This window comes from Equus przewalskii, chromosome 9 (genome assembly GCF_037783145.1).
Source record: "Equus przewalskii isolate Varuska chromosome 9, EquPr2, whole genome shotgun sequence".
In the NCBI taxonomy this organism is placed as follows: Eukaryota; Metazoa; Chordata; class Mammalia; order Perissodactyla; family Equidae; genus Equus; species Equus przewalskii.
In genome coordinates, this window is record NC_091839.1 from 62596698 (window position 1) to 63102466 (window position 505769).

The following is a 505769-nucleotide window of genomic DNA, read 5'->3' on the forward strand; positions in this document are numbered from 1 at the left end:
TGACAAAACCTTGAGTCCGTCCATTCTTCCTGAGGGGCCTCTGGTTTAGGGGAGGCTGACTGCTCATCAACTCCAGGGAGGACTAATTGGTTTAGGCCTTTTCCTCCTTTGTCTTTACTTTGGTATGTACGTTACCTAGTTCTATCAGTGAGAAATGAGGGGAAGTCTGCTGATTTAAACCAATCATGGAAAGTATACAACAAAAGTCTGACCAAGGAGAAACCGTATGGGGAAGCTTTGTGGAATGCTTTCCTCATTCTTAAAACAACGGAAGGAAGCGAAGATGTTTCCCTTTCCCCTTCCCTTTGCCTTCTGTGTGGAGGTACTATGTAGTAATGTGATACTCGGAGCTGCTGCAGTCATTTTGTGACCATGCAGGAACTGCTGACACAATGACAACTGGTGGGCTGGAGAGATGGAAAGAATCTTGGTTTAATGATTTGTTAAGCAACTTTATTCACTAATTCTGGAGCTTCTCTACTTCTGAATTTCCTTTTGTGTGATGTGGCTTAAGTCTATTTTAGCTGCATTTTTTTTTCCTTTTTGGTGAGGAAGATTGGCCCCAAGCTAACATCTGTTGCCAATCTTCCTCTTTTTTGTTTTGTTCTCCCCAAAGCCCCAGTACATAGATGTATATCCTAGCTGTAGGTCATTCTAGTTCTTCTATGTGGGATGCCATGACAGCATGGCCTGATGAGCAGTGTGTAGATCCATGTCCAGGATCCAAACTGGTGAAGCCTGGGCTACCGAAATGGAGCACACAAACTTAACCGCTCGGCCACAGGGCTGGCTCTGAGCTGCATTTTTGAAGATAGTTTTGTGCCTTGAAGCTGAAATTAATTCAACTGATATAATATATAAATAATTATAACTTTTAAAACATTAACAATAAACAAATGTACTCATGGAGTCTCAGAGTGGGGAGGGAATTTAAAGCTCATCTAGTCTAACCATCTGATTGTATTATGCAAATTGAAAATATGATGGTCAACCTATAATTACTATTAGAAGATGTTGTGACAGTAGTCTTGCCCTGACATGCTGACACTGTCACAGTGACCTAAAAGATGGCTTATTATCTATAAGAGGAGACATCTTATGAACTAAATTGTGTTCCACAAAATTCATATGTTGATGCCTTAACCCAGAATGTGATTATATTTAGAGTCAGGGCCTTCAAAGGGGTAATTAAGGTTAAATAAGGTCAAAAGGATACAGTCTTAATCCGATATGACTAATGTCAGAAGAGACACCAGAGATGCACGAACAGAGGAAAGACCACGTGAGGACACAGCAAGAATGTGATTGTCTACAAGTGAAGGGGAGAGGCCTCAGGAGAAAACAAACCTGCCAACACCTTGATCTTGAACTTCCAGCCTCCAGAACTGTGAGAAAATAAATTTCAGTTGTTTAAGCCACCCAGTCTGTGATACATCATCATGACACCCCTAACAAATTAATGTAAGATTCAAACAACATTGGAAGATTGGCAACAGATGTTAGCTTGGGGCCAATCTTCCTCACCAAAAAGGAAAAAAAAAATGCAGCTAAAATTTGCTTTAAATATAAGCAAATTGACCATCTCCTATAACAGAGAGAGTTCCAGAGTTAGGACATTTCCAGGGTCGATTAATTAACAACTCGGTAATGTGAACAAGGACCCAGGCTCTTTCCATTTTCCTGTTCTGCCATTCTCAGCATATTGGCTGTTAACTCCTAGGTGTGTTTGTGCGTGGATGCAAGTGAGCAGTATCAGCTCCAAGTGTTACTTCTGCACGTGGCTGTATAAGAAGCAGAGAAGCCAGCTTCTCCTCATGGAAATCTGTTTAAGAGTGAAAAACCTCCCCCAGAAGCTCCTCCACTAGTCCTCTCCTCACGTCTTCTTAGTCTAGATTGTGCCATATGCTTTTGCCTAAGTAATTCCTTTATAAAGAATGGGATTCCTGAGATCAGTTTATCTCAATTGCAATTCCCTCCCTGGGACTGGGATGCTGCGCAGCCTCCCCTGAAGCAGGTAGCCCCTTGGTATCTGTTCCCTAGGAACTATGGGACGGGGAGAGGGGATGAGTCTTGGATGCACAACTAACAGGGTCCCTCTTGTGTGTTTATTCCATTTCCTCTTCGATCCAATTTACCAGCCTAGCACGTCCTCTGATATGTAAAATTGCCAGGGCAGAGAAGAGAGGATTGCAAGTAACATCCCTTAAGACTATCCTTCTTTCTTTGACCTTATTCCACCCTTATTAGGCAGTTTTTGCTTGATTAATTAGGCTACCTAACTACCTTGATATCTGGTAGAAGTGCCCTGGATAGCCAACTGACATAATTAGTCCATTAGAGAGGTGTATCACATGTTATACATTAATAACTTCATGTTCTGACCTCACATAACACTCCCGTGTGTGTAATTAGAGTAAATAATTTGTTCATCATTTTTCAGCACTTCTTCGTGCTGGGCACTACTGGAGGTGCTAGAAATTCAGAAATGAATAGGATTCCTGCTCCAGGAGCTTCTCTCTCCATTAGGAGCTTGCAGTCCCAAGGGTGGCTACTATAGGTACCACTTAGGGAGCACGCATCAGGCACTGGGTCAAGTGATTTCTGTGTTTCTCAACCTTGTGCCCTGCTACCTCATTTACTCATTTCTGACCTCGTTTCCTAGAATTCTTCTCCTCACTCATTCTGCTCAAGCCTTGCTGGTCTATGAATTCTTGAAACAACACTTTTGGGAAGAATTTCCAACCTGGAATACATTTGCCCAGTGATCCTCATGGCTAGTTCTCTCATCTCCTTCACAAATTGACTCGGATGTTATATTCATAGATAAGCTTCCCCAGTCATTCTATTTAAACTTTCAACTTCCCAATGCTTCCTATCCCCCTTCCCTGCCTATTTTTTTCCACAGCATTTATGACCATATAGCATACTATATGTTTCATATATTGTTTTAATTTATTGCCTGTCTTCCCTTGCCAGAATATGAGCTCCTTGAGGGCAGGATTTTTGCTAGTATCGCTAATGTCTACAATAGTACCTGACATGTAGTGGGATCTCAGTAAACATGTTTATTGAATGGTGAATCATCTCCTATAAGCAGACCTGTTATTTGTATAAGTTGCTCTTGATTACAAAGCTAGTAAGTGGTGCAACCATAATCTGAACCCAAGTTTGTCCAATGATAAAGTACACCCTAAAATCTCCATGTTCTTTGAGTTTCTAGATCTTCAAAGTCAAATACCAGACCCTGGATCATGGTAACCCTTGGAGACCCAATCTCCATGGAGACCTCATGGAGATAGAAACCACACCAGTAATTTGAAGAGGGAAAATTTAATATGAAGAATGTTAACTTGTGAAAGGTAGTTAACAACTAAAAGAAGTGGAAAAGGACTCTGTGAGGTAAAGAAGTAGCAACTACAGAAAGCAGCACCCGCTCCTCGGCTGAGAGAGAGTGGACAAGGAAGGAACTTAGAAATTTAGAGGAAGCTCCTCCCTCACCCCAGGCTGGGGTTCAGAACCTCTGAGGAGCGGGTACACGCAGCCCACTGGTGCTGGAGTAACTTGCTGGAGGGTATAGATGGATGCTGACCACTACTGGCCCTGCACGCCAGATCTGCTGACTGCTGAGTGGAAACATCACTCCAGAAGAAGGAAAATCCCTGCTTCCTGTTCTGGCCTTGCAGAGTCTCTCTAGTGCCCTCTATTGGCAAAGCCTCATAGGATCCAGCCAGCAAAAGAGAGATGCTTATAGGGATCAGCTCCAGCATCACAATGCAGGGCAAAGAAGGGTGTCTTTGGAGCTATGAGGCAATCAGTTAATAACTGGCTCACCACATTAAGAACCCCTTGGGAGGCCTTAGGTAAGCAGTGAATCTGTGTTTGCTGCCAGCGTATCTGCCTCTGCTGTCTCTCATCTCCACAGCATGGAAACTTCACTGTCTTGTAACCTGCCTTGGATTTCTTGGATGCTTCTTTAAGCATATGATTTGAGAACAGTTTCTTTAGTCTTTCTTGTCAGTCTGCTCAGGACTCTCGTGGAACCAGATGGAATGGCAGATGATTCAGCTGAAGAGAGCAATATTGTGGTTAATTTGGTCCACTTCTATTTTTTTTCAAAATTAATTCCTTTCCACTCTTGTCATGTGTTTCCAGAAAGGATCGTAGAGCTACTCTCCCTGCTGTTCATACACAATGTACCATCAGCTTGATTTTCTAGGCCCTGGAATTCATGGGCAGTCCCATTATGTCCATGCGTCTCCTTCCCTCCGTGCATGGACATATAGCAGTTTGTCCGGTCCTCCTGAAGAAGGCTATGAAAAGCCCCTGAAACTCTTCTCCATACAATTTTAATAAATGTCAACTTATTAAAGTTTCTCTTTTCCCCACTTCTCCAGATCTTTTGCCTGAAAATATAGCAGCTATGCTTGTCCAACGTCTGCTGTTTCATCTTGCTAAGGGTAAGGAATCAGAATACGATTTGATGTCCACTCCTTTTAAGGCAGGCCCTTTATGGTTTTGCTGCATGGGCATAATTTTAACCTTTTCAAAAGTAGTAGTGCTTGTTTCAGGGGAGAGGTGAAGTGCATTAAAGACAATAGCCTCTCTCAGAGTCTGAACTGATCTACGGTGTGGGTCAGACAGTTTTCTAATTGGTTTGGATTTTCAGTCCATTAAAGGAAAGCTCTGATTACATTTTACAGCAGGTCACTAGGCAAAAATCTGCTTCATCTGCACAACGACTGTGGTTCCGTTTCATTTGACTGTGTCATTGAAAGACACTAACTCTGTGCTAGGGAGCAGAAGCACCCCGTGGAGGGCCTCATTCTCCCAACACATCAAAGCACTTTATGCACCACAGAACCCTGAGGGAGGACACTCAGGTGCCCTGGATGATGTTCACTTATTCATTTCATTACATCCAACATCGGCCTTGGATCTCGCAAATAATAGGGTGGGCTCTGCATTAAGAAAGGAGCAGTTACAGACCCTAGATCCAAAGTGATGTGAATCTCCCAGAAATCTCTGGCCCATGCGGGGAAAGCCCAGACCTTTCATCTTTAGCAGCTAGCTGAGGAATAAGAAGAGAAATCAAGATCCAGGAGCATGGCAGTGCCCATTAGAAGCAAAGCATGTTCGCTTGTGCTTGTGATTTGTTATCTAAAATAGTCTGAGAATGACCCAAAAATGTGGGGGAGGGGAGAAAATAACTACGATTTTTAAAGCTATTTACCTCTGAGGCTGGGGTTTTAGGATGGCACTCTGAAATGTTTATTGTATGCGTCAGTGTCGCTAAAAATATTTCTATTAAAATCACTTCCACCTTGGAAAGATGTCATCCTCACGTAAAGGAGACATTCTTTGGCTTTAAGTCTTTGTGAAAAGGGATTTATCTAAGAGAAGGCCCATCCAAGAAGGCATTTGTTTTTAAGATGCCAATCAGTGTTTTAATTTCAAAGCAAAAATATTGGTAGTTTCCTTGTCAAACTAAAAAGTCCGAATACTTTGTGGGCCAAAAAATGAATAAAAGGCATGCCTTTCCTTGACTAAAACTTAAATTCCTTGCTAAATTCTGATCTTCTTAAGGGTGGGAACCCTGTCTTGTTTATGCTGCGTCCCTAAATGCCAGCACAGCACTGACCTACAGTTGGCAATCAGTGAGTGACTATGGAGGAAGGCAAGAGGAAGGAAGAAAAGGAAAGGAAGGAACTGAATGAAGGGACAAGTAGGGAAAGGAAGCTTCAGTCAGTGAGGGAGAATGAATGTCATAGGAAGGAAACCTCAAACCAGAGTGAGATGATGGCGGAGGGTGACGCTTAAAATGCTGGAGCCACTTTTCTCTTTCTTCCACCAATAGGTTTCTTTCTTCTCTGGGGGTATTTTCTTGTCCTCCAACTCATTTTAGGGGCTCCCATCTGCCTTTCATACCTTCGTAGGATAACTTTTTACTGTAGTAAAGGGAGTAACATGGGACACCGAGAAGTCTCTCCTGGGTTGTCCCTTCCTGCCTGTGCCACCCAATCCATCACTGTGTGACCTGAGGGAAAGGCAGGCATCTTTTTGTGGTTTAATGAGAATTATCCTCATGAGGCACAAGGAAGCTGGATAAATGTTTGTAAAGAAATTAAATCTTTTTAGATTAAAAAAAAAAGCCAAGTAAGGGGAAAGTCTTATTAGAGATGGTACACTCAATGCATATTACTGACTACGGGGTCTTTTGTGGGCAATGTAAATGATTTTTGTCCTAATAACATTTTTGTGATGCTAATTTAAAACACATTCTTAAAGCCTAAATTAAAAATGAATACATTTCTTTGACTTTTATGTTTTAAAAGAAGCCAAATTTTAGGACTATAATTGATTAATTACACTGCCCTTTTTCATAGACCTGATAATAAAACACAGTGCATTTTTTTTACACTTACAAAAATAATTACAGTACTTGATTTTGAATAATTTTTCCTAGACCTTCTTTCAAAAGCAAATGATATTTATAGTGAAACCGTAACTATACAACAGTGATTAGTTAGGATGTCCTCTTTGGAGTGACACTTCTTTGTGTGGCTTTAAAAAATAGTAAATTAATCATTTTTAGGTGCTGACCATATGACGTGGGGTTATTGCTGTGGATTGAAATGAAAATATTCTAAATGTCTGCACCCTCTTCCCAGGCATTGTCTTGCTGGTTTTCCTCTTTCGGTGAAGGGCATTATCAACCTCTCAGAGCCCACGCTCAAAGCTGGGAGCCACCAAGGACTCTTCTTCCCTTTACTCATCCCACAATCCCATCAGTTATCAGTCCCGTAGATTCTTTCTTCTTGTCCTCTCTCCTCTGCATTCCCTCCTGTCCTCCTCAGTGCTTCTGGGAGTTCACACTCTTATCAGACTTTGCTTGGACTGGCGAGATGTTTTATGGCAAATCCTCATCAGTAAATTGATGAATTCAGAATCCCCAAATATTATTTTTTGTATTTGATAAAACTAAATACATGCACTATTTGTCTATTATTTTATTCATTAAAAATATAAATTTTAGATGAGATAAATATGAGCAAAACAATAAATACCATAATAAATCAGCTTGCCATTTTCCTAGGGTACATTCTTCCCACTTTGGAAACTACTGATAAAATGGATAGATAGTGACGTGTTGCGTGATGACATTTCAGTCAGCAATGGACCTCGTATACAACAGTGATCCCATGAGATTGGTACCATATAGCCTAGGTGTGTAGTAGGCTCTATCATCTAGGTTTGTGTAAATCCACTCTATAATGTTCACACAAAGAGGAAATCACCTAAGGATGCATTTCTCAGAAAGTATCCTCGTTGTTAAGCGCCACATATAATGGTGTCCTCCTAATCTTTTTGAGCCTCTTACCCGGCTTGGGTCTACCCTCCAAACAGCTGCTAGGGTCATATTTTAAAAGTGCATATCTTATCAAGGTGTTTCCATGCTTGAAACTCTTCACTGCCTCCTCACCTCCTTCATTAGCTTTTCAAACTGCCTCCAGCCTTCATGGCCAAACTCTTTGTTCCTGCTTTAAAGTGAGTGTTCCCCTGCCCACACTCCCTTGGCTGGCCTCTAGTCATGCTAACCTGCTTGTCATTATCTTCACACAAGCCATGCTGGGACAGGCCTCCTTAACTTTTGCTCATTTGTCTTCCTTGCATAGAAGGCCCTCTTGCAACTTGTCTACAGGGCAAATGCTTTTTCGTCTTTGCAACTTATCTTAAGAATCATTTTTTCCATGGAGTTTTTCCTTTTAGCAGTGAGATGTTAGTAGACGTTTTGTGCAACAGGACTCTACCCTTAACTCCTTCCCCACTTTCTGGTTCCAGCCCCTTCTCAAATGGTACCCTCTTAGACAGTGATGGCTTTCAAATTAGCAAGTTCATCAGACTGATAAAAAAATATACTGGTTCTCAAACTTTAGAGTGCAACAAAATCATTTGGAAGGCTTTTAAAAACACAGATATGTGGGCCTGACTCCCAGTTTCTAATTCAGTCTTGTGTACTACTCAAACACTTGTTCTAGAAACTTCTGTCAAGACTCACTTGGTTTAATTTTGGCAGTAGTGGAGCAACCTCGTTGAGGTGTGGATAGAGTGGTGTTGTGGAAAGATTATGCACCACATTTGAAACACAATATCCTAAATAAAGTTTCTCAACAGCAGCACTATTGACATTTTAGGCCAGGTAATTCTTTGTTGAGGGGCTGTCCTCTGTTCTGTGTATTGTAGGATGTTTAGCAGCATCCCTGGTCTCTATCCCCTAGTGGCAAGTAGCAATTCCACCGCCATCCCCATTCCATCCTTCCCACCAACCCCACCCCAGATTGTAACAACCAAAATTATCTCCAGACATTGCCAAATGTCCTGTGGGGGGCAGAATCACCACTAGTTGAGAAACGTCATGCTAAATTCATTGCTTGGTAGCTATGTGATATTGGGCTAATCAGGCAATCTCTCTGTGTTTTGGTGTTATTGTCTGTCAAACAGGTATAATGACCCGTCTTGAAGGGTTGTTGAATGGATTAAACAAGCTAATGTCTGTGAACATTCCTAGCTGCTCTGGCCTCAGGGTTGGGCTCACCTTAAAGCTCAACATTCTCCTATCTTCCACACCCTAGAAGATTATATTGCTTCATTTGCCTTTTTCTCCCTTTCATTGACTCTTCTATTTCCTCCAGTGTGCTAATCCTCGTGTTCTCCAAGGCTTGTTTTTAATAACTCCAGTGGTTACTTTCGTGTAAATGACTCTGAAATCATTTGCCAAACCTCAGCTCCAAACCTCCAGGTCCAATCTCTTTCAAGTTCTAGTTGTGTGTCTACAATGACTTGTTGGATATTGTGACTTGGATTTTTCTGCTGACATTTCAAATTCAACATATACAAAATGATTCCTTTTTTCTTTCTGATTTTTCTGCTTAAATGAAAGGCATCATCATTCTTTTCTAAGTCAAATCAGTTCAAGGATCCATGTGGCCTGGTACAGAGATTGTGCCACATTTGAAGAAACAGAGCTGAGTAGTTAAAGTGTATTAGAACTACTGGAATTCATTTCCCTACTAAGTGTTTTGAGGAAACTATGAAAGAGCATAGGGTGAGGAGAGTTAACATCTTCATAATCTTTCCCACTTATTATTTCTCCATATTCCCATTGCTTCTCCCCTCTCTGCTCTCCCACCTTCCCTCTCTCCCTGACATCCACACATGAGTTCTTTCCTTCCCCTTCCTTTCATGCTAAGACAGTGCGTCCTCATCCCCAAAGTGAGAGCATTTTGTCTTGGCCTGCAGGCACTGCCCACAGCTCCTGGAAAGTGGGTGCTCCTGGCAGTTCTCTGTTCTCTTGCACCCGACACCCCTGCTTCATTGAAACCCAGCATCTCTCCTTACCCCCATTCACTCTGCCTCCTTTATTAGTGAGAAATCCTTAACAGAGATATTCTGGCAAATAAAATTTCCCATCTTGTACGCAACCAAAACCACATGGGTTCAGATTCTTTGTCACTGTTGAATCTTCTCTTTTTCCACCTCTCAGCTCCAAGCAGTCACAAACTTCTATTGTCTCTCCTCTGCAGTAATTTATATATTCAACTCTATATTTTCTCTCCATCATTAGTCTCCTACTTTACAAAACCATCATCTAAACCAGTGGCTCTCAAACTTGAGGGTTCATCAGTGTCATCTGGAGGGCTTCTTCTTTTTTTCTTTTTTGAAGAAGATTAGCCCTGAGCTAACATCTGGCACCAATCCTCCTCTTATTGCTGAGGAAGACTGGCCCTGAACTAACATCCGTGCCCATCTTCCTCTACTTTATACATGGAATGCTGCCACAGCATGGCTTGACAAGCAGTATGTAGGCCCACACCCAGGATCTGAACTGGCAAACCCCAGGCCACCAAAGCAGAATGTGTGAAGTTAACCACTGCACCACTGGGCTGGCCCCTGGAGGGTTTCTTAATACACAGATTCCTGGGTCCCAATCCCAGAGTTCCTAATTTAGTAGGTCTTGGGTATGACTTGAGAATTAATATTTCCCCAGTGATGCTGATGATGCTGGTTGAGGACTACACATTGGTCAAAACGGTGTTTTCCAACTTTAATGTTCATATGATATGAAAATGTTCTATGACACTTTAAATTGCATGTCAATCACGGAGTCTGAAATTCTGCATTTCACTTCAGCTCCCAGAAAATGTGAACATTGCAGGTGTGCAGATCACATTCTAAGAAGCAGTGACCTCAAGAAGAGGTCCCAAATGTAAATGCTCACAGGGTCCAGTCAGGTAGGGTAAATGAGTACATGAGTGACACAGTCAGGTGGTGTCTGTAGCAATCTGTAGAGCACAAGCCCCATGCAACAGGGACATTAATTACATCAGATTTTTCAGAAGAATAGTCTTGTTTTATCTACCTGGCACCATAGGCATGGTACTTGCAGTCTAGATCTTTCCAAGAACAGACTGTGGGGGACTGGAATTGGCCACTCCAAGATACCTCTCTTTGGCATGAGGATTATTTTGGGCTGGTTACTTTTAAAAACTGCAGACATGAGAGAAACTCTGAGAAGCAGAAGTCACCCTTTGTTAAGAGACATTTACATTTGTAAGGGAAATCTCCACCTGTAAAGGTGTCTCCCTCTCTGTACCAGGAAGGAGGGGGGAGGACCTTATCTCTAGAAACTCTTATCAATGCGGAAGGCAAGGACTTAAATCTGCATAATAACCTTACTCTTGTTTGCTGTGCTTTTATAGGAATCTCCCATAACCCACTCCCCCGAACCCCAGCATCCTCCTTTGTCTTTAGCAGAGGGTGGTATTTAAGGGGAGAGCTTCTGCCATTTTGGTGAGTTGCTCAGTTTGCCTGAGCCTCTCCCATGTATGTATGTAATAAAGCTTTGTTTAATTTTCTCCTGTTATTCTGTCCCAGGTGAATTTAATTCATTGTCCAGCCAGAAGGACCCAGAACGGTTAGAGGAAATGTCTTCCTCCTTTACACGATGAAGTATAACCTAGAATAAAAAAAGGGGTTTTGGCTTTAAAAACAAAACTGCAAATTAAAGTTAGTAAGTGTTTTAATTAAATGTCTGTGAACCTAAAATGTTGTCAACTAATCAAATGCAAATCAAGTTCTAGACAGTCAGGTATAAATTACATTTGGTGCTGGATTTGGGTTCACTTGGATATGTTCAATAGAAAGTAGGGCGGGGCCTCCAAACTCAGTGCCTAGGCCCTAGGGACTATGAAGGTCTTGAAATAGCCCTTCTGGAGAAGTTGGAGATTTAGGTTTTAATAGGAAATATTCCCATTTTAAATGTTGGCAACTTACTTTGAATTTTTAAAAAACTATGTAGGCATTTGCAACAACGTGGATGGACTTTGAGAGTATTATGCTAAACGAGGTAAGTTAGACAGAGAAAGACAAATACTGTATGATATCGCTTGTATGTGGAATCTAAAAAAGCTGAACTCTAGAAGCCAAGAGTAGAATGGTGATTACTAGGAGCTAAAGGGTGGGAGAATTGGGTAGATTTTGGTCAAAGAGTACAAACTTGCAACTAGAAGATGAATAAGTTCTGGATATCTAACACAGACTACTGATTATAGTCAACGATACCGCATTATATACTTCAAAGTTGCTAAGACACTAGATCCTAAATGTTCTACCCACAAAAAAGGAATGATAATGATGCGACATGATAGAGGTGTTAGCTAACACTATGGCGGTAATCATCTTACAATATGTAAATGTATCAAATCACTGTGTAGTATGCTTTAAACTTACACACTGTTATATGTCAATTAAATCTCAACTGAGAAAAAAGTACGCGGGCCAAATAAAATCTGTGGGCCAGCCTGGGCCCTCGAGCTACTAGTGTATGAATTTGGTTTGCTAGGCTCGGATTGAAATAGTCTTCATACTGATTTCTCCACCTTCATTTTTTTGACCAATCTTATTCACAGATATCCCCTCGAACTTTCTAAATCATCAGTCCATTTATCTACAGAATAAAGTGCAAATTGCTAAATCTGACATTCAAGAAACTACATCATTTTGCTCTTAATTAACTTTCCAACTGTATTTTTCATTACATCTGCTACCAGAAATCCTGCACCTTTCAAATTAGAAAAGCCAGATGAATTCCAACCTCTAGGTTTTTCCTGACACATTTCCTTACCCTAGATGCCTGTATTTCTTCATTTATCCAGTTCTTGTGGTACTTTCAAACTCACTTCCTGTCTGCCTTCTTGGTGAATTCTTTTTTGACATTTCCAGACCACTGTTCTCTCTTTCTGTGATATTTGTTGTCTTTAGATTTGGTACATTGTTTATGCTACTTGGTTATTTTAATATGTGTTCTTAAGTGCGTTGGTTTTGTTTCCTCAACAAATATATGGTGATGGTGAAAAATCTAGAGCAGTGTATGCTGCTTCAAAGTCTAGGAAATAAAAGAGTTAGTGCTCTCATCAAAGAACCTACTTTCTTAAGAAGTAACTTATGCCCTTGAGTAATATCATGACACCAAAATGGAGAGTCAATACATAAAAATGGTTATTAATCCAGCTGCTTGGGAGCATTCCTATGACTGATGGAACTTTGGACCGAATAGGCCAGATGTTCTGTTCAAAGCCAAATGCATATTTTTAGCGTGAAAGTCTATGACAAGAAATACAGGACATTTATTTTTGTTCAGGAGTTTCTAGATATGTTCCCTTGTCTGCTTACACCTTCCCTAGAAGGCAGTACAGGTGAGATATAGCTCTTACTTACCAAGTTTTGTATTGGATTGAATTTTTATTACTCATGGTTCTTAATATCAGATTGTCTATCATACTGGAACATGTTTTTAGTCAAGTTGTAATCTATTATTTATACTTAATAAAAACTGCTCCTCAGTACCTAACATGTCACATGTAGGCTACCGCCACCCAAACCTAAGAATCTTTTTCTCTTGAATCTCAGTGTTAACACTGAGTGCTGGAACTGTCTCTACTAGCATTTTCCAGACTTGGTCTTTTACACCTTTATTCTGAGTGTGAAGTGCTCTCATGCTCTTTGTGGCAGTCTAATCATGACGTTGGCTTTTCCTTTTCGTCTCCCTCACCTCTACTATCTTCAAATGACATCTCTTATTACCTCTGTTAGCGAGAGCAGCCATATTTTTCTGCAACTGGGCTCGTTCCCCTTGATGAAGGGAAGGTTTGTCCCTTAATATTCTCAATTGGTTTCTAAAAATAAAGCTTAATATTTTCTTTAGGATGGAAGTTAAACCAGCCAGTCTACAATTGTCTGAATCTAAAGCCTCCTTGGGCCTTTATTATTGTTACTTAATTCAATTCCTCAAGAATTTCTCCTGAATTCTTGACTGATGTTACTCCAATTAAATTGCCTTGGTGTTTAAATGTTGTGCTAAGAATTTGGCCCATCAGGACTTTTTAAGATGAGTTAACACTAATTTTGACGATGTGACCAGTGAATGTTGATGCTGCAATCTTGTTCATTCTCTTGTTTTATGAGCAAATGAGCCTTGTGAGGGACACAGAGATGGTTTACACTGCCTGCTTCCAGAAGCTGATGTACTTCTGATGCCCTAAAGAGCAGTTCAGGATAAAATCAGGCGGAGTACATTGAAAGTAGCTAGCTTGTTTATTTCTTTTGCTTTGAGTTAAACATTTTTTTCACTTTCTTTCTCATTTTTAGCCTAATGGTCCATCTCCAGACTGGAGTTAAGTAGCATGCAATGTGTTCCCTGTCATCATCCTCCCATCTGCTCTTTGTCTGCTTTGGGCAAGTTTTCCAAAACAATTCAGTTTTGTCAGTTTCCACCTCATTTAAATACATTCAAAAAGCTGTGAATTACTGTTCTGAAAAGTCTTCCAAACTTCCAAATTCCCCTGCCATTCGAAAATCCTTTTTTCCTCATTTTAACTTTTGGAACTTCTCCTTCTCCAAAGATCTTTGAAATTATTAAAAATAAATCCAGAGCAGAGTGGTACTCTTCTTCTTTTACACCTGCCCTACCTTTGGTTTTGTATATTATTAACAGAAAAATCATTTAATTTCTTGTTTCTTGCCTAAGCTGTGAGTTTTTCCAATGTTATTTTAACCAGTTTGCTTAAAGTGGGAGTTTTTTTTTCTAGTATTCTATTTTTTAAAGCATATAAAAATAAAGTAAAAAAATATGAGTTTGCAGTAACAAATATCCTGATTAATAGATAAACCTTGTCAAATATTTTTACCAGAATGAATGCAATCTTCAGGCATATGAACATTTTTCATGCAGAAGATGTGTGAGGTTTGAGTCCTAGAACAGAGTGCATTTCTGATGAAAAGGATAACCTCTGCATAAACTATAGAACACATTAATTTAACAAAAAAGGCATGGAGGATAGCTATGTTCTCAGAACTGTGCTAGGCATTATGGAGACATGACTTATATGAAGTTAGCATTCTAGTTGGAAGAAAAAACAGGACTTTGATATGGAGGTTTAAATGACAACACAAGACAATAAGTCAAGAGATGTTACAAGGTAGTATTGGCAAGAGGAGCTTGTGAACATCATTGGGTGAGGATAGGCAGAGATGTCTCAATGGAAGAGTTGACCCTACAGAAGAGTTTGCGTGATGGGGAGGATCCAAGTAGGCAAAAGGCAAGAAAGAGGGCATGTCGGGTGGGAACAGTGGTGGGAGTGAGGCTTACAGTCAAGAAGCAGAAGATGCGGCAGGTCCTAATGAGTGCGATTGCTGTCAGTTAGGAATGGAATCTAATTTTGAAAAGGCATTTGTGCCAGATCATGGAGAGACTTGACTGGAAGCCCAAGGAATCTGGAGTTTATCTTTAGCTTAATAAGAAAGTGTTGGATAAATTGTTAATCTCTTTGTATTTCAGTTTACTGTAAAGTTAGGATAATAATAGTTCCTATAGCATAGGTTTGCTGTGAGAAATAACTGAATTAATGCATGTAAAGTCTTTAGAACAGTGTTTGTCATATAATAAGCACTTAATCAGTGTTAGTGATTACTATTTTAAATTCTTGTTAGTAGTAGTATTATTGCTGAGCAGGAAGGGGCATTATGAAGATGCTTAAAGGCAACCAATCCCTTCAGCATTGCCCAGGAGATGTTTCTTGGGTAACTATTCCTGAACTTCATCTTCAAATTACTAAATCTTTCTTTGTGTCTCTTTTTAAGTAAAGAAGTACATTAAATAAAGTGGGAGATCTCTTTTCATCATCTATCATCATTCCCCTTTGTCCTGGGGTATGCTCTGGTTCAGTAAATCTTATGCTCTTCCCAACAGCACCCATGACACCAACATAGACTAGCTTCCTGATCACATCTAATTTATTCGAACCTTTGGTTTAACACTAAAAACAAAAGGGAAGCAGACAAAGTGTGTTAAGATGTTCTTGTCCCAATCTGCTCTGATATTCTATTTCGTATCTTATCCTCACACCATCCCTCCACTATGTCCTCTATTTCAATGCCAAAAAAACCCTGTATTTCAAAGTACATTGTGAATGAGGTGGGTACAGAGTAACGGTTCCCTGGCCCTTGTCCAATGTGTCCTCTCTACCCCTTCATCACTTATTCCTGGGCTCCCATGAGGCGTTACACACAAGGCCAGGCTCTGGGCACATGCGCACTCTCGTTTCTCTTCTTCTATCTACTCCCTTACTGAATGCCCGGAGAGAAATGAAGAGGAGGGAGGAAATGAGAGAATCAGAGAGCCTAAAGGGGTATAACTAGACCTAGGGGACAGAAAAGCAGGAAGAGTGAAGATCAGAGGAAACACATTCAATAACAGATCAGGCTTGTAGGCTGCATACAGTTCTTTAGGGCTTCCTGTGTGGTCCCTGAAGCAAACATGAAGGGAAAAATAACATCTTAAATTGATGCTGTAATTAAAAATAATGTATTATGTTCTTTCCAAGACCTAGAATAACTCTACGGTAAAGACGTGAGAGTAACTTAACCAACCAGTGATAGACACAATGATTTTTCATGGGAGTCCCAGTATTTGAAATAAAATGTATTGTTGCTCAATCTCGTCAATTCTGGTGTCTTTCTCCTGGTAAGGGTGGTCACTCATGATTGTGAGCAATTGCCTTTGATCTTTTTAGGCAGATTATATAGAAGTTTAAATATTCCTTAGTAAGTGCATTAACTTTTTTGAATCATAAAATACATTTATTCTGTAAGCTCCTTTTTCTTTTTGGAAAAATGTATTATCAATTTTTAAAAATTATTTTGTTCCTAGGGGCTTCTATTGCAATTACAATGATGCTGCTTATCGGAAAGAAAACACCATCATGTTACATTGTAAGAAGAAACAATAACTCTGAATCACAAAAATTACAGCGACAACTATAACAATTGTTAATTGCTTGAAAACAGTGGTTGAAATGCTATTGGATATTCACCTTTAGGTTCATTGTGCAAAACACTGACTTGATTAAAAAGGAATTAGTTTTGTTAATTGGGAATTAATTTAGGGAAAAGAAAAGAAAATGAGAGGAGAGCTTGAGGTGATTCCCAGTGTCTCTGGGTGGAATACTCTGACTGGGTAACCGGTGCTCTATCATCCTCCTCTAGAAGAACACACAGGTCAAGGTCTGCCTAATGCTGGCGTCTTATCAGCTCAATGGCGCTTTCTGTAACCAAAGCGACTCAGTGGCAATGACCTCAAACACACAGCAATGTTCAGATCAAACTCACTGATTTCAGAGGACCCTGCCTTAACTGGAACACAGCATACTCTCTTAAAGAATAAAACAGTTTAAAATCAAATTTTTGCAATATAATAGAATATGGGGATTTGGAGGGTGGAGGTCACACAACCATGGTTTAGCTGTGTGATTCCAGGCAAGTTATTTAACCTTTCTGAGATCCTTTTATTCATCAGTTAAATAATCACTATTTCAGAAGGTCACAGTGAGGATTAATGAAACAATGTATCTACAATGACAATCCTGGTACCCGGTGGGCAATAAATAATAATCAGTAGTGTGTTGTAGGTGGCCCATACAAGCTCTCAAGAACTGACTGATAAATTATCAGAAATTTTGAGAGCTGGTTGTTAAACATAAGCATTATTAAAATTTATATAACTTACAGCTAAATAAATTATATTAAAAACAGATATATACTCAAAACATCACTTTCTAATAATTTTATCATATTTTATCACTATCTATGTTCTGAGGCTATTTGCATCTATTGTCTCTGTAGGATGGAAATGTTATATAACGGTGCTCCACTGCACATTTCTTCCCAACTCTGCTTTCAGGGACTACATGGTAGTAGCTTGACATCATGGTGGGAGTATTTGTACCACAGATATTGGCAAATGCTACAGATCAGGGCTTATTTCTCCCCCTGAAGAGAGCTGGTTGTTAAAATTTTACCAACACACCACTGGTAACAAAAAAAATTAGTTTTCTTCCCTTTAATATATGTAAAGTGTCTGGCAGAGTGCATGGCACACAGAATGTGCTGGTGAAATGTAAGTCCCCACGTTCTTAATTGGATTAATTAATTAGACTCTTAGAAGTGGAAGGAGCCTTAGACATAATCATATTCAATTCCCTTGGTAGCCCAGAGAGTCAGAGTGGCACGCCCAAGGTCACCTTGCTCCTGAATTCACTGCTCCCAGAGCCTTTCATCACTGGGGTTAGACTCAGCCTCTTCAACCATGCCAGGACCCATGGTCATAATATTGTCACATTCAAGCTACTGGTTCCCGCATTTGGCCTGCTGGACTGGGCTTCCTCCTCCCAGCTCCTGGCCCTATGAGCAAGTCTACCTGTAGGTCACGTACACTCCTAGTCTTCTCTATCTTTCTGTGCTTGGCTGAGCCAGGGAAGATCCTGTGACAAAATAAGAAAAAAAAAAAAAAAAACCTACAAAGGGAACTAGCTTTACTAGACACTAAAACATACTATGAAGCCTCTATAACTAAAACAGTATGGTGCTGGCTCCTTGAAGAAATGGGTCATTCCAGAATGGAGGCAGGGAAAACACCAGATTAACCTGCAACGTCTTGTGATCGCATTTAATGGGGAAACATCTGAGTCTTTTCCTCTAAGATAAGGCACAGGGGGCATTTCTACCAAAGCTTCAAAGATCACATGGTCCACATGCTCTGTAAATTATTCCAGAGAAGATGTCCGCAAACCAAGGAGCACAGATCAAATCTAGCTTGCTGCCACCTGTTTTTGGATATAAAGTTTAAGTGGACAGTCACACACAGTCACTCCCACTTGTTTCCTTATTGTCTACGGCTGCTTTTGTGCAAGCTGAGTGGTTGCAACAGACACCATATGGACCGCAAAGCCTAAAATATTTACTATCATTTACCATCAACCCATTATATAAAAAGTGTGCTGACACCTGTTCTAGAACATTGAAGAGGAAGGAAAGCTTCCTAACTCCTTTTATGAAACACGTTAAACACCGATATGCAAGCCAGATAAAGACAGTACGAAGACAGAGAACCACAGATCAACATCACTCGTGAATATTGATGCAAAAATACTAACTAGGACATAGCAAAGAAAATGTTTCCCTGAGACCTCATTTGCATTGTTTTGAGCAGAAATTTAACAATTTGGTTCAGTGCCACACACATCCGTGTTGTCACTGGTGGTGGTGGTTTTGGTTTTTTGAGGTCATTGTGCTTAGTGCTGGGGTTATGAACACAAACAAATTGTAATTGATGCGCTCAATATGCTCGTTGTCTATGGGAGAAGTAGACACTGGAAAAATTTCACTCAAAAGTGGTGATGTTTATCAGAGTGTGAGCGAGGATTGTGGAAGCAAGTACCAGCCGGGCGGTTCAAGGAGGGCAGTTCCTTAATGGTAGGCGCCTTGCATTGTGCACTGCCATGTTCATTTTGCTCATACTGAGAAAACCTACTGAGTAGGTGCAAACCTACTATGAGCAGGCACCTTGGATTGTGCACTGCCACGCTCCCTGTGCCCAGCACCGAGGCTGGCCCTCAGCTTTTTGTGGGCAGGCACCTTGCGTCACGCGCTGTCAAGTTCCTTGTGCCCAGCACTGATTTTGGCACTTAGCTCCTAGAGGGTAGGCACCTTGCTTGTGTGCTGTCGACTTCCTTGTGCTCAGTACTCAGCCTGCTCTCAGGCTGCTCTCAATCCCCAAACCTTGGGGATTGGTATCTTGCACTGTGCACTTCCGTGTTCCTTGTGCCTAGCACTGGGCAATTACATAGTAGTAATTGGGATGATTCTCAGTCGAGCCTCAGAAGACTCAGCAGAGGTCACCCAGGTAAATGCAAGACAACAGGGGATCCTGGGCAAAGGAAGTAGCCCGAAAACGTAGGAATGCAATGGGTGAGACTTGTATTAACATCTTTATTCTTATCTCCTATTTCTCCTTTCTGGTTTTTTGATGGATCATGGAGACACATTTCTGGCCACCTGTCAAGACCTCTACTTCCCTTTGGGGACCACATGTTAGGAGGCTCGGGTCCACCCACAGTGGAACGTGCATCCTGCACATTTGCAGTGACATAAGTAAGGCTCAAGTAACTCTTGGAGATGACTTGTTATGCACAAGAAGAAGCAGAACCGGAGGCAACTTGCTTTCACATTTTTCCCCATATTCTTCGGGGAGAGAGATTTTTGTTATTTCATGGTTTTCTGATGAAAGATGTTACAGGTGGGAAAATCTTCAGCAACTCCAAAAGTGTCAGAAATTTTCAAAGCGGAGGGAGAACATGCTTTGAAAGCTGAGTTAAAACCCTTCTCTCTTCTGAATGCACTTCACAGCCTCAGGTCTGGTCTTTTCAATTTGGTTTTTGAAGTTCTGTTATCTTTCAAGCTTAATTCCTCTCGGAGTGTGACCAACTTAGTAGAGAAACTACATTTTTCAAAAGGAATATTGAAACCAGAGCATTTCCATGGGAATGTGGATTAGCATTCCTGCACTTTTTCTCCTGTTAGCACTTGCCGTGTTCAAAAGTGCATTCTCGTGCAGACCTGTGGATCCCAGGCTATTGTTTCAGAACCAAATTGATGAGGACAAGTGGATATGCTCAAGGGACACCCCCTCCATCCTGCCAATCCTGTTGTGAATGAATTTAGGTCCAGATGTATGACATGTATGGCCTCTCATAGTTCAAGGGACCTACCGCTATTTTCTGAGATTCTGGGTATATCAAAAAATGAGGGGCCGGCCTGGTGGCACAGCAGTTAAGTTCGCACATTCCACTCTGGCGGCCTGGGGTTCACCAGTTCAGATTCCAGGTGCGGACATGGCACTGCTTGGCAAGCCATGCTGTGGCAGGCATCCCACATATAAAGTAGAGGAAGATGGGCACGGATGTTAGCTCAGGGCCAGTCTTCCTCAGCAAAAAGGGGAGGATTGGCAGCAGATGTTAGCTCAGGGCTAATCTACCCCCACCCCGAAAAAAGAGAGAGAGATGTCAGAATATGTAATATGTGTCAGAGTTTTTCAGGGACATCAATCTAGTCTCATTTAGAGATAATGTACCTGTTATAACTTTGACGTCTTTGTCAATGTGAGGCTTGGAGCAAAGGGCCCTCCTTGCACCCCCTGTGATAGGCCCTCCACTAAGATCATCCATAGTTGGTGGTCTTTGAGTGACATTGTGTATCAGAAGCTATTTTTCAGCAAATAATGAACTTTGGAATTCTTTTTTTTTTTTTGAGGAAGATTAGCCCTGAACTAACTGCTGCCAATCCTCCTCTTTTTGCTGAGGAAGACTGGCCCTAAGCTAACATCCTGCCCATCTTCCTCTACTTTATATGTGGGACACCTGCCACAGCATGGCTTGCCAAGTGGTGCCATGTCAGCACCCGGGATCCGAACCCATGAAGCCTGGGCCACCGAAGTGGAATATGCAAACTTAACTGCTGTGCCACTGGGCCAGCCCGTGGAGATTCTTTATATTATTTAAATAAATAGTTAAATTTCTTCATTCAAAATTTTTTTTTTTTTATCATTTACTATGGTGTAAAGTGTGAGTCCAGGGCCTGCATGGGATAGGGAGGTATAGATGATATACTTGTGCTGAAGTTGCTTATGACACGGAAGAAATGTCAAACAAAGACACTATTCTCTTAATTATGCTGCATTTACCAAGACGATAAAGTCAACACTTAACATTTTAGAATAGAGAACAGTCGCTTTCAGCCTGAGCTGCATATCTGTAATATGAGGGGTAGGAACTGACATCAACATTTTTTTTGAGTCTCTGCCAGGATTACCTGTGAGATGCTGAAATAAGCAGCCCAGTGGGGAGATGTTAACCATGTTATCCATCATGCTCTGATAGGTGTAGGTCTATTGACTTAGGCGGATATTCAGGTCAAGATTTTTCATCTATTCACAGCTGCTGCCTCTTCATCTGATGAATTTTTCAAGATCATTCATGCACCAAAGTATGTTCCTAAAAGATTTGCCTGTGTCTATATGATGTAACCAGTCAACTAAGACATAATAATCAGCTAGACTCACAGAATGACAATTTCAATTTGCAGGCATTTCCACCATTAGAGAGTAGAAATAAGTGGATCATCCATGGTCTGATTATTTCCTTTGTACATACAGAGGCTTCATAAAATAATTAGCCTTAATCATTCTTTAATTAATGTCTAATAATGGTTTCCGAAATGGGTCAAAGCAAATAAAAGTGGGTGTTTCTCCTACTCTATGACCGGGAACTTATTGTTTATATGTAAATCCCTGTTATTCTCCAGTGTTCTTGTGGCCCATGAACTGTGTATTTCTCTTCGCGTTCACCCTATTGTGTCTGCACTTTCCCAGGCTAAGATGTGTTAACAAGCAAAAAAGACAGAAGTCAAGTGTAATTAAAGACAACAGCAATGAGCTCTATTTCTATACCATCAATGAACTAAGCTATTCACCTTTGATACCATAAAACCCTAAACAATGAATATTCAGAGCATTGGTTTACTATGGTCAAAGTGGCAATCTGTTTATTGTTTTGGTCATTGTTTTTGAAATTTACAATTTTAATTCATGCTTAATTAAGTGTAAAATTTAACAGTTTAATAGAGAAAATTTAGGGATCTATGTTATTGAGGGGCCCGGATTCTTACATAAAGAGAAGTTGACATATGCCAACTCGCTGTTGTGTATTATGAGGCATGAAGGAGTGAAGTGACTTGAACCTTCCTGCTGGTACTTGGCATGAGAAGGTCTTTGTAGAGGAGAGTTTGAAGCTAGCCCTTCGTTCTTAGCATTTGTATTTTGCAATGCACTAGAAGTACAATGGCATTTGGGAGCCCAGCAAAATCCTGCACTATGTCTACTGCTGGGGGACGTGTCTGGCTGTTTGCTGGGTTGGCCACTAGAGGTCTATTTGCATAAAGGACTTAGAATCTCCTGGCAGAGAACTCATTCTAAGGGAAGAAAGAGACAGGTAGATAAGCTTAATCCAGCAGTAAAGGCTTCATTGTCATAACGAAAGAGTGATTCATTCATTCAATTCACAAATGTTTATCGAACACCTATTGCAAGCTTCTGAGTTTAACATGGTGTCTAATACTCAAATTTGCTTCTGCTCCAGCCAGGCCCTATGGAAAGGGTGGATTCTGAGCATAGGAATGGAAAGAGCGGCTTTGTTGATATTTCCATAGGATGGTTTTGGTACTTTTAAAAATGGAGTATAACACGAGGAGAGAAAGGATACCCCCGTCACACACACACACACACACACACACACACACACACACACACACACACAATGTCACAGGTCTTTGGGGATATGGCAATGTCCAGCAGAGTTGGCTATTCTACTGAGAGACAGCCACACCTGACAAAAGCCCTGTGGTGCTGGGTGGCCTGTGTGTCAGCAGAGCTAAGAAGCTCCCTTAGCCTCCTGGGGATGCGTTGGGAGCACGTTGCAGGGACTGAGACCCAAGTGGGGGCACGAACCAGCCAAAGAGATTGAAAAAGAACTAATTTCACGTAAAGAATATTTAAGCTCTTTCTCCACATATTTCCAAGACATTGTTTGAAAAAGAAATCAGAAAGATTGAAGTAACTTTTTTGAGAATGATCACATAGTGACCCATAACTTGACAAATTTCAACAAACGCCATCCCAAACAAAGGCTCGTGTGGCTGAGTTCAGCTGGTTAGTCTGTGGGTATAAGCATAGATAATGCTCAGTGAGTGCTCGCTGTGCATCTTCCCATGAGGAGACTGCAGGCGTAAAGCCAAGTGTTGAGGCTCTTCTGTCATGAAGATTCTGACACCTCACCTCAAAACACCTTCAGTTTTCAGTGACATTTGGATCTTTAGCATAGAGTTCCTAAGGACATTCCAGGGTCATAGAGATTGTCATCAATTCCACACTCTCAGAGTTTTAAGGTAGGGTTTGTGTACTTATTAATTTCACACTATTTTTACCTAAGTGCCTCAAACACAGTAGATGCAGATAATAACGCCAAGTAAACACTTTGTTCCTAAATTTATCTTTAAGTTTAATTGTGCTTCCATAGAAATCTGATACAATTCAAGGTGGTAATGGTGCCGCCTAAAAGTATGCAACAATCCACGGAGATGAAACACTGTTACAGAATTGCTGAGAATCACACACACACACACACACACACCCACATGTGCCCATGTGCAAGTGCACACAACAGTGTCATGTGTAATACTTCCCATGTGAGCATCTTCAATATCTTGAATTAGTGAGACATATGTCTATTTACCATTGAAACTTATTATACTATGTGTAGCAACACTTTAATTAGGCAAATATTCTTTTATCAAAGTATTTGTTTCCAGATCAGTTGATATGCTTTTGAAATATTAATTTATTGACTTTTTCTTTTCTTTGTGCATCTTCATTTTGTTTGGCTGGACTGCAACACCTTTGGAATATAATTTTTAAAAGGCAGCTGTGAAAATTTGACAGGTAATCACTAACAAGAGAATGGTTTGGATTAATCTCATAATGAACCATTATAAGTAGCTTCTCTCAACAGGCTTACAAATACAAATTTGTCCATACATATTACATGCATACTAAATGTGTATACATTTTAATTTTAATACTAATTCATATTTTTATACAGACTCGATACATGTTAGTAGTCAAGGTTGATTAAGTACAAGAGGGTTGAAATGCAGCCAATAAAACAAGATTCGAAAGAGATTAGAAACAAATTTTAATTAGAAAATTGCCACCTCAAATCCTTTTAGAAAGTAAGCAGACATAAATAATAAATGGAACCACCTAGAGACTTTTCTTGACAAGCAGCCCTGGGCTGGAATTCTGGACGGTGGTATTCTGGACACATCTTTAACTCTGGCTTTCCTAGTGACCTTTCGTAATTGTCTGATAGATCTTTCAGAAGCTAGGAATATATTAGGTGATCAATAAGTGCCTCTGAATTTCATTAAGCCCAGAAGAAAGCAGCTCAGGTCTTTGTTTTCTCCACAGGACAATTTTTGAGGCCATTTGGAAGATAGCCTGGGACGAATCTGGGAAAAGACCAAGGTTCCTGGCTCTGATCTTTGGAGACTCCAGATTTTCTGGATCAAGGCTAGATTCTAGGGACTTGTGAGAAGACCAGAAATGTCTTCTCTTTTCAGTGTAAAGACCATAATGTTAAAGATATTAACAAATGTGCCGTAATCTATTCCTTGCCATAAAGTTATCTGCAATTTACCATTAAACTGTTTTTCACCCTTTGAGCTTCAGTGGAGGGGTCTCAGAAGAAATGAGACTTACTCTGTGTTTCTATCACTGGGAACTGTCTCCTCGAGGGTCGCTCTGCCTGCATTGTCCTTTGGGATCTGGCAAGGGTGCACCCTCCTTCAGGACTTCTGCTTGCTTTGTTTGGAAATGCCCTTTGGGATTGATGACCATTGCCCCATCACCCCATGACGATCAAGGAGCAGAAGCCCACTAAACACGCCAGCATTTGGTGAGCACTTTGTTCTGCCTTATTTCCTGTCTTCGTTTTCTACAGCTGCTGTAACAAATTACCACAGACTTAGCGGATTAAAACAACACAAACATTATCTCACATTTCTGTAGGTTTTGAAGTTAACGCAAGTTTCACTGGGCTAAAATTAAAGTGTTGGCAGGGCTACGGTCCATTCTGGAGGATGTAGGAGAAATCCATTTCCTTGCCTTTTTCAGCTTCTAAAGGTTCCCTATGTTCCTTGGCTCATGGCTCCCTCCCTCCACCTTCAAAGCCAGCAATGCTGCATCTCTCTGAAGGGCCCCAAGGTCTCAACCTATTCTTCCATTATCAACATCCCTCTGACTGTCCTCTTCTGCCTCTCCCCTACCTTTAAGGACCCTTTTAGTTACTTACATTAGGCCCGCCCAGATAATCCAGGCAACTCTCCCCATCTCAAGGTCCTTCACTTCATTACAGCTGCGAAGTGCCTTTTGCCATGTAAGGTAACATATTCATGGCTTCATGAGATGAGGACATTTATATCTTTGGGAGGATGGCATTATTTTGCCTACCACCCTTCTTGCTATTGTTTTTTTTTTTTTTAAATTGAGGAAGATAAAATTGTTCAGTGAATTATTACTATAATTATCATAATTTTCATCATGATAGAATCAAGGTTGAGAGGTGTGGTAGATATTTGTAAAAATGGCCACAATACTTTCTTTTCTTATATTCACAGTCTTATGTAGGCCCCTCCCACACGGACTCTGGGCTTGGCCATGTGACCTACTTTGGTCAAGGAGAAATAACAAACATGATGCAAACAGATGTTGAAAAGTGCTTGCACATTGGGATTTTCCCTCCCTTGCTAGTCTTTACACCCCTCTGACTACCATGTGAAGAAGTGAGGCCACTCTACTAAGTGATGAGACACACGTGACCCAGACACCTTTGTCATGTCACTTGGCCAATAGCCAGCGTTGGCAAGCAGCACCAATCAATTAGCAGCACAAGCCACTGACATTTGAGAGATCACCTTAAATCATCCAGTCACCAGCTAACTTGCCAGAAACCACAGGTGCCTGAGGGAGGCCAGCAGAGTGGAGCCAAGCTGGGCCAGATCAGTAGAACTGCCCACATGAGCAACAGGATCTTGAGCTAAATAAGATGTTTCGGGTGTGGTTTGTTACATAGCAAAAGACAATTAAGGCAGGAAGTGACAGGTAAAATGGAAGTCAAAGCTGAGAATAAGTTTGAACTGAAAGTTCAGTTGCCAGGGAAAAGTGACAAAGACTATCCCTTAAAGACAAAACCACAACCACAAAACTATGCAGAAGAACAGCAGAGTACATCGAGTCTGACCCTCTTTCCTCCTCCACCTTCATGTCCTCAACTCTGTGACTTTCAGGGCCACCAAGAATGCTCCAAGAGTCACTTTTATGTAATGGTACAATGTCATATTGAAAGATCTTAAACACCCCCTAATCTGATTTTTGTTTTTTTATTTTAAATAGGAAGCTCACGCCCAAAGAGGTGAATTGACTTGCCCATTTCACTTAGAAAATTTAGCATATATTTCCTTTGTTTTCAATGAAACAAATATATTTCCTGGAAACTTTTGAAAACGCTATTACATCTTACTTTCAGGAGAATGTTGTGTTTGATTTTCTTCGCATTCCCTTGTCTCCTGATAGAGTCTCTGGATGGGTGGACCTACAGTGAGAAGCTCTGTGGTAGGGAGACAGTATAACTCTTCACGGTCAGCACAGACAGAGAACCAGCTTTGAAAAGACACCTTTGCCTCAATCAAAAATGAGCCAGATATGGAGGATCCCTATCTAGCTAGCTGAGCAAAGCTACTGGCCAGGAAGAGAAGAAGTAGGGGAACCAAAGAATAAAGAAGGGTGGGAAGGAAAACTATGATTCTGTGGGCACCAACTGTTTGAAAGAAAACTTCGGAGTATTAATTTCATCATCTCTTTTCCGTTCTTAAACCCTTAGCTTCTAAAGATCAGGTGGGTGCAGACCCAAGGAGGCCTGGCCTGGCTACCTAGCAGGGGCCCTCATCCTGGGTGGTGGGGCATGCCAACGAGGTAGGACTTGCTCAAGGTCTGAGAAGCTCTGGTAGGGTTGCATTCTTATCTTCCACCTTCTCTTACATGGGGTCTACTCTCCAGCTGTGCTGGAATCCCTTGTCTCTTTCACACCTCATGCTTTTGCTCTACTGTTTCCCACATCCTGGGGTGCAATTTTCCTGCTAGTCTGCCTGCTGAGACGCAAGGATCTTCTTTTGCTTAGTTCAAGCGTTGCCTCATTGAAGACTTCTCTGACTCCTCCAGGATGAGTGAGTTGTTCCCTTCTCTGGCTTCTGAACTTTGACTCGCCCATTCATACTATGAGTTCTGCTTGGTGTGCTGACATTGTCATCTGGTGTTGCCAGAAGTTCTCACCTTTAAAGAGTTTGAGTAAATTTATTTCCAGGACTTAGTATTAGATGACATGACATGCAGCAATTACAAGTTCTTTTATATTCTATATGCAAACCTTTAGGTGATTTTCAGGGTGGCCTTACCTAAGAAACAGGCAGTTTTGCTGTTGGCCTTAAAGATTGTTCTCTGGTGCCATTAAAGAAAAGGAAATGCAAAGCAGAGTTGTGTGCACTTAGAAATATTGGATGTGAGCGAGCTCTTTGAAATGATGTTACCAATCTACTGGGAGAGACTTACCTTCTTGATGGACTGTTTTTAAAGGGGGATGATATGTATGTTTAGAAACAATGAACCCTTTCAATAACAGCTCCCCAAGACCTGCTAGCCTGATACGGTTCACAGATTCAGGAGAGATGGACCTAGCATGGTAAGGTACCAAGCATGCTGCTGCCTACTTGATATGACTGGAGGGTATTGCTTTTCAACTGAGCTGCCTTTAAATAACAGACACTTGTTCTTGGAATACCAATCAGGTGCTTTCTATGGGAAATGCATATTGCTATCAGTTCAGTTCTGCCTTTTCAACTCCCCAATCCATTTCTAATCATTGTGAAATAGCACTCTTATTCCTAAAAGGTACAATATAATGTGATTGGAAAAAAATCTTTAGAAGTGCAAGAGAGAAAGAAATTGTTTTTGTAAGATGTGTAGTAAGGCACCATTTATTAGAACCTTACCAAATAATCATATTTTGGCCTAAATTTCATCCTTGCATTAGCTATGAAAGAAAGATTTGCTATAAAAACTGATAAACAGATTCTAGTGGGCCTGAGTAACCTATTTAAGAGGACAGGCTGTTTTGAAATACTTGAGTAACAGCAACTTGGAAAAAAAATGCCAATCAAGAGGCTTTTATTCAGCAAATTAGGTGCAATTAGATATTTATTTTTCAATATATTGTTAGTATAGCTTGACATTTTGTCTACTTGGTAATAATTGCAATGAATTTGCTTTACAGTATTCTATATTTTCACCTTGTTAGCCCAAATTGCTGAGATTTTGCTGTATTTAGTCATTTTTAGGGGGAATGTTCTCAGCAAAGTTTTCTTTTTTGCTTAGACTGTAGACTATTCTCCTAAGTGTAAAATGCTGCTGAGTGTGCAAAAAGGATACAAAAGACTTCAGCAGGAAGACACTATTCACGATCATTTGAAATTGTCTATCCCTGGAAAATTCTCAAATTAGGCTTATGAAGGCAATCTAACTGAGCAAACTGCTAATTGGACAAAACAAAAGCTTATTGGCAGGGCAGGGATTTGGGCTGCACTTATCCTTGGTTCCCACCTTCCCTTAGTAGAAACACGCCTCCAGTGTCCCAGCTAGTGCTCCCCACAGGTCCTTGAGCTTGTCCTACAGCATCCTATTGGACCAGGTGCAGCACCCCAAACAGTGCTCTCATGAGGCTCCATCAGCCTTGCTGGGAACTGGACTGGAAATTAGCAACTATTCTAGCTGGTGCCTCAACATAAAAGGTTGCAAATCTGAGATCAGATGAGATTATGAGGGGTTTCCATGCCTTTGCTTTATCATACATTAGCTAAGGACTCTAATGTCTTAGATTTTTCATAAACTACAGTGCAATTAGTAGGAAAAGTTAGTACCTTAGTCAACTGAGGGTTTATGTGAGGTGATTTCAGGTGAGTAGGTGATGGACTTGGAATTTGGGATGTCTGTCTATGAGTTCGTATAGCTCCTTCTCTCTGTTCCCTAGTCTCTCTCACTCCCTTGAGACTCTAGTTCCAGTTTGTATAATTATAATTGGAATTCCCTGACTTCCAAAATGGTGTCATTCCAGCCTTCTGGTCCAGCAGGAATTTCACCACTGCTTAAACAGTTTTTTCTCTTTGCAGCTAGAACTGTTTCACGAAGCTGCATGATGCCACCAAGCCTCTGGAAGAAATGCAAAGTTTTCATGATGTAAAAGGAATAACTTATTAAAGAGAGCCCCAGTGGAGCTACTGATTTCTCTAGAGCTGAAGATTTCTCTAGAGGTCCGTTGCTTGTTTCATAACAACAGGAAACACTTTTTCTAAACAAGGAGGTTTAAAACCTCCAATGGAAGTATGCGATTAAGTCATTGGATTTTTATTTCTCTCTACCCTGCTCAATCAGCAGTGGCTGAAGCTGGTTGTTTTCAGTGAAATGAAACCTGCCTCCAAAAAATCTTCCCAGGCCAGACCTCCTGCTTTAGGTATCTGTGGGGAGCCTCCAAGATTTGAAACAATTCTTAAACTTATTTAAGAAGAGGAACAATCAGAAATCACAGCCCTTTTTTCTGAATGTGATGAAGAAATACTGGCTTATTGAGCTAAAAATAACAAAGGATAAGAGTCAGCATAAGTCAAACAGAATCTTAGAACAAACTCTGATATATACTGTTGGTAGCAGTAGCAGAGTTTAAAAAGAATTGGGAATATAAAAGAGTATCACTGAGAAATTTCTATTCATTAGTTTTTTAATTCCTCTAGGAGTCTAAGAAAAGATGGCCATTTTTCAATTTTACTGGTGGAATACCTAGACCGAGTTTTTGAAACATCAGTGTTCCAATAGGGGCATAATTTGAGTCACTGGTATAACATCGCATTAGCTGTATAACACTCTAGCAATAGTTATAATGAAATTAATGGTAACATGTGATTATGTCCTTGAACATAGTATTCAGTTTACTCTGATGGCTAGCTGTGATTTAAGGCATAGGGAACTCTGACGCCAGATTCCTCATATTTGATTTCATTCCTGGCTTAAGGGAGAAGTGACTGACGTTTGGACTCCCACTCCAGAGTCATCGCACAGTGAGTGAGCAGCCAGCATGCGCTGGTGTCACGCCTGTTCCCTGCTGAGAGAACAGAATCACTGCTAATTGAAACAGGAGAGATGATTACCAAGGCTGCAGCTTGAGAAGCAACATATACGACACCAGAGGGGAAAGGGCTATTTATTTAGAAAAGTTCACCATCAAATCACTGGACAGGATAAACAGCTCATGGAGAAAATCAACACTTATTACAATCAAAAGGGAACCCATTGTAATTTGCTGATTTCTCTAAGCACTCTCAACGTGATGTTGCACAAAACTCCCTTAGGCATCTTCCACTGGAGAAGCAACCGTGATTGTGCAAAATCCATCTCTTTTTTAGTTGATACTTCTTTCCACGGTTTTCTGAATTATATTTAGCCATAATACAGTGTATCTGATGTTAACAAGCACCCAATTTAGCATTAATTTCTCTAGATGGAAATATGAGCCATATGTTTATGTTAGTAATAGCAACACTAGGCATTTTGATCATTTTTGAGCAGATTGATATATTTTTATCTCAAAGAGGGAGTTCTGAGAGTTTGTATTCATTTTTGAAGCATCAGCAGCTTTCAGTACAGAGGCCACGTGAGTTTTATAATCTTATTTTATTTAATTTCTCTACCGGTCTGACTCTGATTAGAGGCTCAAATAAAACTGTGGTTCTTCTATGCCTCAATTATGTTCAAGTATTTCTTGTCTTTCTCCTGGCACAGCAGCCACTGCAAGGAAATGAATTGTTACAAAGTTGTAGCAGAGTAGCACTAGGTTCTTTCAGGTGACTATTACTCTAGATTTCCCGATGGTTGAGATTTTTTTTCTTAATATACTCAACCTCATTAGTAAATACATTTTCACAAGGGTGTAGAAATCCAGGAGAAGCACATCTTTCCAAGTGCTCTCTTGAACGCACATAAACAGCTTGGATTTGGGCAGCCAGCAAGGGGCACGTAAAACAAAATGAATTAAAAAAAAAAGTTGCACATAGAGTAATTTTAATCCATTCCATTTTTAAATACCACAATAGATTTAATTCTCACAATAAATTAAATAGCCATATTCAGTTTACAAAATAGAATTACTTAGTGTGAAACCAGTATTTACAACAATATACATTATGTACAGGACACTTCTCTTTGTTGACATACAACATGGAAGTAAAAGGACTTGACTTTCCAATGTGTGATTGACATGCTACAAGTGACACCATGGTCCATACGGGAAAACGATAGTGCAAAATCACCACAGGAACTCTGGAACAATGTCAGTTTCATGAGATAAGACATTCTTTGAAATAATAAGAAAATAGTATTTCCTGTTTCCACGGCACCAATTCAGTATCTGAATTAAAAAGCCAGCTTTCCCTTAGAAAAGAATGCATAACTGAATCGTCTACTTCCTGAAGCTTCACAGCCATTGGTACATTTTCACACATTAATCTTTTGGCTTAAATCTATGAAAATGGTGGGCGACAAATTCTGACTCAAAGGAAGACCAGCTCTTTGAGAACAGCTGAAGTCACTTTCCCCTAAGACCACCACCAATTCTTTTTGTAAATAGCTTAAAAGATGCAACTACGCAGACAGCAAATTCTTTTCTGTAAATTTTCAATAGAAAAAGAACTCATCTTATATTTGGTCACACACTGTGTATGTACAAGTATACACGGAAAAATGACGTGGATAGTTGTGTCTAGGAAAAGTGCATATTTTAATCTAGAGGAGACCTCGTATGTCTCCAGGCACAACACATAGTGTTGTATGACTTATTATTTTAGGGCCAGTTCAATGTCCTTCCAGTGATCTGGTAAAACTTTTGATTAAAAGGGTGAAAGAATTTGCGCAATTTGGTAACGACAGAGGGGTCCACCTCTGGATGAATGCGCCCCTTGCTGCCCGCCAGGCACTTATTAAAGATAACGTTAAATCGCAAGCAGTAAAACCCTCTGGTAGCATTGAAATATAAGTTATACTGACTTATCCTTGGGGGAAGATTTAGAAACTTCTCCACGAGCTGAAGTTCTGGTAGAGGTTCCGTGATGAGGCGATCGCCATCGACAATGTGAAATTGCTCAATTGGAAAGTATTTCAACCACCTTTCCAGATGTTTGGTGTAGATGCTGGTTCTTACCGCTTTGTATTTTGTGTTCACTTCGCAGGTATTAGGGTCTATCGCCAGCTTCTCAAACTTGTAATAAGTTTTGTTCTTCCTCTCCTTTCCCTCTAGCACCTGAGTGTAATCAGAAATAGCTCTTGTGGTTGGCTCCCTGACAATGATCAACAACTTGATGGATGAGTTCATTTTGTAAATCCTTTCTGGAACCTCCTCCGTGATAAAATATGCTGGGCTCTTTTCAATTGTGATTTGCTGAGGGTAGGAAAAAGGCATCTTTTTCCTATACCACTCAATGCCCTTGGCATAATTCTCATCATTGTCAAAAAAGTGGATTTCTTGGGAGGCTTTGACCACTGCGGGATGGAGGTTCAGCATCTCAAGCAGGGCCCTCGTGCCTCCTTTTCTCACCCCAATGATAATGGCCTTGGGGAGCTGCTGGACCAGGTCATGAAGGCGAACCTGCTCCTTGGAAGTGTTGCCCTTCCGGAACTCGTGCAGCAGGCCACGCTTAAACTGCAGGGCGCGCAGAGGGAATTCAGCCTGACTGCGGGCTCCGAATCGGCCTTCAATGGGGCAAATGGGTTGTAGCCTGAAAGCAACAGAGAGATGCTTTAAGAAGCTCATTGCAAGTAACTTCTCATTTTTCTGGTTCCCAGTCAGACTAAGACTTTAAATGCATAAATAAAACCACTGGTTCCCAGCCTGCTGCAATCCATAATGAGCATATGTTTGGGAAATTTTATTTTAAGCAACCCTTTATTAAATGGAGCACACATAATTGATGGGATTTTTTTATTAGTGCTCCTTAAAATTTTTATTCACCAAGCACTTAATTGACTACGGCGTGTACTTATGTTCACAGGACAGGACAGACAAGTGACACCAGCCATACTAATAGCCTTTTAACAGCTCACCAGTTAACATCATTTAGAAAACATGAAAGGAGGAAGATTATAATCTTCAGCTGGGAGGCCGAAGGGCAGCGAGGAGGCCCCGTCTTTTGGGTTTCACGTGGTATTATTTTCTTGCAGCTCAGTAGCACTCATATGGCCCTTAAAAATCTTTGAGATATAATCAGAAAAGAGGTCCGTCTCTGTCCTTGGCCTTTTGCACCATCAACCTACAAAATTCCAATCTTGGCTCTTGCTGAGCTTTTCATTCTCTGAGAATTTCTGCCCTTGGATTTGGGGACGGCTAGGAGAGTACTATATTTCTTCTGCCTTTCTCTCTCTATCGAAAGAGGTCAGGATTATGTTTTCACTTTGCTGAATGTAGGAACAAACCCAACTGCCATCAGCAAGTGCTGTATATCACCCACCACACCTGGGATCAGAAATCAACAAGACTTTGGCAGGGCCAGAAACCTCAGGTCCTCATTGCCAAGCCTGTTTATTTCAGGGATTCGAGCTCAGGAAGGAAGGAATGCAATGGATGGAGCCAGAAAGAAAGATTCCCACTTCAACGTTGCTCTAAATAAGGAACAACCACCTCTGCTTTTCTCAGAGAAAGATGTGGTAACAGTCACGATGATATTAGACTGGAGAGACTGTTTAATTTGGCATGGCCAATATATATGGCTGGTAAATTGAGTTTTCTTTCGGGTGTAGTCTGGAACTGAACTGGAATTCATTACAATTTCCCTAAGCTAATCTGAGAAAGCATTTTAGCCTTCTTGGTAAAAGGGTACAACATTAGTCAAAAGGGCCACTGAACGAATTCCTCCAACTGAAGCATCTCATTATCTTAATAATTTGGCGTCTCTTTCCCCCTCTCTCTGGTAATGAGGCTGCTGCTTGCTTTTCCTGAGAGACCCTAGTGTACCTTTCTTGTCTTCCGTAAGGTTTATAACTAAAGGGAGAAGGGAACAACCTCAAGGTCAGGCCAAGGCATTCTGCAGAACTGAGGGGAAACGGCTTGGCCCACGCCCTGTTTAAACAGCTATCTGTCCAATGCTTAAGGAAAAATAGAAACATAGTTCACTTTTTTGTGGTGTTTGTTTTCTATGATTTTAAAAAATTCATGCTTTTTGTGGACAACGTGAAAATCTGCAATATTATTAAAAAACCAGTTTACCACAGTTAATATTTAGAGAAACGTGAATTTTGTTTTAAAAAATTTGTCAACAGGATTAATATGCTAGAACTCTAAATGAAAGATATAAAAGTATCAACATATACACAGTCAAAGAAGTTTTAATCCTGACATTGATTGGGATATCGCAAATTCATCTTTTAGCTCTTCTTGGCTTCTGGTTGGGAATTAAGCACTAACCCCCAAGGCGTCCATTGATTGTAATGGATGAACTTCTCTTCTTGCATCTAGAATGATGCCAGTGCCATCCTTGAGAGAACTGAGGAAACAGTCAATCAAATCCTTTTCTGTAGGACTTCATTCTCTCACAGAACCCTGGCAGAGAGAGGCTGAAAGAGACCATCTCTGCCCTGTTTGCACTGGATGGAATTTCCCTACCTTCTTTTCCTTCCTTCCTTCCTTCCTCTTTCTACCTTCTACCCTGGGGACTCATACCCTACAGAACAATTGCTTTTTGGACTCAAGACAGGAGAAAGTATCACATTATTTCTACTTCCTGAAGAGTGGATTCTGAGCAGCGGCCCCAGATTAAAAAACACGGAATCTCAGGATTGGAATGGACAGTAGAAGGGACTGAGCTCAGTCTCCCACCCAGAGAGCAGGGTCTTCAGTTCCTAAAGGACAGGACTAGGTAAGCACGTGTCAACTGCAGACATAACTACTCAAACTCTCAAGTGAGAGGTTTCGTGAAAGCTCCTCAAGCAGTCCCATTCCTGGGGCGAGCTATCCCATTAGAGACTGCAGACTGGGCTACAAACGTGTTGACTAGGAGCCGGCCCCGAGGCTGAGTGGTTAAGTTTGCGCGCTCTGCTTGGGCCGCCCAGGGTTTCGCCGGTTCGGATCCTGGGTGCAGACATGGCACCACTTGGCATGCCATGCTGCGGTAGGTGTCACACATATAAAGCAGAGGAAGATGGGCACGGATGTTAGCTCAGGGCCAGTCTTCCTCAGCAAAAAGAGGAGGATTGGCAGCAGTTAGCTCAGGGCTAATCTTCCTCCCAAAAAAAAATTTCCATTATGGACATAAGATAATGGCACCACCTCAAGGCTTTTCACTAACAATCAAGCACTAAGGTGGGAAGCCATGAGGTCAGAGATAAGCTCTGGATCATACTGTTTCCCAGAGTTAGCAACTAGTGAGTGGGAAGTTTACTCCGGAATTTTGAACTGAAAAGAGTTGTGGGAGTTCCATTTACCAGTCCAAATTGACCTGGCGGAAGGAAAACAAGCACCATTGCTACATTAGTTGTTCATATCTGAGTGACACAGTCTACAGATTAGAAAAGGAAAACTGTAAGGAAGATATTTTTGTTTTAACGTGCGGCTGCATTTTCACAGAAAATGGGAATCGAATTCATGGAGAATATACTTCAGTCGTTCCAGTGCAAGGATTAATTTTAAAGGGCAGAGAAGGAAGCTTCGCATTTCAGATATTAACTTTTTTGTCCTTTCCAATCACACGGGATGTGGGACAGTCCAGAAGTATTCAACGTGAAGCCAGCTGATATTGCTGCGAAGTGTGCAGGTCTAGTACCGCTCAACTGTTTGCTTATTTAGAGCCAAAGCCTAGCTCTGTAAATTTCCTCTCCATAGATTTTTCCATTGCTTTCTGGGCAATTACTCTGAGCGACAGCCTCCTTGTCTGATACATTCAGCTCCTGGAAACCAGAGCTAATTAACATAGTTAAAACTCCCCAAGCCTACAGCCATCTTTCCAGGGCGATGGATTCCAAACTTGATGAGCTCCTTTACAGGCTCATACATAATCTTAACTCTCCTGGTAGCACATTAATTGCGCACTCATAAATTTCAAAATGAAGATACATAAATACATCATCGCTATTTTGCTACGGCTAGAGGTCAACAACCACATGCACACAGACCGTGCTGAGCTCCAGTAAATGGCATTTTTACTGTACACGGCTTTATCTCCTCTCTGAAAACAAATGTCAATGCACGCAGAATACAAATGGATCTTGAGGAACATCTTGGCTTGAGCAACTTGGATCTCTTTCTTTTAAAGGCTTGATAATCAAAATTAACACTGCAGAAAAGCATGTTTCTTAGGAATTTCAAGGGAGGAAAACAAATGGGTAGATTTAAAATTATGCCCTGAGGAAGTTTAAATCAAGAGACACTTAAAGTCACACGGGCATAAACACGTGTTTAATCACCTACCTATCCAAGCTCCCAACTCTGGCGACCAGATACAGGAGACTCCCAACGGCAAGGCTTCCCAGCACCAGCAGCTTCTGTCTCAGCCACGCCTGCTGTTTGAATAGCATGGCCCTCCATCAACCTTCAGGACTTCTGCAGCCTGAGAGACGGGGATAGACAGAAGGGGGCTCATCAGCAGTCATCTCTTATAGGCTCTGTTGATTGTCACAAAGCCAAGCAGAGGTAGGAATACAGGTGACTAAGTGATGCCACCTGAGGAACAGATTCATACCAACCTTGACAACGTTCATGGTGTAACAGGTATTTAGTGAAACTTACCTTCCTTTTTGCTGGACTGTCTTATAAGATCAAATACTAAACTAAGGGAAGACACTAACTAGACAGAAACTGCTAGGCAATTGTCAAAGTAAATTAACACACATATATTAGAACATACATATTATATATGTATGTCTGTAGATATATATACATTTGTTGTTGTTAATCATTCAAAGAACACTGATAAAATGAGCAACTGAGCAACCTAAAGTTACCAGCAGGGTAACCAGTACTGTAAGTCCTGCTTCATCATAACAGCACAAATGGAGAAATTGAAATGCCAGTTCAGTAAGTTACCATTTGGGGTATAACCACGACATATTTTGCCTACATGTTTTTGTTTTGTTCTTGTTGTGAATGGAGGAATGGAGCAAGATCACAAGCTATTTCTTTACTTACCGAGGTTATCTCTGGTAACTATCATGACTTCAAATGTCTGAGAACAGTAGCTCCAAGTACCTGATGTTTCCCTTCACCTCCTCTGCCCGGTCCTGGATTGGACTGACTGATTCTGAAAACATGCTCAGACTAGATGCCCCTGCTACGCGACCCCTCCTGGCTCTCAATGAATTTAAACAGGTTTGGTGATAGGGGTCTCGCCTTACATCACAGCAGAAGCTTACCTGGAAGCTTTGTACTCTTATACCTGAAATAAAGGCCAGCTGAGGAGCATAAGGCTTTACTAGTGCTGTTATTAAATTTGGGGGAAAAAAATGCAAGCTTCCAATTCAGCTTTTCTTATTAAAAATAAATCCAATCCCTCTTTCAAGATAAGATTGCTTGTTTCTTATTGAAACTCCAAATAGTAACCAGAGAGGAGGGACCACAGCAACGGGTCATGGTTAGAAACTGTTTTGCTGTAATGGTATCTCTATATTTGCCATGTGAAGATTTTCTCTGTGCAAAAGGAATATGCTAGGATTGATTGAGTGACCTGTTCATTCATTCATCAAGAAATTCCTGAGCACTGACAGCATTTCCAGCTATTCTACTAGGTTTATAGGGATCCCCAAAAAGATCCTGAAAGAGTTTTAGCCCTTGGAAAACTAATAATGTGATTAGGGAATTGTGAAACAACCAGGGAACCCAACCTAATTCATGACAATGTAATGAATAAATATTGGGGAAAGAAAATGAAGGAAATGGTCAGGGATGTCGGCTCCACAGGAATGCTTTTTTTGTGGAATGTCGTTCACGATTTGGTGAGGAAACTGTAGGAGGGCATCTCAAAAGGGAGAGAGAAGAGGAGCATTCATCCCCAACACACAGTCAACAAATACTTATGGAACATGCCTAGGTGCTAGATTCTATACTGGGTGCTACAGAGATAGTGACTAGCATGGGAGTCTATAGTCTAGTGGAGAAGACAGATAATAAACCAGTAAATATAGGATTCACAGATACCTACAAATTGTAATAACAAAGGGAAATCATAGGCTGCAGGGAGAAAGAATAATGGGAGGAACCTACTTCAGTCCTTCCTGAAGAAGCGACACTTGGGCTGACACCTGGAGCATGAGAAGCCAGGAGGGCAGGAGCAGGGCCAAGTGGGTTTCAGGCAGAGGAAGCAGCATGCATAAAAGTACTGAGGAGGGAAAATGCCCTGCTAGTTTGAGAAGTGATGGAAGGCCGGTGTGGCTGGACACAGGGATTGAAGGGAAGAGAGAAGGCTAAGAGCAAAAGCAAAGAGTAGGCAATAAGAAGGGTCTTTGCAGGGAGTGGGTGAGCCTGAGGTTCTGACTTGGCATGGCATGCCTTGTGTATAAGTAAAATGGGGAAGAATAGGGAGAGAGAAAATGAGGTTTTTAGAGGGCTATGTGACAAGGACATTGTCCAGGTGATATTTCAGGAAATTCTCAGAAAAAACCCTATGCATCAGATAGAGTTATTTCCACTTTATCGACAGGTAAAGTGAAGCTCAGATAATTTTCTCTAACTTGCCTGTGATCACGTGAAGGCAAAGGCAGTCACTTATGCAGCATGATTCAGGGCTTCACTGCCAGACTCTATCTCCCTTCTCCAGGCTGATGTCCGACATCCTGGGTTAGAGCCACATGCCCTCAGCACAGGGCTCTGAGCCCTGGTGAAATGCAGGTACCACAGCAAGATGCAGAACAGGGTGGCAGAAAGAAACCTGTGTTCAAGACCCCCAACCATATTCTCCCCTTAGTAGCTCTGTAATCTTAAGATGGCTGCTTAGATTATCTGGGCCTTCCTTCCCCTATCTATAAAATGGGGACAATCTCTGACCTCCCCACTCCATAGGGCTGTAGTGAGAATGAAATGAGGTTTCCATAGTAACATCACTATCCAAAGGTTTAGGAACATGCCAGATTAACATAAAGGATTATGTGTCATTTCTATCTTAGCGTGAATGGATTGAATGTGGATTCACAAGCGGTGTGAAAGAATAATAGCTGTTACTGTATTTGGTTGAAGAGAGCCAGCTATAAATGGAAGAGATGGCAAAAGTAAAGGTAAAATATGGTTGCCCTGTGGTCTTAATGTGGGTCACCGTCTTCGTAGAGAGCTGCAGCTCGGAGGGAGACTGGGGCAGTTGTCTGGCCTCCTCAGCTGTCTAAACGTAGACCCACACTCTCCCGCTCAAAACTATACTACACAAGGCTTTGTCCACTTTCTCCAGCTCATTGGTCCACCTGTCTGTCTTTAGCTACAGTTCACCCGTTGTTTAAGGTCTAGGATAGGTCCCAGTTCCTCTACGAAGCCCTCTCCAGCTGATGCCCCAGTCCACAGTCCTCTCCCTCCTCCAGTGAATCCCTGTTGTTCTTGCAGTCAGAACCGCAGGAAGGCATTCCATGGTTTGTAAGTGTTGGGTTAGTGTTAGCTGCTGCCTTCTGTGAGTATCACGTCTCCTAGCAATGGGCTAAACCTGCTGACTGACTCAGAGGCACAAGAAAGCTAACTGAATGGTAGTGACCCCAGAATCTGTCTGCTTTGCTCTATTGGCTAGCAGTTCTCTATGGTGAGCGTGTAGAACATTTAGAAAACACACCCCTGCCACCACTCTCAGAGACTCCAAGTCAATGGGTCTGTATTCATTGTGCATCTGTGCTTTTACAGTGGAGCAAATGGTACACAAAACTTAAAATCATTTTCTACTGTCTTTTTTCTCTTCAGTCACCACGGACAATAAACTCTTTCTCCTTAATTTCTCCTTGTCTTGTTCTGTCAAGGCACTTGGTGCCTCCCTTATTTCTTAACATTTGGGTGTGGCTTTGTGTTCATTTCCTATGGCCTGTACAATCTGATTAGTCTTCCTAATACAAGTTATTTTGTCCCTTATTTGGTTTCGGTTGTTCACCGGATCAAGTCCAACCTCTTTCTCTTGATAGCCCAGGCCTTCCTCTGAGGCCCGAGCTTGGGTGGTCAGCTGCTTTCCCTCTTACTACTCACCAACACTGGGCTCAGTGTCCTTCAGGTTGGCCTCTTTACTGCCCCCCATTCCCCTTCACTCTCATCTCTATGCTTTTGTTGGCTCCCTTGCTGGCCTGGAATGTCTTTCCTACATCTCCTCTTTCAAGACTCCAGATCCTATTAATATCTCCTTGGGGAGGGTGATCCTGACTGATGTGGAATTTGGGGGAAAAAAATACCAATACACTTGCTGTTGGTGAGGAGTAATGGGTCAGGTCCATTAGGCAGTAATGGGTTAGGTTCTTAATTACAGGACCGAAGAGTAAGAGCTGGGCTCAGGGAGAACACTTGGGACACACGTGCTCATAGGGGATGAGCGAGCTATGAAGCAACCACATCGTTGAACTCTGCCAAGTTTGGCAGGCAGGAAAAAGAAGAAAAAAATGACTGAGGATGTGAAGGCTGCTGAGGAAGTAGCCCAAGATTTAGGAGAATATCGCAACAAAGCTATCACGCCATCTATGCAATGCACATGTTGTCTGGAAAACAGTAGTTATTGAATCTGACTGAATATGAGATCATTATTTTTTCTACTTCCACTGAGGATCTTCCCTTCTCAAAGGCTCCAATATTTTCAACCATAGATTCTCCCTTTATGATAAGTCCAGTTCTTACCATGGAGGTTTTGCTCTGTGGGATAAGCAACTCCTCCCAGTCTAGCTTCTTCATGCCTGAGATGCCTGAAAGGCACCCACTGAGGATTTCTCTCTTTGGGAGACCTCATTTCTCCAGTCTTTTGTTTGTAGGGCTGGCTTAACTCCTTATACTGCCTCCTCTACTTATGGGAAGTCCATTTCACCTTCCAAAGCATCCTCATGTCTACTGTGATGCTGAGGAGAGCTAAAACTTTTATTTGAGATCTCAACTAATATGAATGAGTCATCCATGGGGAAGTGCAAAGACAACTCGATTGGGAGTCAAAGACCTTGAGTCACACTTTGGTTTAGTTTTGTAATTGAAACTTTCTGAATTTTGGTATCCTCATCTGTAAAATGAAAATAATGTCTATCCCAGAGGGTTGTTATGACATGAGGCTTGAGTAACACACTGTGCAATAGAACTTTATGAACATCTGGGCACTTTACAAAAATGAAGCATAATTAATATCTTCAGGAGGCTGATAAATTCATCCTTGCAATGCATTTTAAAGAGGAAAAGGAAAAGTAAATGCAGTTCTCATTAATAGTACAATTGGATTGTGAAAAATATGTCCATTTTTAATATAAACAACTTTTAATGGAAACCTGTTAGCATTAGAATGCAAACACTATATTTTCTGTACAAAACAAGATGGCACAATTACCAAAAACGAAAATACAGAGTGAAGACTATCTTGTTAGGCTGAAATCTCTTGGAATTTTTGAGAAATGAAGAAGCCAAGCCAGTAGTTTCTAATGAGTTTCTCTAGGACACTAGAAGTGAAATCTCATTCTGTTTTATAAGCATCTCAGACTACGTGCTAAGTAACAATATCATAGCAGCCCCTGAATAAAGCTTGCTGAAGGAAAACCAGAGATGCTTGGTTAATTTAACATTCAAGATGCCTCCTTGGTTTTCTACAGCATCATGAAGTGCTCAAGCGTCTGCCAGGATGGAGTCTTAAAAGCTGGGAGTTGTTGCTCTTGGTCTAAGAAAGAGAAGTCGCACCATCCAATCTTTACAACAACGCAGTTATACTGGGGAGAAGCTAATTGATCCTCCAATCTCTAGTTCCCTTCCCTTTAGCCCCGCCCACTTTAATGGATATTTTAATAATCTTTCATCAGAGCAATCATACTGGTAAAAGGCAATTTATATAAAATTAAAGTTCTTAAAAAGTTTCTTTTTCTTTAAAAAAAAGGTTAAAGACCTACAGTGACATTTAAGCCCTCCCTCACCCCCAGTGTTTAATCTCTCAGTGTTTTCCATTTTGTGTGCCAAAAACAGCATGATTATGGTTTCTCCAGACTATTAAAGCTTTAATAGACACGGTATCTTAGCTGAACAAAACACGGTATCTAAATAACAGAGTGCGGGGCCAGAACCAACAAATTGGAAAGACATCTGGCTGTTTCGCCAAAGCAGCACTAAGCAAAGAAAGAAATGATTCCCAAGCTGCAACAAAGAAATAAAGGAATTCAAAAAAATAATAGTAAAGATACGTTCAAGTGCCGCTCAAAGGCTTGTAGACATGGTTACTGCAAGCTCTTGGTACCAGTAAAAACAGTAACAGAAACAATAGTAGCAAAGTTTATTAAAAGTGACTGTAATTATACAGCAGAATTATTCCAAGGAAATCATAATCATCTTTTGAGTATTAGCTCATTTATTCTGAGCAACAGCCAGATGAGGTAGACAGGAACTACATTTATTGAGCACTGGGCTTTCTGTTCGTTTCTTTCACATTTATTATCTCATGTAATACAGCGGTCCTGTGAAATACCATCCATTTTATTTTTTCTGATGGAAACTGAAGAGCAAAGAGATGAGCAGATTATTTACTCAAGGGCATGTGGTTGGTCAATGCAGGAGGATCTAAATTCAGAACGATGTGACCTCAAAGAACGTGGCCCCTGGAATGCGATGCCACTCATAGAGCGTCAGACGCACGCCTGGGAGACTCTTAATAGATGCTTGGTTACTGATTGATGAGAGCAGACAGAACCACTTAACTCCACCAAAATTACCTGCGGTGGAACCTTGAAGTGGAGGATGGGGAGGTGAAAAAGAACGTGAAAGAGGAAAACCCTTTCCACGGAGGGGAAGGTAAAAGGGGCCATTTGGGTGGTTTGAACTTGATATGAGGAAGTAAAAATATTAATAACTAATGACAATAAGAATAATGATGATGATGATGAAAGGTGGTGTTTTAATAGAAAGGTTTTATAGAAGTGCTTTTATAGTTTACAAAGCGTTTTTTGTATTCACCCTACCATTTATCATTAAAACCGACCAGAACCTCTTGTTCACCCCATAATTCAAGAACTGACTTTCCTTTTGGTAGGTTTTATAGTGGATGATCAAAAAACATTTACAGTAGATGATGCCACTTGATTCTGATTCTTATGTGCTGATTTCCACAGGATCTTGGTGAAATCTGTTAATCACCTCTCATTATCACCCTACCCCCATCCTCCCTTACCCCCAGCTGCTCCCCTCACCATCTCAGTGAATGGCTCCCCCTCTGCCTACTAGGTCCCCCAAGTCAGAAACCTTGGAGTCTTTTATCCTTGGCTCCGCCCTTGCCCCTAACATCCAATCAGCCAGTAAAATTCTACCTCCTACTATGAGAATCCACTTACTTCTTTGCACCATCATTTGTGACTTCCTTGGTTCAGGCCACACTCTTACACTCTTTCTCTTAAAGTGTTATGGGCTCCTAACAGGTCTCCTTACTATTAATTATTCTCTGTACTGATGCCAGTATGGTCTTCCCCTATGGAAATTTGACTATGTTGCCTTTAGGCTTAATACACTTTTTATTTTTTTGCTTTTTGGTGAGGAAGATTGGCCCTGAGCTAACATCAGTTGCTAATCTTTCTCTTTTTTTCTTTTCCTCCAAAGCCCCAGTACGTAGTTGTATATCCTTGTTGTAGGTCATTCTAGCTCTTCTATATGGGATGCTGCCACAGCATGGCTTGATGAGCAGTGTGTAGGTCTGGGCCCAGGATCCGAACAGGCGAACCCCAGGCTGCGGAAACGGAGCACACGAACTTAACCACTACACCATCAGGCCGGCTTCTAGGCTTAATACACTTTAATGGGTCCCTATCATCCACATGGTTTTAGAAGACCCTTTACTCCTTTCCACTGCAACTCCACACAACCCCCAAGGTACAAACCTCAGCACACAAAACAACTTGCAATTCTTTTGAACAGGCCATGGTCAGTTTTGCTTTAGGGCCCGAAGCATAAGGTTTGCATAGTCCGAAAACAATAGCTCTGTGCCTCATTTATCAAGTCTGGGACACCAATAGATGTGAGGAGTAAATGAGCTTGTAAAGTAATTAGAACCCTGTTTGGCACATGGTAATACTCGATAAATGTGAGCCATGTCCTCTAAAGCTTCCTTCCCCCCTCCTCCCAGGTTTTGGTTTAATTGGTAGCTTTTAGAACTTAGGTTCCTTGGGAAAGTCTTTCTTGATCACCTAGGGCTGGCTTACATGTTCCTCCTGTGTGTTACCACAGCACCTCTATTTAATTCTATTAAAACCAACTGTCACTGTCTGTTTACTGTGTGTGTCCTTAACTGGAATGTAAGTTCCATGAGATTACGGACTGTGCCTTGTGATTATGGTATCACTAGCATTTAGGGTCACAGATGCTCAGTAAATAATTGCTGAATAATCGAATCAGGAATGAACTTTCTGTTCATGAATTCCGTCCGTTACACGGAATGAACTTTGACTATCTTAATAGCCACGGTGTCTGGACACCACATCTCTTTAAGTAGGTGATAGTACTTTATCTTTATATAGTACTTTGGAGAGTGCTATATGTGTGTAAGTGACTTCATTTTCCCCACCTTTTATTTTGAAAAATTTGAATACCTATATATCCTTCGCCTAGATTTACCAATTGTTAAATTTTGCCACATTTGCTTTATCTTTCCCTATGTATTTCTATATAAACGCATATTATTTTTACTGAACCATTTGAGAATAAGTGGCAGATTATCAATATTGCAGCATGTTAGAAGACCCCCACCTGATCCCCATGAAGTCCTGAGACGTAAGTGGGGCAGTGAGCCTTCTTGTCCCAGAGGCCCAGGGAAGTGAAATGACCTGCTCGAAGCCTCAAACTATTAAATCTGGAGTTACCTGCTAGTTTGGGGCTTTTTATATTGTACCATCGGCCTCCTTACTGAGTTCATGTAATGTTGACAATGTTATAGATTTTATTGGTAGGAACAGGTACATCACTCATCTTTTCTTAAACATTCAACTTGTAAATTCTGACGAATTGGGTATCAAAAATAAATAAATAAATAAACCTTTGGCAAATGGTGAAGGAGAAAATATTCTTAGGAGATTTCTTGTCCTGTCTCCTATTTTACTATTCTTTTCTTAATTCCCTTAAAGAAAGAAAAATTGAAAAAGCTCTTTTTACATAACATGAATAGTGGCGGCACCTAATGATGCCCATCCATCGGAGCGTTGCAGCTGGCTCATATTTTGCAAGCCAGTTGTTAAAGCCATGATTAAGAATTATATTATGGAAATTCATAATGAAGTGAATTAAAACAAAGGCAATAAATATTAAAAACTCATTATTTCCTAATTACCATACTACATTTTACTATTATCTATGCTCTTGAGGTTAAGTCTATCGTATCTGTACAGTGGAGATACTACTGTGCCTCTTTTCTCAATTCCACATTCAGTGAATTCCTGTTGCTAGCTTCACATTGGCCATGGGGGAGGAGTCATACAACTGAGATTGACAAACACTACAAACCATCCCCTCTCCCCAAGAACCAGTTGTTAAGTATTTACCTGCACAGCACAGATGACATTCCATTCATTAACCGGGTCTTTCCCAGGTACCCACCACGCGTGCAGTGTGATGCCCAGTACCGTCTGGGGAAGAAGGGTGCGCTCTCTCTCACAGTCCCTTCTCTTTGAAGCCTCCTCCATTCTCCCGCCTTTCTACAGAGGCCGTTTTCATTTCTGAGGCCCCTACAACCCCTTTCTTTCTTCCTATTTTCACTTTTCTAGGTCTGTCTCCTCAGCTTTCTGTGCCTCCTTCCAGTTTCTCCCTGCACCCTGCCACTGACGGTGTTCTCTAAATAGCAGAACTGAAAAAGAAAGAACGCGGTGCTATCAGTCTTAGGTAACGTTGATAGAGGAAGACAAAGTACAGCTAAATGCCTTAGAAAATCTTATGAGGATTGAAGAAATCTGTGAAATAATTTATAATTAGTTTGTACACAAATTAATACTAAAAGTCTCCATTCTTGGGCAGACTAACATTTTCTTAAATTGCAGTATTCCGAACATGCCTCAAAACTTTCCTCTTTTTATTACCAGAGACACGTGTTTCCTCTCAATCTCAGCTCTCCCTCTCAGGGCCAGAAAGACTCCACCAAATTCTGACATTAAGATAACCGCCTACATCACCAGTCATCAACAAATATTGACTGAGTACCTACTATGTGCCAGGCACTGCAGATGCCAGGAATAATGTGGAGAACAAGAGACACAGACCCCGCCTCTTGTCATCTTCTAGTATTCAAGGTCAACTATTAATAAAAGTATAAGGAAATTGTATGTTCCCTTAAACACAGAGCCCAGATCCTCTTAGCTGGCAGTGAAGGAAGAATCCCCACAAGCACAGGGTCTGCTGGACCTCAGAGTCTCATCTCCTGGCCTTAGGATCCACCTCCCCCACGGAGGATCCTTGCCTCTTAGCCAAGTAGCCACAGTCACTGTCCAAACCACTGTCCAAAAGGCACCTTTCTTCCTTGAACAAAACTCTTCTCTTCAAAATCCCCTGCTAAGTGAAAACTTCATTGGGCTTGTTTAGACCAGACTTTGCCAAAGTAAGTACTTGTGACCAAACAGGACTGGCACCATGGGCTTGTGCCCTGTGCATTCCCATGGGCTCTGTGCTCAGAAGGGCGCCATGCTTGGCTTAATGTTCTGTTGTCATTATCTTGAAATTCTTAATAATTTCTGAACAAGAGGCCCCACATTTTCATTTTGCACTGGGCCTCACAAATTGTGTATACAGTCCTGCAGCCGGATCTTCCAGTCTTCAGACAACAGATTACTTGTGCGTAGGCTGTGGCTCTTCACAGTGGTGCTTCCTTCTTTTTCCAGACACTTGGCTTTAAGAGACAGACATTGTCTTAAGCATATCACATAGGAACACAATCCTTCACATCTTCTTAAAGAGCTTAAAGGGAATTCCACTTCCCTTTATTTCTCTCAGTTCTGTGGTCTTCTTTGAGGCCCATCTCTTCCCTGGATGCCCAACACTGGGAATGGCGCCTGCCTTCAGGAACACGGTAGCTGCCCACAGAACCTTACAGTCCTAAGTACAATATCCATAGAAGAGCATGTGCCACACAAAGACAGTGTTGACACACACACAACAGCATAGAGGTTTCATTACAATAGATTAGTGGGGGAAAATCCTGTGAGGTAAAGAAGGCAGTATTATCGTCCCTGTTATACAGGTGAGAAAAGGCAGAGATCCAAGGACTCTAGGCATCTGCTCCCACCATGGAGCAGAAAACTATCCCCTCACCTCCTGCTCCCTTCAAGGCAAAACATAACAGGGAGCTCAAACTATGTAACTCACCCGGTATGCGACCTTGGGTAAATCACTTAACCAACCTCATCTTCTGTTTTATCACCCAAGAAACAAAAGGCTTTGAAGGAATGAGTTCAGCAATCCCTTCTGGGTCTAAAATTCTTTTATTCGAAGGGATTCCACTAAATTAGTACTAAGTAAGTCTTCTTATAATGAAAGATTAATGTACAAGGAAGTAAAGAAAATTTCAGCGGGTAAATATCAATCTTTAATTTCTTATTATTCCCCAGTTTTAAGCAATTTTGACCTCTTCCAAGATGGCTGCATCGCATTACACTGCCTTTACTGTGAAACACAATCCTCTCCTTCTAAGATGTGAAATTTCTTTGAAAAGATACTGACACTTAGGAAAGAGTCTACTGATTAGCTTTCCATTTGTCCCTGTGTCAGAGAACCCATAGGAATCACATTTTGAAAAAATTAACCAAGGGCAGCTAAGGGAAATTGTCATAAAGAATTCACTTTTCTTCTATTATAATGATCACAAAAGAGAGCTGTAATGAGAAAGAAACAAATGAAGAGGGGCACATGAACAAGGACATAGAAAGCAGTGTTGTGTGTGTGTCAAGTTGAACGTGGAGATGGGTGTAGATTAACAGGAAAATGGACACCGCTGGTTAGTAGACTAAGCAGAAAATGGATCAGTCAGGATGCTCCTAGTTCCTCTATCAAATGGCTAAGGAAGCTATTTAGCTCTTTGTTTCTTCAGTTAACCATGAAGGGTCAATGTTAGAAATGAAAAGGATAAAAGTTGATCAATTATACAGAGCTGCAGAGTTTATTATTGCTCTGTGCTTAGTGCTTATCCTCCTGGGAATTATTGCAGGAGCAGCTTTGAGCAAATTCCAAATTTTCAAATTAGTTCTCCATTTCTTCCCTCCATTCAGCTTTTGATATTACGCATACATAATTTATCACAGCTACCATTATTGCATTAGCTTGAGTAGTCCTCTGGCTCTCTGTCTGCAGGAGGATATTCATTTTGCATTTGTAATTATCAAACTTAAAAGGAGCCAGTTAATTCTGCTTTTGATCAGGGGTCTCATTTAGTAGAATGATGTCTTAAGAGAAAGACATGGGAACTGAATTTTATTTTGGCATGGAATTCCAATTACTCAATCTCAGGCTCTCATTGGTATATGTAACTAATGTTTATAGAAGAAGAGTGTGCTTTTCCCCCCTAAAGTTTCTTTACACTTCATTAAATAGTTGTTGGAGTTTAGTAAATTTGTCCTACTGGTGAATCAGAAGTAGAATCTTTTCTTCTCTAATTGTGTTTATATAGAAAAGTGTCAGCTGGAGAGGTAACAATTATGCAGGTCATTAAGTTAATATACATGGTCCAAACAGATTATTCCAGTAATTTAGGCCCATGATGTTAAAGACGTCAAGTTAACTGGATAAGCTCTTCTCTCTCCCTTGTACAGCTAAAGTCAATTTCATAGTAATATTAGTTCTACTTGTCACACCTAGTAGTAATTGAATGCATTTATTTGAAAATAAAATGTAGCATTCATACCAGACAGAAAGTCAACTTTTTAATCTTAATCTTCTATCTCACAAATTTTGTTTTCGTTTTTGGTGAAGAACAAGAAATAATGTAGATAAGAATGTCTTTTAATTCCATAAATAGATTAAAAGTATAGCAGCATTTTTATCATTAATTTTTTCCTTGATGGTAGTTCTCATAACTCTCTCTCTTCAGCGGCTTTTACTTTTCTTTCAATCTCCATACCACTAAGCCATATATTTCTTTTATAATGATTGAAGATGATACAGATTTTATCATTAAACATTTTAAGTGAAGAACTAAACCATTAGCACACAGATTATGCAGAGATGTGAATGTACCATCTTCAGCTTCCCAAGTTAGATTCAGAAAATTCAACATGTTTAATGTAAAATTTAAGCTAATATGTATGGGTACAACCTCCTGAAACCTTTAGAGAAAGATTTCTTATTATCCAATTAATCATCAGAAAAACACAATTTTCTTACTACTACTAACCATTTGTGTGGCATTTTATAGTTTTTAAAGCTGTAGTTTATAATAAATAATAAAATAATAAAACATTATTTTACTGAATTTTCACAACAAAGACACAGGGACATAATACCTATTATATTCTCCATTCTATAGATGGGGAAGCCAATGCTTGGTCCAGGTATGGTGCTCAGGTCCACCTAGCTAATGACTGTCAGACTTTAAAATTTTACTACCAGGACTGGATGCTCATTCATTAGTGCAAATCTAATCCTTGGGTACTACATGTTTTGACACAGTATAATTTGACAGAGTGTAAAGTCATTTTTGTTAAAGTATGGGACTTGGAAGAAATGAAAGAGGCATAAAGTAATTTGGAATTAGCAAGTATTAATATTCTTTCTGTCTCTCTCTGTTTGGATCATCATTTCCTCCCAGAATTATATCCCGGTAGGATGAGAAGGATTACAATAGATTCATCAAGCATAAAAAAAAGAGGAAAGAAACCAGCTAATTCAATAATCCCTAAGAATAACAATCATTATGCCAGTTATAAATTTAGAACATTAACATCAATCACCTTCTCCTGACTAATACGTCTATTTTTGTTCAGGGTTTTCATTCTAGCCTGATTCTCCAACTTCTCCTGAATTAGACATTATTTTTATCATTACTGTTTTACACAATCATTGTTTAGACTTATCCGCATTTATTAATATCACCGCATACTATTCTTTTTTTATTGGTATCAGCTTTACTGAGGTATAATTCACATACCATGCAATCCACCCTTTTAAAAGAATATAATTCAATGGATTTTAGAGTACTTACAGAGTTGTGCAACCGCCACCACAATCCATTTTAGAACATTTACATCACTCTTAAAAGAAACAGTCACCCCCATGTCCCCATCGTTCTCTTTCTAGCCCTAGGCCACCACTAATCTACTTTCTTACTATTTCTTCTTATATCTCCGCGTTCCATTTTTCTTTTGCCGGAAGTAGAATTTCTCCCTATTCAGCAAACAAAAGTTGCAACATTCCAAACCAAATGCTGAGATATTTTCCTCAATTTCTTCTCTTCAACGGGAAAGATAGGTAGTATTTCTTTCTTTGGGTGATCTAATTCCTGAAGGATTTGTTAGTTGTTGAGACTAGTAATGCATTGAAACTGAGTTTAAAAGAATAGATTACTAAAATGTTCTCTTCTGAAAATTAGTCTTTTTTTTTTTAAAAAAAGTGGATTTTAAGATGTTTAGTGTTCAGTGAAGACCTCTTAGGCTAGTAATCACCTCTAAAACATAAAGAAAATAGGAGCTGGTGAAGTAGAGTCAGCACCCAGGAGGCCAACAACTTCACCAGGACCAGGGACATGTGCTGACATGTCATAATAAAGCCCTGGTTTATCGAGTGGTGATAACGTAAAACAAAGCTGGATACTGGTTAAAGGTGGTAAAGGCAGGTTTTATTCAGTAATGCGACTGCAGCAGGGGAAAGAGACTTCGGTACAGAACTGAGCTCAAGTCTGCTGGGGCCGAGGTGGCTGGGCGTTTTAAAGGGAGAATGAGGGAGTAGGGAGGGGAAAGGAGTTGAGGCATCCAGCCGAGTCAGGAAAGCGGAAAATTACAAAAAATGGGAAGAGGGTTGGTCACTGTGATTAAGCTACCTGGGTTTGTTACTTGGTGCTTATCTGGAGAAAAAACAAACTTCTTATATCTTTAGGACAGGAGATAGTTTTGCAAATTGGAGCAAGACACCCAACTAAATTAGGCCCTTACTCTCCCACAGGGTCTGGGAGGCAGGGGAGTGAGAGCTGCCTCCCCGGAGGGTTGCATTTCCAGGCCCTTAAGCAGACAGTTCTGGGCGATGGAAGATTTATATCTCAAAGGATCAGAGAATGGATTTACAACTGTAAGTTTTCTAAAAGTAACTATTTTAAGAAGGAGTTCATGGGCCTCTGTCAAGTTCTGGCTGGAATAAATAGTAAATTCCTTTGGCAGCGTTGAGCTGTCTCAGGTAGGCATTTTAAGACCGGCTGGGGTTGTCCTAGAGACATAGCCTTAGGCCACTAAAAGCCATGCTAGAGTTTGTTCAAGTCTGTTAGTTTATGTGTGTGTGTGTGTGTGTGTGTGTGTGTGTGTGTGTGGTAGGGAGGGGGTGGAGGGTGGACAAAATCATTTGTGCTGAGTGTCTGCAATTCTTACAGGCTAAGGTTGAGGCCTCGTCAAGAAGGGGGCTCAGAGGAACCTGACTAGAGTTTAGTCAAGGAGAGTCTTTGTCAGTGCCTACCGTGTGGTAGTCAATGGGTCTAGCACTTAGCAGTTGTGCAAATCCCATGTTCTTTTTTGACTAGTAAATCAAAAGTTCAAAATTATCTCAGATTATCATAAGAGTAACAGTAGCAGATATCACGTATAGGGCATTTACCGTAGCCAGTTACTGTACTAAGTGCTTAACACACATGATCCTAGTTAATAACCCTGTGAAGTTGGTTATCATCAGCAGTCACATGAAGAAACTTGCCCAACTGGTAGAGTCAGGAATCTTACTATTTCTAAGCCTGGGTCTTAACAGTTATGTTATTTTGGTTTTGGCCTGATTATCGCCTTAGCCTGAAGTTTTCCCCTACTAAGCAGACATTTTTATTACTGTTATTGTTTAACACAGTAAACGTTTGGATCATTTATCTTTTATTTGAAATAGAATTTCCTTTGGTAAAAGTCTTTAGGTGAAAATTCACTGAGTTTGTGTTTAAATATGAATGTCTTTTTTCATGCTCATTTTGATAAGATAGTCTGGGTACACAACTCAAGGAAAGTCAATATTTTCTTCCAGCATGTTCTATTAAATATACACCACTGTCTTCTGGCTTCCATTGCTGCTGATTCAAAGTTGACAATTAGGCTAACTATTGGTCCTTTGAAAGAAATCTCTCTTTTCACTCTTTCTGCTTTTAGGATCTTCTCTTTATCCTTTGGTGATCTGTGCCTTTACTATATGTCTTGGTATAGAAATCTTTTATCTTATGTGAGATATACTGGGTTTCCAGGTTCTCAAAATTAGTATCTTTCAATAATTTTGGAAATTATTGAGTATTTCCAAATTTATTGAAAGATCCTAATCATCATCTCATTGAGCTGCTTCTTGTCCATTATCTTTGCTACTTCCTTCTGAAACTCTGAAGCATGTATATTAAACCTGCCCGCTTTATTGTCTCTAACTCTGAACCCACGTTTTACACGTTCTACTGCTTTGACTCTCTGGACCGCATTCTGGTTTATTTCTTGGGATTGATCTTCCAGTTAGTTCACTGTCTTCTCTCTATCTAATCTGCTGGATAGTACATTCGTGGCACTTTAAATTTCAATGATTATATATTACTATATTACTTTCCAGAATCTAATATTGTTCAAATATGTATGGTCATTTTTTATGGTCTCATGTTCCTTGCTCATATTTTCAAGCTTTTGGTAAATCTCATTGAACATAGCTATTTCATATTCTATGTAAAAAATTCCATTATCGGAGGCCTTTGTGGTTTGTTGTTTTACTCATGGTGTCTTATTTCCTTGTCTGTTCTCTGATTCTTCATTCTGGGTTGTTGATTTTCTAAGGAACTTTATTTGTTGGTATTCTTTGAAGCCTGGGTTGAGGGTGAGTCTTCCAAAGGTGTCACAAATTCGCTTCCACTGGTTGCCTGAGTGCATGGTCCTCGGGGATCATGTCTGATGTTTTTTTGGAACACACATGTAGCATGAATTAGAACCCCAACCTCATGAGAGGACCCCAATTTGTGATTATGAATCCTCAGAGAATTTTGCCCTCTTACTCTGTGCCAAAATTGATTTCCTTGTGGAATATTAGGATTTGTTTCTAATTCATTCTTACAATGACAGTATAGCCCTCTACAATACTATTTTTATGAGTGTCTCATTAAATTCCTTGCACTGACCAGGTCCTGCGCTTTTCCTCACTATCCAGCCCACACAACCACCAAAGTGGAAGCCAAAGGATTTTAGGGTTTGGCTGAAATTTTCAGAGTAATACTTATTTTGGAACTTACTTATCAATCATGTTTCCTGATTTTATTTCATTTTGGGGCTCTGTTGATTCCTTACTTTTAAGCAGCGTCACAGATATAATACATACAGTCAAGAGTTGCCTAATGATGTTTAGGTCAACAGTGGACTGTATATACTACAGTGGTCCCATAAGATTAGTACCATACAGCCTAGGCGTGTAGTAGGCTACACCATCTGCGTTTGTGTAAGTACACTCTTTGTGTATTATGATGTTCACACAATGATGAAATCATCTAACGATGCATTTCTCAGAACATATCCCCATCATTAAGTAACATATGACTATACTTATAGAGATAGATATATAGTTTGGTTATTTCACTATACATTTTAGTTATTCCAATCAGTGAGGGTGATACAAGGTACCTGTTTGACCATACTGCCAGAAATGAAAGTCTCTTTTATTTCGTTCCTTCTCCCTTAAACTCATTTAAATTTTCTGCCCACCAATTTAATCAGTCACTCAACCAGGAGAAAATTTGTCCTTTTATAAACGTTCAAAGAAAGTTTTTCTTTTTTGGTGAGGAAGATTGGCCCTGAGCTAATATCTGTTGCTAATCTTCCTCCTTTTGCTTGAGGAAGATGGCTGCTGAGCTAACGTCTGTGCCAATCTTCCTCTATTTTGTATGTGGGATACTGCTACAGCAAGACTTGATGAGTGGTATGTAGGTCTGTGCCTGTGATCCAAACCCACGAACCCCAGGCCACTGAAGTGGAGTGTGCAAACTTAACAACTGTGCCATCAGGCTGGCCCCCATCAAAGAAATTTTGTTTATTTTTCATCTTATAAAGTGGCAACAGCTTCCTTCAGTTTACAAGGAAAATGAAATGGTTCCATTTGAAAGGTACTCTGATGTGATAGTAAAGGGCATTATAGGCAGGAAAGAATTCTTCATGTCCCCCAAGACTTTTGCCCTTGATGTTACTCCTGTGATTATGTCATATTACCTCACAAAAAGATTTTGCAGATTGTAATTAAGCTTGCTAATCAGTTGACTTTAAGCTAAAGAGATCACCCAGGTGGGCCCATTCTAAACAGATGAGCTTTTAAAAGCAGGGCACTTTCTCCAGCTGGTAGCAGAAGAGGTGGTAGAGAGATTCCAAGCAGGACTTGGAGGGCAACTTCTAGAAACTGAGAGCAACCTCTGGCCAGCAGCCAGAAAAAACACAGGTACCTCATTCCTAAACCACAAGGAACCAGATTCTGTCAACCACAAGAATGAACTTGGAAGCAGAATCTTCCCCACAGCCTTCAGATAAGAGCCCAGTCAAGCTAACAGCTTGATTTCAGCCATGTGAGACTCTCTGCAGCGAATCCAGTTGCGCCCGCCTGGACTTCTCACCTACGGAATTGTGAGCCAACCAATGGGCGCTGTTTGAAGTTGCTATGTTTGCAGTCATTGGTTATACAGCATCAGAAAACCAATGCAGGCATATTGCTCCATCATTGATAACTTTAAGAAGAAAAAGCAGGAGTGATTTTTTTCCTTGAAGCTTTCTTCTCACAGAATACTGAGTACCAAACAGCAAAAAGCTCACCTTCAAGAGATACACTATCCCCCTAACAATGCTAGCTCTGATGCTCAAACTTTGAACAGAGACGATAATGCAATTGAGTTTGCTATTGGCAAGAAAAGGTCAATTTAATGAAATGTCAAATGCTTTCCAGTGAAAAAGCAGATCACTATATCTGACACCAAGTCAGCACTCCGAGTTGTAATGTACAAGCTACTGTCTTCATATTGCTGTCTCAGAAGCTGACCCCTCTGCGTCTTTTTCTCAAGCCAAAGCCCTGTTCCCCAATGCCCACCTGTGGGCTCCATGAGTGGCTTCTTTCCCTGATGACTCTCCAGGTCTCTGCGGCATAGCAGAACACGGTGCGCTTAGCGAGGTGTTGACCTCCTCTCACCCCCAATTTCTCCTTAATCCCCTTTCCAGCTTCATTTCTCATGACATGTTCACACAGACCCTAAATTTGGCAAATACTCAGTTTCCAAAACATGCCAAATACTTTCCTAATTTCCCTCATGCTCCTCCTTCCACTCAAGATGCCCTCTCTTCTATTTCCACTTGTAGACATTGGACTTATCCTTCAATATTCAGCTCAGATACCACTTCCCCCAAGAATCTTCTCTAGATTCTTCCAGGTAGAATTGTATATTCCCTCTTTTGTGTTTCCAAAGCTTTCAAAACCAGCGTTTGCTCTCTGTTGTGTAAATGCCCGCTTTTCCCACAACATTAAGTTGCTGACATTAAGAATAATTGTTCATATATATATAAATCCCCAAAGCCTGGCGCGGTCCATTAGTAGATGTTGTGGAACTGAGGCTGGGGTATAGGGAGATAAGCAAGATAATCAGGTGATGCAAAAAATAGTTCTATTTTTCCTTTAACTATATGTATGGGCATATTGCTCATTACTTTCTCCTTCAATTGGATTGTGCACACTTGACATTTCTCCCAAACTTCTATACTACGTGAGTTGACTGCCACAGTCTATCCCTAATCACTGCAACCCAGATTATTTCAACAGGATCATCTTCCTGTCTTGTGTCCCTAACATCCTTATAATCTGATACACTTCTACAAACCAAAACCTCATTCAACAGCCTAAAAATTGCTTTTACTGAACCACTCTCTACCCCAAAACCCAGCAGTGTCTCTCCACAGGCTAGAGCTGCACTGTCCAATATGGTCATCACTAGTCACTAGCCATTAGCACAACTTCAGAGGTGCTGAAGGTTTTAAATACCAGAGATTTTAAAGACATAATACGAAAAAAAGTGTAAAATATCGCATTAATAATGTTTTATATTGATTATATGTTGAAATGGTATTTTTCCTATACTGGACAAAAGGAAATATATCACTAAAACTAATTTCACCTGTTTCTTTTTACCTTTTTAAATGAGACCCCTTACATCTTAAAATTATGTATGTGGCTTGCATGATACCTTAGTGGACAGTCTCGCCAAGGGCATAAGCTCCCAGCACCTGAGTTTGGCCCTGTGATTCACGATTGGCCTCAGTCTCCTTTCACAGCCTCATTTCTCATGTCTCACACGTGAGATGTCCATCATAGCCAGTATTTTTTTTTCAGAAACGAAGTTTTTATTCTTTTCCTCTGCTCATACTATTTCTTGTATGACCTTCTCTCCTTCTATTTTCCTTATCAAAATGCCACCCCTTCATGCAGGCTCTTGTTACCTCCAGAGCCAAAAGAAATCTTCTCTGATCTCATCAACTGAAAGGAATTTTTCTTTTCTAAAGAAAGGATTCTGATGTAATATATTTTGTTTCTTCTATTACATTATAAGTACTTAGAGAATAGGGACTGTTTAATATATCTGTATATACCTCCACAAATAGCATAGTGACTTCCCTCAATGACTCAATGTGTGATGCATAAATGAATGGAGAAATTCCATTTAAGAAATAGGTGATAGGTTATATACATGTATATGTGTATACATGTACAGATATATTTATGTATATATATAGATACAGATAGTCACAAGTATTATTTCATAATTTAATGCAGAGGAAAGATTCTCTGAGCCTTTAGAGGAGAATAGAGAATGAAAATTTACAGAGAGAAAAAAAGACTCAGAACATTAGAACTGGAAGAGACCAGAGAGAGCATCATGCCCATTTCTCTCTTCTTGCAGATGAAGGAATACCCGCTGGAGGAGTGGAATGACCCTTGCTAGATATAAGCCATGTGTGAGGTATACTGCTTTATCTCCTGTGCTCAGTGCAGGACCTGATGCTTAAGGGGTCAGTAAACATTGGCCCAACGAATGGATGAAAAAGTAAGTGAAAAATGCAAAGTAAGCACACCTAGCGGACTGAAACTAGACTGCACGTCTCCTGATTTGCAGAGTAGCTAGCTTTTCACTCTACCACAGAGAGGGGGAGGGAAAATTGGGATGCAATAGGGAGCTATGTTTAAAACATTCTTATTGGCCAATCATTAAAGTAGCCATGTAACAATTTTTCTGGTGATGGCAGCTAGGCATACGTGAATTTACAAGAGTAAATTACACTTTTCTTTCCCAGTCAGGTGACTTCTTCAAGTTGGTTAGAGCTGCCCTTTCCCTGGGCATAAGAGAGTATATGCTTCCAGTAATTTTCGAAACAGCAGGGATGGATTTTCATTCATTCTCCCATTTTTTCTTGTCTTAGTCCCTTTTGTACATTTATTTGTTGCTTGATGTTTTACTGAGCACTTCTCCCACATACATCATAAAATCCTCAAAGCAAACTTAGTAGCTATTATTAGCACCCCCACTTTGAAATGTAAAACTCAGAAGTTAACTTAGGGGCCAGCCCTGTGGCCAAGTGGTTAAGTTCATGCGCTCCACTTCAGTGGCCCAGGGTTTCACCAGTTTGGATCCTGGCATGAGTGTGGCATCACTCATCAAGCCATGCTGAGGCGGCGTCCCACATAGCACAACCAGAGGCACTCACAACTAAAATATACAACTATGTACTGAGGGGCTTTGAGGAGAAAGAAAAAAAGATTGGCAACAGATGTCAGCTCAGGTGCCAATCTTTAAAAAAAAAAAAAGTTAAACTGATCAAATATCACACAGCTAGGAAGTGTCAGAGCTGTCTGTGTCTCCCATATTATTTCCAAATATTATGATTGCTTCGCCTATTATTTCCTAGTATTACTAGTGAATAAGATCACACATTCATTATAGTTGAAGCAACAGGTATTATTTGTGGCCACTGAACAGAAAGAAGCCATTGATCAACCTCATGATCTTTATCTCACCAGCTTATTTCTTATTCTTCAGAATATTCTCTTCAAAGCACAACTTTTGGGGTTTAATATGTGTGGAAAGAAAATAAAAAATATTTTATACAATATAACAACTAAAATAATTGCTAAATTGGCTTCCCCAAACTTCATATTGGGGGTACTCTTGCTCCATTTCCGAAACTCCAGTGAAGAGGAGGTAGCTATTGACATTTTTTGGGAACCCTGCACAGGCGGAATTCCCCCCAAGCTAAAGATTTGGAGACTTGTGAAAGTTTGAAGATTTTGAAATGTGAGGCTTAGGTTTAATGATTTCTTCCTTTTTTAAAGAGGTGAAAAGAATGAAAAGTACAACTTTAAACAGAATAGATAAGTAGGACAAAATTAATCAATAAATCTAAGTTGAGGTTGTTTACACAGGAGATCTATGCATCTTACCCATTTTCCATCTGTGGAAGGCAATTTGCTTGTTATTTAGATGTGATTGACACAATTTGACAATCTGGTTTATTAGTCTACTTTGTAACTAAGTGTATGTAAAATGCAAACAATATTTTTCCCACCCATATCTTACCAAGGGGACTTATTCTGAAGTGGTAAATGAATGTCCCAAAAGTTCCTTCCCTGCGACCCTCCCTTCCCCCCTCCCCCCTTTCCCTCTGCTTCCTTTCTGCTCTTACCTTGAACCTAACAATGAAAACAAAAATTGAGAACAACAAATATTACGGGAAAACTTGTTGATCATGCATATTACCATGGGGATGCTGTGTCCTACCCTTTTAGTTTCAGGAAGCTTGAGTAAATGTCTACTATTCCCTCATGTTGCAGCCTTGTACCTCCCACACCCCCACTTCCCTTTCGAGTATGATGGGTAGATGGAAGAAAGTGCCAAAGAAATAAAACTAAGCAATTCCAAAATATGTGGACTTGCATCATGAAATCCTTAGTGTTAAAAATGAGTGTATCTTAACAGGCAGAACCTATTAAATGAGCAGGAACTAAATAACAATGAAGACGTCTTGCTAATTAACCTGGATGTAACTAACATTGCTGCAGCTGAAACTCGGCAATAAAGTTGCCTTCTTAGCAAGTTCTGTTGAATCATAATCTCCTATTTCCCCAGTGTCTGCATGTCTAGCTAGTTCAAGAATGTTTGTACCAAAAATTTTATTACAAATGCTAATACTGAGTTATTAGGAGAAATAAGTGGCAAATACTTTCAACGAAGGGGAAAAAAGTATGGCTTTCATTTCAAGGGGCCTAATTATAATACTGCTTTCTATTTTAGTCTTTATTTATTTTCCAATTCTTTGGGGATTGGGTCATATTTAACAATGAAACAAGTAGTGCTCCAGTGTCTAATTACGATTTTCTTGTAGGATTAAGAAGTCATGTCTCATTAGCCCCACTGAAACTAGAGGTGTTAATCTTCACCTTGGCGTTCTAATCTGGAAGTAAGTTTGTGGACCAAGTATTGAAGGGTGTTGAGCAAACAGTTTGATTAAAGCCACTGAGGCTTCAGAAGCCAGTCCCATGTTATTGATTCAGATGCACCTCTCTATATAAATGCTTAGACATGTCTTTTCAAACGTACTAAGCAATAGACTGGAATGACCATCGGAGGAAGCCATCATGTTGGCCTTTCCCAGCAAAGAGTAGAAAACATCTTGGTATTTTTCCTGAATTATCTCTGTTTCTTTCTATGATGGATTTTTTTTGTTTTTTCATGCTGGGGAAGAAGCAATGAGGCCAGAGCACAGCAGACAGAGAGAACTCCTGTCAGTTTCTGGTAAAGACTTGCAGGAGGTTATGCTATGAACATTTGCTGGCAACGTCGTCTGAGAGCAGAGGGCTCAGTTTCAGTGACATGGCAGATGGCAAAATAATTCACTTCCAAACTTTTTTTTTTTAATTAAGTTTTTTTTTCCTTTTTCTCCCCAAAGCCCCCTGGTACATAGTTGTATATTCTTAGTTGTGGGTCCTTCTAGTTGTGGCATGTGGGATGCCACCTCAGCGTAGCTTGATGAGTGGTACCATGTCTGCGCCCAGGATTCGAACCCACAAAACACTGGGCCGCCTGCAGCAGAGCATGCAAACTTAACCACTTGGCCACGGGGCCGGCCCCCCTACTTCTAAACTCTTGCTCGGTTAAAAACATCCTAGACTTTTCTCTTTTTTTCAAAATTAAAATGATTTAATAGGCAAATAAATGGTGAGTGAAGAAGAAATTAAAAGCCAGTGCCATCTCTTTGATCCTCAATCACATCTTTGTAAAATTAGAGAGCGGGGCTACATAATCTCTTAGGTCCTTCCATTTTTAAGATTCATCATGCTCTTACTTTAGTGGTATAATCCACGTCTAGCTCCAGGAAGCCAAGCTTTTATTCTTTGTTGTTACATCCTCAGTGCATCACACATAGTAGATGCTCAACAAATGCTTGTTGAATGAATGAATGAAACAGGGCCTTGAAATGCATTGTAAGAGCAAGTGCTGGCTGAGTCTTCAGGATGAGCTCAGCAGCAGGAAGCCTTATCCTCAAGGAGTTCATCATATCATTGGGGAAATTAGCTTAAACAACCTGAAGCTTTACAATCCCCAGAACATTCTGTGAAAAGTGGCACTACAAAGTATAAGGCAGCCTCTGCAGATCACAAGAGCTTAGAGAAAGTCATGCAGATCTCAGATACGATGCGGTATGATTACCTGCATTTTACAGATAAGTGGACTAAGGCTTGAGGAAGTTCAATAACTAACCCAAGCTCACGCTGCTACTAAATGGTGGAAGAGGAATTTGAACCCAAGACTGACTGGCTTTCAAGACCATGGTACTCCACATGCATCTAGCTGCCTGGAGAGGAAGTACACCAGGTCCAGGGAGAACTGGGTCTCAGGCAGAAGGATGCCTCTCTTATCAAACTGTCTTCTGATCCAGCAGGTGAATATGCACATGCCTACCCCTTTGCTTGCCCATCCCTATACAGCCTGAGAAAATCCTCACATGTGACCTCTCTTGCCCTCTGGGATTTTCTTCTCTCGGATGCTTTCTGCCCATCCCTCTCTACTTGTCTCAATACTTGGTATTTACACTTGTCCAGGCTAATCAATCTAGCTTGGCTCTGGGGACTGGTTTTGACTTCCAGGATGTGATAACATCACTGCTCATTATGCCCTCCTTCTTCCAACCTTCTGGCTCTGCCTTGTCTGCTACCTTCTGAGCTCTCTTATGAGTTCATTTCATCTTTCTCCTTTTCCATTATATACATCTGGCTTTCCCCTCGTTCTTTACCTGGGCTCCCTGTCCTGCAATATCTGTTCATTGTGACTTAGGGCATGGGTGATGACAAGGGCATGGAGAATCCAAGCTGAGGGTGCAATATGAGCAGAGATAAGGAAATAGAAAGAAGCTTGCCTTCTGTAGGGACCAGGAGGGAATTATTTAGAGGGGGAAAAGATGCTTTGTACTAAAGAATGGAAGTAAGATTGAATAGTAGATACATTAGATAATAGATCTTCTAAAAAGCCAGTCATGGGTGTGTATAGATGGTAATGTAGGAAGCAGAGCAGCAGCATAAATGACTGAAAAAAGAAACTGCTTGCTCAAAGCTGAATAGCACTGACAGAGAAGAAAGGAAATATTAGAATAAGGACACCAGGCAGGGGGCTGATGCTGATTTATCCTGACACAAAGCAGTAACAGCTTGCCCCAGGGTAGGCAGGTTGTGTTCTCTCTCTCTATGGCAGATATTTTCAGGACATCTATTCTCATTCCAATAATCCTAAACTAGTGTAATAATGGTCCAAATAATAGTGCAATAGAATTTCCTTGAGTTGACAGTTGGAAGTAGACACCTATAAGTTTCGTATTTTAAACTTTATAAAAAGGCTCATGAAGGGCTGGCCTGGTGGCACAGTGGTTAAGTTCATGCGCTCTGCTTCGGTGGTCCCTGGGGTTCATGGGTTTGGATTCTGGGCGCAGACCTACACACTGCTCATCAAGCCAAGCTGTGGTGGTGTCCTGCATACAAAATAGAGGAAGATTGGCACAGATATTAGCTCAGGGCCAATCTTTGTCAAGCAAAAAGAGGAAGATTAGGGTGTCTCCCTGGCTCCTGATATTCATGTCCTTGTAGAAGCCTTTCTCCTTGAGTAGGGGTGGGACCTATGACTTGCTTCTAACCTCTAGAACATAGCAAAAGCAGTAGGATAACATTCTTGTGATTCTGTTACGTTATGAAGACTCTGTCTTGCTAGCAGGCTTGCTCTAGAGTCTCTATTGCTAGCTTTGAGGAGGGGTGCTGCCATGAACTCCCAGCTGCAGGAAATTGAATGCTGTCAACAACCACATGAGCAAGGAATCACATCCTTCCCTAGTTGAGCCCTCAGAGGAGAACCAAGCTCCAGCCAAACACCGTGATTACAGTCTTGTAGGACTCTGAAGCAGAGAACCCGGCTAAGCCATGCTGGGGCTCCTGACCCAAAGGAATGATGAGATAATAAGTGCATGTTGCTTTAAGCTGCTAAGTTCGTAGGAATTTGCTACATAGCCTAGAAAACTAATATAGGTCACTTTCCCCACTTCTCTTTTATTGACTCTATAAACCAGTGATTCATGCTTCCATCTTCCCAGTCACTATGCCAGAGGCCTAGAGTCATTCTGGGCTTCATCGCATCCCTTATGCCCAACATCTACCATCTAACCCTTCTGTACTTCCATGATCCACCGCTTACTCAGTTCTTCTTTCCCATGCTTCATACCCTCCAAAGAAGTGAAATTCAAACTACACAACCCATTTTTTCTTGAGAGTGGAAGGCTATGAGATGCTCACACTCAGAGGGAAGGAGAGAGGCAGTAGGATTGCTGAGGGCGAGGGGTAAATAACCAAAGAAGACAAAATTGATGGGGTGCTGAGCTGAGGCAGGAAGGTAATCCCGCTGTTGCCCAGGGCATCAGTGGTCCAGAAATGGCCTCATTTTTCTGCTGAGGAACTTTTACAACTTGGTCGATCAGCTCTCGCCATTTCTTGCCTGGACCAGCTATTCACTCTGACTTGGATCTTATTCCCCCTCAATTTATCCTCTGCTTGGTCCCCAGAATAATTTCCTAAGACACAGATCTGACTATCTCACAACGTTTTCCTCTTATGTTCAGGATAAATTCAAACCCCTTAGTGTAGCCCCAGAACCTTCCCCAGTCTGGCTGGCCCTGCTACACCTCTGGACACGTCTGCTATGCTCCCACCTCTCACCCTGTGTTTCAGTGATACTGACGACTCACGGTATAATCTACAAGGCAAATTCATGCTATTCTCATCTCAATATTTCTTTTGAAGTTGTTCTCACTGTGAGGAATGCTCTCCTCCATCATTTCTTACACTGACTTCACTTCACCCTTTAAGATTCCGTGGAGCTTTCACCTGCCTATTAAGGAGGATCATTCCAGGCCAGAATAGAGGCTTTGTGGGAACCTGGTTGGAAAAGCGTCAGAACCATCACAAACTGCTCACTTGATCCAAGTGGACATCTCTTCAGCCCATCGTTAAATCTTCATAACTATCACATTACAAAGTTCTAAACATGTTATCTGGCTGCCCCAATGATAATGCAGTTTAGTTGTTTCGTATATCTTTTCCTTTGGTTAGATGACAGTATAGTAAAGATATGCCACTGTACTACAATAATATTAAAACTAACATCTATTTGGGTAGATGCATGTTTTAAAAATTTAATGTATTAATTTTGTTTCTCATGAAGATGTTTTTCAAGGTGACTCTCCAAACAGTTTCTGAGATGACTGGGAAGGTCACAAGATAAGAATGAAAAGACATTTTAGCAATTGGCTATTTGAACAACTGCAGATGATAATTATTATTATTACATTTTTGATGCCAGAAACTTACACAACTTATGTAGGCTGTGAAGGGAGGTCCACTTGGGTTTAAAAACTTGGAAAAATGTCAGCAAAATATGTTTATGTACTAAAACTGGTCCAAGCAGTTAGTAAGGAAAAGAAAGAACTAACTTTATTATTTAGTGTGGAAATTTACTAGGAATACAGGTGCCACTAGGGGGCTCCCTAATATTCCACAATTGTTGGGAAACCTATCACGGCAGGAGTAATAGAATAACGAATAAAAATACTCTGTAATTTAAAGTATTCCTTAGTAACACTAACATTTGCATGTTATAAAGCCTGAAAATGGAACTTTATTATTTTAAGGTTGGCTAGAGTTAAAAATGTATTTATGGTAAATAATTTAGCAATGCAAATGTAAATATGCACCTGATAGAGAAAGGCATAATGTGCTTCACTGAACTCAATTTCTTTGCTGTAATAAAAGGAGAAAAAAAGAACTTCATCTAGTTTCTTGATTACTTTTCTTCCTGAGTAATACAAAGCAAAAAGAGGAAAATTTTTACCATCTGAATTGTTCCATCATATCAAAGGATCATTATTTATTGATATGAAATAAATACCTCTCTCTCTATACATAAATATATTCTTTTTCTGTTTATCAGAGAATAATATACATTTCATTCTTTTCTGGTTTCCCATCTCAGCCTTTTAATTCACCACTAAAATTTCAAATATAGAATTTTAACTAACTCTATCCCCAGTGGGCCAAAAAAGAACAATGACAAAATTTGGTGGGCTGGCAAATAATTCATTCTTATGTTTAGGTTTATATACGTGTATTTTTTCCCTCTATTTCTTTCCTACAAACAAAAGACGAAGGCACGACTTGTGTACAGAGATTGATTGGTCTGCCTCTTTCCCTAGTACTTGAAAAAGCACAGACAACCGCTGAAAGGAAAGGAGAGGAATGGAATATTAACATACGCTTTCTAACTCAGACTCTTGACTAAGCAAGTAAGGAGCATCCTACAACACTTAAGGTAGCAAAATAAAGTTATCATGATCTTTTGCTTAACATGGGAGTTTTGGGCTTTGACAATTCTTTTGCTAAAATTTTTGCTTCCTTTTACTTAAAACTTAAAAACCAACCAAACAAGAATCTTCAACTTGGTAACTCAAGTCAAAATCAAAAGATTAATTAGTTTGTTAAATGCATACCTTTAGACAATATACTGAAAAATACTGGGTGGCCACTAAATCTGGAAACATAGGCCAACATGCGATGAATATTTATTGATATTATATTATGTATAGATGATAAATTAGTATTATCTATGTTTCTGGACTTTATGGTGACTCTCAGATCATTTTATCTCAGTGTCTCAAGTACATATATTTGAAGATGATACTTATATGCCTGGGCATCAGAGAAAGGCAGCTAGGAATCACTTAATGCATGTGTGTATTAAGCAGCTGTATAAACTATGAGAAGAAAGGGGAAGTATTTTTCATTCTGAATATTTTCTGAGTTGATTTGACCTTATCCTAGAATGAATAACTGTATAAGGCCATTGCTGTGAATTTTTCTGATTTCAGTGTGAAAAGTGGCTTAAGTAATTTAATGTCACAGGGATGGCTAGCTCATCTTGCATTTAAATATGTACATATGTATTTAAATAAATAAACATACGCCTATATCCATGTGTGTGTATGTAGATGTGTGTACGTAGATTTGTAGATTTTTTTCCTTGAGCAGGTATGAAGTTATGTGTTGCTGGCAGCACAATGAACTGTAATGCCTGGACTCTGCCTTTACTGAGCTTACTATCCTGTTGGAGATACTTAGAATACATATATCCAAAGTTAGATAACAATACAGGACGGCAACACAAGGAATGGCAGGAGGCAGCACAGCCAAGAGCTGGGCCTGAACCACCACAGGCAAATATTCTGGGTCTGCAGCGGTTTCCCAGCTACAGGAAGGGCTGCTCTGGGCGCCTCCTCAGGGAAACACTGGAGGATCAGCCAGGAGCCTTAGCTTGTCAGTCAAACTACAGGCCCAGCAACTACACCTGTTTTAAGAGCTACAATTTGTAACTGCTGTAAGACAGTGGCCATAGACTGAAAAGTTCCATCTATTTAGCTCATTTGCTACCGCATGTGTCCCAGTTATTAGCAAAGTAATTAACTGTCTTCTGAAAGTTTTTGCTACACATTCTTAAATTTTAATGCAGGACATTCAGTAAAGAATTATCTCATCATCATAATTCCCATTTCCTTAAGACCTATTTCAGATCATTGGTTTTCCTTTAATCTCGAGGGCAAAATATACAGAGCATAAAATCTAGAATATCTCAAAGGGCATTCAGTAATCAACAAAAAGTTAATCAATGTGCAACGCAGAGTTTTCATCCTGTGTCTGAGCCTAAGGCCGATGAATCAAACTAAGTGGATTGAGCTCTCGACGCTACTGTGGAGGGAATGACCCTTTCCCTTATCAGTTTATTAGGGTTTTCTCTAATCCCAATAGTTCATTCCAAATAATCCACATATATTGGCCGGCGGTGACCTCTCCCCTCTTCCATACTAATTTTCCTTTCTAATTGCCCAATATTAGAGTCCACGCCTTACCCCAGCTGAATCACGAAGTACAGTCTTCCGGAGGCAGCTGAAACCTCCACAGATTTGACCCAAAGCTTCATGATTATTACAACTCTTGGCCTTTTCTTATATTATTCGTCAATATTTACAAGCGCCACTGTCTATGAATAAAGCACAGCTCAGGAAATTATTCCTAAGGGGGAAAAGTGTGGCTAGTTTTCCTACAGGCTGAAGGAGAAGTAAGTCCCCAACTTTACAGTTCCTATCCTATTTCATTTTCTATCCTATATTATGATTATCTTTGAATAGAATTTTCTAAAAATAAACATCCTCCTGAAATGATTTATTTTGGGACAGACGGGGTGAAAATTCCTAGCTTAAGCATATGTGTGTGTTATGAGCATTATACAAACAGGCCAATTGGTAAGTAGTTGTGCATGAATGCACATCCTTTCCCACATACCTGTCCCTCTTAAACAAACCTTCTATTCTCTTTTTCGTTTTATTCCTGGATATAGGGACTCTATAGGGCCATTTTCTCCAAGCAGAGATTAGACACTCGGATTGCACTAGCATCCTACCATCTCTCAGTGAAAGAGGAAAATTTGATGCCTGGACATGTGTAGTCTTGTGGAAAGGAACCTTATTTCACTCATAGACAAGAGCAGTAGTATGGCTAGCACTATTTCCCCAGAGATGGTCTGATTTAAAAAAAATCGATATCAACTCTTGACACATTTTCATTTACATCAGCGCATGGCTTTCAGTTGGGGCACAAATCAATAGGCAGCTTTTAACACTGCCCAACTCTTTCTTCCTATTGGGCTTCAGGCAGGCCATTTGCCGTTAACGTACTGTGTTTCTTGTGGAGGAAGTTTAACTGTTTTTCCTGTGACTAATCGCAACAGCCTAAACTGTAGCATTAATCACATGACATTTTCTTCATCACCACTTACGGCCAATCGACTTTTTACTTAGTGAAAGCGTTTGAAGGAGGCGACGGTTGTTCCAAGGGGGTCAAGAGTCAATGGGAAGAAGAAATATTTAGTTCCAAAACATATATAGTATATGGCTTCTAAAGTTGACACCATGCCAGACAGTCATTACAAGCCTGATCGCTTTGTAGGTAGGGTCTCACAGACAAGATGGAGAATGAGATTTGCTTAAAATTAAAGTGCTAGCTAGGAGTCACAGCATTTCGATTGAAAATAATTAATCTGCCTTTCCATAAACTAAAAGTCACATCCAGGGTCACGAGCAATTGGCGAAGTGTTTTCTCTAACTTTTGAAAGTGAATTCTTTTTCTTTCTTTCTTTTTTAAGCAATCATGAAAATTCAGTTAGGTCTGATGCCATGTGAGATGGGCAACCTCTGCAGTACTGGCAGTCTCCATAAAATGTACTATCTACCTCATTACTGCAGCTACTCAGATTCCTAAATAATGAATCAAATTCTTACATTATTCAGAAGCCACAAAGAGGTTATTAAGCTGAATAAGCAGAGACTTACAAAGGTTTACAACATATTTATCTAGGGCAATTACAAAGCACAAAAGTAACATGTTTTAAACACATATGGAAAGGTAACCAACCTCCTACATTATATTGCATTACATTTATACTATCCCCAAACAGCAATGACATCTTTTTTAGAGCAGTGCTCCCCTGGGACACGAGTCTCCCCAGATACTCCCTAAAAAAGCACTATGTGGTGAAATCAGTTTGAGAAATGGTGCCTACGGAGTCCCTCTCTTGGCGATTTACAGTGCCTATGGGCATATCAAAGGCTCCACAAACATCTTCAGCAAAGAAAACTGTGTTTACTGTAGCATTTCCTCTACTGCCTAACCATTCTGGTGTCTGTTATTGAACTCCTGGCTTAGAAATACTTGCACATAGTCCATCCTACCTCAGGACTTTGGCATCCCCGGAACATAAGCTGGTTCTGGAACCTGTGCAGTCAGCGCTGAAATGGGACGTGACCATCATGAGGCCGATATGCATTAGGTGCCTGGGAAGACTCCGCAGTGATGGAGGAGGGTGCAGACCTGGGTAACCTGGAAGGTGATAATCAGCCTTGATCGCGGTAATTATACCCTAGGAAGCAAGCAGTAGGCGCCTTGGCCTGAACAGATTTACATGGTCTTTGTTTCTTCTTCTAGAATGCTCACTTTATTGGATTGAATGTTTGTGCCAAAATGTCACACGATATAACCTTATTTCAAAGTCTATCATTAAAATTACATCATAATGCTAACATGTTGAGCTACAGCAAGGGATATTATAAGAAGTTTAAAATACGACTTCTTAAACATGCATTTCAGAGAAGCCCGTGCTCCTGAACTGCAGAATGTGCCAGGGTGCCCTTGCTCTGGTGAACAGAAGTTGCTGGACCAACACAGATTTTTAAAACCCCAAATAAAAATTTTCTGGGGACTTCACATTTCCAGATGACTTTATTTATGGTAAAGACATTTCAAAATAAAATTCCAACTCACCTTAAGTAAAAAATCAATACTGCCCTTCTTAGGAGGAGAGCAATTGTATCTGAAAAAGGATCAAATGACAATTGCCACAGTCTTTGATGGCTTCCATTTCTTACTCTTTAGTCTCAGCTTGCCTGAATTTTAAGGGTTTCTTCTCTAGCACTGTTTACTAAAGGATGATATAGAGATCTTTAAACATTTTAATAAGTATGAATTTATTTTTCTTATTTATTGCAATTACATAAGAAATACACCAAACTCTGATTTTATGAAAACTGACAGTCCCCAACTTACAAGGTTTCGACTTGCAGTTTTTTGAATTTATGACAGTACAAAAGCAGTACACATTCAGCAGAAACCGTACTTAGAATGGTTGGACAGGTGCAGAATGGTTGTAAGGGTCTTGGTTGTTTACCCTCCCGATCGCGTGGCTGACTGGGAGCTGCCACTGCCCAGCATCACGAGAGTATCATACTGCATACCACAAGCCCAGAAAAGGATCAAAATTCAAAATTCCGTTTCTCACTTTCAGTACAGTATTCAATAAATTACATCGGATAGTTAACGCTTTATTATAAAATAGGCTCGGTGTTAGATGATTTTGCCCTGCTGTAGGCTAATGTAATGAGCACATCTAAGGTAGGCTGGCTAAGCTATGATGTTTGGAAGGTGAGGTGTATTACATGCATTTTCGACTTATGGTGGATTTATCCAGATATAACCCCACCGTAATTCAAGGAAGATCTATATTACTTTTTAGGATGAGACTTCAATAGGCACAAAAGAAAAAAAAGTGAGTCAATTTGCAGAAAAAATATTAAGTAAATAACAGTATAGAAGGATATGGAAAAGCTCATGAAAACTGACTGCAAATGGCTCATGTTTGAGAGCCACAGCGCCACAGTACCTAGCCGACTGGGGAAAATGTAGTATGCATTCATTACTTGCTGACTGACTGTGTTGTTAACATCTTATCTGGTGCTCTAATTTCCAAAGCACGCCTACCTACTGTATACCTCTTGATACTTAAAACAATCCCCGAGGCCCAAAGGGGAGAAGCTGTTGACTTGCATTTTAACAATGTTTAAACCATAGAGATTTCTATAAGTTTTAAGAATCCTATGACAAGCAAGTGACAGAGCTTGGATAAAAGTTCTTCTGATAACCAGTTTGTGTGGTGTATTTGGAAAACATACTAACAGCTAGGCAACTGTGTGCATTCAGATTTCCAGACAGACAGACCCTCCTTGCCTTTCACCTCTGTTGACTACTTATAGATTAAAGTTATGTCTGCAGAGTAACAAACCCACACTCATTATCTCCTTTTCTGAGCATGAGTCAGTGTTTAAAGTAATGGTGCTTGGTACCTTGAGTCTAGGTCTCCCATAGCCATTTTACTCTTTGCATTTTCTCCAAATCTGTTCAGTTTTGGGGTTTTCCAGGACTGGTCCTAGTTTCCTAGACTCTCTTGGACCCCGCAGAATCCTACACTTAACCTCATCTCAACAGCCACTCTCGGCACCACTTGGACAGAGCTGGTTACTCTAGCACTTTACTTGATTTTGTTCAGCTATCTGTTACGCATGAAATATGCAGGTGCTAGTCTTGAAAACTTAATGTAGCTTCCCCAAAGGCCGACCTGACTTTTTTACCCTTCCTCAGAAGGTTTTGAAGAACTAGTACGTGGAACCGAACGCAAAGGAAAAGGAGAATACTTTTGGTCCAAGTTACCCAAGGATTAAGGGTATTCAGTCTTAATTAAAACCTCACTTTTTGCCACACTTTATCCATTCACTTAAAACACTGACAGATTGTGGAGCAAGTACTTGTGTTCTGGGATACCTATCATCTTCCCAATTCCTAAGAGCATTTTCAAAGCTCCAGAGAAAAAGAAACAAAAGTTTGCGCTAATGATCTGGTGATTTTTTTTATGGGTCCCCGTGAAGTGTGAACTACTCTCCTGGCTGTCAACAGTGGCTACATTATGTGGAGGAGATTTTAAGGTCAACAGAATAACTGAGTGAAAACTTGTGCTCAGTAGAGGGAAAAATACATTAGGAAAAAGACGGCAGCAATTCCATGTCTGTGGATAGCTTTGGGAGAGTTGCAAAAGCCACGTAATCCCTCAAAAATCCTCCTAAATTCTAAGCCAAAGACATTTTAGTAACCGTTTAACTAGAGCATGTGTTAGCTCGTATGTTACTTTAGGTTACCACACAGAAGAGTGATATTACTTGGCATTGAGAGGGATGACCTTTGACCTCCTTAAGGGATTAGTAATTGGTCTGTTTTGTTTTATCCAAAGGGTAGCATAATTTTACTATTTTAGCTGACCAAACTTCCTATTTGTTGTATCTTTGCTATTGTGACATAATAGTGATTATATTTTGTATTTATATTCATTTGATCTGGGAATGTCACCACAATAACATTTTCTCTCTGTGGAGAAATACTGTTATCAGCTTAGAAACAATTTTCAAGAATTAAATTTGGTGAAAAGTGCGGACTCCTTGTTCTTTTGGTCACTATTGTCCTGATTTTCCTTAGGATGAACACGCTCTAAATTTGCTGCAATAACTAGCTGATCAGATTTTAAATTCATAAACAGCCCCGGCAGTTGTCTATGTCAATAAATGTTTCTATACAATACTGCAAGATCTCCTTCCTTATCTGGACACATCTCATGTAACACTATTAGAATATTTTAAGAAAATATTCTTTTTTGTCTCACAAAACTACCTTAGCAAAAATCAAATGAACATTGCAGAGAAGATGCAGATTCATGAAATAGGTCACACACATGTTCTTTTACAAGTGGACTCAGCTCCTTATGGTATTAGCAAAATTTACATTGATTAACCAGTAAGTGGTAATGTTGTTTTCAATTTGAACTGAACAAATCAATTTTACTTAACACTAGCTTTTTTGACTTTGGGGTGTTTAGGGTAAGTAGATATTATATTGCCTGTGGGAAAACACTACACTTGTAATTAAGTTAAGGAGGTAATTTCATGAAAAGAAGAAGAAAATAGGGCAAAGTTTTAAGGATAATGGGATTCCCAGAAATGCAAGAACTGTCCCTACTTGAATGAAATAAATTACATTATCATCCATCATGTGACTAATCTAAGAGTAGCCATCTCTCTGTTAAAATAGCCCTATTGAGTGAAATGATAAAATACCATCGTTTAGGAGAGGGATAACAAATTAAGAAATACTATTAACAAAAGAACCCCATGTAGGGGGCTGGCCTCGTAGTTAAGCGGTTAAGTTCCCACACTCCGCTTCAGTGACCCAGGCTTCGCCAGTTCGGATCCTGGGCGTGGACCTAAGCACCGCTCATTGAGCCATGCTGTGGCGGCGTCCTGCGCAGAAGAGCTAGAATGACTGACAACTAAGACGTACAAATATGTACTGGGGATTTGGGAAGAAAAAAAAAAAAGAGGAGGATTGGCAACAGGGCCAACAGGTTAGCTCAAGGCCAATCTCTCCACATACACACACACACACACACACACACAAACCCTGCATAGAGCTGGTATTCCATAAATGTTCTTTGAATTGGATAAACAAAAAAGACTTACATGAAAGACAACCTTCTCCACTCATAATATGTTCTATTTTTATTTTTCTATAAATAACAACACAGAGTAAAAACTACATATAATGGAAACATATCCATACTTTTTAACATATTATCTATAACTACTTCTTTTATGCAGTAAATACAAATGATGCCCTGATTTGTGAGCACTATAGGTAAAATGACTGCCCAGAAGGGGTGTCCAGATAGTACGGGAGAATGTTTAGGATGGGGTCGAAACTTCCCTTTTGACAAAAATTCCTTGCTGGTTTATAGTTGAAGCTTATACCTGAATACAGTTAAAGCTTGTACATGAATTCACTTGTTCATGGTAATTATGAAATATCAGGTACAATGTAAAAGTGGAAGATGAAGAACAAGCCTCTGAGAAAGTATACGATCATCTTATCCCTAGAAAATAATTAGTGAGAAAAAACTACTTGAACACTATTTCTGTTAGAGAAAAGTTACCAAGTAAGACATAAATTCTATAAAGTTGTTACGTATTTACCAAATCTTAGTGTCTGTTGCTTAGCCTCTGGTGCTAAAATTAGAAGACCAGCAGATGGCATATTAAAAATAATTCCATGAAATACAACTCAGAAATTGCACAAAAAGATTTGTGTTAGAAATTACATTAAGTAATGAGGAGTAAATATAGGTTATAGGCTTCCCCAATGCCAAATAACTGACTAAAATCAAGTAATTAAGAAGGAAACACCAAATTTTGCTGGCTGTTTTTTTTCTTCCCATGAGTTTCAGTTTCTGTCTTTTTGAGAAGAAAAACAGAAAAACATTAAAAAGAAATACATCATGACCAAGTGGGGTTTATCCCAAGAATGAAATATTGGCTTAAACATTTGACACTCAAATAATGTAACTTACCACAGTAACAGACCAAAAAAGAAAAAGCATACGCTCACCTCAATAGATGCTATAAAAACATTTGACAGAATCCAACACCCATTCCTGATGAAAACTCTAGGCAAATAAGGAATTGAAGGGAATTTTCTCAACCTGATAAAGTTCACGTATGAAAACCTACAGCTAATATCAAAGTTAATGATGAAAGGTTTAATGCTTTGCTCCTAAAATCAAGAACAAGACAAGGGTGTCTGTTCTCACCTCTTCCATTCATCATTGTATTGGAAGTTCTAGCCATTCCAGTAAGGCAAGTAAAAGAAAAAACAGATGGGGAAAGTAGAGGTAAATTGTCTTTATTTGTAGGTGACATGGTTATCTATGGAGAAAGACTGCTGGAATCTATAAAAATGCTACCATAATAAGTGAATATAGTGAAGTTGCAGAATACAAGTTCAATATATAAAAATCCCTTGTATTTCTATGTACTAGCAATGATCAATATGAAATTCAATGCCATTACAATGCATAAACATGGAATATTTAGGAAATAAATTTGATAAAAGATATGCAGACCTGTACACCAAAAATTACAAAACATTGCTGAGAGAAATTAAAGAAGACCCAATAATAAATGGAGAGATATACCTTGCTCATGTGTTGGAAAATCCAATATTGTCAAGCTGCCAATTCTCTTTAAGTTGATTTATAAATTCAGTGTAATCCCAATAAAAATCACAGTATTTTTTTTGTAGAAATTACCAAGGGCATTCTAAAATTCACATGGAAATTCATAGGACCTACAATAGCGGAAGCAAATTTGAAAAATCAGAACAAAGTTGGAGGACTAATACTATCTGATTTCAAGACTTATTATAAAGCTATATTAACTAATACAGTGTGGCATTGGCATAAGGATGGGCAAATGGATCAGTGGAACAGAAGAGAGTCCAGAAATAAATCCACATATATATGGACAACTGCTTTTTGACAAAGGTACAAAGGCAATTTAGTGGAGAAATGATCATCTTGTCAAGAAGCGGTGATAGAACAACTGGATATTTACATGCAAAAAATAACTTGGATCCATATTTTGCACCATATACAAATATTAACTCAAATGGATCATAGACCTAATGTACAAAATTATAAAATTTAAAATTTATGGAAGAAACCTTGGGGTTCCATCTATATAAAATTCTAAAAAAATGCATTCTAATCTATAGTGACATAAAGCAGGTCAGTGTCCCTGGAGGGGAGAGAGGAGTAGCAAAAGGGATGGTTAGGAGGGTATATAGATATATAGGAGGGGATAGATAGATAGACAGATAGATAGATATGTAGGTAGACTGGGTCCAATCAGGAGAGGGAAACAACGCGGTAATTCAAACAGAGAAAGTTTAATATACAGAATTACTAACTATACCAAGAGATGGGAGTAACCAGGGATTAGCTAGTAAGAGGTAAAGAGAACTCTATAGGAATAGCAGATATAATGAGCAGCTATCGTTCTGAATGCTGATAGAGCATCTGAGGTAAAGCCCCACTGTCACCTCCCCTCCTCCCAAGGTTGAGATACAGACCTTGTTGGGGAGGGTGCAGCTTTGGCTTCCTGGATAACATAGGAAGTTGCTGTGATGCAGTACTGGTGCTCTATCCTCCAGGGTGTGGGGGGGAGCTGATCACAAGAAGTGTCTCACTGGGGGTATTCAGCCATGAAAATGCCCCAGGGAGTACTGTGGGAAGCTTCCAGAACAGCAGGGGCTTGGCCCGGGAGAGGAGAAGCAGCACATTCTGCAGGAGCCTACCCAGGGCACAGAACAGAACCCGGAAGCAAACTCTTTTCTCCTGTGATATCTCTCCAGCGCCCTCTGCTGACAAAGCTTAACATAGCGCCAGCTGCAAAGGAAAAATATTTAAATAGCCCAGATCTATTTTCATGGAGCAGGCAAAAAGGACGCATTTGGAGCTGAGAGGCAATAAATCAATAACTGGCACAGAAGGACTACAAAGAAGTATGAGGACATTTTTTGGGGGCTAATGGATATGTTCACTATTTTGATCATGGTAATGGTTTCACAGGTAATGTTGAAACTTACCAAAGAGTACACTTAAAATATGTGCAGTTTATTGTATTTCAATCATACCTCAATAAAGCTGTTAAAACGTATGCAGCATTCCTTTACCTCTCTCCTAATAGAAATAACCCTTGCATCTATTAGATGCATGTGTTATTTTTTCACACCAAGAGACAAAATTGTTGACCATTAAGGGCCCCTCGTCTTACTCAGAGTGAAATCCTCTAGAGGCTCTACCTATAGATCCACTCTGATTCCAGTTCCGGAGCCAGTTTCGACTGAGGAAGCTCATCTCCACCTGCCTGTCCAGTGGGGCCAGGGATAAACAAACCTCCCTTGTAAAAATCCCAGGCAGCCTTAACTGAGACCTGGTTCTCATGAGCACCAACTGCCCGGCGGTAGCACAGCACTCTCCCCTCCCTCCTCAGCCTGCTCTTGCTTCCTGGTTTGACTGGATGTCCCTGGACGCTCACTGCTCCCTCTCTCGGAGGATGACGTCCATGGCTGCTGTTCATTCAAAGCTTTAGACAATCCAGTGGGTTACAGTAGTGGGTGTGACCTTTGCTGCCTTAGAAAGGACTGACTGCCCTTCCCCTCACCCCAAGTCACCTCTACATTACTGAGCAATTTTGCATTAATTTAATTTTATTTAGTGACTACTATATGCAGGTATTGTGTTAGTTATTAAGGCTACAACAATGAACAATACAGATGTGGTCTTTGGCCTCATGGAGCTTATGTTTTAGTAGGAACTGTAGAAAGCATAAGCAAAAATGTCCTCTACATGCTATGTCATTCCTCAAACCAGTATTATTGTAAGCTTCTTGAGGGCAGGGACACAGAAATGGTGCACTAGAGTGATGCCATTTACGTACTCTCACATACACATAAGAATACTCACCTTTCTGGATGACCTCTTGCTAGATAAGTACTTATTAGAGAGTTGGATTGTTTTTCCCTTAGTCTACCTTGAATTAATCTTTCCAAAAGTAATTAAAATTGTTTATGAAATATATAAGTGTGGCCTAGAGTCTATACATTGTTTTATTTCCCTGCCACTGTCACTAGTGCCATCACTAAACAAATCTCAAGTTAGTGGCTGGAGTGGGCTGAGGTGGAGTGGGGAGTTGAAGCAAGCATCAATGATGATGATTAATGAATACATTAAGTCAATAAATAAAACATGTTTTGGGGCATGACTCTGTGCCCAGGACCAGACTGGTTCTGTCGGGATGTGGTTTAATTTGTCCTTATAAATGTTAAAACTATTCAATAGAGACCATTTGGCTTGAGAACAGTGGTACTAAGCCCAGGCCAAAAGGAAGTCAGAGATGAACAGTGCGTGGGTCTTACACACCGAAAGAAGTCACCGAAGTCTCTGAGGAAAAGCTGGGCTTCACAGGATGTTTAGAAAACTAAAAAGTTGAAAGAGAGAAGGAAGGATAGAGATGAGAGTATGGACAAAGGGCATGATGTGGGATGAGACGTGAGGCTATTAGAAGTATCATGGAAGTAATCATATGAATTTTTTAAAACCGCAACTTGTATTTGCATATTCCATAATATAGTGGCGTCTGTTATTTTTGTAACATATTTAAAAGAAGTATAATGCACTAGTTTCTAATGCGTTAAAACAGCCAAACGTTTCTTTCTAAATTCTCCTCAAAAGGCATAAGGCAAATCCTTATTTTCCAATAATATTGTTGCAATAATTACATTTAATTAATTTTGACCTCAGAATACATAATGTACCATTCTACTTATTCTCTAATTCTATTCAGTAGATTTCTCATCCAATGCATATTCGCCCCCAAATTATAAAAAACATACAGATCTGGCCTTTTGTTTTTAGTAAGCTGTCATTTTGTACTGCTCTGGAAAAAAACTATATGCATGAACCTGGAAGAAAATAACGATATTTTAATAATGCGACACAGAAACTCTGCACTTCTCAGACAACTTTGAACGGGTCTCGATAGAGCAGAACTAATTCTATGCTTCTTGGGCATAGTACACTAGAGAGAAATCTTTCAATGAACATTGCAATGAAATGACCCATATTTGTATTGCAAAATAAAGCATGAAACAGTTTTAAGTTCAAAATAGAAACATCCTTAGAAAATTAGATACAAAATGTTCCCTGGGTGCCATAGAAAGGCATCCCAAATAACTCTGCCACTCTTTAGTGGAAGCAGTTACACATAATTTCCTACGCCATTTACTAGTCCCTAAATAGAATGGCTTTCTTCCTCACACAGAGCATGACTTCTGCATCAGTTTTCTGGCCTCTGCTTCTCTGGGTAACAGAAATCCCTCTCTACGCTCTGCTCTCCCCATCCCCACCCAGCGGAGGCTGGAGGAGGGGCTTCCTCCAGACAGGACCACAGGGACACAATGTGAAACTGGGTTTACTTTTCAAAATGGGTAAACTGCACTTATTCTTTAAAAAAAATAAGCACTCTGGAAGCTTACTATCTCCTGGAGGCCAATACTAGGAACCTGACTTATTTTAGAGGAAAACGACTTGTTATTAGTTTCTTTGGGTCCTTCAGTTTCAAAACTCATAAACCTTGCCGTTTCCAATAACCCCAAGCCTCTGAAATCCCACTTACAAATCTCCTGCCCTCTGACCATCACCTCCTATTCTTCCAGCTTACTGACTCCAGTCCTCCCACTCCAGCAAAGTCCTGACCTCACTGAGAGCCATCGCTCCTGGATATTACTAGTTGGCCCCCTTCTAACCATCCTTCTCATACCCTCATTCTCCCTCCCAGCTTGGAGTCTATGGTTCGGCTCTATAACCATTCCTTAAAACACTCTTAAGTTTCTCAGGCCCCTTCCTTCTCTTCATCATATTTCACCTGGCAAAACTCCAACCATGGTGCATGCTATGGACTGAACTGTGTCCCCTCCAAGTTCACAAGCTGAAGCCCTAACCCCTAATGTGACTGTAGTTGGAGATAGGGCTATAAGTAGGCAATTAAGGTTAAACTAGGTCATAAAGATGGGGCCCTAAGCCACAGAACTAGTGTCCTTAGAAGAAGAGATGCCAGGTGCTCTCTCTTCCTTTCTCAACCTGCCATGTGAACACACAGAGAGAAGGCTGCCAACTGCAAGCTAGGAAGAGAGTTCTCACCAGAAACCGCCATGCTGGCACTATGATCTTGGACTTCCAGCATCTAGAACTGTGAGAAAATAAATTTCTTCTGTTTAAACCACCCGGTCTATGGTATTTTGTTATGGCAGCTGGAGCAGATTGATAACCATGTTAGGCAGAATAATGGCTCCCCAAAGATGTCCACAACCCAATCCCTGAAAGTGTGAGTATGTTAGGTTATGCGGTGAAGGAGAATTAAAGTTGCAGATGGAAATAATGTTGCTAATTAGCAGACTTTCTGATGGGGAGATTAGCCTGCATTATCCAGGTGGACCCCGGGTAATCACACTGGAGGCAGAAGTGGGAGAAGCAGAGGGTTGGCAGCATGAGAAGGACTTGACCAGCTTTCGCTGGCTTGAAGATCAAGGTGAGCAATGAGCCAAGAAATGCGCTCTAGAAGCTGGAAAAAGCCAAAAATGGACCCTCTCCTAGAGTCTCCAGAAGAAATGCAGCCCTGCTGACATCTTGAATTTAGCTCAGTAAGACCCATTTTTGAATTCTGATCTCCAGCATTGTGATAACGTCATGTTGTTTAAAGCCTCTCAGTTTGTGGTGTGTTATAGCAGCAATAGCAAACTAACACCCATGGTTAAACCCAACTATCTACTTTGTGCCAGCACCCACAGAGCTGATCATTGAAACCTCACAGAACCACGCTAACTGGCCTCGCTTCAAGTACGACTACATACCAAAATTGACCTCTCAACATTTCCACACAATCTTATTACACTTTTCTATAAATTCACCTTGTCCCTCTCCAAGATGATTATTTCACACCTTTTCTTTCCTCAGATCTCCAATGCTGCCTTTCCTTAATTTACTCTCAGCTTGTGCTTGTTTCTTCATAGAAAAAACAAACAGTTGGGAAATACAGCGTCTTCCCACCATTTCCCTAGTCTGCTGCGCTTGCTACATATGCATTCTGTCTTCCACATGTGGTAGTGGGTGAACTGTCCACGAGTCAAGCAAAAGCCAGTCTCTTCCATTGAATCCTGGATCCCATCCCTCTTGACTTCTCGGGAGCCTCCCTAATGACAGTAACATTTACTCAGTAGCTCAGGCAAAACATGTCGAAGTCTTCATTCCACTTGTTCCCTCACCTGCCACATCCAAATGATGAAGTAATTCCTGTCTGTCCCGAGTCCAGTGACTGCTGTCATCTCTATTGCTACAGCTTAGTCTAGTTCCCCTTCACCTCTCACCTGGATGGAAGTAATAATCTCCTTGTCTTCACTTTCCACGACTTAGTGATTTTTTCCAAGGTGAAGATGAGATTTAACTGCTTCCTCACTTATAATCTTCAAAAGTCTCTCCAGTGCAACTAGCAAAAAATCCGAATTCTACCAGGGGCTACAAAATATCTAGATAATTGGACGCCTGTCTACTTTTCTATCTCATCTTCTACACTTCCCTTCATTTACTCCAGTCATGCTGACCTTCTCTCTTCTTCCTCTGTCCCTCAAACTAAACAGGCTTGTTCCCTCCTCAGGGGCTTTGCGCTTGCTGCTCCTTCTGCTTGGGATGATCTTCCCCCACTTCATTGGATGGCTGCCTTCTTCTTCTCATTGATGTCTCAATTCAAATGTCGCCTCTTTTCAGAAGGCTTCATTGACCCTATCCAAACAAACCTCAAGTTGTTCTGTTACATTACTTGTAAAAAAACACCTGTCTTCGTCACATACATCAGTACCCAAACTCTCATTCATTCATTCACTCCTTTATTCACTTACTGCCTGTGTGTCCCCATAAGAATGCATGCATGGAATATATTCTTTCAATGAATTTTTGTGACTAACTCGTATGTACTAAATTCCACTCCAGACTTAACTTGGTTGAAGCAAGATTTGGGCAAGTCAAAATTTTCTTCATGTGATCATTTATTGGTCCCTGGAAGTAGTATGCACATAGCATTCCTGCAACTCCCATCAGTTCTGGCCAGGGTTGACATCATTAGAAATCAGGCTGGGCAGCTGCAGCACCCATCCTTGTCTTGTTTCTATGTTGGTTTTGTGACAGGACTAATGACGGTAATAAGCATCTCAAATGAACAGCTTATATCTAATTGAGAGCACTCGTGTTTTAATTTTTGTTCTGCCTTTGCAGTGATGGGATCTAGCTGTCTCTGCATTTGTTGCTTATGCATTGGTTTGGTTTCTCAGATTAGAATGGCATAATCTTGGTGGTGGAAAACATTTATAGTTCTTTAAATCACTACAGCACCAAGTATGTAGCAGGTTCTCTACGAATAGTTTGACTCATTGATGGATTTTCAATGGAGTCAGGAATATTTCTGACCTTACTGGGGCTTTCTTTCCCTCTGTGCCTACCAACACCTCCACATTCTATCCTATCCATCATACTGTTACTTTTAAGTGTTAGCCATGAGCAGGGGAATAATCATTCCTATTTCTAACTTACAGAAAAGAATGTTACTGAAGTTTCCTTGATAAAAATGGCATAAACTCTTAAGAGCTTTTCAACAGAGGCTTAGCTGTTGAAGATCTAATGAGACCATTCAAAGGCTTAGCTGTTGAAGATCCAATGGGACTCCATAAGAAAGGGATCTGGCACAGCACGGGCTGCAAAAACAGGAATGCTGTGAGGCTATAATATGTCATTTGGAATTATATAAAGTCACACATTTTCCCACTTAGAAAACTGCTCCTTTAAAATCTTATTATGTGCAGGTAATAGGTCTATTTTGTTATTATACATGTGTTTTTCAGATTGGCACAATATTCATGCTTTGACTTTTCTTTTTCTCGACTAAATTAATCACAGTATAATATATAAATTAAGTGATAAATATTATTAAGGAGATGACAAAAAACTTTCAAGAAAAAGCTGAAGTTAAAACTACAACAGATAGGTTTTTAAAAAAATTCTATTGACCAGTTGTTTTGTTGTAATTTAAACTCAGTTATAGGAAAATATACTATTTTCATGTTAAAAGGTTATGCGAAGGGAAAGGCCATTCACTCATTCATTCAGAAAATCATCTTTGCTTGTAAGCTTTATAAATGTGAGGATGGCGTCTATATGATTCAGCATGGTGTGGCTATATGATTTAGCCACAGTGCCTATCCCAAAGTCAAATGCACAAATGCTACATTCAACGCAAAATCTCAATAATTACCCATCAACACGCTATGAAGTTCAACAACCTATATGAGGATACATTTAATTTTATGCCTTCCTGAACATCTCTCTTACATGAAAAATACATGAAAATAACACATGAGTGTTAGAGTGGTTGATGGTGGTTGAAGAGTGTATTCATTTCCTTGAAGATAATTTATTTGAAATCCTGATTTTCTAAGTAAACTGGAAAAGTCTCTTATAGACATATGCAGAACATGGAATAAGAGGATTTATTTGAAGATGGGGATGAAATGTGTGCCCTAAGTATTTATGACATGGAGCTGGCAGTCCTAGTACCCCTTGGTTGAATCACACTATTCTCTTAAAAAGTTTAACCAAGTTTCTATTATCCGGGTAGTTCTGCTGTTAAGAAAAGAGTAATGTCATGCATCTGTCCTATCCTTAAATCAGTGATATGATACTAACCTCTTATGGAAGGGGGGCAGGGCATAGACACCAGGCTGAGACCCACTGGCTCTGAAACCCTATTCTTTCCCTTCTATCACAATCCCTCAACAAATGCAAAAAGCATAGTGTAACTAGCTGTGATCTTTCCCCACATTATTTCAAAAGTGCAAAGAGATGCTAACTAAAATCAGACGTTGAACTATTTGAAGGAACTTATCTCTCTTTTATTTTTTGTTTGAAATTCTGTTTAGCATTGAAGCAGGCTTCTGTGAGTGAAGGTGGTAAATGATAGATAGGGTTCAATAGAGTTCTGTGGTGAAGGGTAAGTATTTTAGTGTGTCCGTGACCTGATCCAAAGGCTATTTCTAGCAGTTTGTCATTTAGTACAGAGAAGGTGAGTGAGGTCATGTTGATATATGATCTTTTATGCTCTGAACTTATCACTGCAGCTCAACTGGCTCTACAATTCTCATTAACAATGGACCGTTATCTTTTGATGCTAAAGAATAAAATAAAACTGCTTCGCTTTATTCTCCAAACTGCAATATAAAGAAAAGTCAAAGCTTGAAGTTTAAAGTATTTAGCTAGAGAAATTTAGGGCATCTTTATTTTTAACCATAGAGGTAAAAATAGCTGTAGCATTCTCAGAAGCAACTCAAATAAGATCACACGATGGAACCGCTGGTGAGAAGCGTCTAAATGTTAACATCACTTTAATAAATATTTGGTTTTAGTAGAGAATGATACTAACTTAAAATTTTTTCTAGCATCTTAGCATACATTCCAAAAGGAATAGAATTCTCTAAAGAAAGAAAATGCCAGAGAGACGGGAAGGCATTGTGAGACGGGAGAAAAAATGCCAGCCTAGGAATTAGGAAACCTGAGTTCTAGCTTCTGATTTGCCCAGGGATGAGCTAAATGAGACGCCGCAAAGACCATAACTTCTCCTTACCTGGTTGTCTTTTGCTTGAATTTCACTAACAACCTCCTTGAACGTTTCTGAGTCAGCCAACAGACGCAGCAGGGTCCCATCTGCCCCACAGACCTTTCCAATTTGGTCAGATTCATCGGCAGCTCCAACAGCATTAAGAACAAAGTTACAATTTCTTCGCAGGCCACAGCAGGTCTTACAAGGTCTAACCCTTCCTTGTCTCTCTAGCCCAACTCCCTCCACCTCCTACCCGCTTCTGCATCCTCTCACCATGAAGAGCTACTTGAGCTTCTGCTCTAAGAGCCAGAACTCCATTTCCCCACCGCTGACCCAACTCTTACTTTATGAGATTAAGTGCTGGTTTAATTCACCTTAAGGCTACCCCTTTCAAAAATTTTCTTGACTCTCCCTTCAAGGTGTGGTACCATCCTTTGTTATATTCTAGCACTTACCGTATTATAATCGTCTGTTTATTTATCTGTTCTCCCCCTCCCTCCACCCGTTAGACTAAAACTTCTTGACAAATGGTAGTAAATGAATGCATAAGGAATGAATGAAAATCAACTCTCCTTGTTCCTATCATTTTTTGGGGGAGAGATGGAGTTGAGCCATCGGCTAATACCATCATTAAGAAATCAAGTCATCATTTTTACAGGGAATTAAAAATATCTCCCCCTCCCATTCTGGCTGAATGCTCTGGTGGAGATAACTGATTAATTATCTGAATTAATTTTAATTCATTAGAATGCTAAAATTAATCTTAAAGGAACAGTTGGGTCCTTTTACTTCCTAAGCAAAAGAATCTTGAATTTGGCTTCGACTGATAAGTTTCTTCTGCTAGCTTCTTCAATCAATTCCCCCCTTTCCTACCCTATCTTGATTCCATCTGAACATGGTTTACAGCTGGGTGTAATCTATCTCTGCAAGTAACACAGAAGCAGCCTAGAATTACTCTGTGCAGAATCAGAAAATCTGGGTTTGTCTTTGTCATTTCTCAAGAGTGGTGACTTTGGCAACATACTGAATCTTTTTGACCTCGGTCTCCTCTTCTGTAAGTTAGCATGATGCCCTTCTTACAGAGTTATGGGAAGTAAGGCTCAAATAAGATTACATGTGCTGTGAAAGTACTTTTCAAACAGTTAAATGCTGAACAAATATGTCATTACTCTAACTCTAAACCCAAAGCATCGGTATTATTTATACCCAGCTCTCCAATCTAACTTTTTCCTAGAGATCCTATACCAGGCAAAAAAGGACTAATTTGAATTTAATCTCCTTTGCTAAGTGGTTGAGATAGAAACCAGAAAAATACCCCCAAAAGGGAGGAAGATCAGTGTATCCAGCAGCCCAGATATAATACACAACATAGAAAATGACTCTGTCTAATTGGGAATTCAGGAACAGACATCTCTGCCTGAAAGAAGCGCCTTTTGCCTCAGCCATTTCTCTCTCTGGCCAGACATTCGTCTCTAGGAGGGGCTCTGGAGGCAACAAGGGGAATTCAGAGCACATCAAATGTCTCCACAGTGTCTCATATTCTGAAGATGCCTTTGCAATCAATTCTATATATTATGCCTCACAAGGACCTAGAGAAGTATGTTAATATTAGCCTTGGACCAGAAAAGGAAGACAGCTAGCAATTAAGTGATTTGCCTCAGGTCATAGAGGGAATTAATGCTGATATTAACATTCACAGAGCCTTCTCTGTGTGGCAAGAAGAACTCCTTTATTCCTCGAGTTGTGAATTTTCTGTATTATGACCAGATTTACCAGTCTTCGAGGCAGATGACGTTGAGGTACTGTTGAGGGTCTGAGGGGTCAAGTATACAGTTCTTTCTGGCTTGGCCATTTCCACACCTCATAGGAGGTAGGCACGATTTCCAGTGGAAAAAGATGATGTATAAGAAGTTGATCTATAGTTAGGCAGGAACTACCAAGAAGAAACAAGAAGGCAAATCTGTGTGTTGTCTCAAGAGTTTGATGTTCTTTGTAGCAGAGTAGTGCTTCTCAAACAGTTGATTTCTTAAGGATGGGAGTTAACTGCATTAAAAACAATCTGTATATAATAGAGAAAGTTTGTGGGGTTACTACCATTATCTTGACTACTGGTTTCCATTTTTCTGTTCAAGACTGTATGGTTAATAAATTAATTGAAATTGAAATTTTAAAATATAGAAGTATGAGCTTCCACAGGTGGGACAGGACTTATGACCAGAATGAATTGCTAGTAAGCTCTACGTCTCAGGCATTAATCTTTTCACTCATTATTTCTGGTTCTTCTTCTAGACAGGTGTAGGAGGGAACTGCCCCATCCGCTTTTAAGACAGGCATGCCACAAGGCTTGCTCTGGCCATTGAGCTATGAGCAGAAATGACACATGTGACTTCTAGGAGAAAGCCTTTAGAGGTAGTGTGAGATTTGCCACAGGTCTTTTTCCCTCTGCCGTAGTGTCTGGTGTTTGACTATGTTCCAGATAGTGGCTGGTCTGTTTCCCTGGGGCTAAACTGAGGCCACATGGAACAGAGGTGCACCTAACCCATGGTGGATATGTAGCTTGAGAGAGAAAAAATATATTTTAAACCACATAGATTTGCAGATTGTATTCAAAGCATAATATGTACAGTCCTAACTGATATAGTTCACTTTATTCAAAAGGAACAGATACACCAAAGGGAGTAAGAGATTAGCAAAGCATATGAAAAGGTACACATTGAATGGATATCCACAAACCTAAAGGGAAGAGTAGAATGCAAAGCATTCAAGGGAAGATAAATGGGGCAGTAGAGAAGCGACCTCATATAGACATCTCAGCCAAATGCTTTCCTAATGCGGATGGTAAAGCCAACATGGTGGTCAGACCACCACTGGGGACTTCATCCATATGTCAAAAATTTTGCTCTGATAAAATGGCAGAATCCGATAAATTCTTGACTTGTCCATAAAATAAAGTGATCTTTCAAAAGCAACACTGCGGTTTTTCAAAAGCTGGGGAGACAGTGAAGGGAATTGCAAAGTGGAACGAAATTGGCTTAATAAGGAAGAATTGCTTAAGGTTAAGGAAGTAATGAAAAACATGAGAGATTAAACAGAAAGCGAAAGAGGGACATGAAATGTACTCCAGCTTTTAGAGAAGTCAGCACAAAAGATTTAGAGAAAAGCTCTTTATGATACCGAAATCAGAAAATTTAAAAGATGTTGGAAATCTGGCAAGACCTAGTATATGACATTACAATAAGGTCACAAATAATCCTGATCAGGAACCCTCAGTCCTTGCAGGATACTATACTGCTCCACTAATTTAGTCAACAAATGTTTATTGAGCAACTACTAGGAGTTAGGCATTGTGCTAGAACATTCTGGTCCAAAGAGGATATAGTTCCTGCCCTCAGCGAGCTTACAGGATAGTGAAACAAGCCGCCCCCCCCCCCCAGCATTCATTAAATATGCAGTATTTGTTAGTGATTATGACAGGCCTTTATATAATCTTTTCCCCTAATGTTTACAAGCCTGCTGTGTAGGGATTATTGTTCTTCTTTTAAACAGGAGACACTGAAGCTCAGGGAGATGAAATAATTTGGCCCTATATTCATATAATAATTGACTAAACTGGGACTTGAAATCAATTTTCTGTGATTTCCACATCTGTATTCTTTCAACCATACCTTGATGACTTTCATGTCTAACTCTAAGATTATGTGACACTTTTTTCACATTTTTGAAATGTTAATTTAGTGTATGTACGTGTGTGTGTCCTTTAAACTAACAATGGATTTATCCCACAGAAAAAACCCTGCCGTTTAATGTGATTACATTTTGGTCATATTTTTTTTAGTTCAACTGGAAGATGATTTTAGAAACTCATGGGACATTAGTGATTTATAAGCCATATTTTAAGAATCTTTCTAGTAAGTCACATGCAAAATACTAAGTTGCTTTTCAGAAATCATATATAACAGAAAAAAGGATACTCAGATAAAATAATAAAGTCTCTAGAAAGACAAGAAACGATCAAACTGGTTTTACAGATTTATAGCTGAGGGTAGAAATTTTCTTCTTGGAAGAGCATTTAGTTCTTTTTCTTCAGGATGTGAATCCCAAGAATTAAAGAGGGAGATCTTACATGTTTTTTTTCAGAAGTCCCAGTAACGTACACCTATAATTGTAGGAAAATTCAGCATCTGAGACTATAACTCACCTTTTACTACAAGCCAAACAGCTAAATTGATTCTAGCATCCTGGAAGAAAAATTGCACCTTTGGTGCTGAATTGCTTCCCTATGAGCATTGAGGCAAATATTAATGTAGATTTGAAAGGAAACAAAAAGTGTTCAAACTCCAATGTACCGCAGGCTTATAAATCGGAATTCAGTCACTTTAAATTAAGTTGGCTTTCTCGAAGCAAAACTACTCTTATTATTTTTGTATTACTGCTCTGACCCACTGTTCATATACCACATTATAATGTGCTGAGTTCTTCAGACACAACAGAAATGGAAACCTCTTTGCTGGAGGTTTCTGTGGTAATGCTCACTCTAGTGAACACTGACACACACCAGAGCATCAGCCCACTTCTTAGGACTTGTAAAGACATGCGACATGCCACTCAGTTGCCTTTCTGTGACCTGGTGCATCAAGAAAAAATTTACTGCTTGTTAATTCTTTAAAATTTTTTGCTTTATTTTTATTTTAAAAGCAATACATGTTCATTATAGAAAAATTAAGAATTCCAGATAAGCAAAAAAAGAAAAAAAATATGTAATTCAATTACCAAACAAAAAATCCCTGGTAATATCTTGGCTTATATCTTTCTAAACCCTTTTCTTTGTAAATAAATTAAATTTACTTTTCAAGAAAATGCAATGCTAGTTATTACCTTATGTTTTTCACTTAATATCATGTTAAAAGAATATTTACAAATCATTTTACATAGCTGTATAGTATTAGTGCATGGATAGCTCATATTTTTTAAAAGCAACCACTATATCATTCTTTAAAGATATTTGCCACAGTCCTTGGAAAGAAACTGAATGCTTATTTATATTTATTTATTTATTTGTGAGGAAGATTAACCCTAAGCTAACATCTGTTGTCAATCTTCCTCTTTTTGGCTTGAGGAAGACTGTTGCTGAGCTGACATCTGTGCCAATCTTCCTCTATTTTATGTGGGATGTCCCCACAGCATGGCTTGACGAGCCGTGCTAGGTCTGCACTCGGGATCCAAACCTGTGAACCCCAGGCCGCTGAAGTGGAGCATACGAACTTAACCACTACGCCACCAGGCCAGCCCCCTGAATGTTTATTTTTATTTTTTATTTATTTATTGTTTATTTATTTATTTTGAGGAAGATTAGCCCTGAGCTAACATCTGCTGCCAATCTTCCTTTTTTGCTGAGGAAGACTGGCTCTGAGCTAACATCCGTGCCCGTCTTCCTCTACTTTATATGTGGGACGCCTGCCACAGCATGGCTTCCTAAGTGGTGCCATGTCTGAACTCGGGATCCAAACTGGCAAACCCCAGGCCACTGAAACAGAACATGCACACTTAACTGCTGCGCCACCAGGCCGGCACCCTGAATGTTTATTTTTAAAAAGTTGTTATTATTTATTTACATGGACATTTGTTTATTTTTAGCAAATGTTAAAAATAACATTTTGGAGGTGGGAATACAGTCATGGGTGATGACTAAGAAGTTAGTTAGTATTAGATCTTAGTTTTGACAGCTTATCCTACTTTCCACCCACTGGAAGTCCTGTCCCAGGCCCAGCCTGGGGGCTAGACGCCAGGGCTTGCTGCCTTCTCTGTCTTTCCTTCCCTTCTTAATGAGACTGGGGTTCATCCCTGGCCTAACCCAGACACCAACCTCTGTCCCTAGGGGTGACCCTGGTTTGTGTAATGCTGAAAGAAAGGTCCAGCTGGGATTCTCAGCCACTCTGCTTAGCCAGCCTTGCTCTGACAGTTTCCAGAATGTCTGGAGAGACTTCAAAGTCATACCTTGACTGCTTGGAGCCCTCAGGAGTCACCTCACAGGATCCATGCCATCCTCTAAGGCTGACCTTTGGGGCTCTGCTTCAACATTTCACCATTTCACATAAACATTTTTTCTTTGACCCAAAGCATAATTTAGTGAGCCCCTACTTTTTGAAAGATTGTCTGGTCCTGGGGATATAATTGAATAACACAATATCCACATTTATGAAGTGGGCCTATGTTTCAGAAGTCCTGGGGAATTCTGAGGGGAGAGAGAGAGAGAAGTTACCGCATCCACTTGGAAAATCTTCTCTGCAATTTATTTTCAATAGGGTAGTAGATTATGTTTAGCCTGGAATGATTGTGGCATTAGGCATTTCTGATGTTTTTAGCCCTATGTGCTTTATTTCCATGATTTTCCCTCTTCAGCTCATGACGATCTTTGTAATAAATCACCCAGGATATTTAAACTACACTTTTGTAAACATATGTTACAAATATATTACCATACAGACAAATGACTGGGCCTCCACCACCTACACACTCCCTACCTTCAGAGGAGTGTGTGTTGAACAGTAAAGCGTGGGGCACAGAAGCAAAGACATAGGGTTCACTCATGGGTCATAACATTATCATCATTTACACAAGATTATAACATTTGATCCACTGAACTCCAAATCTGCAGATATCTATTTTTAGAAATTGAATTATTAAGCAGGGGAAAACAACTTTTCCCTATTTCAATGTCAAGTGTATACCTACAGAGATTTTTATTTTTTCACTCCCCAGACTCACAATTTTAAATTGGAAGAGATCTCAGAAACATTCTAGCCCAAGACTTGCATGGTAGAAAGGGGAAAACTGAGCGAAGGTTAAATGGCTTGAGGTTCCTGAATTCCAGAGTTTAAATATCCAAAAGCAATTTAAAAGTTTGTCTAAAAAGAAAAGTGAATAGAGCAAGGTCTATACCCAAGCGAAATATTCTTCCAAATGTATCAAGAAAATGAAAATAAAAATTAATTAATTATTGTTGTCCAATTAAATCAAGTCCAAATTCTTTAGTCTGACATTCAATGGCCATCTCTTGTTTCTAACTAACACAAGTTCTCCTCTCTGGCCAAATCAATTCTTGAACATGATTAACATCATACCGCAAGCATACAGGCACATTATACCATTCAGCCCATTAATCATGACCTTGACCTTCTTCACACCTAGCTCAGAAATCCCTTCCTTGTTTTCTCCAGACAAACAGGTCTTTTCTTGGCTATGGATCCGTGGCTCACATGTAGTCTTAAGGAACACATTTACTTGCAAGTACAAAATGTTGCTTTGAAAACTTAATAACTCTTTGCGTATGTTGATATGTGGTGTCTCCAAAACGATTTCATTCTGCCCTCCCCCCACCCCCAGCCCCTGCCCTCAGCAACCCTGTGCTTGCTAGGACGCCCCGGAGAGAATTTATTGCTGCTCTTTGGAATTCTTTTTTCAAGCATTATATAAGGTGTCTCTCTTCCTATCTTGATCATAGTCACCATCACATCCACCCTCTAAGGTGGAGGTCAAAGCTGGCAGTGCCCTTAACATCTCCCTCCCACCAAGAGGGAGCTTAACACAAACAGCTTCCTCTCCTGGCTTCAAGTCACCCCTGGAAGCCTTTCTGATTCCCTTGCCCTGATTTTTCCAATTGCTGTTACTGCTTTTTTGTCCAGCTCTCGCCAAGATTGACTTTGCCGCTGTGGACCTAACGCTTCGGACCCGCCTTCATGATGGTGCACTGTACTCCGAGGGCTGACTACCCCTTACACCGCCAGAGCCCGAGACCCAGCACAGGTTAGAACTGCCTCCTGCCTGGAGGGAACGAGAATCCCAGGAATGGAGGTTACACCAAGGACGCATGTTGGGCCAGGCTGAAACCCCCTGGGCTGGGTTATCAATTTCTCTCATTTCTCTCAGTCTATAGGCCTTATTCTACAAGTGCTTCAACTAACCATACCCACTCCTTGTGCCCACCCATACATGAGACTAAAAGAATATGTGGTGAGGTTTTTTTTTTCCCCTATATCAGACTGAGATTTAGATTTGGGTAAATGAGTTCTGATAATGTTCTGGCTTATGCTTTTCCACTATTATGGGTCAGTTGTTTTGTAAGCAAATCTATCCAAGATCAGCCCCCCCCACCTTTTTTTTTTAATCTAACGTCACTAACTGATGAAGAATAAGCCCTGATAATGGGAAAAAAAACAACACAAAGGATTTAACTTTATTAGCTTTCTTTCTTGGTACATTTGAGACAATGTAATTGAAATGTCTCTCCTCCTTCAGAAGATAAAGGGACCATATTATTAAGAATCAACTATCGATTTTCAGATTTACATTGTTTTGAGTCTTCAGCAAATTGCTTGATGGTAGTAAAAAAAATGTTCTATAAAATGAACAAGTAAGATGCAATATTTCAAAGCTTGGTCCATGGGGTGATTCTAGATGTGTGGCATAAGCAATTTGCTGGTGTGGCTACTTTTGCTGGAAATTTCTTAAGAGAGGCAGCTAGGATATGCTCATATATCTCAGATTGGCATTAACCTCAGTCTGGGGAAGGCAAATAAACTCAAGTGATTTTCTCTGGAAGGATGATATTCTACCAAAATATGTAAAATGGAATATGGCTAATAAATTAAATGATTTTATTTCCCTTTTTTTAAAAAAACATAACATATGCTGAAGTTGAAATATCTTTAGAAAGAATTAGCATTTTAGCCTTTCTAGCACCACATATCAAGAACAATCTAACATGTCCCTTTCAACTGAGAATAGTACATACAATTTGGAAATTTTATGGTTTTCAGTAGAAATTCCCTTACCAATGCATAGAATTTTAAAGGTGCATTCTAAAGGTCATTTAACAATGTTTGAGCATTCTGAGAAAATTAGCTGTAAAATTTAGGGCAATACATCAAAAATAGTTTTAAACCTATAAAACTTGATTTTGGTTCAGCAAAACAGTACCATTGAATTCTAGAAAACCAGTTTTCTACCATTTCATGAAAGCTGTTAAATATTTAGCAAGATCAAAAGGCACTCTATTTTTGGCGTCATCTACATCAAAGGCAATTCTTAAGAAATTGGTAATTAGGTGGGGTTTTGTTCCAATAATGGAGCATTATACCACATATTCCTGTTTAAGGCACTAACACAATAAATGCAAAAGCGGGACCCTAAATTGAACTCCTCCTGATTAATCGATTCCCACGGCGCAGAGAGAGTACTTAGTGGATGCAGAGCTGAAATGACTGCACAGAATCTCAAATATATCAACTTGATGATCACCTGACTAGCCTTTCCTGCTGACTCCTTGTCAGCACATGATAGCCTACTTGGCATTGTTTGACTCACTCTAAAATGCAGAAATAGGCAAATTACCCAGGCTCTCTTTTGAAGTAAAAGACATGGAGTATGGAAGCTGACAGGCACTGTTACAAGGAACTAGAAAACAAACCCCTCAGAGACCTCCCAGAAAAATACCTATAGGAGGCCATTAAAACAACAAAGCTCGGAGGTAAAATTCTATCTAAGAAGCTTTAATCAAAGAGCAGCATGAATCTTATATTCTTGTTCTTTCTTCACCAAGATTAATATCATCAGTTCCTTAGGGCACTCAGTAAGAAACAACATTTCAACATACTCCCTGGATACACCAAGTAAAAAGTGCCGAATACATATTCCGCACAGGCAAAGAATTTAGTGTAGAGGGAGATGTAGAAAAAAAGAGTAAGAAGAAAATAAAACAGAGGGGCCTTTATAAGTTTTTCATAGCAAGTCATTCATAAGCAGTAACTCAAGCCGGCCCTGACACATTTAAGCAAAAAGTTCAACTTGACTCCTTTTTCCAGCTGCTTGCCTCAGGAGTGTTGCTATCACTCATCCCCCCTGCTCAGTGTCTTATTAGAAGGGAGTCTGGGAAGAGGCAGTGTGCTACAGGGATTAAAAATATTGTCTATACAGCCAGGCAGATTTGGGATGAAAAAAGAGGTGCCTCCAGTCACTTGCTGTGTAACTTTGGTGAAGTTACTTAAGCACTACCGACCCAGTTTATTCATCTGTACTCTGGGGATGGTAACATCAACCTCCCAGGATTATTCGGAGAATGAAGTGAGGTATCTATTGACTGTAAGATTCTAGCACAAAGCCAGGGATGTGGTATGGGTTCAATAAATGGCAGTTGTTTTTATTATTATGAAATGATTCCTGCTGGGTGAACTTGATGTAACTGTGACTCGTTCCTAGGGCATCCCATTTTAAAAGGGATTTCTAGAAGATTGCAGAACTCCCAGGACTCAAAGAGGTCAATTTATCTCAGGAATTTCAGGCACCCTGAAAGGCTGGTGGGTGACTTCATTTTTGTCATGGGAGCCTTTCTTGTGCTCTTCAAGTAAATGCATGGGCAGCTGTGAGCACTGAACCTGAATCAGAAGAACTGGGTTCAAATGACAGTTCTACCACTTGCCAACTGTGTGACCCTGGGCACATCACTACTTAATCCTTTATGGCCCAGGCTTTCTCTTTGGTGAGGTGGGGATAATGACACATCACAGGGTTTTTAAGAGGATTACATGACACAAGGCATGAACACGAATGCTGGCAATATCAGTGCTATACAACTGTAGATTACTTCCTTGCCCTTGTCATGGAACATGCCCTGAGAGTGAGAGAAGTCTCTTACCATTGAGAGATGCATAATAATCTGACTAGCTAACAATAAGCCAGAGAGAGAAAGAAAGAAAGAAAAAAACCACAACACATTCCAACATGCATTTGGCTAGCAGTTTGAGAACCATCAAAATTACCTGGGGAAACAACTACAGATATAACCGTGAAACGGGGAACTCTCAAAGCATTATGCTAAATGAAAGAAGCCAGGCACACAGCATACATGGACGGACGGATGGATAACAAATGTGATACACAGTAGTCCTCCCTTATCTGTGGTTTTGCTTTCCAAGGTTTCAATTATCTGCAGCCAACCGTGGGCCGGTGTATCATCAGAAGGTCCATAGTAGCCCAGTGCCATGTCACAATGCCCACATCATTCATTTCACCTCATCTCATCTCATCACCATCAGCTTTTTATCATCTCACATCCTCACAAGAAGGATGAGTACAATATAATATTTTGAGAGATAGAGACACCATGTTCACATAAGCTTTATGACAGCTATGTTGTTAAAACCATTCTATTTTATTATCAGTTACTGTTGTTAATCTCTTACTGTGCCTAATTTAGAAATTAAACTTTATCATAGGTATGTATGTACAGGAAAAAACATAGTATACATAGGGTTCAGTACTATCCACAGTTTCAGGCATCCACTGGGGGTCTTGTAATGTATCCTCTGCAAATAAGAGGGGACTACTGTATACATACAATGGAATATTATTCAGCCTTGAAAAGGAAGGACGTTCTGACACCTGCTACAACAGGGATGAACCTTGAAGATATTATGTTAAGTGAAATAAGCCAGTCACAAAAGGATAAATACTGTATAATTCCACTTATATGAGGTATCTAGAGTAGTCAAATTCATAGAGACAGAAAGTAGAATGGTGATTGCCAGGGATGGGAGAGAGGGGAAAATAGGGAGTTAGTGTTTAAAGGGTGTAGAGTTTCAGTCTGGGGAGATGAAGAAGTTCTGGAGATGGATGGTGGTGATGATTGTACAACAATGTAAATGTACCTACTGCCACAGAATGGTACACTTAAATATAGTGAAAATGATAAATTTACGATATATATATTTTAGAACAACAAAAAATGAAAAGAAGCCAAGTACAAAGAGTACACACCATATGACTCAATTTATGAAAAATCCTAGAACAGACGAACTTAATCCATCGTGATAGAAAGCAGATTAGCGGTTGAAAAGGTCCAGGAGATAACTTCCTGGGGTGAAGGAAATGTCCTATATCTTGAATGGGGTGGCAGATACAGGGAAAACTCATTTTCAAAACTCCTCTAACTGTATATTTAACATGCATGCATTTTATTATATGTAAATTGTACTTCATCGTGATGGTTAATTTTATGTGTCAACTGGCCTAGGCTCTGGTATCCAGTTGCTTGTTCAAACACTAGATGTTGCTATGAAGGTATTTTTTAGATGTGATTAACATTTAAATGAGTAAACTTTGAGTAAAGCAGATCACCCAGTAATGTGGGTGGGCTTCACGCACTCAGTTGAAGTCCCCAGGAGAAAAAGGAATTCTGCCTTCAGATTGCCTTTTGACTCAAGACTGCAGCATCAACTCTTGCTGGAATTTCCAGCCTGATGGCCTGCCCTGCACATTGCAGACTTGCCCGCCCTCACAACTGTGTGAGCCAGTTCCTTACAAGAAATCTCTCTCTGTCTCTGTCTCTGTCTCTCTCTCTACATATACGCACACCGCCTATTGGTTCTGGTTCTCTGGAGAACCCTGACTAATGCACTCGTAAAGCGGATTTAAAAATTAAAAAAAACTTTAAAATTCTCTATGGAAATAAAGATCCTTAAACTCTACCCTGGACTTATTGATCAGAATCTCTAGGGGTAAGACCTGAGCCTATGTAGTTTTAAGCAGCTTTTGCAGGCAATTTAGACACACACCCCTGGTTAAGCATTCAAAATATTCTGCAATCACATCTTAATCTAGCTAAATAACATTTAAAGAATTTTTAAGCACATCAAATTTTGTGTGCATGCCTTTTTATTTCACGTTTATTTTATTCCAGATAGAGATGAACAAGCCAGACCAAACCCCTGTCCTCATGGAGCTTACATACCAGTAGGGGGCCCTTAGGGAGAAGCCAATTATGCCTACACCCTGAATACAGGTTTCATTAAAAAATAAAACTGCTCAAATACCGTTATGATCGCATTCATAAGTAGAAGACAAAAACAACAACAAACAATCACATAGAGACAGAGATTGGATTGGTGGTTAGCAGAGGGGAAGGGGGGAGGGAAGAGGCTGAAAGGAGTGATTAGGCATATGTGTGGGGTGATGGATGGTAATTAGTCTTTAGGTGGTGAACATGATGTAATCTACACAGAAACTGAAATATAATGATGCACACCTGAAATTTATATAATGTTATAAACCAATATTACTGCAATAAAAACAAACAAAATGACAGCTCAATAGGCAACACATTGGACTGCCAATAGATTAAAAAACAACAACAAAACAAAACAAACCTGTAGATCTTACAACTTGTATTTTTATCATACAATTTAGCCGAGACACTGAACCAAGGCTTGAGCAGCATCCCAGAGTGATTGAGACAACCACTGAGAATAAAAAGTACATGAAAATAGAGTAAGAATTAGCTTCAGTCCAGGATTAATGTCAGAGAGTGAATCTGGGCTTTTTATAGCTCCCCGGCATTGCTCTTTCAACCCTTAGTTACTGCAAGTATTAGGTAGTCACCTACGTTTTGCAGTGAAGAAAAATTGCTGCTAAGGCCTTGTCATTGCAGAAAAGGCTGCTGATAAATTCTTTTTGTCGGTAACAGCCAAGACAAACTCCAGGAAAAGGAAAAGCCAACTCTCTGGCTTGTTTCTTTGCCCATTCATCATACATTTATTAAACAGATCGTACAGTAGGTACCTCATAGATTTTGTGAGGGCAAATGAGAATATAAATCCCTTAGCACAATGTCTGGTACAGAATAAGCTCTCAGTAAATGTTAACTATTACCATTCGTGTGTTGGTCATGTCATTGGCCAGGCACCCCTCCAGGAGCTAAGACAATTGAGACGTGCCCCTGGAACAAGACTCTTAACATCTAGCAGAGAGAGGGATGCCAACCATATGAAGCATTCTAATTGCTATTGTAAGGATCAGTGGTGTCACTGAAAAGGAGTTCTTGGGGTTGGGCAGAGAAGAGGGGAGAGAGTCAGGCGAACCTTCGTGGAGGAGTGTTGGCTTTCAATGTAACTGCGATTGTGCAAAGACAGTTTCAGGAAAAAGTATTTTCTGCCATCTGTGTGAAAAGTCATCGTAATAACATTGATTATCAAAGATTTTGTATGAAACTCAAGTGGTTAGGGCCATTCTCACTGATACTATTAAAGGCTCATAATGAGACAGGAACTAGCCTAAGGAGACAGGGCCATGTGCAAGGCCCCAGGCCTAACAAGATAAGGCCCCTAACCAATCCTCAAGCTAGGAGAATCATATCGACGCCACCAAGATCCACATTCTGCAGTTTTGGGACTTTCCTGGGCTTATGCATGCACCGTAGCACCCAGGAGTCCACTGAAGGTGACCCTAGTCCCATTAGCACAGTAAAACTCACACCTAGGGGTGGACAGCTAGTACGCTAATGATACATGTGTCGCATGTAGTAGCATGCTACGTGACAGCGCAGGAGCAAGAACAACCCCACCTCTACATGCCATGACAAGGCCCTCCTCCCCAGCCTTTGCCTAATAAAAGCCCTACAACCCTGCTCCCTAATGAGCCAGTCACCTGCCCCTTTCCTTTCCGCACCAGCCCCCTAGTGCCTAACCGCACACAAGTTAATACACTTTTACTTTTCCACTCCCGTTTGTTGTCTCTCTTGATTTCCATCCTGGGGGACAACGAGAACCCAATGCTCCGGTAACAATATTAGTCGATCTGATGTTTAGGCTGTGATCAAATTAAAGCTGGTTGTAAAGAGTATGGTATTTTGAGATAGTGAGGACAGTCAGACAAGTCTGAACTGCAACGAACATTAGAAATCACGTCATCTATGGTCTCATTCCACTAATGAGAAAATCGAGGTGCCTGGAGCATAAATGAAAACACAAACACAGGTTCAGTCTCAATGGAACAAAGTATATATACAACAATCCACACCTGTTTGTTCCACGCTGTCCAATATGGTAGCCACTAGGCACACGTAGCTATTGGAAATAATTACAATCAAATAAAATTAAGAATTCAATTCCTCAGCTGAACTAAGTCATTTTCGGTGCTCAAAGTGACTAATAGCTCCCCTATCAAAAAGCACATACATAGAACATTTTCATCATCCTAAAATGTTGTATTGGACAGCACTGTGTTAGTTTTATGCAGCGAGAGAGAAAAGTAACTTTCAGTCACTATTAAAGGCATTGCACAATGAATAAAGAGCTTATTTAATACTATGACCAAATTTTCCTAAGGCACTACTAAAATTACCTATGGAATTTCTAGCCTATAGGAAAATCTACCTCAGCACACAAACGTTTCACTGGAAAGACTGGGCAGGTAGCATCACAGGATGCATAGATTTGCAGATGCATCAGAGTTCCATGCATAATTTTGAAAATTGGATGGAGACCATTTTAATGCTCCAATTGTCATACATTCCAGGAGCAATCTAAGGCAAATATCTACTACATAGATCATGAGAAAGAAGAAGAAGAAGGTAAATGATATTTAAGTAGACCATATTTGAGGAGAGCATTTATAAAACAGGAAACAAAGTAACAACTATAAGTTTTGTTCTTAAAGTCTTGCAAAAGTAAACTTTAAAAAAGTGAGTGATTTTCCTATAAATTTAGGGAGTAAAAAAGTGTAAATCATTTTCCCTCTTTTGACAATAATTTTTCAAGTATAAAAATACGTAAAATATCAGCTCCTAAAGGATGTTTAAAAAGAGTATGTTATATGGAGAGAAATGTTTTTAAATTTCTTAGCACTAACAGTTTTTATATGATGATTAATCTGAGATTTAAAAAAAAATTTAAATTTTCCAGGAAGCTGACTTTTGAAAGACTTGAATATTCTACTTTAAAGTTTGCTCTAAGCCTATGAAGTCAGATAGCTACCAAATGTCTTTATCGAATTCAGTTTCTTTTCATGTATAAAAATCCATGAATTTCACTTCTATAAAATTATTCTTTGCCGTTTTCCCTCTATATTTCTCTTTCTGACTAGTAAAATTCACTCCCAGTGCTCGCCATCAGCTTTGGCCTTAATCCTGTGGGCATTCAATACTCCAGTCTGCCCTTTCACCCAAGCAAGGGAGTGACTGTGGCGTGGCTTCCATCTGGAAATTCCTCTCCCATTACCATTTAGTGTGATTTTCCCCTTCAGCTTAACTTTTCTATATTATACTTTATAAATCTTTTGGATCTTTGTCTTATTTGCACCTTACATTTTAAATTTCCCTTTACGCAGTAACGATTCACTCTTTTCAACATTCTCATGGCTTATATCCATTAATGCAGAGGTTCTCAAATACCAGTCCATTAACTGGTGTTGAAAGAGATAAAATGAGAAAAATAAGGACCAGACAATGACCATACATGTGTACAGGATGGTATAGACAGTTGATGTGTAACCAGGACACTTACATGATTTTATGAATTCCCCATAAAACTTTGCAAAAATACCCTTCATTTTATCGCTTGCTCCTATGATGAATTAAAATTTATTGGCCAATGTGATTTTGTTTTCAGACACCCAACACATCAATTTTTGATACCAATTTACACATAGTGTTTACTGTTAAGTTTGTCATATTTTATCATGCCCTATAAATGCTGGAAATGAATAAAGATCACTCTCTTGTTCTTATAGCTTCTGGCTAGCCAAAGAAGTTGGAAAGACAGCTATTCAAAATTCAGCCAACTACCAGCAGGGTAGCATTTCCAAGAATGTGCTAGTGGTCACAAACAGCATTTCCCGTGCTGTCCACCTGTAATATAAGAGCAACAGGAAACAGCAGTGTTATGGCCTGAAGCAATGGAGACAGACTGGCCCAATTGAAGCAAGAATTTCAGCCAGATCCGAGGAGAAAAGTTGACTTGAAAATAGTTACAGGCTCAGTAAATATTAAATAAGGTCTGCACTAAAGTATGCATGCGTACCTACTGTGAACCAAGGCTGGGATGGGTGGTTCTGAGAGATGGGCTAACTGCTGGGCCTTTGGGCTCCTGCCCCATTCACCATCTGAGGCCCAGGCTCCCTTTCAGGTCATTCTGAATTTGAGGGACTTGAGTTTGACTTTCTTCTGGGAGATTTTCAGGGCTAAGAAGACCGAGCCTTACCTAACACTTTCACTGTTCTCTTGTCCACATTATGCCTTTGTCAACCTAATCTCCAAGCAACCCTCCAATTTCATTTCTCTTCCCGAGCCCTTTCATTGTGTTTGCTTCTGAGAAGGCCTCCACCTCCTCCTACTTAACCACATTTCTTACCCCTCCATTTCTCATCCCCGACTCCATTTTCCCTTAGGCCCTCATCCAGAACTGCCCTTCTTGGGTTAATCTTCCCACACAGATTCCATCATTCCCCACCCTGTCTCTGCCCATCAGGGCATGATGATGGGCCTGGTCCCCACTGTCCATTCTTCCATCTGACTCCCTCCGAGTCAGCTTCCCTGAACCTCCTCAAAATCGGAGCCTACACCCTCCGGATTCCAGAGTTGGAGGGAACCCGAGAGCTTCTCCAGTCCATGACCCCACAGTTCATCTAAGGACATTGGGACAAGGGGAGGGGACAAAGTTGTCTGTAGTGGCTAGTTTTGCTCCTCTACAGTATCATGGATCCGTAAGTACGTGTGTGTGCACATGCAGGTGTGTGAGCACAGTTGCATTTTAACTAGATTTCTGTCTATGTGGTGGTGTTCTTCTTGTTTAACCCAAGGAAATGATTCTAGTGGCAGAAATTTCAGGCTGGGAAGAAGGGAATGGCTATCTTAATAGGCCACCAGAAAAGATATTTTCGAGCATTCATGTGGTCAGTCAACATTTACTGAGTATTTCTTGTATACTAGATACTGTTTTAAGTGCCAAAGATATAAGATAAAGAGAGCACTTTGAGGAGCTCACTTCCAGGGGGGAAGGGATACATATGTAGTTATAACACACTGATAAACGCAGAGTTAGAGATATGCAGCACAAAGACTACTCTGCTTGGGACAGGAGAGGGGTGTTCAGGCATAGTTTTAGAGAGGTGATCATGAGATGAATTTTGAGGATGCGTAGGGGTCCATGCAGACTGGAGGAAGGACAGAGAAAGGCCAGCCCAGGCAGAGGAAACAAGATTAAGATGTGAGAAACACCATGGAGGTGTGTATGTGGGAGCATGTATGCACATGTTTGTGTGTGTGAGAGAGGGAGGGAGAGAGAAAGAGAAGGGAGAGAAGAAGGAGAAGGAGGAGGAAGAGGAGAGGAAGAAAGAAGAAGGAGAGGGAAATTAAAAATTCAAGTTTGGGGGCTGGCCCGGTGGCACAGCAGTTAAGTTCACATGCTTCGCTTTGGTGGCCTGGGGTTCTCCAGTTTGGATCCTGGGAGCAGACCTATGTACCACTTATAAAGCCATGCTGTGGCAGGTGTTGCAGATATAAAGTAGAGGAAGATGTGTGTGGATGTTAACTCAGGGCCAATCTTCCTCAGCACAAAAAAAAGAGGGGGATTGGCAGTGAATGTTAGCTTAGAGCTAATATTCCTCAAAAAATAATTTCAAGCTTGAAGATGTTATGAGTCAAGAAACTGGCAAACTTGAAGCTGGAGGGCTGGGTGGAGACTGGCACATCACATACCAGGTGAAGACATGCAATGTTGATGGTGAATAGCAGCCATCTTCCATGTATCAGGTACTATGTGAGGAGCTTTACACTTATGACATCATGGAGTCATCGTAACCCTATGAGGTCAGTGTTATTATTACCACCTATTTACACGAAAAGGAAATGAGGCCAGGAGAGGGTCAATAACTTGCCCAAGGGTGCATGGCTGGCCTGGATACAAGGACCAACTTAAGGGTCTTACACAGACACTGTTAGCCATCTCTTTTCCTCTCTAGGGCCATCTGGCAGGAGCCCAGTTTGGGAGGCAGGGGAATGGGAGGAAGGCCCAGGAGAGGAGTCCTTCCAGGAAGGAAGGCAGAGTGCTTTGTATACCGCTGCATGGAAGGTAGGCTCTGCAGAGAAGGCCTTTGCCGCAGCTCTTATTCTGGCTCAGTGGCCCTCAGCTCCGGCCGCACAGTGGAGTCGTCAAGGAAATATCTGCTGGGCCTCACCCCAGAGATCCTCGTTTAACTGGGGCCTGAGCATTATTGTTGAAAGCTCCTCAGGAGATTCTAATGTGCAGCCAGGGCTGTGGGAAACCACTGCTTCTATGCAGGGTCTGCCAGGGATTGGGTAGGTCTCCTTACTATATGCCCTGTACGCATCCCCCTTTCCCTCTGGCCTCTGTCAATCTCTTTCTTTTCCTCTGGCATCCCAAGTTTTCGTGCACATGCAGGTTTCCTTTAAGTGCACATCACTGTCATGGTTCACTATTCTGACACCTGTGATTGCTCTCCAGGTGAACCATCCAGGTGTAAAGGTACAAGGGCTGCAGAGAGTGAGAAAGCTCAGAACCAGCGTAAGGAGAGGGTCACATCCATGTGTGAACTTGTGACACACTGATTTTTGGTATAAGTGATTGCTGGATTGGGAAAATAGGGTGGGAGGGGTTCGAGAGATAAGAAGACCTAAACTGGTCAAGAGATAAGGCGGGGAGAACACCATGAGCTCTTTCTTCAGAGCCCCTGTGAGGCTTGTAGGCTGCAGTGGCCTGGATGTTCCCAGCTGCTCTTCCTATACAGTGGCTGCAAACATTCCCTACACACCTACTATTTCCTCCCTCGTTCATGGCGCTACAGATTCTAGGTTAGATTGTGACTCAGATGCTAACCTGAGAAAAAAGCCTATTTCATTCATTTGATTTCTTTTAGATGTCAGAAAAGTTAAGCCAGGTGAGAAAATCGATGGGTGATCTGGTGGGGAGGGACTGTGCCCCAGGGTCAGGGGCAGGATGACCACAGCACTCCCCAGACAGGGAAAAAACAAGAAATGGATTGGATGCTAAGGGCAGAAAGCAGCAGCAGGATGCTGTTAACGAGGTAATGAACACCAATAATCCATTGAACCTGAGCTGGAACAGATGGGCAGAGGCCAACAAACCCAACTGGCTCCCACGTTCTCCCACTGCTCCCTGCTCACGCTGAGAACTCTGTGCATCCACCTTCCTCACATACTCTTTATTTTGCCCTTGCTCTTCCCCAGCCTGGGATGATCTTCCCCAGATATCTAATGACTCACCCCCTTACCACCTTCATGTCTTTATTCCAATGTCACCTTCTTCATGAGGACTCCCCTCGACACCTTATTAATCACTGGAGCCCCCACTGGATCCCCCTTCTCTGCTTGGTTTTTCTTCACATCACTCACATTATTCTAACAAAGCTTATGTTAGAATCCTAAACCCCAAAGGCGGAGATACTGGTTCTTTGCTTTACCTCCAGTGCGTAGAATAGAGACTGACACAGAGTAGGTGTTTATTGCATATTGGTTGAATGAATGAAGGAGGCCTGCTTTGCATTACGACCACTAGAGTGGCTGGCTGTCCATCTCATTAGGTGATAAACCTCTAAGGACAGGAATTGTGCTATGTCCCTCTAGTATCTCTCGTGGCACCTCATACAAAAAAGCTCATACGTATTTGCTATATTGAACTGAATTGGGCACTAACTTGAGATCCTTCGGCTGCTCCTGAAGGAGCCAGTTTGTTTGGTTGTTGGCCGCTGTGATTTGCTGCCCTTATTTTACGGTTCTGGCACTGAATCACTTGAGAATACAATTCAAGGAATTTATGGCAATTTAAAAGCCTTGTTTAGTTCAAGACGAGGTCACTGTAGACAATTCCTCATTTCATTTGCATAATCCAAATACTTAAAATCACTCTGGACATTTTCATGGAGTGAGGCATGGAGGCATTTTTCATATTGGGCTCTCCATCTTTCTGGCCTCCTTCGAGTTCTTTTAATTATAACAGTTCCAAAAATGATATTTATGGAGTGCCAAAAGTCCGGGTGTTTTTATGAAGAATTACTTTTGGAGAGGATATCATTCTTCAATTTTTTGCCTTCTCAATCTTATTCATTCAGAGAACATAACGTATTCTGCTGAGGAACTATTACCAAAGTATTTCCTTTTCCTAAATGGATAGGTGGATATGACAATATAATGCATCATAGCAATCTTATTTCAATGACTTTCTGGATAATGGCAGTATCCAAAGTAGAAACCTAAGAATTATCTCTTCTTGAACAGGTTATCTGGAAAAGATATGTCTCCCTTAATGACAACAGTTCCCATTTTTCCCTTTCTTCTCACATATCATCCCATTTATAGCTTCAAAGTACAAAAGTAACAGTATGCTGGCTTTAACTCTTGGATACTAGGAAATTACCATTGCATATGAGAAAGCCACTTATTTTTTATTAAAGCGATAAGAGAAATACACAACTATGGATGTCACAGAGACAAGCTCTGCCATAGTCCTCGATTAAAAATGTTTAGTATCTCCTTGCTGGAGTGCCAGCTACTGGGTTTTGGACTTGATATTGCTCTATAAAGGTCTGCTAAATTGATGTAGAAAATAAATATTAAATTGGCCATACAAAAGAGTAAAGCACCAAACATTGGCAGGAAAGAAGAAGACATTTTTCAGGTGACCATTCAAAATCCCCAAGTTCTGTCTCTCCTATAGTCTGAGTGGATGTCCTAAGGAAAAGAAAAGTGAGAGATGTAAGTCCTTCTGTCCCAAGTGCCACCAAGGCAGGTATTATTGGCAAGTCACTCTGTTCTCCACTTGACTTCCAGCTTTGTCTGCCTTTTTTATTGGATTCTTTTATTCCTATTTCATCTCTCCCACTTTTCCCATTTCCCGCTGCTTATGTCTCCTTTGGCATCCAACACTATGTGCTATTGGTGGCATCGATGATTAAACAGATAGTTGGATCTTTGAGGGAAAAGGCATTTTTAGATTTCCTTAATACCACCAAATAATAAGCAGAGAGCACAGACGCACTTAGCTACCATTTATTAACTTCCTCCTCTGGGCCAGGGACTGTGCTAGCTGCTCTGCATACTTTATCCCTAATCTTAATAGCAGCACTAGCATTTTATAGATGAGAAAATGGTGGCTCAGAGAGCTGGGAACCTTGCCTAATGTCACACCAGTAGTAAATGGCAGTAACCGAGTTAACATCCATATCTAACGTCATAGGCCATTATATGTCCAAACGAATGTTCACTTATTCATTTAAGCACTTATTGAGCATCTATTATAACCCAGAGTGGATTCTAGGTATTAGAGACAGGACAGAATCACTGATTCATAAAGAAAAGGGCATATTGCCTTCAACTATTGAATTGAACTTAAAGAACTAGTCTCTTCACAAATTCACTTTTCAGATTTCCTTTGTTCTCCCAAAAAGGTGACTTGTACAGTACCAGCACAGTTAGAACTAAAAGGCATTTGGGTTGATATGATCTCGTCTGCTATTGCTGTGAAGGCAGGTGTTGCTTACAATGATGGAATGTTGGGGAGGGTAGAAGGTCTTAATATCGGGAGAGGTCAAGTAAAACTTAAAAGCAGAAGCCAGAGTTAGGAGAAGAGGATTGGAATGAGCAGATAACCATTTAGGAACACCTTATTTATACTTCAACTTCTTTCTTAGCATTCCTTCCTGCTCCTCTTACGAGGTCAAATGAATGAAAATACCACACTTCACAGTTTTTTGGACCTAACCCACCTACATGGCTCTTCTGGTAAACATCCAGAGTAGGAATTTAAGGGAAACATTTCTTCAGGCTCCACTCTTGGAATGGAGGGCGAAGCTGTGCGCTCCACCAAAGATGGCGGTGGGGAGCGTAATGGCCAGGAGAAGCACCATTCAGTCCCACAGGAATAGCTTTGCCCTCTTGCCTGCATGTTCTCCTCACTCTTCCTTCAGAAGCACTTCTTTTGTCTTTGCTGTGGTGACTGAGGCAGCTTTTACATTCCAACCACCCCTGAACTTTGGTGTTGAACAGCTAGGCCATCTGAGATGTATTAACATAAAAGCTTGCGGTGGCCACAGGCGAATGTGGGTGAGGAGATTGAAGGAGGCAGGAAAAGCAACTGGAAAAGTCCACGAAGAGGTCAGAATTCAAAACTCTTCCCAATGGCATGGGGGACAAAGGGCAAAAAAAAAAAAAAGGGGTGAGGAAGGCAGAACAGGCCTCTATACACCACTCCAACTTCTGGGTGATTCAACATGAGTAATCCTATTCATCTTTGATCCTGCTCTATATGGATTCATGCAGAAGGTGCTCAATAAATGGAAGTTGAATTTAATTGTTGAATTCAGAATGAAGACAACAAGATTCCTATCCATCTAAAGATTCATGTGTTATTACTTATTTAATACATCTTGGATTCCCAACTCCATGCTAGGTTTTGCTTTGTAGAACTTGGACGTATTGCAGAATCCACATCCAGCTCTCTTCGCTACCACTCATGCATCATCTTCAACTTGTGAGGCAGTGTGCCCCATTAGGAAGAACACTGCTGGAAGTCAAAGACCACCTGGGTTTTGGTCATACAGGCTGTAAGTGATAGTGACAGAATTAGAACCCACATTTGATTCTAAAGTCCATACATGTCCAAATGGCTCATTCATTTGATCATTGAACATCTACTAAATTCCAGGTACCAGATGTGTGAGCATGGAAAATCATTTCACTTTTTTGGATCTTAGTTTCTTTTTTGGTAACATGTGGGGAATAGACAAGGCCAGAGTTTTCCAACTGATGAATACAAACTGGGGCTATGCTAGAGATGACTGCAAGTAATGCACAGACATGATATGAAATAACACTGAGCTGCCTGGGGAAAAAGTTATTTCCTTTTACTTCCTTTTTTAATCCTCCTGTTTAATCAAGGGGCAAAGTCCTGGTTTGATGTTATGATGTCTTTAATATCTCTCAAACAATTTCTAATATGCACCATAAGAAAGACCTAACTATCAATTTTAAAGAGTTTTGGCAATATTAGACTAGAATTTAATAATCCTACTTTGTTTTGTCTGTAATTTTTATGGGTTAACTTCAATTTATGGAAAGTGATCCTGGTTTTCCATTTATTACAGTAATGGGAAAATTCTTTTTATAATAAATACATTTAAGGTAAAAAACCAGTTTATTTAAAAGGTGCCTTAAATAATTGTAAAAGTGGTGGGTCAATCTGGCTGAAATCATGAAGGTGGTGTGTGAGTGGCTGAAATTTGGGCTACATTAGATGTTTGTGATGAATTAGAAAATCTCTAAGGTCTGCCCACTCTTGCTTGTTATAATGTTCTAAGATGCATTTGTAAAACGAATGAAGATTTAGAAAGCATTGGACCTTGCTGACTCTATTCCACGCTAACCTTGGCTGTGTATCCAAAACAGGGCTCTAGTATCATGTTCAGATCTGCTCCAAGGACACGTGGAAGGGCACCCTGAACAGAGAAGAACGATGAGGAGCACTGAGGGGGCTGCCCTGGGACTGAACCTCCAGGGAGAAATACGATTCTTCTGTAAAACGTGGCAAGTTTGCTATTTTCCAAATGGGAAGCTGTGTAGCGCAGAGGTGAAGGCATAGGTTTGGAGCCTAGTGGCTCTTTGCAATTTACTAGCTGTGTGACTTTTAGCAAGTTATTTAACGTCTCTGGTTCAACTTCCTCATCCATAAAATAGAGAAAAAACACCCACAAAATTGTCATAAGGATTAAATCAGATAGGGTGAGCAACAGTGCCTGCAACAAGTCAAGTAATAAAGGATAGCTATTATTTTTAGTCATATGGAACCAAAATAGGAGCTTGAAAATACATGATTCTAATATCAGAAGGACAAGGAAGTGGGCGCCTGGCTTCGCTCCCTCATTAAAATGTGCTCATCAACTTTAGCACTGGAAACTCACGTCTCCCCAACCTTCGTGAATCTCTTTTTACCCAGCAACTAAGGACAGAAACCTGGGATCACTCTAAATTGTTTTCCTTTTCTCCCTTTTCACTCAAGGTTCGAAATGTAATCACAGCACTGCCATGGGTGGCTAAAAACAGCCTGGTGTATTAACTGAAAATTTTTCTCATGTAAATATAGATACTAAACTTGTTCTGCAGCATATCAGTAAATCAGGGATGAAGAAGTTATTTTTCAGATCTCAAAATTCCATGTAATATTTATAGGCTCTGAATATATTTAAAGCTAAGCATACCAGGGATAAGAAAAAGTTCCATAAGGGGAGAAATAAATATGCTAAATGTGTGCAGTATATCTGTCTTACGAGGCCCCAGCATGCTTTATGCAGTACTGAAGTTTGTGAGTGAGAGCTAAGCTGCATTTCCCTGGTTGTTCTTTTTAACCATAAAGGAAGGTGATAAATTATGAATGTGCCCAAGCCACCCAAGTATGACAGTTTTAATTTTCATTGTAACAATATGTACAATACCAAATGCATGAAACTCAGTTGGAATGTGACAAGGCAGCAGAGGATATGTGGAAGGTGACGCTGAGAAGGTGAGCTTGACCTTCCTGTCCAATAGCGCCTGTCCCCTAGCCATTGGGAACTGCCAGTATTCTCAGCGCCTTGCCACTTTGCCACTTCGTGCTCTAAGATGATAGTTCATGTGTTTCTTGAACATAGGCGTGCCATGCTAACGACTGTCAGGAGAGTCTATTGGCTCTCAGATCCTTACATTATCTGAAGAAAATGAATACCTTTCTGCTTCATTTTTTTATCCCATGTTTTTTTCTTCCTTTCCTATAGACAGTTGTCTGTAATATTCACACATTTCTTGGTTTCCACTTTGTCTCTCTTTTCTCTCACACAAAATAATGCCCTGCTCCTTTAATGTTTCAAGTCTTGTACTGCCTTCCTCTCTCCATCATCCTTATTTCTTAAGCTTTTCTACTTGGAGCATCAACGTCTAGTTATGTCAAGGATGACAATCTCCTACCTTTGTATAGAATTCTCAGAAGAGGATGTGAGGAACATGCCACTTATAGACGTTGTTCAAATTCAATTACGCATTAAAAAACTTAAAAAGTCCTACTTCAAACAAGATCTAAAGTTTGGGATTGGCAGCCCAATGAAAGGAATGAGTAAAATGGAGTAAAATCAGAAGGAAATGCCATCAACCTTCTTTCTTTGTTTTTTTCATTAAAAATCCATTCCATGTGGAAACTCTGAACGTGGTCATGTGGCAGGCACACATGTCATGGGTGATAAGGAGGGCTGGCAGGAAGGAGGGTGCAGTAACTGCGGGAGTGGGTGAGGATAATGCACGCCTTGTGGGCCAAACAGAACTGAAATGGGGCAATTTTCGAAAAATGTTTGTCAAGATGAACAATTGTATCACCAATAAGTTTGATTATCCTTTTGTCTTTACAGGTAAAATCACAGTGTAGTAAATGCCATTGCAGAAAAGTATTCTGTATAATAAAACAGTTTCCAGTCTTGGAAGAAGAGCCAGGATAACAGCATTTAATTGATCTAGTTTTTATGAACTCTATGCAAAGAATAATCTCGTATCAAGGCTTTCCTATATGTCTAACCATTTATGGGGAATAAGGACAGGGGAGAATGAATACTGCATAGAATGGAGCGATTTCCTTTGGACTGTTTGTAGGTAAAAGTTATCTCGCCACCTCATTCACAAATTCCTGCCTTATTATCACAGATTCCTCACGTAAGTGTAGTCACAGGGAAAAATTTTCAGGTTTTTGGAGGAGGAAAGATATAAGCAGTGGACGGTGGCCACAAGGAGGAGTGGAGTGACTTCAACACTGCAAGTCCCATGTGTGAGTTTACTGGGCTCTCTCTTCTCCCTTCATCATTCCAAAGTCTTTGTCACTCATTATATCTGTCTCATCATTGGTCCTGCAAACACGGAGCATCATTTTAGTAGTTGCTTTTTACCAGATATGTGGTCTTGGGCAAGTTCCTTAACTGGTCTATGCCTTTGTTTTCTCATCTCTAATGCTGGCATAACAAGACATCTACTTCCTACTTCCCAAGACTGTTGCAAAGATTAAATGAGTTAATATCCATACAGTGCATGGAACAATACCCGGTGTATCATAAGCAGTGCATAAATGTCTGCTGGAATAATAATGATTATCATTGTTAACAACACATACGTTGCTTTCAGTAGGAAATCACTGTGTATAATCATTGCCTCATTCCTCTTCTAGATTTGTGCTTCTCTCAGGAACTTTTTTCACACCCATGGCAGAACAGGAGGTGATTAAGTGTGTAGTGTTGTTGCTATTCCAATACTGGAGTTTGGCAGGCGATGCCCACGCACTTGAGGAGTTCCCAGAGGCAACGTGTTCACCACCCTCTGCTCTGTCGCCTGAGCTGACTGGCACATAACTGCTCCTGACAAGATGGATGATTTGAGTATCAGAAAAACTGCTGTCCTGTATTTTTAGGCGGAAAGATTTCCATTCTCTTTGGACTGTACAAAGACAAGCACACAGCACTCCCAAACATTGGCGGGGCACAATTGCAGACCTCTTAGCACTTTTGGAAGACCTAAGACCAATCCATTTAATGAAATGATTACATTATTAACTAGATTTCCCAACAGTCATTGTTCAAAGATTGAAATTTCACATATAAAATGAAAGCCCAACAAAGGCCTTTTTTCTTACATCACAAAGAAAGAAATCTGTTTCAGCTTTGGGGCTGTCATTAATAAGAGGCAGAATGGTCTGGTATAAGGACCTGAAATTAAACTCTCCCAAAGTTCCTACATTCCAATCAAACATGACCATTTAATGATGAGAGAAATCCCCGTGTAGAAGACAGCCTTTACCTTAATGCATCTACAGCACACAAGCAGAGAAATGGAAACTTAGGTGGCAGGCCCAGAAAAATCCATGGATGGTTTTAAACATATTCTAACCCCTGCTAGATGGAAAATGCAAAGCCTCTGGCATCAGTAGATCTGGGTACTAATCTTAGCTCTGACACTGAATAGCTATGTGATCAAACTGCATTTCAGTTTCCTCATCTGTAAAATGTTGAGAGTTGACATCTACTTCAAAGTGGTGTTGCTGGAACTAAATGAGCACCTTTGAATAGCTCCTATGACAGTGCCTGACATATGACAGCTGTGCAGTAAATGTTTGTGTCTCCCTGGCCCAGCACTCTGCTGTTAGGATCTGAACAGTGGGACCCTTTACCAGGTGAGAGCTCTCCTGTGCCACAGAGTCTGGGCCCTTCAAACACTCTCAACTGATGCTTGTGAAAATTACTCACACCTGCCCACCTCTTCGTCACCCCAGCTCCTCTACTTTCTGCTGGTTTTTGTCCCTGACTTGACCCTTACTTTTTGGCATCCCTCATGGTTTACCCTGACAATCTTGTCTTTGAACCTGATCTCACACTTTTCATACAAACTAGGTTCAGGTGTTCTGTCCATGTTCCTTCAAGTTCTGGATCCAGGGTTTGGCTTTGCAGTTCTAGTTGGTCTTGATAGCACATTCCAGTTCTCTTTCACACATAGGTCAAAGGCTGTCAAAATGGCACCTTGCTTTGATTTTTCATCATCTTTTCAGGAACTGAGTTTCTTTATCATGGAAGATTCCTTCTCAAAATAGCTTAGCACACTTCTGGTTTTATCTCAAGTGTTCTTTTCTTTTTTTTTTTTTTTGAGGAAGATTAGCCCTCAGCTAACTACTGCCAGTCCTCCTCTTTTTGCTGAGGAAGGCTGGCTCTGAGCTAACATCCGTGCCCATCTTCCTCTAGTTTATACGTGGGACGCCTACCACAGCATGGCTGCCAAGCAGTGCCATGTCCGTACCTGGGATCCGAACCAGCGAACCCCGGGCAGCCGAGAAGCGGAACGTGCGAACTTAACCGCTGCGCCACCGGGCCGGCCCCAAGTGTTATTTTCAATGGTCTCAGTAGTAGGCCTGGCCTATCTGGGCCTTGGTTTAAGGCAAGACTGAAACGAAACAATAAGGTTGGGTTTGGAAAGGCAGATTCCAAAATCAGAGGATTTCCAGACGGGAATGCTCACATAGCCACCCAGAGTCTGCTTGATTAGAAGGAGGAAAACTGGAGGGAGTGGCCAAGGTGAGTTATACAGATAGAAAACATCATATCCCAAGACAGTGGAGGTTAAATGGGAGGGGACAAGTATGCGGAGCAGGCCGGGTCAAGAACACCAAAGCAACCAGATACCGCAGAAACAGAAGGGAGAGTTCAGTCTTGGGCTTCTGGGGAATTGCATGCGTGAGGGAATGTTCAGGTGAGTATGCCATGGGAAGGCCCAGGCCTTCATGCAGCAAGAACAAGGTTGTCTGCCATCCAGCCACAGCCCTCTGCTCTGGGCTGACCGTTTCTGACAATAGTGTTGTACCTACCATAGCTGAATTTAGAGAATTTGTGGAAAGTGACCTTAACTGAGTTGTTACCATTATGCCCCATCACCTTTAAATAGCTGAAAGGAAGGTATATCTTCCTAAGGTTGATTGAAGTGAAGCAGTCTTTGATAGTCTAGAGCCTTATCCTGATGATCAACCACAAAGACAGATAAGGAGGATATTTGAAACAGCAATTTGTGAGCAGTGTGAAAGGGTAACCTGCTATTTAAAAAAAAAAAAAAGTGATCAACTTTGTTCCTCTCTTACAGCAGAGACTAGCATAACCTGATCAAATTTTGAGAGAATGGTATTATTAAAGAAAGCAGAAGCCTGGCCCGTAAAAGCCTGTGGTTATTCAGTCCCAAAACTAGGCCCCAAAGAAGGTATTCTCTCTGTCTCTCCTCAGATGTGGTTAAGGAGAATAATGGACAAGGAAGAAACTCCCAGAGGGGAAAGTCAGAGGCCATGGAGGTTGATGTCAAGCAGGTGTTCCAGGGTCTACCCAAGGGGATGAGTCCCCTGGTAGGGCAGGGAATCTCTGGAGTTCCCCAGCATCAGGATTTCATCATCGGCGTGGACCAGGGACTGCTATGTGTTTCCCATTATTTCTTCTCTGAATGGGAGATTTTATTGCAGTAGTCCTATTCCTACACCAACATTATATATTGGAGCGGTGTGGGTAGAGCCAGACAACTTGACTTTTTGTAGGTCACCAGAACAGGAGTCATCTCTGCTCCTGATGGAGAAGGTGGTGCATGACTTTGTGCTGGATGCAAAGGCTGGGTGGGATTTTGAAAGTATATGGATGTCTGGCTATCCAGAAGCATAAGCTTGGATGGGAACTGCCACAGACTATGTTTCCAGCCTTCCTCGTCACTAGATGTGGCCATACGACTGTTTTCTCACTAACAGAATGTGCACTGAAGTGATGCGCACCATTTCTACATCACTTACTTAACAGACTGATTGCCCTTCCTTTCTGCTCCTTCATAGGTTGGAGCACTGGCAGCTTCAACCACAAAGATGAAGATGATTGAGAATAACACAGAAGGAACCTGGGTCTTGGAATAACCTAATGGAGCAGAGCCACCCTACCAACCTGGACTGCTCACTCCAAATTAGTAGGTCAATAAGAAATAAACTTCTATTATATGTAAGCTTCTGTTGTTTGGGATCTCTCTGTCATAGTGAACATACCCTCCTTTGTCTAGATGCATGAAATCATGATTTCAGAATGATTTGACATAAGAACAAATATAAGCCTCATCTCTAGAGTAATTTGAATTTGAAATTTCAGTTCTAAGTACCACAAAGTCATTTTTCTAGATGTTATAAATTCTTACGTCAGCAGGAATTTTGAATCTGGGGTATACCACACTCCTGAAATTACATATAAAAAAGTGCAATACACATATAAAAAAGTTTGTTTTTATTAACTACTCAAAGGTAGTCCCAAATGAGTTAAAAGCACTGTTCAAAATCCTGGTAATTCTGCACCCTCCAGGATCAAGAAGAGACAAACTTGAAATACAGTTCTGCTTTGCTGGGTAGATGAAAACATTAGCTGAACAAGAAATGAGGCTTTTCATGCCAGCAGCACGCTCTGGTACTGTCGGCCTGGTGTTACTTTTAGATACGAAAATTTGTATTCTGTAGGGAGTGGGGGGTGGCTAATTATGTTTTTCTCAGTTGCCATCAAGTCCTCTTATTGAAAACCAGTCTTTTGCTCATTATTGTCACCTAAACAGATTAATTTAAGAACACTTCCAATGCAATGAACTGCTTTGGATGTCCTGTGGAGTTTGTTATAACCTGTATATTCTGATTCACGCACTCCATAGTATTCACACAGATCTAGATGTCACGTAGCTTATGTCCACACAACCACTAACATAAAAATGTCATCAAGTTTCATCAGGTTCCAGTTGCTCATAGTACAAAATGACGGCTGTTCAGCATTTGCCTTCTTAAAGTTTTCTAAGACAGGCAATCTCATAAGCAAATGTATGGAGACCCAGCTGCCCTTCTGGCGAAGCACGTCAAAATGAGTATTGGCTTCATATTTAAGACATTACACAGGTGCCCTTCATAGAGCAGAGAACCCGGGGAAAGCTGTTGCAATTAGACCTTAATAGGAAGGACTGGAGGAGAAAGGTCCATTTCATCTGCATTCAGGAGAGGTTTTGCAAACAATATGGGGGTTCACAAGCTATTTGGGTGTGGTGGGAGAAGGTAAGGGGGCCTTGCATTCTGTAGTGAATGACAACAAAAAAGGCCCAGAGAAGGAGACAATTCCTGAGTGTAGGAGACGTATTCAGCAATTACAATAAAACCCTGAGAGAAAGCATTGTCATTTGTGGTCATATTTATTTATTCATTATAAACATGGAGGAAAAAACCCCAGAAGGGACAGTCAAGGTGTCTGGGTGTATGGGAATTACAGTGGAAAACTTGTGTTGGGACATTTTCAAAACTCAACGTATTTTGCTTGTTCTTGAAAGTGGGAATTCTCGCGTAACTAGGAAGATAAACATTCTTAATATCCTTTCATCTTGCATCTTTTACTGTTTTTTAAAAGCACAAATGAAAAACCAGAAAACACATATTCTCTTGCCCCTGTAAATTTTAAACGGCCGTTTTACAAGTCATTCAAAAGAAGGCTAATTCTGATAGAATGAAGCACCTAAAAATGCTGCTGACGAGGTGCACGCCTTACAAATTAACCATGTCGAGTCAGGAGTTTTGGTATTGTTTGTTTTGGGCAGCCTGATTTGACCCACACAATAGCTATCTGAAACCATGTAATAAAAATCTTTTCTATAATGGGGTTCTACTGTATTGGCGTTAAGATCAAATGTCAGCATTCTTTGATCTCCCTTGCTCGGATGTTCTCATTATGTGGAACAGAATTCAGCAGGTGTTTGATTGTTTATCCAGTAAAGGGAAAGGTGAGCTGGGATTAAATTGTTATGACATAGCTTTGTTTCAGCCCCGCTGAGTCTCACTGAATTTGGAATAATTGTGTTGCTGCAATAGCAATCTTGCTAAGTACAATAGGACACGGAAAAGCTTGGCTCAGAAACTAATGGACTGCGGCTACCATCTGTGGGGTTGAAACTAAATGCCTCTAAAAGAAATACTCATAAATGTAACTAGCCATCTTGTTGATTAGCTTTTCGGTGGACAAGATTCCAGTTGCCTAAATGAACCAGCGCAACCTCTCTCTGGAAGCCAATAAGTAGATGAATAACCATTTGCTTCTGAATAAGCATTTGCCCAATAAATTCCAACATACTCAAAGCCCCTTTGAAAGAAGACACTTATAATCAAATTATGTAAAATGTAGAAAATTATATCAACACTTCACAAACTATAAATTAAAGTAGAAAAACATAAGTTCTTGTGCCAGTGTTTATAAGGTCCTTCTTTTCTAATTCAAGGTTTCCAGCTCTACTCTTGCATCCTGTTCTCTGTGGCTGAGTTAATTGTAAGCTGACAAGTTCAAATTTATGCTCCTTAATTGATTCAAAGAAAATTTTAGTCTCAGTTCTTAATATTAGCACACAATTTTCTATTTTTAAAGAAAAAGAATCAATCTTTGTAAGTGCACAATTATACTTCTGTCTCAGTGAACACATCTGCACTGCACACAGCACTCTAAGACTTCATTAATTATTATTACCTTTGACTCCAGAATTTTGAGTTTTTGAGGATGCTATTCTTCACTGAAATCCAGTTAGAGGCAAAATTTTAGATAATTAAGAATAATTCCATAACTACGTGAGCTAAGCAAGAACTGGATTTTCTAAAGGAAGAATTTGAAACCCCCACGCAACTCTACAGATTTACTTTTCTCATCTTTCTTCTCAGAATTTCATCTTGCAGCCCAAAGAAATTCAGAGGCTAAAGCAGATTTTGCTGAGAGTGCGTCAGGCGAGAGGGGTTAGCGCTGGTTCAGTTCTCTGCCCCTACGCACTTTCTCCCTGTGGTCCAACTTCCCAAATGTAGATGCAGCGCCATGTGGCCTGCAACCCCCAAACTGTCAGTCCCCAGCTCAGCTGGGAGGCATGCAGGAGCTCAGCATCATGTAGCCTTGCTGCTAGGGGCTTTGGCCTGTGCTTTGAGTTGTGATTCCAAAGCTTTTGCCTTATCTTGATTTGTTGGATCTCAGTTTTGTTAATTGAATCTGCCTGGGAAGCTGCTTAATAGTTTCCACACTTGAGTTTGCCCCACGTGAGTTCTAGTCTCCCCCAATCCCTCTTGACTTTACAAGCAGTTGAAATCTTGCCTCTGATCCCCAGTTAATGGTTGAGACCCTATGCATTTGCTGAAATATTCCCAGTTGCTCTATTTAACCCATCCATCAAAACATCCCTTTATGGCCCTATGTCTATGGTAGTGGCAACGTGGTGACTGCTGTCATTCAGACAGTGGCCTCTGTCTCTTAGTCGACTTCCTCAGAGTACTTACAGAGTACTTGACATTTTGATATGTATCCTCTTTTATGTCTCATATTGGTGGGGCAGTGCCAGGCCCTGGCCCTGAGTCTGCCCTGCTTCAGTACAGCTAGGAAAATAATGTTCAACTATCCCCCATTAAGTGATAATAGGGTTGGAATATTTACATATTCTATTAGAATTTTGTTACACTTCCTAATTTTCCAAATATTGTCTCTTTCTATATCTCCATTGGTACACTCTTTCTTCCCACCCACCTATTGAAAACTCTGTCCCCTCTTGATGCCAGGAATTGTCGAATGCTCATTTTCATATTCGTGTTCTCAACTGGGCTGACCCCCATCACACCATATCGGTGGAGAGTCAAGCTTTTGTCTTGGACTATCATATTTTGTCTTATCTCACTCTAGTTAACTCTTCCGCGCTCAGCCAAATATGAAAGAAGAGGCAGTACAGTAAAACTATAAGGCTAGTACAAAATGTAAGCAATTTTCACCTCTGTTTCTTCTGGGATCCTCTTTTCCCCTCCCTTTTTCTTCTGTCAGATCAAGGACACAACTAGAATCAGCCATAATCACTTTATTAATAGCTACTACCTCAGTACCCACAACAATCCTGCAGGCTGGGCAAGATCAGACCCACTTTTCAGATGAAGAAGGTAAGACCCAGAAAAGTCAAGATTATTTTGCCTTCAGCTCTTTGCTGTTCAGGTCCCTTCAAGTGGGCAACAGCAAGCAGGAGGAATTACCGAGGGGACTCAAGGAGGCTGAGTGCGCATGGGGTCAGGAGGGGGGTTCAGTGGGGAGCAGCGAGCTCACAGGGAGTTTTATTTCCTGAGTCAGGCAAGTGGGCTGAAGCAAAGGCAGATCCAGCTGCTGGAGATTTGGCTCTTGGCCCTCAGTCTATTAATGAATTGAGGTGGGGCAGGGCAAGGCGCAGAGATGGAGAGATCTGTGTACTAAAGGCTATGTCTCGAATGGTTATCTCTTGGTCAGCTTTGACCTTTTGCAGTGTGACTAGAGAAATCTGTGATCAGTTATGCTGTCTGCCCTGGGGAGGAGAGGGGAGGGGCAGCTTGCTTATTTTCTGACTCTGCTCTTCTTGGATTCAGGACAAATCATCCAATTGGAGCTATTTATAATGAAAAGGAAACCTGAAAGAGGAGCAAACTGGCAAAACTTGGATTGGCTGTATTAAAACCATATTAATTGTAAATGTGACTTGCTTACTGTATTTCACTAAAGTCCTTACATGGCTTACAGGGCCCTACAAGATCAGACCACCCTGCCCCATTACCCTGCCTGTCTGATGTAGTAGCTTGTCATTCCCCTTCCTGTGGCTGCTCCATTCAGGCCACACTGCTCTCCTTGCTTGGGGGCAGGTGGAGGGACATAAAAATGCTTAGCAAGTTCCCGTCTCAGGCACTTGCTGGTCAGCCTTCCTCTTCCTGAGACACCCTTCCCCCAGATGTGGGCAGGTTCGCTGCCTGTGGCCTCTGTCAAACATCATGTTACCTGAACAGTCTTCCCTGCCTGCCATTGTCCTTAAGAACACAACCCCTCTGCTTCCACCCCCTTGGCGCTCCCTATCCACTTGATCTTGTGTGCTCTCTCCCTATTGCCCTTGTTATATATGTGTTTAATGTCTGCCTCACCCTCTCTGAGAATGTCAGCTCCAGGAGGCCAACCATCTGTTTGTTCACGGCTGTTGACCCAGCACACAGGGGAGCGCCTAGAAATAGTAGGTGCTCAAGAAATATTTGTTGAAAAAATTTATGCTAATTATTTCATAGAATAATCTCATGCTTAACACTATGTCTGATTCTATTATATGTGTCATTTATTTTGGTACTAAATTTTAATAATGTAAAATTTTTAACTTTAATAAAAGATAAATACTTTATCTTGTGACTGAATAAAGTGTCTCTTTTGGTATCCTCTTCCCCAATTTTAAGTGGCCCACAGAGATACAAATAATAGGATATAAACACATGTGAAGAATAAAGGAAAAAAAGAATAAAGTAGTAAAGTGAAGCCCGTGGTAGAATTAGAAGACAAAATTATTAGTCTTCGGTCAATCAAGCCAGTGGACTCTATTTAAAACCTGGAAAAAAAAAAAATACAAACACATACTTTTCGGTTCCATTAAGTCACTGTGGAAAAATCTGGGTTTGAATTGAGATCTTGTTACTTATTTGTTGTGTACATGGGCAAATTACTTAAATTTCTCAGGTTCTGACTTTCCCTTTCTGTAACGGATATAATTATAGTGTTGACCTCACGGCTCTGCTGGAGATTAAATGAGAACAGAGCGCATTGAAGTGCTCAGTCCAGTGCCTGGTCCATGTGCTCAATCCCCAGAGAGGGCGCACTCACTCGGGAGGTGGGAGACAGGGTTGAGGGGTGCCCTTGCATGGCTCTTCCACAGGCCACACCAACTGCTCCACAAGACAGCCAGCTCCTTAGCTCTACCCTCAAAGCAACAAAGCCACCATGAGAAGGTGCCATGTCCATGAAAGGACCCATTATATCATATGCCCAACGGACCTTAAATACTTTTAAAAGGAAAATTCCCCAAACACTATCCTTTTCAAATGTCTTTTAAACATGAATCTCGTGTACTAAAATGGGCTTGGGTTTGGTTCGAAATGTGAAGATAAACACCCCCTACATTCATAGACTGAATTGGAAGCAAGGCTTTCACATAGCGTTCCTACAACCTCCAACCTAATTTGCTATGCTTTACCCTGGTGCACCAACAAGAGCCATCTGTGGAAATGAATGGGCTGGTCTGGGGGGACGATACTGTAAATAACAGCCACCAGGAAAAAAAAATCCTGAGGAAAATTAATTTTCAACAGTGGAACAGAGCAGGGAAAACAGACCTTGTTTCTCCTGCTTATGATTTATAACATGTCCCCTCTTAACTCACAATAATGAATCACCAACTTTTCCTCCAAGGAGTTTATTCTCTCTCTGAGTTTGACTCTGCGTATATGTACACGCAAGGACAGGAACTTTCCTTCCATTTGGAATTCCTCTTGGTTATGCTTCCATCCTGTTTTTTTCCAACATTGACAAAAAATCTCCAAAGGGAATCTCCTCCCTTGCCACATTCCTCTTTCTTCAGAATTCTCAGCTGAGTTTCATCAAGAGGCAAGTTTTCAACAATTGGATTAGAACACAAAATTCCTATTCTTCTAAGGAACATTTTTATGATTCAAAGGTAAATGTCAAACCAGTGGTGAAAACTCATTAAGAAAAAAGAAAACATGATCAAAAGTGGTATGTATTTTGTAGTTGTATTTCATAGTTACTGTATTTAAATTTAAAAATATGTATTTAACAGATCTTAGTGTAACTATCTTACTAATAGAGTTATGTAATGTTTTGACATTTACCTAGAATTTCATGAACTCTTAGTTATGTTTATCTAGAATTCCACCAACATTTACCCGGAATTCCATCAACTCTTAGTTACGTTTCCATTTATTATTTGTACCTCAACTTGCTCAAAGCCAGCCTCTTAGGAAAGTCTCCACAGATCTCCTTGTTGCCAAATCTGGTGGTTCTACTTCTCAATACCCAGCTTATTTCACATCTTGGCAGCATCTGACACTAACGACCATTCATCCCCATCTTCTAGAAACATTTTATCCCATTGGTCATCATGATAACCACACTTCACATTTTCCTACCACCTCTGTGACTGTTCCTTCTCAGTGTCCTTGAGATTCCTCTTCTTCCACCTATATCTTAAATATGGCTTTTCCTCAGGGCTCTGTTCTAGGCTTCTCTCTTCTTACTCTAACCTCTGCTTAAGCAACCTGTCCTATGTCCATGGCTGCTGCAATTACCACGTCATGTACATCTTCCTCTAAGATTTCTCTCCTGAATCAAAGCTATTTATTCAACACTTACTGATCTTCTGCACTTAGACAACACAGGCACTTCAACCTTAACATGCCCCAGTGGAATGCATCCAACTTCCACCTCCACCTTCTCTTCCTTCTGCATTCTTTTCTTTGGTGACTACCATGAGTATCCATCCCATTGTCTAAGCTAAGACTATGGGTACTATCCTAGATTTCCAAGTGTCACACTTTGTGTCTGTCTCTCCTCCTTGTCCCCACTGCTGAGACCTGAATTCAGATCTCTGTTAAGCTCGCCCTGTTTACTCACTCACCTCCTAATTGGTCTTCCTGTCTCCTGTTTTGTTCCCACACAATCCATTCCTCACTCTGCACCCTCAAATACAAATATACAAATCTGATCAAGATGTTCAAATTTAAGACCATTCAATGCCTTCTCATTACCCTCAGGATAAAGTCCAACGTCAAAAATCTAGTCCATAAGGCCTTAATGGATTGGTCTCTGCTTGCCTTTGCTTCTTTCTTGCCTTACCTCTTTCTTCTTGGCATGTTTTCCTTTTCTCTTCCCCTTACCTAACCTTCCAAGCTTCAGCCTTTCTGAAAATTTTCTAGTCCTCTAACGTTGTTTCCTCCACCTGGTGTACTCTTGTTTCTGTACATTCCTTACCCCTCCCTTACCTGGTTAACTCCTATGCATCTGTCAGCTGTGAGTTAGCTGTCACTCTCTTCAGGAAGTCTTTCTGGATTGAAGTGCCCCTCCTGTGTAATCCACAGTGTCTGGACCTCCCCTTTATGCCTGATCCCATTGCACTTTAACTGCCTGAGGACTGGCAAGGCACTTCAACTCTGTGTGCCCAGGGACAGTGTCTGAACTGTTTGTGGTGGAATATTCGTGTCTCACGTAGTGCATAGCACATAATAGGTACTCAATAAATATTTGTGGAAAAATTAATAAAAAGAAAAATAAAGTCTAATTGTCAGGTTCTAATTGACTTTCTAGCATATCTGTCTATCCATAAAGTGTGAGCCACAGAATCTTTACTATCTTTAGACAGAGGCTGGAAGAATACCCATCTTAAAATTAAGAATACAACACCACCCAACATTTATTGAGTATCATGTGTAGGCACTGTGCAAAGCACTTCACGTGTGCATTGTCATTTTGTTCTCATAGTCATCTTTGAGGCAAGGACTATTATTTTTCTCACATTAGAGATGAAGAAAATAAGGCTAAGGGAGATTAATAATTTGGCTAAAGTCAGTTGGCAGAGACACGATTCTATGCAACTCCCAAAGCACCTCCAAAAAACCCACTTAACAAAATGGATAAATGCGTTTGACAAAAATGTATGGAATACTTGTTTTGTGTAAAATACCAAAAGAGATATATACATACATTTTCTTCTTTACTCCAGTGAAAATAACCAGGAACATCGAAGAGAGGAACTATTTTCCACTTGGTTAGTTATTACTATCAATCTGGCAAAAAATGGTCTGTATTACATGGAAGAATAAGATTGGCAAACCAGAAAATTTTCCAGCTCTTCTGCATCAGATATTGTAATTTCTTTATTTAACATAAAATGTGAATGCTCAGGTTCATTAACAGTCAAATCCAGATGCAAATGCAAATAGAGAAATATAATAGAAAACCAAATAGCAGATTCTTATTATCTGTCTTTTGTTGAAATCGATGCCAATGTTCTCCACTGCATACAAGTACGGAATTACAGAATTCTAGGCCTGAAAGAAACTTAGAAATTATTTACTCCAATTCTCCCCAATTATTTTAAAACTTGAGGTCCAAAGGAAAACAACTGGTAAGTGTAGGAGATGACCAGGAATCAGGAAAACTGGTCGGCAGTATCTATGAAAGCTGAACCTATACTTTCCCTGAGACTCAGGTACTTACTTCTTGGAATACACCCAACAGAAATGCTTTTCTTTTTTACCGAAAGATATGTATGATAACACTCATACAAGCATTTTTTTTCTTTTTGCAATAACCCCAAACTGCTATCAATCCAGTGATCATCAATAGTAGACTGGGTAAATAAAACATGATATATTTAAACAATGGAATATACCATGTAGCAATGATACCAAAGAACAGCTACATACAACCACGGGGATGAATCTCAAAAACATCATGCTGAGCTAAAGAAGTCATAATTTTATGAGGATTTTATTTATATAAAGTTCAAAAAACAGCCTAACCTACGCTATGATGTCATAAGTCAGAGGACTAGTTACTAGGGGTGGAGGGAGGCGATAACTGGATGGCTTACAGGTGTTTGTTGGAATGCTGGTGATTTTTGTCTCCGGTTGATTTGGTTACACGGGTGCGCTCACTTTGTGACCATCAGTTGAGCTGCATACTTATTATATGTGCATTTTTGCTCTATGTATGTTATACTTCAAAGCCTTCCCCCCACCAGAAATGAAACTTTGGTACTTCCGTTATCAGGCTCATCCTTTATTAAGAAATTCTCTAGCACAATGGGAAAAATTTATGCAATGTTGTGAATCTTAATTCTGCTAAAACTAACATTTGCCTCAGTCATATCAACAAAAACAAATACTTCAATATTGAGAACGTTTGCTAAAGAAATGAATGTTTGATGAGGAAACAAAACACAATATTTCCTTTGGCAAGCATTTGTTGGATTGGAGGTAGCAAATGTAAAACTTCCCAAGTGTCACTGAATTTGCCTACACGTTCAGTTTACTCCAGATTCGGAATTTTGTGGAGTTGGAATTTTTAAAAACTGTAGGGATAAAAACAATTGTAACAGAAATAAAAAAAGACTGACTTTCTAAAATGTTGCTGTGGCCATGTCCCAACTCCACACAGCTGTATAATGCCTGGCATGTAACAGCCATTCAAAAACCATTTGCTATATGAATAAAAATATAGTACACTGAGCACACCTCAGACTCCTTCTCATCAATCTTTGTCACACAGAGGTACAATGAGTATTTTTTTAATACCTGGAAAATAGGAAATTACCTATACTTCTTCATCATTTTAGTAGACATATAATAGAGAATAATGACCAAAAAAAAAAACTCTATCAAAGTGCAAATTAATATTACTTACAAAATACCTGTAAATGATAGAACATTACTAAATGGCTTACAAAACAGTTAAGATAAAGAAGTTTTTCATTAAAGAAAAACTTGAAAGTCATTAGGACCTTTAAAAAAAGAAAGAAAAATCTCCCCCTGCCCACTACATTTAGAGAAAAAATGGAGACAGAAGTATTACTCTCCCTGGAAGTAATCATATATTAAATATGTGTCAAGAAAACCTTGAAAATATTAGCTTTCAGGGAAAAACACTTACAATTTATATTTTCGACTTTTAAGTAATATATTCTTACTACGACTCTAAAATCTGTCTAAACCACCATTAACATTTTAAAAGAAAGTTTTCTAGTTCTTACCAAACAGAAATAAATAATATCTGACAACAGCATTAGGGACCATAAACATAAAATTACCTGTTATTAAAAACTGAGCACATTTTTCTCAAAGAAATATATTACTCAGCTGTAAAATAGTATGTTTGCCATTCGCACTAATGTTTCAACATTATGGTTCAATCTTCTAAAAAGCTGACATGGAAAATAATGGCGTAATAAACTAATTCATCATAATGTGCAAAAGAAACCGCTGGAATAAACTGTAATAACCTTTCAAAAACTAGCAGCTTTTAAAAGTATTAATTCCTACTCCAGATAATTGGAAAGGACACCTGGGTGGGTAGGCAATATTTTTTATGGGATTGCTCTGTCAGAGTCTCGGGTTGTCTCTGGACTCAGCAATGATCATTTAGCACTAAATGACAGTGAATCTTGCAAATAGGTCTTCCTAGATGGTGTTGGCCATAAATTACCAAACTCAGCTCCCCTCAAGGTCAGCCATATGAGAGGGCAGGTATCAAACGGGCTTCCCCGAGACCTAGAGCAGTCCTCGGGTCTCTCATAAATGGACAATAGTTGTGTTGGCTGCCATAAAATCAACTTAATGGACTGACAACATAAATTACCATCAAACTTTGACAACATTCGTCCCTAGGAAAGAGCTGAAGAATGCTTTTATATCAGAGCTGGGGAAAATGGATAACAATCTGTTTTGCTCTATACTAGATCATAAATATTTTTAACAATGCTAAGTGGGGAATGAATTAATATTAGAAGCCACAATATGTTTTACTTGATGCACTAAAAACAGCATCTAAGTAATATTAAAATGACACTTGCTTTTTGAAGTAACCGATATACATATATATCATAATAATGCAATGGTGTGTGTGTGTGTGTGTGTGCGTGTTCCAGAGAAGAGGGTTGTATTTTCCTGCACTGGGTATTTTTACTAAACCTAAAATAAAATCTAAATATTCTAAAAAGAACATTGATTTCTTTCTAGTCCTATTTTATCTATGTAGTCCACTGGACCCACAGGAAAGGTAGATTTTTCAACTCTCACACTACCTTGGATAAATCATTAGTTCACTTTCTCCATGGCTCAGTTTTTCCATCTGTAAAGTAAAATAATTATACACAAAGACATTTTGAAGACAGTGGAATTAATCCTTGGAGGAAGGCACCAAATGAACCGCAAATTACTAGAGAGCCATATCAATAATTTGTGAAAATAATTTACTTTATAAAATCAATTCCCTGTTTTTAAAAGTCAATTTGATAAAAGAAATAAAACAGCTAAACTAATAAACTGGAATTTTGGAGGTAAATTAAACATCACTGTTCTGCCGAATTTTCTTCACTCATCTAATTGTGCTGTTGTCCTGTGACTGTAGTTATTACTATTATTATTACTATGACATAAAGCTACAATTATTCTCTCAGGCATTTTTATAATAGTATATACTATCTCTAAGAAAGTGGGACTTCACTATAGATTTTGCTAAAAGAAATGCTACAGTGGGTAAAAGCAAGAATTTCCTCGAATCCAACGACATCTCAGACCATGAATATTGTATACAGTGTCCCATGAACTCTATATACTGTGTAAACTATAAAAGTTCTCAAACAGAATTGAAAGTTAGTGCTTTTTGTATCTTTCTCTCCCATATCTAGTCATCACCTTCTCTCATGCCTTTCTTTGCGCTATCTCTTGCATTTACTTCTTTCTGTCTAGTCCCATTGTCACTTCTGTCCAGAACCTCATCACCTTAGACCTGAATTATTGCAGTCGTTTCTTTGCTCCTCTTCTCTTTCCACCAATCCATCCTCCCTAGTCCTGCCAAATTAATCTTTTTTAAAGCACTATTTTAATGATGTCGTTCCCCTGCTCAAAAATTTTCAGAGCCCCCATCACCTGGAGGCCAAAGGCCATAGTCTTCAGCTGGAATCAAAGCCTTTGGCTATCTGGCCTCACTTCCTTTTCTAATCTTGTCTTTTCCAGTCCCCACGCACAAACCTTCAGAATAATAAATGTATTTGCTGCCTGGCCACCTCCACCACAAGCACCTGCCTGGCCAGTGCCATCCATCCTGTCTGCCTGTTGCTCCTTCTGCGAGGCCGTTTTCACCACTTCAACCCATAGTCAGCACCTCTAGCCGTGAAATTGGAACACTCACCTTTTTGTATTAAACATGATTTACTTCCCTGTTGCAATATTACTTAACATCAATCTCTGTTGCTTAACGGTTACCATGTCTTTTCTCCCTAATTAATTTTGTAAGGCTCTTTGAAGGCAGGGTGTTTGATTCTTATTATTGGCCAATCTCCTTAGCACGAAGTTATGAAAATAGTTGGCAATCAATAGACACTTCTTTAATGAGTGAGTGCACAATGCTGCGCTAGGCTTCTTGTAAGATTAGAATGAAAGCTATTCAGTTCTGTTCGTAACTTGTGGTATCAATAGCAATTTATGTATGTGAGGCAGTTTTCCTGAGTTTAACAAATGTTGTAATTGTTAAGTTCTTAGTGAAATTCTAGATTATAAAATATAAGCTGAGCACATGAGATTTATAACGTTAAAATCTGACTTTAGGGGCCAGCCTGGTGGTGTAGTGGTTAAGTTTGCATGCTCTGCTTTGGCGGCCTGGGGTTCACAAATTCGGATCTCTGGCGTGGACCTAGCACCATTTGTGAAGCCATGCTGTGGTAGCATCCCACAAAATAGAAGATTGGCACAGATGTCAGCTCAGTGACAATAGTCCTCAAGCAAAAAGAGGAAGATTGGCAACAGATGTTAACTCAGGGCCAATCTCCCTCACAAAGAATAAATAAATAAATAAAATCTGACTTTAATGTAAACATAGGCACCATTAAGGATAAACACAAACTAGTGCATTTTCATTGAATGAGTACTAATTTTCTGAAAGTTTCTTACCAACAGGAAACTCAGTAATTTCTAAGTAAAACTAAAATCATTCTAAGGATAAATTCAGAGAAAAAGAGATAACTATGCAGCAGTCCAGAGTCTTTATTTTATAAATCAGATATATATTTTAGCTTATAATATTCTGCAGAAAGAACATGGATTTTCGAAGTCAACAAGACCTGAGTTGGTAACTCCGTTCTCTTATTTACCAGGTGGGTCATCTAACGTCAGTAACTCAATAACTTTGAACCTTAAATTTCCCACAAGGCAAATGGGAATGTTAATATCCAATTCATCTGAAAAACCTGAGATGAATGTACTCCTTTTGAGCTGTTTATTAGGATAACAAATTTAAAGTCCTTTGGGTACCTAGCCTAGTGCCTGACACATTAGTAAACGGTAGCTATCATTATTGTTTTTGTCTTGAGAGGTTTTTTTTACTCATTACCTTCTATCTGTTATGGAGGCATGGCTCGCTAATAGTTAAAGAGCATGAGATTAGAGTCTAAAAGATCGGGGTTTGAATTGTGGCACTACCATTTACTAGTTTACTAATCTATTTATTAACCTATCTGAGCCCCAGTTGTATAAGAGAATATATGAGGAAAATAAAATCTCCTCATGGGAACATTCTGAAGACTAAGAATGACTTATTTTAAAGTATTTAACATAGAACAGGCACCCTATGAATAGCAGATATTATAATTCTCATGGGTCTTCTCTCAAACAGGTACCACCCTGCTATGTATTGAAGAACTCATGTTCATGAGTATTTTTTAAGCAACAGAAGTAGGAAAATTTCTATCATATTTCACTACTTTGCAGAAAAACATAATCTGGTATTACAAAAATTATTCTTACAAATAACATTTGTATAGTGACAGTTTATAAGATACCTTTATAATTTAGGACTATGTTGTAAAATTATTCCCCAAATTAGCCATTTGTTGCTGTATTACACCAATCATTATCCTTGGAACCCATTCTACCATCAAGATGCTTAACAATGAACAATAATGATAACCTGCAAATATTAAGGAGGCTATTAAAAAAAGTTAAATGTGTTATTGTCATAGGAGTATATTTTTAGAAATGCTCGACAGTTGAAATTGGTCAAGTGGAATGGAGCAATTGCTCACAGCTCCTACGTCTCAGCAGCAGATCTTGCAAGCACAGGTCTGCCAGGTAGGCTTCAACAAAAGACACTTAGGAAAGTGGTTTCTTCTTTTTTTTTTTTGAGGAAGACTAGCCCTGAGCTAACATCTGCTAATTCTTCTCTTTCTGCTGAGGAAGACTGGCCCTGAGCTAACATCTGTGCCCATCTTCCTCTACTTTATATGTGGGACGCCCGCCATAGCATGGGTTGCCAAGCAGTGCAATGTCTGCACCCAGGATCCGAACCGGCGAACCCTAGGCCACCGAAGTGGAACTAGTGCACTTAACCGCTGCACCACTGGGCCGGCCCCGAAATTGGTTTCTTAATTTCCCTTTGACTTCTTGAATACTGTTGAAAGTGTCAGCTAGGTTGCCTGCTCTCATTCAGGTGAGAGTACAATTTTTAAAACTCTAGTAGATGGTTTCTGCAACTTTTCATGTAAATAAATGAAAAGAAAAAATATGGGTAACTTTCGTAAGTCTAAATACATATAGGTCATATGCTGAGATTAATGACTTATTATCTAACCTCAGTAGGAACGCAATTAAATGCTAAGAAATGGAAGGCACCTTAAAGTTCTCTGAGACTGAGCTGTTTTTACTACCACAATAACTGAAGCACGTGCTAACATCTCATCAAATACATTTATTTCCCTTCAGCTTCTACAAGGTCAAAGGGAGATATCAGCCACAACCTGAAGTGCCATTAACTCCTTTGGAAAACTTTTGAAGAGACTGTCTCAAGGAGCAGCAAGCTGAATCCCGCTGAGGCCCCTCGGGTGTTCCAGGCACTTCGGGAGGTGCACAGGTACTTTTAGAACCGTGTGTTTAAGACGGTATTACTCTTAGTCCTTCAAATGAGTAGCTTGCCACACAACCATTCCTTATACAAGGTATTTGGCTCCATATGCAACAGTCCTGATTTCCAATGTTTCATGCTATGCCAGTCCTTGGTTTGTGATTATGGCCATTACACCTACATTTTAAAACATGACATAACATCTTATAAGGGTAACTGCCACTTAGTAACTGATAACTTGACAGCACTGGATCAGCATTGGTACTAGAACAATCTTTTCTAGATCTGCTTCCAGAATCTCTACACAGCCATGGCATTTCTTTATCTTTGGTTTTCCTTTCTTTTCATTGCTTCCACCTTCCATCACCTACTGGAGATTTCAAACCATTTGAGGACTTATTTACTATTTCAGTGTTTACGTTTACCAGATCCATAAATATAATTTATGTTTCTGGCATCAATGATCATTTCAAAGCCATTTTGCAAATAAAATATTTTGATATTCATAATAATGTCTCGTGAGATGAGGAAACTGAGGCATCAGGAGGTTTTATGATGTGCCTGAGTCACTTGAGGTTAATGTCAAAACAGTGTACTTGCCTCATGACTCTGACCTGGGACTCACTTAACCAGCATTACTGCTTCATCATTTGTTGGTCTTTGGATTAGACTTGTGTTGGAAATTCTTCCTCACAAGCTGTGTGATTTTTAAATATGTTGGGTAACTCTCCGAATTTTAGCTTCCTTATTGGCAAATGGGGGATAACAATACCCACTTCATAGCGTTACTTTGAGGACTAAATAAAATGGTGCGTGTAAAGTAAAACACCCAGAATAAGGGAAGTGTTCGAAAATGTTAGTCCTTACAATCTCCTCTCTTGGTGATACTTCACCTAAAGGTAGTTTGTTTAGGTCGACAGAGGGTCTCTGAAGCTTCTCTGTAATTCACTGGTGGGCCAGGAGGGCAGAGTATATTTCATGTATCAGTAGGGTGACAGAATTTAATTTAACCAACGATTTATCAGTCATCTACCACATCCAGCTCAGTGCTAGGTGCTACAGATGCACAGATGAAGTAGCAGCAGCCAAGGAATTTTGGCAGTGACAAGAACAAGACTTGTCGATGATTTCCTAGAAAATAAAAAGATTCCAAGAGGGGCTAGTCTGCCAAGTTTGACAGAGCTCATGTAAGTGCTTCAAAAGAATTTCAAATAGAATAACACGATTTTAAAACTCATAAATTTTATAAGGCTCTTGAATGGCACATTCCCCCACACTCCAAAGTGTTATTTTTGTGACAATGATACTGTATCCAACCTATATTATTACATAGGGCGAGGGACGGACCATGGACGAGCCAATAACAGAGGGAATTTAGGAATGAAAGGTCAAAAAACAGATTAGATGTTTCTGCTTTGTTTCCATTACTTGAGTTACCTAGATTATAAAGTACCCTGGGCGAGAATACCCATTTGGTATTTTTTCCATCCTTTTCCTTCTGTGTCTGGGAACAGAAATACTTGTTGAGTTGAATTTTAGCCTCTGATTCAGACCAAAAGAAAAGAATTTACGACTCCACCTCAGTTGGATTAGCCCATAAGAAAAGTATTTACAGTTAACTAAAAACATCTCACAGTGAAAATACTCATTAAAAGGTCAAATCTAGTGAAATCTCACCATACTTTGGTTTAAACTGTAAGAACGGAGGAGAATAAATTTCCTCATTATCAACAGTAACTAGTCACTGCGCACCTCTGTGAGAGGCAACATGCAGAGCGAAACAGCCCAGGATTTAGGGTCAGACACTTTGGTTCTCAATCTGACTCTTTTCGTGATTTTAGGCAGTGCAGGGTCACAGGGTTCCTGATTTTAGAGTGGGGACAATGCCATCTATTTTATAGCATTACTGAGAAAATTAATTGAGACGGACTATTACCGTATGTACAGTAATAAGTAGGTAATGATTTTTGAGTGTTTAATATGTATATTAGACTATTTTAAGCCTTTTTAAAATTTATTTGCTCATTTAAACTTTATAACAACTCAAGGAGATGGAGAGTTATTATTATTCCTACTTCAGAGATGAGGAGATCAAGGCACAGAAAGTTTGTAAAAAACCTTGCTAAGGTCACCCAGCTAGTCATTGGCTGAGCAAGACCTCAAAGTCAGGCAGTCTAGCTCCAGAGTCTGTGTTCTTAACCACATCTCTATGTTCCCTCCCTCCGTCATAGCAGCTCATGACACTCCCATTTCCCCTCATCCTGGATTCTGGTATATAAAAATGCAACAGATCCTGCCTTTCCAGAAATAGACAGTTGCCCTGAGGACACAGGATATATGCATAAGGAGAGAAAAAACAATACGTGATACAGGTCATCAAATGCCAGAGAGGGGCATAACTACAAGTCCTACAGAAGTTTGGAAGAAGGGAAATAATTGGGATGGGAAATCGGCAAGATTTTGTAATGTAGGTGAAACCTGACTTAGGTCTTGGAGAAAAAACAGAACTAAAACCAGCAAAGAGGAGTTGAGCATGTTATTTCAGATAGCGGGAACAGCAAGGACAAAGGCTTTCTGTGTTCAGTAAATGAGGTTCAGTGTCAGTGCGGAAGAAGGTTTCTATATGGGAACACTGAGACCAGAGGGCAGGTGTCAGTTTAAAGTCATTCTGTAGAATGTTTTAAAAGCCCAGGAGAGTAGGGGGGACTTCCTGCTGGATAGCCACTGGGAGTTTGTGAGGGGCTGTGTGCATGTGTGCGTGCATGCCAAGTCGTGTCAAGTAGCACTCTCAAAAGGCTGATGAGACAGCAGGTGATTAACCTGAATGGGCGTAAGAAAGGTTGGATAATGGATTGCAAGAGCACACCGAGGTCTTCAGTACACATACCTACATTCAGACACTTGCCAATTATTCCAGCAATGATTATCCAGTTGGTGGATACTCCATGGCCTCACATCGCCTGCCAGCTGTCCTTTTGGCTTCTTCCCTGCTTGTTAGCACCTGGGGGTAGAGACGAAGGCAAAGTGATTTTCCAATAAGTCTTTTTTTCTCTCTGCTCCTTAGTAGCTGTGGGTAAAAATTTGTGTGCAAACATGAAATATATTATGTATGATCAGAAGATTTCTTTTTTTCAACTGTGCTCAAGTCTCTTATTAGCCAATTTGCTGATGAAGAGTAGAGTTCACATTTGAGGCCAACCCTGGACTATCTAATTGTTAATTCCCTTTGATCAGAGATGGACCTGTAAATTGGGAGCTACCCACATGTACTTTCAATCATGTTCTTGTAGCAGAATCTTGTTTCTGATCTGGCTGCTGAAATTTTTAGGTGACAGTGGTTAAATGGACTCTCCTTAAAAAAGCTACATATTGTGCATCTCGACTGACCTTTTTACAACCATAAGACGATTATCCATATCAATCACTCTTACCTTTGCTATCACTTGAATATATTAAGCAATTGCTGCTTCTTCCTAAGTTGAATATAGACTACCAAGAGACCTGAGTAATTCTCTAGCTGCAGAGTACATGTTTGGCTCTAAAACTAAAGTGTTGTATTGGAGAGAGAAAAAAAACGAAAGACACAGGAAAATGAAACAGATTGCAATGAAACAGATTTGCAATGGCAAACTTTTTTTAAAGTAATATTTCGTTGTTATTTCAGACTATTATTAAGAGTGTACTTGACATCTAAATAGATTGTTAGAGCCCGTCCCAATACATCATCACTAATATATATTTGATAATAGTACACTTAAAGATTATTCTAATCCAAAATGGCCAGAATATCCATTTTTAACTTGAATCCATTATATTCAGGGTGCAAAGCAAACACACACACACCCCACCGGTCTCTTTCAAGAAAAGGAAAAGACTAAAAATTTATAGACTTGGCTAGTAGACGGCTACCAAGTGCATTGTGACTGTCTCTTTTCTGATTAACATACTTTCATACATTATTTCCAGTTCTTCCACTTGAATTCTTGTTAACCCTTCACCTTACAATCCCAATATCACCCGGACAGTTCTGGTGAAACCAGAGAATGAGTAGAAAAAAAGTGCATCTTCAGTATTTCAGGACACGTCACACATCAACAGTGTTCACATTTTAGCCAGAAAACCTGCTCCCTTGCTTGTGAAAACTTCTTGGCATGTTCCTAGGCCCGCTGACCTCAATATAAAACAAAACAAAACAAAACAGAGGCTCAACCATTCCGCTTCTCAATGTTTGATAAACTAGAATTATTTCTAAAGTTCTCAAATAAACAGAAATCATTATAATTAAGAATAATTAAAATGCTAAACTCGAGAGGGCACTCAACATTCATTACCCTGTAGAACGCATCCCCTTAGGGTCGTACCTTCAATTAGTGCAGTTTTTACAACAGAAGACAAATGTGACAATCAGTAATTGTGGGTGTTTTGTACAAGGAACAAAACAAGCTAACTTGCCTTTAAATCACCCTCTCTCAGCCAGCAGAGGCCCTGCTGTCTTTTAGATTCTTAACATTTGTACTAATTCCAGGACACAGAAAACCAATAGATAACAGAAAAACACATTGCCTTCAAATCTTTGAGTAGATGCACTTCAGTTTTATCAACTACTCTAATTGAGTAGGTTAAAGTAGAAGATAAGATATAACATTGATTTTAAAAGAGAGTCTTTTTAAACATATTTTATAAAATTTATCAACATATTTATTCATTTAATTTACAAACATTTATTAAGCACCTATCAGGTGTCAGGGTTTAGGTTAAATGATAGTTACATTGCACTGTAAGGACTAGCCAATGGTTCTTTTTTTAAACATATACCAATTTATATATACAAATTTGAATACACTAATATATTTGTATATTCTTACAGAGTTTGGAATATAGATCTACAGTTTATAAAATGAAGCTATTCAGAGCGTTACTGCTCATTATTTTGAAGCTGTAATAAATTATTTTAATTTAAAAAATTAAATCATAAAATTATTTAGATTTTTCTTCCTCAGAAGGAAATTTCCTCTATAAAAACTGTAAAATTTTTAAGTAAAATATATCCATTTTCTTTTGCCCTAATAAATACTATTAGAATGATTAGGGTTTTTCTTAGATACTAGTGGAACTAAAATATAAGTCAAGTTGGAAATAGTTTAACAAATATTAATTACAGTTCTGTATCTAGGAGACTGTAGTAAAGCAGTTTTGCTCTGATTCAATATCAAATTGACAACCATGACCCAAGAAAGGGTTATCTTTTTACTAGCTGCCACTTTGGGCACATACATTTTGGTCTTTTATTTAAGTAGAGGAAAGAATTCATTAGGAATGTGGTACAAGTGGTTTCACGATGAATCTCAAGTTACCAATTCCACTTTTAATGATTAGTTGCCTGAGTCTTGTATTTAATTAAAATGCTTATATGAAATGCTTATATTTAAGTTAAGCATAACTAGCTAAACCTCAATGTTACTGCCTCATCCATTTTGAAATTAATTAATTTATAAAATAGCTCAAAAGTGCTGTCAAACTTTAATACTAAAGTAAACCCGTATCACTTTGCATCTCTTGCTGGTGTTGATTGTGAATCCATAGTGAGCTGTTTACGTTAGGTATGACCGCAGGACCTCTGGCATGGCTTATATGCAGTAGAATCAAATGTCCATGTTACTGATGTTTCCTTTAGACAGATGATGTATTCTTTAACTTCCCAGGCAATAATAGTCTATAATCAAGGATATGATTGTTTAAACTTTAAAGGGATCTAAATTTTATAAATTAATTTTGGCTTTAATACATTTAGGAGGAACCACTAGTTTTAGCAGATGATTCACAAGTGTGTAACAATCAGTGTAATAAAACTTTTGAGTCTGTCTGATAAGGTAACCAGAAAGTGCTTTCAAGGAAATGTTCTGATTTTAACTTCTATGTAAACAAACAGCATTGTCTATATACACAGGACCCAAGAGAGAGTGGGTGGTAATGTAGAACAATTTTTCCTGGTTTATGGATTACGAGGATGTTCTAAAAGATTCATAATAGCCATCTAGAGTGGGTGCCCTGGCTCAGCGAAAAACCAAATTCGCAAATATCCCACAATCCTTGGTGTGCTTGGTGGACAAAATTTCTAAGCTGTGCACATTTGTCTATTAACGATATTGCTACCATTTGTTAGGCACCAAATATGCATGAGGCACTGAATTAAATGCCTAATGAGGTGGTATTACTAGACTCATTTTACAGAGGAACAAAGCGAGACTTGGGGAGCTAAGGCACTTGCCCAGGGTCACATAATTAGTAAGTCACAGAGGCAGGATGTGGACCCTCATTCCATAGCTCTGCACCGTACTGGCCCCAGCTCCCCATCAGAGGTCTAAGGAAGGCATTCTCAATTGTGAGATGCTTACTGCGGCCACCACCAACAACACAACAAAACATTTCTTCCTTGCAATAACAGTGTGAGTTAATTAAAAGGTGAGGTAACACACTTGGTTGTACCATCAGTAGCTAAAATCTGTTGCTCCCAATATTAGTATTTTCTCATACCAATATATGCAGAATTTTCAAAGTTTTATTAAAATCTGGGCCTTCTACTCTTCAATAAACCCTTATAGTGGAGGAAATTTGTTCCTACCATTCTCTGACATTAGCTCAAACCTTTTGCACTGCCCGTCTTTAGAAATTTTAATTCTGAGCAGGCTATAAAACCAGACTCAGGTTACACATCCAGTGAAGCTGTAGAACATTCCTCTTCTTTTCACCCTAGTGCTATTATGCGGCGTTCCACGATGTCTTTAAGCTGTACTGTATCTCAGTTACCTCAACCACCATCTGTTTCTGTTCTTCCAGTCCTTGTTCCTGGTTTCCTAAACAATGAGTGATATGCCCACTCAAGAGCTAGACTTAGGTGCATTCTCAGAAAAGAATGTGAGTAACATATACAAATATCCCTCTTATTTAGAGAAGATGATATGAGATTGTGGTCAAAGCCAATTATCTATTGATTTTTCAGTTTAACATTTCAACCATCAACCATTATTTTAACGCTGGACAGCCTCGGAAGGTCTGAAATAGTGGAACCATTGAAATGTCGTCTTAACATAGACGGACTATTTGAGGAACCGGTAGGGGTGGATGTTCAGGTGCACTGCTTTGCTAATCTTGTGACGGTCTTAAATGCCACCTGTTTTCTGTTCTTTTCCGGCTACCATCTTCCCCTAGGCTAAAAGATTTTAAAACGACTTGGGGGAAAAAAAACTTGAGAAACTAGTTTGAGATTTTAATTCTGTATTTCATCTACCAGACAGTAAATGCAGTTAGCCGCAGCAAGTGTTCCTAATAGATAAGGGAATTGTCGCTTCACATATAATTACATCGAGGCTAACAGTAGACACAGCCAAGCATATCATCTTCATACTATTGGAAGTGCTAGTAAGTGTGAAAAGAATCCATTTTGAGGAGGGTCAGAGTTACTTTTATTTCACTTCAAACCAGGGTTATCATGGAATAAAACTGATAATTCTTTTGGGAGAACAATTTTTGGAATACTAAAAAAAATATTAAAGGGTAAATGAAACTGACTATTGTGACTAGCAGGAAGTTCAGGCATTTTGCGTTCTTTTCGTGATTGCTTTCGAATGTTAAACAGGTCGAGTTCTTTTTAAAGGAAAACATTTTATTCAGAACACTCTCCCATGAAAGCCCTCTTTGACAAAGTGTCATTTTTTGATATATTAGTACATGTCTGCCCACATTTTATATTCAAAAAAGGCTAGCAATGTTTTAACAACTTTTGACAAGCATAGGGAATTAAACTTCCACAGAATCGACTCTTAATGTAATGCTATATAGCCTGTTCTATTTTCTATTTCTTCATGGCAGGGCATAATAGTTTGTTTGTTTGTTTCTTTCTTTTGGTGAGGAAGATTGGCCCTGAGCTAACATTTGTTGCCAATCTTTCTCTTTTTTCTTTTCTCCCTAAAGCCCCAGTACATAGTTGTATATCCTAGTTGTAGGTCATTCTAGTTCTTCTATGTGGGATGCCACCACAGCATGGCTTGATGAGCAGTGTGTAGGTCCATGCCCAGGATCCAAACAGGTGAATTGCAGGCTGCCCAAGCAGAGCACATGAACTTAACCACTCAGTCACAGAGCCGGCCCCCACAACACTTTTAATTGTATCAATTTCTGGTTGAAAAAAGTGCAGAGAAGTTAAAGACGAGTAATCGGAATAGGAAAAATTCAATTCATCAATAAAATATTTTAAACATATAATTCTGAATTTTCTTGAGGAGAGCTACGCATAGAGCATTCAGTGAATTAGAAATACATAACAGGAGATAAGTCAAAGAATTTTCTAGAAAACTAGCCGAGGAATCTCAAGAAATTCAGCTCTCAATTATACTTACAAGTGACCTACTAAATCATAAATTTCAAAATGAAATCATCCCTCATCTTCTGGCAACGCAGGCTCTGCCTACTGGAAACCTCACTTGGATGCCCACCGGTACTTCAAGTCAACAAACTGCCCCTCATTCTGTGTCCCTCTGACTGTGACCCTGCATGACTGGGGTCCAGATTGCTCTCCAGCCTCTTCTGTCTCCACTCCACCTTGCCCTGCTCATTCATTCATCCAGAGCTGCTTCTTCCAATTACTTGAATATGTCAGTTTCTTGCTCCTCCACCCAGATCACTATCCCAATCAGCGTGGCTAATTTCTCCTCTTCTTTTCTATCTCAGCTTGGATGTCACTTTCTCAGGAAGATTTCTCTGACAATTCTCTCTCTAGGTGTCCTTTCTCTAGATCCTGTAGCACCCTGTTCTCTCCAATCCAAGTCCTTGTCATCCAGTGATGTCACTGTCTCTTTACTTGCCTGTATCCTCAACAGACTGTAAGCTCATGATGACTAAGACCATGTTGATCTCACGTACTGTTAAATCTACACTGCTTAGACAAGTGCTTGGAATATTCTAGATGCTGTCAAACACTGTTAAACAGATTAACGAATCATTTGAATGAAAAATTCATGTGTGATTAATGATGTTTTCTTCCTTTAGTGATAATACAAACTGTTAAAGATAACCACTTGTAAAAAATATATTAACTTATTTAAGTGTTAATGTTCTCATTTGATTATTTCATTGAGCTAGAACAACAAGTTTCACATTTTGGTTCAAGAGCTTTCTCAAACCACCTCTCTCTATAAAGAAAGTACAAGGTGGGTAATAAGAGCCATTGAAGGATGTTAAGCTCTGGAATGCCTTGCTTGGATTTCAGTTTAAGAAACAGACTTCTAACGGTAACAACAAGGGTAGATTGGAAGAGGGCAGAAAGGATTTGTGAAGAACAACGCATAACATCTAAAGGAGAAGAGGGTCTGGCTCTGTACCACTGTGTCATTATAATCTGGGAACTTTTAGCGCGACGCTCTGACTAGAAAAGGAGAAAATGTGAAACCAGTACCCATTAGTGAGTCAAGGAAATAGAGCTGGAGAAGAGGGCATCTTATGAATATTGTTATTAGATAATCAAGAGCTGTAATAATCAATATACTCTTGAGAGGACCTTAAATCTAATGAAGCAGCTGTGGATAACTAAATTATGATTATGACAAATTCAGGGAATTGGTTCAGGGTTCTGTGCATCCAAAATTCATATAAGTAATCAAAGTGAAATTGCATTAGCTGACCTCCTCAGACCACCTCTGAAATACAGGAGGCAGTTATTAAGAATACCCAAAATAACAGCATGACATAACTGCTTCTATATTTCACAAACGCCTTTGGCTACAGGGGAGGGTGGGTGGAGTTGGGTGGGGGGAGGGTGGGTAGGAGAGGAAGGACCCAGAAGGAAGAGAAGGAGCTCCTTGCAAACAGAGAAGTGGAACTCATTTCAAAAATTGCCACAGCAGTACTTTTCTTAAGTCAAGATTAAAAATACGATGAGCTTATGGAATGCTATCTGCTACAGCAAAAGCAATATAAAAACAATTTTTATTCCCACATAAATTACTTAACACAGCTACCATCGGTTTTATAGATAATGCTGGCAGTGATGGGCCACCGTGTATAAAAGAGATTCTCTGTATTTTTAGTCTTAAGCCTTCAGTATTTGTCTCTTATTTCTTATTTTGAAATAGTTTGCCAGGAACACACATGGAGCTGTTTTCACTGGCTCTCTTCTGGGCTTCCTGGGACCATCATGCGGATGTTGGCAGAAACAATTTCAAGGACAATAATAATGATGAATAAATTAAAGCCCACTGTATATTCTCCCCACCAAGGAAATAAATTTGTTTTACTGAACTGTATTTTCATCTTAAGGACTGTTTGCCCCATCCCTACCTCTTTCCAAAATGCTTCTTTATAGCAATTCTCATTACAAGAGGGTGCTACAAACTGATTCTGAGGAATTTCAGTTCTCCATACTCTTTTCTGGCAATATGCTTTTTATCAGATCATCAGACATAACGTGAAAACACCTATGGCAGTAATTTCAAATGTCTATCATCTACCACATTATACACAAATGATCTGTGGTTGCAATGTGGTCCTTGAATGCAGGGCTTTTTCAAGAAAGACAAACAAACACTATTGAAAATATAAATGGGTACATTGCAAGAAAAAGTCACTTGCAGCATTTGCAGAAACTTCCAGTTTTTATTTTTATCTTTAATCAGAACCAAGAGAACATTTCTGAAAGAACTAGTCTTGCGTTTCATTCACACAGAGCGTTATAGATACATGCACGCACGTCTACTCCCAGGTATAGACATCATTCAACTAAACTCCACACGTTGCAGCTGGAGATGGAGTCAGACTGGAACAAAGCTTTTACTGAATGCCTACTTGGGGTAAATAATAAAAAATCTACACCTTCACCTCACGCAACTCCCAAAAAACAAAGAAAGGTATAATTATTGAACATGTACAGGTTTTTTAAAAAGCACAGAGAAAGGCTCTGGGTTATAAATCTATTTTTATGTCCTACACAGCAATTCTTTTCTATGGTCTTAACTTATATGCTAGTCACTCCCAAGGATTGATATGCACTAAGATGATTCTATTGTGCAGCCAGAGCTGAGAATCCTGCTCAAAAGCCTTCTTCTGCTCTGCAATTTAGTGACAAACTCCCTAACCATTTCTCATTTCAGTCCTCTGTGCACATCTGCATTTTCCTCACAACCAAGTAGGCCTTTCACCAGGGCTTGAAAGTTATGTTATATTTTCCTATTCCACCCCCACTCCTGTCCTCAGAACCAGAATGCAATTCTACTGTAGTGTGAATGTGAAGTATTGTACATTTTAACATCCAGATTCAAGGAAGCAAGCATGCATCAAAATAGTGTTTACATTTATCATCTAAAAGAATAACACTTGAAATAGCTAGGCCTCTTGGCAATGGAAAAACATATCCTCTTTTTTAAATTCACTGTACTTTAGACTTAAACCTGTGGGAACATAACAACACAGCAGTATAATCACTCCAATATTCCTAAAGCTTTGACATTTTTAAATAGTGTAGATAATATTCAGGTGGGGCTCAAACAAATCTAAGCATCCTGCTGTTTGTAAAGCAGCCTCTTCTATGGTCGTGTGGCTAATGGTAGCAATACCCAACCCACAAAAGGCAAAAAAGAACATTCTCAATGTTACTTATTTCTAAACTACGGCAGCACACTGTAGCACTCTTTGTCAGCCCTTATTGGTTTCAAAAAAATAAAAACAAAACACTGAGGTCTTTACTCTGAAATCCATTTCTAGAATTTATCTTACTAACAAAGGACTGAGTCCTGTGAGAGGTCTTGTAGTTATAGAGGAAGAATTTCCCTTTGTAAAAGTTTATTTGCTATTTGAAAGGTGACACTTATTTGGCACTCTTAATTTATAAATGTGCATTAACAGCAACCAACTCTGTAACACCATACTTCTCCATGAACTATATGATAAAACAAAAAGATGGAAATTCACTGAAATAAAAATATTTTTTCTGCAGCTGAGCAAAACTGGTATATTTATGCATTTATAAAGGAAGAAGAAAAAATATCCCACACTTTTTTAAACATGAAAAAAATTCGGAACAAGTCCAATTTGCTTTCAGTATTGTTTCTAGTGGTTGCTATTTTTTTAACCACAATTGCGTATTCATTGAAGTTTTGCAAAAACGCTTACTCTTGGTTTTTCTTTTCTTTTATTGAAGTACACATGATAGGCAGCTGATAGGGCTTCCCTTAGCTGTTTTCATCTTGGATTGTATCTACAAGAACTCAGGTTGCCTCAAAATAAGAAAGGAAAATAAGGCACATTTCCAAAGCAACAAAAGAAAAACCTGTTTCACTGCGCTGTTACTGCAAAGATGTGTCTTGGAGAACGGGTTTTTAGATGTGAAAATAACCAAATCCATTCACCAATCAGCCCTGCATATGAATGACAGAAGAATGATAAACGCAACGAATAACACGATGAATGGCCACCAGACAAAACAAAATCTACTCTGCAATTACTTATGCAGCAAGGGTCCACACATTTTAGCCTGCCCTCTGAATCAAGAGGGAGAGACAAACGGTGGCTGGAAAAGGAAGAAGGCACCCCACCCCTCGCTCCGCCCCACCCCCCCCCCCCACCCAACGCTAGGATGTACCAGAATTATACTACACAGACTTTCACAAATGTTAAGAAAGGGAGCTGGCCATGGGAAGGGCCCCCTGCAGAAACGTGTCATTGTGAAGGTTTAATTTCCCAACTTGTTTTAAAATCTGTTGTCCTTTTTGTCAGGCTGAAATCTTTCAGGGACATGGTTCCCGAGAGCAAATAAAACATTGTGGGACAATGGACAGCTCAAGATGAACTTCTTTTTAGGCTAAGAAAGCTGTCTTTATAGAAAGCCTGCCTTTTTAAAGGGAACAGATGAGGGAGAAGATTGGTTTTTAGAGAGTAAGGGTGATGAGTGGCTTTTTACAAAATGCCATGTCAAATGAGAGTCCTTCACGCATTTTTGAAAAAGAAATGAGCAATATTTACCATATATGTGACAAGCTATTTGACAGAATACATTTGCTTTGTCTCTTTTTTCATATAGTTAGCCATTCCCAGGGACTGTATGAGCCGCCTAGAATAAGACCTTTTTGGATGGGAGATGTGGCTGGGGACCCAGGAGCCTGCCAACCCCAGGTTCTTGTCATGACACTCATTAACTTTCTCTAGAAGGTAAGCTCCATGAAGGTAGATTTGCTTTTTCTGTTTTGCTCGCTGCTCTATCTCTAGCACCTACAATCTTGTCTGGCAGACAATAAGGATGCAGTAAAGATTTGGGGGATGAACAAACGAATGTTCACACCCCAAGTTCTCTGACTTTGGCTTCTGAGATGTTAGCATGTGCCAGATACTGTGCCAAGCACAAATCATTTAATCCTCACAATGGCTATGAGAGAAAAGCAATATTACCTCTATTTTAGGACTAGCAGTGAAGTGCTAGAGTTCGAATGAGTCAGTTGAGTAACTTAAAGTCTTGAAACTTGTAGAAGGTAGAGAAAAAAGACAACCTACTTTAAGTTCAAAGTCTAAGCTCTTACTTCTCTGTGAAACCCTGGTTTGATCCTGGTTAGTCAACGACTCTGCTCCATCCACAGTCTCAGTCTTGTCTTGTATTCTGATCCCCGGTCTTATCCAAATTCTGCTCTAACTCTGGTCTTGGAATCCTGTATTGCACCTTATGCAAGCTTTGCTTCAACACTCCGATCTCCCCAGTACATCTTTCTGGTGTCGTCTCAGTCAGTGTGAGCTGCCATAACAAAAACCATAGATAGGATGGTTTAAACAATAGAAATTTATTTTCTCATAGTTCTGGATACTCAAAGTCCGAGATCAAGAGGCGGAAATATTGGGTTCTGCTGAGATCCCTCTTCTGGCTTGCAGACGGCTGCCTTCTCACTGTGGACTCACATGGCCTTTCCTCGGTGTGTGCAAGTGGAGAGATCTCTCTCTCTTTTTCTTCTTACATGGCCCCCAATCCCATTGGACTAGGACGTGGAGCCCTAATGACCTCATTTAACTTTACCTCCTAAGAGCCCTATCTCCAAATACAGTCACACTGGGGGGTAGGGCTTCTCAATATGAATTTTGGGGTGACACAATTCAGTCCATAGCAGGTGTCCTTCTGAGCTAAACTATCTGAGACAGTAACAACCAAATGCACTCTATTTCTCTGCTTTTAATCACATGATTCACTATCATACTTGTAGTAATAATTCTTTCTTTCTTCTTTCTTTCTTTCTTTTTTATTTATTTTTTATTGCAGTAACATTGGATTAGAACATTATATAACTTCCAGGTGTACATGGTAATATATTTCAAATTCTGTGTAGATTACATCATGTTCACCACCCAAAGGTGAATTACCATCCATCACCACACAATGTGCCTAATCACCCTTTTCACCCTCCTCCCTCCCCGATTCCCCTATGGTAACCACTAGTCCAATCTCTGTTCTATGTGTTTGTCTGCTGTTGTTTTTATCTTCTACTTATGAGTGAGATCATACGGTATTTGACTTTCTCCCTCTGACTTATTTCACTTAGTATAATACCCTCAAGGTCCATCCATGTCGTCACAAATAGCTGAATTTCATAATTTCTTATGGCTGAGTAGTATTCCATTGTGTATATATACCACATGTTCTTTATCCATTTGTCCTTTGATGGGCACTTAGGTTGTGTCCAAGTCTTGGCTATTGTGAATAAGGCTGTGATGAACATAGGGGTGCATGTATCCTTATGCATTTGTGTTTTCAAGTTCTTTGGATAAATACCCAGCAATGGAATAATTGGATCATATAGCAGATCTATTCTTAATTTTCTGAGGAAATTCCATACTGTTTCCCATAGTGGCTGCACCAGTGTGCACTCCCACCAGCAGTGTATGAGAGTTCCCTTCTCTGCATCCTCTCCAACACTTGTTTCCTGTCTTGTTAATTATAGCCATTCTGACTGGAGTGAGGTGATAACTCATTGTAGTTTTGATTTGCATTTCCCTGATAGTTAATGATGTTGAACATCTTTTCATGTGCCTGTTGGCCATCTGTATATTTTCTTTGGAGAAATCCCTGTTCAGATCTTTTGCCCATTTTTTAATTGGGTTGTTGGTTTTTTTGTTTTTGAGACATTGCAGGAATAATTCTTTTGTCACCTTTTGGATTCTTGTAATGATTTGGCCTTAGTAATTTAGAGATTAAATATGCATATCTTGGTCAAATATGTACTGGATTTGAAGAACTGTTCAAACTCAAGTCATTCTGCTGATGCAATCTTCCAACGATAATCTCTTGGGGATTTCTTGACCTTTCCAGAGTGTTCATTCTGGCTGTCCCATGATCAGAGTTAGCATTACAGAGGAAAACACAGACTCGGGGGTCATACGCCTGAGTCCTAACCCTCTCTCTAGCTGTGCAACCTGAAGAACATGGTGAAATTCATAAAATACGTATTTTAAAATTATTGTTTTTCCAAGTCTACCAAATCATAGATACCTCCTGATTCCTAGGAAAACTTTATAGATATCATGTGGCCTAATATAGCTTTCAGTGGTTATCGCATTTATGTGCTACTTTCCTACATGTAACTCTGAGAATCCCTGTTCTGAGTGGACAATGACCACAGGGTCAATTCAACTCTAAATTAATCCTTGGGATATCCTAAGTACTTCTTGGAATTTTCTAACTGGATGTTAGAATCAGATATCATATTCTGATCTACTTATTACAAAGCTTCCTTACCTCAGGGAAAAAAATGAAGCCTGTGACAGTCTCTCTTTAGTAAAAATAGCCTTGGTCTTTGGACTCATAGTGCGCTTCTATTGGGGTGGCAGTGAATCTTGCAGATTAGAAGTACATGGCATCATGACCAACCGAGATTTCAAAATGCTGTTGTAGATTTCATCATTGTAGACATGACTAAAATGTCAGTCCCGGTATAGGAGTGTGAACATTTTAAAAGAGAGTTTTCTTTTTGGGGCAAAAATAGATCTCCTGACTCATGAATGTTCTTTCTTAAGGGAATTCAAGGAAGTCTGATATTGTGTGTGTGTGTGTGTGTGTGTGTGTCTGTATGTGTTATGGGCACACGCTTTCTTGAACGGCAAAGTTTCTCTGGAGAGAAGACTTTTCTTTATATGTTTCATTAGCATAATTACATTTTAACATATAATAATGGGTTTTTTTACATTTGATTAAGACTATTAAAATATAAGCAACCACAGTAAATGCAAAGCCATTATTTAAAACAGAATGAGAATGTGTGCAAGTCATATATATTGCAGTATTTATAAGCATTTCTGGGAAATACTGTAACAAGTTATCACTGCTAGGTTTTCACATAATTACTTACGAATATAAAATATAATTTTATTTTATAAAGAAGAGATTGATCATCCCTAAGCTGGTATCAGGTAAAAAATTTAGACAATAACACAAAATTCAAGTAGAAAGAGTAATTACTTTCTGCAACATTTTCTTTCATCATTAACAAAGAAAATAAAGTTTTCTCTTGTTGGGCAACACCTTGATAATTAGTTTAAGTTAAGTGCAGTTTCTCCAAAAGACCAAGAGATATATTTCTCTATAATTGTAGAGAAGAGTTCTAGATAAGAAACTTAGAGATCTGAGTTCTTGCTTTGGCCCTGGCATTAAATATCTCTGAGACTTTGGGCAGGCTACTAAACCTGCTGAGCTTTCCTGACAGCAAAGGGAGAGGATGATATAAGAATAGATGAGCTGTGGCCTCCTTACAGGTTCTCCCAGTCTGTGATTCCAGGTGGTTATTCCTATTACTAGAGCCAATAGAATTAATCTCCATGAACGGAGAAGATAGTAAGGTTATTCCGGGTGAATACTATTCTTCACATGGTCACAGTGGCTAACCTTGTCATTATTAAACAGAATGCTCCAGGTGGCATCCTGCAATTAGTTACTCAAGCCCAACAGAAGCCACATTTGATGGTTCCTTACTCTTCTCTGAAGTGCATTACTCATAATGGTCTTACGCTTACCACAGGAGATAGCACCTACCCTGTAAGGTGTCAACATGTCCCTCTCTCGGGTAGGATTTACTTGATCCCCTGCTACACCACACCATGTCTCTTTTCATAGGGGTTTATATCAGATTAAACAAGAAATTTCCATCAATGCATTTAGCACAACTGGTAGTTAGCTACATACCAACGCAACTGTATCACATCTCTCTCCTTTAGGGTATAAACTCCAAGACAACTAAGACAAGGCTAGTATTTTTTTTTTTTAACTTGGTCTTTATTTTTTCCAGAAAACAAATGAACACATCTTAAAGAGACTGCTATGGTGCTTATTTGGGAAAACAGCAGCTCCCTTGCCCACTCCGACACCATTTTCAGCTCCCCAGAGATAACTGCTTTCAATTCTCGTGGTTGAATATTTTGACATTTTTGACTATCTTTGTAAACATGATTCTTATGTTACTTTGTCTTGAATTTTTAGTTTTAGGCATTGAATATTGATTTCCCTTTGGGAAGAGAAGTTTTTAGTTCTCCTTCACACTCCCACTATACTTAACACACAAACACTTTCTGTCATCCCATTCTCCCAAAATAGTTAGATCAGTAGCGATTATTATGACTGTCATCAATGCACTATTATCATTTAGTGCCATTCGCAGCTGAGTCATGTAGTGTACTATGATTGCATCCATTTTTGCACAAATCCTCACTCCCACCAAGTTAATAATTATCTTATTTAGTTTGTTTTCAATAGTTTATCACTATTTCAATTCTAGCCCTTCTGTAGGGCAAGTCTTTCAGCCTTTTCTAGTGCAAATCTCTCAATATGGTTTAACTGTATTAGCTATTCCATCAATTTCCCTCTTTTGAGGAAGTCTCTTGGAGGCTTCTGCCTGGTTCTATTCTAAACTAGTTGCTGCGAAGATGTCATCCTGGGATTTCTAATGCTTTCTTTTGGATTGTATCCTATGGTTCCTGATTTCATAAAGCCTATATATTCTACTCGCTTTGTTTCTCTCTTTGGTGAAGCGCATCCTCCAAGGGCTTCCTGAGAAAGGGCACGTGGAAGGCAGGATTTTCTGAATCTTGTATATCTAAAAGTATGTATATCCTCATAAGTAATCAATAGTGTTACTGGGTAGATTCTAGATTGGAAATAATTTTCCTTCTGAATTTTGAAGGCACTTGTCTTCTATGCAGTACCGCTGTTGAGAAGTCTGATCCTATTTTGGTACTTTATCCAATCTATGAAATCTGTATTTTTGTTCAGGAATTTCTTAGGATTTTTCTTTTTACCCAGTATTGTAAAATTTTCTATTGAATATGTTTTATTTTTATTTGCTGTGCTGGATGCTCCATGGTCCATGTTCTTTAATTCTGAGACTATTCCTCTGATGACTTTTTTCACCTCCACTTTTAAAAAAAATTTCTTACACTGGGAGACTCTTATTATTCAGAATTAGAATTGTTAGGGGCTGGCCCCGTGGCCGAGTGGTTAAGTTCGCGCGCTCCGCTGCAGGCGGCCCAGTGTTTCGTCGGTTCGAATCCTGGGCGCGGACATGGCACTGCTCGTCAGACCACGCTGAGGCAGCGTCCCACATGCCACAACTAGAGGAACCCACAACGAAGAATACACAACTATGTACCGGGGGGCTTTGGGGAGAAAAAGGAAAAAATAAAATCTTTAAAAAAAAAAAAAAACAGAATTAGAATTGTTAGACTAATTTTTAAAAATCTTCTCTCCTATTTTCCATCTGTTTATCGTTTTGCCCTGTTTGCTGGGAGAATGCCCTAACTTTATCTTCCAACCGTTTTATTTAGTTTTTCATTTCTGCTTTTATAATTTTAATGTCCAGGTATATTTTTTCTTTTGTTCTCTGAACATGCCTCTTTTTTTTTTTTTTTTTAAAGATTTTTTTTTTATTTTTTCCTTTTTCTCCCCAAAGCCCCCCCCCGGTACATAGTTGTGTATTCTTCGTTGTGGGTTCTTCTAGTTGTGGCATGTGGGACGCTGCCTCAGCGTGGTCTGATGAGCAGTGCCATGTCCGCGCCCAGGATTGGAACCAACGAAACACTGGGCCGCCTGCAGCGGAGCGTGCGAACTTAACCACTCGGCCACGGGGCCAGCCCCTGAACATGCCTCTTTGATAGCACGGTCTTCTTGTTTCATCTCTTCATACGGTCTCTATTTCCTGTAAGGTATTACTGTCTGGTTTTGGCCTGTACGTGAAATTAGATGCCTTCCTTAAACGTGTTGATCCATTGTTGTCTACTCACATTTATGAGTAAAGAGCTGTGAACATGCAAGAAATGAGTCAATTGTTCTTTTTACTCTAGGGTGACCCAGCTAGGCTGTTTCCTTAAGGAACTGCTGATCTTTATATCCTTTGGCTTTTCATTCCTGCACTGATCAAACTCCTCAAAGACTCTTTGAATATCCTTCCTGGAGAAATCTGATTGCCAGGACTCTTTGAGTCCAGTGAGGAAGAAGGCTGCTGATCTCAACATTCCATATGTAAACTCTCACTTAAATCCATTATTTTCAGTGTGGTACTCCTGTTCTCTCTTCCACCTGAGGTTCCCAAGTCCACTCACTCTCTGTTTTGCTCTAGTCATGGAATAAAACTTTAGTCTCTCAGCTCTATGGGTGAGTGAGGAGATCTGGAGAGTATTGAGTCCCTCTTAATCAACCTCCTTATCAGTAAGCTCATGTTTACTCCCCAATTCCAGAGATATACACTGAGGCCATTTCCTGAGCCTTTTGGGAGTGTTTTGGTGGAAACTGCATTGCTTCTGGACTTCGCCCACCGCTGGTTGTAGGATTCGGCACTTTGGGGTTTGCTAAGTCAGTTTCCATGTCTACATCTGCTTTCCAGCTTAAATGATTTGTTGCTATGATCTCTTATCTCATGCTTTTGTCCTTACAAGTGTGTGCCTTTAAAAGAATCCTTTTTCAGTCATTTTATTAGGGGTCTGGATGGTAGTTAATACACCATAACTATGCTGCTCACCAGCATCCTCTTCAGACAGAGCAGTCCTTGGCACTTAGAAGGTCCCTAATAAATATCTGTTAACTGAGTGAAGGAATCATGGCGGTGTATAATTCTTTTCATCCTCCTCATGTGAAAAAGGCTCCACCTATTGGGCAAATTCTCTAGATTGGTCCTATGCAGATATTTCCAAGTATTATAAGATGTTATATATTCTTTGTCATCTTAACATAAAACCATGTTTGGAGCTCTTTGGTCTCTTAGAACATCGCTATTGTGAAGATATCTTGTTGGAACTAATGCATCATCTAGACTAGAACTGACTACCAGCCTCCAACAGCGACAAAGAACTTCTATGTGGCTGATACTGCCATCTGTCTTGGTTTCCACTTAACATGTATATTAGTTGTTTGAATAGATTCTTAGATGGTGAAGGTCACTTTATTGCTGCCCTTTGAATATGGGGTCACCATGAATAACCTCAAACTGCAGCTGTGGCCAAAGAGAAAATGACTTCAACTGTTGACAAATGCTCTTGGTCCAGATTTAATGGTGGTCTAATAAGATTAAATATAGAAAATATGGGACAAAGGAAAACATGACCTCACAAAAGAATCCCATTGCAAATAACCTGACATTTTTCCCTCTTAAAAGAAGCCCTTCAAAAGGTGTATTCCACGTACTTGTGTATTCTCTCTTCTGCTCCCTCTCCCAAGGTTATTTTCAATCACAAAGCAATAATTATTATAAAATGAAAATATACTTAAAATTGATCATTATTGTCAATCCTGCCTTATTGGTTATGAACACACCATGCTATCCACATAAAAATAGGCTCCTTGTTTTATTAGAGAGATATTTAAACAGGTGGCTTACAAACTGTATTTATTTATGCTGAAATAAATGTTGTGTTATGGGCAGAGAAAGATGACATGAGAAGCAAATTCTATGAGAATCAGTCTAGGCTTTGAAAATAAAACAATGGATGCTGGCAAAATGAAAGCGACTTCGTCTTCAATATTGTGACAGCACTAGGGAGAACCTCAGCATACAGCCCTGCCACCCAACCGCCACTCACTCAATGCTCTGCAGTGTCAAGAGCTGGCGCTTCACAGTCCCTCTGGGATGTGTGTGGAGGGAACTATTTTCCGAGGAAAAGGTTGGCCCTGCCCACTGTGGCCCCCCTGTCCCACCTCCACTCTAGGTTCCAGGGCCCATTCTTGAGGCAAGCTTCCTGATTAGACCCCTTAATTTTTGTGAGCCAAGTCTAACACTATTCTCATTTGGTTGACCATAAAAGCATATGTATCTTGACAACACAGGCACTTAAATTTCAGATTCTTCCAAAGGGTGTAACCTTGAACTCTGTTGGGAAATTCTTCCCCAAAGCGAAAAGTGGTATATAATAATTTTCAATATCTTATAAAACAGTTAGCTGTTCTTCAAGAGAGAAAATATTTTTTCTGGTACTAAATTCAAAATGGAATTTGTCATGTAGTCCTTATGTAAGAAAGAACATAATGAATATTCAATAACATAATGGATATTATTTTGGACAAGGGTTTTAAAACTTGGAGAAAGGTTTTTCACAGGGTTATTTTTGTATCACCTTCAGTAAGTAGAGGGCACAGTAGCATAACAAGCTTTGAAGGAACTTTTGTTGAGATCCAATGTATGCACATGGATTTCTAAAGATTTGATGATGATTGCAAATAGGTGCTTACCACGTGCCCGACACTGTTCCCAAGCACTTTATATACGTAAACTCATTTAACCCTCCTAATTACCTTAAGAGATAGACATCAATTATTATGCCATTTTACAGACGAGAGAACTATCTCTCAGAGAGGTTAATATCTTGCCCAACACCACACTGTTAAGTGGCAAGAAAATAAGGCTAGAATCTATCTAAGGTACATTTCACTTTTTGGACCTAGTTTTTTTTTTTTTAAAAAATCACTTCTTTCAGCTAGAGTTTTTTGAGGAAGTGATAAATTCAAAATTAAACTTGAAGACAAGAGCCTGTCTTATAATTCTAAATTGTTAATTAAAAAGCCACACCCAGGAGCAAGGGTGAATTCCGTTTTTGAAAATTTAGCAGACTGCCTGCGGTCTCAGAGGGAGCACCACAGAGTCGCCAGCTAGAGACCTCAGAGTTACATAATTTCGGGACTATTGGTCCTAGGGTCATGACTTTTACCCTAGGGTTATAAAGCAAAGAGAAATAAATCACTGCGATGTCAATAAACATATGCTACCACAATTCTCTTAAAGAAGTTATATCACTCGTTCTATGCTGCAGAATATAATTTTATTGTTTTTCTCCATAGTTTCCACAGAAGGCTATTATACTCTAAGTTGTTTCTCTCTCTCTCTCTCTTTTTTTTTTTTTAAATTTCACTTGATAGCAGCGTGGAGGTGTCTGGTTTTTTTTTTTCTTATTTTGTTAGCTTCTATCAGGCTAACATCATAGCAGTCTTTCTGGAACAGGAGGAAGAGGCTTATGCTGTGTTTGCCCATTCACGGAACACATTAAATCAGCAGGCCCCGATTAGTCACTGGTGTGCAGGACACTGGAGATCAAAGCTACCTGCTTCCTGATGTAATCAGCTTCAGTGGAGGAACAGACATATAAACAAGTGATGACTGTTTAATATGGTAAAGGCTAAACGAGAGAGAGAGAGAGGGAGTCAGTCATGGAAGCTTGGAGAAAGGAAAACTATAACTCTCCTTGGAAAAGTCAGGGAAGTCCTCATAGATGAGGTGATATATGAATCATATTTTGAAGGATAAATAGCAACTCACAAGATAGACCTAATGAACAAAGCTACTGGTAAAGGAAAAACCTTGTGGAACACAAAGAGCTTGGTGTGTTGGGGGACGTCGATGGCTGTGGTACAAGCACGTACAGGAAGTAACCTCACCTGGAGGTTAAGAAGGTAAACTCTGGCATCATTCTGCCTGATTTGAACCCTGGCGCTGACCTCGGACAAGATCCTTATTAACCTCTCTGTGCCATAATTTCCTTATCTACATAGTAGACAAAAAAGTAGCTAACCTGTAGAGTTTTTGAGGGTTAAATGAAAGAGCATTGTGAAGCCTTTTGTGTAGTGCCTGGCACATAATAAGCACTCAGTAAATGTTAACTATCATCATTATCACTCCAAAGAGACAACTAATTCTTAAGTAATCAATATCACTATTAAGGGTGAAATTTCCTCCACACGTGTCTTCACAGTAACAGTAAGCGATATTAGATTATGCTTATGGATCCCTGTAGACAGGTACTCTCTTCTATAAATCAGAAAGCTATTCCTGGAGGGCAGCTTCCCAACCCTGATGTTCTGAGAGGTGTCTGAATAGCTGTTTCACGGCCCATGCGGCACTCAGATCTCCTAAATTACGATGTCAGTCGACGAATGGGCAAAAAATAAGTGCAAGAGGCTCATTATATCACTAGATATCTTATGTACATACTTTAGAAGGAGAAATGTATTTGTTAAGACATATAAGGTTTATCTTTTTGGGGGACATGAATCATATTGAGAAGTTCTCATTTGAGCTGGATAACTCAGAAATCAACTCTCTAATTTTAATTGAATTTGACTTAGACATCTTACCGTTACATTGACTAAGTTTGGGCATTTGAATGGAAGAAAGACAGGAATACATTCAGTTTTTAAAAGCCGGCTCTTTTTAGCTGAATGATATTAAATGATTACGATCACTTCACCAGACACCATTGAAAGATACAAGGAAAATTAGCAGGATATACGGTCTTTACATTTAGATTCCATAGCCCAGCACTTTCCTTGTGCGAGTTTTAAGTCATTAAGTCCAGAGAACCACTAACGAACAGCTGTTTGAATGGCCTTAACAGGGTTAGATGAACCTGTTTCTCCAGAGCTGAAATTCAGCAGAACAGACCAAGTTCTGCAGTTGACTTCTTTTCCAGTTTCTTAGATCAGGCCATCTAAGCAAGGGGAAAGAATCATTCTGATGGGCGTAAGTAGCAGCCAAAGGCAAAGAAATTCTGTAAACTAGGGAAAATGGGATTGAATATGAGTAGGTGTCAAACTGAGGAGCTACAGGCAGACCAGAACCAGCAACCACGTCACAAAGCAGGTCAACGTGTGAATTCAGTTGTTGTTAAGCCAACGGGGAATAGTGGGGTCAGGCTTGGAGAATGCCTGCCCCAATCAAGGCATGCAAATTTTAAAAAATTTAAAGCATTGTATAGCCAAACAAAACACATCTGTGTCCAGGGCCAGGATTCTGTCTGTTATATAATGCTGTGGGTGGGTGGCCTCTGGCCTATGCTGAGAGGAGAGAAACCACACTGTGGGGCATAACTGCTTACATCATTTGTTAATAAAAATGCAATTGGTTAGAATACTGAAGGCATAGAGTTTCCAGGTATGTGTCCTCGGGCAGGATAAGGGTGAAGTTTAGTTGGTGAGATCCATATTAAATCAGGGAGATTAGTATTAGGGCCTACGTTCTCTGGTTTGGTTTGGCCAATTTGTTCTTAGGATCTCCTATGTTCTACCCGTGGGTTGGGGTGGAGGCAGGGTGTGCAAAGGGGTATAAAGATCTTTCCCAATCTGTCCCTCCAGTGAGTGGGGCTTCTGTGAGAGAGTGAGACTTTACATCCTTTTAACTTCTTTAATTTCTTTGTATTTATGCTTCACTTTAAAATGGAAAATAGAAAATGTATTGCCCAAATTCCAATGACAAATCCAAAGAATGGAAGAACAGCCCTTGTGAAAATTTCCTCCCTTCTTGGCCTAAAACACAATTACTAGCATCATTCCAAGCACTTTTTAGCTGGGTTGGGGCTCCGCAAAAAGAGAAGCCAGATTCCACGGGAGCTGAGTATCAGTCTCTAAAGTGACAGTGACCAGATACGGATTTTAGTGTGTGTGGTGACACTAAGCTACTATATGAGCATTTTTTGAAGTTTCTTATTTAATGTCATTTTGAAAGACTTCTTTTTTCTGTTTTTAAAGGAGAGGATTGGTAGCATTAGGAAGGACAGACTAAATTTTTGGAAAATTTGTAAATGAAAAAGAAACTAAACAAGAGGTGGGGACAGGACTAATTGAGGAAAAAGTTCTTTTGAAGGGCAAAGAAATAAAAGTATAAGGTTCTTTTTTCAGTGGGCATTGCCTCTTAAAGATAAGATAATTTTAATGGCAGGAGGAGACAGCAGGAAGCCCCAGGGCTCCAACCAACTGGCCAAGAACCAGCTCTTTTTGGTTGAAATGAGAAGTGACTTCTCTCTTCCAGGGAACAATCAGAGTTAATGGAGAAAGGTAGGGGTGGGTTTAAGGGGCAATTAGCACCATCTTTCTTTCCCACACACCAGCAGGGCTGCTACAGGAAGTGATCGGTCAGGTTGTGTGAAGAAATTCTGGGACAGCTCTGTAAGTGCACGAAATTAATGCACAATTAAGTAAATTAAAGAAATGATGGAGCGTTCTATACTTACTGTGGACTTTGCTTTATATATCATGTGGATTTAGAAAGAAATTTAGTAGAAATTAGAGATTAATGAAAATGTCTACTACTTAGTACAAGTTTTTGTTTTAAAGAAAATAAATGCATTATAAGATAATTATGGGTTGTCTACCTAATTCTGACAAGAGATTTTCACATATTGAGGTAAAGGGGTAGCTATTCTGGTTCAAAACTGATTGGCTTGAACTAAAGAAGCCTGATTATGGCCTATCAAACATACATTGTACATCTGCTTTAATCATTAAAGTAAGGAATGCACTCTCTGAAGATAAGAATGCAGACTTCCCCTCCTACCGGTATCCGTAACCCCCCTATTAGTACTCCTGAAGATAAGTTTTCTTTCCTGGACATCACGGTCATGTTGACCTGCTAATTTGCAGCTGAATACCTCTTCGAAACTTTGATGAATATGTATCCTGTTTAATGTGTGATCTTTGTTCTGAAAAGGTAGAAGACTGGACTGAAAACCATGCTTCTGCAGAATGCTTTCTTCCTTTGTGGAAGCTGCTTTCCCCAGTTATAATCCTGTTTGGTTCAAGAAAAACTCACCTTATCTCTCTTATTTATAGAATGGTTATTGGTCATTTTGTATCAACATTTCTCATGCTGGCCTATGCCTGAAGACAGCCAAACCCCAGTCTACGCCATATATACCCCCATCTCCATTCCCCAGAAGCGGCTACCCAGGTTTAGTGCTTAGGGTTGCTTTCAGAATAACAAACATTTTACAGACTTGAAAGATCACGTAATTTCAAATAGACACCTAGGTGCTTCCAAGACACTGGGCAACTGTCCAGGGGTCGAACTGAGGGAATAGTGGCGACAGTGAAAATAATAAAATTAGGAAATATTCAGGCCATTACTACCAAAGGGATAAAATAGGCATATAGAATGTTTATATTTTAGCCAAACATAAATAGGAACAAAAATAGCATATCATGCACAAAAATTAATAGGGGAAAAGAGCAACATATCACACACCAAAATAAATATGGGAAAACAGCAACAAACTAAAAATAGAAGGGCAAAAATGACAAGTTTTCGTGACTATGGCCATAAAGGATGCAGGTGCAGGATAAGGTAATTAAAACAAAATAAATGCACCCACTCTTTCTGGAATTGGTCAGGTCTGTGTAGGATAGCACGGCATTTTCTAGTGTGTGAATTTGTGGACTATTGGTCCTATGAGATACTTTATTAAAAAAAAGTTCTATGACCAAATATATTTGAGAAGTGTTGCAAAACATATTTCTCCCTTGGAATTTTGTAAGTCACACAAAGCGAATTAAAAGCCCTGAGAAGTCCTATAGTAAAGAAATGTTTATCTTCATTTTACACCCAGAGCTCACCATTATAAGCACAAATAAAAAGGAAAAACAAGAGGCTTAATTCCCCCTGTTAAAAATTAGGGACGAGCCTTCTCTCTCCTCTTTTTTCTTAGAGCATTTACTTTAGAAAATGTATAATTCTAAATACTTTCTCCCCTCTTTAAAATGTATATAGCTCCTTTTGAGAACTAGATAGGTCTTTTGTCAGCCTTATGACTCAGCTTTATCAGCTTCTCAAGGACCTGGGAGCCCTCTTTTTAAAAAGCAAATATCAGGGAAGACAGCACCCCATCTCCCAGTTTCTTTGGGAGGGCAAGAGCAACTTCAGTGGGTGCATTGCTCCAATTTGCAAAGCCATCTCCTGTCGTAAAGACATGAGGTATGCGTCTCCTCTGGATAAAGCCAATAAGCTAACACAGAAAGTCACTCCAACTACCAAGTATGTAATGGGTTGTATCTGCTTGGCTAGAAAATGGGGGTGTGATTCCTTCTGTCTTTGTAATTTCTTAGTGGCTTGCTTGTATGCACATCACATTTTGGTTTAACGCTTATTCAACAATAAAAGTTTTCTTTTTCTACTACCTTTGTGGAGAGGATTTCTGGGTTGGTAGAAGATTTTGCTTTAATTATTTTTTCCCCAATACCATACATATCTGAGCCATCACCCCTCCATCCTCCTTTTGAGAACACCTATTAAAATTGTGCTCATTTTGGGAAACACTGGTTTATGGTATTCCATTTAAGGTTTTATAAAATGACTCCAAATAGCTTAAGATCCCAATTACCTTAAGAACGAGTATTAAGAAAGTTTGCCCGAAAAAGAGACAAAACTTAAGTTTCCTTAGGTATCTAAGCAGTCATTCTCATCTGGGCTTCCTCACAGAACACAAAAAAACGATTTCTCAATTCTTTCAAGGATGCTACACAACCAATAATACCATGCTAGAACACAGAAGAGAACTTAGTTTATTACATACAGGAGATCTTCAGTACACGAGGGCTTAATTCTCTTGTGAAACTCCAGTTGAGAAAGGCTTCCTGATGTTTTCCTCCTCTAAGAGCAGAGCAATCTATATGCTGATGACTCTTCTTCCAAACTTTAGACTCGTATATAAATGCAATTGGTGACTCGACATTTCCACTTAAATGTCTAATAAAAATCTCAACTCAACGTGTCCAGTACTAAATCTGATCTTTCCCCACAACGTTGCTTCTCAAAATATCTTCCTCTGTCTTAGTTGATGGCAACTCCATTCTTCTAGGTGTCAGGCCAAAAAAAGCTTGGGGTCATCTTTGACCCCTCTCTTTCAACTATAATAGGAAATCTTGTTGGCTCTACTTTCTAAATATATCCCGAACTGGCCACTTCTCACTACCTCTACTGCCATCACTCAGGAGAGAGGTATCATCGTCTTTTGCCTGGTTATTCCAACAGTCTTCTGCTAGTCTCTCTGCTTTTACCACTGGTCTCTCCCCTGCCCACTCATTCTGAGCACGGCAGCCAGACTGGTCGTTTCAGCAGTTACCTCTGACCTCATGCAGGTGCACTCTCTTCATTGGTGTTCAAACATGTTAGGTACCTCCCACCTGAGAGTCTCTGCAATCACTGTTCCCTCTGCCTGGAATATTCTCCCATATGGCCACATCCTCAACTTTTTCAACTCTTTGCCCAAATGTCACCTTCTCAATGAGGCTACCTTGACCACCTTACTTAAATTTGCAACCCATTCCCCAATCCTTGGAGCTCCTGATCCCCCTTTCCCTGCTGCTCTCCCCCCATAGTACTTATTTCCTTCTAATATACTAGACAATTTACTTATCTTTTGTGTTTATTGCTATTTTTTGATGCTCTCCCCCCTCTAAAATATGCGCACCCTGAAGGTAGGCATCTTTGTATCCTAAGTGCCTACAGAGTTCCTGCCATACGAGAAGGTAGTCAACGAATATTTGAACAAATTAAACAAATGGAGTTTGAAACCAGCAGCAGGTGAGACTAAGATCTGATGCATGGAAAAAAAAAAATCCCAATAGGCTGGTTGTCAGGCTCATTTGTAGGTTAATGAGCAAGGTCACAAAATCCTCTCCCAGGAAATCATAAGCCTAGAGTACATTTATGAACAGTCTAGCACAGGGAGGAGAAGCTGGCAGGGTAGTGCCGGAAGGAGGCAGGGTAATGAAGCTGACTCTGGTAGATCCAGACAGCTCTACTCTTTTAAAAATTATCTTAGGAAAGAAAAGGGAAGAAAAAGCTTGAGGGCTATGCTTTTCTTCCAAAGTCAATCTGAGAGTAATATACTGAGTAGGAGCTTGATTAACTCTTCCTAAATGAAAACTGGGGTCATAAATCCCTACGGACAAAATGGTGTTGCAAATAATTTAAAGTTTGACATTACCTTCTAGGCACACAGGTGATAACTCCAATTTTTTAACCAAAAACAGAAGAAAGAGTTGAGGTATGGTTGAGTCTTTCATTTTGTAATCAGAATTGATGGTTGGTTCATTGGAAAAGCTGGCGAGGTGGGAATTTGACAATTAATACACGCTTTATTCATTTCATTTTAACTTAAAACATACGAATCATCTTTTGAGGGAGAACCAAGACCTTTTTCTGAGTGGGGGTCTGGTGATTGGTGTTCCTTATTTTCTTTCTTGCTAAGTTACAACCCGTATTTCATCATCTTCAAATTCCAGTTTCATTTCTTTAAAGTAAAACCTTAAAGATACTTACGAAAAATTTTGAGTGGAGACTCTAGTTTATTTTTTAAATTGAAAGGTTTTGTATTAGAATTCAGATTTACACAATTCGTTTTTAAAAAATGATTCTGTAAGTATATTCTGAAGTAATTTCTTGGGTAATTTCATATTCTAGGGAAGGCTACCTTTTATTTTTAATCTTTCTAGATTTAAATTTTTTCTTCAGTCTTTTAGTTTTTTCCATGCCCACTTTGATAGAATTTTTTGCAACTTCTCTTTATTGAGTCTTTCCAAAGAATTCAACTAAGTTTTCATAGAAAAGATTCTTGAATTTCACAACTGTATTCCTAAGGTTGCTAAATATTCAATTAAAATACATAACTAGGGGCTGGCCCAGTGGTGCAGCAGTTAAGTTCGCACGTTCTGCTTTGGCGGCCTGGGGTTCGCTGGTTCGGATCCCGGGTGCGGACATGGCACTGCTTGGCAAGCCATGCTGTGGCAGGCATCCCACATATAAAGTAGAGGAAGATGGGCATGGATGTTAGCTCAGGGCCAGTCTTCATCAGCAAAAAGAGGAGTATTGGTAGATGTTACCTCAGGGCTAATCTTCCTCGGGGGGGAAAAATACACAACTACACAGAATACTATTAGCACAAACAGTTTGAGGGGGGCAAACACTATAAGTTATGGATAAGTACATAACACAACTGGTGGAAACAGAAATGCAAAGTGATTTAGAGAGTACCACACTGGCCATGTACACGCCTCATGTTTTGAGCCACATTCAGGAAATTTTGTAGAGGGCATGGTGAGTGCTAGTGTTTGATTTTGACAAACAATAACCAATTCTCCAATTCTCTGACATCAATGGGTGTCCTAGAATTCAATTCAACTTTGACACTAACTACCTGGAGTTAGCACAGATCCCCCAAATTACGGGCTCAGTCTCATGAGATTGCCCTCGCTTCAGATGCTAGTCTCAAGTCCCAGGTCCCTAGGCTACCCACATTTCTGTCTGACTTGGTTACAAATTCAAGGGTCCCTCATTGCAGGTTCAGTATTTGCTAGAATGACTCACAGAACTCAGGCAAATGCTGTACTTTTGATGACTGGTTTATTATAAAGGATACAACTTAGGAACAACCAAATGGAAGAGATGCATAGGGTGAGGTATGGGGGTGGGAGTGGGGTGCAGAGCTTCCATGCCCTCTTCTGTTGTGCCACCCTCCCAGCACATGACTGTTCACCAACCCAGAAGCTCTCTTCACCTCATTGTTTCAGAGTTTTTAGTTAAAGTTTCATATACAGGCATAATTGATTAAATCATTGGTCATTGGTGACTGACCTCAATCTCCAGCCCCTCTCCCCTCCCTGGACACTGAGGGGTGGGACTGAAAGTTCTAACCCTCTAATCATGTGGTTGGCTTTCCTAGGCTCTCCTTCCCCCATGAGTCATATCAGTAGCATACAATGAGACATTCCTATCACTCAGGACCTTCCGAGGTTTTAAGAACTTTGTGCCAGAATGAGGGGGAGGGGGAACAAAGACCAAATAGATTTTGTATTCAATCACAAATGGTTGTGGTACTGTAGTGAGCATATATGTCTATCTGTTTTCTTTTCTGGACTGTGGACTCCTTGAGGACAGTTTCTTATATCTGTTTTTCTTTTTTCCTCCTGATGCACAAAGCAGATACTCCAAAATTTTTAGCAAAGGAGTGACTAACAGAATGAAGCAAGAAAATTGCATTTTAATAGTCTACAATGTTGCTCAGGACAAGTAGAAATGGCGAGCAATAGGATATATTGGAGTACATGAGGAAGCCATTTGGTGTAAACCTAATTCGAGCTGACTTTGTTTTTTCCAAAAGAGCCTGACATGGCCATTGAGCATGCATTGTATATCTGCTTTAAACATTTCCTATGGCAAGAACAAATGCCCTTAAGATAAAGGTGCAACTTCCCCCCACATTGGCATTTCCTTAGGGATAAGCATCACTTCCTAGGCTAGGAACTGATTGCTGAGCTCACCTTTGACCACCCAGCTCACCTGTGACCACCCAGCTTGAGACAACAGACCTGCCACCTTGCTGTGTTCACCAAGACAGCAGAGCTACCTGCTGTGCCCATCAATTGCTGTGCCGATAGAACAGTCTCACGACTATTATAAAAAGGACATTTCAATCATATGTGAAACATCCTCTTTGGGGGTATATAACCACTCTGTACATCCCACTTCTTTGGTTCTCTTTCTCCCTTCGGGAAGAAATGCCCCAGGGCATGGTCCTCACATTTTAGCTCAGAATAAACTCACCCAAATTTTCATTTATAGATTGGTTATGGATTATTTTCATCAATATCATTAATAAAAATATGATAGAACTAGACATTTCTGCAGAAATGAAAACTGTCATAGTAAATTGCAATAACTCATATGACAAAATTCTTATTAACTAAATATTGAGATGCAGAAACTCTGATATCTAGCCCCAGATTGGCCACCTACTTGCTACATATGATTGAGCAAGTCACATAACCATTCTAAGTCTGAAATGTCCTCAACTATAACACAGGAAAAATAATAGCCTCTCTTATCACACAGCTGTATTATGAGGGCTAAATAAGATGAGGTACTAAAGTGTTTGTAACTTGAAAACATGTTAAGTAAGAGTAATTAAGATGTTATTAAATATACAATATTAATAAACATATAAGACTGATTCTAAACAGTGAAAGAATATTAATGAAAATGCATAGAATAAAACATTACCTATAAAGTTTATTTAATCCTAAAAGAGGCTGAAAAGGTTGGAGTTGCATGCATAGCTCCACCTGACCTTCCAACTCAAAGTTTGAGAAGGCTGGGGCATAGGAGCAGAAGGGACACCATGAACTATATTAAAAATTACCTCGTCTTCAGTCCGCTTTGGGTCTGATGCTGTAATCAATGGGAAATTTTTCTGTATAAAGGCTGGACGATACAATATATCACATTCAACTCTTTCCAATAAAGTTATTTATTGCTATTCAATTCACATTTCCCTCAGGTTTTGGCAAGATTATAGAATTTATTCTCCTACACAGTAGCCAGCCAACTAAATCACATTGTGTACTTCCATTGTCACACATTTTTCTTACCTGGCATCAGTGGCTTTCTTTCTTTGTCCCTCAGAGTATCTTAAAATTTAGCTGGACAAGCTTCCCTTTTATAATTCTGCAATTTAGTATTAGCGTTTCCTTCCTAATAGTTTCTTAATAAAAAGTGTTGAAAAGAAAAAAGTAGAGCGAGTCAGGTAGTTTTCAACAGCAAAACCAGAGACAAGGTGATAAATATTATGGACGAAACATTTTCCCTTGTAGACAAAAGTACCAGTTGATATTAAAACAAAAAATAATACTATCTCTGTCGGGGTCTCAAAACACTTCATTAGAAATACACAAGCTCGAAGAGCTGCGTTACAGCAGCCCGGAGGGCTCCCCTCAGGACGGTAACTGCGACGAGGACTCACTCTCCTTGTTCATGCAAGCGTTCTGAGTAAGAAGTCTACACTCCCAAGACGTGCTCAGGTTATACTGCATGATAACTCAATGGCTCTCAATTGTTTTTTCTTTCTTTCTTTTTTTTTTTACTGACTTTAGTAGGCAACCCTCTTGGTAGGAAAAATGACCTCATAATTTATCTAAGTTACCTGTTTCCACTTTCCAAAACAAATCTTGGTAACAACGATATTATATCATATCATATTGTACAATACTATTGCTATACGATATTGTACTATTCTATAGTATTACCATACTATACTGTTAATATACTTCACTACAGTATAACTATACCATTCTATACTATAAATGCTATGCTGTAGTATACCATACTAATTTCTGAGGGGGAGTTTGTGAATATACCTACATTAGCAATAGCTGCGTGAAAAATCCATCTGTGAATCACCATATAGAACATGTTTTAAAGTATAGTTACTGTAAGTTATAGGTCAAAAATATTGTTCCTAAAAGTAGGGATCACTAAACACTTCAGGGTTAACTAAACAGACCATAGTAAATGAAATAGATAGTGATGAATTAAAACTAACAGCAATGTGTAACAAGGAATAGCATCAGTCGAAAACCCTGACCAATTTAAAACTATACTGTTGAGGCACTGATAACATGTTCTTTCTGAAAACTGAGGAAACATCAATGTTGTGTACGCATTTGCAGGAGGCTTCTGAGTGCTGCCCAAGGGTCAAGTTCTTGATAAATTCTGACAATTATCAATTTTAGGTGATGAGTGCCAAGCTGTAAACAATCGTAATACTAACTCACTATTAGTAATGAACCCTCAAAGTGCTTTTCAACAGAGGTATTGCCCACGTTTGGGTTGGAGATCTCTTCATTGTGGGCACTGGTCACTCTCCTAGACAATGATTGTCCCTTGCCCCTCAGCATTAAATGCCAATGGCGTCATTCAATCTTTGTGATCATTCAAAAGACCAAGGCCAAATGCATCCTAATCAGGGGAGGATGGTGCTGAGAATCATAACTGCCTGTAGGAACTCAAGAAAGGATCAGTGCAGGGGCCAGTCTGCATCCCACCAGGAGAGCCTATCCTTTCACATAGCCTCAGTGACTCAATCTGAGCAGTTCACTCTAAGACAAGCTATAGATATGTTTCTCAGCTTTGCACTGTAGGAAATAAACAGTCTGGCCTTCTTTATGATAGCGGAAGCCAACTTGCTTTAACTATACTCAGTTAGTTGTCTGTTTGCAAAAGTAGTTAGACAATGCATTGCTAAAGCCCACCCTACAGATAACATCTCTTGACTCTTGGGTCACCATGGTAACGGGTGTTTAAGTTTTTCAAGAACTGAGAGTCGATCCCTTGTCCAGTTTAGGCAGTTGAGACCAGCAACTCATCAACTGGGCTTGCGGGAATGACCGATAGGTGACCTTTTGATGTTGGGGGGCTGAAAACTCCACCCTCAGATCACGCTAATGTGACCATTTTGTGAACATGATTCCTATGAAGAGCCATGAAGCTTGACTATGTTTGCACAGATCATCTATTACCTCCTTTCTCCTTACCTCCAATCATCTACTCCCACACTGCAGACCACTCTGCCCCCTTATCCCATAAATATCCCTACTCCCCATTTTCAGGGAGGTGGTTTTGAGACTTGTTCTCCCGTCTCCTTGCTTAGCTGCCTTGTGAATAAACCCTTTCTCTGCTGCAAACTCATCATCTTGGTAATTAGCATGCCAAGTGCGGCAGGTAAAACAAGCTTGGTTTGGTAACAATTACTTATTCAGTGACCCCAAATGAACTTTTAAAAATTCTCTGAGCTTGACAGAGAAAGACAAACACTGTATGATTTCACTCATACGTGGAATATAAACAAAGTGACAAAGAGAACAAATTAGTGGTTGCCAGGGGAAGGAGGGTGGAGGGTGGGCACAAGTGGTGAAGGGGCACACTTACATGGTGTATGACAAATAATAATGTACAACTGAGAATTCACAATGTTATAAGCTATTATGACCACAATAAAAAAAAATTCTCTGAGCTTTAGCTTTCTCAATTTTGAGAAGCGGATAATAATGCCTTTTTAAACTACTTTATATGATTTTATGTGAAATGATTTCTAAATCATGATGCAAAAAGATACTATTAATTTTATTAGTTTTTAAAGATCAGAGATTGCCTTGGATTACATATTCAAGTCTCAAATACGGTGGTTACAGAGCTACACTACAAGTTCAATAAATAGTCCAGGGCAACAAATGCAATGGACCCAGCTAAAAGCAAACAGGGAATTAAAATCCACAAGAGGTCACAGAAATTACTGGAATGTAAATGGCAGACTTTAGTCCAGTTACAGTAAGTTGGAATTGTGGGTAGGGGGGTCATGCGGGCTGTACAAGTTTTCAAAATCACTTCATTATTGCTGAATTGAATGTGTATAATGTTCCTTCCTACATTCTGCATTTTCAGTGAGACCATACATTCTCTGTAGACAACTCATTTTAATTAAGCAAAGTTCTCATTGAGCACATGCTAAATTTTGGCACTGTTTTTGCTTTGAGAATTACTAATTATACATTTTAAATCTTTAAAAAATATGCATTCCTAGTCCCCTTTTTTATTACTGAAAAAATAAACTTGTCTACCTGGTCTTTTATAACCCTCCTTTTAAAAACATCTTCCTTATATATAATTTTCAAGATTTTTTTCCTCTGACCCAATTTTTTCCTTTTTTAAGCTCCTCTTCCTACATTTCCCTTTCCTGTATTCTCTCAGCTTTTCTACTGAGTATTGTCTTTTTTTTCACCAACTCACTAAGTGGTCCTAGAAAAAACATTTGGTATTCAAATTCTAGATACTCATTTTAATAAAAAGAGAGTTGTTAAGCAGAAGATGAAAACTACTTTTCCTGTTCCAATTTTTATTTTGAAATCCTTCATAGTAGGAATTAGCATATGAGTTTGAATTTTAGTTGGTTAGAAATATCAGTTGAAGAATATAATGTCAAATACTGATTGACTAGAAATCAGGAGGGGACAGAAAGGGGAGAAGTAAAGGATGGAGAAAAATACAAACAGAAGAGAGTGACTGCATTGGTGAGCAGTGGCGTTAAGTTCAAGTTTCTTCTTCCTTTCAAGGTAAATCTCAGGTGATAGCATCAAGTAAACTTTCAATGTATCTTTTAAATTCATGAAACCTATCATTCTAATAGAATTTTTTTTTTAAAGATTGGCCCTGAGCTAACATCTGTTGCCAAACTTCTATTTTTTTCTTCTTCTTCTCCCCAAAGACCCCCAGTACATAGTTGTATATTCTAGTTTGTAGGTCCTTCTGGCTCTGCTATGTGGGATGCCGCCTCAGCATGGCTTGATGAGTGGTGCTAGGTCTGCACCCAGGATCCGAACAGGCAAAACCCTGGGTTGCTGAAGCGGAGCATGCAAACTTAACCACTTAGCCACGGGGCTGGCTTCCTTTAATAGAATTTTGATATAATGCCCAGGTTATTCATGGTCTCTGATATTTCTGTCAAAGACCAAGGTGGCAAAATTGATATGTCATCCACTGCAAAAATGTAAATATTGTATTGTGAATGGACTAGAAGGAATGAAACAGAAAGGTTGCTAAAACATTTAGAATAAAATATTCATTACTCGTAGTAATTACAAACTGAAATTAGGAAATAAAAGTTCCATATGAGCAGACCTGATTTTGTAGCTCCATTCATCTGTGTGCCCCTCTAGGTATATTCCACATTTTAATTGCATAATTTGAAAGCAAAAATCTGTTGTAGTCTTGGACCTCAATTAAATGAACAACAAAAAAATGCGTTAAAAAAATCTGTGATCACAATTCATGTCTTAAGGGATTTTAGCTTATTTTAGCCATCGTAGCAGCTGTTCTGGTTTCTGAGCAAATGATGGACAAGAAAACTACCAGCACTTCTCCAGCTTAAGCAGTGGCAATGCGAATGCCAACTAACACAACAAGAAGTGGCTTATTAGGGGCTGGATTAAATGGCTTATTGTAAAAGTTAAACTGATGTTTCATTCCATTTCCAGAAGGCAAATGGACCCTCTGATGTATTCCTAAGAATACGTACTGTAGTCAATTACGGTTTGGGCCACTTCTGTGTAATTCAGATCTGGGATTAGGGGGTACGAAGAACTGTGGCCTTTCAGAGAGACCAGGCACCATGATCATGCAGCCCCACTGCATTTAGGGAGGGATACCTCAGCGCTCATGGCAAGCTGGAATAGGCCTTTGCCAATTCAGGGACAACCTGTTACCTGCTGGGCATCTCAGCCATAGTTATTATAGAATTCTTACTTAAATTGAGACAAGGTTTATACACCTGTGTCTTCCACTCTTTTTGCCCTGTTCTGCCCTACGCCTATACTCCATTTCCCCATGGCAGCCTTCAAATACTCAAGACAGTTCTCAGTTCTCCATTACATCTTATTTCCCACAGGCTAAACATTCTCATCTCCTTCAAGGTGCTCCTCAGTGCTCTTATAATCCTGGATGCTCTACTCTCAACTCACTTTGCTTCTGCTCCAGTTAGAGTGTGGCTCTCAAAACGTAATGCGACATGTCAAGCACGGCTGTGGTTGGGCTCAGTCTAGAGTAAGAGCAGCTGTCATCCTCTTTGCCCTGGAAATATGCTTACTAAAAATCGAATCTAAGGTCATATCAGGTTTTTTTGGCAATTGCATCTCTAACTCACACTGAGTTAATAATTAAATGAATGCCTAGAATGTTTCATGTGTGTTTCTTTCAAGTTCTGCTCAATGTTCTTCTTTTGTTGACTGGAGAATAGGACTTTACTTTTATTTCCATTTCATTTTATTTCCCCAGATTTGGCTCAGTGTTGCAGCCTGTACAGATCTTTCTGAGTCTTGATTCTGGCTTCCATTCTGTGAGTCATTCTTCAGTTTCATGCCATCGGCAAATTTGATTTCCAGGATGCCATTGGTTCCTACGACTCATTCTGGAAGCCCTTTCACGATAATAAAATTAAAGATAAAATTATACAGTATCTTATGTGATGCCCATATAAATGATTTTTCTTTCTATTAACTAGGATTTTTATGTTTCATAAATATATTTCCTAAATTATGCCATATTCCATTAAAATAAAGACTTCATTTAGTAAGACAAGTATTTAACTTTTTATATGTCAGGAAAAAATGTGTTAAAAACCAGCTTTCATTAACTGATTCCTGGATTACACAGAGGCACCAAAAAAATTGTTTCCATTTTTGACACTGTAGTGGTACAGAAAATATTTGGTGGAACAGACTAAGCTAGAAGAATCAAACAGAATTCAAAACAGACTCTGAATGCTCGGGTCCTTTGGAATTGTTGAAAGATCATGTAAGGTGATTGCTAATGGCTAAAACATAATGAATGGGAAAAAAAAAACCCTCAAGTGACATGTGCACGTGTTACGTGTCCCACATTGTTTTGCAGCCTTAAGGGAAATATGCCAGAGAGATATACTGTCACACTTTGGAGTGACTTTGTGAGAACTGGCAATGAGAATGCGATATTTCAGGCGCTGCTATGCGCATGGTCTGTAACTGCCTCTCACCGAGCCCAGAGCAAAGGGATTTGTGCTAATGGAGTCCCTGCTTGCTCTTTGGGGAACTGTTCACTTATAACCAGGCTCCTCTGTGGGCATGCACTGCTAGTTAGTAGGAGTTAGACTGGCCATTTGTAGGAGTTACTTTGGGAGCTGGTAAGAGTCTTCCCTCCAGGAGACACAGCGCTTCTTCAACTGAGAGCAGGCCTGGCCTTCTGCAAAGCTGTAGTCACAGTCACGGTGGATATTCCAAACTCCTCATATCTTTTCCCTATGGGGAGCTCCTGCCATTGGGCTAGGATAAGTGGGGATGCATAACAATGTTGACGTTTTATTGCTCTTTTCTCACTTACTGCTCCAGAGTAATGAGCACCCTTCTAATTTATCACTTTTCCACTTGAATCCTAAAATCATGACACCAACATTCACACTCTACAAGTCCTGGGGAGAAAACCAAAATGGCAGTGGCCGTTTATTATTTCCTATTTTTTAATACATATATATATATATATATTTTTTTTTTTTCGGTGAGGAATATTGGCCCTGAATTAACATCTGCTGCCAATCTTCCTCTTTTTTTTTTTTTTCTCCTCAAAGCCCCAGTAAACAGTTGTCTGTCCCAGTTGTAAGTCATTCTAGTTCTATATGGTATGCCGCCACAGCATGGCTTGATGAGCAGTGTGTAGGTCTGTGCCCAGGATCTGAACTGATGAACCCCAGGCTGTGGAAGCAGAGCGTGTGAACTTAACCACTCAGCCACAGGGCTGGCCCCCTATTATTTCCTATTAACAAGTACATTAATTGGATCAAAAGTGCTTTTACACACAGAGAATTTCCAATATTATTTAACATTTTAATAGTCTTCTAATTAACTTAGACATGTTTTTACTTTTGCAATTCCATCAAAGAAATCTCTCTTGATTTTATCTCTGTTCAAACTTTTAAACTAAAGCAGTTAACTCTAAATACATTGCCTTGTGTTTCCAAGACCCTTAACTTGCCCACTGCAGTCGGTCAGGGTAGCCTTCATGCTAGTTAACATGTCATTTTAGCTGCTGCCCCCAGGTATCTGTCTTCTGGCCTGCAGATTAAAGCTTTCTTTGCAACTTGCTTCTTTTTCTTTATAACATTCCGATTTGGGATATTTCCTCCTGCACACCTCTCTCTAAAGAACTCAACAGAAGATACAACGCCAGTTGTAAAGAACTTACGGTTTCCTGAAGAACAAGCTGAAATGCGTACAGGGCTATTTTGTTGCCTAGAAGAGGCAGTTCAAAAACCTTGACTGGCATTCAAAATCTTTCGCAGTTTTCTCTCTACAATCTCCCAACCCTTCTTCGTCCCCCACTCACAGCCTCAATTCACACATGGTGAACTCAAGCAAATCAAATTGCTTGCTGATCTTCGTCCATGTTCCATACACCCTCCTGCCTCTCTCTTTGCCTGTAAACTAAATCCCAAGTCCTTCCTCACGGGCTGCAATGCTCTTTATTTTACTTACACTGTTTTTCTTTCCCCAAAGAGTTCTCCCTTTTCCTGTTTTAACGCTTTTATTCACCCTGTTTTCCCTCCCTGGAAAGGTCCCTTGTCTTATCCTTGGAAGTTTAGCTGCCCCTTTATGAAGCTTTGCCTTATCTCACCAACTGCAAGTAATTTTTTCCTTCTCAGAATATCTAAATTTATTCATCTGCACCTTTCCTGTAGGACGGATCACTTTTTAGACTTTTAACTTGAAATGAATTTAGGCTTATAGAAAAGTTGCAGAGCATTTCCATTATGCCCTTTAATCAGATTCTCCTAATGTTTATATCTCACATGACCCTAGCACAATTATCAAAATGAAGGAATTAACATCAGTATAATACTTATAACTAATCTTGAGATTTTTTTTTTGGATTTTACCAGTTTTCCCAGTAACATACTTTTTCTGGTTTAGGATCCAATTCAGAACCCTCACTGCATTGAGTTGTCACACCTCCTTTATCTCCTCCAAACTGTGACAATTCCTCAGCTTTTCCTTATCTTTCATGACCTTGACAACTTTTTACTTTATAATATCATTACATTTGCACATGTATATTTCCTCACTCTGCTGCAAGTTTCCTGAAAGATTTGTCACTGAGACACGTTTCTATTCCCAATAGTGTCTAGCACATGATTGGAGCTCAATAATTAATACTTAACTACATGTCAGACACAATTAGAAAGGATAGTGACAAAATTTACATAACTAAGTACTGAGCTGTGTGCTATAGCAACTTCCAGTTGTTACAAAAGTTAGAGAGCAAGACTTCGAAATTGTAAGACAGAAAACTCTCTTTGCAGATACTATATCTGAGCCCATTTTCTCTAGGCCTCCAGAGCAGGAATCATCGAAGCTCCCAACTGTGAGCTAATCATGGCACGTAGATACCTGGTGGCCAGCAGGAGGGGCAGACGCAGCCTCAGTCCCAGCATCTAGCACGCCTGTTATTGGATCCTGCTACTGAAGACCTCATCAGTCCTGTGGCAGGGATGGGTCCTGGACACTTGCACAGACCACTGAGGTAGAGTGACTATTCTCTGCCTCGCTTACAGCTTGCTTGCTGTCCTGTAGCTTTCTGTTAAGAAACTCAGGATAGAGAACTTCAGTCTTCTTGCCTGGGACCCTGAACTCTGGCTGGTTCCTTTTCTGCTTCTCCCTACAGGTGACTGACAGTGTGTTTGATGCCAGCACTGCCTTCTGATAGCTCCAGTTGCCTGCATTTCCCCATTCTCCTATTAAGTCCCATCTCTCCTCCATGAAGTCAGGAGAACACTAGGCTGACAGGTCCCTGCCTTTTGTATGCTGTCATATCCACTGGTTGTCATCCTCAGCCATAGAAACTTCTTCCCCTTTCCCAGCCAGCCCCAACTGCTAAGTCTCAGTATATTTCAGAATTGTGCCCATTCCCCTTACAACTCAGATGTTCTTAATTATTTCACTTTGTTACTAATCTCAAATTACTATGACATCTGCATAAGTCTATACTTCCTCACTACTTTTGCAGAGACTGAATCTGTGCTTTTCCCCTCCTAGCAAACTTGTTAGCTTGGCCTGCTGAAGAGCCCACTCATCTTCTGGGGCCACAGAAGCTTTGTTTTGTTTTAAAGGGACTGTAATTACTGACATCTAAAAGAAAGCATTCTGTAGTTTCAGTTCCACACTGCATCAGATTCAGATCTTTCACAGAGATTCAGAAATACCATCTGACAGGTTCAAGAGAAATTGAACTGCTATCTGTTGGGTTCTAACCGGAGCAGTGCTGCATAATTTTTCATTTTCTTTGGAAGGTCTTACCACAAAGAGCAAACATGCCTAGTAGGGTCCCACAGAGGTGTTTTGACATTAGGCTTAATAAAGCATGAAGAACTCATTAATAAATAATGTTCTGCTAGGTTAACAAACAAAGCTGAATGCACTGGCTAGGCCCTGGAGTAAATCAAATCAAGCATGCAGCCATGCGACTTGTTAACTTGTGGCAATCTCTTCACAATGTCTGGCAAAGTCCAATGCAACAACGCGCAGATAAAACCAGCATATTATAAATGCATGCACTGTCAGTCACGATACAGACTGTCAATTTTTTTTTATATATTCTGTGGCCCAAAATAGTAAACAAATTTTCAATGATGCTGATTAGCAGGCATTCCGATGATGCATTTAACCTTTGCAATAAGGAAGATTCCACTCTACAACAGTAGATACACTTATATCTTCTCATCTCATATCCTTTGTCTCATTATCTACAGGCAGTTGACAAAAAGGAACTAGAGAGTGAGTTGATATGTGCAGGCGGGCAAGTCTATTGAGCCAAAATGGTTACCGATGAACTTTTTAGTCTGACCCAGAAAACCTTCAGGAGTGTTCAGAAACAGAGGAAAGAATCATCCTCCCTTTTTTAAAAAAATGAAAGTACAGTGCTCCTAAAAAATCTTCTCCTGGATTCAGGTCTGCATGGTTATAGTTAGAGGGATAGAGTTCATGGCTACCCAGAGTAGGTTGGCAGCAGCGGAGGGTGGGAGGGGAGCTTCGGTACCTCAGTCAGTTGTATTTCTCTTTGGGTTCTGTGGTGCTGAAGGCAGCTGCTGCTTCATGAAGTTCTTTTCTCCATTAAAACCTGATGGACAGCTGTCAAGTGTCAGTTAAGCCTGACTCACTCCAGCTGCTCCACGATCTGGAGGGACAGAGTCTCCTGCACTACATTCCTCTGACTGCCCACATTCTCCATTCACTAATGGGTTTAGCTGGAAAGCCAACCACCCTGCAATAAAATGCAAACATTTCCAGGCACTGTTTTGATGAAACAACTTGTTGGGTGGTTTCAATTTCAACTCAAAGGCCTTGCCAACCGTGCCCATATGCACAAATTTACACATCTTGCCAGACCTTTTATGTGGTCATGATGACAAAGCCATTAGGTTGCCATTTAAATCCTGTTCCAAAGCTGCAGATTTAAAGCAACCATTATCCTGAGGATGAAAGTATTCTATTAAACAATCTTACTTGCATATTTTCAAAATTCCTATATGCTTATGTGAATGCACATCCTACATATAGTTTTATAATTATATCAGGTTATATATTTATAGTTTCTTCATTTTCAAGTTAATGGAAACAATGATAATGAAGGAACAATCAAGGTTCAAAGTGTTGCACAAGATTTCATTTTGGGAAAAACAAGAGAGGCCATGTGGAATAGTAGAAATGAGAGTAGTTTACACCTATTAAACCTTACAAAGTACTTTACATGACTCATCTCTAATTCCTGTAGCCGTGTGATGTTGGCAATATGACCATCTGCATTTTACATATGAGGAAATTGAGACTCAGCCAGTGGAAGGTGCCCAAGGTCACTCAGATAGTAAGCAGGAGAATTGGGGATTTGGTTTTAAGCAATCTGATTCCAGAGTTCACATTCTTAATTGCTCTTCTGAACCACCTTGTATGTTATCAGGAAATCCAGTCATGGATGGCTCTACCACTAACCTGGAAAAAATGGAGCTTCCTTTTTTCCCCGCACATTAAAATGAGTTTAGGGTTTGCCTAAATATTTAACTTACCTTCCTGTATGATTGAATAAACTTTAAGCTACATACTTATTTAAATATTTTGCTTGCCATCGTGATGGTTCTCAAGGCCAAGGAGCAAAACAAAATAAAAAAGAAAATTTTCATTTCATTACCTGAAGAACTAAGCAGTTCTATTTCAGTGACAAACATCCTTGACATTTACCCAAACATATATAGGTATAAATAATTTTCTTAAGAAATGAAACAATGCTCAGAACCTCAGTGTTGAAAATTTTGGTTCTTTTGGAAAGAAGGAAAACTTGGTTGAAAGGCTACTAAGCCTTTCTGTAGATATGAAGTTTTGAAGGAAAGATGCCATTTCCTGATGAGCTAGGAGCAAGCTAGGATTTAAACAGCCTACTCCGAAGAAATGGGAAATGCAATGTCCTGATTAGACCTAGCATGCCAGGGTATTAGTTGATCCTTGTTAAGATTCAAACATGTAACTGTCCTACGTCCAGAGTCCAAATCATTAGGAAATACACTCTGCTGTCAAAAGACAAACACGACTTTTTAAATACTTTTTGCGTAAGTTTCTTCAAGCACTGAACTTGTGTACATATGGTATATAGAAAGAGAATTTATCACGGCCATGTCAATCCATCTAGAAATTTCTATTTGTTATTAACTTGTGTAATCTGACTTCTTATGCCTCTGTGCTTTACTTTCCCAAACAGACTGAAAACTCTTTGTGGGAGGAAGTGCATTTGGTATTTCTTTGTTAGGCTTAGAGCAGTAAGCAAAATGTTTCAAAAACAATTCTGCTTTCCACAGTGAGCGATTTATTATGCAAGTCTAACCTCTAGACAAAATGTGTAAATGCAAATACTCATTCACAATAAATGTGGTGCCCCAAGGCACTATTTCTAGCTTATAAGTATTTGGATATTACATTACAAGATATTGTCTGTCAAACCATACTTCCAATCACATTACTTTTATTTTTACTAATTTACATAATATGTGCAAAGACAATGAAAGGCTAAGGTATGTTCAATTTTACTCAGCCCAGGAGGCAAACTAAAACGCTCTTGGACCACACAGGTTTATACAGAGGGAAAGTCTGGCCACTAATTCCCTTGGTTATCAGAGAACAGTTTATCTATGAAGTGATTAAAAATGGGAAAAAAAAATGTTCCTTTGGGAAAAGAATATGCAAAAAATGTTGCTGACTTCTAAATGACATAAATATTCATGGGAGGGGGAAGAGGAAAAGGAAGAGGATAGAAATTTCCAAGGACATCACTAAGGGCTTCAGACAAAATGAATTCAATCAATCAAAAATAAACATAAATCAGTTTTTTTCACAGTTTTTTTTCGACTGGTAATCTGAAATATATTAGCTTTGCAGTCTCTTAAACATCTTTTTTTTCTATTATTGAAAATAATGATTAGTAAAATGCCTAATGCTAGAATGCTAATAATTACCTATCACATTAATAAAAGCCAGATGTAATTTTAAATTACAATTTTCAATTAACTCTACTTATTATGGAGGACTTTCATTGAACTGTGTCATGGATATCAGCACAGATAGAAGATCCAGTTTTTAGCTTCTTAGTCTTATAGGATTTGCCAGTGTGTAATAACAGGAGTAAAAACTAGGTGAATTATTCATTTTCTTATTTCATTCGCTATCAGACAAAACCATCAAAACATTGATAAGTTCACAAAGCACTCATGAAGTCTTCTGGACCCTGGGTAGTTTCAGCTGTTTTCCATCGTCATCCACATCCATCATTTAGAGCCATGTACCTAATGTTATACCTACTTTCTAACGCACTTAAAATTTAAATTCTATTGGTTTAATAAATGATATGCTTCAAAATACATATTAACATTCTACTGTGTGCAATGAGAAACCCCAATTTTATCATTCTATAAAGCATGCTTATATCCTTCATCTCAAGCAAATTTAGAATCTATTTGCAAGAAACAAACGTACGTTTTAAGATGTACTACAATGCTTACTTAAATGAAAAACTGTCTTAGAAAATTAATTGATATTGCTTTAATTGTTTGAATTTTTTTGGCATATGAAACTCCCTAGTCTTAGCATACAAAGTCTTTCATACTTTTCTTTGTGTTTTGAACATATTGCCTCTCTGCCCTATTAAATCCACTGAATGATTTTGCAGTGAGTTACATAATTTTCCCCTCTGAGGGTTCAGAGAGTTCTCACACATGACTCTGTATCATTTCCTAAGGACTCTGAGGAACCCAGGGCCCAGATGTTACTTAAGCTGTTTGCTAAACTCAGCACTTTATACTATTTATAATTTTCTCACCTCACAATTCATTGCAAAATAATTCATTGCAGTTGTATTTCATTTGTGCCATATATTCTGACTAACAGGTAAGTAATTTCATAGCTTCATAAATAACTTCATTTATATTTCAAAGAAAAAATCTCAAAAGATCATTCTAATTTTTTTAAAAAGTCACATTCTGGTAGCACTGAAGAGGTTATCAAATAAGGGAGGCCATTTCTGGGAGTGCAGGCCCACTCACTAATCAGATTACTTTGTGGAATTCAAAGGTATGGTCAACTCTCCTGAATTTAAAGGAAAAATTATTTATTTTTTAAGATTTTATTTTTCCTCTTTCTCCTCAAAGCCCCCTGGAACATAGTTTTATATTTTTAGTTGTGGGTCCTTCTAGTTGTGGCATGTAGGATGCTGCCTCAGCACGGCCTGAGGAGCGGTGCCATGTCCATGCCTAGGATCTGAACTGGCAAAACTCTGGGCCGCTGAAGCGGAGCGCGAGAACTTAACCACTCGGCCACGGGGCTGGCCCCTAAAGGAAAAATTATTTTAATAATAAGCACTGGAAAAATCTCAGGTAGAATGATGTACTGGATTTGCATTTTAAAGAATGTGTTGTGGTCCCAGTTGTACTACTAACTGGCTTCCTGGACCTGCACAAACTACTTATCCTCTTTGGGACTCAGTTTTCACACCTGTAAAATAAAGGCAATTGGACTAGAATTCCTGGGATCCCTTCCAGCTCAAACAGGCTGTGATTCTATAGCATTGGTAGTTAGGGATGCAGATGGTTATCAACAGGATAATAATTCTTTTTTTTTTGAGGAAGATTAGCCCTGAGCTAACTACTGCCAGTCCTCCTCTTTTTTGCTGAGGAAGCCTGGCCCTGAGCTAACATCGTGCCCATCTTCCTCTACTTTACATGTAGTACGCCTACCACAGCATGGCGTGCCAAGTGGTGCCATGTCCGCACCCGGGATCCGAACCAGCGAACCCCAGGCCACTGAGAAATGGAACGTGTGAACTTAACATCTGCGCCACCAGGCCAGCTCCAACATGATAATAATTCTTAAAGTAGCATCACAAAAAGAACTAAATTAGAAATGACTATAGGTTATTTTTTAAAAATATGTATTCAAGTTTCGAGTTCAGTCCTTATTTTTCTGAGAATCAAGTAAGAATTTTATCTAAAGTGTCTATACCTAGATACTTTCAAAATCCAGGTTAATTCTAAAATTTATTATATGCTGGCTTGGTGTTTGAGTCTTTTTGAACTAATTAGGCATTGCTTAACATCACTGACAAGGATTATGGTTAGAGTGACACTACAATTTGAAATTATTCCATGGATTATAAACAATCAGGACAAAAGAAAGACATTTAAATTCAATATAATTTTTTATTTTCTTTGTTTGACCCCTTTGGAAATTCTACCACATTACTTGAAGAGCACTTGTTAATTAGACCACCTGTAAGAAAACCAAGCAAAGAACTTTTTAAAGCTAAAAGTTAGTAAACGTGCAGTTGATAGTTTAATTTGGAGAAACTCTAGGGTTTAAAGTATCTCAAGTATTCACGTCAATGCATGGAAGTTTATTAATTAAAAAAAGAACATTTGAGCAACAGTCATTTAATAATGACTCCACTCTCCGAGTCCAATCCACATATTCTGATTTCCAGACAATCAGACTGAACATAGCAAAACATTTGCCAGAAGAGCTGGTACAAGCAGTGCGGGATCTGTAAATCATATTGTTCCCTTCCCTTGTTACATTCAACCTATGCTTGCTTTCTTTAATACCTTGTCATGGTCTATGATACTAAATAATTCACTTACTTGTTACGATTATTTTTTATTGTCTGTTTGTTCCAACAGAATGCCTTGTTTTGTTCAGTGATGCATCTCAAGTCTTAGAACAGCCTGGCACTTAGTAGTTATGAGCCAAATATTTGTTGGATGAATGAAGAAATGAAGTTTGCATTGGATTATAATGAATCCCGGTATAGGTCTTGATTCTCAGTTGAAATCATAGTATTATGCATAAAAAAGCAAACACACATCAAGCCAGTATAGCTTATAAAGTTCATATTGCACTTGGCTGGACATTGACTTCCTCTGTTATAAAAACCAGTTGTTAAATTTGGCAGTGTTGACCAGGCACAATGAAAACGGTGCATATGTACCTTATTCATGAAAGAAGAGTGACTAATGGATGAGCAAAGTGAATTACCTGAGCCTGAGCATAAAGATAGAACAGTGGTGGTTGTAAACTGTTGGTTCTGACACCCATCTCACCTATTTGATTTTAATCAACCTGAAACTGTCATGTAGAATTTTCTTATTCAAAGGCTATGACCGATATCTTCATGACCTACATTACAGGAATGTGTGGTTTACATAGTTTAACTTGCGTTTATACAGATATGATTATTTTAATATCAGCAGACAAAAGATGATATTTGAGCAATCTTTACTTTCTCAAACAAAGTAAAGAAATTTCAACCTACACGGTTGAGGCCTAGTAGAGAGAAAGAAATTAAAGTGGAGAAAACGGAAAATGTATGTAAATTAGAAAAACTGTGTTACCTAGGAACAAAGGCTACTATAAAATATCATGACATCATTTAAATTTTTTTTTGCTGAAATAACAGATCATAAAGGCCAATGTGTTGAATTTTCATTTTTGAATATTTTTCTCCCTTTATTTTAATAGGAGTGTCACATGCTGGGTTCATGACGTTTCTTCACAATTTTAGGTCAGAAAAAATAAGCTTTTTCCCCCATAATTTTTCATGCTCTACAAAGTTTGCCATCATAAACCACTGTGTGCTTATTATAAACTGGTATTAGATTAGAAAAGCAATTCACCTGTATTCCATTCCCTACCGAAGCTAAGCAGCTTTGCATTATAACCAAGTTGAGTTAATGGGACTATGCTTGAAGGCTATATTCTCCTGGAACTGAAGTTACCTAGTTGTTTCTCACTGAACTTAGGAGTCTGCAAAATGAAGGCAAGAAACCTGCTGGGAGGAGGATAGGAAAATTATTATAATCTGCATTCCTAAATTGAACGAGAACTTTTGCTCAGCAGAAACCTCTTGACTGCAAACATTCTGAAATTAGGTCCTGCTGTTAAGAATACCTGTCGAGGGTGGGTTATCCAAATGTTCCACTTTTCTTCGAATCAAATATGTTGAAGGCATACATTTACAGACTTCGTGGACGTTTCCCTTCTTTTCAAAAAGAGAAGCAACTTGGGACCCATTTTTTCTGATAATGAAAAGAAATTTTGTCATTAGTTGGGTACTTAATTTTGGGGGGAATAGGTAGTTTTAATTGTCTTTGATATAGAAATACTTTCTCTTTTAAATAAATTTCAATTTAAGTGTTTTGCTTTAGATTACAGAACATGACTTTTAGACTTAGTCCAGCACCTAACACATGAACTGTTGGTATTTCTTGGCATGTTTTGGGAAGTTAAGTTTATTTGCCAAACAAACACCTATGGTTGTCCTTAAAGCTCTGATTTACTCATGACTGTATACCTTCATTATGCGTTACACCCATCAGCGTTCACTATAAAGTTCCTCTTTTGTCTTAGTTATTGCTTTTTGGTCCTAAATTTCATGTTTTCTGATATTAACAGTCCGACTCCTAATTTCTTTAGGTTGCATTTGCCTACTCCTTCCTTTTCAAATTTTTAAATGACTTTGTTTTGGTTGTATCCTTGTATACGGCTTAGAGTTTTGTTCTGCACTGTGAGCCAATATGAAAATATTGTCTTTTTAAAGAAATAAATGGAGGCCGGCCCCCTGGCTGAGTGGCTATGTTTGTGGCTCTGCTTCGGCAGCCAGGGATTTGCTGGTTCAGATCTTGGGTGTGGACCTACACACTACTCATCAAGTCACGCTGTTGTGGCATCCCACATGGAAGAACTAGAATGACTCACAACTAGGATATACAATTATGCACTGAGACTTTGGGGAGGAAAAAAAAAGGAAGATTGGCAACAGATATTAGCTCAGAGCCAATCTTCTTCACCAAAAACAAAAACAAAAAAAGCATAGTTAAAAAAAGGAAATGCATTTCTTTACATTTATTGTTATGAAAGATCAATAAGATCAATCTTTGGTACCTACTTTCTTTCCTATTATGATGGTGAGTCCATGATCTCCCAAAGCATCCTATTGGACGTCTCAGCTGTTACTATGTGGGGTTATTTTTTTCAAATTTTGCCAACCCTGGTCTGCTTGAAAACTTCTAATAGAGCAGCCTATAATGTCTTTCTTAAAAAAACATTTTTAAGTCTCTTTTTAAGTTTTCTGTTAAAAGTTTTGAAGAGTCTTTCATTATATGATCTGTTTGCCTTCCTTAATATTTGCATTTAGCTTTTTAAGAATATTTAACAGAGTGCACAGTTTATCCTAATTTATAACTTTACAAGTTTATATAATAACCTGTATATGAAGTTTGTAACTTCATAGAATAACCTTGATCTTCTATATCTTTAGAATATTTACTCCTTCCCAATTATCAGTGATAGAAAAAGTAGCATTTTTACCCCCATTTTCTCCCCTCATCCTTTGCCATCTAATGTTGGGCAATAACTTGACTTTTCTTAGTGTTTTTTTTTTCCCTACTCTTCAACAGGCTTATACTTCTATGACTTGATTTGTCAGATTTGAATGATACCCACTGATTTCCTAGATATTGAAAATAAAGCAATCAGCTAATACATGCCCAAATTCTTTCTGTTATGTCCTCCTAAATCCTGTTAGTTGTTTTAGTTGTACAGAACAGTATACTTTTATGCTCGATCCTGTCACCTTAATCTCCATATTTATTTTAGGTTTAGTTTTAGAGTTAAATACATGCAATGCTCACAATCGTCTTTTGCAGTAGTTTCCAGAGTCACCTCTTCGTTTGATGGAATTGGTCCTTTAATAATTGCCTCAAAAAGGGCTCACGATAACAGCATTTCCTGAGTTCCCACATGTTCAGAATATTTGCCTCTAGCTTTTAAAGCTTGAAAGGCAGTTTGGCTGCACATATACCCCTTGGTACCCACTTTCCTTCCTATAATGATGGTGAATCCATGATCTCCCAAAGCATCCTATTTCATTGTTGGATATCTCAGCTGTTGCTAGGTGGGGTTTTTTCTTCTTTCAAGTTTTGCCAAAACTGGTCTCCTTGAAACCTTCTAATAGAGCAGTCTATAGTCTCCTCTACCTAAAACCTTCCAAATATTTGTCTTCTCCAGGATAAAAGTAACACATCATTGAAGGAAAGTTCTTAAGGTCAAAATGTCTCCAAAGTACCTTTCAGTAGACAGTGATTTGTTTATTAAGTTAGCTCAAGTCATTGCACCTTCCTTGCCCTCCTTGTGCATTCCTTATAGTGCTCTTTTAAAATAAGTTAGTTATCATTTTTGAGCTGGAAGGGACCACTGGGATCATCTGGTGCAGAGGCCTCATTTTAGGATAAAGAAACTGAGGCCTAGGGAGAGGTAAAGAGATTTCCCCAAGGTCATGCCAATACCAGGAAGCTGAGTCTGACCTTGAACCCCAGCGATCCTCAGGCAAGGGTTCTTTCTACTTCACTGAGTCCTTCAAAAATGTAATGATCAATTTTGTGTGTGTGTGTGTGTGTGTGTGTGAGAGAGAGAGAGAGAGAGAGAGAACATTTAAGATCTACTCTCTTAATTATGTGAGGTGATGGATGTGTTAACTAACCTCATTGTGGGAATCACTTCATAATATATATGTGTATCAAATCATCACATTGTATATCTCAAACTTACACAATGTTATATGTCAATTATATCTCACTCAAGCTGGAAAAAAGTACAACGATCAAACTGTTTCATTGCACTTACAGGACTCAGTGTATGCCCCGTCACATAAGGAAATTTACTTAATGTCTGCTTGATAATTATCATGTCATTTCTTATTCCAACTGCATACGGAACGACACATGCAGGATAGCTGCATCAGAGAACTTTCAGTGGGTGTGTTGTTCATTTACATAAATTGCCACTTTGATTTTCTGTTTCTTGAAACTGAGAAACTTCAGATAAATGCAGATTTAGTTTTCCTACCCCAAATTCTCTAAACCATCATTTTGAAATCAAATTACCCAGCTTATGCTTAAAACATAAGGGCCAGATTCTATCTTCAAATATACCACCCACTCTCTAACAGCAGAATTTGGCCCTAAAAACCCATTAACAAATATTGTCATTAAACTAAAGAGCTAATTACTTTGAATTCAGACAGAATGAACAAAATCATAGGCCAACTGCAGCTGGTAGTAATAATGGTGAGACTAACCGTATGTTACATTGGAGATTGAAAGAACAAAGACAGATTAACACTAATGTAACCAAACATATAAAATTATCCTCCAAATGCAGCAAACTATTATAGTTAGAAAATTCTTGAAATCACACTGGAATTATCTCATACAAAAAATGAGGAAGATTTCTACAGAATTAATCATCATAATGTGAACTTATGAGTGTTTAATGAAGGGAGAAACTTGAGAAATTTATTCTACTGCAATATTCCACAAATGATCTAAAAATATCTAAAAATCTAAGTATCTAAAAATATCTAAAAATCATTTTGATCTAAGCGCAAGTACTATTCTCATATTCAAATCAGTTTAATACTACAAAATGCAAGGGCTTTGCTTTAAGGCTATTTTAAACAACAATCAGCAGGACGACCTTGTAGTTCTAATAAAAGTGAATTTCCCAGAGAAGTGAATATTCTCCCAGCCCTTAAAAAATATGTTAAAATTACATTAATAATAAATACTTTAGGAAAAGTTTTACAAACCCCGAGAAGCAATAAAAATAAGCCATAATTTCATCAATTGAGCATAACCATTAATAATATTTTGATGTATATCATTTCAATTTTCTTCCTATGCATTTGTAGCTTTTTTTTTTTTTTTTGGCTGAGGAAGATTCACCCTGAGCTAACATCTGTGCCAATCTTCCTTCATTTTTTTGTACATGGGACACCTCCACAGCATGGTTGGTGAGTGGAGTAGGTCCGGGTCTGGGATCTGAACCCGTGAACCTGGGCCGCCGAAGCAGAGTGCATAGAACTTTAACCACTCGGCCACAGGGCCACCCCCTCTGTAGCTTTTTAATAAAAATGGGACCACATTATAATATGGTTTATAATTTGTGGTTTCCCTTTACAGTATACTATGAGCATTTCTGCACATCAAGAATTATACTTTTACATATAAATTTTAATGACTTCTCAATTTCTTATCTTGAGAATAATAAACACATTTTAATCTTTTTGGATATCTCACAAATACCATTATTATACTGTTTCATAATAACACTGATACTTCCCAGAAATTCTTACATATTTAAATCTCCTTTCTCCTGTCCTGAATAGTCCCAGATGGCTCTAGTGTTCTAAAGCTGTATCTTACTTTTAGCTCTTTTCCCCTCAATATCAGATTTCCAGATAAAGCTGCTACAGCTTGAAATAAATCTAAATTTGCTGTTTTCATTTCTAGATTGATGACGTAAAAGATTATCTAATGACGACTAAATAATGAATGATTTTAAATTTAATTACTACATTTATAAGCACCCGAGTATTTTCTTCAGATCTTCACTTCATCTTGGAGGAAAATTTCCCCCCATCTTCCTTATCAAGAAATCATTATTGGAAAACACTTGCTCAGTTTCTCCTTGTTAATAAGTCATGCCTGACCGGATGGATGTTTCCTGCTCTTTGTGTTGAGCTTTTATACAGCAAGTTTGGAAGAGAAAACAAGGCCATTACATGTGAGGGGACCAGACTAGAAGTCTCAGTGGTCCATTTCTGCTCTAAAACTGTATGCTTCTAGGATTCTATAAAGTTTCTATAATTTTTTCTTTTCTTGTATATTTTACTTCCTGAGTAAGCAGGCGGCTTCAGTCAGGTTCCCTGAAACTACCTTGTAGGTTTTCTTTAGGGAGCTACCATCTAAGATAAATATGCCATTGATACTGAACGTGATTCACTTGAGGACACAATTCTATTCTCTCTCCACCTGCTCCTCTGAAAAGGAAAAAAAAAAAAAAAAGGAAAGAGCTGAAGAATAGTTTCTATGTTTTTCTGAAATTGAAATATAACAGAAGATTTGCACTAAAAGCTTTATGAAATCTTATTTGGGGACCTTACTGAACCACAAACTTGTGTACCACATACCTGGGGAGTGTATGATCTTGTGTACTACAAATTTGGGGATTTTATCATCAGGTATGGCAATCCTACTATCGAGAACAATTTTGCCAACAAATGCACAGGAAAATTCAATATTATAGTTAATCTAATTCTGTAACTCTTTAATTTTGATGAAAAAAGTGCTGCCGTATTTTATGCATATGACTATATTCACTTTCTTTGTGCAATACTATGGCTAACAGGCATTAAGGGATATACTTCTTTATGATTAAGGGTTTATTTTTGCCTTTTATTATTTTATGGACAAGAAATGCTCCACAATATGAAGAAGTGCACAGAAAGACTGATAGAGAGGAGAAAATATCTATAAGCCTGAAATTCAATCAAAGAATTTTGATTAAAAACCTCACTTTTCACTACAAAAATAATACCATATTGAACCTTTAAGGAATCATCACAATTTAAGATCTGAATATGTCCCTACTAATCACTGCTTTCACTGGAAAAAAAAAAAAGGCAAACCTTTCATAAATTTAAAATTACAAATAATAAAGATGAAGTTCCTAAATGAGATATAGGAAACAGAAAAACAATGAAGTGATATTCAATAAATATACATGTAACTTGTTATAAATATATCACATGATTTATAAGTTTTAATCTGTGAAGGAAAAAGAGTAGCTAACAATGTATTAAGCAGATTTATCCCTTTGAAATCTAAGGCTGAGTTTTCAAAATGAAGAGAAAAAGAAAAAACCCTCAAAAATGTAGAAATGCCTAGCCAATACCGGCAATCACTCATTATTTTCATCTTCTAGATATTTCTTAGAATTAGATCCAATAAGCATAAACATCTGAATAAATTAAAACTACACAGAACAGAGAAACAGCTAAAGAAAGCAATGAGAAGACTGACACTCTGAAAGAGAAATAGGGACACCTGGGAATCAGCTCATCATATTGAACTTTAAAAAAGAATGTTAAAGAAAATTAATAATTCAACTTGGGGAGTCAAAAAGGGAGCACTAATTAGCACCTCTGTGCGAAACGTGCCTCCCTTATTTATTCTTGTGACTGAAGGAAACAAACAAGATAAAAGCCCATTTAATACAAAGTTTGAAAATTAGAAGTCTGTTGTTTTGAATGCCAATTTCAGTGTTTCTCAAAGGCCCAGGACCCACTTTCATCAGGATCATTTAGGAGTAACTGTAAAAATGCAGATTGCTGGGTCACACCTCACACCTAGTGAACCTAACTCTCTATGAAATGTGCCCAGGAATCAGCATTTTAAGGACCTCCTCCATGTCCCACGGTGACTCTTATGCACAATTAAAATTTGAGAACGCTGCATGTCATGCTTTTTTGTGTGAAACTGATTATCAGATATCAAGATTACCACCGGGCCTTGATTGAGTTTACAGTTACATGACATACAATAACTTTTAAACTTTTTATTTCCCATTTTTTGCTATACTTGCACATAGGTGGCTATTTTCCTTATATTCGATAACTTCTTGTACTTTTGTAAGTTTTATTAAAATGCATTAAATATTCACTTTCTATGTAATTCTTACACAAGAATGTGAGTTACTTCCAAAATTCACTTACCTTCAAATCCTTATGCTTATTCAGAAAGTTCTGAACATATACGATGGAAATTTTCAAGAAGAATATATGCAGTGGATTCTCTGTTTAATTCCCAAGTGTTTCAAGACTGGCCAAGGAGACTCGTGAAGTGGACACGAGAAACGCCGTAGAGAAGAGAAGTCATCAATGCCGAAGCCCCTGGGTCCCCGATTGTCTGTGAGCAGAACAGAAAAACGAGTAGTTGGTCACCTGAAATTTATAGAGAATCTGCTCTGGAGAAGGTTATTTTCAGTAAACTAGCAGTGTTACTAAATTTAAACCTGGCTTGGGTTTGCTGCTCCCTGATTTAGCACAGTTGTCATTTAAAATTTCATGTCATTGTGAAGTCAGAATTGCATGATGCTGCTGCCTGCAGAGGGTTCTGGTTGAATTCATATCGCTTTAATTGACTATTTTTTCTAAACATTGCATCAAGTGGTATAATGACTAATTTTATTTTTGATATGCAGGTGCTACATTTTGGTTTTGAATTTCTTTCTAAGGCAAGGTTGATGAGGTCTCTTGGAAATACATCCTTACATGAGACTCTGTCACACCCTGGACAAGATAAAATGTGATACTTTTACTAAATCCCCATGGAATCATCTGGTACTTTCGCTATATTTTCTTTCACACAGGTGATGCTTGCCAAGATAATTAGACATAAATAAAAATAATATCCTTTCTAGTCAATATGAGTTGCCTACTCAGGGAAACGAAAATTCTTGCATCTTTGCTGAACGAGTTAAGCAGATGTTGGCAGTGGCTAATGGAAAAAGAGAATAAAACGTCTATTTTTAAAATTGGTAATTAACCAGGCAAATATTCTCCTAAAGGGTAGAGGAAGCCACAAATACAGATAAATACAAGGTCAAATACAAATGACAAGAGTGTAACACACATGTAAGCACAGAGTACAGTGTAAAACAGTAAGTTTTCAGGGAAAACTTACTATTGCTTGGCCACCCAAAAACCATTCCCAATTTTCTTCTTCTTTGCTGTGTCACAAATAGAGATGAGAAGATCAAATATTGACTTTCCCAGCCTCCTTTACTGCTAAGAATGGTCATGTGACCTCATTCTGGCCCATAAACTATAAGAAGTATGCTGAGTAAGAAATGCAGGCAGAAATTTGCTTTACTGATAAACAGAAAGATTCCTGTTCCTTTTCTCTGTTGCACACAATTGCTTGCCTTGAGTGAGGATGTGACACTTGAAGGGAGAGCAGACATCTTGTCACCATGATGTAAAACACAATGAAAGTCCAGAGAAACACAAAGATACAGGCTCTGTTATTGATGAGCAGCTGAACCAATGCTAGTAACTGCTTCCTCTGGATTCCACTTGTTTAAACCACGAGGTTTTCCGTTGCTTCCTAATAGAATTATTGCAGGTTGACACAGTGCTTAAAAAAGATTTGTTAAAAAGTAAGTGCCGCTGCTATGATTGTGGTGATAGCTATCTTTCTACTTTGCAGTATAATCTGCAAGTTCTCGTTCTGTCGAGTTGAGGACAGCTTTCATTCTGACAGAGGTGGGAACTTGCCTTCTTTTCGACTCCTAGGAAAGTTGTGCATGTGGGGAATAATGGGTCACAAGATGATGGTAACTAATTAGAACAAAACGAAATGGAAAGCTTGGCTTAGAGCTGGGTTTGGAAGAAGAGGGTCAAGTACTATGGTAAAAAAAGGAATCTCATCTTTGTCTAAGTGCCAAAGCCATCACACTAGTCAAAATCTCAGTGGAAGAGTTTGAAGTTCCTCCACAAATTTTATTCTTATTGTCTTGCTAAGTCCTCTGGATTCTTTGAAATATTGTTCATATCCATCACTTCATTACTGTCATCCTTTCATCAACATTTCTTACTAAAGCATAGTCTGGGCTTTCACTATCTCTTTCCTAGATTATTGCTATAGACTCTTGAACAGATTTCTTAAACACTGCAGTATGTCCTATAGTTGCCTTAAACTTTAACTTCTTAAAACGTTTCCTTGGATTCCTCTTCTGTTCAAAACACAAGAGCTCTTTTTGGTCTACTGGATTAAGTCCAAGGTCTCTAACTTGGCATTTAAGTCTCCCTATCATACAGATCCTTGTAGATTTCCTATCCCCCTTCCCTAACACTCTGGGTGGTTTGGTGGGAGGATTTGTCTCCACTCCACAGGTGCACCATAACTAGTTTAAGATAATCCATGTATCTCAATCTCTACCTACAATATTAGGGATGAGCACATAACCTTAATAGGCCAATGATATCCATTCTGGAGTTTTCATTGCCCTATTATGTAAGAAAAACAACTTTGCTTTTTTCTTGCTAGACTTTTCACTTGCTAGACGTGAACATGTAGCCTCTGGAACAACTGGTAACAATCTTGGGATCATGAGAGCAGAACATATTAAGTCAATGCCAAGGAAATAGTTGAAAAACAGAAAAAGAGGAACTGGGTTCTGAGTATGTTGTTCTACCCCTGGACAGAGCCTTGCTTGCAGGTGGAATACCCTGAGTTTTTCAGTTATGTGTGAGTTTATAGATGCCTTTTTTTGATCAAGCCAAGTTTAGGTTGGTATCTCTGCTACTTGCAACCAAAAAGATCTCTGCAATCTATTTAGTTATATTTTTATTGTGTGCCTGCCATTTCCTTCATTTCTACTTCTCTCTCTTCTTATCTGTCTTCCACCTGTTTTTTTCATGATTCAGCCATCCTCTCCCACAAAACGTTTCCAAATTTTTCTAATTCACAATGACAGAAACTTAATCTAAACCACTTTATCTTCCATTGTATATACTAATAAGAGAGCTCACCACAAGGTATGTGATGTTATCATTTGATGATGACTCTCGAATCCTATCTTTAGCTTAACATTTTCTTCTCTTATCTCCAGACTTTTATTTCTAACTGAATACTTGACATCTCAACTTGGATGTCTTGAAGGCTCCACATACTGAATTTGTCCATAATTGGACTCATAAAAACCTTCCTCTCAAACACAGGCTTCCTCTAGCGTCCCCTGTTTCTGTAACAGCACTATCAGCCTCAGTTGGATAAGCCAAAAGCCAAGGTCTTCGATATTTTAAAAAAGAATCAGAGTAGATTTGATCTTTCTTTTCTCCCTCAACCTCAGTCTTTGATCATCAAATCCTTTTGACTTTATTCCTAAATGATTTTCAAATCTATCTACTTTGTCCCTTTTCTTTCTCTATCTCCCTCTTCCTTCTCCTCCTCCAGGACCCACACCTTCACTACTAAGACCTTGTCTGCTGCATGGAACACTACGTGGATGTTTTCTGTCTCCCATCTCACATGTTGTTTCCCACCAATGTATTCTTATGGCATTTAGAGTGATCTTTTAAAAATACACAGTTGATTATGTCAACCCCTTGTTAGAAAACCTTCAATGTCTTCCCATTGTTCTTAGGATAGAGAACACGGCCTTACATCACCCAATCTTTCCCTAACTCTCCAGCCACATTTCCCTGTGACCATTTCTATTTTTAAGCTTCTTCATGTTTTAAACACTCAGCATTCAGCAGAGTGCTTAGCATATAGCAGGCGCTCAATAACTATTTGTTGAACGAATGAACAACTACTTTGCTATAATTCTTGAACAATGAAGTACCTTGTGTTACTATTTTTTCCTGTATATTTTATTTTCTGAATTACTTATAAGTACATTGAAGGCAAAGAAGTGTCGCTTTGTAACCTACAGTAGAATGCTATGTAAGTAGGAGGGGTTCAGAAGGTATTCAATTATATTGATATTGATATTTCTACTCTGCTTCCTTTTTAAAAGGTTGAAGTTCATTCTCTGTCTCACAATGGAGAAGTTATCACTTGCCTATAAGATTAAAAATCAACAAGGGGAAATATATTATGATCATATAAAAAAAATGGAAGTAAAAAATAGGAAGCTTCTTTCTGATCATAATTCTACAGAATTTGCACAGATTAATTATGAAGGAGCTGTTCTGCATGACATGGAAAACCTCAGATAAGCCCTGAGTTATGTGGACAAACCTTCGAACATCATGCTTGCTATTTTCATGGACATAGTTTCAAACATTTTATATTTCTCTTTAGAAATCTTTCAAAAATATAAGCAAAAATTCAATGCTTTAAATAATTAACACCTGAAGTCTTTTTGAGTAGAGACTGATTATTTTGGAAAATAGTTACCCCAAGGACAAATTAATTCCTAGTTTTTGGATATTTACCTGACAAGGGCAAAAAAACCCTCAGAGATTTAAATTTAAGGCAGGCATGAAATTTTAGCCTATGCTATGTACTGACATTACCCAAAAGAAGAGGAACATTTCTTAGGGTGGCCTAAAATAAGAACATAGCATTGGGAGCCTAAAAGCAATGAAACAGTGTGGCTGCGAGTATATTATACTAAACAGGAGGACACAAGGATTCATACTTCTTAAGGGCTTCTGACTGTGTTAGCTGTGCCCACATAGTGTTTTCTAGTTGGAGAATGGTAGATAGAATTAGGATTGAGGGGATCTAGAAGGAAGAGAAGCCAGGAAATATTTAACAGTAGACAATGCCAATTTTATGCCTCAATAAAATTCTTGAGCAAGCTTAACATTCTGTTTCTTAAAAACGAGTTGAAATTTGCTGTAGGCATATTTATACAAGAGGTAACTGCCTTTGGGTTTCTACAGATCTGTTGTTCAGTTATAAATACCTTCCAGTTTTCTCAGGGTATTGAATCTGTTAGGGAGTTTGTAAAATTTAAAAAAAAAAAGACAAGGACAGGAAAGAAATAATTAAATAAAAGACCTTTCCTGCAAGAAATGCATTTTGAGAATGACTACAAACAGTCATCTTAAAAATCAGAAGACAGGCTACTTAACAATTTTCCCCTAGGGTTTTAACAGATATTTTAGGAAACTAATGATTCGTGATTTAAAATTCAACTGCTTTTCAAGCAAAATAAGAAATCCCACCAGGGTATAGTCACGATTTCTTTTTTCCTGAAACTTAAACTCCAAGGGACAGGCTGAAGTGGCACTGTTTATTTTGCTCCTTTTTATGTAAATAAAAAATGAGCTTAACTGTGTGTGGTGGAAGGACAGAGTCTTATGCTCTCCCTCTTGATACATGATTCTTTCCTGTCTCAGGAAAAATGATTCTCAGGTGTATGATATTTCACTTGCTAAACTTTTCTGTTTTGTTTGTCAATTTCTGAATCTATTGGCAAGATTGGGTTTGTTCTTTTGCATGTAAATTGACATATGCTCTATAGTTAAAGTACAAGCTTTTATACTTCTTTAAAAATTGATTCTTTTGTTAAAAGCGTGAGATTGCCAATGGATGTCATAGCCATTCTATAATGCAAGTAGTGAAGTTTTTTAAAACACAGGGAATAAAGATGCTTATGAATGCTAAAAAAGAAAAACGAATATGAGATTGCCCATTTATGTATACTCTATGTAGGTCTTCCTCTCAATATTGTGTAAAGATTTGAACACCCTACAACAGCATCTATTAAAAAAAGTAAAATTCTCCCTCATAATTTTGAAAACTTCCCAAGGAAATAAGAGAAATAATATTGTATGATGAGAATTAAACAAGTAAAAGCTATGCATAAGACATCCATGATTATCCCTAGATGATCAGCCTTCTGTGATTGTCTCAGTGAAAGAGTGACTGAAGAGTGGGGGATCTCTCAATACTCCACTAAGAGCTGGAAATAATGTCATTACAATGAGACAGGATTGGAAAGTGATCAGAGAAGCTAAAATTGGAGAGGATGGAAAGATGAGAGTGGCTATGATCTTGTTTTTTCTTTTCAAGAAGATCCATCTTCCACAAAATAATCCTATACAGAACCCTAGAGTTCAGTGGAAAATGGAATGTCCTTCACTAGTTTTGAGAATGAAGAGAAAATCCAGGAATCAGAAGTTGCCAGTGTTGATCAGGATCTTACATCCTCCTGGCAACTGGAGAACTCACTTATTCAGCAGATTCCTCAGACTTCCCTTTGGTCTGGATGGCATGTCCCTCACAACCATCCATGTTTACTGGTCAGCTCCCCCAGTGACTGCCAAGTCAGAAAGAGGCACTCTGGGTAGAGGACACATAGGATATCAATGTTTTGGACACAGTAGTAGTGTGGTTCCCATTCATGAATTGACCGCCTAGTTCAGGTACTTCAGTCTTTTGAGAGTATGACCAGAGTGAGATCACCTCCTTGAGTCAAACTCAGGGGCTGATAATGTGGACATTCATACTCTGAGTAGTGGTAAATTCCATGAGAGCGTTATAGTGTTCATTATAGACTGCCATCTGGCCTGCTCCTACTAACACACTGATCTTCTTTACTCTGTGGTTCCTATGGACATTTTCTTCAGGCCTTTAAAAAAGTGATCATTAAAAAATATGAATTTCTCTATCCTTTGCACTGTAGTGATAATTAGCACAAATCATACACAGTTCACATAAGATAGCATCCACTTATAGACACTGAGTTCAACTATCTAATTAAGTCAATAAGTCTTTATTGGACACTTGTAATAGGTTGAAAAATCCTGTAAATGTATATAGCTTTACTCATAATTCATAGAATATATTCATACTTGTAAGTTTCTTCTTATTAAAAGTTCATTCTTTACTCCCAATTACTTTCAACTGTATTTGTTTATTCGCTTTTGATTAACAAGAGTTGAAGGTAGGAACAAAGCCTTCAACACTCTTCTGCCCATAGAAGAAGTTTAGCTTACAGTGGATGCTTAATGCATGATGATGATGATCATCACTACATACAAAATTTTGCATGAGTGCAAAAGAGCAAGATGTTCCTAGCCTTTATCTACTATTGTTTTCATTTATTTCTGGCACTGGCAAGACAGAAGATTTGCATTGCTTCTGAGCACAGGCATGATGCATTTAGATAGGTTTTTCCATCTCTCTACAAGATAAAATATATGCTCTATAACAATTGGTACTGCAATTTTATGCTGAATTGAAATATTTTAGACTTTGATGGGCTCAACAGATATCACATACAGAAAAGATAGATGTCAAAGAACAGGAAAATGTGTAACTATCTCCATCTTCAGCACTGCTTTCTCTGGGCCCATGTTATCAGTGCTGTTTTCTCAAAATGTTTCTCAGGAAGTGAATTACACACACTTTATGACTTTAAAAATGGGTTACATATGCTAAAATGATGTAAGATCTCTTCTTGACTTATGTAAAATGGAAGTTATAAATATGTTTCAAAAACTCTTCACAACAATCAAAGACTAACTTATTTTTAGTGAAAGGCAAGGAGGTCAACTCTACTGAGAAATGTAGGGAATTCATGTGTTAATTTATACTACTGCACAGCATGGTGAGTTTTTTCTCAAGTTTACTTGACAGAAAAATTTAAGAAGCATGATTCCTTCTGCTAAAGTTATCAAGGGAAAGTTCAAAAGAGTCAAAACTAACAGAGATATTAGTACTGGATTGTTATGGAATCTGCTCTGAACAGGGGCTAGGTACTGTGGCTGTGGCTTCGAATCCAGGCTCTACAGCTGCCGACGAGACATAATTTCTCCCTGAAGGGTTTTTATTTTGTCTATCCATATAAAGAGCATTGGACTAAACCAGGGGTTTTAAAATCTTGGCTGTACTTTAGAATATACCTGGGTTTAAAAAGATACCAGGGGCCTGCCCTTGGCCGAGTGGTTACATTCGAATGCTCTGCTTCGGCTGCCTGGGGGTTCGCCGGTTAGGATCCTGGGCACGGACATGGCACTGCTCATCAGGTCATGCTGAGGCGGCATCCCACATAGCACAACCAGAGGCACTCACAACTAGAATATACAAATACGTACTATGCGGCTTTGGAAAGAAAAAAAAAAAAGATTGGCAAGGGTTGTTAGCTCTGGTGCCAACCTTTAAAAAAAAAAAAGATACCCAAGCACAGGCCCCATCCTCAAAGATGCTGGTCCAACTGGTTCACAGTGGGAAAACAGCTTCAGAACTTTCCCAGGGGAGTGCAATGTGCAACCTGAGTTGAGAATCACTGAGTGTACGTCCTCTAAGCACCTTTAGTGCCCAAGAATCTACGATTCTGGAATTTCTGGGAAAAGTCCTTTTCTCTCTCTCTCTCTCTCACAAACACACACATGCGGCCAAAGTTTGCTCATTAATCTGGGCTCTCATTTCTAGTCTGATGGTAGTTTTCTGTATTAGTGAGGTCTAGTTTTTCAACTAACAAATGAAAACTGTGACACCCTGCATGCAAATCAGATAAAGTATGAATTAACAGGGCGGGTAGGTAGAGGGGAGAGAAACAGAGAAACAAATATAAGTGCTGTTAGAATATAAGCTTTCAAAGAACAATACTGTATCTGCTCATCAACATTTAATAAAAATGTTACTAGGTGCTTATTTACAAGTAGAATTTTAAAATTCTAAGTTTTTTGCAATTCTTTTACTTTCAACATATCTCAGCAACTAAAAAAAGATAATCATGACAGTAGGAACAAAGTTGACTGCTACAGAAATGTGGAGGGTTGGTTTAATCAAAGGAGACAAATTGATTTCAATGTAGAAGATGTTGATGATGATTTATCGAATGGGTAAAACTTTCCCATTTCCTAAAAGTAGACCCTATATTCATCTGAGGAGTGGAAAGATCTTTGCTAGGAAAATGCTAAACACTAAAGCTTTGCTTTGGTAAGGAAAAATCCAGAGTGTCTCTGACCCTAATCTTGAAACTGGAACGGGGTTTCCTTGGGGACGGAGGGATATACAGTGTAAGTAACAAGCATAGTAAGATTAAGACCTCTATCTCCTCTTTTTTGTAATTCTCTGTTCAGGCCACAGTTAAGAGGCTGGAGTTATGGTTTGAAACTAGGAGATAAAAACTGTGGCCCTAGGGGCTGGCCTGGTGGCGCAGCGGTTAAGTTTGCACGTTCTGCTTCTTGGCGGCCTGTGGTTCGCAGGTTCGGATCCCAGGGGCCGACATGGCAACGCTTGGCAAGCCATGCTGTGGTAGGCGTCCCACATATAAAGTAGAGGAAGATGGGCACGGATATTAGCTCAGGGCCTGGCTTCCTCAGCAAAAAGAGGAGGGCTGCCAGTAGTTAGCTCAGGGCTAATCTTCCTCAAAAAACAAAAACAAAAACAAAAAACTGTGGCCCTATTTTCCACCTATATTTAGATCTGGCTTTTGTTTCTGCAGCTGGTGGGTCTCCTGGTCTTTGAGACAAGGCAGCAGAGACAGAGCGTTAACAGGTGAATCTGAAAGGCTGCCCAAGTCTTAGATCCTCCTTTCTGCTTGAAGGGGCTTAATATCCAGAAAAAGGTGAACACGTAGTCACCGAAACTTAATAAGATAACATTCATCCATTTGTTCATCCAATAAATATTTATGATGTGCCTTCTTTGTTTTAAGGCATGGGGATATAAAGATTCTTAGATAATTTGCAAGCACGCAATTTATTCATTGACTTCAGCTTAACCTGTTTCAAGTCAATTCTCAAGATTTTATACACACTCACATACACACGCCACTTGCTCTCCACTCCACCAACAACTCTTTGTATTCTTTACTAAGTGACTTTAAGAGCTGTTCAGTGGAGCCCCTTCCTTTTCACAGGACCACTCTCTGTGCTTGAGTTGATGATGTTTCTGATGCCAAGCTACTTGCAAGATGTGTTCAGGGCACCCTGGTTCAAATAGAGTGTGGCAGAACTTTAATACTCTGTGCGATGCTCCACAACATCACTGAGTCCAGTATTATTTCAGTGAAATATCTATTTGAGTCAACACTGTGCTAGATGTATCTTGCAAACACAGCCATCACAAGGTGAGGTACTGAACGCATCTTGCACCCAGCCCCTGACGCCGGCCCCTCCCTTGCACATTTTCTGACCTGGGTGGGGGAGCTTTTCATGATGTTCATCCTATTACAGTTGCTTTTCCTCATTCAAAAAGCACTAATTCACAAAGCACTAATTTGCCTCTAGGTTACTACTGCTTGACTCTTTTCAATTTATTTTTAATCCCCATCTGAAAATATCTCAGTGAAAGGAATTGACCCCAAATATTTCAAAGCTAAAAGCATGAATGTCAGATGTGGGACTAGGGGAGATGGGAGGGGACATCTGGCAACGTCCACTGGTGGTAAAAAATATTATTTGGAATGACTGAAATGATCCTTTGTCATAAACACAAGACCAGTGTTGCTGTTCTGATTTAAATCCTTCATGAAAAACTGGAGTAGAGGCACAAATATAGTTTTGGAATTTAAAGTATAAAAAAGCCCACCATGTAATCTGGACTCTCTTCTCTCTGTAATTATAGTCATTTTCTAAAGTGTCTTGTATGAAAACACAGAGCCATAACTGTAGTTTTCAGTAATATCTTGGGAAAATAGCATCTCAGAGTTTAAAATCCAGTATGCTTTTCTCTATACTGTATCACCCCAAAACTTCCTGCACTGTTTGCTGTTTGCAGGCAAGTATTGATCACGCCAGAGATGAAAGTCTGGGGTTTATTGAGGGCGTTATTCCAAGTGCCATCACTGGGACCTGCCATGTTGTCAGAGGAACAGGGAAGCGTGAGGCAATTGCCTGAAGTGGTTTTGATATCAATGGGTTACACAATCAAAGCAATGAATCCCCACTGAAAAGGCATGCAATAAGCGGAACAGGATTAAAAAAGAGAAAAGAAATCACGCGGTGATTCACAGCATTTAAAAGAAAGCTCTTTCAATTCTTTAAGCTATGCCTATATATTTAAAGAAATATCAGATTTGTTTTAAACTACAAAGAAAATACCTTATCTTCCTATTCTTGCCAGGATCCAATATCTGCAACTTCAATAGACAATAATTGCCTTCTAAAAATTACCCTCTTTGATAAACCCTGCTTGGACAGTTTAGTGTGGAAAAGTCAAAACTTTCTTTTAGCAGTTACAAGCTTAATCAGGTCAAGAATAGAGAAACACTGTTAATGTGTCCTTTATTTTTTCTCACTTTCTCTATTTTCTACCTGTTATTCCCTGTGTCCTTCTGAAGCAATATTCTCCCTTTTATCTACGTTTATTATGCATTCTCTCTACAACCACCCACAGCTTTTTTTTTTTAAATTTTTTTTAAAGCAGATAAGCACTGAGAAAGACAACTTTTGCATTCAACTTTTCTATCATGAAGGATCCTGGGCTCTTATCAAGTAAAGTCATAACATAGAAATTTATCCACCTGGTAATAAGATCTCAGGTAATATCCCTTTGCTATATTGATTTTGCAAAAAACCACATCTTTGTTGCCAGACCTTAGAGCATAGTGACAACTCTCCATCAGACATTTTGAAAAGACATGTTGAAATGTCTCCAACTAACCTAGGCTACAGAGATTGTATGGGGATATGTAATGAAGAAGGATTAGAATAAGAAAAGAAGTTGCTGCACAGTGGCATGACAAGATCCGAGAGGCATAAACACAATAATTTTCCCAAAAAAGTCAGTTAAAATGTGAACTTCTCAGAAAGAGATATAATGCCTACACTATTGAAATGAATTCTCCTTTCTCTCTAGATTGTAAGACCCATGGGGTAGTGTCTTGTATCCTCAGCACCAAGTTCAATACATCGTCTATAACTTCGCTGTCTAATATGGTAGCTGTAGCTCTCGTGGCTTTTTAGCACTTGAAACGTGCCTACTACAAACTGAAATGTGCTGTAAGTGCAAAATATGTACTGGATTTTGAAGATTTAGTGTAAAAAAATTCTCATTAATAACTTTTATATTGATTACATGTCAAAATGATAATATTTTGGATATATTGATTAAATAAAATATATTACTAAATTTAATTTTACCTGTTTATTTTGACCTTTTTAAAATGTGGCTACCAGGAAATTTAAAATTCTATATATGACTCATACTTCGATTAAACAGCACTTGGCTAAAGAGCTTGATATCATGTGTTAAATGAACAATGAGAGAAGGAATGGATGAATGAATGAAAAGTGCCTGAATCTAGAGCTGACGTTACCAGAATGAACACTATCTAGCTTTTGATAGGATGATACTCAAGAAAAATAGGTCAACAAGTGTAGTGGACTTTGCCAATGTCCCCAACTCTAACTCTTCCAGCATCCATGCCCATTGCTATGTAAGCAGTACCCAAGCAGTCCTCCCCTCCTCCTCTTCTTTGGGTTTGGTCATGTGACTTGTTTGTCAATGAAACGTTAGAGACAATGATGTGAACAAAGGCTTGAACAATGCTTGCACTGTTGAGTGTGCTCTCCAGCACTTCTGCTATGGTTGTGAGGACCTGCCTAGGCAGAAGGATGGGAGACATAGAGAACAGAACTAAACTGCCCCAGTGGAGCCCAGCCTAACCCCTGGCTGATCCCCATCCACAGGAGCAAACATCTGAGATCATCACAGCAACCTAGCCCAGCACAGCCTAGATCAGCCAACTACCAAACACCCACAGATCCACGAACCAGAGAGATGCTTATTACTGATGCTGCTGAAATTTTATGATTGTTTGATAGCCAGCCTTTTTTGAAATACCTAACTGATACTGAAGTATAATTTTCAGAATGAGGTTTCATTCTTTTACTGTGACAATTCACATTGGGGACCTTATAGTTATACTTGAAAATTTCCCTCTCTCTAACCACTTAGATAAAATATTTTTTGCTATGATGACAAGTATGAGAACTTGGGAAGATATTCTAGCAGGAGCTGGACAAATTCATCCTAGAAGCATAAGTCATTGATTATCAAGGGGAGTTTTTAGGCAAGCATTAGCAGGGATGCTAAAGCCTAAATGGAACTGAATAGCACATTATTATTCTTACTTTTTCAGGCAAGTGGGGATTTGTTAAAAAGGTCCTCCCTATGGATGTTCCTAGTTTTCTGTTGTTGTTGGGGGGAAGCTGTTACTATGTGAGTACCCCAGCTTTGTCTTATCACACTACTTGCTGAAAGTGGTACTGGCTTTGCCTGCTTGAGTCATCCCCTACTCTGCCCCCAACATGCTCCTGGAAGGGTCCTCCTACTGCCCCATTGGTTTTTGGGTTTTTGTGATGCTGAATAAGAATGGTGAGATTGAGACAGAACTGGAATTATGGGTAGAAAAAAAGAAAGGTAAGACTAGGAGAAGAGTGTCCTTTTTTAGAATACAGAAGAGCTCCAGAAGACAAGAGATGGCGAAGGGTTTTCTGAAGGGGTTTTAAGCGAGAGGACTCAAAGCAAGTGAGGCTGTAAGAGGCCATGGGTAGAAAAGGCTCCAGTGAGGCAGCTCAGTTCTGTTCTACACATCTCTCATCCTTGTCCTACCTGGGCAAGTTCTCATGACAATACGGGATTGGTTGTTTAAATTCTCTTTAAAGATTTGAAAAACGTAGGTGGAAAACTGGAGTGAGTTAATTAATTAATTATTTTACAATACTACCTCTCTGAGACTGGTTTCTATGGATCACAGCTTCTGCCAGTGATGATCTTGTACAAAAAATTTAATATGGAATGGAGTTAGAACATGGTGGAGAGAGTGGAAGAACACATAGGACCTACAGTAACATTCACTTCCCATTATCACTTACTAGCTGCATAAGTGGATAGTTACTAAACCATTCTGAGACTCATTCATTTGATTTACACCATGGAGAAAATAATATATTTCATAGGTTGTTCTCAGGAGTAAATAAGACAGTGAATATTAAAATGTCTAGCACATTGCGTAGACATAAATATTTGTTGAAATGTTGGAGCACAGTATTTTCTTTAGGAAAATTCAAAGTTTGGCCTATTGTCACTGTAAAAATGGACCTGTACCCCCACGCTGTGCTCCAAAGTCACTAGCAGCAGCTGACTGCTTAAGCAGTTGTTAATTGACAAAGACGGTTCTGTTTTCTTTACAGTTACTTTTGTGGAAGGCCAAAGACACTCTGTTCCTTACCAGCCTAATTGATGAGGAGCTTCCCAAGGTGGGGCGGACTCAAATGCTCAGAAACTCAACAAATAAAGTTGACTTATTGGGATTTTTTAAACTAAATCTTTGAAAGATCACCTTACATGCTGTTCCATTACTATCCTAAGTTAATTTGAAGAGGAGATGGCAGAGGGATACCCATGATCAAAATAACGTCACATCTTATTTTCAGTAGTGATATTTGAAAACACACGGGGTTACTGCATGGGAAGTGACTATGACCTGACAGAATTCTAGTTTTCACTAGCAATACAACCAGTGAATCACAAGGTGGCATCTAAGTTTTAGTTCAGCATAGAAGAGCTATATAGAGCTGTGTAGAAAAGGCATTGGCAATTTATGGTTTGAAACCACAATACAAAATTGATAGCTGACACTGTGTAGGCAGCATCTTGCCCAAGGTTGCAAGGAATGATTATAAGAATAAAATTAGATTAAGAAGATAAATATGCTTTTCTGGACACTGGAAAACACCAAGACAGCATCATGCTTCTGACTTTATCAAATGAGGGTTTAGAAAGCATTGGAAGTAATGTGCAACCTAACCCACAGCTTTAAGACAGGGATGAATTAAAAAAATCCACCTGGTTCTTCTCACAGACTTGTGACTAATGCTTAACATTAAATGGCAAGTCAGGAGCATCATCAACAATAATGTCATGGTATGCAGCCAGCCTACTAACGCAGATTGTTACACTAGAGCTCCAGAGGTGAGAAGAATAGATGACAACAGGATAACTGAACAGATGTGGTTTGGTGAGCTGACGTGGGGTTGGCCACAAGCTGCGAGGACAGATATAGTCCTGCAAGGACACTGAAGCACAATTTCTGGGTACACCGTGGAGAGCAGTGGACTGCTGGGAAGCAAGAGAGCCTGATAGATTGCTCTGACATAGCAATCAGAGAGAGGGGCCTCGTTTCCAAGGCAAAATATCACACAAACCTGGTACGAAGAGCAGACTCTCAGAATCCCGGGTTCTGCCCATACCAGCAGAAGCCACAGACAAACAAGCATCATTATGCACATACAGGTGGGACATAAAGCTGCATATACATGATGTCTAAACCAGGTTAGTTACGCCAGAGCCAAATCTGGAAAATACTATGTGCTTTGCACTGATATAAAGTAGATGTTTTGTGGAAAGGTCCCAGGAAAGATATTTCAGACAAGTCTCATGACCTCCTAGAAGCTGCAGCTTCAGTGATAGAGCAGCACACATTTTCAGGCTTGGAATGCAGGTACACAGAATAAGGAGTTTTACAAACTGACCTAGCCGGGAATTCTTAGTGGTGATATCCAGTGTACAGAAGTCTACAGATATCATGCTTGATACGTGTGCTGTATTATATTTCCTCTTAATAAAATGTCTTAACTTTGTAGGAAGAGTGCTTGCCCAGCATTCAATTATTTTCATGATTATTGGCAAAGGCAAACATGTCACACAGCAGTTTTCTGTGAACTAACTTACCAGGGGGGATTACCGAAAACTTGCAGGCTTGGCTGAGCCACATAAGTTTTTTCATTTGTCAGATATCATCTCTGCTTAAGTCACAGTGTTTTTGTGAGGATCAAAAGTGGTAATAGATAGAGCCATGATCTGTAACCCATCGAGCAACAAACGTACGTATTGCAAGCCTTAAAGTGAAAGTACCGTCAAGAGAACTTCAACAACAACGGTCAAATCCGATCTACTGCTCCTCTACCCATCTCAGCTTTAATAGACAATACTATAGTTCGTCTCCCAGTCACTTAAGCTAAGGCAAATCAAAAGTGGCTTTAATGATAGCTGAAGCAGCATTTACACAGCAGTGCTCCTAGTAAGAGAGAAAAGGAACAAACTCTCCTCCTCTTGTTGTCTTAACAGTCCTACGAAAGCCATCTTCACACCCAAAATCCAGTTTCCTATTAGCTAGTTTGTTTAGACTTTGCATGCCATCTGGATGTATGGCTGGGCATCGTTCACCTGTTTGCAGTCACTGAAAAGAACCTAGGTGCATTCTGCTCTACTCACATAGCAGGAGCACCTTCAAAGGGAGAAGATCTTTTTTTAGCTTGTCTGTTACTTTATTTATACAGACAAAACCCCCAAACAAAACAAAAATGAAAAAAAAAACAACAATAATTTTGAATTAAAAAGTAAACTCTAATCTTCTGCCATGACATGGTTTCATTTACTGTGGTAATGGGAATAAGAAAAATAAGAATAGATTAAACAGAAATCTCTTCTTTTCTAATTTTCTTTTCTTCTCACAGTTCCTGTGATAAATAAAGTCATGTTCCTGTCTCTCTTCTTTAACTTTGTCTCCTTTGCCTTCATCATGGACTTGGTCATTCACTCAACTGTGGGTTATTGTTAATTGTTCCTTATCTTTCCAAGTACCCCTCTGTGGTTAACCCTCTACTGTTGTTAGAGTCTTATTGCAACACAGTAGTTCCTCAGCTTCCATGAATTTAACACAACGGACCGGGTGCAAGTGTTCTCTAGTTTGGGGGAGGTGTCAGTTTGAATCAGGGTATCAGTCACTCAGGCAATGAGAGAGTCAACCCGATGGCCACCAATACACTAGGTTGTTTTCTACTTGTTCCTTAGTGATGCAGACAAGAAAATTGTATCTTCATGAGACATGAGAGAGAGAGAGGTAAACCAAGAATGAGAGATAAACTTAAGAAGAGCAGAAAATGAGCTTGAGGTTTGAGTCTAGTCCTCAAATTGAGGATGACTGACAGATAGGTGATCTTGAAGAAAGTACCAGAGCTTCTACAAAGAGTCTTTAATCCACAGATTTGGCAATTCCAAAGTATCAAGACATATTTTGTAAAGAAGCTACTGCTTCAAGTTTAAAAGTTTGATAGTTAAAAATAAATTTAAGAAACTCCTTGGGGTGAAGCACTTTGTTTTCTAGTCATTATTCAGTTGCCCCAGTGCTCCTGAACATTGCTATATCCCACATTTGCATTTCTGTCCTTTATTTAATATCTGTGTTACTGGATACAGTCTATGTGAGCATGGAAAACATTGAGCAGAGTTAGAAACTTTAATTTTTATTATTTTTTAATGTCAAAAGAAAAATTATGTTTGTAACTGAAAAGCCTAAATGTATTTTATTAATAAACAATAATATATGAAGTATTCATTACGGGCTCCACCAGTCATATATTCATATAGAAGGAGATTCTGTTCGGAACTAGACCCATAGTGAATAGTTGAAAACGGAAGGGCAACTAATCTTTGATTAGAACACAATATTATGAAAGATTGCTATAAAAACTATGCATCTTTAAATAAGAAGTAAGCACTAACCGTTTGCTACAGAAAGTTTTGTTAGCTTTTCAAGATTCACACAGCAAATAATTCAGACAGTCTGATAAAAGACGTATGGTCACCAAATTGCTGTGTACTGTTTCATTTGGTTGATGGTTCATTCATTCATCAAATATTTATTGAATGCCTACTATGGGGCCAGGCACTGTATTAGACAGTAGGGATAACATAACAAGAAAAACCAGACAAGCTCTCTTCTTTCATGAAGCTAATGTCTAATGATTCAGGCAATTTAATAATTTTCAAAAAAGAGGCAAATTTGTAGGAAAATAAAAATTACAATAATTGAAATGAGTTAATAAGACAATCTTCACTTCGCATGGTTCCAATATGCATGAGTTTCAGTCAATGTGCTTACTGTGCAGAGCAAGGATTGCCTGTAGTATATGACCAGCTGTTTCAGTACAAAAGCAGAATCTTTAGGCTGAAGGTATTGTTTACTCAATCTTGCATCTACCCTGATTTGTTTTTTAATGTTTTTTGTATATGTTAAGTGAAGACATAAGTGATCCTTTTGGTGGTCTCTGCTGATAACAAGAGTGCTACCCAGCTTTTCAGAGTTGTCAAGACTACCCCAATTAATTGAAGAAATACATGAAATAATTTCCTTGTGATTTCCTCTCTTTTCTCCCTACTTAAGAAATGTATTCCATACTAAAAAGTCAACTTCTAGAAATCCACTGCCTTGTGTCTATCCTTTTTTAATTAATATTCTTTTAGCAAATACATGCTAATCAATAATGAACATTTTAGGCCCAGGGGAACCTCTGACATGTTTTTCTTATTCTATCAACCATCTATTAGTTGTACTTTCATTGTATCGACAAATGTCTTTTACTTTACTCAATCATGCATTCAGAGTTACAAGAAATAATTTGTGTGACTGGCAGACGAAGTCTGAAACAGAACAGCAGTCCTTGGCGATCCTCAGATACCTACCCGTCGGTCTACCCCTCAAAGCTCCTTCCCGGTGATGAGGGTGAGGGCACTGTACTGTGGCGGACGCCCCCCTTCAGAACTGAAGCACTCATTCCCCCAAGGCTGGGAGTGTTGGCTGCAGTCAGCTCACAGCTGTGTACCTCTCCTGGCATTGCCCTTGGCTGAAGGGAACTGCCTCACCCAAGATATATCCCCTCCCCAGGGGTAGCCTGTATCCAGTGATTGGTGAATGTGGGACACAAAGGCCAGGACTTTTGCCTCAGTTTAGAACAACCCTGAGGACGAGACAAGGTTAAGAGCTCCCATGATGATCTGGAGTCTGCTGTAACAGCTCACAGATGAAGCTCTCCCTCTGTCCAGTCCCACTTTCCTCATTTCCTTATAGCCGTCATTTCCAAACACTTCCAAAAGTTCCATGCACAAAAATTTCCCATGGACTATGTTTCCAGGAAACTCAAAGAAAGATATCGCACCAAATAAAAAACAAAGATAACTAATGTAAAAATAAATCAATATGAATTTGAAATATATATATATCCTTATCTATTTTCATGATTCTTATTCACTTTTTAAGTGAGGAAATAGTATTATTTATATAAAAGCACTTTCCACTAAAACTTATGATATGAACATTAGTCATTGTTTAAGATTGGATTTTTGGAAACTTTTTGTTTTATTTTTTGAGGAAGATTAGCCCTGAGCTAATGTCTCCCACTAATCCTCATCTATTTGCCGAGGAAGATTGGTCCTGAGCTAACATCTGTGCCCATCTTCCTCTATTTTTATGTGGGATGCCATCACAGCATGGCTTGATGAACAGTGCATATGTCTGCACCTGGGATCCGAACTGCGAACCCTGGGCCACTGAGGCAGAGTGCATAAACTTAACCACTACGCCACCAGGCCAGCCCCTTCGGAAATATTTTGAATCTCCTAAATATTTCTCAGAAAAATGTTTTAGGGATAAAACATTTTTAGACCAAATACATCATTATGATGATGTGAGAGAGAAGTAAACTGGAATACAAATAAATACAGTGTTAAGATTTGAATCCTTTCAGAGCTAACAGCGAATGTGATGTATTTTCAAATTATATATTTCATTGACTAGAAGACGAAGGAGATAAAAACTGAGCAGGGAAAGAGAAGAATTCACCAAGTACATGACCATAAGGAATATACTGCCAACTTTGGCATGAAGTAAGGGATGTTCTGTCTACTCCTGGGTTAAAGTTTGGCTTTTTGTTACTTTCGGTGTTAATTTTCAAACTCTAAGGTATAACTTCATTCTAAGCAAGCAAGTGGATTATTGGAAGAACAGCCATATTACACTTGCTTGGTGTCTACATTAGCGGAACTCATCGATGGATTCATTCATCTGTTAAGAACTTCACTTGCTTACTCATGACCTTAAAGTTGAGTGTTTGAAAGTATTAGAGAGGTAGAAATCTTTCTCAAGTGTTCTGAGTGAATAAATGGAGCAGGGAATAGGAAGAATGTCTATGAAATGACTACTATCAGCAAAATATCAGAAGCATGAGAAAAGAGTCTGTGAAATGGAATTTTCAGCAATAAGACTTAAGTTCCAGGAAACGCCTTCATGACAATCTGATTTCATTCAATTAGAGCTGGAAGAGGCACTATGGCAATAAGGATAAATTCTTGAATTGAAGAGAAAGCAATGTATAAAAAGTACAAGATGTAGATAACTTTGCTGTTGCAGTAGCATTAACATGAAGAGTGGTTTTAAAACTGCATTTCAGCAGCGAAGCATTCTTCAAATGAAATCTTATACAGAAGCCCAGTATGTAAAACAGATGAAAGAGGACTAGCTCTCTTTGAAGCTGGAGGTAAGGGGTTGGGGTTCTAGTGGTGTAGACCCCCTCATCCCCTGAGGTACAACTAGAGAACTCCTAGGACTCTGTGGAGCAGAGTATAGAAATCATTCGGGGTATTGGAAAGTTCTCAAATGTGAGCACTCCAGGGAAAGGATTATTTAAATTTTTTGTTGCATCTCAGCATTTATTTTCCTGATTTCCCTTCCTAACAGTACCTGGAAATTCTTGGCATGTATTTTGGATGGATTTGACACCATTCTTGACTCTGGGAGTGACCCGTGATTGGCTTAAGCCAGTCAGCATATACCATCTCTAGGCCACACTAATTGGTTCAGGGTTGAATACATGACCTGTCTTGGGTAACCAGAGCTGCAAGAATCCATTCCATGTGTTTCCATTTTTTTCCCTTCTCCTAAGAGCAAAGTGGACTCTCTTTTGTGCTAGATTTGTACCTGAAAGCACATAACTCCAGGAGTTGCTGCATTGTTACACTGTGACCATAATGGAGGAGGCTGGCAGGAATGGAGCCAACACTGAGGAAGGAGCACTGATAGCTGGAGACAGAATCACCCCGGTGAATTCATTTGAGCTACTGGTCAAGAGTTGCCCAAAGCTAGCCAGACTTCTCAGTTACATGACAATAAATTTCCTTTACTCTTTAAACCAACTTTTAATTGGGTTTGCTGTTATAACATGAAAGCCTGGAACTGACATCTATTGTACCCCAGCACCTAGAAGGATACCTAGCACATAGGGAGCAGCTTGGCAAATATTCATTGACTGAATGAGTTAGGAGCCGTGGGTTCTAATTCCAGTCTTGCCTCCAACTGACAACTCATTTAATTACTCCAGATCTTACTTCCTTTATTTGTAAAAGAAGAGAGTTGCTCAGATTGCCCTCGAAAATCCATTCCTGCTCCAATTCTATGAGTCTCTCTATGCCTTTGTGCAGATTATCGCTTATGTGTCTGCTTCTCAGCCAACCTGCAGAGGCCTGAGAGTTAATGCACTCATTCAATTTTCTACAAGTTTAGCCCACGGAGGATTTCTCATTCCTCGTGGGTTAAGGTGGCCCTGGACCCCCCTCAGCTGACTGCCTGAGAGTGAAATTACCACAACCCCACAGAGAAGAAGCTGTCCATCAGAGAATGGAGAATGTAGAATTCATGTGAGTCCAGGCAGGGTTATCACCATTTGCTTAAGAGATTCCTGAACATCTGCGGACGGAGATGAGTGTAAGTTCTAGATGATTGCAAGAGAAAATTGAGGATAATTGCAGGGATCCCTAGAATACTTAAAATCGCAGAGTGCTGTGGGCCTGGGAGCAGAATGTGTTTAAAAATGGAAAAGAACACTTTCTTTTGGAAAAAATGTGATCTACCTGTAAAGTCACTCCATGTTAAGGGTAACCCTCTCTGAGGCTTACATCAAAGCATCATCATCTTTGCATCTTCAAGAGGGTAGGATGCATGCAGAATATCTGTCCTTTCTTTATAAGCTTTCGTATTTTAGCTTGTTCTCCAACATAGTTACAATCTAGAGCAGATTCAATAGCTATATAATGCAAGCCAACGATTTTAAATTTTCCAGTAGCCATGCTGAAAAAAACAAAAAAGAAACAGGTGAAATCAATTTTACTAATCTATTTTGTTTAACCCAATAAATCCAAAATATTGTCATTCCAACCTGTGCTCAATACAAAAAGCTATTAATGAGATATTTCATAATTTTTGGTACTAAGTTAGAAATCTGAAATTATAACCCATCTCAATTCAGACTAGTTACATTTCAAGTGCTCAATAGCCACATGTATTCTGTATAGATCAAAAAAGATCTAGAGAATAGTTGCTTCTTCCTGGGGTTTTGTTTTGTTTTGTTTTGTTTGGGGTGGGGTGGGGTGAGGTAGGGGAATCTTTAACTGCAAATAATATCCAACACTGTAGTTTAAAACGAAGGGGCCAGCATATCTCTTCTCGTGAGGGATAGAAGTTTATCATGGCCCAACATCGGGGAAGAGGGAGGAAGTGACAGGAAAGGAGAGTGGAAAAGTCTGTGGGCTTGTGCTAACTTGTCCAAACTTGTATACCAGGTCTGGAAGTTTAGATGTGATGCTCAACACAATTGGAAGCCACCAGAAATGTTTACACAGGGGAATGACATGATTCAATTAGCGTTTTAGGTCTCCCAGCCAGGCTACTTGGCTTCTGTACATTGAATTTGCGGTGAGACAATATTTCAGTTATTAATCTATTTTTTCTCTCTGTAATTCTTTTTCTCTTTCTCCACTTAAGCAGACGGGGACCCTTTGCTCATTGCCTCAGGAAAGAAATATGGCAAGGTGAAAAATAGAAATGTTCTGTCTGCCTTTTCTGATCCCAAATTGCCTTAGGACAATTAAGAGATTGTGTGAGGTAGGTAATAGGACGAGAATGTGGAGGCGGGGGGAAAATCTTTTGGATAGAAATGGAAAGCAAGAAGGGAAGTCCTCTGGCAAGGAGGAGACAGGCAGGAGAGGAGAGGAGAAAAGAGAGAGAAGAGAAAAAGAGAGAGAAGAGAGGATTTGAGTTCAGCTTCCTGGAAAACAGGTCCACTTCAAAGGGCTACCTGGAGAAGAGGCGCCACCCCAGGAGGAAAATGACTGTGCTGCAAGGAGATAGATGAGACCACACACAGCCTGGGACAGATTTCTGTACTCAAGCGTGGCAAGGATGAAGCAGAGACTGCAGGACAATGTGTACCGCAGTGGTGGATCCCTCATGGCTGCCAACGGGGACCAAGGACCAGATTCTCATTTGTCCCTGTCTCACAGCATCATTCGACACTGTGGAAGACCCCAAACCTCCCAAATGAGTGTGTTTAAATTTCTTACCATTTTGTCAGGTTCAATATGATTTCAAAATAATCATGAGATTGGGCTATGGAAAATAGCGTCATCTTTACTGCACACCCGGGTTTGTGATTGAGCCTCATCTCGACAGGGGTGCTAGGCTGAGGTAACAGAGCGCTGTGAGAAGGCGATTCAAGTCAAGTAAGTGATATGGAGTGGCAAAGCGGCCCTTCTAGAGACAGAAGTCGACGGTGACAAGTTCCGCTTAGGAGGCAGAATCGGCAGTGTTTGTTGAATGGAGGCAGTGGGCTTGAGAAAAGAGAAGAGTCAGGGCATATCCCAGGTTTTCGACTTAGGAAAACAGGGAAATTTTGAAAAAAATCTACATTTCTGAGGTGCTTATCAAATACTAGGTACTGTTCTAAGCTCTTGACAAAATGACTCACGTAATCCATATAATACCTCTATGAGATAGGTACAATTATTACCATCCCTACTTACAGATGAGGATGCTGAGGCTCAGAGACGTTAAGTTAAAGTTATAGCTTATAAGAAATAGAGGCAGGATTTGAACCCAGGTAGTCCGTATTCCCAGTCTGTCTTGTATATTGCCACTCCTGTCAGGTAACAGGTTAACAAAACTCAAGAACTGATTAACAGGAAACTGATAAGAATACCCTGGTGGAGGCAACCCTTATTTTTGTTACCAAGGTCCTGGATCCTCAGTAACTTTTGTCCATATTCTGGGCCTGTCAATAATCCCTTTATTTGTATATGTCTAATATATGAGTCTCTTTTTAATGCTATATATCCTTCAAATCAAAATACAGATGTTCTTGAATCTGCCTTCCTGTAAATTTAGCTACTGAGTCACTCAATAGAGAGACTCCCAACTGCCTTTCCTTATTCATAAATAAAGACAGTGTCTGAGGTGATCGCCTTCAGCCACGTGTACCCTACTTCGGAGAGTTGATCTGACACTGGGGGGAGTGCATGAAGATTCCTCTCCTATTTCAGGTCTTGAAGACTCAGGATTCCCTGCTGGGATCCTGTGTCCCAGCCAGTTTGCACAGAAATTCCAATTCAGAGGAAAAAAAATAGATTCCATTTAAAATACCAACTCCATACCATCATCAGCAGTAGCAGAATCAGCAGCGTGGTGACAAACTCTAGCGGGCCAGCCCAATGCTGTATAAGACCTCAGGGTTGAGGAGGTCTAAGGCAAGAAAGCAAGATAAGGAAGGCATTGCAGCTGTGGCCCTAGGCATGGGGGTGAGCTGCAGTGTCTTGTCCTCAGACGTTAGCACTTGAGAGACACTTGGGAACAGGGCGCCCCTCAGCAGTGCCTCTATGCCTGCAATGGAAGCCCTTTATGCCCAGTCACCTTGCCCTGGCTCTCAATCCTTGCTGGCAGGCAATTTTCCCCTACTTTAAAAACTGCTGGCTGTCCTGACCTCTTGCTATATTCCTCTAACTGCCTGGAGTCCCTAGTTTTGATCTTCCTGGCTCTGATCTGTTCTACCCATGTTGATTCCTATTTGATAAGGCTGTTTGATTCCAACTGAATTGCCAGGTCCTGGTTATTTGAAATCATAGAGACAATAAAGCTAATAAAGTCCTGAGGTCTGAAGTGGAGATGATGGGGGAAACGAGTGTTTACAGTGAGGCTTTGGGCAAGGAACTTTACTCCTTTATGGCTCAGATTCTCATCTGGCGACAGTAACAAGTATTTTCTCATTGTACTCAATCAACCCATTGTAGATCAACTATTACATGTTATTGACAAATTAGCAATCAGTTCTAAGTAACATGGGAATCATTTCCTGTAGCCAGTAAAAACGTGAGAAATGAGTCATTTCACACAGGATTTGGGGGAAGAAGTCTTAGTGTTTACAACTGATGACATCATTGCCTTACCATCGCTCTCTACTTCTATCTACTAAATTTAATTACTATTTATATAATTATTTTAATACTCATGTGGCATCAGGGTAATGGCTTTTTACGAATATGCATTGTGTCTCCCCTGCTGGACTGTAACTACATGAGACAGGACTATGTCTCTCGGTGTTTTGTGCCTTCACTGATCATCCTGTTTTGCACATGCTATGCATTCAATTAAAATCTATTGACTGACCGGTCCCTTTGAAGACATGTGTTCCATACATTGCAGAATGGGTTCTCTTTTTAAAACTAAGTGATTCTTCTACAGAGATAACACTTTAGTGGTTAAGCTTTTAAACACTCAAGTTTAAAAGCAATGGGATATCTCAACGTGAACATCTTCATTTACTGGAAAGTATATCACTAAGATGTTTAGACGCTTTTGCTGGAATCCCTAATACATAGATATAGATGTAGATATAGATATAGATACAGAACAGATAAAGATACGCATATGGATAGATGTCTGAGGAATGATTTAGAGCATCAATATGCAAGGCACAGGCTTCTCTAAACATCTCAAAAAGCAAGTTAAAATTCAGAACTATTTCCTAAAAAGCAACCGCTGGCAATAAAGTTCTATTAATAAATTGTTTTTATTTTTTAAAAGTGGAATTTCTTAATTAGATTTCACTTATGCTAGTGATATGTCATGATCAAAATACAAAAATAAGTTATCAACAAGTTGAGTTGTTTATTATACATTTAAGAAGACAGTCTAATTAATAATCCAAAGTGCCACTTATAGGTAAATTGATGTAACAAAAATAACTAATGCTTGTTGAGTTGTATTTTTATACTAAGAACATTAATAACTTAAATATCACGATGTTTTTCTCATTAAAGAAACAGAGGAAATTGCAAAGTCAAGTATTATTTGGCCACAAACCTTACATAATCTATTCTAACATATCAGACTGTATACAATTTCAATTAACAGAACAGTAATAAAAACTTTAGGAAGGTTTTAGATTTTCTGAAACTAATGTTTAACACACATTTTCCCAGAGATAAATACTATGAAAATTACTGTGCAAAAATTATGAGATTGCCAAAATTCTTCTGCTGTGTTTACTTATAAGAAATATGCCTAAAATAATTATAGTTTTAAGGCTTTTCTTAAAACTCTTTCAAGTTGTTCTTTTAATAGGAAGATACTTGTTTGAAGATACTATATCGACAATCAGATATAAAAAGTTACTAACAGGTTTTTGATAGAAAAGTCAGGATATCATAACTAGAATGTGCAGGTTTTGGGGGCAGACAAGGAGAAAAGATCATAGGATCCCAGCAGCAATAGCCATCACTGTCACTTCCAGAGTTTGGAGTAGTCTAAGTGACAAGACTCTAGATTATTTTAATCTAAAAGTTATAAAAATACTCTGAGCCATGCTCTATGCTAAATGCTGGTTTGGCCTGGGGAAGACAGGTATTCTAGGCAACAGGAAGAACACATGTAAGGAGCCAGAAGTGAGGCACGATCTGTTCAAGAAACCAACAGTGGTTCCCTTTGGCTGGAACAAGGAATGGCAAAAGATGGAGATGGCGAAGAAAGCAGAGCCAGATTCTGAACTGTGTTAAGGAGTTGGAAGTATATTCTGCAGGCACGGGGAACACGACCACATTTGTATTTTAGAATGCTTACTCTAGAGGCAGGGTGTGAGAAGGATTTGAGGGGGCTTTGATGAATTTGAGATAACAGAGGCTACACAGCCATCATTATGATGACAATAAGGACAGTGATGATAGCTACACGAGCAGTTCGGTGGAGTGGTGGGGGCAAAAGCTGGAGTTCAATGCCTTGAATAATGCCTAGGAAGAGAAGAAGTGTGCAACAGTGTAGACTCTTACTCAAGAATTTGGACAGTACACGAATGAGGGAGTTAGGGCAGTAGTTAGTCAAAAATAGGATTGAGGGAAGGCTATTTTTTAGGATGAGAAAAGCTCAGTTATTGCTTATAACTGAGAAAAGCTCAGTTACTGTAGGGGAGAGGAGACTGTTGAGAAGGAATAATGATTGTTGAGAAGGAACAACTATGGATAAAGAAGAGAGGATTAACTAATGGGATCCTGTCATAGGAAGGTGAGGGACTGGGTACACTCATAGAAGCAGAGGAATTAACCGTGGGCAGGAGAGTAAGCATCTCTTGTTTAAGAGGCAGGTAGGAAGGTAATTTTAGATGGTTTGAGAGGGAAGCTAGTTGAGGATATACTTAGTCTCTATTTCCTTTCTAAGTATAGTCTAAGAGTTAAAGAGAGCGGCAATAATCAGTCAATATGAACAGGACTAAAGCCAACCTTTGTACTAATTTGCAGAGGAAGAAAGAGAGGAGAGAAGTAGGGTTTGACAATTTTTATACTATATACACAGCAAGGAGGAAATACATGTATATCTTACTTAACAACAGACATTATTCCAAATCTATTTACAGTATATTCTATTGGTAAATCATGAATGCAAATTCTTAGCATCGATCAATGTTCTCGCATTAGGTCTGTCTTCCAATATTTTTGCTACTTGGAACACTCAAGCTGGACAAAGGCCCTCCTCCCCCTTATCAATGTGCCTATCCTTGTCTAAACTCTGCAGGCAAGTATTTCTGCCTCCATACTTATTCATCCAACGTGTAGTTATGGAGGACCTCAGTATAGCCAAGATGCTGAAATGAGAAAGACAGTTTCTGTCCTCATGGAACTTACTGTTTACTGGATACTCTCTTCTCAGGAGGCCCTCTCCTCACACAATTTCTCTGCTATTAACAGAAAATGAATATAGCTTTCAATGAAATTCCATTAAGTGAATATCACGCATTACTGATTTCCATAAAAAGCCAAAGCAGTAAAATTTCCCTATTTTGCACCATCCTATTTTGCAGATTATTTTGATGAATAACGAGCCTGCAGATCACCTACAGAATCTTTCCATGAGATGTGATCTACGAATCTCTTCGCTAAGACTCAATGCCCCTGTCTCTTGTCGCTGGATAAGAGTATTATCACGTCTTCTAAAAACATTTCATAACATACTTTAGATTAAGTTGTACTAACATACTTCCTCCCACTTTTAAAAGGTAATGGAAAGGTTTTAAAATATTGCTAATATATTTAATTTTTTCATAATATTACACATATCTACCTTAAAAATGACTGAAATAGCAAAACAGCAATGTTACTTTACAATAAAAATGAAAGTCAAAGGAATGCAAAAACTCAATTACTTGGAATGCACGGGAGACTGTGAATTATTATCTTTTCAGGTTAATCGATAGTGATTCAGAAATCTCTTTTTGTTGAATAAGTTTTTGTTGGAGAAATGCTATCAAAATTACCTTTTTTCCTTGGAAATATACCAAATATAAATGAATCTTTCTTTGATTATTGAAGATTTTGCTATGCCTATGAATATAAACAGAACCTTATCAGTAATATTCTTTTTTTTTTTTTTTTTGAGGAAGATTTAGCCCTGAGCTAACTGCTGCCAATCTCCTCTTTTTGCTGAGGAAGACTGGCCCTGAGCTAACATCCATGCCCATCTTCCTCTACTTTATACGTGGGACGACTACCACAGCATGGCTTGCCAAGCAGTGCCATGTCCGCACCCGCATCCGGACTAGCAAACCCCGGGCCGCCGAGAAGCGGAATGTGCGCACTTAACCGCTGCGCTACCCGGCCGCCGGTAGTATTCTTGAAAACCTTGACAGTGTAGGAGATCAAAATGAAGATATAATGGTATCAGGTTGCTGTTGTTTCATCACTATAGGTCTAGAAATAAGGAGTGGGGGAATGCATGTCTCTGTTGGACTCTAGGTGACTGAGATTTTTACAAAAAATTCACACAATGAAATTATTTTTTTCTAGTAGACAAGCATTTAATAATTATTTGAATTAGAATTTTCTTTCAGGACTCAGCCTATCAGACATACTTTTTAGTAAAATACTTCAAGATCTTTATTAACCATTTTCATTCAATTATAACCCCCATCTTAATATTCAAAAACAGAAACAAAGACTTGAGAAAAAAAAGATTTTCACTATGCTTTCAACTCATTTTATAGACTATCTTTCCTCATTAAATCTAGTAAAAAGAAAAATTCTTTTTAGCTAGTTTAACAGTGAATTAGCCAATTCTCCAGACAGGAGAAAAGCTTTTTGAACTTCTAACATACCTCCTAATCTTCAAAGCTTTGAAATTTGTTATTTTCAGGTACCTTTCTACCAACCTTGTTTTAGATGGAATCTCATTTCTTTTAAAGTTTCTATCACTGCTTTATAACTGATAAAGAAAAGCAAAAAGCTCACTAATAATCAAAGTCTCAAAATAAAGTAGGGTTTGGGTGTTCCATAAAAGTGTTTGCGGGCCACAATGTCAGCAGCATCTTACCCACCCTAGGGAGGGACTAAAGGAGTGTGGGGCGTAGCATCACTAGTCTCAGAACTAGTCATAAAAGAAAATGGATTATGGAGAGAGATTCCTCCCCAGACTCAAAAATTGTCAACTGTCAACAATAACTAACTAAGTGAAATAAGCCAGACAGAGAAAGCCACATACTGCATGGTATCACTTATATGTGGACTCTAAAAAGAAAAAAAAAGTCACACAGAAAGAGAGGGTAGAAAAGCGGTTGTCAGGGTCTGGAGGGGTGGGAGAAATAGGGAGAGGTTGGTAAAAGGGTACAAACTTTCAGTCATAAGATGAATAAAGTCTGAGGATCTACTGTATAACATGGTGACTAGAGTTGATAGCACTGTATTGTATAATTGAAATTAGCTAAGAGAGTAGACCTTAAATACTCTCATCAAAAGATAAATATGTGAGATGAGGGATGTTTTAATTAAATAGATGGTGGGAATCCTTTCACAATGTATATGTGTATCAAATCACCACAATATACGCTTTACATATTTTACAATTTTATATGTTAATTATACCTCAATTAAGGTGAAAGGTGAAATTTTAAAAAACACTATTTAAGAACTGAAAAGTAACATCCATATTCATTTGCAGGCATATAAATTTTTATAATTAAGGAGGTAAAGCTTATAACATGATTATAGTGAAAGAATCTGAAATATATAAAGTTGAGAGAGAATATAAAGATTTCTCATAATAACACAACCCAAAAAGACACTATGAATCTTGCATTGGGTCTCTTTCCAGACCTTTCTAGGCATGTCTAAACAAGTACTTTTAAAAAAGGACCATAATATGAATATTATTTTGAAAACTGTTTTTCACTTATAATATTGCTCTTGTTCTGCAAGTAAAAATAGAGCCACATTGTACATATGTGCATAATAACCTCATATATAGATGATACCTGCTTTATTTAACTCATCCTTTATTGACTGATATTTAGATTGCTTCCAGACCTTTGCTCTTATAAACTCTATGGTGAATAACCTTGTCTTCATATCATACTTTACCGAATTATTTCAGGATGCATTTCCGGAAGTGGTAATGTTGTATCAAAGGACATATAATCTGCATTTTGACAGATATTTACAAACTGCACTTATAAATGTACCATATTATTCCCACACCAATGTTGTATGAAAATGTCCATTTCTTCAACATTACTCATCATAATAAGTATTATAATTCATCTTCATTTTGCCCAATGGAATTTAGTTTTAACTTGATTTTTTATTACTAGTGAGGTTGAACATATTTTCATGTGCTTATTGGCCATTTTCACCTTTTCCTGTTCTCTCAGTTTCCTAATGTGGTATTTCTTTCTTTATTTCTTCTTTTTTTTACCACAGATCTGTTAGAGTTTTCATGTTCATTCCATTCAGTAGGTGTGTATCAGACGTTCAATAAAAAGCTTGGGTTGGTGATGTAAGCTTGGGAATTGCAGCCTATGGGAGGCATTTAAAGTCCAGTAACAGATGTAATCACCTATGAGAAGAGTCTAGAAAACAAAGAGAAATGGATCCAGGACAAAATCTGGGAAAAATGTAACATTGAGAAGTTGGGCAGAGGAAGAGAAGCCAACAAAGGAAACAAGGCAAGAACTGTGAGTAAAGTAGAAAGAATGCCAAAAGAATATGGTGGCACAAGAGAAGAGAATGTATCAAAATGGAGAAAGTGGCTGCTGATGTGTAATTCTGCTGAAAGGCCTAAAAATATGTCTGTGGAGTTCAGCTGCCAGGAGGTCACTGGTGACCTTAATATCAAAGCAATTCTAGAAGAAAGCTGGGGATGGTAATGGAGCAGAAGCCAACCTGAAGTGGGTTAATGAGTGAACTGGATTTCAAAGGGCAGATGTAGCATGCATAAAGACTTCTTTCAAGTAGCATGGCTGTGAGAGTGGAGCAGAGATTGGGTAGCTACTGGATGGAGAGTCTGAGTCAAGCCTGGAGATATTACCTCACTTTGATGGAAACGATTGAGTAGAGGAGAAGTTGAATTGCAAGGGGAATTATGGAAAAACCTAAGGAGGTAATTTTTTAAAGAAAACAAAAGGGAATGGGTTTTAGCAAAAGGAAGACTCTTCTGAATATCTCTGGCCAAGGTCATCAATTGTCTTCAGACCAAATCTAATGACAGTTTTCAATTCTCATCACACTAGATACAGTTAACACCACTGATCACTTATGCCCTCTACTGCTTGACTTCCATGACACCTTTCTTTCCTGGTTCTTTTCAGTCCTTTCTGAGTGTACCTTCTAACATCTTTTGGGGGCATCTCTTCCCTGCCCACCCATTCTTGGTACATTTCAGGATTCCACCTCTGGTTCATTTTTCTTCTTATTCTACATGCTCTCTCTAGGTGATCCCTTTTAGTCTTATGGATAAACTATCATTTATATGTCAATGGCACCAACGCTGCAACCCAGTTCCAATTTTGGCAAATAGGCTTTATATCCAAGTGTTTAATAGATACCTTCACCCACATGTTCTAGGAGTACTGAAAACTCAAGGATCCCAAAACTCCTCACTCTCACTTCACTTGAAGTTTTGCTTTATATGTTCTATTCTCTCAGTTAATGACATTTCTAAGAACCAGCTGCCATATCGAGATATCTTGGTCATATGCTACTCCTTCCCCTCCCTCCCCACACATATGCAAGGCTTAATCATATAATATAATCATTAATATTTAATATAATAATTTAATCATTTAATATAATATCAAGTTAATTAATATTTAATTTTAATTTAATAATTTAAAAATTTAATGATTTGAAGGAATCATTAAAGAGCAAATTGTTGAAGATAAAGGAGATTTGATTTTCCTTAAGAAGAAAGAAACAAAGTTGTCCTTTTAGAGTTGAGAAATATGTTTGGATGTGATGGCTGGAGGTGAGTGAAGGTTTGAAATTGTCATGAAAAACTGAAAAGAGAGCTGTGTAGGAAAACATAATACGACTGACAATGCTGACATCGTGTTGGGACCAATGAGCAGAAAGACTACTTATGGATATTATCCCAACATTAATACCAAAATTAAAAATGAGTGTTCTCATTGGTAGTTTCTAAAGTTTACTGGAAACTTTCTGATATTTACCCTAAGGATGAGTTACAGGTAAGACCAATTGTACTTGGTCTTTGGGCTCTGCCTTATGGTTCAGGTTGTCAGTCTCAAAGGAAGAAAGCCAGCTCAGAGGTGGCATCAATGCTATCTATTGGAAAAGTAAGTAGTTTAATTTTTCAGGTATCAGTGAGTTTGGTTGCCTGAAATGTCCCTTCTCTCATGCTTGTTGATGCCTCTAAATTTGCCTAAAGAAAAATTGCTTGAATTCAGAGATAAGGTTTAAAGACTAGGGCGCATATAGCAAGAATTTGAACTCACAAAAGTTTGAAAGTTAGCTTTTGAAAATAAATGGAGTCAAATTTCTTTTCTCACTTTTAACTTAAGTTAAATGGCGAAGCATTAGCTAACTATATATAAGTCAAGTCTGTTCATGAGGGAAGCATGAAAAACAATTACTGATTGTCATTTTTCATTTTAAAAATGCAATGTGTGGGTTTCTTTTCCAAAAATTCTCAGAAGTGGATCAAATTATGAGGAGTAGAAAACAAGATTAATACTTATTATGCAGGTTTGAGAACAATCATTTGCCAGTATTCATGTCAGTATTTTTCTGCATTATAGACATGTCACTGAGAATCTTTTGATAGGTGAGAAGTACCAGCCTTTTTCAAAGAAAATGTTTGCTCCAATTTTTGTTGATCAAAAGGATACACAAAACATTTGTATTTAAGATTATTGAAATAATTGGCCAAGTTAAGCTTCCTGTCCATACTCAGTACGCAAATAGCAGTTCAAAGCCCAAACATACTGAGGAAAAATTCAGTTTCAATCACAAAGAGCATGTCCAGTTGCCTACCAGATGCACTGTTTGGTACCTGTTGTTCCCAAGCCTGCAGAAAACGGTAGCTCCCATGTTTTACAGTATCTTCATTGTCGTGTCACTAGACAAAAATGCCAGCCTGGGCCCAAAGCACAGTCATGTGTGTCTTGAGGCAAAATCTCAGAAATGGTAAATGTGACACAGAACGAATTGGTCTATCAAGAAGCATGAGAAAAAGTTAAAGATTTATTGGTGGGTAATTTAATAATTGTAAGAATGAAAGTGATAAAAATGAGCCAGAATGATGACGTTATTTTTGCAATAATAATCCAGTTACCTACCACAGTAAGAGAGGGCACTAGCACTGATTATTTTTAAAGGGTATCAATTTGCATTTAAGCTAGAATTTTTCTTAGGAAGGTTAAAAACTTCAGGTGGGAGGGCTGGCCCAGTGGGGCAGCTGTTAAGTTCACACGTTCCGCTTCAGTGGCTCAAGGATTGCTGGTTCAGATCCTGGGTGCAGACATGGCACCGCTTGGTAAGCCATGCTGTGGTAGGCATCCCACATATAAAAAAAGTAGAGGAAGATGAGCACGGATGTTAGCTCAAGGCCAGTCTTCCTCAGCAAAAAGAGGAGGATTGGCAGCAGATGTTAGCTCAGGGCTAATCTTCCTCAAAAAAAAAAAACTTCAGGTGGGGTTATTTTATACTTTTCCATGACAATAAGCACCAAAGAACAAAGGCTAATATACAGAGAGAAATAAGATGTATTTACCACCCACCCTTTCCTGCCATTATGCAAGATATTGAGAATACAATGTCTGGAAAGCACTGGGTTCTGGGTGGGGCTCTGGGCCTCGAGGTGGGGGAAGGTGAGACAGACATCAGATCCCAGAGGACAGAGCAGACAGAGATTCAGATCAAAGAAGACAAGGGAGAGGCTGTCTTCCTAGAATCAGGGTAGCAGATTAATTCTAGCTTTTAGAGTAGGCTATTTACTTATTTGTTTCTTTTATAAGGCAGGGGTTTGATCAAAGGAACAACTTGCTGGATCCAGGGAACAAGCAGGACCAACCAAACAGCCAATTAGGCTGAGCCGCAGTTGGAGCTTAGAATTCCCACGGGCCTGGAAGACAGGGCCACGGGAACCAGAAGCCAGGCAGTACGAGCAATTTCTTTTTAGTACAATGTCCATGTCAGTGTATTCTTTCACGAGTTCCCGGTTACTTCTTTCAGAAAATGTAGCTGTGTTAAACATCTTCCCTGGAAAAATGCGTGTCACCCTCCTCCCCTCCTCTGGTTCTATTGATACAAGTCTCTAGGAACACACTTAATGAAATAGGTAAAAAAAATCAGTTTACAAAACTTTACCATCTCTCCCTATGTACAGACATATGACATCTAGTTTGTCTGCTGCATATAGGTTCTGAGCTTTCTACCGGACAATCAATCACGGATGGCCACTCTCCTCATTCACAGTCACTATGATTGGGGCAGGGGACCTCCGGGGCCAGGTTCTTTGACCTGGCCTGCTGTCTGTGGTCAGATGCTTACATCATACTCCGAGTTCTTGTGTGGCCTTCAATGCCACTGAATGTGCAGCTTTTCACTTCTCCACAATCCAGGTGTGCAGGCTCACTCAACTCTCTACGGGAGGATTTGACACAGAATGTATTCCTGTTCTCGGAGTAAGAAGTACTAACAGAGAAAAGGATAAGGCAGAAGCCTGCTCAGATTTGTCCTCGTTTCTCTGTCATTGCAGCTCGTCGTCATAACTGAGAGGAACAGAAAATAAATAGGAAGGATGGAAACAGTATACATTCCCTAACAACTTCCCTAATATTTTTATAAACAAGACTTTAAACTGTTTCTTTTTAAAATTTTCATTCTAACCCAACAACAAGAAGACACATGTCTGAAACAATATGAGCCCTACTCTGATCAATTCTCATTTTTCTTTTCCCAAAGTATGAACTAAAGGATGCCCACAGGTAGCTGCTTATCAAGCAACAATTCAGAAATGAGGGATTAGGCCATTTTATGCAATTAGTCATTTCTTCGGGTATCAAGTACTGAAGGCAGCAGTTAAAAAGTTGGAGGTGTAGTAATGAGTATTTTATTATCCACTAACACTTTAATTCAAATAAGTTGAGGAAGGAGTAAGGCGTTGAAGGTAGAAACATAGGATAGATGGATTTTGATGAGCACCAGAGGTGAGGCTGCTGCGCCAGGCAGGTTCCGGTCCGGATGAAGCCCCACACTGGAGACAGACCTGACCACAGACGTCACTGAATATGCCAAAGAGGAGCTGTTGGGACTCTGAAGATGCCCCCAGGCCTCATTCCAGTTCTGCAGTATCTCAAGTTACAGAATTTATGCTCTAAGGATTAAGAATTTTATGGGCCATTAGATTGCTACCTTCCAACAGTTAACACTTTATGATTCTAAAATTTCAATGATCAGTTGCTTTCCAAAACTTTCACCTAAACTATAAACTAGTCACATTTTTGAAAGGAAGTAGGAAATAGATTTATTGAATGCTTTTGTGTCAAGCATGGTGTTAGGCAATGTTATTATTATCTCACATAACCCAAATCCTGTGAAGAAGAAGGAGTTATCTTCCTATTTTATAGGTGAAAATAGACTGACAGTGATTAACCATCTTATCTAGTATCTCAGAGCTCTATATAAAAAAGCTCGGAGGTTTGATTCCAAACCTCACGCTCTATCCAACATGATACTGCTATGAAAAGCCCACTGTGTATATATATATATATATATACACCACACATCAAAGCAGGGATATACCAAAGGGAACAGAGATGACTCTAGAAAGGTGCATGAGATCTCTGAAATTACGGCAAAATTTGAGTGGTTGTATGATTTCTGCAAAGGGACAGTTTATAATTTTCATCGAATTCCCAAAGGGTTAAGCCATAAAATTAAAAAACCACTGCACTCAGTGTATTTAGAAAGTAACAGCCATATTCCTCTTCAGCTCCACCATATGGCATCCTGAGCTTATTCCCAACATACTCAATTTTCTCTAGTGATTGGAGCAAGGCTGGAAACCTTAGAAAGAAGGAGATTAAATAATAATGAAATATATGAGAGTCCATTTAGCTATGTGTGCTGTTTGGCGGCTGTCCATATAATTTCTGGTTATCAGTACACCCTAGGGGCTATTGTAGGTTCATTAATATAATTTCAGACTGGAAGATCCTTGGAGATCATAGAGTCTAATCCCCTCAGTTTACAGATGACAAAACCAAGACCCAGAGAGCTAAAGTGACTCACGTTGTCACATAACTTTTCACTGGCTTAATAATGGATTTAATATTTACCCGGCAATCAGTCACTTTTGGCCATCATCTGCGTCTCCATGGTCAGTCAAGAGAAGGAGAAAACATTGGGCTCGTGCTCAAATTGCCCCTTCCACTTCTAATATTGATCTAGCATAAGCAGACACCATTTAGCTCTTCAGTTCTAATCAGATTCAGTGTGGTGGCACCACAGCTGTCTGGCACCGGGATGGTCTGTGGACGATGTCAGGAAAAGTTGACAGGAGGCTAAGGATTCTTGTATTCTGAATTAGTGAACCAGAAAAAGAAGATGCACTTCTCAAACGCAACTTAATGAGGCAGACTGCCAATTTTGCTAACATAAGCCAAGTTAAAATGATAAAATCAGTAATTTAATTAGTCTATTGCAAATGAAAACATTCTATCTAGCCCAATATTTGTAAGTATTATGATTCTACTGATTTCCTTCTCAGTGAAAATGTAAGAAGAAACTTTTTTTCTAAAAGTTCGTTTAAAAATCTTTAAACTTTGTATGAAGAAGAAACTGCTAAAATAAATTGCATTTTTAGACTGCATTATGAAATTTCATTTTGGCTCAATTTGATGCATGCTCATGATCATCCAAGATGATCCTACAGTACTGAAATAAATTAGATATTTGAAATAAACACATTGCAGAAAGATTCATTTAAATGAACTTAAACAGGCAGGAGGCTGTATGTACAATAGAGACAGCTCTGGAATGGGGTCCAAAGAAGTTCTATGCAATGTGAGTTTGGGCAGCTTCTTGGCCTCCCAGGGCTTTAGTTTTTCTCCTGCAAAATGTGGAAGTCTGTGAGACTTTTTAAGGCTTGCTCCAGCTTTAAAATTTTAAGTCTATGATTCAACCATTACATTTTTATCCCCAGATATGAAGTTAAGTAGCTTATGCTCATTATAAGAAAAAAAACGAGCCACATAAATGACATTTAAACTAGATTACCAAGAATGGGTTGTTAAGAATTAACAATGATCACAAAGAAACTGGGGACTGGAAAAATTCAGTCAACATATTTTGGTTGAGATCCTGTATTTGAAAAGAAAAAGCTCCAAGTAGCCTTATTATAATAGTTTATTATAAAATCTTAGAATTAGAAAGGAATCTTAGAAGCTATCACTCAATACAATTCACAAGAGAAATTTCCTCTAAAGTATCACAAAGACATGATATCTATCCTTTGCTTGAATATTTCTACTAACTAATGATACGAGAAAGTCCACTTGGGCAGTTCTAATTGTTAGAAAGCTCTTCACGGTAATTCAAATCTGGCTCCCAGTTGTCTTCACTTATTTATCCTACTTGCTTCTGGCATGTAGAGTACTGATTCTCAATTGACCATGGAGGGCAAATTTTGCCATCTCACCATGCCTGCTCCCTTAAGACTTTCCCTTCTTCTCACTAGCACCTGCCATTTCCTGGTCCCCTTCTCCTATCATTTTTGGAGCTCTTGAAACAAGTGAGATTATGTATATAGAGAAGAAATCAGTAGAGAAACTGGTAAAGAGCTACAGAATGCAAACCAAACAGCAGTTAATACGACCTCCCAGCCCTGGATGAACAGGTAATCTAGATTAGAAATATACTTAGCGCAGGTCTCGGGGAGGCTTAACTTTAATACATATGTATTTTAAACTCAAAAAACCAATTATGATGTCAAATTAAAGCAAAAATCGAATTAACATATTGCTGACTCATTATCTCTTTTCCTCTAGTTGTATTCTAATTTTTTTTCAGTTTCACTAAATTTTGCCCCCTCATTATCTGCAGATAATCTTGCCTCCTATATAAAAGGAGTTAATGTACACATGCAATATGAGGTCCCTATTAGCCTTCTTTCTGCCTTAAATTGAACACTTTTTTTTTTTTAAAGATTGGCACCTGAACTAACAACTGTTGCCAATCTTATTCTTTTTTTTTCTTTCTGCTTTTTCTCCCCAAATCCCCCCGGTACACAGTTGTATATTTTAGTTGTGGGTCCTTCTAGTTGTGGCATGTGGGATGCCGCCTCAGCATGGCTTGATGAGTGATGCCATGTCCGCGCCCAGGATCTGAACCAGCAAAACCCTGGGCTGCCATAGCTGAGCGCATGAACTTTAACCACTCGGCCACGGGGCCGGTCCCAGAACATTTATCTTAAGACAAATCTTTATTCATTTTCTCCTCTCCAACCTCAGAGGAAGAACTCTCTCCTCAATTTTCTGAAATGAATCCTACACTTTCTACTCTCCATCTAATTCCCACCTGCCTACTGGAAGACCTTGCTCCGTTAAGTCCTCTCTCTTTTTCTCAAATCTCTCGTCTTTCCTGGCAGCCTATAAATATATCCTCAACATATTAGAAAAGCAGAAAAATGGCAGAGTGTTAGATGGACAATGGATGAAACTGGTGAGCCACCGAATCAACCATATCTGGAGCTCATCCTAATGCAACACTTCTTTGAATATGTTTTTCTTTATTTTTTTTGAATATACTTATCATAGGTTCTTCAAAGTCTTTGCTAAATCCTACATCTGCATAATCTACTCTATTCTCGTCTTCACTATGGGCCACATTTTTCTGTTTCTTTATGTACATAGTAATATTGGTTGAATACTAACTATGGTGCACGATATGTTCCAGAGGTTCTGGAATCAGTTTTCCCCCTTTGAGGAGTGTTGATTTTATTCTAGTGGGCAGTTAAATTGCTGGCTGATCATCTCAACACTGTGTAGGCTTGGTTTATGCTTTTAGGGCAGATCTATGGAAAGCTCAAGGTGTTTCTCAATTCCCTCCACCTAGGCAAGACTTAACTTTGAAACATCTCTCCTTCAAATCTTGTCACGCCTGCTTTTAAGCTTCGAAGAGCAGGGTGTGGTCCTTACTCCTAAGGCATGGCCTTCCTAGTCTTGCATCAGATGTTGAGGATAATAAGAAGTGAAGAAGGTGTTAACATGGCTAGAATGGAAAATCAAAGTCTTCCAGCACTGCTGTTCTATTCTCATCCCATAGCAGTCACTCACTGCTAAGCCTTGCGGGGGGTCTCACCTGAGCCCAGCCCTCAGCCAAGGATCCATGTGGGACCCCCAAAGGGACCTCTGGGACTCTACCTGCAAACTCCCTCCTCTCTGGAAGTATGTTAGAGCAGTGTAATTACTGAGATGACATTTGATCAATGAGCTGAGTAACGTGAAGGAGCAAAGCATGTAGATATCAGTGGGAAGAACATTCCAGATACAAGGAACAGCAAATGCAAAAGTCTTAAAATGAAAATATGCCTGGGGAACGTTAGGACCCACAAGGTGGCAAGGCTGTGACTAGAGTGGAGTTAACTAACAGCAGGAGAAGGTACATTCAGAGACTTAACAGGAGTAGGGGAGGGGACGAGGGCAGGCTTGTAGGCCTCAGCAAAGATAGGACTTTTATTCTGGGCAAAATGGCCAGCCTTTGGAGGATTTTGAGTGGAAGAATGACATGATCAAACTTAACTTTTAAAGGGATCATTCTGGCTGCTGTGTTGAGAATTAACTGCAGGGGAACAAGGACAATGGAAAGGAGACAGTAGGAAAGATATTGAAATAATGCAAGTGAGAGAACATTGTGGCAACAACAAGGGTAATAACGGTGGAGAAGGGGGGAAAGAAGTCAGACGTATTTTGAAGATGGACACAACAGGTAATCCTAATGGATTAGATGTAGAGTATAAGAGAAAGAAGCTTCTGTCCTGAGCAATTAGAAGGATGGTATTACCATCTACTGAGAGGGGAAAAAATGGTGGAAAATCAGAATTGGTTTTGGATCTTTAAATTTGAGATGCTTATTAGAATTTAAGTGATAGAATCTGTTGCATCTGAGGCTCTGAGAAAGTAGAGCCAGTGAGCAAGGTGAATACCTAGGAGAGTACGGTCTCCTGAAAGCCAAGTGCAAACGAAAAGTGTCTCAAAGAAAAATGAAGTAATTTACTGCGTCAAATGCCGAAAGGCTAAGTTGGATGCGGAACAAGAATTGATCACTGTATGTGCAACATGGAGTGACCCTGAAACAGTAGTTTCAGCGGAGTGAAGGGGTGAAAGCCTGATTGGAGGATGTCCAAGAGGGGAGAAAAGAAGAACTTGAGATAGAGTACTGACGACTGTTTAGAGAAGTTCTGCTCTTACAGGGGAGCAGAAAAACTGGCTTGTACGGTGGCCTCAGATAGGAACATGGGTGGTTTATCCAGAGTAATAATGGAGACTGAGAATGTGGGCATAGAGATCGGGGTCAGGTGGTCTGTTGGTGGACTCTTTGGAAGTTCTCTTCTGATTGCTACTATTTTTTTTTTTTTTAAAGATTTTATTATTTCCTTTTTCTCCCCAAAGCCCCCCGGTACATAGTTGTATATTCTTCGTTGTGGGTTCTTCTAGTTGTGGCATGTGGGACGCTGCCTCAGCGTGGTCTGATGAGCAGTGCCATGTCCGCGCCCAGGATTCGAACCAACGAAACACTGGGCTGCCTGCAGCGGAGCGCGCGAACTTAACCACTCGGCCACGGGGCCAGCCCCTGATTGCTACTATTTTTAATGAAATAGGAAGCAAGGCGATCAGCTGAGAGACAATAAGGAGGTTATGCGGAGGTCTGAGAAGAGAGGGTGATGGACAGACTGGAGAAATATAGCACAGCTGCTGGGCAGCTCTAATGACCCCTTGAGGTTAGTGATGACGAATTGAAAGTGAGAGCAGTCAACAAGGTTGTGCGTTTTTCTCTAGAAACGTTGGGCTGCAAGGGAACAGACTGCATAGACAGAAAGTTGGATTTAGTTACTGATGGAGTTAAGGGTATAAGTTAGGGAGTGATTTTAATGAAGGAGAGAATTAAAGCTGTGATAAGGGCAAGGGGCAGAGAGAAAGTAGTAGGGCCAATGGATTGTAGGTCCCTACAAATTGCTGGAATTGGAGTCATAAAGGGAACAAGATGGAAAGATAAGTAACAGTTGAAGATGCAACACTTGAAAATAGGATTATAAAGGGAATGTAGTTATTGGTTATAAGCAGGTTTAGACTACGACCTTGGGAGTGGCTGCAGCAAGGTGAAGGACTAGACCAGCTCAAATGTTTTCTTCTGCGATGCCGTCTCTGATTTCACCTTTCCCCTCCTCTTGCCTTCTAAGTCCCACAAGACTTTATCTGCAATTCCTATGACTCTCTTATACTTTGCATTTATTGTTATTCAATAGACATGTTTGAAAGTATAAGCTCTTTGAAATTTGGGAATGTGTCAGAGTTATCTTCGTGCCCCTTAGCACCTAATGGTTTCCTGACTACACAACTACACATAGTAAGATCATAATATACAGTTATTAAATCAGTAAACATATAATTATATAAAGAAATAGGTATAACAACAGTAGTAGCTAACCCTGTCTCTTTGTGCCAAGCATTCTTCCAAGTACTACATATAATGTTACTAAAGTACCTTAACACCCTCTTGTGGATACCTTATGCTTATAATACACGTACAGAAACTGTGCAAAGAGACTGACTGACATAACTCACATGGAGGATGAGATTTCAGTCAGCGCATGTGCACTGGGGAGCACGTGACGACCAGCTGACTACTGACTGAAGCAGGGTCAGGTTTTTTACAGAATAGGGTAGGTGTCAGCAAACTTTTTCTGTAAAAGGCCAGATAGCGAATATTTTAGGTATTACCGCCATATGGTCTCTGTAGCAACTAGCCAACTCTGCCATTGCAGAATGAAAGCAGCTGCAGACAATACATAAATGAACAAGAGTGGCTGTGTTCCAATAAAACTTTACTTATGGACATCGAAGTTTGAATTTCATACAGTTTTCATGTGTCATGATATATTCTTTTGATTTTTTTTTTCAACCATCTAAAAGTGTAAATGGTTCATTCCAGTTTGTACAAAAAATGGCGGCATGTCTCAAGCCCAAAGGCTAGAGTTTGCTGACTTCTGAGACAGAGAAAAGTCCTTGTGGTTTTGGTTTAGGAATCTGTTTTCCGCTTTCATGGAAACTCAGCTTGGGCATCTTTCCTGTTGTCATGACCGTTCCTCTGGGGGCGTTAGTATAATCTCATAACCATCTGAAAAGTATTTTCCAAGAACTGTTTATTGGCTAGTCAAAATTCACAGGGTTGGGGAGGTAATTTGCCAAAAAGAAAGAAAAGGTGGCAAATATAGAATGCAAGGTTGGGGAACTGGAGACCCTCTATCATGTCTATTTTAGTCCTTTTACAAAACCACAGATTAGAGAAATTAAGTGACTTTCTCAAGGCTGCACATCTCAACACTGGCAGAGCTGGGATTAGAGTTGTAGATCTACTGGGTCCTCATTCCCTTGGCCATCCTACAGTACAATGTCATACAAGTGATGCTAATAATTAATGCGTTGCCTTGAATGTACTTACAATACTTCATATGCCATGCACATAGAATGTCCTGTGCATATTTATTGACTAATAAATAAAACTCTGAATGAATTAACTAACATTTAAATACTGGCATGGTGAGAGAATAAGTGTTCAGTTTATGCCAGTCAAGGGTACTCTTCTGACCAGCTATTAAAGAGCAAAAAGCACTCTTTCTGCACTAGTACAAATTCCATTTGGGCAAATTAGTCCAAGATCTGCCACAGCGAAATCTCCAAAAGTTGTGAGAGTAGAGAGGAAAAAAGAAAACTCTCTGAGACTGGTGAAAGTTTCCAGTTGAAAAACATTAAATGACCTCAGCATTGCATTTCAAGTTTCTTCTCTATAGCCCAAATTTCAACAAATATAGGACAATTTCTACAACTAAGATTAGGGTCTAATGGGCGCAAAAAGTCCTCTTTTCCAAGCCCATGCATTTGTTCCCTCTTTCTTTCTTGATCCACTTAGCTCACCCTTGATGAAGTACTTGCTCTTTCTATATCCCTCTAATTATGTAAGGAAACAATGAAATGGATTGACGGTCAGTATGGGGTTAGTTTAGATATTATTGGAAGACATTGTGATCCTTTGACTGCATTAGGACAAATCTCTGGTTAAGGAAGCTACCATAGGAAGGGAAGGGTGCATTTGGCTAAGATTGAACATCATTGTGACCTGTTTTAGCTTATCTTTGTCCCAATTTGACTTTCCTTTACATCGAGGGAAAGTAGATATATAGTCAGAATGCCCGGGATGTTTTGTTTATGACCAAGAAGAAAGATATAAAGAAATCCACAAGATTCATAGTTTTTCAACTTGCAGTTACAAATATTTGCAGAATCCCTTACACCCCTAATAAGGATGATATACTATTAAACTTTTCTGTTGTTTTTAATTCTTAATTTAATTCTCTTTAAAATTCTGTAACCCAGGAGTGACTCTCCTTGGTTTACAGTATCAATAGGCTATTGACTGTCAATGGTGGCTAAGTAATAAGCGGGACTAGGAAAAAGAAATTATGAATTATGAAAAAGAAAAATATTGGGGCCGGCCCCGTGGCCAAGTGGTTAAGTGCGTGTGCTCTGCTTCGGCAGCCCAGGATTTCGCCAGTTCAGATCCTGGGCGCGGACATGGCACTGCTCATCAGGCCACGTTGAGGCAGTGCCCCACAAGCCACAACTAGAAGGGCCCACAACTATAATATACAACTATGTACTGGGGGCATTTGGGGAGAAAAAGCAGAAAAAAAAGATTGGCAACATTTGTTAGCTCGGGTGCCAATCTTTAAAAAAAAAATACTCCCAAAGTTAAAGACAAAAAAAGAAAAATATGAATTATGCTCCTTTTGCTTCTTTACAATGGGAAATACACAGCTGCTTACAACAGCAGAGACATGAACAGTAATAGTAATTATAACAGTAATAAAACCTTGTTTGTATAAACGCAAATCTTAGGGTTTTTTTCCCTTTTCTTTTCATGTTGCAATTTTATCATTTCTATCTGCTGAATAAACAGATACATTCCTGGGTTACGATCTTTGTTGCCCAAAACGTTTCATAGGCAAAGGAGGCAGGGACTAGCTCCCAACAAGGGAATTCATTCTAAACTGCTCCATGCTTGAGTACACATGTGGAAATTTCAATGACTTCAGGAAAAGCCATATGCAGATATTATTCAGGGATGTTTTAAAAGGGTTAGTTGCAGAGGTTTATTCTTATATCCTGTACTGAGCAAAAATACTCTTTTTAAAGGTTGCCTTGTCTTGGTAACAGTTTTAATTGCAAAAGAACAAAAGAGGAGCAATTTTTTTTATTCTGATGTTTTAAAATATATTTTAAAATTCCCCAAACATGAAAAGGTCACTCTAATTATCACTGATGAGAGAGGATCGTGGGTCTCATTTCTTACTTTTGGTGAAGGCCACCTGGGATGGGCCTCTGGGGGGAAGGTTAGAGTGAGGAAAAATAGATGATTAAACACAGCCCCACATGACTGACAGCTGCTTCTAGACATCCGAGTTAAGTCATGAGGGAGGAGACCCAAAAGGCGAAAGGGAGCAGGTTTACATGTGCTCAATTATTCTTATGAGATTTATACAGCTCCATAAAGGAACACCATGCTGTAATAAAAAAATATGTCAAAATCAATAGAAATCCTCGTTGGTCAATTCTTCTACTTATTGAATTTGAATGTAGACAATTTAAAGCATTATTCTTTTTCTTGTCATTATTACTAATTTCTCTGCCTTGAGAGTTGCATTTTATATATATAATTTTGCTTACAAATTCAACAGTCTTACGAGGTGTGAGTCAAAATGAACAGAAAAATTTCTTCCCAATAAATAGTAAAATGAACATGGAGGTGAAGTTAGCAATTTGGGAAGAATGTGAGACCTTTTTATTTCATGTAAAAAATACTGATATTTCAGTATTTCTTAAAAGTCCAGTAACATGTGGGACCAAAAACTCTTGTAACACATCTCCAAGGTTTTAATTGTTCATCAGCTGTATTCAGATTCCTGAATACCAATTTCCACGAGGAGGCTCAAGGCTGATGGCAGGGAAGGCAGAGAAAGCACGTGGTTGAGGTAGACATGAAATGGACAGGGAGTGATAAGAACCTCTGAGTGAATTTACATGAAAAAAGACGAATGCCAGGGAAACATATTTTTTCTTTGCATAAAATTTCATGCACACATGCAGATCTCAAAGGATTCCTTTTGAAAACCAGATGGAAATGTGTTCTCCACAGCAAATGACAGCATGCAGCTAACAAGATCAGTTTATCAGTAATTCACCACTCAGGAAAAACTCCAAACCTTAGTAAAGAATCAAGCCCCACAACAAGAATAACCTCTTTTCATTCTGTTTCTACTTTATTGTATCAGCTTCCCTTAGATAAATAGGCAGTGAACTATAGGATTGCTAATCAATACCAGATAAATTTTAAAGACAAGAGGTAATCTATCTCTTTAGCCAATAATTAGAGAAATCTGCAGCTACTTAAGTATGTTAAAACTTCAGGATTATTCCAAGTTCAAATTTCCTCACAAGAAAAATCAGAACCTATGTCAATATTTAGATGTGTGTGTTTATGTGTTTATCAGTGTTGAATTGAAAGCAATAATGAACATGCAATGATACCAGACAGTGGAAGTGGTGCTTCAGGAAGTGCCCTGTAAGTCACGCTTGATCTCAACATGGTACAGGAAGAATAAGGAACAGCCAATTGTGTTATGGGTTCTGCAATGGAAGCACAATTTCAACTCTAACTCTAACCTGTTCTTTCTATTTAGGGAAAAATAGGTGGAATCTGTGCTTTGTGTGTTATACAAGATTCTAAATGTAGACTATGCGGTGATGGAGTATATATAACAAAACTGTCCCAGATTTTTGTTCAATTGCAGTGAGATTTAAATGATGAAAACACCAAAAAGGGGTGTTCTCCATTCTGGGCAGCTTCCACCTTTCTATTAGCTCCTAAAGACTGTCCCCATTTCATTGCTTTCTGAGAAGCTCGTCACTATGGTCAGGACATAGCCCATTATGGCGGGATTTACCTTGAAGGGATGGGGCAGGGCAGGAGAACCAGAAAGAGGGCATGTCTCCTGCATTGGAGGCATGCCCTGGTGGGAGGGGAAGGCCACCTGTCAGAAGTTGGGAGAGAGTTTGGACAAGCTGGCTTTAAACTGTTTGCTCATTCATTCAACAAAGATTTACTACTGAGAAATTGCTATGTAGCATACACTAGAGCAAGTGGTAGGAACACCTGGGTGAGTAAGTCCTGGTTCTTAGCCTCAGCTAGCTTAGGGAGTAGTGACAGAAGAGTTCCCACACAGAACAGGAGAGGTCAGGCAATTATAATTCAGAATGATAAACAGGAGCAAAGCAGAAGTACATGGCCCACATACTATATGGAAGGGCAGCCAAAGTAGCCCAGGAGGCCCTCTCAGAGAAATGAAATCTATGTGTGCCCTGAAGAGAATGGGAGTTTTCTGGGATAAATATGTGTGTGTGTGTGTGTGTGTGTGTATGAGAGAGAGAGACAGAGAGGAAGATGTTGGAAAAAAGTATTACAGGGGCCGGCCCTGTGGCATAATAGTTAAGTTTGTACTCCACTTCGGTGGCTTAGGGTTTGGGGCTTCATATCCGAGGTGCAGACCTACACACCACTCGCTCATCAAGCCATGCTGTGGTGGCAACCCACATACAAAATAGAGGAAGACTGGCATAGATGTTAGCTCAGAACCAATCTTCCTCAAGCAAAAAGAGGAAGACTGGCAATAGATGTTAGCTCACGGCTAATCTTTCTCACCAAAAAAAAAAAAAAAATTCCAACACATGGTAAGAAAACCTGAACAATGTGGAAAGAGGAAAGTCATTCAGGGTGACTGGAGCATAGAGGGAATGTGGAAAGATGAGGCAACCCAAGCAGAGACCAGCTTACAAAGAACCATTTTAGCCAGGTTAAGGATTCTTCACCTATCCTGAGGGCAGTGGGATGCTGTACTCCAGGATATAGGTGATGATATAGGTCAACATTTGGCAGCCAAGGGAGTTAAGAAAGAATTAACAGGGGCATGGTGAGCTGAGTCTGAAAGGAGACTCTGGGTCAGCCTTAGAGAGTCTTCCAAAAGGTAAGATGAGAGCTCTGGCCACAGGCTGAGATGTGAGAGGTGACTCCCCTCCACAAGGCAGAGGGAAGAGGACCCAGAACACATTACTGTGAAGGAGATTCATGGCCAGGAGACATTATCCAAATCCAGTTAGTAAAGCTAGACTCAAAATCAGACTCATTCTAGTCCCATAGTTGTTACTGAGTGTTCTGAATGTTGAACTATTAAATTATTTCCGACTACATCTTCTGTCTTCCACGTGGTAAATGGTGTATTCAAAGTATATGTCATTACAATTATTTTCAAAAAGTTCAAAAGGATGATATTTTTGAAGGCAGCAAATATTATACTGCATCTCTTCCCTTTTGGATGAGCTTTTAGAGACTCAATTTCAATTTCTATGCCTTTGAAGATAATCTGACCTGCTTATTCACAACTCAGCATTAAAAGCAAAGTAGGGCGCCTTTGGCTGTAGACAGAGCCTTTAGGAATCATAAAAACCAGTAAGTAATAAAATCATAAAATGTCTAATCATCATCAGACTAACAATGCAATCTGTAAATGTGAAAGTTTCGAGTCAATGGGTTTGCGGTCATGTGTTGAGGCCACTCATTTCTGCTTCTTAAAATAAGACAGTAGTCTTATAATTTTGGCAAAGTTCTTACTAGGAGCAGATTTTCAGCATGAAAATGTGAGTTCAGATATCATTTAATTTGAGAATTCAGAATAAAAAACGTATCCTAGGATGGGACTGACTGTTTCCCCAAATAACATACCCCATCTTGGTATTGATGGCCCCTTCCAATGTATCTCAGAGTTTCTCTTGCTTAATCTTACTGCATCTTTAGTCAGTAGTACCACTTCTCTGGGTATTAACGGAGGTAACATGATCCTTAATTAAAATACCTGATTTAAAACTTTACAAGGTACGCCAGTGTAATCCTACAATGCTGGATCTAATTCTTGGGTGATCATCCTGTATAATGCAGTCTCATCACGAAAGTTTTAAAAGTTGTCCTGAAAGAAATGAAGAGTTCCTCTGAAAGGCCACAGAAGCTTTCTGGCCAGCTTTTAAAGAGCTTGATAAAAATAAACTTTTCTCCCTTGAGCAGTAGATTTCAGGTTCTTTGCTTTCCGTTTCTATTTTCCAATCCCCTGGGGCCACCTGGAAACAGCTCAGCACTGCACTGATGGCGAGGATAGTGGGAGAGTGGGAAATCAAACACCAGACAGAGGTAAGCTTTTAACTCCGCTGTCAGCAAGGGGAAGAGGAAGTGGAAGATACTGCTGCTCCCCTCCTTTTCCACTTTCTTCAGTCTAGGCGTGGTGTGAAGTCCCCAAGGGAACACCACAATATGTTTTAGCTTTCCTCAGTCTGGCAGGGCCCCCAGGAATACACTGAATTGTTTATTTCAGAGAGGTCCTTTGCTGCATTCAACACCCCGGAAAATAAGCATGACAATTAGCCTCCTCGCTGAAGACATTGGGAGCTGGCAGGAAATTACAAGCAGGAAGTGCGCTAGAGGGGAAAAATAAGCACCTTCTACCAAAAAACAAGGTGCTGATGAGTCTTAGCATTTGGATAAATTAAAATCAAGTGGGATTTCTGAGCACTTTAAAGGAGTGATTTGAGGTGAGAGTTTAGGCTTGTTATGGAAAGGAATGTAGATACAGAAGTAATCTGTATTTTAAAACTTATATTCAGAAACAATATGAGTACTTGTCTTGTGTGTGTGTGTGTGTGTATAATATTTTGAAACCCCTAAGCACTTTATGTGGAGATACTAAATGAAGAAATATCCTTTCTAAAATGAATTGCGTATTGATGTAAAAAAATCCCATCTTCTTGTTTATTTTGAAAGCTACCTTTCAAAAATGTAATATGCGCCACTGGCATCCTTGAACTCACTATTTCTTTTTCAAGCAGTCTCAGAGCTGAATCCTGCATTCTTACCATATGCCAAGGGTTAGGCCATTAATATGTAAAAGAAGCTGGTATCCAGAGAATTGCCTTTACAATTGGAGAACACCAAAACAAACCCAACACTTCTCAAACAATGCAGCACCACAGCATCCCGTTCTCCTAGGCTATTAGGCCACGTCCAATTTTCTCGGTCTGTTGGAGGATACAGCTGCCTCCATGTGCGAGGGAAGCTTTAATTATGGTGACTTTTCCTCCCACTGGAAAGCCTCTTCCTGTGGTTTGAAAGTTTGAATTATTCAAGCCCATGTTCATACACTGTACTGATGCTCTGCTGGCCCACTGAGGTGCAACTGGAATGGTTCTTTTCACAGATTTGATTTCTTTCCTTCTCTCTCTCTTTTCCTATCCTTTCTCATTCCCTTTGCTCCATTACTAAAGGCAAGAACCAAGGAACACTTAGCACCAAGAGACTCGTGGAATTTGGTACAGCTAATCTCTTATTGACTACTCACGTGAAGTCACCAGAAAAATCCTCTCTCAATTAAAGGTTTCTCAAGTACAAAGCTTCATTCTCTAAATCTTTTTTACAAAAAGTAATATAATTTATATACTTTGCAGCCAGAATTCCAGGACTCTTAAATATATTTCTTCCAAATTCAAGCTGTTAATTTGGTTTTACACCTGAAACGGCATCAACAGAAGAATTCTTGATCTTTCCAGTTGAAACTGTAGAGTTAATATATAGGAATGCTGTTTTAATACCAAGTTCTAAATTTCAGTCTCTGATTAGTTTTTTAGGCTTTGCTTAAAGTACGAGCCCTAGTTTTCCTTTATTCTCAATTGTTGTCTAGTTTTGAGTTGTCGCTGTGACGTCTTTGTAACCAAAGTCATCATCAAGACAATATGTGGGATCCTTGGATTAAGAGTCTCCATGATTTCTAGGCTTCGTTTGTTATTCACCACCTGCAAGGCCTCTCAGAGGCTTAGCTTTCTCATCTATAACATAGGAGTAACAATACAAACACTATCAAGAACATGCACAAAACAAATGCGGTTATATTCAGGAAAATTTTTTCAAAATAACAAAGTAAGATGTAGATCAAGATATCTTTGTTATTATTATTTTTTCATGTCATAAAAGAAACACCATCTTTGGTTTATACTCCGATCCATTCAGTCAAATAAACATGTTTTCTAAGTCTTTCTTCTCTGTCTGTTTGCTTACAAAAAGAAGTAACTGAGTTTACAAAGCAAACAGCAGGATTCTCTTCCTTTCCTACACATTGAATCTGTTGTTTTAGGAGAAAAGAAAAAGGTATAGAAAAAATATATATTCCATGAAAATTGCTAAAGAGCTGTGCAAGTCTTCTAGTTAACAAACCACAGAATTTATGAAAGTTATTGCCTACACTGAGCCATGCTCTTAGGAACCATTTCAGGATATCAAAAAATGATATATCTCCAAAAAGAACTCAAAATCTTTTTCAGCAGCAAGTACAGCATTTAAGCAGAAAATACAGACGCAAGATCTTATTCAAAATAACATTGCATGTTTCTCTGGGATTGGAAAAGTTGAGGAACAACTCAACCAATCTTCTAGTTGGAGGTTATTTCCATCTCTGCGCAGGTCTAATCATGGGATGTTAATTATGTGTCTGCCTTGTTATTGACCAGGAATCTTGTCTTCAACATTGAACATCAAGACAAACAAAACAAAACAAAACTCTAACCCCTTCTTTAAAGGTGATGATAAAATGATTCTTTGCTCCTAAACCATTACTTAGAAGATGCTCCGTCCATTGGCTAGGAGGAACTTAAACCTCATTAAAGAATTTTAAAGTTTAATACCAAATCTACATTGCTTTCACTTTTCACATTAACCATGTATTCTTCATGACAAACCCATTCACAGTCTACAGACCTGAAGCCTTTATACTATGTTGAACCACTATTTTACAAAGAGAATATTTTTGATGTTAATGCCAGAGATTTGACGTCATATATTTTTAAAGTTTTTTTCGTAAGTGTGTCCTTTTTTATGTTGGGAAAAGAGTTCTGAAAGCATTTATTCCTAAAGAATTGTGCTAAGAATTGAGAAGCCAGCCTGAGCCAGGAGATCTTGTCTTAGTCACAACTCAGCCCCAGAAAAATCTGTCATCACTTTCTACTGTGTGTCTCTTCAACCACAACCCAAGGGGCACTGAATCTTCCAGCTCCTAAAAGCCTTGGTCTGTGACCACAGGAGCCAGGGAAAAGAAGAGCTAAAAGTTCCTTTATATCAGCGCTACAAATCTTTATAACATTTTCCACAGTAAGTTGTAGACAGTAAAATTACAAACTAAGAGTTTACACCCAGAATAAACTTATTTTGTAGAGGTAAAAAGTAAATCTCAAATATTTTCTTTCTGAAATACACGCACACACACATATATCATCGGATATATAGATCAGAGTGGAACAGGAAAAAAATACCAAATTTAATAAAACTAAATTAGGAAGAAAATATCCATAAGACTAAAACCTGAATTCGTTGGTAGCTCAAGTTAATCTATTCACACTATTATATGACTCATTCTCTAAAGTGCTAGAATATTCTATTTGCACACCATTTTCATATATATTCCAGTTTTTCAAAGTAAGATAGACTGGATAGTAAAGATTTAACTACTTATTACTCAAGAATATCGGAATTATATAGATTAATTTGTTTAAGAAAAGAAAGAGAAGAAAACAGGCATGTTTATGTTCTACCAGGAAGCTTCTGTTTCTTCTCAATTAAATGTATAATTATCAGTTTTCTTTATTACCTTTTATGAACTAACCTTGAATTAACAGAAACTTGCTAAACTCTTTTTCCCTCAAACATACAAGTTTGCTTTCACATTTTCTTGTGATTCACTTTCAGTTAAAAACAAAAGTAACTTGAAAGAAACTTAAAAAGTTACAACAAATGATAAAAAGTACATCTTAATATTTGTTATTATAAATAACGTTTTCAGAGGAAAAACTACTTACATTTTTGTCGGCTAACCTTACTTTTGTGGAACTGTTAAGATTTCAGTAACTTAGTAACATTCCAATTTTAATGCAGTAAGAAGAACGATAAAAATGAAGTTAAAACTAGAGTGATAGGAGTAGTTTTTGTTTAGATGTCATCTTTGTTAAAGATGACTGAAGTTATGCTTAAAGATTTCCAATACAAATTAGTGTATTAGCTTTTTTCTCTCATTTAAATAACATACTTAGCATTTATTCATGTGCATCTTAGACAATTCAGAAAATAAAGAATTAAAAACAAGGAAATGAAAATTACTTTTAAGCTCAATTATCCAGAGATAAGCATTATTGACATTATGTGTTAATAATAATAATATAATTTTAACAATATTCAGCACTTACTCTGTACCAGTCTCTGATATATATAATTTGGAGTAGATTAAATACACAATCATTAAGTATAAACCCTCATTATCTCCACTTTGCAGATGAGGAAATTAAGGCACAGAGATGTTTAGTAACTTGCTCAGGTTCAAGGGTCACATATTTAATAGGAAGAGAGGCTGGGATTTGCAATTGGGCCCTCTGAACCATTCCAGAGACTGTGGTCATAACCACCACTCTACTACAGAGACTTTCCTCTGTGTGTAGAACAAAAAAAGGGATTGTAATTTATACACTGTTTTATAATCTGTCTTTTTATCCATGTAACATACTGTGAATCTCTTCTCACATCATTAAGTAATCCCCGACCACAGTATTTGAAAAAGAAATCTTATAGTATGGCTGTTTCTAGTGGGGTATGATTCAAGAACCCTAAACAAAGAATGCACTCTATTTTCTGACATGTATTCAAATCAAGCAAACATCATCCTCTTTACGCAAACAGAAATTACCATAGCAGAATTGACCAATGATCTCATCAGTCCAATATCCTATTTCTGAAAATGTCCAATGCTGACTATTTTAGTAGAAGACATAAAATCCCCCATAAAGTACCTAATTGTGTGATACACTGCAGTAAGATGAAAATTTCCCCTTTGCCCAGTTTCTCATCTTCTCCCACCTAAAAGCTTTAGAGGGAACAGTCCTTGAAATTTTATCCTACTGAAACTAGTAATGTGTGAAGATGTTATTTTAACACACACATATACACTCACATATGCACTATAAATGTGAAGAAATGAGAGTTACTCCTGGGAAGCTTAAGAAAGTTAGGAATTATTATAGTGATTTCTATAAACACAATACGTAGAGTACACATATATAATTAATCCATTAAAATCATAAAAAAAAATTCCTAGGTAAGGTACAGCACCAATGAAAAGAGGCTCACAGCATTTGATAAAGTAATCCTTTCCTCCATTAATAGTGTACTGTAAAGTACACTTTTTTGGGGCGGTAACCAAAGGGCAATAATTGAGAGGCAAAATTCAGAGGAGTGTTTCTCCACAGTGCAAATCACAAAATCAATGTAATGGTACATTTTGTTTTGTTTTATGTATACTGAAAGTCCCATCAACCACTGAGACTATATTATATTTGGAATTTAATGTGGTTCTAAAAATATCACTAAGTATATTGGCATGGCAGCCAGGCAGACAGAGACAGTTTAAAGAGGGCTTTAAAAAAATTATTCTCTCCAGTGAGGTCAGCATCATGGCAGAGTGAGCTATTCCCTTAGACTCTCCCCTCAGGATACAATGAAAAGGACACTCATAAACCACGGAGGACATTCACATGGCAGGATAGAAATCTGAGAGGTCCACACAGCCATATGTCTGCAGGTGGAGGTGCTGGACTCACTAGGAGGCAGTGGAAGGCGGTAAGGGGATCTCCACATCCTTGCCCAATGGCAGCAATCTAGGGCACAGGACCATGCACAGCTCTGAGAGGAGAAGGGGGAAAGGGTGGCCCCCTGCAGGAACACCTTCTCTTAGAGTTGCCTCCCAGCCCATTGGAAAGCTCCACACTGAGGAGGCTAAGCATGCACAGGGGTGTCTTCACCAAGCCAAGCACCCCAGGAGGGCAGACAGTGATTGCAGAATGGGAGCACCCTCAGGATCACACATGTGAAACAAAGTGCCGCTCTCCCTGCCTGGCACATCAGCTCAGCCAGTTGGTGAGAGCAAGGGACCCTGCCAAAGCACCTGCGCATACGTTTGTAAAGCAGTAGCAGCACTGGGCAAATGCAGATGGGCCCTGTTAGAATAGCTTCTAAAGGACAGGCACAACTGCCAGGGAATGTGGTGGGCTCAGAATACACAGCTCCTGCTTCCCTTCACCCCACTGGGAAGTGGGAATCTGTGACCAGATACTTTCACTATGCAACCACACAAATCAACCCCATCAAGTCTATGAAGAGGTATATTAACACTCCAGACCAGAAGGAAAATGACAAAACACCCAGAAATCAATCCTGAAGGCATAGAAATTTACAATCTAAATGACAGAGAATTCAAAATAGCTATCATAAAAAACTCAAGGAGTTACAAGAAAACTCAGAAAGACAGTTCAATGAAATCAGGAATAAAATTAATGAACAGAGGGAATTCTTCACAAAAGAGACTGAAACTATAAAAAAAGAATCAGAACTTTTGGAGATGAAAAACAATGGATGAAATGAAGAAAAATCGAGAGTCCTTAAATAACAGAGCTGATACTACGGAGGACAGACTTAGCAATTTAGAGGACAGAAATATAGAAATGCCTCAGATGGAGGAGGAGAGAGAACTAAGAATAAAAAGAAATGAAGAAATTCTCCTTTAGAATTCTTAAGTGCACATGGAACATTCTCAAAGATAGACCACGTGCTGGGAAATAAGGCAAGCCTTAACAAATTTAAGAAGAGTGAAATCATAACAAGCATCTTTTCTGACTATAATGCTATGAAACTAGAAATCAACTACAAGAAAAAAGCTGGGAAAGTGACAAACGTGGAGACTAAACAACATGCTACTGAACAACAAATGGATCATCAAAGAAATTAAAGGAGAAATCAGAACATATTTGGAGACAAATAAAAATGAAAACACACTATACCAACTGATGCAGCAAAAGTGGTCCTAAAAGGAAAATTCATTGCAATAAAGGCCCACCTTAACAAACAAAAATTTCAAATAAGCAGTCTTAACAAACAAACCTAACCTAATAAATCAGAAAAAGAACAAACAAAGCCAAAAGTCAGCAGAAGGAAGGAAATAATAAAAATAAGAGCAGATGGGGCCGGCCCGGTGGTGCAGCGGTTAAGTTTGCACGTTCCGCTTCTCAGCGGCCCGGGGTTCGTCGGTTTGGATCCTGGGTGCGGACATGGCACTGCTTGGCACGCCATGCTGTGGTAGGCATCCCACATATAAATTAGAGGAAGATGGGCATGGATGTTAGCTCAGGGCCAGGCTTCCTCGGCAAAAAGAGGAGGACTGGCAGTAGTTGGCTCAGGGCTAGTCTTCCTCAAAAAAAGAAAAATTAAAAAAAATTAAAAAATAAAAATAAAAATAAGAGCAGAAATAAATGAAATTGAAACAAAAAATATAGTAGAAAGGATCAATGAAACAAAGAGCTAGTTCTTTGAGAAGATAAACAAAATTGACAAGCCCTTAGCCAGATGCACCAAGAAAAAAAGAGAGAAGCCTCAAATAAATAAAATTAGAAATGAGAGAGGAGAAATTACAATGGAGACCACAGAAATACAAAGGATTCTAAGAGAATACTATGAAAAACTATATGCCAACAAATTGGACAATCTAGAAGAAATGGATAAATTCTTAGACTCATACAACATCCCAAAACTGAATCAAGGAGAAATAGAGAATCTGAATAGACTAATCACAAGTAAAGAGATTAAAACAGTAATAAAAACTTCCCCCAAAATTAAAAGTCCAGGACCAGATGACTTCTCTGGAGAATTCAACCAAACATTCAAAAGAAGTTTTAATACCTATCCTTCTCAAACTATTCTAAACAATTGAAGAAGACAGAACACTTCCTAACACATTCTATGAGGCCAGCATCACCTTGATCCCAAAGCCAGACAAGGACAATACAAAGAAGGAAAATTACAGGCCAATATCACTGATGAACACAGATACAAAAGTCCTCAATAAAATATTGGCAAACCAAATACAGCAAGATATTAAAAGGATCATACACCATGATTAAGGGAGATTTATACCAGGGATACAAGGATGGCTCAACATCCACAAATCAATCAATGTCATACACCACATTAAGAAAATGAGGAATAAAAAACACATGATCATCTCAAGAGAGGCAAAGAAAGCATTTGACAAGATCCAACAGCCACCTATGATAAAAAAATTTCTTAATAAAATGAGTATAGAAGGAAAGTACCTCAACATAATAAAGGCCATATATGACAAACCCACAGCCAACATCATGTGCAACAGGGAAAAACTGAAAGCCATCCTCTGAGAACAGGAACAAGACACGGTTGCCCACTCCTGCCATTCTTATTCAATATGGAACTGGAGGTTTTGGTGAAAGCAATTAGTCAAGTAAAAGAAATAAAAGGAATCCAAATTGGCAATGAAGAAACAAAACTCTTGCTATTTGCAGATGACATGATTTTATATATAGGAAACCCTAAAGAATCCATTGGAAAACTATTAGAAATAATCAATGACTACAGCAAAGTTGCAGGGTACAAAATCAACGGACAAAAATAAGTTGCATTTCTATACTCTGACAATGAACTAACAGAAAGAGAACTCAAGAATACAATCCCATTTACAATTGCAACAAAAAGAATAAAATATCTAGGAATAAATTTAACCAAGGAGGTAAAAGACCTATACACTGAAAACTGTAAGACATTATTGAAAGAAATCCATGATGACATAAAGAAATGGAAAGATATTCCATGCACATGGATTGGAAAAATAAACATAGTTAAAATGTTCATATTACCTAAAGCAATCTACTGATTCAATGCAATCCCAACCAGAATCCCAATGACATTCTTCATGGAAATAGAACAAAGAAGCCTAAAATTCATATGGGGCAACAAAAGAACCCCAAAGAGCTAAAACAATCCTGAGAGAAAAGAACAAAGCTGGAGACATCACTATCCCTGACTTCACAATATATTATGAAGCTATAGTAATCAAAATAGAATGGTACTGGTACAAAAACAGACACACACATCAACAGAATTGAAAACCCAGAAATAAAACCACACATGTACAGACAGCTAATTTTCAACAAAGGACCTAAGAACATACAATGGAGAAAGGAAGATCTCTTCAATAAATGGGGTTGGGAAAATTGGACAGCCACAGGCAAAAGAATGAAAGTAGACCATTATCTTTCACCATACACAAAAACCAACTTAAAATGGATTAAACACCTGAAGGCAAGACATGGAACCACAAAAATCCTAGAAGAAAATGCAGGCAGTACACTCTTCGACATTGGTCTTAGAAGGATCTTTTCGAATACCATGTCTACTCAAGCAAGGGAAACAAAAGAAGAAATAAACAAATGGGACTTTATCAGACTAAAGAGCTTCTCCCAGGCAAAGGAAATCATGGACAAAATGAAAATGTAACTCACCAACTGGGAGAACATATTTGCAAACCGTATATCTAACAAGGGGTTAATTTCCAGAATATATAAAGAACTCATACAAATTAACAACAAAAAAACAAAAACCCAATCAAAAAATGGGCAGAGGATGTGAATAGGCATTTTTACAAAGAAGATATACAGATGGCCAACAGGTACGTGAAAATATGTTCAACATCACTAATCATTAGGGAAATGTAATTCTAAATACAATGAGATGTCATCTTAGATCTGTTAGAATGACTATAATAAGCAAGACAAAAACAACAAATGTTGGAGAGGATGTGGAGAAAAGTGAATCCTCAAACACTGCTGGTGGGAACGCAAACTCATGCAGTCATTGTGGAAAACAGTACGGAAATTTCTCAAAAAATTAAAAATAGAAATACCATATGATCCAGCTATCCCACTACTAGGTATTTATCCAAAGAACTTAAAATCAACAATTCAAAGAGACTTACGCACCCCTATGTTCATTGCAGCATTATTCATAATAGCCAAGATGTGGAAGCAACCCAAGTGCCCACTGATTGATGAATGGATAAAGATGTGGTTTATATATATACAATGGAATACTATTCAGCCATAAAACAAGACAAAATCGTCCGATTTGCAACAACATGGATGGAACTTGAAGGTACTATGTTAGGTGAAATAAGCCAGCAGAGAAAGACAAATACCAGATGATTTCACTCATACGTGGAAGACAAACATACACATGGATAAAAAGAACAGTTTAGTGGTTACTGTTACCAGAGGGGAAAGGGTTTGGGGCATGGGCATAAGGGGTAAAGGGGCACACATATATGGTAACTGACAAATAAAAATGTACAACTGAAATTTCACAACGTTATAAACTATTATGACCGCAATAAAATTTTTAAAAAATTAAGAAAAAATTATTCTCTGAAATCTTGCCTTTCCCTAATGAAAATGGACATAAAAGACTGGTATCTTCCACTTCCTATCTCTTGGAACACCTGCTCTCAAGTCCTGAGCTGCCAAGCAGAGAAAGACAGATAGACATATAAAAAGACATATAGATAGTGATACTAGAAATATGACACAAGATCCAAGAGCTTTGTGGGTTCCAGTTAATAATTATCTTTGACTGGATAGATTGCTAAAGGTTTCATGGAAAAGAAGGATTCATACTATCTCTAACCACACTCTTTTCCAAAATTTCTAACTTGCTGTCTCTTCTTGCTATCCCCTAAAACAACCAGGATATTAGATGTAGTTTGTGCCCAAGAATTTGAATAAAAGTAATTCAGTCCAATAGTGATTGAGACCATTGCCCCATAACTTGGGGCTTTTCTCTGACCTAATCAGCTACTAATTAATCATCTCTACTTCCCACAATAGCACAGATCCTCAGCTCCTTCAGAACACAGACTGGACTTAAGAACTTTGTATTCCAAATGCTTAGTACAGTTCCTGGGACAGAGAAGATGTTCAATACCTCCTTATGAGAACAGTGTCCAACACATAGTAGGCCCTCAACAAATGCTGGTTGGTGGAACATCTGAATGGATGAATCAATATATTTAACCACTGACTGAGTTTCTCTGTTTACTGTTATTTTATACGTTTCAGTCTGGAACATATATTTTTAAAAATCTATTTCATAGAATGTATCATAACATAACATTGGGGCTTATACATTAAAAACATACCCCTTACAGAGAATTAAGTCAGCAGTTAAAAAAATAACACACACTGGAAACTGATCAGGAGTATTTATAACTCCTTCTTTGGGTAGGAAAAACACGGTTGCCAACTGCTTCTAAATCAGCAAAATGTACAACCAATAAGCCCAAGAAACATGAAGATACTATATATTCTAGCAGAACAAATAACTCTGGATATTCATCTTAAAAATTAAAGATGTAAAAGTTAAAGACATCCCATCATTTATCTTCCTCTTATTTGTAAGTGGCCTCAGCCAGTAAGCAAGTACTGATGAATTAATTCACCAACATTCTTGCCTGCTTCTGGCAACTTGTTCCCACCTCAGGCAGGTTGCAGAGAAACCAGTTCAAGAGCCTGATTTCCCTATAAATCTACAGATGACGAACCCTCGAGTCAATCAGAACGTGTGTTTCAGTTGGTCAGCTGAGGACGTTAATATTTGTATCTCCTCCTCAGGAAGACTGTGAAGAACAGTACTTTCCAGAACTTGCCCACTAAACTCCTTCTAGAAACGTGTTCTACAAGTACAAATTGTATACTTTATATCATTACCTGAGGGCTGGACAGAATTGGAATCAGAAAGATTAAAAAAGATATACTTCGAATTTTCCAAACTCTCTTTCTATGAACTTTAAAATCAAAGTTAAACATTTTACATTCAAGTACCTCTCTTGACCACAGTTCTTCATTAAGCACAAACTGTCCAATGGGTAATACAGTCGTGAGTACTGTACCTCAGAGGAAAAACAAAAGTGAGAAATTTCCTTTATAATAATGATTATATAAGCTCTGAGGAGCCAAAAATGCTTCATCAACTTATTATATAAGAATTCTGTGTCCTCAATAGTCACTGAAATGCAGCACAATTACAGATGGCATTTTTATGTCTCATACTTGTATATTATTTTTAAATGATCAAATAAACATAAAAAGATTAAACTACATACAAGGGATTTTTTTAAAAAAATTTCAATTGTAATTACATTTTTAGAATCTAATTAATAGGCCAAAGTGGTCTTTTGAAAGACATACTAAGCACAGTATGAATCAGCTTTCAGAAGCGTGCCCTGTACTAAACTCAATGGCTATTGCTCTCAGTAGGACAGGCAAAAGGAGACAAAACGTACAATCCATTGTTGTTTGGAGTTTCAGAATAATCCACAGTCAATTAGACTTAAAGGGAGAATTCAGAGCTGCTTTAAAGATAGCATGGTAAAAACATCAGCTAGATGAAATCTCCTCCTGAAATTTCTTCTATAAATTATGCCCTTCTGATCAAGATCAGACTAAAATTGGACTACTGACAGAGGAGATCACAGGAAAAGAGGTAATGCCAAAAGGGATGTTATTTTCTTCAAGGTTGTTCAATTCAGTCCCCTGTTCCCCACCAGCCTTGTCCTGGGAGAATTCACACTACTATGAACATTTTCTTTCAAAGCGATTTGAATACCAGATGGTATACCAGAGTCAATGCTAAATTCTTCTTCTGAAACATAGACTCATTAGGAATGCAGTTTTTAAACAATTAGGAATGCATTTTCTACACAATTACTAGGTGCCATTTGTATTGGTACTGTCACCTCCCCCTAAGAAAGTTTTTAAAAACAAGAGATAATTTTATGTACAAGAGTTCTGTGACTCTTTTCTTTTAACAAGAAGCCATTAACCCCCATGAGAGAAAACTGTCAGGATTATGCTGTAAATAATCTATTATTTAAAAAACTCTTCCCATGGTTCCTCCTGATTACACTATCAAGCAGTCAGTGGAAGCCCGATGCTGTGAACCCAACAGTATCCGATGCTGGGGAGTCAGCCTCCTCAGCCTCTTTCTAGGTGCAACACTTTCCGTCCTCTGTGAAACGGGCTCTTCTCCTCAGATCACTGTCCACAGCGAGATTGACTGACGCCTTTCTTCAAGTCTCAGCATAGCTAGGTTCAATCCCATCTGCCCTGCCACTAAGCCCCTCAGTGTAACTACTGGTTGCGGAATGCATGATTTCAGAGATCGCTCCTCCAGATCAAGCAGCAGGCTGATTAAAACAGATACACAACTGTGTACATTTCATGGGAGTGGGCCATCCAGTCCCTGAGGAGAGCTTTTGCTTTGTATTCATACTGCCACCGAGGTAGCACATCTAAGGACTTAAAGGGAAATTGCAGTGAGCATTTATGCAGCTGCAAGTTATTAGTGGATGTAATGGAAAGAACAGGGAAGAAAGTCAAGTCAATCATTCATTGGACAGATATTTATGAGGCCTGGCGTTGGGCCTATTTCCCCATTTGATGAGGGCACAGGATTTGTAGATAAAGGCAGGGCCATGGATAAGGTGGATGTGGATTTCTGCAAGGCATTTAGTGAGCCCTTTGTAATGTCCTTGTGGACAGGATGAAGAAAGGTGGGCTGCCTACCGGGAAGATTGATAGGAATGTCTGATAAATGTATGGTGTCACCAGGAAGGAGGTCTGCAATGTCAGCCCTGGGGGCTGAGTTCAGCTCTTTCCTCTTCACCATTTCTTATCAGTGTCTAAATGAAAACACAAAGAGCCTCTTAATCAGCTTAGTGTAGAGCTCTTGGGCTCTGGGTTTGAAACTCTGCTTTGACATTATAAGCCCAAGATTTAAATTCTGCAAGCTTCTGTTTTCTCATGTGTAAAAAGAAATAATAGTACTGACATTATAGAATGACTGAGAATGAAAGGAAATAAATTGTAGCACTGAATGTGTGCCTAGTACCCAAGGATATGTCCTAAAGAACAAATCTACACAGGACATACACAGGAAGGCTAACTAGCATGGTTTATAGCAAGATCAAGATTTATAATGACCTCAGCATATTGGAATAAGGGATGAGTAAACATTTAAAAGGGATAAAGAGGTCATTTGGTTGTTTTTAAGCTTTGTAAGGGCCAGTCCAATTTTATCTTGCTTATCAGGATATTCCTAGCATCAATTACAGAGTTCAGTAGGTAATAGGTATCCAAAAAATGTTCAGTGAGTGAATAAATGTTAAGGCCTACATTAAGGTGTAAAAGTCATTTTTTTCTTTCAGTTTTATTGAGATGTAGTTGGCATACAGCACTGTATAAGTTGAAAGTGTACATCACAATGATTTGACTTACCTATACTGCAAAATGATTACCACAATAAGCTTAGTTAACATCCATCATCTCCTATAGATACAAGAAAAAAACAGAAAAAAGGAAAGAAAAATATGTTTTTCCTCATGATAAGAACTTTGAGGATTTACCCTTTTTGCAACTTTCAAATACACCATACAGCAGTGTTAACTACAGTCATCATATTAGACAGTACATCCTCAACACTTATTTATCTTGTAACTAGAAGTTTGTACCTTTTGATCACCTTCATCCAATTCTCCCACCACCCAACCACTGTCTCTAGTAACCACAAATCTGAGCTCTTTTTCTATGAGTCTGTGTTTTGCTTTGTTTTAGATTCCATATATAAATGAGTTCATACAGTAAGTGTCTTTTTCTGTCTGACTTATTTCCCTTAGCATCATGCCCTCAAGGTACATCCATGTCATTGCAAATGGCAAGATTTCCTTCTTTTTCACAGCCAAATAGTATTCCATCACATCTAGATGCCACATTTTCTTTATTCATCTGTTGATGAACACAACTTGTTTCCATGTCTTGGCTATTGTAAATCACGCTGCAACGAACATGGGGTGTAGATATCTCTTCCACATTTTTTTTCAGAGATATAGCCATAGCAAAAGTCATATTTATAAAGCACTAGGGTTACACACATAAGAAGAGAGTTCTTCTTTAATTGTTCTTGGTTTTGTGGGAGAGAGACAGGTACATGATGAATCACAATATGATGTGATAAGTGCTAAGACAGAGAGAGGAGTGCTGGGACTCCAAGAGCACATGGAGAAGCACTTGAGTTCTGGGGAAGAATGAGCCACAGGGTGGATGGAGTGGAAGCTCCGAGCTGCAGAAGGTGGTTGAATGAAGAGAGGGTAGGGAGGGAAGGAAGGGGGTTTCCGGCAGATGAAGGTTCAGAGGTGAAAAAGAGCTCCGGGTGCCTGGGAAACAGAAGTGAGTTCTCCACCACTAGAGCTGAGGGTCTAAGATGGAAAGTGGTTTTAGGTGAGACTAGAGAGGGAAGAAGTCATGAAAAGCCTCATATAATAAACAACTAAGTTTGAAAAGTTTTCAGCAGTCAAAGGAGAGTCCTTGAAGTCTTTTACTCAGGACAATGATTGATTTTTGTTTCAGAAAGCTTATCCTAGCCACAACGAAGACATGGGTTGCATATAAAGACCAGGCAGGAGACTGCTGTAGTAGAAAAGTCAGGAAATGATGAGATCCTAGGAAAAGGCAGTTCATGGGCAATTGAGTTGTAAAAATGAGGAGAAAGATCTGGATTGGTGACATATTTTTGTGAATCATTAAAATATGGACAGTAACATACAACAGCATACAAAACCTGCTCAGTAAGTGTGTGGAATATATGAAAAGATGATGGATGCTACCTTGGAAAACAACTCCAGCCTTTAAGTGGTGAACTCACGAAGGAGCCTGGGATGAAGCGGTCAGAACCAGGAGGAAAAGTAGGATAAGGGAAGTTTCCAGATCTCCAAAGAGGAAAGAGCCTCAAGGAATCAACAGTGTCAGATGTTGCAGAGAGACTAACTAATATATTCAGGCTTTGGTGCCCAGGAGATCATCAGTAACCCCAAGGAGGCACATTTCAGTAGAATCTAGGCCAAAGGAGAAATCAGACTGTGGCGCTTTCTGGAGTGAATTAAAAGTGAGGAAGCAAGACTAATGAGGGCAGACATGTCTTTTAAGAAGTTTGACAGAAAATCCTGGAGAGATTTTAAACTATGGAAAGAGCTGGATGGGAGTCTTCATCCAGAAAGGGCACCAGCCTGACACTGGATCTCAATAGCATTTCTTGGAGAAACAACTGAGGGAGAGGCAGCTGTAGGAAATTTGGAATGGTTCAGATATTCAGAGATGAGACAAATTTTGCCCGTCTCCAGGAGACAGCATTAGGGAAAAGAGAACTGATACTTGGAAGCAAATTTTAGCTCAACATAGAAAAAACTGCAGAATTAGAGTTTGCCAACAACACAACAGTTATGTTTCACCAGACTATGAACTTGTCTTTGAAGTACTCTTGCAGGCCCTCACTACAGGATGGAGGGGAGGCATTCTAGCTGTTGGTAAATTGGATTAGATGGTTTTACGTGTATCCCTTTGAACTCCTAAAATTAATCTTACTAAGTTTGAAATTATAAACTTTTTCACCATACCTAATCTATTTAAAGAGATAGGTTTCTGACATGTAAAGAGCTTTCTTCATGACTCTGAAATAATTTTAACATTATGCAACATCAATTCACTGATTATGTTTCACTAATATCAGCTGAAATAGTTGAAAAAGCCTTTTGGAAATCCTTACGAAGATCAAATGTCTAATTCTCCTATTTATCTTTCGTTTTCCCTTAATTTTGAAATAATACCTGAAAGTGAGCATGTCTGTGTGTTTGAGGATTACAGTTTTCCTGTTGGATGGAGAAGCTTAATCTCAAAGATAATTATTTACATACTAATGGTGGACACAGATAATTATCTCACAGGTAATTATTTATATACTCATTAATAACTCTTTTTTCAAACCCAAGTGCCTGGCATCAGGATGAAATTAAGAACAAGATTTTATTCTGAGAGTGTGTGCTCACTCACATGTTTTCATTCTCCCATTCTCTCTTTCTTGCTTTCTCTCACACACATACACAAACACACACACACTTAAATAAGGTCAAAGGAATGAAAAAAGAGGAATGAAAAAATGGATATGAATCATAACTACCTGTTTGAATGCCTCTTATTCAAATCTGATAATAATGTTTTTATTAATCAATAAAATGTTATCTATAAAATAATAATAAATGGTTCTTGAGTGAGTAGGCATCTACGGCAATCACAGGGTCAGGCACAGAATAAATCCTCAAAAAACTCAAGTTCCCTTTTCCAGTAAGAGATTAAGTGCTTGATTTAGGACAAGGGGAATTTAGTCAATTGTGGAGAATAACTGTATTGACTATTATCACCTTTAACTTTGCTACATTTACAGACGTATTAGGTAGGTACTTCCCCCAAAGTAGAAACTTATTCAAGGAAGCTAACAACAAACCTAGCTACTGCACCTCTAAACATCAGATTGTTATACAATAAGGCCATCTTTAGCCTGTGACCACAAATATCCTAAGACCTGAGATAGCCACGTTGAGAATAACAGTATAAGGGCATGGAAAATATACAGAAGGGAAGGAACTACTCAGAACTCATGTATGAGCAATTACTTCCTTAATATTCTTAAGGACAGTGCCCCTCAGTGCTCTATAAACTAGTTCTACTGTGACAGAAGCTAAAATGATTGCTTAGGGACCACCAGACCATATCCAAGTGGCTTTTTCACAGCTTGTACAACCTTCAGGCCTGCACCAAGTGGCAAATACGATAGTCATAAGTGGAAAGGAGTTTAATTATTTGAACAGTCCCATTTGCGCATCCCACAGGTTTCTATTAGATTTGCAAGTTGCTTCTACTGTGAATCTGTGCTCCAAGTAGCTAACCATGCAGAGTGTTCTAAAATAAGCAGCAACAGTGGGCCAAATGGTCACATATTTCTCAATGTAATGGCTGCCGCTCTGCTCAGTACAGAAAACATACAAAATTTAGATTTCTTCTATTTTTTTGAATGCAAAACTAAAAGTAGTTCATCTCACTGTTCACAGACTACTCTGCTGCATTAACATTTTTGCTCAGCAGAGGCCCGTATGCACCACTCAACTGTTAATAGATATGGGCCCATGTCAAATATACTTCGTTTTACTAAGCAGCAATATTTATAGAATGACAGACACCTCATGGAGGCAATCAGATACCCTGAAACAGATTCATTGAGGATTATACGAAGTTTTTACATCTGGTTTTGCCCTAAAGAAGAAAAAATCCTGGAGTATAATTACATAAAGTTATTAACATGTTTATTTGTCCATATGTATACACGCTTATACATATTGCTAAGTTCAAAATCAAAATGTATTCATAGATCTCCACAACCAATAGAGAGACATGAGTATAATCCCTAGGAAAAAAATAAATGTCAAATGAATAACAGGGAATTTCTAAAATTCACATATATATTATTAAAGATAATTTTTTCACTGTAACATTTTATCTTTATCATAAAGAGAGTCTCCTTGCGTGGTGCTAATGGATATATCTAAGAGAGAATGTACAAATACATACAATCACCTCTATTGAAGTAAAGAGTGGAGCCAACAGGAAGAATTTGTAAGCTTTGGAATCCATAAGCATTGCCAGGTAGAAAGAGCCAAAAGGAAAGATCCTCAAGACCAACCAACGTAAATAAAAGCTCCCTGTTACTAATCACTGGAGGCTGGAGCATGAAACGGTGGGTTCTTTTCCTTTTTTCTTTTTTTTAAACACCACAGAATCAGAATTTCAGAATTGATTATATAGATCATCCTTAGGTCAGGGAGGGCAACTTCAAATGCCTCCAGAGCTGGTCAGATATCATGAACACAAAGGTGGAAGCTGAAAAGCAGTGATGGGTCTGCAGGTACAGGAGAGTGCCTACTTCCCACAAATCAACAAACAAACAAACAGAAACAAAAATAAAGACACTGTTCTGGGTCAAAATCAGCAAGTGGATTGTCTGATTTCAAACCTGATCAAGTCCAACCCCATCATTCTACAGCTAGAGGGACAGAGTCATTAGACTCTGCTGACTTCCCCAGGAATGCACAGCCAGCTAGTGGCAGAGTAGACATTCCTTCAACCATTCAGCGAACATACGAGTAATTACTATGCAACAGGTACCACTACATGCTAGACAAAATGAATGCAACGATCAGCACAAGACAAAAATGGTTTCCATCCTCCTAGGGCTCCGGTTTAGAGGGCGAAGCAAACAATGAAACAAGTACTTACAAAACTGGAAGAATCTGTGCTAGGATGAGAAAGTGTAGGTGCTGTGGGGACACACTGCAGGGGGACCCAACCCAGGAGTGTCCCCAGGCAGCTTTGTGTTAGCAACCTGAGTGAGAAGAGAGGGACCAGGTGAAAGCTGCAGAGGTAGACAGGGAAGCAGGGCTCATGGGGAAAAGTGTCTTTCAAGGCTTGCATCAATTCTTTCAGCATAGAGTTAGTATGTTGTTTTTCACACATTATATTAATACTCTATGAGTGTATCCATTTCTAATGAAGGCCTTTCTCTCATAGCTTTAAAATTGTATGGTTCCATAGTAATCTACAGAGCACTTTCTATAGGCAAAGCACTGCGTCAGATGCAGGGAGTACAGAACAAGCCTGGCTTCCCTCAAGAAAAGACAGTATTAATGGGGAGACAGGACATCTTTGCCAGTATTCATACTAGAAAACAGCATTTAGTCTCATGAAATAGTTAGTGATGGTGTAACTGAAACTGCCAGAATGGTAATAGAGATAATAAATACAATAGGATCTGACAAATTATTTTGAGAACAGTAAGTGGAACATGCTTTTATGAACCTCAACATTAATTTTTCTGTGGATCTTTCCTATAAAAGGAGTTAATATAATTGTTTTAAAAAGGCTCTCCTCTTTCTGATGGTGGTGTCCCTCGTCCTCCTCCCCCTTCTGTGATCATCATATATAAAGAATTAGTATATTTCCAGCAACAGAAAGTATGAGAAAGCTTTGATTGCCATATACAGACTCTTAGTGTATGTTCAGCATTTGGAAGTAATTGAGAAAACTTTGATTAATTAATGAGTTATTTCAATGTTTGGAATTCAAACAAATTAAAAAACAAAGATTGACAGAGGCAATTTCCTCACTGTTAGAAGATATAATTTATTCCTGTAAAAGAAAAAACATCTTTAAAAAAACCGGAAAATATATGAATGATCATACTGCTTTCTAATGATCGTGATACATGCGTATCTAGCGCTGTTCTTATTCTTGGTTAACATTTCATTTTGTCTGAAATATTTAAACAGCAAAAAGGAAGATTCATCAGATTTTGTTTTGCTTGATTTTTCACAGATACACCAATTCTATAGCATCATCACTGTCATCTAACACTTATGGGTACTTATTTTGTGTCAGACTCTGTTCTAGTTAGTTTACCTAAATATCTCATTTAGCCCTCATAACTCTACAAGGTGGATGCTATTGTTATTTCCATGTTCTAGATGAGAATTCAAACACAAAACCATGAGACAACGTGCCCAAACTCAAACAGCTGATAATGATAAAGTCAAGAGCATGGCCCCAGAGCACACTCTTGTCCTCAATGAAATAACAGTATCCAACAACTTGATTTGGAGGGAATAAGACTGAATTTTCTGGTAATAGAGCCCTTTGTAAGCCTTCAAGGTATTAGATATTAGTTAAAATTTATCAAGAATAAGAAAAAAAATAAATTCTATCTAATTGAAATTTCTAAATGAGGGAAAGAAGGAAATACAAATTTTGTGCTCTTACTTGCTCCTTCCCAAGTTCAATGCTGGTGACCTCTAGGAGGTAACTGATCATTAAAAAATGCACTTCCTGAATACTGTTCCCTCCTGCATGGCCTGGCACCAGAAAAAGGGTCCTTATCTGCTGGTGTAGACAGCCTAAATATACAGCAAAAGGAAAAATAATGCAAGTCTAAAAGACTAAGGGTTAAAATGCCAAGTGACTTAATATACAAAAGTAACTAGTAAATTTAAGCAGTGGTTTCTTAGCTATGATACTAATGGCACAAGAGAGAAAAGAAAAAATAGATAAATTAGACTTAACTAAAATTAAAAACTACTGTGTTTTAAAGGATATCATTAAGAAAGTGAAAAGACAATTCACAGAATGGGGGAAAATATTTGCAAATCATATATCTGAAAAGGGACTTGTGTCCAGAATATATAAAGAACAATTTAAACATATAAAGTACAATAAAAAAATAATCCAATTTAAAAATGGGCTAAGGATTTGAGTAGTAATTTCTCCAAAGACATACAAGTGGCCAATAAGCACGTGAAAAGATGTTCAACATCATTAGCAGTGAGAGAAATGCAATTCAAAACCATGAGCAACTGCTTTACTGCCACTAGGATGGCTAAAGCAGACAAACAATAAGAGGGAAAATAACAGATGTTAGTAAGGAAGTGGAGAAATTGGTACCTTCATACATTGCTCCTGGGATTGGAAAATGATGTGGTTACTTTGGAAAACAATTTGGCAATTCCACAATATATTAAACATAGAGTAACCATATGACCTAGCAATTCCACTCCTAGGTATACACCCAAGAGAAATTAAAACATATGTCCTACACAGCCTTGTCCAGGAATGTTCAGGGCAGAATTATTCATTATAGGCAGAAAGTGGAAACAAATCTAATATCCATAAACTGATGAATGGATAAATGTGGTATAGTCATACAATGGAATATTATTCAGCAGTCAAAGGAGAGAAATGTTGATGCGTGCTACCACATGGATGACTCTTCAAACATTATCCTGAGTAAAAGAAGCCAGTCACAAAAGATCACATATTATATGCTTCCACTTGTATGAACTGTCCAGAACAGACAAATCTAAAGAGACAGAAGATAGATCAACAGTTGCCCAGGGCTGGTAGGTTGAAGAGAGAGAAGATGGAGAGTGACTCTTATGGGTACAGTTTTTTGGGGAGGGGTGATAAAAATGCTCTATTAGATTGTGGTAATGGTTGCAGAGCTCTGTGAATATATTAAAAACCACTGAACCGTACACTTTAAATGGCTGGATTTTGTGGCATAGGAACTACACCTCAGTAAAACTTCTTTAAAAAAAATAATAACCAGGTTTCTTTAAAAGCTGACTCTGCAAAAAATATCTCCATGTTGGTAAGTTCATTTTTAGCATGATATATGTAAACACAACTATCCTCACATCTTTGTTATTTTGCCATGAAATGTTAATTTCTTCCTAAAGGTCGTGCACAGGTTACACTAGCATCTCTTGGGAAGTTAAAGTGTTGAATTGGGTAAAAGAGGCCCTTGTTTTCTCAGACATGAATCCACTGTTAAAAACTTGTAGTCTTGGCAAACAAAGATAGAAAAATAAAATAAGAACACCTGTAGTCTTAGCTCACTTGAGCCAGTTTTGAATAAGGCATATATAATTTGAGAAGCCCCATTGCCAGAAGCAAGTAAGGTCTAGATTCAGCCTTGGTATCTCAGGTACTGGTATACATTTAAGGCATCTAAATTTCAAATAAGCCATAATTTTCTCCCTATTGTATCAGCACCAGGGTTCCCCATTCCACATGTTCCCAAATATGGTTAGGTCTTTGGTATCCTAATTTCTCCATCTGGGGCTGGATCCTTGACCCGAACTCTGTCTCAAGGACACTGACACTCTCCTTAGCTCTGATCACTCCTCTGAAGGAACTGGACACATTGCTGAGCCCTCAGCTGCTTCACAAGAGTTTCTCTCCAGAACAGGCTTGGTCTCCCAGGACTGTGACCCAGCCCTGCCACGTGCCATGATCTGCTCATCACCGCCACTTAACGATGCCTGCCAAGTTTAGAAGAATGGAAGGGCAACCAAGGACTTAGAAGAGGCGTTTTAAGGCAAAAAATAGGCTTTTGGATAATTGAACATTTGTTTCCATTATTAAAACTCCAGCATGTGTTCATTAGATCTTTGTTGGCTTTGAACATCATTGATGACTCACTATGTTTGTTCTCCAAGCTGCAAATCATACTGTCTGCTGTTCTTCCCTCCAAGATTTGCAAATATTTGAAGTTACTCAGCAAGGTGTTGAATTATTCCTGCCAAAGTGGCAGCCTACAAACTATACATTAGGTATGCAGGAGGTATGCATTCATTTCACGTGTGATGACTCTGCATGCCCCTGAATATATTTGTTAGGCTCAACCAGGTCATGATAGAGACAGAACAATCACTCATTCCAATAAATAACCTTCAAAAAGTAGAATCAAATAACAATAATCTAGACTTGCTGAAAGTCACAGAAAATTATTATTTCATGATCACTGGAATTTAGCAGCACATGTGAAAAAACTACAGGAAGGTCACGTTTAAGTTTATTAATGATGGAGTTTACCCAGTTTTATTTCTTTATCATGGCTATATCCAAGCACATAAGCAAAATTAAACTATCCATCATCTACTACTTAAGTAAAACCAATGACAATAATTCAGATATATAGAAGTGAGGTCAAAAGAAGTTAAGGCATCTGGAAAGCAATGTGGAACAGTGAAAATTCCTTATAATAATTCCAGGGAGCAGAGGTTTGGGGCATTATATTTATCTTGAAAGAAAAACAAATTCTATTTTCTGGGTTTCAATGATCAACACCTGCCAGAAATTATTAAACAAAAGTCATTTTCCACTCTTCCCTCTCATTTTTTCATTCTTATACAATCCTTACGGGACATCTTTGGTCCTCCTATCCTTTATCTCTCAGAGTAATCATTTTCTGTCTTCATTATTCACAGATTAAATTATTATACCAATCCCTTCTCAACTAAGAGTGAAAATGTTAAAAATTGAACATGGATTAACAACTCTAATGTTACTATGTAGGTTTGGCTACATTTAATCAGCTGACAACTTGTTTTATATAACTTAAACTTGTGTAGTTATTCCTGATGGCTCCTTGAAACCAACTTGGCTCCTGGAGATTGAGTGCTCTAAATTTCTCAAAAAAGTTTAATTTGGTTAAACCAAGATTGACTCAAAATGGCTTTTCTAAGGACATCACTTACTTAAATTAGTGGAAAAAACTTGTCAGGTTGAAAGAACTTTCTACATTGGGGAGTTACCGGGTTTCCCCAGTTCTGGCCTCAATTTTACCTTTATAAAATTTTTAAAAGAAATGGATTTCTAAGGCTTTACTAAAAGTATTTGAGGATACCCTAAGATATTTTTAGTGATTCCAACATAAATAAGATGATTAATGCATGTTAGTCCCGGATATTTATTCTCCCCTATTTCTTTGTAAACAAACAAACAACAACAAAAACCTACCATATCTATCTTCACTGGTTTTCTATTGATTTAAACAAGAATTCTTAACCTGGGATTCTTGTGGACTTCAGATCTGAAAGTCCTCAAAATTGTTTACAAAATTTACCATATTGTGTTTGTATATTTTCTGGGTAGTGGGAACATGACTTTCATCTGATTTTGAAAGTTTTCCTTTCTTTTCTTTTACTTCAATATGTTAATAACCACTTGTTTGAGAAAACATAATAAGTTCTGCAGGGAGAAGAAAATACTCAATGGAAATGATTTTTCTTGAGAAAAATGAGAAGGACTTCCTCACCTTTGTCCTCCTCAGGGTGCATTACGTCTTACCCCAGAACAAACATCCTAAGGAATTTGGACCAGCATAGCTGCCACAAATCTGGATGTGTTTAGCTGTAGTTTTAGCATAACACTGATTGCTTAAGATGATTTTGAAATACAAGTAATAGTTCATGCAACTATTTCTAAACTACGAAAGTAATCTAGCAGCTTTAACTACTGAGCCTGTACCCATCTTTTAAGAATTAGGATGTGGTTCTCCATATCAAGGCTTCAGGAAGGCAAAGATAATAAATTTCATTATAAAAAATGGATGTCACTGAGGGAGAGTTCATAAAACCACAGGAATGACTGGCTGCAGTAGCAATGTGATACTATGTGAACCTCAGAGAAGAGAAGAAATAAATCATTCAGAACTTAGTCATTGCTTCCATATGCATGACCATTTCCCTGTAACTGATACAAATGTCTCTGGGAGAAATACAAGATGTCAGAAGTATTTCTGACTGACCTACACCCAACTAGCAATTACTCAAAGGCCAGTGAGAAGAAAGAACCACATCAACTCCTGCTGTTTGTAAGGAAGCAGTGAGAAAGGGGGAAAAAAAATAATGACTTCTTACCATATGGTATCATATAGTAAGACTTCATGATGTTTTCTTAAATGTCTAATGTAAACACAATTGTCTTAAGCATACTAGGTACAGACAAACTTATGGCAACAGAAAAAAAAAAATCCTTCCATTTTGTTTAAAGGAGCTACTGCAGAAATAAAACACAAAAATTTGGGGGTTCTTGGGGCCGGCCCATGACAGTGGTTAAGTATGGTGTACTCTGCTTCAGCAGCCCAGGTTCGGATCCCAGGCGTGGACCTACACCACTTGTCAGCCATGCTGTAGCAGCAACCCACATGAAAAGTGGAGGAAGATTGGCACAGATGTCAGCTCAGTGATAATTTTCCTCAAGCAAAAAAAAAACAAAAAAAAAAACGAGGAAGATTGACAACAGCTGTTAGCTTGGGGCTATTCTTCCTCAGGAAAATAAAAAAGAAAAATTGGGGGTTCTCACAAAGCTTTGTGTTATATATATTAAGTGCTGCCATTCTAGAATGTTTGCATTTATTTTTCACGTAAATTCTTAATGCCTCTATACTATACATTTATATAAAATAAAAGCTCCCTCTAGTGGCTAAAGAAGGATTATTTTAGCTCTGTTCTCGATTTGATTCCTCCACACCAGCCTAATGGTTTATATTAACAACTCTCAAACTTTTTGGCTTCAGCACCTTTTTTTTATGTAGGTTATATCTATCACTATTTACCATATTAGGAATCAAAATGGAGATTTAAAAAAATTATTAATTCATTTAAAAATAGCCATAATAAACCCATTACATGTTAACATAAATAACATTTTTTAAAAAAAATAACTACTTTCAAAAAAATTGCAAGAAGAGATATATTGCTTTCCATTTTTACAAATCTCTTTATTGTCTGGCTTAAAATAGTTGGATTCTCATAAATACTTCTGCATTAAATCTGTTGCAGTATGGAACATATTTATATATATATAATCAGGCCTCACAGAGATATGTAGTTGGAAAAGGAAGGAGTAATTTAATAGCACTTTCAAATAATTGTGGGTATTTTTCTTTAATACTCCACCAAAACTTGACAAGTAATAGTTTCTCAAATGTTAGTTGCATTGTGGAATCTGAAACTGTATCAATGAACTTTGTACTCGGTTACACTAAAACAGATCTATCTTTCACTTTGAATGGATCTTTTCATCAAGCACATATTTTAACATCGTGCACTGGTCATTTGGAAAATATGGCACTGAGTTCTGCAGATATTCCACATGTTGATACATTTCAAGATCAAAAAATCACCACCCATCTCATCAGAAAAGTCTTTACATATTGGGAAGCTGTCACACTAATAGCGGCATATACAGGTTTTCCAATACTTTCATTTGAAAGCTTGAATTTTGTTATTGGCAACAAATATTGTCAGTTGTTTTCCTTGAAGTGACAGGCTCATCTTGTTCATTTTTGAGAAAACGTCCGTGAAACACCTAAGTATGAATAACTAGTTTGTATGCCAGTCATTCTTTCAAGTAAACATCACATTCCACAACAAAGTGGCTAGTTCAGCTAGCAACTCAAACAATCACATTGGCTTTCCTCCAGACAACCTGTGTACTTTGAAATGCAGAAGTGCTTTATGCACACTTCCCATTTCATCGTGTAGAATATTAAAAAGACCATACTCAAGGGTTGAGATTTAATATAATTAATAAATTTTACTTCTTCATCAGGATATTCTTAATTGAAGCTGCCTTCTTCTCCTCTCTCTGTCTTAAAGTGAGTGCGTGACAATGAAAAGTATTATCAGTTTGGTAGTACTGCCTTGATTTGTGCTAAGGCTTCAGAAGTTTTACTCACCACTGATTGTTGCACCATCAATACAAATGTCAACACAGTGAAAAGGAGAAAGAACGCCTTAATGTTATGATGGAAATAGTTTTGACCTCACAGACTCTCTGACAGTGACTCGAGAATCCCAGGAGTTCACAGATCACACCTTGAGAACCAGAGTTTATAAGATACATTGGACTATTATGCTGACACCGAGAGAATGTAGCTGTCTTCTTGAATTAACAGAAATAAACCTTTAGGCTTAGACAGTCCAAGTGACTCACTCAAGGCCACACAGTTCCTGTGCAATTCCCACTGCATTCTGACTCTGAAAGTGCCTTAAATTCTTAGATTCTTAGTCTGAATACACTTCTTAAATAATTATTACTATGAAAAACCGTTCAACAGACCCCTCCATTCCCTTTAAGGGTCCAAACTTTATCTCAGCATGTTTTTCTTTTGGTTCATTCAGGGACTATTTAACGCAACACTTCTGTCACAAATAGTATATGGATTATCCAGAGGCAAAGAATTTTATCATGAGATTATAAATAGTGTACATTTCAACCTAGAATACATCTCAGGACTCATTTTGCATTATAGCATGACTGTGACATGTTGGTGTTTTAGTGCCTGACATTATGTTTGTAATAATTTTTAAACAGAGTGTTCTGTTTCTATATTCTTGCTGCAAATTGTTATCCAAAAATATGATTATAGACTAAAAACATTCTCAACATTTCACAGATTAGGAAAAAAGGGAGATACATATAGAGTGCTCCATTAGACACAGACATAGTTGCTGTAAAAAAAAGCTATATCTGAGAGATGCGATTTGAGTACTCAAGTTAAGTGAAAGGTATTAAGCACTTTATAATCCAGAAATCCAATGAGTTTAATAAGCTGAGTGAGAAATCTAGTAAACCCTCCCTATTCCTGATTTAGCTAGAAAACTTAATCACCAAGAGAAGCTCCACGTGATAAATACCTACACCCTCCTTAAGGAACACACATCAGGATATAAGATTTCTTCCTTGGGTCCATTTCAACATCTCTGTATGCCCCTTGAAACTCTGTTCTGACACCACAGTACGGGTGGAGCAGCAACTGGTGGAGGCTCATGGGGGAAATACTATAACTGTGGTGGCAAGAGCAGCATGAGCATCTTATTACATTTCTGTCAAGTGAGGACTCCCAGGTCACGAGTAGAGAAAATGTGAATCGGGCTTTCTTTATTGTTGATACAAAAAGTCTAAAGCCTTATGTTGCCAAACTATAGCTTTCAGACTTTGTGGGACTGAGAAGAAAGTCCAAACTTTGACCCTTAAACCCTTATTAGACTGTGGTACAAGAGATTACCCAGAGCAGGTTTGCTAAGACATCCTCTGGGCCGTTACTCATTCTACCAGTAGTATATATAAAAAACATTTCTCTTTCTCTTGTAAGACCAACAAAGGAGGCCACATTTGAAATATGTATATCACAAGTATCCTTACTTTATTTTTCACATAGCAATCTATTAAAAACTACATAGAGTTTTTAAGAACTATGATATAACTCTGTTTTTATAAATGTCTAAGAATTTTATTGTACTAAAATTTAATATAGAAACTAGAATAAAAACTAGATTCATTAATATTGATCTAAAATACATTTTTGGAGAATAGCAATAAAAATAATTTTGGTATTAAAGTCAAAAGTAATGCATAACATATGCAACTGCTACTTTGACTTATCTCTGTATAAATGTAAGGGGTGGAAAGAATTTGCATTTAAATTTAAAAAGCAGATGAATTGGCATGTACTTGTGAGATGTAATTTGTTCTCTTTTAATAGATAATAAAATATTGACAGCAACATATCCAAGAAAATTTGCAATACTACTATTTTAATTAATACCAATGTGAGGTGAATCCAAATTTATTCTCAAAGGTATTCTTATTTACCAGCTTCATATTGGTTTTGAGTGAAATGATTTGGGGGTTTTGACTACATCAGTATATATAGTATTACTTTAATTTATAAGACAGTTACTACTCAATGAGTAATATTAAGACTGATGTAGTTAAAAATTTAATAAGTTGAGTCATATAATGAATACTTAGAAATGATTGCTTTAGAAAGCAGATACATGAATTTGGAAAGAAAATTTTTATACACTAACATTGCTTACAGAGAGGAAATAAGTAATTAACAGAATATTCTTTATCCCAATAATAATTTAGAAAAAATGATCATAGCAAACATTTATTAAAAATTTTAAGTTGAGGAGCTGGCCTGGTGGTGTAGTGGTTAAGTTTGCATGCTCTGCTTCGATGGCCTGGGGTTCGTTCAGATCCCGGGTGTGGACCTACACACGACTCATCAAGCCATGCTGTGGCAGCATCCCACATACAAAATAGAGGAAGACTGGCAACAGATGTTAGCTCAGGGCCAGTCTTCTTCGAGAAAAGAAAAACAAAAACTTTATATACTAATAAGCACAGGAATATCTTAAAACTACGTTGAATTTTTAAAAATTCTCTTTAGAGCATGAGTCTCTTAATCTTCTTGTCCTTGTTTGACTCACTTGCATAGCAGGAAATAGTTCAGTTTAACACTAACTAGATGGCTCACTAAATATTTGAGTCTAAGTACAGGAAACTATAGCTCTTTCACTGTTGACTAGAACTGCGGCTTTGTGCAATGCCTCAGAGCCTCTGAACCACTCCGGTACAGGGTCCCAGGAGGAGGCCAGGCCCAGGTAAGGAGACAGGAGTGAACAAAAAGGTTGGTGAGGTGATTCTTCTGACAGCTCCCTGCATACTGACCAAACCCTGAACTGTGCATAGAGATATTCCTGCTCTCTGGGGGTGAGACACAGCTGTCCTTGACAGCCAAGTGTTCTCAGAGTCAGGCAGCTGTGAAACAAGACAAGGACGATCTTCTCTTCAGACTCGGAATCCTGTTAACAGGCAACTAGGAAGCAAAATGAGAACCAATCCCACAAAGCATTGGTCTTTAAACTGCAGTGATATCCCACTCACCTGGGATGTGGTGAGCACTACAGAAGGCAGAGTGCCACCTCTGGAGAATCAGATTTAAAAAAGGTAAGGCCAAGGAAGCTGGCTTTTTACAAGGAAGCTCAGGATGCGGTGAAAAGTGGTTTCTTTGACCACACTAAAGAAACCCTTTATACAAGCACCAGGGGACATGAAGTCCCTAAAAGGATGGTATGCTTAACATAACTGAAACTTGTAATACACTTAAAGTACAAATAGAGTTGTCCAGGATGTAGATTTAAGCAGTAACAGGTGAAAACCTCTTACTATTTGGGTGACTTGTCAATAAAACACATCAATATAGTTCTTCTAAAATACCACCCATTGTAATGAATTAAATAGTAACTTCAGGTCAAAAATATTAAAATAGCCTTTTTATTAAACATTTTCATTTCTTTACATGAGGACTAAAACACTGAAAAACAGAGTATTACATTTGTCTTTGGGCCAAGATTGTTTCACGTTATGAGCAGAGAATTAAGTTTCCACTAAATACTGTCTGCCAGGGCTCTTTTCTAATCTCGATTTTATAAATATGAAGTATATCTAAAGAAGAAGGTCCCTATATTTATTTATACCTTTGAACATGACTTTCCTCAAGGTCTCAGGCTAATCTGCAGAGAACAAGACCTATGAGTCAGTGGAAGATGGCAGTGAACTCATTCCCTCTCATATATTACACTAGACAAGGAAACAGTGAATCCAGAGGGAATGGTGGGGAAAAATGCTAAAGTGATAGTCTCTACAGACGACTTAGATTTAAATCCAAACTAACATTCTTATATGTAAAGTACCTTTGAAGTTTTAAATTCCTAGGCAGGTGGCAAGCTCCCCCAGGATGCTCAATACATCTGTTATATAATAGCTACTCAATGAACAAATGGAAAATCTGCCTTGACTGTATACCAATGGTCAGAGAGAGGCAGCTGTATAAGAAAAAGTTGGGGACTCTGGACTGTTTTTTTGCCTGAGAGATAAGAAATCAAATAATCAAGCTTATCTGTCAGTTACTTAAGGAATTTGGAGTAAGGAACTCCCCCTAAAATGGCATTTTAATCTTTCAAATTCAGTTGTATTGTAAAAGGCAGAAACTTTAAAAATGCCTGTTGTGGAAGAGACCATTTTATTTACTCACCAAACAGTGTTTTTCCCCCTCCTTGGCACCCAGGAAATCTATTCTTTTGCATCTAGATAGGGCCTTGTACACAATAAATATTCATTGAACATATGTTTAATGATATGATTATATTCCCCACAATTTTCATTGATAGGTATGTTTGGTGAATTTTTCTTCTATTTCCACCTATATAAACTCACTTAAGGCCTCAAAATCCCCTGGCAAAATAAATACAGGTTGGCAACTTTCTGGTTTACTTCCAGACTGTAAATGTTCCAGTAGGTTAAATCTGATACAGTCAAAGCCATCAAGATTAAGTGTTCAGGCTCAAGAATAAATATATTAAAGAAAGAAAGAAACAGAACTACAATTTTATTCATTGGCACAAACACTGCCATTTAAAACAATCAGACAAGAACGCAAAATTATACATACCAGGCTGTTCATCACAGCACTGTTTATAATAAAAATCAAAAACAAAACAACAGAAACATTTATCTGTTTATTACCAGAGATGTGGTTAACCAAGATGTATAACTTTCAAGTAGTAAAATCCCATACAATTCTAATCTTCATTTCCTAAGACAGAAAGAGATCTATAATGTCTGAAGGAAAACAATGACATCTAGACTATATTTCCATTTTGATCTTTGTGATAGTAGTTTTGGAAGAACATACACCAATATGTTAAAGAGTGGTTACTTCTGAGTGGAAGAATTATGATTTATTTAAATTACTTTCTATGTTTTCCTACAATTTCTCATTTTTTATAAATAAACACGTTTCTATCACAATATTAAAAAACAAAGCAATTTAAAAAATTGCTATCACTTAAAGGAAAACCTCAAGCAAGATATCTTTCTATGGTCATAACTAAATCAATGAATAATTTACTAGGTATTTCATTGTTTAGGTCATTTTACTTTCAGTTCAGCATTCAGCTTTGAAAGTTTGTGGTATTTTAATTTTATAACCTGAGTAATGTCCTCCATTAACACATGAGCTGCTACTTTTTTTTTTAAAGATTGGCACCTGAGCTAACAACTGTTGCCAATCTTCTTTTTTTTCCTTCTCCCCAAAGCCTGCCAGTACGTAGCTGTATATTCTAGTTGTGAGTGCCTCTGGTTGTGCTATGTGGGATACCGCCTCAGCATGGCCTGACGAACGGTGGTAGGTCCGCGCCCAGGATCTGAACTGGCGAAACCCTGGGCTGCCGAAGCGGAGTGAGTGAACTCAACCACTCAGCCACAAGGCCGGCCCCAATCTGCTACTTTTATATTCACCTTTCCAATGAGATAGAGTTCTTCATAGAGCATTCTTGTCCTTTCCTTCCTGTAGGTGGATTTGGGCCAAATTAATACTTATATTTAGACTAATACTAAATGCCCCAGAAATAGCTGGATTTCTTGTTAATTTGTTTGCAAATTAACATTATTGAACAGAACTTCTGGCAAAAATTAAAGAATAATGGAGAAGAGTCAAACTTTTAAAAGAAAACTAACGTAAACTATTTCAAAGTTAAAAACAGGTGTTATCTGAAGTTTTAAGAAACGTGCTGAAACAACTGTATAACCAAATGGAAAAAAAATGGACCTCAATAGGTACCTCACACCATGCACAAAGTATAATTAGGATTTAGATCTAAATTAAAAATGTAAAATATTTATATTTATAAATCTAAAAGCTAAAATTATGAAATTTCTACAATAAAACACAGGAGACAATCCTTGATGTAGACAAAGATTTGGACTAGACACAATAAATATAAAATTTTAAAAATAATATTGATAAATTGGAATTCATCAGAATTAGCACTTCTGGGCTTCAAAAGACATCACTAAGAAAATAAAAAGGCAGGCCACACACTGGAAGAAAATATTTCCAATATACGTAATGACAAATGGCCTGTATCCAGAAGCAAAAAAAAAAGAAAAAAAATTAAGCTAAATAAGAAAAAAATCAACCCACTTAAAAATGTCCGAAAGAATTCACTTCATCAAAGAAGATACACTCACAGCCAATAAACACATGAAAAAATGCTCAACACTAGCCATCAGGGAAATGAAATTTAAAACCACAGTGAGAGACCACTTTACAGTCATTAGCCAAGTAAACGTGAAAAAAAGAAAGACCAAAAGCTGGCAATACTGACTCTTGAGGAGGATGTGATGGAAGAAATGAAACTCTCATGTGTTTCTGATGGGAATGCAACTGTGCTGAAAACAGTTTGGCAGTCTTACAAAGTCACTGACACATACTGACTACACACTGACCATGGGCTCCAGCAATTCCAGTCCTTGGTATTTATTTACCCATGATAACTAAAAACATGTCCACAAAAAGACTTGTACAAGAACGTCTGTAACATCTTTATTCATAACAACCCTAAACTGGAAACAACGCAAATGTTCAGCAACAGACAAATAGATAAACAATTGTGGTACATCCATACAATGGACTACTACAAAGCAATAAGAAGAAACGAACTAATGATACACACAACAACCTGGATGAACTTTTTTAAATTATGTAGAACAAATACAGATTGTAGGATTTCATTTATATGAAGTTCTAGAACATGCAACACTAATCGATAGTGATAAAAATCAGATCAATCTTTACTAGGGAGAAGGGGACAGGGATACCTGCAAAGGTACATGGGGGAATTTTCTAGGGAGATGAGAAAAATGTTCAATATCTTCATTGTGGGATTGGTTCAATGGGCATACAGATTTGTCAAAACTCACAAATGTACACTTAAAACACATGCATTTTATTGTATGTAAACTATGTATCAATCAAGCAATTTAAAAGAGATGCTTGGCTATGGGGATTAGAAATAAGGGACTTCCTTAGACTAGTGGTTCATAAGCTTCAGCTTGCATCAGAATCACCTGGAAGGCTTCTTACACTAGATTGCTGGATCCCCTCTCAAGTTTCTGATTCAGTATGTCAGAGGTGATGCCCAGGAACCTGCATTTCTAATAAGTTCTCAGGTGATGCTGATGTTGCTGGTCCACAGAGCACAGTTTGAGAACCACCGCCTTAGAGGTAGACAGAAATGATTCCTAAGGGGAGACATTAGCTACATCCATTTCAGCAGGATAGCTTTGCTGCAGTTAGAGACTGAGCCATTTTACAAGTTTAAGTCCATACATATGCCTCTCAATTTAATGGGAATGAAATTTAGTATTTTGAGTAATTTCCAGGAAAAATTAAGCAAGCTTTTTATTTGCTTTCATGGATCCAAGAAATCCCCGGAAATTCATAGAGAGAGGGCAAATCCTCTGAAATTCAATACAATTTTTTTGTGTACATGCTTTTTTTCCCCCCATCCTAGAGAGAGGACCAAGTTTTCATCAAATTTTCAAGTGAAAATGATCCAAAAAAAATTAAGCAGCACTAAAGGAACTCTAGGCATATCCTTTCCATTTTTAATTTTCATATAATGTGTTTTCTTCAAAGATAAACAGTAGGCGAACATGAAAGCTTACAACCCATCTTTTTTCTTTATGCTGAGCACTCAGAAGTTTTAGATTTAAGCTTGGCATAGATATTATGTAGGTCACTAACTGTGAAGAGGATGAATTAAGGGTTCACCATTGAAAGAGTCAGGAGTAGAGAAAGAGCTTCTGAGAGTTGCAAGACATTCTAGAAGTACAATTTTTTTAAGTAAGATTAAAATTAAGACATTCTTAATTTTATGTTATTATACCTCCACATTTCCTCACTATTTCTGGCTCCAATGTAATTAAAACAAATATTAATGTAAAATTCATGACTATACTGTGTGACATAGGCAACATGTGAACAACAGAGCATTTGTGGATATAAGAGCATTTTTATCTGTGCATATAAATTTCATGTGTGGAATATGCAAACATTATGCATGGTTAGAGTTATTTCATACCTATTTTAGCATTATATATGACCACTTTAATGGAATTGCCACACAGAATACTAGAATATGGCACATCTCTCCATTCATTGTCCACTACAACCAGGTTTATTCCTTACAAATGTAAAAGAGATATATTTTCAGTCATCTGCTTTATCTGGTCTGTATCCTAGACACATATTTAGGGGGTCATTTTAGTTTCTCAACAAACTATCAGAAACCTTGTTGCATTCAATTATTTTCACAGAGTAGAAAAAAACTGCAAATAATCATAGAGCTTAACCATCAACAGATTTAGTAAACACATTTAGCATTCATATTTCACAACAAACATGTCAAAAGGCTTCCGCAAATATGTGGTTCTCTGACCGATGTTTTGTGACTTAGAGGTGCATAGAAAACAATTTGACTGTAAAATATCATGACCACTACTAACTCTTTCATGCTGTTTTGTGAAAAGGTCTGGCTTATTTTTCTGCATGCTTTTCAACAGGTTACAGACTTATAAATGTTCACAGTCTAGATAACATATGGACCCTGAGCTTTTGAGGAGACGAAAAACAAATTTTCTCTTATCTGAACTTTGTTTTCTCCCTAATTTTTTAATCTTTGCATAAAATCACCTTGCAGAATGATATTCTTTTCTCCCTCTTCTTGTCAGAGCTGTTGCTAACAGCTTTTAATTTGGGAAGTCTATCTCTGAGCTGTCTTCGCCTCACTGGTTTCAGCTCAATTGTTTCTCCAGCCAGCAGAGCATTTCATTTCTCCTGAAGGTCACCGCAGGCTGCCAAGGCTTTGAAAACATACCATCTTTTCATTCACGCTGCAGTCTAACCCTGCAGTGCCATTAAGAGAGATGGAAGCAGGAAGATGACTTTTTCTATCAACAATTATTGAAGTTATTGTAATATAAAGTGAATTAGGCCATCAGTGAACAAGGATCTTCCATAATTCCACCTTTTTTCAAGGCAATAGAAATTATTACTTTGCATTTAGTAGTTTTCCTGTGTACAGATAATTATTTGTATAAATTTGTATTATACCGTAATGTCAGCTGGTTTTGGACGTAAGTCTCCCAACCATATCGCTACCAGTTGCAACAAACCAACGATGCAGGAAGCAGCCCCGATCTAAGGACACTCATAAAACGAACACCACACTGGCCATCTGTTGGAGGAGGGATGGCATTAAATGTAATATGGGCTGGAACACATCCAGTATTGTTTATTCTGTCACATATCAGACGAGCACTGAAATCAAATTGATGATTTTTTAATTCCGAGGGGACAAGAAATGGACAGCAGAGGAGAGAGAGGATTCCAGAGAGATCCAAAAGTATTCAAAGGACAACTTGATTCAAAAGGCAAAAATAAATAAATAAATAAATAAATAAAAAATTAATAAAAGCAGATGATCTCGGAAGAGCAATCCATGTTACACACACCAAATATTCACAGTATTGGGCTAACAGGAATTCGCCGGAAATATTACTTACGTGTTCTGTAGTTAATGCTGCTAGAAAAAATAAAGCTCTCCTAGATGAACAAGCTCATTGAAACATCAGCACAAATTATTTCTAAGATTTTAAAAGAAATTTTTTCTCTATATTAGAAAAGATAAAAATGTCTTAGATGACCTTATATGCTAATGTTTTAGATTAGCTTACATGAAAGAAACGATACTGTGAATCATTGAGTTGCTGGGTTTTTTGTTAAGTTCTAGGGCAATGAAATTGTTGCACAGCAGTTACACAGTCAGTTTGAGAAATGAGATCTTCCTTGTAAGAGCAAGTTATTCCAGTGGGTTTTAATGGGAAACTCACTGAAGTTTGATTCGAAGATCTGATTTAACATCTTAGATTTTCCAATTATTAGTGAGGCGACTTTGTGCAAGTAATTTAATTTCCCTGATTCTTGGTTTCTTTAAAATGTAAAAATGTCACATGGGGAATTTATGTCCAATATCTCTGTAAAAGCTAAGGCATCATAAGAATGTAAATAATTTTATTTTCATCTTGGTAAAATATCTAGGTCAATCTTGAAGGAAATGCCCTCAGGATCTGTTACGTTCTCATGTAGAAGTGCCCTCTTCCTCCACAAAGAGTCTCTTCTTCCCGCATTATCACCAGGGCAATCTTTAATGCACATGGAGTACACGGAACCATGTAGTTCTGGTTATTAAGCTTCCTTAAGAACGAAAACGCTAACTGAAAAGCAAAGGAATTCTGTAATAGTCTTAAAATCACAAAAAGAGAAATATTTTTTCTTCAGGGTTTTAGGCAATACCTACGGGTATGATATTTGCATAGTATGTTATGGTGGTTTTGATTATTCCAGGTTTAATGGGAGAGACATTTCAGGCATCCATCTGTTCATTTAAAAGATATTCATTGAGTGCCCATAGTGGTAGACTGGGCATCTATCTTGCTGGGAACAAAAGTGACATAGTATTGCCCTTGTAGAGCTTGTTTTAATTGGTGAGTGACACAAATAATTTGGTTTATTTAGGTAAATCAAAATATGCACAAATTGTCCTGTGGTCTATGAAGGAACCACAGAGTAATGATGGTGGCTGTGGGTGGGCTGGCAGGTGGGGAAAAGTCATGGGGAGAAGTGGCTTACTTCAGATAGAGTGGTTAGTGATCTGACTTCCATGTCATCAAAACATATTAAAACATACACACCAGTGAGACATTTTCAGAAAACGGGATGTCCTCATTGACATCCCTGTTAATGAAAATGCTCAAATTATAATACTTTATTAGATAAAGTGAGATTTTCTCCACTTGAAAGTCTGAACTATCAGCTCTTACACATATAACTGGCGAGAGTTAAGCCCACTGCCGTGTGAGCAGATGCCACCCAACCTCCCCTCCCCTGACCTGCCAAGGCTCATTAATCTCCACCGTTTAACACCTCACTGTTCATGGCTCCTCATCCTGGGGAATGAACTGCATTCTGTCCACTTCATGGTCAGCCTATAAGGTGACCAATTAGGAGAAACTACAAGGTCTACACTAGCCAAAAGAATAGTACATATCTTTTTCAAAAATTCTTGGCAATGCCTTAACTCAACTTCAATCTCTTCTTCATTGATTTCAAAATCCATGTGAATTATTATCATAATTTATCTACCTACTCATCATTGGATCTTCAAATTTTATTTTTCCTCCCTCTCTCATCTGTTCTCAAGGATGTAATCTCAAACTCTTCAAGCAGATTAAAAAAACAACAACAAACTCTGACAGTAAAAAACTGTCCTAGGCAAAATTGTAACAGTCAAATATGTCACCGATTCTGTCCACTGAAGGTCTACACATCATTTCCTGTTTCTATATCCTAATCCATTCTCGTGAATTGCTTTTGCTCCAGCTCAGCATAACTAACCGAATCCTACCCCATATCTCCTGCTTGTAGGTTACACCCTAAGCTTAGAGCATCCAGCATCTTGGTTACAAATAAAAGCTCTGGCATCAGCAGACCTGGGTTCAAATACCCACTTAACCTCTTATTACCTGTAGGACCTTGGGCAAATAAATGAACCACCTGGGGAAACAGAAGCACTTACCTCATCAAGATGTTACGAGGAATTAACTAATGTGTAAATCACTCACCACCCAGCTTGGACCCAGCAAATGCTCAATACCTATTAGTATTATAACTCCATAGTCTTTTTCCAAGAATGACTAAAACATCACTTTTATTAGCTCCTATCAGCCCGAGGAGAAACAAGATATAGGTGTTTCCTATCATCTTGGCAGTCTTTTGTTTTGTTTTACTTGTTTGCAAAAAAAAAAACACCCTTAAATCAGTGACCACCCACAGTGTATATTTTAAATATGCGTATAATTTTATGTTTATGTAGCTTCTATTAAATGTGATACATGTACACTTGTATGTCTCTGAGGATATTATATATTCTAAGCTCATAAAGTGAGAACTCAATCTGTTTAATTGTGTTAAACTTAATACATTTCTTTTGGATTATTCAATTTGCATGCACCATTATGCAACACTTTTGATTTAGATAACTCCTCTCCTTTGGGTTCAAAGATGTTACTGCTGGGAGTGATTCCATAGACAAATATAGCTCAAGAGAATGATCTGTGCCTTCAACTTTTTTTGTAAATTTGACTTATATATAGTATAGCCTCTGGTTACCAGCTGTCACTTCTATTTTCAAAGTCTATCAGTGGTTATGACCATGTTGATGTTTCGTGAAGGCCACTTCAGAAGCCTTAGTTAAAAAACAATGTCATCTCACTTTTTATTCTATTTTTTTCTCTTTTTTAGTAACCTGAATATAAATACTATGAGGGAAAGCTCAACGTTATTTTTCCAGAGAGTATCTTGCTTTTATACTTAAAAATTATGTTAGAAATCATTTCATATTTTTCTTTTAAGTTCTATCTCACTCTTTCTTTTGGCTGAATGGTATTCCATTTGTATGAATACATCTTAATTTATTTCATAAATTCTTATTGATGGACATTTAGGTTTTTCTCAGTCTTTTGCTACTACAAACAATTTTGCAGCAAACGTACTTCGACTCCTTTGTACACATGTGTAAGTACGTCTGTAAGTACCTGATTCTTATTTTCTCTTAATGGCTCCACCATAATCCCAATCAGATTTAGACTCTTCCGATCTCCCTCACCCTTCTTCATCATAACAGATGGCATCAAGTTCAACCAGTTCTTTATTGCATCCAGTCTTTCACTACAGAGGAAGAGATGGTAGTGGTAATAATAATAATAAAGATAACCAATAGAACTTGTTCTTGAGTACACATAAGACATTCCCTAGAAAATCTTATAAAAATTGGTGGTGATGGGGAGGTACTTTACGTAGGTTCTTGGACCTTATGTGCATTATCTTTAATTCTCACAATTAGACAACTTTTATTATGCCCATTTTTCAGATGAGGGGACTGAGGCTCAGGTCAAATTAGGAATTTGACCAAAGTCACAAAATAAATACCAAGGCCAGGCTCTAAGCTCTAAACTCACACTCTGCCCTCAAATCTATAATGTCTCTTTACTGTATGGTATCAGTCTTTATATGCTGACTTATGACATCTTCTGAATCCTTCTGAATCTACTCAGTGTCCACTACTGTCTCACTACGAGGTCTTCTTGCTTTCCGTTGTCTCCCTCAAATTTCTCCTGCTCACCACTCTCCGAGAACCTCACTCCAATACTAACTCGGCTACGTCATAAGATTACTCTTTCAATCTCTCTTGTTCACCGCCATATTCTCAGCACCTAGAATAGAGCCTAGGAAGTCCTCAATAAACATTTGTTGAAGGAATGAATAGATGAACGTTTTTAATTAATTTTGGCTCCATCAATGTACTAAGTGAAACTCTGGGCAAGTTACCCAACTGCTCTGAGCCTCTATTTTTTTCTCTCCCTCATGTGGAACCCACCACTCCACCCAGGAGCATTGTGGAGCTTCAAAATGTAAAGTATCTAGCATAGGAACAGAGACATTGAAAACTTTGGATTTATTGCTCTCTTTGTATCAAAAACTATTTGCTGTTTGATAAATCTACCTATACCTGGAATTTCCTGTTCTCTTTCCCTTTAAAATTTTTCTTCATCAGAGCCACTAAATGCTTTTCCCAGAGTCCTCAATTAACCCAGCATCTGACTATTTATCTGATTGTTTGACATTTTTCTGTTTCCCATGGTAATGGAAGGCGGGGGAAAAATAAGGCTAGCCTGGTACTTGTTAGTCACTTAATAATTTAATAACTTGGTGACTTGATAGAACTGTCTTTCAGCTTAATTATTAAACTCAGATTTAGAACAAATGGAAAAGCCACTTTTCTCATACAGTCACTATTGAATTTACTTTTCTCTCTGTCATTTAGATTAATGTAATTCAACTTTTTTCATTTCTACATTGCTTAACAGTATACAGGCTTTTCTCTGATAGCATGTTCAATTCTTGTTGGTAGTATTAACTACAAGTAATAGAATTGTTAGCTGTTTCAAAATTTCTAATCCTAAAGTCAGAAGAGGAAAGCTCTCTCTGTCTGCAAATGTTATTTCCTGTGCAACTGAAAAATAAATGTGGTTTTAAAGCAGCAACATAATGTGTCTTTGGGAATGTGTATATATTTTCAATTTGTTTTATCCTAACCCTCAAAATGAATAAATCCATGGTAGACAACTGGCTTCTCAGCGACTTAACCTTCATTTTAAGACCATACTAAAAATACTGTCTGCCCAACCTTCCCTAATCAAGTTTGAGAGAGACAGATGGGCCTGTTTTTTCCTTGCACTGTGTTTATAGTTACAATCTACATTTGCTCACATAACACATAAAAAAAATCAGCTGCAGAACTGACATCAGAGAAAGTGATTCCAAATTCTAAATATATATTCTAAATACAAAAAGACAACAGGGCCACGTATAAATTCCCCGTTGATAATGACTAAAATGTATTTTTCCAAAAGTAATAAATGTGAAGAAACCTATTTGTGAAAGGACAAGAATCCTGGAGGTCATTTCTGCAGAGGCTGCTAAGGCAGCCCTTGAGAAAGCTCCTTGCAGCTTATTCTCTTCTTCTTGCCATCTCTGCTTCCCAATTCCTCTGAAGGTTTCTTCGACTTACCCACTCAAAAGACTACATATGCTGCAGTTTTGAGATACGGCAAGCATTCACCTAATGTGATAGTCAGTCAAACTTTCCAAATATTTGCTGCTCCTCCCTAGGGGAGAACTGTATTTCCTTGTCTCATTCATGTCAGACTTGGTCATAGGGACTGATTTGGTTAATAAAATGAATACAAGTAACTTGTGTCACTTCGGGGGTGGGGGGAGGGAGAAGCTTTTAGAGACAGCATGTCCTCCACAGTCATCTGGTTTCCCTCTGCTACAAGATGGGCGATGTTCCCAATAGATGCTGCTCTGACAGCCCAGGTCCCAAGAGGGCACACTTCTTGGAGCAGAGTCCTCCAACTTGCAATGGACATGTGGTGGGAGGGAGAAATGAACCTTTGAGGTGTGAAACTATTGATTGGGTCATTTGTTACTTCAGCAAAGCCTAGCCTATTCCTGACTAACATATGTGATAATAAGTTGTACACCAGAATGAAGGGGAGCTCCAACCTAGAAGGCTTGAGGAAAAAAATCCCATAAAGCAGGATTGTTATTGGGATCAGAGAAAGATAACATATGTAAACTACCTGGCACAGACTTAATGACACATAAATTATTAAGGGGTTAAGGACTCATGTTTGGATGACCATCAAGTGTGCAGAAGGGGATACAGGACAAATTGTTAATCTGTTAGCAAGTACCAATATAGTACAGTAATACTTAAATTTTATCCTTAGAAATCAAAGCATTTCTCATTGTAACCTACAGTGGGCAATGTGACTGGTGGCAGGGGTCACGAATTTATGGAATCACAAAGATAGGAGTTCAATTCCTATCTCTACCTTGTCCTAATTGTTCAACTTTGAACCATTTAACTTAAGCTACAATTCCTCATCCATAAAAGTGGAACATGGAACCTACCTCACTGGGTTATTGTGACGATAACAGAGAATGCATGTTAAGGGTCCAATATAGTATGTGGCATACAACGACAACTCAATCAATGCAAATATTATTATTTCTGTATATTTAGTTTACATTTTCCCTCTCAATGGAATGGAAAGTTAAAGTTTACAAAGTTATCCAGGGTATAAAGCTATGGTGGCCTTGGGTGGGTTAAGGAGTGCTGGTTTCAGGCTTTGGATCTTAATTTGGGACAGAGGATATTTTCAAAGGTTCTCAAAAAGAAAAAGACAGTTTTAACTTTAGGGCCAAAGAGATCTAGAAGGTTATTTTGGAGGGATGCTGAGTCAGGAGGTGAAGGTTAAAAAGCCCTCTGAGAAGATGCCAGCCGGAGTACTGGGGTCACTGACTTGGTGTCCTTTTTCAGCTCCTGAGAGTGTGAGATTCAAGGGGGAAAGAAAAGGAAGGAGTTTGTATGAGATAAACACCACCTAACAGAAGAGTTACTGGGTATTGCTATAGTCACGTAAACTGTAACTGCTTGAAAATGCTTATCCATTCTGATTCTCTTTTAGACAAGAGGGTTTCCAGGTCTCCTCGACACCCAATATAACACCTGCGTGAGAAAAATGGGAAAGTTTCTAAGAATCTGGATCATGTGAAGAATGTTACACCTGTGTCCCCTTGAGTATCTTTTCTGAAAACTCTCATTTCTAACTTGGCCCTGGAGGGGCAAGTAGTTTCTGACATGGGCAGGATTCTGGTTTCAGATCATCACTTTCATTCATCATTATTCACGGCTTTTGACATTCAATCATGGACAAAAGAACAAAATCCTCGGACCCAAAATATTTTGATGCAACATTAGTTTGATGGTTCTGACTCCAAGTTTGAGAAAAATGGACACTCTTACCCCCAAATTATTTAATCCTTACATAGGCTGGGATTCATTCTCCTGAGTTTCTTCCAGGTACTTGCCCATCGAAATAAATTCTCTTTAAAAAAAAGGCAATATACAATGATGTTCTGAAAGAGGACTTTCAGCCAACATGTTCAAGTGCATTCAGATGGACCAGAATGCATTTGCAGACATGAGCAAACCCTATTACAGCCTCCTTTCACTTAAACCAGTCCATGGGATCTCATGCTTCCTAGTGATTCCAATTGCTGATAATGTGTCTAATCCAACTTAAGGGACATTACAGCATAGGACAACTTTAGTCATATGGCTAGTTGATGAAGTACTGTCAAACCAGGAAATGATAGTTATACATGCAAAAGATGTCTACACGGGCTTCCAGGCCAATAATCTGGAGAAAGGAACATTTAAATAAAGACTCGAAAAACACTGGATTGCCTTACCATAGGAAATGAACTTTGAATCCATCAGCCTAATCTCCCACTTTCTGTGTGAACGGATTGCTGGGTTTAGCATCTGCAGATGATTTGTGCATCCTTTGTAGTCAGAGATTTGACTAGGGCAAAGCCTCAAGGGGTTTCAACAAGTCAACTTGATGGAGTTAGTTATTTAGGCACAGTTGATCATGGGTTAAAATAAGAACCTATTCAAACCACAAAGTAGCCTAGGCTTTACGGCAAAGGCTAACCCAGGTTAAAAATGTATAACAGGGGCTGCCCGGTGGCGCAGTGGTTAAGTTCACACATTCCGCTTCGGTGGCCCGGGGTTCACTGGTTTGGATCCTGGGTGCAGACCTACGCACCACTTGTCAAGCTATGCTGTGGCAGGCATCCCACATATAAAGTAGAGAAAGATGGGCACAGATGTTAGCTCAGGACCAGTCTTCCTCAGCAAAAAGAGGAAGATTAGCAGCAGATGTTAGCTCAGGGCTAATCTTCCTCAAAATAAACAAACAACCAAAAAATGTATAACAGGCTAATTTGGATAAAAATTAGGTAACTGGTTCAAAAATATGGTGGGATAGAAACATAATGAAAGTGTTATTTCTTTGTTACGGTGGGTTGTGTCTGGGGGATGGTTTCATTAAGAGTTGGCAGAGAAGAAAGATAGACTTTGGATATAGCTGTTGTGCATGTGAACATGTGCAGAGGTGGAGAGAGGCGACTCAAGAAGTTTCACTGCATCGAGGATTCAAACTCCTCGTTTACTATTTTTGGCTGTCAAAGTAGTGTTTCTTTCACTTAATGTTAAGGCACATTTCAAGACAAAATGAAAAAAACAAAAGAAAACAAAAAGAAAAAAAACAAGCCCACTAAGCTCTATGCAGGTTTATGTGACCCTGCAAGCTTTGCTCTAATAATTTTCCATTTAGAGCTTCTAGACTGAGTTCCAGGTTTACCTCCTCCTGGAAGTACCTCCTCACTCCTTTCCCTCACAGCCTCTTCTCTGGTTCCTCTACTCTTCTTTAATATCGCATGTAACTATGATTTCATGCCACAAGGATTCACTGAGCACTCACTGTATGTCAGGCAACATTTTACCAAACTTAGGGTACATTGGTGAACAAAACTTGTTCTCAGTGGAGTTTACATTCTAGTTGGTGGGAGGGAAGAAATGACAATGAATTAATCCAAACTTAATTGTAATGTAATTATTTACTTTCTCATCTGACTCCTTAAAACCAGAGAACTGTGTTTTGTTCATCCCTATAGCACAGAGTAGGTCCCCAATAAGTATTTGCCTAATGACTGAATATAGGATTCCGAGTGACGATAATATTAAAAGTCAAAAATGTTCTTAAAAGAGAATATTTGAGTCTTTATTCCTCAGTACTAATTTAAGAACAAGCACAGTAATTAGAGTACTTGCATAGTAGAGTTTCCAATTTTATAGATCTAATTTTGGAAAGTTTTATAGTGGAAACATTGAGTTGTCAAACATACCCAATTTCAGTGATCACAATACTTCTTTTTAGTCAATGTCCTTGAATCCTATAAGCTGTTTGCAGTGAAGAATCTTCTATTCTTGGCTGGTTTCTAAAGCACAAAATAAAAATAAGCCTCCATTCTTAATAGGATTTAAATACCAATATATTCTAAGGCTCGGTAGGGCTTTAAATTTAGGTGTTAGTGAAAGTCTGCAGTTTAATATGCAAAATAATTCTTTAACGTTCTTAACTGAATGTTCACTTAGGTATTTATATTTAGTATCCATACAAATGCTGTTTCTCAGAATTCACTTTTTGTGAAATCTCTTTGAAATACAGATATGCTCCTGAAATGTTTTCCTCTAAATACCCTTGTTAGAATGATCAGTGTTTGAGAAGAAGGAGGGTACAGTGCCCAGTCTGGGGTTGTGGACACAGTCCACTGTCACTGTACTTGTGGATAATGGTAAGTATCCAACTAGCGGGCTGGCCATATCCTCTGTGGAATCTCCATCATTTACCGGGCTGTAGGCTGTGTTGGGCAGCCCTCTTGCTCCTTAGCTTATGTTCACTAGAGGGTGAGTGGGAGAGAAGGAAGAAAGAAAACAAAAGGAGTTTAGCAAGACTGCTGAACAGTTCGATGATGTTAATTTTTTGGAGGATTAATTTTGGATTTCTTTACTCATATTCATCTTGCCTCTTATTGCCATGGATACATAAGTTGATTTTCATGAATATAGCATTTATAATGGCAAGTTATAAGATGGCAGTATATTATATTGAGTCTATTTTTACAACCCGAAAAATAAATGCCATTCAGATAACTTAAAGCAGCATTGTGAAAACACACTAGGCTATCTCAGTAAAAACAGCTTCCAGAGATACATCATCGTATTTTTTGATTCAGATTTTAGACCTCCAGTAAATATTTCAGAATTGGGTTCCATGAGTGTGAGAAAATATATTAAGTTCTAGGACTGGTTGTACTGATAATGCCATAATAAGTTGATCTGTTTACATATCTCGAGTGATATATTTAAGCAATGAAGGTAGCAAATGCCATCTAAGTTAAGGATTGCTAGTTTTAGTGCTCTTCTCTGTCCTTCTGAAAGTCAGCATCAGCTATCTATGCACTGTGGAGTGATGACGTCAGGAACGCGCTATCGCTTAAAATATCGACTACCTCTCGCGATGTTTGGAATTCCACCATTATATGTTCCTGCTTTGTAAGAATTGCCAGATGGGAGCAAGACAGGGCAGTGGAAATGGAATAATAGGGATAGGAGCAGATAGGGCAAGCCTGTATTATATGAAAGAATGGATGGAAATTGCAATCAACTTTAAAATTGAGAGTATATATAAAATCCTAAATTTGACTGCATATGCTTTTCAAATACTCTATAAACCAGAGTCTTCTATAGGGTTAAGTACAAAAGAAAAAAAGAAGGAAAAAGGGGGGTGGAGAACGAAAAGCAATAGTGTCTTAATAACTTCAGAAATTATTAATTTACATGGGTTAATTGTGTTTCTATCTCTAGCATCCAAACACCTCCACTACCCCCCACCCCCGCCCTCAACAGACACACAGACTCAGACACAAAAACGCTGACACACAACTCCAGACTGGGAGCCCATGGCTGGCATTGGACTACTTCTTATTCCTTATACAATCTGCCTGTTTTCAAAAAAAAACACAAACCACTTTCCTAGTTACTGTTTTGCTTTCTTTTTGTAACCATAGACACTCCCACGTAGCACAAGCTCAATTCCAGCCAAACTGTGTGTGTATTTTTAAAGAAAGAAACAGGGCTTCTAGTTCTGTGTTAGCAAAGTCACCTCTTTTGCTGCCAGTACTAATGCTAAACATATAATAATACTTTATTGTCATGAGCAGGAATCTGCTTTGCTAATTAAATGCAGCTGTCAGTAATTACTACTTGTCAGTGTAATCTATTTTAGGGAGCTCTGCTTTAAATGATAAAAGATGGGTCTGATATTGAGAGGGTGGGATAGGCAAGGTGACTGCTTACTTCCTCAGATCAGAAACTTACTCTTTTTTTATGATGAATGAGTAACTTTATTGTGAAGATATCTTAACTGGGTTATTCTGCGTTAGCACATGAGTGATAAAGTTTGAAATTAAATAATTCTTTTAATATCTGAAATCTAAATGTCCCCTCCTTTATAATACCCAAAAGTACTATGACTTCCACAGAGTTAAAAATGCATCGTGACGGCAATCTATAAGAAAAGCATCAATGGTGAAGTCACTGTGGACTTCACCATCAAATATTGAGTTCAGTACAAATGCCCTTCTAATTCTCACAAACTGGATTAGACCGAGAAGAATCATTTTGAAAGGTGTCGGGGGCGCAGGAGGAGTAACTGTTTCTTGTCTGCATTTTTCACATATCCAACCAGGTTTTCTCTGGGAAAATGCTTAAACTTCAGTTTAGGCCTTTGAAATTTGCAAATGAAAAAATTCACGGTCTTTGTGTGTAATAGTAACTCATCTTAAATTTATCTTAACTGATTCTGAAATGAGCCTAAAACTCTTTGAAGCCCTAGATCTGCCTGAGTTAAAGCAATGTCAGGACAAGGGTAACGGCAGCCTGATTTGCTCCATGGGGTAGGCACTGGGGCTGCCACAGATGCTGGCATTGTGTCCAGGGTCGAAGGGAGTAGACCTTTTGCCCTCACCTCCCCTTACTTCCCCTGACATTTAAAATGAATGTGGTGGCAGTGGGAAAGGGAAGCCGGAGTCTCCAGGAGCGAAGTGATGGGGTAGTGGAAGGATCAATGGAGGAAAAAAAAGAAGCATAGCAGGGAGTCTGAGGGAGGCCTGGCGCACAAGTGGCTTTACCCCACACAGGCCGAAAGACTTATCACACCCCTCACAGCATCCTGACTGCCTCATCCTTCTTCTCCCACCATCTGTTTTATATCCAACACTCCAATAGTCCTCGTGTTACTGGATAATTAATTATCTTGTTATAGGTCCCAACAAATTTGGCAGCTACTCTTCTGAATACAGCACATTATTTAAACAGAATTAATAATTTGGTTGTTCGTCCCAGGAGGAAAAAAAAAAAAGCCTTCCAGATGGAAAATATGAAAAAAAGTAGAACTACCTAAAGGTATTTTTGAAATATAGTAGGTAATACACACTACTTGTATTCTTTTTGCTCGTGTTCCTCCTTTGGCTAAAGGATGCAAGGTCCAGGGGAAATGGTATAAATTCTCCCTTTTTTCCATGGCATAAATTCTTACCTTCTTTATAGAGAAAATGTGGGTTATTCCAGATATTTGTAAAAAACTAAAATGTTAAAAATTCCAAGGGATCAGCATCTCCCTGAAGAAAGAAAACAGTGAATAGCCAGTGAGCTCCTTAAAAAGGAGGGTTATTCAAAGGGAAAACTAAGACAAACATGGATAGTGGTGGGACCTCTGAAAGTTTCTGACTTCTACGGATTCCCACAACCACAATTTCACTGCATCCTTCAATGGCCCACATACGCCACACTCATTCTTTTGAATCAGCCAATGATATTCCTGCAATATAGTAGGTGCTCAATGAGTAGCTGCCAAATATATAAGTAATGATTTTGAGTTATCATCAAGGCGTTGATTCTTGGTGCCCACTCCAGATGGCTGAAGCCAGTGAATGATGCTTGGTGGCAAGTGTTGAGACAGGACAGCCAGAGGTATGCTTCCTGCCTCTGGTCTGGTGATGATCAGGGTCGGGAGAGCATGGACCTTGTCTCCTCACGTGAGCATCCACAGGTTCCACAGGGCAGCACGCTCACCAAGATCTCCAGTTCCCTTCTCTGCACTACGCCCCCTCCTAAGTGCCAACTTGGGAAGCTGAGATCCACTTGGCTGTCCTCTAGAAGAACAAAAAAGTCCTCCTGAAGCCTACTTTAGGGATCAAGGAATCCTGGCACAAAGACTGTAACATGCGCAGTTACCAGAATGCCTACCCCAGCCCCATGTTGGGTAAGGGATGAAGGGGCAAGCCCAGGCTTCTAGGGCTGGTCTCCCCAGACAGTAGATCACTGGGTGCAGGAAGGCAGCACTGCGTTAACCGCAATTAGGAATTTTCTAATATTTTTCTCTCTCAGCATAATTATTCATATACCCCCTTTCACTTTCAAAAGTATCTCAGCTTGGATGGCAAATTCTATGATCACCTGTTTATAACACATATAAGTCTTTCATTCAGCTTTCTGACATTTTAACTTCAGAAATATTTTGGAAGGCAAAATTGTCATGTCTGGGTAACAAACTAGAGGAGGAGAAGGAGAAATACAAGATGATCCCAAGGTACCTATGTTCCTACTATGATCCTGGTAACTATCCTTGTTGGTTTCTGACTTTTCTTGGGTGCCTGGACAATGATATTGCCAACACAGAAGAGCAAAACAACAAAGCATTTGAGAAGAGGTAACATTAAGAAAGCAAGGGTAGGGGCCACCCCATGGCTGAGTGGTTACGTTCGCGTGCTCCACTTTGGCAGCCCTGGGTTCCTGGTTTGGGTCCTGGGCACAGACCTACAGACCACACATAAAGCCATGCTGTGGCAGCATCCCACATAGAAGTACTAGAATGACTTGCAACTAGGATACACAACTATGTATTGGGGCTTTGGGGAGAAAAAAAAAAAAAAGAAGATTGGCAAGAGATGTTAGCTCAGGGCCAATCTTAAAAAAAAAAAAAAGGAAAGGAAAAAAAAGCAATGGTGTATAAAAACTCTGAAGCCCTTGATCTTTTTGTTGGTAAGTCCAGAGTAGGGAGTTCCTCATTTAAAGGATACCAGCATTTCTGGAATTCAGAAACTCCAAAACTAAATGCTATTATAGTAACCCTTGACTGTCCAGTCATCCATTTCAGAATGGACAGGGTATAAGAAGATATACACCTGATTAAGAAAAAATAATTCTATCTGTAGGAAATCAGGCAATAATAATTATAGCTAATATTTATTAAGATTTTGTATATGCCCAGCACTTCTATCAGGACAATAAGCAATGATGTTCTTCCCTTTAAAGAGTCATATATTAGGGCTAAGTAGGTCCTGCACATCTAGTCTAGATTTGGGAACGGAGGAATATAACTATACCGAAATAAAAATAAAATGGAAATAAGCACTCCCACTAGTTACCAATCCACGTACTGGCCATCATTCTCTGTGCACTCCCGTATCTGTCCAGTTTTCTGCCTCCGCCCTCTCTTCATGTCCCCCTAGCCTGGATATCTCAGCTCTCTGCTTTTTAGATTCTGAGATGCCCAGAGGAAGAAACTCTGTGTCTGCCCCATTATACCATGAGCCAAGTACCATGGAAATAAAGATGACAAGAACACAATCCCGGCCCTTGAGAGGCACACAGTCAAGCGGACAATGGAACGGTCGTTGGGCCTTTTCTGGCTATTCTCAGGAGGCAGGAACCCTTCAGATCCGCAGGAATACTGGAGCTCCCTGGTGGTGGGCCTTTCCACTTCTCCACACTGGGTCCCTGGGAAGAAGAGCCCCTTTCCAGTGCTCTTTGATCCTATGCTATTTCATATCACTCAGAAAAAGTAAGACAATTGGGATAGTCAGGTCACAGGTAGCTGGCTCACCAGATGAGGAAGTCCCACTAGGAATGGGATTTCCAATAGCATGGAGAAGTGTCCGCATCCTACCACTGCATCCAGAGCATGGATGCAACTATTTAGCAGGAGCTTGGCAGTGATTTAAATCTATTTAGAAACAGATCCAATAGTTTACTAAAAATTAATATGGTTCTCATTCCTTGCTTTAGTGGCCATTACATGTACACAGGAAAATAGTGTGATACGACAAAGCCAAGAAATTAACCTTTATTGAAGAAAATAAATCCCTCTTTTTTCACAGGCAGAGGGAGATACAGAGGCATGGATTTCAAAGCCCAGAAATCCAGGGGTGGTGCTCAGGGCCAAACTGCTACCGAGAAGTCCGTTGGTGTGGGTGGTAAGCGTGGGCTCTGATGGAGATAGCACGGGCTTGGGTCATTGTTCCACCCCTCTAACTATGGGACTTCTCTAGGCCTCAGTTTCCTCATCTGTGAAATGGAAATACTAAGGACATATGTCCCATTGAATGCTTTGTGGGAATGAAATGTGTTAAGATCTGTCAAATGCTTGGTGCACAGTAAATTTAATTAAATCTTAGCTATTATCATTTATTTTTTTACAAAGATAAAGACATAAACAGGTATATACATTGTGAAAAAACAACAGGGAAGAACATGAGTTTCTAAGCTTTATTCTAAGTGTAAAATGGGGATACCTGGGGAGCTACCAGAATTAAATGACTAAAAAAAAAAAATCTAAGAATAAAATTAAACTTAACCTTTAAATCAAGTTATTCAAGTTTAATGGCCAGAGTCAGGAAATAGCTTTTAACTTTAAACCATGAACTCTAGATGGTATAAAAAATATAAAGAGAGGGGCCGGCTTGTTGGCGCAGCAGTTAACTGCGCACGTTCTGCTTCAGTGGCCCAGGGTTCGCCGGTTCGGATCCCGGGTGCGGACATGGCACCACTTGGCAAGCCATGCTGTGGTAGGCATCCCACATATAAAGTAGAGGAAGATGGGCACGGATGTGAGCTCAGGGCCAGTCTTCCTCAGCAAAAAGAGGAGGATTGGCAGCAGATATTAGCTCAGGGTTAATCTTCCTCAAAAAAAAAATTTAAATAAAAAAATATATATAAAGAGAAAGAAATTTCTGTTTATCCTAATAATTTGAACTCATATTGGATATAAAGATAAATATTTCACTGCTTTTAGCAAAACCTTTTGTTCTTCCCCATTAACTAGATCTGTATAAGAGGATACATCTTCCAAAGAATTGTATGAATATTTATAGCTGGGCCTTGCAAGAAAAAACTGTGAAGTAGCTGGCCCAAAAGCCCCCTCTCACTTTCTGTGCTTGACAGAAGCCTTTTAAATCCAGTAACATTTTAATCAAGTTGAAGTCTTGAAACACATACTTCTTCTCTTCATATCCTTCCCTCAACAGTAAGAGAATTCGCAGAATCTGTGCTTCATAATGGAGAACAACCAATTCAAATGTATACACACACACACACACACACACACACACACCCACATATAGACACAGCATATACAAACATAATAGATATAGAGAGAATAATGTACCCATCCTTTTTACCCATTTGTGATGTCATGGTGATGTTAAAGATGACGATGATAACAGCTGTATCAATTACTACTTCCTGAACCTTTACTATAATGACACTCTATGCTAAGCATTTTACATATATTATCTTATGGAAATCTAGAACTGGTATTTCCATAGCCATATAACAGATAAGATTACCAAGAATTAGACAGGTTAAGCAATTTGCCCAAGACCCTACAGCTAAAAAGCCATGAATCAGGAATTCTAATTCAGCCAGCTCTCCCTGACTCCAGTCCTTATACTATAATAAATACCTTGTTTATGTTGAGGCATGTGCAGAATTATTGTGATCTTTTTCATTGACTTTAGTTAGCTATGACAAACAGCAAGACGGTGACATTTTAATATGTTCCTAAATAGTTCCCCAAACTATACTCAGATTGTAAGACTGTCAGTGTTTACGACAGGACGGTTCTCCTACCTCATTAGTAGTGTAAAGATTGGTACTTAATGTTAATTATGTCTTATATGCCTTTTTAAAATAAAAGGTACAATTTCAGGCAGTTTTCCTTTTGTCGACTTCTAAATTTCAACATTTTAATCAGTTTATTATTTCAGCCTCCTTACACTGTCCTCTTCCTTCTAGCTCAGATAAAGATGATTATTGCACAGCATTTCATAGATAGTAAGGTCCTGAGATCCTCATGAAAAAAAAGTCTATTCAATATTAAATCACAATCTTAAAACCAGGCAATTATAAAGACATTTAAAGTTTCTTTACCTTTAAACTAGCAATTTCTAGAATACCCCACATCAGTTCATGTAGTAAACATTAATTGGATGCCTACTGTATACCACGTGGGTCAGAGCAGAATAAGTTTCTTTTCACACCTTCACATAAAACTCTGATTCCTTTGGCAAGTACCATGCCGTAACACATAACATTGACCTCTGTGCAAGAAGTTCACATTATAAGGATATTATGGGAAGCATAAAACATTCAGCATCAGATCCTCTGAGCTATTAAAACTACTTAAATATGGTATCAGTTCTTAAGTTACTTAATTTAAAAGTAGCTGAACCTAAGAAAATTACTGAGTCCATTAAAAACTACATTAAGTTATAGCACGGCCCTAGCATCGCTCTAGTTCAGGTTATGTCAGTGCTTCATGACAATCGCCTTCCTTAAGAATTCCATCGAAGATGAAAACTGTCATAAATCTCAGTTTCTAGAATGTATTTGCCTCACAACTTCACCCGCTCCCCACTTGGCCTCCTATTTAAGTAAACAAAAAAAAAAAATCTGTTCAAGAGCAGTGGCATAGCACAGTGGACCGTGTGGGCTCAAATGTCAGCTCTGCTATTTAGTAGGTGTAGAGCTTGAGCCGTTTAATTAGGCTCAGCGAGCCTCATTTTCTTCATCTCCTAAACAGGATAATAATAATCCCCATTTTACCTACTGATTTCCCCTCTGTGAAATGGGGGAGGGCAGGGTGGCTACCAGAATTAAGTGAGCTAATATTAGTAGAGGTCTTTGACAGTGGCAGTCACACACTCAAGGTTATGATAAGTGTTTCTTAAATAAATAGTTCAAAAAAGTTCAGTATGCTACCAATTTCTAATATCAAACTATTTGAGCATTCATAAGCACCATTCTCAAGACGATGCTGACTTCACAAACCACATATGGCACAAAGGGGACTCTCTTCCTATTCTTCAAAGGTATTAGACAAAACACAGATATATACATAAGTAGATATATAAATATAAAGATACACTCCATATGTATACATGTATGTATCTGTACACAGAAGCATATGTGTATACATACAAAACTTACCCACCTCCCATGCACAATCTAGGTAAAGTGGTCTGAAGTCAAACCAGCTCCTCAACCCTTTCTTAATACTGACATAGCTTTCTTTCATAAAACTTTTCAAGAATATGGAAAATAATCCATTGTACCAAATGTTAATTGAGACATGATAACGGAACTTGCATATAAGATTTAGAGAGGTTCATTTATCCTGGCCATACATTCTGTGGATCTCCAGATATAATCTCTTGCTTCTACTTTTAATAAGTGTTAGCTGCTCTGAAATGTTTTTGACTTAGATCAGTGATTTTTCAATGTAGTTATTAATACCTTGCTTTAATTGCATTTCTGTAAAGGTTAGGATAACATCATGACTCTCAGACACAAATATTGATTCTAGAGTGAGCAAAACTTGTCAACAATTAAATTGGATTGCAGGAAAAATCTTACTTTTGCTGGTTTTAAAGAATTCATATTAAATTCACAGAAAAATTAAAGTGTAGGATTTTTCTAAATAGTAACAATTTAGGTCATAAGGAAAGTTTAACTAGCTATTTTGTTTTGAGATCCCCCTCTGACCAAAAAAGGAAAGAATCCGAATGCAAAACTCTGTGGTTTGAATAATTATTCCCTTGACTTCTTCTCTCCTTTCAAACTATTCACCTTTTCTTAAAACAAAACAAACTATAATTCCATTACCAAACAGTAACTCCTCACTTAATTGCAATAATCTCAGAATATGAAAATATTTGAATAAAGTATTAAAAAGAAATTTAAAAATCACGCATATAAAGACAAATAAAATATACAAGCATTTACATAATTTCAATGGCACAGACCTAGTGTTACTTACTGCTCACGCTCTATTCTCAGAGTTTTTAAGCATCATTTTTAGCAAGCGTTCCCTCCTCTGCCAGCTTCCTTTACTAGGAAGTTACCTTGAGAGTTATTTCATTCATGAATGAACGTCCCTAAAATAAAAGACCATCCTGCCAGACATGTCAAGAGAGTCAAAGAAAATTCTTCTCAACTAAAATTTCCATCAGCTATTTCCCTTTTTCTAAAAAATCCTAGATAACCACTTTTGTTAACCTGCTCTTTTACATATAATTGCATTTTTAAGAGATGTTACTATTTCTGAGATTATAAAAATAAAGAGATGAGAAAAGGAGCAAAATATTTGTTGTGTTCTATGAACTTGAGTTCGCTTTTTCAATGTAACAGGAACATTTGCATTTACTCATAAATGAATACTAATGACATATGCAGATCTGGCACTGCTCCACAGAAATCAATACACAGAAAGCTAGAGCAGTGCACAGATAGTTACATTTCTCCAAAGTATTCAGACAAAGAGCAAGAAGATTAAAGTCAACATCAATTCTCTAAAGTTGAGTCATATCTAAATGACATGGTGGGTTAAGAAGAATGGTAGAATTTATGGTGAAAGCAAAGTTCGCTAGTTAACATCTTGTATCATTTTTGAGTCAACAACTCTTTGTTGACTACTTACTTTGGGCAAGAAGCTGCTTCCCTAAGGAAGCCACTGTTCTGCAGTTCTTTTTACACAGCGTAGGAGTAAGCAGCCTGCTTCTACTGAAAATCCTTCCTTGTTATTTAAAATAACACCCAGCTCAGCTTTGCTCATTGTGTGTGCTCTTGTGCTCAATAAATACTTTTGAATGAGTGAAAATTCAGCGAGTAAGAAGGTTATTCATTCAAAAACATCTGTGTATGCCTGCAAAATGGTAAGGACAATGATGCACGCATAAGCAACCCACTGTGGGCAGCACCTTGTCACAAAGATGTAAAAGGGAGCAACTTCCAATACTAAAACTTAGGTATGAGGTCTGGCTTAACCTAGAAACCATGATCCTAGTACTTCTGTGAAACTCCATTGGATACTATCTTCAGAATTTCCCATACAATCTGCTTTAGGCATCGATTGAAATATTACTTTATATTATTAATGATGTTTCTATACATTTTATTAATTGAGAAAAGAATATTTTAAAACAGCCCAGAGGAACATGCAAGGGGCCAGAACAGTATGACTGTTGAGACTCTCCGGACTGGAGGCAGTTAAATTTAAACAACAGTTTCCTCCCCATCACTATGTTTCTTGTAGTATCTTCTGCGTCTCCATCAGTCCACTGGTGAAGGACTTCATCTTCCTAAAGTAAAGAACCCTACTTGGCTGCTCATTCAGTCACTGCAAGCAAATACAGGGAGGAAAGTAAGTAGTATTGTTTTCATTTCTCCTTTTAAGAGTTTCACCAGCAGGAACTAGTAAGGTAACTTAAAAAAAAATCTGCTACAACATAATTGATAGCAATAAAAAACATTTTTAAAAATAGTTTTGATATCCAAATTGTAATCCCTTTTATTATCTTCTCTTCAACTTTGTCTTGGAATAGAAGCTGAATATATTTGAAATAAATTGTAACGTGGAAACATTTGTCTAAAGCCCTGAAATATGTCAAAACTACTGAGCAGAAGCTTTCAGAAGCGCCAGCTTTCTATGACTTCTCGCAAATCAGTTTAGAAAGGCACCCGGTTACAGAAAGGACGCCCACCCAATCTTGCTCCCACCCCAACCCGACCCCGCACGCTATTTATCAGACGACGTTTACATAAATCAGAGAAGAGTTACAGTGCAATTAAATGTATCCACGAAGTAATATGATATAAAGCACTTTGCAAATATTAAACTTGCCCTTAAGGGAGCAATGTTTTCCATGAAGAAGCTGGTATGGGGTTGGGGGTGGGGGTGGGGGGTGGGGGGCTAGGGAGAGAAGGAGGCAGGGAGGGAGGGAGAGAGAGACAGACCCACCGGGTGAGGACTGGGGACACCACGGATCTGAGCAGCAGCTCCCTTGGGTGGGTGCCCTGAAGCACTCAAGAAGCGAAGCCGGAGAGCCGAGCCCACCAAGGTGAAGTGACTCCGGAGTTGTGGCGGAGGTTTGCTCGCCGTGCACCTGGAACCGCCAGGTAGAGGCATCTACCCGAAGCTGCGCGCTCCTTCTCCGCTTCCCTAAACCAAGGCGGTCGCCTCAGTTCCCGAAGCACGAGTCTCTGCGCTCCAGTCAGTGGCCACAGCGACCTCGAGCATCTCTTAGTAATAACAATGTGACCACCCCCTCGAGTGCATCCACCTCCTGTGTGTGTGTGTTGGGGGGCGGGTGCGAAGGTGCGTGAACTGGGGCTGCGAGGGGGCGGGGACTGGCGCTGCGATGGGTGGGGGCCGGCTGGGCGGAGATCGCACCCGGCTCGCAAGTTAACTAAGCCTCTGCCTGCCCTCTCTCGGGATTCGCAGCCCCCCACTCCCCCACAGCCGTCTCACGCTCCAAGGGACAGCCCCACAGCACCCCGGGAAGTGGCCGAGCGCGAGCCCCCAAACTCTGCCAAGCGCAGTTAACACGGGTGTCCTCTCTCCCTCAAAGAGAGCCCAGAGCGCTGAGCCCAGCTCTGGGCGAGAGACAGACAGCCCGACAACTGACTGACACCGATGACTCTCAATTTACCCCGGTAATCGCCCCGCCGTTTCCCATCTCGCACTAGTTTAACCCCGAGCCCCCGTGAACGTCTCGAAAGTCCTCCCCAGGCAGTGCCCAGTAGAACCGCGCCCCACAAAGTGCTTTTGGCTGGCATCACACGGATGCCCCTCCTCGGCGATGTCCCGCCTGTCCTTTCCCCCCAAATCAACGAGGTTCCAGCCCGCCGTACCCGGCAGCCCCTCCCCGGCGCGAGGCGGGCAGCCCGCCCTGCTCACCATCGTCCCCGGCGGCGGCGGCGCGGGCGGGGGCCCAGGGCGCGGGGGTCGGCGGAGGGTCGCGCCGGGCCACCGGGCGGCTCCTGCAGTCCCGGCGGCAGTTGGTCCAGTAGTTTCGGATGCCGGGGTTTCGGCTCGGCGGAGAGAGTGTCGGCGTGAATGGGAGCGAGCGAGCGGGGCTGTGCGTGCGCGCGTGAGAGTAAGAGGCGGGCGGCGGCGGCGGCGGCGAGGTCCCAGGCGGGGAGCTGGGAGGAGGAGGAGGCGGGCGAGAAGTAGTGGAGTTTAGGGCGCGTTTCCCTCACTTCCCGGGGAGGCCCGAGCCAGGTGCGGCAGGGCGCGCTCCCGCGGCGCGGGCACGACACGGGCGGCCGCGGGAGCCCGAGTCCGCGCAGTGCCGGGGCCCGCAGCCGCTCTGCAGGAGGAGGTGCGCATCCTCCCCGCCCCACGCGGGCGCCGGCGCGGCCCCGGACTCAGCCCCGAGGGGCGAGCCTCCGGCGTTTTCGGTGACCGCTCCTTGGGCAGCCGGCTACCTCCCGATTTGCCCAAAAGAGCAACAGTCAGTGCGGCTGGGATCTTCCCTTCCTCGGTCTCGGAGCCGCCGGTGCCAAGCTGTAGGGGCGCCCCGCTCCCCGCGGCTGGCGCTGTCACGGCCGCCGCCCGGCCCCGGCGCGCCCGAGCCGGCAGCTGCCTCTCGGAGCCGTGCCCAGCTGTGTGCGCGTGTGTGTGTCTAAGTGAATCTCTTCCCCTCCATCACTCGGGCGCGCGGGAGGGACCGGGTTCCCGGCGACCAGCTGCAGAGTGCCTGCCAGTCCACACCCTCCTGGCTCTCTCCCCACCCACCCCGCCCCTACTCCTCCACGCCCTCTCCCTCCTCCCGCTGCTCCTCCTCCCACTGCCGCTCCCGAGCTCCCAAAGGCAGAGGAGAAACCGCAGCGAAAAGGGCGGAGAAGGGTGGGGAAGGAAGCGCAGGTGTCTTCGGTCGGGAGATGGGCGCGCACACGGGAGTGGCGTGCCGCGGGGGGAGGGCAGGGCCTTAGGCGGAGAAGGGGGAGGAGAAGATTTACCCGGAGGCCGAGGTCCTGCGGTTGAGCCGCCGCGCATCCCACCCAGGCGCGGGAGCCGCGGGCCAGCAATGCTGTGGGGAGGCCGAGGAGGCGCGCAGGGCTCCCTGGCCGACTGAGGTCCAGCTTGGGGAACCTGCGGAAGTGACCAGAGTGGCAGAACTCGGGGACATAGAAGTCGAAGGGACCCAATCTCCGAGGAGTTGAGATCGGTCTCGCTGGGGGTGAGAGGGGCCTGAACCCGGAGCTTGGGGCACACAGATGTCCAGGGAGCTCATGTGTGGCTCCAGTATGCCAGGCGGGAGAGCTGGAGGCTCTGAGGGGTCGGGCGGTGGCGGCGGCGATTCTGACTGCTGTGTGCATCCGGAGTCACAGGGGGCGATCACCGCCTAGCTGGGAAGCGGAGATCAGGGCTCAGCCTTCTTGCTGATTCCAAATCCCAAACCCGAGAGCCACATTCGCCTCTCCAATTCAGTCTATGTCCCTCCTACCCCTTGCTCCCAGAGAAACAGCGGGCCAGGGCACTCCAGGTGCTATTTACTTGCTCTTTGCGTGACTGAAAGGATGCCACTAATCTGAGACTGATTTGTTGCTGCTTCTCTCCCAACTCCAGTCCCTCCCGCAACATCTATCCCCACCCAACCAAAATTTCCCGGAATATAGTATCTTTCTCATTGATAAAGTTTTTCCTTCTGGAGTTTCCTAAAAAAAAAAATCATAAATAAACCTTTTCCTGTTTTTTTTTTTTTTTTTTTTTTTGCTGTTAAGGTATTAGGTCTCTTGCTAATTCCATAGTACAAGTGCAGTACACAGTGAGGTCCTCCAGGCTGGAATCACAGTGTTATTGCTTATGACAGCTTGTCTGTTTTCAAATGACAGCCATAAAATGCAAAGTTTAGTCAGCCTGGGGTTGGTGGAGAGGACTGGTCCATCTAATTAGAGGTCTGTTAGGAAGATCACCAGCAACAACACTAGAAAGGATAGTGGTGCCTCCTCCAGTATCCATTCCTTTTTATTGTGGTAATTTCACTTTGCTAATTTAGGCAATCTGAAAATGAAAGGTCGATGCAATTCACAAGGCACAATATTTCTAGATTCTCATTCAACAGCCAGCTCCACCCCCCTCCCTAGGCCCACTCTCACCATCACCTCCAAAGGTCATGAGCTCAGATCTCAAACTGCACTTTTTAAATTTCAAGATACCAGTCCGAAGGACAAAGCACTGAGTTCTAGAAAGAGATAACTTAAACGTGAGTAAACTTATTTACCAACTACTCAGACAAAATCATAAGCTCAGCAGCAACAACAAAATGTATACTGTTTAATATATTGAGCAGGAGGAAAGATGGCTGTTTGCCAGATATGTGATCCATTAACCTCTTTAGCTCATTGTTGGCAACAATAGCAGACAATCACATTCTTATGTCTGAAAGACAAGGGATTGTTTTTTTCCCCATCTCAAAATCACAATACCACATTATAGTCTAAAAGGAACCGAAAACAATAAAAGTAATAAGAAAGGAAGAAACACAATTTGCTTTTTTCTGAACAAATGTTGCTGTTCTGTTTTTCTGGAGGGGAAAAATGCTGATAAGCAATAAAGTCCACAAAAGCACGACAATAGATTTTGAAGAATGCATCACTCAGTCTATGAGTCTTTTTAATTAGTAACCTTTATTTAAAATGTTTATTTGTGTTATCTTTTTATTCCTATTCATTCTTCGTTTTGTGCCGGGAGATTACTGAGAAGGACGATGGGGTGAGATGAATCTGGTTTCTCACAATTCTGCCTGTTTCAGGTTGCTGCCTGGCAGGAGAGGAGCATCCAACAGCCTGTGCTTTCTCAGCAATCTTAACTTCTCCTCCGAGGAGCCTTAGCTCTGTGGCTGATAGACTGTGAGACTGTCACAGAGGTTTTCCCAGCTTGTGCAAGATCACAGCTGGGGCTGGGAGCAGGTTTAACCCCAGAAACTGTGAAGCAAAGCTCTGGAAGGAATTTCTACCTCACCTAAGTTTGAAGGATTAGATCAGGATATAGGCACTTTTTGTGTGTGCTGCTCTTGAACGCCTACAAATGACCTGGCCTTCTTGCCAGTTGAAGTTCAGAAGTGAGTGCATGGGGTCTAACATTTTTAGTAGAAACATTTTAGCCCTGTGCTAAATTAAACAAATACAATTAAACACCCGGCAGAGTGGCACATCCAAAAAATCTTTTCAAAATACAGTTTTGAAAACAGTCACAGATTCATTGGTTTGGTTGAGTCACCAAAGCCAAAAAAGAACACAGTAATGACAACATTTGGTTAATTAGAGTGTTCATTGGGTAGAGAATTTTTTTCCCTGAGCATCATCATACTCTCTTGTCTCATAAAGATGCAACCGTTAAATATTGTTCAGCTTACAGTTTCAAATGGAGGCTGTCCTCTTGCTAAAATATGGGAATGTTTGTCATTATTAGGAAATAGGGGGGTAGCTGACTTAACTTATTTCCCCAAATCTCTCTCTCCTCTTTTCTTTTAACCAGTCGATGGCTGCTACCTAGATTCATTTGGTTCGGCAAATGTTCATTGAAGGCAGTCTTTTCTGTGCTAACCACTGGAAACCAAAAGATGAATAAGAGAAGGCCCTGCCCTCGTGGGGTGAGTTCAGTAATGATTTGGGTTATCAGGGTTAGATCTGGTCCTCCAGGAGTCCTTCCCTGATGTAGAGATGAGCCCTGCACCCGCATCTCCCTGCTCCATCACTGTATTTGAGTGTCTCTTGTATGAAAGTTGTGGTTTTGTATTGTGCTATGCTTGCTATGTTTAGCAGTCAGAGGACTAAAAGTGTAAGGCCACACCTGACAGTAAGGGAAGCATTTCTTATGGAAGAGGTCTGACCACAGATCTGATGTCAGAAAATATACGGTAAAGAGGATTAACCTCTCTCTGGGTCTAGACCAGTTCTTAATAGAAGTGTTATGCAAGGCACAAATGTGAGCCACATGTGCAGTTTTAAATATTCTATAGCTCATTAAAAAGTAAAACAAAACAGGTGAAATTTAATAATAGATTTTATTTAACCTAATATATCCAAAATGTTGTAATTTCAACATATGATCAATATAAAAATTATTGATGAAATATCTTACATTATTTTTTTTCATCCTGTGATGGGCAGAATGGCTCCCACTCCCTAATCCGTGGAACCTGTGAACGTGTTATATAACATGGCAAAAGGGACTTTGCAGATGTAATTAAAGTTGCAGACCTTAAAATAGAGAGATTATCCTGGATTGTGTGGGTGGTCCAATATAATACATGAGTTCTTAGAAGCAGAGAATTTGCTTAGGTTATAAGCAGAAGGGATGTGACGGAAAGAAAAATCAGAGAGATTCAAAGCATGAGAGGGGGTCAACAAGCTCAAAGATCAAGGGGACAATATGACAAGGAATGCAGGTGACCTTCAGGAGCTGAGAGCCTCTGACTGACAGCCAGGAAGGAAACGAGACCCCTGCCCCACAACTGCAAGGAACTGAATTTGGTCAACAACCTGAATGATCTTGGAAGCAGATTTCATCTGAGAGCCTCCAGAGAACGCAGCCCTACTGACACCTTGATGTCGTCCTTGTGACACTCTAAGCAGAAGGCTCAGCTGAGCCACACTGTCCCGGGACTTCTGGACTACAGAACTGTGAGACAATAAATGGATATTTTTTGTTTTTCGGGTTTTTTTTTTTTCTTCCCAAAGCCCCAGGACATAGTTGTATATCCTAATTGTAAGTCCTTCTAGTTCCATGTGAGATGCCACCACAGCATGGCTTGATGAGCGGTGTGTAGGTCTGTGCCCAGGATCCAAACCGGCGAACCCTGCGTGGGAACTTAACCACTATGCTATCAGGTGGGCCCCATAAATGGATGTTTTAAGCCACTAAATTTATGGTAATTTTCTACAACAGCAATGGAAAACCCATACATGTACCAAGTCTTGAAATCTGGTGTGTATTTTACACCTACAGCCCATCTCAATTTGGACTGTCCACATTTCAAGTATTCGATAGCCTCTTATGGCTAATAGCCACCCTATTGGACAGTGCAGCTCTAGACCAAGAGGAGTAAGATATCTAGGAAGTACTGTCCGTAGGCTAAATATAATGTCACCATGTGGAGAGAGAAGAGGAGCAAGGAAAGTAGGAACATGGCAAGATCTCTCCCGATTTCCCATCCTCGCCCCATGTGAATGGGATAATCTTGCTCACACAGAAAACATGCTAAATCTTACGTGTGAGATTGTCAAAATTCATTGGACTCCGATATTTTTCCTTTTATTACCTTGAGGGTACTAATAAAGTCTTTTTTGAATATTCCATTTTTGTCTCAGTTAAGTTTTGAAGCAATCAAGAAAAGAATTGTTGCTTCCGCTTGAATTATTCTCAAAATAGAGCATGATTTAGTTCCAGTATTATGGTGTGGGGGACAGGGTAACTGTAAAAGGTCTCCAAGAAAAGAAAAAATATGTGGATTGGTTTAGCGTTCCTAGGAAGGCTGTTCCTCCCCACCAAAGAAATTGCTTTTCAATATCACCCTTCTAAGATGTACATTTTATTTTTATTAGGAAGGGCGGCATATTTTACAGTTTTAATTGCATTCCATGTTTAGTTTTCTAAAATTTTCTTTACCATCTTCCCTAATAGGTGAGAATGTAAGCTCTTACCCTATAAAATCTAGAGCAGGAACTAACTGCTGTAATCTGGGACAATTTTAAGAAGATTTTGCCAAAGAACTCTAAACCTGGATAGGTTTAAAGCAAAACTGGAACCTAGACCAGGAGGGAGCAGAGGGTGGGCTTTCCTGGCTGCAAGGAGCAGTGGGGGTACAATGTAAAGACAGGAAAGTGGATGGTGGCTTGATTAGTTGATGAAAAGTCTTTTAACTACAGCAAAAAGCTTTTGTAAAGAAAGCTGTAGCTGACGTTTGAGATGGAAAGGTTCATAAGCTCTAGATTTGCACTGTTCAATATGGTGGCCAGTATGTGGTTGTGAGGCATTTGAAATGTGGCTAGTCTGATTGGAGATGTGCTGTGAGTATAAAATACACATTGGATTTCAAAGACTTAGGGCAGAGGAAAAACTCCTGTAAAATATTTTATTAATAATGTTATAGTAATTGTTGAAATGCTAAACTTCTGGATGCATTGGGTTACATAAAATATATTATTAAATTATTTTTACCTTTTTAAAAGCTTTTTTTAACATGGCTACTAGAAGATGTTAAATTACATATGTAGCTTATATTTCTGTTGCCCATCACTCCTCTAGACCAAGCACTTCTCATACTTTAATGTATAAATGAATCACTTGGGAATCTTGTTAAAATGCACATTCAGAACCTCCCAGGTAAACTGCTGCCACTGGTCCTTGGACCACACTTTGAGTATCAGAATGATGATTCACACCCCTGCCTGCAATACAGAACTGGTTAGGAATTTTTTAAAAATCACAATGACCAGATTGCTGCACCCAAATCAATTAAATAGGAATCTCTGAAGTAGAGACCCAAGGATAAATATTTGTCATAGCTCTCCAGGTGATTTTAAAATATTGCAAATTTGAGAACCACTGCTTTAGAAGCTCTTGAACAGAGGCCAACTGATTTAAAGCTTATTTTATAGAAAATGAAGAAATTTGTATTTCAAGGGCAGTTTGTCACTGGTGAATATTCATTTATTCATTAAGTGAGTAGTTACTCTATGTAAGTCATAGTGACTTATATCCTTCCTTCTAGAAGCTTAGAAACTAGTTGCAGAGATAAGACACCTACTTAAATAATGGCAAAGCAGCATAGCATAGGTTCAGCATGACTGGTACAGGTATTAAGGGTTATAGGACTCCAGAAAAGGAAGAGTTGATCTAGGGTAGGATAATTATTAAATCTTCCTGGAAGAGCTGATGTATAAGAAAGACTTGATACAGTGGTTGTCAAACTTTAGAATGCATTAGATCATCTGGGGTGACCAGGACAAGGCCACTATTGTCACAGAACATTGCTAACATCACCCCTGCCATGCTATACATGAATTGTAACCATTCCTACTTCTCCGTTCCAATGACTCAAGTTCACAGTCCCCAGTGGGAGGCTACTGGCTGACCCAGACCGCATGCTCATGTCTAGGCTGCCAGGAGTCATCAGCAAAGCACAACTTCTCACCAACCCTGCGCATAAAGCAACTTTTTCCAAAAGTAGGAATAAAACTGCAAGGCCACTCAGCCTGCCCCCAAACTCCTCCCTCCACCCTGGCCAAAACCAAACCAAAAAAAACCCCCAAAACAACCAACAAAGGAAACGAAATGTCTGCCACAGGTAGTATTACTCCAAAAATCCACACACATGAAGGGTGGCAATTTTGGACAAAAAGGCAAATTCAATTTTAGATCGTTAAGTTTGACATTGTGATGTTTAACTGTAGCAGAGGTGCTTATTTAGTTAGTTTGAGGAATGAGGTAAAGGCTAGAGAAGCTTGCTTAGGTGTGATCTCCTTAGAGGTGAAAACAGAACAAATCTGAGCTGCAGGAAGCTGAATGCAGAAGGAGGAACTATGGACAGAGAATCTTATAATATCCTCATACTCCTGGGACAACAGGGCCAGTACAGAAGGGATGTTGCATTAGCTATCGACAGGTGTTAACTCCAAAACCAGTTCAGATTAGAAGAGTTAAATAGCAATTTCTATTGTGGTACTTCTCAGAGTCATTAGTATGCTAGTTTGCATTATGAAGCTCTAATTATGTTGCACTTACAAATACTATTTGACTATGGAACTTTCTTAAAGAACTAGTGATATATTGAAGACATTTTGGGAAACAATAGGTTAGAATTTTCTGGAACCAGAAAAAAACAGAAAGAGACTTAGAGGAATATCCAGGGAGAGAAATGATAGTCCCAGAATCCAGACTATTCAGACAAATCAAAGGCCCATTACTCTGCTGTAACAGGAGATGAGTTTAATAGTATGGGGATTAATAGTGCCGAATTCTATTTTACCCCCATGTTCTCCAAAGGCACAGTAAATGGATGCACACCATAAATATTTGTTAAGTGAATAGTAAAAAGAGAATAGTGAGAAAAGTCCTTTACTTTGTCAATATGGTGGTCATAACCCCCAAAAGCATAGTTTCAGAATGATGGTGAGGTGGGTTGGAGGAGACACCCACCTTTCAAGGATTTCTCAAGTGACTCCTCAAGGATCTCTGGCGGAGACTGAATTGTCTACCCCATCATCTATTTCTATTTTTTTCTTGGTAATATAACAAAGGTGACCATATAATTTATCATCCAAACTAGGACGCTTGAGAGAGAAAGGGGGAGCAATTAATAATTATGCCAGGAAAACACACACGAAATAGACTTTCAGGCAAACTGGGACAAATGGTCATCCTAAAAATAACTCCTGAGTTTTAGCTGAACGCTTGACTGTTAGGAATAAAGGCTGGGTTGTCAAGGTTCTCTTGTATTTATGGGTAACCACGTGACTAAAAAGGTGCCGGATCACAGTGGTTAGTTTTCCTCCTAACTTTTACAGGGCTACCCATTTCTTGACCAATGTGAGTTTTCACTTATCATGGAAGATGGTAGAAGACGGTTTTGAAAGGCTGCACATGGAATGTATATTTAATGGGTTCCTTTCTCCTTCCTTCTGCCTGGAATGTGGTTATTCTGGTTAGAGCTTTAGTAGCCATCTTAAATAATCCTGTGTTATTTTGGAGTTTTCTGTTACGTAAGGTTGAACTTAATTCCAATAGATAAGACCTTATACCCATGCTGCCTAAAACCGATATAATGTGAGCCACAAATTCAAGCCATATATGTAATTCAAAATTTTGTAATAGCCATTTTAGAAAGTAAAAAGAAACAGGTGAAATTATTATTATTATTTTTTTTTTGGTGAGGAAGATTCGCCCTGAGCTAACATGTGTGCCAGTTTTCCTCTATTTTGTATGTGGGATGCCCCCACAGCATGACTTGATGAGTGAAGTAGGTCCACACCTGGGTTCCAAATCCACAAACCCGGACCACCAAAGCAGAGCCTGCAGAACTCTAACCACTCGGCCCCAGGCCGGCCCCAGGTGAAATTAATTTTAATAGTATATTTTATTTAAATCAATGTATCAAAAATATTACCTTTTCAATATGTAACTAATATGAAAAAATATTAATGCAGTGGTTTATATGCTTTTGTTTCATGCCAAATCTTCAAAATCCCATGTATATTTTGTATTTACAGCAATCTCGATTTAGATTAACCATATTTCTTTTTTTTTTTTTAAAGATTGGCACCTGGGCTAACAACTGTTGCCAATCTTCTTTTTTTTTTTTTTCTGCTTTATCTCCCCACACCCACGTCCCGTACACAGTTGTATATCTTAGTTGCAGGTCCTTCTAGTTGTGGGATAGATTAACCACATTTCAAGTGCTCAGTAGCCACATGTGGCTAGTGGCCACCATATTGAACAACACAGTTCTATACCATGAATAACCTCCTTTCACCCACGTATTTTTTATTCCTCCCTCTCCTCTTGTTCCTCTTTAATACATAAACATAGATAGATAAAACTCTATATCTTACACAAGAGAAATAACAAAATAACAACAATAAAACCCTCTCTCATTCTTACTTCCCAGAAGCTGTTTTTCTACTGGTTTTCTTTCCTTCACAACTCCATTTAATTGAATTTTCAGTGTCAGATAACTCTGGTTTTGGACTAATGACAGAACAATGTCTTTCAGAATACCACTTGATAAACTGGGTCTCTGGGTGATGATAAACCATCAGCAATCATATTTTTAGGATGATACTCTAACAAATCGAGCCCCTAGCTATCAGGAGTTAATATCAGGACCAAAACCCACTGTGTTTGCTGTCAGTTGCCACAAAGAATTGCTTAACTAATTTTGTGTGTGTGTTTGAATGATTTAAGAAAATTACCCCTAGATGAATCAAGGGTACCTCTCTAATGATGATGGTCTCCCTTTCTTTAGACGTATATTGAGAGTGGAAGAGGAAAATGAACTGCTAGAGCTGGCCACTGGGGGTTGAGCTTGAGCTGGATACCCCCTGGGAGGAGTTATGAATGTGTACATTGACTCTCGTGTGTGAAATGATGGAAAAGTGACCATACAGCATAACCTTAGTTATCTAGAGTCTAGTGTTCTAGCACAAGAAGTGGTGTCAGATACAAAAGGAAACACAATCTGCATTTTGTAAGAAAGAAATAAATGAGAGCTTTGAGTATTTCGAACGCAGTTAAGAAGAGCCAAAGACATGAAGGTTACAGCAGATGAGCTGTGATTGGTTAATTCTCCAAGAGGAGGGAAGAAATCTGGCTTGATGACGATGTTCTAAAAGATCAGTCTTTTCATGTAGAAGCCAAGAAGCTCAGAGGACGTGACAGCAATCCAACAAGACAAGAAATGAGAAAGGCAGAGACAAAGAGGAAGCAAGCAAAGGAGATTGTATGTGGAGCATAAGTGGTGGTAACATAGACAGAAGTAGTGGCAAAGGAGGCCAAGAAATGTCATCAGCTCTTGTGGACAGTGGAAAGAATGACGAACGAATGACAGGGGTGAAGTTCAGAGTTAGTATTAATGGTCCAGTGGGTGTTGAGGTGCCATGTGTACTTAAATCTTCATACACGTAATTCTTCTGGAAAACAAACCTCTTATGCCAACTGTAATCATGTGTCAGTTTACTTACTCACTTACAGTTGTCTAATCTTTACCAGAGATTTGCACTCTTTCAGCATTGTGTGCTTTCAATGACTTAGAGAAAGCCAGTGGGTGCTGTGGGTGATGCTGCCAAACCAAAGACCTAAACCACAGAGCATGGGCCCAGAAAAACAAGGTAAGGGGGAAGAAAAAGAAAAAGACCATTATAAACATTTTAGTTATCCAGAGGTCATTTATTTAGCCTCCTTAACTATATATACTCTAGCTAAGAACAAAGCGATAAGCAGAAACACATCTGAAAATCGAGATAGAGGATGCCAAGACCACACAGCAACCTTCATGCAGTTTACTCATTGAAAACTCCCCAGGTCCCGGAAGTGTGGCACCACCTTCCCTTCTCTTATCAATGCCAGACATCACATCGCTACTCCCGTGGGCCCTCGTTCCTGCAGAGCCCGGATAGTGCCTCAACTCAGTGCTCCAGGTGGCTACTACTGTTCCTTTGGGGTCAAGCATGCAGCTTGAAAACTGTGTCATCCTTTCCTTATGTTTTTACTGAGAATGTTTTATTCTTATTTTTAAGCAGGTCTAAGAAGCACGGTTAGTATTTTCTAAGCCAATTGCAGACTAGAACAGCAAAATACCAGGTGGCAGAGGGTGTGCGATAAATGATAGCTGAAGAAGGGACAGGTGACTTTGAGGGAGGGGCAGAAAAATTGTAAAAACTTATAAACATCATTTCAAACCAAAAAGCAGGTGACACATTCAATGTCAGAGTGAGTGTATGTGGTACGGCAGGAAGAGAATGAACTTTGGCATAAGAAAGGTCCAGGTTCAAGTTACAGGTCTTCTCCTGGTAGCTGTGTGACCTTGGGCCGGTATTTGAGTTATCTGAGCCTCAGTTTTCTCCTTTCTAAAATGGACATGCTCATGTTGCCTTCCTTATCCAGTTGTTGTGATGGTTAAATATACGTGAAGCAACAGGCTTGTGGTAAGCACAATTTTCCTTCCTTTCCCCCTACAAGAAACAGGTTCTCACTGAATTTTATAACTTCAGATAGTGCTTGTTAAACTCATACTACCTTATGGATTGTATAATCCAGAATGCTAGGCACTGGGGCATGGAGTTACAGGAAAAACATCTGTCATTAAAGAACTGAGAGTTAACTGCAAAGAAAGACTGTAAACCATTAATTAAATGGTGGGTAAATGTGAGCCAATTGAATCAAGTACAAGTAATTGAGGTGGTGTTGGTGGCAGCCTGGGGTAAGCGACAACAGTTTCCTGGGGTGGGGGGGGGGGGGGGGGCGGGGCATCATGAATTTACGGTGAAGATAATCCTGAATTATCAAGGAAACAGAAATTGTGTTCAATAAACTACGTTTAGAGAGGCAAGATATGAATAATCTTGTTTTGAAAATTTTTCATATAAAATGATTAAAGCTAAAAATAAATTTTCATGGTTTAGTTTGGTGGAAAACATTGATTTCTAGTGGAACACTGGACAGATTGGTGTGTCAAATAAATGAGGCATTCCTAAAACAGCAGATGAGAAAGACAAAATAGAGGAGTTAAGAGATGGAGAAAGGATTGAGAAATGGCCAGAAATATTGTGCTGCCAGAACTACCCTGAGTATCAGTTTTTTGTAAGTGCATACTTCTTGCTGTTTCTTCAGCAAGACATGCAGTTCAGTTGGGGAAACAGGTATTGTCCTCCATTTGACAGACGACAAAACTGGAAACGTAAGAAGCTCTTTCTTGTCCAATAAGTCACCCACTTAGTAAGTCATGCATCCAGAAAGTAGAACCTGTGTTCTCTGCCTGAGGCACCAAAGAAAATGTAAAGAAAAGAAAGTCACTCACATACAAATGTATAGTTCTAGAGAATTTCATTTAAAGACACAAAATTTTAAAACCAGGAAGTGACATGGGGACAAAAATAATCTACATATAAAATTTTGCTGAGCACGATCACTTCACCACAACTTTGCGTCTTCTTTCTCTTTTCTTTCCTTCCTCCTTTCCTTCCTCCTCTAAATAGATGAGGGCAAGTGTGAGAAATACAAGGAAAGAAGGGAACAGAGGAGAGAAAATGAAAAAGAGAGTAGAATGATGGGAAGAGAGAAGGCATTAGAGAATAGGAGATAAATGTGTAGGGAATCTTAGTCATGAACATATAATATGCCTCTGATAGATTTAAAACTTGGAAATAAGAACATAGTAACAATTTTGTTTAAAAATTTCTCTGGAAAAAAGTTGAGGTCAGGGAAGGGGTAAATGTGTCAAGGAGTTTGGATGATGTCTTTGCCTCCAGTACATGAGTAGGCCGTTTGGACAGAAGTGGAGGCAATCCCTGTGGTCCTCAAGCTGGCATCTCTGGTTTCAGCTCCAGCATCTGCTGCTCTCTATTACTCAAGGGCATCGACTGGCCAAATACACTTCCTCCCCACCAAGTCACTGTACGTACCACCCAGGGTGAGCTGGAGGGATGTGAAAAAGATCAAATGCTGATAAAGTTCCCCAGGCATTTCTCAGGAAACAGAGCTCATCTGTAGAGCTTAATGATCAAGAGGGTGTGCTGGATTCCCACACCAGAGCATCCTTCACTGTGTGACCCCCACAGGCGCTAACCTCTCGGACTGCCAGTTTCTCCTCTGTTTGGGCAGGATCATAGGGCACATCTCACAGGTTATCGTGAATGTTAGAGGTGATAATTCATGTAAAATACTTAATATAGGGATTGCTCATAGTAAGTTCTCAATAAATATTAGCTTTTCCAACAAGCTGTCTTTCTTCCTCTTAAAAATTAACGCTATTTGTCTTGTGTCAAGTTTTAGTGAGTTCTCTGATCTCCAATTATCATTTTTTTAAAAAATGAAAAATAGGCCTCAATCAAAACCAGCCATTCAGCATTTCCTACTGTTCAATCCAGAAATTTCCCTCCTAAACAATAAGTGACAAAAATCTGGTGATGTTTGAAATGCCTGTATTGAAAGTTTTATGTGGCTGTGGGCATTTGCTGGCTTCTCTCATCAACTTGAGAAGGATTGTTCCCTGAATGAGGGATGGTAAATTTCTATCATGCACTTTTTTATTTCTCTAAACAGTGTTCACAAAATTAAAAAGAATGTAATTCTGAAAGTTTGTGTTTATTTTTATTTTTATGTGTAGTTCCATAAATGTGAACACCTTAAACCTCATTCACTGGGAACAATGGAGGGAAAATAGTGAGAAATCTGCCTGAGAAAATATTTGAGAAGAAATGGAGTTTTAGTAACATCAAGGAGAGTTAATATTTTAAGCTTAGATTTAAATGGATATTAACAAGTAATAAAGCTGAGTTCATAAAAACTACACTTCACAAAAGGCCCTGATTGTTTTATACTGCATCATGAGTATAAGATAATTTGGTAACATAATAAATTTAATTATTAGAACCGGAAATAAATGACTTAAAAAAAAAAAACCCTGGATTTTTCTAGTTTATAAATAGGGCTCTAAAGAATTCCTTGAAGGAAAAGTAATATTTCTTAATATTAGTTACGTATAATTTAGTTGGTTAACTATAAACACAAGATCAGTGAAGTGTGAATTAATGGAGTTTTATTGCATAATACAAGTTAAAGCAATATACTCATAAAATAAACAATCCAATTATCTTTTCTTATATCATAGCTTCAAAACACCTAGAGCTTTGGTCTCATTTATCGTTAGTTGTCTACAGACAGAATTCTATCAAGGGAATGCCAGAGGCGTGAAGTTGTTAACTCTTTCCACTAAAGCTGGAGGTCACAGAAATGTCTTGCACGGAGCTCCCGGTTTCCTAGCATGGTTTAAGAGCCTAGGCTCTGGAGTCAGTCTGCCCAAGTTCAACCCTTGCTTCCCCCTTGCAGGCTCTGTGATGGTGGGAAAGTTCCTTCAGGTCCTTCCTCTGTGAAATGGGGATGATTATGGAATTTATCTCACAGGCTTATGGAGAGATTAACATTTAAAACAGTGAGTAGTACACAGTGAGCTCTCAATCCATTCCACCATCACTACAGCTGACCTGGTATTAAAAGAAGTTTACTCACCTTTAACTTCATGGCAACAAGTTAATCAAGCCCTAACTTAGATTGTTAACTCAATTGTACTCATACTTTGTCATATCATTTAGTAGTTTTGTGTATTATAATATTATTGAAATATCTCACCTGGGAAGTGATATTTAAAAGGTTGTTATTTGTATAAACGCATTGTAAAATGCTTTTTAAAACTCCCTTAGAATAAAACACCTAAAGTTCAGTTGCTGTATTGATAGTATTTCAATTCAGAGGTGCCATTCTGGTAACAGAATAAGCGTTGGATGACTTTCACGACTTATTTAGACTGCTGACTTCTTTTTTTGTCATTTAAGTTTTATGGCAGTTGAAATATCAGCGGGAGAGCTCTTGAATTTGCCCTCTCCCAAGCTGCTTTTTGCCATCATCCACTTTCTCAAGCCCCAATGCCTTGGTTTCTTCCTGCTTCCTCTCTTTCATTCATATCTGATGTCCACTATATCACAAGCAGTGTAGACACTGATTCTAAAACATGTCTTCACTTCATCTGTCTCTCTTTCTTTCTATGATCATCACTCTCTTCCATACTGCCTTCACCTGCGCCCTTGCCTGGACAACTGCGATGGCTTCCTAAATGGCGTGCTTGCTTTCACTCCTTGCCTCGTAAAATTCATTCTCCACTAAGAGCCCAGGCTGATCCTGGTGAAACATACATCTTAACCATGATGCTATTCTTATTTAGAAACCTTCTAGTGGCTTCTCATCACCCTTAGAATAAAATCCAAACTCCTGATTCTGGAATACAAAGCTTTCTACGCTCTGACCAGTCCCTGTCTTTTCAACCTCATGTCCTACCCTCTCACCATAACTCACTGTTACCTCAGCCATACTGGCCTTCTTCCTGTTTCTTGAATATGCCAACCTTGTCATCTTAGGACATTTGTACCAGCTGTGACCTTTGCCAGGACTGCCCTTACACCCAAACTTCTCATGGCTGACTCCTTGCCATTCGGATTTCAGTCTAAACATCACTTTCTTGGAAATATCCTCCTTTCCCATCCAGTCAAAAGCATCTGCTCAGCCACATTACCTTTGTAACGTCTTGCATGGTATTTATCATGATCTGTTTTTTTCTTATTCATTCGTTTACTGCCCAATTGTCTATTTGTGTATTATCAGACATGCTCCCACTAGGACTTAAATTACACTCAGCAGGGACAACATTTCTCTGTCTCTCATACATCTCTGTGTGATGTCCTTTGTGTTAGAACAGTGTTTGGCAGACAATAAGCACTCAACAAACATGTTGAATGAATGCATGGAAGAATTCTCAGGTTTCCCAAGGGAAGAAGCTCCCTGTGGCCTGACCAAGACCAATATAATTGACTATTCCTTTCAGGACTACATTACAAAATCATTACTTTTATACTGCCATGCATTTTATCTCCTTCTCTCAATTTTCTTTTTTTTTTTTTTGCGTCATATTAGTGTCTTCCACAAAATTATCTCATTCATTCACATAACAACTGGGCAAGTATTATTACATGCTTGTGACCTAAGGGAGATAATTGAGTGTCAAAGAGGCCATACAACTCATAAGTGACAGACTAAAGATTTGAACCCAGGTCTGCATAATACCAAAGACCATGGAATTTTTTCTTGTCTAGACATAGTGTTCCATCAGTTATTGTGGTCTCAAATTTCCCACAATAGCCATTTGTGAGTTGGCAAAATGGTTCCCAAACTTGGCTGCCCTATATAATCATTTGGGGATTCCTGAGTTCTCTTAGACTTGCAGAATAAAAATCTGGATTAGGGCTCAATAATCTGCATTTTTAGGAAGCTCTCCAAATTTAGGGATTACTGAGTTAAATAAGAAAAATCAGGCAAGGGATTGTTAAATACATGCTGTCTTCCAAGAAGATCTTTGAAATATCAGCTGAGATTAGTTTATCTGATGAGGTTAGTGACACTGTGAGCCTCATGGGCTGAGATATGGAAAGATGGGGATGGAAACCCTCAAGCACTCGGTTGTGGAGGAGGAACAGTGTGTGCTATTTGCCACAAAGCATGAGATGGGGCCTGAGCCGGAGTATGGAGGGAACCCAAGGGAAGTGCTGCGAGTAGAAGACCATTCCTTCAATGGTTTGAGGTCCTCCAGTAAAACCCAACTGGATTTGAGCTTTTCCAACTGTCTCTTCAAGATTCTTGAAGTCTTTGCATGTGTCAGTCAACGTGTTTTTGAAGCATTAAAAAAGTCTATGCAAAGTAAAGTGGGTAAAAAGGGCTTTTTATAGGAGTGTAAGACAATTCAGGCCATCAGAAATGGCTTTGTAAGCATCTCCATACTACTCCCAAAACACTGAGAAGTTTGTTTTGTGGTATAATCATAATATAACGAATAGAAACAACACATTTGGAGTGCTTTTCTTATTGGAGAACATATAATTTTGTCAAATCCACAAATCTAATAATAAAATTCTGTTCCACCATACTTCTTGTTAGCATTGAATCCTATCTAATAGAAGAGATAAATAGCCTCCTGAGGCTTAGAAACTATGGAAAGTCACATCTGGTAGCTTGCACCTGGCTGACCTATTCATGGAAAAGGTCAATTTAGTGCAAAAGGGCATTTTTTAAAAAATCAGCTCAGCTGGAGGGAATTGAGCAGCTGTCAGGGAAGAAGGTTTTCATTCTTTCACACCATTTCACTCTCTGAGCCCATTGATTTAGCCACAACTTGGAGGACCGTGACTGCATTGGTAACATTATTATGGCCTACTATCTCCTTTTGTTAGTGGTGTAAAATTAGAAATTTGACTATTCCTTTATTTCCTATATTCGTGCATTACCCAAATAAAGACTCAGAGCATTTCATTTTATTATAATTTGAAGAAGTATTCTAGGACTGGGTTCTATTGTTTTTATAAATATTCTAATTTGCCTTTTCTATTTCAAGCTTATATTATTTGATAAGTTGAGCTTTCTTCAATATTTGGTCATAGTTCATCATGAAAAAAATCTTTTTGCTGCTCCCAACTTTAAGTCAGAAGGCAGTTCCAATAAACCCATTTGGAGGATGGGCAAGTTGAGGTCAGGTTATAAGGGGCACCATTTTGATGTCAGCACTGTGAGACTCTATTAATATCCACAATATGCTTTTCTAAAATGCAGAAAATAAAATGTGGTCTTTTATAATGCTTGGAAGTTTCAAAATGCCTGTTCTGGGCAAACAACTTGTCAGACTAGATTGGAAGACTCTCTCTTAGCTAGAATCAGAAAGTCTCCACTAGGAGTTGGTTTCTATCCTCTGCTGTCCAGTGGACAGCTATAAAAGCTGATTCTAGGGTTTCACGTCACATCTACTTTCTCCAGGTTATGAATTTTAAGACATTGATAATGTCTAATTAATGTCTAATGTTAAATAATATTGAATTATTAAAGAAATAACTCCTTTTAAAAATCTCACTACTTTGTCTTTTAATTTTTCTATTTCTTTATTCAGTTTTAAACAGCCTAAAAAGAAAAGCAGTATCTACCCAGATAACGCAGAGATTTTCCCTCTGGTGTTTATGGTCCCCAAGTCCTCTGTCACCGATGAGCCGGATTTCTAGCTTACCTGATGAATGCTGAGCTTTCACATCACTTCATCCTGAGGAGACAAGGTCATACTGAAATAATTTTCCTTTCATTGAAAGCAAAACATCAATACCCCTAGAATAGTCTATCCCTTCAAAGGAGAAAAGTCAGGAATCTTTGAGACCACTATGTATAATTATGTTATGTTTAGCTAAGGTGCTTTTTACAAGTCTTCAAATATATACCTTAGATTTTTAATAAAGGTTTTATGTAGAGTTCAAATATTTAGCTTAACATGTTTAAGTTTCAATGATTCATGTCAAAACAAAATTACACATTTAGCCAAATGCCAAACAAGTTTGACATGGAGATGAGTCAGATGGGGCCATTTGAGCTCCAGACTGCAAAGTGCTGTTAAGCATTCCCGCATTATGCATGCCATTTCCTTACAGAGCACCCTCTCTCAGCATTCAGACCATGAGCTTAAGGGGAGTCGCACTAGAAATATGGAGAATACTCCATTTCTGTTAATTTATCGTGGCTGAATTGGCATAATGAATGGTGACAAATAGGCCTTTTTCATCCTCACAACAGTTACCATTACATTTTCAATGGTTTCTGCTTGAGTGTCAAGAGTAGCAAGTTTAATTACACAAAAGCTGGTGGAAGCGTGTGCTGTGAATTTAATGTATGGAACAGGAGAGAGGCTGCTGGACATCAACTTTGACCCTGCAAAGGGAGATGGGGCCTATATAAATACATATATGGAATGAGGAATTAGAGATTGCAGAAGTCATAGGGAAATTTACTTCTTCAGGTCAGTGTTATATTTATCTAGAAAACAGCATGGATTGAAAGCCAAAACAACTACTAAATATTATTCCTTGATTTCCTTCTTTCTCGAGAGTTAATAGCATCACTGAAATTCTAACTACATGTGAAATGTGAATTTTGCAAGATGTCTTTAACCTAATTTCAAGACATGCTGAAGCTTTGATCATAGTATTTAATAGACTGTCATTAGTTAAAAGAGAAGAGCCCATTATAGCATTGTCGGTTGGGTAGTAAAATCCTTATGTATAGAATCAACTTGATAAAATGTGGCCCCGAAATGTAATTATTATCACTAGACAACCATTTAGAGTTACTTGATATCTATTATATATCAATAAATCTAAATGGAGGTGGATCACAAGCACATAAAAGATTTTCCTTCATAGCCCACACTTAATATATTTTCCTTATCTTGCTTGATTGATTATGACATAATTCTCTGTATAGTTTCACCTCTAGGAAATAAAAAAAAAATTAATATTGATAATATATAATGAGCCATCTTACCAAGTGTTTTGATATTGAGAAAATGCAATTTGTTGCAGCTAAATATTAATGGCATGCCTTATTTTAACTCCATATTGATTTTTTCTTGTATACCTATGCAATGAAGTGTTTTATACGATTAAGTATGAAAACATTTAGAGGTATATTCATGAATGCTTTATCTCAATTCTTTTAAGGATACAAGAATTTAATGACTATATGGCACAACTAACTCAGATCTAAATAATGATAAAAACAATTAGCTACCACAAAAATCGCCTTAACGACCAAACGGATGAATGTATAAAACTGCCCGTTAGAGAATCATGTCAGGAAATCACAAACGCTAACATTCTGATGTTCGTCTGTGCTTTACAGTTGCTGAGGAGTGTTTTTAAACTGGAGCAAGAGGGAAGCCAGACAAACTCACACCTATCGGAGAGGTTTAGATGATCCTTCGTGAGTTTTTTAGTGGAAAACTGCATGGAATAGATTACTTTCCTTTCTACAACTCCACTGTGATAACTTTAAAGAGGATCAAGAGCAAAACAGTATTCTTACTATCTGCTTACGGAAATGCAAATATCTAGGTGCTAGATAAATAATGTAAATCATTCTTCAGGTATATTTTGGATTAGCTATTGATAGTTATTATAAATAACTATCTATAGTTATTGTAAATAGTTAATACAAAATACTCCTGGAGAAATATTAATATAAATATTAATATAAAACATATATTATATTTATATAAATATAAAATATGAAATATCATTAATATAAATTTATCTAAGACTTGCTATGTGCCAGGCACTGTGTAGAAGCTGGAACTATAAAGAGGCATACGTATTGCTGGAACTTTTGTTCATGAAAAAGACACCATGTCCTCATGGACTTTACAGTATTATTGGGGAGACGAGAAAACAATTGGAAAACATAATCACATGTAAGCAAGCTGGTACATTGCTTGAGATGGACCATAAGGAGAGGTGGAGGTAGAAAGTACAGGTCAGTGTGTGTTGCAATATTAAAGGAAGCAGCTGTGAAGGTAATGATGACTATGGTCCTAGAGACGAGACTCTTCACGCTGGAATTAGCATGTCTGAATGTTACAACTCCGAGTGCGCTTTGGCTTGTGTCATCATAACACAAACAGAGAGTCAAAGAAATGCTAAGAGTTTGGACTCTACTACAAATCAACCCTGTAATTAATCCCTCTTTAACTTTTACTGTCACAGAGATCCTAGGACAGATTACCCTCCCCCTACTGCATCCTTCCTTCCCTTCTTCCCAATGGTCCCTCTGTCCATACTTCCTTCTACATCCAGCTTAAATGTTTTAGGGAGGATCAATTTCACAAGGTTCAGAAAAATCTTGATTTTTGGAAGGAAAGAGTAGTAATATCATATATATAAATAAATCTGTATGTCTTAAAGAATAATGATATAGTAAGCTGAGAACAAAAATTTTAAGAAATTTTGATTATATCATAGATATTTGTTATTTTGTGTGTGTGTGTATGTGAAGAGTCATTCCAATACCATAATCTCACATATCACAATGGTGTGGCTAGACAAAAAAAAATTAATATTCTGGGAAGGAAAGATAATGATTAGGGATCACTATAATGCAACTCACTTTCTGAGGAAAACATAATTCTTTCAATTAGAATGAAATGATACAACTCAATATATTTTCTCTTGTAGCATTACAATGATGACAATAATATCTATATTTTTTAATATGAAGCACTTCTATTGCCCTTGAAACTTTCCTAAACTCCTACATGATCCATTACATTTTTTTTGCTTAAAATTAAATGGTCTCTTTTTTTTCCATGGAAGTATACACTCTTGGCCTCAAGATGGAAAGTTACTTGCTTTAATATTCATGATTCAGCAGGGTATTTTATGACCAGCAAGAGTTGCAGCTTAAGTGCATATCTTCTGTACATACAGAGGTCAGAAATAATTTGCTTCATGATATAGGAATTAAAATCAATACTCTTACTTCCTTAAGAAAACAAACATAACATAATGTAAATGAGAAATGAGTAAATTATTAATAGATGGGCTTATCTAAAATATAACACAAGCTGAGCAAGGTCAACCCAGAGGATCGAGTTTTGAGAAGCACTGCAAGTTACAGGAAGCATGAGGCCGTTAGATATATCGCCACAGTTTTGTCCTACAAAGTTGTTTTCATCTGAGGGTTTTTAAGCTGTACTTCTAACACCCTGTTAACTGTCCCTGTGAATAAGTGCCTGGTATGATGATGCTCAACTTAAGGATGAGGAAATGGAGAGCAGGGAAGTCTTTCTGGACCTGGAAGTCTTACACATAGTACCTGGGGGAACACTCAGCTGTCTCATTAACACTTAACTAGCAATCAACTAGAGAGAGTCCCATTGGATGCTGTTGTCAGTGTTGTTCAAAATTCCTGATTTGTACTTCCAGTGCCTTTGTATTTGCTCTCTGCTCAGGATTTAGGCAATCTTATACTCTAGAATGATCCCCTCCTTTCTCTTTCTTCCTGATATGTTTCCACCCATTAAAAATGTGGTACCCAAAGCCAGCTGAGTTAGCCGGAGAGGGCGTTTTCGCCTTCATTGTTAGAGAACAGAGTTTATCAGCTATCATCTTTCTGAGTCCTGCTCTGGTTTATGATTTCTACACAGAATCTGGTTTTTACTTATTTCCCAAGTCAGGATTGGCTATTTCCTTGCATCTAGAAAAGTATTCCTCCTAGAAGGAGAAAGACTGCTTGAGAGCCTGACCCCCTTGATGGCTGGACAGATATAGAACTCGTGATCAGCACAGTCAGAATCAGCTTTGATTCTGGCTTTCTCATCTTTCATGCATGTAACATTTTTAATCTGTAGGATCCTTTCCCCTGTGCTCAAATCACTGCTTTCATAGCAATTCATTCATTTAATTATTGAAGCAAACAAAATTTGAACATTAACTTTGGTGTCAATGTTGGAGATATAGATATCCACAAGGCAATCTCTCACCTTAAAGCACTTATAGTTTAATAGGAGGGACTTTACCAATGAATCCTAACAAATCAAAACGAAATCGGGTATAATGAACATATGTCCGAAGTCCTATGGAGGGAGGCATAGAGGAGGGTGTGATTATTGCTAACTGGTGGGAGGCAATGCCATATGCATGATTTCGTCAGTGGGGGGACAACCAGTGTTGCCTCCTTTTCAACCTTTTGGTGCTACTTTAATGCTAAGGTGATTTTTGTAGTAGACAAATAGGCAATTCTTAAGATGGAAGTAAATAGGTATTGTCTGTGTAATTATCTGGTCCCTGAGATCCCCATTTGCTTTCAGCTGGGCACAACACTTTTTAAAAAGCCTCTACTGGTTGACCAGTGAAGATAAGGTTAAAGCTAATTAACAAAGAGAAATGGGGAGCTCTGTGGGTTGGGTCGCTGAGGGGAGATCATAGATTTGTCATCTCTTATGCCCAGCCCCTATCATGGAAGACGGCTGTTGAACTTATACATATGGACACATACATATTCACTTTTCTAATGAAGACTACTTGATAAACATGAGGTCATTTTCAATAATATCTTTCAAGCAGACCTTCCAGAAAGAATTTCATTGCTTTTTGACCATGACAAATCAAACAGATCTCTAGCAGAGACCTCAGGGCCTCACTTACAGACTCCAAGTCGAAGTTCAGAGCAGAGGGTCATTTGAATCTAGGGCATTAAGAAAGGAGATTAAACCACCACAAAAAGGGAAGCCTTGTTCAGAGACATCATGCGGGCACAAGAGGTGGGAGATTATTCATCATAATGACTTAGTCAACCACAAGGGAAAACATGAATTAGAATGGCATTATTTTAATCACACCTTTCCCCTGAGGAATTCAAGAGACTACCGCCGTCTTACGTAACGGACAGCAATTCTCTTCACACTATTTTGCTTTATTCCTAACTCCTAGCAGATATTAGTAATAAAGAATTCCTAAAGATGACAAACTTATTCTCCTCTCAAAAATTACCCTCTCACAGATTATATGAACTCATGAATACTTAAGGACCAGCTTATTTGATTGATTTTAACCATCAGAGTTATCTCCTCATTTCTCATCAGGCTAATCTCCTTGTTCTATCCCCTAATACTCCCTCTGTCTACTTCTGAACACTTTCCTTGTCCTATCACCCTTGTGGAGGAAATTGTTCTTCTTTCTCTCCTTATATTTAGCCACGTGACTTCAACTTTCTATTACTTCTTCAACTGGAGAGGTAGGGTGAAAATTTTAAACATAACACCAAGAATTGGTGGGATGGGGCGGGGCATAATTCCTACTCTGCTTCTGTCACCAACTGACAGCATGAACTTCGAATATTGTTTCACTTCCTGGGCTTCAGTTTCCTCATTTACCAATAACAAAGGAAGAACCAAATAATATAAAATATTTAGACATATTTTGGGTAAAACAACAATGTGATTCTACACATCTTTACCAAGATGAGTGGCACCAAGTTGCAACATGTCATGAAGGAGCTGGCCTTTTCACATCTGTGTTAGTCACTTATATACTTCGGCATTTACATGTACACATATGTTTAATAATATGTATTTATTGTGCACATGTATATAATGTGCCTATTTTTCTAAAATATAGACAAAAGCATGATATTAATATTTTCTCATTATTGTTCCAATATTTTAGATTATAATCTTTGTTATAAGTGAGAGAGTGATGGAACACATGTCAGGAGAACTGCCTTCTAGGCTTCTCTGTACCACTCAAATTTCATGATTTGGGACATGTCAAACAGATGCATTGGGCCTCAGCTTCATCCATAAAAAGAAGAAATTGTGGAAAATTATCCCATTTAGGTCTATAATTGTATGATGTTTGTATTAATGAAGATGGGAAAGAAGATGTTGTTGGCTAACATGTTAAACCCAAAATCTTGTGGCTTACATAGCAAAAGTTTGTTTGTCACACATGAAAAACCTGATTGCAAATTGGGAGATACTTAATGATGACTGTCTTCCACGTGGTGTCTCAGCAAATCAGGCTGCTTGAATCTTGCATAGTAAAGGTGGGGTTCACAAGAACCCCACCTTTACTATGGCAGGGGGCCCATCTCAAGCCGCTTTGCTTCTGCTTGCATTTCATTGGCCAGAACAAGAATCCTGACCTTACTTAAGTGCAATGTAGCTAGCTGGATATGTAGCCATTATTACATTCTTGAAAAACAACTATAAAATGGAATTTGTTGGCCACTTGGCATTGTCTCAGCCACAGTGCTAAATCAGAATAGAGTGGGGAGTGCATCCAGTGGAATTGTTTCTCCTGTCCCATCCTTAACGTCATGGCATTTAGAACACGTTTGTCACTTAGAGCTTTCTGAGAGAGCAGGAGATGTTTCCTCTTTACTGAATGACACTTGAAGTTGCAAGGTGGCTCTTAGACTTCCTTGGGCTCTTAACATATCAGAAAGCTCCAAATTCCCAAACTCTTATCCCTCAAGTTTGATGGTGAGAAATTTGTGCTTTCTCTATGGAGTGCTTTGCTAGTAGGAGGAATTGACTGGTACTTACATGACGCATGTGCTGAAACATGGAAAGCTCTTGGGCTAGCCTTTGTAATGAGAAATATAAACGGAAAATGGGAGGAAGAGCTAAAGAAGATTAGTTTTTTCTAACAATAATTTTCACGTTGATTTAGAAGGTTTTGGTGTCATATGCCATTTTGGTTTTTTAGGCAGCAAGAATGACTGTTGGAGAAAAGAGAGGGAAGAAAATCATTATGAAAAAATCAGACATGAGAGCATAGAAGTCCATTCAGACAAATCTTGGGAGTTGTACTAAATAGGAGATACCAGTCTTTTAGTTTGCTCTTTCTCTGTATTAAAGTAAGGGAGCTTTGTCTTGATTGAATGGCATTCACAGAGGGACCTGAGTGGTTTATGCCATGGAGTAGATGATGACAGATAACACTCTTAGGTCAAGGCCTTTGGGATGGCAGTGTGCGTAGAAAGATTCTTCCAGGGAGATTTGCTTCTGCCCACTAATTGTGGTCATATATTTTATGGCTTTGGGAATACCACGGCCACTAGAATGAGTCCCAGTGCTGCAAGAAGCAGTGTTTGTGTCTGATTAAGCAAGCCGTAGCTGCCTGGACTTCCCAAGGTACTTCTGAAACTACCTTCTGTACTGATTTTGATAAAAATCAGACATGACAATAATTTTCACATCCTATCATGTATTTTCGTGCCTCACCCTGCATAATTTGTTTACAGTTGGTACTATTGAGGATAGCTATTTTTTGAAACTAATTTTTAGGTCCTACTTTTTCACGTTTATCCTTTTATCTGCCTACTACCTTTCCTCAGCATTGTCAGTAAACACATTTTCTGACAACTCTTTAAATATTAACATTGTCTGGAATTTTATCCTTGTTCCTCCTTCAGCATGTTTTCTTTAGAGGATCTCATCCACTCGAATACCACCAAAACCCTTTAAAACGACAAATTCTGGGTCACTTCAACCACCCACTTTCTCTGTATCTACACCAAGGCTGCAGTCATTGGAGAAAATAGGAGAAAGAAGCAGTTGGAGCTACTCCACATTGAAGATCTCCAGATTGACCCAGGCCCTCCATGCTGCCTGGCCGTCTTTCTATTTTCTACAGACACTCTTAATCCACAAGAGCAATTTTACATCTTCTATACCTATTGGCAGATGATCTCACATCTTTCTTCCCAGATTTGAAATGGAAACCTTTCGCCAGACTGAGCATCAAGAAGAAGAGGCTGATCAATGGTGTTCAGTGTTGCACAGAGGTCAAGGAAAATAAGCTCTCAACTGTGGATTTAGATATAAGGCCATCATTGGTTACTTTGTTAGGATTTTCAGCAGAGGAGCTGGGGAAAATCACACTGCATTGGGTTTTCAAAACTGATGGGGATCATGAAAGTGGTCTTGGTGTTCCCAGAAACTTTTTAACAAAGGTATTATCATGAAGGAAAGGAAAGAGATAGGGTAATAGTTGGAGCATCCTGTGAATTGAGAAAGGATATTTAAGAGATTAGAGAAAATCAGCATGTTTTAATCCTAATGGGAAAGGGGTCAGTAAAGACAAGAGTTTGAAAACAATTCCTTTGCTCTAGAAACATTCTCCTGGTTTTCCTCCTGCTTGTCTGTTCATGCATTCTTGGTCAGAGAGGTATGAAGGATGAAGCCCACATTTCTGGCTTAGGTGATTGAATAGTAGTGCCTTTCACCGCATTGCAGCAGTCAGCATTTCTCAGACTATCTATACGGATCAACTTTGAAAAACAATTCTTATTCATTGGATGCTTTTGTAAAATACAACAAAAATGAATTATTAGGAGCATGCTCATGCAGTTAGATGTTGCAGCATTATCAAATTGCTACAAAAATTTCCAAATGCTTACTCAGTTTCTGTACTTAGTTCATGGACCAGTTCAAATATTCCCCAGGCCATCACTGGTCCACATTTCATGCTCTTAGTAGCACTGACCCGGTGAACACATAGGGATTAGAAATGTGGAGGATGGTGATAAATTTCATTTGGACGTGGGGAAGTTGAATCCCCTGCTGGGCTTCCAAACAGAGATATCCAGTAGGTCATTGGGCAGAGCGCATGATAGAAGCTTTAGAGAAAAGTTAAAGAATCTGTGAAATACCATGATGTCTCTCAATTGTGGAATGGAAAACTAAAATGTGGCACATCTGTATCATGGTAGATTATTCAGGAGTAAAGAATGAGAGCATTAAAGCTAAGTGTTCCAATTTCGAAAGAGCTCCAGGACATGCTATTAAGTCAAAAAAAATCCCCCCCAAAACCAAGGTACAATATGACAAAATTATATTTGTGTAATACACATATGTGTACAAGATACATGCATCTATTAATAATAGTTACTTTTAGAGAGGAAGCTAGGGTTAATGAGGACCACAGCAGGTTAGATCCACATGTTACTTTTCAAAGTTAACTTCTGCATTGGCTCTTTACAGAATTTTTTTACAATATTTGTATATTATTTATGTAAGTAAGCATAAGAAACATAAGATTTTTGTATAGTGCAATATATTGATTTAAAATAATAGAAATATATTGGGGCCGGCCCAGTGGTGTAGTGATAAGGTCACCATCTCTGCTTTGGCAGCCTGGGCTTTGCAGGTTTGGATCCCAGGAGTGGTCCTACACACCATTCATCAAGCCATGCTGTGGCAGCGTCCCACATGCAAAGTGGAGGAAGATTGGCACAGATGTTACCTCAGGGCCAATCCTCCTCACCAAAAAAAATAAAAATAAACAAAATGTAAAGAAATATAAAAGTAATCGGTAGCTTGTTATAGTTTAGTTTTATAGTAATTATGTAATTAAAGGAGGCAATTTCACATAGCTGGAACGAGCTCTTTAGCATCATATTAGTCATAGGTTTAAGTCCAGGTGTGCCATGTACTTGCTGTGTCATCCTGGATCAGCCTTTTAACTTCTCAGCCTCAGTTTCCTCATCACTGAAATGGAGATAGTAATCGTATCTACCACATGCTATTATTGTGAAGATTTATTTTAACTATTTATTATTTTAATGATTTATTGGAATATTTTGTTACATGATATAATGAGGGTAATATGCTTAGCTTAGAGCTTGGTAAATATGCAAATTCATAAATGTTTTATCCTTCAAGTATTTTATTATTAGATTCTTTAAATGTGGGGAATTACGTAAAATATGAAATCAGAAAACACCTCTTGGGGGCCAGCCTGGTGGCTGAGTGGTTAAGTCCACCCACTCTGCTTTGGCGGCCCAGAGTTTTGCTGGTTCAGATCCTGGGTGTGGACATGGCACCGCTCATCAGGCTCGCGAGGCGGCGTCCCACATCCCACAACCAGAAGGACCTACAACTAGAATATACACCTATGTACTGGGGGGCTTTGGGAAAAAGAACAACTAGAAAAAAATAAGATTGGAAACAGATGATAGCTCAGGTGCCAATCTTCAAAAAAAAAGAACCTCTTTTTTTTCTTCACTATGCGTTTAAATTATAATAGCAAAGCAAGAGGGCTAGAATATTTTTCTTTCCATTTTGTTTGTTTTTTGTTTTTATGTGCAAGGCCTTTGAAGTGTAGGCAATAGTCAAGTCTTGAGAAAGAACACGGAATTGGGAGCCAGACAAAGCTTAAGATTCAGGGTCTGTTATTATTAGCTGTGTGGTCTTGGGCATATAACCTACGTGAAACTCAATGTGCTTATCTGTAAAATGGGGCTGATATCCCTTCCCTCCTTGGACTGTTGTAAAGATCAATAAATATAATATATGGAAAGTCTCTTGCAGAATAGATGCCTCATAAATATTAGTTCTCTTTTCCTTCTCCAAACAAATTGGGCCTCTTAAAAAATTGTGTTTCAAAATTTTACTTTATACAAACCTTCATGGTTAAATGAAAAAAGACATCCCAAATACACTTATAAATTGCTTTTCAGAATCGTGGAAAGTCCTTCCAGAGTACTCATACCATGTAATCAATTAGGCAAAAATTTTTATTCCATCCCCTCAACTTGTTCAATTCAAAATACACTGAAATATTTTCTTCTTGACCTCTTGTATTGAGAAAAGAAAGAGCTTGACAGAAAGAGGGAGTTTTTCAAGTTCTTTTTGAATGATAATGGGAGAAATATATGGTGTGTGGAGAGGTAGGGAGCATCCCACACAATGAATCATATGCAGAACGTACAACAGAGAATTCAATACTGTGCTTCTAAAACCTCAATAGTGCTTACTGTAAGTGATATTTTTGTGGCCTTTTCTTTGCCCAGATATTTGTCATTCTGCAGTTGATTTAGAAAGAGATTCATGGAAAGTCATAATTATTTAAAGAAGGGAACAGGCAAAGTGTTCTTTTGCCATGTCTATAAATCTTGCCTTATGCTGTGCTGAGAGCTCTGCTCTGGCTGTCGGATTTAACCATGTAGCAGGAGTATATCATAATGTCAGGACTTGTCAGACCCTCAGAACTCTCCATAATGTGAGATCACAAGCGGAGACAATTTCATTGTAACATTTCTGACTACAAAGTATAAATACCATTCAGTTGGCACGTTGACATCACATCAGGGATATTTTTTTTTCCATCCTCATACTTTAAGTTTGTTGAGGTATTTAAGTCTGTAAAGTGAGGCAAAGCTAGAATAGGAAAATTAAAATTCATGATAGAATAACAGTGACAGAAGGAAAACATATTTTTGAAAGGAGACATAAAAAGAGAATTTAAAATAAAGAATTTAAAATGAAGATATTGAAAAAGGTGGTGCACGTATTGTCAGTTGTGTTTTCATTAATTCTCTCCAGAGTACAAAAACATTTTTTCAGAGCAACTTAAAATAGTAGATGTAAAAAAAAATCACTCAAACGCAACATTCAAAAATCTCATTGAGAGGGGCTGGCCCCGTGGCCGAGTGGTTAAGTTCGCGCTCTCTGCTGCAGGCGGCACAGTGTTTCATTGGTTCGAGTCCTGGGCGCAGACATGGCACTGCTCTTCAAACCACGCTGAGGCAGCGTCCCACATGCCACAGCTGGAAGGACCCACAATGAAGAATATACAGCTATGTACTGGGGGGCTTTGGGGAGAAAAAGGAAAAAAAATAAAATCTTAAAAAAAAAAAATCTCATTGAGAGCCTTGAAAGAATATTTCCTTCTCATGGTAAAGTTACCGACTGGGAGTGTTTCACTAATTTGTCAGTGTGTTCATCTGCCTCACCGTGTACCACTATGGGTCCCTTAACAGCCATCGTTTTTAAAATGGAAAACATTTTAATGCTTCCATAAACTCAGATGTGTAAAATGAGTTTACAGATATTTTAATTTTTAGTGTGGTTATGCACTTCTAGTACATGTGCTTTTTTTTGCTATGTAAAAAAATATGGAATCAACCATTAAAAGAATGAAATATAGAAAGGAAGATAGAGAGGGATTATTTCCTTCCTAGAAATACCTTACTAAATTTACCTTTGTATTTCCAGGTTAACCTTAACTTCTCAGTTAGTGATTCACAAACAACATCCCGATTTTCCCCTCAGAATCACTATTTCCTGATTGTCACTGAGGGAGGAGCTTGTTAGGAGATATGTACATAAATACATTTGTTGTGCTGAGAGAGGAGATACTAGTCTTCTGTTCTATTTCTTTGTGAACTCTCTCTCTGCTCTGGAAACCAAACATGCTTGCCAAAGTCCGGAGGCAAGTCTCTCTCATCCTGGGGGAGTTGGAAGTCTGCACTTTGTGTCCAAGGCACATGGTTGTCATCCCCAGATTCAGCATCATTGTTAACACCTGGTGACGATATGGACAATTCACTTGGTCTCCCAAATGCCAAAGCAAATCTCATTTTAAATGCTTGGAGAGGAATATGTTTTCAATAGACGTGGGACAAATACTCTGGTTGGTAAATGAATACGTCCTTCAGTAAGGTGAAGATCAGACCTTAATATACATAGTTTTGATTGTTTGAGTTTTCTACAGTTTACTTAAATCAGAGACCACTATAAGCTGACTTGCTCTTGATATGTTTCCCTGACTTTTGAAATTATGACATTCGTGTATTCTACTCTGTCTGTTAATTTGTTGCTTTCTATTTTGCTGATAGCACCTTTTTCGATTGAGATAGTCTGGTCAGAGCAAGGAAGTCATGGCAGATTTATCCGTCTCCAGTAGACTTAGTCAAATCTCATCCTAAAATCTCTTCTTTTCTCACTTTATCCACTCTTTCTCGGCAATCTCACCCTGGTCCGTGGCTTCGATTACTATCTCCGTGCCTCACATGCCTTGTCTATTTTTACCTTCAGCCCAGAGCTCTCCTCTGAGCTCCAGGCTGGTATGTTCAGTTGCCTATTTGGTACCTCCACGTGGACATCTTACAGTGATTTAAAATTCTACTCATCCCAACCGGAGCTTACTACCGTCATCACCTTCCCACTGCAAGCAAAACAAAATAAGATCTTTTTCTAGCATTGTTTCTTCAAAGGTAAGCAAACTGGAACGAGAATCATCCTTGAAGGCTTGCTTTTTTCCTATGCTGTGTCCAATTAATCCACCACCAAGTCTGCAGGTTTTACTTTCTAAGTATTTCTCAAACCAACAAGTCCTGTCTGTTTTCATTGCCACCACCCTAGTTCGAGCTGCCATCATCTTCACCTGGAGAACTGTAAAAGTCTCCAAAAATCGTCTACTTTATTTCTTTAAAATCTGGGCTGCACTATTCTGTACATTATACCACTGCTGGAATGATTTTTTTTTTTTTTTAGGAAGATCAGCCCTGAGCTAACATCTGCTGCCAATCCTCCTCTTTTTTTTGCTGAGGAAGACTGGCTCTGAGCTCACATCTGTGCCCATCCTCCTCTCCTTTATATGTGGGACGCCTACCACAGCATGGCTTGATGAGCAGTGCCATGTCCATACCTGGGACCCGAACTGGCAAACCCTGGGCCACCAAAGCAGAACATGCGCACTTAACCGCTGCGCCACTGGGCCAGCCCCTGATTTTTTTAAAAATGTAATTCCCGTATCAGTCTTCTGTTTAAACAACTACATGGTTTCTCACTAACCTTAGAATAAAGACCAAAATATTTAACACAGCCTTTCAGCTCTGCCTGATCTTCCCCCTACCTCCCTCTCCCTGTCCAATGTCATCTATCACTACACACCCCTTCCTCTGGGCTTCTTAGTCTCATCCCTTCTTCATCAATACTCTCTCCCCAGCACACACACACCGTCTTGCTAACGCCTACTCTTTGTTCAGATTTCAGCAAACTCACTACTTCCTCATGGATGCTATCTTGCACCATTCTTTTTAGGTCAAATCTCCCTCTTACAAACTCTCAAGCACCACTGCACTTCCCTTTCCTAGTGCTAATCCTAGTTTTACATTTAGTTGAGTGAATATTTTATAGACGTCTTCCATATTGGATGATGAGCTCCATATGAGCAGGCACTGTGTCTGTTTTTACCAAATATTGTATCCCCAACACTTAGCATATGCTGGTTTCAAGGGTGATTCAGAGTTCTACTTCTTTATGCTAAAGTCCAATGTCATGTGTGTTAACTGGTGATGCCGGTTTTCTGCTTCTGTTATTTTTGCATCCTTCATCCCTCTCTGGCTCTTTTGCATTTTTGTACCTCTGTGGATTGTCCTGCTGAATAAGTGTTACTTTCTTTTTAGGGACAGGAAATGCATTATTATTATTATTTTTTCACCATTTGGACTTCGCTTTTGTATGCAGATCAATTTTTCAGAGCAACACTAATGACGAGGTCTTTGTTCCTTTGTGTGTTCATTTTGCATCTGGTTCTCAAGGCTGTACTTTCTCACCAGCCATCTGCTTCTTAAGACAGGTCTCCATGTTCTCTAAGGATCTCAATTCCATCTGTTACAACTTCCTGAGTATTTTGTTCATTGTCAACCCAACCAATTTAGTCTCACTTTCCTCCCTGGCCTAATTCTGATGATTACAGCTTCCTGATAAACCTTGTCTCTTAGGTTTCACCATTTCCCAAGTCTGCTGAGTTCCCTCCGGGTCTCAAGGATACCCTTTGTCTTTGTTCTCCAGCCCATAGGAGAGATATTTATCTTGGCTCTACATTTTTAGGAATAAAGGATGCCAGTGTGAAGCAAGTGTCACCAAAAATACTGAACTCTGTGAAATATACTTTTCATTTTCTTTTGGTTGTTTGCTGTTGCCCTTTCAAAAATTTTGCCTACTTTGCTTTTCAACCACCACAACAGGGAAAGGGACAAAATGACAAACTTCAATATTTGTAATTGAAGCTTTAAATCAAAATGCTGCTATTCCAAGAGAAAAGTCCTTTTCAGTACTTTTAAATTCTTTGGCATTTTGTGCCCGCTATGTGTGGATTGCATAAGCACAAAGAGGTTGCTCCATTCGTGATGCAATAGGTCAGACGCTTCATGCAAGCCTTTTTTGTGGTTACTTAAAACAAGATTTTTAAGTGAATTTATCTTTCTCATTAGTGCAAAGAAATATCTCTGCAAAGAAAAAATATGAACATGTAGCTAATTATTCTAAAAATTTAAAGTCTTTTGAGAAAATAGTTTATAATTTGTTTCTAGTGCTGTGATCAGGCAGGTGGAAGAATCTAGTATGTGCTGGGTCCCATCGCAATGCTGGAGGGGCTTAAAGATTTACGGGTCACAGGCCCTGCACTCAACAGCTTGTTCCAAGCAGAGTATGGAAATATAGTGAATGCTCAGTAGAGAGTAATACAACATTGTTTACATACAAAAAGAGTTTTGAGCTCAAAAATACTAAAATAATCTACTCTAAGTTCTTCATTTTAAAAAGGAAGAAAAGGGGCCGGCTCCACGGCCGAGTGGTGAAGTTCACGCGCTCCACTGCGGTGGCCCAGGGTTCAGATCCTGGGTGCGGACATGGCACCGCTCGTCAGGCCACGTTGAGGCGGCGTCACACATCCCACAACTAGAAGTACCTGCAACTAAGATATACAACTGTGTACAGTTGAGGGGGCGGTGTTTGGGGAGATAAAGCAGAAAAAAAAAAAGATTGGCAACAGTTGTTAGCCCAGGTGCCAATCTTTAGAAAAAAAAATAAAATAAAAAAATAAAAAGGAAGAAAAGTGGACACAGTGAAATCAAGGGACTTGTTCAAGGTCCTCCAGAACCAGATTTGGAACCATTTTGTTGCTGTTTCATTTGCTGAATCTTATGTCCTGCGGTGGAAAGTTCATGTTCCCTTATCTATTACTGGTGGGAGAGATCTTCCTGAGAGGCCTCTTTTTAACACCATAATGTTGCCTTGAATGGAAAATTGGCACTGGTGATGCAAATTGAAAAACTAGACTAGAGACCAGCTCTACTCAGAGTGTCCCCTGTGGACAGCATCAGCCTCCCCTGGAAGAAGTTTTTTTAGAAATCAAAATTTCAGGTTTCACCCAGACCTTCAGAATTCTAATCTTCTCTTTAAGCTTTATGCATGTTAAGGTTTGAAAAGCATATCTCTAGAATCCATGACCTGCAACAGTGGTCCTCAAACTTTACTGTGAATCAGAATCAACTGGAGGACTTGTTAGCGCACAGATTGTTGGGCCTCAGCCGCAGAGTTTTCATTCAGCAGGTCTGAGCTGAGGCCAGAGAATTCACAAGCTCTCAGATGGTGCTGATGCTGCTGACTTGGGGGCTATACTTTGAGAACTGCTATTCAAAACAGTGGTTCTCAATGCTGGTTATGCATCAAAACCTCGTGGGGAGCTTTTAAAAAATACCAAGGCCTAGGTCTCATCTCTTGATAATTGGTTTCGGCTGAGGCCCAGCCATTTTCTTGAAAACTTCCTTTTGATTCCAATATGTAATTGGGATGAGGAACCCCTCTCTAGAAGATGAAAGAGCCTTGGCATTGTTTATGATTAGCATGGGATCCCATGAAATGGCCACCTTCCTAGCAACTCCGGAGAGTGTCTCTGTTCACATGGACTTCTGCTTGCATCCAGGCCAGAGCTGTGCAGTGGTTAAGAGTTAATCAGAACTGGGTTACAAGCTCAGATCTGCTACTCACTGGCCTTGGCCAGGTTATCTTATCTCTGAGCTTTAGTACAGTATCTGCTAGATGGAAATAGTAATTTTAACCACTGTGGCCTATTGTTGGGAGTGTTAAATAAAGTATCAAATCACCTGATCATATTAGAAACTCAATAGTTGATAGCTTATAATAAGTGTGAGTAGGTCACTGATTTCTTTTCTACGTGGGAGATGAGATGAACACACAATACTCTGTAAGTCGTACCATTAATTTTCCAAAATATGAAAGACTTTGAAAGAATATCCTGCATTAAAACTATATTAAATGGGAATCCAGTGGCAGGTAAACCTCCTAAAGAGGCTCAAACCAAGAAGTTTGCTTTTAATAAACAGTTTATCACTTTCACCATCGTTATTCGAAGTCTGCTCAACATGCGCAGCTCTATTCAGCACCTAAGGCAGCCGCCTTTAGTAAATGATTTATTTTATGGTGATATAGATGGTTTACTATTGATAACTCCAAAGGATTTTAGGTCTCTCTCAACACTCTCATGGTCAAGGTCAATGGCAGATGTGTCAATCAACCGACCATTTCCCTGATTAGGTTAGGGAAAAATTAAATGTTTTGTATGAAAATTCTATAATTTCTCTAATGCTGACTTTTCAGGTTTGCAGTAAATGTTTTCATCAAATGCTTTGGCAGACCATTTGGGGTTAGGCAATGAGTTCATCACTTTCGTTCATATGCAAATATAAGTGCATGTTCCTGGAGTAGGAGCGCAATAGGAAGCCTTGGGGACCACTAACCGAGCCCCTACATTTCACAAATGAACAAGCAGGATGAACGGCCAGAGGCGAGTCCCTTAGCTTTTCCCAGAAACAGACTTAGGAGCCATGTTCTCCTACACATACAACTTTTTATTTATTCCTTTTGTTACTGTCATAATGTTGGCACATTCTTAAGTTGACCAAGCTTCTGTCATATTTGTGAGATGCTATTTTTTAAGATGGTGATGAGATTTTTTGTAAGAAAGAGGTAATTTCATTATAGAGGACAAGTAATGAACATAAGGAACATACTTCAAATTGCAGTTGTTTTTATAGCTACTTTGGGTACCTAATAATTCTTGTATGAGTGTGTGTGCGCGCACATGTGACTGGGCATGTCTGAGGCTGTGTATGGATGTATTTGTGTGTAAGAGAATGTTTGGGTGTGTGTGCATCTGAGCATATGTGTCTGAGTAGGCGTAGATCTGTGACATTTGTGTGTGTGAGAATGTCTGAGCATGGGTGTGCATGTGAGTGTGTAGGTGTTTGTACAAATGGCAGAAAGAAGGCTTCTTATCCCATTCTTCTCCCTGTGATGCGTATTGTGCTCCTCAGCAGAGAGCTGCAGCTTCACCAACTAACCCTTCTCCCCGGTGTCTGGGTAATGGAAAGTTTGCCACATTTATGGCTGCATGCTGTTTAAAGCAAAAAATTTCCTCCTTTACCTAGGCTATTTTTGGTAGCAAAGACTCTTTAGTCACTTGTAGACTTAACACGTTTTAAAAATAAAACCTCTATTTCTTTTCTGATTGCTGCAGTGTAGTCTCTTTTGGTGCTAAATGAAAAAACTGACTTTGGAAGAAAAACGTACCAAGAAAAGAAATGTCATGATACCAGCAGGATGGCTTCCTAAAGCTGTTTTGAATTGCGTTAGATACTATTTTCTTCTGCTCCAAGTCTGAAGAAATTTAGAAGCTCATGTTTACTCATTTAGAAATAAAAATCATAGAAGTTAAGTGTTAGAAGGACCTGTAGAACTCTGCTTTCTCCCCTTGGGGCTCAGTTCCTTTCTTCTCTAAAATGAAACGATTGAGGTTATTTTTCAGATGACAGCTGTCTTGTATCCTATCCCCAATCACAATTTAGGATTTATGTGGTTTTTGTCTTTTTCCATTTTGAACAACCCAGACAACTAGACCTGCCTGACATAGAATGTGTTACTTGTTCTGGATCTTAAGATGAAACATCCAGTCTGATGTTCAACCCTCTTGAAACTCATTGTTATGCAATAATTTAGAAAGGCAGAATACAGCATGTATGACACTTCAGAAAGGCATTACTTATCTAGGTACTAAAATACTATTTATTTAGAGCAGAGTCATACAACTGGAACATAGAAAGTTCATTTTTACGGATAGAAGTTTTTTTTTTAAATAAAAGATGACTCCTTGCAACTTAAGGAAGCTTCCTCAGAATTCAATGTCTGGGGCATGAATAACAAACTTACTGACATCAGCAAGTAGAATATTCATGTCAAAATTCTACAAGAAAAGGCTAAAGTGCAAAATCTTTAACAAAACTGAAATTTTACTAAGTGAACACATTGTCTAAGTTGATAGTTCATGTCAGTTATTAGCATGTTTTCAATTTACACAAATTTTATGCCTACGGCCCTACCCAATGTTCAGCCAGGGAAAAGTCTACCATCTTTCTCTTCTTTAAAACATATTTTATATTTATAACTGATTTATTTTAAATTTAGTTTATGTGTATTCATTATTCAGTTATGTCAACACCAGTAACACCATTGAGTTTATGAGGCGGACAGATGATAACATCACAGTCCCCATGTGTCCACAAATAGGTGAAATCTATGTAGTGAATAGCATTTCTGTCTGGATGAAAAAGCATATGAAGAAATGGGGAAAAAAATACTGGACTGACAACTAAAAGATAAAATAAATAAAAACAGCACACAGGTGGGAAAATAAGCATTTCCCCAAAATGCCCTTCCTACACTCATCCAAACTGCTTATATTTTCTGAGGGTAGTAGTTTCTGACCTCAGTGACCACAGCTGTCATAGAAAACTATGTCCTAGCGGTAATCAAGGCACACTGATGCTTTCCTCCAGATCAGGGGCTGGCAGATGTTTTCTTAAAAGGACACATCATGAATATTTTAGGCTTTACAGGTTAAGAGGCAAAATCAAGGATTCTACATAGGTACTTTTATAACCGCTTACAATGTAGCCATTTAAAAATATGAAAAGCATTTTTAGCTTGTGGGCCATACAAAAACAGGTGGTAGGCTAGATTAACCTCTTATTAAGAAACTAGAATTTTAAAATTCTATTGTCTATCAGTTACATAATCAATGTTTTGTAAAAATTAAATAGGTTAGGACAGACTTTTAAAAAATTTAAATGTCATTTTTTTTCCCCTCAACACCATTGCTACTTTCTATTAAAGGTACTGTCTTTAAATAAGAAAAGGACACTTAGCCTTAAACTTCAAGACATTTTCCCCATAGGAAATTTCCATTGTTTTATCTCAGAGTCAATGAGGTACAAATCAAAAGTTGAACACAGAGCTAATAATAGCAACAATGTAAACAATACTAATAAAGTTGGTGGAGGATGATTGAAGAATTCAATGTCAACACTTTAAAATTTGATCCTCTGATATGAGAAATCTCCTTTTTTTTGATGAGGAAGATCGTTGCTGAACTAACACCTATGCCAATCTTCCTCTATTTTTTGGTATGTGGGCCACTGCCACAGCATGGCTTGATGAGCAGTTTATAGGTCTGAGCCCGGGATCCAAACCCACAAATCCCAGGCCACTGAAGTAGAGCATGTGAACTTAACCTCTATGAAACCAGGCTGACCCTTGATATGAAATATGTTTAATATTAAAATTAATGGTTGATGTAATTTTAAAAGTTTCAGAAGAGATAATAAACATTTAACATTTGATGTTATAAAAGTATATGAAAATATTATCCAGATAATGAAATATATGCTATAGGAGGGAGAATGACATATTTGTACCTGGAAATTCTTGGGCACCACATTAACTGGGGCAAAAAAAGTACATTCTCTTCAAGATTGGAACATATGGGAAGCAAAGACAGTCTTGGCCCATCTTTTTCTGTGCTTTTATCTTAGAAGGAACAAAACTTAGCAATATTTTTCTCCATTGGCATTATGGAATTATGTAGTTTGTCTTAATTAAGGAAATGAAAAGGAGCTTGATATTTTTGTGTGAATCCATGTAGGTGGTAAAATATATAAACAAGACAGGAAAAGATGATACACAAGAAAAACACAGCCTTTTCAAGCAAATTGGAAGCTATAAAACATCATATGTCATAATTTTTTGGTGGAATGTGATATGCCAAGCTACTCAGATTTTTAAAAAGTCAGCCATGAACTCATTAACCAGTGTCTGCAAGCAGATGTTGGCTTAAGCTGTGGTTCTATTTGGTGTGTTCAGGGAAGTGGAGACAGATATCAGCTTTTCAAGTAGAAAGTAGCTACCTAATATAAAAAATGATTTCTTTCCTTAAATCTTACTTGTCATATTATGTTACATTAGATGATGAAACAGAACGTTAACTGTGTAATGAGACAAGAATACTAAAATGTAAAGGAGAACACTCTTTTTCAGCGTAGGCATGTGCCATCATTTTAGACACGGGTAGCCATTCTGAAATGATGGCAGGATTTTTATATGCAAAGCAGCTGCTCATGAATTAGAATAATGTGAAAGTTAAACAAGTTTGAAAACTTTTCAAAAAAACCCAGAAGACTCCTGAATGATACTTTTTTCCTTCTAAGATAAAAGCGCAGAGATTTTAAACAGAGATAAGAAGCTGTTGGTAAGGCAGAGCAACTCAGTACTTGGTGCTTCTTTGCCAACTGCAATGGCCAGGGCCCCTTGTTGATGTTAGCATCAAAATTTTGGGGTTGCTGATGCTTTTCAATAATGTATGTGGTTCTTTTGACAATGGTGCATATAGATGAGCTTCTAGAACTTCATTAAAGTCATTGTAGTTTACTCAAAAGGGAGATAGACTGCATCATCAGAGGCAGACAGACTGCATATTTGATTTGAAATGAATGAATGAATATATGTGTCATTTCAAGGTGAAAAAATTAGCAAGCAAGAATAACTGTCAATGGAAAAATAAAAGAATGTTGGAAATATACAGAGGTGGATCACTGGTGAAATCACTTTTTGTTTTTAATAGGATTCATACTTGCTTTCTGCTGTTGAATCATTCTTATGTGTACGCTGATGGATTTTTTAAAATTATTTCAACACATCCCACAATTAAGACATCAACATCATGTAATCTAAAAAATTTCTAGGTTGGTTCAGACCTAAATGATTCCAGAAAGATAATCACTTATTTTATTCTTTTAAAAATTTTATCCAGAAAAGGAATCTCACAAATTCACTTGGGTTGAATTCTCATCTTTCTTAAACATTGGTTGCAGCTGTGTTTCCTGGGGAGCTGACTCTGAGACTGAGATTATGTGCAAGACTTTATTAGGGATCACTCTCCGGATCAACAGCCACAGAAGGGAAGAGAGGAGACGCAAAGAAAGGGAAAGGTAAAGGGAGTAGGGAGAGGAGAGGGAAGAGAAGATGGGTTGGGAGTGAGAGTGAAGAGAAGGGAGGGAGGGGAAGGAGGGGGCACGGGGGAGGAGGCAGGACTGGAAGGAGAGAGAAGTTGGAGCTATGATGCTGTCTCAACAGCAAAGTTATCCCATACTTCAGAGAAGGTGCTGGATCTTTACACTATTTTATGTACTATATACCATACTAATAGTTTATACTTTAAACCATATACTATACTATATATTCCAGACACTATACTATACACACTTTTCTATTCTATATACTATATATTCTATGTACTACACTAGTAAACCACATATCATTCTATATACTATACTAATTCTACATACTATATACTAATAGTTTTATTCTGTATTAAATATTATATTGTACACATTATATACTAATATATATTAGTATAGTATATATACTATACTACACTGGTAGTTTATACTGTATAGTTATATATAGTTTATGTTATATATTACAGAACATATAATATATATTATAGCATATATAGCATATATATTTATAATTTACACCAGTCATTCAATACCACTGTCCCAGGAAGAAGCCTTGCAGTTGGGCAAGACAGCTCTCTTTAGTCCAAGGCACTTTCCAAAGGGCAGTTCCTGGAAAAGACTGAGAGCTAAGGACAACTCTTCTGGCAGCTGGAGGAGTAAGTTCTGCAGTCCTGAGGAGGGATATGGCCGCTCATCACAGCATCCACTACAGCTTTAAAGTTAGGAAGACTATTTTAAGTTCTAACCTAAATTACTCTTATTAAACTGGTGTCTATTTTTAAACACGGGATACTGAGCAGCTACTTTTCATTGTATAGACTACATACGTATTTCACGCATGATGCAGGATGAGTTTACTAACATAACTGAAAACCAGATGAACAATCTCAGTCCAGTCCTTTCTAAGCTTTGAAAGCATTTCTCTTGTGTTTCCTTGCATACATTGGTTAAATGTAGAACAAAATTTACTGATTTTGCAGAGATTATACCAAGAAGACACACTACATAAGGATGCGTGGAAACCACTGTTATAATTTTAACTACTTGGAGGAGCCAGCTATTCAGGAGCACATTACTTTTTCACTTCATAGTAGACTGTGGACAAAAATATGTGTTAGCACATTTTGGGAGCATTAACTAGTATCCCAGGGTATATATTTAATTCGAAGAGACAGGAAGTAGGCATTTAGGGAAGAATAGACTAATTTTACTTGAACTGAATAAAGACGATCATTTGGCAATGTAAGAAGCAATGAGATGTGCAGGCACTTCAGTTCTCTATGGGACTCCGTAAGCTCAGTGACCTCAATTAAGTGGCCAAAGGATACTTCGCAGGAGCCAAATGAAGCGAGGGCATTTTGTTGACACCTTCGTTCATTAGACTATTGAGAAATCACTGCTTCAACTCCAGTGTTTCCCCACAATGAAGATTTCAGTCAATTTTGCGATGGAGACACAGCTTTCTTTTTTTTGACTACTTTGGCTTGACCAGCTAAATATACAAGGGTTTTCATTAAATGGAGTCTTCAGAAAAAATAGTCAATTCTGATACACTGGGAAAAAATATTTCAGATTTCAGGACACCTTAGATACACTAGGGATGGAGATGACTTTCAAAGTCTGCCCACATGAGAAACATGAAAATTGTCACCTTCGAGAGAACCCAGGAAAGTTTTTCCTGATTCATATTTTCAATTAATATATAAAGTACTGCCCTGTGTATTGCAAGTTGATGACACCAACCATTCCTTAGAAGGGCAGGTGCTTTAAGGGGAGCTTCCAGTAGCAGAGACGAGAAAACCAGAATTGTAAAAGTCATTCCATCAAGTTATGGGGAATTTTATTGCAAAGAAGTAAAAGAGGCGCTAAATCTGGTTAGATGAATAAATGCCCTTTAAAAAATGATACCTCCAAAAAGGCTAGAGAGCAAGTAATGGCTTAAAGGTACAAGAGTAGTATACTTTGTTGCTCATTGAATTTACGCTGTGATTTTTTTTTTCTTCTGGTGTGAGATAAGAAAATGAGTCTTGGCAGCCGGCCCTGTGGTTGAGTGGTTAAGTTCATGCACTCTGCTTCGGCAGCCCAGGGTTTCGCTGGTCTGGATCCTGGGAACAGATATGGCACCGCTCCTCAGGCCATGCTGAGGTGGCGTCCCACACAGCACAACCAGAAGGACCTACAACTAGAATATACAGCTATGTACTGGGGGGCTTTGGGGAGAAGAAGAAAAAAGAAGAAGAAGAAGATTGGCAACAATTGTTAGTTCAGGCACCAATTAAAAAAAAAAAGAAAAGAAAATGAGGCTTTGATAAGGACTCATAGAGGTTATGCTTTCCAATCTTCTGCCTCAAGAACAGTCTGAGAGTGTTCAGGTAAAACTTTCGCTCATTCTCTAGGCAGAAATAAAATTGCTGAACTTTTATAGAAAGGTTGCCCTCTAAATAATATTTCCAGCCAACATTGCAAGTTCCATAAATCTTGTGCAAAAGTGTGAGCTGCTCCTCTACCAGCGGCTGGAATCCCTATGCCCAGTGGGGGCAAGTATTTTTAACCCAACATTTTCTGCATCTTTGTCTTTCTTTATTTTATTCACTTTAAATACATAAATGAATGTGCATGTGTAAGAGATACAATTATTCTTTAAAGCTATTTTGTGCCAAAATGGCTAATAAACAAGATGGTTTCTATAATTATAGATGAATACTAAAACCATAAATGGCTTCTGCCTCTGGGCCCATATAACACAGAACATACAGAATCTTCCTTCCTACTTATTTACAGTTCTGTGCAAATAAGCAGCATTCTTAATAATTCTGAGATAAGGAATTGAAATTTCTCTTTCTTTTTTACTGTCTAGTCTTTGACCAGCTTTAGGTCTTGGAATCTGAGAACTTGAAATGAATCATTAGGGTTTCAGTTGACTTGGATGGAAGGAAGAACCTAACTGTACATTTTTTGCAAGATTTTAGATAAATAGCATCTGCTGTCTTAGCCATTGATGATTGAATTTTTCAACACGTGCTTCCAACCTTTAATTTTCTGCAAAGCACCCACATCAATTATTAATTCACCTATATTTCCTCAAAGCGAGTCAGACTTAAGATCCTTCATAAATATTTAAGAATACTGCTGCAAAATAAACAAAAACTTTTACTTAACTTTTAATTGCAAGTTTGAGAACCAACAATTGCAAAAGCAACAAAAAGCAAGACAAACATGATCAAGAATCCAGAGAAGTAAAAAAGCAGACACTGAAAGAACAGGGAGGCCAGGCTCTCGCCATAAGCATCATTGTCTTAGTTTTACAATGTGAATCTCGTTTACTGAACGTTTAACTAATGGGATAGATGAATGTGGCCAAGTTTAACTCAGGCCCGACTCATGATAGCACTTCATTTCTGGTAGCTCTCTTGTTCTCTTTCTCTTTCTCATGCACATTGCCATGGATGCCATACTCTCTTTACCATTAATACCAACCAAGTTACTGAAAGAATAAATACTGAATCTGTAAAAATAGCCTGCATATAATTTAAATAAGAATAGCTCTAACCTTCCTTTCTTATTATCATTAGCAAGGTTTCTGAGATAGATGCTGTTAGGGCTTGAATTCTGTTTCCCCCACCTCCTCCCACAGCATATGGTGAAGTCCTAGCCCCTGGTACCTGTAAACGTGACCTTATTTGGAAATAGAGTCTTTGCAGACGAAATCAAGCTAAGACGAGGTCATACTGAATCAGGGTGGGTGCTAAAGCAATAGGACTGGTGTTCTTAAGAGAAGAGAAGAGTCACACAAAGAGACACACAGGGAGAATGCCATGTGACAACGGAGGCAGAGACTGGAGTGATGCCTCTACAAGCCAACGAATGTCGAGGATGGTGGGCAACACCGGAAGCTAAGGGAAGGCATGGAACAGATTCTTCCCTGGAGCCTTCGGAGAAAGCAGGACACACTGGCACCTTAATTCTAGACTTCTAGCCTTCAGAACTGGGAGAGAATGAATTTCTATTGTTTTAGGTCACCTGGTTTGTGGCACTTTGTTCCAGCAGCCCTAGAGAACTAATATAGATAGCGTAAGCAAATCTATTTTTGGGCGAATGGATAAAGAAGATGTGGTATTTATACACAATGGAATACTACTCATCCGTAAGAAATGATGAAATCCAGCCATTTGTGACAACATGGATGGTCCTTGAGGGTATTTTGTTGAGTGAAATAAGTCAGAGGGAGAAAGTCAAATACCGTATGATCTCATTCATAAGTATAAGATTAAAAAAATGACAAACAAACGCATAGCAACAGAGATTGGATTGGTGGTTAACACAGGGGAAGGGGTGATTAGGCTGACATGTGAGGGGATGGACTATAATTAGTTTTTGGGTGGTGAACATGTTGTAATCTACACAGAATTCGAAATATATTATGATGTACATTCGAAAGCTATATAATGTTATAATCCAATGTTACTGCAATTAAAAATAAATAAAATTAAAAAAAAGAAACTTTAGCTCAAATAATGAGAAAACAAACAAAACAAAAACAAACAAAAATTATGAAAAAAATATGTACCATGCATAGAACATATGTACAGCTTTACAAATAATTATAAAGCAAATACCCATCTGGTCACCATCCACGTCAGTAAACAAGATATTGCTGCATTCCTAAGAGGATCTATACACGGCTTCCTTGTCATAGTCTACTCCCTTCCCCCAGGGATAACTACTGCCTGATAATCAGTGGTTAGCTTTTCTTTATAGTTCCATCACCTATGTGATCATCTTGTAAACAATATGGTTTAATTTTTGTACTGACAAGTCTTTAAATAAGGATATATTTAGATGAACCTACTTGATGAAAACGCGTTTTAGAGATCTGCTTAGGCAAATTCACAAGTTACTAACTGATAAATATAAATTGAAATCAACACTGTAAAATCATGTTTTAAATAGGCATATTCATTCAGTTGATTCACTCATCGAACACTTATTACTGGGGACGTTTTGAGGGAACTTTATTTTTCGGGCATTTTCTAGAATAGAGTAAAAATAATGTGGATAATTCTACTTTAACAAAGTGTATAATTTAAAGTAAAATTAAATTCTTTTATCATCATACTCAATTATTACATACACACATATCTACATTGAAAGTTTGTGAGATTTAATAATATACTTTGTAATATAGAACACTTGATCAATACAATGGATTTTACCAATTTATAGATTAATTTGATTGACGCACATGAACAAGAGCACATAGTTTTAGAGATGCTAAACATTTTAATTTTTGTTAAATCACTAGGTTTATCTAGATGTTTCTAGTTACTAAATTTTCCCAGTTTGTGCATATGAATTCCTCTTGGTATCATCGTGTATATTTATTGCTAATAGAAGATAAACAAATCTTTTGTTTTGATTTTATGGACTGCTTACTGTGCTATGTATTTAAGCATTACCATGTGCCGTATATGAGGAGGTAAAGGGATTCAAAGCAGCTTACTTTGTTTAGCACTAAAGTGTTTGTCAATAGAATCTGTCAGATGTTTTCCAAGGCACCGGACCACACGTGTTTTCTGCTTTTTCAGAAGCTTATGTTTAATCTTTTTGAGAAAAGAATGGGTTGACCAATGATTATAATATAGTGATGCATTCTGTAGTCCAGGAAAATTTTAAGTGCATTTTGTAGTCCAGATAAGAAAGTGATGAGCTCTACATAGAAAGAGATTGGTTCACATAGGGAATGGCACATGAAAAGCCATGTTTATTTCTTGAAGAACAGAAGTTTGTAGACAGAGAATTGCAAGGTCAAAGAAGGGCAAAAGTGTATGGCCCCTATTGGATTTTTTAGGCCAGGAAATGCACCTACATAATATTTGTCTCTAAATATAAATTATCATTATTATTACCTTTGTACCAACTTTTAATTGATCTTGGAAAGTTACCAACTTCATTGATTACTATTTAGTTAACAGAAAATGTCACCAACTAATGTGATTTGGTTGACTTACTCACTATCACAGGCATTATTTCTAGCTCCAGAGCCGCTGGTACTGCACATTATCAGTTGCAAATTCTCTCTCTAAAACATTAATAAAAAGGCTAAGAAAAGGTTCACAAATTTTTAAGGATTGCATTTCTGAATTATTAACCTAAGAACTAAATTGAATGCCTTTCTTACAGTGTAGGATAGGCCAGTACGTGCTAGAAGTTTTAGTTCCATGTAATTATCAAAGATTCTTAAACTACTCTTAAACCTGTCTTTGTCAAAGGCTGCAAATTTGACCTTGCTGTTGCTTAGAACAGCATTTCTCAAACATGGGCCAGTGAACTTTCATGAAATTTACTATCATATTTTGGGGGCCATTTAGTTTTCTATGGTTTGTAAAAATTTTAGAAGATCATGAAATAGAAGTGCAGGAAAAAAGCACTATTTATAAATTAAAATATTGTTTTGTAAAATACTAGTTTTAAAATGTAGTTGTAACAAAAGTAATACATGAATGGTCATAAGCAATCATGTGATTAGTTGTCTACGTCCCCAAACGTTCATGGTAATAGTAGCTTGAAAAGAGGGAATCTTCTCGTATCAAATATTACCTATGTCTAAATATAAAGAAGCTATGACTATAAGGCAATCCTACAATCCTACATTCTTTGCAAGATTTGCCTTTGGCTTTTTTTCATGCCTTTTTTTTTTAATGTGCTTTCTTCTTTCTTCAAGGATTCCAGTACCTTTAAAAAGTGCTTTACTTTATAGTTCTTTTCCAATAATTTGATTAATTTAAATTTCTGTGGGTGTTAATTTTCCTGTTTCCTGACTCTTATGAGAGGTCACCTCCTCATATGATATGAAATTTTTTAATTATGTGCTCATTCTTAATTTTTTTTTTTGTCTTTTCGACTTTTGCCCTGAGTTGTGGAAACGTTCCTAGATAGTAGTTTCTTGGAGCTTCAGGGGTTTCCTCAGTTTGTACTATTTTTTATGTTAATTTTTCATCTTGCCTGATATTTTCATGCAGGACTAATAGTATTAATTCAAAGGTTGCACCAAGGAGAGCATAGGCTTAAGGTCTGAATTTCTTTCATTAAACTCTATCCTCATACGGTCCCTACCCTGCTCCTTTTGCTCAACTGTGGTAGACACAGGCTTCCTTTGTAGATAAACGAGTGGCTGTTTTCAATATCATTTGTCTCAGATGAAGCCTTTCTAGATTTCTAGCTTTTTATGTGGGGCCTTACATCTAGTTTTTCACCTTGCACAAGTCCAGGTTTGTTCTGTTTCCAAGTGAGTGGAAAACTTCCGTAGACCAGTATCCAAGTCTTTTTGACCTGCTGCAGCAGTAGCTTATATGTTCTGTATTCTGGGTTTTTCTCTCCCCTTCATTTATAGAGACTTGTGTTGTTTATTTGAAGCATGACAATATTTTAAATATTTTATAATTTCTACATTTTTGTTGCCAAGGGCTGAGAAGGGGAGAAAAGAGAAGATGTATTTGTTTAAGTTGCTAATTTGCTAAAACTAGAATTAGATATTTTGGGTGGGAGTATGAAGTAATTTGGGGATGACCTTGTTAGAGAAGGATTTACAGAGTAAACAACCAAGATAAGTATCAAGGGATGATGGTAGAAGGACGGAAGTAGACGGTAGATGTGATTTTCCTGGAAAGAGTGGAGAATTAGGGAACAGGGTAGAAGAAAGAGCCTTGGGGGTTCATAAATATGTAAGAACCAGTAAGAGGAAGAGGTGTTGGTGAAGGAGATAGATGGAACATCCAGAGAGACAAGTAAGAGACTCAGGATGTCACCAAAACTCCGGGAGGAGGGGAATTCAAGTAAAATTAGAATACTTAACAGTGTTAAGGATCATAACTTGGAAAAGCTCATTGGATTTGGCACCTAGATAGTTATTAGCAGTCTTCTTCATCTCAGTTGACAGCAATCCTGTCCTGTCAGTTGCTCAGCTGAAAACCTTGGAGCCATCCTTCACTTACGACTCTCTCACAAAACAGGTATACAATTCATCAGGAAATTCTATTTGCTTGGCTTTCAAAATAGATTCAAATTTAGACTACTTCTCTATTTAAAATGCAAGCTGAATATCTCTTCCCATCCCCAACAATTCCAATATTAGTCACTCTGCTCTCTTATTTTTCCATGGTACTTGTTACCTCAAGCATACTAGATAGTTCCCTCATTTATTACGGTGGTTGCTTATTGTCTGTCTCCTCTCACTAGAATGCGAGTTTCAGGAGGACCGGAGTTCTCTACTGTGTTCCAAGGGCTTAGAGCATCAGTACCTGGCACAGAGTCACTCACTAAAGGTTGAATGAACAAATTGTCGTTTTGTTGTGTATTTAGCTAAAATACGATTTGAGTTTATAGTTAGAGCTGTATGTTTTAGGCATATAAACCAAATTCAATTCTAGTATGAATACAAGAAATATTTTAGTAAAGATAATCTCCTGTTCTAACAATTCTGTGCTCAAAAATGATTGCATCATTATATCACAGAAATTAGAGTCCACACACTCCCACTAGAGACAGTTTTCATGTTGTACTCTAATTAAATACTTTAGGCAAACTTTTTAATTATGGGATTAAAAATATTCAGTGAAACCAATACTGTATTTAGCATTACTTCTGCACAAAATGCTTACCCAGAAAACAAAGAATTTTCAATTTACAAACAAAAGTTCATATATTCAAGGACTCATAATATGTTCTTTGGGCAAACTCATTCAACACATTCTCGTAAGTGCATAGATATTTAAACAATAAGGTTGTGATATGAATACACAATTTTTCATTGATGCAAGATACAAATTTATTGAATTACATCAGCAATTCATATAGAATCTCTTTGTCACAAGATATTTAAAATACTACTTTTTTGCCTGCGAAATCCTAATAAGAGCTTTTAGCTTCTCTTTGACAGTGAGTTAAGAAGTTGACCTGACAGTTTCTTCCTTTCTTTCCTCCCTCCCTCCCTCCTTAATTTCTTTTTCTTTAATCTTGGTCTTACTCCCCCCACCTTCATTCCACTGAATAGTCAATGACTACCCTGGAAATGAGCAAACAAAATGACAATGAATTAATATGCTTAATCCGTCCTACATAGTTCACTGCACATTCTGGTTCATCGTTATTTTTCACATAGAGATTGTGTTTCTTCTTTGAATATGATTGCCTTGACCTGCGACTGAGGAGTATAATTCTCCACTCTTCTCTCACACCCCTCATTCTTACACATCTAGAAGTTGAGCCCACACCCATTCTCTAATCATCAGAGCCGACATCCATTTGCACTTCCCTCATTATTCAAATCATCTGTCTCTTGGGCTCTGGGGTCTGTTTATTTTCTATTGCTTGGCCACTTGAAGCCTCAGTAATAGAGACTTCAGTGAGCTGTGGCTTTTCTTATGATTTGCACGTACTGAGCTTACAGGGAGTATTAACATCACACCAGGGAGACACAAACAAATGAAAACAGGATTCGGAACTCTGAGGACATGACTGTTGATGCAGGCTAATAGCGAGTGGGAAATCAACCTGCTGAGCAGCTCTTCGTCTGCTCATTTAGGTTTCAAATCAAGAAAACATTAGAGCTTAATTTTCTTTTTTCTTTATAAGTTTTACCATCTTTTTAAAGTTCTACAACCCACTCGATAACTATTGAATATTAAAATTTATTTTCAAATTTTTAAAGAAAAATATAGAATCCTTTTCTGCTTAGAAGCAAACCAAGTGACTCAGTTTGAAAATGGCCTGAAAAAGTGCCATGTCTTTCTTCCTCCTCTTTTTCCTTTTCCTTTCTCCTTCTCTTCACTCCCCTTTTTCCTTTCTTCCCCATTCTTTTTTCCTTATTTTCCTCTTCTTTTAATTCTTTCCCTCAGAAGAAAATATGTGAATAAAGCAAACTGCATTCCAATTTGATAATTCGGCATGTTGTATTTTTAAATTCATCTTTTCTCCATGAAAACTTTAGAGTGAATTTAGCTTGCAAATAATGATGAAATTATCCCACTTCCTTGAAACATAGTGAAGGTCAACAAAATAAGTATATCTATAAAATTTTCAGCTGTTTTCAAGCTAATTTGGTTACAGTGTAAACGAAGGTGCTAAAATCTATAGCTAACACAGTAGCTTATACAATTCAAAGCAAAGGAGACAGCAGATCTTTGAACGCACACAGTAGAGTGAGAACACATTTTAAACAACATTCTCAAAGTATGAATACAAAAAACACTCCTGAAATTTAATTTAATTACATGATAGTTTCTGGAATTACACTACTCCTTTAAGTATGGTGATTATATTGAGGAAAATTGATAATTTCATTGATGGTCACCAAATTCTCCTTTTGTTTTTTTTTTTTAGGAAGATTAGCCCTGAGCTAACTGCTGCCAATCCTCCTGTTTTTGCTGAGGAAGACTGGCCCTGAGCTCACATCCATGCCCATCTTCCTCTACTTTATATGTGGGACGCCTACCACAGCATGGCTTGCCAAGCAGTGCCATGTCCACACCTGGAATCTGAACCGGTGGACCCTGGGCTGCCGTAGCAGAATGTGCGCACTTAACCTCTGCACCACTGGGCCTGCCCCCCAAATTCTCCTTTTTAATAAAATCAAAATAATGCCAACAACTATTTCTTTTCCACTGTGCAATTTTTTTTATAATTTGAAATAGTGATCTTTCTGTCAAACAACTAAAAAGGCTGGTCTAAGAATATATTTTATGAGAATACAAATAGTCGCTTTTTCTATTCTCTATACCCTTTCTTGATATCTTATTTGCTGATAGTGAAATAGAAGTGGATTAGGAAGCTGAAGTTGGAAAAACTGAATTTTTAAAAATCCATATCATTTTGAAAATCAAATGAATGAACACAGGTGACTTCAGATCATACCACAATTTCAACAGTTTCTCACTAAGAGACTTCTTAACCTGGAGAAGGTCCTTTGTATGAGATAATAGTCATAAACCTACACGCTCTAGGTAGTTGTTTGATCTTGTTCTCCCCTTTGTCATTTGAGAATTATATATAAAAGAGGAAAAAAAAGTGACATCACACGGTCGCAGTCCTATGACTGGTCCATGTGCAAATATTTGCTGATGAATTCAAAGAAAAGGTAGACTTGACCTTTAGCATGGAGCTCTGATTGAAAGCAAGTCAGAAACAAAAACCATGTTGTTCCATCTGTATTATTTTAATCATCGGTATCTATGTAAATCTGTTAAATACACTGCTTTAGCCCTTAAGCTGTTTATAATTTAGCCATCTGTATTATTTATCTCTATTTCGTTGTTATAATATCTACATCTTGTAATATTTAAATATTGAAAATAATAAATCTTAAGTGATGCTTATCAGCTATGTAAGACTGAAATAAAGGCAAGCGAATCTTAGAAACAGAAATGTCTTTGGGGAAGACATGGGATTAAAAAGGTACACAAAACATTATGGTTTTTTTTAATGTTTTTAAATAACTTATTGCTTTAATGTAGTTCTATATTTATATGTTTCATTGTGACTTTATAAAAAAATAAACAGCTAGTATGTTTTCTATTTTCCCATTTAATTGCTCCTATAGGCATTGCTACAAAAAATAATCTTAGAGAAGCAAAACTTCAGGCTTATTGTCATTTCTTTTTATTCTCCCTCTGTGTGAATCCAAGTCACAACCCGGCAAATAGTACAAGATGATTTTTTTTAAAATTTCATTATGATACATTCACTAAATGGTATACTTAACGTCCCATTGTTATTTGCACAATATATTTTGTTAATCAAAGATTTTACTGGTTGTATTTCCCAATCGAACCTTTTGTTGTTTTGCTTGCAAAACTCCAGTCCAGAATTTCCATGTGAAAATGATAATCACGACTAGGAAGAATAAGGGGTTCTACTGGGCTGCTGCCAAGAGGACTGCAGCCTTTTGCCTGCTTGAATATTTCAGTTTTTGAAACATTCTACATTTCTTTAAAATCAACACTCTTCCTGGAATGAGAAAGAAATGTGAGAAAACTCACCTGCTGTTCAGGCTCTGCTCTTTAATCAACAGCACAATCAAGTGAAAAAAAAAAACTTTGTAAGTTTATACAAATATAATAGTACTTTGTCACTTCAAGCATGGGCAATTTGTGTAACAAAAAGCATAGTTTATCTGATCATGCAATTAACCTTTCATCAAGAGCCCTGTAAGGTGGACTGGAAGGCTAACAATGGGGAGGACTCTGTCTTCCAGGGGCCCACCGTCTAGCGGCGTCTCCAAGAGGCACATAAATGATCACAAAACAACTAAATAATGGTATCAACGACAGAAAAACGCAGCACCTCTGGAGTGACTGTGCCGCTTGTTTGGGTGTCAAGGGTCAGAGGAGATTGCATAAGCTTGTAACATTTCAGTACCCAAGTGAAGACAGAGAAGGGTGGAGGGAGGCACCCAGTCACAAAAAGCAGAGTTTACACGGGGGTCCCGCAGAGCGGCCGCTTAAGCTTGCAAGGCTCCTTCACTGGCCTGGGCTCCTTCGAAGGCTGTGTCGCTAAGGTTGTACTTGTAACTTTGTATTTGTTAAAATCACCCCCTTCCAAATTGTCTAAGGTACGCTTTTCATAAAACTGGATCCAGCCCTGAGAATATGGATGCGATGGAAGCGAGAAAGGGCGTAGCACAGAGCCACATCAGCCTCGTTTGCCTCCGTCTTGGACCAGAGATGAGAGATGAGGCTGGAGGCTGACATTCCTAACTGGATAAAAAAATACCCAGAGCACACTCTTTTTCCCCAAAACAAATGCTGCAATACCTTTCTTCAATTCTTCGTGTTCGCTGTGGTCCGCTGAGGAAGCAGATGGCAAGGCTTGGAAAGTTCACTGAGAGCAAGGGGCAAGTTCAGGCCATTTCCCACCTCTTTTTTTTGGTAAGAACTGTTGAACATTTAGATTTAGAAATTATTTATCTATTATTATTATTTAGAGATTTCTAGTTCAACCTCTCACTAACACCATTTGTTTATCTATTCATTCATTCTTCTAACACTTTTTAAATGCCTACTAAATTCACTTTCCTTATTGTCCTATTGCACTTTCAGTATTTCAAGCTTCTCTATTTTATTGATGTTTATTTGCAGAGCATGTAGTTTTGGGGGAAGAACTGTATGTCATTCTTCAGAGAACACACACCCTGCTTAATTTTGCCTCTGTTTCTTGAATGACAATATTCCTTTCTCCCCACACAATACCTTATCTAGTGTTTGAGCCTCTTGTCTATACCTCTTGGGGTAATTACGCAGCTATTTCGTCTTTGCATATTGTGTATTCCCTTCTCCCTTTAAAGGGTGCCACCCCGCATGTCCTTTCCTCTCTCTTGTCTAGCACAATGCCTAACTCCTTTTAAGTGATAACTGAAAGAGTGAAAGATTTATGTCTTAAACACAGCACAGTACTTAGGAGTACATGAAGATTGAGGTTATCCAAGTGCGAAAACTTCAGATAATATGTCACATTTTTTGAAACCAGGACACCTAAGGAAATAGTACGGTGGAGCAAAGGGACCAGTTAAGCCATGTAAAAGAGCTGTGGGAATTCGGACCAGATCTTACGTAAATAAGTTAAGCTTTTTGTGCCTCAATTTTGCCATCTTTATTATGGTCTGTGTCACAGAGTCAATTAACTTAAAGAATCCAGCTGGAAAATTCCAAAAGTATTTAGCTACTGAGCTGAATTTTTAGGGCTGCCTGACTACTGTGATCCTTTTACATCTGCTTATCTACCTCCTTCGCCCTATTCTTACCGACCAGACAGCCAGGTTACCTCACAGTTCACTGACCCATTCCCCCGCTAAGAGAGTAAAATCACCTATGATTCCAGAAACTTTATCCCTGAGTTGTTTATAAAAGCAGTTTCATCTTAACCACTATGGACAAGATGCTCAAAGATTGAAATACGTCTTTTTTTGCTCTTATTTACTTTGGATTGGCAGAGGCATTAGTAAGAGCCTTGTCCTTCAAAGTCCTTATCCTCACAATTCCGGAGGACATTCTTTTCAGTTCTTTGCGTCCTCTTGGAAAAAGCTATTTTTAATGTCTTGAAACGAGTCAGAGGAGATCCAGAGAAAAAGTTGTCTATTTAAAGGAAGTCAGAAGAAATAATATTAATCAAATCACATTTCATCCATGGACTACTTAAAGAATCTCTATATTATCTTTAGAATAAAGGCCAAGTTTCACGGAAACTTCCTTCACTTCTTTCTTCCCTCCTGTTAAACATACTGTTTCTCAACTTCTGAATATACTGTTCATTGAGAATCAGCTCATAGAAAACTGGAGAGAAGGGGAGATTTTAAAAGCTCAATACTTACAGGTGGCTGGGTTGTGTGAAGGTGGGTGTATATATAAAGGCAAAATTGATAATCTGATAATCTGTTAATGTACTGCTTTGATACAATTTGCAGTCCTATTATATTCTACCATGTGTGAATGCATCACAGTCTTACCCCGGGCTCAAGGTGGGCTGGAGGACACACATTTTGAGCTAATGTCATGCCGGAGATCAGCTATTTCTCACTGTGGTCCCACCGTTGGCACCTTGCAGGGAGCTTGTTTATTACTTCACTGCAGAGTGGACTGGCTTATCATTAAAAAAAATGGCCCAGATTCTGTTTTATGTCTTCAAAGACTAGAAAATTCCACACTTACAGGTGGGATATCTGAAGAATAGAATCAATATCTAGATACAGGAATAGAAATTAAAATGGATTTCTGCTTAGGTCATAACATATAGAGATAACTTTCGTTCCAAGGTTTTGCAATTGAATTCAGTTATTATAAGTATGTTGAAGAGAAGGGAAAAAATGTGGCTGGGCTTCTAGGTCGGTTTTTGTTCTGGAAAAATTGAAAATAGCTGATTTACCATTTTCTTCCATTTTTTTGTAAAAGAAAAAAGGCCTTCATCCTTGAAGTACTGGTGACCTTTCACAGGCATTATGCAGGCAGCCGTGCAGGTCGGTTCTAACAACCATGGTGTGGTGCAATCAGTTTTACTTGAAGAAGAACCCTCTGGGCTGCAGGGTAACTAGCTTAATAGCTTTTCAAGAGGACAAATCTGATGCAAGACCTTAAAATGCACTTTAGGTATTTAAGTATTAAATGGGCAGGAAGGGGAATCTGCGGGTGCACCGAGGTAGGTAAAGACACACTGCAAATCCAGGCAGCTGCAACCTGCTACACTCCCGCCTGGGCAGAAACTGCCCTGCTACCAGCCTGTTTGGGTTTGTGACAACTGGCAACTTTCTTCTCAATCCTCTGAAGTCCAGGGTACTCTATATAGAGCTGGTTGGCTTAGAAATTCAGCTGCTTTCTCTTTGTTTTACATTCTCATTTTTCACACCTTTGGCCACTTCCCTTGGTTACAGCGTCCTTAAACATCACCACTAGCTATGGAGGGCTGACTCCACCTGGAGCCTGGAGAGTTTGTTCCTCTCAGCCATTTTGTCCGTTGGTAGCGGTCAGGAGAGAATCGTCTGAACATTACACAACGAAATGTGACTGTAACTGTGGCTCTAGTAGAAAAGAATGTTTAAAGATCTGCCCAGCCTTGGTGTAAAATCTTGAAGTGTGCATGTAAATTCGGGGGCTATTATAGCATTGGGCTTCAGGGCCCTGTTCCTCAAGTCAGAATCACTTGCGTTCTGATGCCACCTCTATCTCTACTTTGTGCGTCTATTTCATTCCTTCAAGCTTCAGTGTCCTCATCTGGAACTTAAGAATCAAAATTACATCTTCCTCATAATGTCGTGATGATTAAATTAAATATTCTAAGTGGTTAGTACAGAGCCTGGCAATAGTAAGTTCTCAATAAATGATGGCTATTTGTTTACTGAATAAACCAAAGATGCTTTCCATTTCTTAATTATTTTATTAGGCAGTTGCACTGTCTTTGTGTTGAACTTCATTTTTTTGTTTGTTTGTTTATTTCTTTTTTTCAAGAGAAGCATTGCTTCTGTCCGTTGGATGTGAACTTAGATTTATTAAAATATAATACAAAAATGTTTGGTTGATTTCTGGGGTGGTGGAGGTGGAGAAGGTGATGTTACATGAACTGCTAAATGACACTGGAATCAATTCACAAGTTGCCTAATCTTGGATTGGAAATCTCCAGAGGAAAGAGGCTAGATCAAAAACCACAATCAGAGCTCAGTATTGGAGGAAGTTCTTGGTGAGGTGTGAGGGGCAGGCAGAGAAAGAGAAAATTTCCAAACCCAAAAATAGACGTCAGACACAGCCATGGATTTACCAGAAGTACTACTTTTTCCCTCCTGAACAGAAGGGAAGTGTGATAATAGTTATTCATTTGCTCAGCAAACATGTAGCAAGTTCTACTGTTGCCTCTGTTGGGCTCAGTGTGAAAGATCCCAGGGTAAGTTATGGCCCTACCCATAGGAAGGCAGATGTGTAATTTTATTAGTTATAGATGAATATCATTTTTAGTAAATTCATCATTTCATTGGTGGGAGGAAAGACGGTATTAAGATAATGATTCTGTTACAACAGAATAAACAGTGAAAATTGCTAAAATTTTTTAAAGTAAAGTAAGTGAGTTTTGATTACTAGTTATCAAAGCACATTATAGACTCACAATGATTCAAACAGTTTGGTAGGGATGTGAGAAGAAAGATTAAGGATACAGAAGAGAGAGCAGACAGGGTTGCCAGAGAGGCATGGCTCTGATGTCTTAAGAGGCCAGTGTGATATTGCATCTGTGAGTGAGAGGTTCTAAAGCTACCACCTGGAGGTAATTGCTTTTTTCTTTTTTTGCTTAGGAAGATTGGCCCAGAGCTAACATCTGTTGCCTATCTTCTTCTTTTTTTTTTGAGGAAGATTGTTGTTGAGCTAACGTCTGTGCCAGTTTTCCTCCGTTTTGTATGTGGGACACCACCACAGCATGGCTTGTTGAGCAGTGTATAGGTCTGTGCTTGGGATCTGAACCCCTGAACCCCAGGCCACCAAAGCAGAGTGTGGAACTGAACCACTACGCCACCAGGCCAACTCCTAATTTTTTTTTAAATAGGATTTATTCTCTTCATTTGAAAACAGGGACATACAAAAAAGAGACTATGTGTTAAGAAATCTTACTCATTCTGATGTCAATCAGTGAGTATTTTTAAGAAGAATTTGAGAAAGCTTTTGAGTACGTAGAGGTGGTTGCAATTTTTTCTTTAAATGTACTTATTGTTGCAGCAAAATAACCCATGGAACACTCTATCTCAACTGTCACTCATCAGCTTCAACAAGCTCCCCATAAAATCAATCAGAAAATTAGTTTTGCTTTTGAAAGAAGGCATTATTGTGTCCATTTAAGATTAAATATCATAAGTAGTATGTTATTTTATGGCAAAAACTATAAACACTGTAAATATACTTGTAAATATATGTGTAAAATGTATGCTATATAAAGGGCAAACTTATGGATGACCTAGAGAAGATCATGCAGTGTGATATATGGCCCTGTGGTTGCACTTTGAGGACTAGAGTCAAGGAGAGACTCTAAGTTAAGAGGCTTAATATACAGGCTTTCCTGCTTCCGGTTACAGCCAGCTGGTCCACTCGGAGAAGTGCGGTCATTAACTTAACGTCCCACCTGGGTCTCTGGACAGCTTTGTTTAAAATGGCTCATCTCTTCCTTTCTGTTTGACCTCGTCATCCCTTATGCAGAAATCATGATGGGTAATTTAAATGTGGTCTATCTGTTGGCCGGTACCTCACCTTTTCTCTGGAGAGTGTTAAGAAACTCTTTTAAATCTTTTCAACTCCTTAAAGCTAGACACATTGAAATACAAAAAGTGAAAAAATATTAAGAGCTCGTTATGCAGTAAGCGCCAATCCTCCTGGGAAAATCAGTCCAGAATATCTCTGCATTTCCAAATAGAGAGCTGTTCACCTCTACTCTCATTAGTGGTCGGACCTAAAGACAGCTGCTGGGAACTAACAAGGTAAGTCTCCCCTCCAAGTTTTGTCCTGGTCCCCATGCAATAAGCTGCAGCCATTTGTTCTGGCTAATCATGCCTTCTTACCGTGACTGCACATCCGAGGTCTGGGGACTGAGCTAGAGGGACTGGAGTTCTATAAATGAGGTTTCTGGTCTAATCCAACGCCCAGTTTCAGACTCGCACCTGTCCTTTTAGAGAGTCATCAGGAAAGTGGGACTTTGGAGAAGAAAGGGGAGATAAAGTGGATGGCAGAGCAGCTGCAGAATTCATGCATGGAGCTTTGGACAATATCTAGGAAAGAGAGGCAGAGGACCCCCAAGCCTTCACTTATTACTGTGTGAACGTGGGAGAAGCTAACCTTTGAGGGAGAGGATGGGTTTAGCCTACTGATGACACTGTGGTCACCACAGAAGGAGTTAGAGCTTCAACGTATGACCAAGATTACTACTTAGTGCCTCTCAGTGACTGGAGGCCCTGATTTGCAGGGCTTTTTTTTTCTAATGTCTAAGTTACTACTATAAAGTTGTCACAGAAGGCCTTAGGAAGAAGGAGCTCACATTCTTGAATTTCGCGTATTAACTCTAGCATGGTGCACGCCAGGATTTCCACACATTTCCATTTCCCAGCACTGGTAATGTCTCAGAACTGGCCTCCGGATTTTCCTCAGACTAGGGTCTGCTGGTATCCTGACGTCAGACTATAGGATAAAAGGTACTTATGTCAAATACTTATATTTAGAGAACAAAGAGCCTTGATTAATTATGAGAAACTTATCAGTATTTTTCCCCCAAGCTCTCCACAGAATGGGTAGCTGTTACTAATTTGAAATGTCAATGAATAATTTGCAGCAAAAAAGTGAGAGAACAGGTAAAACTTGAAAATGGCCGATTATTATATCTCAATTTGAGTATTTTTCTGGAATTTTTAAACTTGCATTAAAATTAACATTTTTCTTGTGTAGCTGTACTAATTTTCACACATAGATTCATTTAGCTGCCACCACAATCAGGTTACAGAACCATCAAACCCTCCCCCCACTCCTTGCCCTGGTAACCACTGATCTGTTCCCATTCCTATGGTTTTTCCTTTTTCGAGAATGTTATGTCTATGAACTCATTCAGTATGTTACCTTTGGAAACTGGCTTTTTCAATGCAGCATAAAACTTTTGAGATTTATCCATGTTGTTGTGTATATCAGTTCCTCATTCTTTTATATTGCTTAGTAGTATTCCATTACATGAGTGAACTACAATTTGTTTATCTACTCACCTGCTGACAGACATATGTCTGTTTCCCTTTGAGGTGGTTATGAACAGTGCTTCTATAAAAACATTCATGCATATGTTTTGCACGACATACGTTTTAGTTTTTCTAGGTAAATACCTAGAAAACTAGGGATTGCTGAGTCGTATGGCTAAGTGTACACTGAAATATAAAATACTGCCTGTTTCCCAGAGTGGCTCCATGTTTTTGCCTACTCACCAGCAATGTATGAGATTTACAATAGCTTTACATTTTTTTGCCAGTACTTGGCATTGTCAGGTACTTTGAAATTTAGCCATTCTCAAAGGTGCGTAGTGGCATCTCAGTATTTTAGTTTGCATTTCCCTAATGGCTGATGATGTTGAGCATCTTTTCATGCTCTTATTTGCCACTCACGTATCTTCTTTGGTGAAGCCTCTGTTCAAATTTTTTGCCCATTTTTCAACTGGATTATTCACTTTCTATTTTGTTGAATTTCAGGGGTTCTTTATATTCTTGTGTGCAAGCTCTTCGGCAGATAGATGATTTGCAAATGTTCTCCCAGTCTGTTGCTTGTCTTTTCATTCTCTTAACAGTGCCTTTCACAGAAGAAAAGTTTGGGTATGTTTTAAATTCCCCATCTTTATTGCCTTTATTCTCTACGCTGTACCTGAATGTAAATCTTAAAGAAGTACCCCAGAGACTTAGTATAAACGACTAGCAGAGTGAACCACAGAGTATAAACTATACCTCTAGGAATAGACACTCTTTCTTCCTAATTGCAGGAGGAAGTAATTGGTGGCTAGAAGAGCAGTGTGTTTGGCAACCTCTTTGATTGGAAAATACTGTTGCAAGACAGTGACCAACATTATATAAGACTTAAAGAAAAAGTTTTCAGAGCACCTTTTTCGTTCCTGAAATCCGTTCTCAGGAGGCCAACACATTAATCTTGAAACTGCTGTCACTTACTGAGGCTATTTTATAATGCAAAATTAATGTTTGTCAGCATCCTTTTAGGTTGCTCTGGAGACTGAGTGTAGCAGAAAAGGGCATTTTGTCAGGTCTTCATAAGCAAGGCTAAATGGAGGAATTGAAGCAATTATCTGAATAATTCAATAAAATTCCTTCTTTTGTTTAATTATTCAAATAAATCCTTATTTTTCTTTCTTTGCTCTGGCCATGGAGACTTCTTTGTCATCTAATTTACTTATGAAAAGTGACATGGTTTTTTATAACTAGTAGAAGCTTAAAGCTTTTTAATGTTTAGGGTTATCAGACCCTTATGATAATTAGTAGAGATTCTAAAACTCCTCTCTTTACAGCAGTTTTGAAGACAAATGAAAAAGCATGATGTAATCTTATGTTTTCACACATTTAATTCTATCCCCTAAAGAAATGACTACTTATTCCTCATTTCCAACTGCCAACATCTGCAATCACCTTAACACCTGCTAGAAACATAGCTTACAACAAAATGTCAAATATGTTTTTGAATGTTGGATAAAAAAACACTCAGTTCATTTCAGTTATCACCTAACCTTTCTCTCAATTAATTAATCATTCTGTTGAATAGTTTCCCAAAGAGATCACGTTCTGTTAGCATTCACCACATTTCTTTTTAGTGAAGAGATAACAGAATACAGGGGACAGTCACTGTAAACACAAGATTGAATTACGAAACCTGATATCTAGATGACCTCTATGGTTTCCTGCCATCTCCAGCTCTGGAATTAGAATCAGAGGAAGGTTTTACCAGGTCTACACAAAAAAAATTATCATCCTCACTCCTTCTGGCCTTCAATTCTATTTAAATAGCAAAGTTACAAAAGCTTCTATATTCTCTCCTACTGCAGGAATTGTTCAAAGTGCATTATATAAATTCAGTTCAAAAACATATTTTCCATGACAGCAGTCTTTCCTAAAACTTTTCTGAGAGCCGTGTCATATGGATTAACACGAGTGTTTCATTTTGTCTACAAAATTGAAGATGAAGCAAAATCTCCTTAGTTTTCTATTAGTTGATTTGAGGAATGCAAATTAATAAGAAGGCCTCTGAGATTCTTATACTTGGTGATTTACCCATTCAGGAATTCTCTGTCTTAAAAAAATGATATAGTTGACAAATAGAAATGGCAAGCAATAGGATATATTGGAGTATATGAGGAAGCCATTTGGTGTAAACCTAATTTGGCCTGACCTTGTTTTTCCAAAAGGGCCTGACCATGGCAGTTGAGCATGCATAGTTTATCTGCTTTAGACATTCCCTATGGCAAGAACAAAGGCCCTTGAGATAAAGGTGCAGCATCCCTCCCCCTCTCAATGTTGGCATTTCCTTAAGGATTAAGCATCTTTCCTTAGGCTAGGAACTGATTGCTGCGCTCACCTGTGATCACCCAGCTTGAGACAATAGGCTTGCCTCCTGCTATGCCCTCTGAGATAGCAGACCCACTACCTGCTGTGTCCATCAAGCGCTGTGCCTTCAGGGCAATCTTGTGACTACTGTGGGAGGGACATTTCAATCATCTGTGAAGCATCCTCTTTGAGGGTATATAACCACTCTGTTTATCTCATTTCTTCAGTGCCCTTTCTTCCTTCAGGAAGAAAGGCCCTGGGCCATGGTCCTCACATTTCAGCTCAGAATAAACTCACCCAAATTTTCATTTATAGATTGGTTATGGATTATTTTCGTCGACATAGTGAAATGACACTACAAATTTTATTTCTTAATTCATTAATTTTCTAAATTCATCTAACTGCTACTTTCCACTACAGAAAGTTGTTATAATGGAAAGAATAATCTAATTCTGCTCGTCTTTTTAAAAGATAATTACACTTTAAGAATTCTCTGAATACATTTTCCCCAGTACTATTTGACATTTAAGCAGACTGTTATATAGAGTCAAGGAGAGAAGATGGGGAATGTAAGATTATGAATTGTTCAAAGGTGAATCTCAATCTTGTTCCCCAATAAACCCACACATGCATGTGCACACTTGGCCTGAGATATCAGTTTGTCAGAGAGCAAAGTGGTCCCCTAAGCTTTCTTAAATATATAAGAAATAACTCTTAAAAGCAAGGTCTATTGGTTGGATATTTGTAAAAATATAAAATATATATATATATATATATATAAGTTACAGGTTTGATCCATTTTAAATTGCCACATGTAGTATAGAATTGTTTTAAAACATTGAATTAGATATATCATTACCATTACTAAGAGCAAGTATAGTTCACAAAGGCCACATTATTTTCTTCCTTAATATATCTTCATTGGTGTGACATTAAGCATTTTTATGACTCTAATTGGTTTTTTAAAATCAAGCTCCTGCTGATTTTCCAAATAAATCTTGAAGTGTCAATTAGAAAGAAATAAAATAATTGAAAGTTTAAATATATTATCTGCAATAAGTATAACCTTTAATACAGGAGTATTCTTCTGCATTTACTCTGTAGCCATCAAAATGCATGGTAATATGAACAGCTTGTTAAATACTTGTTCAAAATAGAAAGATGCCATTTGGTTAGCATACCCTAGTTCAGCTTCCTCTGTAACTATCCAATAAAATAACCATAAATATATAAAGAAAAAGACTGAAAAGTAAAAATAATATTTAAAACAGGCAAATTACAGTAGCAGCAGTGGTTGACTACAAAGAAGATGCAAAGGGGAAATTTTAGGGTGACAGAAATGTTCTGTATGGTCTTGGGGTGATGTTACATAACTCAGTTTGTCAAAATCTATGGAACTGTACAAAATAAAGAGTGAAGTTTAATATATGCAGACTAAAAAAAAACAACTATGCATAAACACTGTAATGTAGTTGGCACATTTGTTTCTCATGAAGGTATGGATTAACAATTCTGAAACTGGTTTACAAGTATACTGGGCTTAAACAGATAAGTAAAGGGATGTTGGGTAGTGGGGATTAAATTTCTCACTGTTAGAGAGGGAAGTTGCAGATAAACAAGAAAAGAAGTCTAGAATGAACATTGCACTGCTTTATTAGAGTTGGATATATTGGTATGAATTTATATTTAGCTTATATAGATACAGCTGGATAAATACAGAAACAATTAAAGGCAAACAAGTTAGTACAAGTTCATATAGTAACTCGTGCTGTCCTTGGAGAGGGCCTAGAAGCAATGACACTCCAGTTGCAATGAGCACACCCCACACCTAGATTTTAGTTTCTAAATATCTTTCTCCAATAAAAGCAATGGGCTCCTTGGAGAAAGCCTGATTCTAGGACTAGGGCAGGGAAAATACAAGATGAGCCTGGAGCATTTTTAAGTACCAGAAAGTGAGAAAATGTTCAAAGAGCAAAAGGATGGGAGCATTTCAAAAGGATACAAAAACCAACTTGAAAGAGCTCCTAATGGACAGAGCTGGAACAATTTTGAGCAACAAAATAATGTAGAATTAGACTATAGTCCGAAATGTATACTTGAGTCCATACTGACAAAAATAGGTGAATGAATAAAGAAATAAATGGGGAAAAGAGACAAATGTTTCTTTTCTTTTATTATTTTTGGTGAGGAAGATTGGCCCTGAACTAACATCTGTTGCCAATCTTCCTCTTTTCGATTGAGGAAGATTGCCCCTGAGCTAACTTAACCACTACATCACCGGGCCAGCCCCAACAAATGTTTCTTACAAAATAATTCCAAATAATACACAGAATCCCCACTATAGGAGATGGAGTCTAATTCTCTCTACTCCCTAGAATGCTGTGGAATTTGTGACTCATTTCCAAAAAATAGAGGAGAAAATGGGAAAAATTATAAATTTACTGTGAAGGAACCTGGCAAATGCCCCCTTAACCAAGTGATGGACGTCAACATCACAGTAACATCATGTGGATATTGTGCACCCCCAATATGATGTGATGCACCTCTGTTGCTTTTCAAAAAATCCCTAACTCCGCTGTAATGGTCATTTTTATGTGTCAACTTGGCTAAGCTATAGTACAGAGTTAATTAACTAAACACTAATCTAGGTGTTGCTGTGAAGGTATTTTGTAAATGTGATCAATCTCCACAATCAATTGAATTTGAGAAAAGGAGATTATTCTCAATCATCTAGTGGGCCTGATCTGCTTCAATCAGTTGAAAGGCTTTAAGAGAAGAATTGAGATTTCCCTGAGGAAGAAGAAATTCTGGAATGCAGGCTCAGCTCCTTCAGTGACAGTTTCCAGCCTACTCTTCTTGATGGCTTGCACAACATATTTTGGACTCATCTAGCCAGCCTCCACCATCACTAAGGCAATTTCTTGCAATCTATATCTATTTATCCATTCTTCCATACATCTATCCTAACTGTGTTTCTCTGGTGGATACAAACTCAGGTTGAGGGTCATTCTACAGGATACCTGGCCAGTCCTTCTCAAGATTTTCAAAAATGTGAAAAATAAGTGATGATAGGAACTGTCAAAGCCCTAGAAGAGACTAAGGAAATATGACTTCCAACTACAGTGTGGTATGCTGGATTGGATCCTGGAACAGAAACAGGACATTAATTAAAAGACTGGTGAAATCCAAAGAAAATCTATAGTTTAATAATGTATCAATGTTTATTTCATGTACTATGATAATGAAGGGTGACAAAAAGGGGTGAAACTTGGTGAGGGATAAATGAAAATGGTATGTCTTTGAAACATATTTTTGCAAATTTAAAATTATTCCAAAGAACATTTTTTTTATTTTATATGAAAAAAAAACACAGGCACAGAGTGATGTCAGCTACATGGCTGACTGAGCTGTTCCCTTTGTCTCTCTCCCTTTGAACTACAGCTGAATGGATGTTCATTGATCAGTGGAGGATACCCACACAGCGCGTCAGGATGCTTGAGAGACCCAGGTGGCTATACATCTGAAGGTGGATGGCCTACCTTCAGGGAGGTGGTGGAGATAGGCAAGCACTCTCAGGCCCCCCAGCAGTCTTGTGCACATGTGTGACTGCCCTCCTGGCTGGAACACTCATAGCACTGCTGTGGCACCAAGGGTGGGAGTGCACCTTGGTGCCACTGTGGGAACAGGTGGTAGCAGCCTTGAGCCCCTGAATAATTGCTTTCTCATCCAGCGGGAGAGCCCACAGTACTGCTATGGTCCCAGAGAGTGGCTCTGACTTGGACACAGTAGGGAAGCCCCACCCATGAAGCACAACTGCTAGCATGACCTAGGAAGAGACAGCAGTGAATCTGCAGGCCTGGGTGTATGAGTCTTTGGCAGCCACAAACACCCATAGTACCACTGCAGCTCTGAAGTGGAGTGTGTGTCTTGGGGGGACTGTGAGAGTCAGCAGCAGCAGCCCTGAGCCCACACATGATCACTTTCTCATCTTGTGAGAGAGCCCATAGGGCTGCTGTGGTCATTAGGAGTGGCCTAGGCTCAGATGGGCACAGCTGACAGGGATCACAGTGGTCTCAGAACACACAGCTCCTGTGCTCTTCCAGTGACAGCAGGTGGAATCTGTGACCAGATACTATCACTATGCAAAGGCACAAATCCACCCCATCAAATAGTATGAAGAGGTATATTAATATTCCAAACCAGAAGGAAAAAGAAAAATGTCCAGAAATTGATCCCGAAGGCACAGAAATCTACAATCTAAATGATAGAGAATTCAAAATAGCTATCATAAAAAAAACTCACTGAGTTATAAGAGAACTCAGAAAGACAGTTCAATGAAATCAGGAACAAAATTAATGAACAGAGGGAAGTCTTCACAAAAGAGATTGAAACAAGAAAGAAAAACCAATCAGAAATTTTAGAGATGAAAAACACAACGAGTAAGATAAAGAAAAATCTGGAGTCCTTTAATAACAGAGCTGATATTATGGAGGATAAAACTAGCAACTTAGAGGATAGGAATATAGAAATGCTTCAGATAGAAGAGGAGAATGAGCTAATGCTAAAAAGAAACAAAGAAATTCTCAGAGAAATATCCAGTTCAATTGGGAAATGCAACATAAGGATAATAGGTGTTTCAGAGGGAGAAGACAAGGAGAAAGGAACAGAGAGCTTGTTCAAAGAAAAAATAGCTGAGAAATTCCCAAACCTTGGGAAGGAGCTGGAAATACAAGTAGAAGAAGCTAACAAAACTCCTAATTACATCAATGTAAAAAGATCTTTTCCAAGGCATACATTAGTACAACTGGTGAAACTCAATGACAAAGAAAAAATATTAAAGGCAGCAAGGCAGAAGAAAATAACTTACAAAGGGGCCCCTATCAGGCTCTCAGCAGATTTCTCAACAGAACCTCACAGGCTAGGAGAGAGTAGAATGATATATTCAAAATTCTGAAAGAAAAAAACTTTCAGCCAAGAATATTTGATCCAGTGAAAATGTACTTCCAATGTTATGGAGAAATAAAAGCTTTTCCAGATAAACAAAAGCTGAGGGAGTTCATCACCACAAGACCCTGCTATAAGAAATGCTCAAGAAGGCTCTCATACCAGAAAAAAAACACACACACACAGAAAGTGTTTACAAAGCCTTGAGGAAGGAGACAAAGATGCAGACAAAATCAGAAAATTGCAACTCACTATCAAAAAAGATTAGCAAACACTTAATTATAACATTTTTTAAAAAGGGAAAGAAAACATCAAGAATAAATATAATCACTTCATTTTAATCACAAACTCAAAGCACAGAATAAATTGGGACAACAATAACTTAGAAGGGGAAGAGGAAAAGGATGGAAACTTCTTAGACTAAGGGAATAAGAGGCTATCAGAAAAATTGCTATCTCATCTACAAGATTTTTATACAATCCTCATGGTAACCACTAAACAAAAAATCAAAACAGAGACACAAATACTAAATATAGAGAAATGAGAAAACCATCATAGAGAGCCACCAAATAGGACTGGAAGTCCAAAATACATGGGATGAGAAACAAGGGAAATACAGACCAACCAGAAAACAAGTGATAAAATGGCAGCATTAAGCCCTCATATATCAATAATCACTCTAAATTTCGATAGATTGAATTCCCCAATCAAAACACACTGGCTGGGTGGATTAAAAAACAAGACCCAACAATATGTTGCCTCCAGGAAACACATCTCAGCTCTAAAGACAAATATAGACTTAGAGTGAAGGAGTGGAAGACAATACTCCAAACTAATGGCAAACGAAAAAAAAGCAGGTGTTGCCATATTTATATCAGACAAAATAGACTTCAAGATAAAAAAAGACAATGAGAGACAAAGAGGGACATTATATAATGATAAAAGGGACACTCCACCAAGAGGACTTAACACCTATAAATATATGCACCTAACAGAGAAGCACCAACGTACATAAAGTAGCTATTAGGTGATCTAGAAGGAGATATTAACAGCAACACAATAATAGTAGGGGACATTAGCACCCCACTCTCATCAGTGGATAGATCAACCAGACAGAAATTCAACAAGGAAATAGTGGAACTAAACATGGATGTAATAGATGTGTATAGAACACTCCATCCAAAATCAGCATTTTGCTTCAGTGCACATGGAACATTCTCAAAGATAGACCATATGTTGGGAAACAAGGCAATCTTCAATAACTTTAAGAAGACCAAAATCATAACAAGCATCTTTTCTGACCATAATGTTATGAAACTAGAAATCGACTATAAGAAAAAAGCTGGGAAAGTGACAAACATGGAGACTAAACAACATGCTACTGAACAACCAATGGATCATTGAAGAAATTAAAGGAGAAATCAGAAAATATCTGGAGACAAATGAAAATGAAAATAGACCGTACCAACTCATATTAGATGCAGCAAAAGCATCCTAAGAGGGAAATTCATAGCAAAACAGCCCACCTTAAATCTCAAATAAGCAACCTTAAACCACACCTAACAGATCTAGAAAAAGAACAAACAAAGCCAAAAGTCAGCAGAAGGAGGGAAATAATAAAAATAAGAGCAAAAATAAATGAAAATGAAACTAAAAAAGCAGTAGGAAGGATCAATGAAACTAAGAGCTGTTTCTTTGAGAAGATAAACAAATTAACAAACTCTTAGCCAGACACACTAAGAAGAAAAGTGAGAGGGCTAAAATAAATAAAATTAGTAATAGAAGAGGAGAAATTACAACAGATGGCACAGAAATTCAAAGGATTATAAGAGTATACTATGAAAAACTATATGCTAACAAATTGGAAAATCTAGAAGAAATGGAAAAATTCTTAGACTCATGCAACCTCCCAAAACCGAATCAAGAAGAAATAGAGAATCTGAATATAACAATCACGAGTAAAGAGATTGAAACAGTAATAAAAACCTTCAAAAAGAATAAAAGTCCAGGATGAGATGGCTTCTCTGGAGAATTCTAACAAACATTCAAAGAAGGTTTATTACCTGTCCTTCTCAAACTATTCCAAAAATATGAAGAAAATGGAATGCTTGCTAACACATTTTATAAGGCCAGCGTCACCCTGATCCCAAAGCAGGCAAGGCCAACACAAAGAAGGAAAATTACAAGCCAATATCACTGATGAACATAGATGCAAAAATCCTCAACAAAATATTGGCAAACTTAATACAGCAATGCATCAAAAGGATCATACACCATGATCAAGTGGGATTTATACCAGGGATTCAGGGATTGTTCAACATCTGCAAATCAATGTGATACACCACATTAGCAAAATGAGGAATAAAAACTACATGATCATCTCAATAGATGCAGGGAAAGCACTTGAGAACATCCAACATCCGTTTATGATAAAAACTCTCAAAAAAATGGAATATAGAAGGAAAGTATGTCAACATAATAAAGGCCATATATGACAAACACAGCCAACATCATACTCAATGGGGAAAATTGAAAGCCATCCCTCTGAGAACAGGAACAAGACAAGGGTGCTCACCCTTGCTACTCTTTTTCAACACAGTACTGGAGGTTTTGGCTAGGGCAATTAGACAAGAAAAAGAAATAAAAGGTATCCAAGTTGGGAATGAAGAAATGCAACTCCTGCTGTTGCAGATGTCATGATTTTATATATAGAAAATTGTAAATAATCTATCGGGAAACCATTAGAACTAATCAACGACTATGGCAAAGTGACAGGGTACAAAATCAATTTACAAAAGTCAGTTGCATTTCTATACTCTGATAATGAACTAACAATAAAAGAACACAAGAATACAATTTCATTTACAATCACAACAAAAAGAATAAAATATCTAGGAATAAATTTAACCAAGGAGGTGAAAAGATCTATACAATGAAAACTGTAAGACATTATTCAAAGAAATCAATGATGACATAAAGAAATGGAAAGATATTCCATGCACATGGATTGGAAGAATAAACATAGTTAAAATGTTCATACCAGGGCCAACACGTGGCCAAGTGGTTAAGTTCATGCTCTGCTTCAGCAGCCCAAGGGTTTTCTGATTCAGATCCTGGGTGTGGATCTAGTGCTGCTCATCAAGCCATGTTGAGGTTGCATCCCAAATACCAGAACTAGGAAGACCTACAACTAGAATACACAACTATGTACTGGGGGGATTTGGGGAGAAGATGAAAAAGAAAAGAAAAAAAGAAGAAGAAGATTGACAACAGACGTTATTTCAGGGCCAATCTTTAAAAAAAAAATAAGGTTAATTTTTTAAAATAAATAAATAAATTTCCACACTACCTAAAGCAAGCTACAGATTCAGAGCAATTCCAACCAGAATCACAATGACATTCTTCATGGAAATAGAACGAAGATTCCTAAAATTCATTTGGGACAACGAAAGACCCCAAATAGCTAAAGCAAAAAAGAACAAAGCTGGAGGCGTCACAATCCCTGACTTCAAAATATACTACAAAGCTATAGTAATCAAAACAGCATGGTCCTAGTACAAAAACAGACACACAGATCAATGGAACACAATTGAAAGCCCAGAAATAAAACCACACATCTATGGACAGTTAATTTTTCACAAAGGAGCTCAGAACATACAATAGAGAAATGAAGCTCTCTTCAACAAATGGTGCTGGGAAAATTGTACAGCCACATGCGAAAGAATGAGGCTAGAACATTATCTTTCACCATACACAAAAATTGACTCAAAATGGATTAAAGACTTGAAGGTAAGACGTGAAACCATAAACTCCTAGAAGAAAATATAGGCAGTACACTATTTGACATCAGTCTTGCAAGGATCTTTTCGAATTCCATGCCTACTTGGGCTAAAGAAACAAAAGAAAAAATAAACAAATGGGATTTCATTAGACTAAAGAGCTTCTGCAAGGCAAAAGAAACAGGGAACAGAAGAAAAAGACAACCCACTAACTGGGAGAAAATATTTGCAAATCATACATCCGACAAGAAGTTAATCTCCAAAATATATAAAGAACTCATATAACTCAACAACAAAATAACAAACAGCCCCTCCAAAAAATGGGCAGAATATGTGAACAGACATTTTTCCAAAGAAGATATACAGATGGCCCCTAGGCACATGCAAAGATGTTAAACATCACTAATCATCAGGGAAATGCAAATCAAAAGTATAATGAGATATCTCCTTATACCTGTTAGAATGGCTATAATTACCAAGACAAAAAACAACAAATGTTGGAGAGGATGTGGAGAAACGAGAGCCCTCATTAGTACTGGTGGGAATGCAAACTGGTATAGCCATTGTGGAAAACAGTATGGAGATTGCTCAAAAAATTAAAAATAGAAATACCATACAACCCAACTATTCCTTTACTGTGTGTTTATCCAAAGAACTTGAAATTAACAATTCAAAGAGACTCATGCACCCCTATGTTTATTTCAGCATTATGCACAATAGCCAAGACTTGGAAGCAACACAAGTGCCAATCGACTGATGAATGGATAAAGAAGATGTGATACATATATACAATGGAATACTACTCAGCCATAAAAAAGATAAAATCATCCCATTTGCAACAACATGGATGGAACTTGAGGTTATTATGTTAAGCAAAATGAGCCAGACAGAGAAAGACAAACACCATATGATTTCACTCATACGTGGAAGATAAACAAATACATGGACAAAAAGAACAGATTAGTGGTTACCAGAGGGGAAGGGGGTTGAAGGATTGGCATAAGGGATAAAGGGGTACATGTATATATGATGTCTGACAAATACTAATGTACAACTGAAATTTGACAATGGTATAAACAATTATGACCTTAATAAACAAAACAAAACAGGCACAGACACAAAGCCAATCAGTTGGAGGAAATTGACAAGAATTTTTAGGCAACTGGAAATGAATTGAGATAAAATCTTTCCAGGTTTCAGGCCATTTCAAGCCTTGGTTTCACATCATGATTGATTTCACCTTACCAAAATGAATTATGATACTTTATTTACCGCTTCTCCCATGCCCATTCTGCCACTTTAGACCCAAGGAATGAATCAAACATCAACCTGAGCACCCTCTCTTCCTCTCAGGTGATGCTTTGTGAGTCAATTTCCCCAACCTAACCCCGGCAGATAATGAAAATTCCCACAAAGCAAGTTGGCAGAAAATGAGAGAGGGTATTATCATGGCACAGAGCTTTCCAGGAGGTATGGTCTCTAGCATTCGGTAGTGAAAGCAGGAGGTGAGAGTGATACAGGATGGTTCTTGACAGCAGTGCAGTGGACTATACATTTTCATATATTATATTACCTCTGAGCACATGCCTATTTGGTCAATGTCTGACAAAACCTGTGATTTGGCTAGGGAATTGAACACATTAATATCTATCCTCAGGCCATAGATTTGTTCATTTGTGAAATATTTATTAAGTGCCTATTTATATGAGACAGTATTCAAGGAACCAAGGATATAGAAGTGAAAAAGACAAAGTCCTTTCACAGAATTAATATTCTAGTTAGGAATGTAGAAAATAAACAAATAGACAAATAAGAAGAAAAATTACATATTGATAAGAGCTATACAAAGGAGAAAAACAGGATGATGCAAACATCACCTGCAGCTGGGAGCCTATTTTAAGAATATCTCACTGAAACAACTGATCTCACATAAGATCTCACAGAGACAACACTTAAGATTGAATATAAAATGAAAGATAAAAATCCACATGCAAATCTGTGTGGGTGGGGGGTGAATAGCAGAGAAAAGAGCTTGTATAAAGATCCAAACACAAAAATTACCTTAGGGTGTGCCCAGGACTTCGTGGACAAGAGAGTGTAGGAGTGGAGAGGATGGATCACGTAGAGTTTGGGATATATTTTGGTGGTAGGGTCAATAAAATTTGTTAATTGGTTAGAAGTGGGACTGAAGTAAAGAAAGAAATCAAGGACTGCTCTGACTTTTGGGCCTCAGTGGAGGGTTGAATAGTGTCACTTGATTTTAAAATGGAGAAGACCAGAAGAAGGTCAGATCTGAGGAAAAATTTCAGTAGTTTTACTTTGGTTGTGTTAGGTTTGCTTTGCCTAATAGTTTACCAGAGGGAGGCATTGATAGGCAGTTTAGATAAATGATTCTAGAACCCCAAGGAGAATATATGTACTTCAAGATTCAGATATAGATTTGAGGATCATCAGCATATGAATATTTAAAGAAATGGAAATAAATAGAACGAGGTTAAGACAGGGCTCTGGAACATTACAACATTTGGAAATTGAAAGTAAAGAAAAGGCAGGAAAGCGTACTGTGAAAGAGTAGCCAGTGAGTAGGTAAAAACTGGGAGAAGAGTTTTAGAAAGCAGTGAATGTTCAGCTGAATTGAGCTGAGATCTGAAAGAAGGATTTAATCACCATCCCAGTGGTTGGAAGAAACATCAAGAAATTCCCTCATTTTTATCTTCTGGTAAACACCAAATATAGACAAACTCACCTTACTCAAAAACAAGAAGGGTGATGAAGGGAGGGAGAAAGGGAGAAATAATAACAACAAGACAAGGAATGAGTGTGAGAGAGAAACAATTGCAATCTAGAGCCCGTGATGAGTGCTATAGAAAAAAGAAGATTAGTAAGAATCAAGTAAATAGCATACCTCTGCAAATGATCTATTACAGGATTCAAAATAAACTTTAGAAAACTATTCAGAGCTCTCAGAAAAGTGCAAAAGATATATCTACTCTGAAATAGGAACACAATCCACAAGGAGAGATCATCCTGAGATGAGTAAACATGAAAATGGAGATCATATGATGTTAGGAGTTTTAAAAATGGAAACGAAATAAAAGATTTTACATTTACATTGAAAACACTGAGGAACAGAGCTGAAGCTGCAGAAACTGATACTGATATAGAATGAAAACTTAATCAAATCTTTTAGAATGTTGCAAAAAGTGACAAGGAGTCAAAATAGTCAAAATGATAAATGAGAAGGGGGTAGATATGGAAGACACAGATGGAAAGCCAACGTATGAGTAATCATTAATCCTGAAGGAGAGCTCCGAACAAATGGGAAAAAACCTCCACCCAACTCAGTAATATTTTTCTGAGCTGAAGAAAGACATATATGCAGTAAAAACTGAAACCATCTATACCCACACTGTTATTGTCTACATTAATATGGCTTTATTATTTCCAGAAACTTTTGTTCAGGAACTCAAAAGATGCAAATAACTTTATTGATCAAAAATGTCTTGAAATACCTATCAATTCTTCATTAGAAAATGTTGAAGGACAGTTTGTATCCCAAGACAATTTTTCACCCCAAAATGTATTAGATAATTTGGGGAATCTTGAACACTCATATTTAATGACAATAAGAAATACTAATTGAAACTGGATCACTATCTTACATCATACACAAAAATTAACTCAAAATGGATTAAAGACTTGAATGTGAGACCTGAAACCATATAAGTCCTGGAAGAAAACAAGTGGTAATCTCCTTGACATTGGTTTTGGTGATGATTTTTTGGATTTGACACCAAAAACAAAGGCAACCAAAGCAAAAATAAACAAGTGGGACTACATCAAACTAAAAAGCTTAAGCATCACAAAGGAAACCATCAATAGAATGAAAAGGCAACCTGCAGAATGGAAGAAAATATTTGCAAATCATATATCTGATAAGGGTTAATATCAAAAATATATAAAGAGCTCATACAACTCAATAGCAAAAAAACAATACCAAACCAAAACAAACAATCTGATTTAACAAATGGACAGAGGATCTGAATAGACATTTTTCCCAAAAAGACATACAGATGGCTGATAGGTACATGAAAAGGTGCTCTACATCACTAGTCATCAGGAAAATGCAAATCAAGACCACAATGAGTTATCTCCTCATATCTGTTAGAATAACTACTATCAAAAAGACAAGAAATAAGTGTTGGTGAGGATGTGGAGAAAAGAGAACACTTCTGCACTGTTGGTAGTATTGTAACTTGGTTCAGCCACCATGGAAAACAATATGGAGGTTCCTCTCAAAATTAAAAATAGAACCATATGATCCAGCAATTCTACTTCTGGATATTTATCAAAAGAAAACAAAAACACTAACTCAAAAAAAAAATACATGCACCCATATGTTCATTGCAGCATTATTTACAATAGCCAAGATATGGAAACAACCTAAGTGTCCATCGATGGATGTATGGATAAAGAAGCTGTGGTATGTATATAAAGGAATATTATTCAGCCATAGAAAGAGGAAATATTGCCATTTGCAACAGCATGGATGGACTTTGAGGGGATTATTCTAAGTGAAATAAATCAGACAGAGAAAGGCAAATATCATATGATCTCACTTATATGTGGCATTTAATGAAAAACAAACAAAATAATAGATACAGAGAATAGGTTGGTTGGTTGCCAATCTGTTGAGGAGGTGGGGAAAAATGGAGGGAGAGGTCAAAAGGTACAAACTTCCAGTTATAAAATGTCAGTCATGGGATGTAATGTATAGCATGGTAGCTATAGTTAATACTGTATTGCATATTTGAAAGATGCTAAGAGAGTATACCTTAAAAGTTCTCACTGCAAGAAAAAATTTTTGTACCTATGTATATTGATGGACATTAACTAGATTTATTGTGGTGGTCATTTCAGAATATATACAAATATCAAATCATTATGTGGTACACCTGAAACTAATATAATGTTATATGCCAATTATATCTCAAAAATAAATAAAAAATTTTAAAAAATAAGAAATACTATTAATGTTTTGGTCATGATAACGGTATTTTGGTTGTCCTTGTTTTCCGAAGACACTTTGAACCTTTCCTCTCAAATATCCTCTCCTCGCTGTGTCTGGCAATCTGTACTATTATATCATGATCCTTAGCCTATTCTAACTAAGCCTCTTCCTCTTTCCCTCCTCAGTGAAAGACGTACCTTAAGCTAGACCTCAAAATCTCTTCCATATCCTAACTTTGCCCTCTTCCCTCAGAGATGCTATGAACAATGTGGAAGTATGTTTCCTTATCAGGGGAACTCAGCTTTGTCTTATTAACTGGTTGATTTGGTGGTATTTGGGAGAGCTAGCATTCAACAGAGGATTGAAAAACCTCATTCTATTCCATGAAAAATTCACTGAAAATATATTCCCATCTGGTCAAAGAATAAAAAATATTAACTTCATAGATTCAATTACCTTATAAGTATCTAAGCAGACAAACATAATTTACCGCCAAAGAAAGAAAATCCAGTTTGGTCTCAGGTTGTCTGAGGCAAAATTGATGTCAGAAAACAATACCGAGAGTCTAAAAAAATTCTGTGATCTACAAATATTTTACCCAATCAGCCTGTCACTTAGGCAACAGAAAGATAATTTCAGGTTTTATTAGGGCTAAGAAAATATATTATCTGTCCATATTCTTGAAAAGTTTTTTAGTGATATACTTCAATAGAATAAGAGAGAAAGCACAAGAGTGCTAAAAAAAGATTTTCACTAAAACCAGTTAGAGAAAAGTTGAAAAAATATTTTATGAAACAATTCAAATTTCAAAAATTATTCTTGAAAGAAAAGATACATTACAGAAAATCAACAATGCAATAGTACTTTAATGTAAAACCAATACTAACAATAATCTATATCTATGACACCAGATTAAATTAACAAAGGCTGAGAAAAGGGGTGGGAACTGTGTAATGAAGGAGAAAAACTGTGAAAAACATACTAACTTATAAAGATGAGATCTAAAATAACATTTCCCATTTAGAATTGGCATTTAAATAAATATGTTTTCAAGTTTTTATAAAAGGAAACACCATTAGAATGAAAAGCAAGACAAATACTTCCCATAATTCATTATGAGTAGAACATAAGACGGGGTGAGTAGAAGTGAACAATGTTGACAATGACTTTGTAGAGGCAAGCGAGGCCATCGCCTAAAGGAGCATGCACGTCCTATTAATGCGTTTGGACCCTACTGGTGTAATTTTTGTTTAAGGAAACTTGGAGCAAGAACAGAGGCAGTGTGACTAGCTAGAAGAGCATCAAGTAATCCAGTAGAGAAATGATGGTGGCCTGGACTACGACATTGACATTGGTGATAGAATGGTGTGGGGGGTTTTGCAAAGATATGAGAAGATTGACATAGATATGCTTACTAATTAATTGGATGGAAGGGTTTAGGTCAATGGGGGAATCAGGCTTTCTGATTTGTTATCCGCGGGTAATGGGGTTATTCACTGAGATGGCTTGGTGGGGAATGCAAAACGAAACCTGGACTGGACATACAGATGTGGGAATCACCCAAATATGCATTCATTTGTTCTACAGATATACCCTTCCTTGTTAGATACCCTCCTAGGCTCTAGCAATACCATGATGAGCGAAACAGACACAATTTGCACCCTCATAGAAATTACAGTTTAGCTCAGTGCTTAAAGGTAATCTGAGCACCGTGACTGCTTTTCTCAGAATTGTCTGGAGTGCTTGTTAAAACAGGAAATTTGGCCCCACTCTACATCTATTAAATCAGATTTTCCAATTGATTCATATTCACATGAAGATTTGAACTCTGGTTAAAATAACTGAAACCAATTCCCAGTCGAGATGACCCAAGGGAAGTGAAAAGTGTGACCAGAGATGAGGGCCTAGCACAACACTGCATTTTTCCAGAAGTCCAGAGAGAGAGCAGATCATAAAGGACACTGAGCATCCGTGGCCCAGAAGTTTAAGAGGAAAATCAGAGTTTGTGTGGTGTTGGAATCCAAAAGAAGAGAATCTTTAATGTAGGAAAGTTTGCTTAACGTTTAAACTGCTACCACAGAGTCAGTAAGTTAAGATCTAAAAGATATTCACTGGATTTAATGACTCTAGTGAGAGCAAGTTTGGCAATTTTAGAGTGGTAGGTAAGAAAGAAAACAGGCCAAGGGCCAGCAACATGTCCATGAAATCTGTGAGGAAGAGGGTTAAAGAGGGAGACCAGTAACCAGAATCTAAGGGAGAACTTTTAAAAAAGAAAATCGAATGTAACATGCTGATAGGAAGGAGAAGCAGAGGAAAAAGGAGCGAGAGGAGAGAGTTAAAAGAAAAATTGCTAAGAAAGTCTTGGGGGATAACTAGAACACAGGATCTAATATAGATTTAATAAGATTTACTAGGCTCTAATGAAACAGGCAGAAAGAAAGAAAGAAGGAAGGTGGACCCAGGTGGGGCTGTTTAGGCCGGTAAGCTCGAAGGTCACAGACACCTCTATCCTTGTTCATTTCTTTATAAACAGCCCCTGTTACTGCACCTGACCTGCAAGTCCTTAATCAATACTTATTGAATGAATAAAAGATTAAGGTAGAGAAAGACACCAGCAGCTCATTTTCAATTTCTCTGTAAAATATTAGCTAACACGAACTACAAGTAAAGGGGAGTTGGTGGGGTCAGAGATTGATCAGAGTGAAGAAGCATTGAGACAGTCCCAGTAGGGAAAAGAAGAGAGAATGCCAGGGTTACAGAGGGTCTTTGAAGGCCTGATGAAGGCAGAGACAGTGGAATCATGGTAGTATCTGTTGGATAGAGGCTGATGTTCTCCATCAGCACCCATAGGAAGATGAAGAAGACAGCAATTAGGTTTGTCCATTCCTTCTAAGGAAGACCTTACAAGTTAGAACAGGTCTTTGTCATCCTCTGTTGCCTGAGGGATTTCTCTGTTAAACTCAGGATGTGCCCTCACTCTGCAGTACCATCTCAAGTTTAGAATTAATATTCCACCCGGTGACACCCCTCATCAAGGTGTGTTCCACTTCACAGTAATCTCTGGCTTATTCCATTTGACTTGTCCTCTTGCAATGACATCGCACTGGGTGATGTAACATAGTTCTGGTATCCCCTTCCCTGAGGCCCCATCCACCCCATTATGCCTTCCCCAGTGGGACATAGCCCTCTGAACACCTTCTGCCAGGATCCCAAATGTCTTCCCAATTTCCCTCCTTGCCATCAACTGACTTTCAATGCAAATTAATACTGGATTAGCAAAACTGTTGTGATTTTTCTATTAGCACAAAACTTCCTTAATCCTGGTTGCATTCCATTTCCATTCATCTAGAAACATGCATCAGATCTGCAAGGCCAAGCTGCAGCTAGCTTACATGATACCATTGCGCAAATTAGAGAAAGATGCCCCTTCTGTGCAGGTCAGTTAGGGAAAACATACCCCTGTGGGCTTACACCACACTGGCAAAAGTTTGGAGGAGCAGATGGTGCCTTTGTGTTGAGACAGAGGTGCCCTGTCTCTTGGGAAGGGACAGCTCCATGCCAGGACACCTAGACTCAGTTAGTAGAACTCAGGTGGGACGTTGGCCCCCTCACTGCTTTGGCTGGGGTCTTTGTGCAGAGCAGAGGCCCTAATGGCTCATAAACTGCTTTGTTTAAAGTTTTATATACATCAAAGTGTGAAGAGGTAAGGACTACATGCATCCATAGGAGAGGTTGTTTTAATGTATTGATTTCAGCTTATTATTTAAATACAAAGATGAGGGCTATTTTGCTTTCTATTCTATATCCTTTATTTTAAAAATGACAATGACAATATGGCAGTTTTGTAGTCTTAGGGCCATGTATCACTTCTGGTTTACCCTTGTTTAAGTTCCCAAACTGAATGTTTTTGTTTATAAACGTAAGAGGAAAGGGAAAAGCCAAAATACTGCCCAACGAAAAAAGCCCATTGTTCTGAATAATAAAACTGCCAGAGAAGGTAAATCGTGCGTCAGTGCTTGAATTTATTTAAAGAAGATAAAAGACTTTGTTTCCTCGAACTCTCAGATAGAGACCCTAAATCAAACCCCAAATCTGAAGGAGCAGGTATTAGATGTCAGAGGCCTGGGTCACTCATTCATCTCCCCCTTCCTTGATTTAACTCAGCTCAGAACGAGGCAGGAAGAGGCAGCTGTAATTAAGATGCAAAAGCTAAGTCTCAATCCTCTGGGCATTGACAGCAGTGCCTGAAGTTGCAGTCCCTGAAGAGTTTGTGCACGGCTGAGGAAACTCGATGGCGAGAGAATTTAAAGGGGTAGGGATGATGGCTAATGTACGATATAACAGGATTTTCTTCTCACCAATCTCTTGTTTTTCCTCCTAGATGCAGACCCAAAGCCTTTAGGAGAATATTCTGAAAACATCATGAAAAGAACTACTTTTGATACCGAACCTGAAGTGAGTTCGCTTACCTGTTGCGCAGCAAGCCAATCTCTGACACCGGGTGTGCTGGAAGAAAGTAGGAATTTCATTATTGCACAGCACTGAGCAAGGAGAGAGGGCAGCTAATGCTGAAATCCCAAACTCCGCGAAAAGCTAAAAGGAAGGATTTTTATTTGGGGTTTTAGGTAGGGGAGGGGGAGCATATGGCCTTGCTGGTCGGAGCTTTCCCACCAGCCTGTCTTTGGCCTTGAGACTACTTGCAGAGAGAAGGGAGCCCGTGACCTTGCTGGTCAGCAGCTTTTCCACCAGCCTGTATCTCTTTGCTGGGAGGAGATAATCCAGGTGCTTGTCCTTGGTGGTGTCTGTCTCCATGGAGGATAGTGGATTCTGAAGCCAGGAAGCCAGAGAGTAAGCAGGGAATGAGTGTTTTGGTTTTAACCCCATATATGCTGGGTTTAATGTGGGGAAACTGATATCAGGGTCGGTATCACTTCTATCCAACTTTGCTATTTTGGAAATTGTCTCCATAAAAACTAAATGAATAATGTGATGAACCTTTGAGTTCTAATGTTTTAATTGATTCCAGTTTAACTAAGTGAAGGCTTTTAAGGCCCAAATTGATAGTTTCTTTTGGGATTGTCGTAAAATCCAAATATTTATAATTCCCAAACTATGTGAATCTCATGCTTACATGGTGGTCCCCTCTAAATGGGGATAAGCAATCTGGGCCCCAAGCAGGAATTCTTCCTGCAGTGCAACACCAATCCAATTTCAAACATCTGAAAAATTACCCAATTAAAGTCTATTTTCTGAGTGCAAGTGATTGCCCATCCTGAAATAGCTCTCCTCCTCTGTGGCCTTTTCTGCAGGGGAGATGATAAAGAGTTGGCTGGGCTTACAACATGTGTGTGTACAAACACACACACTAAAGTAAAATTTCCCAGGGTGAATGCCTCTCCACTCAGAAACTGTGTGGATATTGGATAATTCTTGGGTTTTTGAGGTTTCTTTCTTTAATTACAATGTTCATGCATTCATTATATATTTGTTTAAGTCACACACTAAATTTCAAACACTCAAAATGACTTATTTACAAAATGCATTTTTAAAGCCAGAATTAGGAGAGGAAGTAGAGCAATTCAATCTTTAATAAAAACTTGAGTGCTTGCTGGGTTAAGCAGGGATCCTGCCATGAGTCAGACACAGTCTTGGTCTCAAGCAGTGTACAATCTAGTTGGAGGATGGAGAAAAGGATGCAAATAACTATATTAGAAAGCAGGTGAGACGAGTCATTCAGAAGTACAAGTGAAATGGGTTCAATGGAGGGAGTGCTTACATCCTTTTGGAATTGCAAAGAATTTGTGAGACTTTGAAATTTAAGATTGGCTTGAAAGATGAGTAAGATATTGACAGGCATAAAGATTCCACACATAAGGAAGAGCATAAGCAAAGGCATGGAGAGGAAAGGACTACTAGGTAAGTGGTTTATTTTGGCTGAAGAATGGGGTACACATAAAAGAATATTAAGAATGAAGACCAGAATGCACTTTAACCTGAGAGCAGTGTAGACTGAATTGGAATGAAGAAAGAAAGAAATGGAGATGGGCGATGGTGTAGCTGGTTCATTGAGGAGACCAGAACAGCAATCCAAGAGAGAGATAAAGAGATACTTAGTTATGGTGGTAAGAACAGGAAAACCAAAGAAAGGACAAATGTGAAGAACTTTCTAAGAACTGCTTGATAAAAACTGCTAGATAATCACACATTAGATTTCGTGCAAAGAACCAATGATGACTTGGATTCATCCTGGATACCAAGGGGTGTTGCCAAAGAGCAGAGATAGAAAAGTCAAGAGGAGGAATTGTCTTTTTTTATAGTTGAGTAGTATTCCATTGTATATATACCACATCTTCTTTATCTATTCTTCTGCTGATGGGCACTTAGGTTGCTTTCAATTCTTGGCTATTGTGAATAATGCTGCCATGAACAGAGGGGTACACATGTCCTTTCAAATTAGTGTTTTCATGCTCTTTGGATAAATACTCAGAAGCAGAATAGCAGGATCATATAGTATTTCTATTTTTAATTTTTTGAGACATCTCCGTACTGTTTTCCATAGTGCTCGCACACCTGAAATTTTATATAATGTTATAAACCCGTGTGACCTCAATAAAAATAAATAAATAAAATAAAAAAGGAGGAATTGGCTGTGGAGAAAACAAAACGTTTTTGTTTTGAGATTTAGTTCATTTGAATACTTGGTGGGATGGCCAGGAATAAAGGGGCTCTCTTTCCATCAGACACATCCACGTGTCACACCATCACATTGCCACTATGGATATAAATTTGGGTGTCAGTGCTTACTGATGGAAGTTTAGACGGGAAAATGTAGAGCATTGTTAAAGGAGAGAGAAAGGGAAGGGAAAAAATGAAGTCAAAGGAATACCAGGCAGCTGAAATGTTAAAAAGGTCAGAGAAGATGGGGAGCAGGAGGGTTATATTTGGTGCTTTGGTGATGACTGGCATCACTGAAGAGAACTTTTAGTACAGAGCTGGGAGTGTGATCCAGAAGGAAAAAGCCTGAGTGAGGAGTGGATAAGAAAAGAGAGAGACATATCTCCATCTGGCATACAGCTTCTTTTGTGTCTTAAAACCATAATGTGCTGTTAAGATGACCACAGTTGTGTTAGGGTGACCAACCATCCTAGTTTGCCCAAAACCACCCCTTGTAGCACTGAAATTCTGCATCCTAGGAAACTCTCACCTCTGGGCAAACTGAGATGGTTGGTCACCCTACAACTCCTACCGTGACATCTGGCACTTAGTAGGTTTTCAGTATTTGTTGAGTGAATGAAAAAAACGTATATGGCAGCTCAACAGCTCTGAGCTTTGGTTCCTTAATTCTGTAAAATGAGGTTAGTAATATCTGTAGTAGCCAGCACATGAGGTTGTTTTCACAACCAAATGAAATAATGCATATGAGAACATCTGAAAAAAATAAAACCTTATATAAATGTATACGAATGTAGGATTACTTCTATTCATTTTTGCATATTTGTGATTTATGCAAAAAAGCATATTATTACTTATTGAAATTTTCACTACTGTCTGCTTTTTATTTTCTGTCAACTAACCTCTCATTGCCAGTGATCTGATACTGGCACCAAAATTAGTAATTAATTTTGTTTATATGGCACCCAACACCCAAGAGCCTCTAGGCAGCCAGCCAAATCCTTTTTTAAATATAGTCATTAAATGGAGGAAAAGAGCCAAGCAAATTCCTAAACCAGCAAGTGAAAAAAAGAGCAACTGGCAAATGGGGGGGAGAAAAGGAATTAAAAACAATTTCAATTGAGAGAATGTCACTCACCCTCTAGGGACAAAAATTGGACCCCAAACAGAAAATTGGTTATATAAAGTTAGCTCCGCATTCTCCTGACCTCTCCATAAAAGAGTCCTTGAACCGTGGATTTCTAACAAAAATCTCCAACTTCTTTATTAAAAATACAATTAGGCTTTTTTCACTTATAAAATTCTGATGTTAAAGCTGAAAGAGGCCTTGGAGATCGTCTCATCCCACTTTCTTATATGATATAAACTTATTGTAGGAAGAGCTCTGGGTAATCTTGCATTAACAGAAAGAAAACGTAACCAAGTTTATGAAAGTAGCTTGACTAGCTGAAGCAAACACTCCCCCGTGAATGAGGAATTCTGCGGTTTTCTGTGGGGCTTCTTTCCGAATGTAGACAAGGATGGATCCGGGTCTTTGACCTGACTCTATCAATATCTCCATCCACATCCCAGTTCTCTCCTCCCTCCCAGACAGAACCATGATCTCACGGCCCTGGGGGATTTTGACTCAGTTTTATCCCTCAAAGGCTGAACTTCAAAGAAGACTTCTGTTTTATTATCTGCTTTACTTTTTTGCCTTTTCTCAGCTCCCATCGCTTCTTTTTTTTTTCTTTTCTATTAATAGCTTCATATATTACCAGAAATGGTAGATGTGATATGATCCAGAGGAATATTATTAAAGGACTTAATTTTTTTTCTCCGAGAAATTTCAGCATGGTTTAAACTTTTCTTACATTATCCCACTCACACTGCTTTTGAAGATTTCCCTGGGAGACACCCTACGTTTGAAGTGTCCCCTCCATCTCAAGTTCTATTTCCACAGCAACAAAAGAGTTTCTGAACTTACACTTTCTCCACAAGCAAGTTGTTGGGTAATTTGCAGAATGATTATCCATTTTAATACTCAAAATTCTCTTCTAGCACCACCATGCCGTGCTAACAGGTTTTAACAAATGCTATGCACAAATTTGACTGGCTTTGCTTAGCATGTGAGATGTCTGTTCTATGTGAACCCTCTTATATAACGTTTGATTCTCTAACTGTACTGATCAAATGATCCCTCTAACATATTAATATATAGTATTATTACCAAGAACATCTTGTTTATTACAGTATTTATTTCATGCCTGTGTAACTTGTCACATGACTAGCTTGTGTCAAACTATGACATAAAGACACCTCTTCTCACTTTGCCTAGAAAAATCTTAAATCCTTAATGTATAGAGGTGTCTGTTGTTGAGAACAGCTTAATGTTACTGCTTACTAAGCACTTCCACTCAGAGAAGATGGAAAACACAAAGGTGGCTATATGGGATTGTATATCAAACTCTGAAAGTTGAAGCACCTGTGTCTTTGGCTGAAAGGGAGTGGGGTAGTTCAAGAAGCAAGGACATGGCATCATAAGACCTGAGTTCACTTCTGATTCCAACTCTGATTGCCGATTTGCCTTTCAGTAGGTGATTAACCCTGCTAAGCCTGAGTTTTCTTATCCACAAAATAGGAAAATATGTGTTACAGGTAAAAACATATGGTAAATAAATTATAAAGCAGTATACAAATACCATATATTATTACTTAGCTTCTTTTTATACTTCCCATAATGACTTTCTAGGTGTCCATTAAATGCTTTTCAATCAATGGTGACATGAAATTTCTACAACAGGTCAAGTGTAATTATTTCTTATAATTAATCACTTTTGGGGAGCTGCATATATTCCCGTTAAATTTTATTTCTTAGAAGAGTACTAGAAATTCAGTTATTTGGAAACCTTTTTTTCCCTTCTATATCTGTTGTTAAACATTTCAGATAAATCTTACAAGCTAGGTACAAGACTACCTTGTAATATTGGCTATAGATTTCTGAAACAAGATTACATTTCATTCTCAAAACCAGTTTTGCAGTTCAGTAACGTGGTTTTTTTCCCTTTTACAAGGAAAAATTTGGTCCAAATCCAGCAGTGTTGTTCATATGGTATTCTGTCAGCCAAAATTTAGCACAGAGGGTGTGAATCTTTTCCTTTTTCAAGTAAACAAAACCAAATAAATACACAGTTATTTGTAAAAATTTTCCTGCAAAATTTACAATTTACTCAGCTCTTTTTTATTTCTTTGGCAAAATATTGACTGTGAGGGCAGTGTCTGGATACATTTGAGAGAGATTTCTATTTTTAAGCTTTTTAGGAAAATTACTTCTGTTCTTTAGGAATCATCTTAAGGGATTTATTAAAGTAATTTTATTATGTAGAGTTAAAATATACACTGGGATGATTTCACACTTGATAAAATATAGTACCAAAATAGATTTAGATATTTTCCTCAATATAAATACATCTTCCCCGACCCAAGTCTCTGATTTCTCACCATTTTCTTCTTTCTCCACACCCCCTATGAAGGTATTGAATTTTTACAAATAAATTAACAGTGTACAGGCAAGTTCGCCCTGTTTTAATCCCAGTGCCCGGGCCAAAACTCCTTTAAAATATAAATTGCCCTAGGATCTTTGGCTTTTACTTTCATATCAAAGACTTCTTTCTAAAACTATATCAATAATCATGCTGAGTGCACTGCATTGTACTCAGTTCATCGCCTACGGAAAAAAGGAGGATTTAGTTGATATTGTCTGACTTTGACTTCATGGCTAGAGGTAATCTGAACTAGTACCAGGCCAGATCCTAGACTGCACTTGATGGGCAGCATTCTTGCATTTGATCACAATCTTCTGCCATTCTTCTTCTTTCCCTTCTCCTCTTCCTTCTTGTTCTTCTTTTACATTTTCTTTCTTTTTTTTTGGGAATCACTACTGAACGCGGTGGCAGCTGGCATGTCTCTCGGTGAAACCAAAGGCATATGGTAAACTGTTTTCAATAGTGCCATGCCACCTAAGTTGCAGTATTTATATTTCAAAAGAAAAAATAATTTAGCCTGGGATACCAAACCTTGAATGCAGTCACAATGAATGTTTAATTCCTAAACACCATGCATTTTGAAGTTTCTAAAAGATTGTATGGGAATCCTCTCTTGTCAGTAATGAGCAGACAATCAAGTTTGGAAAGGCAGAAGCTGGGTCTTAGGCGAATCTGACAATTCTAAGAAAGCAACCAAAAAGGAACTTTGAAAAAAAACCCCTCATTTTAATAGATTCAATAGCTTGAGAGAATATGGAATTTTCAAAACAATGTTGTCTAAGTTAAGAAAACAGTGCACTCATTTTAAATGCAAAGCCTTTTGCCATTTCCTTTCTTTGTCCATGTGTTTATTAAATTACATACAAGGATCAGAAGTTAGGGGTTAAAAAATTTCTCAAGTTATTTATATGTACACTGCATTAATTCAATACAAATAATTCATTTTAGACTATTAATGGTTAAATACAACTAGAGCAACAACAATTAAAATTCTAAGGTCAGAACTTCAACTCAATATGTTTTTTCTTATAAGACAATGAATCTATGTCTTCCGAGAAGACTGGAGTCAGACTTGATGTTAACTCACACCATCACTTCTCTCTGGAGTCCACATTTTTGCATGCAGAAAATCAGCACCATGCAACAGGGACAGCTGCTGTGATGGCAACCCTGTAATTGTCCTGGGCTGAACTCCTGAGGGAGGAAAGAGGGGGGATCAAGAGAGGAAGGAACACCAACGCTCTCAGAGACTCCATTTTTGTGAGTATCCCAAAATACTTAAAATCTGGGCAGCGCACATGCCTGAATTGAGTGTCGATATTTGCTAGTTTATTGTTTCGAAAGTTGCAATTTTCTTTCCTCTGCAGATACATATTTTTTCTTCTTTTAATGGAATTATTATTTGTTAACAAGTCTTACAGCCTTTGTAGAGAAAAATCTCTGAATTCAAGCTGTTACATCATGACCAGTTCCCACAAGACAGATTGATAATTATCTCTTTGCCTCAAATTTGATGAATCTACCAGAAACTACTAGATATTATAAACATGATCCCTTTTTTCCCCTTTTAGATTTCCCTTTTAGGTTTAGATTTATGAAGTGATATGCATTTATTTCCTATAAGATTTATTATGTTTATGCATCAAAATCGTGATGCTAAAACTCAGAAAAGGCAACTTAGGAAGTTATATGTAAAGCTCACCTCTCGCAGTACTGCAGTGCTGTTTATCTACACCTCCCCCCATTTGCTGTTTGTTGTACCCCTTAGATATGCTAAGGGGTTTGCAAAAGACACCTTTATTTAGGATGAAATGCTTGTTACTATAAAATTTCTTGACGGCTGGAAAAGACCCAGGAGTAATCTCATACAGTACAATGTCTCCAATGTCTAGCCAGTCTCCCTTGCACAAATTTTGGCAGGTAGAAGATTAGAGTCTTTCTTTTTATCAGTTAGAATTACTTACATTGACATTCTGTCTTGTGATAAATCCTGATGTACATGGTTGTGGTGTGTAGTTGGACATTTTAATAACTAAATTAAAAAGATGGCTATTTGGAACCTATTCGTATTCTTATAGTATCATGGTTAAAAGCAAATAATCTGAAGCTAATTGCCTGGGTTAAATCATGGGTTCTCCATTTATCAGCTTTGAGACTGTAGGCAAATTACTTGAGCTCGTTGTGCCCCAGTTTCATCACTTGTAGAATGGGAATAATAAGAATATTTTCCTCACAGGGTATGAGAAATATTGAAAGAATTAATGCATACAAAGCACTTAGAACAGTGCCTACCACACAGTAAACACCGAATAAAAGTTAGCTGTTTACTTTTTAAACACAGCACAGAAGGTAGAAAAATGTGATTCAATGTTTATGGATCATTATTGTATCATAAGTGTTTTCTTGTCCCTGTAATTAATCTGCCATTGAGCAAATCTTTTAGCCTCTCTGAGCCTTACTTTTCTCATCTGCCCAATGGTGATAATAACCGTTACTTTGGAGGTATTATTGTGAATGTTAGGAATAAAGTATATAAAGCTCCTGGTCTAGTCCCTGGCACAGAGCAGGCACTCAATAAATGTTAGCAGTGGTTGTTACTCATTTGCTAAGCTCAGTTTTCTCTAATCTACAGGGAGCTGAGTCCAGAAATAAAAATCTGTGTGAAAACATCCTTTTTGTATTTCTATTGAAAACAAACTTATGAAGGACATATTTAGAAAAATTCAGAAATATGGAGCAACTGATTAAGCTAATGTTGCACCTCTTTATCAATCTGTCCTGGCTAAGCACAGAGAAGCTCAGGCCAAATTCCTTAGCTCAAAATTCAGAGCGGTGCCAAGGGAGCCATCATCCCTGATGTGGGCTAAGAGCGGTTAATGTGGATTCACATATGGTTTTCTTTTTACTAAATGAGATTATTCCTTTGAAACTGCGGCGCTCCCAAGGTCAATGAGAACTTTGATCTTCTGCAGGTGTGCCTGTTCTTAGGGAGGTAGGATTCAGATGGCTTAAAGTAGTGGAACTTCAGGCCTCAATGTAAGAGAAGAGAACAAAATTAACGAAATGAAGAAAATGCTTGTTCTCAATTTTAAAATTAGAAGAATTTAAAAGGACAGGTATAAATTTTTATTGACATGGCTTAGGAACTTTAGTCAAAAAATAGAACAAAGATAAATGTAGTGTGTGCATTATATATTAGGCAACATTGTTACACATTGAGTGGCATGGGACAGTTTTTTCTATTATGTGTTACATTTTACATGTACATTGACGTTTAGTTTCCAAGTACTTACTGGTGGAAACAGTATCTTTTGTGTGCATTTTCCTTTAGGGAGCTCTGTTTCTTTCCTATCTTTGCTTATGTAAAATTTCTATCTTGAGGAATAGGCATATTTTTAATAGGCTTCTTACACTGTAGTTAGTTAAGACGATTTGTTTACATTGAGCTAAAATGAGCAACAGTCACAGAATTTTATTTTATGTGTAATCATTAGTTGAAAGCCTTAGTAACTTTAAAACAAAAACTTTAAGATGGCTTTTGCCATCCATCTTTCCTCCTCCCCGAAAAAATCAAGAAAAAGAAAACACACACAGACACGTGCATGTACAACAACTAAAGAAAGCCCTTTTCTCTCTCTTTCATTTTTTTCTCATATCTTCTATCTTATTTTTTTTCAAAACAGTGAATCTCAGTGGTTTTAGTTTTCTAAATAAGTCAAGATGGTGCCAAAGGGAGGATAATTTTCAAAGTGCTATAAACATCTCTCTCTTGTTAGTAAAACAAAACTGATTTTAACCCAGTAAGAATATCAATCAAATAGTGCAATACAAGTATATTCAGATACTTTTGTTTTTCAAGATATTCTTGTTGATTCGTTGATTCTGGACTACCCCGTTGTTAAGTATCACCACCCCAGGACTAGAGAGCAACTAGATTTTGAGTGGCCTTCCTCAAAGTGTGGTCTGATGACCAGTGCATTGGAATCATCAGAACCCTTGTTGAAAATGCAAGTTCTGGGTCCCCACATGGGGCCTGTGGAATGTGATTCTCTGGAGGCTAAGCCCCAATACCAGGTATGCTTGACAGAACCCCAGATAGTTCCTGTGCACACAAAAGTTGGGGAAGCAATAAGTTAGTGTCTGCATCCTCACCCTCTTGATTTCCTAAACTACAATTGAAAGCCAGTTGTCAATTAAGATGGAGACTTTTCAGCACCATGGATCTCATCACTGCCTGCAGTTAGAATAACCTAGAAAGCTTTCTAAAAATGTCAGTGGCTGGACCCTTGCCTGAGGTGGTTGAGAACAATGCTCTAGTCCTTGATATTTGAAGTACAACATTTAGTAATTAGATATGCAGTGGCTTGTACTATCCTCTTTTTAAGTCATTGCTAAGTTTTTAACCTTCAATGTGACTAGAAGTTCCACAGGGGTCATATTTTTGAACGTGCATATTTCCCCAAATAATGATGCTGGGCACACAGGAGTAGTTCAAATAATACTCTGCATTATAGTGATTGGGCTGGAAAGAAGAAAATAAGGGGATGTGGAGTGTGAGATGAAGCGATTTCTTAAAAATAGTGGTGTCCCACAGGGGACTGAACAATATCAAGCAAAAGAAAAGGAAGTTGACTCACTACGCTGGGGCCTGAAAGGTGAGAGGATATGATGAGCTTGAAAACTGTGGGTCAGGAGAGGTTTATTTCCTCCCCAGGAGACTGGGGAAGAGGGTTGTGATCATTACTGCCACGACCAGTGGGGGAACATCGGGCTTTTTGCGGGACCAGGTACACTGTGCAGGCACCTGAATCTGCTCTAGGATTGGTGGTGGGAGATGGAATTTACAACTGCCAGTGGACATAAATAGGCCACCATTCTATTTAATTAAATATAACAATCTACTTTTTAAAATGCTGGCTTTTTAATAAAAAATAACTGGTATTCTAACTAGCAATGGCCAATTGTAGGGGTTTAAATGAATATTTTTTTTGTGTATTTGATTTAAATTTTAAAAAGTTTTTTCCTGAGTTTCTATGAACATTGCTTTTTCCTTTATTTCATGTTGCTTAGTCTGTAAGTGAAAGCTGTTAGGAGTTCCTAACAAGACACTCTGCAGATTATAGTTGTCTCTGGGTGCCCTTAGTCTTTGAGAGGTGTGGCTCTAAGAATTTCAGATTCTGTGGAAAAGGTATTGACTAAGCCAGCTCATTTTACCTAGAGTAAGAACTGAGATGACTGGGTGTTAATAAATTTAAAATAAGAAGGGTTGTTGTTGATTAGAGGGTGTTAATAAATTTAAAATAAGAAGGGTTGTTGTTGATTAGAAAGTGGGATAGTTACCTAATGGTAAACTGTGGAAACTTTTTTGAGAATGTGGGCAAAAGACTAAATATCTGTTCGTAGGTTCCATTTTAGGATGGATTACTTATTAATTTGGGGACTGTAAGATTATTTTATGATGGTGGCATTTATAAGACTGTTCTGGTACAAGCTGTGAATTGGCAAGTAGAGGATATAGATTCGAGTACTAAGGTATGGAAGAAGATAGTTGGGTTTTTTTTCATAATTATTGAAATAGGGTGGAAAAAGAGGCATTACCTACGGACATATATGCAGTCAAAAACCAACATGTGTATATAATAAAGAGATACTGGAAGAAGAGCTGTGAAATGCCTCCAGGAATTCCTAGAGAGAATTAATAGAGAAGGTGAACAAAAATACTTCAGTCTCAATGTCTGTATATCAACATAGACATATAGAGTGTGTGAATGTGAGAAGTAAATAGTGAACTTGAATTTTTGATGCAAGTGGGTAAATTCAATCTGGCAAAAATTACTGAGTCCACTCGAGTTATAACTCATGATTAGGATAGCAAAGAAAGGGAATTCTTCCTCAAAAAAACTAAAACTGCAAGGAAGAAATATACTTCCCTGAACACAACTTTAATCATGTTGGCTTGTTTTTCCTCTTTTGGTCTCATTTCAAAAGTGAATATCACTTTGAAATTTTCCTCTGTGGAAAGTGAGGAGAAGTAATCAGAAATAGATACACCTCTTTAGGTAATTTGATACTAGGCATTTGCAAATTCAGTATTTTAGTGTGATCCTTATAATGCAAATAAATCTAAATCTACTCTGCTCATTTGTTATGTTCAAGTATTTAATCACACTGTACGTATAATTTTATATAAATTCGTAATGAAGAACATGTAATAAATCTAGAGTTTGAAACTTTTAGGTTATACTTAACTTTTTGTTAAAGCTTCAGAACAAAACAGCTTGCATTTTAATACAATACACACAAACTTGCCTGCCCTCCCTTCCCCAGGGTTCCAGTGGATGGATATTTCTCATGGCTCCATCTCCTTGGTGTAAATGTCACATTGCTATCCCTTCTCTGCAGAAGGGAAGAAAACTTTGGCCAAGCTCCATTTTAAGAAGATGGAAATGACAGCCAAACCACCCCTTTGCAGAGAAAAGTGTGAGCTGTGATTTTACTTACACAACTGATATTTTAATGATATGTCATCTGTATTTGCTACAGGTGAAAATCAAATGGAAGTCTGGCCCCTTTCCTGCCCCAATTCCTCTCCTTCAATCTCCACTCCAGCACTAGGTGCCTCTGAAACAAATGTTGCCTTGAGGAGGAGTGCTTTTTCCTTCTTCTTTTTCCTTTTTCTTTTTAAAGCAGGAGTTGGCATCTGGATGTCTCAAGCTGCCAGGTGTAGCTCATGTAAAACCACAGCTGTTCTCTCTGATAACCGGAGAAATAAAGAGCAAGAAGGAGCCAGACATTTGGAGTCAGCAAGAGACAATGCGCTGGTATTATTTTAATTATACAGGGCTACTGATTTGTATTGTAATTGCAATATAATATTTTTTAAAAGTTCATGGTATTCATGGAAAAATACCAAGTATGTCATTTTCAATATCCCTAAAGGTTACCACTAAGAGCAACGCTCAGACACACAAACCAGGAGAGAGGGAACAGTGAGGATTGCCACAGTTTTTGATGCTGTTTCTTAATGTGAACCTAACTGTGAGATTAATGCAACAAGCAGTAAAAATTGAACACGTTCTCTAGTTAATCTGCCATGTTATCATTCTTTTCATGATCACTTTCTATCATTAGAAACTTTCATCTGAATTTTTTCCTATATATGTATATTATTTTTAAGTTGTAGAGTTTTTCAAAATATAATTTTACTAGTAAATTATCATTGCTTTGGGTTCATATCTGTATTTATTTAAAAACTGATGATTGCAGGCAACTGTATTAGGTTATATAAAAAAATCAAAGTCAAAGAAAGTATTTTCAAAAATAACATACATCCAGTTTATCTGGATCAATCATGACATAAACCTAGATTGTGCTAAGCCTGAATATATTGTTATAGTTAATCTAAGCTAAGCTACCATTATCATAACAAGAGGAGCACACAGATGGCTGATTTAGCAGATTGTCTTAAGGCAATACTGTCTTAATCAATATGATTACTAGTATGGTTTAGCAGAAGATACTTAGATTCAAAGTTTACACAATGGCAACATATTTTACTTAGGAGCACATTTCATAATTTTTAAAACATATATTCATTACATTAGAATATGAAAACATTAAATTTAACTGTTATGCTTTTAATTATAAAATATTAAATCAATATCTAAAATGTGTTGGAAAGTATTAGAAATGCGGAATTAAATGCACCCCCAGTTACACTGTTCTCAATGTCAACTCAATCGTTCAGTCACTTTGAGAGCCTTGGATATGCCAAGCAATACTCTCAAGAAGCTTACATTCTAGTGAAAGTGACAAGGAATAAACTGTAAATGTTTCAGTAGGTGATAGTTATTATCAAGAAAACTCATTAACATGGGGACAAGGGTGATGAGCAAGAACACTATACTAGAAACCTCTGTGGGGAAACCTCTCACGTAAGCTCAGATCTTTTAAGCAGAGGTCTGAATAAAGTGAGGGATTAGAACATGCAACTATCTTGGACAAGAGTATTCCAAGTTAACGTGAAATAAGCCACAGAATTCTCTTATTGGTAAATTACTATAAATATTTGTTGATTCGAAAGATATTTACTGAGCACTTTCTGAGTCCTAGGGACAGGGCTCAGCAGAAGGATTACAAAGATGGATAAGATATGGTCCCTGTCATCAAGATATTCATGGAAAGACATAAAAAGGTAATTACAACAAAACTGCTAATTACCATGATTGGGAATATGCACAGAGCATTTAGGTACAATTTCCACATTTTATTTTGATTACGCTATTAACAATGATATAAGTCCCATCTCTAATTTGTCTTTAATGAAGACTTACAGTAATTAATATGGTTATACAATCAGAGGGACTGGGTCAAATTCTGGCTCTAGCATTGTATTAACTAGGACTTTTCTGTTGCGTTAGTAGAAATCCAACTCTAGTTTAAACAAAAGGGATATTTATTGGCTTTTGCTACTGGCAAGTCCAAGGATTGACAATACCTTCAGCTACACTTGGATTCAGAGTGTGTCATAAAATTCACTTTCTTTCTATCTCTTAGCTCTGCTTTCCTCAATATTGGCCTCATTCACCGGCCGGCTGTGTTTGTGTAATGACAAAAAAGGCTACTGGTACCCTAAATATATATGACTCATAACACTATTGTAAAAGCAGAGAGATCATTTCTTTCCTAGCATCCATACCCATTGTCCTGGCCTCTGGTCCTGCAAGGATCATGTGGTCACTCCTACACCAATCACTGGGCCAGCCTGACTATGCATTCTGGTGACTTGCCCACATTTGCTAGGTTAGGTCAGGGACAAGCAGGGCCATATAAGTGACAGATTTACCAGAATCCTATCCAGTGTGGAATGGACAGCAGAAAAATGGTTCTTCTACTACCAGGAAAAAGGCAGAGTACTGTGCCAGCAAAGACAAAAAAATTCTACTATGGATAAATTAATTCTGTGACCTTGGTCAAATCATATCACCCCCCTGAATTCCAGTTTCATCATCCATAAAAGCACCAACCTCAGAGTGTCACATTAGATAAGGTGGTGTGTGTAACAGGGTTAAGCACACTGAAAAAAGTGCTTAATAAATATACTATATCATCAGCATTACCAATGATACACAAATGCTATGTGATTTGTAGCAAATTTCAGCTAGTGGAGACCAAAACTTCAGGAAAGATGAGGGGTAGACTCCTCCTGTGAAAACAAAGCAAAGTGACAGAGCCAGCCAGAGTCTGGATACTGTGCGCCCCACTGAGAACCCATCTCCTTTGGCAACAAGGAGCCACTTAGTTGCATGATGTAACCCTGAATGGAACTTATGTCTAAAAGACAGAAAGTTGCCTCCTTATTACTCCTTCTCAAATATGCTAAGATACTTAATATTTTAGTGACTTAAAAAGAATGCAGATGCTCTCACTAACATTCCTATTCAATTAAATTAATAGTTTAAATTGTAATACTCACTTCCATGCTATGAAATTATTTTCATTTTGAATGAAATATAAATGCAGCATTTTTATGTTTCCTGAATCACGACTCCCGGCCATGGGTTACAAGCCGTGGCCTGTGCACCAAATTTGGCCTCTTTCTTATTTTCTCGTATGGGCCCCAAACTAAGAATGGTTTTACATTTTAACTGGCCTATTTCAGAAAAACTTTGCTGACCCCAATTTCAAGATAATCTCTTCCCTGAATTGTCTTCCCTCTTTTCACAGTTATCTCGATCTTGGTAAGCAGCTCAGTTTACATCCTCTGTGCTGTTCCAGGCAGTTGAAACAAAAGGATGTCTCTGAACAGGAAAGAGATTTTGTCCTAGATGTACTTTCTCCATATTTTGTTAATTTTACCACTTAATATGTTTCTTTCTCAATGCCTTTAAGAAACTTTGGGTGACTTCTCTCTCCTAGGATCTGGAGATGACATCTCCATCAGAGCTTCTGACTATGAATTCCATGCTTTGATTCTCTGCTCTGTATCACTGTCCATGTGCCCCAATGCATTTTGCAACATGAATGACTCTAGACTTCCTCAAATCTACACACTAGGCCCCTTTAGTTTCATAAATATTTCAGATAAGCAGCTTATCACTCAGTGGATCTTTGAGGAATATATCGCAGAACAGGTCCGGATAAGTAAAGGGGCAGAGCCACTGTGCGGGTTTGTGTCCTCCAAGAAGCAGACACAAAAGTTTGATTAGAGGAAAGTGAGAAGAGGGTGGGAAAGCTTTCAAGTCATGATGCGGGTCTAGCCCCTGTGAAGGAGAGAGGGAAGGAAGGAAGGTTGGGCAACAAAGGTTGTATAGTGCAGTAGAGTCCCAAGAGTTTTGGCAAAGCCTAAACATAGTTCCTAAGCCAAAGGACCCCTGTCAGAGGAACTTGTGTCTTTCAGAAATGAACCTGTCTTGGTATGTCTGCTCCACTCAGTCATGCCCAGAAGCAGCCCATGGGAAGCCTGGGCTAGACCAACACAGTAGCAGATTCAGAGTACAGCAGCTGGGTCCTTTGGTCAATTATGCTCCTGTGGTTGGAGTTCTGCAAGGTCCATTCTCACGCCTGCCACAGCCACACTGGATGATAAAGAAAAATGGGGCATACTGCTATGGGCCAGGAAAGAAAGCAAGTCCAAGTCACAGAGAGACAAGTGAGAAAAGGGGAAGGGAATTGGAAAACAATGTTTCTCTCATCTGAGGCTACCTAGATCGATTCTACTTGAAGAACTGGCTGCGGGGAAAGGGAGAAAGGACATATGCTGCCCCTCACCACTCACAGAATTGGGGTAGCCATGCAAGACAGCCAGGGAGAGTCTGGCATGGACAGAAGAGGCAGAAGAAGTCTGGCTAACACATGTAGGAAAACTCTGCCTTTCCATCCCAGAGCTAGAGAGTAGGGCTGGTGAGCGGTCCATCCCCTGTGTCTTGATGTCTGGGATTGACTTTTGCAATTTTCTTCTTATAGGTTTTTCCATTTCTAACTTGTCTCCAAGCCATCTGTTTGAGACACCACTGTTCAAATAACTTTTCTTGATGGCTGCCACAACAACAGAGAGAATGATGAGCATGGCTGAGCTGCAGTTTGGGGTGGGGGCCCTTTTTCTAGAATGGCTAGCAGTGACATGACTACTGTCAATTTCAAGATCTGGTCAAGACAGTTGAAGGATGATGTTTAGTCTTATTAAAAAGAATGTCCTTCAATACACCAGTCCTTCAATTTGTTCTGTTTCCTTGAACATGTTAATTAAGGGAAGAAAAGTGAAAAAAGAGCTTTCTTAAATAGGATGATGTATGTGAGATTTTGAACCTTTGCATTTCTCATTTTAAACATCTCTAAGGAATCTTGACACCGAACTGGACTTTTCAGTGTAAAATGGAAATATTTGATATTCTATCAGCTTTGGCTTTCCGTGCGTGCGTGTGTTTGCATATACTATTTTTCCCAAGGGATAAGCAATTTAGCTGATGTGCCTACTGTTTATTTGAAGTCAACTTAACAGGTATTAAAGGTGAAGGGTATTTATTTTTTGTCTTCTTTCATCTATTTTGTAAAGACTAAGGGGGGGTGAAACATATACAAACAATGCTATTTAGTCTTTTATAACTCTTTAAAAAGTATGAAGATAAAGCTAACTTTCTGCCCTTTGCTTTTCCTGACTTCTTTCCATTTCTGTAGGTTCATCTAAGAGATACGTGCTTTCTCAGTTTTCTGATGAACTGTTGTTAGACTTCCCTTTTGTGTGTTGTAGTGGAGTAGCAATTTAGATTTATTAAGAAATTAAATGAGAAAAGAGAAGACAAGCTTTACTAATTTAGAGTTGATGGACACTTTCTTTCCCAAATAATTTCTTACCCTTTTGGAGGATGTGAACCATATCTCTCGGTGGATATACGTGATATATAGATGATGTACTTTCATCCTTTTTTCCCCTCCCCTTTGGCCTTTTGATAAGTGAAGATAGTTTTAGAACCATTTTTCAGCTGGTTTCTTCTAGAATATGTCTTCTCTTTACTGACATTCCTATCTGTTAGATTCATAGAACAAGTTTCTAGTTTTGCACCACTTTTAAGAGTGAGAAACATTGAGTCTTTAAAAAGAACTAATAAAATACAATTTCTTAGAAAAAACCTAAGTTTAAAAATAGTTGCTGTTCCATTTTAATTCCTGGACAATCAGACTGTAAGTGTATATATTTCTCTGTTGCTCTCTGTTATCAGTGACTGTGGAAAACATTTTTCTTGTCGAACTTCATATTAAAATCATTTTGGTATCCAACACACAGGGTGTTTGAGGTTATTTATGCCAGCATATTGGTTGGAATAGAAAATGCAATTTCTAAGTAGTGACAACTTTTGTAAAAGAAGAAAATTCCAAAGCTCACAAGGAATAATTTCATAGAGATCTCTCCTATATTATTTACGACTTCTGTAATCTCAAAAAGTTACAAATCAATAAAAAAAATAAGATTAATAAAGATGACATTAATTTTTATTGTTTTTATTAATTTCTTCTACTGTTTACATTTAAACAGTATAATTATTACTTTATCATAAGCATTAGCAAACCTCCATTAATTATTTATAGTATGTATTGGCAGATAATATCCATGCAATAAATAGACCTTTCAATTTAAATAGGACCCTGGATTGTTGATTTTGGAGGTTTTTTAAAAAAAGTATTCATGTTAATTTCACTTTTTGTCTTAGTTTTAGTTTTGGTGTGGTGTTCAATACTAGCAATATTGATAAAGAATTTAAATGAAAAGAACTTACAGAAGCCCTGGCCCCTGGATGTGAAAGAGGTCGATTGGGAGAGATGTAGGTACTGCTGCGGTTACCATATGCTGTGCAGGTTTCCCTCCCTCTCCGTCAACATGTGCTGTTTTGTTCTTTGCCTTTTATCAGCAGAATTGGGAGACACAATAAAGAAACATAATTATGTTTAAGACATCTTTTCTCTCTAGTTTCTGCCATAGAGTGAAAAGACCAGTTTGAAAATATTATGATCCAATTTGAAAAATAATATAACTCTGTTTTTGAATCTGTAGACAAAGCTCTATTAACAATGGTTGCCTTTGTGGAGCAAGTTTTTGTTGAATTTTCACTTGCTATTTTAGTCATTAAAATCTTTTTAACCAAGATCATATAAGGCTCCTGTAATCTGAAAGTGTTACAAATCAACAATAAAGATATTACTTTTTATTATTCATATTAATTTCTTTTATTACTTAGAATGATATTTCTAAGATAGTGATAATGATAAGATAATGATAGAATATAATTATTCTAATTATCTTTATCACCAACATTAACAAAATTAAATATCTACAATAATGACTGATGGATCAACTGTGGTTCTGGCTTTTAAGGAGTTTTATGGGTGGCAGAGAAATTGAAATTTATTTTGAAAGCCCTTTTAACTTTAAGCTTAACTGTTTTGACAAAAATGGCTCTAGGTTCTATCACAAATGACCTAAAACATATATTTCAGAAGTTACTCATCAGTAGAGTAGCCATATGACTTACCCTCTAAACCATTACACTTCTGAGGGTGAAAGAGGTTCTTAATCAATAACTACTCCAAGCAACAGGTCTTGATTGGGATTGTTCTTTGTAAACCAGGACAAATAGAAATGGTCACCACTAATCAACTAAAAATAACAGATTAATAAAATAGACATAGGAGAGCTTATTAAGGAATCTATTTTGATGAATATGGTTTAATAAAGTATTGTTCTGCTCTTTAGTCCTAAAAGCATTATAGGTTTCATGTTAATATTTGAAGCCGATATATGAGAAATGTGTTACTAGACTGGTCAGAATAATGCAGAATTCAGTACAAAGTGGGCAGGCCCATTTCATCGCCAAAGGGCTCATAACTGAGCTGCCCCAAGGGCCTCATTATGAGGCTGTTTCTACTACATAACCAAGGACCTGATAATAGTGCCAAGAGGGTAGCTCCAAGGTGCTACTGGGGGGTAATTTTCCTTCTAGAAACGTACTTTTAGCTTCCACACTGTACATCTATTCCACTATTTCTCTACTAAAAATTTGTTGATATAGTTCATCTATGTAGAAATTACTCACAATTCACTAAAACAGAGGAAGAAATATAAAGGGAGTGACTGGGGTAAGGAGGACGTTTCACTAAATTCTGAAAAAACTTTTAAAGAAAAAGATAATGTATCACATTTGAAAAGGCATTTCTTACTCATTCTCCCTTGCTGTTACGTAGTCTTACTTATCAGATATTAAAATAGACAAGGCAATTTTCCACTGAATGTGGTAAAAATCAAAAGCCTAGAAAAAAAAATAATTTAAGGTCAAGGCACCTTATTGGGTTTGCTTATGTGTTTGCATAACCTGCCTACAAAACCGTTTCTCAAACAATAGCCCACTGCATCAGATACATGGAAACCTTTCTCAGCTCAGAAGCTGTATTTTTCAGATGGTGAATGCCATTTCTATCTGGCCAACTGCTGGGATCTGATTGGTCATTACCCTATTTCAGGGGAATCTTCAAGGGCTAATCAGAGGTGTTATCAGCTTGACTTTTATTGCTGCTGCACAGAAAAGTTAGCAATAAAGAAAACTGTAAATTCAGGATTCATTCTTTGCAGGGGTGTGCCTCGTGCTTGGAAGATTAATGAAGAATTCCTGGTCCATTGTTTATTAAAGATACCACCATTCTATAGCATTTAATTGTAAATCCACTCTTTGACATCCTAACTAATGGTTCCTGCTAAATTAATAAAAGCAACATATTAAGTTTAAATCGCAGATAAGGTAAAGATTGCTGTTTTAATATCCCATCCATATCCTTTATCTTTCTACAGGGGCTTTCAGGCCAGTAGTTTTAATAACATGCATGAATGAAGATGCTCTTTTTTAACTCAAATGGTGGCGAAGAGTTTTTCCTTTATATTAGCAGGCAATCAATTCCAATAGCTTTTTAATGCTTTCTTAAAGAATCAATTTTAAAGCAGACGCTCTTCAGGGGACCCTCTTAAACTTCTTCACAGCCGGTCTCCTAATTTTCTATTACAATGCAATCTAAAGCAGCTACAAAAATAATGCAGATAATGTTTGCTGGGTAATGATTTCCAATTTCCCCATTCCATGTACCCTGTTATTAGGAGGATCATCTTGGTTGTGTAAATTAATTTTCAATTCACTTCAGGGGAACATTACAATGATTTATTCAGCACCGGTGTTGAAGAAAGTGTTGGGAGGGTTTTAGCAATCTGAGAAACAAAATCAATTTGTTCTGATTATCACCACGTTAAAGGGAAAAAGGGGAGAAACAAAAGAGTCACTAGAATGCGTGTCTTGACTGCTGCAAGCACACTAGAACCATGATTTGACGGTGGGTTGTCCTTTGTAATGTGTAAACTGAGCAAAAAGATAATGTTTGGTGATTCATCTCAACTTGACCATTAAGTTGTGAAATAGCCAGGAATATTCCTCCATTTGATATTTCAGTTAAATGCCTTCAAGGCAAAATAGCCATTCATTCATAATTCCTTAGAAGAGAGAAGAAGTAACATACTAGCTTATAATCAAGCAAGAATGGTTTTCTTAAGCACAGTGTACATAATTAGCTAGTTAGTTTGATACAAATCTTAAAACAGGAACTATCATATCAATGTCTCATAGTTATAAGAAATACAACTTTTTTCTTTACCACAATTTATCTCATACAAATTTTTCCAGGACTGTATATGAACTGTGGTTCTTATAATATTGCAGGAAAGTCACCCTTTGTAAGGGTTTTACTGATATTTTACATTAGTGAACGTGTATGTGTGTTGGTCTCTGGAGTCAAATTTAACTGTGTCCAGGTGTAAATGCAAGTTGACACCCCCTTTCACTTCACCAGATCACTTACTTCCATTCAACAACTGCTTATGAGTCTCTATGTTGTGCCGTGCGCTGTACTGGGAGCAGGAGAGATGCTGAGAAATAAAAGCAAACTACCGTAAATACGAAATTGCACCCTGTAACACCACCTATGAAGAAGAGGTTCATGGTACTATAAGGACATACAATATTTTAAATAATTTGTTTAATTACTTAAAGAATGAATTTTAAATTTAATCAGGTCAGGAAGGCTGGGAGAGGTTTTCCCAGGAAGTGATGGTCAGAGTTGTTGAAATCTCATCTGAAGGATAAGGTGAATTGACCAGGGGAAAAGGGAAGGGAATACTCTTCTAGAACAAGAGACAGGATCAGATTTGTGTTTTGAAATGAATACTGTGGCTGCACAGTGGGGAATATATTGGTGGAGAGGCAGAGAGGATGCAAGAATTCATACGGGAGACTGTTGCTACAGTGCAGAGAGAGATGAAGCAGGCCCAGGCGGAGGTAGTGTCTTTCCCCCTCTGCCCATGAAGCTGTGGTTGGCCAAGTTGCATGCTTATTTCTTGATTACCGTGTAGCCAATGATGAAGGTACAGATCTGTGTGGACTGAAGTGAAGTGGGCTTAGTTGGATTCCTAAAACTAGGTGCCTTTAGAATACAGATTGTAAACAAATGGGAGTGGATTTCAGATCCCTGACTGAGTAGTGGAGGTCATAAAAAGATCCAGAAGCGTGAACTTGACTTATGAAGCTATATCTTTCTTTTTTTTGACTAAGTTCACATATATTATTTTTGGGACACTGTTGAGAAATGGTCGTGCTTCAATAGAATATTTTCATTAATAACACATAAGTGTACTGCCTTGGCCTAGTTCTGCTTCCAAGTCAGAGCCCAGCTTGTCTCTCCAGTAGGAAGTGGCGTGGTGAAGTGCTTAAGCACCCACAGCCCATGCTCAGCCTGACACATGTGCAAAGCCTGGCTCTGTCATTTAGTAATTCTATCACGCAGGAAGCTACCTAATCCCTGAGCCTCAGTTTCCTCACCTGTAGGGTGAGGGCACTGAGTACCCCCTCATATGAGCTTGTGATGAGTAGGAGAGGGTGCTTGTGAAACTCTAAGCAGAACCCCTGCCATGTAGTAAGCAGGCTACACAACTTTGCTCTTGCTAATCCACAGTTGTTTGCCCAGAGATAAGCAGTCAGGTAAAAATAGATGTTTTGGCACCAGATGGCAGTGGTGTTGGCTCAGGGTTACAGTCACAAAAGTGTCAATCTAGGTTGACACAGGCTGGGCAGTAACATGCCACTCAATGGATGAGTCCCAGGGACCCAGGAACCAGGGCAGTGGCAAAGCTAGTTTACTAAAGTTTTGTAGCAAGGGGCACAGGGTTCTGTCGGAGAGCTGAGTGGTTCCAGAATCCCGTAGTCAAGACAGAGCTCTATGGCGGGGGACACTTGGACTGGAGCCTGTGGTTTCTGCTTCCTTCATAATGGGTCAGTGCAGGCAAGCATTGGGAGTCCTGTCCTCAGATACACAGGCCCTCAGTCTGGCCTGACTAGACCTCTCAAACGGCACTGCCTGTAGAGCTCCAAGAGAGCATGATTACCTGAAGACTTACCACTGGAATCTGGACCCTGTGCACTGTACTCACTAAGAGCTGGGCAGGCGCCTGGCCATAGGGATCATAAAGGAATCTTCTCTCCTCCATTATCAAAGGTACTTGGACCCGTTGATGTTGCTTTTGGTCTTGGATTAACCCTGGAGTCAATGGCCTCAAAGAAGCCTAAGCACAGGGACATTACTTGTTACTCACAGAAATGTAGATTGTTGCATCATCCCTTTTATAGGCATAAAGCAAGCATAGGGGTAGGTTACGCTATCTATGAGATTAAACACGAGCTCAGTGGAAATAATATGGAAACTCAAGATTGCCCCCTTAGTGTGATTATCATTATTTAGGTTCTCAACAAGGCAAACATAAGTGAATTAATGTGTATATGTATGTACATGTCTACTACCTTGGGATGTTCAAAAAAAAGAGGAACACATTTTTAATGCTTTAAATTTTTATAGATGTTAAATGCTGTTGTGGCAGGTAGAACTATTGTATATTTGAAAACTGCACTTATAATAGTTAGTGGTATAGAGTTTTTAAATGCCAGCAATTTTCCCCCATGCATTCCAAAATCTATTATCGAGCTTGTCAAAAGAGAGGAACCTATCATGATTTCAAAGGACATGCAAACTACATTTATTAATCCCTTGATACTTTTTGAGCTTTAAGAATAAAATGACAGCTTGAGTTAGAAGGAATCATATCTACATATTCTGTGTGTGGGGGAGACAGTACCTCCATTTACTTAATCTTTCAAAACTATATAAAGATGAAATGTCTGCTGGTTTATTAATGTATCATGAGAAAATGGATATGTGAATTTGTCACCAAATTTATAGGGTAAGTTTGGAATAGCCTGATGTAAAAATGTAAGCCATACGGTATTTACAAAATTCGCTTATAGGGGCTCTGAAGACCACCTCAAGGAGAGAAATAATGAGGATGGATATTTTTCAGTAAATATGAAAGATAATGTGGGAGATCATCTGACTTTAAAAAACAGGCCATGACATACTTGAAATTCTTTTTTTGAGGGGAACTGGGGATACCTCAGGCAAAGAGAATTCGACTTTAAGATTGAGAACAGAGTTAAATAGAGGTCCATTTGCCGCTCGTTGGGAAAGACCTATCCTACGTTTGAAGACACTTTGGATGGTGAAAACAATCACTGGTTTTAAGAAATAATAGGACAGATGCCCAGAATTCCAGGCTTGGGTTTGCATTAGAGCTATTTCTCACTTGGGCAACTTTGATTCTTACTCAAGGGCGAATTGTAGAATTATAGTGAAGATTTTTTAAAAATTTGTTTATTTATTTTTTAATTAAATCATGGTTAATAAAGTTCCTAAGAAAAGTTGGGAAGCTCAGCTAATAAGAGATATAAAAACCTCTTACAATGAATTATCCAATAATCAGAAAAAAATAATTGAAATAAATTTAAAATAAAAGTCTAGTAAAGAACAGAATATTAAGTGGAGGAGGGGCAAGGTAGAAATAAAGCAATAGAGAGTCCAAGAGCAAGTCCTCTTTCTCCTTTTTTTCTTAAATTCTTCTTTATATTTGTATTCTACTACTTTCTAAATTGAATATATAAATGGGACAATGGAGGATAAAATTCAGAATAAAAATCTATCGAGTGGTTAATGAATAGGTGTATTTGAAACTGGCATAAATTAGTTATTTTGAACAAGTGCTAAATTTACTTCTGAACAATAAAAGAATAAAATATGATGAGATTTTGATTCACATTGTGCCAAAAAAGTGAACTTTTTCCTGGCACTGCATACTGAAAGATTTTATTACATGATATGACATAATAACAAATACAACAATAATAATTGAAACATTATACAGTACTGTTATGCACCAGGCAATGTTGTAAGCTATATATACCTTATATGTAACCCTGACAATAATCCTATGAAGTAGGTAATCTTATTCCCATTTTGAATATGAAAAAAACTGAGGCATAGAGAGATTAAGCAACTTGCTTGAAGTCAGTCACCTAGTTAATATGGGGCAATCAGGGTTTGAGCACAAGCTACCTGGTTTCAGACTCAATGTTCTTAACTATTATGCTATGCTGCCTATATATACATCTAAAATATATATATGTATGTAAGTGTGTGTGTGTATCTATATATCTGTACATGGTTACATAGATATAGACATCCACACCATATCTAAGATACTTAGTACATCAATAATTTTGGATTTTGTGTTGACAACTCAGCACTCACCTCCTCTTTCTAAGGTCCCTTCTGCACCATAGAGGAGAAGCCAGGAATTATAATTCCCAGAGTCCCTTGTTTCATGTTGCTTCAGCTTAGAGTTTGCCAATGAGAGGCAGTGGGTGAGACTGGAAGACGGAACAGAAGCCAGTTTCCTGCAGAGGCAGTTGCAGCCAGATGCATGAACAGACATGAAACGTCCTGGAGCCTCCCCGACAAGCTCTTGAGAAGCACCTGCTTTCCTACCATAGACTGAGCCAGTCGTGGAAGCTTTCCAGAGATTTTTGAGAAATGCAGAAGCTTCCGTGAGCTATTAAGAACCACCCACCTCTGACCTTCTACTCTGACCTTCTTCCTTGGAGCTCTTATTAAATCTTTCTAAAGTCTTGAATCCTTATATTAAATATATCATATCTAGAATGCAAAGCATGGCTGTTGTTTTCCTGACCAGGGCCTTAATGTAATAAAACAGTAAAGTAGTCTAGCATAGTAGTTAAGACCATTGGCTGTTGAATCAGACATATTTAGCTTAGTATTTCAGTTCTACAAACCGGCAAAGGTACTCAGTATTTCTAAAATCTTAATTTGTTCATTTGTAAAATATGATAATAACAGTACCTTTGTTAAAGGTACCTTAAAAATAGTACCTCTTGTAGGTAGTTTTGAATATTAAAAAAATCTTGTAAAGCATTTAGTACAGTATTAGATGTTAGTAATTATGTTAGTTATTATAATTAGTAGTGATTATGATTATGATATAATTAGTAGTTATTATGATTTGCTACAGTTTTGCTTAAAAACATTGTTCAAATCTTCTATATTATCTATCTACAAACCTGGGAATTTGACTTTAAATTTTAACTCCACAAATTAAATGGGAACTAAGGTAATATGATGCAATCTGGTTTCATTCAGAGTATTTTTGTAACGAATAAATTATTTTTTCTCTAAAATACGAAAACAATGTAGGCTCATTATAAAAAGTTAAAAATACAGAAATGTATAAAATCTAAAATGAAAGAGTTTCCACCACCATTGAATAACTACATTTATAGTTCTACACTTTTCTGTATGCACATGTGTGTTTATATACATTTAAAAATACTAAAATTATTCTTGCTTTTTACTTAATAAATCTTTGCAGAACTGTATGTAGAGAGAGCTCCCTTAGTCTTTCTAATGGCTTCATGGTACTCCACTGTATTGTTATCTTATACTTACTTCAACTCATCTTGTATCAATTTGTATTAAGGTTATTTCCAATTTATCTACACTATAAAAATATTTCAGTTAGCACTCATGCAACTTTGTGTAAAGTCTAATACTTTTCTTAGAATAAATACTTGCACATGTAGTTTTTACATCAAATCAAATGTGCATTTTCAGTTTTAGTTCATATTGTTAAGTGTCCAAAAGAAAGTTTGAATAAGTTTTTACTTCCAAGAAGAGAACATAAAAGTGCTTATTTCTGTAAACTCCTGATAAGCTTCTGAGCAGCTGGTGATAAAGGCATTGTGTTCACAGTATACAGGATTCATGGGCAATTAAAATGTCCCTTATCCCATTTGTATCAAACACTCATTGTCTTAAGTGAGTTTTTGGCAAGTGCTGGAAGGAAGTCAGTTCTTAGGAAAATTCTCTGATGAGTGCCCTAAAAGCCAGGATTCTATGTTGTTGGATCAAGGGAACAAGGACAAGATTCTCTTTTTGAATCGAGGGAAACTGTACCCTGTAGATATCAGCTGCATGGACCACAGATCTGACATGCCACTGTGAACATGTGGGAGCCCGATCTGAGTTTCTGCTCAGCTGCAGGATTTTTCCAACCAAATGGAGGTACCCTGTAGGGATGCTGAGAATATAACTCATTAACAAAAAAATTATTGTTTTATAAGAACTTGAGCATGTATTTGATTGAGATATTTAGGTTCTGTGCTAGATACTAATGAAGAGGTAATTTTGGCCTGACACTCTACCTCTGTTATGGAAACAAAAACAAAAATAAACAATTCAAACACCTCAATAAAAATGTGGGATTTTGAAAGAGTAAAATCTCATTGCTTACCCAAATAGGTTAAAAAGGCTTCTAAATAGTTGAATGTGTAGAGCTCTTGGGTGGAGCCATTTCATTTCAGTTCAAGCTGTTGCAAAACCAGCTTCTTATTGATTGACGGCAACAAGAGAAAACAGGACAAGGAGCTTTTTAAAGCCATTTCAGGAGATGAAATGGGAACATTGACCCAGAGAAAGGTGATAGTTTCCTTCTTGCTGTGACTAAAGAGAAGGTCCCCACTTCATCAAGCCCCACTAATAATTTAATATAAATTAAAAGTGTAACAAAGGCTGAGGCCTCCTTTAGGCCATTTGAAATTGTAAATTAATTTGTTACAAAAAACAACTCCTTCTCCTCTAATTTTGAGAGTAATATTACATGCAGCCTAGTCTGCGATCTCTACTCCATAACTTGTCTAGGAAATCAGAGGTAGATGGAATGAAGGTTTTCATATTAGTTTAACACAGTTAGACTTGACTTTTTTTTTTTTTTGTCTATATACATCATTAACTGATTCTCTATACATCCCATTAGGACAAAAATGGAGCGAAAATATAATAAAAGAACTCAGGAATTGGAAGGATTTTGGACAAGATATTCCTAGTAGACTGGTCAATATCAATATTTGACTTTCCTACCTCTCCGGTAAAATTAGTTTGAAGACTATGGGTGTCAAGAAAGGACTATTGAAATGGGTTTTGCAAGAAGAATCTTGTCAATTTTAATTCAGAACATTTTGCAAAAATGTAATATAGCTTACATGCTTGCAATACATATTTAAAGAGACTATACCTCTGTAGAAAAGGAAGAACAATGAAAACTGATTTGCATAGACTCCTAAATAAAAGCCATTTAAAGAAAGTTGTTTTTTGTTTTTCATAAACTGACCCTTAGCATTTATTTTCAAGTGGATGCTTGAGATAATAAATACAAATATACACTCGTTCTCATTGATTTCTTTTTGGATGAGATATTTGGCAGTAAGAAAAATATTATTATTATTACAATTACAGTAATAGCCTAACTTTCTATACTTTCTAAAACTTTTGTAGAACTTTACACACATCAATTACTAACTGCTGACAAAAATCTAGCACACAATTTAGGCAGATAGAATTGTCTCCATTTGACAAATGAGGCCTCAGAAACTCTGTGAAAGTCACTGACTCCACTTCCCTGAGCTTCTTGAGGGCGGTGGCAGCCTTTTTCCTTGGCGCACGCCCAGTGCACTGTTCTTGGCACAATACGAACCAATCTGTTATTGTGTAAGTGACCTGCCTGAGATCACATGGCTAACAAATCGTTTCTTTGGACTCACACTTAGTATTCCTCATACTTAAAAAAGCTAGAAGAAATAAGACAATGTTTACTTTAGCATTTGTTGCAAAATTAAGCTCTTTTTGATCAAATGGTCTAGCTGGGTCAAGGGGAGTAAACGTCTTCTACCAGAGCACTTTCTTTCTTGAAATTCTCATGATTTAAAGTCAATCGGCGACTAATGTTCTTCATTGAAACTCCATGTAATGGATGCCGTGTACACTGCCCAGAACTCTTCAGCACTGAGCCTGCTTGTTCAAGAGCACACCTGCTACTGCATGAGTGAGTGTCTTCTGCATCCCAATGACGACTCCATGCTGAAGCAGAAAGCTCTGCCTCTTTGTCTCAAAAAAGGACAACTCTCAAGGGTCATCTTAGTTCCCATCTCACCTGCTGCAACTGAATCACATTTCACCCTCTCCCTCTGCCCAATCTGATTTTCTCATCCCTCGTATTGTTCTTTTTTTTTTTTAATTTAATTTTTGTTGAGTTAATGATAGGTTACAATCTTGTGACATTTCAGTTGTACATTATTGTTTGTCAGTCATGTTGTAGGTGCATCCCTTCACCCTTTGTGCCCACCCCCACCCCACCTTTTCCCTGGTAGCCACTAATCTGTTCTCTTTGTCTACATTTTTAAATTCCTCATATGAGTGAAGTCATACAGAGATTGTCCTTCTCTATCTGGCTTATTTCACTTAACATAATTCCCTCAAGGTTCATCTATGTTGTTGCAAATGGGACGATTTTGTTCTTTTTTATGGCTGAGTAGTATTCCGTTGTATATATATACCACATCTTCTTTATCCAATCATCTGTTGATGGGCACTTAGGTTGCTTCCACGTCTTGGCTATTGTAAATAATGCTGCAAGGAACATTGGTGTACATGGGACTTTTGGATTTGCTGACTTCAAGCTCTTTGGATAGATACCCAGTAGTGGGATAGCTGGATCGTATGGTAGTTCTATTTTTAACTTTTTGAGAAATCTCCATACTGTTTTCCATAGTGGCTGCACCAGTTTTCATTCCCACCAGCAGTGTATAAGGGTTCCTTTTTCTCCACAACCTTTTCGACATTTGTTACTATTTGTTTTAGTTATTTTTGTCATTCTAATGGGTGTAAGATGATATCTTAATGTAGTTTTGACTTGCATTTCCCTGATGATCAGCGACGATGAACATCTTTTCATGTGCCTATTGGCCATCCATATATCTTCTTTGGAGAAATATCTGTTCATGTCTCCTGCCCATTTTTTGATTGGGTTGTTTGATTTTCTGTTGTTGAGTTGTGTGAGTTCTTTATATATTATGGATATTAAGCCTTTGTCAGATGTATGACTTGCAAATATTTTTTTCCCAGTTAGTGAGTTGTTTTTTTGTTTCAATCCTGTTTTCCTTTGCCTTGAAGCTCTGTAGTCTGATGAAGTCCCATTTGTTTATTCTTTCTATTGTTTCCCTTATCTCAGAAGACATGGTTTCTGAAAAGATCCTTTTAATACTGATGTCAAAGAGTGTACTGCCTACATTTTCTTCTAGAAGTCCTATGGTTTCAGGTCTCACCTTTAGGTCTTTGATCCATTTTGAGTTTATTTTGGTGAATGGTGAAAAAGAATGGTCAATTTTCATTCTTTTACATGTGGCTTTCCAGTTTTCCCAGCACTGTTTGTTGAAGATACTTTCTTTTCTCCATTGTATGCCCTCAGCTCCTTTGTTGAAGATTAGCTCTCCATAGATGTGTGGTTTTATTTCTGGGTTTTCAATTCTGTTCCATTGATCTGTGCACCTGTTTTTGTACCAGTACCATACCTTGTATTGTTCTTGAGAGAATGTCCCAATAATCTCCTGCACGCAAATCTCAGATCTCAGAGTCTGTCTCCTGGGAATATGATTTAAGAGATTCCACGCCTGGAACGCTGGTGGGAATGGGTGGAAGACTGGCTTCAGCTGAGCCCATGTCTATTTTCGTGTAATCTCTAGGCCTTTCTATGAGGTTTCCCTAGTAGGGTAGTCAGACTTCTTCCATGGTGATTCAGGGATTTGAGAGACCAAGGCAGAAGCATCCAGTCCTCTTAAAGCCTGGGTCTAGAAATAGCTTAACATTGCTTTCTTCATAATCTTTTGGTCAAAGCAATAGGCTAGCCCACATTCAAGGGAAGAGAAAGAAAATGGAAGAAGGATGGAAAAACTTGAGTTTGTCTTAGTCTGCTACATATGCTAAGTGAAAGATGCTTTACTTGACAGGGAGAAACATTTTTTTCCCATAATTCTCCAGAGGAGTGCAAAGTTGACACCCTAGGAATGTATTAATTAGCCTGATGCATTTTTTAGTCAGTAGAAAGAAATTAAGACATTCTCATGGGCACGGCTGGGGCAGCGGGTGTGATGGGAAGGGTAATGTATGGAAGGAAGGCAGATGAATTATTCCTCTTCTGTATAAACTATTAGAGGAATATCCACCATAGGTATATATGTTCAATCCGCATTTATGCGGGTTGTCTCTATGTGTACAATAACCTAACAAAGCAGAAGCTGGGTTGGTTAGAAGATAAAAACCTGAGATCTGAAATCAGGTAGACTTGGCTTTGAGTTCCAGCCTTACCAGTGAATGAATATGTGACCTCTGACAAATGAACCTTTGAGCCTTACTTTTCCCACCTGCACAATGGCAATAATAATGCCTATTTTCTGGATTTCGAAGGTCAAGTAAGATGAAATAAGATAATGTCTATGACATATTTGTATTGGGTCTGGTGTATGATAAAAACTCTAAGAAATTATAACTAAAATTTGCAAAAAGAAAATAGGATTTATTGATTGATATGGAAAAATTGATATGAAATAAAACAAAACAAAAAATTGGTGGAGAAATACTAATGATAAAAATCATGAGTAATATTGAAGGACTCTATATGTTCTCATTCATTTCTAAGATGAAGAAAGGTAGGCTTGAATAGCTAAATAGTAATAAACTATGTGGAGTGCCTTTCACAATACGGCAGATGACAGACACTCAACAGATGCTGCAGAATCTGAATTACCACAAAAATATTAAGTGGGAATGAGCTGCATTTGAAGGGGACTGGTAAAGGATAGAGTATAGGGTGGAGAATTAGAAAATGCCTTTCTTTCTCGCTGTAGCCAAAACTAAAAAAAAATAGCCAGCTAGCTATTTTCTAGTAACCATATTTCCGACACAATTCAGGTGCAGAAGCAAAATCACAGGTTTTAGGGGAAAAACTTAACTTTGCTCATTTTCTAAAGTCACTGGAACGTCTCCCTCAGTTATTGCTCATTCTTAATCCCAATTAACTACAGACCCCATTGGTGGTAAAAATCTAGATGTGCTGCTGTGCCTATGTTTTAAAATTTTTATTTATTTTACTGTCTTTTTGACAGGGCACAGTTAAAGAAGAATAGAAGAGAAAAATCTAGTTCAGAGAAAGCATGTGTACCATCCACCTTACCCATTAAATATTGATAATTTATATTACAGTTCTAAAACAACAAGGAATTATTGCTTCCCTATCAACTGGTCTGAAACAGAAGCAAGTCTGGTTCCCATCCCCTGTGGTTAGCACAGTGTGTCTGAACAAACAGGCGATTAAGTTCTTAAAATACGAACCCAAATGAGGCTGAGAGTGGGTGGGTTTTCATATTATTCCACAACCAAAGACAGTTAACTTAGTGGTGTGGCTTAACTTATTCTGATTCTTCTTAATAAACACGTACATTACACTCAATGTCTACACAAGTTTTTCTAAGTGTCAGCATAAAGGATCGATTATTTGTAAAATAAAGAACTTATTTTTCACGTAGTGTTGATACAGTGGAAAGCAGAATTACTCAGTGGAAAAGGTCAGAACACTTTGATTGTAGGTTAGTTTCACCCTTTTGCTATTAGTGTGACCCCAGAAAAGTCACCTCATCCATTTGACCTGCAGGTACCTCATCTCTGAAATATGACTGATGCTCATTCTTGATTGACAGAGCTATGAGGCTCAAATGAAATTATGAATGGAAAAATGTTTTAAAGTGCCATATAAAGCTTGTTTCTCTTAGTACTTCGAGTTGAACATTGAATTCATAAAAGTTTTACGGTATTATAGCACCTATTTGCATATTCATGGTCACAAATATTTTGGGTGTAAAGTTTTAAAAAAATCAGCCACAGTATCTGCTCTATCTGCAAAAGGCAATAATCTAGGGTTTGAAATTATATAAACATTTATAAAATAAATCAGAAGTAAATATATATATAAATTTTAATGTCATTTAATTTTGTGTATGTGTTAGATACACATATAATATGTGTTACGTACAAAATTGAATGATTTACTGAAGTATAACTTTTAAATTATGTTTGAGGTTGTGTTCTCAAGCTTTTATCTGCTTTTTCTACGTTCTTTCTTAAAAGATGATTTTAATATGCATCTTCTTCAGTAGCTTCCTCCCACTTTCCTTTATTATACCATCCTTTTTATGTTGTTTGTTGATATCGTCAATATTTTTTATGTAAAATAATTGTTAAATAACCCTCAAAAAACATAGTGTTTCATACATTTATTTTTATTTTAATAAATACAAAGTGTTGGTTGAGGGAGAGCATATTTCTTACAAGTTCCACATAAGAGGTTGTTGGAGGTAGTTAATAAATGTCAAGAATTCTAAGCATGAAATATCCAGGATTTTCCAGGAGAAAAAAACAATGGAATAAAATTTAAGTCTCATTCATCCAAATAGAGCCTTTGATCAGATCAGTTTTGTTTACATTCTTTTAATTTCCTTGCTCCAATTTGCTCATTGACTTTGTCTATATCTCCACAGTTAACAAATTGGCTGATATTTCTGGCTATCTTCACAATCCATTATGCATTGATCAACTGATTGACCATGTAGCAATTTGATTTGGTTGTTAAGACAGCTGCAAATACCGGATTGACTCTGTTGCAGTTGTTAATTCTTCTGTACAGATATGATGTTGGAGAAGAATTTTAGAATATGTATAAAATGCCACACATTTTCAAATGGTCAACTAAATGTTAAACCTGTGTCCAAAATAAAGTTTAATTTGAATAATTCTTATTTTCACAGACTGTACATTAAAAATAGACTTCCAAATGGAGCAAAATTTAAGGTTCTGACATAACAAGAAAATGTTTGCTTGGCTTTCTTCTGTTTAAAACAGGTGGCCATAACTTCTAATATAACAATGAGGCGTATTAGTAAATATCCTGTCCTTCAAGGCTGAAGAGGATGTTGACCCTTGCAATTATGTTGTTCTTATTCTCTTTGTTGATTTTGGTGAAATGATGAAAATATTTAGGTTCTACTTTATATCATTATTAATATTTCCTCTTTTCTGACTTAGTGCTGTTGAACATTAAAGAGAACTTAGCTGTTATGAAATAGGAATCACGCACGCTTAATCTCTGCCAACAGAGACTGTATTGTCTGTAAGTCTAAAATATTTACTATCTTGCTCTTTAGGAAAAAATTTGCTAACCCCGCTGCTCGTGACAGTTCAAGGCTCTTCCACCCACAGCACCAGTCATCCCTCCATCCCACCTGAGGTCTGACTGCTTCCATCAGGGAGAGTAGGAACTCCTCAGAGACAGCACTGTGCCAGGGCTCTAGAGCACAGAGATTTGGGTGAGAGGAGTGAGGGAGTTAAAATCCCAGATATTTGCAGAATGGACTTTTGAGTTTGTTGGGATCTTGGCTTCTCTCTTCTTATGTCAATGTCATGCAGGGATCCAAAGTCTTCTCTCCTTTGAGCAGATGTTTTCTTTTCTAACCTCCTCAGAAAGCCTGTTGGTAATCAAGATGGAGTCTGCAGTCCAGGAGTACCGGAGTGGATGCATTCACTCGCTGCTCTAGGTCTTGAATGATCTTGCATGGCTTTGTCATACCACTAATGTGGAAAGATAATCAACCTAGTTAGGTCGCGTGTTTAGGGAAAAGGAACAAATGTAAATATCTGACCGATCTTCATGTAGGCCAGGGACTCGTGGAGAGTTTTGTGACTCATCTAGTGTCTATTTTCCCTCACTGGGGCTTAGGATTCCTTTCCAAGTTTTGAGGCCAAACTCCAGTAATAAAGTATGTGTATTTGCTGGTCGTTTCCAGTGGTCTTTTCTGTCGGTAATGCCAATTGCCTTTTTGTCAAGGATTCAAGATGCCAACCAACTTTCTCCCTCTTTACCAAACTAAGGCTGGTGTTGTTATTATTGTTGTTGTTGTTATTATAGTCCCTACCTTCAAGTGATTCCTAGTTGGTGATAAAAACATAAATGCAAACAGCTAACCATAAAGAAATGTGGTAAGTGAGGAAGTGCTTCACTGGAGAAGGTCACATCTCTCAGTGGCTGAGATCTCACTGAATGGATGGAGCTGGATCTTACTAAGTATTCAGGAATCTTGATGGCTAGTGGTTAAAGCTTTGGTAGCTTGAAATTGGCCATGGTGGGAATATCAACATCATGGAAATTGGCAAATGTTACAAATACAGACTATTGTTTTTTGTTCAGAGAACCGATTTACCAAAATATCACTGCCTTTGAGCTGGAAAAAGGAGGGAGAGGGTGAAATCATTGCAAACAGAGGGGACAGACATTATGATTAATATATAATATATAAAAATATCAGGAATATTTGATGTTGAAAAAGGTTCACTCTCTTTGACACAATTATTAATTCAATCTTACTTATAAAAATATGAAAATCATGTATTTTCTAACTCTTGTATATACTTAGTTTGCCGTAGACTGGGTAAGTACAAGTTTCTCACTACAATTATGTTTTGGTAATTTTCCTCTTATTATTTTTCACAGATTTTCATCTATATGTATTTATATACACATATGTACGCACACTCACATCCTGCTGTTTTCCTTTGGTATTTGGTGTTATTGAGGAAATCTAATGTCAGCCTGATTTTTATCCACTTGTAGGCAAACTATTCCCTTCTTCTTTGATGATTTTAGTGTTCATATATTATTCTATAATCCCAGATTTCTGCTCCATCTAGAATGAATCATTTCATTATTTTAGCCTGATATTTAGTGAAGCTTTTAAATCTATAAATTTGGTTTTCTTTTCACCTTTGTCAGATTTTCCTGTGCTGGATTAGTTTCCTTTAGTTATGTCAGAAAGAGCTTTCTTGAGTTGGATCTTTATTCCCTTTTCTCCATATCTATTAAATTTTCCTGTCACTTTCACTTCTGTCCTTTACCTTTGGATTTAAGGTTTCTCAACGTGGCTATCCTTATTATCGACTTGATTTGGCCACATCCGTTTTTATCAACTCTAATGGAAATTTTCGTTCTGCTCTTGCTCTGGGCTTTCCTTGCGTTCTTTCGTTAATTTAGTCAGATGTCTTTGTGTCTCTGCCTTCACCTAACACTCTTTAGTCTTCACTCTTTTCCTCCAAAGGCTACTTCCTTCTTTTATGTTTTTGGAGACATCAAGCACAGTTTACTAAACTTGGCCTTTTCCTTTTCCCTACTGGTTTTCTCTGTTTGCTTATTCATCCAGACCTGGCATTTCACAGAAGATATTTTCTTCGTTTTATAGCCTGGATTGCTCTTCTCCCAGGTGTAGGCACTGCCATTCTTTGGCTCTAGAACCAAAGGCAGATTGATTTGAACAGATCTTAGAATGTTTGTTTCTAGTAGTGAATAGTCCAGAAAGGATGGAGTTAGTGATCTTTCCTTAAGAGTAAGGCATCTCAGCCAATGCTCCCCAACATATACCTCGAATGGCTTTGGGGTAGAAGCCCCAGGATGGATGTATGGGTAGGGTCTGGCTGGCTTAAAAAAGGGTTCCTTGGCTTGAAAAATGATTCTTTGGCCCCTGGGAAAAAAAGTCACATGTTTTTCTGGTCTGTAATTTTTGTGGTCAGAGTTTAGGGCAGACAAAGGAGGGTAAATCAAAGACTTTCTCTATCCCTGATTTGGACTCACCCTTGTTGCTCTTCACGTGCAGCTGTATCGTATGCTGTGGAGCAGGATTTCTCAACAGCCATGCCGTCAACATTTTGGACCAGATAATTCATTGCTCGAGGGCTGTCCTGTGCATTGTAGGATGGTTAACAGTCTCCCTGGTCTCTATCCAGTAGACTCAAGTGACAACACCCCATCCCCAGCTGTGACAATCAAAAATGTCTCCAGAATTTGCTAAATGTTCCTCGGGGAGAAAATTGCCCTCCTTCTTCCCATTGAGAACCACTGCTCTAGAGTCTAACAATATACTTCTAAATCCATACTAAATTCTTTGTATTTTATGAAGCTTTTTCCAAAACTGAATGATGTTCTTTGATCTGAGTGTTTTTGTAGTGTTGCCAGGTTTTTCCTCTAGGCTTTTTTTCACAGGCATTTAGTAGAATGTTGAATGGAATCGTATGAGGAATTGCTTTTTTGCTGCTGCATTTCTTTATTTACTGATTAATCTGCCAAATACTCATTGAGCACAGAATGTATGCCATGGTCTCTGCTGGGTCCTGGGACACAAACTGAGTAAGATGCTCCTCCTGCCAATTCTTAACTTTTGAGACTTCTAAGTGTTATACAAATGATCGTATTTATCTTCTTGAAATTTCTTGTTCTTTTGGCTTCAGTAATAAACATTTCCTCTGGTTCTCTTCCTACATCTTGACTAAATGTGGCACTTGTCAGTACCCTTAAAATGTTAATGTCATTTACAAATTTCCAAAGGAGGGGCAAAGCATGTGGTTTTCCTTAATCTTATTTGATCCGGGAGCCCTATTTTCTCCAAAGCATCTTATGGGATTATTAGTCCAGGTTATAGGCTTTGCAAAATACCCATCTACTCATTTCTCTATTATCTAAGGATGATGTCACTGATGCCTTTCAAATTAATATCTTCATCCCTGACGTGTTACAGAGCCCCAGACCCAAATATTCAATTCTTCCTGGATTTCTCCAGATTAAAGTCCCAAAAGTACCTCAAACTCAGTGCTTCTTCCAAGGCAACCATGACTCACAAAATTGAGTGAAATGTCTCTTATTCTCTGTACCTTTACCACTCTTCTGTCATCACCTTGGCTCAGTGTAGCTTGGTCATTTGTTACAATTCTGTCTCCTTAGACTGTGTGAACCCAGATGCAGGGTCTAGCCCTCTGCTTCACTCTTTTTCCAGAATTTGAAACAGAATGGGTGTTCAGGAGATGTTTTCTTTAAAATTGAACTTAAAATACAAAAACCCAGGGAAAAAAGTAATACCAGTGACATTTCTTAGAAAACGTTATTAGCTTATTTCTCTACATATTTAAATTGAGGTTCAGGGATAGATTTGATAGCCCTGGAAACATAAGGTGAGATGCTGGAGAGGAGGAACAGCAAGTGAAAAAAGCACAGAGAAGTGGGGTACTTGGATTTCCAAAGACAAACTGGAATGATTTAATTATACTGGATGGTGCTAGCAGTGTCTTTGAACAAAATTTAAGCATCTTTTCTTTTTATTTTTGCTTTTTGGCCAGTCTTAAAAATCTTTTAGGCTGGCTTACGTCCAGTGTGATGATTAAACATTTGTTTCTTAAAAAGGGAATTGATTCTTTTGTTCTGTGATGCTCAATTCAAGATTAAATCATGAGGGCATTTGGAAGGATATACTGAAGTTTCATCTGGTTTGGTGAGAGCAACATGTTACTAGATAATCATTCTTTTGTAATAGCTCAAGAAAGTAGTAGTTTTTTTTTTTTTTTTTAAATTAAAACTGTGTATAGTGCTTCTGATTATATCCAAACCAGAGCAAACATCACAACTGGATTTTGGGTAGCTCACCAAATCTTCCTGCCACAAGTCTTTGCTGGGCTCAGAAATGCCATTTCTCTCTCTTTTCTGTTGAGATGGGTATGTTATTGGCCCATTTATCTTTGCGTTCAGGTGCAGCAAGACAGATGAGGAAGAGAATCTGCCAAGCACTAGGAAACAATGTTAAATGAGCACCTGGAGGAAATTGCAAAGTAGTTTCTACTTTATCAGGATTTCCAATTCCTGCTATCTTACTTTGGAACTTCTGTATTACTTTGATATCACTCATAAAGTGTTCCATTTCTGAAACTGCTAGATCCACTTTTTTTGGCAATATATGAAAAGAAGATCGTAGATTACAATCTGTTGATTGTAAAAATAAAAAGGTTGATTTCCTTTTCTCAGCTATCAATACAGACTTGTTCCTTGTCAAGAAAAAGTGCATGTTGGGTTTTTGTTCTTCGAAGTCTGTGTGAAAAAAAAAAAAGAAACCTCTGACAAATCTCATAGCCCAGGTATAGATCCATTATATTATCTGATCCTTTCTGTGTCTACGGTTAGCATCATTCCAAGACCAGATACCACAATTAGCAAAATAGGGTAACTTCCTATTGTTTTATCGATATAGACACCTGAGGACACTTTGCATTATAGAAACATAATTTGACTTAAATAGGCCTATATGCACAATGTAATGAAGCGCTTTATAATGGAGTTATCTAACAATGCTAAATGTACATTGAAACATAAGGCAGTGGTCATGTTTATTTAAAGTGGATGGGATAAGGATGATGGTTTATGGAGGCAAATGGAGTGATACTAAGAAAGGAGTGATAATGTGACACATTTACTTCCATATTAACCATCTGTGCTCTGATGGAGGAGCCAAAAGTACAGGACAGTACTTTGCTCAAGTTATAAACACGGTATGTATGGCCCGTGTCGCATGTTACTTAAGATACACAAGCTGGCACATTCAACTGTTCTTTTTCCCAAAAGTAAATTTTAGACATTTTGGCAAAGTTTTAGGAATTAAAAGAGAAAATTTATGAGTTAATAAACATAAAACTCTTAGAAAAGTACAAGGTGCAAAGTAAGCTGTCTGCATTTGCTATTACTGTATATAGAATATTTACTGTCAACTTAAGGGTTTTAGTTAATATTAAATTTGTATTGAGTATCTACTATGTGTAGGAGGCTATACTATAAGCTATACGATTCACAAATAAAGTAGATGCAGTATTTTTCCACAAGAAGCTTGCACATCAATGGTAAAGGAATGCACAAAAAAATAAAATTAAGACTGTAAAGCAGTATGGTAAGTGCGCAGTGGCATTAGAGTTCACAGGATGGGGAGATCCTTGTGGCCCCAGGCAAGATATAGACTGATTGATTATATTGGAGGAATATTGGAAGAGTTGGTAAGCATTTCAGGAAGGGAAAGAATAAAAGACATAGAGGTAGGATTACATAAAATATTTATAGGTTGGCTGTACTGGAGGCTAGGGTGAGAAGATGAGATTAGAAAGGAATGCCAGAATCACAGGTCTGGACTTGGTTCCATTTAGTCATTGGGATTTTCTGAACAGTGATAAGCCAGGATGATATTTGTGTTTCTGGAGGTTAACATGGCAGTTATGTACAGAGAAGATTTTAGGGAGAGAGAAATGGGAGGCTAATAAGATGACTAACAGGTAAATAGGAAAATAGGTAGCAGCAGAAATGGAAAGGAAAAGTTGAGTGAGATGGGCATTGCTGAAGAAGAATGCTCATGCTTTATTCTGTTTATGTTATCCTTCGTGTACTCTGCATATTGGAATAAATTCCTTCATTTGTAAAGAAACTATCTCAGAATTCTTAAAATTATGGTCAATTTTTCATAAACACTAACTGTTTCTACGTCTAAAATAGTTAACTCAGTAATGGTAGATGAAAGAGATAGCTATATAATTTAGTGAATATTCTGAAAGCTGTTGTTAGAACTTGGGTTTTGGATTAGGCTGAACATAACTCAGTTACGGGCTTTGCCATTTACTTATGCGAATTTGGGCAAGTTATTTACCTCTCTGAATGGCATGTTTCTCATCTCTAAAGTGCTGAATAATAAAACTTTCCTCATTAATTTATTATGAGGATGAAATACTAGATTTAAAATGCCCAGATATATTTGCAACATGTAATAATTATGCAGTACATGTAAGTACAAATAATGTCAAAAAACAAGTGTAAAAAAGTAGGAAGCTGAACTCATTGTAAAGTCCTTTGCAGGACCTGGAACACAATATATTTTATTTTTCTAGCTTCACGGACCTTACTATCTTGTTTTCCTACTATCTCATTGATCTCTCCCTTAAAACCTCATCTACTTGTTCCTTCTCTTCTCTTTGACTTCTTTCTGTTGCTATGATCCGGAGACCAGATCTTGGATTTCTCTCTCACACCTTCCCTTGGTGATCTCTCCCAGTCCTTTGACTTTAAATATCATCTATGTGCTGATATCATCTGTGGTAGGTTTAAAGACATGGTCTCAAATTCTTTGATACTCTTCCCTTCGAAAGATCAAGCTTAATTCCACTTCCCTGAGCATGGATTGTGGACTGAACATAGTGACTCTTTTCTAATGGGTAAAATATGACTAAGTGCTGGAATATCACTTTTGAGATTAGGGCCTCCATCTTGGGTTTTCTCTCTCTCTCTCTCTCTCAGTCATGAATTGTTCTACAGGAAGACATGCATGGAGAAGCCCTATGGGGAGGTCCATGTAGTGAGGACTGAAGCCACTTGCCAAGAGCCCCATGAGTGAGCTTGGAAGCAGATTCTCCAGGCTCAATCAAGTCTTCGGAGACTATAGCCTTCGTGACCACTTGATTGCAACCTCATGAGAATCCCTGAGCCAGAACCGCTCAGCTAAGCCGTGTCTGGATTTCTGACATTCAGAAACTGTGTGAGATAATATTCTTTCTTTGCTTTATGATGCTAAATTTTGGTATAATTTGTTATAGAGTGATAGGTAACTAGTGTAACCCCTGAATTTCTGTCTCTAGTCAGACCTCTCTCCTGAACTCCAGACTTGTATATCCAACCGCCCACTTGCTATCTCTACCAAGATGTCTAATCAATATCTTGACTTCAACGTTTAAAACTACAGTCATGTTCTTTGCTCTCTACCCATCAAGGCCCCAGCATAACTTTCCCATGCCAGGTATTGGAAGTTGCTAGGTTATTAAGTCTTTCAGAAATCCTATTACACTCTTTCCCTAATTAATCAGGAATCTTTTGGCTCTACTTACAAACTATATTTTGAGTTGGCCACTCCTCACCATCTCACTCCTACCACTCTAGTACAAGCCAACCTCATCTCTTTCCTGGGTTACTGCAAGAAACTCCTAATTGTCTCTCAGCTTCTACCTTTGTCTCTCACTGTATATTCTCAACACAGAAGATGGAGTTATCCTTTACAAACATATCCTCATCCTTTAAAAATCTGAGTCAAGTTTCCAGTGTTGACAGTGGTGGAGTTGCTTGTATTGGACTAACCTTCCTGCAGGTAGCAATTATAAAACCCTGACAAAATGGTTTTTGCTTGATATAGAGAACAGAGCACTTTCTGAAAGATTCTCCAAAGGCAGGTCCTCTGTTGAAATTAAAGGGTTTTCTTGACAGCCGGGGCCCTCACATATGGTCACACTCATTGTGCAGGGCACAATTTCAGGTGGCAGTGTTCACATAATCTACAGCACAAGTGGTAGAATCGTCACATCTTACATTGGAAAAAACATATTACAACCATATTCTTTTGAACTTATTTATTTTCCTACATATCTGACATTAATATTCCCTAATTATTTCTATCCCCATTTCCTTATACTGACTCATCCTCCAAATCTCTTCAAATTCTTTCCTTTTCAATATTTCTCTTTTTCACAATCTCTTGTGGCCTAACTCATGGCCTTCCCGTTGGTAACTCATTTCCCTCACATAGCTCTCTATCCTTCCACTCCTTCTCCTTCATGAGGATCACCTCATCTTCCCTTATTCTCTTTTCTCCATGAGGAATGTCATGAAAGTAATTCCTTGTTCAACCTAAATTTAAATTTACAGATCAATTTATGCTTATAAGATAGCTCTTATCCAAAGTGCAGAAGCAGAAACATAAAACAACAGAAGAATGGGATCTCTGGGTGTTCATTTTTTCCCTAAATATTTCTGAATGTGTACATGATTGGATGTGATTTGATTATATTTTAAAGGCCAATTTCAGTTTATTTTTTCTCTGTGCATTGGCTGGACTAATACATTCCAAAACCGTTTTCTAGAAGAAGCAAGGGGAAGGGCAGAACTAGGAAAACATACAGTAGGAACCAGGAGAATTAGAGACAGGATCTGGAATATGTGTTTAGGAAAGTGCTGAACAACTTAATTACGGGGAAGAAAGATGAGCAAGCATGCAGGGACTTAAAGCCATCCCAGGAACAGCTTTCATCTGTGGCTATGATGCCAACATTAGCTTTAGCCGAGAAATGTCTATGCCTCTGTTATTCAGGAAACACGACTGACAAATTCTGATGTGCGTTCTTATATGTAACCTTACTTTAGGTGTTCAAATATTATTTTTTTAGAAAGCTGAAAAAATCAAGTAATATTGAGTAAAACTTTGATCTTCTATCTTTTCTATTTCTGTATTTCATTCTATTTTCAAGTTAAACCACTGGATTTTTTTTTTCAGCAGAAGTAGGACCAATTTGATGTTTTATTGATTTAGAAATACCATGCTTTCTCAGACTTTACATGCTATGCTTTGACAGCTTGACTGCTGGGTGCTGTATTAGCACAAAGCCTTAATAACACTCTTGGGGGTAGAAGGTCTGTTGCTCTTTTGTAGTTGCTGTTTGTTTGTTTATCATTTTTTTCTTGACTGAGAAGTCAGTGTAAATAGATATGTGCATTTTATTGCAGGATACCAGCTACAGGCTGGAAATAGTTTTGTAAGACATTATTTATTTATTTTACATTTTTTTCGTCCTTTCATCTAGATCCAGCAGAGATAACAAACATATGGAAAGAATAAACAGTTGGGAGAGAAAATAACTATGAAGTACTTTTTTTATATATATAAAAGGCTGTAAAAATTCCCTTGTTCATTGCTACAGAACTTCCTGGTAACTTTTGTGTAAGCTCATGGATTTATTAGAAGTTACTAATTGGATGTTCAATTACAATGCTTTATTTTTGTAAGAATTTTATCTACATTCCATTCACTTATGAAAAACACATTTTCCTGACTTATCTACTTTAACAGCAAGACTCAAAATGCCGTAGGTAAGGAAAGAGAGTGCTGAGAAGGACTTTGCTTAAAAGAAGATTTTGATTGGCATACTCTTCAACAAGATATAGATGAAGATGGCCAGACATCCTGCATTGTTCATACCAATTTCAATTTAATTCACTTCAACAAATAATTTTGTAATGGTCTAAAAATGATGAGATACTGGACTGGACTTGGCAGGAAATAAACATATGGGACACACTTCTTCCCCTAAGTAGTTTAGCTTGGTTAGGGTTGGAGAAGGCAATAAAACTTGCACATATGTAGTTATTATAGGAATCAAGAGTAAATGGATTCTGTTAAAGAGCTATCAGTACAGTGCTATAATGTGCAGAGCCTAAATAGGAGGAGATGGCATTCTTTCAGGGCCAGTAAGGTTATTAAGGCTTCATGGAGGGAGCTATTTTTTAAATGAACATTGGAAGAAATGAAGTTTTTAAAAGCAGAGAAAGAAAGAAAGGCATATCAGGAGGAGAGAAAAATATGAAACAAATGTGGTTTTAATTTTTCTGGCAATTGGGGACTTATGAAGGCTTTTGATAGAGATTGGAGTAGTGTTTTAGAAAGACCACCCTGGCAGTGATGTTTAAGATAAGTTCAGACAAACATCTCAGCAGATAACATAGGATTCTATGGGTATTTTTTTACCTGGTGAAATATAAGTAAGTCTTAATATAAATCTCTTTGTAATCTGGACACAACCTACTTATTACCCTGCCACTTTTTTTCCTACACACTAAGATGATAAGGAGAACCTTGGAAAATTCTAAATTTTAAAGGATGGACACAGAATTATAAGTGGAAAAAAATAGCTGAGAAGAAACAATACTATGAAGAAAATAGGGAGTAAACTAAGAGAGAATAATGTAGGGAACACTTCTCAACTCAGTTTTTGAGTCTAGCTTAATCCTGACAGCAATACTTAAAAAGAATAATAAGACAGAAAATTACAGGCCAATGTTCCTAATGAACATGGACTCAAAAATTCTGAGTCCAGTTATATAGAGAAAGAAAAACGACAAAGTGAAGTTTATTCCAGGAAGGCAAGGATGGTTTAAAGTTTGAAAATCAATCAGTGTACTCCATCACACCAATAAAATAACAGTAAAAACCTGTATGATAATCTCGATAGATGCAAAGAAATATTTGTTAAATTCATTTATGAATTTATGACAAAAACTCTTAGCAAAATAGAAATTTAAGGGAACTTCCTTAACCTGACAAAGACTATCTACAGTTCAAAGGTATTGCTGCAGACATTTGGAGAGTATTTTCATGGAATTATGTGGCGGCTGAAGTCTGTCTGAAAAGGAATATAGAATTGCGGACTCAACAAACCATTTTTTACAAGGCTTGGCTATGATGGGAAAAGAAGAATCAGGGTGATAGTTACAGGAGAATATTAGGAGGTGTATATATCTAGGTACTGACAGGAAAGAGACTCATACTTCAAGGATTTAACTGGAGAAAGCTGAATGTAGGGACTATTTATAGTAATATGGGAAACGGGGCCGGCATCATGGCCAAATGATTAGGTTCACATGCTCCACTTCAGTAGCCCAGGGTTTCACAGGTTTGGATCCTGGGTGCTGTCCTAGCACTGTTTATCAAGCCATGATAAGGCAGCACCCCACATGGCAGAGCCAGAAGGACCTAAAACTAGAATATACAACTATGTACTAGGGGGCTTTGGGGAGAAGAAGAAAAAAAAGAAAACAGATTGGTGACAGATGTTAGTTCAGGTGCCAATCTTTATAGAAAAAAAGTACGGGAAAGGATAAGGAAACCAACCAAGGATGTTGAGGTACATAGGCACTTGAAATACTGAAAAGCTAGTACCCCCACTAAATCTGAAGTCATTACCAGAAACCAGTGAGAATTGTAGCCAACGAATGGTGGCCTAATAAGATAAATACCGTACACTCTCTTTCTTTCCACCCTCCATTATCCTGCAGGTGCCTACTGTTGGCTGATCCCAGCAGAAGTCAGAGGGCATGAAAGTCTGGGTAATGTGGTCTATAGGGGTCACTTGTTCAGGTCACAAAGAGGTGGGCAGGGAAGAGATCTGGAGAGGAGAATGGAGAATAATCAGCACACACATGCTGTTCTCTAACTGTAATTCCCTTCTCTACTTTTCTACCTGGCAAAATCCTGATTATTTTTCAATGTTCAACTCATAAGTAACATTCTCTGAAGACCCACAGTACTTTCTAAGCAAAGACGTTTGGTCTCTCTTCTATCTGCATGTATGAATCTGTGACAAAGAATATTTATTGAGTGCAAATATGTGACAAACACAGTAATAACCTACATTGTTTACCTCATTTATCCATATAGTCTTGTAAGGTAGATAGTATATCTATTTAACCACTGAGGAAAGCTAGTTAAGTAACTTGTTCAAAAGTACAGAGCTGGTGATTGGCAATTTTGCAGAGTCCATATTGCCTCCATCACTCCATGTTCCCATGGTGCTTTGTGTACAGATCGGATAGAGCCCTTACCACAATATATTAGTTGAAATTCAAGTAAGAAAAACATATATGTAGCAAATGATGATCTCAAAATGTCAACAGGAAAGCACCTCATCATGGTGACTTTCGTCACTAGTAGGGTGTGAGCTCCTCTAGGATTAGGGGCTTGGGCTGGGATTCAGACCTGGTATCTGTCCTAGAGAAAGATGGAATGACAGCAAAGCACAGAGTCAGAGTTCTAGTATATTAGACAGGTCTGTTTCACATTGTAACATTTCTGTATCACATTGTAAATGATAGAAATCCTTCCCAAAGTAGTTCAGGCAACAAAAGATAATGTATCAGTCCACATAGCTAGAAAGTCCAAAGTGGACCTGGCTTCAAGTATAGATAAATCTAAGGGTTCAAGGGTTCATACAACGTCTTTAGTGCTGCTTCTTTCTTCCTATGTCTCTGTTTTACTTGTTTTTGCTTTTCCTTGTCTGTTGGCTCAATTTTCTCCTTCTAGCAAGTTCTCTCTACTGCCACTGGCAGCCTTATGTTTACATGGTCCTGTCTTAGCTCATTCAGTTGAATGAGAACTTTTTCAGTATCCATTTATCAATATAGGAAGGTCTCTGGCCTCGCTTATTTCTTAAATGCTCACCCCAGGATCGAATACTGTGATAGGGAAATTGGTCACAATAACTGGTCGTGCTTGAGTTGTTTGTCCACACTAAAAATGAAAGAGGGAGTAACTGTATAGGATGCTAGAAAAATAATGAGATTAAATGGGAAATGTGCTGGATAGTCCCCCAAAATAGCTATCATAATCCTTACCCAATCTCCTTACCAAATTGATTTTCAGATTAAATGCATTCTTATTTCAAAGCATTTTTTGTTTGTATTTCAGCTTCTCCGTTAAGCTTCTCAAGAAAAAATTAATAACAAGAGTCTAATCATTAAAAGTTAAACTATGGTATTTTCACCCTTATGAAGAATCTTTCTCACCATGGTTAATTCTGCACAGAATCTATCTTGCAGCTTACCCATATCATCACTCTCTTAAAAACACAGGAATGGCTTCATATTGAACAACATGTTAGATTAGTCTTCACTTTTTTTCAGGGGATTCTCAACCATTGACATGTGCCTGACAACTCAAATTACTTTTTTCCTCTGTCTGCCGTATCAATATTTCTTAAATTTTTTGGGTCAACAAGAATCTGATGAAAGCTGAGGACCTGCTCCCTAGAAAAATACACATATAAATGTAGCATGAACTTTTTATAGAATCCTGGGGAGTTCACAAGTCTCTGATGTGGAGACCAATTTAGGATGTGGGGAGAGCAAAGTAGAGGCCCGCCCAGAGAGTTAGTGCCTTAGCTAAGGACTGCACAATTTCTTCTATAGGCTTTATTCTGAAGCCTTCAGAATATTTTAATAGAGGTGAGATTGTCAGATCTGCACTTTAATTATATGACTTCGTCTACAGAGAAGAAGTGAACTTGAGGTTATGGGAAAGGCAGGTGCCAGAGAGTTTAGCAAAGAGACTGATATGAATGTATAGGAGGTCGGATAGGCAGAACTTTATAATTTTTTGTAAGTGGGGGTTGGGTAGAACTCTAGGATGAATCTCAAGTTTCTAGATGGATTGTGTTAGCATTAACTGAGAATAGAAATAGAGGAGGAGGAACAGCTTTAGCAGATTATGATGAGCTCTGTCATAAATCCCTGGAGCTTAAGTACACAAATTAAGGTGGGACAGTTGGATGATAGGGTTCCTGATCACCATCTGGAATCCTCGTGTAGAATAGCGTCTCTCCAACCTTAGCGTACATAAGAATCGCTTAGAGAGCTTGTGGAAACAGGTTGCAGGGCTCCACCCTGAGGTTCTGATTCAGTAGGTCTGGGGTGGGGCTGCAGAATATGCATTTCTAAAGGCTTCCCAGGTGATGCTGATGCTGTTGGTCTGAAGACCACACTGGGAAACACTGATGTAGAAGATTTCTGTTGTTTTGAGTTTCTGTCCAACTTTTCCTCTTTCTGTAACAGCATCCCTTCTAACTATCCCCACAACTTCATTTGGGAAATTACTCCTCTCTTACTCCAACCATTCTCCTCTTGTTTTTCTGCCTGTGTTCATTCATGTGTGATTACACATGGAGAGATCTATGTAGAAGATCGACTTCATAGGAACAGATAATAGAATGGTGGTTGCCAGGGGCTGGGGGTGGGGGAAATGGGGAGATGCAGGTCAAAGGGTACAAGCTTCCAGTTATAGGATGAATAAGTTCTGAGTATCTAATGTACAGCATAGTTAATAACATGATATTGTATACTTGAAAGTTGCTGAGAGTAGATCTTAAGTGTTCCACCACACACTAAAAATGAGTTAACTATGTGAGGTGATGGATGTGTTAATTATCTTGATCTTGGTTATAATTTCACTATATATATATAATTTCACTATATATATATATATCTCAAATGATCACATTGCACACTTGAAATACACACATTTATATTTGTCAATGATTCCTCAATAAAGTTGGAAAAAAATAAAAATTAAAAAAAGAAGAGAATGAGGTCATCAGACACAGAGAACCGAGGAACAGGAAGGAAGAAAAGCGAAAACAAAAACAGTAAAAAGAGGGACATGATCTTTGAATCCTGTTCATCCCTGAAACGGAGCACAGCACTTGCTTTCCAAATTACTTGAGCAATAAATTTCCTTCCTTTCTCAAGCTGGCTAAAATAGGTTCCTGTCACTTTCTACGAAAAACTCCTAATACAGTTTTTTATTTTTTTAAAAGACTTTTTGAGATTCTGCTTTCCACACGTTATATCTGGGTTAGTAAAGCAAGTTGATAAATGTTCTTTTTTTAAAAAAAATCTAATAATATTTACAAATTCCCAAACCAAATAAAATCAACATAATTCAAATTTTATTTACATATTTTAATTTGTGTTCTTGTTGCTACACCTTTAATGTAGACCACAGCTGGTCTGTAAGGTATTTTATTGATTTGGTTATCCTAACATAAACACCAATGTAGTTAGAAACACAGATGTTGATAGAATTAGTCGTGGAATATGTGCTGGCATGAGCAGTGTTTAATAGTTTCTGCTCCGATGGTGGTGGTGTTATTGTTATTGATTTAGAGGGAGACATCCAGGTCTCTATCTTCTATTTTGCAAGCTGCACTGATTAACATGTACAGCTGGTCTTACTATATTTTCTTGTAGTACAATGCAATTAATAGGAAAGAGACCACCAGAGGCACATCAATTAACAGTTAAGAGAAAAATTTTAACCTATTTGCCCTCCTCATTCCTCCAACTGGATAGATAATAGGTTTCCATTAATAAAATTTAGCATGCTGCAATGCTGTGTGTAATCTGAATTACCTTTCTGTTGGAAGCCAAGAAAACTTAGTGAAACAGGCGAAAACCTCCAGATAGTCCCAGATCTTATTTTTGTTTTTTCTCGACTTCTCTGTCTGGTATGCCTTGTGGTGCTTTGAGGGATTTTAAAGCATCTGGATTTCTACGGAGAAAGAAAAACTTTCAGATTGACAATGACTTGAAAAAGTTTTCCCTGCTCCTTATATTACTCTTTGTATTACTGTTAGTCTTCTTCTTTACTGTTTGTGGTCTCCCCAGTGTCTCAGTGACAGTTGAAGGAGGAAGATGAATGCGCAATATTCATCTTGTTCAGATAAAACACTTCCAATCCCAAGAAAAAACTGGAATATTACATTTTGATGAAGGCTACTATTCCAATGACAAACAGGACCTTAACAATCTACCACTACTGAACGAAGATAATAAGTGACATTTCACTTATTCTCGAGACACCATTTTAACAGTAGCTTTGGGGGCGGGTTATTTTGTGTCCAGAGTTAAAAAAAAAATCAAGAGTTAGGTATAAACCCTGCAGCTGTTGTTCTTTAGTTACTTTATTAAATTACAGATGCAGGAAGCTCCACCAGGCCTATTCAATTTGTGCCCCTGGCTTCACATTAGGAGCGAGGACAGATAATGCACATTTCCATGATGTAGCACGAACAGGAACCTTATTTCATTTGTTAGTTGAGTAGAACTTGAACGGAGTTTTTTGGAAATATAAAACCGAGTTTCCCACTGAGCTAACCTCATTTTCTAGGATTCTACCACTGCCCTCACCATATGTCCCACTGCACTATTACAAAGACATCCAACTGCTGAGGTTATTTCTGTTTCTGGTAAATAAATGCTAGTTGTGCGTCTAAAATTATCTCTATGCAAGTTAAATTTCCCTATGAAAGAATTATCAGTACTACCGTACAACAGTTTTGATTTCCTAAGTTCAATGAGAGGAAATGACACGCATAAAAGAAAAGGGTGGGGCAGGGGCTGGAGTTGGGGGGACTGGAAAGGTACATTTGAACAGAATATAAATGTTGGGTGAAGGAGTTTGGAATTAATTTCAGTACTGTGGAGAACCCCTTAGAGTAGTTGGCCTGGGTCTCTGGGTATCATTGCAAATTCAAACTTAAGCCATATGTGAAGGTTGTTTTTCAGGCCTCACCCTTGATGTGAAAGGGGGACTGCTTCCTCTTTAATAAAAAGAGTGTTTCATTTCAGATCCCATTTGTCCTTTCACACAGCCCCTCTATCCATCCTCCTGCTGGCTTCCCTCTGAGATATGCAGACACTGCTCCCGTAGCCAACTTTCTCTTGCAGCAGGCTCTCACGACTTTTCTCACAATTACGGTGCACCGAAGCAACACAATCTGCTTTTTAAGCATCGTGTACATGCGAAGTATACATGAAGAAACATGTAAAGTTACTGATTAAGAGCAGGAATTCTAGACCCAGAATGCATTGCTTCAATTCCATGCTCTGGTAATTACTTGCTGTGTGACCCTGAGAAAGTTATTTAATTTCTTTCAGTCTTTGTAAAATGAGGATCGTGTATGGGCCTCATGGTTATTTCAAGGAGTCAATGAGTCAATACCTGTAAAGCACTTATTACAGAGTAATGTCTCCGTAAATGTCTGAAATATTTCTACAGGTTTTAAGCTGGTGACAGCCCTAATCAGATAATATGGGTTAGTGGAAAGGGCAAGGGCTTTGTAGTCAAGCAAATGTGGTTTCAAATCTTGGCTCTGTTTCTGTCAGCCATGTAAACTTGGGCCTTTCTGAGTGTGTCTGCACATCACAGGATTGCTCATCAGGCAGATTTAGGCAGTAAATAACAGAATGCGCTACTCAAAATGGCTTAACAAATAAGGAAGGGTATTATCTTGTGTAACAAGTAGTCCAGGGACGTGGAGGTTCAGTGTGTCACTCTCTGACTCTCCACTACTCTTTGGGTTTAGCCCTTCTCTCTCTGCCAAGTTTCTTCTCAGTTTGGCCCCTCTCTTGATCCCAAATTGGTGGCTTGGGCAACCTGGGCAAGATGCTCCCTTTTCCTATTTCAAGGGAGAAAGATAGATTCTTAGCCAACCGTAAAATACAAGCTCTTCTCTTTACCCTTATGAATCATTTTAGAACACACAGTTATCCCTAGACCAATAACAATTGTCAGAAAACTGACAGACTAATTAGAATCCTTCTTTGGATGGAATGGAGGTGGAAACCTGAATAAAATCAGGGTTCTACTGGAAGGAGGAAGGAGGAAGGAGGAAGGAGGAAATGGATATTACATGAGCAACCAAGTATGACCATCACAACTTATTTTAAATATTCAATGACATAATGTAGTAAAATATATAGCGTGGCACCCAGCTGCTGCACCAAAATGCTAATTCCTCTTTTCTCTGTGTTGCAAGTTTGTTATTCATAAAAATTTATTAAATTAAACTGAGTCTTTATCTGGCACCGATGATGGATTGGTTGAAAAAATGAAGGTGGGGGGGGAGCTGGAGGGAGAGACTTAAGATGAGTTAGAACAAATTAGAAGGTTATTATAGTAGTTCAGATAAGAAGTAATAAACTCTGGGACCATGGCAGTGACAATTGAACTAGAAGACAGTGATAAATGTGAAAATATTATAGAGCTAGAATTGATAGGATTGGTGACTGATTGTGGTAGGAGATGGTAGGAGAGGAAGTAACTTCAACATTTGGAATCTGGTTGCCAGAGAGAATGTCGATATCTTTAATACAGAGTTAAGAAGAGCTGGTTTGGGGGTATAGGATGACTTGGTTCCAGTTGTGGTTGAGTTCAAGGGTCTGGCAGAACATCCAAGCAAATAATTAACGGGATTCTTAATTTAGTGTGGAGACTAGACCTCTTGGGTCATTCAGATAGGTGTGTTAGATTTGCTAACATTTGAGGAAGAATTGTGCACATGTAATAGGAGTGGGTCAAGGAAAGGAAGTTATGAAACAGCTACATTTGTAGGTAGGAATAGAAAGAATCATCAAAGATCCACAGATATAGTGCAATAATAGACGCTGAGGAATAAATTATTTCAAACAAAAGGGTATTCACCACTGTTGAATGGTGCAGATGTTTCAAGAAGTTTAAACATAGAGAAAAGACACAGCACTCTGTGATTAGAAGGTCAATGCTACCTTTCAGAGAGCGAATTCAGTAACATCAGTAGGGAAGCGATCAAGTGAACTATAGGAATAGCCACTCTTTCAAAAACATGGTGGTAAAGGGAGAGACGCGGGGTGGTAAGGAGAGGATGCTTCATGGTTGACGGATTGTTTCTGTTTAAAACTCAGAGAGAACTGAGATTTGTTGGAGAAGAAACAGAATCAGTATAAGAGAAAAGAGTGAAGATGCAAGAAAGTGAGGGAGGCCATGATAAAACACTTCTCAATTTTCAAGAACTTCCTGTGGCAGCACTGTCACAATGCCATTTTTCAAAGGCAGAACCTGAGGTTGTCAGATGTTAAGTAACTGTGCAGGATCCTGCAACTAAAGGGACAGAGTTGTGCTATGAGTCCATGTGAGACTGCAAACTCCCTAGTCCCCGCTCTGCTGGGATGTCAGCTTCAGGAGGAGAGAGAGGTGAGGTTGTCAGAAGTACCAGTGAAGAGACATATTCTCTTTGGCAAAGAGGAGAGGCATTTCTTTCTCAAATCCAGGACAAAGGGAGAAAGAGAAAGCACAGGTGGAGAAGAATTTGAGATGGAAGACGAAATTGAAAAATGCAAGCAGGAGGGCTTTAACTTACTTGTTAGAGCCTCGTGTTCAGAACACAAGAGTCAGGAGGATTTCTCAGCCTCAAGGAAACAGAAATATCTCATAACAGTTAGTGTGTATCTTGCCCTTTTACCACCTAGTAGGTCAAATTTAATGGTTGTTACATATAAAGTTTTCCTTTAGTAGAGAATGCTTTGTTTTATATCTTCAAAAAGTATTTGAAATCTGTAAGAAAGGCATAAATGTAAATATAAAAGTTAAAGACCTTGTAAATATTCATAAAGTGTCTGATTGGGCCCATTAAAATTTGAAGTTGGTAAATAGTTGTAGATATGGTTTTGCCGGTGTTATAAAGGGGTACTGTGATAATTGCTGTTTTTTTCACACTTTCTTTTGTTTAATAACCCTACTTATATGTCATTGCCTTCAAGAAGAAAAACACAGTCGAAAGCAGAGAAAAGAAGGAGTTAATTCTTAATTTTTGAGGTTGCAACAGTTTAGGCCTTAGAAAGTGAACATAAAATTTGGATAATGTAAAAATGATGAAAGTGATATAAAGAGCAATAAAGTTCTGGCCCCACTTGTCTGCCATCAGTGTTTACCCCCAGACTAGATGACCGTTTTCTTTGATGCAGGTAAAGATGTGGAGGAGAGGAAAGGGAAACCAGAAGTGAGTAGATGCTGTGGTCTCTAAGAAACCAGGACCTGGTGGATGTGAAAGGAACAACACCCTCACAGAGATGAGAAATACAAGAGCAGAGGACACTTTTCATGGGCCCAACTCAGGAAGTTCTGTCTTAGCATATCTTTTTAACATGTCTAGACTGATGGATCTACAACTGATTTAGAGTTTCTTATACCCCACTGGCGTGTGAGAAAATAGAGTGACTCCTGTATGTGGGAATGCAGAAGAGAAAAGGAAAATGACTGTAAGAGACTCAATTGGGTTTCCCCAGCCTCAGAACGAAGCAGGAGAGGCAGAGCGACTCCAGGGAAGAATTGCAGGAGCTAACCAAGAAGAAGAGAGCCAGTTCCGAAGGATACTGAAAACATGGGATAACTCAGGATTTGGGCATGGATGGATGATGACCCAGGACAAGAGTGCCTACCTCCTACTCCTGGATGGCTTGGTAAGGAGTAAATGGTTCCTACACGGCTCCCCATCAAATTCACCTTGTGGATGTTGGTGAATATCCACAGTAACATATTCACTGTGGGAATATCCACACAGAAACAACAGATTCATAATTTTCATGAAAATCAGATTTGATGAGAGTTTATATTTCATAATTTCAAAGGGCTAGGTATAAGTATACAGCATTTTAATTCAAATGTGTAGTGCTACCTTGAAATTCAACAATATTATAGTACTCTATTTGCAAAAATGTTTCTAATATATGGGTATTATTTGCCATACCAAGTCTTATAGGAAGTAGAAAATCCTCAGGTACATGGATGGACTAGCACATTTTTAACCCCCAAATGAATATTTTATAAAGTTCTCCAAAGTGCTTTCCATAAAAGTCAGTTGTAATCAAGGTAAAGGGAGAATATATTTAATGGAACACTTTATTTCCAGCCATTGTGTTTTTGTTTTTTTGGTGAGGAAGATTGGCCCTGAGCTAACATCTGTGCCAATCTTCCTCTATTTTATGTGGAATGCTGCCACAACATTGCTTGATGAGCGGTAGGTATAGAAGTCCACACCCTGGATCCAGGTGCTCGAACTTAACCACTACACCACCCAGCCAGCCCCTTGAATTGTTTTCTAATTGTCTCATGTGGCTAATTATTTTATTTCTCAAGAGAATGTAAATTCTTCAGGGCAGAGTTTGAGTCCCACCCAGCAGTTCAGGTAAACATAAGGAGCAGTGCATTCAAGGGGAGAGTAGCAGGGCTAAAACCCCAATGCTACCCAAGTCAGCACTGACACAAAGAAAAGATGAATTGTTTTAGAGAATAGAAACCAAGTTTGGAGGCAGAAAAACAGTGCAGGGAGTAAGTGCAAAGGCTTATATGACTATTAGTGGTGCAAAGCTGCTGCAGAATCTCTTTTAGGAAGTACCAGCCAGGGTAAAAGGGGGATGTGATTGACAGGAACCACACATTCTTAACACACCCACTGTTCAAACCCAAAGGAGCCCTGGGTTAAAGTTTTCAAATCTTTACCAAAAAGGGAATTTTTATTGGAATGAAACAACTGGATTTTCTGTATAAGTTGATCTAGTGTGGTAGAAAGACCCCAGGATTTGGAGGGAGAAGGACATTGTCTGAAATCTGATGCAGGAAAAACAATCTCTTGATGTATTTTCCTCCTGTCTACTGTCGACAAAAATAATCCATAACCAATCTATAAATGAAAATTTGGGAGAGTTTATTCTGAGCTGAAATCTGAGGACCACGGCCCAGGGCCTTTCTTCCCGAAGGAAGAAAAGGCACCAAAGAAGTGAGATGTACAGAGTGGTTATATACCCCCAAACAGGACGTTTCGCATGTGATTGAAATGTCCCTCCCACAATAGTCACAAGATTGTCCTGTCAGCACAGTGCTTGATGGACACAGCAGGTAGTGGGTCTGCTATCTCAGCTGCAGTAGCAGGAGGCAAGCCTATTGTCTTGAGCTGGGTGGTCACAGGTGAGCGCAGCAATCAGTTTCTAGCCTAAGGAAAGATGCTTAATCCTTAAGGAAATACCAATGTTGGGAGGGGGAGGGAAGCTGCACCTTTATGTCAAGGGCCTTTGTTCTTGCCATAGGGAATGTCTAAAGCAGATATACAATGTGTGCTCAACTGCCTCTGTCAGGCCCTATTGGAAAGACAAGGTCAGGCCAAATTAGGTTTACACCAAATGGCTTCCTCATATTCTCCAATATATCCTATTGCTTGCCATTTTTATTTGTCAGTAAGATGAAGCAAATCATTCTTTTTCTACCTTGCAGCATTATGATGGTCAAATAAGATAATATATGAGAGTATTTTTGTACCCTGTAAAGTATATACAAATATTAGTCATAATTATTTTTAAAGTCACAATTTTAAAATTATTCTAACTCTCCTAATTGCCATAAAAAATATAATGAAAGGAAATGTACCCATGTTACAGAGAAGTTTTCAGAAACCAATTATCCAATCAAACAATTGCATAACGCTTTCTTCCTTTCCCTCTCCCATTAGCTATTCCTTTAATCAGTGTCCATTTACGAGTAGAGAGGCTGGGGAAGGAAGCATCCTCAGCTCCCGGACCTCTGCCCACATGCCCACCAGGGTCAGCCACATCCATATTTGCAGCCTTAGCCCCTCCCACTCCTCCCAGGGCCTTCCACTCTCTAATCAAATAGCAATCTAAATGCCAGGAGTAAAGTAGGCTGGTTCAGGCCTCCTTGCCTTTAGCGCTTCCTCCTTCTTCAGCCTAGAGTGCCTTTCTCTTGGATTCACATTTATTTTGCAAGACCTACTCAGGTGTCTCCTCCTCAGCAAGTCTTTCCTGACCAGCTTTCTCTTTTCCTGCTATCTGTCATGCTTTCCCTCCTCATGCTCTCAGAAAAGTGAGGTCTCAGGGAATCTTTCTCTGCTCTCCTGAGGGTCTGGGCCAGAGCTCCTCAAGGGCAGAGGCTACATCTGCTAAGCTTTCACCGGAAGGTCAGCTTCGAGAGAGGTAGGACTTGGTTTTTATTCATTGCTGTATCCTTGGAACCTAGAGCAATGCCTGGCATATAGTAGGCAGTCAACAAATACCTGTTGCTCAATAGGTGGTCTTTTTAGCAGGCTATGGGGAAAAGACTGACAGTTGAAACTCTTGACTGAAATTAAGGTTTGCTGTTTTCTATTTTAAGAATTCAGTGTACTTCTGTGCGGTGGTAAAAATAAGTATGTTGCATTTCAGTGGCATCGTGGACTCTTGTAGTTTTGTGTCACGGAAACAATATTTATTGGGAAGAAAAATGGGTGAATAAAAATTTTTCCAGTGATTTTGCTGTAATAGGAATGATCATTTCTTGCCCTCGCTTCCATGATGCTTCAAATGCCATGACAAGTCAGGATGTGGATCGCACCGAGAGTTTTCTATTAGAAAAGAGAAGTAAAACAATAAATAGGGAATCATCTTGATAAATCAAATAAAATTAACTTTTAGCCTTATTTAGAGAAGTATTCCTGGAAAAAAATGTGCTTTGGTCCTGAACTGCCATAGATTATTTAAATTTTCACTTTCTTTTGTATTTATAACTTTTAGTCTTGGGATAATTAAAAAAAAATCATGCTTGTTCTTTTCAGAGAAATGATTACGTGCCTCATTTGGAGTTTGGAGAGTTTGTTTTCTAGATCTGCCCCCACGTGCCATTTTGCTGGCCGCAGAGCTGTGGGAGGGGGTTGATTAGATTTGAGCATGAGACCTGATCAACTCTTTCATCAAGTGCTGGCAATTCAGTCAAATATCACCTGCTACAGCTCAAAGAGAAACTGCTAAACTGAAATTAATGCCTATGTTTCTCTTCCAAGCAACTAATTTCATTAACAAAATTAGATTTCTTGGAGGGGTAATTGACACAATCTGGTAATTCAGAGACTTGTCATTAAAAATTAAGCATATAGAGAAACAACATGAACTCAACTTCTGCTTCCAACTCCCTGGCAGCAGAGCACGGAAAGTCAAAATCTTGCAAAGAAAGATCAATAGGAGGATGAAGATCAAAGGCGACTCTTCAGTGAGTAGGCACCAAATCTCTTTGGCCTTAGAGGAAAAAATCTGATGATTACTCTTCTCCCATTGCAAAAATCTTTGTATTTGAGAAGCGTGTCATTTTATTTAGAAAAATAATGAAAACTTTTTTAGTATTCTCTGAAGAGACAATAATGAATTTAACTTTACCTTGTCTAATAATAAATGAAGACCTTTCCCAATGTTCCTCAAAGATCCAATAACCACCAGATTCCAGGAGGTGGTATGGCTTTTTTTTACGTCTAATATTTTTCTCATAGTAGAAATTGTCTTTTCTCATGTGAAGTTCTTAAACATGATAGAAAGATATGTGCCAGAAGAGTCAAGGAAAATCTTACTAGGTTCACAGGGAGAAAAGTTAGTGTTCCATCATTCTGTGCCTTAACTCGTTCTTCCTCTCATTTGAGGCCTCTTCTCCCGCATAGGTGAAGTCTACCTAGGGATAAGATTACGACTTCTCAGAGGAGTTGCTCCAGCATCCCAGCCTGAGAGATTTACTCCTTCTCCATGTTCTTTTGCATTTATTTTCCAAACCGCTCATTTGGTACCTAATTTCATACTGTGTTTAATTTTTTGTTGCTAGTTTTACTGTTTATTGTGTATTTTCAGATTGTTCTCCAGAAACAGTAGCTCAATTTGCCGCACTAAATGTGTGTATTTGTTCACCTGGCTCTCTACCAACATAGGGTTTGTCAAAGGAAGACTAGAGTTATAAACACTTAGAAAAAGAAACAAAGAGTTGGCCTACAAAGAGGGGCTAGTTCTCTAAATAACACAATGCTACGTATTCAAAAAGAAAATACCCTGCAAAATTAGGAAGATTTCTGAGGTCACATCAATCTAGTCAAAGCAGCAACTTTGTGACATGATTATTATATTCACAAAAGTCAAACCACAGCTTCCACATCTGTCTAGAAAAGATGAGGGTTAAAATTATTTCTGTCGGGGAGTCCGGGTTTATACGAAATGTTTATATTTTCATTACTCGGGGGATCAGAATCAGTTAAGATTCCTGCCATTTTAATTTTTTTGCTTTCCCCAGAGTATAGAGTTCTTTTTGACTGGAACATGTGAAGTGTTTACTCCTGGTGGAAGCAGTGCAAAGTGTTAGTTTTGCTTTTACAGTTCCTCCTTATGGTCAAGTGCTTGCCACTAAGGTGCCAATGTGACCACATAATTTGCTTAATGATTTTCTTGTTCAATATTATTAATTTGATATTTTGTTTCATTTTACTAGTTTATTGCGAAGATTTTGACTTCAGATCTGTAGCCACAAAATATTAAACCTTAAAAATTAATTTTTACCTGGCGGTATTTAAAAGACCTGGAGTTGTAACTCATTTTTATGTCATGGAACACTTTTATTGTTCTTATCAATTCTATTGAGATTAAGAACCAAGAACTATCCCATTCTCCTCTACCAGGTTTCTCCTGCAGAATCTATAACTGTAAGGTGTCATCCTTCTCTGTGATCCCATTTTTTATTGATATTTTTAGCCTGCCAGAAGTGACATTCTTTATTAACTATAAGGCTCATAAGCCATGGAGCAGGTATCAGGCAATTTTCCTGGGAGGACTTTGAAGCCATCATTTCCACATGTGAGGCTTGCTTTTTAATAGTGGGCTTATCTGACCCAGTTAAACAATATTTTGGCTTGGTAAAAGTTACAAGTTGGATTTATCCAATTCTGATTGGAAAGAGAATACATTTTTAGTGAATCTTCATAAATAACTAGATGGTCATGAAGCAAAGTAATCCGGTAAAGCCACTTCTCATGCAGTTCAACCAGTGCAATTGTTTTAATAACAATGTCAGTCACCATAGATCATTATTTTCTACAGAATTATTTTTTAATTTCCTGATGATTTTTTAGCTTATAGTCTATATGAAGTTCTTTCTTTGGACTTTTTCTTTTGAATTCTGAGGTTTCCATTGGAAGAAGATATCACTTACAGAGTGTTTCTTTCCAATTTGTATAAATAAAACATGTTACATTGAGGATTAGACGTAGATTAAGAAGAAAAAAAATTAAAAATCTGCATTAAAAATACAGTATCGCTCTAAATCAGTTAATTTAGTCCATGGAGTCATAAGTAATTGATTTTTGTTTGGTTGAACTTGAGTTAAGCAGTCCACTCCCATTGAGTAATGCACTTCTAGGCCAAAACAACCTTGGAGATCCTGATTCAGTCTTCTGAGTCAAAAGGGGCCTCTCCATAGTGATGATTTGGGAAGCCTGACAAAGAGTTTACTCCTTCTAATAACAACAGTCAAGTCTACCTGCTACATCAGTCCTACGCTGAAGTCCTTCCAATGGTTCTTCCAGAATACTTGATTTTCTTTTTGAGGAAGATTAGCCCTAAGCTAACATCTGTGCCCATCTTCCTCTATTCTATAGTGGTACACCTGCCACAGCATGACTTGATAAATGGTGCACAGGTCCTTGCCCACGATCTGAACTGGCGAACCCTGGGCCGCCAAAGCAGAGCATACAAACCTAACCACTGTGCCACTGGGCCAGCACCTAGAACACTTGATTTTTGATCTTCATTTTACAGAAACTTTAGAAAAATGTAAGCAAAAATAAATCTTCTTGAGGTTAACAAGGCTAAATACCTATGGTTATTTTATTATAATAGCAAAAATATTAGAATGGAAGAGAATGATCAGTTGAATTATATAATCAATTTGTAAATATTTAATAAATTATCATCTTGATAGGATGAAACCATTAATAAATCTTTAGAGTCTTTAATTTGTACTATTAAGTGCATGATGACTGTCACTAATATCAATAGGTTATAATACCTTAAATAGTTATTTAAATCTAAAGAAAATAGGACTTCCAGTTTCTGGTTCTGGATGTAAGGAGCTTGGAAATTGCCACTCCATCCTAACAAGTAAAAAGCTAAACAAACTGAAAAATTAATAACTCTCCTTAGATCAGTAAAAGAAGTGAGATACAGGGCAAATTGCTGCCCGCAAAATTAGAGAGACAGACAGGCCAAAAGAGAAAATCACAACTTACCGGAGTAGAAACTTCTGTGGGAACCAGTCCTGGAACAAGGAAGACTGAATGGTGATTAATGAATTGCTGGAGGCTCAGAGTAGACAAGTTTGAGAATTAAAAACTCCATGAGTACCCAGTCATAGGGAGTCCCATACACTTTTCTGAGTTTTACCTCTAGGAGCTCGACCAGGTTCTCATAGTAAATATCAGAGAAAAATCACCTGTGCTTCCAGTAGTGGGAAGGGAAAAAGAACCGTTTTAAAATGCTTGAGAGTGCTCTGTTCTTCTTAACAAGGTCTTGCCCTCAGGAGAAACTATTTAACCAGAGTCTAATGTGCTGGGGTTTTTAATCAGAGCCTAACTGAACTAAAGGAAGAGAAATACCTAACTCCAGCTGGCTCTAGCCATCCTGTCCCACTTAAGCAGGGGAGGGGCAGGAATGAGAAGCACATGTGAAATTCACAGTCCAGAGGCACAGGTTCACTAAGAAACTGAGATCTAATCATAGGACTACAGGATGCCTCTCCTCCTCCTTATCACCACTATTAAAGGCCTGTTTACAGCAGTTCCTTTTACCCAGTATATTATGTCTGGCTATCAAGAAAAATTACAAGGCATACTATAAGGTAAAAACACAGAGCAAGCATCAGGACCATACCTGGCAGGGATGTTGGGATTATCAGACCAGGAATTTAAAACAACCATGATTGATATGCTAAGGGCTCTAATGGGTATTATAGACAGTATATCAGAACATATGGGCAATGTAAGTAGAGAGATGGAAATCCAAAGGAAAAATAAAAAGAAAACACTGTAATGGAAATGAATAATGCCTTTGATTGTTTTTTTTTTTTTTTAAAGATTTTATTTTTTTCCTTTTTCTCCCCAAAGCCCCCCAGTACATAGTTGTATATTCTTCGTTGTGGGTCCTTCTAGTTGTGGCATGTAGGACGCTGCCTCAGCGTGGTCTGATGAGCAGTGCCATGTCCGCGCCCAGGATTCGAACCAACGAAACACTGAACTGCCTGAAGCGGAGCACGCGAACTTAACCACTTGGCCATGGGGCCAGCCCCGATGGGTTTTTTATTAGCAAACCAAACCTGGTTGAGGAAAGAATCTCTGAGCTTGAGGAAATCTCAATAGAAACCACCAAAACTGAAAAGTTAGCAAAGACTGAAAAAAACAGAATACTCAAGAGCTGAAGGAAAGCTACAAAAGGTACAACATATGTGTAATACGAATACCAAAAGGAGAAGAAAAAGAGACAATAAATGTTGGAAACAATAATGACTAAGAATCTCCCCAAATTAATGTCAGACACAAAACCACAGAGCCAGGAAGGTTAGAGAACACCAAACAGGAAAAATGCCAAAAAATTAACACCTAGGGATATCATAGTAAAACTACAGAAAACCAAACTAAATGAAAAAATTCCTAAAAGAAGCCAAAGGGAAAATATATCTTACTTATAGAGGAACAAAGATAAGGATTGCATCTAACTTCTCGGAAATCTTGCAAGCAAGAAGAGAGTGGGGTAAGATATTTAATGTGATGAAAGAAAAAACCCACTCACCTAGAATTCTGTGCCCTGAGAAATTATTCTTCAAAAGTGAAGGAGAAGTAAAGACTTCCTCAAACAGAAACTGAGGGAATTTGCTCGCAGTAGACCCACCTTGCAAAAAATGTTAAAATAAGTTCTTTAGAGAGAAGGAAAATAATACAGGTTAGAAACTGGCATCTACATAGAGTAAGAAAGAGACGCAAAGAAAGAATAAATGAAGGTAAAATAAAAACTTTAATTTTCTTATTCTTATTGATCTGATAACAGTTATTTCAAAATGATAATACCAACAATGTATCGATTATGTATGCTTATGTATATATATATATATGGTAATTTATGCTTATATTTGAGTGAAATGAATTATGGTAATGATACAAGAAAAAGGAGGGAGGAATTAAGATTATTTTATTATTATAAGGTATTTGCACTACTGTAAAGTGGTATAATGTTATTTGAAAGTTGACTGAATTAGTTGTAAGTGTATAATGCAAATTTTAGGGCAACTGCTAAAAAAAAGTAAAAGAAAAAGGTAAAACTGATATGCTAAGTAAAGAAAGAAAAAGGAATCATATAAAATACTCATTTAAAACCATCAAAGGCAGACAGGAGAAGACAAAAATATGAACAAAGAATAAGACAAGAAACAGTAACAGTAATACAGCAAATAGCAAACAGTAAAGTAAAGCAAATAGTAAAGCAAATAATAAAGTAAATAGCAAACAATAATTAATATGGTAGATATTAATCCAACCCTGTCAATAATCACTTTGGACATAAATGGTCTAAATTACCAATCAAAAGCCAGAGATTGAACAAGGCTCAACTATATGTTGTCTACAGGAAATATGATCTCACTCATAAAGCAGAAGATAAAAATAACAACAAACAGATAGCAACAGAGATTGGATTGGTGGTTAACAGAGGGGAAGGGGAGAGGAAGTCGGGGGAAAGGGGGACTGGGCACATGTGTATGGTGATGGATTATAGTTAGTCTTTAGGTGGTGAACATGATATAATCTACACAGAATTTGAAATATATTATGATGTACACCTCAAAGTTATATAATGTTATAATCCAATGTTACTGCGATAAAAAATAAAAAATAAAAGAAGACCATCCAAAATAAGAGAAACCCACTGTAAATATAAAGACACACGTAGATTAAAAGTAAATGGATGGAGAAAGATATACCGTGATGACGCTAATCAAAAGAAAGCAGGAGCAAGTATGTTAACTTCCAACAGAGTAGACTTCAAAGCGAGAAAATTTATTAGGGATGAAGAGGAACCTTACACGATGACAGTGGGGTGAGTTCTCCAAGAAGACATAACAGTCCTCAATATGTACGTGCCTAACAACAGATCATCAAAATAGGTTAGTAAATCTAAAGAAAATATATTAAAAATTAATTTGACAGTAACTTTGTCAGCCTTTCACCATGAACACGATTACGTTTATTTTTAATTGGAAAAAACTCACAAGAACTAAAATATATTTATATCAATACCCTTTTCCTAGATAAAATTCACCTAAGAAGGCTGACTTTTTTCCTTTTGAAAATAAAAATAAACAGGACAACTCTCCTAACAGAATTGAGCTGATTGAACATCTGGAGAATGTCAAACATAGCTAATTATTTTTAATATGCCTGCTTTTAAAAATGAAGGAATAAATCTCTGTGTTACGTAGTGATCATTTAGGAAACTCAAACATAATTTACATGTAAAAGGAGTCTTAATAGTTTTATTATTTTGAAATTGGAACTTGAATTTGCAAAAGACAAAGTCAAGAAGAGTTGTCAGAAGAGATAAGATATGACCATATGTCACAAGTATCTAAAGACAATAGTTACCGGGCAATATTTTAAAACAGCAATAAATGGCAATTCTTATTATGAATTAAATATTTTCAAAGGATAAGAAACTTTAGTTGAAGTGTAAGAATATGCCAAAAGCCGCGGAGAATTATTGTGGTAATAAAAAGGGACTAGTGTTATCTGAACCATGTATAACTTGGCCCTTTTTACAAAGAAAGCGCAGATTTTACTTTTACTTTTTTGGACATAATCTACATGACAATATGCAATAAAGGATCCATGAGTCTTTTTTCCTTAGAAATAAACTCATCATATTTATCCCACTTTGTAAAAAATTTCAACATATTTCATAGTTCCTTTCAAGCTCATTATTTCTAAGTATTGTAAACCCAGGCAAATGAGGTTCATTTCTCAGATCTTCTACATTTATGGTACAAACTATCAGATTTGTATTTTATTATCTTCTTTTACATTCTGGCGTATTTTTCATTTAAGACTAAATTATTCTTTTTTATCCCATAATAAACCAATATATATTCATTATCTTGTATACAAATCTCCTTACCATCCCATATTTTACATTACATAAAAATGAGCATGAACTCTAACATAGCTCACATTCATTTGTCTTTTTAACCTGTTAACTGATAGCTACTGTATCATGCAGTAAATAAGAGCACAGGTATTTTAAAAGTGAGCTTTCCGTGTTCATGAAGACTATTAACTAACTCAAATTAAGATTAAAGATCTTAAAGTTGACTAAAGACTTGGGGCTGGCCCCGTGGCCGAGTGGTTAAGTTCACGCGCTCCACTGCAGGCGGCCCAGTGTTTCGTTGGTTCCAATCCTGGGTGCGGACATGGCAGTGCTCGTCAAGCCACGCTGAGGCAGTGTCCCACTTGCCACAACTAGAAGGACCCACAATGAAGAATATACAACTATGTACCCGGGGGCTTTGGGGAGAAAAAGGAAAAACATAAAATCTTTAAAAAACAAATTGACTAAAGACTTGGAAATTATGCTTTAGGCTAACATATGAAATCCTTATAATTTATAGCATTGCATGCATTGATCTCTTTTGATTAAGAGACTTAATTTAGTTGAACAGAAACTTTTGCCATTTTCTAAGTGATGTTAGTTTCTCTGATGCACCAAACCAGTAGAGGAAGTCTAGGAAATTCAAAATAGACTCTTCATTAGAAAATACATCCAAGACTTGCATAAACTAGAATATTGTGCTAGTATAATTTTTGCATAGTGTAAAAACAGGAAGAAGATATAGAACTATTTTTAAACCAAAGTTATTAAATCAGTCTAGTTAGTCTAGAATTATCTTGAGGAGAAAAGCTACATGACTATTTTTTCTTATACAATGATATACCAGATATTAAAATTTTTAAGTTGTTTTAAAGTAATGTTTTTCTTCTAATGTTATAACCTGGTGACTAAGGGCATTCATTAAATTCACAGGTCAAACCTTTCTTAAAAAAATTAAAATTTTTCTTTTGAGATAATTTTATATTCTCATACAATTGAGAGAAATGGTACAGAGAGATCCTGTGTACTCTATCCAGTTTCCCCCAATGGTAATATCTTGCAAAACTATAACCTATGAATCTTATCTGGATTTCCCCAAATATACTTCCTTGTGTGTATTTGGTTCTATCCAATTTGATCACATATGTGAGGTTGCGTATCCATCACCATCAAGATACAAAAAATTCCATGACTGCAAGGATCCCTAATGGTGTCCCTTGATAACCACATCCCCCTCTCCTCCATCCCCTCCACTCCATTCCTAATCTTTGGTAACCTCTCCCTCCTGCGCTCTCTAACATTGACCTCTCATAACCACCGATCTGTTTCCCATTTACATAATTTTGTCATTTCAAGAACTTCATATAAGTGGAATCATCCAGTAGGGGACCTTTTTGGATTGGCTTTTTTACACTCAGCGTAAATTCCTGGAGATTCGTTCAAGTTGTATGTATCAGTAGTTCATTCCTTTTCATTACTGAGTAGTATTCCATGGTACAAATAGACCGCAGTTTATTTAACCATTCATCTATTTAAGGACATCCAGGTTGGTTCCAGGTTTTAGCTATTATGAGTAAAGCTGTAGTGAACATTCACGTACAGTTTTTTACATGAGTGTAAGGTTTTATTTCTCTGGGATAAATGCCCAAGAATTTATTGCTGGGTAATATGGTAATTACATGTCAGTTTTATAAGAAATTGCCAAACTATTTTCCAGAGTGGTTCTACAACTTTACATTCCCACCTGTAATGTAAGAGTGGTCCAGTTTCTAATCATCCACACCAACATTTGGTGTTGTCACCATTTTAGCCATTCTCTCACAGGTAAAGTGTAATGTAATACTTTACATTGGGGCTTTAATTTGCATTTACCTAATAATGATGCTGAGCATCTTTTCATGAGCTTTTTTGCCATCTATATACCCTCTTTGGTGAAATGCCTGTTTCTATCTTTTGCCTATTTTATAATTGTATTGTCTTTTGGTTTTTTTTTCTGTAACTTTTGAGAGCTGTAAATACTAAGACTAGATACTAGTTTTTTGTTGGATATATGTTTTTCAAATATTTTCTCCCAGTCTGTATTTCGTCTTTTCATCCTTTTACAGTGTGTTTTTCAGAGGGAAAGTTTTAAATTTTGATGAAATCTAATTTATCCATTTTTCCTTTCATGAATCATGTTTTGGTATCAAGTCCAAGAACTCCTTGTCTACCTCTAAATCCTGAGAATTTTCTCCAATTTTTTCCTAAAAGTCTTATAGTTTTATGTTTTAAAGGGATCCCTTTTGGATTAATTTTTGTATGAGTTGTGAGGCTTATGTTGAAGTTTATTTTTTGTCTATGGAAGTCAAAGCCTTTTGTCTTTGCTTTTCTTTCTTTGAATTGAAGCTGTAATAAGAAAAACATGTTAAAGAGCCAACGCGTTTAAAGCATAAATCTCTTCATAGAAATATTGTAAGTTTACACTCTCGTCTTTTGCATGAAAGCTGTCGAAGCCCTCACTTTTGCTTGCACACTCGCTCTCCTGGAAGCAGATTCTGTATATACACGAGACTGTCCCTCTTTCAATGTCACCCACTTGCACTTTGCAGTGTTGGGGAAGCCAGTAATGCCACCTATTGCTAATTTGCTGCAGACTAACTTCTTTCTAACAGAGACCAGAGAAAATACGTATTTGCAGTCATTCAAGAGAGATTCCTTATCACTATTGCCTCCTTATTCTACCTGCATAAAAATCTATCATTGATGTTTTTCTATGACTCTCCATAATTTCCAGCATTTTCTTTCTTTTGTAATTTGAAATTCCTCTTATTTGTACATCAAACTGTGTAATATTAGCAACCATAATGATTACTTATCGAATGATTATTTGCACTAAACACACTGTATAATTTTTCTCTGGTCCTCCCAATTGTTTATGCCAGGTACGTTTTATTTTACTCAGTTTACAGATGAGAACAATGAGGCTCAGGGAGTTTTCTTATTCCAATGCTTTCAATTTTTCCACGAGGATCCTCTCCCTCTCAACAGACTTCCTATAAATCAGGCTATTGCTATTATACTGAAATATAATAATCTGCTACAATTTAAAAATATTTATAAAATTCTTAGATCCCTTTCATCACTACCTTGCCTCCAAATTTCTTGAATTTATTAAATTTCTCCTTCTACTACTACTTGCTGCTCCTTGAATGTTTAATAACAATTCTGTTATGCTTCTTCCTATGGCTCTGGAAGACTTAGAATTTGCCATTCTTATTCTTGTCACTTTAACAGCTTCCCTGTTGCCTAACTTCAAAACATACCACCCTGTTCGAAGGAAATAAAACAATTCAGCCTTCAGACTCGAATGGATTCATTCCCTCAGTGAAAGTTGAGCGTGAAGGATTCTCATATTCTGTTTTTGGTTGCTTTTTTAGTTACGATTGCAAGCAACCCCTTGGACCTTTTTATTTGAAACTTTGTTGGCTTACATTATGTAATGTTCTAACTTAATGGCTTATGAACAATATTCTACCAAAAGATTTTTGTAAAACATATCCATATTCTTGTTTAAATACATAAGTACAACATATTAGTATTTTAAGTGGATACAATATTGGATCTGATGATTTTTTACAACAAAATTAAATATTTAACCTAATGTTTTACATGGATATTTAAAAATGGAAGGAGCACTTTTCCAGTGTCCTTCAACAGTTAACCATAAATCAACTTGTACATTTTTTCCCACCAAAGCCCCAGTACATAGTTGTATATTCTAGTTATAGGTCATTCTAGTTTTTTTATGTGGGTTGCTGCCACAGCATGGCCTAATGAGGGGTGTGTGGGTCTGTGCCCAGGATCCCAACTGGTGAACCCTGGGGCTGCTGAAGTGGAGCATGTGAACTTAACCACTTGGCCATGGGGCTAGCCCCCTCAACCCATACATTTTTAAAAGCAAAGAAAACCCACTTCATGACTTTCCATACTTTGCAGCATTCCCTGCATGCGAGTGTAATAGCTTGTTCTCCACTGACCTGCATCACCCCTGCCCAAAGGCCTTAAAACATGTCATTAGTCTTTTCATCCTTTGTTCCTTCAACGACTGTAATATCTAGCTGTCTTTTACTACCCTCCTATATAAGGACTTTCCCCTAGATGAACACCCTGTCTCCACAGTTTTCTCTCACCTTCTTCCTCACCCTTCTTCTGATTGTTCTGCCCATCTGGAATGTATTCCTTCCTTTGCTATAATCTTTTTTGAGCCTAGCCAGTATTTAACATTAAGACTAAAATATATCTCCTCAGAGAGTCCTTTTGATCATCCTATTTCCAACGCCCACTAATCTGTCCTTCCATCCATCTGTCCATCTATCTGTTTATCCAGTAACTCAACAAGTTTTCACAGGGTACACAATTTGTGCTAGACATTCTGGTAGGTTCTTGAACTATAAAGACATATATCAGATGCAGCAGGAATAGAGACACAATTTATCTTAAGGGAGTTGGAAGAAACTCCATTTGGTGACCACTTGAAGGATCAGGAAAGTTTGACAACTGAGAAATGTAAAGAGAACATCTGAGACAGAGGCAACGTGCAAAGTTGTGAATGAAAGTGAGAGAAAGTGAGTTCCATTTTGGATCTACAAGAGATTTGGTGTTACGAGAGCATAAAGTACAATGTGGGAGGAGGTGGGACATAGGCTGAAGGAATCACAGAGAACATTGTATACCAATCCAAAGAATTTGAGACTTTGTGATAGGTTTTCTTTTCTTATTTTATTTCATATTTTCAAAATAAAATTGTGTATTGGTGTAATTGGCATAAATTGTTTAAGGTATACAACATGATGATTTGATATACATGTACATAGTGAAATGATTATTACAGTCAATCTAATTAACGTCTCTTCTCGTCACATAAGTACCACTTTTCTTATGATGAGAACACCTGAAATCTACTCTTTTAGCAAATTTCTAGTATTCAATACAGTATTATTAACTACAGTCACATTTCTGTATCTTAGATCTCTAGACTTATTCATCCTGCAAAACTAAAACTTTGTACCTTTTGTCTAACATCTCCTCGTTTCCCCTACTTCCCCATTCCTGGTAACCACCATTCCACTATCTGCTTCTATGTATTTAGCATTTTAGATTCCATATATAAGTGAGATCACGAAGAGTGGTTTTTTTTTTTTCTTTCTGTGTCTGGCCTATTTCACTTAGGATAATATCTTTCAGGTTCATCCATGTTGTTGAGGAGCTCCTTTTTTAGGGCTGAATGATATTCTGCTGTCTATATGTACCACAGTTTCTTTATTCATTCATCTTTCTACAGATACTTAGGTTGTTTCCATACGTTTTTCTATTGTGAATAAAGCCACAGTGAACATGGGAATGCAGTATCTCTTCGAAGTACTGATTTTATTTCCTTTGGGTATATACCCAGAACAGGGATGGCTGGATCATATGGTAGTTCTATTTTTAGTTTTCTGAGGAGCTACCATACTGTTTTCCATAATGGCTGTACCAATTCACATTTCCACTAGCAGTGTACAAGCATTTCCTTTTCTCTACACTGTCGGCCACACTTGTTATATTTTATTTGTTTTTTAAATAGCCCTCCAAATAGGTGTGAGGTGATAGCTCATTGTGGTTTTGATTTGCATTCCCCTGGTAATTAGTGCTGTTGAGCACCTTTTCGTGTATCTGTTGGTCATTTGTATGTCTTCACTGAAAAATGCCTATTCAGGTCCTTTGTCTATTTTTTAATCAGGCTGGGTTTTGTTTTGTTTTGTTTTTTGCTCTTGAGTTGTATGAGTTCCTTATATATTTTTGATATAAACTCCTTATCAGGCATATGGTTTGCAAATATTTTCTCCCATTCCGTAGGTTACCTTTTCATTTCGTTGATTGTTACCTTTGCTGTACAGAAGCTTGTTAGTTTGATGTCATCCTTCTTGTTTATTTTTGCTTTTGTTGCCTGAGCTTTTGACATCATATCCTAAAAACCATTGCCAAGGTCAGTGTCAAAGAGCTTTTCCTGTATGATTTTTTCTACGATTTTTATGGTTTCAGGTCTCATGTTTAAGTCTTTAATTCATTTTGAGTTGATTTTTGTGTATGGTGTAAGATAAGGGCCCAAGTCAGCTGGTTAAAACTGGGGTCGGCTGAGACTCTCACCCCGAGCACTATAAGCAGCCTCACCTTGGCTTGAACCTCTCTCATTATGACCACTGAGTTCCCAGCATAAAGGTCCCCAGAAAGAGTATCCATAGGGCTGGCATTCCAAGAGACCAAAGCAGAAACTGTGTGACTTTTTATGACCTAGCCACAGAAGCCACCAAGGGTCCGTTCCTCTGTAGTCTCCATAGTCTATTGGTCGAAAAAGCCATGGCCCTACCAGATTCCAGGGGAGGGGAATAACTCTTGATGAGGAGGGTGGAGTGACACTGTAGAAGAACATGGAAGATAGGAGATTTGGGGAAATAAAAAGTGTCATGGTTATTGTAGCTGCTGGCAGTTTGGGGAGGGTTTTTAGTAAAAACATTGTCTTGTAGGCTTCTAAGTCTATTTCTACAGGAAAAAGATCTAAGGCAATAGTAATGGCTAGGAACATTGAAAGGTAATTTACAAAATACTCATACATCTTAGTGGAGATTAGAGTACTGCAACTTTGTACTTACACATTTTTAATTAATAGGTTTTTTCTTTCTGAGCTCTTGACAACAGCAGAAAATAACATTTGTTGCTACTTTTTCAAATGATAAATTGGATTGCTAAAAATTTTCATTAAGGTTATTATTAATATCTTCTATTACTGCAAGCTTCTAAGTACTTCATTTATAACATCTCTGGTGGTTCTTTACTTACATTTTATCAGGGTGGCTGGCTGGAAAGATAGAACATTCGATATGCAGTAGAGATAAATGATAGCAGAAAAATGGATTCTGAATGTTGCTTGAAAAACCACAATTCCCTTCACTGAGTTGAGACTCTAGAATTGGCCACACTTAATCATCAACTGTTCATTTTTTATGCTTTTCCTATCTGGCTCACTGAATAGAAACCCATAAGACTGTGCCACCCCTTTGGAAATTTCTGTTCAAACTATTCTCTTTTCTAAGGTGAATGGGATATATACACACATATGACCATTTAACTTTTTGATTTGTTTGTTTCTTTTTGCTCCTATAACTTTTATCAGAATATCATCATATTTTCTTACATCTGTAGTTTTTTTCTTGATAACCTTTGTTGACAAGTTCTTTTCATATCATTACTAATCATGAGAAATCTACTTAGCTTAATCAATAATCCATTTCTTAACATGATTATGTTCGTGCAAAAAAAATAGTTCCTGTATTTAAAGTAGTTTCCAATTTAGTTATGGAGGCAAATCACACACAGATAGTCCATCATAGGAGCAAAAGAAAGATTTCATGTGCAATGATTAACATTTATCAGCAATCTTTTGTTTTTTACACTATTCTGGGTCTTTTGTGTAAACGTAATTGTGGGTGGTAGAAGTAAAAAATGCAATTAAAGTAAATTTCAAAAATAAAAAGAGATGAATTATTAACAATTACTACATTATTATACTTTAAAAGAATGTTCCTATGTTTTTTATGCCAAAGTAATATCTGCTCATTGTAGAAAATGTAGAAAACATAAAAAAGAAAGTAAAATGTACCCATATTCTCCCATTTCAGGGGAAATCTTTCTTAATATTTTAGTGCATTTTATTCTAGACCTATGTGCGTATTTATGTGTGTTTTATTATTTATTTATTTGTTTATTTTATTTATTTATTTTTAGGAAGATTAGCTCTGAACTAACACCTGCTGCTAATCCTCCTCTTTTTGCTGAGGAAGATTGGCACTGAGCTAACATCTGTGCCTATTTTCCTCTATTTCATATGTGGGATGCCTGCCACAGCATGGCTTAATGAGCAGTGTGTAGGTCTGGGCCTGGGATCCCAACCTAAAGAATCCCAGGCCGCCAAAGCGGAGAGCATGAACTTAACTGCTATGCCACCAGGCTGGCTCCGTGTGTGTGTTTTAAATACAAAAACATAGAAGTCAGTGCAGAGGTGGTCACGGTGGATTGTCTGTCAGCAGCTGATCTCACCTCCTTCCGGGGTGCTTTACTGTACTGCTAGAAAGCTTAAAAAGTGTATTTTCTAGATGCTCTTGTAGAGAAATTTTGAATGTAAATTGGTTTTGACAGTTAGATGCTTCTTGTGAGTTCTGTAGGGTTTAGGTTAGGCAGCAGCTTTCTACCTTGTTTTCTTGCTCCTGCCACCAGAAAACACGGCCAAAGAGATATTTTCTTCACTGCAGCTGCACACCCGTGTCCAGTAGCTTGCTTCATGGGTGTCTGGAGGCAGTTCAGTGATGGCACCAGCTCCTACATCCTTGGATGTCAATGGTTCCAGAGAGTCTCTGGATTCTTTAACTTCCCAGTTGTGATGCTGATTGCAAGTTCATAGCAGGTAAGCTTGGCTATTTTATTAATTAGAGTAATTCAATTATTGTAACAGATAGACCCTACAATTTCACTGCCTTTACACACTTCATTTCTCCCTCTTCTAATAGGTCCAGGCCAGCGTTCCTGGTTGGCTGACATTTTCCTTCCATTTTGTGGCTCTGGCATCCTCTGGGCTTCATCATCTGCATCCGACTAGCAGAAAAGGAAAGAGTGTGGAAAACTATGTGTAACTCTTAAGATCCCTGCCCAGAAATGATACACATCACTTCTGATCATATCCCACTGGAGAGGACCAGTAAGAGATCTGGCTTTTCTTATCTTCAAGGAAGTTGGGAAATGTGGTCATAGGGCAGTCATTTCCCAGTAACGATTCCACGTTAAAGAAAGGGCCATGAAGTTTGTGTCTGCCACAGTGGCTTATTCTGGGTGTCATTCCTAGAATACCAGATAGTGGAGCCCAATCTTGAATCTCTTGCAATGATTTTTAAGCTTCTATTTCCTTATATTAAAGTTCTTTTTACTTAAAGTAGCTAGAATAGTTTCTGTTTTCTACAACAGGTGGATATATTATATCATTGATTTTGTATCCTTTTTATTTTTCTCTTTTTAAAAATTGGCACCTGAACTAACATCTGTTGCCAATCTATTTTTTCTTCTTCTTCTTCTCCCCAAATCCCCCCAGTACATAAGTGTATACTCTAGTTGCACCTGCTTCTGGTTGTGCCATGTGGGACGTTGCTCAGCATGGCTTGATGAGTGGTACTAGGTCCACGCCCAGGATCCAAACTGGCAAAACCCTGGGCCTCTGAAGAAAGGTGTGCGAATTAAACACTCGGCCACAAGGTCGGCCCCCTTGTATCCTTTTTTAATCTTTGTATTTCATCAAAATCAATTTCTAATACCATTAAAATTTGCATTTTAAAAGTCCCTCAAATGCTGCTTCCATGATTTCCGTTAGTTTGTACTGCAGAGAATTATAAGTCTGGGTTGACTTTTTTCTTTTATTTTGAATATATTTTCTGCCTAGATTTAAATGTCTTGTGGTAATTAAAACCTTTGACAGAATGTGTGTAGATATAATTTTCTTTGGAATGCACTGACCCTTTTTCCTCTGTAGTCTCTGGGCTTTTTCACCTCAGGAAGGTTTATGCCAACTTTAAATATATCGGGTTGTTTCTTTTTCAAAGGATAGAAATTCCTTTTGTGAGAACACCTGTAATTTTAAAGTTGAATTTCTGTCATATTTATAATTTTTTATTTAAAAAAACCTTGCAGAATAATGTTGCTCTTTAGTTATATGCATGTATGATTTCAATAAAAATATAACCTAAATATTACACAATAGTATTAATAAAATGCCCTCCAAAATCTGTTCCCAAAACAGTCAATTTTAGTAGAAAGAACAGGTAGCTTAATTGGAAACACCCTAAATGTCCATGGTAGGGATTGTGTAGATAAACAATGGAACATCCTTACATTGGGATATGACATAAGCCTCAAAAAAACCGAATTTTTGAAAAACAAAAGCACAGAAGCATAGCAACTAGAAATCTCATTATATACTCATGTGAATGAACTTTGAGATATCTTTTTTAGGGATTAACTCAAGTTCTAGAACAGTGGGACTCATGCGCTCCATTTTTGTAGAAAGGAGATGAAGGAAGAAAATGAACTTACATTTGCATATGCATAAAATATCTTTTGAGGTTTACTTTAAGGATTGCTACATTTGGTTGCCCCGGGGGGATAACTAGGTGGCTAAGGACAAGATTTGGAGAGAGATTTTTGCGTTGTATGCCCTTTAACGCCCCTTGAATATTGAACTATGAATGAGTATAAATTGCCCCCAAAATAAAATAACCAAGTCGTGTATGGTCACCCAGGGATTACATCATTCAAGTTGAACAGTCTTAATCTGCAATGCCTTCCATAACACTTTCTCTCAGTAGAAGAAACATTCTAGACGCACATTGAGGGCCTCAATTATGTCAGGTATTGGGGATGCCAGCAAGAACCAAAACAGTTCTATTTTCAAATACCTAAAAGTCTGGAAGGGCAGATGCCTATGGAAACAAATCATTGTAATACATATGGTAAATGCTATAATATGGATCAAAACTTTATTTTGCTGTCCATATCCAGCACAGGGAAATCTACATATAGCCTCAACGCCCTGCCAACCTAAAGCAGTAGGTTAGCTAGACTCCTTGATTTCTATGCCAGATATATACACCCTATATAGCAACCCCATGTAAGTCTAACTGATCTGTCCTCATTATTCATCTAGGTGTCAGGAAATCTGCAGTCAGAAACTTCTCCAGATTTCTAGGGTTGCAATTTTCTTTCTTGTTCGGGAGGGATACCGTGGACTTCTTCCACTGCAGCACTAAGTGTTCCTACTGCAACTTGCCAAAAGAGCTGTCATTCCAGTTTTCTCCACTGATGCAAAATGTAGCAGCCCTTGAGACAGCCCACACTAGCAGCTCCTGTCTGTTCCTCTGCTTTACCCCTGCGTCCCACAGATTTACTGAGTCAACAGAAGCCAACCTGAGAGTTGGTATAGTTTAGAGGTTAGGAGTGTGGGCTCTGAGGTCAGGCAGCTTGATTTTGACCATTAGTTTCTGAAATTACAAATATGTGAATTAGAGTAAGTTACGTAAACTCTCTTTTCCTCAGTTTCCTCATTTGTACCAGGGGATTAATAAAAATACCTACTTTATGGAGCTGGCATGAAGATCAAACGACATAATTATACAAAGTTCAGAGCAAAGTGACTGGAACATAGCAATTGCCTAATGAATACTGGTTATTGGGGTTTTTTTGTTTTTTGTTTTTGTTTTTGTTTTTGAGGAAGATTAGCCCTGAGCAAACTACTGCCAGTCCTTCTCTTTTTGCTGAGGAAGCCTGGTCCTGAGCTAACATTGTGCCCATCTTCCTCTACTTTATATATGCGACACCTACCACAGCATGGTGTGCCAAGCGGTGCCATGTCCGCACCCGGGTTCCGAACCAGTGAACCCTGGGCCACTGAGAAGTGGAACATGTGAACTTAGCTGCTGCGCCACCAGGCCAGCCCCTTGGTTATCGTAATTGTCGTTATTGTCTTCATGTTTGGTCCCATCCCAATCCCAGGATTGTTCCTGTGACAATCCTAACTAGGGAACTAAAACTATAAGTACAGTATCCTTCCATCCTCATCAATACTGTTTATATCCAGGGCCAGTAGAAAATATTTTACTTGGTGGTATGATGAGTAAAGAAAAGGTGAACGCAAGGAGAAAATAAGGACTATTAACAAAAAAAATTTATTCCTAGATCATTTGCATAAGGGGTGTCAGGCAGGGGTGGAGTCTACCCAGTTAAGAGTTTGATGAAGCTGTGGTCAGATGACGGACAAGCAGTATCGAGCTGTGATTAAGAACTCAGCTTCTAAGGTCAGTCAGAATCCGATTCAAATCCTAGCTCTGCCTCTTTCTGCCTGTTTCACTTTGGGACAAGTTGATTAACTGATTCAAGCCTTGGTTTCCTCAACTGTCAATAGGGGAAAATAATAGAATCAACATCATGGGATTGGTGTGAGATTTAAATCAGATGATGATCGTTAGCTGCTGAGCAGAGTATCTCCATGGCACAAGCAAAGTAAGGAAAGGCATGGACGAAATGGGCAGAATCTATTGGAAGAGACATCCAGGAAAGAGAGAGGAAGACGAAGTGAGAAGGGTGGGGGTGAATTGTCAGAATTGGCCCATTGGAATGGTGGCCCAGTTCCTGGGTTCAGGAACACCTTATGTTGACTAGAGGACGAAAGGCTACTGGAGCAGGAGAAACAGTAGGGAACCTTAATCTTAGTTGGCTTCTGCCCCAGTGGCTTCCTTCTCTTACAAACTCAAAGCAAAAGTAGAAGTATCGGATCCATAATTCAAGCTTTCCTCAGGTTGCAAGCAGATCTACATCCTTGCCCTTCTTCCCTTTTAATCACTTATAATGATAATGAGATTACTTTATTGTGGTGATCTTATTGTGTGACACAAGATTTCTAGTGGCCTTTCTTATTTGTTATTTCATAGTACAAATAAATTTCTTCCACAAACATTATTTTGTGGCAACTAAATCCTCATGGCATAAATAAAGAAACAATGGGCACAACTTGCTCAGAAAAGCTTAAAGTCCACTGGGGGAAGCCTGCCAACGAATCCACGACCCCTAACAAAACCTGGAGGTAAGTCACGTGAGAGAGCGAAAAACAGGGGGATTTAGTGACACAATCAAACCCAGCTTTGAGAGTGGGGAAAGAAGAAAGTTAGAGGACTTTCCAGAGGGCTGAGTCTTGAGATGAATCAAAGTTTACTAGTCCATAAAAGGGGAGGGGAGAAGCAGAGACATGATGAAGTGTGAGAATGTAGTTTTGGGGGAAACTTCCAGGATTTGAGCGTGTTGAGCAGAAAGTTCAACAAAAAATTTCTGAGTGGAGAAACCTAAGGAATTTGCAGAAGCCAGATATTGTAGATCCTGATACTTTATGCCAGGAGTTACTCTGCCAATCTGGAGAAGATAGGGATTCATCGAAGATTTTAATCTAACTAGGACAGGACACTGATACGATTCACTTTTAGATTTAGAAAGCCCACACTGACAAATCTGACCTGAGCAAAATTACTTCATTTTATAGTGATTGCTTAGTTTACTTGCTTCATATGGAAGAGATGACAATTCAAATTAGTGAGAGTGTAAAGTGAAGTCGGAATTATGTGTACAGACTTTCCCTGTCCTTGCTTACCAGATGAGAAAGAAGTCTACATTGAAACTAAGAGGAAAAAAGACTAAAGATGAGATTGAAGCCACCTGCAAAAAAGAACACACCATTCTTGGGTGCTTAAAGAGAGAAAACACAGGGTTGTAAGAAAAATTGGCTTGGGGGAAATAATAGGGAGCTTTGGAGAAAATGACAAGTTTGAACGAGAGAAGTACAGAAAACAGAATAAAAACCTATAGCAAGAAGAAAATAATGTTTTCCTGAAAGATGGACATGCAGCAGGAAGTAATTGGACAATCTTAACATGTGGAATCAGCTCTTAATTGAGCCAAAGAAGAACACTTTGCCAATTCATATAGAATTTGAGTTTTTAATTTGTCTTTTCCTACATACTGCAAGATGTAAAACAATCTAGTTAGAATCAATGTGTTTGTTACAGTCAGTATAATTTTCCTACAAACAAAAATGTTTTCTTCAATATGTTAAACGTACTACAAAACGTTGAGCTCTTTCTTAAGAATTCATATGTACTTTGCTGTGTACCACTTAGCGATGGGTAGAATCCTAAAAGGATTTAGTTCTGCTGAGCAGCCGTAAGTGTAAAGCTCATCTGAAACGAAATTGTTTAGACATTTCATGGGAAACATAAAAGAGAACAATTTTCAATGAGACTGTCAATGTTTTCTGATTTGATCCACTTAAGAATTCTCTGAAGGCGTTATGAATAGTATAACATCTAAGCACAGCAGATGTGAGTAGGGGAGCAGTGGGTGGCCACATTTGTTGTGTGGTCTGAAGGATTTTAGAAAGGCTCCCAATTCTCTCTCCTGCCCAGGTTGTCAGCACTTTTTTTTCTTTTTGAACAAAGTATTTTCAATCCTTGCTGACCTGAAATCCAGATATCCCTTGATGTGATTAAGACCTTTACTTACTAACTCCTGCGGATTTAATCAGTATGGAAGCCTGGAATAATGGAGCTAAAAGTCAGCTTACAGATCCAGATTCACCTGTCTCAGCCCACACACTTTAGGCAACTTGTTCAAAATCACAGTCGCCGACACAGCACTAGCTCAGATTATATGCGTCCTGGTTGGTTGCTTTTACTTAATGATGGGGGCCTGTTTTTCTCTGAAAGCAAGGGCCAAGGACCTGAGAGTCCTGGGCTTCATGTGTGGACAGAAGGAACAGAATGGGTGAAGGTGGAAGGCAGAAATAAAAGAGGAATTTCGCTTCCTTCTCAGTTTGGTTGACTGCCGTTGGCCAGTGAACATGCAGGGGAAAAGGCATTTGGCATAAAGTCTACTCAGATTTTGAACCATTTCCTCCCAAATAGTAAGTATTTGACAATCTTTAGCTTGGGATATTATTGGTTTCAAGAGGGAGAAGCTAACTTGTTTGGAACATTCTCTTGTCTTGGGATGGATGTCACAAGCCACAAACTTGCCTGCTGCAGTGTTATGGCGCTAAATGCAAGACTCAGGCCATGAAATTCAAGTGTTTCCCAGTGTTTTCTTCTTCTCCAGCTGTATTCTCTGATTAGAGTATTAGCATTTGGAACTCTTACTCTCCGAATGACCCTTATATATATTCCAGTGACCAGGAAACCTGCAGCCTTTTTCTTACCCTTTTAAAGTGCTGTTTCAGTGCTTAGAAAACATTTCATCTTTCAGCAGTATCAATACTTTTCATGCTGTGAAAGTTGGCGGTCCTGGGGACTTGCACAAATAATGAGCATGCACTGCTGACCCAAATTCGACTCAAGAACTGCATAATATGAACTAATCATTATATAAAAAGTACGTTGAGTGGCTCTATAATAAATTCTGAGAGATCTACAAAATGAAATGCACACCATGTCAGCTCTTTAATATGCCTTGTCAGTGTTAGGAAAAATGTATTTTCTTTTAATTTTTCTCATTCTCCCCCAATTTCTCTCCTAAATAAGACTCTCAGTGCTTAGTGTAAAAAAATGTAAGCAGTAGATATAGATTTAAGTGGAGTTGTAGTCCCCCCACCTCAAAAGTTCTCATTTAAAGAAATAATAACTGAAGCTTTCTATATTTCTTTACCTGTAGGTGTTTGTAGAGAATGTGTACACACACACGCAATTTATAAAGTGGGTCCATGATATACATTTTATTCTATAACCTGCATTTACCATAATATTATGCCATGAGAATCTTTCCATTTCAAAAAAAAGAAATCTGTTATCATTTTTAATGATGCATGTCCCATGATATACTTAACCAGGCAGCCTTGATGAACACTTAGGTTGTGTTTTTCAAATTTGTATTATTACAAACTGTGAGGGACCTATGTCTGTCCAAGACATCCCAGTATAGGACCATGATAAACTGCCACCACCTCTCTTGTTTGTCTCCCTTCCACTTCCTGTCTGAGCCATGTAGTTGGCCCTTTCAATATGCCCTCCGTCGTACCTGGCACTGTTAGTATATATTTACTATGAGTTCAGTTTTTCTATGTGGTGTGTAAGCTCCCTGGAGAATGGGATTAGGTCTGACATTTTTTTTTCCACACTCTCTTAATGTATAACATAGAACATTGATATAATAGGAGATCCTCAAATATTAATATTTACAGATTGGTGTTTATTTCAGTTGGATTTGTGGTCTCTAGACAGCTTCCCATGTTCTAGGCTTTTGCTGATTTACTTTATTCCATCCAAATTTGTCTATTCTTTGATTTATCTGCTTTTAAATACATGTACCCAAATGCAAGGTGGTTAATACAGCTAGACTTTCAGGAGCTAACAATGAAAACACAAAATAAATATAGTACTTACAACATTCCAGGAACTGTTCTCACGTATATTAATTCCTATTCACACATATTAGCTCATTTGCTTCTCACAAAAGCCAAATAACATAGGCTTAGTTAGCAGCCCCATTTTACCAATCAGGAAACTGAGACATAGAAAGATTAAATAATTGCCCAAACAGATAATGACAGGACAAGGACAAGCCCTGGTAATCTGGCTCCAAATCTATGCACTTATCTATACAATGAATTGCTTCTCAACTAGCTGGTGACGTTTTGTGAACTTAGTGAACTGTTCTGGTTCAAAGTGTTTGCACTGCTACCACTACAGAGACCTGAGGAGATGGGACCTAAGCAGCAGGAACTTCAAGCACTGTGGTGAAAGGAGGGAAATGCTTCAAAGAGGCTTCTCTTGGATCCCATGGGAGGGGCACCTGCTCCTTCTGCCTGCAGACTCCCTTATCCTATTGTAAGCCCCATAAGTCTGAAAGAGAAATGGCACTAATGTTCTAAATGCAAAAACACACTTCAAAACTATCTACTCAGTAAGACTGTAGATGTGATATCCCATATTAGTGGCTCCAAATATACATAGCTCTAATTTTGTGCCACATTCAGCCCTAAAAACCACACAAAGTAGTCTGTTGGCAGGGAAGGTTCAATCGCAGGATGCTGAATCAAACATTTGGAAAGGGTCTTCCTTTTTTCTTTACCACCAATGAACATGCATTGAGTGTGATCCTGGACAAGTCACCTCTGACAATCTAATTTCTCCTTTAACGTGAGCTGTTTGGAATGAGTGATCTTCTGGGCCTTTCTAAATAAGACATTTGATGATGATCAGATGTTAAACCCTTTGAAATGAAGATGCAAGGAGAAGATTTTAGAGCAGGTAGAGAGAGGAATCAGTCAGTTGATGGTAGCAGGGACCTCTGCTCTTTAGCTCCCTCTGCAGGGTCTGGGGTAGATGAGAATAGTGCTTTTCACAAATCCAACCTCACCAAAGCCAGATTTCTCCTAGATTTAAAAGATTTAGCTAAGATGTATACTTTAGGTGCAACGAATTTCACAGTAATTTCCACAACAGTCAGAAATGAACTCTTCTATGTGTTTGTGGGAGCAGGTAAGGAAATTTCTGGGATGGCTTCTGGGGTTCTTTTAGCTGCTGGTTCCTGCAGACATCGTGAATGTTTAATGGTAATATTACCTCTTTGGCTACAACTAGTTTAATGCTTCCCAACCAGGGTCTGTAGTGGTTCACTGGGGACATTTGGCAATATCTGGAGACAATTTTGATTGTCATAGCTGCGGATTAGGTGGGGGGACAGTGTGCCACTGGCGTCTATTGTGTAGAGGCCAGGGAAGCTGCTAAACACTGCATTCTGAAATGCACAGGACAGCCTCCACAACAAAGAGTTATCCAGCCCTAAATGTCAATAGTGCCGCGGTTGAGAAAACTTTTACTAGCTAATGCATGGAAAAGGCCTAGGCTGAGGAGAAGATAATGACATGTGAGTCCTTACTTTGGTTCACATGCAATCTCATTTCGTAAAGTCAGAAACCTGTGTAATGACAACGGAACGAGCTTAGAGAATATATTGCGAAGAAGCTTTTTAAACTAGCAAGATAATTTAGGTTTAATGAGCCCTATTACCTTCGTAAATATCTCCTCCAAAACTTTCTTTTAAAATATAAATTGAATTATGAACCTCATCTGTTTAGAACACTTTAATAGATTGCTCTCAGGAAAAAATGCATACTCCTTAAGTCTCCACAAGGCTCTGCGTGACGTGGTCCCGGCTCATTCTCTAGCCTCCTCTCAGATCTCCTTGTCTGCCATTCTCCCACCACACGAGCACCACATGTTGCACAGAGTAGGTCCTCCACAAACATTTTTTAGATAAATAAAAGGGACTGGCTTTGAGTCATGGAGGAAGATGATGCCTCTGCCCTTTTTTCTCTGTCTCTCAGACATAACCACAAAATACCAGTGCTCTAGGTCAGGAAGTTTCTCTGTTGGGTACAAAGAACACATATCTTTACCAGGGCTCCCATCCTTTCCCTGAGGCAGAGACAGACAATTGTCCAAAAGGAGAGAGCGTTTGTTTAGTTCTGTGGGTTGTGACACTCAGTTGATGCTTTTTCTGCTGTCTTGTGATACAGCCACATCTAGCTAGAGGTATTGCTTCTTTGGAAGAACAAGGATGAAAAGGGCAGGACAAGTCTTTCCCAAAGTTTAGGAGTAGAACAGCAGAGCGTGTCTGCTTGAAGTATGCACAAGGATGAAGAAAAACAGTCCTAAATGTTATCCACACTTCAACTCATCTTTGATAGGAAGATTCCTGAGTACCAATGCCCATGTTCGTTTAGGGTTTTGATTGACGAGGATTTAAAAAGAGCTTAGTACCTTAAGAAATTGTCTAGTCAGTGCACATCTGTCTTCAGGTCAGTAGAGCTTTATTAACACTTACAGATGTTCTCCTCTGATTGGCATCATGATATTCTGATTGCTGGCCACCTGATCTGCCTTCCTGTTTATCATCAGCACAGCATCTTTCCATTCCTAACAACTGGGACTGACCTGGTGCACTTAGCTCTTTTGAATAAAATGATAAAAATATGTTGTCCTGTTTTATTTCTCTTGATGTCTGACCTACATTTTATCTTTTTGTTATCATGTAGAAGAACATTGTGTTATACTTATGGTTTATGATAAGGGAGGGTTATGTCTCTGTATGTAAGTATGTATGATCTTCAGTTTTTATTGGGTCAAGTTATCCTACATATAATGAAATATATTCTCACAGTGAAAATCCTTTTATACATTTCAGTTCAGATACACCATTTAATTTTATAAAATGAATAAACTAAATCAATAGAACATTTTTTCATAGCAGGAGAATTATTTCTGTTTGAGGTTAGAGATAAGATGATCTTAATGCCTCTAGTCCTCCAATCCAAGAAGTTAAAAATAGTCCATTTAAAGGAAAAACTAAATGTTAATTTGAGATTATTTTCAAATATGAATTCTTGTTAAAATGCTTCTGCTTTGTTCAAAACTTAACCACATAATGTTTAAATTCAGGTCGTGTGTTTTGTATATGGGTTATTACCTAGTAAACAAAAACTACGCTGTCTGATTTGAAGATGTTTTCCTTATTGATGACAAGAAAATTTTCTCAGCAATCTCATGTTGCCCATTGACATATATATGTATATATAAATAGGCTACAATTTCACTGGTTACATTAATTATTTAAAGCATGCCCAAAATCTGTAAATGTATATTTTATCGTCAGCGTCATCACCATCCTTACTCTGCAAACCACTATTGTCATCACTGCTGCCACCATCATTGTCATGCAGTTTTCCTTTTCTTCCTTCTCGTCCTCCTCTTCCAATTCACAAATGTCAGGCTAACAAAATTTGCCAAAGTAATACCTTAATATCTATTTTAGGAAACAGTTAATAATAGAAAACATTATTTTATAAATTGATGGATTCTGCTGAAAGTTTTTTAAAAGTAATACCTTAATATCTATTTTAGGAAACAGTTAATAATAGAAAACATTATTTTATAAATTGATGGATTCTGCTGAAAGTTTTTTAAAAGGTATGTTCCCTTGAATAGGTTAAACGTAAATTCTCTGAATTAGTTGTCTGTTGCTGCATAACATGTACCGCAAGCTGTGTGGCTTAAACCAACACAAGTGTAATAACCCACAGTGTCTGTGGGTTAGGAGTCCAGGCACAGATTAACTTCATCCCCTGCTCAGGGTCTCGCAAGGCTGCAGTCAAGGTGTTGGCAGGGCTGTGATGTCATTTGAAGCTCAGGGTCCTCTTCCAAACTTATTCAGGTTATTGGCAGAATTCAGTTCCTTGCAACTGTGGAACTGAGGCCCTATTTTCTTGTTGGCTGCTGGCTGGAGACCACTTTCAGCTCCTCTTAGAGATTGCCCACTGTTCCTTGCTACATGGTCCTCTCCATCACTTGGCAGTTGGCATCTTCAACTTCTCTCATGCTCAAATCTTTCTCTTCAAGAAGAATGCAGTCCATTGTAAGGACTCAGCAGAGTAGGTCAGGCCCATCCAGGATGATCTCTCTTTTGATTAATTCAAAGTTAATTGAATACTAACTTAATCATGAGAGTGAGGTCCCTATCTCATTCATAAGTCCTGCCTCCTCCCGGGATGAAGGATATGTGTACTGGGGGTGGAATCTTGGGGCTGTCTTTTAATTCTGTCTACTACATTCTCTAACCTGCCTTCTGCTTTCTTCAGCTCTTCACTATAGACCTGTGCTGTCTAATGTGGTAGCGAGGAGCCACATGTGGCTATTTAGATAAAAATAAATTAAAATCACATAAAATTAAGAATTCAGCTTCTTAGCTGCAGTAGCCACATTTTACATGCTCAATAGTCACATGTAGCTAGTGGCTGCCACATGGTAGTGGACTTTGAAATTATAGAACATTTTCATCATCACAGGAAGTTCTTTTTGGGGTTAAGATCTTAATAGTTGGTATAGATTATCTCTTCTACATAACATAGCCAATAAGACTTTTACTGTCTTAACTCAAAAGACTGACTAAAACTGGAAATTTTAGACATTGTGTAGACAGGCAAGAGGAGACATATTTTAGGAGGGTATTTTAATATGTGTTAAGCCATACCACAGAGGTGGTATTTTTTGGTCTACTCGTAGTCTCAGCCTCAGGGACAGTTTCTTGCTGTAGTATTGCCTTTTGGTTGTGGCTAATTGTAACAACAGAATATTTCCATCACCACAGAAAGTCCTGTTGGAGTGCTTCGTAAAAGCCCATAAACAAGATAAACTTCAACCTATTGTACAGCTAGAACAACGCTGTCCAATGGAACATTGTCTAGTGATGGAAAGGCTTTATATCTATGTTGTCTAATATGGTAATCACTAGTTGCTTGTGCCTATGGAGTACTTAAAATGTGGCTGGTGAGGAACTAAATTTTTAATTTTATTCGATTTTAATTATAAAATCGTTAAATAAATAATTTAAAATTTTAAATAGATGCATGTGGCTAGCGGTTACTTTACTGGACAGTATAGGTTTAGAATATCACATATTTTCAGTTACTGGAGTCCCTGAATGAAGTTGGATATTGTCTTGCCATTGGCTCATACATGGAATCTTCACGCATTGAGGGTGGCGGTGGGAAGATGGTTGGGCAGATCAGGAAAAGAAATGTAATGTTCTTAACTTTTCTCTATGGTTTAGGCAATTTCGAAAGTCCAAGAAAGGATGTTGAAAAGTAGAATTTCCTAGTTTTAAATCTTATTTTAGATTCAAGTTAGCTTTTCATCTGTAGCAATTTGTCTGCCTTTAGAATGTTACAGCTTTATTCAGCTGGAAGAAATTTTCTCACAATGTTTTTTCTCGCATTCACTTGCCTTTTGCTTTGTTACATTTAATTATATCTCCCCTTAAGGCAGATGGGAGGGAAAGCATCAAGTAAACATGTTCCACTTCAGAACTTATTCTTCCCCAAAAGGTATAATTTGTAACTTAATAAACAAAACCACATTGTGATTTAATTAACAAGTCACAGCAACAAACAAAATAGTCAATCTGTGATTTATTTTAATATGATGAAAATGGCAGATCTCTTTTAGATGAGAATTTAGAGTGAAGTAAAATCAAATTTAGCCCAGTGTATAATCTCTTGATATGCTGCTGTGTGTACTGTCACAAACACACACACTGACTATCTCCATGGAGTATATACCTATTTTTAGGGATGAACATTTCCAGTGTGCTAATGTGGTTAGGTGTCATTTCCAGATGCTCCACTTCTCAGGAACTGGACCAAATGTTGAAACTACACGGCACTCATAATGATAGCTGTCTCTGTATTAACAACATGCAAAGTCCAAGTCAAAAATATTGTTAGGTTAGCAAATTTCAGAGTTAAATTTTGCCAAAGCTAGATCTTGGCATTTCTACTACATAGAGTTTAAAAAAGAAAATACCTGAAGTACTTCTGTTTGTGATAGGAATAAAAGGAGAGTGGCAATTCCAACTTTTTTTAACTTATGGGTCGGGAAGTCACAGAGTGAAATGACATGTCATGGCTGTGGATTTCTAAGAAAGAAGGCTTCACAGAGGTTGGCTCCATATGCACCATAGAGGTTAGAGAAGGCCATTTTGGGCACTAGTTTGGGTACCGTTATAAGTTCCAGTTCCAGTTACCAACTAGAGCTATGAAGAGAATGAACTTAGGGAACAGAAACTCTAAAGAGTTCTCTATTAGTCCTAGTACCCAAGAGCCAAGAACATTTCCATCCACCATATTCTCTGTGTCTTGGTGCCTTATTGATTTTTTTTTTCTTCAAGCTACAAAGTGATAAATAGAATTGGAGAGTGGTAACGTGCTGCAGGATAATGATACTTTGAAATATCAGCTAAATGTTCTTCTTTCTGGGTAGTTCATTTTACTTTTACTTCCTTGCAACCTTCCAGCACTCCCCTTAGACTGTGAAGTTAAGACTTACAGCCATGGAAAATAAGAAGAGGGTGGATACAGCTGAAAAAAAACCCATTTTCACTGAGTCAAAGATTTTATTGAAAGTTCCAGCAGACACAATGGTCTGAAAGCAAGATGAATTTGATTTGCAAGAAGCAGGCACTTGAAAGAAAAACGATTTGGGATTTGCCTTATCTTGGTAGACCCAGAGCTTTCTGGAACCACATAGTGGGAAGATGCAGGATGTGACATAGAGCAGAGTATATTAACTAGAAAGTATTGGAGGTAAGGAATTTAGAGAGGATTGGAGAGGAAAGCAACATATTGAGATGTTAGCATAGTCCAGGCTCTACTCCCCTGCTTCCTGGGTCAGAGCTCCCGCAGGTGAAGAAAATAGAGGCCCTGACAGTTTGAAGAATGTGAAAGAGGGGCCTGCACAAACATGAGGTTTTCATTTATTTTTTCATTCATTCAATCATGCTTCGCACTGTTTTAGGCACTATACACTCCTAACTGGAGTGGGCTCCAGAGAGTGCGAGAGGCAAGAATTGGAAACGATGAATCTAAAGAAGTTTTGAAGGATGTTGTTTAGGGGAAGGAAAGACACGGGCCTGTGTCTGGGGGAAGCAGAGACAAGAAGTGGTTTTTTCTTTTTAAATATTTTTAAAACATATTTTCTAAGATGAAATGAATAATAGCACATTATATTCTGATAAGAACGACTCAATAGAGAGGGGGAAATTGTCAGTGCGAGAGAAGGAAAAGGTCCTTGTAACAATGCTTTTTGAATAGGTGATAGGGCATGGGAATGAGAGGTTGGCTTTAGCTGGAAATACCAACGGGGGCCCTAGAATTGTGGCTTGATGTGATACTAGGATCAGAAAAGAAAGCAAACAGAACATAGCATGATTTGAAGGTTATAATTATATAGAAATGTCACATTATAAATTTAGGAAACTAAATTCAGGTTGGTAGGGATTCCAGTTATGAAAGACAGCGTTGACCTAGAAATCCTCCTGACTTTCAAAGCGTTAGTGAAGCCCAGTGGTTTTCAGCCAGGGGTGATTTTGTCTCCCAGTGCCCAAGGAGATTCAGTAATGTCTGGAGACATGTTTGGTTGTCACACCAGGAGGAGGGGATGCTACTGGCATCTAGTGGGTAGAGGTAAGTGATGATGCTAAACAGTGTCCCTCAATGCAAAAGACAGCCCCCATCACAAAGAATAATCCAGCCTAGAGTACAAAGAGTGCCAAGGTTGGGAACCCTGGCAGGAGCCAGTCTACCTGATCTCTAGTTTGGTCTACCTGAACCCCAGTCTACGCCACGGTTATGAATAACGCAGCCAAACAGAGGAAGAAGAAAAAACCAGCCCCAAAGCCAGAGCATGGAAATCTGTACTTTTAGGAGCTATCTAGTCATGTGACACACTGCAGGGAATCCTTCCATCTAAAAGCATGTAACCTTTGGCTTAATTATGTGGCTCTGTCACCACCCAAAATGCAGTTGGTGTTGAAGTGGCTCACTCAGGTTCTAGCCAGCCACGCTAATCGAACTAAACAATCTCTATGAGAAACAAATGTCTACAGGTTTTCTGGGTCAGCGTTAAAATGCTGACCCAGAAATTAATGGAACATTAAAATAGAGTTTACTGGTGAATTAGTTATTGGGAGAAACAAACTTCTTCTAACACTGTCTTTCCAAGTCACACATTTTGATGCTTAATTTGCATCTTCTTAGTTCAAAAGAGAGTAATGAGGATGCAGTTTCATAAACTTTATAATTATATGATCACATAAAAATATTGTTATTTAATAATTAACAAAACAAGCTTCAGACAAAATAAGAATTTGAAAATTCACCTATTTCAGATGCAAATGTCACATTATCTGGCACATGTTTCGATAGGATTCAAAGTGTATTCTTTATTACAATATAAGCAGAGTGAGAGGAATGGGAATGACAGAAGGTCTGAGAGATCAGAAAATTTTACTATTTACCAACTGGAAGACTGATGTGGAATATGATCATTTTTGTACTTAGGTAAGATTTGCTAGAATACTTTATAACAGTAATCTAAGCAGTAAGGCCAATGTGAGTGCTTCTTTCTTTTTTGACAACCTGTCTTGTTTTTCACATTCACTGGATTACAGTAACTACAGAAGGGATAGACAAAACCAGTTAACCTTACATCCTAAGATGGGCTTTAGTTATGCATAATAACACAGGAAAACTATATAAAAAAATGACTGGCTCTAAAAAATATTAGTCTGACACAAAACATACAAATATATTTATAGTAAATCAGCCCAGAGTCTTTTTAAAAGAAGGCAAGGCATAAACAATCTGTAAGCATAAAATTATTTAGGAGTATATGACTTAATATTGAACAATGACTTTGATTTCTCTTATATTCATTCCTTTATTTTCAAATTCCTTTTTTTCTTCCAAATTCCTTTTAAAGAGTCTTTTTTATTATGTCACCTTGGGTTATAAATTGATCTTCAACCCATTTGTCTATATTTGTTGACCACCCACTATGTACAGAACACTAATTTGGCCCTGGCGATTTGATGGTGAGTAATCCAAGGGGCTTACAGTCTAGCAGGCTGGAGACAGACAGGTGAACATGCAGCAGCAATATAATGTGATAAATTCTCTGGCAAAGAGAACCATGGGGATGCAATGGAAGGTCAAAGAAGAAAATACTTAACCCAGACTTGGAAGGTTTCTGGGAAGGACGAATTAGTGGAATGGTAATCTGCACTCTGAAAGATGAGCAATAGCTGCCTAGGCCAATGCGATAAGAGAGGAGGACATTTCAGACAAAGGAAACAGCATGGTCAAATGTTCAGAGATCAGACAGAGCGTGACATATTGGGAGAAATGTCAGTGGTTCAATATAACATTAGTCTAGAAAACGGAAGAGACCAATGGGATTGTGCTATGGTCTGAAGGTTTGTGTTCCCCCATATGTTGAAATCTTAACCCCCAAAGGTGATGGTATTAGGAAGAGGGCCTCTGAGAGGTGATTAGGTCATGAGGGTGGAGCCTAGTGAATGGGATTAGTGCTCTCATAAAAGAGATCCCACAGAGCTTCCTTAGCCTGTTTCGCTATGTGAGGACACAATGAGAAGGTGCTGGCTAGGAAGAGACAAAAGAGAGGGCCTTCACCTGACCATGCTAGCATCCTGATCTTGGATTGCCAGCTTCCAGAAGTGAAAAAAATAAATTTCTGGTGTTTATAAGCTACCCAGTATGTGGTATTTTGTTGTAGCAGCCCAAATGGACTAAGACAGATTGCTGAAGATAGAGAGGTAATCAGGGGCCGGCTCACCAAGGACATTTTCTGCTGAGGGCATTGGGCAGTCACTAGGGTGCATTCCACAGTGCAATAACTTGATCAGGTTCTAAAATGAAAGATCTGTGGCTGCAATGTGGAGGACATATTAGAGAAAGATGAACTTGGAGACCATGAGCCCACTCAAGAGGCTGTGCTGTAAACATAGACAAATGTAGTGGAGTCTTGATGAAAAGTATAGGAACATTTGAAAATAGTTAGGTGGTAAAATGGACATGACTTTATTTAGATATGAGAAATGAGGGAAATAGAGGTGTTGAGAATGATCCCCATCTCTTTGGTTTAGGAAGTTGGGTTAATGGTGGTGCCACTGACTGAGGGAGGCCATCCAGAGGTTTGTAGGCAAGATGAGATCTATCAGCTAATGCACCTAAAGGTACAGATTGATTATAGTGGGCATACATGTGCATGGCCGTGTCTTCTCCTCTGGAATTGCCACACTTCCCATTTTTAGGAATCTGAATGCTACCTTTAGTGGGATATATTTCTGAAGACAAATAGTAGAATTTGCAAGCAAATCCCTCTGGCAGCATTTCAGAGGTGTCAACTCAGCAATTCTATTATTATTTTTTCAAATCAACTAGCTTATTAAAAAATACACCCTAACTAATGATACATATATTTGCAGAAGTCACTACTAAATAAAGGATGGGTATGTTACAATATGTAGCACTCAAGTTAGGAAAAAATACAACATTTTAAAACTAGATTAAGGTGCTCTCAAGACATGATGTAACAAGAAGAAACAGTAGGATTTAAATTATATCCTACACAATTCAATTATGATGTTAGTAAATATACTCACTGATAAGTATACTTACTGGTAAATATACACTGAATTCATAATATTTGATTTCATAGCAGAGAATAAAGAATAAATGATAAGAGCTAAGTAAATTCTATTTACATAGGTTTTTGAAATCTCTTCTTTATACAGTTAAAGTATTAATAAGTGTTTCTTGATCAGTTCTTATTGTTTGTCGCTAGTTCAGAGTATTAGATAGTAATGAGTTATGTGTGAATTCCACATGCCTCCTCCAACAATTTATTGTCCACGTTAATGATGACAGGAATTATATGTTGTACCCCCATGGAAATCAAGATCTTAAGAAAACTTGTGACAAGGAATGTCTTATACTAAAATGTGGTTAATACTGTTTGTTTTTAAAAAGAAAGAATGCATAGAAGCTGTTTTCCAATTCTAGATGTAAATTTTGATTTTTCTCAGGTTTTATCTTTTTGTTCTGGTAAACCAAACTATGATTGTCTTCTACAATAACAGAATGAATCATAAAATTACATTGAAGGTGACTTTAATGTTCCGCATGACCCTCCATGATGAAAATTTCAGAAATATTATTCTTTTAAGTACTCTGATATTTTTCAAACACTCTCTTCTTTAAATGCTATAGTTCAGAGAAGAGAATGGGCCACTTTTACAAAAACACGCTGTGTGTATATGTCTCTTTTTAATTTTAATTCAAAGAAAATGCAGAAATCTTCAAACACAGCAGAAATTGTGAATTTATGGAACCTGCAATTAAATCTTTTTTTGTAGCAGAAACTATGCCTATGCCTTAACAAAACAAGATGTCAGCATTGTGAAGGTCAAAGTTGCTTGGCATCAAATATATCAAATGCTGAATTGTTTATATACGTGTTAGAAAAGTGCACTGCTGTAGAAATATTCTTATAATCTGCAGAACTTGACACTGAAAATAACATTTGCTATTTAATTAAGTGTTGAGAAAGCATTTATAGATAGACACCAATAGACAGCAGTTTTCTTGGATTGTGTCTACAATGACCTTTAGTCTCCTTTGCAATAATTCTCTCCCACCCGAAACACTTGATAAAGAAGGATGTTTGTCAATGAATACATTCCTTACAGTTTCAGATTGGCTTTGAACTTCGTGGTCCAACTGAGATGATGTTTGAGACTTATTTTTCACAAGATTTCATGATTATTTTTTTCTCTGTTGGATGTTTTCCACCTTTTACCTACCCTAAATATGGTGTAGGTTATAGGTAAATTTTTCACTCTTAGAAAGAATGGAAAATCAGATATGGAGATGAAACCAAGGTACTATGACCACTTGAGGCTCCTCTGCCAAAGATATATCAGTATCTTCCTGTTGCTTTGCAGACAAAAATTTAAACTCGTTAGCTTTCCTTTCCATCAGCTAGCCTTTCCAGCTTTGTTAAACTGTTCACATTAGCTGAAATGGCTCACTATCTGTCTCTTAGGTACATGTTGTACACCTTGTATGTTTTATTTTGTCCATTTATGTTATTTCATCCAAAAGAAGAATCTTCTCCCTTCTTTTTGTTTATGGGTCTCAATGAAAAGGTATTTATATAAAGATATGTCCCCCACTGTCCTCCAGCCGGGGTTGGTTGCTTATTTCTGCCACAGAATCAGGAGAAATCTGTAGAGTGGATACTCCAGGGAAACCACAGCTTGTTTTTGTGAGGCTGTGTCCCCAAGCTCCTGTGAGGAAGCTATACACCTTGTGAACTGGTAAGTCAGACCACAAAGACTCTACTGAGATGCTTCTTGCTTTTCTGATCTTGACCCTTTCCCCTCAGTTGACAATAATAGCTTGGTGCTCTAGATCCTGCAGTCCTTAGGAAAACACACGCATTCATTTACCTTTCATCAGAGATGTCACCCCAAGCATCTTGGCTCAATAATATCTAATAATGAAACTCAGTATACTTCAAGGTTGTCATGAGGACAAAAGGAGAAGACTGAGCTTATCTTTGAGCCGTTATTTTCAAATTCTGAAGAGCATTTGGAGTATGGCAGTGCTGATGGTGAGGGCTGAGAGTGGATAAGGACAGGAAGAGAGGTTCCCACCCTGTCTTCACAGCTGCTCTTCTTTCATGGGTTTCATAATTTTTTCTATGGAATATTTCATTAAAACAAAGATTATTATGGATTAAAGAAAAAAGAATTTGTTCTAGATATTGAAGTAAATCACTGACTCACTATGCTTATCTAAACTCAACTTTCTTTCCATAAAGCACACCTTTCCATAAAGTTCATCCTGATCTCCACACTCAAGATATGGCTTCCTCTGAACTCCTGTAGCGATTACTGTCTGGGCTCTGAAGTCAGATGGTCTAAACTTCTCTGTGCTTTTGTTTTCTCCTATTATTATTCTATAGTATGAGAAGAATAATAGCATCTACCTCAAGGATCTGTGGTGAGAATTGAATGAGTTAAGTTACTAGCACTTAATATGCAAAGCGTACTGTTATCTGTTCTTATTATTAGCTACATAATTCTGTTTGCCTTAAGATAACTCATGTGTTGCTATCTTAAATTACTTTTATATTGTATTATGAAATATTACATGCATTCGAATAATTGAGATATATATATATATATAAGATATATATTATATAATACATATATGATAAGTAAGTATATACTTAGGAAATAGAACTTCCCCAATATCATTGCAAGTACAAGTACTTTTCCCCAGTGCATATGTCTTACTTTCTGCCAGAAATTTTATCACATTTGTAGCTCTAAAAATTGGTTTTTTGTTTTAGCGTTTTTAAAGTTTATATAAATGGTGTCCTGTTGTAAGTATTCTTTACTTTTCAAAATCAAGTGGCTTCTATTCCTCAACATTTTCTTTGTGAAGGTTATATGTATTATGCAGTAGTTAATTCACATTGGCTACTGTAGAATATTTCGTTTTGTGAATATTCTACAGTTTATTTATCTGATTTCCTATTGAGAGACATTTTGGTCTTCTCCAGTTCTTTGTTTTATTAACAACACTGCTATGAACATTCTTGTACGTGTTTCCTAGTATTAAATTGTACTTTAAATATTTTACTATTTTCCTCTGCCCTCCTTCCCATACCACCCGGGTTGAAAGTGTTTCTTAGAGTCTTTGTAGTGTTTAACATAGTTTGTTGACCACAATAGGTACGCCATATGTGATGGTTAATTTATGTGTCAACTTGACTGGGCTAAGGGATGCCCAGGTGGCTGGTAAAGCATTATCTATGAGGATCTCTCTGGAAGAGATTAACACTAAAATCAGTAGACTGAGTAAAGAAGATCTGCTGCCCTCATCCGTGTAGGAGGGCATCATCCAGTCTTTTGAGGGCCTGAATAGAACAAAAGACAGAGGACTGATGAATTCTCTCTCTACTTTTGAGCTGAGATGTCCATTTTCTCCTGCTTTTAGAAATTGAAGCTCCTAGTTCTTTGGTCGTTGGACTACAGGCCTTATACCAGTGGTCCCTTGGGTTCTCAGCCGTTTGGACTCAGACTGAATTACACCACAGGCTTTCCTGGGTCTCCAACTTGGAGATGGCAGATCATGGGACTTCTTGGCCTCCATAATCATGTGAGCCTGTTCCCATAATAAATCTCCTCTTATATCCATCTATCTATATGTCATATTGGTTCTGCTTCTCTGGAGAACCCTGACTAATACACCATAAATATTTGTATATTTGATATAATCAAAATGGATGTACCCATTGACCAACATATCAATTAATTTAATTGGTCTTTTTCTGCTCCTTAGCATTCATCTCCTTTCACATGTTGCCTCCTCATTTGGCCATTTATTCTGTGTATGGGAGTACTTTACAATATCTATGGTACATGCAATCACATATACAGTCATGTTCACAGTTCGTATACTCTTTTTCAATATTACACGCCATCCTATACTGGAAACTCTACTTAATCTGTCTAAATTCATTTCTTCCTCTATAAAATTAGTATAAAATACCTACTTCATATGTTTGTTGCAGGGATTGGATCTCACACATTTAGAACATCTAGCATAGCAAAGGCTCAAAATATGTATTATTATTATTCCCTAACCGATTTATGTGGTTAACTCTAATCTTTGCAGCCAGATGGTATGTCCCTAGAGCACAAAGAACATTCTTATATTTATACCCATCCGTAGTGCCTGACATAAATCATGTTTGCTGAATTGAACAGCGTAGTCGGTGGTTATTAAGTGACCATTGATTGGCTGAATCCCTGTTGAGCAGCTCTTCTTCCTCCTTTCTCTCACTTAACTCTCGAAGGTGATTTACAGCCCCATTTGATTGCCAGTTAGGACTGGAGTAGAGAGGGGAACCATCAGCCACAGCAAAAGTGAGGGAGAAATAAGAGGAAGAAATTGTTGCTGAGGCTGAGACTTGAGTAGACAAATTAGGTGGGCATCTCTGTGGTATGGCTTGACATACATTAAAATATTAATTTCAAAAATGTCACCTTCCACCTTCAGTCACATTGTCAAAAATTCCCACTTTTACACATTCTTTTGAAGACTTCTAATAAAAGTCTTGTTGGCTATGTTACAAGGAAGTACTTCCTTTTAACTTGATGATGTTTCAGAAGAGAAGATGCAGAATCAATGGAGCTCTTCAAGGTACCAAACAAACTTTGCTAATTTCAGAGTTTTTCTTGGTGCTGCCTTGTTATAATGCAAACCGTTTAATAAGTGTTTTCCATGTGCTAGATAGTTAACTTACATTATTTATAATACTCACAAACCTCTATAATTTTGATATTCTGTCTGCATTACAGATGAGGAAATTGGGACCTGGAAAAGTTATTCACACAATTTATCCAACTGTAGCTATCCATGCCTAGAAATTCAAAAATAGAGTTCTGTAATCCTAAACTCTACTATACCCCAAGGTCTCTCATCTCCTACCATGGCCTGTGTTGTGCTTGAACAACAGTAATTGATAGTACGGTGAGATAATTAGAGAGGAAGTTCTTTTTTTTTTTTTTTTTTAAAGATTTTATTTTTTTCCTTTTTCTCCCCAAAGCCCCCCAGTACATAGTTGTATATTCTTCATTGTGGGTCCTTCTAGTTGTGGCATGTGGGACGCCGCCTCAGCGTGGCCTGATGAGCAGCGCCATGTCCGCGCCCAGGATTTGAACCAATGAAACACTGGGCCGCCAGCAGCAGAACGCACGAACTTAACCACTCGGCCACGGGGCCAGCCCCAAGAGGAAGTTCTTGACTTTCATCAACAACACTGCAACCGCATTGTCTATACCTAGCTGGCTTCTATTAACATAATAGCGAAGCCTAGTGTTGGACCTCATTTTAGGAATAAATGAGACTTCTCAAATGTTTTTCAGGATATGTGCTTCCACTCCTGGATGAATCCACACTCCAGCTTCCTTCTCCCTAGTAACCTGGTTCCTAACCATTGTTTGAGCAACAACATCCCCATTCTTCACTCCTGTGGCCACTGGTTTCCCTGTGAACAGTTTTATCTTATACGTGATTGCTTTCCTTAGTCCTTCATTCCTCCAAAGCATCAATATTACAAGATAATTCCAAAAGTTTCAGATAAAAATTTTACCCTCATATTGGCCTTGGCTTGAGTTGTCTACCATAAAGCCTCAGCCAAGAGTTTCTTCACCTGAGGCTCAAGAACTCCCCGGATGTTCACATGGCTTGCTTTCTCACTTCCATCAGGTCTTTTGTTACTTGTTTAGTGAGCTTTTCATGACCATCCCATTTAAAACAGTAAGCTTGCTTCCTCTCCCTCCAATTTCTAACGTTCCTTCCCCCTTTGCTGCTCAGTTTTTATTCATAGCACCTATCATCATTTTACTTATACAAATTTTAGTTATTTTTTGTCTCTCTACTCTCAGTATAATCCAAGCTTCAAGAATAAGAGATTTTTGTTGGCTTTGTTAACTACTATATCTTCAGAGGCTTAAACAACATCAAGCATATACTCAACAAGTAGTTGCTTAAGGAATTAACAATGACTTTGAATTCTTGAATGAGAGGAGTGGCATTGGGTTTGGTGGCTACAGCTACTGAGGAAGGGGGCTGAGGTCTTGTTGGTCATTTTCTGAGGGGTAGGTGCTGTATCAGTGTGCAAATATTCTTACTAAACTTATTTATTTAAAAAGTTGATAGAGACATAAGAAATTATTTAGGATATTTTGTTCCTTTTTTTGTCTCAATGATAAGTCCATAGAACGTGTTATAAGGTAGTCTCTTTTTATACACTATTGTCCTAATTTGGACCTTTTGGGCTGTATAACTATTTTCCCCTTCATTTTAATCTGGAACACTTGGCAGAGATCTTTCAGGGCCTGTTTGCTCTCACAGTAGAAATGGTAAGAGAGATAAAGAGGACGAGGAAATGGAAGTGAGCTGAAGCACTTTCAATCTGGTGCTGATCTTCAGCTATCTGAGATTATCACCTATTTCATTCTGTCAAAAACTGCTGATAAATGGGTGGCAGTTTTATCAGCTTGGTGCTTAGGTTTATTTTTTTAGTGCCTGACTTGACAAGGATTGCTAGTAGACAAAAAGTCGTGGTAAGGCTAGTAAAGACATCATTAGGGAAATTTGCAAGTTGAAATCTTATTATAAACTTCTCCTTATTGAGTTGTTCAATCAAACCAATAATAAGGAAAGATCCTGAGATATTCATAAATCTCTGAAGGATGGATTTCGTGGGTGAGGTTGTAGAAATCAAGACCTTAAGGTTCACTTTTTCCAGTCTTGCAAATCACGGTCTGGTCTTGAAAGCTTCATGACTTCAATCCTTTCCCCCCACCCATGTTGGTAAGATTTTCTTATAGTATGAAACAGTATTTATAAAAATTTCCCACAGGTTATGCTCTAAATCTTCCCTTTCAATTCTTCTAAATTTTGTATTTGGATTCAACCAGGCTGTTGGAGGACTACACGCTTGTTTTGCATTGTTTCAGCTCCTTGTAGAGTAGCTTGCAGAGAATTGCATTTTGGATTTATGCCATCAGCTTGTGTTGAGGGACATTATAAGAAACAGCATAGGAAAGACATAGCATACATATTATAAAAATCTTGTCAAACACTTGTTCAGTACATCCTTATAAGAATTCCATGAAAAATTTTATTCTGTGTTCTATAAGAGGAAATGCTGGGTTTCTTTTGAGCAAATGGTTTGTATTTGTCTTGTAAATACTGTGCACTGAATGATTAGTAGGCTTTCTCTCTGCTTTGTCCTCTAAGGAACTATATCAGCCAGAATTCGGGCAGAAAAACAGAAGACGGTCTATATTTTCCAAGTATGAAGGATTATAATTTGGAGAGCTAGTGGTTTACATAACTGCTGGAAAATCTGTGGATTGTGAAGTTTGTCGCTATTGAAGATTTCAACTTGAAGCAGCAAAGTGAGTGATTCTGAGAACTCAGTTGGGAGCTGTTCTACTCCCCTGCCTGGCCCTGCTTCCGTAGCCTCTGGCCTCTGTCTGCCCTTGCCTTCCAAATCCAAGTGAGCGCATCTCCTTGGCAGACTTGAACCTAAACAATATGGGAAAAAGGTTTTGAAAACTATGTTTTCAATATCTCTTGTGCAATACAGAGAAGAGCTTAGAAAAGTTGGTGGTAAGGCTGAATTGATAATAGGTAATTAAGCCAAAAGAAAAAACCATATGAAATTTTGCCTACTTTTTGCAACAGAACAGGATCCAATAGTTTATGGTTTGTGTTCTAATTTTATATGTGGATTCAACTTACTTTGCTGCCTGTTTTTTCACCCTAATTTCCTTATTTATTTATTTTTATTTTGTTATATTGTCATTTTCTATTTCTATAAGCCACTTCAACTCTTTTAGAAAGAGTGGTATATAAATAAATCATTTGTTTGAAACATAAGTAAAGAAGAATGAGATTATAAGAAATATATATCTAAAAAAACCTATTGCACATTAACTGTGACTAGAGATCTCAAGTGTATAGTAAGAATAACTCAAGCAATTGCCATACCACTCTCCAAAACAACACCCCTTATCTTAGAGAATTTCCTTTTCATTCTTACTTTGATTTTTTTTGGTTACTAATAGATTTTCAAAATATGTTATTAAAAATAATAGACAATAGGGCCAGCCCAGTTGTGCAGCGGTTAAGCACACACGTTCCACTTTGGCGGCCTGGGGCTCACTGGTTCGGATCCCAGGTGAGGACATGGCACCGCTTGGCAAGCCATGCTGTGGCAGGCGTCCCACATAGAAAGTAGAGGAACATGGACACGGATGTTAGCTCAGAGCCAGGCTTCCTCAGCAAAAAGAGGAGGATTGGCAGCAGATGTTAGCTCAGGGCTGATCTTCCTGAAAAAAAAAAAAAAAAAAGATGATAAAATATACACATTTACCCAGCATACCTGAAGAGTGAAGTCTTTCATACAAGCAAATCTTCCATGTAGCCTAGGCTTCCTCCTCTAAAGATCTTGAATTTTAATTTGAATATTTGCAAATTTTATAAATAAATATAAAAGTTTTATAAATAAAAATAATACCTATCTTTGCTTTCTTCAGTAGTCAATAGTGAACATAATTCAAGCTTTTTTGTGCTAATTTATAGTAATTATTATGAAATAGTGATTTAGTGGTAGTGTGTTATAATGATGCTCTGGGATATAGAAGACAGATTCTTGAAAATGAGCTTGATTCTTCTATTTGTTATTTTAAATTTGTTTCTTTCTTTCTTGCACTGTTAGCCTTATTCAATGTCTTATAGAGGTCTGAGGATGGCTCTACCTTTCTAGTAGAATAAGTATCATGATCTGAGCATAATAGTTAATATTTCTTCATGCTTGAGAGCTTCCTTTTCCTTTCTTATTTTTTCCTTTTAAGTTTAAGGCTATATATCAACTCCTGAGGTTTCCAGAAGCTTGACCTCTGAATGAGTCGGCATTATTGCATGTATTTGATCTCTTTAATAGGATTACAGAGTAATGAAATTTCGAGACTAAAAGAGACTGTGAAAGGTCACCTGGTCCACCACTTTCCCAAACAGCCCACTTCCATTTAGAACCATCTCTAAGCCACCACAGGCAAAGGGCAGCCTCTACTATTTTACAGCCTTTCAAAGAAAGAAACGCTACAATCTCTCCTGGCAAGCCATTTTTATATTTTATAATTCTCTCTGTCAGGAAATTCTTCCTTTCATTTAACTTAAATTTCTCATGCAAAAGTTTAAGCGTATGAAGTCGGTCCCTGAAGAGATTTGAACATGAAACTAGGCTTTTGAAAGGACTTAAAAAAAATTGGGGTCTACTGTTCCTCTGTTTTCCATTCTCTAGGGCAAAAGTAAGCATAATGGTGTGTGGGGGAGAGAGTGTGTGAGGGGGTTGTGTGTATGTAAGATAGAGAGAGACAGACAGAGAGAGAGGAGAGAGAAATTCTCAGAAACTGGGAGTCCGTAGATTTCTTTCAGATGACCATGATTCATATGGCTTTCATTCAGGGATAAAGCTAGTTGATAAGGGGCTGTGCTGGACTGATTCTACATTCTCACCACATCTCTCTTGATACTAATTCACATTCATAAACCAGCCAGCTGCTTAGTATTAGGAGTGTGGTGTGCAGCTATGAGGTAGGAAAAATGTGAGATGATACAGCAGAGAAACAGCGTGGGCACTGGAAACAAGACACCGTTACTCTTGGCATTTGAGAGCTGTATGACCTTGCGCAAGTCAGTTTCTACTGTGAAATGACGATTGATAGTAATACATCATTTCTGTCATCCCATGAAGAGAGAATTTTTGAGAACCCCAAAAGAAAATGCATGTGTAAATTCTTTGGACATTTTAAGCTATATCTAAATATATGGTAATTTCTCATTTCCCAGATATTTGCCTCTTCCTTAAGTAGTGGATTGTGGAATTAGGAAAATCTAGTTTGAATTATAGCTTTAGTACTATCTAATTGTGTGTTCTTAAGCAAGTCTTTTAACATCTTTGAGCCACAATTTTTTCTTGCAAAATGGGACAACGTAATTGACCTTGCAGAGTAATGGCGATGATTAGAGATAATGAATGCTAAGTGGCTATCACGCTGTTTCACAAACAGTAGGCATTCAGTAAATACTAACTATTGTCATCATCCAGACATGGAAGAAAAAAACCCCACACGTTAATTTCTACTTCTCTTGCTCCTATCTCCTATCTTCCATCTAATTGATTATGTAGTCATGCCAATTCTACCTGCTTAACGTTTCTGGAATGCTCTCCTCCCTTATAGTCTCCATTGCTGCTGTGTCATCTGTGCCATTATCATCACTCTCATGATACATTTCAGTAGTTTTTAACTATCCTTCTGTGCTTCCAATATTTTTCCTTTTAACCTGATCCCACACTATAACCAAAGTCATCTTGAAAAGAGCTATCTGAATATTGTACTACTCGTTCTCAAACATTACAGTAACTCTGCCGTTGAAGGAAGCCAAAGATATTCACCCTCAGTTAAGATCCTTCATAGTTTAGTTTGTTATCTTTACGTCGTCTTCAACCCTCCTCTCTCAGTAATGCATCCTGTTCTTCTTCTACACAGACCTACTGGCAATTAATTGAAATATGCCACATTTGGGTCTTTGTGTGCGCTGCTTTCTCTCATAAGATGCTCTTGTCCTTTTATTTACCTTGCAAGCCTATATCTGCCCTTTGGAGTGTGTGGAAATTCTACCCTCAAAGGCTACAGACATATAGAAAGATCTGTATATAAGCTTCAAGGGGTCAAATTTTAGGTATATGCATTTTTCTGAGGGTGTTGTGACTCTGTTTTGGACTCAGCTTAAACATCCTCTCTTTGCAAAGTCTTCATTTTTCAGGGATACCCATGGGCATTGAATATTAAATGATGGGTAATGTTGTCTTTAATAATTTGAGACAAGTGTTTATTACCATTGCTTTCTGCAGGGAACCAATGAGTCAAAGCGGGATTCTGAGCAAATAAACTCCTGTGTGAAGCCCCTTCAGAGGAAGAGCTATTGCTCAAGCTCCGTCCTGTTTGACTAAGGCCTGGAAATACACAATCAAAGTTCATTTCTCTAACACTAAAGTGTTAATTTTCTTAAAACAAAAATCCATAAATTCTAGTTTAAAATATACCACTTTGGGCCTTTATTAATCATCATGCTTTAAAATAAATGAGTTTTAGGTATTTTCTCAACAGAAAGAAAGGGCAGGAGGAAGGGCTTCTTGATTTCAGAGATCTCAGGAAAGGAAAAGGCCTACCACAAGAGAAAAATAGGAAAGTTAGGGAAACTTCTGTGTCTATTTGTTAAGTGATGCTATAAGGCGGTAGTCTGCTCACTGGATGTGAGTGCTTCTCGGAAAACGCAAACATTTTCCAGGGGTTACAGGGACACCAAGAGTTTCAAAGGAATTAATTTCTAGATATTCAAATTTTATACACTCTTTCCTGTAACTGACTGCCTGCTAATAAGCCTGAGATCATGCTGAATGTTTTTTCCATCTTTCACACCTTTCTCCCACTCTACAAAAGAAAGGAGAATCTCTTACCTGTCCAGAATCACACAGTGGTGCATTGCTCCACTGTGTAAAAATGTTTGGGGCGTTGTATAAAGGTATGACGCAAAATGTTGATGTAGACAGTAAGAAAGTGAGTAATTCTAATTGCTTAGAAACAAACCCATTTGCAAGTGAATTTGATTCCAATTCTTTGTTTTCAACTCAGTTGAAGGAGGACCCAATTGAATTGTCGGCTGTGATGACTTTTGTCAAGTAACTCAGAAGTAGTGTAATAAATTGAGAGACATTATTATAGCAAAACTCCTTCTTGGCCCATCTAAATGCTTATGTAACAAAATGCTTACATGTATAAAAACAAAAAATAAGAATTGAATTGATGCTAAATTCTCTCATTTTTATTAGTAATATTCACTCATGGTTACACACATTGATTAAAGAATAAAAATTACATACATCTTATTAAGAAATGCATTTCCAAGAAAAGTTAACTTTTTATATTTAATTATCTATAAAGTATATTTATATTGTTTTGACCAATAGTTTATTAACAATAATTACAACACTGAAAAAGTTTTTTTTAACATTTAGAAGCTTTTGGGTCTCTGAAAGTAAAATTATAAAAATATATATTTATTGTATTTATGAATATATATTTGTTAATATATAATATGTAACATATATGTAATATATAAAATTTTATATAATATATATGTATGAGATATATATTTGTAGGAAAGCACAATAACTGGAATAACAATAAACATTTAAGCAAAATAATATTCTAGGAAAAAATTCTCTGGGAGAAGTGGAATGGTAATGCAAGTTCAAAAAGAGAAAGAAGTGTTGTCAAAATTCTGATCATTAAGAAGATACTTTTCAGATATTTTCCAATGGATGTTGGTATCTATTTGCTATAATAAATATCTGAAAGTGTGATATATTTTAAAACTTCAGTATTTTCAGTATGCTAGAGATTACATCCTTTGCAAGTATTTATATTTGAGCAAATGTTTTACTTTCATTTCAAAAATATAAGAAAGTCATATAGACTTTCAAAATTCTTTTAGGGGATGTATGAGTATAAAAGTCTGAAGATCACTCTTCAAACGTACACAGAGGTCAGAATTTCTCTCTCAGAATCATTTATTATGAAAGATTATGTTTTGGCGGTCCTCTTAAGGACCTCTTAAAGATTTTGCTCATCCTCCCTAAGACTGAGCAAATTCACATTAAAGTGCACTAACTCCTCAAAGAGATCCCAGTGGACTTTGGGATGGCCTTGGATCCTGAGGGTATGGGAGCAGGTTCAGAGAAGGAGAGGAAAAGATGGAGAAAGTGGGGAGTGCCAGAGGGAAACATGTCTGTGCCACGATTTTCCTGGCTGTAGCTTTGGCTGTTAATCGGCCTCTCCCTGGGTACAGTAACAACAGACTGTGCTGTGGTTTCAAAAGGAAAAGGAGCTTACTTGAAGGGAGGAGCTGCTTCCTGGGTACTTCAGACCTTACCTCAACATCATCTCAGGCGAATCCTCTCCAAGGAAGCAAATGCGGTAATAACCAGGCAAACATAATTCAATGAGAGAAAAACAGTCAATTTTTATCTCATTTATTTTCAGGAATGAATCATATTCTCCTTGTTTATTTTCCCTGTTTATTACATCATGTTCATCTCTTCAGCTTCAAAAGCTTCATTTCCTTTAGACTTGTTTCCCCACATCCAGTACTTCTTTGCTTTACAATAATTTGGAATTCTAGCTACCAAATTAATGCAACAGTTTTGAGTGAGTGAGGGGGCAATGCTCTTGGCAAACTCCTAACTGATTTGTCATTATGTCTGAATTTATGACATATCTATAAAAGTCAACACAATTGGTAAATATTTTCTTTGGTGCTGGGGAGGAATCCTGAACTTTATTGAAGTGCTAATGATACAAAATAGCAGTATGCATATTCATCAGAAAGTAATTGAGCATGTTTTATTATTTGTCATTTTAAAATTGTGTTTAGTGACAACATGACATACTTGGAGCTTCAAGATGGGTTTCTGGGCCAGCCAGTATTGCTACCAAATACTGTGTGTCCTTCAAGAAATTCTGGTCCCTAACATCTATGGTCCTCGGTTTCCACGTTTATAGAATGAAGGAATTGGACTTGATCAATTCTCGTTTTCCTTTTTCTGCTGAAACTCCATGATATGACTTTCTCATCTTATAATGGACGTTAGTAGGGAACTACTCTCTCCACATCACATTTATTTATTCTATGACTAGGAACGCTGAGCATTCTCGTCTTTCAGTTTTAAATACTGATGTATTTCTGGTATTTTTCGTGTTAGATAGAGATTTCCTTATCTATAATAGATAGAAAGGGGCATATTTGAATTTAAATTTGGGTCCTATATAACTTTGCCACATTAGATGCTATATAAGTTTTGGGTAAATTGACCTGAAATTGTCTCCTTTTCTACTTATTATAATACTAATGCCAAGATTCATTTTGTAGATGGATGTTGGGTGATCTTGTTTCTAAATAATGTTTTCCCTTTCCTTATTTTTCCCATATCCATATTGGTCTAATTTAATGTTCTACCTCTTTAGTTCAAAATCAAATTTTTCTCTGCTTGTTGTATTTCTATGTAACCTCTCTAAACTATATCAAAGAATCTGCATCCTGCTTTATTCTCCACTTATTTGATCATCCTTATGTCCTTGGCTGTCTTTCTGGTATTAATCAGCTTCACTTTGGGGCTATATTTAAAGTTATGGGTGTTTAGTGCAGAGAGGATAGGTGTAGATTATTAAAACCCATGTTCAACCAATTTGCACATTTATTTATATAACACTTTGTGTAGTATGAGGAAAACTAGTTTTTTTTAAATACAACACATGCATTTTATGTTAGCATACTTCCTGTGTTTGCTGATTTCCATGAAATAGATGCTTAAGGCTGCAAAAGAATATATTTTCCTACCTTACCCTCAGCCAAGAGTGAAATATAATGCTCTGATATTTTAAACGTGGTGGAGAGCATTAATACAAGTTGAAATCTAATAAAAAATCTGTTTTCAAACAGAGTATGGATTTTTCAATAGAATTAAGAGGAAATGTAATAATAAAATGCTGCAAAGTAATAGCAGTGTAATAAATCCACATCTCTTATTCTCTGCAGGCTTCTTTTCTTAAAGCAGTATAGAAAATATTCTCAATTTTATAAGCCCAAATGAAAGCTAAATTTAGTCGTAGAAAGTGAGGCCGCCTCACTGACCTTAATTTTATTTCTTTAAAAAATATAATTGGAAATATTTTTCCTGGACAGGGGTTGCTGACACTTGGCTGTCTCAGGGCAGCTCTGAACACGTCTTCTGAGGCATAGCTGTGAACATGCAGTTTCATCTGTTCTTTTTGGGGGTAGGTTAGTGATGCACTGGTAAGCACAGACTAATCAATGATCAATTTTGGAGGACGTGTCAACAAAGCAGTGTGAGACTCACAGGAAGATATTACAGTGGATGTGAAAGAGACAGACTTCAGCGCCAACCCCATTGCTCTCTCTCATTAGATGTGTGGCCTCATCAGTAAATGTGGGATCACCATAGTACCTGCCTGGAGGTAGGTTCCACACACTTAATTCCTTGTATGTGTTATAATTTTACGTCTCTTTCTCCTCTGGAGACATACCTGACTCTTCATTAAGAAAAACTGGTGAAATATAAGATTGAATAAGCAGGGTGTAACCACAGATTGGGCGGGGGTGGGGGGGGATTAAAAACCAGGCAAAGGTGCTTGGATTTGTTATGGCAAGAAATAAGGGAGGAGTCCACATTTTTGAGCATAGGAAACACCGTGTTTTTGGAAGCACTCTTCCAGGCAAGAGGTAGTTCAGAAATCTAACCATACTTAGAATACTGTGCAAGAGGATTTCTTTCTCTCTGTATAAAATGGGCTAACAACTGTCCACTTCAGACTTATGAGAATCACAGTACAGAGTAGTGCTTTATGACCATGAAATATTGCACAAGTAATACTCAAGAAACATGTGCAAAGGGAGTGGCGGAAGACAAGAAGCAGCTTGTCCACCCTCTTTTTCATCTCTGTAGATGCAAAGGATGATATTCACAGGTGTGCCACAAACTCCTCTTTATTTTCTAAGGTTTGAATTTCAGACAATATGAAATATAGAGCTGGAGACCTTTGGATGTGTAGTGAAGGGAGGGGCTTGGTACTTTTAAAAACATGTTTTAGTTACATAGGTCATAAAGTAAGCTATTTAAATGCTCACTCTCGTCAGTCTTGAGTGCACAAGGAAATATTATATTTAGCAGCTCAGACCAGCTCCACCCCTTTTGCTTCCACATGAACACACTGGAAAGCAAGTGAAAGAGATGTTACTGCAGCGATTTCTCGGATCAGCTTCAACTTTTAAAGAGTCTAATTTGCAAACCTCAGTGCTATTACCTATTTTTACTGGCAAGCAATGTGTAATATTTCTGTTTGCCCAGACACCAAAGTAAGAAACTGTAAGTTAGCCTGGAGCCACGTGGGTTTACCCTTCCTTCTTTGCGAATGTCATATGACTATGGTGAGGGCAGAAGATACCTTAGTAGCTGGTACCTAGGGTCCAACATCCAATCCTTCCTGTCGTCTTCTCAGGATGGGTACCACATATGTTTCTCATCTTCCTTCTTCCCCTTCTCCTCCACCTATCATCTGTTGCTCTTCCTTCACTTCTTGCCTTACGCCAATGCCCTTGACCCATGTTTCTTGTGTATTACTAACAGAATAATGGAAATGGGAATGGTGCCAAGAGGTGTTTTAATAATACTTGAGATGTGAAAGAGTATCCAATAATTAAAAAAATAAAAGCAGACCAGTTTCTAAACGTCAGATGAAGATCGGTGAACATGATTTATTATAGAAATTCCTTGTTGTTGACATCATTTACCACCCCAAAACACAGTCTCAGCCCCTGCATGAGTTACAATGACTATTGTGGGGCAAGACATCTCCTCGTTCTGCTGGATGGACAAAATGCCTTTGGCCTCCACACAGGACTAAGCTGAGATGGGTCCCCAAAATTGAGAAGACGTCTTGGCAGAATGTTGGAGGAAAATTTGAGGGTCACACAAATTACTGGAGGTAATAAGAGAAAATGTTGGGACTAAAAGAAGACAATCAGAAATCCAGGAAAATGAGTCTCTGAAGTAGCAGACTTAGCAAGGAGGGTAAGAAAGAGCAATGAAGAGTCCTATATATTTTAACTACTTGATTATTGAGTGGTCCTTGGAGTGTAAATGCCAAGGGGAAGACACAAATTTCTTGTCTTTATATCCAGGGAAAAAAGACAATTAGACTTAAAAAAAAATCGCAAGTGTGAGGGACAAGCTCTTAGATGGGGTAAATTTATACAGCACAAACACCAGAAAATCTCTCTCTGGTAGAAAAGCCTTAAATAGCTGTGTGCTCCCCACCGGCACCACCTAAATTGCTCACTGTGCCTAGTAACTCACTGGAGAGAGGATTTTTTTAGAAAACAGTTTCTATTACTCTGCACATGTGTGTTGTCTTTGGAACAGTTATTCTGCTAAGCTTTATACCAAAAAGGGAACTTTTTACATTATCATTTGCAGCTATATCCATGTGTATGTCTATTTCTAGGAAAATACTCAGAATAGTGTTTCTTTATCTCCTGATTAATTTTCACTACAGAGATCAGATATTAATGTGAACTTTCATTTTTATGCTTCCCTAAAATTCACACACCACTAGGCGGTCCTGGATATTGGTATAAGAAACTAATCTAGAAAGTTGGGGTACTTAGAAAATATACTTGGCATGTCTTTGGTTAATAGTCTTAATTCCATCTAAAATGCAACTTCCCATTTTAATAGTAAAGAAATATAAGCTCAGTGAAACAAAAGTTAAGCAGCCATAATAAGTAAAATTGCTAGGAGGAAAAAGAATGGAGGAATTGTGAGATTCTGTTGACCATCTCTGAGCTCACTGTGTTTTACCATTTTTTCTTTTTATTGTGGTAAAACATACAAAACTAAAATTTACCATTTTAACCATTTTAAATGCACAATTCAGGGACATTGAATACATCTACAGTGTTGTGTAGCCCTCACCATCGTCCATTTCCAGGACATTTTTCATCTTCCCAAACTGAAACTCCACACCTGCTCTCCCCTCCCCTCAGCCCCTGGCAGCCACTGTTCTACTTTCTGTCTCTAGGAATTTGACTTCTTTAGGTGCCTCGTATAAATGGAATCATACAGTAGGTGTTATTTTGACTCTGGCTTATTTCACTTAGCGTAATGTTGTCAAGGTTTATCCATGTCATAGTATGTGTCAGAATATTCTTCCTTTATAAGGGTGAATAATATTCCTTTGCACGTATATACCACATTTTGTTTATCCGTTTATTTGTTGGCGGGCGCTTTAGTTACTTCTACCTTTTGGTTGTTATGACTAATGCTGCTGTGAACATGGGTATACAAATATCTGTTTGAGTTTCTGCTTTCAATTCTTTTGGGTACATGCCCAGAAGTAAGATTTCTGGATCACATGGTAGCTTTTTTCTACTTTTTCGAGGAAACACCATACTGTTTTCCATAGTGACTGCACGATTTTACATTCCTGCCAGCAGTGCACAACTATTCCAATTTCTCTACATCTTTGCCAACACTCAATCTTTTCTGTTTTTTTTTATAATAGCATTTTTAATGGATGTGAAGTGGTATCATTTTTTAAAAATCAGATATATTACTGACTAATTTCTGATACAGACTGAATGGATTTACCCATCTTGATTTTATTAACCGAATGTTTTATTCTGTCAAGGTAGGTTTCTTTTCAGTGTTAGTGCCCAGCAGACCTGTAGCTGATCTGGTTTAGGCAGGTGAGTTAACTCGCTTATGGTAGTATAGGCACTAAGGGATAGAGCCAGAATGCAAAGCTAAGTATGTCTGACTCCATCACACAACTTACTTCAGACAGAAAATCTACCCACAAAATTCTATGTTGTAATGTGAAAAATGTGTACCAAAACTCTAGTAAGGAGAGTTCATATCCACTGAAGGTTTACTCTGTGCAGGGTACTATACTAATGGCTTTACTCACATTACTGTTAACACTCACAGCAGTCCTATTCTTACGCGTAAGCACACTGAGGTTCAGAGAGCTTAGTTTACTGTTCAGTATTATCCGGCAGTGAGTGGCTGGACCAGGATTCAACTTCAAGTCTTCATACACTCAGACCAGAGGTACCAGTATGGCTTATACTTAGAATTTTGCCTCCACAAGGTCCATGTAACAAAAACTGCTGGGAAGACATCCTACTTTTGTTTGGTAAAAAGATTCTGAGTGTTTTATGGAGGGAATAGCATTTGAGCATATCATCGGAAGACGGAAAGAGCTCAGGTATATGGAGATGGTGGGAAGGGGGTTCCAGACAGAGGGAAAATGTGAGCCTCTCATCTGAAACCAGGTTTTCGTGGCATTTCAAGGCTATGGCACCTCGGTGATGTTGGGTATATCTCCAAACTAGTGACTAAACCAGCAGATGGCTTGAGTCACTTCCCGGTCTAGCTTTGTCTGCGTCCTCCTGCCTCCCTAGACTGCAGTTGCGTATCAGCCACAGCCTCTGCAGTGGCACGCAGCTCCTTCCGTGTGTGGAGAATTCCACTCCAGTGCTTAGTTTCAAGAGGGGATCTGATTCATGGGGATCAATTTTAGTTTCTACTTCCCTGAGGAAGACAAATACCGGGCTGATTCTGCTTGTGACTCAAAACTCAGCAGGCAGAGGCTTGAGGCCTTCTCATCACTTCCTATGTGTGTTTTGTTTTGCTTTATTTTGTTTTGCGTTTGGTTTCCGATGATGTCTGTGTTTTCTCTTCTTTTTATCTGTCTGTTAGTGCTATGTGTTTGGAACAGCAGGAATGCTTCAGAGTGTGAACACACAGATCCTTTTTAATTAGAAGTCCTTGAATAAGGTTGTGAGATGGCACAGATCAGCTAGACTCAGGGCAAGATGGGATGGGGTGACGGGAAATGACCTAAGATCTATTGCTGAATCCAGCTGCAGAAGACAAGGCACTGTCCAAAGGAACTGTGCAAACTCAGGGTTATTCAAGGAGACACCAGTACCAAAGGGAGTTCAGTATCCACAGCTGGGTCACAGCAGTAGGGGTGTTAGCTGCAAACCATATTCGACAGCACGCTAGAGGCCAGAATGTGGTGTGGACAATCAATTCAAACCCCAAATGACAACGTTTTGGGAAGTTGCAGGATCTCACTTGAGTAGTCTGTCAACTCACTTGAGAGAACACTTCCAATCCAGCAGGAAAGGAAGGGTCAACTAGGCAAGTAAAGAGACATTGTACCGTGGGGAAGGGTGGGGTAGGAGATTTCAACTTCTCAGAATAGGTACTCAGTATTCACCTTTTTGTTCTCATATCAGCCAAGGAACTGAATGTGGGTGGGCTCATGGTGGGAGATTCCAGTACCTCCAGCTGAGGACTGTTGGGAAAGACAAAGTCCGACATCAGGTCCTTCTAACTCTGGCATTCTATAATCTATAAAAAAGTCGATTTAATTTTTTTTGCCTCTTCTACTTGTAATTAATATTGCAAGGTAGTTGGCTATAGTGTATTTGAAGTGCTTATTACACCCAAAGAGAAATAGGTCCAGATTAGGTACCACATAATAAAGTATGCTGCTTATTATGAGTATTCCAGAATAAAGTCTGTAAACAACAAAGGTGGGTTTTCTTGTGTATGCACTTTTTCAAATGACTTTTTGTTCTTCAGGACCTTCTAAAGACCATAAAGACGGATTAACTGAGAAGAACTAAATTGCTTATGTGAAATAAACTATGGAGGAATTAATAAATAAGTGAAGCATAGACTTTTATTCAAGAAAATAGAAATAATGTTCAGCTAAGACTTCAACGTGATTCTCATGGTTATTCAGAGTTAGTAGGCATTTGGAGATAAATGGAACCCTTGACAGGAATTGCTAACAAATATTCACAACTCGGTGATCATTTCTTGATTGGTTAACTTTTCTATCCATATATCAAAAACTATTTGTTCAGGGTCTACTATGAAACTTGAGGGTCGTTTTTTGATTGGCTCACTTACCTATGTATTTATCCAAAAAATATTTATTGAGGGTCTACTTTGTGAGGGTATCGTGCTTTGGCCCATGTTCCACATCCTTATGAAGCCAGTACAAGCCATCTTGGAGCTGACCATCTTCTGTATCCCTTGCTGGTTACATGTTAAACATACCAAACCACTTTAGCCTGTTCTTTTATATCTGAGCTGACAACAGATTCTCAGAGATCCCTTTTGCAAATGAATGAATTCTACTATAGCCATATGCTGTATAACAAGATTTAGGTCAATGATGGCCCACATATACAACGGTGGTCCCATAAGGTTAGTACCATATAGCCTAGGTGTGTAGTAGGCTAGATCATCTAGGTTTGTGTAAGTACACGGTATGATGTTCACACAACGACAAAATTGCCTAGTGACTCATTTCTCTGAACGTATACCTGTCATTAAGTGATGCATGACTGTATTGCTCCAAGACCATCTAGTGAAGTTCAGTGACTTTGTGACATGCTTTCCTACTTTTGCAATGAAGACTTCCTTTATAAAAATGTATACTATAACATGTTGTCTCAGCTCAGATATGCTGGGAAATACGAAAACCATTCTTGGGATTTGGGTAGGAACAGAATAGCTTTCAGACTGGATGCTACTTGGCAGAGCCTCCCATTCCTCACCTCAGTTAATTTCTTGGAATTCCAATACTCAATGGCTTCTTCCTATATCACGCTGTCTAATGTGGGTCATGGGCCGCACACTCAAATACCTATGGAATTAGACAAATAATAAACATGCATGAAACCAGTTGTGTGCATTGTAATGAGAAGTGTTGAGGATGTGGTCTTCTGGAAAATGCATACAGTATCTAGCAGCATGGCCATCAGCTGCCACTGAAGGTTCCCATATTGGAAATCTGGTCTTTTATTGCTAGACCAGCTCTTCTAATTTGTGAGCAAAGACAGATTCAGTTAAAAATGTAATCAAAGTTTTAAAAATCACCTGACCAGAGGGAAATCTTCGTGTTCTTGAGTTTCCATTTTGTGACCTCTCCTGTACTCCCAAAGCTGAATAAAATGATTCCCTTTCTACCTTACTGGATTTGGCTGTTATAAAGTGTAATGTCTACTTATGGTTGTACTGTACAATGTGAAATATTTTTTTATTTTACAGTTATAGGCAAACCAGCTTTATAATCAAGTCTAAAAATAAAAAGACTGATTGTAGTTTAGTAATTTCTAGCTATTTCTCATACATACAAAAGGAAGAACTAATATTATAAAGCCATTTTCTTTCCATCAATCATCACACAATTTCTAGGAGAATCACCTTTCAAGATTTTTAACAAATTTACTGGAGTTCTTTAACCAAATTAGGAAATATTCTGGGTGAAATCTTCCCTGAAAACTCCTTATAAGATAGGTAATCAAATCATCAGTGAAGGAACTTAACGCATGAAAAGTGAGAGAACTCAAAAGGGTTGGATCCAGTTCTTTGTACCAGAAATTATTCAAAACTATAACCTCTGCTTTCTCTGCTATCTCCAACTTTTGAGTTCACTGTGATTTCCTATGACATTGAGCAGTGCTGCCATATAATAAGGTGCCCAATTTCATTTCTTGAATGAATAAATGAATGAAATGGCATGAGAGGAAATTTAGAAAGAGTGAGCAAATAATGATAATGGTCATAAAGTAAAGCCCCATTGAAGAAGACAGAAAACATGACCAAAAGACTTGTGTAGAAAGAGGACCTCTGCTCCTAGGGAGAAATGTGGAAAGATGTGCCAAGCACCAGTCAGTTTCAACCTGACTGGGAGGCTGACATTTAGTGAGCTCCAAAGTACACAATTAAAAACAATGAGACAAAATTGGGAAACAGCTAATGTTTTTAAATTCTTCTTTTGAAAGAAGGATTGGATTATGATTGTCTCAGTCTGGGACAAAGATGCCATGATGAGAATTGTGGTAAATACAGAATCGACAGACAAGATTTTAGGGCTAGGTAGGTAGTAACTGCTGAGCTATAAGATATTCCTCTGGGTAATTGCCACTTTTCCCTCCAGTAATTCTTTTTACCATTTACAGTGATGGTTGGTGTGGATTTCAGGGTACAGTAGAACTCAGCATCTTAATTAGTTAATCAGATTAAGCTCATGTACAGTTATGTGCTGCATAACAACGTTTCAGTCAATGATGGACCACATATAAGACAGTGCTCCCATAAGATTATAACGGGGCTGAAAAAGTCCTAGTGCCTAGTGACATCATAGCCATTGTAACATTGTAACACAACATGTTACTCACGTGTTTTTGGTGACGCTGGTGTAAACAAACATGTGCTGCCAGTCTTATAAAAGTATACCACATACAATTATGTACAGTATGTAATACTTGATAATCATAATAAACAACTGTTACTGGTTTGTGTATTTACTATATTATACTTGTTAATCATTATTTGAGAGTGTACTTTTTTTACTTATTAAAAAACAGTTTCTGGGGCCAGCCGGGTGGTGCAGCGGTTAAGTTCCCAGCTTCCACTTTGGAGGCCTGGGTTTTGCCAGTTCGGATCCCAGGTGCAGACTTATGCACTGCTTGTCAAGCCATGCTGTGGCAGGCGTCCTACGTATAAAGTAGAGGAAGATGGGCATGAATGTTAGCTCAGGGCTAATCTTCCTCAAAAGAAAAAGAGTTTCTGTGTTATGCCAGCAGTAGCCTCATAAGTCTCATGTTTACTGCATTTCTTGATTGCATCATTTTTTCTTGTGCTTGATTTAATCTTGTGTTGTTTCGTTCATTGTGGCCTCTGAGTGAGCAAAATTCACTGCTAATGTTGCCAGTAAGAGGCTACATTGAGTGATTCAACTGAAAACAAAATTAAAAGTGATGAAGGACCACAAAGCTGAAAAATCAGTGATGGTTATTGCTTGCCAGTCAAGCATGTCCCATTCCACCATAACTGTGATCTCGAATAACAAGAATAAAATGATGGAAGCTGTTCAGGAATCTGCTTCATTGAAGGCACGGTGCATTATCTGCTTACAAGCAAGTCTATGGTAAACAAACAAACCAACCAACCAACCAAGGAAACAAGCATGAACATATTTCTGAAAAGAGTGATGTCTCCTTAAGAATAACCTCAGGCAGGTCCTTCAGGAGGTATTCCGGAAGAAGACATTGTCATCATAGAGATAACAGCTCCATGAATGTTATTGCCCTTGAAAACCTTCCAATGGAACTGATGAGGAGGTGGAAAACAGTGTATTGATGATCCTGACCCTGTGTAGGCCTAGGCTAACGTGTGTGTGTGTGTACTCGTTTTTACAAAAAAGTTTAAAATGTGAAAATCATTTAAAAGTGGAAAAAAGCTTATAGAATAAGAATATAAAGAAAGAAAATATTTTTATAAAGCTCTGCAATGTGTTTGTATTTTAGGTTTAACGTTGTTACAAAAGAGTCAAAAAGTTAAAAAAATTAAAAAGCTTATGAAGTCAAAAAGTTAGAGTAAGCTGAGGTTAATTTATTCATGAAGAAAGAAAAATATTTTTTGTACATTTACTGTAGCCTAAGTGTACAGTGTTTATAGGTCTACAGCAGCGTACAGTAATGTCTTCCGCCTTCACATTCACTCACCACTCACTGACTGACTCATCCAGAGCAACTTCCGGTCCTGCAGGCTCCATTCACGGTAAGTGCCCGATATAGGTGTACCATTTCTTATCTTTTATACCGTATTCTTACTGTACCTTCTCTATGTTTAGATGCACACATACCATTGTGTTACAGTTACCTACAGTATTGAGTACAGTAACAGGCTGTACAGGTTTGTAACCTAGGAGCAACAAGCTATACCATATAGTCTAGGTGTGTAGTAGGCTATACCATCTAGGTGTGTGTAAGTATACTCTGTGATGCTCGCGCAACCATGAAGTTGCCTAACAACATATTTCTTAGCACGTATCCCTGTCGTTAAACAACGCATGACTGTGCTGGTCAAGTAAAATATCTCTTAGCTAAAAGTATTTGCGTTGTGGAAAGAGAGGTAATTTAAGGCTATTGAATCCCATGACAGTTTCAAATCTATCAATTGGATTGCTCCATGACTTGATAGATCAACATGGAGACTTTGTAATGAGCTATGAGGGAGAAACAATTACAGTTGCAACTTATCATTTCAGTATCAATGGTGGAATGACAAATGGACTCTATGTTCCCAGCTGGTTTCCTTGTGAACAGAATAACAAGTTAAACATGATTATGATTCTTGGGTAGAATGAGAGACAGCATTAGATAAGAGTAAATAAAGGGGCCTACTCTGTTTTATTAATTATTGGAAAATTATTCATTCTCCTCCACAAACATGTAATTATCCTCTCCTGCTCCAATCTCTCCACCATCTAGGTTCTATCTTTACATCTGGATAGCTATTTAAAATGAGTGAGTCTCAACTATAACTTATTATGTATCGTATTTAATTCTCACAGCAACCCTGCAAGGCCTGCATTTTTAACCAATGTTTATAAACTGAATTCTTGAGTAAATAAAGTGATTAGTTTGATTTTTTGAGGTTATTGAAAATGATTATTTTCAAGTTATTTATGGCATTTCAAGATTGGGAGATATTGATAGTTTTTTCAATAAATCGTATGTTGAACTTTTATATATTTATATTAAAAACATATATATTTGTATTATGTAAACATTCAATATATGTTAAAAATATGACATGGCACACAAAATAACAGTCATGTACAATTAAGATATATTGTATAGTCTAAAATAGACAAATTAACCTCCTAAGAAATTTTCAGGAAAAGCTTTGTAAGTTTAATAGCTAAACATAGGGACTACTACCCAGTGGTATATATTCATAATGACATTTTTTTTAGAGATTAAAAAGAAGACAAATAAAATATGGATACTTCATTTAGTTTACAATAAATTTGGAGATTTATTTGAAATGCATTAAAGTATTTTATACTATATTGTATTATGATTTTAAAATGTGTACACATAAGCTATTTTATGTGCCAATAACGATAATTAGGTGATTGTATGACCAGGACATTTAGTTGCTACATTTTGAGGCAATTAAGTGATACAATGGCATGAGGAAGAATCATTTTGGAGCTCCTGTTACTTGTTGTGAGCACACTACATGCTTATAAGATATTTCTTCAAATTTCAAAGCTGAGAAACTTGATCCCTAAATCTTTGGTTGTGTTAGTCACCTGTAACCTCTTCATCATGAATTGTCTAAAAGAATAAATTAAGATAGGGTGTGATGATACCCTCAAAATGCAAGGAGTCTTCTGGCTCAACTCAGCTGTCATTCAAGAAGCTTACTTTTGAAGACAGAGGGGAAAAAAAAGTGAAATATTGAGTGTATTCATTGCTTGGCGTTCACACTACCTGCCAAATCTAATTGTGCACTAGTTACCCCATTACTGGATAATGTGAATAGCATTTGTGTAAAATATGAGTACAATCAAATGATTTTCCACAGTCGTGTGTGCTTTGGTGTTTGTCAATGTATATAATTGAGTTTGCACAGAATTTGTAAAGGGGCTCTGGGTAGATTTCTACAAGTCCTGGAATTATTACAGGGAAATAATTTAACTACAAAAAGAAACATAGAAGTATCTTAACTTTCCTTTTAAGATAAACAATGCATTAATTTTTCTTTTTGCTATCTCAAATGTCAGATTTTGAGTAAATTTCTAAAAATTGTCATCAGATTCCATTTCAGTTTAAAAATTAAATGAGTTGTTGAAAAGTGCAACACAAAAAATGATTTTAGCCATTTAAACTCTTGTCAGTGAAGGCAAGCATGAAGAGAACAGCAAAACCTTATTTATGAAAATGTCTTTGACTTTCAACTTTCTGGCATAATAATGTGGTGTTTTGATTGTATAAGGAATACTTTGAATCTGAAACAGCAATGACTAGCTCTAAAATTAAAATAACAGTAACAGTGCTTTAATAATTGAGGAAGAGATTAAGAAGACCCTTGTAAATTTATCCTTAATCATAAACTGTGTGAAAATGTCATAATTTGAAAGTCAATTTATTTGGGGCAAATTCTTTTCTTTATCTGTATGTCCCAGATTGAAAACATCTAATTTGCATATAAAAATCTAGGTAGCATGTCTTCTAGAAATAGAAGTACTTAGAATGCTGAATTAGCTTCTTTGCTAAGTATACAGAAACTGCTATAATAGATTCTGAGTTACACTATATGTCTAGGCTAAGGTCCTGAATAGGCTAATGTCCATTAACAATCAACAAATTAGTGAATTGCCTTTATTGAAATTTCTCTTCTCAACCTAATGGTTTGTTTAACTGATGGCTGATGTGACCATTAGGAGCTATTAGCATGTTAAGAGGGTATTAAATAAAGCCAACAGTTGGCCTTAGAAACAAAAGGATAAACACAGCACAATTTATTATTTTGCTAGGCTAAGCAAACATGCTTTAGATGCATTCCTGCTTTCTAACAATGCCGGTAGTCATCTGTTGAATAAATGTTCCACTGGGCTAAGAACAAAAGAATCAGTAAATCTATGATCTACTGAACTTCTAATTGTTGATATATTTTAACTGATTTGTAGACTTTGTCTACCCTATATATATGTAGACTCATCTAAAATTTCATATTGTGCTGGATTGTTTTCAATCAAATATCATTATTATGGATAAGGAAAATGAATATTGCAACCAGATGTGGGTGAAATTGTCTTAAAATGAAGCCAGTTTCAAACACACTCTATGTAACATACGTTAAGGTAAAGGAGAATCACACAAAAGTATTTTTTATAGTTAAATGCTCAAAATCCTCATGTTGAGTTTTTTTTTTTTTCCTACTGCTGCTCCATTTAGCTTCTTGCTATTGTTTTCATATCTAGAAAGGCAGACCTAGTAGTGTCATATAGAGGTGCTGAGGAGAAGCTTTCCATTGGCCTGTTTTATTCTGATTCAAATGTCTGTGCTTTTGAAGTTGTTTTGCTTTGGATAGTGTATCAGAAAGAAATAGGAATTTTTGTATCTGTTTGCTTTCCTTAGTCTTAGACAGGGATGGAGGAAATAGCATTTCCAACAGATGCACTGAATATTGCCGTAGTAACATGGCTCCGTTGCCCCAGTCTGAGGCTGTATTTTCATTGATGCATTCCGTGAATATTTACTGATCACCACCATGTGTCGGGTGCTCTTCTAAGCATTAAGGATACACAACGAACCCAAGAGAAAGAAGCCCTATACTTGTGAATCTTACATTCTAGTGGAGAAAGACTGACGACAGACAATATACCTGAGTAAGAAGGATATTGAAGGATGATAAGTGCTATAAAAGAAAGAACAGAATAAAGAGATTAGAAGTGATGAGGGAGGGGAAATAAAGAGTGTTTTGAATAGAGTGTTCCAGTTGCCCTCAAAGGAGGTAAAGGAGTTTGTTTTTCAGGTATTAGAGAACACAACACTCCAGGCAGAAGGAACAGCAAATGCAAAGGCCCTAAGGCATGAGCTTGCCTTGATATTGTTCAAGGAGCAGAGTAAACAAGACTAGGGAAGAGATTTGTAGGAAATGAAGTAAGAAGGAGAAAGCAAGGTGAGCCTTATAGTCCATTTTAAGAAATGTGGCTTTTACTCTAAGCATGAGCTCACACCTGTTTTAAGAGGACCCCTCAGACTGCTATGTGAAGAGTAGACTGTAAGAAGCAAGGGTCTGTTAAAGGAGGCCTGATGAGGAGTCAATTGCAGTGACCCTAGAGGGAGATAATGGTGATTTGGTTGTGGGAAGGGGGTCACAAGATGCAAGAAGCAGTAAAAAGTAGTCTGACTCTGGATATATTTCGAAGGTAGAACCAACAAGATTTGGACTGGTTGTTGTGGAATAGGGAATGTGAAAAAAAGAGAGGAATCAAGGATAACTCCCAGGTTTCAGCCTAAGTGACTGGAAAGCTGTATTGACATCACTTGAATTGGGAAAAGTTGTGGGTAAGAGTAAGGGTTCAGCTTTGGGCATGTTGAAAGGTTGCCAGATTTAGCAAACAAAAATACAGAGCACTTGGCTAAATTTGTATTTAAGTGTGTATTTAATTTGGTAACCCTAACATGTTGACTTTTAAATGTCTATCGGACATCTAAATGGGCATGTTGCCAAGGCATTTGGAGTTCTGAGTCTGGAGTCTGGGGCACAGCTGTGGGCTGAAATTATAATTTTGTGAGTTGTTAGCATGTAGATGGAACTTAAAACCACGAGACTGGATCACATAACAAAGGATATGAGTATAGATAAAGAAGGACAGACATCTGTGCTTTTCCTACAGCAAGGCTTGAGATGTTTCAACTTTTACAGAGGTTTGGAAGAACAAGACAGAGCTGCAAAATAGACTGAGAAAGAGAAACCATAGTAATAGCAGAAAACCAAGAGAGTGAAGTGTGCCAACAGCTAAATTAAGAACATATTTCAAGGAGGAGGGAGCAATCCATTGTGATACACTCTGATGGGAATAATCCCACATAAAGGAAAATATTGATGATGTATTAGAGAAAAGAGACTAATTGCTAGAGCAATGTCCTTGACTAGGTAGGAAGCAATGGGCTCAATAACTGCTCACATGTAGGAATGAAGCTTGGCAGCTAGAGGAACAGGCTGGAAGGCACAAAATATAGTGACAAACACTGGTGGGTAGGCAGAGGAGGTGGTGGGAGTCCACGGAAGTTCTTTTTGACTGCTTCAGTTTTCTCAGTGAAGTAGGAAGCGAGGCCATAGTTGCAATTCAGGATAAGATAAAGAAATATTGAGGGCTTGCAGAAAAAGGAGAAGGCATTCGAGACACATGCCTAAGTCAGGAGAGTAACTGGAATGGTCAAACACAGTATGATTGGATGGTGTTAAGATTCTCTCAATTTGTGGGCATGAATTTACATTCAAACTAGTAAATATGGTTTGAGTTATTTATAGCACATCCACACCAAAGTAGGGCATCAAAACCTTTATGGTGAAGATTAAAGTTAGAATTTTGAAAGGTGAGTGTTACCTAACATATTTTACACAATTTGGCAGACAAACTCTTAAATATAATAGACAGTCCTCCATTTGTAAGCATCTATTTATAAGAATTCCTAGAGGATGTCTTTTAAGTGGAGATAAGTAAAACTATTAAAGATTCATTGACAAAGACTCAACCTCAAATAAAGGAGAGCTTTGTATACTTCACTGTGTAAGAAATTATTAAAGGGCCCCTGAGAGTGGTTTTCAGATCCTCACAGGAAGTGGCAGCGATTCCAAACCAGTGTTAAAAATTCACTTTCTAGTGAAGTTTATCTTGTTTTCCAAGTTTTATAAGTAGCACTCTGAGACAGGCTCTGGCTTTCCTACTTAGAACCTCAATGAAAATTATGAAAATGTATTTTAGTTCCACTCCAAACACATTATGTACTTAATGAAGTATAGTCTTTGTGTATAGAATTCTCAATCCATTAATTTCTGCTGAGTATCCTGATTTCCTCCAACAAGCTCAAGATCTGAAAAATACAAACAGCTTGCCTTTCTAGGTACGAGAGTGGCTGTGTGATGCTGTAGCTCCCTGCTTCTCAAACTAAGCAGAATACTCTTTGCTTTGTGGCCATGACCCCTGCCATCTACATTTTCTCTGGTATGTGAGCCTTCCCCCAAAACAGGCTTCTCTGAGAACTGTAGTGCAAAAAGAGCCATTTAAAATCTGTTTCATTGGAAAAAATCACTTTCTCCTTGGATCCTCAGTGAAAAATGTATCTGTTTTTGGTAGTGCTATGATAGTTTTAACATAATCATTAAATATCTCCCCAACAGCAACAGCATAAAGGCATTATTAAAGTATAATGCCTTTAATAACTTTCCAAAATAGCTCAGTCCGGTGGCTCCTTAATGCCAGTCGATGAACACAGTTGGCTGTCTGTGATGATATTTTTACTAATCCGTGGTGAAACGAGAGGAACAAGGGCATTGTGAGACTGTCAACTGTCCTTTCTTGGGAAGCACTGTGATTCTGAGATTAAGTTCTTTCTAATTTTTATGGCGATCATGAGCAATACTTCTTTTTATTTTACAGCATGCTTAATTTTTGAAAGAAGTTGGCAACTCTATGCCCTCTGATTTAATTTTAAAATTTAACTGGTCTATCGAATACAAAAGACCATGAACCAAATATTTAGTCCGTATGTGATCACATGAAGAACAGAGCACATGTAAGGTCTTAGAAATACATAGAACAGGGGAAGAGAGGAAGAGTTCCATTCCCATTATTCTGTAGTAAAAATCTATGTATGCCCACAGCTTGGAAAATTTGGCTCTGTGTTTCCAAAGAAATTGTGCTATATTTTTCAAGTTATCTTTAAAAATATGTGGCTTAAATGTGTGATTTTGCTTATAAACTTTGTATAAAAATTCTAAATGGGTAATAGAAAAAGTTTTCTCTGTAATTGACCTTTAAAAATTGTCTGTGTTTTCTTTACATGGAAACCAGATGTTTACTCTTGTGACTGTGTGTTTGCTTTCATATCGGAGACTGATCTAATACTTAGAAGGGCAAAATATCACCGGCAGATCCTACGCAGGAAGCAGTCAACCCCTTGTAGTATTTCAAAAGGTCCTTCTGAGTAATTTCTTTCATTGGGTGTTTAGATGCCTATGTAGACATCTAAAAAAGAAGATCCAAAAAATATTTTGTAGGAGATACCTATAAGCACAGAATTAACTTAGAATAAGGCTTAAGTCATGTAGTACTTAATAAATAGATTTTATTGAAACTAGGATAAAAATGCAAAATAGACATGAAAGAAATCTTATCCCTTGGGTGACCATATTTTCTGTGATATTTTTGGTGTCATCTATAAAGTAAGAAAAGACTTGGGGAGGGGCTGGCCCCATGGCCGGGTGGTTAAGTTCGCCCGCTCCACTTCGGCGGCCCAGGGTTCCGCTGGTTTGGATCCTGGGCGTGGACATGGACCGCTCATCAGGCCACGCTGAGGTGGTGTCCCACATGCCACAAGTAGAAGGACTCACACCTAGAATATACAGCTATGTACTGGGGGGCTTTGGGAAGGAAAAAAAAAGATTGGCAACAGTTGTTAACTCAGGTGCCAATCTTAAAAAAAAAAAGAAAGAAAAGACTTGGGGAGAAAAATGACATCCTGAAGTTTAAATATGTTACTATGTTGTACACATCTCTAATTATTAGAAAATTGGATGACTTTTAAGTTAATTAATAGAAAATGATTTTTTAAATATTCAAATAAAAATTCAGATTACATTATCTCTTACCAATTAAAAAGTAGTTTTCTGGTGAGGTGATTTCTGAAAAATCCCTAAATACTTCAGCATAAATAGCAAACAAAGAAAATAACTGTTTTGAACTTAAGTGTTTGACTGTAGAGTATTATTTAGAGAACCTCTGGTATATATATTTCATGACATCCAGTGTAGCTATTAGAGATAAAATAGAAGAGAGGTGAAAGCATATACTAGAAATAAACTACCTGGGTTTGTATCCCCACTTTGCTCCTTATTTGCTGTGCAAAAGTGGAGAAGTCATTTAACTTCTCTATGCCTGTTTATTTTTTAATCTGAAAAAATGGATAATAATAGTATATACTTCACAGCCATAGGACTGTTGTAAGCTTCACCTAATTCAAAGTGTTTAGAATGTTAACTGGTATGCTATGAAAGTGTTAGCTATTATTTTTTGAAACAAAAATCTTAAAGTTTATTCAAAACATTAAAAAAATACATACCATAAAGCGTTAGGTAATAAAACAGAATATATGATTAATTATGTTATGTGATTAAACTAACTTTTCAGATATGATTAAAGCAACTCACAAAAAGAAAATATCTGCAAGAAAAGTTGTTTAATATGAGATTATATTGCAGCCTAAATTAATGTCCATTTTGCATACTATTTTTAATATTCAAATGACAACCCTTAATTAGGAACTAGCGAAAAATAGCCCCCTCTCTTTTTATTTTTTCTTTCGGTTTATTTACTTATTTTGGTTTTTTTGGTGAGGAAGATTGGCCCTGGGCTAGCATCTGACGCTAATATTCCTCTTTTTTTTTTCTCTCCCTAAAGCCCCAGTACATAGTTGTATATCCCAGTTGTAAGTCCTTCTAGTTCTTCTATGTGGGATGCCACCACAGCATGGCTTCATAAGCTGTGTGTAGGTCCACACCCAGGATCCCAACTGGCAAACCCCAGACCACAGACGCAGAGTAGGTGAACTTAACCACTATGCCACTGGGCCAGCCCCTCTCTATTTAAATATGGATTACTTCATAACTAGTAAGTCACAACCTTACAGAGGGAGGCCCTGGGGCTGGTTAGAGTGAGGGTCTTTCAGTGATGCCCTGCATGCCCACGCCTTGCTTGTAGCAGGCTCAGTTCTAATATGTCATGGACGCTGGTCACTGGAGAATAATCAAAACTACAAGTATTAAATTGGAAAAAAGCCAAAGGTCAAACATATTTCTTGATCTGTTTCTTCTGGTCTTGCCAATTTTTTCACTGTTTCTGTGATCACAGTCATGAATCCTCATTGAGCCCAGCTGTTTGAGAGTTCTAAGAGAAGATTGTCCTTTTTTTTTTTTTTTTAAATCATTTCTCTCTGGATCAGAAATATAAAAATGCACAACTACTTTCCTCATTAAAATCCTACTATTCACAAGGATAGACAATATGAGCTTTAGCCCTAAATTTACAGTTGCTTTCATAAACAGGTTCAGTTATCAGTAAATCATGTAAATCCCAGTTCACCTCCAGTTACACCATAGCTTAGGAGTGGTTTGTTCCTCTTATATCAACTTTGCAAATATAACTAGTGTTGGGGCAAAGGAATGGATATTTTCTCATTACCAAGCTGCTTATTATCAAGAACAATATCTAAAGTTGGAATTGGGGTAATTTGTTTGCGGGTTAGGGGCAGGGCATAAAGTCAGTTACAATATTGTTTGTGTTTTTTTCAATTACATTTTTCTTGGTGTTGTGAAAGAATTCCAAGAAAAGGCATTTTTTTTCCCAATGCAGAAGCCATAAAGTATTTTCTTTTTGAAACAATGAGTAATGTCTACACATGTGTACCAAGGCCACACATCATGTATGGAGCGACTGCTAATCTAATATTAGGAGAGTGGGTATGGTCCAATTATCCAAACTGGATGTTATCCAATTTCCATTTCCCCACTTTTCCATAAGTTTGTTACTAAGAGATAAAAATGAAACTGGTTATATTGGAATTTTTGTCTACAAATTTGTGATAAAGCTGTAGAAGTGATATTAGTCTATACCAGCCTCTATGAAAAGATTATCACAGTAATACTTTCCTTCATAACTTCCTGAACATATTAGCTTTGTTTGGTCATGTAAATAAAAAAAGTGGTGACTATCAGTATGGTGGTAGCATCTAGTATTCTAGAAAAGATTGTCCTACTACTTTCTGTATTCATTTAGCAGTCATAATGCTGCAGTTAAACTCATAGTAAAATATATGCTTTAGGAGGTACTTGTGTTGAGCTTTTTCCAAAACTTTTCTAAAACTTACGTGACATTCAGTGAAACAAATACTTTTAATCATCTGCAGTCTGTAACCCGCCTTGTACAGGATCACACAGAAATCGGCAGCCTAATGTTGGAGCAAAGTCAGGGAAACCAAAAGAAGGCTGACATAGCTATGAAATCAAGGAGGTTCTCCAGGGGTGGAAGGTAAGCTTGGAAAGAAAGATCGGATCTAGATTGTGAAGCCTTATGTGCTTTGATAAGAAGTTTGGGAGCAATGAAGTGTTTTGAGCAGCAGAGTAGCAGTCAAATTTGTGTTTAGGAAACATCTCTGCAAGAAACTCTGGGTGAATAAAAACAGGCTGTCTCGGGAATATGAGGTTCCCACAGTGATTCAAGGAAGACATGATGAAGGGCCAGACCTAGAAGCAGTGGTAGAGAAAGTAGAAAATGATGGATTCAAAACTTAGCTTTGATAATTTCATTCTATTTCCTTCAGTCTCTTCAGAGTTTTCCTCGCCCCATTTCAATCAAAGAGTTTTGTTAAAATATAATACTTCACTCAAAATTTGACCAAATAATGTGTGATGTTGCGGGGAGTAAAGGTACAAAGAGAAGAGAAGATACATTTTCTAAGAACAGGAGTAACAGACTTGATGGAAAAACTGTCTTGTTCATACACAAGCGCCTGACAGTTGAGCCTTATCTAAGCAATTAATAAAGATGTGAAAGAGGAACAGGCATGACATCCTCAAGGAATTCAATGTGATACATCAGTGCATACCATCCTTTTTCCCCTGTAGGGTGACACAAGCAATGCTCACAAGAATCCTCTTGTACACCCAAGATACTCCAAACCCTGTCTTTTCCCTGTCTTCTCCATTTTACAGACATTCGCCAAGTGGCCCAGGACCAGAAATTTGACAAAGATAAGAAGTTTTGCATCTTTACTATGATCAGTCCTCTTTTGGCAATCAGGCTAATTTTAACTATTGATTCAGCAGCCCTGTTACTTTGTTATAGAAGGAAATTAGATTAGGCTTATGATGGACTCTTTTTCAATTCCCCCTGATCTTTTGGGTGCTTATAAATTGATTTTTTAAAGATATGTAATATATTCTATGCACAATTATACAGTTCATAAACTTGTTCTTCTCCTCTTTTACTTTGAAATAACGTACAGTTGCCCATAGAACATCTTGCTGTAATAGAACGATAAGTGAATTTTCTCATTTCCCCTCTTTGCTTCCGCTCTATTTCTCCGGCCACCCCACCCTAAGTCATTTATTTTTCGTGCTGGCAGTTGTTCTGCCAAGTGTCTCTGGGCTACCCAGGAGACAACCTCAGAGCAGGCTGCAGTCAAGCACACAGAACTGCTGCTAGTTTCTTTTAAAGGGCCTGTCTCCTCCCTTTGTGGGGGAGCTGAAGCAAGACGGTATCAGTGGACTGACAGATACAGCACAAAGCAAAGCCCCCCAGTGCTTTCTTCTATGATCTGGGTAAGTGCTTGCCTGCAGAAGTGATAGTTAGTGACATGTTCTCTGAATATAGCTCCCTTCTTTAGGTTACTTGTCTGTACTCAAGCATCCAGTGAATTTATCCCTAGAATATAAGGAATTCCAATTTGAAACTCATCTAATTGCAGTGAATTGGCCATGGATAGGATTTGTTCTCTTTTAGGGTCCTGAATCTCACAGTCAAGAATCAAAATGAGCTCTTAAAAGACCTCATGTCAGACCTTTATGGCTTTTTACTCATTGTACAGAGTGTTACAAAAATGAGATACAGTTAATCAAAGCAAATCTAACAAATCAATAGGTTTAAACAAAGTCCGTATATATTTTGGATCAAATTATTTTCTCTCTCTCCCTTTTTTTTTCTTTTAATGGAGATTAAATGTGCTTAGATACAATCTGATGGTAATATGGCAAAGAAATAGAATTTTATGAGAAAAATCTCCTTAAAAATGGAAGAAATGTTTAGAAGCAATGGATAAAAGTAGTAGAAGCAATCAAATAAACGAACATCTTCGTCCAAATGTACCAGTTAAGTTCTAACTAGATCAGGAACATCTTAGACCTGGGCAACGACAGCCCCTGCTTTGAGCCCTGTGTTTCAGAGAATCCTGCATGTCACAAACACAGAAATTCCTTGAATAGAAAACACCTATGCCATCTGTCACTTGGGATCTGGCACTTGTGACCTGTAACCCTAAACATCTGCTCTTCTGACTAATATCATTTAGGCCCCAAAGAAATGGATGCTTCTCTTACATTTCTTGCCCTATGACCTTGAAAGGAAAGGTGATTGCATGCCAATGCCATGGAGGTTTGTGGCGTGGACAGCTGCTGACATCAGATACACACAATGCCTTCCATTGGCTAGCTCTGCCAAGAGGAAGTGCTATCCAAACTTCTAGCACAGTAGACTGTTGCTGTCTATTCACTTATACAAATGAGATCATATAGTACTCTATTGTGACTAGACTATTTTTGTTCAATATTTGTGAGATCTGTTCATATTTATGCATATAATTATAATTCATTCACTGCTGTTTAGTATTTTATTGTGTGAAAATACCACAATTTGTTTATCCTCTCTATAGTAGATGGACATTTGTGTTATTTCCAATTTGGGAATATTATTGAATAGTGCTGCTATGTGCATTCATGTTCATGTCTATTTGTGAATCTGTATACTTATTTCTGTTGGGTATATAGCAAGGAGTGGAATTTCTAGGTAATAAGTTATTTATAGGTTCAGTTTCATTTTTCCAAAGTGGTTTTAATTTATTCCACAGTGGAGTAATTTGTACTCCCCAGAGCACTGAATAAGAGTGGCTGTTATTTTTCATCCTTGCTAACTCCTGCTATTTTCTGTTATTTTCATGTTGGCCATTCTTGTAGCTGTATAGTAGTAAGTATTACACTGTGGTTTTAATTTAACCTTGTATGTAGAAAATTCTAAAGAATCCACAAAAAACCCCTATGAAAAATAGTAATGAGTTCAGAAAGGTTGCAGGATATAAGATTAATAAACAAAAATCAATTTCTATATACTAGAAACAAACAACCCAAAATTGAAATTAAAAAACCCTACCATTTATAATAGCATCAACAAATATAAAATACTTAGAAAGAAATCTGACTAAAGATATAAGGAAATACACATTTTTAAATCAACTTTTCAATGTTCAAAAAAAAACACTAATGGAATTTTGATTGAGATTGACTTGAATCTATAGATTAATTTGAGGAGAACTGACGTTATAATATTGAGTTTTCTAGTCTGTGAAACGGTTCAACTATTCACTTATTTCAGTATTCTTTATTTTCTCTCCAATTATTTTTTGTATTTCTCGATGAAGAGTTTCTATTTAATTAGATTCATTTTTAGACTTTTGACTTTTAGAGCAGATTTATTGAGGTATAATTGACATAACGTAAACAGCGCATATTTAAAGTGAACAGGTTCATAAGTTTGACGTATGTATAAATCCATTAAACCATCACCAAAATCAGGATAATGCACTTGTCCATCACCACTAAAAGTTTCCTTGTGTCCCTTTGCAATCTTTCCATCTTGAGCTCCCTGCTTCCTACCTGTCAATAGGCAAAATTGATCTGCTTTCTGTCACAATAGATTAATTTGTATTTTTAAGAAGTTCATATAAATAAGATGATTCAGATTATTTTTGTCTGGCTTCTTTCACTTAGCATAATTATTCTGAGATTCATCCATGTTAATGCACACATGTATCAATAATTCATTCCTTTTGATTACTAAGTAGTGGATGTAACACAATTTGTTTATCCTTCACCTGTTGATGGACATTTAGATTGTTTCCTGTTTTTGGCTATTACAAATAAAGTTGCTATGAACATTCACATACAAGTCTATATTTGTACAAAGGCTTTCTTTTGACTTGAGTAAATACTCGGGAGCGGTATGGCTGGATCATCCCGTAGGTATGTGTTTAACATTTAAATAAACTGCCGATCTGCTTTCCAAAGTGGTTATATTGTTTTACATTCCCACCTCCAAAGTATGAGAGTCCCAGTTCCTCCACACAGTAGCCAACATTTGATATGATCAGTCTTTTTATCCATCGCTATAATTGGTGTATGGGTGTGTCATGAAATCTCATTTTGATTTTTATTTGCATTTTTTCTGTTGACTAACGATGTCATTAACTTATTTGCCATTGAGTATCGTTTTTGGAAAATATCTGGTTAAATTTTTTGCCCATTTAAAAAATCAGGTTCTTTGCTTTTTTATTATTGTTTTGAGAGTTCCATATATATTTTATACAAATGCTTTTTAATCAGATATATGATCTGCAAATATTTCTCCTGCTCTCTGGTTTGTCTTTTCATTCTAACAGTGTCTTTCAAAGACTAGAAGATTTTAACTTTGAAAAAGTCCACTTTGTCATTTTTTTCTTATATGGTTTGTACTTCTAGAGTCACATCTAATAACCATTTGCCTTCCACAAGATCACAAATATTTTCTCCTATTTTTTCTTTATAAGTTTTATAGTTTTAGGTTTTATATATAGGGCTATGATCCATGTATTTTGAGTTAATTTTGACATATGGTGTGAGATATGAATCAGACTTCTTTTTTTTTTTTTTTTGTCAGATTAATAGCTAATTGTTCCAGCATCTTTTATTGAAAAGATTATCATTCCCCCATGAACCAAGTTTCCACCTTGGTCAAAAATTGGTAGTCCTGGGCTGGCCCCGTGGCCGAGTGGTTGGGTTCGCGCGCTCCGCTGCGGGCGGCCCAGTGTTTCGTTGGTTCGAGTCCTAGGCGCAGACATGGCACTGCTCATCGGACCACGCTGAGGCAGCGTCCCACATGCCACAGCTAGAGGAGCCCACAGCGAGGAATACACAACTATGTACCGGGGGGCTTTGGGGAGAAAAGGGAAAAAATAAAATCTTTAAAAAAAAAAAAAAAATTGGTAGTCCATATATGAGCAGGTCTATTTCTGGCCAGTCTATGGTGTTCCATTCATCTATCTCAATGCTGCTATTACACTCTTATTTAGCTTCAAAATGTCTTCAAATCAGGTGGCATTAGTTTTCCAAGTTTTTTTTTTTTTTTTTTGAGTTGTTTTGGCTGTTCTGAGTCCTTTGCGTTTCTGTATATTTTAGAATTAACATGTCAGTTTCTACAAAAGAAATCGCGTGTGATTTTGCCTGGGCTGCATTTGAATCAACAGGTCAAAATCTTTAGATCAATCTTAACTATACTGAGTCTTTCAACCCAAGAACATGTTATATATTTCTCTCTATGTATAATTTTTTAAATTGAATCTGTTGTTTAATTGCCATATTTCAAGAACACTTTATTTCATTTTTATTGAGGTATACTATAATAGGACTATAACATTATGTTAGTTTCAGGTGTACAACATAATGATTTGATATTTGTATACATTGCAAAATGATCACCACAATAAGTCTAATTAACATCCATCACCATACAGAGCTAAAGAATTTTTTTTCTTGTGATGAGAACTTTTAAGATCTACTCTCTTAGCAAGTTCCAAATATGAAACACAGTATTATTTACTATAGTCACCATGATGTACATTACATCTCTATGACTTATTTCTTTTAAAACTGGAAGTTTGTACCTTTTGACCTCCTTCAGCTATTTCTCCTACCCCCACCACCTCTGACAACCACCAATCTGTTCTCTGTATCTATGAGCTTGTTTTTTTTTATTCCACCTATAAGTGAGGTCATACTATATTTGACTTTCTCTGTCTGACTTATTTCACTTAGCATAATGCCCTAAAACTCGAACCATGTTGTTGTAAATGTCAAGATTTCATTCTTTTTATAGCTAAATAATATTTCATTGCATATACACACCGCACTTTCTTTATACATTATTCATAGATGGACACTTAGGTTGCTTCCATATGTTGGTTATTGTAGATAATGCTGCAGTGAACATGGGGGTGCTTATATCTTTTTGAGTTGATGTTTTTACTTTTTTCTGATAAATACCCAGAAGTGGAATTGCTGGATCATATAGTAGTTCTATTTTTATTTTTTTTTTTAGGAAGCTTCATACTGTTTTCCATAGTGGCTGTACCAGTTTACATTCCCATCAATGGTGCACAAGGATTCCCTTTTCTCTACATCTTTGCCAACATTTTTTATTTCTTGTCATTTGATAACAGTCATTCTAACAGGTGAGAGGTGATAGCTCATTGTGGTTTTGATTTACATTCTCAAATAATTAGTAATGTTAAACATCTTTTCATGTACCTGTTGGCCACCTGTATGTCTTCTTTGGAAAAATGTCTATCAGTTCTTCTGTCCATCTTTTATTGGATTTTTTTTTCCTATTGAGTTGTATGAGTTCTTCATATATTTTAGATATTAACACCTTATCAGATATATGATTTGCATATATTTTTCTCCCATTCAGCGATTACCTTTTCATTTTGTTGGCAATTTCCTTTGCTGTGCAGAAGCTTCTTAGTTTGACGCAGTTTCACTTGTCTATTTTTACTTTTGTTGCCTTTGCTTTTGGAGTCAGATCCAAAAAATCGTTGCCAATACCAATGTCAAGGAGCTCGCCATCTAAGCTTTCTTCTAGGAGTCTTATGGTTTCAGGATTTCTATCGTTTAATTTCTCTCATCAATGTGTTGTTAAAGTCTTCTATACCTCTGTTGATTTTCTGTCTAGTTTTCAATCAATTATTGATTAGACAGTACTGAAATCTCTGACTGTAATTGTGGACTTAGTTATTTCTTCTTGCAGTTCTATCAGCTTTTGCTTCCTATATGTTGAACTCTGTTATTAGGTGTATAAACATTTAAGAATTGTTATATCCTTCTGATGAATTCACCCTTTTATCATTATGAAATGACCTTCTCTATCCCTGTTCATAGTCTTTACTCTGAAATCTACTTTGTCTGATATTAGTATAGCTGTTCAAGCTTTATTTTGATTATTGTTATTAGGACATATCTTGTTTCATCCTTTTACTTTTAACCTATTTGTATCTTTATGTTGAAAGTGTATTTCTTTTAGGCAGCATATAGGTGGATCTTACTTTTTTTATCTACTCTGACGATCTGTGACTTTTGAAAAGTGTGTCTAAACCATTTATATTTAATGCAGTTGTTGACATAGCTAAGTTTAAATTTGTCAGCTTCTTATTTGTTGTGTTATTGTACCATCTGTTCTTTGTTTCTTTTTATTTATTTTTTTGCTGGGAAAGATTCATTTCGAGCTAAGATCTCTTGCCAATCTTCCTCTCCACCCCCCCCCCCACTAAGCCCCAGTACATAGTTGTGTATTCTAGCTGTAAGTCCTTCTAGTTCTTCTCTATGAGCTGCTGCCATAGCATGGTTACTGACAGACCAGCAATGTGGTTCTGTAACCAGGAACTGAACCCAGGGCTGCCAAAGGGGTGAGAGCACCAAACTTTAACCACTAGGTCATCAGGGCTGGTTCTAGTTAATACTTTTAAAGACAGTGAAAATTATGGTTTTAGTAGTGA

General features: G+C 38.4%; 1 protein-coding gene across 11 annotated transcripts; it reads right to left on the bottom strand.

Annotated features, from left to right (window-relative positions):
- Nucleotides 1-30346: 30346 nt before the first annotated feature.
- HS3ST5 (heparan sulfate-glucosamine 3-sulfotransferase 5) lies at nucleotides 30347-293222 on the bottom strand. Of its 11 annotated transcripts, none has more exons than XM_070556855.1 (6): nucleotides 291844-292820; nucleotides 185236-185428; nucleotides 178572-178699; nucleotides 132321-132434; nucleotides 36609-36747; nucleotides 30347-32928 (listed from the first exon to the last, which is right to left on the bottom strand). In XM_070556855.1, exons 5-6 carry the CDS (start codon nucleotides 36713-36715, stop codon nucleotides 31998-32000), a joined length of 1038 nt encoding a protein of 345 aa, XP_070412956.1. In that variant the 5' UTR covers nucleotides 36716-36747; nucleotides 132321-132434; nucleotides 178572-178699; nucleotides 185236-185428; nucleotides 291844-292820; the 3' UTR covers nucleotides 30347-31997. The 11 variants fall into 11 exon arrangements, with proteins under 11 accessions (XP_070412956.1, XP_070412958.1, XP_070412954.1 ...); XM_070556857.1 differs by lacking the exon at nucleotides 291844-292820 and adding an exon at nucleotides 290905-291206; XM_070556853.1 differs by lacking the exons at nucleotides 178572-178699; nucleotides 291844-292820 and adding an exon at nucleotides 292908-293222.
- Nucleotides 293223-505769: the final 212547 nt, after the last annotated feature.

Excerpts from the sequence above, each read along its gene's own strand:
- HS3ST5 (XM_070556853.1), bottom strand. The coding sequence starts at position 36,715 with ATGCTATTCAAACAGCAGGCGTGGCTGAGACAGAAGCTGCTGGTGCTG. Across the intron at positions 32,929-36,608 it reads AGAGTTGGGAGCTTGGATAG|GCTACAACCCATTTGCCCCA; the intron begins GTAGGTGATTAA and ends TGTTGCTTTCAG.